Source organism: Hyla sarda, chromosome 12 (assembly GCF_029499605.1).
Source record: "Hyla sarda isolate aHylSar1 chromosome 12, aHylSar1.hap1, whole genome shotgun sequence".
In the NCBI taxonomy this organism is placed as follows: domain Eukaryota; kingdom Metazoa; phylum Chordata; class Amphibia; order Anura; family Hylidae; genus Hyla; species Hyla sarda.
In genome coordinates this window covers 80,810,339-81,387,054 of record NC_079200.1, presented here as the reverse complement: position 1 = coordinate 81,387,054, position 576,716 = coordinate 80,810,339, and the positions used below count along the sequence as shown (strand labels likewise).

Here is a 576,716-nt window from a genome sequence, read left to right as displayed (position 1 = left end):
GTAACTCTGTTTATTTACTGTATCCGACTACATTTATTCTGGGGATAAAGGAATTTATGTCATGTACAGAACAGAAGATAAACCTGGACCATACCTCCTGTTGGAATTTTTTGTGTGTACATTTTGTGTGTTTTTATACACTGTTTTTGCACTTTATATGGAGTTTATCCTGAGAGACTACTTATACTCAAGTGCAATAAGATAAATGTGTGCTAATCCATAGGTGGCAGCCTGTATATTTTGTAGTGTAAGTCGATATTTTATTGGAACGTAAGAAAAGGTATATTTTATTGTATGGAAGGTCCCTATTCAAATCAGTGTCTATATTATTAATGTACTGGGAAACCCATCATTTTAACCTGAAAAAAGTTAATTCCTACCTGCCAATCTAGCTAATAACCTACCTACCTGGTTTCCTACTTCCCTGGCTATCTAACTACCTGGCTACCTACATAGCAAGCTGGCTACCTGCCTACCTACCTGGCTATCTAGCAACCTGAATATCTACCTACCTAACTATCTATCTACCTAGCAACCTAACTACATGACTACCTAGCTAGCTAACAACCTACCTAGCTAATTGCCTACCTGGCTACCTAGCTAGCTACCCACCTATGTTGCTAATAACCAACCTTGCTACCTACCTAGCTATCTACCTAGCAACCTAACTACCTACCTGTATGGCTATCTACTTAGCTAGCTAACAATCTACCTAGACGCTTAACAAGCTATCTAGCTAACAACCAACCTAGCTATGAACATACCTAGCTACTGACATAGTTGCAAGCTACCCATGTAGCTAGCTACCTACTTGCCTGCCTACCTACCTATCTAGCTAGCTAACAACCTACCTACTTTCAAACGTATTTATCTAATGAGGGGGTCTATGGTGGGGGATAGGCCTACTTAATGGGGTACCTACTATTCCTTATTATGAGAGGGCATTGCACTGGAAAAATGCAGAGTCAAACATGTTTTTCCTGCAGATGCTAAAAAGACGTTTTTTACCTGGAAGAAGTTGACATGTCAGTCTGATCCAGAGCACAAGAAAAGGAAAGAGGACATCGCTGATCAGAAATGATGTTACCTGTGAGTCCCTAGATGTAACTATAATCCCCTATATGGTATACAGATCCTTTGTACAGCTGGTATCTACCTTTATATGATCCTGGATACAATTACTTATATGGTATACAAGTCCTGCAACAAAGTCCAAGACCACAGCACCAAAAATTATAAACTTATACGTGCAAAAGAGCTGTAGTTTCTTGGTTCCCCAAAAGTTTTTTTTGAGGAACCAATAAATAATAGCTCTTTTTTTCAATTTTGGTGCTGTGGTCTTGGACTTTCTTGCATGTTTGGTATCCGGATTGGCTATCTGGATGACTACGGGGACAATGGATTTATCTAGTGCTGTCTTATCTGTTTATGTATGTGTGCATGCAAGCAAGAGTGTATTTGTGTGTTTGTATATGTGTGTGTATGTATATGTATGTATATACGCATGCGTGCAGCGTGAGTTTGTGCTTTAGGGTGCACACCCTAATGCAATAGGCTGCGCACGCCTATGATTATACTAGTCTGTAGACGGTATAATACCCAGCAGTCCATTCCATAGTCTGTGAGAGAGTGCAATTTTTGGTTTAGTACACATCGACTGTGTACTGCTGGTGTTGTGCAAAAATATGAGTTTTTAGGAAAAATGTACATCTAATTAGTGTACTATTTTGTACCTGATAATCTGTCAAGGGCCTAAATACTGTGAAAGGACAGCCAAAAGTAATCACCGGCTGGTGTTTTACTCCAATACATTTTTTAAGTGTACTGTAGTGCATTTTCTGCCCTCATAAGTGCATAATACATACCTACATCTAAGTGGTTTACTATTTTGTACCTGTTAATCTGTCAAGGACTTAGATACTGTGAAAGTCCAGGCAAAAGTACTCACCGGCTGGTGTTTTTACTCAGATACTTTTTTAAGTGTACTGTAGCGCATTTTTCTTCCCTCATAAGTGCATACCACATACCTACATCAAAGTAGTGTACTATTTTGTACCTGTTAAACTGTCAAGGGACTAGATACTCTGAAAGTCCAGGCAAAAGTAATCACCGGCTGGTGTTTTACCCCAGTGCTTTTTTAAGCGTACTTTACAGCATTTTTCTGCCCTCATAAGTGCATACCACATACCTACATCTAAGTAGTGTATTATTTTGTAGCTGGTCATCTGTCAAAGGCCTAGATACTGTGAAAGGACAGCCAAAGTACACACCTGCTGCTGTTCTAGACAAATACTGTTTTAACCGTAGTGAAGCGTATTGTACTCCCCTCATATAAGCACTAAGTATGTCAGGCAGAGAAGGGCCAGGACGTGCTCAGAGGAGTGGCAGAGGCCTAAATTCATCAGGCAGAGGTTGCAGCAGACTGGGGGCGAGTGGCAGCAGGAGTCGCAGCGAGAGGCCTGAGCTGCCGGTATCAGCTTGCGGTTGTGTCTCGACCAGCAACCCATCTGCTGTAATCGATTGGTTAGCACAGTCATCCACTTCATCACAAGTGACATCTGACACCCCCAGTCAACAGTCGGTGGGTTCATCAGACACAACCCTCAGTTGGCATGGCCCTGGAGCAGTCCCTATCCTCCCATTGCCTCTGTCCTATTCTGTTCCCTCCCCTAAAGAACAAGTGAAAAATTGAGAAAATACGGTCTTAGAGGCGCTGCGCACAAACGTGGTCACAAATGGGAGGACTTGAGCCAGCACAGGACAATAAATATTTTTATTGATACAATGGACTATGCGTTTCGGCACACAGAGAGTGCCTTCCTCAGGTCAAAACTTACAGTGCAAATTCAGGGGTAGATCAGATGCAAGATTGCACTTGTGCGGTTCCTGTGTTGAGCAGTGCTGGCGTGGGTCTCCCCTAAAGAAGCCCGTGAGGGCTCAGCTCCACTATTCAGTGAGGACGATCTAATAGAGGACAGTCAGCAGCTACTGCCCATGAAGAACTGGAGGAGGCATCCGCCACTTTCCCCGCTAGGCGGGCAAGTAGTGATGAGGAGAGTGATGTGGAAGGCGTTGTTGCCAGTGTTCAGGGTCCGGAAGCAGACACTGTTGAGGAACCTGAGGAGGACATCAGTGACGTGCAGACACATGTTGATGATGATGAAGCTGATCGCAATTGGGAGCCGGGTGCAGAAGGGGCTTCATCATCAGGAGAAGAACATTGCAGGTTGCCCGTGAAGCAGTAGCAAGGTGCTAGTATGGCTAGCAGTCAGCATGGCGGCATAAGTGGAAATTCTGGAGCCAAAGTGCCAGGGGGAGAACACCAGCTTAGTGGCAGCCTACCTTCCCAGGAGGTAGGGGAACAGGGATTCCTGGAGACGGCGGCAGTTGGTGGGAAAGTCGGCTACTCGGCGGTGTGGCAGTTTTTCATCAAGCATCCGGAGGAGGTTCACATAGCCACATGCAAGATATGTCGGCAGAAGGTGAAGCGTGGCCAGGGTCCCAATGTTGGCACCACAGCCCAACGGCGAACGGAGTCACACAGGGAAGAACTGCTAACAGTCATTTGAAAAGAAATTGGAGCATGACTTACTCCACGAAAAGTGGAAATGGGAACCATGGTGAGTGACAATGGGAAGAACATCTTGCATGCGGTGCGACTGGGAAGGCTGAGCCATGTGCCCTGCATGGCACACGTGTTCATTCTGGTTGTGAAGGGGTTCCTGAAGTGTTCCCCCCATTTGCAAGACATCCTTACAATGGGAAGGAAACTTTGCATGCATTTCAGCCACTCGTATACCGCAAAGCACACCCTCCTTGAGCTGTAGTGTCAGAACAGTATGCCCCAACATAATCTGATTTGTGATGTTGCCCCACGTTGGAATTCCACCCTCCATATGTTGTACAAACAGAGAAAAGCCATCACCGATTTCTTGATGATCCAAGCGGATAGGGGTACTCCCCTGTGTAACTTCAATGTGAACCAGTGGCAGCTCATACGTGACACCTGCCATTTGCTCAGGCCCTTTGAGGAAGCCACATTATTAGTAAGTCGTCAGGATTATGGGATGAACGACGTCATTCCACTGCTTCATTTCTTACAACACATGTTGGAGACGACGGCTGGTCAGGGCACTGGAGATGTGGTGCCTACATCTCATGGCCACATGAGCCCTGTGGGGGCTGAACTGGAGGGGGAGGGGCACAGTGAAGCACAGTTTAGGTTTTGCCAAATGGGCATTTTTTTCTAGTAATCTGACAGGAGTGGAGGAGCAGGAGCAGCCAGAGCAGTTATAGGGTTATGAGGAAGGCGAGACAGAGGACCCAGACCATAGCAGTATGCAGTGGACATGGAGGCAGGGAGTCCCTCCGAGTCACTTGCACAAATGGCATGATGCATGCTCATTTGCTTTGGTAGTGACAGCGGGATGACTTCTGGCTCTCCACCTTATTGAACCCTCATTACCGCCACAAAATAGGGGCCTTTTTTACACCCACTGAGAGGGAGGACAAACTCACCTTCTACAGAGGCATCCTATGTAGTCAGTTGGCCGATACCTATCGGAGCCTTCATCCATCCTCTTGCAGGTCTAAATCGGGGGCCCCTTGCACACACCTTCCACTGCCATGGCTGCTGGGAAGGGGTGGGGTGGCAGGAGCAGTACCAGCTCCCTCAGCAGCAGCAGCAGCCTGAGTCTACAGTCGCTGATGAGTACCTTGCTTCACCTGCATAGTGAAGCAATTCATCACCAGAAGGTAGAACTGGAGCGGGACCTGAACCAGCAGGTGGTGGCATACCTTCACATGCCCATGCCAACACATCTTGAAGATCGTCTGGATTTCTGGGCAACCAAACTTGATTTGTGGCTGCAACTAGCAGAGTTTGCCCTGGAAAAGCTGTCCTGCCCGGCCAGTAATGTGCCATCAGAGCGGGTGTTTAGTGCAGCGGGGGCCATAGTCACCCCAAGGAGAACTCATCTGTCCACGAAAAATGTGGAAAGACTGACCTTTGTGAAGATGAATCAGACATGGATCAGCCAGGATTTCCAAGCACCAATGCCTGATGCATGAGAGTAGATTGACCATGGTGCCACACCAACACTTCACAAATATGGATAGTGCCAAACAGATTTAAGGCGCTGATCCCCAGTTACACACATTCCTCCGCATCAGACCTTTTTTCACCCACCTTCGTCACTGGGTACTGGTATTGACACCCACTACAACACTCTATCACCAGGTCACTTTCAGGACTCCTGATGCTGCTGCCACCTCCAAGCTGTGCCATTCAGCCACTATATGGACTCCTCATGCTGCCTTAAACTCCAGGCTTTGCCATTAAGCCCCTAAATGGTCTCCTCATGCTTCAGCCACCTCCAGGCTGTGCCATTCTGACACTATATGGTCTCCTTTTGCTGCCACAAACTCCAACCTGTGCCATTCAGCCACCGTATGGTCTCCTCATGCTTCTGCCACCTCCAGGCTGTGCGATTCAGCCACTATATGGTCTCCTCATGCTTGAGCCACCTCCAGGCTGTGCCATTCAGACACTATTTGGTCTCCTCCTGCTGCCACAAACTCCAGGCTGTGCCATTCAGCCACTATATGGTCTCATCAAGCTTTAGCTACCTCCAGGCTGTGCAATTCAGTCACTTTATGGTCTCCTCATGCTTCAGCCATCTCTAGGCTGTGCCATTCAGACACCATATGGTCTCCTCATACTGATGCCACCTCCAGGCTCTGTCATTGTACTACCATGTGACATGTCACTCCTTGGTAAATTTGGTCCTTTGTACCCACACGCCAGGGCCCGGGACACTAAAACTTGGGAGTGTTTGCTAAAATTTCAATTTCAAAATCTTAAATATTAATTTCAAAATCTTAAATTTCAATGGTCTCCTCATGCTTCTGCCAACTCCAGGCTGTGCCATTCAGACACTATATGGTCTCCTCATGCTTCTTCCACCTCGAGGCTGTGCCATTCAGACACTATATGGTCTCCTCATGCTTTTGCCACCTCCAGGCTGTGTAATTCAGCCAATATATGGTTTACAGATGCTGCTGGTCTTGGGACATTACCTACAAATATTTTATAGTAGCACTAGCTAACATAATTCTTCAATTTCAATTTTAAAATTAATCTTTTAATCTTAGGGATTGTGAAGCCCTAGAGGGAGATTTGTCAAAGTTGTCTATTTACCGCATGAATATAGACAACCTACAGAGGGTTAGGCCGCGCACAGACTTGGGGATCTATGGTATAGACTCTATTTAAACCTGCTCCAGCATGGTCTGACAGTTCAGCATACTTTCGGTCAATGCGATTTTTCGCCGAAAATTCGCTATTGATAAATTCTGCACCAATGCATTTTTCCTTCTAAAATAGACTAGAATGCCTCTAAAGCAAAAGTCGAAAAAAAAGTTGCACATATTTAGACTGCGACTTTCTGTGCGACAAATTTAGTCTACTCATGCTGCCGCTTGCTCATGGCTGTGTCATTCAGCAACTATATGGTTTAGTGATGCTGCTGGGCCTGGGACATTACCTTAAATTCCAGGCTGTGTCATTCTGCCAGATTATGGTCTCCTCATGCTGCTGCCACCTTTAGTCTCTGTCATTGTGCCACCATGTGACTACTTGTTAGATTGGGTTTTGTAGTCATACAGTATTATTTTAAAGTAAACACCGGGACGTTACAGGGGTACTCCGGTGAAAGTGGTGCCAGAAAGTTAAACAGATTTGTAAATTACTTCTATTAAAAAATCTTAATCTTTCCTGTACTTATTAGCTGCTGAATACTACAGTGGAAATTATTTTCTTTTTGAAACACAGAACTGTCTGCTGACATCACGAGCACAGTGCTCTCTGCTGACATCTCTGTCCATTTTATGAACTGTCCAAAACAGCATATGTTTGCTATGGGGATTTCCTTTTACCCTGGACAGTTCCTAAAATGGACAGAGATGTCAGCAGAGAGCACTGTGCTCATGATGTCAGCAGACAGCTCTGTTTTTCAAACGGAAAAGAATTTCCACTGTAGTATTCAGCAGCTAATAAGTACAGGAAGGATTAAGATTTTTTAATAGAAGTAATTTACAAATCTGCTACGAGTGTGTTGGGCTGTATTGGGTGGGTGTATGTATTTATAAGTATGTCAATGTGTATGTATATAAATGTGTGAATGAGTGAGAAGAAAATGAATGAGAGTGACAATATAGTTAATCTGCTTGTGGTTTAGAGGATGGTGGTTGAAAATGTATTGTGGGATAGTTAGAATGTGACTATGTAGAGGTGTGAAACTATGTAGGTGAAAAATGTGGTGTGACTCTGTATCAAATAAATCAATGTCTATGTCCAAGATATGAAAAATAATAATTTTATTGAGCTACAGTATAAAATTACATAAAATGGGAGTGCAGGATCCGTGCACTCACTAAGGCAATTACACTAATCAGATACAGTAAGTTACCTAAGTTAGAATTAATAAAACATATGCGGCAAGTGTGATATATGTCCAGATAATAATTAGTACCAGTGGAGTGTTGTAAGAGCACCTGCAGTGCACTTGCAGGCGCTGGAGGCCCCCTATTATGAGCCCACTGTTCGTGCAAAGAGCAACTCAGTTCAATAGACAAGTATATTCAATAGGTTTAGCTGAATCCACCGGCCCTCTGGGTCACAACAGCGCGGCGGCTGTATGATAAGGGGAATATAGGCAGCACGGCAGCTGTCAATGACAAATCACAGCACGGCGGCTGTCATGAGATGAAGTCCGGCTGGTACACAGTACCACTTACCCTTAGATGGAGGATGTGGCAGTCCTCAGCGTTGGAGTCGGGTACAGCGATGCAGGGTCAGGTTCCAGCGGTCCTGGAGCCGGGCAGTAGTGGAGTCGGAGGATATGGCAGTCCTCAAAGATGGTGTCGGGCGCAACGATGCAGAGTCCGGTTGCAGCGCTGCTGGAGTCAGAGGGTATGGCAGTCCTCGGTGGTAATGTCGAGCCCAGCGGCGCAGGGTCCGGGTGCAAGGGAGCACGGTCCGGAGTCCAGATGTAGGTCTTAAGTGATCAATGAGGAAGGTCCTAGGCGGACCGAAACGCGTCTGATCCATACACAGATAATATTAACACCATCAGCGAAGCACCCTGCAACTCACCTTACTGCACCGGGACCCAGACCGACATCACAGCTGTATTTCCACCGCACGCACCGCTCCTCCACATAGGCACCAGACCTAGGAGAGGGCGTTCCCACTTAAGACTTACATCTGGACTCCGGACCGTGCTCTCTTGCACCCGGACCCTGCACCGCTGGGCTCGACATTACCACCGAGGACTGCCATATCCTCTGACTCCAGCAGCGCTGCAACCGGACTCTGCATCGTTGCGCCCGACACCATCTTTGAGGACTGCCATATCCTCCGACTCCACTACTGCCCGGCTCCAGGACCGCTGGAACCTGACCCTGCACCGCTGTACCGACTCCAACGCTGAGAACTGCCACATCCTCCATCTAAGGGTAAGCGGTACTGTGTACCAGCCGGACTTCATCTCATGACAGCCGCCGTGCTGTGATTTGTCATTGACAGCTGCCGTGCTGCCTATATTCACCTTATCATACAGCCGCCGCGCTGTTGTGACCCAGAGGGCCAGTGGATTCAGCTAAACCTATTGAATATACTTGTCTATTGAACTGAGTTGCTCTTTGCACGAACAGTGGGCTCCAAATAGGGGGCCTCCAGCGCCTGCACACTCCACTGGTACTAATTATTATCTGGACATATATCACACTTGCCGCATATGTTTTATTAATTCTAACTTAGGCAACTTACTGTATCTGATTAGTGTAATTGCCTTAGTGAGTGCGCGGATCCTGCACTCCCATTTTATGTAATTTTATACTGTAGCTCAATAAAATTATTATTTTTCATATCTTGGACATAGACATTGATTTATTTGATACAGAGTCACACCACATTTTTCACCTACATAGTTTCACACCTCTACATAGTCACATTCTAACTAACACACAATACATTTTCAACCACCATCCTCTAAACCACAAGCAGATTAACTATATTGTTACTCTCATTCATTCTCTTCTCACTCATTCACACATTTATATACATACACATTGACATACTTATAAATACATACACCCACCCAATACAGCCCAACACACTCGTAGCATATCTAGGCCTGGAGAAGAAGCCAAACCACTGATTTTCTATTTCTACTATTTTCTGGAGTGCTGAGAGGGTATCACTCCTTGGCTAAATTCTCGGTCAGATTTTTGTGTGGTAGATAGAGTACCTCCATGCTTTAGTGTTTCCCAATTTACAAATCTGTTTAACTTTCTGGCACCAGTTGATTTAAAAAAAAAAAGTTTTTCACCGGAGTACCCCTTTAAACTTTGGAATCTAATATAAATCTTAAATAAAAAAAAAATGATTTAATCTTTTCAAGACTGAGGCCCTATGGTCTTCGACGTCATATTACCTGTGGAATTATCACAAGAATCCAATGAAAGAGCTTGGAATGATAACAATGAACCATAACTGATTAAATGAAACATTCGCACTTTCATAGTCAGGGAGGCGCTGAGAGGCAGAGGCTGGAACAAGTGGTATCTCACCAACTGGAGGCTCATCAGAATGGGTACTCCAAAAATGTAAATAAATTCTAATTAAATGAAATAAAAATTACATGAAAAAATCTCTTTATCCTCTTCAATTTTGACACCATATGGTTTCCCTGCTGCCACATTGACACTCTGCAGCAGTGATTCTAATAGCAGTGCCTGTATTCTGCATGTCATACTGAATAACAGTATTATTTCACTAACACAGCACACTCCCTATGCGTGTTATAGCAAAGCAAACTGTTCTACACCCCTATTGAGGCTCTCTGTAGGCCAGAAATAGGCGTTCTTAATACAGATTCGCTGCAAACTATTTTTTTTAGAAAATTCAGCGAATCGGCCGAATCAAATTTTTCAAAAGTTCGCTCATGTCTACTGGGGGGGGGGGGTACTTTTTGCATAAGCCGCACACCCGTATCCTGTTCGTAGGACGCCAACATTTGTGGTGAGGGTGTGATGGGGGCAGATGTTATTGCCAAAGGGGCATTAACCCCTTGTATTCATTATGCCAGGGCGTGGTTAACCTCTGCACTACCCGAGGTATGGCCGCTGAATCCTGGGCTAGGTGCGGGGCAAATAATGACTCTGATGCCAAGTTACTGAACAACGGCGGCTTAACTGAGGAAGACAGATGGAATAGTCTTTACAGCTCAGTTAGGCCCAAGGAGATGACCAGTGACTTAGGAGACTTGTGGGCTCACTGGGACTTGTAGTGGACTTGGACAGAATGCTGCAGACCCACACTGAATTTAGACAGACTTCACTGACTTGACTAGGACTGACTAGACTTCACCCCTTGTGTACCTTGCCAGGCTTTGACGTTCACCTGTGCGGCACTTGGTGGTGGAAGCTTGTGTAACGGTAGTGATGAAGTGGATCTGCTGAACCTGTGTGGATGATGGCGTGGGCCATACCAGGGAGCGGAGTCTAAGGTGCCGCTGGTTTTCACCAGACCCCGCCGCAAAGCGGGACAGATTTGCTGCGGCAGGCGGCACCCAGGTCGCTACCCCTGATACAACTCGTCCACACAGGCTGCGGAGGTGAAGCGTGGCACAGGAAGGATAATGCAACTTGAAGTCTGCACAGGCAAGAGGTCAGGGCAGGTGGCACAGGAGCATAGTCAGGACTGTAGCTAGGAGGTCAGAGGGCAGGCAGCACAGGAGAAGGTCAGGTCACAGAGCAAGTGGTCAGGTGCACAATAAGGCAATAAACAATGGGAACGCTTTCTCTTACGCAAGTGAGCACAAAGATCCGGCAAGAGGAAACAGGAAGTGCTGACACTTATAGTGTCAGCGAGCAGCAGTAACCAATTAAGAGCGTACTGGCCCTTTAAATCCCAGAGAGCCGGCACGCGCGTTCACTAGAGGGCGGGTACACACACGCTGGCAACCTGGCACAGCGGAGGAAGCAAGAGGTGAGTAACAGCATGGCGTTTGCGTGCGGGCGCGTCCCACATTGTGAACCGCGGCACTGCCAGCAGAGGAGGACAGGGCAGGAGAGCATGTCTATCCGGAGCGCTAGTTGTAACAGTACCCCCCTTTGGTCTCCCCCTCTTTTTAGGTCACAGAAAATTAAGAACCAGGTCACAGTCAAGATATTCTCCTCCGGCTCCTAGGACCTTTCTTCAGGATCGAACCCCTTCCAGTCCACAAGAAAATATCATTTCCCTCTAACGGTTTTAGTAGCTAAATTTTCCTTAACCTTAAAGGCATCAGAGGAACCGGGAGTAGGGGTGATGCCTTTTGGGGAAAACCGATTGATGATGAAAGGCTTGAGGAGGGAGACGTGGAAAGACTTCGGAATTCCCAAAGAAGAAGGTAGATGAAGTTTATATGACACAGGATTAATGCAATGCATAACCTTGTAAGAACCCAGGAAGTGAGGACCCAACTTGTAGCTGGGAACCCTAAAACGGATATATGTGGCCGAGAGCCAGACCTTGTCGCCAAGAGAGTAAGTCGGAGGGGGGCTTCTAAAAGTAAAGAGTGCTTGGTCTCTTACCAGATGGTCATAAAATCCTGTAATTGGTCATCAACAGCGGGCACTCCAGAAGAGGCAGGAAGAGGAAGAAGAGGACGAGGGTGACAACCGTAGACTATGAAGAATGGTGACGTTTGTGTAGACTCAGAATCCTTGTGGTAATAAGAGAACTCCGCCCAAGGTAAAAGGTCAACCTAATCTTCCTGTCAGGCTGAAACAAAATGACGAAGATAGTCTCCAAGGATTTGATTCCCTCTCTCAACCTGGCCGTTGGTCTGGGGATGGTAGGCAGAAGAAAAGTACAGTTTGATTTTAAGACATGAACAGAGGGCCCGCCAGAACTGAAGTCGATCAGAGACTATGTGAGTCGGAAGGCCGTGTAGGCATAAGATATGCTGAAGGAAGTGTTTTGCCAGCTGTGGAGCAGAAGGAAGACCAGGCAGAGACCCAAAATGAGCCATCTTGGAGAAACGATCAACAACCACCCAGATGACTGTGTTGTTACAGGATGGTGGTAGATTGGTGATGAAGTCCATAGCAATGTGAGACCATGGTGAGACCATGGATTTTCGGGATAGGCAAAGGCTGTAAAAGACGCAGGCACCCCGTGCAAACTCCTGGGGGACCAGCGATTTGCGTCGATTCCTGGTCAATCGGGTCTCTGGTGACCCGGAAAAAAAGGGTGAATGGAGCTATCTGAGACAGCCCCATTCACCCTTACCCAGCAGGAGTGAGGTGGAACGGGTGCCACCTCACAATCACGTGATAGATCGGTCTGAACGACCGACCAATCACTGCCTTGTGACCGCGGCAGGATACAGCGTCCCAGCGGCAGGATGCAGCAGGAGGTAAGGCCTGTTCACCTACTGCTGTTGCTTAGCAACAGCTCTCAGCATGCACAGCCAAAGGACATGCTGGGAGTTGTAGTTTTGCAACAGCAGGAGTTCCAACTAAAACTCCCAGCATGCCCTTTGATAGTCTGTGCATGCTGGGGGTTATAGTTATGCAACAGCTGGAGGCACAATGCTACAACTCTCAGCATGCCCTTTGGCAGTCTGTGCATGCTGGGAGCTGTAGTTATGCAACAGCTGGATGCACACTTTTTCATAGTAAAATGTGCCTCCAGCTGTTGCATAGCTACAACACCCAGCATGCACAGACTATCAAAGGGCATGCCCTTCCACTGTCAATGCATGCTGAGTGTTGCAGTTTTGCAACAGCTGGAGACACATTGGTTGTGAAACAGAGTTTGTGTCCTAACTCAGAGTTTTGCAACCAGTGTGCTTCCAGCTGTTACAAAACTACAACTCAATACAGGGGCCGGAGCATCGTTACATCACGGCTCCCCCCCTCGTGACGTCACGGCCCACCCCTGTCAATACAAGTCTATGGGAAGGGGGCGTGGCGGTCGTCACGCCCCCTGCCATAGACTTGCATTAAGGGGATGGGCCGTGATGTCATGAGGGGCGGAGCCATGAAGTCACGCTGCTCCGGCCCCTGTATCGCCCGTCATTACGCACAGAGCGGACTCGCTCTGTGCAGTAATGATGGCGGGATGCCGCAGCGGCGATCCCCGGGGTCCCCAGCAGCGGGACCGCGGCGATCTAACATCTTATCCCCTATCCTTTGAATAGGGGATAAGATGCCAGGGGCAGAGTACCCCTTTAATTTTCACAAGCATAAAAGGAAAAAAAGACTCCCAAAATTTGTAATGCAATTTCTCCTGAGCACGGAAATACCCCATATGTGGGTGTAAAGTCATATGCGTGCGCACAACATGGCTCAGAAGTGGGAGCGCATCAGGTACATTTGAGGTCTAAATTGGTTATTTGCACAGGGGTGGCTGATTTTACAGCGGTTCTGACATAAACGCAAAACTATAAATACCCACATGTGACACCATTTTGGAAGCTATACCACTCATGGAATGTAACAAGGGTTATAGTGAGGCTTAACACCCCACAGGTGTTTGACCATTTTTCGTTAAAGTTGGATGTGAAAATGAAAAAAATTTCACTAAAATGCTGGTGTTACCCTACATTTTCCAGGGAGAATAGGGAAAAAAGTCCCCCAAAATTTGTAGCCCAATTTCTTCTGAGTAAGAGCATACTCCATATGTGGATGTAAAGTGCTCTGCGGGCGAACTACAATGCTCGCCAAACACTTTACATACACATATGAGGTATTTCCTTACTCGAGAAGAATTGGGTTACAAATTTTGGGGAATTTTTCTCTTTTTACTTTTTCTCTTCACTAAAAACTAAAAAATTTTCTCCTTCACTTTGCTGCTATTCCTGTGAAACACCTAAAGGGTTAACACACTTTCTGAATGTCATTTTGAATACTTTGAGGGGTTCAGTTTTTATAATGGGGTCATTTATGAGGTATTTCTAATATGAAGGCCCTTCAAATCCACTTCAATCTGAACTGGTCCCTGAAAAATTCCGATTTAGAAAATTTTGTGAAAAATTGGAAAATTGCTGTTGAACTTTGAAGCCCTCTAATGTCTTCCAAAAGTAAAAACATGTCAACTTTATGATGAAAATATAAAGTTGACATATTGTATATGTAAATCAATATATAATTTATTTGTTATGTCTATTTTCCTTATAAGCAGAGAGTTTCAAAGTTTAAAAAAATGCAAAATTTTCAAATTTTTCATCATATTTTGATATTTTTCACCAAGACATTATGCAAGTATCGACAAAAATTTACCACTGACATAAAGTAGAATACGTCACGAAAGGACATTCTCAGAATCAGAATGAAAAGTAAAAGCATCCCAGAGTTATTAATGCTTAAAGCGACATTGGTCAGATATGCAAAAAATGCCCGGGTCCGGGTGGGGAAAATGGTCTGGGTCCTTAAGATGGGCTGGGTCCCAGCAAAGAGGAATGTCCCCACTTCAACACTCTGCATCTAAGTTGAGTAGACACAAAAGACTTCCCCGCAGCTGAAGGTTGGCAGGTGCTGCTGAAATCAAACGCTTAGGTGGTACAATATGTTGTGGAGTGGAGTCCAGTCCTACCACATTAGAGGACCTAGAGAGAGCATCGGCTCTGACATTCTTGTCCCCAGGATGAAAATGAATAAAGAAATAAACTTGGAAAAGAATAGAGACCATCCAGCCTGCCGAGGGTTCAGTCGCTGTGCAGACTGGAGATATAAAAGATTCTTGTGATCCGTATAGATGCTGACTGGACAAGACGGACCTTCCAATAGATGTCGCTACTTTTCCAAAGCAAGCTTAGTTGGGAGAAGTTTCGAATCTCCAATAGAATAGTTCCTCTCTGCAGGAGAAAAGGTCTTGGAGAAGAAGCCACAAGTCAGTTTTACCTTTGGAGGTCTTTTGACTCAGAACGGCACCAGCTCCTACAGATGAGGCCTCGACTTCTAGGAAGAAAGGTTTCTTAGGATCGGGTCTTGACAAAACTGGCACCGAGGCAATTGCCAATTTTAATCGGGAGAAGGCTTCTTCCGCCTCAGGAGACCAGGATTTGGGATCACAGTTCTTTTTAGTAAGGGGTAATGGGTGCAACCAAAGAAGAAAAGTGTGGAATGAATTGATGATAATAATTGGCAAAACCCAGAAAGTGTTGTATAGACCGTAGGTCGAGGCCAGTCCAAAACAACACACGTGTAGCGTAGATCACGGAAGATGTCGTTGACAAATTCTTGGAAGACAGCCAGAGCGTTACAGAGGCCAAAAGGCATCAGAAGGTACTCAAAGGGCCCCTCATGGGTATTAAAGGCTGTCTCCCATTCGTCTCCTTCTCGAATCGGAATGAGGTTGTATGCTCCCCGCAGATTGAGCTTGGAGAAGACCTTGGCACCCCGCAGACGATCAAAGCGTTCCGAAATCAAAGGTAGAGGGTAGCGATTCTTGATCATAGACATAGCTTGTGACTCAGGGACAGACAAGGGCTAAATAGGACAATAGGACAATCATAGAGACGATGCAGTGGAAGACCTCTCTGCCTGCTTCTCGCAGAACACATCTGAATAATCACGATAAGGATGAGGCAGACCCAGCAGAGAAGGAGATGAAGAGATAGTCTTAGGCTAATTAGTCGTCAGACAGTGGTTCTGACAGTAAGGCCCCTGTCACGATGCCGGCTGGCAGGAGGTGGATCCTCTGTGCCAGAGAGGGATTGGCGTGGACCGTGCTAGTGGACCGGTTCTAAGTCACTACTGGTTTTCACCAGAGCCCGCCGCAAAGCGGGATGGTCTTGCTGCGGCGGTAGTGACCAGGTCGTATCCACTAGCAACGGCTCAACCTCTCTGACTGATGAAGATAGGCGCGGTACAAGGGAGTAGACAGAAGCAAGGTCGGACGTAGCAGAAGGTCGGGGCAGGCAGCAAGGATCGTAGTCAGGGGCAACGGCAGGAGGTCTGGAACACAGGCTAGGAACACACAAGGAAACGCTTTCACTGGCACAATGGCAACAAGATCCGGCGAGGGAGTGCAGGGGAAGTGAGGTATAAATAGGGAGTGCACAGGTGAACACACTAATTAGAACCACTGCGCCAATCAGCGGCGCAGTGGCCCTTTAAATCGCAGAGATCCGGCGCGCGCGCGCCCTAGGGAGCGGGGCTGCGCGCGCCGGGACAGGACCGACGGAGAGCGAGTCAGGTACGGGAGCCGGGGTGCGCATCGCGAGCGGGCGCCACCCGCATCGCGAATCGCATCCCGGCTGGAGGCGGTATCGCAGCGCACCGGGTCAGTGGATCTGACCGGAGCGCTGCAGTAGCGAGAGTGTAGCGAGCGCTCCGGGGAGGAGCGGGGACCCGGAGCGCTCGGCGTAACAGTACCCCCCCCTTGGGTCTCCCCCTCTTCTTAGAGCCTGAGAACCTGAGGAGCAGACTTTTGTCTAGGATATTGTCCTCAGGTTCCCAGGATCTCTCTTCAGGACCACAACCCTCCCAATCGACTAAAAAAAAAGTTTTCCCTCTGACCTTCTTGGAGGCCAGTATCTCCTTTACGGAGAAGATGTCCGAGGAGCCGGAAACAGGAGTGGGAGAAACAAGTTTGGGAGAGAAACGGTTGATGATGAGTGGTTTAAGAAGAGAAACGTGAAAGACATTAGGAATACGAAGAGAAGGAGGAAGAAGAAGTTTGTAAGAGACAGGATTAATCTGGCACAAAATTTTGAAAGGACCAAGATAGCGTGGTCCCAATTTGTAGCTAGGGACACGGAAGCGGACATATTTAGCGGAGAGCCATACCTTGTCTCCAGGAGAAAAAATGGGGGGAGCTCTTCTTTTTTTATCAGCAAACTTCTTCATGCGTGATGAAGCCTGTAAGAGAGAATTTTGGGTCTCTTTCCATATGGTGGAAAGATCACGAGATATTTCATCCACAGCGGGCAAACCAGAGGGCAAGGGAGTAGGGAGGGGGGGAAAGAGGGTGACGGCCGTACACCACGAAAAATGGGGATTTGGAGGAAGATTCAGAGACTCTGAAGTTATACGAGAATTCGGCCCATGGTAGAAGATCTGCCCAGTCATCCTGGCGGGAGGAAACAAAATGCCGTAAATAATCACCCAAGACCTGGTTAATTCTTTCTACTTGCCCATTGGATTGAGGATGATATGCAGAAGAAAAGTTTAATTTAATCTTGAGTTGTTTACAGAGAGCCCTCCAGAATTTTGACACGAATTGGACGCCTCTATCCGAGACGATCTGCGTGGGCAACCCGTGAAGACGAAAAATGTGTACAAAAAATTGTTTTGCCAACTGAGGCGCTGAAGGAAGACCAGGAAGAGGGATGAAATGTGCCATTTTGGAGAATCGATCAACGACCACCCAAACAACAGTGTTGCCACGGGATGGGGGTAAGTCTGTAATAAAGTCCATACCAATCAGAGACCAAGGCTGTTCGGGGACAGGCAGAGGATGAAGAAGACCAGCGGGCTTCTGGCGAGGAGTCTTATCCCGGGCACAGACAGTGCAGGCTCGCACAAAATCCACGACATCCGTCTCCAGAGTCGGCCACCAATAGAAACGAGAGATGAGTTGCACGGATTTCTTGATGCCCGCATGACCTGCGAGATGGGAGGAGTGACCCCATTTGAGGATTCCGAGGCGTTGGCGTGGAGAGACGAAGGTCTTCCCTGGAGGAGTTTGCCTGATGGAGGCTGGAGAAGTGGAGATCAGGCAGTCAGGAGGAATGATGTGTTGCGGAGAGAGCTCTACTTCCGAGGCATCCGAGGAACGAGAGAGAGCATCGGCCCTAATGTTCTTATCGGCAGGCCGAAAGTGAATTTCAAAATTAAATCGGGCAAAGAACAGAGACCACCTGGCCTGGCGAGGATTCAGCCGTTGGGCAGACTGGAGATAGGAGAGGTTCTTGTGATCGGTGTAAATAATAACTGGAAATCTTGATCCCTCCAGCAGATGCCTCCATTCCTCAAGTGCTAATTTAATGGCTAGAAGCTCTCGATCCCCGATGGAGTAGTTCCTCTCCGCCGGAGAGAAGGTCCTAGAAAAAAAAACACAAGTAACAGCATGCCCGGAAGAATTTTTTTTGTAGAAGGACCGCTCCAGCTCCTACTGAGGAGGCATCGACCTCCAATAGGAAGGGTTTACATGGGTCAGGTCTGGAGAGCACGGGAGCCGAAGAAAAGGCAGACTTGAGCTGTTTAAAGGCGTCTTCCGCTTGAGGAGGCCATGACTTAGGATTGGCATTCTTTTTGGTTAAAGCCACGATAGGAGCCACAATGGTGGAAAAATGTGGAATAAATTGTCTGTAATAATTGGCGAACCCCAAAAAACGTTGGATAGCACGGAGTCCGGAGGGGCGTGGCCAATCTAAGACGGCAGAGAGTTTGTCTGGATCCATTTGTGTCACGATGCCGGCTGGCAGGAGGTGGATCCTCTGTGCCAGAGAGGGATAGGCGAGGACCGCGCTAGTGGACCGGTTCTAAGCCACTACAGGTATTCACCAGAGCCCGCCGCAAAGCGGGATGGTCTTGCTGCGGCGGTAGTGACCAGGTCGTATCCACTAGCAACGGCTCACCTCTCTGGCTGCTGAAGATACTGAAGAAAGGCGAGGTACAAGGGAGTAGGCAGTAGCAAGGTCGGACGTAGCAGAAGGTCGGGGGCAGGCGGCAAGGTTCGTAGTCAGGGGAGATAGCAAAGGTACTGGTACACAGGCTATAAAACACACAATACGCTTTCACTGGCACTAAGGCAACAAGATCCGGCAAGGGAGTGCAAGGGAGGAGACTAGATATAGCCAGGGAACAGGTGGGAACCAATTAAGCTAATTGGGCCAGGCACCAATCATTGGTGCACTGGCCCTTTAAGTCTCAGGGAGCTGGCGCGCGCGCGCCCTAGAGAGCGGAGCCGCGCGCGCCAGCACATGACAGCAGGGGACGGGAACGGGTAAGTGACCTGGGATGCGATTCGCGAGCGGGCGCGTCCCGCTGTGCGAATCGCATCCCCAACGGCCATGACAGAGCAGCGCTCCCGGTCAGCGGGACTGACCGGGGAGCTGCAGGGAAAGAGACGCCGTGAGCGCTCCGGGGAGGAGCGGGGACCCGGAGCGCTAGGCGTAACAGTACCCCCCCCCTTAGGTCTCCCCTTCTCTTTATCGGGTAACTGCCTCCCCTGGGATGAGGACACCGGGAAAGGATGGAGGGATTCCTCAACGGCAGGCAGAACCGCAGGAGTAGGAATGGGGAGAGAGGGCAGAGGGCGGGACCTGGCACGGGGCAGTGTGACACCAGGACGAGGGCCATGAGGGGACACAGAAGCTTGCCTGATGGAACTGGGAGGGGGGGAGGGGCATTTCCTGTGGCAGGCAGAGTCCTTAATGACCTTAGGGGGACCAGATACAGGAGGAACCACAGAGTTACGGCAAGGGTTACTGGGAACCGGTTTTAGACAGTTCTTGGAACAAGAGGACCCCCAACTCTTGATCTCCCCAGTGGACCAATCCAGGGTTGGGGAATGAAGTTGAAGCCAGGGAAGTCCAAGGAGAATTTCCGAGGTGCAATTGGGGAGGACCAAAAGTTCAATCCTCTCGTGGTGAGATCCGATGCTCATAAGAAGGGGCTCCGTGCGGAAACGTATGGTACAGTCCAACCTGGCTCCGTTGACCGCGGAAATGTGGAGTGGCTTGACAAGACGGGTCACCGGAATACGGAATTTATTCACAAAGGAGTCCCGAATAAAATTCCCAGAAGCTCCAGAGTCCAGGCAGGCCACGGCTGAGAGGGGAGAGCTGGCTGAAGTGGAAATCCGAACAGGTACCGTGAGACGTGGAGAAGCCGACTTGGCATCAAGAGACGCCACACCCACGAGAGCTGAGTGCGAGCGTGCGTTTCCCAGACGTGGAGGACGGATTGGGCAATCCACCAGAAAATGTTCAGTACTGGCACAGTACAGACAAAGATTCTCTTCCTTACGGCGATTCCTCTCTTCCAGGGTCAGGCGAGACCGATCCACTTGCATGGCCTCCTCGGCGGGAGGCCTAGGCGCAGATTGCAGTGGAGACTGTGGGAGAGGTGGCCAGAGATCTAAGTCTTTTTCCTGGCGGAGCTCTTGATGCCTCTCAGAAAAACGCATGTCAATGCGAGTGGCTAGATGAATGAGTTCATGCAGGCTAGCAGGAGTCTCTCGTGCGGCCAGAACATCTTTAATGTTGCTGGATAGGCCTTTTTTAAAGGTCGCGCAGAGAGCCTCATTATTCCAGGATAGTTCAGAAGCAAGAGTACGGAATTGTATGGCGTACTCGCCAACGGAGGAATTACCCTGGACCAGGTTCAGCAGGGCAGTCTCAGCAGAAGAGGCTCGGGCAGGTTCCTCAAAGACACTTCGAATTTCCGAGAAGAAGGAGTGAACAGAGGCAGTGACGGGGTCATTGCGGTCCCAGAGCGGTGTGGCCCATGACAGGGCTTTTCCAGACAGAAGGCTGACTACGAAAGCCACCTTAGACCTTTCAGTAGGAAACAGGTCCGACATCATCTCCAAGTGCAGAGAACATTGCGAAAGGAAGCCACGGCAAAACTTAGAGTCCCCATTAAATTTGTCCGGCAAAGACAGGCGGAGGCTAGGAGTGGCCACTCGCTGCGGAAGGGGTGCAGGAGCTGGCGGAGGAGATGATTGCTGATGAAGTTGCGACTGAAGTTGGTGCACAATGGTGGACATTTCTGACATCTGGTGGGTTAGATGGGCGATCTGTCGGGCTTGCTGGGCGACCACCGTGGTGATATCAGAGGCAACTGGCAGGGGAACCTCAGCGGGATCCATGGCCGGATCTACTGTCACGATGCCGGCTGGCAGGAGGTGGATCCTCTGTGCCAGAGAGGGATAGGCGAGGACCGCGCTAGTGGACCGGTTCTAAGCCACTACAGGTATTCACCAGAGCCCGCCGCAAAGCGGGATGGTCTTGCTGCGGCGGTAGTGACCAGGTCGTATCCACTAGCAACGGCTCACCTCTCTGGCTGCTGAAGATACTGAAGAAAGGCGAGGTACAAGGGAGTAGGCAGTAGCAAGGTCGGACGTAGCAGAAGGTCGGGGGCAGGCGGCAAGGTTCGTAGTCAGGGGAGATAGCAAAGGTACTGGTACACAGGCTATAAAACACACAATACGCTTTCACTGGCACTAAGGCAACAAGATCCGGCAAGGGAGTGCAAGGGAGGAGACTAGATATAGCCAGGGAACAGGTGGGAACCAATTAAGCTAATTGGGCCAGGCACCAATCATTGGTGCACTGGCCCTTTAAGTCTCAGGGAGCTGGCGCGCGCGCGCCCTAGAGAGCGGAGCCGCGCGCGCCAGCACATGACAGCAGGGGACGGGAACGGGTAAGTGACCTGGGATGCGATTCGCGAGCGGGCGCGTCCCGCTGTGCGAATCGCATCCCCAACGGCCATGACAGAGCAGCGCTCCCGGTCAGCGGGACTGACCGGGGAGCTGCAGGGAAAGAGACGCCGTGAGCGCTCCGGGGAGGAGCGGGGACCCGGAGCGCTAGGCGTAACAATTTGTAGTCCCTGGCCAGAGACCAAGTATCCTAGGAAAGGAAGAGATTGGCATTCAAACAGACATTTCTCCATTTTGGCATAAAGTTGATTGTCACGAAGTCTCTGAAGAACCATACGGACATGCTGGCGGTGTTCTTCTAGATTGGCAGAAAAAATCAGGATATCGTCCAGATATACAACAACACAGGAGTATAAGAGATCACGAAAAATTTCATTAACAAAGTCTTGGAAGACGGCAGGGGCGTTGCACAGGCCAAAGGGCATGACCAGATACTCAAAGTGTCCATCTCTAGTGTTAAATGCCGTTTTCCATTCATCCCCCTCTCTGATGCGGATGAGATTATAAGCACCTCTTAAGTCCAGTTTGGTAAAGATGTGGGCACCTTGGAGGCGATCAAAGAGTTCAGAGATGAGAGGTAGGGGGTAGCGGTTCTTTACCGTGATTTTATTAAGACCGCGGTAGTCAATGCAAGGACGTAGGGAGCCATCTTTTTTGGACACAAAGAAAAATCCGGCTCCGGCAGGAGAGGAGGATTTGCGGATAAAGCCCTTTTTTAAATTTTCCTGGATGTACTCAGACATAGCAAGAGTCTCTGGGGCAGAGAGAGGATAAATTCTGCCCCAGGGTGGAGTAGTGCCCGGGAGGAGGTCAATAGGACAGTCATAAGGCCTGTGAGGAGGTAGAGTCTCAGCTTGTTTTTTGCAAAAAACATCCGCAAAGTCCATATAGGCCTTAGGGAGACCGGTTACAGGGGGAACCACAGAGTCACGGCAAGGAGTACTGGGAACCGGTTTAAGGCAGTCCTTGAAACAAGAGGGGCCCCAACTCTTGATCTCCCCAGTGGACCAATCCAGGGTTGGGGAATGGTGTTGAAGCCAGGGTAGTCCAAGGAGAATTTCGGAAGTGCAATTGGGGAGGACCAAAAACTCAATTTTCTCGTGATGAGGTCCGATGCACATTAGGAGGGGCTCCGTGCGGAAACGTATGGTACAGTCCAATCTTTCATTGTTAACACAATTGATGTAGAGGGGTCTGGCGAGACTGGTCACCGGGATGTTGAACCTGTTGACGAGAGAGGCCAAAATAAAATTTCCTGCAGATCCGGAATCCAAGAAGGCCATAGTAGAGAAGGAGAAGGTAGAGGCAGATATCCGCACAGGCACAGTAAGACGTGGAGAAGCAGAGTTGTCATCAAGGACTGTCTCACCTTTGTGCGGAGTCAGCGTACGTCTTTCCAGGCGGGGAGGACGGATAGGACAATCCTTCAGGAAGTGTTCGGTACCGGCACAGTACAAGCAGAGATTCTCCATGCAGCGTCGTGTCCTCTCTTGAGGTGTCAGGCGAGACCGGTCGACCTGCATAGCCTCCACGGCGGGAGGCACAGGAACGGATTGCAGGGGACCAGAGGAGAGAGGAGCCGGGGAGAAAAAACGCCTCGTGCGAACAAAGTCCATATCCTGGCGGAGCTCCTGACGCCTTTCGGAAAAACGCATGTCAATGCGAGTGGCTAGATGAATGAGTTCATGTAGGTTAGCAGGGATTTCTCGTGCGGCCAGAACATCTTTAATGTTGCTGGATAGGCCTTTTTTAAAGGTCGCGCAGAGGGCCTCATTATTCCAGGATAGTTCTGAAGCAAGAGTACGGAATTGTACGGCGTACTCACCAACGGAAGAATTACCCTGGACCAGGTTCAACAGGGCAGTCTCAGCAGAAGAGGCTCGGGCAGGTTCCTCAAAGACACTTCGAATTTCCGAGAAGAAGGAGTGTACAGAGGCAGTGACGGGGTCATTGCGGTCCCAGAGCGGTGTGGCCCATGACAGAGCTTTTCCAGACAGAAGGCTGACTACGAAAGCCACCTTAGACCTTTCAGTAGGAAACTGGTCCGACATCATCTACAAGTGCAGGGAACATTGGGAAAGAAAGCCACGGCAAAATTTAGAGTCCCCATCAAATTTATCCGGCAAGGATAGTCGTAGGCCTGAAGCGGCCACTCGCTGCGGAGGAGGTGCAGGAGCTGGCGGAGGAGATGATTGCTGAAGCTGTGGTAGTAGCTGCTGTAGCATCACGGTCAGTTGAGACAGCTGGTGGCCTTGTTGCGCTATCTGTTGTGACTGCTGGGCGACCACCGTGGTGAGGTCGGCGACAACTGGCAGAGGAACTTCAGCGGGATCCATGGCCGGATCTACTGTCACGATGCCGGCTGGCAGGAGGTGGATCCTCTGTGCCAGAGAGGGATTGGCGTGGACCGTGCTAGTGGACCGGTTCTAAGTCACTACTGGTTTTCACCAGAGCCCGCCGCAAAGCGGGATGGTCTTGCTGCGGCGGTAGTGACCAGGTCGTATCCACTAGCAACGGCTCAACCTCTCTGACTGCTGAAGATAGGCGCGGTACAAGGGAGTAGACAGAAGCAAGGTCGGACGTAGCAGAAGGTCGGGGCAGGCAGCAAGGATCGTAGTCAGGGGCAATGGCAGGAGGTCTGGAACACAGGCTAGGAACACACAAGGAAACGCTTTCACTGGCACAATGGCAACAAGATCCGGCGAGGGAGTGCAGGGGAAGTGAGGTATAAATAGGGAGTGCACAGGTGAACACACTAATTAGAACCACTGCGCCAATCAGCGGCGCAGTGACCCTTTAAATCGCAGAGACCCGGCGCGCGCGCGCCCTAGGGAGCGGGGCCGCGCGCGCCGGGACAGGACCGACGGAGAGCGAGTCAGGTACGGGAGCCGGGGTGCGCATCGCGAGCGGGCGCCACCCGCATCGCGAATCGCATCCCGGCTGGAGGCGGTATCGCAGCGCACCGGGTCAGTGGATCTGACCGGAGCGCTGCAGTAGCGAGAGTGTAGCGAGCGCTCCGGGGAGGAGCGGGGACCCGGAGCACTCGGCGTAACAGCCCCCAGCGGGTGACCTCACCAGTTTGCCAGTTGAGATGCGGAGCATGACGTTGTAGCCAGGGAAAACCAAGGAGAAGCTCCGAAGTACAATGAGGAAGCACGTAGAACTCGATCGTCTCCTTGTGCAACACACCCACTTTTAAGAGAAGAGATTCAGTGCAGAATTGCAACGCACAATTCAAGGATTCTCCATTGATAGAAGAAATGTACATAGGCTTAATGAGAGGACCTCTCATGCTGGGTTAATCGAGCACGATCCACCTGCATAGCCTCTTCGGAAGAGGGCAAAGAGGATGCTTGAGGTGGATGCTGGAACACGGGTCCTAAACTGGGAAAACATAGTGTCCGAGTAGGTTCACGCTTTTGACAAAGCTCCTCCTGCCTCTCTGCAAAGTGCACATCAATTCGAGTGGCCAACTGAATAAGATCCCTCAGGGATGACGGAGGATCCCGTGCAGCGAGAACATCCTTGACTCTACTAGAAAGTCCCTTTTTAAAGGTTGCACAAAGGGCCTCGTCATTCCAGGCCAATTCGGAGGCTAGGGTGTGAAATTGTCAGCGAGCAGCAGTAACCAATTAAGGGCATACTGGCCCTTTAAATCACAGAGAGCCGACGTGCGCACGCCCTAAAGAGCGGGTACACACACACGCCGGCAACCTGGAACAGTGGAGGAAGCAGGAGGTGAGTAATGACCCAGCATTTGCATGCGGGCGCATCCCACGATGTGAACCGCGGCACCGCCGGCAGAGGAGCACGGGGCAGGAGAGCGCTCGCGGCCAGCGTGTCTGGCCGGAGCGCTAGTTGTAACAGCGTAGCTGTGTGGTTAGGCCTTGGGTCTCTTCAGGACACCAAACACTCTCAGGTCTTGACTGTTCTATGCTCAGCAAAGACTGGAGCTCAAGAGAGCCTGAAATAGCTCCTCCCTTAATTTATATAGGAGGTCTTTTGGGGAGTCTTTAGGTCACCTCACAAGTCACCTGGTCACTGACACCTTCCCTGGTTACATGACTTGGTAACAACATTTAAAGGCATATGAACATTATAAAGACAATGTCATACATAATATAAGGCATTTATTAACCATCTAATATACATACAATAAGGGTGGACTCGGGGGACACTGAGATAGAGTCCGCCACACAGGACAGAAAGGTACATATAAGCTTAAAGGGGTAATCCACTGGCCAGCGTTCAGATCATTTAGTTCCGAACGCTGTGTGCGTGCTGCGGGGGTCGGCCACGCCCCTCGTGACGTCAGGCCCCCTCAATGCAAGTCTGTGGCCGCCACGCCCCTCCCATAGACTTGCATTGAGGGGGCCTGACATCACGAGGGACGTGGCCGACCCCCGCAGCACGCACACAGCGTTCAGAACTAAATGTTCTGAACGCTGGCCAGTGGATTACCCCTTTAAAGGGAAACTGTCACATTGATCCTGTGGCCTGTCAGAAGTGTGTTGTAGAACAGAGATGCCAAGCTGACTGATGTAAAAAGCTTCAGTTTGTACTGGGGCAGTCCTATCATAGTGGAAGGCCGTCCATTACTGAGAAGACTGCATACTGGACTCCTAAGCCCCAGACTGAGCAGGAATTTAAATAAACAGATACAAAGTTTACACAACAAACACTTTATGAATCTGCTCAGGTTCACAGGTTTACATGACAAGTTCACATTAACTGCGTTATAACACTTTGCAGCCGCTGTAGACCATAGACTGCTCTACGAGTCTATGAGGGCTGATGTATACACAGTTATTTCCTAGGAAAACAGAATGAGAACGAGATGTCACAGTCAAAGAACAGACAGTTTCTGTGGAGAGTAATCATTGACTTATTGTGTGAGCAGATTACACAACACTTGTTACCTTATTTCCAAAGATCTGGCCCTTGTTTATCAGAAAGTCTTCCTATAATACTGGCAGTGAGAAGTTGGCGGAAAATGTTTCCTCCGGAGTACCCCTTTAAGACAATATTCCAAGCAATGCCACAGTATCTCATAGTGAGTCCACAGTGCCAATCTCTGTATTTCAAGCCTCAAATGTATAGTAGAAAAAATCTAGAATGAATAATGTGGAGCTCACAAACAAAATAACGCAAGGTTAACTGTGGCCCTCTCACCCAGGGAAAAAAGAAATTATCAAAATATTAAATAATCACAGTCCTCAGTGTATCACCTACAGGAGGTGTATGATGGAATTGAGACCAGCCTAAATGATGGTGAAAGTTGTATTTATTAATGACCTAAAATAATAACACATACAATTGCACATAAAAAACAGTCCGCAGGGCCCTTGCGGTGATAAAAAATAGCCAATCTAAATATAGGATAACAAAAAGGAACGCCAGTAAGCATCAATAGTATTGCATGAATTAGGATGAACGGGAAAAAAAATGGTGTCCACCTGTAACGAAAATAAAGTCCACCTGTAACAAAAACAAAGTCTACCTGTAACATAACAGGAAAAATGGAAATGGAAGCAGTAGATGATAAAAATATCGGCCTATGTAAAAGTCCACCTATGAAGTAAATTCCACCTGAATGGATAACAAGGTGGACAGTCCTGTATATATCACAAGATGCAGTGCCAACCAAACAAACAAGCAATCTCCACAGTAGCTGTTATATGTTGCAATGTCTGCAATTTCACTTGCCAGTGGTTGACATAATACAAGTCTGAAAAAGAACTGACCGGCACTAAGTGCCAATCACCACTCCACGCCGGGGCTGCGGTCACCCTCCGGAGCTCTAGCCAGCGGCAGATGGTAGTCACGAGCAAATTGGCAAACTAACAACCCAAAGAAGTGGTATGGATCAAAAAAACATGGAGAGAATTCCTATGGTTAATCACAAACAGACATGTCTCAAAATACTATGCGAACATGGCCCTATCCATCTCAATATGTTCAATGTAAACCAGTAAATGTAAACCAGTAAATGTTAGATAAAGGGATAAAGGAATATGAATGTGAATATCAATAAATAAATAAATAAATGAGACATGTAAAAGATGTAGGAAAAATCTAAATAAAAGTAAAGATAATTATAAAGATGAAAAAATTAATAAATATAAATCTAAAAATAAAAATAAAATAAAAAAATATATAAAAATAAAATAAAAAATAAAAATAAAGAAGAAAAATAGAAAATAGATAAATAAAAATAAAAGTAATAAATAAAAATGAAAATGAATATAAAAATGAAAATAAAAATAAATAGAAATAAAATAAAAATAGAAATAAAATGAAGTGAAAAGAAAGTACAGATGCAGATGATACTCTTTTTACAACCTTCAAAAAGTCGAGATGGAAAGAGGATGGTGGTCGTCCTGGGGGACGGCCTCGGGTAAATAAAACAGCAGGGCCATACCCCAAGAACAAGACCACCCTCTACAAAAAAACAAATATCTCCAGACTTGCATTAAGGCCTTTTGGCTCTAAGCTCTCAAATTCATACATTTTCTGTGTTTCTACCTTTGACATCTTCAGCATAAAGCTGCCACCTTGCCAATCCTTCCTCACAACCTGAATGCCCACAAAACTTAAACTAGAAGAATCTTTATTATGGATTTTTGCAAAATGTGATGATAATGGATGTTTTAGGCTTCCTTTTTTTTATATATATTATTAATATGTTCATAGATCCTTACTTTAAGGGGACGTTTCGTTCTCCCTATATACTGTTTCCTACAGGTACATTGTAAGACATAAATCACACCTTTGGTGTTACATGTTATGAGATCATTTATTTTCCATGAAAAAAGGTTACTCGTAGAATTTACTTCAGTCACCTTCCTCGGTCCCTTTGTGATGTTACAGTTTGTGCAAGTGCCACACCTGAAAAAGTCTTTTGTGGTTAACCACGAATCTGGGTTTGGATTTTTATCTAATTTCTTTATTTAAGGTGCCACGGCGATCCCCAGATTGGGGGCCTTGGTGTACACCAACTTAGGCCTCGCCGGGAAGGTGTCTCCTATGACTTCGTCCTGTTTGATAAGGTGCCAATGTCTATTAAAAATCTGCTTGACCTGTTTATAATTTTTATTAAAAGGTAATATTATATTAGTATATGATTCAGTCTGTGTGTGGTTATTACCTGGTTCAAAGAAAGTTGTCCTATCCAGACCATTCACTTTATCTAGGGATTTTTGTATTTCTTTCATAGGATAGTTTTTATCAGTGAACTGTGACGTTAAAGTTATTGCTTCTTTTTGAAATTGGGATTCTGTAGTACAGTTGTGTTAACCCTTCGGAATTGTCTCATTGGAACGTTGATGGCAACTATGAAATCTAATGAAGCTATTTCGTGCTGTAGGCTTAATATATGTCTTAAAATGTAGACTATCCTGTACTGGAAAAATGTCAATATCCAAGAATTCTATTTTATCCTGGCTTATAGTTGATGTAAATTTCAAATTGAGCTTGTTAGTGTTGAAATCATCGATGAGAGATTCAAGATCCACCCTGGGACCCTTCCAAATCAAAATAATGTCGTCTATATAATGACACCATAGTACCAGGTTCGCGCCGAGGATGGGGGTGATGTTGACTTCCCCCATGCCGCCATAAATAAATTGGCGTAACTCGGCGCGAACCTGGTACCCATAGCCGTTCCTGTCTGCTGAAGGTAAAATTCATCTTTAAAGTAAAAATAATTATATGTCAGAATGAATTTTATGGCATCTAAAATGAATAGTATCTGCTCCTCCAAAATCTCACCTTTTTCCAAAAATTTCCGTACTGAAGATAAACCATGCTGTGTTCTATTATCGTGTATAGTGAACTGACACCAAGTGTAGCTAACCAATATTCATTTGACCATTTAAACCATTCAATCATGGATAGTGTTGAGCGGCATAGGCCATATTCGAATTCGCGAATATTTGCGAATATATGGACGAATACGTTTTATTTTCGCATATGCAAATATTCGCGCATGCGAAAATTAACATATACGAAAATTTGCATATACAAAAACCCACACAAGCAAAAATTCGCATATGCGAAAATTAGTATATGTAAATTTTCGCATATACGAAAATTCGCACACCAGTCTCACACAGTAGTATTAGAGCCTTCTTTACACCACACAAGCTGGAAGCAGAGAGGGATGATCACTGTTATGTGTACTGTGAAAAAAAAACAATATTCGTAATTATGAATATATAGTGCTATATTCGCGAATATTCGTAAATTTGCGAATATGCGATATTCGCGAATAAAATTCGTATTGCGAATATTCGCGAGCAACACTAATCATGGATATAATTTGGGTAGTGTCTTTTAAATAAAAATCAGTTTTTTGAACAAATGGCTGTAAAAAACGGTGTACGTATTGTGATAGATTTGGAGTTATAGATCCTATGCCCGATACAATTGGGCGACCTGGTGGATGGTGATAGTTTTTGTGGGTTTTAGGCAAACAATAAAATACAGGTAATCTCTCAGGGGTACTCAGGATAAATCTGGACTCTCTCTCATTGATGATCCCAGCTTCCGAAGCTGATTGACACAAAGCATGCAACTGTCTACTGAATCCCGGGGTGGGGTCTGTGGCTAATTTTCTATAAGTTGTACTATCCAGTAGTAGTTCAGCTTCATAGTTTACTGTATCTAGGATGACAATATTCCCGCTCTTATCTGCGGGGCGAATTGTGATCCTATTGTTATCCTGTAATTCTTTTAATTTTATTTATTATTACTTTTATTTTGATCTATTTTCTATTTTTCTTCTTTATTTTTAGTTTTAATTTTATTTTTATATTTATTTTTATTTTATTTTTATATTTATTAATTTTTTCATCTTTATAATTATTTTTACTTTTATTTCGATTTTTCCTACATCTTTTACATGTCTCATCTATTTATTTATTTATAGTCACATTCATATTCCTTTATCTAACATTTAATGGTTTACATTGAACACATTGAGACGGATAGGGCCATGTTCACACAGTATTTTGAGGCATGTCTGTTTGTGATTAATCATAGGAATTCTCTCCATGTTTTTTTTTTTATCCATACCACTTCTTTGGGTTGTTAGTTTGCCAATTTGGGCTGACCAATTTAGAGATATATAAATGGACACCAGAGTTAGAGTTCGTTCATACACCACTGAGGAAGGGGTTCAGACCTAATCATTTATACCCCGAAACGCGTTTGTTGAGGGACTGCTGCAGCTACAGCGGTGTGAACTGAATTCACACAGTGCGTTAACGCACCAGATTTTGCATTTGCAAGAAGGACAACAAAGGGTTAATCCTCCTCAACCACCTGTACCACCAGTGCCACCTGGTCAACACAAGCACTCCCCGCAACCAAAATACATCAGACAACTACTACCATCCACGAACGTGACCATCTGCTGAAACGGCAAGTCTCGGTCAGCTGACCTGCAATCAGCTGACCACCAAGACCAGAAGCTCGCTAGCGTGCAGCCGCGAGCAACAACACAGACGCCGGCAGGCGCGTGGCTGCTTGTGACTAACATCTGCCGCTGACTAGAGCTCCGGAGGATGACCGCAGCCCCGGCGTGGAGCGGTGATTGGCACTTAGTGCCGGTCAGTTCTTTTTCAGACTTGTATTATGTCAACCACTGGCAAGTGAAATTGCGGACATTGCAACATATAACAGCTACTGTGGAGATTGCTTGTTTGTTTGGTTGGCACTGTATCTTGTGATATACACAGGACTGTCCACCTTGTTATCCATTCAGGTGGAATTTACTCCATAGGTGGACTTACCCCTTTTACATAGGCAGATATTTTTTTTATCATCTACTGCTAGGTGGACATTTCCATTTCCATTTTTCCTGTTATGTTACAGGCGGACTTTGTTTTTGTTACAGGTGGACTTCATTTTCGTTACAGGTGGACACCATTTTTTTCCAATTCATCCTAATTCATGCAATACTATTGATGCTTACTGGCGTTCCTTTTTATTATCCTATATTTAGATTGGCTATTTTTTATCACCGCAAGGGCCCTGCGGACTGTTTTTTATGTGCAATTGTATATGTTATTATTTTAGGTGATTAATAAATACAACTTTCACCATCATTTAGGCTGGTATCAATTCCAGAGAGGAATTCGCAGAGAGGAACCATCAGGGAGCCAGATAAAAATAAATGGATTTATTAAATGCAACGCGTTTCGCTGCGCATGCGCAGCTTCATCAGGCTGCCTGATGAAGCTGCGCATGCGCAGCGAAACGCGTTGTATTTAATAAATCCATTGATTTTATCTGGCTCCCTGATGGTTCCTCTCTGCGCCGGACTAACTCCTGAACTCACGGTCATCCTGTTTTGATTCTACTTCTACCCAGGAGGGCTGCAGTGGACCTTCACTTATAGTCATTCTACATTTTACCATGTTGTGTGTGGGCGCACAACCAACTTTGGTAAGCGGCCTGGGAATTACCGTCCCCCACCCCCACTAACAAGATCTGCTGATCCCGCACATGAGGCGCCTTCCTTCTTCTTTCTAGATCATACACCTCTTGTAGGTGATACACTGAGGACTGTGATTATTTAATATTTCAAATGTATAGTAGACAAGCTCATCCTAGGAGGAGCAGATAGTCTCTTATGCTTTAGAACTCCAGCCTGACACCCATTTGTCTTCAACCATTCTGTGTCTACATCTCCTATGCAGACCTGTATGTCTTATAAACGAACCCTATGTAGTTTTATCCTGTAGTAACAAGTTACTCCATTCCTTATTATGATCACCTACAAATTGTAGAAGAATCAACATGGGGATGAGGGTTAGGGTATGTTCACACAGCGGAATGTCAGTGCGGAATTTGGTAGGAATACTCCGCACTGACATTCTACTGCAGCAGATTCCCAATGATTTCAATAGGATTCTGCTGCACAGTGGAATTTCAGCGCCAGAAACATTTTCTGCTGCAGATATCCCAATTCCGGCATCCTCAAAAGAATAGACATGTCTAGACATTTAGCTCTAATAGATGGCAATGCATTTGCCCACCAGATCTGGCAAATCTTCACCCAGAGATATCCTAGGCGGAGATTTTGTCTGCAGCGGGCTCATTCTTTTGGAGGGTCTTGAAATTTCAGCTGCAAAAATGTTGCTGTGTGTACGGTGCAGCAGAATACCATTGAAAACTATGGGCAGGGCCGGTTTTAGACTAAGTGAGGCCCTAGGCAAAAATGAAAAATGGGGGCCCCCAGATTGCGTGATCAAAGATCACTCTGTTGCGCCCCCTGAATTGTGCTGCTCAGCTAATGTGAGTAAATGAGATTGAGCTGAAAACCACAAATGGCTGTGACTCCATCATGTGAAAATTAATAATTCCATTCAGGATGAATTTGTAGCTGTGGTAATTTGGGTGTCACAATGTGACACCATTTAGTGCAGATCAGCTCAGCTCCCCCCCCCCCCCCCCCTTTGCAAGAACGAAGTGCACGGACAGCTGTAGAGCAACAGCAAGGACGCACGTAGAGAAATCCAGCGCAAAACAGCATCATAAAATGTATGGTCACAGGAAACCACAGGGTCACAGAAAGCCATACAGTTTATGATGCTGTTTTATGGGTTTAATAAACCACCTAAAGAGCAAGAACTGATTTGTGCTGGATTTCTCTGTGTGACCACATTTACTTACATTAGCTGAGATTCAGCACCATTCAAGGAGAACAACATGGCGATCTTTGACTGTGCGACCCATTTTTGTCATGTAGCCCTAACCTTATATTGTAACCTTGTTCTTTATACAGTAATAGTCACCGCACACAGATAAACAGTGATCTCAATGCTGCCTATCAGTAATAGCGTCCACATATACTATAAGGCTAAGTTCACAGACAGAATGTCCACATGGAGAATCTCTGTGCAGATATTCCACAAACTGCAGGACACCGACATAATATGCCAGCACTAGGACTGCACAGGAATGCAGCGTCTCATAGACAGCCATGCATTCTGTGCGGACACAGAAAATGGAATTTCCGTGCCAGAAACATCTGTGGATCCGCTGGTGACCTGACCCATTTTGTGCCTCCAGCTGTTGCCACCCCTTTCCCCCGCCTCGCCCCCCCCCCCCTGGCCTGCTGAAAATGTTCCGAACACTGGGGCAGTGGACTACCCCTTTAAGTACGCAGCATAGTTCCCCCCCCCCCATATTAAGTTGGCAGCACAGTCCTCCCCCCACATTAGTTTGGCAGTATAGTTCCCCCACATTAGGTTGGCAGTATAGTTCCCCCACATTAGGTTGGCAGTATAGTCCCCCCCCGCATTAGGTTGGCAGTATAGTCCCCCCCACATTAGGTTGGCAGTATGTTCCCCCACAGACATACAGCCTACAACCATATACAGTGTATGGCTGGAGGCTGCATGTCTACTTATTGCCCTGCTTCAGTACTCCAACCACCGCTCCTGGCTTATGGGCCATAGCAGTCGGTCCCGGGAGCAGAGGAGCAGTGGTCTGAGCACTGAAGATGACGTGCCACTGGTGACTTACCATGCTGGCCAGCGGGCATCCTCCTGCTCGATGCTCTGCGCCTCTGTTCCTATGGGCGCACGCACGGGATGTCAGTGACGTCCCGGCGTGCGCTATCTCTGGCGTGCGCCCCTGTGTTTTTAAAGTTAATGCAGTGCCGCAGAGAGTTTATGCGGGCAACCTTGTGTCCCGAAAAGATCTTTATGGACACAGGGATGTCCTTAATAGTGATGGGGGAAATTAATCGACCCACCCAATCTCCTTACTACTAGGGTGACACACTGTAACAAACCTCCTCCTCATGTAATCTCCTTACTACTAGGGTGACTCACTGTAACAAACCTCATACATACACACATCATATATACATAGACATCTAACACACATACACACATCATACATACACATACATCTATTATGCACACATAATACATATACACACATCATACACATACATATACAATACATATCCCCAAACCAAAGCCTCTCCTTACCCCCAGGAGATCATTTCTGGAGATCGGGTTGGCTGAGGCTGCCTTGCTTCTGCGCCAGGGTCACCTCAGTAGGAGCTCCCAGCAGCCCCTGGCCTCCAGAATGCTGAGGACAGGGGGAGGAGTGTTAGTGCCTTAAGCCCTGAATACTGCATTTTGCGCAAAATGCAGTATTGTTAGTAATGCCCTAAAGCTTTTCAGGGGCCCCCTTTTGGATGGGGGCCCTAGGCAACTGCCTAGGATGCCCCCCCATAACGCCGGCCCTGACTATTGGACCCTGCTGCAAGCGGAATTCCACAGAATTGACACAGTATACACTGGGTTTATTTGTAACTATGTAAGAATGCTGGTCTACGTAAGAGCTGTATACACAAAATGGTACATTATTAATAAAGATTATTTGCAAACAAACTTATTTTTATTTTAGCAAAAGTTGACATTCCGTTTAAAAGATGCTAGAGTTGCCTAAGAATAAGCCTGAAGGCATATGATTTTATGTAGCAAAAAATCTGGTTCGTCTGCAACATGAGATTTAAGGATGCAGGTGTAAGAAAACCTGCTACATTTCTGCCATATTTCTACTATCTATTTATAGTAGTGCTACTTATAGTCACATTTTCTTAATAATTGTTACTAAGGTCATGACTAATATACTGTAGCATAGGTAGATATTTCTAGGTTAACAGGAAATCATATAAAAATAAATAAATAAAAACTGATATTATACTGCCCCTATGTAAAAGACTACAACTACTATATATATATATATATATATATATATATATATATATATATATATATATATATATAAAACCAGGGGTCAAGTCGCTGAAAAAAAAGTGTGGGAACTCACCCAAGATTTCTGCACAAAAAAAAACCAACAAAAAAAAAACCAGCGAAAATGTCCAAGCTATAACTTTCTACACGGTTCCAGGATTCTTACAAGCCACAGGCATACAGCTACCTATGGAGTATAAGGGTGACACACTGTAACAAACCTCCTCCTCCTCATGTAATCTCCTTACTACTGGGGTGACACACTGTAACAAACCTTCTCGTGTAATCTCCTTACTACTGGGGTGACACACTGTAACAAATCTCCTTCCATGTAATTACCTTACTAGGGTGACACAGTAACAAACCTCCTCCTCATGTAATCTCTTTACTACTGGGGTGACACACTGTACCAAACCTCCTCCTTGTGTAATCTCCTTACTACTGGGGTGACACACTGTAACAAACGTCCTCCTCATGTAATCTCTTTACTACTGGGGTGACACACTGTAACAAACCTCCTCCTCATGTAATCTCCTTACTACTGGGGTGACACACTGTAACAAACCTCTTCCTCATGTAATCTCCTTACTACTGGGGTGACACACTGTAACAAACCTCCTCATGTAATCTCCTTACTACTGGGGTAACACACTGTAACAACCCCCTCCTTATGTGATCTCCTTACTACTGGGGTGACACACTGTAACAACCCCCTCCTTATGTGATCTCCTTACTACTGGGGTGACACACTGTAACAACCCCCTCCTTATGTGATCTCCTTACTACTGGGGTGACACACTGTAACAAACCTCCTCCTCATGTAATCTCCTTACTACTGGGGTGACACACTGTAACAAACCTCCTTTCATGTAATCACCTTACTGGGATGACATGTGACATGTCTCCTCCAGCTCAGCCCCGCCTCCTCCACAGCATCACACAGGTCCTTCAACCACGATCTCTCCTTTTCCTCCACAGCTATGCTCCGCCCCCAACATGTGATGGTGACATCATCACAGGTCCTACATCTCCAGCATCTCGCAGTCCAGGCCGGGGGAGGAGACGGAGGAAGTATAAGAATTAGGCTGGGTTCATACCACGTTTTGTTAACTACGGTTCCCATATACGGCTGGGAGGAGGGGGGCGGGGCTTAATCGCGGCGCCCGCACTCAGCCGTATTCGAGAACCGTATTTAATGCATGTCTATGAGCCGACCGGAGTGAACCGCAGCCTCCGGTCGGCTTCGTTTTCGTCCGTATGCGGTTTCCCGACCACAGGCAAAAACGTGGTCGACCGCGTTTTTGCCTACGGTCGGGAAACCGCATACGGCCGAAAACTAAGCCGACCAGAGGCTGCGGTTCACTCCGGTCGGTTCATAGACATGCATTAAATACGGTTGCTGAATACGGCTGAGTGCGGGCGCCGCGATTAAGCCCCGCCCCCTCCTCCCAGCCATATACTGGAACCGTATTTAACAAAACGTGGTGTGAACCCAGCCTAATTCAGAGGTCAGTCCTGCAGGACTAATGTAACGGGGACGGCGTTCCTCCTCTGGAAAAAGCAACGGAACGCCGTTCCTGTGCGTTGCTGCAGGACTCGAGCCCTGTATATAACTGTATACTATATATATATATATATATATATATATATATATATATATATATATATATATATAATTAGAACTATATACTATATATAACTACTATAATACTGCCCATATTTAATAGAATACAACTACTATATATATAACTATATACTATATATATATATCTACTATAATACTGCCCCTATGTACAAGAATATAACAAAAATACTGCCACTAAGTACACAAATATAGCTACTATAATAATGCCTTCTATGTTCAAAACTATATTAGTTACCGGCGTATAACACGCACTTTTTAGGCTAAAATTTTTTAGCCTAAAGTCTGTGTGCGTGTTATACGCCGATACACCCCCAGGAAAGGCAGGGGGAGAGAGGCCGTCGCTGCCCGCTTCTCTCCCCCTGCCTTTCCTGGGGTCTAGAGCGCTGCTGTCGGCCCTTTTCACCCCCTGGTTATCGGCACCGCTGCCCGTTCTGTCCCCCTGACTATCGGCGCCGATAGCCAGGGAGAGAGAAGCGGCGCCGACAGCCAGGGGGAGAGAAGGGGCAGCGGCACCCATTGCCAGCGCCGCTGCCCCGTTGCCTCCCCCCATCCCCGGTGGCATAATTACCTGAGTCGGGTCCGCGCTGCTCCAGGCCTCCGTCGTGCGTCCCCGGCGTCATTGCTATGCGCTGAACGGCGCGGCGCATGACGTCAGAGCGCCGCGCCGTGCATAGCAACGACGCTGGGGACGCACGACGGAGGCCTGGAGCAGCGCTCTACACCAGGGGGTGAAAAGGGCCGACAGCAGCGCTCTAGACCCCAGGAAAGGCAGGGGGAGAGAAGCGGGCAGCGACGGCCTCTCTCCCCCTGCCTTTCCTGGGGGTATATCGGGGTATACACGTGCACACACGCACCCTCATTTTATCATGGATATTTGGGTAAAAAACTTTTTTTACCCAAATATCCTTGGTAAAATGAGGGTGCGTGTTATAGGCCGGTGCGTGGTATACCCCGATAAATACGGTATATTCTTGGACACAGTGGGCAGTATTATAGAAGTTATATACTTGTACATAGGGGCAGTATTATAGAAATTATATACTTGTACATAGGGGCAGTATTATAGAAGTTACATTCTTGTTATTAGAGAGCAGTATTATAGTATATTCAGTAAATTCTTGTACACAAGGAGCATTATTTTACTAGTTGTATACTTGTACATAAGGGCTGTATTATAGTTGTTTTTTGGACATAGAAACAGTATTATAGCAGTTATTAGTTATAGTAATTTTGTATATTCTTGGACATAGCAGGCAGAATTATAGTAGTTATAAAAATAAATAGAAAAAATGTAACGTTGTGTCCATTAAAATAGCTGGCTGTTGGTAGAATGAATAGAGGGCAGTCAGCTATTTTATTGGACACAATAAAGTTATAAATTGTAATAGGTGAGTGCCAACTTTAAATTTTTTCTATTTATTTTTGCTTACAGTTGTTTTTCTGCTTTTTGTTGTGCACCCCTAGTACTGTGGATTTCCCTTTTTCTGCTTTTTTTCATGTGTTTTTTGATCGACGTGGTTTAAATGGTCCATTTGCAGTGGTGCCACAACCACCTCTCCCACCCCCAACTTTTCCTCATATACTGTATATGATTATACAGTAGTAGTTATATTCTTGTACGCAGGGGGTAATATTATTGAAGTAATATTTTTGTACTTGTGAAAGTATTTCCATTGTTATATTTTAGTACATTAAAGCGCAACTGTCATGAAATCTGGGTGCAATAACCTGCACACAGCCTTTGTACTGTGTGCAGGTGGTGGGTATAGCAATGTTTTACCTGATATTTGCAGGCTTTCATGACCCCAAAAAATGCTATTTATTAAAGCCAGATAGGTGTGGCACAAGGTATGCGATGCCCCGCCACCGCCACGACCACCCCCACGCCTACCCCGTAGGTCAGCGCTGGCACCGCTTTGTGATTGACACACAGGTCCCAGCGCATGCGCCCTTCAGCTAATCTAACATGCACGCCGCTGTGTGTCATCCAGCAAGCACTCGCTCCCCCAGTGAGCGCTCGCTCCCGACACCATCTTCCTCCTCAGTGCACCTGCACAGTGCTAGGTGCAGAGAGCGCTCTTCCTCTCTGCACCTAATATTGAGAATGAACCTGATTGCGCGCTGCTCTGCACATGACTAGGGGATATTATAGCTGCTAAGACCCCCACCAGATCATCTATCATTTAACACCTTTAACTTAATTTTAGCTTATTCCCTCCCATAAATGACATAAGACATGTGTTGGTTAAACAAAGGCCACAGCAGCCCATTTATTAAATAACATAAATAATCAATTACAACATTGTAAACCGATGTATGAACGTCATACATAACAATATAACCTGTCCTAACATTAGGATGTCTATTAGCGCAGGAGAAGAACCTGAGGGGCACCGTTACCAGACCACAGGTGATGGGATCTTCACTTGCTCCTAGCCGTAGCTCACCTGCACAGGAGCACCATTTTGTGAAGCCCACCAACCCGAATTCCACCTTCTGGCTGGGAACCGCTCCCAGCCCACCTCCACACCATCCAACATACCATGCCCATCCACTGGTGCCTCCCCAGATTCCTCTCCTGACCCCGCCACAACGGGGACAAGTGACCCCTTACTTGTCCCCGTTCCTCCACAGCCTCAATGCCCTCTCCACTGTCTCCTTCAACTCAAGAAGCCACAAATCCATACCCATCCCATTAAGATGAATACCATCCGAGGCCACAAAATCCGCACCCCCTTCCTCCAAATCCCGGTGTCGCGCCACCAAACCACCATTCCTGGCCACGAACTTACTCACCGCCTTATTCACCTTAATCCTCGCCTTGTTAATTGCTACCACCGACCGAGCCTGCCTCCACTTCTGCCTGGCAACCATCTCGGACCACACCAGGACCAAATCCGGGAAAGAGGACCACAAACGCAACAGGTCCAGTTTAATGTCCCTGATCAAATCCCGAGACCTGCGCACACCCAAATCATTCCCACCTAAATGGACCACCAATATATCTGGGGACCGGTCCAGCTGAACAAAGAACTGGACCCTGGACAACAGTTCTGACCACCTCATGCCCCCCTTTCCCAACCAGCGAACCTGGGCCACCGAACCGTCCAATCCCAACTGTCTGCCCGCCGGCCGAACCCCTGCCCTCACTGCCCCACGCGTCACATACGAATGGCCGACAATCCAGACAAGCCCAGCCGCTCCACCTGAAACGACAAAAGAAAAGAATACAGTACAACCCCACTCACCAACACACGCACATCACAACAAATGAGGACGAACGTACAGCCTATACCTCTCCGATTCCCACCTCCCAATCTGCTTAACCATTTCCGGTCCCAGGCCCCACCGAGACGCCTCGGTCGCCGCACCTATCCGGAAGGAATGAGAACTGTAGTCCTCTGCCACGAATCCCCCCGCGCGCAAACACTTACGGAAAACCCCCACAAACTGAAAACGAGACAGAAAACCCCCGTCAGCATGGACCAGCAACGGACCCACAATCCCCACCCGCAAAGCCAAAAACGCGGAGTAACAAGCCACCGGGCACATCTCCGAACTCCCCAGGCGCGCCAAACGCACCACCGCCCCCCGACCCAACTGATCCGTCTTTGACCGCCTAACACGGCACTGCAAAACCCCCTCCACCAGAACCACATCCGAAAAAAGAAGCCCCCCGGCCCGACAACGACTAGGCGACACCAACTCCGATATACGAAAAGCCCCAAAAAACGCCAACGCAAAAGCCAAACGGAACAAACATAGCTCATATACCGAAAAACACACCCCAGCCAATAAAGAACCCAAGCGCAACAACAACGAAAATGTCACCGGTTTGCGCCAATCCCTAGAACTAGCCCCCTTACGAAACCCCCGCACCGCCTGCCGCACCAAAAAAGACTTCGTCCCATCCGGCACTCCCCGGACCTTGAACCAAAAGGCCAAAGCCGCCATCCGGCGACCCAGACCCGACGGGGACACCCGCTCACAAAAAGCCCTGCCCACATAAAATAAAAGAGCCGCCTCCCATTCCGAAGGGGCGCCCGTAATGGAAAGCTGCCGAAGCAATAACTCCCAATCTGCCCACCACCGACTATAAGACTCCCACGTTGACCTGGTCACAGACCGTCCCACAAGGCCCATCGCCACAGCTAAACCAGCCTCCACAGCCACTCCGGACAAGGGATCCCCCGCTCCTCGGCCTCCGGTGCCAACTCCCGAAATCGGTCCCACTGCAAACGAGAGAGAGCATCAGCGACTGAGTTAACCACCCCCGGCACATGCAAAGCAACAACATGCGAATTAAGCTCCAAACCCCGCAACACCAGGTGACGCAGTAGCGTAACAACCGGCGGAGAATTCGCCGTCTGATTATTGATAGCCTGTACCACCCCCATGTTATCGCAATGAAAGCAGACCCTTCTATTGCAAAACAAGTCCCCCCACACCTCCAGCGCCACCACAATCGGAAACAATTCAAGCAAAGCCAAGTTCCGCGTCAAACCCGCCACCCGCCAGACCTCCGGCCACTGACCCACACACCATTGACCCTGCAAATAGGCCCCAAAACCACAACCGCCCGCCGCGTCGGTAAACAACTCCAAATCCCAATTAGAAACCGGGCAACCCATCACCACTGACCGACCGTTGTACCTGCCCAAAAAATCCTGCCAAACCCGCAAATCCGCCCTCAAGTCCGCCGACAACCTGACATAGTGGGTAGGCCGCGAAACCCCCGCGGTAGCCGCCGCAAGCCGCCGGCAAAAAACCCTCCCCATAGGCATGATCCTGCAGGCGAAATTGAGACGACCCAGTAGTGACTGGACCTCCCGCAATTGCAATTTCTTAACCCTGCATGCCCTATTGACCTCCTCCCTCAGCTCACTCAGCTTCTCATCCGGCAACCGACACTCCATCGCCACGGTATCAATAACGATCCCCAGAAACTTAACCGCCGTAGACGGGCCCTCCGTCTTGTCCGGCGCCAACGGGACGCCAAACCACGTTGCGACCCGCTCCATCTCCTGCAACAGCACCGCACAAACCCGAGACCCGGCCGGACCCAAAAAAAGAAAATCATCCAAGTAGTGCAACACCGAGTCCAACTGGGACTCCCGCCGCACCACCCATTCTAAAAACGAACTAAACTTTTCAAAAAATGCACACGAGATAGAACAACCCATGGGCAAACAAAGGTCAACGAAAAAACTATCACCTAAGCAGCAACCCAACAAGTAAAAACTGTCAGGATGAACAGGCAGCAGGCGAAAAGCTGCCTCTATGTCCGTTTTCGCCAACAAAGCCCCCTGCCCAAAACGCCGCACCCACACCAACGCAGCGTCGAAAGAAGTGTACGACACCGCACACAAAACCGGGTCAATGCCGTCATTCACCGATCCCCCCTCAGGGTGTGAGAGATGGTGAATGAGGCGAAACTTGCCGGGCTCTTTTTTGGGCACTAGGCCCAAAGGCGACACCCGCAAACCCTCAATAGGAGAGCCAGCAAAAGGACCAGCCATCCTCCCCAGCTCCACCTCGCGCAAAAGCTTTTCTTCTACCAGCTCCGGACGGGCCCGTGCCGAAACCAAATTCCGCACCTGCCCCCCCGAACCCGCCGACCCGGAAAAGGGGATCCGAAAACCCTCCGCGAAACCCAAACGCAACAGCTCCGCCGCCTCCCTATTTGGGTAAAGCGCGAGGAAAGGCAACATCCTTTCCACCCGCACCGGCGTCACCCCTCTTCTGGTCAACCTCTCCCGGCTTACCCTTCCCCCGCCGGAAACAGCGTGACAAACCGTGTCCCCCTCCCCCGCAACCGGAACATTCGTGCTTGAACCGGCAATCCGCCCCAAACTTGCAGCTCCCTTCGTTGAACTGCCAACAAACCCCACGCCCGGCCCCCCCTGACCGCCCTGACCCCAAACCCGAACCCCCGACACCGTCCCGAAAGGACTGCGGCCCGGTCCCGCTACGAGGAGCCGCCATCAGCCGCATCCACAAACCGATATCCTTATGCTCCCAACGCAGATCCGGACGCACCGCCATGCGTTGTCGGAACTGCTCGTCGTACCGAAGCCACGCCGAGCCCCCATAAATCCGATACGCCTCCCCCACCGCATCCATGTAGCAGAAGAGACCGGAGCAGGACTCCGGCGCCTTCTCACCCACCACGCTAGCCAAAATGGCGAAGGCCTGAAGCCAATTAGAGAACGTCCGCGGTATCAGCCGATACCGCCGACGCTCTTCCTCCTCCACCTTTTCCAACCGCTTAGACTCGTCCGGCCGGACCCTGTCCAAGTTGAACTTATCCAGCGGCAGGAGCGAAAAAATGTCGACATACTCCCGCTTCCAAATTTTATCCCGGACTTCCGCCTTGAGATGAGCGCCCAATGGGCCCTCAAAACAAACATAAATCTCCCCCCTAGCCGCATCCGCTAGTCGAACACCTCCCCCAGAGCCCGACGCCGCCACCACAGGGGCCCCTACCGACGAGCCCGACCCAGTCCCCCCAACCGGTCCTGACACCCCAGCACCCCCCCCGGCCAGCTGCACCCCCCCAGCCCCCCAAACAGGTACGGGAGACACCTGGGACCCCCCCGCCCCCAGACCACTCCCCCGCAGTAAAGCATGCAAGCCATTAAAAAACAATTGTAAATCGCCCACCCCCCCCCCCCCAAAACCCCCCAGACTGGAGACAGTGGTAGACTCACCCGACCTCACCGGCTCGGAACCAGCGGCCGTAACTCCAGAAGAAGGGCGACTCCGGACATCACGGGCGACAGACACATCTTCCAAGGAAAGGACCGGGGGGACCCCGTCCGACGACTCCGCAGCAGCAGAATTCGCCCCACCAGCGGCTTGGACGGACAGTGGCGGCGACCGGACCCCGCTGACGCCAACACCTGCTACAACCCCGGAGGGGAGCAGGGGACAAGACAGCGGGTCCAGGGTCTCTGTAGAATCTCCAGCCAGCAGCAGCAGATCATCTTCACTGACCTCACTAAGAGCAGCCTCGATCTCGTCTCCTCCCAGAAGCACCGCCCCCCTGCCGGCAGCAGCAGCAGGGGACACTGCAGAACCAGCCCTCCTGCTCCCCCTGGAAGAGGAAGCAGAGGGCGCACCATGAATCACGGCCCGGGTAGCAACCAGGCCTGCAGGAGACTGCCCCCCCGACTGAGGGGCAGAGGAAACAGCAGCTCCGGATCTCCGCCGGGCCCGCCCTCCAGAGCGGGCCGCACCACGCATCGGTCCCTCACTGAAGCCCTGGGGCGCGCCGACAGCACGCCCCGCACCGCTCCTCACAACAGGCCGACCGAGGGGTGCCTGACCGGACCGCCCCCCGCCCGACGCTCCGGACCCACGGCAGGAAGCGGCCGGAGAAGGACTCACCCGTCGGCGCCTGGGAACAGGGGAAGCTGCAGGTGACAGGCGCTCCGGCGGGCGAGAGCGCCGACCGCTAGAACGGGGCCCGGACTCCCCCGCCGAGAGCACCGGAGAGGCGGTGAGGGATGGGAGCGCGTCCTCCAGCCACTGGGAGCCGCACCGGAGGACCTCATCCCGCACGCGCCGCAGAATCGCTTCCATGTCTGCCATGGCACAGGTAGGGACACTTCTTCAGCCACGCAGATTGTGACCCCCGTATCAATGCCCTCACCTATATACCCTCCTTAACTCCTCCCTACTCCCTCACTAAAAGCCCGCGCTTCCCTAACTCCCTCCTCTAAACTCCTCACATTTAACCCTTACCTTCCCGCATAATACCCCTGTCATGGGGCCCCTCCGTTCCCATTCTGTCCCCTCCAGGGCTTTCTGGCGTACTGAGGAGGAAGACGGCGGCGGGAGCGAGCGCTCGCTGGATGACACACAGCGGCGTGCATGTTAGATTAGCTGAAGGGCGCATGCGCTGGGACCTGTGTGTCAATCACAAAATGGTCCCAGCACTGACCTATGGGGTAGGCGTGGGGGTGGTCGTGGCGGTGGCGGGGCATCGCGTACCTGGTGCCACGCCTATTCGACCGTCAGTGACTTTGATTAAAAGCATTTTTTGGCATCATGAAAGCCTGCAAATATCAGGTAAAAACATTGCTATACACACCACCTGCACACAGTACAAAGGCTGTGTGCAGGTTATTGCACCCAGATTTCATGACAGTTGCGCTTTAAAGGTGTTGTTATGGTAGTTATGTACAACACAAATAGAGAAACATAGCCGCACATCCACCATTTGTATTTTGATCTACTTGCTTCTCAGCATAATTTCAAAAACTAACATGTTGTTTGTATACATTTTGATCAAAAAGTACAAGCCCACTCGCCACGTCAAGGCCACCTAGTCAGAGTGGGTCCCTAACCTAACACTGGTTTAGCGCCGGACGGCACTGCCTCCGAGACACCATGCCCACAGGGGGAACGACCCAGTGGCCAAGCAGCCCCACTGCTGCCCAACCAAGCCCCTGGCTTTGGCTGCACCACCCCACAGACAAAGCATTACAGCAACAATGGCCGCCACAGAGAACCGCACCAGTGAGAATGTGCGGCTGTGTTTCTTTTTCTCTTTGTGTTTTACAATTGTAGTCTCTCCCCTCTTTCATAGCCAGTGCTCTGCTCCACCCATTCGGCCCAGGCATTTTTAATTAGCAGGAGACTGCAAATGGGTTACCTCCCAACATTCTCCCAGCCCTCTGGCAGGGAGCACCTGGTAGGTGTTAACACTGGTGTGGTTCTCTGCGGCGATCATTGTTACTGTGATGCTTTGTCTGTGGGGTGGAGTGGCCCAGAGCCAGGGGCTTGGTTGGGCAGCAGTGGGGCTGCCTGGCCACTGGATCGTTCCTCTTGTGGGAATGGTGCTGCGGTCGCCACCCGGCGCTATGCCAGTGTTAGGGACCCACTCTAAATAGGTGGCCTTGACATGGGGAGTGTGCTTGTACTTTTTTTTTTATCAAAATGTATACTAACAACCTGTCAGTTTTTTAATTTATGCTGAGAAGCAAGTAGATCAAAATACAAATTGTGGATGTGTGGCTGTGTTTCTTTTTCTCTTTGTGTTTTACAGTTATAGTAGTTATGTTCTAGTATATTAGAGGCAGTGTTATAGTAGCTATAATACTGCTCCTGGTTGGCTAATCAGAGAGCAGCGGGGAGAGTCCAGTCTTGCACTGCCTCGGCATCCCATGCTCTCTTAGTCTGAGATATTTGGCTAAGAGGTGACTGTTTTAACAGGTATCTGTTTCAGGCAGATACCAGTGACTGATTTCCCTGAACCTCATTTGTACTGCAAAGCAATTTTCTGTTTTCTGACCTCTGCCTGGAACCTACATTTATCCTTTTACCTTCTTATGTGGACCTTGGCATAGCTGCTGGCTACCTGACCCTGGGCTTGACTACCTGGCATATTCTGATATTGCCTTTATTACAGCCTCCTTTGTACAAGACTATAACTGCAATAATATTGCCTGCTATGCAGTAGAATATAACAATTATAAGTCCATGTTCACACAACGGAATTTCCAAGTGGATTTTGGCTGAAAAATTCAGCTCAGAAATTTCGTTAAAGCAGAGTCCCATTGTTTTCAATGGGATTCTGCTGTGCAGTGCAGACGGTGGAATATCCGCAGCAGATGTTTCCGCACAGGAAATTCAGATTCCACTCTCTGCTGAAAGAATGACCATGTTCATTCTTTCGGCGGAATCCACTAGGAAATGCATTGCCATCTATGGAAACAGCGCATTTCTGAGCAGTCCTAGTGCTGGCAAAACGTATAATAATGAAACTATTATAATAATTTTCCCAATGTACAAGAATGTAACTACTATAATACTGCCCCTATGTACAAGAATATAACTACTGCAATACTAGTTCTATGTACAAGAATATAACTACTATAATACTAGTTCTATGTACAAGAACTATTATAATACTTTGCCCTATGTACAAGATTATACATACTATAATTTTACCTTCTAGGAACAAGAATATAAGTACTGTAATACTGCCTCCTATATAAAATACATATGAGTACTAGAATACTGCCCCTGATGTACAAAAATATAACTAGGGTATGACTAAGGCCATCTTGCTAAGGCCGAAATGCGTTACCTGCAAATTAGTGAAATCCTGATGTCTGTCTACTGTGGCTATTGAATAAACGTACGTTTCTCAGATCCTTGCGCTGGACATTCTTTAGTTCTTCTACATCATTGAGATGGAGTCCACACCTGGTCCGTGCAGCAAGGAATCAAAGAGGGTGAGCGGAGACAGCTACTTTGTTGTTACTCTCCAAAAATGTAACTACTATAAAACTGCTCCTATGTGTAATAATATAACTACTATAATACAGTCTCCTATATAAAAAAAATATAACTACTATTACTGCCACCTATGTACAAGAAGATAACTACTATAATGATCTTTTTATTTCAAAACTTGCAACAAAATATTACAATATATATTTACAGTAAAATCATAGGGGGGAAAAATATAAGAAAATTCAGTTTCATCACGTTTTAACATTACAAACAAAACATAACACATGAATCTTCCTCCTGTTCACATTACTGCTTTTCATATCTCAGGGAATGTTCTTTTCAATAATGACCGGGCAGCATTGTGTCCTCTTTAATAACGTCCAGGCAACATTGTGTCCTCTTTAATTATGAACGTGCAGCATTGAGTCCTCTTTAATTATGAACGTGCAGCATTGAGTCCTCTTTAATAATGACCGGGCAGCATTGAGTCCTCTTTAATAACGTCCAGGCAACATTGTGTCCTCTTTAATTATGAACGTGCAGCATTGAGTCCTCTTTAATTATGAACGTGCAGCATTGAGTCCTCTTTAATAATGACCGGGCAGCATTGAGTCCTCTTTAATAATGACCGGGCAGCATTGTGTCCTCTTTAATAACGTCCAGGCAACATTGTGTCCTCTTTAATTATGAACGTGCAGCATTGAGTCTTCTTTAATAATGACCGGGCAGCTTTGTGTCCGCTTTAATAATGACCGGGGAACATTTTGTCCTCTTTAATTATGACCGGGCAGCATTGAGTCCTCTTTAATAATGACCGGGCAGCATTGTGTCCTCTTTAATAACGTCCAGGCAACATTGTGTCCTCTTTAATTATGAACGTGCAGCATTGAGTCTTCTTTAATAATGACCGGGCAGCTTTGTGTCCGCTTTAATAATGACCGGGGAACATTTTGTCCTCTTTAATTATGACCGGGCAGCATTGAGTCCTCTTTAATAATGACCGGGCAGCATTGTGTCCTCTTTGTCCTCACACTATTCACTATTCATTTTTAGCCTCATCCAGGTCCCTTGGGCTGCTGTGACCTGTAGTGCTTCATCTCTTGGTGGACACTGAAGGTTCTGGGACATCTTCTTGAGGGTCATCATCAGGGAACATTGAGGGAACTTGCTCCATCAGTGTCTCTGGATCCTCTTCCCCCAGCACACTGTATCGCCCTGATGTTATCTCCAGTTGTGGCCGCTCAGCTGGTTTAATTGCAGCAATAAACTTTCCAACAAGTTCTCCTCTGTTCAGTTTCCTTTTTACAACCTGGAATCTGTTCCAATCCACACTGGTCCCTGTGGTCAGGTCATCTGGTTCTGTAAAGGGGCTGGGCTGTTGTTTAGGGGAATTTGTAACAGGTATTATAGATACTATTAGAGATGAGCGAAATGAATATGACAAATCCAAATTCCTTATAAATTTGATTTGCAACAAATGCGAATATTGCCTTGATTCTATCGCGCACATCGCTTCATTAAACTCCAGTCCAGACTCCAGTGCATCTAAAATGGCAGATCCACATGTGAGGACATGGGGCAAGGAATCCAGGGAAGGCGGGAACAAGGGTAGGCGGGATGACCCTGAATCACATGCAGGATGCAGCCTATCAGCAGCCAGTCACCCCTGTGATGTCACAGCCCTATATAATCGGCAGCCATATTCCGGCAAGTCACTTCATCCTTTCACTACAGAGAGATAGGAAAGACAGCGCTTTGTGTGTTACACAGAAAAGCTTTTTCCAGCAGCGTTTCACCTCCTAGTCACATCAGTGGACAGAGAGCAGTGTGTTTTTCACAGAAAATAATTTTTACTGCAGCGATTCACCTCCCAGTCACTCTCTACAGCATTGTATTACAGAGAGGGACAAAGAGCTGTGTGTTGCCTCATACGTTTGAACAAGCTGGCTCAGCTAGAGAAACCTTAGCAGAGGAGAGATAAATAAGTTTTTAGCGCAACTCTGTGTCTTTGTTCTACAACAAATGGTCTGCTCGTTATACTAGTCTGTAGACAGTATAATACATACCCAGCAGCCCATTCCAAATAGTCTGAGCTCCTGGTATCAGCAAGCAGTCATGTCTCAACCAGCAACCCAGCAGCCGTGATTGATCGGTTCACTCGATCATCCACTTCCTCCCAAGTGACATCCGACGCCCCCAGTTAACAGTCGGTGGGTTCCTCAGACTCAACCCTAAGTTGGCATGGCCCTCATGCTGCCACCTCCAGGCTCTGTCATTGTGCCGCCATATGGTCTCCTCATGCTGATGCTGCCACCTCCAGGCTCTCTTATTGTGCTGCTTTATGGTCTCCTCATGCTGATGCCGCCACCTCCAGTCTCTCTCATTGTGCTGCTCTATGGTCTCCTCATGCTGATGCTGCCTCCTCCAGGCTCTGTCATTGTGCCGCCATATGTTCTCCTCATGCTGATGCTACCACCTTCAGGCTCTGTCATTATGCCGCCATATGGTCTCCTCATGCTGATGCTGCCACCTCCAGGCTCTCATTGTGCTGCTATATGGTCTCCTCATGCTGATGCTGCTACTTCCAGGCTCTCTAATTGTGCTACTCTATGGTCTCCTCATGCTGATGCTACCACCTTCAGGCTCTGTCATTGTGCCGCCATATGGTCTCCTCATGCTGATGCTGCCACCTCCAGGCTCTCTCATTGTGCTGCTATATGGTCTCCTCATGCTGATGCTGCAACCTCCAGGCTCTCTAATTGTGCTGCTCTATGGTCTCCTCATGCTGATGCTGCCACCTCCAGGCTCTGCCATTGTGCTGCCATATGGTCTCCTCATGCTCATGCTACCACCTCCAGGCTCTCTCATTGTACTGCCATGGATGCTGCAAAACATAACTAAGGTGCTGGTCCCCAGTTACAGAAATTCCTCTGTATTAGACCACAAGTAAGAATTAAGGATATACATTAGCTAAAACTTAACTTTTCTTAGTATAAAATATATGGACCCAAAATTTTTTTGAAATCTAACAAAAGGAAAGAAAAAAAATACCATGTGCCACCTACACCACCAAGTATTGATGCAATGCAAAGACCTCTAGAAGGTGAAAGGGAACAACGTATGGTCCATTGTAACAGGTGGGGGTAAGAACTTCCCCTGTCTGGCCCTACTCTTGCACTATTAATTACCTTCTTGGCAAGTGTTACTCATCCTAAAAAGGGCAACCCCACACAGGAACCTCACCCTATTTCCAAACCAAAAACAATGGGAAATGGCAGTGTTTTTAGGTAGAAATAGGGAGAGGTTCCTGTGTAGGGCCGCCTTTTTAGGATGAGTAGCACTTGCTAAAAAGGGAATTAATAGTTCCAGAAAGGCAGGGGCTGGAAAAGGTGGTACCTCTTCTGGCAGAGGACCGCCTGCTCGATGCTGACCTGAATGGGTAATCAAAAAATGTAAATAAATTCTAATTAAATAAAATAAAAATTACATTAAAAATTCTGTCACATCCAGACACTGCGGCAGTGATTCTAATAGCGATTCTAATAGTGATTCTAATCTGCAGTGTCATACTGAATAACAGTATTATTTCACTAACACAGCTGTTACGCCGAGCGCTCCGGGTCCCTGCTCCTCCCCGGAGTGCTCGCGGCGTTCTCCTCTCTGCAGCGCCCCGGTCAGACCTGCTGACCGGGAGCGCTGCACTGTCACTGCCGGCGGGGATGCGATCCGCGTAGCGGGACGCGCCCGCCCGCGGGTCGCATCCCAATCTACTCACCTGTCCCGTTCCCCGGCTGTCATGTCCTGGCGCGCGTGGCTCCGCCCTCTAGATTTAAAGGGCCAGTGCACCACTAATTGGTGCCTGGCCCAATCAGTGTCAATTAGCTTCCCTGCTCCATGTGTATATAAACCCACTTCCCCTTCCTGTCCTTGCCGGATCTTATTGCCTCAGTGCCTAGTGAAAGCGTTTTGTGATTGCCCTTACCAGTGTTACCAGACCTTCTGCCGTTGCCCTTGACTACGAACCTTGCCACCTGCCCTGACCTTCTGTTATGTCTGACCTCGCCTCTGTCTAGTCCTCCTGTACCACGCCAGTCTCAGCAGTCAGTGAGATTGAGCCGCTACCGGTGGACACGACCTGGTTGCTACCTCCGCAGCAAGACCATCCCGCTTTGCGGCGGGCTCTGGTGAATACCAGTAGCAACCTAGAACCAGTCCACCGGTATGGTCCACGCCAAACCCTCTCTGACACAGAGGATCCACCATCAGTCTGCCGAATCCTGACAACAGCACACTCCCTATGAGTGTTAGGACCAGGCAAAGTGTTCTACACCCCTATGGAGCCTCCCTGTAGGCCAGAAATAGCTGTTTTTAATAGGGATTCGCCATGAATAAATTCGGTCTGAAGCGATTTATTCTGGAAAATCGTCCGAATCAAATTTTTCAGAAATTCGCTCATCTCTAGATACTATATACAGCGACTTCCAGCCCCCTGTAGAGTCTTACATTATACAAATCTTTTTGGATTGTGTCAAGAGGGACCTCAATAAATTGAGGACTTCAGACACACATCTTAAACATCCTAATGTATCAAAAACAGAAATGGGTGCATTGCAGGAGCTTGTCCATGACCCTGACTTAGTCATCAAACCTGCGGACAAGGGTGGGGCAGTCGTGGTCATGGACAGGCTCCAGTATATGCAGCAAGAAAACTGTGTCTTGAAGCACTTTCATTAGCTTCAAGACATTGTTTTCTTCACTACACCAGCTTTTAAACTTGCAGTGGAGCTTCAGCACGGCACTGATAACTAGTCTGCGCGCGCTTTCTTCACTGCAGTTTACATGCCGGGGATGGATGGGCTGCACGCGAATCTAATCAGCCAATGCGCAGCCCCGGCGTTTAATGCGCTCGCTCCCACCTGTCTGATTGACAGGCAGGGAGCGAGTGCAGCCTAAATGAATTAGGACCGATTGCCTGGCTGGCATTGGTCAGAATTCAGGCGTGACACTAATAATAAAATTTAAAAAATTCTGAAAATATATTAGAGATATGTTGTAGTACATAAGTACTACAACATATAAAAAAAAAAAAAGTTGATGACATTGCCCATTTAAGAAAAACTTTTGATATAATGTAGGTAATATTGTGGTGTCCCGGTACCGTATTACATACAGTACCTTGGTATGAGTCCCCAAAGCCAGAGTTCCTAGGAACCATGGGGTCCTCAGATCTAGTCTTCCCCTAGTTACCCCATAAATAGCTAATATATTACTAAGGTAAATGTGTATAAATGTATATAGAAAGTGTACTTACCTTGCGCTAGAGTCGCAGGACCTGCGGGTCACGTGACGAGGCTTTAGTCTCTATGGTTAATGCAAAGGACCTGTGGAGGTTCATAGGCCATGTGATACCCACAATGCTTTGTGAGGCTGATTGACAGATGGCGTGGACCAATGCTAGAACGGCCAGCCCCTGCCCATATAAGGGAGCTGCGGCCATTATTCTCTCTCTTGGGTTGCTGTCACTGAATGAGGTAGGACCTCCACAACTTTCAACGACAATTACTAGGCCAAAGGCTTGCAGCCCCGGCTGAATAGCACAGTGAGTTCTTCTAAATTTCCCCGCAATTATTCGCAAGGACCCTGGACCTAAACATAACCCTAAATCCAGCGGATCTGCGCATACTAAATTCCTACAAGTTAAAGAACTTTCTAAAAGTCCCAACCAACGGTCAATCTCAGCCAAGCTGTTCATAGACTCTGTTACAAAGACTGTTCTTATGTTTGCATGCTACAGAAAATCTTCAGTAAAGTTTATGCAAGTTTTCAGCGAAGCTCTGGTTGTGGACAATACTTTATTCTGCAAGCACCTATCGTCCTTGGGAAGGGTGTCCATAGGCCAAGACACACAGCAGTTAACCCTCACCCTGGCGTCACGACTGACAAGGGTTAATAAGACCCTTTATAACCTGCACAGCAACATCCCGACCACCATTCACACCCACAAGGCGACGACCACAAAGCCTTTGGCGTCTCACGTACAGGATACGGGTGTGTGCCTGCTGCTGTTGCCACCAGTGAAAGTGTACTCCCCCACAACGGAAAGTTGTGGCAATCGCAGCCCAACTCTTCCAAAACTTAGCCGACCGTCTGCAGCAATTGTCATTACATGAAGAGGGGGCCTACAATCTTCCCCCACTGCCTGACGATGAGGATGACTGGCCAGACACATCTCCAGCAGAGAGCGCAGGGACACCTGTAGGTGCATCACCGGTGAGATTGTCCCCTCACCATAGGACTTGGGGCTCATGGGCCGAGATCCCGTCGGAGGAGTCATCAGTGAGTACCCCGCCAGAGGTGGCTTTTACTTCCTCCTCCAGCCCTGAACCTGAGATACCCTTGCGCGCACCAAGACTACCTCAGTGGGTGTTTGGGGATGAGCCTGAGCTGATTGAATACATGCATGTGGTACTCCAGCCCATACCTGGGAAGCCACTCCCACCAGTTCCCACTGCAGCAAGAGAAAGGGCCCATCAGGAGGCTGAAATGGCTGACTTGATGGCAACGATAAAGGCCCGACACGGGGAACTGTATGCACCAAAACATGTTCACCTGCCCTATGAGGAGCAAGTGTGTTACCAAGAAAATACAAAAGCATTGGAAGCGCATTATATCAAGAAATGGGACTACCCCCCGAGAAGGGGAGAAGCCTTTAGAAAGATGTAGAGCCACTTTAACAAAGTTTGACCAGGTCATAGGGTACGGGACACTTATGGATTGCCACACAGGGCAAACCCTCCTCGTAAACCAGCAAGCTGTACAGAGGCACTATCTGGAAAAGAGGTTTAACTCCTTGGAGGTGGGTGAGATTGTTGAATATACCCCTGTCCGGGGTCTTCGTGGAGAATGGACTGCGGCAGTGACCAGACCTGCAGCTCCAACGCAAATACCATTCAAATACTTTCCTTCAACTGATTGGGAGTCTGATCCCTTCAACTTGAAATCAACATGGTCTGCTCCTCCTGCCTACGCAGAAGCAACTGCAGCGAGAGATGTACTACAGCAGCAACCACTTCTTCCTGGCTACAGTCAAGTGCCCAGGCCTGCTCAAGAGAAGGAAATGAGGCCTAACCTTCGGGCGCCAAAGACCGTACCTAGGCCCTCTCCCGGCGAAGAGATTTGGCTTTCTTCTCAGGTACCAACTACAGTGCTACGGCCCGCTCCTGATATGGAGGTGGGGCTGGACAAACCAGCACCAACTTTGAAACCAGTAACCAAGGCGACCAGTAGTCCTCTGGTCAATTTGAATCCTTCAGTATCTCACTCTACTCTCACCAATGTGGTGTGGGAGAGCTATATTAACTCCCAGCCAGCTCCAGATGTTTGAAGAGCTAGGGGGTGTAGAAGAGGAGTTGGAAGAATTCGGAGGAATGTCTTCTAAGGGCCTGATATTTGCTAATCCTTGTTTTTTTTCCTTGCTAACCTCTTTGTTTTTCAGCAACAAAGTTCAAAAAAATGTGCCCAGCAGGACTGTGCTAAGACTTTTCCAAGTTTTGCAACGTAACCATTAAACTTGTGCCTGACCCTTAGGTCAAGAGACTCCTAGCCTTCAGGAGATTCGTAAGTTTTGTGCCCGGTTGATGGTGGCAGCTGTGAAATATGGACTCCTAGTGTAGGTGGACTGTAGATCCTGACACGCCAGTTTTTTTATATACCTCATATCTCCATAGTAACGTAAGGACTTCTTGCTCAAAGTTGCACTTATCAGGTGTATGCGCTTGAAACCTGTCGGAGTGTCTTAATAAATATTTCTGCTAGTATAAGAAAATGTAAATGATTATTGTACACAGAAAAGTAGCCTTGTGTCTGTGTATATAAAAATGTAAGCATTTGTTGTACACAGAAAAATGTCTGCTTAAATGCACATGTACAAAAAGTTTAAATGTAAATAATTCTTGTACACATGTACATACACTAGGAACATTTAAAAGGTGTTTTAGTAGTTACTAAAAGGTGACTCTCTCAGCTCCTCTGAGAGTAGCATTACCGTCACCAATCGCTAGCACCTTCACCAAGTAAACTACCCTTAAAGGGGTACTCCGGTGGAAAACTTTTTTTTTTTAAATGAACTGGTGCCAGAAAGTTAAACAGATTTGTAAATTACTTCTATTAAAAAATCTTAATCCTTTTAGTACTTTTTAGCAACTGTATGCTACAGAGAAAATTCTTAGGTTTTTGAATTTCTTTTTTGTGTTGTCCACAGTGCTCTCTGCTGACCTGTGTCAGGAACTGTCCAGAGTAGCACAGGTTTGCTATGGGGATTTTCTCCTGCTCTGCTCTGGTGTCAGCAGAGAGCACTTGGACAACGCAAAAAAGAAATTAAAAAACTTAAGAATTTTCTCTGTAGCATACAGCTGCTAAAAAGTACTAAAAGGATTAAGATTTTTTTATAGAAGTAATTTACAAATCTGTTAAACTTTCTGGCACCAGTTCATTAAAAAAAAAAAAAAGTTTTCCACCGGAGTACCCCTTTAAGATATCAAGACTAATCTTTCATATAGTATCTGTACACATAGTACTCCAAACAAATCACTTAAGATGTACTTGTTTCATTCTAACTTAGTACACCAAAATAAAATATATCTCACATTTATAAAAAAAACACTTTAGGAATTGTAGCCTAAGTCATTGTCCAATTCCTGCCACTGTTAGGTACACTAATTTCTTTTCTTTCTATGTGTGTGGGATGCTCTACCTGGTGCCAGTAGGTGCTCTTGCAAGCTAAAAATAGAGACAAGTATTTACTAAAGGTAACCTAGGTAAGGTTATACTGTTGTGTTCTAGGGGTAAGAAGCGTGTAGCCAATAGACCCTAGTAGCTAACTTATTGGTAGATAGCCTCAGGCAAGCCAATATACCCTTCTGTGTACTAACAGGTAAACTTAAATGGCAAAAAAGTTAAATGTTTTAGTGAGATATATGCGTCTAGACAGCTTAAGACTAAATGTTATAGAGAGCTGTATAAAAATCTAGGAGGCTTGAGAATAAATGTTTAGAGAGCTTCTTAAAGTGTATAGAGAACTTCAGATATGTCTAGTGAACTTTAAAAAGGTATAGAAAGTTCTAAGTGTCTAGTGAATTATTGCTAATCACAAGAATGTGTCAGGATGTATATATGTATAATAATTTCATCCTTAGCCTTCGTCCTAGTTCCTCTGCCTTAGGGGACAGGCATCGGGGTCGACTTGTTTTAAGTAAGGGGGTTTGTGGTGTCCCTGTACCGTATTACATACAGTACCTTGGTATGAGTCCCCAAAGCCAGAGTTCCTAGGAACCGTGGGGTCCTCAGATCTAGTCTTCCCCTAGTCACCCTTTAAATAGCTAATATATTACTAAGGTAAATGTGTATAAATCTATATAGAAAGTGTACTTACCTTGTGTTATGACACTCCCCGACAGGTAGAGGAAGCCGCCGCTTGGAACGATCCACTTCTCCAGGAACGCAGGTTGGTTCCAGTCGACTGTCCAACTCCCAACCGGAGGATTCGAATGCGGCCGCTCCCAATCAGCAAATCAGTCGAACTCCTTCCATAGCTAGAAATAACGAAAGTGCTGTCCCAATAGTAATCCCCCCCCCCCACAAACGAGACCAGCTCCGTCTTGAGGGTCAAACAGGAATGAATTATAGGTATTTATGCAGGTCTCCACCAGGTGGACACTCCCCTAGGGGACCTGATGGAAGACTGTAAAACATAGTGGACAGTAGCCCTTTACCCATACCTCCCTCCTCTCTATCCCCCAGACAACAAGGCGACTACCACAAAGCCATTATATGTATATTTGTAATATACATTGGTAAAAAAAATGTGTATATTTTTGGGTTAAAAATGTCCCTGCAGCTATTGCCTTTGTGTCTCTGAGGGCGACTGAGGGTGGGACAAGCAGAGCTCTGTGCAGGCTCCTGGCTTGTCAATCATCCTGCTGTGTGAGCTGGAATTGTGTCACAGAGCCTCAGTGCATAGTGCCCTGCTTGTCTTCAGTGCACAGAACCCTGCTTGTCCTCAGTGCACAGAGCCCTGCGTGTCTTCAGTGTACAGAGCCCTGCGTGTCTTCAGTGCACAGAGCCCTGCGTGTCCTCAGTGCACAGAGCCCTGCTTGTCCTCAGTGCACAGAGCTTTACTTGTCCTCAGTGCACAGAGCCCTGCTTGACCTCAGTGAACAGAGCTCTGCTTATCCTTAGTGCACAGAACCTTGCTTGTCCTCAGTGAAAAGAACCCTGATTGTCCTCAGAGCACAGAGCCCTGTTTGTCCTCAGAGCACAGAGCCCTGTGTGTCCTCAGTGCACGGAGCCCTGCTTGTCCTCAGTACATAGAGCTCTTCTTGTCCTCAGTAGTGTTGCTCGCGAATATTCGAATTCGAATTTTAATCGTGAATATCGCATATTCGCGAATTCGCGAATATTAAGAATATAGCACTATATATTTGTAATTATGAATATTAGTTTTTTTCGCATATGCGAAATATTCGTGAATATTGAGTCCTCCCTTATTTCATGGTATAGGGAACTGTGACTAGTGCATTAACTCTGTGATTTTTTTGCCCATTAAAACCAATAGGCCCATTGTGGTCTATGGGGATCTCATGGCACAGTGCATGGGAGACCACCACGGGTTCGAGTCCAGGGGTGGGACAGAGTGTTACAGTGCTGTGGTTTAACTTTACTTCCCTGGAAAAGCAGCTAAGTTGCCCATAGCAACCAATCAGTTCGTTTCTTTCATTTTTCACAAGGCCTCTGCAAAATGAAAGAAGTGATCTGATTGGTTGCTATGGGCAACTCAGAATCTTTTCCTGGAAAAGTTTGAGTTGCCCATAGCAACCAGATTGCGTCCTTCATTTTTCAGAGGCCTTTTCAAAAATGAAAGAAGCAATCTGATTGTTTGCTATGGGCAACTGCTCAACTCTTCCTCAACACTGGTTTTGATGAATCTCCCCCCATAGAGGGAGATTTATCAAAACCTGTCCAGAGGAAAAGTTTCTGAGTTGCACATAGCAACCAATCAGATTGCTTCTTTCATTTTGCAGAGGCCTTATGAAAAATGAAAGAAGCGATCTGATTGGTCCTGCTTAGCTTACTGTTTTACATGCCGTGAGATCCCCATAGACCTCAATGGGCCTATTGGTTTCAATGGGCAAAAAATCACGGAGTTAATGCACCAGTCATAGTTCCCTATACCATTAACCCCTTAACGACTCAGCCCATTTGGACCTTAAGGACTCAGACAATTTTATTTTTATGCTTTCGTTTTTTCCGCCCGGAGATTCCGAGTTCCGCCTGGACCGCGCGGACACTGCAGTCTCCTATAGACTGCTATGTGTTCCGCTAGGATTTCCGCCTGAAGAAAGAGCAACCCCTTTCTTCAGGCGGAAATTTTCTAGCAGATTTTTCATCCGGATTTTCGGCTTCACAAATTCCGAAAAGTGAATTTGTGAACGGAAAACCATTCACTACACTATGCATTATAGTAAGCGGAATTTTTGCCGGAAATCTCAAAGCAAAAATTCCGGCGGAAATTCCGTAGTCTGAACCTAGCCTTACTGTTGCGCTTAAAAAAAATCGCTAACTTTTTAACCAAATTAGTACGTTTAAAATCCCCCTATTTTGAAGACCTATAACTTTTTCATTTTTCCTTATAAGCGGTGGTATGAGGGCTCATTTTTTGCGCCGTGATCTGTACTTTTTATTGATACCATATTTGCTTATGCAAAACTTTTATTACATTTTTTATTAATTTTTTTGGAATAAAATGTTATAAAAAGCAGCTATTTTGGACTTTTTTTTTTTTTTACGTTTATGTCGTTCACCGTACGGGATCATTTACATTTTATTTTAATAGTACGGATATTTACGCACGTGGCGATACCAAATATGTATATAAAATAATTTTTTTACACTTTTTGGGGGTAAAATAGGGAAAATGGGACAATTTACGTTTTTATTGGGGGAGGGGGTTTTTCACATTTTTTTTTACTTTATTTTTTTACTTTTTTTACTTTTATTTTTACACTCTTATAGGGGGGCATTTACTAAGGGGTTTAGTAATTTTTTTCTGACTATTTTTGGCGCAAAATTGTCGCAATTGCGCCTACCCTATAAATTGTGCAACTTTCCCTAGCAAGAGCTAGAAAGTCAAAAAAAAAATTCCCGCTTAATTTACGCAAGTTTTCAGTTTTTACTTGCAGTGGTCAGGAATTTATTAACTGAGACAGTCGCAGTTGCGCAATAAACTGTCGCAACGGCCATAAAAATTTACTAAATTTACTCCAGCTCCAACATGGAGCAGGAAAAGCTACTGCCGCCCGGGCTCCGACATACTTTCTCCCCGCTACCCTCACTGCGCTACCGGGACACTGCAGTGATTTATATCCCCCCCCCGCCTCTCACCTGCCAGCGCCACACAACTCCCATCTGTCTGCTGTTGCAAGACTACAAGTCCCAGCATGGCCTTACAGTGAGGACACGCTGGGAGTTGTAGTCTTGTAGCAGCGGGAGCTGAGCGGCGCGGGCGGGAGACAAGGGGGGGGGGGGGGGGTAGCGGGGAGGCCGTATGAGGAGCCCGGGCGGGAGACAAGGGGGGTAGCGGGGAGGCCGTATGAGGAGCCCGGGCGGGAGACAAGGGGGGTAGCGGGGAGACCGTATGAGGAGCCCGGGCGGCTGCACTGTAATGTCAGCCCGGGCTCCTGCCCTGAGAGCCATAGGCTTTGGCTGTCAGGGCATGCTGGGTGTTGTAGTTTTGCAACAGCTGGAGGGCCACAGTTTGCAGACCACTGGTGTGTGGTCTGTAAACTGTAGTCCTCCAGCTGTTGCAAAACTAAACAGCTGAAGGGGACCGGCGAAGAAGTTCACTTACCCTTCCGAGGCTCCAGCGACGATCGGTGACGGAGATCGTCGCGCGGCACTGTCGCGCGGCAGTGTCGTGCAGCGCTGGATCCTACGGAAGCCGGTAAGTTGCGCAAGCTTCCCAACCAGGGTGCAAGACTACAACTCCCAGCATGCCCGGACACCCTTTGGCTGTCCGGGCATGCTGGGAGTTGTAGTTTTGCAACAGCTGGAGGCACCCTTGTTGGGAAACACTGGCCTAAAACAGTGTTTCCCAACCAGGGTGCCTCCAGATGTTGCAAGACTACAACTCCCAGCATGCCTGGACACCCTTTGGCTGTCCGGGCATGCTGGGAGTTGTAGTTTTGCAACAGCTGGAGGCACCCTTGTTGGGAAACACTGGCCTAAAACAGTGTTTCCCAACCAGGGTGCCTCCAGATGTTGCAAGACTACAACTCCCAGCATGCCTGGACAGCCATTGGCTGTCCAGGCATGCTGGGAGTTGTAGTTTTGCAACAGCTGGAGGGCCACAGTTTGCAGACCACTGGTTTGTGGTCTGTAAACTGTAGTCCTCCAGCTGTTGCAAAACTAAACAGCTGAAGGGGACCGGCGAAGAAGTTCACTTACCCTTCCGAGGCTCCAGCGACGATCGCTGTCGGAGATCGTCGCGCGGCACTGTCGCGCGGCAGTGTCGCGCGGCAGTGTCGTGCAGCGCTGGATCCTACGGAAGCCGGTAAGTTGCGCAGGCTTCCCAACCAGGGTGCCTCCAGTTGTTGCAAGACTACAACTCCCAGCATGCCTGGACAGCCTTTGGCTGTCCAGGCATGCTGGGAGTTGTAGTTTAGCAACAGCTGGAGGCACCCTGGTTGGGAAACACTGGCCTAACACAGTTGGGAAACACTGGCCTAAAACAGTCACCCTGGTTGGGAAACACTGTTTTAGGCCAGTGTTTCCCAACCAGGGTGCCTCCAGATGTTGCAAGACTACAACTCCCAGCATGCCTGGACAGCCTTTGACTGTCCAGGCATGCTGGGGCTTGTAGTTTTGCAACATCTGGAGGCACCCTGGTTGGGAAACACTGTTTTAGTCCAGTGTTTCCCAGCCAGGTTGCCTCCAGATGTTGCAAAACTACAACTCCCAGCATGCCTAGACAGCCTTTGACTGTCCAGGCATGCTGGGGCTTGTAGTTTTGCAACATCTGGATGCACCTTGGTTGGGAAACACTGTTTTAGGCCAGTGTTTCCCAGCCAGGTTGCCTCCAGATGTTGCAAAACTACAACTCCCAGCATGCCTAGACAGCCTTTGACTGTCCAGGCATGCTGGGGCTTGTAGTTTTGCAACATCTGGAGGCACCTTGGTTGGGAAACACTGTTTGAGGCCAGTGTTTCCCAGCCAGGTTGCCTCCAGATGTTGCAAAACTACAACTCCCAGCATGCCTAGACAGCCTTTGACTGTCCAGGCATGCTGGGGCTTGTAGTTTTGCAACATCTGGAGGCACCTTGGTTGGGAAACACTGTTTTAGGCCAGTGTTTCCCAGCCAGGTTGCCTCCAGATGTTGCAAAACTACAACTCCCAGCATGCCTAGACAGCCTTTGACTGTCCAGGCATGCTGGGGCTTGTAGTTTTGCAACATCTGGAGGCACCTTGGTTGGGAAACACTGTTTTAGGCCAGTGTTTCCCAGCCAGGGTGCCTCCAGATGTTGCAAAACTACAAGTCCCAGGTTGGGAAACACTGTGCCCGGCCTCCGCCCCACCTTACTGTAAGGGCATGCTGGGAGTTGTAGTCCTGCAGCTGGGGGCAGGGGACAAGCTTGTCACTTAACCACACATCTCCTGCACCACACAACTACAACTCCCAGCATGTCCTTACTGTAAGGGCATGCTGGCAGTTGTAGTCATGCGGGGCGGGAGATGTGTGAGCAGGTGATAATAAATGTACTAAGCCATTTTTTTTGTTTTCTTCTCATTTCAGATCCGTTTATCCTGTGGACTCCTTCGGATTCGGTGGACTACTTCGATGACCAGCGTTTTTCTTTGTTTGATTTTAATAAAATGGTTAACGAGGGCTTGTGGGGGAGTGTTTTTTGTAATAAAAAATTTTTAAAACCTGTTGTGTTTTTTTCTTACTTTACTAGACAGGCTTAGTAGTGGAAGCTGTCTTATAGACAGAGTCCATTACTAACCTGGGCTTAGCGCTAGCCACAAAAACAGCTAGCGCTAACCCCCTATTATTACCCCGGTACCCAACGCCACAGGGGTGCCGGGAAGAGCCGGTACCAACAGGCCTGGAGCGTCAAAAATGGCGCTCCTGGGCCTAGGCGGTAACAGGCTGGCGTTATTTAGGCTGGGGAGGGCCAGTAACAATGGTCCTCGCCCACCCTGGGAACGTCAGGCTGTTACTGTTTGGTTGGTATTTGGCTGAGAATGAAAATAGGGGGGACCCTATGCGTTTTTTTTTTTTTTTTTAAATAAATAATTAAATATATTAAAAAAACGCATAGGGTCCCCCTATTTTTATTCTCAACCAAATACCAACCAAACAGTAACAGCCTGACGTTACCAGGGTGGGCGAGGACCATTGTTACTGGCCCTCCCCAACCTAAATAACGCCAGCCTGTTACCGCCTAGGCCCAGGAGCGCCATTTTTGACGCTCCGGGCCTGTTGGTACCGGCTCTTCCCGGCACCCCTGTGGTGTTGGGTACCGGGGTAATAATTGGGGGTTAGCGCTAGCTGTTTTTGTGGCTAACGCTAAGCCCGGCTTAGTAATGGACTCAGTCTATAAGACAGCTTCCACTACTAAGCCTGTCTAGTAAAGTAAAATAAAAATAAAACACAACAGGTTTTAAAAAAAATTTATTACAAAAAACACTCCCCCACAAGCCCTCGTTAACCATTTTATTAACATCAAGCAAAGAAAAACGCTGGTCATCGAAGTAGTCCACCGAATCCGAAGGAGTCCACAGGATACACAGATCTGTAGAAGAAGTAACCAAAAAAAAAAGTGTAAGTACATTTAGGGAGAAAAAAACTGTGTTAAAAAAATGTAATAAACACACACACACACACACACTAAACGCCGTTTACCACTTCTGAGCCATGACTACAATTTACAGTGATCCCTCAACTTACAATGGCCTCAACATACAATAGTTTCAACATACAATGGTCTTTTCTGGACCATCGTAAGTTGAAACCAGACTCAACATACAATGCTACAGACAGTCCAGATCTGTAAAACGTGTCAATGGCTGGAAGAACCAACCAATCAAAATGGGCATTCACTGGTAAAACCCCTGTATTACTGAAGTGTATGCACTGACTGGTGTCTGGTATTACATGTTCTGTACACTTTACCTGTATCAGGGTTAGCTGCTCTTTTGGACACCAGATGAGGGCGACTCCATTACTTGTTTGGGACATTGCCTGTACTGTACAGGACCCCTGAAGAAGCTCCTGTCCTCTACATAGACCAGTGTTTGCGAAGCAGGGTGGCCCCATCTTTTGCAAAACTACAACTCCCAGCATGCCCGGACAGCCTTTGGCTGTCCAGGCATGCTGGGAGTTATAGTTTTGCAACAGCTGGAGGCTCCCTGCTTGGGAAACACTGACATAGACAGTGATTTACAGCTCCCAGCAGATCTTTATTACTTTTATATGTAAGGATTTGCTTTATCTATATCAGTTATCTACTTATTTTTCTTTGTCACTTTTTCCTATTTTGGATGACATTTTGGTGCCTTTAGAACCAATTACCACGTTTCCATAGAGTTATGGTCTCAACATACAATGGTTTCAACTTACAATGGTTTTCCTGGAACCAATTAATATTGTAACTTGAGGGACCACTGTAGTTATTGAATTATTTAGATGTGGTGAAAAAGCTAAAAAAAAAACTCAAAAACAAAAGATCCAGAAGGAAACCAGCAGCCAAACCTATTCAGACAGCAGGAAAAAGGAACAGACTATTTTTTCTACTACATTAAGTAAATTTCCCACTTTTGCCTATGTGCGCCAAATTTATTAATGCCGTGCAACAATTTAGTAAATTTGTCGCACATAATCAAAAATGAAGTAGAAAAAAACAGGGTAAAAACCAGACTACATAGTAAAAGATTAGTAAATGCCCCTCATAGTCCCCATAGGGGGCTATTTATAGCAACCATTCGATTGCTAATCCTGTTCAGTGCTATCGATCATCTTCTGCTCTGGTCTGCGGGAAGGCAGATCAGAGCAGAAGACTCCCGGAAGACAGCAGAGGCAGGTGAGGGGACCTCTGTCTGCCGTGCAGGATGATCGGATCGCCGTGGCAGCGCTGCGGGCGTTCCGATCATTGTGTTAAGTGATCGCGATGCTGCAGATGCCGTGATCTGTATTGATCACGGCATCTGAGGGGTTAATGGCGGACATCCGTGGGATCGCGGGTGTCCGCCATTACCGGCGGGTCCCTGGCTGCGATCCCCAGCCGGGACCTGCCGTGCATGATGCCGGCATCGCTCCGATGCCCGCGGTTATGCTCAGGACGTAAATGTACGTCCTGGTGCGTTAAGTACCACATCACCAGGACGTACATTTACGTCCTGCGTCGTTAAGGGGTTAAAGAAGGGAGGACTCAATATTCGTGAATATTGCGCATATGCGGAAAACCAGTGTAGAGGAAGAGTTGTGCAGTTGCCCATAGCAACCAATCACATTGCTTCCTTCATTTTTGGAAAGTAAAGTTAAGCCACAACACTGTAACACTCTGTCCCACCCAGGGACTCGAATCCGTGGTGGTCTCCCATCCACTGTGCTGCCAAGACAGTCCTGTTTAGCTTACTGTTTTACATGCCATGAGATCCCCATAGACCACAATGGGCCTATTGGTTTCAATGGGCAAAAAATCTGAGTTCATGCACTAGTCACAGTTCCCTATACCATTAAAGAAGGGGGGGCTCAATATTCGCAAATATGCGCATATATTTTCGCATATGCGCAAAAAAAACGAATATGCAAATTTCACGAATATATGACGATTATTCGTCCATATATGCGCAAAATATCGCAAATTCGAATATGGCCTATGCTGCTCATCACTAGTCCTCTAGAGCTCTGCTTGTCCTCAGTACAGAGAGCTCTGCTTGTCCTCAGTGCACAGAGCCCTGCTTGTCCTCAGTGCACAGAGCCTTGCTTGTCCTCAGTGAACAGATCCCTGCTTGTACTAAGTGCAGAGAGCTCTGCTTGTCCTCAGTGTACAGAGCCCTGCTTGTCCTCAGTTTACAGAGCCCTGCTTGTCCTCAGTGTACAGAGCCCTGCTTGTCCTCCGTGTACAGATCCCTGCATGTCCTCAATGCACAGAACCCTGCTTGTCCTCAGTGCACAGAGCCCTGTGTGGTTGCTCAGTACGGGAGGTTTATTATGTATTATACTCTGTAATGTGTGGAGAAAGCATTGTCACTTTAAGACTGTTTACCATGTGAGTTGTCACCCAGGAGGTATCAGTGACCAGATGACTTAAGGGTGACCGATGGGATTCCCCCAGAGCCTCCCCCATAAAAGCCCTGGGTGGAGCCTCTGCTCTCTCTCTCTATCTTGCTTCCTGCTGATGTCCAGTCAAGTCATGCCTAAGTGTGTGTCCAGAGTCATAGGAGGCCTCAAGTCCAGTCTTCAGCCACACGCTACAAACCTGCAAGTAAGCCACAGTCATAGTCTTGTCAGTCGTCAGTCACAAGTCAAGGCAGTCACAGTCAGCATTTGTCAAGTCAACGTGGCCTTCATTAAATTGACCCCAATCTACTACAAGTCCTAGCAAGCCCTTAAGGTCTCTGAGTCACTGGTCACCTCCGTGGGCCTGGCTGAACTGTATAGACTTTTCCTCCTGTCTAGCCTCAGTAGAGCTACCGTTATCCGTAACTTGGCGTCGGAGTCATTATTGCCCCTGTGCCTAGCCCAGGATCCAGCGGTATACCTACGAGTGGTATTAAAGGATAAACCACGCCCTGGCGTCACGAATACAAGGGGTTAATGCCATCAGCCCCTAGGGTAATTCCATCGGCCCTGCATCTCACACCCCATACCACAACTTTTGGCGTCACGAACAGGACACGGGTGTGCGCCTTATGTGACAAGACCTCCCCCTAGTCTGAACTGTGTCCAGTATTGTCAGGGAAAATCGCATGCCGATGCAAATAAAAGTTTTTGACGGAGCACCTCCGCTGTAGGCTCGTCTGTGTCAGCTTTGTGTCCATCTGTCCACGCTGTGTCTGCCGCTTAGCCCTGTAGTGCCGGTTCTTGTCTCTCCTTGCATGTGGCCTGCATTAAATTGACCCCATCTACTATATGTCCCAGCAAGCCCTTAAGGTCTCTGAGTCACTGGTCACCTCCGTGGGCCTGGCTGAACTGTATAGACTTTTCCACCTGTCTAGCCTCAGTAGAGCTACCGTTATCCGTAACTTGGCATCGGAGTCATTATTGCCCCCCATGCCTAGCCCAGGGTACAGTGGTATACCTTCGGGTGGTATTAAAGGATGAACCACGCCCTGGTATCACGAATACAAGGGGTTAATGCCATCAATCCCTAGGGTAATTTCATTTGTCCTGCATCTCACACCCCATACCACACCTGCCTGTCCTCAGTGTACAGAGCCCTGCTTGTCCTCACTGCACAGTGCCATGCTTGTCCTCAGTGCACAGAGCCCTGCTTGTCCTCAGTGCACAGAGCCCTGCTTGTCCTCAGTGTACAGAGCCCTGCTTGTCCTCAGTGCAAAGCGCCCTGCTTGTCCTCAATATACAGAGCCCTGCTTGTCCTCAGTGTACAGAGCCCTAATTGTCCTCAGTGTACAGAGCCTGCTTGTCCTCACTGCACAGAGCCCTGCTTGTCCTCAGTGTACAGAGCCCTGCTTGTCCTTAGTGTACAGAGCCCTGCTTGTCCTCAGTGCACAGAGCCCTGCTTGTCCTCAGTGTACAGAGCCCTGCTCGTCCGCACACACTTTCTGCATTTGGACATCTCACAGAGACATACAGACAGTAACTGCAGAGACAAAAATATATACATTTTTTAACCAATGTGTATTACAAATAATAAATACATATAATGTTATTTTCCACATTATAAAAGTTTTTGCAAATGACAGGTACACTTTAACTAAATTCAAGCTTCGAACTAGTAGCACAGGTGAACTCTAGAGTGTGTGAGTGTGCGGCTCCACCTTGTGGATAATACACACATCATCATCATCATCACCATCACCAAGGTGAAGAGAAAAGCAGTGGTAGCAGGTAGTCCTTACTATTGAGTTCAGACATGGTGCAGATTTAGCTTCACAAATCCAAAGCAAAATACAGTACAATACATGCAGATGAGATTTGAAATCCCTATCCACGTGTAAGAAAAATTATCTTCATGGAAAAGGGCATTCTGCATCAAATGTTACAGCACAGGTGGGTTGGGGGTGAGTTGCCACATTCCCCAGGTCAGTGGTACCTAAGGCCAACCCCCTCCATAAGTACACCACTGAGTTTCACCATTATCACAGAAGTGGAGATGTGGATCCAGGGATTTATTTTGATGCCACATTTGGAGTCGGGAAGGATTTTTTTTTCTTTAGTATCAGGCAATTGGCATAAGCCTCATAAGAGTTTTTGTTGCCTTCCTCTGGATCAACACAGTAGGGTTATACACTGCTCAAAAAAATAAAGGGAACACTAAGATAACACGTCCCAGATCTGAATGAATGAACTAATCGTATGAAATACTTTCGTCTTTACACAGTTGAATGTGCTGACAACAAATTCACACAAAAGTTATCAATGGAAATCAAATTTATCAACCCATGTAGGTCTGGATATGGAGTCACACTCAAAATCAAAGTGGAAAACCAGACTACAGGCTGATCCAACTTTCATGTAATGTCCTTAAAACAAGTCAAAATGAGGGTCAGTAGTGTGTGTGACCTCCACGTTCCCGTATGACCTCCCTACAACGCCTGGGCATGCTCCTGATAAGGTGGCGGATGGTCTCCTGAGGGATGTCCTCCCAGACCTGGACTAAAGCATCCGCATACTCCTGGACAGTCTTTTGTGCAACATGGCGTTGGTGGATGGAGTGAGACATGATGTCCCCAATGTGCTCAATCAGATTCAGGTCTGGGGGAACAGGCAGGCCTCCAGACTCTGTCATGCCTGTCACGTGTGCCCAGTGAGAACCTGCTTTCATCTGTGAAGAGCACAGGGTGCCAGTGATGAATTTGCCTATCTTGGTGTTCTCTGGCAAATGCCAAATGTCCTGCACAAGGTTGAGCTGTAAGCACCACCCCCACCTGTGGACGTCGGGCCCTCATACCACCCTCATGGAGTCTGTTTATGACCGTTTGAGTTGACATATGCACATTTGTGGCTTGCTGGAGGTAATTTTGCAGTGCTCCTCCTGCTCCTCCTTGCACAAAGGTGAAGGTAGCGGTCCTGCTGCTGGGTTGTTGCCCTCCTACGGCCTCTTCCACATCTCCTGATGTACTGGCCTGTCTCCTGGTAGCGCCTCCACGCTCTGGATACTATGCTGACAGACACAGCAAACCTTCTTGCCACAGCTCGCATTGATGTGCCATCCTGGATGAGCTGCACTACCTGAGCCACTTGTGGGGGTTGTAGACTCCGTCTCATGCTACCACTAGAGTGAAAGCACCGCCAGCATTCAAAAGTGACCAAAACATCAGCCAGGAAGCATAGGAACTGAGAAGTGGTCTGTAGTCACCACCTGCAGAACCACTCCTTTATTGGGGGTATCTTGCTAATTGCCTACAATTTCCACCTGTTGTCTGTTCCATTTGCACAACAGCATGTGAAATTGATTGTCAATCAATGTTGCTTCCTGAGTGGACAGTGTGATTTCACAGAAGTGTCATTGACCTGGAGTTACATTGTGTTGTTTAAGGGTTCCCTTTATTTTTTTGAGCAGTGTATGATAATTATATGGACTCTTTTTTTATTCGTATCAACTATATATGTACCCTAAGACACTTAGTACATGTCTGTGTACACTGCTGCACAGGCACACAGGGATATATGGGACTTGTAGTCCCAGTTCTGGTCCTCCTCTATGACCCACTGACCTCTTCTTTCTACTGATCTTTATTCTCTCACTGCCACAGGGCAACAAACAGGAATAAAAACAACCGTCAGTAACCACATCCAGCTTTCGCTGCGAAGATACCAACATGGTTTTTCTCTTGCATCATTAATAAAGAATAAAAGACCGGAGGAAAGGTAAACAAGGCGGTGAGCAGCGAGGACTGTGATGCCACTCATGTGCCGTTTACGCCATTCATTAACCGCAGAAGCGAGTGGCTTCCTGAGAAGCTGACAGGACCGAAAAGAGGAAACCTAAACCAATCATGTCACCATCACCAATGTTTATAGATAATCTCCAAGGGCACTGCCAGGGTATCTAAGCCTATAATGAGCATTATGTCAATTTATCGTGTTCTATTGAGCATTTGTATCTAAGCCTATTCTGTGTGATACTGTCTGCTGAGCAGCATTGTCTGAGCCTATCATATAGGAGTCACTACAGTGAAAGAGAAGAAAAGGGCTCTTTTATGGGGGTACTCTTCTCAAAGAAAATGGCCACAATGCATAATGTATGGTAGACTGGAAATACACCACACTAGATCGGGCCACCTCAAATAAGTGGTCTTTTGGAAATGTTTCAGTATATCTAAGCCTATTGTACATATGCCACTGGCTGCTTAGCTGAAGTATCTAAGCCAGCTATGTGTGATACAGCCTTCTGATCTGTTGCATGTAAGGGCTCGTTTACATCAGTGCTGGACTCCGTTTAGGGAGCTCAGTTCTCTGAATCTGTCAAAATAACATGATATGAGCAGAGAAAAGTATACTGCAAAAAAAGTCATTTTTCTCTGTGCACATTCTGCAAAACAACCAGACACCCTTTAAATCAATGGGATCAGTCGAGACTCCTTGTGTCTGTTGTGCAACGGACCACCCAGCTCAGTTTTTTCACTCTTTTTAACTTTTGAGCTCCGTTTTTCATTCTTTTTAACTTTTGAGCTCAGTTTTTTAACTCATGAAGAGTGCAAATGTGCACTCAGCCTAAGTATATATGATACTGTGACATGAGCCACTGTATCTAAGCCTATCCGGTGTGATACAACAGCTCAGCAAGGAATGTCTAATTCTATCATATGTAATACTGTATCTTAACCCCTTAATGGCGCAGGAAGTAAATGTACGTCCTGGTGAGGTGGTACTTAACGCACCAGGATGTACATTAACATCCTATACATAACCGCGAGCATCGGAGCGATACTCGGGTCATGATAGCAGTCAGGTACCCGCCGGTAATGGCCAACATCCTCGATCGTGCGGATGTCCACCATTAACCCCTCAGATGCCGTGATCAATACAGATCACGCATCTGCAGAAGTGCGGCACTTAATGTGGACGATCGGATCGCCCGCAACACTGCCTCGGCGATCTGATCATCTGTAATGGCGGACGGAGGTCCCCTCACCTGCCTCCGTCCATCTCCCGGCTTCTTCTGCTCTGGTCTGAGCAAAGCACTGAACAGTATTAGTAATCAAATGATTGCTATAAATAGCCCCCTATGGGACTATTAAAGTCCCTATGGGGACTATTAAAGTGTAAAAATAAAAGTAATGAAAGTAAAAAATAAATGTAAATAAAATGTGAAAAATCCCCTCTAAAAATGTAAATTGTCCGTTTTTCCCCTTTTTACCCACAAAAAGTTTAAAAAAAAATGTGAATAAACATATTTGTTATCGCCGCGTGTGTAAATATCCAAACTATTAAAATATAATGTTAATTATCCCATGCTGTGAACGACGTGAACGGCCAAAAAGTCCAAAATTGCTGCTTTTTTATAACATTTTATTCCCTAAAAAATTGATAAAAAATGTATTTAAAGTTTTATATATGCAAATGTGGTATCAAAAAAAATTACAGATCACGGCGCAAAAAATTAGCCCTCATACCGCCGCTTATACGGAAAAATGAAAAAGTTATAGGTCAGCAACATAGAGGGATTTTAAAAGCATTAATTTGGTTAAAAAGTTTGCACTTTTTTTTGAAGTGGTATAATAATAGAAAAGTATGTAATCATTGTATCCTTTTAATGGTATTGACCCACAGAATAAAGAAAAGATGTCTATTTTACTGTAAAGTGTACAGCATGAAAACTAAACCTTCCAAAATTAGCAAAATTGCGGTTTTCTTATCAATTTCCCCACACAAATAGTATTTTTTTGGGTTGCGCCATACATTTTATGGTAAAATGAGTGATGTCATACAACTGGTCGGGCAAAAAACAAGCCCTCATACTAGTATGTGGATGAAAATATAAAAGAGTTATGATTTTTAGAAGGCGAGGAGGAAAAAACGAAAACATTTGATATGTTGTAAAGCCATATAGGTTTGGCAATTGCTTTCATTAGAAAATTTCCAGTATTTCATACTAAAAAAGCCAGTCAAACAACTGCCCCCCCTGCCTGCTTGGACACATACTAGTCCTGCTGTGTCCATGCATCATCACCTACGTCATGGACACACTTCCTTGATTGACAGCTGTGAGTGCAGGGCTCATAACTGGAGGAAAAATCCTCCCACTGTCATCTTGTGTCCCGCTACTGTCAGTGAGGACAAGCTGGGAGTTGTAGTTTTGCTAATGCTAGGGGAGATGTGAGCAGACCGCATACTGAGGGAGGGGGCGGAGACGTGCACAGTGAGGCCACACCCCCTCCCTTTGAGAGAAATTCAGGCTAGTGAGCTAAATTAAAAGTGTAATAAATAAATAAATAAAGGTTCTAGACACATAAAAATTAGATGTACATGGTCAGGATTAGGTACTGAGTGATATATTAAAAAAAAAATTTGTTGGATCTGACAGGTACGCTTTAAGGGGTTAAAACACTGCTGAGCTGCTTTGTGTATAAACCCTATTATGTGTGATATTGTCACCTACGCCACAGTAACTAAACCTATTATATGTGATACAGTAGCATTACAGACAGTATCTAATTTTATCATATGGGATACTGTTTGCTAAACACTGTATCTAATACAGTGGTCCCTCAACACACGATGGTAATCCGATCCAAATGGACCATCATTTGTTGAAACCATCGTATGTTGAGGGATCCGTGCAATTTAAAGTATAGGACAGTGGTCTACAACCTGTGGACCTCCAGATGTTGCAAAACTACAACACCCAGCATGTCCGGACAGCCAACGGCTGTCCGGGCATGCTGGGAGTTGTAGTTTTGCAACATCTGGAGGTCAGCAGGTTGAAGACCACTGGTATTGAAGGTTATACTCATGTGTCCCCGCCGCTCCGGACCGTCATCGCTCGTCACCACTGCCCTGGATGTCGCCTTCCATCGCTGTCGCCGCGTCCCCGGGTGTCCCCAACGCTCCGGCAAGGCCTCTGCTTCCCCGGCATCCTCGCTCTCCGTCGCCGTCATCACGTTGTTACGCATGCTGCTCCTATTGGATGACGGGACGGCGTGCGCAGCGATATGATGATGACGATGGAGAGCGCCGACAATGCAGGGGATCCCAAAGAGGACGCGCCGGAGCCCCGAGGACAGGTAAGTGATCGTCAGCGGACCACCCGGGGCACCGTAAATGGCTATCCGGTGGCAGCTGAAGCAGTCTGCGCTGCCGGATAGCCGTTTATGCGATGGCCCCGACATACAAAAGCACCGTATGTTGATGCTGCCTTCAACATGCGATGACCTCTGAGAGGCCATCGTATGTTGAAATGATCGTATGTCATCGTAGGTCAGGGGGTCACTGTACTATCATGTGTGACACTATCTGTTGGGCCACTGTATCTAAGCCATTCATGTGTGACACTTTTTCATTAATTCCTTGAACCTGAGCTCAGCCTGAAGCTTTACTGATCATTATAAGGCTCTTTGCTTCTAAATTGTAAACAGTTTGGTAGCTTTATAATATACACATTATTACTGATGGTCTCAGGAGGTTGCGAGCGTCATGAGGTGCGTGAGGCGCAGGGTAGTGATCACAGTGCTGCTGTGGTTTTGGTGACGTCACACTTTCTTGACACAGTTCCGCGGTTTCCTGGCTCTGTGCACAGAACGCAGCCGCACACGTGTGTTATGGAAGCCACCGGAAACAGGACCCTGATCTTTTTGTGAATGACCCCAGTGGTGAGAAACTTGCAAAAATAAATTTGTGGATTCTCAGCTTCATCTGACGTCAGTGTTGTGCTCTTTCATGGTTTGTAATTCATAGAAGACCCTCCTGTTTTCCATACTGTGGGGTCTGTGGTCACAGTTCAAAGAACTCAAATGTTCTTTGTTTACCCTGTGAGGTAAACAAAACAGCAGCCCAAATATCTCTCCTATCGTGATAGCTTGTTAAAATGTATCAGGGCAGGTAGAATGTACTTGTGGAGGGGCCTGTTATCCAGAACTGTCTCAAATGGATCCAAATGTAACAAACTCTCAGCCTAAAAAATACAGATTTTCTGGGTGGTTTGCAGATAGAGATGAGCGAACTTACAGTAAATTCGATTCGTCACGAACTTCTCGGCTCGGCAGTTGATGACTTATCCTGCATAAATTAGTTCAGCCTTCAGGTGCTCCGGTGGGCTGGAAAAGGTGGATACAGTCCTAGGAAAGAGTCTCCCAGGACTGTATCCACCTTTTCCAGCCCACCGGAGCACCGAAAAGCTGAACTAATTTATGCAGGAAAAGTCATCAACTGCCGAGCCGAGAAGTTCGTGACGAATCGAATTTACTGTAAGTTCGCTCATCTCTAATGTACATGTTCCTTATTTGCGTCTTTAAGTGAGAAATAATGGTCCAAATGTTCCTTATTTGCGTCTTTAAATGAGATGAGAAATAATGGTCGAAATTACAAAATACGACAGTAAAACGGTTAAAAAACTATTTAAAAAACTGTCAATTTTTTTACAATTACAAATATGACTGAAAATACAGTATGTGAACACAGCTTTATTGTTCATATTGGGGGAGATTTATTAAAACCTGTCCAGAGGAAAAGTTGCCCATAGCAACCAATCAGTTGGCTTCTTTCATTTTTAACCAGGCCTCTGCAAAATGAAAGAAGCGATCTGATTGGTTGCTATGGGCAACTTAGCAACTTTTCTCTGGACAGGTTTTGCTAAATCTCCCCCATTGTGAATGCTTTACCCTCCTCTAAGCCCGGGGAAGGGGCTCTTTGTATACCCTGTGCACTTTACACCGTTTGGGAACATTTGTGAACATTCTAGTTGTGCTTTTTGCGCGGTTTAGCATTTTGTATGGTGAGGCAGCATATTTGCAAAGACAGTCAGCTGGCTACGGTTGTGGAAATTTACGGGAATGGAGCACAAGTTGGGAATGAATCACCCCAGCAGGCAGCTGGGCTGTCCAATGTCACACTCCTCCACAGTGGCTGAATGAGGAAGACTCCGGTTTATAGCTGAGTCAGCAGCCCAAGTACCAGCCAGTGCAGGGGGACACACTTCCTGCAGGAGCCAAGAACATCCCTATCTGATTGACTCACTGACTCAGCACGTCCATTACCCCCACAAGCTCTCAGTAAAAGGCTCATCTAGCATCTACATTGATTTGCATGCCCCCCCCTCCCCCTCCCTTCTGTAAATAGGCATGATTCTATGATGAAACATACTGCAACTTCCTAATATAGTTTGTCAATTAATTCTGTAACGTTCAAAATCTTCACTTGCTGTCATTGAATAGGAACATTTGCATTTAAAGGCAGAAAATCACAACTTATACAGGTGTTTCTGAAAACAGTAGAGAAAGTAATTGTTTTGCGTATTATAAAGAATTGTAACCAGGCTTTCCTTCAATGACAAAGATGACGTTTGGTCTTCCTTTTGGCTAAGATCAAGTGTAGTATATGGTCTTTTCAGTTCTTGTTGGTGAACAGTTTACTGGTAGAGACGTTAGGGATGGTGCTGCATGGAGGGGGCAGGTGTACCAGGGCGTTTTGGGGCTGGTACCATGACACCAGTTCAACGCCTGCCCCAATGAGACCAGTTCCCCTCCGTGTCATGTCATTGGACCGAGTGGGTGTAGAGCCGAGGTACTTTTGTGGTGTCCCAGCACCAAAGGCTGTGGATCTCCTCGGGCATGCCTGCTGCACTTGTGTTGGGCCCACTGTGAAAATGTCTGTTATGTATAATATGTTCAGGCACTTTATAATATTTACTGTATTTACTGTGTATTATGTCATTTATATTTTATTCCTTTAAGAGAGAGGAGCAGTGTTAACGAGGTGATTCTGTCTGCCCAATGGGAACCCCTAAATTGTTCAGTATATAGTGTAGGGGAAAGGAGTTGCCCCAGTTCTGGAGTAGTTCCATTCTGAGCTACAATGTGGAAAGGAGGTGAAGTCGTGTGTTGAGAAATCCTGAGGGAAGCCTACGAAAATATCTTCTAAAGTCAGCCCCGCCATTCTTCAAGTGTTCCCCCGTACAACGATGAGTCAAGCCTTGGCGGTGATAGTACTTGGACCTTGTCAGAACCCTAGTCTATGTGGGAAATCTACAGTCTCTAATCTCAAGTCAGTATTATTCAAGTGGGTGAAGAGCACCATGAGTCCCATCAAGGCAACAGGGTTACACTGCATCCCTTCTACTCTGCTCCGTACTGTGTGTAATACTATCTGCACCTTCTCAGTATAAGGCATTTATCCGTAACCTGATGTCGGTGTATTTCTTTCACCCCGTGTCTGGCCCAAGAGAAGCTGTCTCCACCTCAGACCGTGTATAGGCTAACGGTGCCCTGGCATCACAAAGTGATAGGAATTCCTTGCACCCTTGTGTCACTACACTTTTGTGCCTGGTGACCCTGAGGTGCCTAAACTCACTGGGGATAGCCCCTCACTGAGGATAGCACTGCACCATATCTCTTCACCTTTGGCACTCCCCATTCGAATCCTGGCCTTCTGGCTATGGATCGAGGAATTTTTTTATAAATCTGACCGGATGTCTGGGCAGTTTCTTACTGCGTACATTCATTTATTTATTTGTTTGGCTTTTAGATCACTGTTACACTTTTTGCGTGTTGTTTGACACTTAGGATCGGTCAGGGTGCAGTAGCCCTTCTGGGTATCCCTCCTGCCGGTCTAGGGCAGGAAGATAAAGTTTGTTCCCAAAGTTCTCTACCTAAATACTCTGACAGGGGCAGAGTTGGAAGTTAACATCGTCTACGCTAACACACAGTAGTTTTGAGGGATTTTTTTCTTCATTTTTGCACAAGCCTCGTGGTTCGTGGTCGTGAAAGGAGGCATGACATCCTGCACCGCCAGTTTTATAAAAATTTTCACTACAGAAACGTATTATAAATTGTAGTTAAAGCCTATGCTAGTCACAGGTGGTTCAGCTTGCACAAGCCATAGCTAGGCCTAGCTTCATTAAGGACATATATGTACTCTCAGTTGCTGCCTAAAGTGTACCTGTCTTTTGAAAAATGTTTTCTATAATGTAGATAATAATATTATCGGAGGAAGTTATCATTTGTTTTACCCTGGTTTTGTGGTGTAAATTTGTCGCAGTTTGTCTCAGAGACTTTTCATTGCAACTTTTGCTTTAGAAGAACACACCAAGTGGTGATTCCAGTTGATATCATGAAGTGGTCAGGAATTTATGATGTGTGACTTTTCAGATTGGTGCATCTTTTGGCACAACTGCGCTAACTGAGGCGCAAGTCTACACCAGCCCTGACTTGGCTTAGAAACTGACTGTGGACAGCATTTTATAAGTCACACATTTTGTTGCAGGGACTAATAAAGTCACACAAAAAGTCACCATACAAAATGAAATACTGAGGTAAGAAATGTGATCAGCACCAGGTTTAGCACATGACCTGCACCATGTAATAAATTTGGTTGCAGGTACACAGTTTCCACCAAATTAATGAAGGAAAAAGATGTTCACCTAGACCACTCTTGATGAATACTTGTAATATATTTGTAATATACAATTGGTAAAAAATATTTTTGGGTGAAAAAAATCCTGGCTTGTCTGCCCACACTTCCTGTATTTTGTCTCCTCACAGAGACACACAGACAATAGCTGCAGGGACAAAAAAATTTCAACCAAAAATATACAAATATTTTAACCAATGTATATTACAAATATACATGTTATTATCTACATGATATAAAAAGTTTTTGCAAACAGGTACACTTTAATTCAAGTTCTAGTCCACACTGTGAGGATACATTTCTACTATCTTTTAGAATCGGAGAGGAGAGTATTTGAAAGAAACATGAAGTCGTACAAGGAACTTTCTGCCTTTCACTGATCTATTTTGGGAACGATGGTCAGGTCAGTGCCAGCCTGTCTGCCAGGTCAGGGAGGACTTCCCTGCAGCTTTCAGAGTGTTGTGTTACAGACTGCCACCAAAAAAGTGAGTAAAGTGGAGTCCTATATTGCACCTTACACCACTGTTAATCACCCACAAAGATCTTTGTCCATTAGTTTCAGTAATCTGGACTTGAGAACTATAGAACTAGTAAACTGTAAATCCTAGCACACTTCTGCAGAAGTAATTTTCAAATACATATGATAAAATCACAATTTCAAGGGGCTAAAACAGGGGAATGATTACTTTGAAGGGGGAACATATGTGGAACGTTTTACTTTGTAGTGGCATTATTATAGTTGTGGTATCCCAGTATGGGATACGCTCCTACAGTCCTGTCAGGTTGAGTCCCTGTATGTCCTCAGGGCTCACCTGCAGTGTTTCCCCATAATGTGTATAAGTTATATAGGTAAAGGACCTTTGATATGGTAACATGGTTGTTAGTCACATGATAAGGGTTGTCACAAGTCAAATGTTTTGTTACCCAGAGAGCACCAGGTGACCAGATGACCGGCAGCTAGCCTATGGGCTCCTTGCTCAGCCCCTCTTTATAATAGGGGGAGGTACTACAATGAGTCTCTTACACCGCTCTCAGATCCTGAGGTCAAGTCCAGTCCAGACGTCTCAGAGCCAGTGTCCAGCACATCTGGAAGCCTCAAGCCTGAATTTCAGCCACAAGTCAGTAAGTCAAGTCATCTTTGTCTGCTGTCACTATCTTCAGTCAAGTCAGTTATAGTCAGCGTGGCTGTGCTAGAGTCTGTCAAGTGACTGCAAGTCCAAGCAAGCTGCAAGGTCCCTCGTGTTACTGGTCACCTCTCTGGGAACCTTACTGCCCTGTAAAGACTGTTATACCTGTTCAACTTCAGTAAAGCTGCCGTTAACCTTAACCTGGCCTTGGACTATTATTTACTCCTGCCTAACCTAGGGGGATTACCTTCGGGTGGTTATATAAGTAAACCACGCCCTGGTGTCATGAACCCTAAGGGGTTAACACCATCTACCCCTGGGCAACACCATTTGCCCCTACACCTCACATCACACCTCGACACCCCACGGTGACATTATGGCCCAGATTTATCAAACTGTGTGAGAGAAAAAGGGGAAAGATTTTTCCACAGTAACCAATCACAGCTCAGCTAACGAGCTCTGGTAAAATGAAAGCTGAGCTGTGATTGGTCGCTGTGGAAAAATCACTGCGCTTTTTCTCTCACACAGTTTGATAAATCAGGGCCTATGTCTCAATAGAGTCCGGTTATTTAGCCACAGAAATTCTGTAGTGTGAGTGGCACAGCAGAATCCCACTGAGAACAATGGAAGGCTGCTGCACCATATTTTCTATTTATTCCGGAGCGGTATTCCACTTGAAAAATATGTAGTATGAATGAGCTATTACTGTGTGAGGCCTATATGGGGCACTATTACTGACTGAAGAAGATCATACAGTAATAGTGCCCGCACACTACAACAGTGAAGTAGAAAAGGTGACACCGTTGGGCCATGGCTATACAGTGACTGTAACCATGACATGAGTTGCATGGTCAAAGACTGTCTTGTGCTCCCTGAATCATGCTGCATCACAGCTAATACATATGAATGGGGTCAAGTTGCCACCCACAAATGATCACAACCAGAAATCCATCCAGGATGAATTTATCACATTTGTCAGGCCATGGTTGTAGCCATTTGCAGTTTGCAATGCAACCCCATTCACTCAAGTAAGCTAAGGTGCAGCATAAGAAGCAGGACATGGGGATCTTTAACAGGGTCCCACTTTTAATTTTGCCAGGGCCACACTTAGTTTTAAACCGGCCCCATGTACACACACAGGGCCACTTATCCAGAAAAGTCATCTGAAATGACAGGCACGCTGTTTACAAGTTGTTTCACCGAATTCTAGCATTTCAGTGCTTTACATGCGTGAACAGCTTTATTTGGAAAAAAGGTTGTGGCTCACAGAGGAACATCGGTTTAGCATTACTCAGCTACGTGACACAACTGTGAAGGACTACTGCATCCAGTATAACCGTCATCATCGCCCTAGTGATCACCACACAAAAATAGTGTGAATTCACTTCCCTCATCCTCTTGTGGTGGTGGTGGGGTGTGGTGCAGGGCAGATGTTGTTACCCTAGGGGCAGATGGCATTAACCCCCGAAGGTATACCGCTGGATCCTGGGCTAGGCACGGGGGCAATAAAGACTCTGACGCCAAGTTACAGACAACGGTAGCTTTACTGAGGGTAGACAGTTGGTAAAGTCTATACAGTTCAGCCAGGGCTCAAGGAGGTGACCAGTGACTCAGAGACCTTATGGGCTTGCTGGGACTTGTAGTAGGACTGGACAATCGAATGCAGACCACACTGACTTGACAGATGACAGGGACTGACTTGACTCATAAAGCTGTGACTTTAGCTTACTTGACTTGATGGTGGCTGCAGGACTGGACTTTGAGGCCTCCAACACTCTGGACACACACACTAGGCATGACTGCACTGGACCTCAGCTTAGCAGAAGAGCAGAGCTCAAAGAGAGAGAAGCTCCACCCAGGGCTTATATGGGGGAGACTAGCACGGAGCCCGTAGGTCACTATTGGGATCACCTGGTCACTGGTACCTCCTGGGTAACAATCACATGACATATCACATGGTATAACTCTTAAAGTAACATTACATTTTCTAACACTTTACATGGTAAAACATATTTACAATGGGGAAACAAGTGCAGGGGGCATTGGGAACACTGAAGGAGGCTGCCTGACAGGACAGCAGGAGCACGGGGTAACACCTCCCATACTGTGCCACCACAAACTCCCCCTCCTAATTAAAGTCGTCATCGATGCCCAGTCCTGGAGGGCCGAGGACTGAAGTGGCCACTGAGGCTTGGGACCGTTCCTGGGGCATTTATGCACAATGTGCTTCTTAGGTCTGGATTATGAAACGAGATAAAGATGAGTCCATGTGGCATGGTGAAAGTCCATACATCTTCTTTAAACATATGGGGTTAATTTGACTTTGTAACTGCTTTATGAAGACACTCAAGGCAACAATATACATATCAATATACAGACTCACGTATTGGGCTGCTGGAGGCTATCTACCCAATGCCTTGGCTGCTGGGGCACATTGGTTCTCAACTCTTCTCCCCAGAACTGGCCCTCTGGCCAGTAGAATACCCTGTACACATGGACAGCAGAGAAAACATTAGACACATATCTGTATATATTTAGAACTTGTGGAGTGGCACGACAAATAATGTTACAGTCCTATCTTAACGATTTGCATATGTGTGGACTACTTTTACCATATGTGAACTAACTATGTGTGGTACATAACTTTACATTATGAGTTAATCTTTGTACCTGGCGGGAATTTGTCCTTGTGTCGAACGTTGGGACCTACGCAACACCACTTCGGGGAACTCTTGTGTCTTCGGGGGCCCTTGGAGCCTCTGAAGCTGCAGCTAACTCTTCCTTGACGAATTCAAGAGCGGGTATTGGTCCAGGGCTGGCGGGACCCAGAGTAGCGTGCCACGGCCGGAATCAATCCACAAGAAATGTTTTGGTCACACAGCAAAATAACGCCAGAGATCCAGTATTCAAATGAAGGCTTCACATTTTATTTGCACCACAAAGTGATACAATACTTTGTGGTACAAATAAAGTGCGAAGCCTTCATTTGAATACTGGATCTCTGGTGTTCTTTTGCTATGATCATACCTCTCTTAACCTGTTAAGGGCACAGGGCTTACAGGTACGCCCTTGCGCCCTAGTCCTTAAAGACGCAGCGCGTACATGTATGCCCTGGTACCGTTACCAACATGCTTAACACGGTTGAGCGTCCGTTAAACCAGATGAGTCCCATCTGCTATCCGCAACCTGGATTCAGGGTTAATGCTGGGCAACACCGATCGGTGTTAATGGCGGCATCTAAAATGAAAGTGAAACCATCCCGGCAGCTCCGTGGAGCTGATCGGGACCATCACGATTAAATCACGATGTCCCGATCAGCTGAGAGGATAGTTGGAGGGCCCTTACCTGTCTTCTCACAGTCCGATAGGTACTCTGCTGATCAGAGGCGGCTCTAGACTTTGTGAGGCCTTAGGCAAAACTCAGTCATGAGGCCCCTCCCCAGTCTGCGAATTTAAGAGAATGGCAGCGCATACAGTGTATTCATTGCTGTTCACCAGTGGCGCACGCAGGATTTTCTCACAGGTTGGGGTTTAATAACTTAAAATAATACCTCCACACCAGGACAACATATTACTCCTGCTGTTATTATATAAAAACCACTATACAGAGACCAATGACTTCACTATACAAGGGGCAAATAATTCTACCACACCAGGACTACACATTAATCCCACATAGTGATGGGATAATATTACTATACCTGACACCAGTTTCATCAACACCACTATACACAGCATCAACATCTCTATACAAGGGTCAAATAATTGTACCACACTATGACTACAAATACTGAATAAACCACTTTACACAGAAGTTAGTGCCTCAGCTCTACACAGGCTCCACAGACCATATAAGAGATTACATACAGTTACATCAGGTGACGTCTTCTCTGATCGGTGTCAGTCAATTTCCTTTTCTTATCCATCCGGCCCAGACCATCATGACTATTTCTTCTAAACACAACTCCACAGAACCTGCCAAACAAACATTTAAGACTCTGCACTTTTCCAGCACTTATAGCGCTCAGTATAATGGGTAGAAAAGTGGGTTGGGGGAAGAGTAGGTAGCCCCCCCCCCCCCATTAGGCAGTTGGTCACTCAAGTGGGTAGACAGGTCCCTTTACATTGTTTCCCCCATCATACAGGTAAAGCCCACAGTGAGTAGGTAGGGAATCCCCCTATAAGATAGAACACCCCAGTAGGTCGATAATGTCCCTAGTAGGTGATGCCTCCAGGTAGCTAATATCCCCAGTAGGTAGGTAGAAGTTGATGCCCCAGTAGGTAGTAAGTAATGCCCCCAGATTGGTCGTATTTATTGCCCCCAGTAAGCATGTAGTAGGTAATGCCCCCAGTAGGTATGTAGAAGGTAATGCCCTCAGTAGTTAGTGCCACCAGATAGGTAATAGGTAGTTTCATCAGGTAGGTAATGCCCCTATTAGGTAACGTCCCCAGTTGATAGTGCTCCTCAGATAGATAGATATGAGATAGATTGATAGATACATAGATATGAGATCGATAGATACATAGATATGAGATAGATAGATATGAGATAGATAGATACGAGAGAGAGATATGATAGATAGATATGAGATAGATAGATATGAGATAGATAGATACATAGATATGAGATAGATAGATATGAGAGAGAGATATGATAGATAGATAGATAGATATGAGATAGATAGATAGATATGAGATAGATAGGTATGAGATAGATATGAGATAGATAGATAGATAGATACATAGATATGAGATAGATAGATAATAGATAGATAGATAGATATGAGATAGATAGATATGTGATAGATAGATATGAGATAGATAGATATGAGATAGATAGATGTGAGATAGAGAGATAGATATCCGGTGTCCCGGTACCGTATTGCATACCGTACCTTGTATGGTGGTCCCCAAAGTCAGAGTTACTACGTTCAGGTAGGGTCCCCCAGGTGGGACAGCCCCTAGTCGCCTCCTTCTTTTCTAGTTTTGTAATGTTTAAATGTATATATTTAATATAATGTATATTAGTATACTTACCTTGGTAGCGTCGCAGGGCCATCGGTCATGTGACTATGTTAATTCCTCTATGGTATGTTGGAGGACCTTTGGAGGTCCTTGGGTTACATGATTACCAATAACTCTTTGTACAGATAATTGACAGAAGTATTGGACCAATCATTTTAAGGCCAGCCCCTGCCCATATAAGGGAGCTGCAGCCAATGATCGCTCTCTTGGGTTCCGGACTATCAGAGAGTACAGATCCATGCAACTTGCAAAGACAACCCTAGGCCTGAAGCCTACCGGCCTCAGCGTGAACTCAAAACATGAGTCTTAAACTAAATCCCGCTAAAGCTAGCGTGACTGCTGGACTGCTTAACTAAATTCCCTAAATCCAGCAGAACAGCGCATATCAGTCTACGGACTCTAAAACGCTTAAGGTCCCAACCACTGTCAATATCTAAGAGACTTTGCTTGTTCAGAGACTGTTCCGATTATAAAGCTTGCATAATATCTTCAGTAAAAGTTCCGACTGTTTTGAGCAAACTCTCCGGTTGTGGACATTCAATTATTTCATACCTCCCTATAGCTCTTGGGACGGGTGTCGGTAGGACAAGCATTACAGAGGAACCCTCACCCTGGCATCACGAATAGAAAGTGTTAAACAGACCCCATTAAAGTACCACACAGCTGCACCCCATATACCCTACATCCCCAAGCTACCACAGATAGATAGATATATCTATCTATCTGGATTAGACAATTAGAAATCTATCTAGACATAATGCTATCTAGACATTTAAGCTATCTAGACATTTAAAGCTAGCTAGACATTTAAAGAAGCTATCTGTACTTTAGTTTCTAGCTTACTATATAACTTTATTGAACTTATTATACATTTGAAGCTTACTAGACAATTAGGCATCACAAAACAATTAGGTAGCTATCTGACATGTAGTTGCTAGCTCCTAAGACACTTTATTAGCTCTCTATACATTTTTATGAGGCTAAACTGAACATTAGCACAAACTTCTATACATAAGGCTAACTAGACATTAGTACAGCCTCCAGGGAACCACATCCCTCCTGGGAACCACAATCTGGTGTATGCGGTCTCCTGAGACTGGGTCCAGGGAATTTCGGTAGACCAACCCCTTGTGCAGGAACAGGCGATTTCTCCACAGCCGCTTCAATTCAAAGTCTCCATGGGCCTTGCACACCCGAGTAGGCACCTTCTTGTGGAGGCAATAGTCGAGGAGGTCCCCGATAACTCTGCTCTCATCCTAAAGTGTCTTCCAGGTGGACAGATCTTCAGAGACTTTGGGAGATTCAGGTCCGTCACCCGCCTGGGCATTTCTACATCTTCCCACACATCTTCAGTAGGGGGTGCTTCTCCCGGGGCCATGCGAAAAAGTACATCCGCATTAACATTGTTTTTTTCCGCTGCGGTACTTGATTTTAAAATCATAGTTGGCCAACCGAGAGGCCCAATCCTGTTCAAGAGCTCCCAACTTAGCAGTGTTCAAATGGGCCAAGGGGTTGTTATCAGTGTAGACCGTGAAGGGAGTGGAAGCCAGATAGTCTGTAAACTTCTCAGTAATGGCCCAAACCAGGGCCAGGAGTTCCAGCTTGAAGGAGCTATAGTTAGCATCATTCTTCTCAGCACCTCGAAGATGCCGGCTGGCATAGGCAATCACCCTCTCCTTGCCATCTTGCACTTGAGATAAGACTGCCCCACGACCTTCAAAGCTAGCGTCTGTGTATAAACGGAACAGCAGGCTGTAGTCAGGATACGCCAATATGGGGGGTTCCGTGAGGAGATACTTCAGGGCTCGAAAGTCATCTTCTTGTTCTTCGGCCCACTGGATGGGAAGCCTCCCATTATAATTATCCCGGGCAGTCCCTCTCAGTAATTCTGTCAAGGGTCCGGTAATTTGAGCAAAATGAGGGATGAAACGCCGGTAATATCCAGCAAACCCCAGGAAACTTCGGACGTCTCACACCGTCCTGGGTGTAGGCCACTCTTTCACAGCACTCACTTTGTCTGGATCAGGCTGGACTCCTTGAGCACTGACAACATGTCCTAAGTAGTGCACTTGTGGCTTTAGCAAGTGACATTTGGAAGGTTTAACCTTAAGTCCATGTCGGATAAGAACTTGGAAAACTTCTTTCAGGTGATCCAGGTGTTCTTGATATGTTCGAGAGTAGACTATGACATCATCTAGATACAACAAAACACTCTGGAAGTTAAGGTTCCCTAAGCATCGCTACATTAGGCTTTGGAAAGTAGCTGGTGCATTGCACAGTCCAAAGGGCATACTTTTGAACTCGAAGAGACCCATGGGGGTCACAAATGCGGTCTTCTCCCTGTCCTCTTCTGCCATTGGCACCTGCCAGTAGCCGCTCGTCAGATCCAGTGTGGAAAAGTAGGCGGCAGACCCCAATGCAGTCAAGGATTCTTCGATGCGTGGGAGAGGATAGGCATCCTTATGAGTTGTGTTGTTCAATTTCCGGTAATCCACGCAAAAGCGGATGGTGCCATCTTTTTTCTTCACCAGGACCAAAGGTGCAGCCCACGGACTCTGGCTTTCCTGGATGACATCGGCCTCTTTCATCTCCACGAGCATTTTCTTTATGGTCTGATACATTCCAGGAGCCACTGGGCGATGTCTCTCTTTAATGGGTGGATTGTCTCCGGTGAGAATCCTATGTTTGATCATGGTGGTCCTGCCAAAGTCTGTGGGAAATTTGCTGAAAGCTTCTTGATGTTTCTTAGCCACCTGGATGACTCCTTCCACCTGTTCCTTGGGGGTATCTTCATCTCCTATCTGTAGTTGGTTCCACCAAGGTTCCGCAGGGTTCTGGTCAGGTCCTCGGACCACCTGTGACTTCGAGACTACATCTCGGACGTCTAGATGGTGTAAAGTAGCCACTGTGGTGTACTTGGGTAGTTGGACAGCAACTTGAGAGAGATTGAGTCTCACTGGGACCTTCCCATTCCGTACGGTTACCAGGCTTCTAGGCTCGCACCAAGGGACAATCTTCCAGTAGAAGAGGTTCCAAGAGCGCTTGGTAATCTTGATTTTTCACCCCGGGTCGGGCACGGCACAAAATAACTGTCTCCGTCTGTGGCTGTAGACTAACGGCTCGGATATCTTGAATCCTTACTCGGCAGATTTCTCCTTGATGATTTACGAACTTCTATTCTGCTTGGAGGATTTTGAGGTGGTGTTGAGCAGCTCGCCGGCCTGGGGGTGACAAGTGAGGGAGAGATGCATGCAGTGCACAGACATCAAAACAGTGCCTCATAATATTCATGCCTAAAATGAAATCAGCTGCTCCCTCATCCCTAACATTTGTGACAATCACCCCCTGTCTTCCTAACACGTGTTTTCCCACCTGCACCGTGGGCTCCCAGTAACTGGTTTCCCGTTCCCTGCAATTACTCTGAACTCCGCTTCCTGAGGGTCACACAACCTTTCTGGGCCCTAGTACTTATAGAAAACCCCTTGTGGAATAGTGGATACCTGAGACCCAGTTCTATCATAGCTTCTAACCGGACACCTTCAACCATCACCTGTACATAAGGACAAGAAGCTACATACATAGACAGTCCCTTCTTGTCGCTGGTTGATTCTGGACCTTCAACCTCTACTCCTAACGCCCGTTTAAAGCCCAGCATTGGCTCTTCCAGTGTCCATTCTTGTTACAATAGCTACAGACGGGTCTCTGACTCCCAGGTGGTCTCGCAGGTGGGATACTAGATGGAGTAACAGGGTGAGGGTCAGCCTTCTTAGGTGGTGGTGTTGCAGATCTAGGAGGATTTGGCCGTACCGCCATTTCTTTAAAGGCCTTGGCTAACTGTTCAATGTCCTGTTTAATGTCTTGTAAGTCAGCTGTCCAAGGACTAGAAGAAGGTGTTGGTGGGGCAGATTGAGAAGGGACAGGCGGCTGGGGCACGGGCCCCGGAGAACCAGCAGTGGGGACACTAATCTCCTCTGTCTGAGGCCCTGACTCTATTACTTTAACCGCGAGTCTCTTAAAAGCTGGGAAAGCCATGTCGGGATTTTGCACGGCCAGCATCCTAAGTTGGGCCTTGTCCCATTTGTTTAGTGCCCCTTCTATAAAACGGTCCATCAGTACTCGGTTGCCCTCATCGGGCGTGATGCCGTCCAACTTCTGTACTGCCTCTAATGCGCTCTGCAAAGCCACTGCATATGCTTGGAGGGTGTCACCTGGCTTCTGACGTCGTTCATAGAGTCATAGGCGTACCTCCGAGGGAGAATGAGATTCAAACACTTGAGAAAGTCCTTCAAAAATCTGTCCCACTGTGGCCTTATCAGCCGCTGGCCAGGTGCGTAGTTCTTCCAAGGCGGGTCCCTGGAGTTGTCCCAGCAGCAGTTGTACCTGTTGATGAGGGGGAAGTGCATAAAATGCAAAGAGGCTGTAGAACTTTTCTTTAAAGTCTCTTCATGTAAAAGGGTCACCATTGTAGATGGGAAGCACAGGATTCCCGAAGAAGACAGGTGCAGCGACTGGGGCTCCCAACACATAGGGGATGACTGAAGGTGAACTGGTTGGGTCCTGTTCCGCCTGTGCTGGCATCACAGGTAGAGCACGTCCTTGTGAGGTCGAGAGCATTGATGAAGGCGGCAACATTCTTCTGGCTTGGGGTGGAGACCCCATTGGTGGGGCCACTGGAGCATCACCCCTTGCTGTTTAGGCGGGGACTGTATGGCTGCAGGTTCTGACATCTCTGTATTTGGTACGCTGGCCCTTTAAATTGATCTTGGATTCCTAGATCCAAAAGAAATGCGCAGTTGTTCTTTAATCTGGAACTTCAAATTTGAGAGCGGTGACATGAAACTCAACAGCCTTTAATTGAAATTTGAGTGCGTTGATCGGCAGCTGAAGCGACTCTATGCGGGACTTCAATTCGGCAATCTGATGTCTCAGAGTCCCGTACTGTTCCGGTTCCTCACAGCTTCCAGCCCGTTGTCGCACTCTGCGCCTTTTCCCGCGTTGAGCTGTCTTTCCTTGTTGGTTCTTGGCACTAGGCTCCGACAAAATGGCCGCGGCGGCACCGAGAGCTTCGGTGGGCGGGATCTCTGGATCACGTGCGCCGGGATGTCCCGCGCTAACTGGTAGCTCCGCTGTACTGTTCGCCTCCCTTCTTACTTTACATGCGCACTTCCTCCACATAGCACCGTGTGCGCAACCCCTTACTCCGGAGTATAAATCACAGTACATTAATAAAGTTCACTTCTTAGGGGGGAGTACACTTTCACTAGTGGCAATAGTAGGCACACACCCGAATCCTGTTCGTGCAATGCCAAAAAGGCTTTGTGGTAGCCCTTGGGGGTGTATGGTAGTGGTGGTAGGGTATCGATATATGAGGGGTTAAGGTTAACCTGTTAAGGACCAAGGGCGTAAACTTACGCCCCTAGTCCCGCTCCTGTGATATAACGTGGGGTTACATGGTAACCACGCATCATATCGCGGAGGGCCCGGCGTCATAGTGAAGCCGGGACCCGCCTCTAACGCTCAAAGCTGAGCCGCGTGGCTAAAAACTAAACTAAAAGTGCCCGGCTTGTTCAGGGAGCTGTTCGGGATCGCCGCGGTATAATGGCGGCATCCCGAGCAGCTGTAGCACAGGAGGAGGTCTTCTTACCTTCTCCTGCGCTGTCCGATCGCCGAATGAATGCTTCAAGCTTGAGATCCAGGCTTGAGCATTCAATCACCGAAAACACTGATTGATGCATTCCTATGGAGATGGATCAATCAGTGTAAAAGATCAGTTAATGCAATGTTATAGCCCCCTATAGGAGCTATAATATTGCATAGGAAAAGTGTAAAAAAAAATCATTAACCCTTTCAATGATCCCTTCCCCTAATAAAAGTTTGAATCACCTGGCATTTCCAAGAATTAAAAAAAAAAACTGTGTAAATAAAAATAAAAATAAACATATGTGGTATCGCCGCATGCAGAAATGTCCGAATTATAAAAAATATACCGTACTGCTTTTTAAACAGCATGTTCAATGGCGTACGGGCAAAAAAATTCAAAAGTCCAAAATAGGGTATTTTTGGTTACTTTTTATATCATGAAAAGATGAATAAAAAGCAATCAATAGCCCTCTGAACATGGAAAAATAAAAAAGTTATAGGGCTCATAAAATGACAATTTTAAACGTATAAATTTTCCTGCATGTATTTATGATTTTTTTTTTCAGTAGTAATACAAAATCAAACCTATACAAGTAGGGTATCATTTTAACTGTATGGACCTAGAGAATAAAGAAAAGGTGTCATTTGTAACGAAAAATGTACTACGTAGAAACGGAAGCCCCCAAAAGTTACAAAATGGCATTTTTTTTTCAATTTTGTCGCACAATGATTTTTTTTTCTGTTTTGCCGTAGATTTTTACAATGACTGATTTTACAATGACTGATGTCATTACAAAGTATAATTTGGTGGCGCAAAAATACGCCGTTATACAGATTTTTAGCTGCAAAATTGAAAGAGTTCAGATTTTTTTAAAGGTAACGAGGAAAAAACAAAAGTGCAAAAAACGAAAAACGCCTGGTCCTTAAGGGGTTAAGCCTATAGTTCGTGACGCCAGGCTGAGGGCTGTTATGCTGAGGCTATGCTCCGGCCTATCTCCGCCCTTCCCAGTAACGATAGGTGCATGAAATGACTGAAGGTCCATAAGGAGATTGAACTTGAACAACTTTACTTAAGTGCTTGCGATACATCCAAGGCACAGTAACAGTCTCGTACAAACAGTTCTTAGTGACTGACAGTTGTTGCGGACCTTGAGCTATTTATAAAGTCTCTGAATTTAGGGTAGATATTTGCAGATCCGTCCGGATTTAGGGGTATTATTAGGTCCGGTGATGCTGCAGAGTGTCTGGGAATTGATACACTCTATATTTTGAATGATCCGGCCATTGCCACAAGGCTCGGGCCTAACTCACTGCGTTAGCTGCGGTACAGGTGCTTCTCGTTTGACAGCCCAGGAACAAGAGAGAGAAAAGATGGCCGCCGCCCCCTAAATGGGCAGGGGGCGGGGTGAATCCGATTGGTCCGAACATCTGTCATTCACCATTACAGAGAGTAATGGGATTGCTTACGTCACAGGGCCTCCAAAGGTCCTTAAGCAGAATACCATAGAGTTTACCTAGTCACGTGACCCGCAGGTCCTGCAACGCTATGGAAAAGGTAATTAACCATTTATTTACATATTTATTACCCTATTTACATTAACCTTAAATAAGTTACTGGTCTATGCGACAAGGAGTAAACTACATCACAGGGATCCCTACGTCCTAGGGACTCTGGCTATGGGGACCCACAGATACATAGGTACCGTATAGGATGCTGTACCGGGACACCACATATATATATATATATATATATATATATATATATATAGCAGGTACCTCACACAGCTTAGCAGTATAGCACTCTATACCAATGTCTGTGCTGTGCCCTCTGGCTGGCCCATAATGCATTTACTATTTTGTATATAGCAGTGGTTCTTCACCTGGGTTCAAACCCCAGGGGTTCGGTGAGTCAGTCTCGCGGTTTCAGCGGGGACAGGCAAACCAAGCAATTGCTTGGGGGCCCCGAGCTGGCCCAGGGCCCCGAGCAGAGCCGGTGTTTTCCCGTCCTGTAGCGGGGCAATTCCCCCCATCACTATTAACTCCCTGCGGCCCGGCGTTAAGTTTAAAAACGCAGGGGCCGCCGGTAGATAGCGCACACTGGGACGTCACTGACGTCCCGTGCATGCGCCCATAGAAACAAAGGCGCCGAGGACCGGAGGATCGAGAAGGAAGAAGACGCGCGCTAGCCAACTTGGTAAGTGACCATCGGCACGTCATCTTCGGTGCTCCGACCACCGGTCCCGGGACCTACTGCTATAGCCGGGGCGGTGGTCGGAGCACTGAAGTGGGCAGTACACAGGCATACAGCCTCCAGCCATACACTGTATATGGCTGGAGGCTGTATGTCTGTGGGGGAACACTGCCTACATAATGTGGGGGAACACTGCCTGCCTAATGAGGGGGAACACTGCCTGCCTAATGTGGGGGAACACTGCCTGCACCTAATGTGTGGGGGAACACTGCCTGCGTCTAATGTGTGGGGGAACACTGCCTTCACCTAATGTGTCTTAATGGTTTTGTTCTTTAATGTTTTTGTTCATTTTGTGCACCTATGTGTAAATATATACTTAAAGGGGTAGTCCAGTGGTGAAAAATGTATCCCCTATCCTAAGGACAGGGCATAAATTTGAGATCGAGGGGGGGTCCGACCACTGGGGCCCCCCTGCGATCTCTCTGTATGGGGGCCAGGCTCTCCGGCCAGATAGCGGGTGTCGACCACCACACGAAGCGGCGGCCGACATGCCCCCTCAATACATCGCTATGGCAGAGCCGGAGATTGCCGAAGGCAGCGCTCCGGCTCTGCCATAGAGTTGTATTGAGGGGGCGTGTCGGCCGCCGCTTCGTGCGGGGGTCGACACGCCCCCTTCCCGCGGGCTGTCGGGGCCCCGTACAGGAGATCGTGGGGGGCCCCAGCAGTCGGACCCCCTGCGATCTGCAACTTATCCCCTACCATTGGATATCTCCTTTAAATATATACCTACTATGTTTTAAATTTGAAAAAAATCATATTTTATTTTTCCAATTAAGAAGGTTCAGTACCTCCAACAAAGTTAAGAACCACTGATATATAGTATAGGCCAGACAGGTCGTAGGGCACAGCACAGACTGACATTTCATCATGCATGCTGCCAGGCCCTGCTACAGTCACTGGGACTTCAGGACGGTCTGACCTCCTCTTGACCTGCTGCTTTTTACAATGATGCCGGCACCGTTACAGGGAAATACTGGAGCTCCTTTTACAGGTGGGGAGGCAGAGCCACAGAGGATGTGAGGCAGTACCCGTATGTTGTCTCTCTGCGGTGAGCAGCCGGGGGGTGGGGGGGGGTATGTGGCGGTTTTGGGAGGTCAAGGAACTAATCAGCAGCAGTTTCTATGCCAGGCGACCAGCCCCAGCAGCCTCTTCTCTTAAAGTGGCAGATGGGCAGCAGGGGCTGGTCGGGCGCATCGCTGGGTCTCACCGCAACCGGAACTGCTTTATTAAACTTCAATCCCGGCGGTTAGCCGGAGAGTGGGTAGTAACTTGCGCTAGCCGGGGCCCTGAGCAGGCCCCCCACTAACGAGAGGCCTTAGGCGGTGGCCTAAATGGCCTTTATGCTAGAGCTGCCTCTGCTGCTGATCCAGGAAGCTTCAGCAGGCTGGAGCAGCAGGGCACCGATAACAGGGCATAGCATTGAACAGTATATGCAATCAAATGATTGCATAGTATAGCCCCTATGGGGGATAAAAAAAAAAAAAAGTAAAGAGTGTAAAAAAATTAAAGTTTATAAATGTGAATAAGCCCCTCCCCTAAGAAAAGTTTGAACCACCCCCATTTCCTATTTTTCAAATAGGTGCGTAAATGTCCAAACTATTACAATATAAGGTTAGCTAAACCACATGGTCGATGGCGTACATGTAAAAAAAATACCAAAATTGTGCATTTTTGGTCACTTTATAGACCATAAAAAAATTCATAAAAAGCTATCAAAAAGTCCCATCAAAACAAAAATGGTACCGATAAAAACTAAAGACCACAGTGCAAAAAATTTGCTCTCATATAGTCCTGTATGCGGAAAAATAAAAAAGTTATAGGGGTCAGAATATGACAATTTTATACATACTAAATTTAGTATATGTAGTTATAATTTTTTTAAGTAGTAAAATTAAATAAAATCTACCTAAATTGGGTATCCTTGTAACCGTAAGGACCTACAGAATAAACATAACGTGTGTTTTTTACCGAAAAGTGCACAGCGTAGAAACAAAAGCCCTAAAAAGTTACAAAATGGAATTTTTTTTACTTCATCCCACAAAGTTTTGTTTTTTGTTTCACCGCAGATTATGTTAACCCCTTAAGGACTCAGCCCATTTTGGCCTTAAGGACTCAGACAATTTAATTTTTACGTTTTCATTTTTTCCTCCTCGCTTTCAAAAAATCATAACTCTTTTATATTTTCATCCACAGACTATTATGAGGGCTTGTTTTTTGCGTGACCAGTTGTCCTTTGTAATGACATAACTCATTATATCATAAAATGTAAGGCGCAACCAAAATAAAACTATTTTTGTGGGAAATTAAAAAGAAAAACGCAATTTTGCTAATTTTGGAAGGTTTCGTTTTCACGCCGTACAATTTACGGTAAAAATGATGTGTGTTCTTTATTCTGAGGGTCAATACGATTAAAATGATACCCATTATGACATACTTTTCTATTATTGTTGTGCTTAAAAAAAATCACAAACTTTTTAACCAAATTAGTACATTTATAATCCCTTTATTTTGATGACCTATAACTTTTTTATTTTTCCGTATAAGCGGCGGTGTGAGGGCTCATTTTTTGCGCCATGATCTGTACTTTTTTTATACCACATTTGCATATAAAAAACTTTTAATACATTTTTTATAATTTTTTTAAATAAAATGTATTAAAAAAAGTAGCAATTTTGAACTTTTTTTTTTTTTTACGTTCACGCCGTTCACCGTACGGGATCATTAACATTTTATTTTAATAGTTCGGACATTTACACACGCGGCGATACCAAATATGTCTATAAAATTTATTTTTTACATTTTTTGGGGGTAAAATAGGAAAAAACGGACGTTTTACTTTTTTATTGGGGAAGGGGATTTTTACTTTTTTTTACTTTAACTTTTACATTTTTTTACATTTTTTTTTACACTTGAATAGTCCCCATAGGGGACTAGTCATAGCAATACCATGATTGCTAATACTGATCTGTTCTATGTATAGGACATAAAACAGATCAGTGTTATCGGCTATCTTCTGTTCTGGTCTGCTCGATCACAGACCAGAGCAGAAGACACCGGGAGCCGGAAGCAGGAAGGTGAGGGGACCTCCGTGCGGCGTTCTGAATGATCGGATCCCCGCAGCAGCGCTGCGGGCGATCCGATCGTTCATTTAAATCGCGCACTGCCGCAGATGCCGGGATCTGTATTGATCCCAGCACCTGAGGGGTTAATGGCGGATGCCCGCGAGATCGCGGGCGTCGGCCATTGCCGGCGGGTCCCTGGCTGCGATCAGCAGCTGGGATCAGCCGCACATGACACGGGCATCGCTCCGATGCCCGCGGTTATGCACAGGACGTAAATGTACGTCCTGGTGCGTTAAGTACCACCGCACCAGGACGTACATTTACGTCCTGCGCCCTTAAGGGGTTAAAAATTAAGTGATATCATTACAAAGTGCAATTGATGATGCAAAAAACAAGCCCTTACATGGGTCTGTAGGTGCAAAATTTAAAGCATTATTATTAACGAAAGTCCTTAAGGTGAAAATGGACTGAGTTCTTAAGGGGTTAATAAGAGGTACACTCACTATTTTTCTGGAGAAGTGTCTATGTACACAGTACGTATTTTTCTGTTTAACACAAATAAGACAAACCCCCAAAAAATTCCAAGCAGGAAAGGAAGATTGTGAGTAAATATGGATAAGAGCAGACTGAAGCCATGGTGCAATATTGATGGCTGAGTAACACATGGGGGAAGAGGGCCCAAATGAAAACTTCTGGTGCAGGGATGATTAAGCTGGGAGATATCTGAACACCCAGCAATAACGCAAGGGAAAAGTAAAACTGTGGCGTCATAACACATCACATCCTGAAATTCTGGATACAGAAGAGTGCAAGTATTGTCAAATAAAAAATATGCTGGATCACAGCAGAAACAGTCTATAAGAGACTGAGAAATTGTATGTATGTATGTATATATATATATATATATATATATATATATATATATGTTTATTTATATAGAGTATGCAAAAAATACATTTGTGGGTCTATTGGAATATCTCCTTGTATAAAGCTACATTCAGTGAGACACAGACGGCTTCCTCTGCTGTACACGAGGTAACATAATGAGTTTCCAGTAGTGTTCTCTGGGTTATCGCCAGGTACCAGCAGACGTCACATAGAGCACAGTGTCCTGGAGTATTTTAGGCAGAATACAGTGCACTGTCATTGTCACCATAGTGACCAGACACATATCTGGACATTTTCACTTTACTGTGGGGCAAGTTTGTAGAATATATTAGGGAACAGCTTGTAACACTCACGTTTTAGAAGGCAGGAACCCCAGTGGATGTGGATCTGCTGGACCTGTGTGGCAGTTGACTCGGACCGTACCAGGGAGCGGAGTCTAAGACTCACCAGAGCCTCCCGCAAAGCGGGATGGACTTGCTGGGTCGCTACCCCTGGCACGGCTAGACCACACAGGCGGCTGAGGAGATGCGAGGCACTGGTGGAGTAAGGCAGCTCGTAGTCAGAATAGCAGAAGGTCAGGGCAGGCGGCACAGTAGCATAGTCAGGACATAGCAGGAGGTCAGTAGGCAAGCGGCAGAGGTGCAAGGTAAAGTCACAAAGCAAGAGATCAGATACACGGCAAGGCAATAACAGGAATGCTTTCTCTAAGGCTCAATGCAACAAAGATCCGGCAGGGAAGTGAGGAGGGTGGAGGAATTTATCAATGAGCCACAGGTGAATTACCCTAACGAGCGCACTGGTCATTTTAATCTTAAAGCTCTGGCGCGTGCGCGCGCCCTAGGGGACGGGGACACGCGCGCCGGAGCAGTGAGGCAGAGGCTGGGGCAGGAAAAGCACCAGGTGAGTGACGGACTGGGGCTCGCATGCGGGCGCGTCCCGCGATGCAAGTCCAAGCCCCGCCGGCCAGTGTGTGCAGCCGGTGTGTATAACGTAACACAGCTTACACAGCAGTTCCACAATGGGAGGTCATTGCCAGAAACTATACTGCAAAGTTGTCAGTGGAAGGACCCATTTTCAATAGTGTTCCAAGATTTTATAGTGCTCAAATAGATAACTGGATCAATTCTTGTAATGCCATTGTATTAGAGCAAGGATCTTCAACTTGTGGCACTCCTGCTATGGCAAAAATACAACTCTGCATGCCGTGACTGCCTTTTGGCATGGTACCATGGTAACAAGAGTGAAAACTTTACTGTTAAGGGTATGGTTACCCATAGCAGAAATGCTGCAAGTTTTTTGCAATACAAAATCTGTAGGATTTCTGTAACAAAATATCCACCCCAAATAATACAAGATATTTTACGGATTTTGGGGCAGTCCTTAATTTACATTTTTATTTCAATTTTAAACAATCAAGGTGTCAAAAAATCCACACTTGTAGATCCGCAATGTTTCCACTGCAAAAGCCACAACACTCAAAATGTATCTTATTGAAATCAATGGAGAAAGTCCAAAATTCCCAATCTGCAGATCTGCATAACAGATCAATTTATGCAAAGATTTTTTTGCAGATTTTTTTCCCGCAGGGTGTCATCCATATTGCTGCTACTGTAATTGGTGCAGATTTTCTGCACAGACGTTGCACTGTGGAAAATCATCAGCATTGACCCTAGTCGTAGATACTGTACTTTTAAATGGAAAAATCTGCAGTATTTGCATAATATGTGACCGTATCTGTTACGCCGTGCGCTCCGGGTCCCTGCTCCTCCCCGGAGCGCTCGCGGCATTCTCCTCTCTGCAGCGCCCCGTTCAGACCCGCTGACCGGGAGTGCTGCACTGACACTGCTCTGGTGAATACCAGTAGCAACTTAGAACCGGTCCACCGACACGGTCCACGCCAATCCCTCTCTGGCACAGAGGATCCACCTCCAGCCTGCCGAATCCTAACAGTATCTACATGATACTTTTCTGTGACAAATTTACAGCATTTTGGCACGCAAATCCGCTGTAAAAAAAAAACAACCTTATGGTGCCTTCATTTCTGATTTTGCCTTATCAGGCAGATGGATATGGTGGGAGAGTTTCAATACCGCCTCCTGCCGGACTTGAGCCATGCCCAAATGATATAGGTAAGCCAACCAGAGCTAGCTAGTGTCTCCAGTATGCGAACATATACGATTTTTGAACCTGACTAAAAACTGTGGTCTGCTTTGGTATATATGGTTGGAAAATTAGCCTACCGTAGACACTAGCTGACACTAGGCGGCTCATTGAAATCAATTGGGCATGGCACAAGTCTGGCAGGAGGCAAATGTGGAAATTCTCCCGGTGTATACGGCTGCTTTCACAAAATAAGATGTAAATACACCCTTACACTGCCATTCAAAGCACTAGAATTGAATGCAAAATTGAAACAAGATTTACATTATAAAGTAAATGAATTTCTTATTTATTGTCCTTTATCTTGTCATTTATGCATGTGAATTTCTGATCATTCTGGACTAAGTAGTCATGTGGGTCGTCCTCGACAGTGAGTAACTGCTATCTGCATGTATTGGCTTGCATAAAGAGAGTGCTATCAACCACTTAGTTGACAGCCCACTTGTCTCTTTAGCCTAAAACGAGCAATGAAGTCAAGCGGGCTGTTCTACTCTACTAACAGCTCTCCCTTCATGCACTCTTCTACACACAGATAGCTGTCAATTACTGAGTAATTCAGCCCACTTGACTACTTAGCTCAGAATGAGCAGATATTTACATGAAAAAAATGATAAGTTATACTGGAACTTTCCCCCAAAACTATAAATAAATTTGCTACATTCTTTCTACCTTAACACACCAAAAATTATGCACAATTAGAGCAATCACAAAAGAATATACTTTATTGATGACATCATTAAAGGACATGTCCGGTGCTCACTTTTCTTATTGTATCCGTTCCAGGCTGCAAAAAAAAAGAAAATAAGCTTTCTCTTGCCTGCCTACGCTCACCCGGTGCTCCGGTACAGGCGTTCGGTCCCCGGGCTGTATTCTTTTTACTTCCTGTTAGCCCGGCACGTCACACGGAGCTTCAGCCTATCACTGGCCGAGGCGGGACATCGCTGCAGTCGGTGATAGGTTGAAGCTCCGTGTGACGTGCCGGGCTAACAGGAAGTAAGAAGAATACAGCCCGGGGACCGAACACATGTACTGAAGCACCGGGGGAGCCTAGGCCGGTAAGAGGAAAAACAATGTCTTTTATTTTTCAGCCCGGAACGGATACAATAAGAAAAGTGAGCACTGGACATCTCCTTTAAATATAGAAACAATTAAAAGAAAGATATCAAAGGCATCATTGGATGGCACACAGAGGAAGGACTAAACAATGGTTCTCATGGCAGATAATAAAGTAAACAAGTAAAGTACTAGATATCAGACCTCAGAATGAAATATAAGCAAAGAGCCCTAGACACAGTAATACAAAGAAAGTACAGACAAATAACAAACTGAGACAGAGAAAACACAGAATATTTTTGTCAGCCATATGCAGAGTCAAAACCCATGTGCACCAACCCTTACGTACGTATTGCTAGGATTGCTTCATCAGGAGGCGTGTCGTGGGTGTCGACCAATGATACAAGTGAACAAGAGATTGCTCTAATTATGCATTATTTTTGGTGTATTATGGATGTTGGTGTACATTAGCATATTTGCTGGTTTTGTTTTTGGTGTTTATTCATCCTGCCTTATAACATGCAGAGTGAGCTGCATTTTCAGTGTTACAGTTTCCCTTTAATTTCAGTTCTGAGTTTAAGGACTAAAGAAAGTCTGTCAATGTCAGTTCAAGTTAAATATTAAAACTGTTTACTGGCACATGTGAGATCAATAACTGGCGGGTCAATGTTCCTGATTATATGGGTATCACCATGTTCTCTGGCCAGTATTACAGAGGTTCCAAGATTCACGCATTGTCAACTGTTCCCAATATATTACGACTATTAACCATTAACATTGGACACTGCACTCTCCACCTAATGCATAAAAAATAAATCAAGTTACTTGGTGGCACCAGTACAATAAAATAAAATGATAAAAAGCAATCCCAAAAATTCACTGCTTGGATGTCTCAGAAAAATTGTAATCTAAGATCTTCTAAAGATCTAGAGATGGGTGAAAGCCATAATGCACTCAGAGGAGAAGGATGAGAAATAAAATGTCACCAAATGGAATAAATCTTGAAATTAGGGGGGTGATGACCCCTTACCAAAATGCTTGTGACTTATAAAATCTGACAATAGTTGGCAGCCATTACATCTGCTCTAGAAGTTGTAACCTATTTTCACAGTGTTCACGAATTGATAAATGCAGCAATGAAAGTGTAAGGCTGGGTTCACATATGTCCGGCATCCACATAGTTTCCCTTCGGCGTGCATCGGAGGAAAAATTATGCTAGAACAGATCCCATTGATTTGAATGGGACAGTTCACAATCCTCCAGCATCTCAATTTGGACGTTGAATGGTTGGACATGCCGGATAGCATCAGACAGGGGAATGCAGCTTGCTGCATTCCCCTGTCCACCATCCAGAAACAATGGACGCCGGATGCCATACAACTGATGCACGTTGTCATCAGTTACGGCATCAGTTGCGTTGAGATCTAGGATGATGGTCATATGTGAACCCAGCCTTACAAAGTATCACAGTATAACTAAGGCTATGTTTACACAGTGATCAAGTGGCATTAATGTGTATATGTACATTGCATGTCAGGAAGTGGTTTAAAGGGGTTTGTTTTTAAAAATAACTTCTGTGCAATTTCATATTAGCGCATATGGGCGTCATTGAGGGGGTCCTACCTCTATGTTCCCCAACAAAGAGCTGCTTTGAACTGTGGCTCTCCCTCCATCAGACCAGCCCACATTACATGTCTACTCATTTATATAGCAGGTATATTAATATTACATAAGACAAGCAGCAGCCTGTCACGTATGGGCAGGGAAGGAGTGCAACACTATTCTCGCCCACTCCCCCTTTCCCTGCCTACTTGCCTATCCACCCTAGGCAGCGGATCGACAACCACATTGATGGACCCTTCCTGAAATAGTGAGGGAAGTTAGGGTCAACACAACAAACTACAATACAGTCAAAGTCAGGATGCTGTAAGGGAGCACACTGACTAACCGAAATTATATCTAAACACACACACACAATAAGTCACAGTCCACAAGCCGAGTCAGTACCAAGAGATCACAGAAGTGCCAAGTCGCAGAAACTACAGGATACAGAATACAATATACACGCTAGCTAGGAGATGAAGCTCTTTCGCAGGCAGGGTGTGAGAGCAGATTGCCAGCTAATATAGGAGCCAAAGCAGGTGCTCCAATCACGGTCAGCTGACCAGTCCAGACAGCCGGGCATAACCCAGCAACAAAAAGTAAACAAAAGAAACTGTCAGGACCGTTTAACCCTATGGGTTCTGACAGAACACCCCTATTTAGGAAGGGGCCACTGGACCGTTAAAATTGGTTTTGGGTTTGTCTGGACGAGAGTCGTGGAATTTCTTGACCAAGGTGGAAGCATGAATGAAAGAAGCTGGGACCCACGATCTCTCCTACGGACCATACCCTTTCCAGTGAACCAAATATTGGACCAAGTTTTGTACCCGACGACTTTCCAATATTTTGACATATTTACTCCAGTTCTCCATCGATTTTAACAGGAGGAGGAGGCACAGAAAAAGGGGATTGTGTAGGAACATACAATTTCAGTAAAGAACAATGAAAAACATTATGGACCTTAAATGAAGTAGGCAATTTTAATCTGTAACAGACCAGATTAACAGTTTCAATTATCTCATAAGGCCCAATAAACCGAGAAGCCAACCTTTTAGACGGCACCTTGAGATGCAAATTTTATCACCTACTTTAAATTTAATGGCACAAGTACGTCTCTTGTTGGCAAATTTACTTTTTGCCTCTTGGGTATTTCTCAGGTTCTTTTGAACCTGGGCCCAAACTGTGCATAGTTTACTAAAAGTAGTTTCAACCTCAGAATTATCAGTAATGGTATTAGTACAGGAAGAAAACCGTGGATGAAATCCATATACACAGAAGAATGGTGACATACCAGTAGAAGAATTCTCTCAATTATTAAAAGGAAACTCAGCAAGAGACAGAAAAGAAACCCATTCATCCTGTCTATCTGACACGTACATTTAAGGTATTGTTCAACATTCTTATTCATTCTTTCTGTTTGACCATTAGATTGTGGATGAAAAGCAAATGAAAAAGACAATTCTTCCAACTGTTCACAAAAAACTTGCCAAAATTTGGGAAAAAAAATTGTACACCTCGGTCAGACACAATATTTTCCGGAACCCCATGGTACCTAACATTTCTTAAAAATAGATTAGCAAGAATTTTGGCTGAAGGGAGATGTTTCAGAGGAACAAGATGACACTGTTTACTGAACCTGTGTACCACTACCCATAGAACAGTCTTTCCCTCAGATGGAGGCAGATTAGTCATAAAATCCATAGAAATATGAGTCCAGGGACTATTGGGAACAGACATCAGACACAACTCTCCTGCGGGACTTGTCCGAGGAGTCTTTGCTCGAGCACAAATCTCACAATCAACAACAAAAGCCTCCACATCCCTGTTGAGAGTTGGCCACCAGAATTTCCTTTGAAGCAATTTCCTTGTACCCTAAATACCAGGATGGCCTGCCAATGGGAAACAATGACATTCTGCAATAATTCGGAGACAAAACTGACTGGGTACAAAGATTTTACCTCTAGGAGTCTCTCGAGGTGCCATGCCTTTTGATCAATATCTCAGAAGTTAAATCTGAGGACACTGCTGAAATAACCACACCTTCTGGAAGGATTGTCTCTGGATTAGAATCAATAGGCTGAGAAGCACTGAAACTCCAAGATAAGGCATCAGCCTTAACATTCTTAGTATTCTTAGTAATGGCAAAATTAAACCACGTAAAAAAACAAGGCCCAGCGGGCTTGACAAGGATTGAGACGCTTGGCAGACTCAAGGAAGGTTACATTTTTGTGATCAGTAATTACCGTAACCTGGTGAACTGCCCCTTAGAGAAAATGTCTACATTCTTCAAAAGCCCACTTAATTGACAAAAGCTCTAGATTAGGCACAAGGACGTAACTTAGTCAAAGAAGCAGTTCTCTGTGACAACAATGCTCCAGCACCAACTTCAGAAGCATCAACTTCAACAATAAAGGGCTTGGTCTGATCTGGTTGGACTAATATCGGAGCATAGATGAAACATCCCTTGAGATGTTCAAAAGCTGCCTCCGCCTCCGTAGACCAGTTAACCAGATCTGCCCCCTTGCAAATTATATCAGTCAATGGTTTTGCAATGATTTTTTAATATATTTTCTGTAGTAGTTCGCAAAGCCCAGAAACCATTGTAATGCCTTTAAAGAAGAAGGCCGCACCCAGTCTGAAACAGCTTTAAGCTTCTCAGGATCCATTTTGTAATCTCCTGGAGTTAAGATATACCCCATAAATTGTACCTCTTTGACACCAAGGACACACTTTTCTTGTTTAACGAATAATTTGTTTTGATGAAGTGCCTGGAGGACAGAACATATATGATTTACATGAGATGACCAATCACAAGAGAAAACTAGAATGTCATCTAGATAAACCACTAGGAATTTTCCCATAAATTCACGAAAAATATCTATATATATAAAACTCAACGTGTGTGTGTGTATGTATGTATGTGTGTATGTTCCACAAAAACTTCCAAACGGCTAAAGATATTAACATGAAACTTGGCACACATGTTACTTATATGTCAACAACAAACATAAGATAGGTAATTTAACCCTTAATCACTCCCATTTGCCAGGGGCGGGGCTTATGTTTAAAGTCCCATTCAAGTCAATGGGAAATATATGTTACTGCATAACTTCCAAACGGCTGGAGAAATTTCGATAATACTTGGTCACATGTTACTTATATGTCCACTTAAAATATAGGACAGTTAATTTAACCCTTAACTACCCCCATTTGTGAGTTTTTGTTTAAAGTCCCATGCAAATCAATGGGAAATGTATGTTCCCACATAACTTCCGTACGGCTGGAGATATTTCAATACCTGGTACACATATTACTGGTCGGGATATGAGGACGGTATATGAGGATGGGAGGTCGAGATAGGAGGTCGGGATATGAGGACGGGATATGAGGACGAGATATGAGGCCTGGATAGGAGGATGGGATAGGAGGATGGAAAGGAGGTCGGGATAGGAGGACGGGATAGGAGGATGGGATAGGAGGTCGGGATAGGAGGTCGAGGTAGGAGGTTGAGATAGGAGGTTGAGATAGGAGGTCGCAATATGAGGACGGGAAAGGAGGACAGGAAAGGAAGTCGGGATAGGAGGTCGAGATAGGAGGTCGAGATATGAGGATGGGATAGGAGGTCGGGATAGGAGGTCGAGATAGGAGGATGGGATAGGAGGATGGGATAGGAGGATGGAAAGGAGGTCGGGATAGGAGGACGGGATAGGAGGATGGGATAGGAGGTCAAGATAGGAGGTGGAGATAGGAGGTGGAGATAGGAGGTTGAGATAGGAGGTCGCAATATGAGGACGGGAAAGGAGGACAGGAAAGGAAGTCGGGATAGGAGGTCGAGATAGGAGGTCGAGATATGAGGATGGGATAGGAGGTCGGGATAGGAGGTCGAGATAGGAGGATGGGATAGGAGGATGGGATAGGAGGATGGAAAGGAGGTCGGGATAGGAGGACGGGATAGGAGGATGGGATAGGAGGTCAAGATAGGAGGTGGAGATAGGAGGTGGAGATAGGAGGTTGAGATAGGAGGTCGCAATATGAGGACGGGAAAGGAGGACAGGAAAGGAAGTCGGGATAGGAGGTCGAGATAGGAGGTCGAGATATGAGGATGGGATAGGAGGTCGGGATAGGAGGTCGAGATAGGAGGATGGGATAGGAGGATGGGATAGGAGGTCGAGATAGGAAGATGGGATAGGAGGTCAAGATAGGAGGTCAAGATTGGAGGTCGAGATATGAGGACGGGAAAGGAGGACAGGAAAGGACGTCGGGATAGGAGGTCGGTATAGGAGGTCGGGATAGGAGGTCGAGATAGGAGATTTTGGGTCGCACTGTACAGCCCAGTGTCAGAAAGCTGGGTTTGTGCTCGAGATCTTGGGTCTTCCAGCAGGGCAATGACCCCAAACATACGTCAAAAAGCACCCAGAAATGGATGGCAACAAAGTGCTGGAGAGTTCTGAAGTGGCCAGCAATGAGTCCAGATCTAAATCCTATTGAACACATGTGGAGAGATCTTAAAATTACTGTTGGGAAAATAAGAGAGACCAATAAAAGAGACCTGGAGCAGTTTGCAAAGGAAGAGTGATCCAACATTCCGGCTGAGAGGTGTAAGAAGCTTATTGATGGTTATAGGAAGCCACTGATTTCAGTTATTTTTTCCAAATAGTTAAGAGGAGTGAGACTACTATGTACAAATACACAAAAAATGAGGATATCTAAATTCTTGATGGGTGACTTGCTTGAAAGACTTCTGTGAAAGTTGTTATACTTTCGTCTGAGACCTTACTCTTCTGGCATTGAGGCCCAGAGAGTGAGAATTATTATGTCCCTTCTGCAAGGGGGTCCCCAGGAATGGGTATTTTCCCTTGATCCTGATGCCCCTGAGTTGACCTCCGTGGATTCACTGTTTTGCGGGATTGGGGCTCTTGTACGCAGAACCAGACCACGCTGCATATGCTGAATCTCAGCTGCGTACATTAAAGCAGAGTCGCAGACCTGTTGAGGAAGACCTGTTGCAGACTTTAGAAAGTGGTGCATGGCTTCTCGGTGGAATACCCCAGCTTTGGTTTGTCAGTTTAAACTGGGATTATTCAACACCTTAAAAGACATGCTGCTGACTTATCCCTCTCCTTACACCCTTAACCAAGCCATGACGTTAGCTGTCCGTTTAGATCAGGGGTCTCAAACTCAAATTAACTGGTGGCCACTGGAGGTACAGGCTGGGTGAGGCTGGGCCACATGTGCCCCTCACATATTCCCCACCTTAGGTAGCCTTAGCATAGATTTCCCACATTAGGTAGCCTTAGCACAGTTTACCCACATTAGATAGCCATAGCATAGATTCCACACATTAGGTATCCATAGCACAGATTCCCCATATTAGGTAGCCTTAGCACAGATTCCCCACATTAGGTAGCCTTAGCACGTGTTTGCTGAAGTGTGTGAAGTCTTCTGGCATTTAAACCTGCCTGCCCGAAGCAGGGCTAAATGCCTGAAGAAATCACCTGCCCGGCGCCCGGAACGGCATGTCCCGGGCGTTGGGTAATATAAATTCCAGATCCATAGTGCGGGCCACAAAATTTCATTCCGCGGGCCACAAATGAGATCCCTGGTTTAGATAGACGTCTACGTGAGCGCAAACAGGAGTGTTCATCTTCCTCCAATTCTCCTCTTTTGCTTCACTCTTTACCTGTCTATAATAACCAACCTGTGTCTGAGGTGGAGCCCATGCCAGTAGGGTCAATTCGTACCCCGGAGGAGCAAAGACGTTTTCATCAACTAAACGGAATGTGTTTTTACTGTGGGGAGAATATACATTTCATCGCCTCCTGTATCAAGCGTCCGCGCCCAAGTAGTAATCGTGGAGGCCACTTGGACGCACAGGTATGTCTCTCGGAGAACTACGCCTGGCAAAGTTCTTCTGCGGGGCATTGTTCCATCTTATATACAACCTGATTTAACATCTAAAAGTGTTGTAAAGCCTGTTTTGCAGCAACCTCTGGCTGAATCCGCGTGTTGTGGCACCATGGGCAATAAGATTGTCGAAAGCACTCATGCAGACTTGCAGTCAGAGGGAAGTAGTGAGATTCTGGAAGATGACTGTAAGGACACCAATGAGTGGTGTGATTTGGAGGATGAGGATACAGATGAGGACAATGATGGTCCATCTGTATCCAAGTCAAGACCTTTGTACTCTCAGGTGGTTAAGGGTCCAGTGGCCCCTTTTTAAAGGGGGGGGGGGGGGTACTGTAAGAACCCGAATGGTTAATCTGAGGTCTTTTGTTGTTCTGGTTACTGTGGAAACACCCTGTTCTCTGGATGGTCATCTAACCTGCTTAGCTCCTTATATAAACCCACAGTATTCATCCAGGTTCTGCCTGCAAAAAGAGCTCATGCTCCTAGCTAGTGTTTGTACTTTTTCTTGTATTCCTGGCATATTTGACACATTGGCTCCGGTCTCTGACTTCTCTCCTGTTTCTGTGATTTGGCTTTTCTGTTATCTCTTGGCATTGACTCGGCTTGTGGTCCGTGACATATTGGCCCTCATTTACTAAGCTAAAAGTGACCAGTTTTTGTCTGGTTATTTTGGCGCAGAGTATCTGCGACATATCTGTGCCAGTCTGCGCCAGTGTGCACCAGGAAAATCCGACAAACCCGACATTGCACTGTGAAAAACCAAAAAGAGACATGGTCTGTCGCAAAGGGGGCGTGGTTGGTATAAGAAGGGGCGTGGTTTCACAACCCGACCTATTAAAGGAGATCTGCAGTGCTCTGAACTTTATCCCCTATCCTTCAGATAGGGGATACGTTTTAGATTGTGGGGGGTCCGAGCACTGGGGCCCCCCACGATCTCCTGTACGGGGCCGTGGCAATGTACAGGAAAGACGGCGTTCCGTCCCCGCATGACGCAGCAGCCAGAGATATAGAGATACATGGAGGGGCGTGCCGGCTGCTGCATCATGTGGGGACTCAACACCCCTTTTCCTGTACATTGTCGCGGCCCCGTACAGGAGATCGCGGGAGGCCCCAGCACTCGGAGTCCATTGGATAGGGGATAAAGTTCAGAGCACTACAGATCTCCTTTAACTATTGAATTCACAGAAAATCCAGTGGATAAATGGCTGGAAATTTCCACCTAGGAAAAGCTGGTCAGAAAATTTTCCCGACTTTTCCCTATAATAAATACAGAGGAATTCTGCAAGTCGGAAACATTTCCCACTAATAAAAACCTGACACTCTTAGTAAGTGAGGCCCATTGTGTGTATGTTTAGTTATTATTTCTATTAGTGTGTATAATTCCATACTGTGTCCCGACCTCCATCTGTATTGTAAGTTAACATTTTACTCCCTGCACTTATTCAGGCAGGGACTGTCACCGTGGTTGTGGACCCGTCGCCTACGGTGGGTACGCAAGTAGGCAGGGCTAGTGGAAGTGGGTGAGTTCAGGGCTTAACTCTTCCCTTCCCATACCTGATACCGATTCGATGAGTTCCCCGGAGTACCAATTAGACAGGATTATGTTTTCTTAACCAAGGTAAACCCAAAATCACATTTACTAACAAATTTTCCGAAACCAAAAATTAGATTTTTTTCAAAATGCAATGACCCCACGAGTAATCCCACCTCTTGTGGGGAAGAATAAACACAACCTCCAGACAAAGGTGTGTAATCCACTCCAGCAATGGGGATAGGATTTTCCAACTATTTAAAGGGAATATTCAAATACTTAATAAAATTCAGATCAATAAAATTAGAAGCAGAAACTGAATCAACAAATGCATTGCCAGAAAAAACAATTTCAAGAAAAAATATTTGGACTGGTAACAAGAGTTTAGAAGACAATTTCAGAGATACCTGTGCGCCTATGATTTACCCGATTATCATTTAGGCGCTGGCATTTCCCAGCTGCTGACGTTTGGAACAATTGTGTATCCACAAAAGAAGCATGAGTTGTTCTTCTCCTGGATTGATTTTCTCTCCTGGGATGACAATTTCCCTTTCTGCATGGGTTCCTCAGAAGAGACATGAGAGATAGGTAAAGAAGACAACATGGAGGAAGGAGAGTGAGAGACAGAAGAAACAGACCATTCACATCTTCTCTCTCTTAAACTCCTGTCAAGTCGTACTGCTAAAGTCATGGCCTGTTCTAAGGAGTAAGGCGATGAATAGCTTACAAGGATATCCTTAATAGCGTCAGATAATTCTAGTCTGAACTGAAATCTAAGTGCTGGATCATTCCAACCAGAAACTGTACACCATTTTCAAAAATCTGCACAATACTCCTTAGTCGTTCTTTGCCCCGGCTTAAAATTAACCAGCTGAGACTCTGCAAAGGCTGCACGGCCAGGTTCATCATAAAGAAGACCATAGAAGAAAATCTTCATAAAGATTAAGATGGGAATGACTCCCACTGGTAAAGGAGCTGCTCCAAAAAGAAGATGATCTAAGGCAATGGAGTCCAAACTGTGGGCCTCTAGATGTTGATAAACTCCAACTCTTAGCATGCCCAGACAGCCATTGTCTGATCTAAGGAATAGCACAAGGCACATTTTCCTGAAAGAACAGATATATTGTCTCCAGAGTGGAGCGTCACTTTACGCCAGAGCATTAGGATAGATTTAGTAGATTGCCAGTAATGTCTCATAAACTGCTTTTCTCTTTACAGCTCAGCCAGGAGAATGGTCTGAACATGAGGTTCTAATCTGAGATTTATTTACTGCATCACGTTTTTCAGTGGAACAACTGAATTCTGGCAAGTCCTTAGCCCTCCATAGAGTGAGAAGACATCATAAAGTTAAGGGCAGGGAGAGGCTTGTCACACACAGGACAACATATACCAGAAAACTCTGATAGTTGGGCTTCATCTCACATATGTCACATGATGAATCACTGGAACTGAATTATGATGTCACAGGGACAATGTAATGAGGTCACAAAGATTTAAAAGCACGTTAGTCTGTAATTTGATGATGTCATTAGAAAGCAGGGAAGTCACACAATTTGTGGAAACTCCATCTGTGATTGCAAAGTAATGTCACAAGGTGAGTATAGTGATGTCACTCAGTCGGTGTAGCAGGTCATTCTGTGACTGGAGTGTGATGTCATAGGGTGTGAGCAGAGAGATCACACAGATTGTGTAACAGGATATATGAAAAAAAAAGGAAACAGAAAAAAAAGCGCACTAATGTGCCATGATTCTGTGATGAAAGTATATAAAGGTGAACAGAGTTTAATATGCTCACCTGAGGATGTTGTGTTACAGACACAACACCGTGGTAGGCTTTAATCCCAGATCCGTGGGAAGCATGTAGTGGTGGAAGGGCTGCTGGCACCTTGTCGTCTCGGGAACTGGTCCTGGATGTCTGGTTGGTAGAGAAGAAAGGTGGGATCTAGGATCCGAAAATTTGCGGTGCTGTGAAGCGCTCCTTTCCAGTGTAGAAGTGTAGAATTATCCACAGACTCGGGTATTCCACAAGGCAAAGAGGTGTTTATTCATGCAGGTAAATACAAGGGATAATGCGTTTCGAGGGGCGGAGACCCCCTCTTCGTCAGATTCAATACTTGAATCCATTGTATGTTGAGGGATCCGTGCAATAGTAATATAAAATGTTATACTCACGTGTCCCCGCTCCTCCGGACCATCACCGCTGCCCTGGATCGTCGCTCCACATTGCTGTCATCACGTCCCAGGGGTGTCCCCGCCGCTCCGGACCATCACCACTGCCCTGGATTGTCACTCTCCATCGCTGTCATCATATCGCTGCACATGCCGCTCCTATTGGATGACGGGACAGCGTGCGTGGCGACGTGATGACGACGAAGGAGAGCGACGGCTATGTAGCGGAGGCTGAAGAGGTGGTCCGAAGCAGGGGGGACAAGTGAGTGACACTCACCGGAGCACATGGGGCACATTAAATGGCTATCCGGCAACAGCTGAAGCAGTCCGCGCTGCCGGATAGCCGTTTATGCGTTGGCCCCTGACATACAAAAGCATCGTATGTTGAAATTATCGTAGGTCGGGGGATCACTGTATAGCAGGTCAGTCTCTGATTGGATGATATCATATTGTGAGCATAATGAGGTAACACAGTTTATGTAATTCTGTGAATGTATCATGATGTCATACAATGACTGCAGTGAAGTCGCAAAATCTATGTAGCAGCTCATACAGTAAATACATAGCAGATGTGATTAATTAAGTCATTTTATATAATGTTTTAATTGTAACAATTTGCCTCCTGTCTGTGTCCTATTCTCTGTACATCTGGTCTCTGAGCCCCCCCCCCCCCCCCCCCCCCAGTTCTCAGCGAACACCAGGGATGTTGCTCTGGCTCAGCCTAGTCATAGGAAGTGAGAGATTCATGCGAGAGGAACGTCTATTATTCTCTATGTGGCATCCAGTTTTTATTTCCCAAACTAAGTGAACACAAATGGTGCGGCCCCTTCCAGTTTTGGCAGCTTCAGCGCCGCTCCGAGTGCCATGCAGGGTGGTGGGGAACAATTCACTATAAATACCTTTTTACAACCCTTAAATTGCTCCCATGTTTGGTAAATAACACTAGCTATGAAATACAATGAATCCTTGCAAACAGTCCCTGGAGGGGAACATCAGCTGAAATTATGTATTTGAAAACAATTAATATACTTTGAAAGAGATTTATCAAAACCTGTGCATAGGAAAAGTTGACCAATTGTCCATAATACCAATTAGATTGCTTCTTTAGTTTTTCAAAAGGCTTCTAAAAATTAAAAGAACGATCTGATTGGTTGCTGTGGGCAACTGCTCCCCATTTTCTATGCACAGGTTTTGAATAACCTCCCCCCATGTGTTTCAATGCCTCCCCATTTTTAAGATTACTGCCTGCTGTCCATGGAAATATTCTTTCATTCATGAAATGCAGAAAATCTTGTCCTCCTGAGGCTAGGTTTCCACTTGTTTTTTTTACAAAAACGCCAATAAAAACGCCCATTCTGCCGTATGGCCCTTTTTTTGTGAAAAAACGCTGCGGCCAGATGTTAGCTGCAAGTCAATAATAAACTGCAAAATTCCAAATCCACTTGGCGTTTTTCAGTTTGGCGTTTTTTTAAATCCTTTTGGCATTTTTAGGCTCCTTGGCAGTTTTTAAAAAAAACAACATCTTGTCGAGACTTTGGCGTTTTTTCTGGAAAATCTTGGTGTTTTTTCTCCCATAGAAGTCTATGGGAGTGAAAAAACGCCAAGAAAAACGCCATGTGGGTTTTAACTTTGGCGTTTTTTCAGGCGTTTTTATTCTTTTTTTTACTTTAGCGATCCCAAAATGTGATGGAGATACCTTTTTTATTAAAATTTCGTAGGGTAGCATAAAAAAAATAAAATAAAAAAGATATAGTATTGATGGAAAAAGTTGTATTTAACGAAATTTATCTTTTTTAGAACAAAATTTTTATTAATTTTTAAACAGGGATCAATTTATGTGTGCGGATGGGCACCTAAAAATGTATCCGACAATAATAAAAATGTAGTGTGTGTGTGATTTTAACTTTTTTTTATACATTTTTTAGGTAGTACTACTGCTCACAGCATGGAACACACTGTTCCATGATGGGAGTTGTAGTACCTGTACTAATTGACAGATCGCCCCTTTGCGATCCTCCTGTATAATGTATAGATGCGGCCGGCCGCTCTTCTATGGTCCCCTGCACTGCCGTATATATACACATATTCATATTTCCCGCAGAGAGCTGTGATTGGTCAGATGGTTCCAGCCAATCACAACTCTGTGGGATATATGAATATGTGTATATATACGTCAGTGCAGGGGACCATAGGAGAGCAGCCGCCCGTATCTATACATTATACAGGACGATCGCAGCGGGTGTAAGGAGTTACACTCGCTGCGACCTGTCTATTAATGCAGGTACTACTGCTCCCAGCATGGAGCACCGTGCGCTCCATGTTGGGAGCAGTAGTACCTGCAGTAAGGGACAGATCACAGCGGATGTCACTCCTCCTGAAATACAAAGTGAAGACTGCTCACCCAGATCAGGATTATCACCTGTGCAGGGACCCGCCGGACCCGCCTCCAGCTTCAACAGGCAATACAATCTCAACGAAGAAAAAAGCGTCCAGCATCCAGGTGAAATCCAACAGGGTATAACTTTATTGAACAACTTGCAAATACACATTAAAACATTCTGACGCGTTTCATGCTTTCGCAAAAGCGTGAAACGCGTCAGAATGTTTTAACGTGTATTTGCAAGTTGTTCAATAAGGATATATATACCCTGTTGGATTTCACCTGGATGCTGGACGCTTCTTTCTTTATTGAGATTGTATTCACTCCTCCTGACACCCGCTGCGATCCTCCTGAAGTGACGGGATCAGCTGTTCTCAAGGCTACAGAGCCGGGAGAACAGCTGATCCTGAGCAGTAAGATATACATCGTATATCTACTGTCCAGAAAGAACTTACAGTGAGCCTGCAATGTATATACAGTATACACATTGCTTGCTCACTTAACCCATTGCTGAGCTGTGCGCTATGCGCAAGCCCGGCAAGGAAAGAGTTAACTTACACTGCTCCGCCCCCTAGTGATGACGTCATTATGGGCGGGGCTACAGACGGGATCCAAGCTGGTAAGGTTATAAGGCTCTGTTAACATTGTCCATTTTGTATAATGGGAACCCTATGCGTTTTTTTTTATTTATTTAAAAAAAACACATAGGGTTCCCCATATTTTCATTCTCAGCACAATACCAACCAAACAGCAACAGCCTGACGTTACCAGGGTGGGCAAGGACCATTGATACTGGCCCTCCCCAGCCTAAATAACGCCAGCCTGTTAACGCCTAGGCCCAGGAGCACCATTTTTGACTCTCCGGGCCTGTTGGTACCGGCTCTTCCTGGCCTCCTTGTGGCGGTGGGTATCGGGGTAATAATTGGGGGTTAGCGCTAGCTGTTTTTGGGGCTAACGCTAAGCCCTGGCTTAGTAATGGATTCCGTCAATAAGACCGGCTTCCACTACTAAGCCTGAAAATTCATTTAAAAAAAACACAACCCATTGGAAAAATTATTTTATTTTTAAAAAACACTCCCCCACAGCCCTCGTTTACCATTTTATTAAAAGAAAAAAAAATGTTCATCCGCCGTAGTCCATCAAATCCGCCGTAATCCTCTGCATACACGGATCTGAAATGAGAAGAAAAAAAAAAACACAAAATATTGGTTAGTACATTTTTGTCGCTGTCCGCTGGGTAGAGCGCCCATATTGCAATGTCTTGCCAAACAGCAAACCTCCAATTGTTGCAAAACTACAGCACCCAGCATGCCCAGACAGCCTTTGGCTGTCTGGGCATGCTGGGAGTTGTAGTTTAGCAACAGCTGGAGTCTCCCTATCTGGGAAGACACTGCCAGAAGGGTCTGTTCACACTATACAAAACGGACAATGTGAACAGAGCTTCACAGAGCCTTACTAGCCTGACTCCCGTCTGTAGCCCCACCCCCTAATGATGTCATCACAAGGGGGAGGAGCTACACTGACCCGACGGGGACAGGGACCGAGGAAGGTAAGTGTCCTGTTCTGTATACACTATATACAGCTATCTATAGATATCTGTATATTCTGTATACCGCACAAAGGGCTATAGGAGCAGGGAGACCACCACCGCCGCGACACCAATGCCCACATGGGGGACGACCCACCGGCAGAGCAGCCCCAATGCCACTCAAACCAGTCTATGGGCAGCACCCCCCCCCCCCCCCCCCCCCCATAGACTGGTTTGAGTGGCATTGGGGCCGCTCTGCCAGTGGGTCGTTCCCCCGCGTGGGCACTGGTGTCGCGGCGGTGGTGGTCGCCGCCCGGTGCTGCGCCATTTTATGCTAGGGACGTTAGGGACCCACTCTAAATAGGTGGCCTTGACGTGGCGAGTGGGCTTGTACTTTTTGATCAAAAATGTATACTAACAACTTGTTAGTTTTTGATATTATGCTGAGAAGCAATCAGATCATTATACAAGATTGTAGATGTGCACCATGTCTGTTTTCTACCCGAATTCATAAAGGAGTTATGGATTTTAGAAGGCGAGGAGAAAAAAACAAAAACGAAAAAATAAAATTGGCCTGGTCCTTGAGGTGAAAATGGGCTTGGTCATTAAGGGGTTAAATTCCCATGCAAATCAATGGGAAATGTATGTTCCCACATAACTTCCGTACGGCTGGAGATATTTCAATAACTGGTACACATATTACGGGTCGGGATAGGAGGACCGGGATAGGAGGACGGGAAGGGAGGTCAGGAAAGGAGGTCGGGAAAGGAGGTCGAGATAGGAGGACGGGAAAGGAGGTCGAGATAGGAGGACAGGAAAGGAGGTCGAGATATGAGGACGGGAAAGGAGGACGGGATAGGAGGTCAGGATACGATGACGGGATAGGAGGTCGGGATATGACAACAATATATGAGGACGGGATATGAAGTCAAAAGCTTCCTCCTTTGTTTATTTTCCTCCCCAACAAGGATTAGGAAGTAAAAACCGGGCAACGCCGGGTACTCAGCTAGTATAATATAAAATTGATTCCCCAGAATGAAGGCGCTTGTCCCGATGGATCGGAAAAGATGTTTTATTGCAATGCGTTTCGATCCTGAACTAGGACCTTCATCAGGCATACAGTAGATGAAACACAGACAGGTTATATACATATACTGATGACCAGTTCCGCATCATAGGTAACCGGCCATGTGCAAAATCGCAGGTAAACAGGCAGGTAAAAAAAAGTGCCATGTGCAAAAAGGTATATGTATGTAATAACAAGAAAAGGAGACAAATATATTGGAATAATTAAAAAGTGGCAAACTAGCAATAAAATATGCTGTTATTAGAACATCACTCATAAAAAGGAATGCTGGACCACAATGCTTTTAAAATGTTCACCAGTAGATGGCGGTGTTCGATAAGAATGTGCTGTCTGAGTGTGGATACAATAATAGACCACCAGGTGGCGATAGTTCATATTTAATAGGTGGAACGTGGGATTACGAAACTGCAATTATACCAGTTGGCTCCCAGTGGTGTTTATGAGAATTGTAGTACTCACTGGTGTTCTGCAATGTCCATTGTGCGGTGTGGAGGCAACTTCAGGTGTGGCTAATGCTATATGGATGTGTGGTGTGCACTGAGATGATGTTGCGAGTTATAATGAGGGTAGTAGTCCATGATGGATATGTCACATATGTAAGTGATACTTACCCAATGTACCATTGTGACCCAAAACAACGTTTTTCAAAATAAAGCTTTTCACAGGAATAAGACTTCTGACTTCTGAAGCTAGGATTTAGTGAAACAAATTGTCAACTTTGCTGAACTCCTTCTCAAAACCAGAAAAATATATTGGCCCAGATATATAAAACTGTTTGAGAGAAAAAGTGGAGTGTTTTTCCCTTAGCAGCCAATCACAGCTCAGCTTTCACTTTACCAGAGCTGGTTAGCTGAGCTGTGATTGGCTGCTGTGGGAAACTCTCTCCACTTTTTCTCTCACACAGTTTAAAAATCTGGGCCATAGTCTCTTAAAGGGGTATTCCAGGCAAAAACTTTTTTATATATATCAACTGGCTCCGGAAAGTTAAACAGTTTTGTAAATTACTTCTATTAAAAAATCTTAATCCTTCCAATAGTTATTAGCCTTTGAAGTTTTCTGTCTAACTGCTCAATGATGATGATGTCACGTCCTGGGAGCTGTGCATGATGGGAAAATATCCCCATAGGAGCTGCATAGCTCCTGGGACGTGAGTCATCAGAAAGCAGTTAGACAGAAAACAGCAACTCAACTTCAGAAGCTAATAACTATTGGAAGGATTAAGATTTTTTAATAGAAGTAATTCACAAATCTGTTTAACTTTCCGGAGACAGTTGAAATATAAAAAAAAGTTTTGGCCTAGAATACCCCTTTAAATACAGCTTCAAATACTATAGCTTAAATGTCATAAAAAATTTTATTTGGTCACGGTCTCTTGAAATAGTGCTTTTATAGCAGCTTAGCTGAATGTTAGAACTCTTGAAGTGCGCTGGCACGTGTATATGAATATGACTTATATACAGTAAGTAAGTATACCTCCTCACATTTTTGTAATTATTTTTTTTAATATCTTTTCATGTTACAACAGTGAAGAAACTATTCTCTGCTACTGAGCGCACAGCCTGTATAACCATGTTTAATGTTGTGTCCCCTTAAAATAACTCAACACAGCCATTAATGTCTAAGCCTTAAACAAAAGTGAATACCCCTTTAACCATTTTCCCTCCCGGATGTCATGTGACTTATTAGTGTTAAAAGGTCTCAGGTGTGAATGGGGTGCCGGTGTCCTAAATATGGTGTTCTCACTCTCAAACTCTCTAATACTAGTCCCTAGAAGGTTATCATGGCACCACATGACAAAAAACTCTCTAAGGATCTGAAAAAAAGAATTGTTGCGCTACATAAAGATGACCTAGGCTATAAGACATTTGCTAAAATCCTTACACTGAGCTGCAGAACGGTGGGCAAGACCATATAGCAATTTCACAGGACAGGTTCCACTCAGAACAGACCTTACCATGGTTGACCAAAGAAGTTGATTTTATAACAAGACAAGACACGTCGTATTATGCTAGAACTTCTTTACTGAAACTCAGCAGCAACTACATATTGGAAGTATTAAAGAAAATTTTTTAACATGTAATGTGCATATAAGCATATGTAACTAGGTGCAGTCTCGTGTGATGTCCATGTCATCAACCAATCAGGAAGCAGTATAGAAGATATCAGTGACTGCCGAACAGGTAATTTTCCTTCTTCTTTGCTGCTCAGCAGAGTGCTTAGATGAGTATTTTTTGCTTCTCAAAAACTTTATAGAACTTCATTATCATTTTAATAATTAATTAATAATTAATTATACTCTTCATAGTTATACTATTGACTAATATTCTCTTCATATTGCCCAGAAAATTCATATCTATTCAATTATTCATTATATAAGTTTTTCCCTTCATCATTTAATTTCCTTTCACCTATTTCTCCTAGTTAATTCCTCATTATTTTTCATATTACCTGTATCTACGGTATATCCTTATCCTCTATCTTTTTCCACAAATTACCCTTATTCCGCCTATCTTAGGGCTCATTTCTATTCATTTCTTTCTGTGCGTATTTTATATTATTCGCCTTGTATTGCGGACACTCACCCGATCCATTTCCTGACTTACCCCGTCTTTTTTCATCTTTTTATTAGTTTACTCTTCGGTTACAGTTGTCCTGTAATCTCCTTTTCGCTTTCTGCGTTCTCGGACGCCATCTTTGCGTCGCGAGTGCTGTTCTCGCGGGATTTGGCAGTGAGGTGATCTCCTGTCACCTTCCCGGGCTTTGCATTCTCCTCACAGCGTCGGAAGACTGCGGATATGTTACACAAGATACATTGTGACATATCCTTTCAGGCTTTCTAAAATTTGGTCAGATTGTTGTTATTTTATCCTGTATTGCCACCCAGTGGCCATTTAATTCATTACATCCTTACATTTATTTTATCTAAAAAAAAAAATTCCTCTTTCCTTATATTGTTACCTCATAAAAGTTGTTTGGACTCAATTAATTACCAATTAATTGACTGTTTCAGTATTTCATTTTAATTAATATCTGTACAATATGTATATATTCAATTTATTTATTTTATATTCAATTAAAATCTTACTCATAAGTACACATCTTTGTGTGTACATTTTGATTTACATATATATGTAATATATATATATATATATATATATATATATATATATTTGTGTATATTCCCGTTCGCTGTACTCACCAGTCCCCGCCGCTCGAGATGGTGTCCCCGCCGCTCCCGATGGTGACCCCGGCCTCCGCTGGGCTCTCCGCTGTCTTCTCCGGTCCTCTGCTGTCTTCTCCGGTCCTCTTCTGTCTTCCGCAAGGCCTTACTGGGCCTGCGTAGCGACGTCTTTACGCAGCTGCGTACGCCATTCCTATTGGATGACATGCGCAGCAGCGTATTGACGTCATCGGAGAGGGCCGAGAAGACACCGGAAGACCAGCGCTGGACCCGGAGGGCACTCCGGAGTATCGTGGAGGGGTAAGTAATACTTACCGCACCACACGGGGAACATTAAGCTGCTATCCGGCAGCAGCTTAAGCATTTGGCCGGATAGCACTTAATGCGATGGCCCCGACATAAAAAAGCATCGTATGTCGATGCTGACATCGACATGCGATGGCCTCTGAGAGGCCATCGTATGTCGATTTCATCATATGTCGAGGCCATCGTAGGTCGGGGGGTCACTGTACTTATTCTAACAATGTCTGAAGATAACAGGTCAAACATTAAAGATACTACTCCCCCAGACAATTTACAGACCATGGTGGACGAATCTGTGACTCGATCAGTCCAATCTGCCATATCTATTTTACAAGACTCCATTAATAAGTCCATTGCTCAGGCTTTATCTCGCCCTAGTACTATGGACTATGGGGTATTACCCCTGTCACCCCATCAGATCAATTTTGGACACCTGAGGAGTCAGTGTCTAACCTAGCTAAGGGACTTAAAGGTCCGGGCAAGGCAAAATCTAAAAAATTTCATATGTCAGACACACCACATTATTCTAAATCTACAAAAGATTTTTCTGGAGTACGGCAAAAATCGCCAAAACTCTCAAATCAGATCCAAAACAGGATCCCAATTTGGCAAGTGGTTCTCAAACACCACATAGCTTACCCTCTGCCCAAGAGGATGTTCAACGCACCAGGGCTCAAAAATCTACCTATAAGGCAAAACCTGACTCCTTCCGAATCCCCTCTTCAGACGACTCTTCAGATTCAGATATTGGAGATGCAGAGGACATCATTTATGCTTCGGAGGACAGTGGCAGCAGCCATGATGACCCTGATGATCAGGAGGAAATGACCGGGGATAACCCTGAGGAACAATATTTTGACTCCTCCCCAATATGTCACCCATGCTCGGGAGAGTGGCTACCTAATACCAAAGTGGCAGAATTCATGTCCTTATGGGCCAGTAAACCACTAGATAGGGCATCCAGAAATAAATTAAAAGTGGAATGCCCTTGTCCTACTCTACCATACAATGCCTCTGGTACCCCAGAACTAGACCCTCTACTTAACAAATTTCTGTTTAAAACGGGTAAAAACCCCAAGAAGGGGGTAGACAGGAGTTTTAAATCCTGTCAGGATAAACTTATGGACCTTCTTGGTCCACTCACTAAGATCCTTGATTTGGCGGAAGAAGCCACTAACTCAAATACTCCTGTTGACACTATGACCCTTAAAGGATGGGCTCAAAGAGCTATTTGTTTATTTGGCAATGCCAACTCTTCCCTCTCTACAGAAAGGAAGAAGAGGTCAATTTTGATGAAAATTTATCCCCAGCTAACCAACTTAGCTACCACGGAACCCCCTAACCCTACAAAGGGTATGCTTTTTGGGGATGATTTCATAAAAGAATTAAACAAATATGAGGGTTTATTCTCATCCTTGAGCAAAGCTCAAGTTTCTATGAAAAAGGTATTTCCACATAAAATTTTTGGGAAGGCCGGAAGAGGACGGAGCCGCTTTTCCGTCCGCTCTTCACAATCTAGATATCAATCCAGAGGCTCCTTCTCCCAATCCCAAGCACAATTCACAACACCCTCCTCCGTACCTACACCCTTTTTCCCATACAGGGGAAGACCTTGGAGAGCACGTGGACAGAGAGGATATCCACGTTCAAGAACCTCCTACATTTTTCCCAAAATTAGAACATGATCACTTCCGATGCTTGGGTTCTGAATACAGTCAGATAGAATTTGTTTCCCCTCCAGTTCAACACTATCTACCTCACCCAATACAATTCTCACAAATAGACAAAAACTTGATAAATCTGGAAATCAAGGAACTCATTTCAAAACAGGCAATTATCCCTGTTCCTATCCACTCTCCAGGATATCTAAGCAATTTATTCCCGGTAAAAAAGAAAGACGGAGGTCACCGTCTGATTATAAATTTGAAAAATCTAAACAACCTTGTAGTTTATCGCCACTTCAAAATGGAGGGCATACACTTAGTGAGAGACATTCTGTTAAAACACGGCTGGCTAATAAAATAAAAATAGATTTAAAAGATGCATATCTAACAATACCAATCCATCCTTCTTCTCAGATTTTCCTTCAATTCCTCTGGAACAGCCAGAAATGGCAGTTCACATGTCTCCCATTCGGTCTTTCCTCGGCCCCTTGGTGTGTTACCAAACTACTAAAACCTGTAGTAGCTTCTCTCAGAAGTCGCGGGGTCCGACTCAATCTATCTCAACGACATTCTTCTTATGGCCCAATCAAAAGGGTTACTTTTGCTCCACATGAATTGGACAGTATCTCTCCTAACTCAATTGGGTTTCCTTATCAACTTCAAGAAATCCGTCAAGATTTGGAGTTTTTAGGCTTCATGGTCAATACTCAATTAACCATTTTAAGCCTTCCTCCCAGAAAGTTAAAAACCATCCGGAAAGAAATACATCAAATTCTCCGCAAGGATCTAATCTCACTATGGACGATAGCTGGGATAGTGGGTCTACTTTCAGCCTCTATTCAGGCCATTTTCCCGGCTCCCCTACACTACAAAGCCCTACAACGTCTAAAAATTCGTAATCTAAGAGAGGGTCTTGGACACTTAGATGAAATTCCCCTCTCTGTGGAAGCCAAAGAAGAACTTCTTTGGTGGCTCGATCACATAGAGTCCTGGAACGGGAAAGCAATTGTCAGGATGCCGGCTGGCAGGTAGTGGATCCTCTGTGCCAGAGAGGGATTGGCGTGGACCGTGCTAGTGGATCGGTTCTAAGTCACTACTGGTTTTCACCAGAGCCCGCCGCAAAGCGGGATGGACTTGCTGCGGCGGTAGTGACCAGGTCGTATCCACTAGCAACGGCTCAACCTCTCTGACTGCTGAAGATAGGCGCGGTACAAGGGAGTGGACAGAAGCAAGGTCGGACGTAGCAGAAGGTCGGGGCAGGCAGCAAGGATCGTAGTCAGGGGCAACGGCAGGAGGTCTGGAACACAGGCTAGGAACACACAAGGAAACGCTTTCACTGGCACGATGGCAACAAGATCCGGCAAGGGAGTGCAGGGGAAGTGAGGTGATATAGGGAAGTGCACAGGTGAACACACTAATTGGAATCACTGCGCCAATCAGCGGCGCAGTGGCCCTTTAAATCGCAAAGACCCGGCGCGCGCGCGCCCTAGGGAGCGGGGCCGCGCGCGTCGGGACAGGACCGAGGGAGAGCGAGTCAGGTACGGGAGCCGGGGTGCGCATCGCGAGCGGGCGCTACCCGCATCGCGAATCGCATCCCGGCTGGAAGCGGAATCGCAGCGCCCCGGGTCAGTGGATCTGACCGGAGCGCTGCAGTGGGGAGAGTGTAGCGAGCGCTCCGGGGAGGAGCGGGGACCCGGAGCGCTCGGCGTAACAGTACCCCCCCCTTGGGTCTCCCCCTCTTCTTAGAGCCTGAGAACCTGAGGAGCAGACTTTTGTCTAGGATGTTGTCCTCAGGTTCCCAGGATCTCTCTTCTGGACCACAACCCTCCCAATCCACAAAAAAAAAGGTTTTCCCTCTGACCTTTTTAGATGCTAGAATCTCTTTGACGGAGAAGATGTCCGAGGAGCCGGAAACAGGAGTGGGAGGAACAGATTTGGGAGAGAAACGGTTGATGATGAGTGGTTTAAGAAGAGAAACGTGAAAGGCATTAGGAATACGAAGAGAAGGAGGAAGAAGAAGTTTGTAAGAGACAGGATTAATCTGACACAAAATTTTGAAAGGACCAAGATAGCGTGGTTCCAACTTGTAGCTAGGGACACGGAAGCGGACATATTTAGCGGAGAGCCATACCTTGTCTCCAGGGGAAAAAATGGGAGGAGCTCTTCTTTTCTTATCCGCGAACCTCTTCATGCGTGATGAAGCCTGTAAGAGAGAATTTTGGGTCTCTCTCCATATGATGGAAAGGTCACGAGAAATTTCATCCACAGCGGGCAGACCAGAGGGCAAGGGGGTAGGGAGGGGGGGAAGAGGGTGACGGCCGTACACCACGAAAAATGGGGATTTGGAGGAAGATTCAGAGACTCTGAAGTTATACGAGAATTCGGCCCATGGAAGGAGATCTGCCCAGTCATCCTGGCGGGAGGAAACAAAATGTCGTAAATAATCACCCAAGACCTGGTTAATTCTTTCTACTTGTCCATTGGATTGGGGATGATATGCAGAAGAAAAATTTAATTTAATCTTGAGTTGTTTACAGAGAGCCCTCCAGAATTTAGACACGAATTGGACGCCTCTATCCGAGACGATCTGCGTAGGCAACCCGTGAAGACGAAAAATGTGTACAAAAAATTGTTTAGCCAACTGAGGCGCTGAAGGAAGACCAGGAAGAGGGATGAAATGTGCCATTTTGGAGAATCGATCAACGACCACCCAAATAACAGTGTTGCCACGGGAAGGGGGTAAATCAGTAATGAAATCCATACCAATCAGAGACCAAGGCTGTTCGGGGACAGGCAGGGGATGAAGAAAACCAGCGGGCTTCTGGCGAGGAGTCTTATCCCGGGCACAGATAGTGCAGGCTCGTACAAAGTCCACAACATCCGTCTCCAGAGTCGGCCACCAATAGAAGCGGGAGATGAGTTGCACAGATTTCTTGATGCCCACATGACCTGCGAGATGGGAGGAGTGACCCCATTTGAGGATTCCGAGGCGTTGGCGTGGAGAAACAAAGGTCTTTCCTGGAGGAGTTTGCCTGATGGAGGCTGGAGAAGTGGAAATCAGGCAGTCAGGAGGAATGATGTGTTGCGGAGAGAGTTCAACTTCCGAGGCATCCGAGGAACGAGAGAGAGCATCGGCCCTAATGTTCTTATCGGCAGGCCGAAAGTGAATTTCAAAATTAAATCGGGCAAAGAACAGAGACCACCGGGCCTGGCGAGGATTCAGCCGTTGGGCAGACTGGAGGTAGGAGAGGTTCTTGTGATCGGTGTAAATAATAACTGGAAATCTTGATCCCTCCAGCAGATGCCTCCATTCCTCAAGTGCTAATTTGATGGCTAGAAGCTCTCGATCCCCGATGGAGTAGTTCCTCTCCGCCGGAGAGAAGGTCCTAGAAAAAAAACCACAAGTGACAGCATGCCCGGAAGAATTTTTTTGTAGAAGAACAGCTCCAGCTCCCACTGAGGAGGCATCAACCTCCAATAGGAAGGGTTTGGAAGGGTCAGGTCTGGAGAGCACGGGAGCCGAAGAAAAGGCAGACTTGAGTCGTTTAAAGGCGTCTTCCGCTTGAGGAGGCCAAGACTTGGGATCGGCATTTTTTTTGGTTAAAGCCACGATAGGAGCCACAACGGTAGAAAAATGTGGAATAAATTGCCTGTAATAATTGGCGAACCCCAAAAAGCGTTGGATAGCACGGAGTCCGGAGGGGCGTGGCCAATCTAAGACGGCAGAGAGTTTGTCTGGATCCATTTGTAGTCCCTGGCCAGAGACCAAGTATCCTAGAAAAGGAAGAGATTGGCATTCAAACAGACATTTCTCAATTTTGGCATAGAGTTGATTGTCACGAAGTCTCTGAAGAACCATACGGACATGCTGGCGGTGTTCTTCTAGATTGGCAGAAAAAATTTGGATATCGTCCAGATATACAACAACACAGGAGTATAAAAGATCACGAAAAATTTCGTTAACAAAGTCTTGGAAGATGGCAGGGGCGTTGCACAGGCCAAAGGGCATGACCAGATACTCAAAGTGTCCATCTCTGGTGTTAAATGCCGTTTTCCATTCATCCCCCTCTCTGATGCGGATGAGATTATAAGCACCTCTTAAGTCCAGTTTAGTAAAGATGTGGGCACCTTGGAGGCGATCAAAGAGTTCAGAGATGAGGGGTAGGGGGTAGCGGTTCTTAACCGTGATTTTATTAAGACCGCGGTAGTCAATGCAAGGACGTAGGGAGCCATCTTTTTTGGACACAAAGAAAAATCCGGCTCCGGCAGGAGAGGAGGATTTACGGATAAAGCCCTTTTTTAAATTTTCCTGGACGTATTCAGACATGGCAAGAGTCTCTGGGGCGGACAGAGGATAAATTCTGCCCCGGGGTGGAGTAGTGCCCGGGAGGAGGTAGATAGGACAATCATAAGGCCTGTGAGGAGGTAGAGTCTCAGCTTGTTTTTTGCAGAAAACATCCGCAAAGTCCATATAGGCCTTAGGGAGACCGGTTACTGGAGGAACCACAGAGTCACGGCAAGGGTTACTGGGAACCGGTTTTAGACAGTCCTTGGAACAAGAGGGCCCCCAACTCTTGATCTCCCCAGTGGACCAATCCAGGGTTGGGGAATGAAGTTGAAGCCAGGGAAGTCCAAGGAGAATTTCAGAAGTGCAATTGGGGAGGACCAAAAGTTCAATCCTCTCGTGATGAGATCCGATACACATTAGAAGGGGCTCCGTGCGGAAACGTATGGTACAGTCCAATCTTTCATTGTTTACACAATTGATGTAAAGGGGTCTGGCGAGACTGGTCACTGGGATGTTGAACCTGTTGACGAGAGAGGCCAAAATAAAATTTCCTGCAGATCCAGAGTCCAAGAAGGCCATAGTAGAGAAGGAGAAGGCAGAGGCAGACATCCGCACAGGCACAGTAAGACGTGGAGAAGCAGAGTAGACATCAAGGACTGTCTCACCTTTGTGCGGAGTCAGCGTACGTTTTTCCAGGCGGGGAGGACGGATAGGACAATCCCTCAGGAAGTGTTCGGTACTAGCACAGTACAGGCAGAGATTCTCCATGCGGCGTCGTGTCCTCTCTTGAGGTGTCAGGCGAGACCGGTCGACCTGCATAGCCTCCACGGCGGGAGGCACAGGAACGGATTGCAGGGGACCAGAGGAGAGAGGAGCCGAGGAGAAGAAACGCCTCGTGCGAACAGAGTCCATATCTTGGCGGAGCTCCTGACGCCTTTCGGAAAAACGCATGTCAATGCGAGTGGCTAGGTGAGTGAGTTCATGTAGATTAGCAGGGATTTCTCGTGCGGCCAGAACATCTTTAATGTTGCTGGATAGGCCTTTTTTAAAGGTCGCGCAGAGGGCCTCATTATTCCAGGATAATTCTGAAGCAAGAGTACGGAATTGTACGGCATACTCGCCAACGGAAGAATTACCCTGGACCAGGTTCAACAGGGCAGTCTCAGCAGAAGAGGCTCGGGCAGGTTCCTCAAAGACACTTCGGATTTCCGAGAAGAAGGAGTGTACAGAGGCAGTGACGGGGTCATTGCGGTCCCAGAGCGGTGTGGCCCAAGACAGGGCTTTTCCAGACAGAAGGCTGACTACGAAAGCCACCTTAGACCTTTCGGTGGGAAACTGGTCCGACATCATCTCCAGGTGCAGGGAACATTGGGAAAGAAAGCCACGGCAAAACTTAGAGTCCCCATCAAATTTATCCGGCAAGGATAGGCGTAGACCAGAGGCGGCCACTCGCTGCGGAGGAGGTGCAGGAGCTGGCGGAGGAGATGATTGCTGAAGCTGTGGTAGTAACTGCTGTAGCATAACGGTCAGTTGAGACAGCTGTTGGCCTTGTTGCGCTATCTGTTGTGACTGCTGGGCGACCACCGTGGTGAGGTCAGCGACAACTGGCAGAGGAACTTCAGCGGGATCCATGGCCGGATCTACTGTCACGATGCCGGCTGGCAGGTAGTGGATCCTCTGTGCCAGAGAGGGATTGGCGTGGACCGTGCTAGTGGATCGGTTCTAAGTCACTACTGGTTTTCACCAGAGCCCGCCGCAAAGCGGGATGGACTTGCTGCGGCGGTAGTGACCAGGTCGTATCCACTAGCAACGGCTCAACCTCTCTGACTGCTGAAGATAGGCGCGGTACAAGGGAGTGGACAGAAGCAAGGTCGGACGTAGCAGAAGGTCGGGGCGGGCAGCAAGGATCGTAGTCAGGGGCAACGGCAGGAGGTCTGGAACACAGGCTAGGAACACACAAGGAAACGCTTTCACTGGCACGATGGCAACAAGATCCGGCAAGGGAGTGCAGGGGAAGTGAGGTGATATAGGGAAGTGCACAGGCTAACACACTAATTGGAATCACTGCGCCAATCAGCGGCGCAGTGGCCCTTTAAATCGCAAAGACCCGGCGCGCGCGCGCCCTAGGGAGCGGGGCCGCGCGCGCCGGGACAGGACCGAGGGAGAGCGAGTCAGGTACGGGAGCCGGGGTGCGCATCGCGAGCGGGCGCTACCCGCATCGCGAATCGCATCCCGGCTGGAAGCGGAATCGCAGCGCCCCGGGTCAGTGGATCTGACCGGAGCGCTGCAGTGGGGAGAGTGTAGCGAGCGCTCCGGGGAGGAGCGGGGACCCGGAGCGCTCGGCGTAACAGCAATCTTTCACCCGAATCCCGATATAATTATGGAATCGTATGCGAGTCTTTCCGGGTGGGGAGCTCATTGCGGCTCCCTTTCCACCGGAGGCAAATGGTCTCCATCAGAGTCTCAACTTCACATAAATTGCCTGGAACTGTTAGCAGGATTTTTTGCTCTAAAGAGCTTTGCAAAAGATTCCTACCATTGCTGTATTCTTCTTCGTATGGGCAACATATCTGCTGTCCAATACATCAATCACTTGGGAGGTACGACTTCAAAAGTTCTTGCAGATTTTGCCAAAGAATGTTGGCATTTCTGTCTAGACAGGGATATTACACTGAAAGCGGAATACCTCCCAGGAATTTCGAATTCGATAGCCGACTGGTATTCTCGTTATCTAACAGACTACAGTGATTGGAAACTCCAACCTCCAACTTTTTAATTAATCAATCTATTAAGGGGTCCCCTACATCTGGACCTGTTTGCCTCTTGCCTCAATTCTCAGCTACCTCTATTTTTCAGCTGGAGACCAGACCCAGATGCCTTGGGCATAGACGCCTTTCTTCAATCCTGGCCTCAGAAAATTCTATACGCTTTTCCCCATTTCACACTCATTCCGCGGGTTCTATTCCAGACTTCTATACAGAAGTCCACGATAGTTCTCATCACACCACTATGGCCAACTCAACCTTGGTTTCCCCAAATCTTGCACATGCTAATAGACCTACCAGGTCTTCTTCCTTCCATTCCGGATCTCCTTCTAGACCCTCAAGGGAACCCTCACCCTCTAATTCTGTCCAACCAACTTTCTCTGGTAGCTTGGTTAATCTCAGGTTGTCTGGAATTGACAACCAATTTTCTGAATCAACAAGGGACATCCTTTCAGACGCCTGGGCCCCAGGTACCAAGTCAGCTTACCGATCGGCCTGGGGACTGTGGGTTCATTGGTGCGATCAACGGGGTTTGGATCCCCTACAAGCACCTATACCTCACATCCTAAATTTTCTTTCAGCCTCTTTTGATGCTGGGAAAGCTTATAGGACCATTAATCTATATCAATCTGCGATCTCTTCAAAACATCTCCCAATAGATTCCATTCCTGTAGGCAGACATCCTTTAGTATGTCAATTACTCAAAGGCATTCGATTTCGTAGACCTCCCCTACCGAAATATAATTCCACTTGGGATGTAAATAACATCCTAGACATGTTCACGTCTTGGGATGATAATGATTCTTTATTATTAAAATGTATTTCTTTTAAACTTACTACCCTCTTATGCCTAATTTCAGTTAAACGCATTTCAGACATTAGATCTCTTGATATCTCTCGTAGGCAATTTACTCCTCATGGAGTCATTTTTTCTGTCTATCGTTGTACTAAAACTAACCTTCTATCCTTCCTTTCCACACCATGAAAAACTCTGTGTAGTTAGATGTCTTCGTTCCTACGAATCAAGAACTGAAGCTCTCAGAATTTCTTCTTCGTCTCAATTATTAATCTCGTTCTGTAAGCCTCATGCTCCTGTCTCTTCACCCACACTCGCTAGATGGGTTAGACAGACTATGCATTTCGCTGGCATAGACATCTCTAAATTTCGTGCTCATTCCCCAAGAGGCGCGGTTTCCACTAAACTGTTCCAATCATGAACATCACTTTCAGATCTAATGAAAGCAGCCAATAGGTCCTCTGATTCTACTTTTAAAACTTTTAATTTTCGACCTGAATCTCATGTTTCTGTTATTGTTATAAAATAAGTTTATATTGTATATGGTATATTACATGATACATTTTGTTGATGTTTAGCTTTAAACTAGCATAACACGAAGCACCTTGTTATAAAATTGGGAATTTTCCTATCCTAGGTGACGGAAAATTTAGATTTTAATAAAGACAAGACGCGAGTATTATCCCTCCCAGAACCCATCCCTGTAATTCTTTATTTTTCTTTTTACAGTTCAACAATGATCATCTTCTTTCTACTTCCTATTCTAATCCTGGAGGATGGGATGTCATGGATTACCTTGTTCCTATGTTTCTCACATTATTATCTTCAGTGGTTTACTTCGGTTGAACATACATCTGATACACCTTCGCAAAGAAGAAGGAAGATTACCTGTTCGGCAGTCACTGATATCTTCTATGTTGCTTCCTGATTGGTTGATGACATGGACATCACACTAGACTGCAACTAGTTACATATGTTAAAAAAAATTCTTTAATACTTCCAATATGTAGTTGCTGCTGAGTTTCAATAAAGAAGTTCTAGCATAATACTCGCATCTTGTCTTTATTAAAATCTAAATTTTCCGTCACCTAGGATAGGAAAATTCCCAATTACACATGCTCAGTGCTATATTCAAAGGTTGTCTTTGGGAAATAAACATACAGGTGCTGCCAGAATTGCAACAGAGGTTGAAAGGGTGGGTGGCAGGGCCACTCTGTCAGTGCTCAGACCAAACACCAGACACTGTTACAGATTGGTCTGCATGGCTGTCATCCTAGAAGGAAGCCAATTTCTAAAGATCATGCACAAGAAAACCTGCAAACAGCAAACTAAGGACATGGAACCATGTCATGTGGTTAGCTAAGACCAAGATAAACTTTTTGGGTTCAGATGGTGTCCAGCATGTGTGCCAGCAATCAGGTGAGGACTACAAAGACAAGTGTGTCATGCATTCAGTCAATCATAGTGGTGGGAGGGTCATGGTCTGGACTTGCATGAGTGCTGCTGGTACTGCGGAGCTTCAGTTCATTCAGGGAACCATGTACTGTGAAACACCTCCAAGCAAGGCCAGATTAACATAGGGGCTATTGAAGTTGCAGCTGCAGGCCTCTTCTTGAAAATAGGCCCAGCCAGCCCCCACACCAAAAAAATAAAATATTTTTAAAGAGGCGAAAATGCAGGGGGTGTGGTTTTATAGAAGTGTGTGGCCTATACAGAAGGGGTGTGGCTTGTCATGCTCCCATTGGGAGTCTTCTGCATCGCTGGACACAATGTTAAAGTTAGTCAAGTTTAAGTTCAACATGCTGGGAGTGGTTGTTTAGGGTGAGCTGCAGAGCCATAGCCTGTAACAGATCATGCTGGAATTTGTAGTCTGTAACTAATTGCAACTTCCAGCATGCTCTAACACAGTGTATGGCTCTACAGCTGACCCAAAACTACATCTCCCAGCATGTTGCACTATAACGTATACTATATTACTAAGTAGTGCAACATGCTGGGAGTTGTAGTCTTGGTATAGGTCAGCTGCAGAACCATGTCAGGACATGCTGGAAGTTGCAATTATTTACAAACCACAGGGTGGGCCATTTATATGGATACACCTTAATAAAATGGGAATGATTGGTGATATTAACTTCCTGTTTGTGGCACATTAGTATATGTGAGGGGGGAAACTTTTCAAGATGGGTGTGACCATGGTGGCCATTTTGAAGTCAGCCATTTTGAATCCAACTTTTGTTTTTTCAATAGGAAGAGGGTCATGTGACACATCAAACTTATTGGGAATTTCACAAGAAAAACAATGATGTGCTTGGTTTTAACGTAACTTTATTATTTCATGAGCTATTTACAAGTTTCTGACCACTTATAAAATGTGTTCAATGTGCTGCCCATTGTGTTGGATTGTCAATGCAACCCTCTTCTCCCAATCTTTACACACTGATGCAACACCCAGGAGAAATGCTAGCATAGGCTTCCAGTATCCGCAGTTTCAGGTTCTGCACATCTCGTATCTTCACAGCATAGACAATTGCCTTCAGATGACCCCAAAGATAAAAGTCTAAGGGGGTCAGATCGGGAGACCTTGGGGGCCATTCAACTGGCCCACGATGACCAATCCACTTTCCAGGAAACTGTTCATCTAGGAATGCTCATACATAGATAGATCCCTCCAAGACTGTTGGAACACAAAAATTGATGGTATGGTATATGGGGTACAAAGATAGTGGGGCCATTCTTCATCAATGGAAACCTCAAGGCCACTGGATATGCGAAATTGCTACATGATGATGTGTTTCCCTCTTTATGCACTGAAGCTGGCACATTCCCTGAGTTTTTCCAGCAAGATGGTGCACCACCACATTATGGGTGTCACATTATGGGTGTCAGGTCTGTGGACTGGTCGTCGTGGGCCAGTTGAATGGCCCCCCAAGGTCTCCCGATCTGACCCCCTTAGACTTTTATCTTTGGGGTCATCTGAAGGCAATTGTCTATGCTGTGAAGATAGGAGATGTGCAGCACCTGAAACTATGGATACTGGAAGTCCATGCTAGCATTTCTCCTGCGGCGTTGCTATCAGTGTGTGAAGAGTGGGAGAAGAGGGTTGCATTGACAATCCAACACAATGGGCAGCACATTGAACACATTTTATAGGTGGTCAGAAACTTGTAAATAACTCATGAAAGAATGAAGTTACGTTAAAACCAAGCACATCATTGTTTTTCTTGTGAAATTCCGAATAAGTTTGATGTGTCACATGACCCTCTTCCTATTGAAAAAACAAAAGTTGGATTCAAAAAGGCTGATTTCAAAATGGCCGCCATGGTCACCACCCATCTGGAAAAGTTTCTTCCCTCACATATACTAATGTTCCACAAACAGGAAGTTAATATCACCAACCATTCCCATTTTATTAAGGTGTATCCATATAAATGGCCCACCATGTACAACTCCCAGAATGGCCTGATACAGCCTATGGCACTGCAGCTATCTCAAAACAAAATTAAACTTCCAGCATGTTGCACAATAACTTATATTATTGTACAATATAATGAAACATGCTGGAAGTTGTAGTTATGGTTTGGGTCAGCTGCAATGCTATAGGCTAGATCAGAAATGTATAATAGAGAAAAATGAGGTGGAGACAGGTACGGCGCTTGACAGTGCTGGGTCACTGGGTCAAGGAAATTAGAATACACAGATTTCTTGAGGGCTTGCATTCAATGATGTGCTGGCAGGCGCAGTGCAATAGGTGTTTACTGCTGGCTAGGCATATATGTGGAAGCAGTTGCCATCGGACCCAGTTCCATATAGGAGCCTTAAAGGAAATCTGTCACCAGTGTCACCTCACTAACCTGTCGGTACCGACACATAATGCAGGTGACACTGATGACAACGCTACTCCCCTGGTCCCATTCCGTGCAGGGGATCTCCGGTAATCTCCTCCGTTAGCTCCGCTACGGGCATTTATGGTTTTCCGTTTTTGTCCCCTACTTAGCTAGCTAACAGCCAGCTTGAAAAAGCCGCTTGAAAACATGCTTGAAAAGCCAGTGTGAGGCCGGTGAAACGTTGTATATTTTACATAGGAAAATAAATCACTTTAGATCGATTCTGGAGTGCTTCAGAACCTCTTTTTTTGCATATGACTAAATAGCAGACCGTGACCTGGACTGCATTTTCTCCTGGCAGCCACTGCACTTGTACTTTGACCGGGTTGTGCTGCTTTTCCTGCTTGGATAACGACCTACCTAGCTATCTACCTACCTATTGTCATATTTACCCACCTGGGAGTGGGAGATCAATCTACCTACCTAATACTACCCTAAGGGTACGTTCACAGGTGCGTATTTTTGCTGCAGATTGCTGCCTGTTGATTTTAATGGGTGGAAAAATTTTCTACAGGAAGTCTGCATCCGTGGATGACTCAAACATCTAGTGTGCCTTCAGCTGTTTTCTTCCCTGTGTCCTGCTTTAGTATGGTGCATTAGTCAGTCACTTTGTGATGTATACGATATGTATATGGTGATAATAGTTCTCCTTGTATACTGGTAATATTGGTCTCAGTATTCAAGATTTGATCAGTAACAGTATGAGGGTAATATGTATGGTGAAAATATTCCTCCTTGTCTACTGGTATTATTGGTAATATTGGTCAGTATAGTCTCAGTATACAGAATTTGGTCAATAACAGTATGATGGTAATATGTATGGTGATAATATTCCTTCTTGTATACTGGTATTATTGGTCATGGAAAATTATCTTAAAGTGGTACTCCGCCCCTAAATATCTCATCCCCTATCCAAAGGATCCAAAGGGCAGATAAAGCATGATGAATCCAGCAGACAGAGACAAATAAGGCAGCGGTTTGCAGGACAGAACTGTTTTGTGCGACTCGCGCACTTCCACGAGCTGACACTCGGCATCTCTACTTGCGCATGCACAAGAAGAGTAGGAGAGGCCGGAAATGTTTCCATTACAAAACAACAACAAAAAGAATAGAGTGATACAAGCAATACAGACAGTGAGTATGGAAACAGATAAAAAAGTAAAGCACTATAGAGGCCACCTAAGTGAGATATACATAATGATCTTGCAAAAAAGGGGCAAGATCATTATGATCATTAAAGAGTACCTCTCATGATCTTGTTACATTTTATAATCCTCCCAGTTCACTGCCCCATCATGATAAACCACCCCTGCCTTTATTTTTATTAGTTGTTGGTTTTCTACCTCGATATTGCTTTGTATTTTCTGCTCAGATTCACAGACTGGGAAAGGGCATTACCCAGCAGGCGTGACATCATCTGAAGCCATGCAGGGGAGAACTTCCTCCCTCACTCTGCTACACACAGCCTATAACAGTTCAGTGTGAGATGAGCTCTGATTGGATAAGGCTGCACACACACCCCCAGCATTTCCTGATTTTGGACTTCTGCCAGGAGTCCAAAGTCTGTGCAAAAGACAAGTAGAGAGGACAAGTCCAAAGTCTGTGCTCTGGACAAGTAGGGAGACGCTTAGTGGCAGCTTTTTTAAACACAAATAAAACATAGAAAACTTCTTTTTTTTTTTTTTTTTTAAGTATATTAGAAAGATTTTTTATTTACCGTAAGGAGTGCAATAGCATAAAAACTGTTTTAATGAGCATGCCCATTTAAGTCCTAGTGCTCCCGTCGCATCTAGTCTAACAATCCACTTAGCCTCCCTTTGCAAGAGTATAGCATGCCTATCTCCACCATGGGGGGGGGGTCATGTTAACCTTTTCAATCCCTGCAAATCTTAAGACATTACAATCTCCTCCATGCGATTCCTTCATGTGGGTGATAAAAGAGGGAACTTCGCTGCCAGTTCGCACGGAGAGAATATGCTCACGAATGCTCACAAATTTCCCACATTAAAGAAACAGCAATATTTTGGGGGCAAAGTGAACAAATTCTGAAGGGGTAATTTCCCCACAGGGAATGTTTAGAATTCCATGAAGATCTTTTTAACGTCACCTATAGTGATGTTTTTACTAAAAGTTATCAAAGGAAGCTATTTTGCGACATCTTTTAAGTCGCCATCAGTACCACAAATGTACCAATTACGGCGGATAGCATTCGCTGTCACATGGTTAAGATTAGAATTGTTAAAAGGTACCTCTCATCAAAAAAACTTTTGATATATTATAGATTAATGTATGCAGACTAACTTTACAATTGCATGTTATTAAAAAAATATGCTTCTTTCTATTTCATTTTCCACTTTGAAGAAATGACCACTAGGGGTCTCCCTACCAGTCCTGGCAGCAAGCATTTCAGACTCATGCTGGAGTCCTAAACACAACGAGCTGCCAGTCTGCTTTGTTCACAAAGGAGAACACTCAGAGCGGCCAGCCGGCTTTGTTCACAGCCTGTTTGGCTGTGAACAAAGCAGGCTGGCAGCTCTGCGTGTTTAGGACTCCAGCATGAGTCAGAAATGCTTGCTGCCAGGACTGATCGGGAAAAATACAATAGAAAGAAGCATTTTTTTCATTAACATGCTATTGGAAAGTTATTCAACATTCATTAATCTAAAATATATCAAAAGTTTATTTGATGAGAGGTACCCTTTAAAGGAAATAGCGAAGCGCTTGATTTGATCCTGATTACTGAGTTTGGATTTCAAGAGGTCAGCTCTATTCAAGTTCCTTGCCTTTTCTAAACCATCTAGAATAATAGAATTGGGGTGTCCTCTCACGCTAACTTTTCAGCTTGCAATTGAAAAAGGTTTCGTTGTTGTTAAACCCCTGCAGGAATTGTTCACTTTGCCCCCAAAATATTGCTTCTCGTCAAATTAAATATGGTGGCCACGTTCACACTGTGAATCAACTTATTGCTTGCCGCACCACCTTCGTAGTATATGCTCTTCTCTGTCCATATGGTTTCTTTTATGTGGAGAATACGATCAGACAATTGCATATCCGCATTCGTGAGGATTTTCTCTCCATGCGAACTGGCAGTGGAGCTCCCCATTTTTATCACCCACATGAAGGAATCACATGGAGGAGATTGTAATGTCTTAAGATCTGCAGGGATTGAAAAGATTAACATGCCCCCCATGGTGGAGATAGGCATGCTATACTCTTACAAAGGGAGGCTAAGAAGATCGTTCGACTAGAAGCGACAGGAGCGCTAGGACTTAATGATCGTAATGAGCTTGCCCCTTTTTTGCAAGATCAGTATGTATATCTCACTTAGGTCACCTCTATTGTGCTTTCCTCTTTATTTGTATTGATGCTCACTGTTTATATTGCTTGTATCTCGCTGTACCCATTTGGACCTCTTATACCTTGGATTCCCACCCATGACAGTTACAATCTCCTAGTTCTGCAAGTGCTGGTTTCTACCTCTCCTTGTATTTTATTACAGACTATCTTGCTTCACTAACCAGAGCACGCATTAGAGCAGTGTTTATTTCATCATGGAGATGGATACTTCCAAACCAACTAGCGCTCCTGAATTGAATTTCCTAGTAGGCAGAGCAGAGGCAGGGGCTTTCTTCCTGTCATGCAACACATCCGATCAGCTGACAGTGATGGGCGTAAGAGTACTAGAGCAACGTATCATCTCTCTAGCTGACAAAGGATGTCTTCTTTTTTGGATTGTTAATTCATCACAGTCCTACCAATGTAGTGCCCGCACCCCAAGAGGTTTGTGTGTATACAAGGCCCCATCACAATTTTAAGATGGCGCAGACTTTATGAATGAATGGGATCAAGCCCACCTGGATCACACCACCAGACTAACCAATATTATTCTAATGAAGAATCAAAGCGAATACAATGCCGTCACGTGTAAAACTAAAGCTGAATATCGGACCAGGGTGAGCGAAACCGTTGCTAATGTTTTCTTTAAAAAGCTGGAGAAGAAAATGGCTCTACTACAAATTGAAATAAAAGAAACCAAATGTGAGAAGTTCCTAAGGGACAAATCTGATTACGACTCTTCCTAGATATTCACATGGAACACCAAGAGGCAACTGAGACATCACCGTAGAGGTCCTAATGTAGGACGATGTGGTAACCCATGGAAACAAAGTTCCGACTTTTGGACTATGGATTCGGACATGAGTCAATCGGACTAATCTACTAATTGCCCTAAGCCTAACTCTCAATCAACTACCCCCGGTTCATTCCCTTTAGACGGAAAACCCAGAGGGAGGAAGGGACCATGCCGTACCGACAAAGAGAAAGGGAGTCTCTTGGAAGGACTGACTGCCACTTCTGTCACTTCTAGGGGGACATTTATAATTGTTGCTTTGGTAAGAGAGTTCTGTAGTCATTTTATTTTTGCTTTTGGTTTTGCTTATGTATGACATATTTAGTATACTATTGTTAAGGATCGTCCGAGGGGAGGCTTTCAAATGTGATTGACTGTGCTGATATATATACTGCCAAGTGTCGACATAAGAAAATATACACCACACAGGATGTTGGTATAACTCTCTCTTAGCAGGAAACTCAGCTGTTCCCCAAAAGAGTTCTGTTTAATCCAGGAAGTACATTTTGTTTTTACAGTTGACAAAGATGGAGGTTTAATTATGACGTCAGAATCAGCATGTTACATTTTGATTGGTTGTTTGATTATTGTGTCTGTATATATATATATATATATATATATATATATATATATTAGCATATCTAGTGTCCATTCATTTCTTGGCAGAAGTTTCTCCACTGGGAAATTCCAGAGTTCTCTGTTCGTCAGATATCTTGTCTTTCTACTCCTTATCTCAGTCGCATCGGCGTCATGGCAAGGCCTCAATCGTAGTCACGAGCATACTGTTAGCTGATGTATACGGGTTAAGGGGTAGGTAACAGATATATTTTTCCAGCAGCAATGGCAAATTAGTATTAGAATATTGATCAGTCATTAGAAACATAAGGGTCATCCCTATCACTATCACAGGGGGTTGATAAATTTGGCTCACATAAGCAAAAACCAATAAATTACCGTATTTATGGGCGTATAACACGCACTTTTTAGGCTAAAATTTTTAGCCTAAAGTCTGTGTGCGTGTTATACGCCGATACCCCCCCAGGAAAGGCAGGGGGAGAGAGGCCGTCGCTGCCCGCTTCTCTCCCCCTGCCTTTCCTGGGGTCTAGAGCGCTGCTGTCGGCCCTTTTCACCCCCTGGTTATCGGCGCCGCTGCCTGTTCTGTCCCCCTGACTATCGGTGCCGGCGCCGATAGCCAGGGGGAGAGAAGCGGCGCCGACAGCCAGGAGGAGAGAAGGAGCAGCGGCACCCATTGCCGGCGCCGCTGCCCCGTTGCCTCCCCCCATCCCCGGTGGCATAATTACCTGAGTCGGGTCCGCGCTGCTCCAGGCCTCCGTCGTTGCTATGCGCTGAACGGCGCGGCGCATGACGTCAGAGCGCCGTGCCGTGCATAGAAACGACGCTGGTCCCCAGCGTCGTTGCTATGCACGGCGCGGCGCTCTGACGTCATGCGCCGCGCCGTTCAGCGCATAGCAACGACGGAGGCCTGGAGCAGCGGAGCAGCGCGGACCCGAGCAGCGCTGACCCGACTCAGGCCTGGAGCAGCGCGGACCCGACTCAGGTAATTATGCCACCGGGGATGGGGGGAGGCAACGGGGCAGCGGCGCCGGCAATGGGTGCCGCTGCCCCTTCTCTCCCCCTTGCTGTTGGCGCCGCTTCTCTCCCCCTGGCTATCGGCGCCGGCACCGATAGTCAGGGGGACAGAACGGGCAGCGGCGCCGATAACCAGGGGGTAAAAAGGGCCGACAGCAGCGCTCTAGACCCCAGGAAAGGCAGGGGGAGAGAAGCGGGCAGCGACGGCCTCTCTCCCCCTGCCTTTCCTGGGGGTATATCGGGGTATACACGCGCACACACGCACCCTCATTTTATCATGGATATTTGGGTAAAAAACTTTTTTTACCCAAATATCCTTGGTAAAATGAGGGTGCGTGTTATAGGCCGGTGTGTGGTATACCCCGATAAATACGGTACTTCAGAACATCACTTTGTAACTCCACCTCAAGTCGCAGCTGTGAAAAAATTGTGCGAGATACAATCATGGCCGTAATTATTGGCACCCCTGAAATTTTTCAAGAAAATGAAATATTTCTCACAGAAAAGGATTGCAGTAACACATGTTTTGCTATACACATGTTTATTCCATTTGTGTGTATTGGAACTAAACTAAAAAAAGAAAGGAAAAAAAGCAAATTGGACATTCATCGTGTCACACCAAATACTAAAAATGGTCTGGACAAAATTATTGGCACCCTTAACTTAATATTTGGTTGCACATCCTGTGGAAAAAATAACTGGAATCAGTCACTTCCTATAATGAATTACACCTCTCAGCCGGAATGTTGGACCACTCTTCCTTTGCAAACTGCTCCAGGTCTCTCTTATTGGAAGGGCACCTTTTCCAAAGAGCAATTTTAAGATCTCTCCACAGGTGTTCAATGGGATTTAGATCTGGACTCATATGGCCACTTCAGAACTCTCCATCGCTTTGTTGCCATCCATTTCTGGGGGCTTTTTGACGTATGTTTGGGGTCATTGTCCCAGCTTTCTGACACTGAGCTGTACAGTGCGACCCAAAAAATGGTAATCCTGAGATTCCATGATGCCTTGCACACACATTCAAGGCACCCAGTGCCAGAGGCAGCAAAACAACCCCATTGAACATCATTGAACCTCCACCATATTTCACTATTCTCATTCGGTTTTCGGTAAACAGTAGAATGATGTGCTTTGCCAAAAAGCTCTATCTTGGTCTCATCTGTCCACAAGACGTTTTACCAAAAGGATTTTGGCCTACTCAAGTTCATTTTGGCAAAATGCAGTCTTGCTTTTTTATGTCTCTGTGTCAGCAGTGGTGTCTTCCTGGGTCTCCTGCCATAGCGTTTAATTTCATTTAAATGTCGACAGTTTGCGGTGACACTGATGCTCCCTGAGCCTGCAGGACAGCTTGAATATCTTTGGAACTGGTTTGGGGCTGCTTATCCACCATCCAGACTATCCTGCGTTGACACCTTTCATAAATTTTTCTCTTCCGTCCATGCCCAGGGAGAATAGCTACAGTGCCATGGGTTGCAAACTTCTGTATAATGTTGCGTACTGTGGACAAAGGCAAATCTAGATCTCTGGACATGGACTTGTAACCTTGAGATTGTTCATATTTTTCCACAATTTTGGTTCTCAAGTACTCAGACAGTTCTCTTCTCCTCTTTCTGTTGTCCATGGTTAGTGTGGCACACAGACATACAATGCAAAGACTAAGTGAACTTCTCTCCTGTACATCTGCTGATTTCTATATTTCCCACACCTGTTACTTGCCCCAGGTGAGTTTAAAGGAGCATCACATGCTTGAAACAATCTTATTTTTCCACAATTTTGAAAGGGTGCCAATAATTTTGTCCAGACAATTTTTGGAGTTTGGTGTGACATTATGTCCAATTTGCTTTTTTTCCTCCCTTTTTTGGTTTAGTTCCAATACACACAAAGGGAATATGTGTATAGCAAAACATGTTTTACTGCAATTCTTTTCTGTGTGAAATACTTCACTTTCTTGAAAAATTTCAGGGGTGCCAACATTTACGGCCATGACTGTATATACACTGCTCAAAAAAATAAGGTAACACATCCTAGATCTAAATGAATGAACTAATTGTATGAAATTCTTTAGTCTTTACATAGTTGAATGTGCTGATAACAAAATCACACAAAAATTATCAATGGAAATCAAATTTATCAACCCATGGAGATCTGGATATGGAGTTTGTGTTTTTAGTTTTTGCTGCGCAATTTGGGGGGGAGTGGCTCCCTGTAACCGTGCATCCCCTCCCTTATTTCACAGGAGGTGGTTTGGATTGATAGTGGATCCAGCATGTCACCCAGTCAGAGGCTGTATGCCCAGCAGAGGTGAGTTAGTGTTAGGGTCCCATCCGATATGAGGCCACCTCCGCGTGGTGGATGGGGGGACACGTTTTGATCAAAAAGTGCGCTAAGAGCCTCCATTTTGTTGACCAAGTGTGCTGCTGCCATTTTCTTTTTTTTACATGTCTGGATATGGAGTCACACTCAAAATCAAAGTGGAAAACCACACTACAGGCTGATCCAACTTTAATGTAATGTCCTTAACCTTTTAAGGACCCAGCCATTTTACACCTTAGGACCCGGCCATTTTTTGAACATCTGACCACTGTCACTTTAAACATTAATAACTCTGGAATGCTTTTAGTTATTATTCTGATTCCGAGATTGTTTTTTCGTGACATATTCTACTTTAACATAGTGGTAAAAAAAATTGTAACTTGCATCCTTTCTTGGTGAAAAATTTGAAAATTTTATGAAAAATTTGAAAATTTAGCATTTTTCTAACTTTGAAGCTCTCTGTTTGTAAGGAAAATGGATATTCAAAATATATATTTTTTTTTTCACATTTACAATATGTCTACTTTATGTTTGCATCATGAAATTGACAAGTTTTTACTTTTGGAAGACACCAGAGGGCTTCAAAGTTCAGCAGCAATTTTCCAATTTTTCACAAAATTTCCAAACTCACTATTTTTCAGGGACCAGTTCAGGTTTGAAGTGGATTTGAAGGGTCTTCATCTCAGAAATACCCCACAAATGACCCCATTATAAAAACTGCACCCCCCAAAGTATACAAAATGATATTCGGTCAGCCTTTTAACCCTTTAGGTGTTTCACAGGAATAGCAGGAAAGTGAAGAAGAAAATTCACAATCTTCATTTTTTACACTCGCATGTTCTTGTAGACCCAATTTTTGAATTTTTATGAGGGGTAAAAGGAGAAAATGTATACTTATATTTTTAGCCCAATTTCTCTCGAGTAAGGACATACCTCATATATCTATGTAAAGTGTTCGGTGGGCGCAGTAGAGGGCTCAGAAGCGAAGGAGCGACAAGGGGATTTTGGAGAGTACGTTTTTCTGAAATGGTTTTTGGGGGGCATGTTGCATTTAGGAAGCCCCTATGGTGCCAGAACAGCAAAAAAAAACACATGCCATACCATTTTGGAAACAAGACCCCTTGAGGAATGTAACAAGGAATTAAGTGAGCCTTAATACCACACATGTGTTTCACGACTTTTGCATATGTAAAAAAATAAAATAAAATTTCACTAAAATGTGTGTTTCCCCCCAAATTTCACATTTTTGCAAGGGTTAATAGCAGAAAATACCCCGCAAACTTTGTAACCCCATCTCTTCTGAGTATGGAGGTACCCCATAAGTTGACCTGAAGTGCACTACGGGCGAACTACAATGCTCAGAAGAGAAGGAGTCATATTTGGCTTTTTGAGAGCAAATTTTGCTCGGGGGCATGTCCCATTTAGGAAGCCCCTATGGTGCCAGGACAGCAAAAAATACCCACATGGCATACCATTTTGGAAACAAGACCCCTTGAGGAACGTAACAAGGAATAAAGTAAGCCTTAATACCCCACAGGGGTTTCACGACTTTTGCATACGTTAAAAAAAAATGTCATTAAAATGGGTGTTTCCCCCCAAATTTCACATTTTTGCAAGGGTTAATAGCAAAAAATACCCCCCAAAATTTGAAACCCCATCTCTTCTGAGTATGGAGGTACCCCATAAGTTGACCTGAAGTGCACTACGAGCGAACTACAATGCTCAGAAGAGAAGGAGTCATATTTGGCTTTTTGAGAGCAAATTTTGCTCGGGGGGCATGTCGCATTTAGGAAGCCCCTATGGTGCCAGGACAGCAAAATAACCCCCACATGGCATACCATTTTGGAAACTAGACCCCTTGAGGAACGTAACAAGGGGTACAGTGAGCATTTACCCCCACTGGTGTCTGTCAGATCTTTGGAACAGTGGTCTGTACAACATTTTTAATTTGCACAGCCCACTGTTCCAAAGATCTGTCAGACACCTGTGGGGTGTAAATTCTCACTGCACCCCTCATTACATTCCGTGAGGGGTGTAGTTTCCGAAATGGGGTCACATGTGGGGTTTTGTTTTTTTTGCGTTTGCCAAAACCGCTGTAACAATCAGCCACCCCTGTGCAAATCACCTCAAATGTACACGGCGCACTCTCCCTTCTGGGTCTTGTTGTGCGCCCCCAGAGCACTTTGCGCCCACTTATGGGGTATCTCCGTAGTTGGGAGAAATTGCATTACAAATTTTGGGGGGCTTTTTTCCCTTTTACCTCTTGTCAAAATGAAAAGTATAGGGCAACACCAGCATGTTAGTGTAAAAAATTCATTTTTTTACACTAACATGCTGGTGTAGACCCCAACTTCACATTTTCATAAGGGGTGAAAAGAGAAAAAGCCCCCCAAAATTTGTTAGGCAATTTCTCCCGAGTATGGCGATACCCCATATGTGACCCTAAACTGTTGCCTTGAAATACAACAGGGCTCCAAATTGAGAGCGCCATGCGCATTTGAGGCCTAAATTAGGGATTTGCATAGGGGTGGACATAGGGGTATTCTACGCCAGTGATTCCCAAACAGGGTGCCTCCAGCTGTTGCAAAACTCCCAGCATGCTTGGACAGTCAACGGCTGTCCAGCAATACTGGGAGTTGTTGTTTTGCAACAGCTGGAGGCTCCATTTTGGAAACAGTGGCGTACCAGACGTTTTTCATTTTTATTGGGGAGGGGAGGGGGGCTGTGTAGGGGTATGTGTAGTGTTTTTTACTTTTTATTTTATTTTGTGTTAGTGTAGTGTAGTGTTTTTAGGGTACAGTCACAGGGGCGGAGGGTTACAGCGAGTTTCCCGCTGCGAGTTTGAGCTGCCGCGCAAAATTTGCTGCATCGCAAACTTGCAGCCTGATACTCACTGTAAGCCCCCTGCCCATGTGAATGTACCCTGTACATTCACAGGGGGGGACCTCCAGCTGTTGCAAAACTACAACTCCCAGCATGCACACTCTATCAGTGCATGCTGGTAGTTATAGTTTTGCAACAGCTGGCGGCACACGGGTTGGGAAACACTGAGTTAGGAAACAGACAATGTTTCCCAACCAGTGTGCCTCCAGCTGTTGCAAAACCACAACTCCCAAACATTCTCAGGCATGCTGGGAGTAGTAGTTCGGCAACATCTTTAGAGCCAGATGTTGCCGAACTACAACTCTCAGCATGCTTGGAGTTGTAGTTTTGCAACATCTGGAGCACTACAGTTTGCAGACCACTAATACAGTGGTTCTCAATCTGTGCCCTTCCAGATGTTGCAAAACTACAACTCCCAGTATGCCAAAACTGTCCAGGTATGCTGGGAGTTGTAGTTCTGCAACATCTGAAGGGCCAGATGTTACAGAACTACAACTCCCAGCATGCCTGGACAGTAAGGGCATGCTGAGGATGTGTAGTTTTGCAACATCTGGAAGGGCACAGTGGTCTCCAAACTGTGGACCTCCAGATGTTGCAAAACTGCAACTCCCAGCATGCCTAGACACCAAGGGCTGTCTGGGCATGCTGGGAGTTGTAGGTTACAGTATCCATACGCCCTGGGTCCTTAAGAGGTTAAAACAAGTCAAAATGAGGCGCAGTAGTGTGTGTGGCCTCCACGTGACCGTATGACCTCCCTACAATGCCTGGGCATGCTCCTGATGAGGTGGCGTGGTGGACAGTCTATGGTGTAACGTGGCGTTGGTAGATGGAGCGAGACATGAGGTCACAGATGTGCTCAATCGGATTCAGGTCTGGGGAACGGGCAGGCCAGACACACTCCAGCCACATGAGGTCTAGCATTGTCTTGCATTAGGAGGAACCCAGGGCCAACCGCACCAGCATATGGTCTCACAAGGGGTCTGAGAATCTTATCTCAGTACCTAATGGCAGTCAGGCTACCTCTGGCAAGCACATGGAGGGCTGTGCGGCCCCCCAAAGAAATGCCACCCCACACCATTACTGACCCACCGCCAAACCGGTCATGCTGGAAGATGTTGCAGGCTGCAGAGCATTCTCCACGGCATCTCCAGACTCACGTCTGTCACATGGTCTCAGTTTGAACCTGCTTTCATCTTTGAAGAGCACAGGGCGCCAGTGGCGAATTTGCCAATCTTGGTGTTCTCTGGCAAATGCCAAACGTCCTGCCTGGTGTTGGGCTGTTAGCACAACCCCCACCTGTTGACGTCAGGCCCTCATACCACCCTCATGGAGTCTGTTTCTGACTGTTTGAGTGAACACATGCACATTTGTGTCCTGCTGGAGGTAATTTTGCAGGGCTCTGGCAGTGCTTCTCCTGCTCCTCCTTGCACAAAGGCGGAGGTAGCGGTCCTGCTGCTGGGTTGTTGCCCTCCTGCGGCCTCCTCCATGTCTCCTGATGTACTGGCCTGTCTCCTGGTAGCGCCTCCATGCTCTGGACACTATGCTGACTGACACAGCAAACCTTCTTGCCACAGCTCACATTGATGTGCCATCCTGGATCCTGAGCCACTTGTGTGGGTTGTAGACTCTGTCTCATGCTACCACTAGAGTAAAAGCACCGCCAGCATTCAAAAGTGACCAAAACATAAGCCAGGAAGCATAGGAACTGAGAAGTGGTCTGTGGTCATCACCTGCAGAACCACTCCTTCATTGGGGGTGTCATTTGGCATATCTTTCCAGGAACATAAACCCTGTTACAAATTTTTGACAACTAATAGCAGATTGGGGACGGGGGAGGGGCGGGTTAACTTTCGGTTTCCCTGCTCTGCCCACCTACAACAGGCGGGGCAGAACGGAGAAACCGAGGAGAACCGAAGGTCCACTTACCCATCGGATGCAGCAGCGGGTGGCGATCGGCAGCAGAAGAGGACGGCGATGCGGCTCCTTGGATCTTACGGAAGCCAGTGAGTTGCCTAGCAACATCTGGAGGGCTACAGTCTGAGACCACTAGACAGTGGTCTCTAAACTGTAGCCCTCCAGATGTTGCAAAACTACAACTCCCAGCATGCCCAGACAGCTGTTTGCTGTGTGGGCATGCTGGGATTTGTAGTTTTGCAACAGCTGGAGGGCTACAGTTTGGAGATCACTGTGCAGTGGTCTCTAAACTATGGTCCCCTAGATCTTGCAAAACTACAACTCCCAGCATGCCCACACAGTAGTTTGCTGTCTGGGCATGCTGGGATTTGTAGTTTTGCAACATCTGGAGGGCCACAGTTTGGAGATTACTGTGCAGTGGTCTCTAAACTGTGGCCCTCCAGATGTTGCAAAACTGAAAATCCCAGCATGCCCAAACAGCAAACAGCTGTCTCGGCATGCTGGGAGTTGAAGTTGCGTACCTCCAGCTGTTGCATAACTACATCTCCCAGCATGCCCTTCGGCGATCAGTACATGCTGGTTGTAGTTTTGCAATAGCTGAAGGCACACTGGTTGGTAAAATACTGAGTTAGGTAACATAACCAGTGTGCCTCTAGCTGTTGCAAAAGTACAACTCCCAGCATGCACAATCTGTCAGTACGTGCTGGGAGTTGTAGTTTTGAAACAGCTGGAGGTTTGCCCCCCCCCCCCCCCCCCCCCCAATGTGAATGTACAGGGTACATTCACATGGGCGAGTTTACAGTGAGTTTCCTGCTTCAAGTTTGAGCTGCGGCAAATTTTTTGCCACAGCACAAACTCCTAGCGGGAAACTCACCATAATCCGCCAGCGCGAATGTACCCTAAAAACACTACACTAACACAGAATAAAGGGTAAAACACTACATATACACCCCCTTACACTGTCCCCCCCAATAAACATGAAAACGTATTGTATGGCGGGGTTTCCAAAACGGAGCCTCCAGCTGTTGCAAAACAACAACTCCCAGCATTTCCGGACAGCCACTGACTGTCAAGGCATGCTAGGAGTTTAGCATCAGCTGGAGGCACCCTGTTTGGGAATCACTGGCGTAGAATACCCCTATGTCCACCCCTATGCAATCCCCAATTTAGTCCTCAGATGTGCATGGCGCTCTCTCACTTCGGAGCCCTGTCGTATTTCAAGGAAACAGTTTAGGGCCACATATGGGGTATTTCCGTACTCGGGAGAAATTGCACTACAAATTTTTTTTTCTCCTTTTACCCCTTATGAAAAGGAAAAGTTAGGGTCTACACCAGCCTGTTAGCGTTAAAAAATAAAAAATGTTACACTAACATGCTGGTGTTTTACCCTAACATGCGGTAAAAAGAAAAAAAAAAGACCCCCAAAATTTGTAACGCAATTTCTCCTGAGTACGGAAATACCCCATATGTGGGCGTAAAATGTTCTGCGGACACACAACAAGGCTCAGGAGTGAGAGCGCACTATGTACATTTGAGGCCTAAATTGGTGATTTGCACAGGGGTGGCTGATTTTACAGCGGTTCTGACAAAAACGCAAAACAATAAATACCCACATGTGACCCCATTTTGAAAACTGCACCCCTCACGGAACGTAACAAGGGGTATAGTGGGCCTTAACACCCCACACATGTTTGACGAATTTTCGTTAAAGTTGGATGGGAAAAAGAAAAACTTATTTTTTTCACTAAAATGCTGGTGTTACCCTAAATTTTTCATTTTCACAAGGGAAAATAGGAAAAAAGCCCCCCAAAATTTGTAACCCCATTTCTTCTGAGTAAGAACATACCCCTATGTGGATGTAAAGTGCTCTGCGGGCATACTACAATGCTCAGAAGAGAAGGAGCGCCATTGGGCTTTTGTAGAGAAAATGTGTCCGGAATTGAAGGCCACATGTGTTTACAAAGTCCCCATAGTGCCAGAACAATGCTCTCCCCCCCACATGTGACCCCATTTTGGAAACTAAGCCCCTCACGTAATGTAATAAGGGGTACAGTGAGCATTTACGCCCCACAGGTGTCTGACAGATTTTTGGAACAGTGGTCCGTGAAAATGAAAAATGTAAATGCTGGGGTGTAAATGTTCACTGCACCCCTTATTAAATTCTGTGAGGGGTGTAGTTTCCAAAATGGGGTCAAATGTGGGCAGGGGTCCACTGTTCTGGCACCACGGGGGGGGGGGGGGGGGGGCTTTGTAAACGCACATGGCCCCTGACTTCCATTTCAAACAAATTCTCTTTCCAAAAGCTCAATGGAGCTCCTTCTCTTCTGAGCATTGTAGTGCACCAGCAGAGCACTTGACATCCACACATGGGGTATTTCCATACTCAGAAGAGATGGGGTTAATTTACTCCTATTACTCCTTGTAAAAATGTAAGATTTGGGGGAAAAAAACAGCATTTTTGTGAAAAAAAATGTCTTCTTCATTTACACATCCAACTTTAACAAAAAGTCGCCAAACACCTGTGAGGTTTTAAGGCTCCCTGTACCCCTTGTTACGTTCCTTGAGGGGTGTAGTTTCCAAAATAGTATGCCACTAGTGTTGCTCGCGAATATTCGCAATTCGAATATTATTCGCGAATATCGCATATTCGCGAATTCGCGAATTTCGCGAATATAGCGCTATATATTCGTAATTACGCATATTCGTTTTTTTTTTTTTTTTTTTTTTTTCTTCACAATACACATCACAGTGATCACCCCTCTCTGCTTCCAGCTTGTGTGGTGTAAAGAAGGCTGTAATACTACTGTGTGAGACTGGCGTGCTAAAATTCGCATATGCGAAAATTCGCATATGCTGCTTTTCGCATATGCGAATTTTCACGTATGTTAAACTTGCATATGCTAATATTCACATATGTTAATTTTCGCATACGCGAATATTCGCATATGCGAAAATAAAACGAGAATATAACGAATATGCGAATATTCGCGAATATAAGACGAATATTCGTCCATATATTCGCGAATATTCGCGAATTCGAATATGGCCAATGCCGCTCAACACTATATGCCACGGGTTTTTTTTTTTGCTGTTCTGGCACCATAGGGGCTTCCTAAATGCGACATGCCCCCCAAAAACCATTTCAGCAAAATTTGCTTTCCAAAAGCGAAATGTGACTCCTCTTCTGAGCATTGTAGTTCGCCCGCAAAGCATTTTGCGTCCTAACTCAGAAGAGATGGGATTACAAATTTTGGGGGGGGGCATTCTCTCCCATTACCCTTTGTAAAAATGGTAAATTTGGGGGAAAAAACTGCACTTTAGTGAAAAAAAAATTTCTTTTCCGTTTACACATCTGACTTACGAAAAGTCGTCAAACATCTGTGGGGTGTTAAGGCTCACGGGACCCCTTGTTACGTGCCTTGAGGGGTGTAATTTCCAAAATGGTATGCCATGTTGTAACACGTTTCTGAAGACAGGAACTCCGGTGTATGTGGATCCGCTGGACCTGTGTGGCAGATGACTTGGACCGTGCCAGGGAGCGGAGTCTAAGGTGCCGCTGGTCTTCACCAGAGCCCGCCGCAAAGCAGGATGGACTTGCAGCTGCAGGCGACACCCAGGTCGCTACCCCCGGCAATGGCTCGACCACGCAGGCGGCAGAGGAGATGCGAAGCACAGAAGGAATGCGACAACTCATAGTCAGGATAGCTGTAGGTCAGGGCAGGCGGCACAGTAGCGTAGTTGGGACGTAGCAAAAGTTCAGTAGGCAGGCGGCAGAGAAGCAAGGTCAAGGTCACGAGAGCAGGAGATCTGGTACACGGCAAGGCAATACTAAGGAACACTTTCTCTAGGGCACAAGGCAACAAAGATCCGGCAGAGAACTGAGGAGGGTGGAGGAATTTATCAAAAAGACACAGGTGGTTACATAGGTGGCTAATGAGCATACTGGCCCTTTAAATCTTAAAGCTCCGGTGCACGCCCTAAGGGACGGGGACACGTGCGCCGGAGCAGAGAGGCGGAAGCAGAGGCAGGGTAAACACCCAGAGAGTGACGGACTGGGGCTTGCATGCGGGTGCGTCCCGCAATGAGAGTCCCAGCCCCGTCGGCAGCAGAAGGTAAGGGGACCATGCGCTCATGGCCAGCGTGTGAGGCCGAAGCGCATAGCGTAACACATGTGGGGGGGGGGGGATTTCTGCTGTTCTGGCACCATATGGGCTTCCTAAATGGGACATGCCCCCCACTCTCCAAAATCCCATGGTAGCTCCTTTCCTTCTGAGCCCTCCACTGCGCCCGCCGAACACGTGACATCCACATATGAGGTATTTCCTTACTCGAGAGAAATTGGGTAACACATTTTGAGAGGATTTTTCTCCTTTTACCCCTTGTAAAAATTCAAAAACTGGGTCTACAAGAACACGCGAATGTAAAAAATTAAGATTTTGAATTTTCTCCTTCACTTTGCTGCTATTTCTGTGAAACACCTAAAGGGTTAACACACTTACTGAATGTCATTTTGAATAATTTGAGGGGCGCAGTTTTTATAATTGGGTCATTTATGGGGTATTTCTAATAAGAAAGCCCTTCAAATCCCCTTCAAACCTGAACTGGTCCATGAAAAATTCTGATTTTGAAAATTTTGTGAAAAATTGGAAAATTGCTTATGAACTTTGAAGCCCTCTGATGTCTTCCGAAAGTAAAAAAAAATGTCAACTTTATGATGCAAACATAAAGTAGACATATTGTATTTGTGAATCAAAATATAATTTATTTGGAATGTCTATTTTCCTTACGAGCAGAGAGCTTCAAAGTTAGAAAGATGCTAAATTTTCTATTTTTTCATCAAATTTTTGAATTTTTCACCAAGAAATTATGCAAGTATCGATGAAATTTACCACTAACTGCAAAAAAACGCTCTGGTCCTTAAGGCCGAAATGGGCCTGGTCCTTAAGGGATTAAAGGGGTACTCCGGTGGAAAACTTTTTTTCTTTTAAATCAACTGGTGGCAAAAAGTTAAACAGATTTGTTGGTCTGACGAAGTACCGAAGTACGACACAGCTGTTAAATGCACGCTTAGGCTCTCGGCGTTCCTGTATGTTCACCTGTCTGACACCGCCACCGTGTTTGTACAATAAAGAATATTTGAAGCTTCCATCTGGGTGAGTGCCATCCTTCATTCTTTCCTCGTTGCCAGATTTGTAAAATACTTCTATTGAAAAATCTTAATCCTTCCAGTACTTATTAGCTGCTGAATACTACAGAGGAAATTATTTTCTTTTTGGATTTCTTTTCTGTCTTTCCACAGTGCTCTCTGCTGATACCTCTGTCGATGTCAGGAACTGTCCGGAGCAGGAGAAAATCCCCATAGCAAACATATGCTGCTCTGGACAGTTCCTAAAATGGACAGAGGTGTCAGCAGAGAGCATTTCCTCTGTAGTATTCAGCAGCTGATAAGTAATGGAAGCCTTAAGATTTTTTTTATAGAATTAATTTACAAATATGTAAAATTTTTGGGTACTAGTTGATTAAAAAAAAAATGTTTTTCCACCAGAGTACCCCTTTAACCCCTTAAGGACCAAGCCCATTTTCACCTTAAGGACCAGATCGTTTTTTGCACATCTGACCACTGTCACTTTAAGCATTAATAACTATGGGATGCTTTTACTTATGAATTTGATTTAGAGATTGTTTTTTCGTGACATATTTATCTTTAACATAGTGATAAAATTTGTCGATACTTGCACCATTTCTTGGTGAAAATTTCAAAAAAATTTCTAACTTTGAAGCTCTCTGCTTGTAAGGAAAATAGACATACCAAATAAATTATATATTGATTCACATATACAATATGTCTACATTATGTTTGCATCATAAAGTTGACATGTTTTTAGTTTTGGAAGATATCAGGAGCCTTAACACCCCACAGGTTTTTGACGACTTTTTGTTAAAGTTGGATGTGTAAATAATTTTTTTTTCCACTAAAAATGCTGGTTTTCCCCCCAAATTTAACATTTTTACAAGGGGTAATAGGAGAAAATGCCCCCCAAAATTTGTAACCCCATCTCTTCTGAGCATGGAAATACCCCATGTGTGGACGTCAAATGCACTGCGGGCCCACTACAATGCTCAGAAACAAACAAGTGGCATATTATTTTGGAAACTACACCCCTTAATGAACGTAACAGGGGGTACAGTGAGACTTAACACCCCACAGATGTTTGACGACTTTTTGTTAAAGTCAGATGTGTAAATGAAAAAAAAATGTTTTCACTAAAATGCATTTTTCCCCCCAAACTTACCATTTTTACAAGAGGTAATATGAGAAAATGCCCCCCCAAATTTGTAACCCCGTTTCTTCTGAGTATGGAAATACCCTATATGTGGATGTAAAGTGCTCTGCGGGTAAACTACTATGCTCAGAAGAGAAGGAGCGCCATTGGGGTTTTGGAGAGAGAATTTGTTTGGAATGGAGGTGTCACGATGCCGGCTGGCAGGTAGTGGATCCTCTGTGCCAGAGAGGGATTGGCGTGGACCGTGCTAGTGGATCGGTTCTAAGTCACTACTGGTTTTCACCAGAGCCCGCCGCAAAGCGGGATGGTCTTGCTGCGGCGGTAGTGACCAGGTCGTATCCACTAGCAACGGCTCAACCTCTCTGACTGCTGAAGATAGGCGCGGTACAAGGGAGTAGACAGAAGCAAGGTCGGACGTAGCAGAAGGTCGGGGCAGGCAGCAAGGATCGTAGTCGGGGGCAACGGCAGGAGGTCTGGAACACAGGCTAGGAACACACAAGGAAACGCTTTCACTGGCACAATGGCAACAAGATCCGGCGAGGGAGTGAAGGGGAAGTGAGGTATAAATAGGGAGTGCACAGGTGAACACACTAATTGGAACCACTGCGCCAATCAGCGGCGCAGTGGCCCTTTAAATCGCAGAGACCCGGCGTGCGCGCGCCCTAGGGAGCGGGGCCGCGCGCGCCGGGACAGGACAGACGGAGAGCGAGTCAGGTACGGGAGCCGGGATGCGCATCGCGAGCGGGCGCTACCCGCATCGCGAATTGCATCCCGGCTGGAGACGGTATCGCAGCGCACCGGGTCAGTAGAGCTGCCCGGAGCGCTGCGGTAGCGAGAGAGAAGCGAGCGCTCCGGGGAGGAGCGGGGACCCGGAGCGCTCGGCGTAACAGTACCCCCCCCCTTGGGTCTCCCCCTCTTCTTAGAGCCTGAGAACCTGAGGAGCAGACTTTTGTCTAGGATGTTGTCCTCAGGTTCCCAGGATCTCTCTTCAGGTCCACAGCCCTCCCAATCCACCAAAAAGAACCTTTTTCCTCTGACCGTCTTGGAGGCCAGTATCTCTTTCACTGAGAAGACGTCAGAAGAACCGGAGACAGGAGTGGGAGAAACTAATTTGGGAGAGAAACGGTTGATGATGAGTGGTTTAAGAAGAGAGACATGAAAGGCATTAGGAATACGGAGAGAAGGAGGAAGAAGAAGTTTGTAAGAGACAGGATTAATTTGGCACAAGACTTTGAAAGGACCAAGATAGCGTGGACCCAGTTTGTAACTGGGGACACGAAAGCGGACATATTTAGCGGAGAGCCATACCTTGTCTCCGGGAGCAAAAATGGGGGGAGCTCTTCTTTTCTTATCGGCAAACTTTTTCATGCGAGATGAAGCCTGTAAAAGAGAATCTTGGGTCTCTTTCCATATGGTGGAAAGATCACGAGTCACTTCATCTACAGCGGGCAAACCAGAGGGCAAGGGAGTAGGGAGGGGGGGAAGAGGGTGACGGCCGTACACCACGAAAAATGGGGATTTGGAGGAAGATTCAGAGACTCTAAAGTTATACGAGAATTCGGCCTATGGTAGAAGATCTGCCCAATCATCCTGGCGGGAGGAAACAAAATGTCGTAAATAATCACCCAAGACCTGGTTAATTCTTTCTACTTGTCCATTGGATTGAGGATGATATGCAGAAGAAAAGTTTAATTTAATCTTGAGTTGTTTACAGAGAGCCCTCCAGAATTTTGACACGAATTGGACGCCTCTATCCGAGACGATCTGTGTGGGCAACCCGTGAAGACGAAAAATGTGTACAAAATATTGTTTAGCCAACTGAGGCGCTGAAGGAAGACCAGGAAGAGGGATGAAATGTGCCATCTTGGAGAATCGATCAACGACCACCCAAACAACAGTGTTGCCACGGGATGGGGGTAGGTCTGTAATAAAATCCATACCAATCAGAGACCAAGGCTGTTCGGGGACAGGCAGAGGATGAAGAAAACCAGCGGGCTTCTGGCGAGGAGTCTTATCCCGGGCACAGACAGTGCAGGCTCGCACAAAGTCCACGACATCCGTCTCCAGAGTCGGCCACCAATAGAAGCGAGAGATGAGTTGCACAGATTTCTTGATGCCTGCATGACCTGCGAGATGGGAGGAGTGACCCCATTTGAGGATTCCGAGGCGTTGGCGTGGAGAGACGAAGGTCTTTCCTGGAGGAGTTTGCCTGATGGAGGCTGGAGAAGTGGAAATCAGGCAGTCAGGAGGAATGATGTGTTGCGGAGAGAGTTCAACTTCCGAGGCATCCGAGGAACGAGAGAGAGCATCGGCCCTAATGTTCTTATCGGCAGGCCGAAAGTGAATTTCAAAATTAAATCGGGCAAAGAACAGAGACCACCTGGCCTGGCGAGGATTCAGCCGTTGGGCAGACTGGAGATAGGAGAGGTTCTTGTGATCGGTGTAAATAATAACTGGAAATCTTGATCCCTCCAGCAGATGCCTCCATTCCTCAAGTGCTAATTTAATGGCTAGAAGCTCTCGATCCCCGATGGAGTAGTTCCTCTCCGCCGGAGAGAAGGTCCTAGAAAAAAAACCACAAGTAACAGCATGCCCGGAAGAATTTTTTTGTAGAAGGACCGCTCCAGCTCCTACAGAGGAGGCATCAACCTCCAATAGGAAGGGTTTAGATGGGTCAGGTCTGGAGAGCACGGGAGCCGAAGAAAAGGCAGACTTGAGCCGTTTAAAGGCGTCTTCCGCTTGAGGAGGCCAAGACTTGGGATTGGCATTTTTTTTGGTTAAAGCCACGATAGGGGCCACAACGGTAGAAAAATGTGGAATAAATTGCCTGTAATAATTGGCGAACCCCAAAAAACGTTGGATAGCACGGAGTCCGGAGGGGCGTGGCCAATCTAAGACGGCAGAGAGTTTGTCTGGATCCATTTGTAGTCCCTGGCCAGAGACCAAGTATCCTAGGAAAGGAAGAGATTGGCATTCAAACAGACATTTCTCTATCTTGGCATAAAGTTGATTGTCACGAAGTCTCTGAAGAACCATACGGACATGCTGGCGGTGTTCTTCTAGATTGGCAGAAAAAATCAGGATATCGTCCAGATATACAACAACACAGGAGTATAAGAGATCACAAAAAATTTCATTAACAAAGTCTTGGAAGACGGCAGGGGCGTTGCACAGGCCAAAGGGCATGACCAGATACTCAAAGTGTCCATCTCTAGTGTTAAATGCCGTTTTCCATTCATCCCCCTCTCTGATGCGGATGAGATTATAAGCACCTCTTAAGTCCAGTTTGGTAAAGATGTGGGCACCTTGGAGGCGATCAAAGAGTTCAGAGATGAGGGGTAGGGGGTAGCGGTTCTTTACCGTGATTTTATTAAGACCGCGGTAGTCAATGCAAGGACGTAGAGAGCCATCTTTTTTGGACACAAAGAAAAATCCGGCTCCGGCAGGAGAGGAGGATTTACGGATAAAGCCTTTTTTTAAATTTTCCTGGATGTACTCCGACATAGCAAGAGTCTCTGGGGCGGACAGAGGATAGATTCTGCCCCGGGGTGGAGTAGTGCCCGGGAGGAGGTCAATAGGACAATCATAAGGCCTGTGAGGAGGTAGAGTCTCAGCTTGTTTTTTGCAAAAAACATCCGCAAAGTCCATATAGGCCTTAGGGAGACCGGTTACAGGGGGAACCACAGAGTCACGGCAAGGGGTACTGGGAACCGGTTTTAGGCAGTCCTTGAAACAAGAGGGCCCCCAACTCTTGATCTCCCCAGTGGACCAATCCAGGGTTGGGGAATGGAGTTGAAGCCAGGGTAGTCCAAGGAGGATTTCGGAAGTGCAATTGGGGAGGACCAAAAATTCAATCTTCTCGTGATGAGGTCCGATGCACATTAGAAGGGGCTCCGTGCGGAAACTTATGGTACAGTCCAATCTTTCATTGTTTACACAATTGATGTAGAGGGGTCTGGCGAGACTGGTCACTGGGATGTTGAACCTGTTGACGAGAGAGGCCAAAACAAAATTTCCTGCAGATCCGGAATCCAAGAAGGCCATAGTAGAGAAGGAGAAGGCAGAGGCAGATATCCGCACAGGCACAGTAAGACGTGGAGAAGCAGAGTAGACATCAAGGACTGTCTCACCTTTGTGCGGAGTCAGCGTACGTCTTTCCAGGCGGGGAGGACGGATAGGACAATCCTTCAGGAAGTGTTCGGTACTGGCACAGTACAGGCAGAGATTCTCCATGCGGCGTCGTGTCCTCTCTTGAGGTGTCAGGCGAGACCGGTCGACCTGCATAGCCTCCACGGCGGGAGGCACAGGAACGGATTGCAGGGGACCAGAGGAGAGAGGAGCCGGGGAGAAAAAATGCCTTGTGCGAACAAAGTCCATATCCTGGCGGAGCTCCTGACGCCTTTCGGAAAAACGCATGTCAATGCGAGTGGCAAGATGGATGAGTTCATGTAGGTTAGCAGGGATTTCTCGTGCGGCCAGAACATCTTTAATGTTGCTGGATAGGCCTTTTTTAAAGGTCGCGCAGAGGGCCTCATTATTCCAGGATAATTCTGAAGCAAGAGTACGGAATTGTACGGCGTACTCGCCAACGGAAGAATTACCCTGGACCAGGTTCAACAGGGCAGTCTCAGCAGAAGAGGCTCGGGCAGGTTCCTCAAAGACACTTCGAATTTCCGAGAAGAAGGAGTGTATAGAGGCAGTGACGGGGTCATTGCGGTCCCAGAGCGGTGTGGCCCATGACAGAGCTTTTCCAGACAGAAGGCTGACTACGAAAGCCACCTTAGACCTTTCAGTAGGAAACTGGTCCGACATCATCTCCAAGTGCAGGGAACATTGGGAAAGAAAGCCACGGCAGAATTTAGAGTCCCCATCAAATTTATCCGGCAAGGATAGTCGTAGACCAGAAGCGGCCACTCGCTGCGGAGGAGGTGCAGGAGCTGGCGGAGGAGATGATTGCTGAAGCTGTGGTAGTAGCTGCTGTAGCATCACGGTCAGTTGAGACAGCTGTTGGCCTTGTTGCGCTATCTGTTGTGACTGCTGGGCGACCACCGTGGTGAGGTCGGCGACAACTGGCAGAGGAACTTCAGCGGGATCCATGGCCGGATCTACTGTCACGATGCCGGCTGGCAGGTAGTGGATCCTCTGTGCCAGAGAGGGATTGGCGTGGACCGTGCTAGTGGATCGGTTCTAAGTCACTACTGGTTTTCACCAGAGCCCGCCGCAAAGCGGGATGGTCTTGCTGCGGCGGTAGTGACCAGGTCGTATCCACTAGCAACGGCTCAACCTCTCTGACTGCTGAAGATAGGCGCGGTACAAGGGAGTAGACAGAAGCAAGGTCGGACGTAGCAGAAGGTCGGGGCAGGCAGCAAGGATCGTAGTCGGGGGCAACGGCAGGAGGTCTGGAACACAGGCTAGGAACACACAAGGAAACGCTTTCACTGGCACAATGGCAACAAGATCCGGCGAGGGAGTGAAGGGGAAGTGAGGTATAAATAGGGAGTGCACAGGTGAACACACTAATTGGAACCACTGCGCCAATCAGCGGCGCAGTGGCCCTTTAAATCGCAGAGACCCGGCGCGCGCGCGCCCTAGGGAGCGGGGCCGCGCGCGCCGGGACAGGACAGACGGAGAGCGAGTCAGGTACGGGAGCCGGGATGCGCATCGCGAGCGGGCGCTACCCGCATCGCGAATCGCATCCCGGCTGGAGACGGTATCGCAGCGCACCGGGTCAGTAGAGCTGCCCGGAGCGCTGCGGTAGCGAGAGAGAAGCGAGCGCTCCGGGGAGGAGCGGGGACCCGGAGCGCTCGGCGTAACAGGAGGTCGAGGGTCATGTGCGTTTACAAAGCCCCCCGTGGTGCCAGAACAGTGGACCCCCTACATGTGAACATATTTCGGAAACTACAACCCTCACGGAATATAGTAAGGGGTGCAGTGAGCATTTATACCCCACTGGCCTTTGATAGATCTTTGGTACAGTGGGCTGTGCAAATGAAAAATTACATTTTTCATTTTTACGGACGACTGTTCAAAAAATCTGTCAGACACCTTTGGGGTGTAAATGCTCACTGCACCCCTTATTAAATTCCTTCAGGGGTGTAGTTTCCAAAATGGGGTCACATGTGGGGGGGGGGGCATTGTTCTGGCACCATGGGGGCTTTGTAAACACACATGGCCTTAAATTCCAGACACATTCTCTCTCCAAAAGACCAATGGCGCTCCTGCTGTTCTGAGCCCTGTAGTTCGCCAGCAGAGTACATTACATCCACACATGAGGTATTTCCTTACTCAAAATAAATGGTGTTACAAACTTTTTTCCTATTACCCCTTGTGAAAATGCAAAATTTGGGATAACACCAGCATTTAGTGAAAAAATGCAAAATTTTCATTTTCACGTCCAACTTTAACGAAAATTCATCAAACACCTGTGGGGTGTTAAGGCTCACTGTACCCCTTTTTAAGTTCCAAGAGGGGTGTAGTTTCCAAAATGGGGTCACATGTGGATGTTTTTCTTTTTTTTGTGTTTATGTCAGAACGGCTGTAACAATCAGTCACCCCTGTACAAATCACCTCAAATGTTGATGGTGCTCTCACTCCTGGGCCTTGTTGTGCGCCCGCAGAGCATTTTACGTCCACATATGGGGTATTTCCGTACTCAGGAGAAATTGCGTTACAAATTTTGGGGGTCTTTTTTTCCTTTTACCTTTTGTGAAAATGAAAAGTATGGGGCAACACCAGCATGTTAGTGTAAAAAAAAATTTTTTTTTTTACACTAACAGGCTGGTGTAGACCCCAACTTTACCTTTTCATAAGGAGTAAAAGGAGAAAAAGCCCCCCCAAAGTTTGTTAGGCAATTTCTCCTGAGTACGGAAATACCCCATATGTGGCCCTAAACTGTTGCCTTGAAATACTACAGGGCTCCGAAGTGATAGAGCTCCATACGCATTTGAGGCCAAAATAAGGGATTTGCATAGGGACGGACCCGAATGCAAGAATTACACTTGTCTCCGATACCAAAAATACCCTACAGCAGTGTCTCCCAAACAGGGTGCCTCCAGCTGTTGCAAAACTTCCAGCATGCCTGGAAAGTCAATGGCTGTTCGGCAATACTGGGAGTTGTTTAGCAACAGCTGGAGGCTCCGTTTTGGAAACAATGTCATACGAGAAACATTTTTTTTTTTTATCTGGGGGGGGGGGGGGGGGGGGGGGGGACTGTGTATATGTAGTGTTTTACCCTTTATTTTGTGTAAGGGTTCACGGCGAGTTTGAGCTGCATCGGAAAATTTGTTGCATCTCAAACTTGTAGCAAGAAACTCGCTGTACCCTGTACATTCACATGGGGGGAGGGGGGGCAAAACTCCAGCTGTTGCAAAACTACCCCTACCAGTATGCCCATTGGCTGTCCGTGCATGCTGGGGTATGTAGTTATGCAACAGCTGGAGGCACACTGGTTGCAAAACACAGAGTTTGTTACTTAACTCAGTGTTTCGCAACCAGTGTGCCACCAGCTTTTGCAAAACTACAACTCCCGGCATGTATGGTCTATCAGTGCTTGCTGGGAGTTGTAGTTTGCCACAGCTGGAGGCACACTGGTTGCGAATCACTGAGTTAGGTAACAAACTTCGCAACCAGTGTTCCTTCAGCCGTTGCAAAAACTACAACTCTCAGCATGCAGTGACAACTGAGGGGCATGCTGGAACTTGTAGTTATGCAACAGCTGGAGGCACACTAGTTGCAACACACTGAGAGTTTGTTACTTAACTCAGTGTTTCCCATCCAGTGTGCCTCCAGTTGTTGTAAAACTACAACTCCCAGCATGCCTGGACAGCCAAAGGACATGTCGGGAGTTGTAGTTTTGCAACATTTGGAAGGGCTACAGTTTGTGCACAGTGGTATCCAAACTGTGGCCTTCCAGACGTTGCAAAAGTACAACTCCCAGCATGCCCAGACAGTCCAGGCATGCTGGGAGTTGTAGTTCTGTAATATCTGGCTCTCAGATGTGGCAGAACTACAACTCCCAGCATGCCTGGACAGTCTGGGCATGCTTGGTGTTGAAATTTTGCAACATCAGGAGGGCTACAGTTTGGACACCACTGCACAGTGGTGTCCAAACTGTGGCCCTCCAGATGTTGCAAAACTACAACTCCCAACATGTCCTTCGGCTGTCCGGGCATGCTGGGAGTTGTAGTTTTACAACAACTGGAGGCACACTGGTTGGGAAACACTGAGTTAAGTAACAAACTCTCAGTGTTTTGCAACTAGTGTGCCTCCAGCTGTTGCATAACTACAAGTTCCAGCATGCCCTTCAGTTGTCTGGGCTTGCTGAGAGTTGTAGTTTGGCAACTCCTGGAACGCAGCAGTGAAGATTACTTACCGCTGATGTTTACTGCTGCATCCGCCGGTCCCGCCGCCGTCGGTCCTGCTGTGATCGCCGGTCCCGACACCTGCAGCAATCTTTCCCCCGCTCTGCCCAGACATCCAGGGGTGGGCAGAGCGGGGATTACAACTTTAACCCCCCGCCCCCTCCTGCCATTGGTCAGTTTGTGCTAAGGACCAATGGCAGGGGATAGGAGCGAGGTGGCAGCTACCACCTCGCTCCTATGCCTCAGGGATGATCGGGGCTGTCTCTGACAGCTCCGATCATCCCAATTTCCTGGGCTATCGGGTCACCAGAGACTCGATCAGCCCAGAACCCTGCAAGTCCTTGTCATTAGTCAGTCACTAACTGACTGACTAATGACAACGATCAGCAGCAGGGGAACGTTCTGATTGGTCCCCAGCTGCATAGTGCCATCGGTCAGCTGTTCAGAACAGCTGCGATGACGTTTCTATCACCATGCCAACGGTGATAGAAAATGTATTGGACGTTTATGAACGTTAATTTGCCTTAAGTGACAGACAAAATGGACGTTCATAAACATCCATTTGCTGGAAGGGGTTAAGGACCACGGGTTTTTCCATTTTTTGCACTTTCATTTTTTCCTGATCACCTTCTAAAAATCATAACGCTTTCAATTTTGCACCTACAGACTCATATGGGGGCTTATTTTTTGTACCACTAAATCACATTTATTCACTTAAAATGTTGTTACTATTTTTACACTTTTTTTTTTAGCCCCATAAGGGACTATTACTTGCAATCCTTTGATTGCATACACTGAACAATGATATGCCATAGCATAGCATTGGTCAGTGTAATCTGTGCTCGATTGCTCAAGCCTGGATCTCAGGCTTGGAGCAATCAAATGCTGATCGGAAAGCGTGGAGCATGGTCAGGCACCTCCCGCTGTCCTCTCAGCTGTTCGGGACGCCACGGCCCCGAACAGCTCCGCTGAGCTAAAGTGGCAGTGTATTCTCCCATTTTAGACGCCACAATCAACTTTGATCTTGCCGTCTAAAGGGTTAATACCAGACATCAGCCCGACCGGCAATGTTCTGTATTAGCCGCGGGTCCCGGTTGCTGATAGCACCCGGGACTCTGCAGATACGAAGCACGCTCAGCTTCTGAGCGCACTTCATATTACGGGAGCCAGCCATGAAAGTTAAATAGATTTGTAAATTACTTCTATTAAAAAATTCTTAATCCATCCAGTACTTAGCTGCTGTATGTTCCCAGAGGAAGTTGAGTTGTTCTTTTCTGTCTGAGCACAGTGCTCTCTGCTGACACCTCTGTCCATGTCAGGAACTGTTCAGAGTAGGAGAGGTTTGCTATGGGGATTTGCTCTTGCTCTGGAAGGTTCCTGACATGGACAGAGGTGTCAGTAGAGAGCACTGTGGTCAGACTGAAAAGAACAACTCAGCTTCCTCTGGAACATACAGCAGCTGATAAGTACTGGAACTTATTTACAGATGGTTAGATCCAGTGCAATGAAATATTCAGTTATTCTATGTAATACATTGCATTTTATTTAATAAATACTCAAGTCAAGCACAGGGCCCTTGCGCAGGCTCCAGATAATTATTGTAGATATACAGCAGGTACATTATAAAACATTAATAGCAAGCTAATATAATAGATGTTCCCCACTATTCAGAGTCTTTTCGGTGCGCGCGCTGTAACATTGGTACTGTAACAGGGGGGTTCCAGCTGTTGCGAGTCGTTAAGCAATAGAATGGATATTTGTGCTAAATGTCTGTGATAGCCTGGGGGAGTAGGGTACGGAGAGTGTAGCTGTGCGGTTACTAAAGGGTGCTTGTTAACCCTTGCTATTCGTGATGCCAGGGTGTAGGCTCCTCTGTAATGATTGTCCTACCGCCACCCTTCCCAAGAGCGATAGAGAGGTATTAAATAATTGAATGTCCACAACCGGAGAGTTTGCTGAAAACAATCGGAACCTTTACTGAAGATTTTATGCAAGCTTCATAACTGGAACAGTCTTCTATAAGGCAAAGTCTCTTAGAGATTGACAGTGGTTGGGACCTTAAGTAGTTTAGAGTCCGTATACTGATATGCGCTGGTTCACTGGATTTAAGGGATTTAGTTTCGGTGCAGTAGTCACGCTAACTTTCGCGGGGATTTAGTTTAGGACTCACGTTTTAGTTTTGTGCTGAGGCCAGCAGGCTTCTGGCCTGGCTTGTCATTGAAAGTTGCGCAGATCCGTCCTGGTAGTCCGGCATCCATGAGAGCAGCAACCCAAGAGAGCGATCATTGGCTACAGCTCCCTTATATGGGCAGGGGCTGGACTAGAGCTAATTGGTCCAATACTTCTGTCAATCATCTTTACACAGAGTTATGGGTAACATGTGACCCAAGGACCTCCAACATACCATAGAGGAATAAACACAGTCACATGACCGATGGTCCTGCGACACCAACAAGGTAAGTAGACTAATATACATTACATTATATTAGATATACACATTATTAAATATATACAGATAGACACTATAGAATTAGAATAGAAGGAGGCGACTAGGGGCTGTCCCGCCTGGGGGACCCTACCTGAAAGTAGGAACTCTGACTTTGGGGACCACTACACAAGGTACGGTATGCAATACACCACACATATATGAGGTATAGCCCCCTTCTCAATATATATATATGGTATATTCTCCTCCTAAGTATATTTACATATATGAGAGGTACATACTCCTCCTCAGCACACGCACATATGTGAGGTATATTCAGTACACTTATCTCGCACGTTAGGCGCGATTTCGAGTAGAATGTTCTGTATGAACAGTCACCCATCAGAAACATCGTTCCCTATCAGGCCACCGCCACATCCGGGTACATAACTCCCCTCAACGCTTTGCTCTGGTTGGTTGCGCCGGGGGCGGAAGTGACGTTGCAGTGGCCGGGAGGTGGGAGTGAGCGCTTCCGGCTGCGTGCATTGGTGTCTGGCGGCGGCCGGAGCAGACACACAGCGGCCAGACATGGACATGGAGCGGGAGTTCCGGGAGGCGGACAGGAACAACAGCTGGAACTCCATATATCAGGTGAGGGGGTCCGAGGTCAGGCCGGTCATATGACGCCCCCCTTTGCTCCCGGTATGGTATACATTCCTTCACTGACGGCAAGGGGTTAATGACTGATAGCTGCCAATCAGCCGGCGGCCATATGATCTGCAGCTCTCATCCCCCCAGGTCGTATCCTATAGGTGTATATGAGCCCTGTACACAGCCACCTCTGCTACATAGACATCACTATGGAAAATGTAATTCATATGATTAACATCGCCTGATGTCCCATAATAATTCACCCACTGTATTGTAATAACATCACCCAGTGTACTGTAGTAGTGTCACCCACTGTATTGTAATAACATCACCCAGTGTACTGTAGTAGTGTCACCCACTGTATTGTTATAACATCACCCAGTGTACTGTAGTAGTGTCACCCACTGTATTGTAATAACATCACCCATTGTACTGTAGTAGTGTCACCCACTGTATTGTAATAACATCACCCATTGTACTGTAGTAGTGTCACCCACTGTATTGTAATAACATCACCCATTGTACTGTAGTAGTGTCACCCACTGTATTGTAATAACATCACCCATTGTACTGTAGTAGTGTCACCCACTGTGCCATTAGAATGTCACCCTGCTGCACCATAATAATAGTAGGATGTCACACACTGATAATGCACTAGATCAGTATAAAACACAGTGTTCCGTAATGATGTCTTGTCGTACTGAACGAATTGTATAAAACGACATCATACTGCAATAACCTTTTCCATTACTTCTGACTTTCAGCAAAAATATTATACCACATGCTGATCTCTAGGGGTACGTTCACATGTGAACACTTTGCTGCAGATTTTCTGCTGATGATTTTCTTATTAAAGTCATTGGGTAAAAAAAAATCATCAGCAGAAAATCTGCAGCAAAATACGCACATGTGAACCTAATACAGTAATGGTATCATATTACACACCGTCCTCAATTATATCTGTAACGTTTACATTTCTAGTGTACAGTATATAAAACATTATTGTATAACGCTCTGGAAATGTATGGTAGTAATGTCTTTATACCGCCAATACATGCCAAGAACGTCATAATGTTACAGGCTATCACTGTACGGTAAAGTCTGATATAATTATTATAATACTCACCTATGCTGTGTTCTCTGATGATGTCACACACTGTAGCCTTACTGTTATGTCTTCATTAGAGATGAGCGAACTTACAGTAAATTCGATTCGTCACGAACTTCTCGGCTCGGCAGTTGATGACTTATCCTGCGTAAATTAGTTCAGCTTTCCGGTGCTCTGGTGGGCTGGAAAAGGTGGGTACATTCCTAGGAAAGAGTCTCCTAGGACTGTATCCACCTTTTCCAGCCCACGGGAGCACCTGAAAGCTGAACTAATTTATGCAGGAAAAGTCATCAACTGCCGAGCCGAGAAGTTTGTGACGAATAGAATTTACTGTAAGTTCGCTCATCTCTAGTCTTTATACTCAGTATTTTGTAATAACATTACTATATCACAGTCACCATACTGTAATGTTTTCACACGCCATTTTTTTCTGTAGCGACATTATCACACGCTGTCACCGTACTGTAATGTTTTCACACTTTCAATATTCTGTAACAGTGGTCTCCACCCTGCGGACCTCAAGATGTTGCAAAACTACAACTCCCAGCATGCCCGGACAGCCGTAGGCTGTCCGGGCATGCTGGGAGTTGTAGTTTTGCAACATCTGGAGGTCCGCAGGGTGGAGACCACTGTTCTATAACATTGACGCACTGTCACCATACTGTAATAAAATCACTTCCAGTTCTCTGTAATAACATTACTCATTGTCACTAGAGATGAGCGAACTTACAGTAAATTTGATTCGTCGCGAACTTCTCGGCTCGGCAGTTGATGACTTATCCTGCATAAATTAGTTCAGCTTTCCGGTGTTCCCGTGGGCTGGAAAAGGTGGATACAGTCCTAGGAGACTCTTTCCTAGGAATGTACCCACCTTTTCCAGCCCACCGGAGCACCGGAAGGCTGAACTAATTTATGCAGGATAAGATATCAACTGCCGAGCCGAGAAGTTCGTGACAAATCGAATTTACTGTAAGTTCATTCATCTCTAATTGTCACATACAATAATAATGTTCTCACGCTGTATCCTGTAATAATAATGTTCTTATGATGCGCTGTCTCCGTACTGTAATCCAACAAACACCTCCAGTAAATCGTCAGGATCAAGCAAGGCGCTGGGACTCTTCCAAGATTAAAAGGATTTAAAGGGGTACTCCAGTGGAAAACAATTTTTTTCTAATCAACTGGTGTTAAAAAGTTATATAAATTTTGTAAATTACTTCTATTAAATCTTAATCCTTCTAGTACTTAGCTTCTGTATGATCCAAAGGAAGTTCTTTTCTTTTTGAATTTCCGTTCTGTCTGACCACAGTGCTCTCTGCTGACACCTCTGTCCATGTCAGGTACTGTCCAGAGCAGGATAGGTTTTCTATGGGGATTTGCTCCTGCTCTGGACAGTTCCTAAAATGGACAGAGGTGTCAGCAGAGAGCACTGTGGTCAGACAGAAATGAAATTCAAAAAGAAGGGAACTTCCTGTGAATTATACAGCAGCTGATAAGTACTGGAAGGGTTAAGATATTTTAATAGAAGTAATTTGCAAATCTGTCTAACTTTCTGGCACCAGTTTATTAAAAAACAAAATGTTTTCCAGTGGAGTACCCCTTTAATACCCATAATGCAACGCATTTCGCGGTATTCCGCTTCATCAGGCATTGATGCCTGATGAAGCGGAATACCGCGAAACGCATTGCGTTGTGGGTATTAAATCCTTTTCATCTTGGAAGAGTCCCAGCGCCTTGCTTGATCCTGACGATTTACTGGAGGTGTTTGTTGGATTGCTGTCTATTGTGTCAGGGTCTCACATGTTTTATCGCTTTTACCATTGTTGTATGTGGCTAGTACAACCACGGTTGGTGAGCACCAGTTTTACTGCTCTTTCCTTTTATATTTTATCAACGGTTTTACACTACAGATTGCTTTTAGAGATGAGCGAACTTACAGTAAATTCGATTCGTCACAAACTTCTCGGCTCGGCAGGATAAGTCATCAACTGCCGAGCCGAGAAGTTCGTGACGAATCGAATTTATTGTAAGTTCGCTCATCTCTAATTGCTTTCCTTCTGTTTTAGTTACTGTACTGTAATAACATTCACTGGTGGTAGTGCTGGGCGGTATACTGGTTCCTACCGAATACCGGTGTGTGTGTGTGTTTGTGTGTGTGTTTTTTTTTTTTTTACGATATGAATTTTTCACATACCGCAATACCGTTTCCATAGCAACCAACTCCAATGCGTGATGGCGTAGAGAAACGTCCGGCCGCACAGCGTCTCTGGGAAGTGTAGTCTTAGCCACACTGAACTGACTGTGAGGAGCTGGGAGGGGGACTACAACTCCTGGCGGGCACATGACTTCTGGGCGGGCGCGGGAAACTCGAGCAGAACTGCGGAGACATGGAGGAGAGTTACCGGGCGGCCTGACCGAGACCCCTGGTACCATCGTGAGGACCCCCAACCACCTGACACTATACTGAGGACACCCCGAAATACCGTTAAATACCGTGAAACCGCCGCAATTTAGAAAAATACCGTGATATACATTTTTGTTCATAGCGCCCAGCACTAACTGGCGGTGCACGTTAATAAGAAAATGATATTGTGCCGTTAGTAACGTTATTATATTATGCGCCCGTCATGTTCTGTAATAGCATTATATGTTTGCTTCACACTGTAATAATGTTTTATATCACACATGACAATGGAGAAGATTTATCAAAACCTGTGCAGAGGAAAATTTGCCAAGTTGCCCATAGCAACCAATCAGATTGCTTCTTTCATTTTGCAGAGTTCTTGTTAAAAATGAAAGAAGCGGTGATCTGATTGGTTGCTACGGGCAACTGGACAACTTTTCCTCTGGACAGTTTTGATAAATCTCCCCCAATATCCTGTAATAATGATAGATATAGATATCTGGCTGTAGCGTAACCCGGTAGGTCGCAGATTATCAAATGCTTTAGAACAGTCGTCTCCATCCAGTGACCCTACAGCTGTTGCAGAACTACAAATCCCAGCATGCACAGCCAGCCAATAGCCGTGAGTCTTGGACACCTATAATGAGGATAGGCCATTAAAGGCCACAAAGTGTGCCACATTTAAATGCTCTTTTTTTTTTTTTTTTGCTTTTCAGAGCATTTTCATGCAAAAAAAATTTTTTGCTAATCATGTTTTGATTTATTTCTCTGCCATTTTGAAGTGTTTACTAGCCAAAAGTGAGTAAAAAAGTGAAAAATGTTTTTGCACAAAAAAAAGCCATTTTACATCCTAAATAAGTACTATGCACTTTTTTTTACGTATTTAAAAAAAAAAATGTGAATGGTGCAGCATTTTACCATTAAATTCAGCGAAAAAATGGATGAAAAATTCCTCAAAAAACTGTACAGTCACTAGTCCTATTTTCTTTCCTCTCTACCTCAGACTTCAGGTCACCTCTTGTCTTCATAGTTGCTGTTATCGGTAATACCAAGTGTGTTATGATATTTAGAGATGAGCGAACTTACAGTAAATTCGATTCGTCACGAACTTCTCGGCTCGGCAGTTGATGACTTATCCTGCGTAAATTAGTTCAGCTTTCAGGTGCTCTGGTGGGCTGGAAAAGGTGGATACAGTCCTAGGAAAGAGTTTGCGGGTCCTCCAGGTGTCCCCCCTCCTCATCACTCCTGGGCGAAGCGGAGCGAAAACGCGTTGGGATGTGAGGTGGGGGAACAACGGAGTAATCCACGCTACCCTCTGTGATTGGTATTATCATATAAGTGACCCTATTTGTAATTGCTGTGGTATATCTACTCATATAGGTATTGTGCCCCCTTAGGCTTTAGTGTATATACTTAATACTATCTCTCCAGACGGGTGTGTGCAACATATGGGTATGTTCACATGGCCGTCTGTCCCCATTTTTTTTTAAATCCCCGTTTTGTTTCCTTTTTTGCAGGCTGTAAACGGATTCAAAACGGTTTAAAAAAAATCCTATTCATGTCAATGGAATTTTTTTGCAATCCGTTTGCACCCGTCTCCACTCATTTCTGTATTTTTTATTTTTTTTTGGCAGAAAAAACGGCACGTGCAGTATTTTTTCTTCCGTCCAAAAAATGGAAGAAAAAAACGGATACAGTAAATTTAACATTGAAGTCTATGGAAAATGGATGAGCCTTTAATGTCATCTGTTTGCATCCGTTTTTTCATCCGTTTTCAATTTCAGCATGCTCAGAACAAAAAAAAAATTTGTTTTTTTTTTTTTGGTTTATTAACTGAACAAAAACGTATCCAAACAGATAACATCCGTTTGCATCCGTTAAAGTCCGTTTTTTTATCTTGCATGGGAGAACAACAGGACGGGTCTAGATGGCTGTTTGAACGCAGCCTAAGGGTATGTTCACACTACGTAATTCCCATTGAATTTTGCGAACGGAATTAAGCGCTGAGAACATAATCAGTGTGAATGGGTCTCCGTGAGACCCGTTTACACTGCAGAATTTCAGCGGTGGACAATTCCGCTGCTGAAATTGTTCCGCGCAAAGAAAGAACACGTTCATTCTATGCGCGGAAGTCCATGAACACTGCATAGCCGTCAATGGTGATGGCGCAGTGCTGCGCGGTCCTACCGCCTAAGTATTTCGGCGGCGGCTGCAAGAATGGAATCTCCGCTCGCGGAAATCTGCAGGCGGAGATTCCATTCACAATCCGTAGTGTGAACATACCCTAACACACAAGTTGGATTGCTGCCACTCTCCATATTGGTCTGCAAGGACTCTACATTAGATTGTGGGTCATTTTCTTTTGCTTTCAATACATATAGGGTGTTCCCCCACTGCTTGTTTTTAAATCTGTCTTTGTGATGCATGTTTTTTATGGGGTGGGAGTCATTTTGCTGTTCTTTATATATATATATATATATATATATATATATATATATATATATATTTGTAATCAATAAAATGTTATTCTTTCTTCATATATTTATGGGGTTTGAGTGTTGTAGGTTGATTATAATAGTAAGCAACTGCCGAGCCGAGAAGTTCATGACGAATCGAATCGCTGTAACTTTGCTCATCTCTAATGATATTATTACATCACATGTAACGATATTATTGCTATAATTGTTGTAGGGGGTTTTATATTGGATTTGCTGCCATCTTTGTACTGTGTAGCTGTAGTAATGGTCGTTCTGTGCTGTCGATCTGTGTCATTGGATGTATGTGCAGTCAGAGGCCAGTAGTAGTGTTGGCTTGTCACTGTGTGTCATTGGATGTATGTGCAGTCAGAGGCCAGTAGTAGTGTTGGCTTGTCACTGTGTCATCGAATGTATGTGCAGTCAGAGGCCAGTAGTAGTGTTGGCTTGTCACTGTGCCATTGGATGTATGTGCAGTCAGAGGCCAGTAGTAGTGTTGGCTTGTCACTGTGTGTCATTGGATGTATGTGCAGTCAGAGGCCAGTAGTAGTGTTGGCTTGTCACTGTGTCATTGGATGTATGTGCAGTCAGAGGCCAGTAGTAGTGTTGGCTTGTCACTGTGTGTCATTGGATGTATGTGCAGTCAGAGGCCAGTAGTAGTGTTGGCTTGTCACTGTGTCATTGGATGTATGTGCAGTCAGAGGCCAGTAATAGTGTTGGCTTGTCACTGTGTGTCATTGGATGTATGTGCAGTCAGAGGCCAGTAGTAGTGTTGGCTTGTCACTGTGTCATTGGATGTATGTGCAGTCAGAGGCCAGTAGTAGTGTTGGCTTGTCACTGTGTCATTGGATGTATGTGCAGTCAGAGGCCAGTAGTAGTGTTGGCTTGTCACTGTGTGTCATTGGATGTATGTGCAGTCAGAGGTCAGTAGTAGTGTTGGCTTGTCACTGTGTGTCATTGGATGTATGTGCAGTCAGAGGTCAGTAGTAGTGTTGGCTTGTCACTGTGTGTCATTGGAAGTATGTGCAGTCAGAGGCCAGTAGTAGTGTTGGCTTGTCACTGTGTGTCATTGGATGTATGTGCAGTCAGAGGCCAGTAGTAGTGTTGGCTTGTCACTGTGTGTCATTGGATGTATGTGCAGTCAGAGGCCAGTAGTAGTGTTGGCTTGTCACTGTGTGTCATTGGATGTATGTGCAGTCAGAGGCCAGTAGTAGTGTTGGCTTGTCACTGTGTCATCGAATGTATGTGCAGTCAGAGGCCAGTAGTAGTGTTGGCTTGTCACTGTGTCATTGGATGTATGTGCAGTCAGAGGCCAGTAGTAGTGTTGGCTTGTCACTGTGTGTCATTGGATGTATGTGCAGTCAGAGGCCAGTAGTAGTGTTGGCTTATCACTGTGTCATTGGATGTATGTGCAGTCAGAGGCCAGTAGTAGTGTTGGCTTGTCACTTTGTCATTGGAAGTATGTGTAGTCAGGGGCCAGTAGTAGTGTTGGCTTGTCACTGTGTCATTGGATGTGGTGCAGTCAGAGGCCAGTAGTAGTGTTGGCTTGTCACTGTGTGTCATTGGATGTATGTGCAGTCAGAGGCCAGTAGTAGTGTTGGCTTGTCACTGTGTGTCATTGGATGTGTTGCAGGGGCAAGGTCAGTGTCAGTGTTGGCTAGTCACTATCTGTCATTGGAGGTGTTGCAGGGGCAAGGTCAGTGTTAGTGTTGGCTTGTCACTGTGTGTCATTGGATGTATGTGCAGTCAGAGGCCAGTAGTAGTGTTGGCTTGTCACTGTGTGTCATTGGATGTATGTGCAGTCAGAGGCCAGTAGTAGTGTTGGCTTGTCACTGTGTGTCATTGGATGTATGTGCAGTCAGAGGCCAGTAGTAGTGTTGGCTTGTCACTGTGTGTCATTGGATGTATGTGCAGTCAGAGGCCAGTAGTAGTGATGGCTTGTCACTGTGTGTCATTGGATGTATGTGCAGTCAGAGGCCAGTAGTAGTGTTGGCTTGTCACTGTGTGTCATTGGATGTATGTGCAGTCAGAGGCCAGTAGTAGTGTTGGCTTGTCACTGTGTGTCATTGGATGTATGTGCAGTCAGAGGCCAGTAGTAGTGTTGGCTTGTCACTGTGTGTCATTGGATGTATGTGCAGTCAGAGGCCAGTAGTAGTGTTGGCTTGTCACTGTGTGTCATTGGATGTATGTGCAGTCAGAGGCCAGTAGTAGTGTTGGCTTGTCACTGACTGCACATACATCCAATGACACACAGTGACAAGCCAACACTACTACTGGCCTCTGACTGCACATACATCCAATGACGCATAGTGACAAGCCAACACTACTACTGGCCTCTGACTGCACATACATCCAATGACACACAGTGACAAGCCAACACTACTACTGGCCTCTGACTGCACATACATCCAATGACACACAGAGGCCAGTAGTAGTGTTGGCTTGTCACTTTGTGTCATTGGATGTATGTGCAGTCAGAGGCCAGTAGTAGTGTTGGCTTGTCACTGTGTGTCATTGGATGTATGTGCAGTCAGAGGCCAGTAGTAGTGTTGGCTTGTCACTGTGTGTCATTGGATGTATGTGCAGTCAGAGGCCAGTAGTAGTGTTGGCTTGTCACTGTGTGTCATTGGATGTATGTGCAGTCAGAGGCCAGTAGTAGTGTTGGCTTGTCACTGTGTCATTGGATGTATGTGCAGTCAGAGGCCAGTAGTAGTGTTGGCTTGTCACTGTGTCATTGGATGTATGTGCAGTCAGAGGCCAGTAGTAGTGTTGGCTTGTCACTGTGTCATTGGATGTGGTGCAGTCAGAGGCCAGTAGTAGTGTTGGCTTGTCACTGTGTGTCATTGGATGTATGTGCAGTCAGAGGCCAGTAGTAGTGTTGGCTTATCACTGTGTCATTGGATGTATGTGCAGTCAGAGGCCAGTAGTAGTGTTGGCTTGTCACTGTGTGTCATTGGATGTGTGTGCAGTCAGAGGCCAGTAGTAGTGTTGGCTTGTCACTGTGTGTCATTGGATGTATGTGCAGTCAGAGGCCAGTAGTAGTGTTGGCTTGTCACTGTGTGTCATTGGATGTGTTGCAGGGGCAAGGTCAGTGTCAGTGTTGGCTAGTCACTATCTGTCATTGGATGTGTTGCAGGGGCAAGGTCAGTGTTGGATTGTCACTGTGTGTCATTGGATGTATGTGCAGTCAGAGGCCAGTAGTAGTGTTGGCTTGTCACTGTGTGTCATTGGATGTATGTGCAGTCAGAGGCCAGTAGTAGTGTTGGCTTGTCACTGTGTCATTGGATGTATGTGCAGTCAGAGGCCAGTAGTAGTGTTGGCTTGTCACTGTGTGTCATTGGATGTATGTGCAGTCAGAGGCCAGTAGTAGTGTTGGCTTGTCACTGTGTGTCATTGGATGTATGTGCAGTCAGAGGCCAGTAGTAGTGTTGGCTTATCACTGTGTCATTGGATGTATGTGCAGTCAGAGGCCAGTAGTAGTGTTGGCTTGTCACTTTGTCATTGGAAGTATGTGTAGTCAGGGGCCAGTAGTAGTGTTGGCTTGTCACTGTGTCATTGGATGTGGTGCAGTCAGAGGCCAGTAGTAGTGTTGGCTTGTCACTGTGTGTCATTGGATGTATGTGCAGTCAGAGGCCAGTAGTAGTGTTGGCTTGTCACTGTGTGTCATTGGATGTGTTGCAGGGGCAAGGTCAGTGTCAGTGTTGGCTAGTCACTATCTGTCATTGGAGGTGTTGCAGGGGCAAGGTCAGTGTTAGTGTTGGCTTGTCACTGTGTGTCATTGGATGTATGTGCAGTCAGAGGCCAGTAGTAGTGTTGGCTTGTCACTGTGTGTCATTGGATGTATGTGCAGTCAGAGGCCAGTAGTAGTGTTGGCTTGTCACTGTGTGTCATTGGATGTATGTGCAGTCAGAGGCCAGTAGTAGTGTTGGCTTGTCACTGTGTGTCATTGGATGTATGTGCAGTCAGAGGCCAGTAGTAGTGATGGCTTGTCACTGTGTGTCATTGGATGTATGTGCAGTCAGAGGCCAGTAGTAGTGTTGGCTTGTCACTGTGTGTCATTGGATGTATGTGCAGTCAGAGGCCAGTAGTAGTGTTGGCTTGTCACTGTGTGTCATTGGATGTATGTGCAGTCAGAGGCCAGTAGTAGTGTTGGCTTGTCACTGTGTGTCATTGGATGTATGTGCAGTCAGAGGCCAGTAGTAGTGTTGGCTTGTCACTGTGTGTCATTGGATGTATGTGCAGTCAGAGGCCAGTAGTAGTGTTGGCTTGTCACTGACTGCACATACATCCAATGACACACAGTGACAAGCCAACACTACTACTGGCCTCTGACTGCACATACATCCAATGACGCATAGTGACAAGCCAACACTACTACTGGCCTCTGACTGCACATACATCCAATGACACACAGTGACAAGCCAACACTACTACTGGCCTCTGACTGCACATACATCCAATGACACACAGAGGCCAGTAGTAGTGTTGGCTTGTCACTTTGTGTCATTGGATGTATGTGCAGTCAGAGGCCAGTAGTAGTGTTGGCTTGTCACTGTGTGTCATTGGATGTATGTGCAGTCAGAGGCCAGTAGTAGTGTTGGCTTGTCACTGTGTGTCATTGGATGTATGTGCAGTCAGAGGCCAGTAGTAGTGTTGGCTTGTCACTGTGTGTCATTGGATGTATGTGCAGTCAGAGGCCAGTAGTAGTGTTGGCTTGTCACTGTGTCATTGGATGTATGTGCAGTCAGAGGCCAGTAGTAGTGTTGGCTTGTCACTGTGTCATTGGAAGTATGTGCAGTCAGAGGCCAGTAGTAGTGTTGGCTTGTCACTGTGTCATTGGATGTGGTGCAGTCAGAGGCCAGTAGTAGTGTTGGCTTGTCACTGTGTGTCATTGGATGTATGTGCAGTCAGAGGCCAGTAGTAGTGTTGGCTTATCACTGTGTCATTGGATGTATGTGCAGTCAGAGGCCAGTAGTAGTGTTGGCTTGTCACTGTGTGTCATTGGATGTGTGTGCAGTCAGAGGCCAGTAGTAGTGTTGGCTTGTCACTGTGTGTCATTGGATGTGTTGCAGGGGCAAGGTCAGTGTCAGTGTTGGCTAGTCACTATCTGTCATTGGATGTGTTGCAGGGGCAAGGTCAGTGTTGGATTGTCACTGTGTGTCATTGGATGTATGTGCAGTCAGAGGCCAGTAGTAGTGTTGGCTTGTCACTGTGTGTCATTGGATGTATGTGCAGTCAGAGGCCAGTAGTAGTGTTGGCTTGTCACTGTGTGTCATTGGATGTATGTGCAGTCAGAGGCCAGTAGTAGTGTTGGCTTGTCACTGTGTGTCATTGGATGTATGTGCAGTCAGAGGCCAGTAGTAGTGTTGGCTTGTCACTGTGTCATTGGATGTATGTGCAGTCAGAGGCCAGTAGTAGTGTTGGCTTGTCACTGTGTGTCATTGGATGTGTGTGCAGTCAGAGGCCAGTAGTAGTGTTGGCTTGTCACTGTGTGTCATTGGATGTGTTGCAGGGGCAAGGTCAGTGTCAGTGTTGGCTAGTCACTATCTGTCATTGGATGTGTTGCAGGGGCAAGGTCAGTGTTGGATTGTCACTGTGTGTCATTGGATGTATGTGCAGTCAGAGGCCAGTAGTAGTGTTGGCTTGTCACTGTGTGTCATTGGATGTGTTGCATGGGCAAGGTCAGTGTCAGTGTTGGCTTGTCACTGTGTGTCATTGGATGTGGCGCAGGTACAAGGTCAGTGTCAGTGTTGGCTTGTCACTGTGTGTCATTGGATGTGGCGCAGGTACAAGGTCAGTGTCAGTGTTGGCTTGTCACTGTGTGTCATTGGATGTGTTGCACGTACAAGGTCAGTGTCAGTGTTGGCTAGTCACTGTCTGTCATTGGAGTGCAGGGTGGAAGTCAGTGGCAGAGTTGCCTCTCTACTGTGTTGGTTGATGTGAGTGCGGGTCAGAGGTCAGCAGTATTGTTAATTTGTTGCTGTGTGTAGTAATTGGATGTGAGTGGGGGTCAGAGGTCAGCAGTATTGTTGGTTAGCTGCTGTGTGTAGTAATTGGATGTGAGTGCAGGTCAGAGGTCAGCAGCAGTGTAGCCTCTTTGTTGTGCGTCCTTGGATGAAAGCAGTTCACAGCTGAGCGATAGTGTTGTCTGGTCGCTGTGTGTCTTTGGGTGTAAGTGCATGTGAGGAGGTAGGTGGTGTTGGCTTCTTGCTGTGTGTCAGTGAATGCAAATGCAGGTTAGCGGTCAATGGCAGTGTTGCCTTGTCACCCTGTATGGTATTTTACTATCGTATACTCTATTAGTCTACCCTGATCGATTGTACTAGGCACAGGTCATGGGGGATCATCACTGACTACCTCACATATCATTACTGGTATTAACCCTTTATCTAGTATCCATTTATTCTTCAGTGACAAGTGGTGAAGGCATGCTGGGATTTGTAATATTACTGGATACCCACATGTTGGAGATATTTGCTTTATACTGTGTGCATATCACATAAACTGCCCCAAGTGTTGTCAGGTGTATTAGAAAAGGGCAACATATGAGCCCAGTTTTCAGTAATGTTTTCATTCAGGCAAACCATCAGGTGGCACTTACATGTGACAGATTAGATGTATTGGGTGCTGCTAGTGCAGTGTCAGTACAACCCCTACTCCTGATCAGCAGCTTAATGTCTCCATTCTGATGATCGCTCGTTGACTGTCATGTCCAGCGCTAGTGCTTTTTGCTGTTCTTTGTGACATTGATTTTCTTTAATGGCTGTGTTGGTGACAGTGAGTTTTCTTGGCTGAGTTACGGCCTCTTCCATTGAGGTCTCCTCTGACTGGTGTTATGGATCTTGAGCTGAGTTATTGCCAAGTTGAGTTCATTGATGCCAGTAATCAATGGCAGATATTGGCCATCGCTTTTTGTGCAGTAGGGTGAACACTGCTCTTGTCTGATGCAGCTCCTATATGTGGCAACTCAGGGCTTGTTTTGATTCTAGGAGCCAACAAAAAGTGTTCGGAGGCAGAAATATTTTAGTTAAACGATCAGCACGATTTTTCTGATATAATTTTTGCGTAACATTGACTTTTTGGTCACTCATTAAAGGGGTACTCCGGTGAAAAGCTTTTTATTTTAATTTTTTTAAATCAACTGGTGCCAGAAAGTTAAACAGATTTGTAAATTACTTCTATTAAAAAATCTTAATCCTTCCTGTACTTATTAGCTGCTGAATACTACAGTGGAAATTATTTTCTTTTTGAAACACAGAACTGTCTGCTGAAATCATGAGCACAGTGCTCTCTGCTGCCATCTCTGTCCATTTTATGAACTGTCCAGAGCAGCATATGTTTGCTATGGGGATTTCCTTTTACCTTGGACAGTTCCTAAAATGGACAGAGATGTCAGCAGAGAGCACTGTGCTCATGATGTCAGCAGACAGCTCTGTGTTTCAATCGGAAAAGAATTTCCACTGTAGTATTCAGCAGCTAATAAGTACAGGAAGGATTAAGATTTTTTAATAGAAGTAATTTACAAATCTGTATAACTTTCTGGCACCAGTTGATTTAAAAAAAAGTTTTTCACCAGAGTACCCCTTTTAACCTCTTCAGGACATAGGGCGTATGGATACGCCCTGCATTCCGAGTCCTTAAGGACCGAGGGCGTATCCATACGCCCGTGGGAATTCCTGTCCCCACCGCTAGCCGGTTGGGGACCGGAGCCGGATGCCTGCTGAAATCGTTCAGCAGGCATCCCGGCATATCACCCAGGGGGGTCATTATGCCCCCCCATGTCGGCGATGGACGCAGATCGCTGGACAATTTAGTCCAGCGATCTGCGGCGATTCCGGGTCAATCGGGTCTCCAGTGACCCGGAATTACTGGCTGATCGGGGCCGTCTCTGACGGCCCCGAACAGCCATAGCCAGCAGGGGTGAGGTGGCACTGGTGCCACCTCACGATCGCCCTGATTCGTCGGCCGGATTACCGGCCGACCAATCAGGGCGCCTGCTGCGGGTTTCACTCCCGCAACCCGCTCCGCCCCTCTTCCGGAAAACGTGAGTGGGTGCGGGACATGCACCCCGGGTGCTGGGGACCCCGATACCCAGCGTCAATGTTGGGATCTGGGCCCCAGGAGCAGCGGCGACGACGAGGGACTGACTTGTGTGCCGGCAGCAGCAGGAGGTGAGTGACAGCCTACTGCTGTTGCTTAGCAACAGCTCCCAGCATGCAAAAAGGGCATGCTGGGAGCTGTAGTTATGCAACAGCAGGAGGCAGACCACCACAACTCCCAGCATTCCCTTATGGGCATGCTGGGACTTATGGTTTTGCAACAGCTGGAGGCACATTTTTTCTATGGAAAAGTGTACCTTCAGCTGTTGTATAACTCCAACTCCCAGCTTGCACAAACAGCTAAAGTGCATGCTGGGAGTTGTAGTGGTGCATCTGCTGGTTGCATAACTACAACTCCCAGCATGCCTGTTGACTGTCGGTGACTGCTGAGAGTTGTAGTTTTGCAACAGCTGAAGGCACACTGGTTGTGAAACTCAGTTTTTTTTTTTTTTACCTAACTCAGTGTTTCACGACCGGTGTGCCTCCAGCTGTTGCAAACTCCAACTCTCAGCAGTCAATGTACACCATGCACCGTACATGCTGGGAGTTGTAGTTTTGCAACAGCTGGGGTCACACTGGTTGTGAAACACTGAGTTAGGTCACAAACTCAGTGATACATAACTAGTGTGCCTACAGCTGTTGCAAAACTAAAACTCTCAGCATGTACAGTCTGTCAGCGCATGCTGGGAGTTGTAGTTTTGCAACAGCTGGATGTTTCCCCCCCCCAATGTGAATGTACAGGGTACACTCACATGGGCGGAGGTTTACAGCAAGTATCTGGCTGCAAGTTTGAGCTGCGGCAAATTTTCGGCCACAGCTCAAACTGCCAGCGAGAAACTACTGTGAACCCCCCCGCCCGTGCGACTACCCTAAAAACACTACACTAACAAAAAATAAAATAAAAAGTAAAAAACACTACATATACACATACCCCTACACAGCCCCCCTCCCCTCCCCAATAAAAATGAAAGCGTCTGGTACGCCGCTGTTTCCAAAACGGAGCCTCCAGCTGTTGCAAAACAACAACTCCCAGTATTGTCGGACAGCCGTTGACTGTCCAGTCATGCTGGGAGTTTTGCAACAGCTGGAGGCACCCTGTTAGGGGAATTCTACGCCAGTGATTCCCAATGTCCACCCCTATGCAAGTCCCTCAAATGCGCATGGCGCTCTCACTTTGGAGCCCTGTCGTATTTCAAGGCAACAGTTTAGGGTCACATATGGGGTATTGCTGTACTCGGGAGAAATTGCGTTACTAATTTTGGGGGGTATTTTCTGCTTTTACCCTTTTTAAAAATGTAAAATTTTTGGGAAAACAAGCATTTTAGGTAAAAATTATTATTTTTTTTACATATGCAAAAGTCGTGAAACACCTGTGGGGTATAAAGGCTCACTTAACCCCTTGTTACGTTCCCCGAGGGGTCTAGTTTCCAAAATGGTATGCCATGTGTTTTTTTTTTTTTTTTGCTGTCCTGGCACCATAGGGGCTTCCTAAATGCGGCATGCCCCCAGAGCAAAATTTGCTTTCAAAAAGCCAAATATGACTCCTTCTCTTCTGAGACCTGTAGTGCGCCAGCAGAGCACTTTTCACCCCCATGTGGCATGTTTTCTGAATCGGGAGAAATTGGGCTTAAAATTTTTAGGGGTATTTTCTGCTATTACCCTTTTTAAAATGTAACATTTTTGGTAAAACAAGCATTTTAGGTAAAAATTATTATTTTTGTTTTTTTACATTTGCAAAAGTCGTGAAACACCTGTGGGGTATTAAGGCTCACTTTATCCCATGTGACATTCCCAGAGGGGGTCTAGTTTCCAAAATGGTATGCCATGTGGGTTATTTTTTTTGCTGTTCTGGCACCATAGGGGCTTCCTAAATGCAACATGCCCCCCAAAAACCATTTCAGAAAAACGTACTCTCCAAAATCCCCTTGTCGCTCCTTCCATTCTGAGCCCTCTCCTGCGCCCGCCGAACACTTTACATAGACATATGAGGTATGTGCTTACTCGAGAGAAATTGGGATACAAATACAAGTAAAAATTTTCTCCTTTTACCCCTTGTAAAAATTCTAAAATTGGGTCTACAAGAACATGAGTGTAAAAAATGAAGATTGTGAATTTTCTCCTTCACTTTGCTGCTATTCCTGTGAAACACCTAAAGGGTTAAAACACTGACTGAATGTCATTTTGAATACTTTGGTGGGTGTAGTTTTTATAATGGGGTCATTTATGGGGTATTTCTAATATGAAGACCCTTCAAATCCACTTCAAACCTGAACTGGTCCCTGAAAAATATCGAGTTTGAAAATTTTGTGAAAAATCGGAAAATTGCTGCTGAACTTTGAAGCCCTCTGGTGTCTTCCAAAAGTAAAAACACGTAAATTTTATGATGCAAACATAAAGTAGACATATTGTATATGTGAACCAAAAAAAAAATTATTAGCAATATCCATTTTCCTTACAAGCTTCTGCTTCAAAGTTAGAAAAATGCAAAATTTACAAATTTTTCATCAAATTTAAGGATTTTTCACCAAGAAAGGATGCAAGTATCGACAAAAATGTACCACTATGTTAAAGTAGAATATGTCACGAAAAAACTAAGAATCAGAATGATAACTAAAAGCATTCCAGAGTTATTAATGTTTAAAGTGACAGTGGTCAGATGTGCAAAAAACGCTCCGGTCCTTAAGGCCAAAATGGGCTTGGTCCTGAAGGGGTTAAGCAATTTTTTCTGGGGTGTGATGGGGAGATTTATCAAAACCTGTCCAGAGGAAAAGTTGCCCATAACAACCAATTAGATTTCTTTTTTCATTTTGCAGATGCCTTGTTAAAAATGAAAGCGATCTGATTTGTTGCTATGGGCAACTGAGCAACTTTTCATCTGGGCAGGTTTTGATAAATCTCCCCTGATATGTCCAAAAATAAGCAAAATTGGCTTTTGGAGTATTTTTGCATTGACAATGGGGGAGATTTATCAAATCCTGTGCAGAGGAAGAGTGGTGCAGTTGCCCATAGCAACCAATCAGATCGCTTCTTTCATTTTTAAAGAGGCCTGTGAAAAATGAAAGAAGCTATCTGATTGGTTGCTATGGGCAACTGCGCCACTCTTCCTCTAAGCAGGTTTTGATAAATCTCCACCAATATGATCAGAGCTGTATCAGAAATGTAATAATTAAATAGTTTGGACAATTGTGCAGTGCAGCAATACCAAGAACATTGCTTGCAAAAATGTTTTATATAATTTAGATAAAATATAGTTAATAAAATTATAAATACATATATATTTATTTGCAATATACGTTAGTTAAAAAATGTTATATTTTTGGGTGAAAAAAATCCTGTCTTGTTCCTACAGCTGTGTTTCTGGGAAGAGACAAAATACAGGAAGTGTGGGCGGACAAGCAGGGCTCTGTGACACACTTCCTGTCTCTGCACAGACACAGGCAAGAGCTGCATTTTTTTTACACGAAAATATACATATTTTGTATTATGTTATACAAATATACATATAGGCGCACATTTATCAAAGAATGTCTATGGTAGAGATATTTTCCCACATTTATTTGGGTGGTGGGTTTGTCTAGCGTGCATCTTATTGATCAAGAAGGTGCAGCAGGATGATGAATTTTGCGCAGCTCTGCTGTGGTGGGAAAAGCATCTACCACATGCACTTTTTCTAGACACTTGTGAGGGAGGGAAGTAGACACTTCCCCGGGTCCTGAATTTGGAAGTTTAGGTGTTTTTACTTTCACAGAGCTGTCAGGACATTTTTACTTGCATTTAAGACGTTACAATCAAATTTGATTGCGATATCTAAGGGGTTAAAGCCGGGCATCACCATGATCAGTGATGTCTGGCATTAGAGATGGGTCCCAGCTATGTCCTGCGCTCAGCTCCTGAAAGTATCATAGAAGGGGAGTGGGACGCTGTCGTCCACAAGAGGTTAAAGGTTGAATTGTGGAAGGTAGAAGGGATTTTGACAAGTCACAAATGATGAATACGTGACCACTGCATGACCAAAAAGAAAAAGTTCTACGGGTAGGCAAAAAGAGTGAAACTGTCTATATCAAAAGACGCATAAGTCGCTAAATATGCTGCTTGTGCCTGAACTGTGCCAAAACATAGACAAAAAAATGCTCTAAAGGCAATGATAGATCTCCCCTTTTAATGTTAATATCTTTGTATAAAACATTTTCGCAAATGACAGATAAAACTTCACCCTTGATGTCATCTTTAAAGAACGCATCACACCATAGTGTACACTGGTAGAGACCGCTGGGCGCGTTTTGAGTGGATTACCACTCCTAATTTCCTCGTATGATAATGAGTGGTAATCCACTCGAAACTCAACCAGATGTCTGTACCCATGTACACTATATACAGTGATCCCTCAACTTACAATGGTCTCAACATACAATAGTTTCAACATACAATGGTTTCAACATACAATGGTCTTTTCTGGACCATTGTAAGTTGAAACCAGACTCAACATACAATGTACAGACAGTCCAGATCTGTGATACCTGTCAATGGCCGGAAGAACCGACCAATCAGAATGGGCATTCACTGGTAAAACCCATGTATTACTGAAGCGTATGCACTGAGAGTGTCTAGTAGCGCCCCCTACAGTACAGGGAGGTATTACACGTTCTGTACACTTTACCTGTACCAGGGTTAGCTGCTCCTGTGGACACCAGGTGAGGGTGACTCCATTACTTTTTAGGATACTGTGTACTGTACAGGACGCTGAAGAAGCTCCTGTCCTCTACATAGACCAGTGTTTCCCAAGCAGGGTGGCCCCAGCTGTTGCAAAACTACAACTCCCAGCATGCCCGGACAGCCGTCGGCTGTCCGGGCATGCTGGGAGTTGTAGTTTTGCAACAGCTGGAGGCTCCCTGCTTGGGAAACACTGACATAGACAGTGATTTACAGCTCCCAACAGATCTTTCTTACTTTTATATGTAAGAACTTGCTTTATCTATATTAGTTATATACTTATTTTTCTTTAATCCTCACTTTTTCCTATTTTTGGATGACATTTTGGTGGCTTCAGAACCAATTACCAGGTTTCCATAGAATTCTGGTCTCAACATACAATGGTCGTCCAAGAACCAATTAATATTGTAACTTGAGGGACTACTGTAGTGTGAATCGTTGTTTTCACAAGATTAAATAAAGGCTCAAGTTTTGACTCTATGCTGGACCACTCGTTCAATTCATGTTCCAAGGCACTTGAGTCAATGTGGATTCAAGCACAGGATTTTAAGTTGAGGGGAGCTGGTCTTTTGCAGGTAGATGGCTACCTGACCAGGAAGTCCTCCTCTGCTCCCCCAGCAACACAGTGTGGGGACAAAGCTAGCACTGTGCCCAATGTGTCTGCACACTGCTTGGTGCCACTGAGCAAATCGCCTGCTAGTGTCAGGCACAGTCTGAGGCTTCCATGCGATAGGACCGGCGGCTGCAGTGTCCCCTTAATGGACTGCTGACAAAAACCTAGACACATGAAGAAATTCTCAGTCCCCATGATGACCTGGTGCTTGGGATTTGTTGAATGTTTTTTTTTTTAGGAAGTCCTCCTAAACTTGTACCAAGTTAAGGCTGAACTTTGAGGCTTATGAAAACACTTCTTACTCTACATCTATCAATCAGAGCTGGTGGGGTAGGCAGAAGTAACGGGGCCACCATGATGTCCTGTGGTTCAGACAGCGTGAAAGTAATGACAGGTTCTTTTTTTTTTTTTTTTCAACTTTTCCCTCTAAAACGGACTAGTACTTCAATAATCTGTTCATATCTGGTTGACTACTACTAATGGCGGCCGGTACAGAGCCCCCCAGAGACCACCGTCCAGGCTTCTTCAGAGCTTACATAACAGTGCTGCTTGTCTTGCCCTTCTGATATTGAGGAGGAAAAGGTGAAATCCTCTCCTGTAGAAACCAATGCACTCTAAGTAATTTGGGGCACATACAGAACACTATACTATGTGCTCTCTACTTGTTGATGGTTTCCCCAGTTTAACTTTTTTACACCTTGTAATGTACTAGTGACACCTACATAATTCCCGACCCATATCCCAGAATCCTCTTAACCTCATGTATTGCTCCTTTCCTGTGTTCCAGAATCCTCTCTGCCTCATGTATGTCCCCTCATATAATGCCCATGAACCATATCTCAGAATCCTCTTTGTCTCAACCATGTCCCTCTGATTCATATCCCAGAATCCTCTTTCTCTTATGTATTGCCCCCTGACCCATATCCAAGAATTCTATCTGGCCCATATTAATGTTGTTCAGCCTGTAGGAGGTTATACTGTTCAGACACTCCTTGAAATATTTTATCCTCTGTGATTCATGTTGTATTGTGCGGAGCCACTGTCAGGACCTGCTCATACAGATCTACTCTTTACACACAGCAAGACCAGACCCATCAGCCTCGTTCTCCAGAACTGTCCCCATCCTGAGCGTAACCTTCTCTCAAAAAGTCTGTCCAGAGATCCTCATCCCCTCTGTAAGAGTTATCTTTGTCTCCTGGACGGGTGACATGTTGTGTGACAATCGCTAAGAAGTACAATTACTGTGCTGTCACCCAGCTTTTCACATAAAACCACCATGAGTCTGCATTTCTATTTAGAAGTGCTATCCCATTCTGCTCATCCTCGCCTATTCTCCCCTGTATAAACCTTATATAAAGATCTTCCCTGGGTAATCCAGGAAACCTTTTTTCCACTAATGTGCCCAGACTATGATAGCAAAAAGAGATCATATACTTACCTCCCTCACTTACCTGTAGCCTCCAGTACCACAGTGCCCATTCTCTGATGTACTTCACTTCCTGGTGCTGCAGATAGTACATCACATTGCCAATCACTGGCTAATTCCATATCCTGTACTGATCCTGATTTACTTCCTGTATTATACTCCGGAGCTGCACTCACTATTCTGCTGGTGGGGTCACTCTGCTCATGCATTACATTACTTATCCTGTACTGATCCTGAGTTATATCCTGTATTATACCCCAGAGCTTTTTGTTGGAATAGAAGTTTCCACATGTGATCCCATTTTGGAAACTACACCCCTCACAGAATTTAATAAGGGGTGCTGTGAACATTTACAACTGGTGCCAGAAAGTTAAACAGATTTGTAAATCACTTCTATTAAAAAATCTTCCAGTACTTTTTTGGGGTTGTATACTAAAGAGAAATCCAAAAAAGAAATGCATTTCCTCTGATGTCATGACCACAGTGCTCTCTGCTGACCTCTGCTGTCCATTTTAGCAACTGTCCAGAGCAGCATATGTTTGCTATGTGGATTTTCTCCTGCTCTGGACAGTTCCTCAAATGGACAGCAGAGGTCAGCAGAGAGCACTGTGGTCATGACATCAGAGGAAATGCATTTCTTTTTTGGATTTCTCTTTAGTATACAGCCCCTAAAAAGTACTGGAAGGATTAAGATTTTTTAATAGAAGTGATTTACAAATCTGTTTAACTTTCTGGCACCAGTTGATTTAAAAAAAAAAGAATTTTTTTTCCACGGGAGTACCCCTTTTAAGCGTGGTCCTCCGACCAAGTACCCCCAACAAGTCATGTTTTCTGGATTTCCTTAGTCTTTCACAGGTGATATAATTCTGGTCAGTGAATCAGACATCACCACAGTTCTATCACCTGTGAAAGACTAAGGAAATCCTGAAAACATGATCTGTTGGGGGTGCTTCAGGACAGTGCTTGAGAAACACTGTTTTAGATGGAGGACATGGACTGGACTTACTTGGACTCTTCCTCTCTCAGGGAATGCCCCCTGGGCACTTGAGCCTCATTTGAATATTTACAAAAATGCTTTATCTTGTGAATGGAGAGAGCTATTAACATAAAACATCATGATGGCTAGCCCTATTTAGCCATGTACTTATTTCACTGCTGTTTTCCTGCTGACAGGTCCACTCAATGTCTCTTCTTAAGACTAACCAAATGAAATTATTTGAATCTTTCCTTATAACTAAAATACTCCATGCCCCTTATCAGTTTAATTGCACATCTTTGTACCTTTTCCACCTCCAGGGATTATTTTCCATGAATTGGTGCGAGAACTGAAATGCTTATTCCTGATGAGGTTACACCAATACATTATAAAGCAGGGGTGCATTTTTACATCGTTGTGGGGGGTCCCAGCGGTCAGACCTCCACTGATCGGCAAGTTATCTGAGCTGGTGTAGATTTCCGGTATAATTTACTCCAGATACTGCCGTAAATTATAGTAAATGTGTCTTTTATACGCAACTCCCTTGCTTTTTTAAAAGTGCCTGTCGTGGTGTAGCCAGCACAAAAGTTACACATTTATGTGCAAATTAACTTTGTACAGACATTTGTGACCTTTCTGCTCCTGAAACTGGCATACATACATTAGAGTACCTGTCATGATTGTGCTAAATTTTATCCTCCCGGTTCACTGCCCCATCATTATAAACCACCCCCTGCCTTTATTTTTATTATTTGTTAGTTTTCTACCTTGATATTGCTCTGTATTTTCTGCTCAGTCTCAGATTCACAGACTGGGAAGGGGCGTTACCCAGCAGGCGTGACATCATCTGAAGCCATACAGGGGAGAACTTCTTCCCTTACTCTGCTACACACACCCCAGAGCAGTTCAGTCTATTGCATGAGCTCTGATTGGCTAAGGCTGCACACACCTCCATTAGCATTTCCTGATTTTGGACTTCTGCCAGGCCAGCAGGAGTCCAAAGTCTGTGCAAGAGATAGGGGGAAACATGCTCTGGACAAGTGGGCAGACACCTAGTGGCAGCTTTTTTAAACACAAAACATAGAAAACTTCATTTTTTTTTTAAACAAAGTACATTAGAAAGATTTTTTATTTACTATAAGGAATGCAATAGCAAAAAATTTTTTAATGAGTGCACAGTTAATATATTCATTCCTTCTTGGTAGAGCCACTGGGGGACATTTGTCATGCTTTTTACATAGCTTTTTTATGTAAATTTGTTACAGATCTTTCGCACTTGCGCAAAAAGCATGTGGATTTTTGCTAAAGTGATTTTGACTAAAATGACTTAGGTACATACTCTTGTTTCTTCACATTGCAGTGGTAAGACATTTATGAAGTTCTACTTTTCTCAAAAAGTCGAAGATTAGTCGCACAGCCCTCAATTACACCAGAAACATACACCAGCCCAGACTTTGCTTACAAAACTGGCTTTAGACAGCAACTTCAAAAAGTGGCAAAAAAAAAGCAGATTTTTTTTTGGTTTAAGGGTGAGTCTCTAGGCCGGGCCATAGTAAAGCACTCATTTTTTTTTCTTTTTCAGCATGTTATGAGTTTTTTCAACAGATTTCTCTAGTGTTTATGTTGTTTTTTTCAGAAACTGTAAAAGAGGTGCATGTCCATTCCCCCATGAGTCCCGATATATTTACTACGGGCTTTTCTACCATTATTGGCGCAAATTTTTTCAATGCACAATGTGCCTGCCTGGTGGTTGGATTTTCTTTGGCCAACTTAAATTTGGTCTGTTTTCACATTACTGATGTGATTGGTGTGTGTCGCTCAGAGTCTAAAATTGAACTCCAGTTTGTAAAAAAACAAAAAAAAAAAACTATCCCCTCACCCCCAAATGGGGTCCCTCACAATCTCCACCTCCCTGAGTGCTCTGGCCCCCACCTTTAAAGATGAACTGGTCTTGGGAGTGACAGCCTGTTCAGCCAGTAACCGGCTGAGGCAAGACATTTCTGTGGAGGGTGATTGACCGTCACTCCCGAGATCGGTTCATCTTGGTAAATAAAGGCCAGAACACTCACGAAGGTGCGTATGGCCTCGTTCTGAGATTGCAGGGGGGCCAAGGTCAGACCCCCGCCATCAGCAACTGAGTTTTTACAAATGTAGCGGGTTGAGAAATTAAAACCCTAATGTGTTGTGATTTTAAAAATACAGACAAACTTAGGTAATCCGGGCCATTGGCCCTCATTTACTATTGCAAACCCGACATGCCAGAATTTCTGTCTTCGACGGAATTTGCGCCCGAATTGAAAAAACCTAGATTAACACTCCATTTTGCTGAGAGAACCCAAAAAGGGGTATGGCTGTCGGGAAGGGGGCGTGGTCACTGAAAAGGGGCGTGTTTCTGTCATTATCACAAAAAAACAACATATTTACTAAAAAAAATAATAAATGAATTTCCACAGAAAATGTGGTGGATTTCAGCTGAGGAAAACCCTACAGATCAGAGCATGTTTAAAAAACAAAATGTAGGGAAACCTTAGTACCGTATATACTCGAGTATAAGCCGAGTTTTTCAGCACGATTTTTCGTGCTGAAAACACCCCCCTCGGCTTATACTCGAGTGAACTCTCCACCCGCAGTGGTCTTCAACCTGCGGACCTCCAGAGGTTTCAAAACTACAACTCCCAGCAAGCCCGGGCAGCCATCGGTTGTCCGGGCTTGCTGGGAGTTGTAGTTTTGAAACCTCCGGAGGTCCGCAGGTTGAAGACCACTGCGGCCTTCGACATCATCCAGCCCCCTCTCGCCCCCTTTAGTTCTGTACAGTACTCTCCTCCGCTCGGCGCTGGTCCGGTGCTGCAGGACTGTCTGGAGAGGAGGTCGTCCGGTGGGATAGTGGTTCCGGGCTGCTATCTTCACCGGGGGCGCCTCTTCTAAGCGCTTCGGGCCCGGCCCCAGAATAGTCACGTTGCCTTGACAACGACGCAGAGGTACGTTCATTGCCAACGTACTTCTGCGTCATCGTCTGGGCCCGAAGCGCGGAGAAGAGGCGCCCCCAGTGAAGATAGCAGCCCGGAACCACTATCCCACCGGACGACCTACTCACCGGACAGCCCTGCAGCACCGGACCAGCGCCGAGCGGAGGCGAGTACTGTACAGAACTAAAGGGGGTGAGAGGGGGCTGGATGATGTCGAAGGCCGCAGTGGTCTTCAACCTGCGGACCTCCGGAGGTTTCAAAACTACAACTCCCAGCAAGCCCGGACAGCCGATGGCTGCCCGGGCTTGCTGGGAGTTGTAGTTTTGAAACCTCTGGAGGTCCGCAGGTTGAAGACCACTGAGGGCGGATGATGACAAGAGGATGATGAAGGGGGGGTGTGGGATGATAAGAGGATGATGAAGGGGGGTGTGGGATGATGACAAGAGGATGATGAAGGGGGGGGGGGTGGGATGATGACAATAGGATGATGAAGGGGGGGGGGTGTGGGATGATGACAAGAGGATGATGAAGGGGGGGGGTGTGGGATGATTAGAAGAGGATGATGAAGGGGGGTGGGGATGATGACAAGGGGAAGATGAAGGGGGGGGGGTGTGGGATGATTAGAAGGGGATGATGAAGGGAGGTGGGGATGATGACAAGGGGATGATGAAGGGGGGGGGTGTGGGATGATGACAAGGGGATGATGACAGGTGATGATGATGAGGGTCTAGATGATGACAGGCGGTGATGATGATGAGGATGTTAATGACGGGGGTCTGGATGATGACAGGGGGGGATGATGTATTTCCCACCCTAGGCTTATACTCGAGTCAATAACTTTTCCTGGGATTTTGGGTTGAAATTAGGGGTCTCTGCTTATACTCGGGTCGGCTTATACTCGAGTATATACGGTAAATACCATGGAAAATAAATTGTAGGGAATTAAATCCCTCAAAGAAACCTACACTCCACTCTTAGTAAATAAGGGCCATTGTGTGTGTGTCTTGTGTGTCTGGTAATACTGTGGAGCATTGACTTGCATTGGGTTCTACAGAGGAAGAGTGTGGCTCCCCTATGAGAGGGTTCTGGGAAGCTGAGCTGCTCTTCTCCGTCACAGTACCAGCTCCTTGGTCATCTATCTCTTTAATGACAAGGCCTTGTTCATCTGTTTTCTCTTGGGTTAAATATGACCTGAGTGAATTTGAATTTCTGCATAACCCATTATGTCTGACGTGTGAAGTGGCCAGAAAGATAAGGAGTAGTTGTACATCTGCTGTGTGTGGGAGAGGATGCAGCTAGGCAGAACTCTTTGGTACCATCTGTACCAGCAAAGGTCAGTGAGTTGGGGAGGAAGTTGCCTGGTACTTCTCGCTTCACTGAGACTGGTAGTCAACTAAGATCCTAACGAGTCATTGGCCAATAGGAAGAGATGAGCGACAGCCACAGTCATTGGGCCTGTTACATCTAGCACTGATCGCTGGCTAAGGAGCCTCTTCAACCTCTCCAATAGATGTTGGTTACCTGTCAGCACAGTGGGTGACATTGCCATTAATGTCACTGCGGATATCTGCTTGATCTGCTTCGGTGCTTTGTTAATGAATTACTGCTTTTGTCTGCTTAGCCGGTCAGTGATAGTGGATGCTGAGTTGGATATCTTTAATAAAGGGGTGTTAATCTGAGCGGAATGGAAAGGTCTAACTTTTGGGTTTTAATTTCAGATCTGTGCTTTTTGTCAGTGAATGAAAGTGTCACAGATTTACTAATAGTGAATAATACTTGGTAACCTTATAGGACACTCTACGAATTATCAAATGTTTTGTTTAGTTTTTAGCGCATGGATGCACCAGGTGATAGGTGGGGTTATAGAGTTGGGGGGGTGTATTAGGCATATACACCCCTCAATGTGTAATATTTATACCTGATTGTATAATCCCACCCATCACATGATATTTACAAATTCATGCCCATCTGACCAATTCCCTGAATTGTCAAACTGCAAACTATCTTGGGAATGAGAGGATGTATCAAAACACTGTAAAAAGGGGTGAAATCAGGACACCCATAGCTATTTAAAGGGGTACTCTGGCGCTTAGACATCTTATCTCCTATCTAAAGGATAGGGGTTAAGATGTCAGATCACAGGGGTCCCGCCGCTGGGGACCCCCGGGATCTACCATGACGTCATGCTCCGCCCCCTCAATGCAAGCCTATGGGAGGGGGCGTGACAGGGCAGTCTGACATCTTATCCCCTATCCTTTGGATAGGGGATAAGATGTCTAGGGGCGGAGTACCCCTTTAAAGGAAATCTGTCACCAGTGTCACCTGCACTAACCTTTCGGAACTGACAGGAAGTGTAGATGACAACGGTACTAAACCTGTCCCGTTCCGTGCAGGGGATCTCCAGTAATCTCCTCCATTAACTTCAGCTTGGGGCACGGTCGGAGCTTAGTGACTTCACCGCTGCTGTTCCCAGGACCTGGGACCCAACAGAGAGCAGCAGCGACATTATTTTTGTGTTTGCCACAGACTGGCTCATTGGTCATGTGACTACATGTATTTGCCTATTTCTGATGAGGCTTGATAACTGGCATGGGAAAAAAGTTGTTTTCTACATTGTAAAAAAGCATAGTGTAAAGAGGAGCTCATACAGACCCCTTTACAGACTGAGGATAGGCCCTTGGTTACTGTGTAGAAACTTCACTTCGACTTTTGTGCTCTGATATCCTGGGATCTGCCCTGGCAGGCATATGTGTACCTGTAAGGCTAAGTTCACACTGCAGAATCTCTGGGCAGAAAATTTGTGGCCAGCGCTGACTGAATCGGTGCTAGGACTGCGGACACTGCAGTCTCAAATAGACTGCAATGCTTTCCGCAAGTATTTCTGCCTGAAGAATGAGCAACGCCATTATTCAGGCCATTCTTTTCAAGCGGATTTTCCATTCAATAATTCCACTTCAAAAATTCAGAATTTGTGAACTGAAAACCCATTCACTACACTATACATTTTAGTAAGCAGAATTTCTGGCTGCAATTGCAAAGCGGAATTGCAGGCGGAAATTCCGTAATGTGAAACTAGCCTCATAGTTGGTGTAGTAGTGCTGAAGGAGAGTGTATCCACTTACCATATTTCCTTATGTACGTTAGGACATCATGGTAACATTTGTGACCAAGGACAGCCGGGCATCTTCCCTTCAGTCATGTGATTGGAAGCAAACAGAATATGAACTACCCCTTTAAATCTGTTTTGTACACTGTGTTGTATGTCACGTTATGCGGCCCCTAACTTAGCAACTTTGGCCTCTGTAGATCCCATCGTCTTCTGAATGGAATGCCACTAATAGCCAGCATGAGGCGATCACCGCGACTGGCTATTAACCCTTTAGATCGCCGCTGTCAATGCAGCGGCGTCTAAAGGTACATGTAAATGCTCCCTGGTGGGCTAGTAGGGTGATTTGCCCCCCTGCAGCGTGATCGAGAGGGGGCAATCCACTATAGAGGTAGCCGGAGGGCTTACCCTCTGTTTTCTGCTGTCCGTAGCTCTGTCATTGATAGAGCCTGGCTGGACTAGGCTTTATCAATGGAGCCACTTATAATGTAAAAATTATATAACTTTATTAAATATACATTAAAAATTAATTTAAAATCACAAATAGGGAGAAGCATCCACAAAGTGGAAAGACAAAGGCGTTGCTCACAGACAGATCCACATTAATAAGTTATATAAGGAAAAATAACATGGTGCATGGTCACACATGTGTGCATTAACAGCACATATATAGACACAACAATGCTCTAATTATCATACAGTACAATGCACACAGTGAAGACAATAGGCATACCAAACTGTAACATCCAGTTCCTAACAGGGTCTGCTGGAGCAACGCCACCCCAACGCACGTTTCGGCGAGTCCTTCGTCCTGGGGGTCCTTCGTCCTGTTTTTTTTTTCTGCTATGATATTTGTGTAGGAGTACACAATAGGTTGATTGTAATAAGTATTATTCTGATATATTGATACAAAAATTTTGTTTGCTGTTGTACTTTTATCAATGGAGCGCAGAGCACTCAGATCAATGGAGTTCAATAGAACTCTATTGATCTGTATGAGGAATCTAATTCTTCCTCCCAAAACTCTAATAAAGTGTTAAAAAAAAAAAAGTTTTAATAAAAGTTTAAAAGACACACATTAACCCCTTCCATGTTAAAAGTTGAAATCACCCCCTTTTCCTATATGTAAACATAATAATAAACATATTTAGTATCGCTGCGTGCCTAATTGTACGAACTATTAAAATATAACATTATGTATCCCATACGGTAAATGACGTAAATGTGAAAAAAGGAATGCCAAACCACAGAATTGCAATTTTTATAATATCCCAGAACAAAGTTAAAAAGCTATTAAAAAATCAGATCAATACCAAAACGGTACAGATACAAAAAAAAAAAAGATTATGGCGCAAAAAATTAGCCCTCATACAGCCTGATATGCGGGGGAAAAAAAAGCTACAGGGGTCAAAAAATGGCAATTAAAAAAATTTGAAAAAGTTCTGAATTTTTTTTTTAATTAGTAAAACATGACTGAAACTTTACAAATCTGGTATTGCTTTAATGAGGCCTGTCTAAAGTATGAAAACATGTTACCTCAACCACACGGTAAATGGCGTAGGAAAGAAAACCACCAAACTTGCTTAATTATCTTTTTATGATTTCAATTTCACTTCACTGATTTTTCTATATATATATATATATATTTTTTTTTTATTTTTTTTGTTCAGAGAAAATGTTATTGAAAAATTAAAAGGTATTATAGTAGGTAGTTATGGATAACTACAAGTAGACAAGTAGATTTTGCTCCGTTTTAGTCCTGTGTACAAGTAGTTTTTTTAATTCAATTTCCACATCTTTGGGCCTTGAAAGCCCAAGTGACAACTAGCTCCTTATTGTTTAAGTTCTGTGTGTTAAGCTCTGGTTGTATTTCCTGTTTGTGTATGGATTTTTTTTTTTTTTTATAGTTTGAAAAATGAAATGTTTTATTTCTCTCTAAATTCCTATAAACTGTGACTGGGACATGGCCCAGAGCCCCGAGGCAGCAGAGCATCCGTTTCCAGATCACCATTGTAAATTGATTCTTAAGATTTGAAGGGGAGAATAACATGCAGGCTCCTTAAAGGGGTAGCACACCTAAAGTCAAGACCATTGGATGATGTCCGGATGGAGAATTGTGGTGACTATAATTTATTGCTCTTTATCAGTCATTTAACCCCTTAAGGACCAGGCCATTTTACACCTTAGGACCAGAGCGTTTTTTTGCACATCTGACCACCGTCACTTTAAACATTAATAACTCTGGGATGCTTTTAGTTATCAATCTGATTCCGAGATAGTTTTTTCGTGACATATTCTACTTTAACACGGTGGAAAATTTTTGTGGTAACTTGCATCCTTTCTTGGTGAAAAATCCCAAAATTTGATGAAAAAATTGAAAATTTAGCATTTTTCTAACTTTGAAGCTCTCTGCTTGTAAGGAAAATGGATATTCCAAATTTTTTTTTTTTTTAATTCACATATACAATATGTCTACTTTATGTTTGCATCATAAAATTGACAAGTTTTTACTTTTGGAAGACACCAGAGGGCTTCAAAGTTCAGCAGCAATTTTCCAATTTTTCACAAAATTTTCAAACTCATAATTTTTCAGGGACCAGTTCAGATTTGAAGTGGATTTGAATGGTCTTCATATTAGAAATACCCCATAAATGACCCCATTATAAAAACTGCACCCCCAAAGTTTTCAAAATGACATTCAGTAAGTGTTTTAACCCTTTAGGTGTTTCACAGAAATAGCAGCAAAGTGAAGGAGAAAATTCACAATCTTCATTTTTTACACTCGCATATTCTTGTAGATCCAATTTTTACAAATGGTAAAAGGAGAAAATTTATACTTGTATTTGTAGCCCAATTTCTCTCGAGTAAGCATAGGGAAAACAAAAGTTAACCCCCCGCCCCCGATCTGCTATTGGTGGTCGCGTCTAGACCACCAATAGCAGGGATAGGAGGGGTGGCACCCCTGCCACCTCACTCCTATCTCTTCAGGGGGATTGTGGGTGTCTCAGACACCCGCAATCCCCCTTATATTCCGGGTCACCATAGACCAGTAATGACCCGGAATCGCGCAAATCAAGTGAATTCACTTGCGATTTGCGGCGATCGTCGACGTGTGGGGGTCCCGGGACCCCCCTCGGCGTTTGCCTGGGACGCCTGCTGAATGATTTCAGCAGGCGTCCGGTTTCGCAACCTGCCCGGCGCGTGGCGGGATGCGAAATTCGCTGGGACGTATGAGTACGTGCCTGGTCCTTAAGACCCAGGGCGCAGGGACATACTCATACGTCCGTGGTCCTTAAGGGGTTAAAGGGGTACTCCAGTGGAAAATTATAATTATTATTTTTTTTTTAAATCAACTGGTGCCAGAAAGTTAAACAGATTTGTAAATTATTTCTATTAAAAAATCTTAACCCTTACAGTACTTATTAGCTGCTGAATACTACAGAGGAAATTCTTAACTTTTTGGAACACAGAGCTCTCTGCTGACATCATGACCACAGTGCTCTCTGCTGACATCTCTGTCCATTTTAGGAACTGTCCAGAGCAGCATATGTTTTCTATGGGGATTTTCTCCTACTCTGGACAGTTCCTAAAATGGACAGAGATGTCAGCAGAGAGCACTGTGGTCATGATGTCAGAGAGCACTGTGTTCCGAAAAGAATTTCCTCTGTAGTATTCAGCAGCTAATAAGTACTGGAAGGATTCATTTACAAAAGTAATTTACAAATCTGTTTAACTTTCAAGCACCAGTTGATTGATAAAAAAAAAAAGTTTCCACCGGAGTTTAAGGATTGGGTGAGGCTGACTGAAAGAAGGTGACTACAATCTATTGCTTCATGTTATCAGCCATTTGGATTGTGGGGGGTGGGGTGACTGTAGTATAGGTGAATACAGTATACTTTAGCTGTTTTGGATTCGGGAGGGGCAGACTGTGATGTTTTTCAATGATATGAGTGACAGAAAGTGGAAGAAATTTTCCTTTAACTCCAGTGCTGAAAACCGCCATCTCCTTTGTTATGTTGCACTTTGGGGTTAGTGCCCCTTTAAATCCAGCTGCTGGGTTGTGTCATTCTCACACTGTGACTGTTTCTTTGATATTAGCTGATGCTGTAATGACAGGATATAGGGATAATTCCAGACTGGTTTGATCCACATAACACTTCCAGGAAGGTACTTGGTAGAGGATTGCGCTGGCCTGGCTCTGCTATAATTTCCTGGGATTTCTCTTCTGTAGTAGAATCCATATATACTGGGGAGGATCATTGATTTCCCTGAACAGCTTTGAGGATCTCCATAAACATTGGTCATCTGAAGGACTCCGGAGATTAACTGTTACTGGATCATGCTGTCCCTTCATCCCCTTTATGTCTCCGGCGGCTTCTAGGAGTTGGGGCTGGTCACAGTGTGTAATGGGATCTGACAGTGAGTTTATAGACATGAGGGATCACTAGTGCAATGGCAGATTTTCTGGAAGGGTTTATATAAATGGACATAGCTGGTCAGTGATGTCACAGGGTGAGAACAATGAGGTTTCATGATAATGCAGCAGGCTGGTCTGTGATTGGTCTCTCATTCTCTGTAGCAAGTCAGTCTTTGATTGGACAGTAATGTCACAGGGTGAGTGTAATGAGTGCAGGTTTGTCTGTAAATAAGTGAAGTCACAAGATATATGTGTGTGTGTACATTATTTATATATATATATATATATATATATATATATATATATATATAGTTAAAGTATGACGGCAGCACACCAAAGTAGTGAATCAATAAAGTGTTATTTTATTCCAGGGATATAGAGACAACGTTTCAGCGGTCTCTCACCGCCATTTTCAAGTGAATACAAGTGATACACAGGGGTTTAAATACACACTCCCCTCAATCAGTGACATCATCAGACATTAACATAATTGGTGACATCATATATGTAAACAAAATACAAATAATATATAGTGATGAATCTATTCATAATCAATGTACATCATGTGTGTTCCTGTGAATATTATATTCAAACCGTATGATCAGCAGAGCCGATCGCATGTGTATTACAAATGGTGTGAAACAATAGTGTACATAGTGTCAGTGCACAGGTGCAAAGTATAAAAACAATAAAACACATGGTATCAGCAAAACATCTAACCTCGTGGTGGAGTACGCCATCCTCCGCACCTCCGGAAGCCCGGCTAACACTGCCGGCGTTAGCTTCCGGGTATGGGGAGATCATAGCCAATCACAGTGTGGCGTCATCGTTGCTTAGTGACCAATGTATCAACATAGAATCTGAATATCGCGCCGCACGGCAATGCGGGCCGTGACTTAATGCGCATGTCAATTTATGTTATAGAGTCACAGGGCGCCATATTGGACCAGGGCTGCCCTCAATCCAGTCACATAGGATAACCATTAATGAATGAATGATAATAAAGTTCAAATATTGTAGACAATATATATAGGACATCTCAGGTATAACCCCACATTTATTCCAATGTCTCACACATATCAAAATACAGTCATGGAGTCCTGACACAGCAATCCCCTGTTATGGGTGTGATCTAGGTAAGGTGAATGGGATTATATCATAAGTCCCGTTCACTCATACGGTTCATCGGTCCATTTGTGGTACTATAAGTACCCCATGGACCCCCGAACTAGCACCCCAGACACCCCATTTTTACGGGGAAAGTGTCATAAGGCTCCTGAAACATGCATTAACATTCATCGGGGTATGAAACCAGAGTATATGTCCAATGTCTTTCATCATTTTTTTAAATTAAATAGATGATACAGATTGGTCAAAATATACATGACTCCACAAAGTGTTACTATTCAAACACCCTTAAAAAAGTTTTTAAGGAATTAAAAATTTTTTTTTTTTTTAGAAAAAAATACATAAATATAAGGAAAATCTTGCGGATCCAGGATGGACTTGAGGTTTGTTTTGCATTTCTTTCGACACCATGTGAATGACTTGCAAATCTATAAGTTAAATAAAACACAAAATTAGTATTGAGCATATATATCACTTGTACATATAGTTGTCTGGACATTGTCGTATCCTGTGGCTATATCCGTGATTACACCTTTTGGGAGAATGCGCACAATTTATATCATTTATGGGGAATATATCCCGTGACTATATTCATAATTACATCTTGTAGGAAGATGTATACAATTTATATCATTTTTGGAGGTACAATGAATTCTACATTCAAGCCATTTGGCTTCAATGAGCCTAACTCAAAAATCCATTTCAATTCTCTTTTTTGTAACAGATTGATCCTATCACCTCCTCTTTTGAGGGGAGGGATGTGATCCACTATCATACATTTGAGGTCGCGTTCCGAGTGTCCAGCTTCAAAGAAGTGTTTCGACACTGGGAGGTCGACCCTGTTTTTCCTAATAGTGTAACGGTGCTGGTTTAGTCTCGTCTTGAAGTCACATTTGGTTTCACCTATATAGATTAGATTACAGGGGCACCACAAAATGTATATCACGTGATCACTGTCACATGTGAGATAATGTTTTATAGGGGATGCTATCCCTGTTTTCGGATGTACAAACTCGCTGCCCTTGTGTATGTATTTGCAGTTTACACATCTTCTACAGGGAAAGCAACCTCTAGATTTCACTGAAAAATATTTTTGTGTACTTATACCATGTTTAGCTATGTCTGCCTTCACCAAATGGTCTTTAAGGTTTCTGGCTCTTCGATATGACATCAGCGGGAATTCTTGTAATTCAGGAATGTTGGGAAAGTTATCCTTGATGAGGTACCAATATTTCCTTATTTTCTGAGCTATTGCCCCTGACGTCTCATTATAGGTTGTAATGAATGGTAAACGTCCCGTCTGGTCCTTTTTGTGGATTGGTTCCCTAATCCCTTGTTTCTCTTCATATAATCTGCGTTTTTGCCTGTTGACAATTTCGATAGGGTAACCCCTAGCAATGAATTGTTTTGTCATTTTATCTATAGCCTTATTGCATTTGTCATCTGTGTCAACAATTCTGTCAGCCCGCAAAAATTGGCTATATGGTAAAGACTTCACCATTGCTCTGGGATGGCAAGAATTGAATTTTAATAGAGTATTACAGTCTGTCGGCTTACAATAAAGATCAGTCGACAGACTGCCATTCTCTATTGTTACTTCTGTATCAAGAAACTGTATTCTGTGGCTAGAGTAGGATAGAGTAAATTGAAGATCACTATCAATCTCATTAAGATAAGTTTGAAAATCAAGTAGTTCTCTCTCTGAGCCAACCCAAATCAGAAAAATATCATCTATGTAGCGCCACCACCCCAGGAGATTCCTGGAGTGGTGGGCCACATAGACATGGCTTTCCTCAAAATCCGCCATTACTATGTTAGCATACGTGGGCGCCATGTTACTGCCCATGGCGGTCCCACGCAGCTGTACATAGTATTTCTCATTAAAGAGAAAATAATTGTTTTGTAAGACAAACATAAGTAGTTCAAGTATAAAAGTGATCTGCTGTAAATCAAAGTTGGCTGAAAGAAGGCATCTTCTCACTGCTTCTACTCCTCTCTGATGTTGAATAGATGTATAAAGGCTCACTATATCAAAACTCGCAATTATGGCATCATTAGGTATTGTCATTCGAGATATTTTAGACAGGAAATCACTGGTATCTCTCAAGTAAGATTTTGCATTGACCGCAAAGGGTCTAAGAATTTTGTCAAGGAAAATTGAGACATTATTAGATAAAGACCCCCTGCCTGAGACAATAGGCCTACCTGGTGGATTTTGTAGGCTCTTATGTATCTTAGGCAGGAGGTATAACAGGGGAGTGATGGGATATTGGATTAATAGGAATTCACTCAGTTTCCTATCCACCAATCCTTGTTCCAATGCATGATTGACAATAACTCGTAAGCTACATAGATGATATTTTTCTGATTTGGGTTGGCTCAGAGAGAGAACTACTTGATTTTCAAACTTATCTTAATGAGATTGATAGTGATCTTCAATTTACTCTATCCTACTCTAGCCACAGAATACAGTTTCTTGATACAGAAGTAACAATAGAGAATGGCAGTCTGTCGACTGATCTTTATTGTAAGCCGACAGACTGTAATACTCTATTAAAATTCAATTCTTGCCATCCCAGAGCAATGGTGAAGTCTTTACCATATAGCCAATTTTTGCGGGCTGACAGAATTGTTGACACAGATGACAAATGCAATAAGGCTATAGATAAAATGACAAAACAATTCATTGCTAGGGGTTACCCTATCGAAATTGTCAACAGGCAAAAACGCAGATTATATGAAGAGAAACAAGGGATTAGGGAACCAATCCACAAAAAGGACCAGACGGGACGTTTACCATTCATTACAACCTATAATGAGACGTCAGGGGCAATAGCTCAGAAAATAAGGAAATATTGGTACCTCATCAAGGATAACTTTCCCAACATTCCTGAATTACAAGAATTCCCGCTGATGTCATATCGAAGAGCCAGAAACCTTAAAGACCATTTGGTGAAGGCAGACATAGCTAAACATGGTATAAGTACACAAAAATATTTTTCAGTGAAATCTAGAGGTTGCTTTCCCTGTAGAAGATGTGTAAACTGCAAATACATACACAAGGGCAGCGAGTTTGTACATCCGAAAACAGGGATAGCATCCCCTATAAAACATTATCTCACATGTGACAGTGATCACGTGATATACATTTTGTGGTGCCCCTGTAATCTAATCTATATAGGTGAAACCAAATGTGACTTCAAGACGAGACTAAACCAGCACCGTTACACTATTAGGAAAAACAGGGTCGACCTCCCAGTGTCGAAACACTTCTTTGAAGCTGGACACTCGGAACGCGACCTCAAATGTATGATAGTGGATCACATCCCTCCCCTCAAAAGAGGAGGTGATAGGATCAATCTGTTACAAAAAAGAGAATTGAAATGGTTTTTTGAGTTAGGCTCATTGAAGCCAAATGGCTTGAATGTAGAATTCATTGTACCTCCAAAAATGATATAAATTGTATACATCTTCCTACAAGATGTAGTTATGAATATAGTCACGGGATATATTCCCCATAAATGATATAAATTGTGCGCATTCTCCCAAAAGGTGTAATCACGGATATAGCCACAGGATACGACAATGTCCAGACAACTATATGTACAAGTGATATATATGCTCAATACTAATTTTGTGTTTTATTTAACTTATAGATTTGCAAGTCATTCACATGGTGTCGAAAGAAATGCAAAACAAACCTCAAGTCCATCCTGGATCCGCAAGATTTTCCTTATATTTATGTATTTTTTTCTAAAAAAAAAAAAATTTTTAATTCCTTAAAAACTTTTTTAAGGGTGTTTGAATAGTAACACTTTGTGGAGTCATGTATATTTTGACCAATCTGTATCATCTATTTAATTTTAAAAAATGATGAAAGACATTGGACATATACTCTGGTTTCATACCCCGATGAATGTTAATGCATGTTTCAGGAGCCTTATGACACTTTCCCCGTAAAAATGGGGTGTCTGGGGTGCTAGTTCGGGGGTCCATGGGGTACTTATAGTACCACAAATGGACCGTTGAACCGTATGAGTGAACGGGACTTATGATATAATCCCATTCACCTTACCTAGATCACACCCATAACAGGGGATTGCTGTGTCAGGACTCCATGACTGTATTTTGATATGTGTGAGACATTGGAATAAATGTGGGGTTATACCTGAGATGTCCTATATATATTGTCTACAATATTTGAACTTTATTATCATTCATTCATTAATGGTTATCCTATGTGACTGGATTGAGGGCAGCCCTGGTCCAATATGGCGCCCTGTGACTCTATAACATAAATTGACATGCGCATTAAGTCACGGCCCGCATTGCCGTGCGGCGCGATATTCAGATTCTATGTTGATACATTGGTCACTAAGCAACGATGACGCCACACTGTGATTGGCTATGATCTCCCCATACCCGGAAGCTAACGCCGGCAGTGTTAGCCGGGCTTCCGGAGGTGCGGAGGATGGCGTACTCCACCACGAGGTTAGATGTTTTGCTGATACCATGTGTTTTATTGTTTTTATACTTTGCACCTGTGCACTGACACTATGTACACTATTGTTTCACACCATTTGTAATACACATGCGATCGGCTCTGCTGATCATACGGTTTGAATATAATATTCACAGGAACACACATGATGTACATTGATTATGAATAGATTCATCACTATATATTATTTGTATTTTGTTTACATATATGATGTCACCAATTATGTTAATGTCTGATGATGTCACTGATTGAGGGGAGTGTGTATTTAAACCCCTGTGTATCACTTGTATTCACTTGAAAATGGCGGTGAGAGACCGCTGAAACGTTGTCTCTATATCCCTGGAATAAAATAACACTTTATTGATTCACTACTTTGGTGTGCTGCCGTCATACTTTAACTATCAAGAGGAACCAGAGCACCGAGGTTCAATTGTGCCTGCACCCACCTCACCCAAACTGGATGTGCTGCTTTATATGGACTGTATATATATATATATATATATATATATATATATATATATATATATAGCTGTGATTTCATATGACCCCTGTGGAGCTGCATTAGATACCAGAGTGCTCTATGGTCACTAGCGTGTCTACTATTGCCGCTGAGTCTAAGTCTTGAGGTTACTCTTATTGTCTCTTTCCCTGGCCTGACCTGCATCTGAATCTATATGACGCTTTATTGATTGTCTGCAGTGCGTGGGGCATGGTGACGACTGCGGCTCCCCTGTCCTGACCTGACTCCTAATATACAGATATATTTATCATTTTTTCTTTCCTGGTGAATCATGACACTACTCTGAGCTCCTTGCCTTCCCAGACACTACTCCCTTCCTCCTTGGTACCATTCACCTCCACCCATTTCCTTAGGATATATTGATACAGCTGAGCTTTAATAAGCACAGTCATTCGAACAAACTTTACCTAGATCAATAGCACTTGAGAATATACACTGCTCAAAAAAATAAAGGGGACACTTAAACAACACAATGTAACTCCAAGTCAATGACACTTCTGTGAAATCACACTGTCCACTCAGGAAGCAACACTGATTGACAATCAATTTCACATGTTATTGTGCAAATGGAACAGACAACAGGTGGAAATTATAGGCAATTAGCAAGGCACCCCCAATAAAGGAGTGGTTCTGCAGGTGGTGACCACAGAACACTTCTCAGTTCCTATGCTTCCTGGCTGATGTTTGGTCACTTTTGAATGCTGGCGGTGCTTTCACTCTAGTGGTAGCATGAGACTGAGTCTACAACCCACACAAGTGGCTCAGGTAGTGCAGCTCATCCAGGATGGCACATCAATGCGAGCTGTGGCAAGAAGGTTTGCTGTGTCTGTCAGCATAGTGTCCAGAGCATGAAGGCGCTACCAGGCCAGTACATCAGGAGACATGGAGGAGGCTGTAGGAGGGCAACAACCCAGCAGCAGGACCGCTACCTCCGCTTTTATGCAAGGAGGAGCACTGCAAGAGCCCTGCAAAATGACCTCCAGCAGGCCACAAATGTGCATGTGTCCACTCAAACGGTCAGAAACAGACTCCATGTGGGTGGTATGAGGGCCTGATGTCCACAGGTGGGGGTTGTGCATACAGCCGAACACCATGCAGGACGTTTGGCATTTGCCAGAGAACACCAGGATTGGCAAATTCGGCAAATTACAGATGAAAGCAGGTGGAGAACTTTCTGCTGCCGGCAACATTCTCTGGCGGTGGGTCAGTAATGGTGTGGGGTGGCATTTCTTTTGGAGGCCGCACAGCCTTCCATGTGTTTGCCAAAGGTAGCCTGACTGCCATTAGGTATCAAGATGAGATCCTCAGACCTCTTGTGAGACCTTATGCTGGTGCGGTTGGCCCTGGATTCCTCCTAATGCAAGACAATGCTAGACCTCATGTGGCTGGAGTGTGTCAGCAGTTCCTGCAAGAGGAAGGCATTGATGTTATGGACTGGTCCCCCCGTTCCCCAGACCTGAATCCGATTGAGCACATCTGGGACATCATGTCTTGCTCCATCCACCAATGCCATATTGCACCACAGACTGTCCAGGAGTTGGGAATGCTCTGTGCAGTGAGGACAGGCAGGGCTCTGTGCAGTGAGGACAGGCAGGGCTCTGTGCAGTGAGGACAGGCAGGGCTCTGTGCAGTGAGGACAGGCAGGGCTCTGTGCAGTGAGGACAGGCAGGGCTCTGTGCAGTGAGGACAGGCAGGGCTCTGTTCAGTGAGGACAGGCAGGGCTCTGTGCAGTGAGGACAGGCAGGGCTCTGTGCAGTGAGGCTCTATGAAAAGCCCCCGGCTTACTCAGTAGGATGATTGAAAGGCCAGGAGCCTGCACAGAGCCCTGCTTGTCCTGCCCTCCCTTCCTGTATTTGGACTCTTCATAGAAACACACAGCAGGCTCTAGCTGCAGGGACAGCATTTTTTTTTCACTCAAAAATATACACTGTTTTTAAACCAATGTATATTACAAATATACATATAATGGTATTATCTACATTATATCAAAAGTTTTTGCTAACAGGTACACTTTAATGGGGACATTATCATTGCATTTAGAACTGTTTTGTTGTCTATATTTGGTGCAGTTTAGACGCAGTGGGTGTTTTTTTTGACTTTCCAAATAGATATTCTTCACAATGTTTACTTGCAGTAGACCATTTATTCACTATGCAGTGGTCATGTTTTTATCAACTGCGACTTTTGTGAAGTCGCAAACTTCCAAAAATTCGTAGAAGTACACCAAACCAGACTGGCTTAGCTTTTTGATGTGTGTAGAAAAGTCACAAAATTTGGGCAGCAGGATAAAAAAAAAAAAAAAAGTTGCTAATTTTTGCAGAGACATTCCAGGAAATGTTTTTCTGCACAAAATTCCTTAAATGCCCTGCAACCATTTAATAAATTTGGTGCACATACACAGTCTTCAAAAATGCTTCACCTACACCTACAATGATAAATGTCCCCCAGTGTCTCTACAGAGCAAAAATCTGCTAATAAATACCATATACAAGCTCTATATTGGCCAGAAATAGTGTTACTTCTCATGCACACACAGGTAAACTTAAACATGGCAAACAATGTTACAAGATAGTAACAAAGTGACTGGGAGCGTGCCGCAAATTGTCATGTGACTTCTCTTGGCTGACATAAGGGCAAAGCTTATGTGACCGTTTACATTTAAAGTCTATAATTGGAACTTGAGGTGGCTCAGCGGGGTGTGCAGCAATATTTGGAAAAAAAGTAATATGAAGCAGCCTGCTCCAATTTCCGGTATCCCCAATATTTTGCTCTACTCTGGGAGGGGCACCTGCTGCCAGCATTGCATACTGTATTTGCCATCACTGGATGTCGTCTTGTTTAAAGGAAAACTGGCTGATCAGTTTGATGCTTACTGTGCCCTGATCCGCCCAACCGTTCTGCCAATATCTTCGTTTTTCCCTATATGCTAATGAAGTGCTAACTGGCACAGGTGGCGTTAGCTGGCACTCTGATGTCATGGCCGCAGCACCGCCCAGCTCATCAATATTCCTCCCCTCCCTCTTCATTCTAGAGCGGGGAGAAGAGGGAGAGGCGGAGAGAGGGGAGGAATATTGGTGAGCTGGGCGACACTAATGTCAGAGTGCCAGTTACCCCGCCTGTGCCAGTTAGCATTTCATTAGCATATAGGGAAAAACGAAGATATCGGCAGAACGGCCGGGGCACAGTAAGCATCAAACTGATTAGCGTCCCCCACACTATCAGTACGGGTTAGTACGGGGGGGGGGGGGGGGTCGGAAGCAAGCTGACAGTTTTCCTTTAATTCTAGTCTTGGAGATGATGAGGTTTCTGCTATTTGTTCTGGAGGAAGTTCAAGATCTGCTTCAGTGATAAAGAAGCAAGTCCCAGCCTGTGCTGTCAGATTCCTGCCGCTCTCCTCTCAATGTGTGGAATGCAGCATATACGTATCACACCAGCTAGTATTTAGCAGAAGACGTGAGCACCCTGGGGGTATCACACTGGCTTGCACAGGGTGGGTCAAGCTGGCACATCCATAGGGCACCCTGGGGGTATCACACAGGCCATCAGAGTGGTAGAAGCTCACTTCCTCAGGGCACAACATTGGTTCATATACCTGCATAGCTGTTTAGTAACATCACCCATCCTTCCTACAGCCCTGAATAGGAATACAGCAGTCCCTCAAGTTACAATATTAATTGGTTCCAGGACGACCATTGTTTGTTGAAACCATTGTATGTTGAGACCAGAACTCTATGGAAACCTGGTAATTGGTTCTGAAGCCCAAAAATGTCATCCAAAAATAGGAAAAAGTGAGGATTAAAGAAAAATGGGTAGATAACTAATACAGTGATCCGTCAACAATGGCCTCAACATACAATGGTATTTTCTGGGACCATAGTAACTTGAAACCAGACTCAACATACAATGCTACAGACAATCCAGATCTGTGATACCTGTCACAACTGGAGGAACTGACCAATCAGAATGGACATTTTACTGGTAAAGCACCTGTATTACTGAAGTGTATGCACTGACTGGCTGGCTGTCTGGTAGTGCCCCCTACAGTACAGGGAGGAACTACAAGTTCTGTACTACTCCTTACCTGTGCCAGGGTTAGCTGCTCCTTTGGACACCAAGTAAGGGCGGCTCCATTTGGGACACTGTGTGTACTCTATAGGACCATGAAGAAGCTCCTGTCCTCTACATAAACCATTGTTTCCCAACCATGGTGCCTCCAGCTGTTGCAAACCTACAACTCCCACCATGCCCGGACAGCCAACTGCTGTCCGGGCATGCTGTGAGTTGTAGTTTTGCAATAGCTGGAGGCACCCTGGTTGGGAAACACTGACATAGACAGTGATTTACAGCTCCCAGTAGGGATCGACCGATATTGTTTTTTTAGGACCGATACCGATAATCGGTGGAGGTTAGGGCCGATAGCCGATAATTTATACTGATATTCCGGTATAAGTTATCGGCTATTTATCCCCCCGCGACACCGCTGTAGATCATTGATTTAAAGCGGGCACTTTAAATCAATGCACTGCAGTGGCTTTTGCGGTGCCATAGACCGCCGCCGCCACCCGCTTCTCTCCCCCTGCCTGTCCGGGGGTCCTGAGACCTATCACCGACCAGCCGCGCCGCACCGCGGGTGCCCCCCGACCGCCCCCCCCCCAGGTTTCCATAGAGTTATGGTCTCAACATACAATGGTTTCAGCATACAATGACCGTCCTGGAACCAATTAATATTGTAACTTGAGGGACCACTGTATAGATAAAGTAAGTCCTTACATATAAAAGTAAGAAATATCTGCTGGGAGCTGTAATCACTGTCTATGTAGAGGACAGGAGCTTCTTCAGGGTCCTGTACAGTACACACAGCGTCCCAAAAAAGCTAAACCTGGCACAGGTAAAGAGTAGTACAGAACATGTAGTACCACCCTGTACTGTAGAGGGCGCTACCAGACAGGAATTCAGTGCATATGCCTCAGTAATACAGGGGTTTTACCAGTAAATTCTGATTCTAATTGGTCAGTTCTTCCAGCCATTGACACGTTTCACAGATCTGCACTGTCTGTTGTATTGTGTTGAGTTTGGTTTCAAGTTACAATGGTCCAGAAAAGACCATTGTATGTTGAAACTACTGTATGTTGAGGCCATTGTATGTTGAGGGATCACTGTACATAGTTATGTTGTGATACATCCATTGATCTGCTATTGTGGTATCACTAGGTAGACCTGCCATTTCAAATTTGTAGAAAGCTGGTGACATCCCCTTTAATTGAAGCCTTAGTGCTTTTCATTCAACTTTCTAAAGGGCAGATATAACAAAGTTATGGTTTGAGGCAGTTTAATACAGTTCCTGTATTTTATTATGTATTGGGTGATTGATGTAGGATGCCAGTGAATAAAGCATCCTCTGTGTCTGTGCCCTCACCTTCTTCATACCTCCTAGTTATCCAGCCATTCACTTCCCTGGTGACATTTTATGAGCTCCTGTCTGACCACAAGTATTTCTCTATTTGTTCCTGATGACACAGGAGGGGCATTTTTTGGGCCAGGTGTTATTGATAGGGTCTGTACTTCAGGCTACTTTCACACTGCCGTCTGGGGAGCCGGAGAGAATAGCGGGAGAAAAATTACTGCAAGAGCCATCTTTTTTTTTCCCTGCTATTCCAGTCAAAAAAACAACGGCACCCGGCAGTCCCCATAAAAGAAAATTGCTCCCCGCCACGAGAACGGCCGTAAAGTCACACACACACACAAAAAAAAGAATTTCACACTGTTGTTGCTCCCGTTTGAGAACAGCTGTTAAAGTGGCCTTACATGTATAAGGAGGAGATGGTATGATAGGCCTCGCCCTAGTAGATTTGGGGTTTTAATGGTTTACCATCTGTTTGCTGTTAAGGACGGACAATCTTGTTTAGGATTTGTCCACTTATGTCAGAGGATCCATATTCCCCACAGATGTGAAAGCCAGATAGAAGCTGGAACTACCCTGGACTGCTGGACATGTAAAACACTCTGGGAGATTTATCATTGCCTTATTTGCTGAAATTTGGCGCAAAATTTTTGCACAATTAGTTTTTGCGCAAGTTCAAAATAGACAACTTTGGCAAAAGTGACTGTGAAATGCAGTGCTTCATTCTTGACTATGCAGTGGACGAGATTGATTAACTGCATCTTTTAAAAAAGGCGCAAAAGTTTAGTAAAAAACTAAACAAAACACAAATTTATACCACCTGCCTTGCCTTAGAAAAATTACATCCTACAGCAAGTTCTGAGGTGATTTTTAATTTCTGCAAAATTTATCAAAGTCTTCTGCGGTTTTGATAAATTTGGCACACATAAGCCAAAAACACAGCAAAAAAATAAAAGCTGTAAAGTGGCTGCACACAGATTCATGTTGATAAATCTCTTGTTCACAGCTGAAAACCTAGGTGAATCTAGTCCTGCTTAGGACCCTTTCACACTGCCGGTATGCTCCCGCAAATTCGGACGTCAAACTCCCTCTTTTTATATTATTTTCCCAGCCATAATTTTGCCGGAGCATACGGCAAATAACTGGTCCCGATGGACCCCTTTTATTCAATTGCAGCCGTTATTTTTGGAGAGAAAAGCCACAGAAAAAGACGGTGCAAGCACAATTTTTTTTTTCTATGGCTTTTCTCGATCCTAAAATAACGGACTTCACACTGCCGGAGACAGCCGGTAGTGTGTACGTAGCCTTACACAGCTGCTAGAGACTGCTTATTCTGGAGCAGTTTGGAGCAGTTTCGGGTGGTCTGGGTTACTGTAAGGCTGGGTTCACACCTCGTTTTGTACTTACGGCTGGGAGGAGGGGTGGGCGGGGCTTAATCGCGGCACCCGCACTCAGCCGTATAGGGGAACCGTATTTAATGCATGTCTATGAGCCGACCGGAGTGAACCGCAGCCTCCGGTCGGCTGCGTTTTCGGCCGGATGCGGTTTCCCGACCGTAGGCAAAAACGCGGTCGACCACGTTTTTGCCTGCGGTCGGGAAACCGCATCTGGCCGAAAACGCAGCCTACCGGAGGCTGCGGTTCACTCCGGTCGGCTCATAGACATGCATTAAATACGGTTCCCCTATACGGCTGAGTGCGGGTGCCACGATTAAGCCCCGCCCACCCCTCCTCCCAGCCGTAAGTACAAAACGAGGTGTGAACCCAGCCTTAGAGAAGAGGTGAGCCTGGTGCTAAGTACAGCCCCCTCCCTATCCCAGTCTCTAGATTTTAATACAATAGTTTTTAAGCTGTCCGTACATGAGTGAAAGGTTTGCTTGAAGTTTACCTAAACGTTTAAATAACTACTGACATAGAGACAGGCCAGAAGTTGTGATCAGTGCGGTCCTGCCTACTCCGATTGCTAGAACAAAGGGACACAAGGGCTCACCCGAATGCCGTGCCCTCTTCATTTCTGCTCGGCTTTCCTGAGAAAGTCAAGTGAGGGGTGTACAGATATAGTAAACATCTATGGGGATCATCCGCTGGATCCCCAATTGTTAAAGGTGTACTCCGGGGAAAACCTTTTTTCTTTTAAATCAATTTGTGCCAGAAAGTTAAACAGATTTGTAAATTACTTCTATTAAAATTTTTTTTAATCCTTCCAGTACTTATTAGCGCCCCGCCCCCTCACCGAGGGGGGCCTATTCTCCGCGCTTCGGCCCCGGAGTAGTGACGTTTCCTTGACGACGAAGCACAGGGACGTTCATGCTCAACGTCCCTGTGCGTCGTCCTCAAGGCAACGTCACTAGTCCGGGCCCGAAGCGCGGAGAATAGGCCCCCTCGGTGAGTACAAAACAAAAGGGGGGGGATGATGAAGGCGGCCGCAGTGGTCTTCAACCTGAGTACCTCTAAAGGTTTCAAAACTACTACTCCCAGCATGCCTGGACAGCCGAAGGCTGTCCGGGCATGCTGGGAGTTGTAGTTTTGCAACATCTGGAGGTCTGCAGGTTGAAGACCACTGATGAAGGGATTGACAGGCGGTGATGATGACGGGGGTCTGGATGATTACATGGGGGGGGGGGGGGGGGATGATGTATTTTCCACCCTAGGCTTATAGTCGAGTCAATAACTTTTCCTGGGTTTTGGGGGTAAAATTAGGGGCCTCGGCTTATATTTGGATCGGCTTATACTAAAGTATATACAGTACACAAGAAACAATATATTAAAGGATTAGTTTGACAGGTACTCTTTAATAAGTCCTCTGATTTACTCTTGTTCTAGCGGGCTGCTAACTGTTCGGTGGAATTTTGTCCTTTCTTTGGGGGTCCTTCCTGGATCCCATGATCACACAATCACTTTTGGTGTGATCATGGGATGCACTTTTTCCCCAGAGATGTAAAAGTCTACTTTTTAATAAAAAATTACATTATCTTAATTCTTTAGGTCCATACAATTAAAACGATACTCAATGTATAGGTTTTGTTTTATTTTACTTCTAAAAGAAAATAACTTTTTGTACGAAAACAAGTATGCTTTAAATTGTTCTCTTCTGACTATGACTCTTATTTTTCAGTATACAGGGATTTTTTGCACGGTGATCTGAAGTTTTTTTCAGTACCATTTTTGTTTGAATTTTTTTATGTCTTTATGAAGTGACTAAAATGTGTTTTTTTTACGTTTACGCCATTGACCATGTGGTTTAATAAACATTGTATTTTAATAGTTCATACGTACCACATATGTTTATTTACATAATTTTATTTAAAAAAATGGGAAAAGGGACATGATTCAAAAATTTAAAAAGGGGCTTATTCACTTAGTCCCAACACTGTAAACACTGAACAATGCTGTACCATGCACAGCACTGATTATGTTCATTTGTGTCCAACCACACCCCCTTTGTGCAAAGCCAATCCCCCCTCTGTTGCAAGCCCCACCCCCTTTGGCAAGTACAGTGCAGTCTAAAAATAAATCTTTTATTTTTTATTTTTTTTATCAAATAGGGTGCTTGTGCAAAAATTATGGGATTGTGTTCTTCTTTTTTTTTTTTTTTCCTGCAGTTTCCGCTATGTTCAGACTTAAAGGGGTACTCCGGTGGAATTTCTTTCTTTTTTTTATATCAACTGGTGCCAGAAAGTTAAACAGATTTGTAAATTACTTCTGTTAAAAAATCTTAATCTTTCCAGTACTTATTAGCTGCTGAATACTACAGAGGAAATTATTTTCCTTTTGGAACACAGAGCTCTCTGCTGACATCTCTGTCCATTTTAGGAACTGTCCAAAGCGGCATATGTTTGATATGGGGATTTTATACTGCTCTGGACAGTTCTTAAAATGGACAGAGATGTCAGCAGAGAGCACTGTGCTCATGATGTCAGCAGAGAGCTCTGTGTTCCAAAAAGTAAAGAATTTCCTCTGTAGTATTCAGCAGCTGATAAGTACTGGACGGATTAAGATTTTTAATAGAAGTAATTTACAAATCTGTTTAGCTTTCTTGCACCAGTTGATGGAAAAAAAATAAATAAAAAGTTTTCCACCGGAGTACCCCTTTAATAAATCCCTATCAAAGTCTGTGAGTTTCTAACCTGGCTCTCCTGTACAACATATCAGCACGTTGCGTCTACTGCTGATTTTATTCCTCTGGGAGTCCTGTAGCCGTATCTGGTACACAGCTCTGCTGCTTGGCTCACGCCTGTGAAGATGGCTGCTGTCATGAGACCTCTCTTAATAGACGAAAATCTTATTGACTGATCTACTTTCCAGGAATAGAAATGTGATTGTCTTTATGTTCTACTGAGAAGTCGACTTATTGTGGTTTTACAGCAAGTTCCAGTAACTTCACTGCTGAAAAGTCTTAAAGGGAAACAAACCAATTCTCAAGATGCTGCTTAGTTTTACTTTCATTCCTTAAAGGGCCAGTAACACTTTCAGACAAGCCTATCTTAGTGTAGGAGCATTTTAAGAGGAACATTCTGGTTCTTTATACAGAGAATCTCTTACTATATAGAAATCGGTGCAGCTTGTACAGAGATGGTCACCCATCTTTCCCAGGTGAATTTACTATTTACACAGTAGATGAGCTAGGTAAGCACACTGTGGGAGCTGGCATGTAAGTCACCACTCTTAACCAGAAAAGGAATAAAATAAAGCCTTATAGTACTAGGAAAGAGCTACCTGCTAAAGTACATGACCCATCTACAGGATGAGTGGATACTTTTTTTTTTTTTTTTAAATCTTTTATATATCATTTATTATTATTTTTTAACAACACAAATACAACAATTCCCATACAAATTACTCATAATGCACACAATGAATATTTACCCCCACACCCTATCATTTCTACAAGGTCAGACTAGCTAAATATCCACAAAAAAGTATGAAAAGATATAATGGGTATGGGGCTATACCTCAACTATAATTAAACTAAGCAAAGCCTTGGGGGACCACTAACTCTTTGTAATTTCTCAGTATTAAGGAAAATCCTAAATACCTCCCATCTCATTTCTTATTTACTAATTATACATTTATTCTTCACACTCTCCATTATCTATATCGGAGAAAGAAAAGCTCAGCCATAGTACTGCCCTGTTTTTTATAGACGTAGCTATCTAATACAATATTATTATTCACTTTTTTGATAAATGCTCCCACCTTCGTAGCTTCTTTGTCTTTCCAATGGGAAGCAATTATTTTCTGAGCCATATATAATAATCTAACAATAGCTAACTCCGAATCCTTATTTACAGATATACCAGACATACAACCCAAAATACAAATTAATGGAATTGGGTTTATAGTTATTTGGTATACACTTTCTATAACAGTATTTGCCCTACTCCAGTATCTCCTTAACTTAGGGCAGTTCCACATCACGTGTATTACTGTATATACTCGAGTATTAGCCGACCCGAATATAAGCCGAGGCCCCTACTTTCACCCCAAAAACCTGGGAAAACGTATTGACTCGAGTATAAGCCAAGGGGGGGAAATACATCATCCCCCACCTGTCATCATCCAGACCCCTGTCATCATCACCCCCAGTCTATATCCCCTCTGCCATCGTCCAGACCGCCCCCTCAGTCATCATATAGGCCCCCTCGTTGTCTACTCGCCTCCCCAGTTCTCTTGGTCCGGTTGCGTAGTAGCTGCAGGGACCGTCCGCATTCCGGTGGGGAGGGTGAGCCGGTCTGGGCCGTCAATCTTCACCGGGAGGCCCTCTTCTCCGCTCCGGGCTGGCCCCAGACTAGTGACGCTGCATTGACGCCGCCACGCTGGGACGTCAGTGTGCAGGGACGCCCCTGACGTCACGGACTTCTGCTGCGCACGGATGTCCCTGTGCGGCGGCGTCAATGCAGCGTCACTAGTCGGATGGTCCCTGCAGCGAAGATGGATGGCTCGGCCAACCCCCTTCACCCTCACCCCCACCAACAGTATTTTTTTTTCCACTCGAGTATAAGCCGAGGGGGGGCATCTTCAGCACGAAAAATAGTGCTGAAAAACTCTGCTTATACTCGAGTATATACGGTAAGTCTGCTCTCGTCTCCTGACACCTGGGGCATCTATCATCATTTTTACCCCCATATAAGGACAATATTTTGGAGTACGATATACTCGATGAATTAAGTATATATTGGAGAGCTGTTGTACTTCGCTTACTGATGACCTGCGTATATTTTTAAGTATTTCTCTCCACTGCTCGTCTGTAATTAAGCCAACATCAACCTCCCATTTTTCTTTTAATTTCAATTTTCTTTGTTTTCTATTCATAGTACTTTCTAATACTTTATTATATATTTTAGATATAGCACCTCTTGATTTCAGGGATGTTAATATTAACTCAATTGGTTGACATTTTTTTGCTAGGGCGATCTGTAAAAAAAAAAAAAAAAAAAAGAGTGAATACTTAGAGTATAGAACCTCTGCTCCCATAGCAATGCGTGGTTAGGTTGATTTGCCTTTCAGAAGCTAAATGGTTAATCCCTTGTAAGAGCTAAAATTGTGACCATATTGCTGATTGCCCAGCTTATAGTAAAAATAGTTGCACCCCAACAAAATGTGACCCTACAGCTGTTGAAAAACTTCAACTCAAATGTTCAGGCATGCTGGGAGTTGTAGTTTGGTAACAGCTAGGCGCCGCAGTTGGGAGACCACTGTTATAGGCCAAAGTGTTAGTTCCTTACCTTTCCTCTCAGCATTGCTTCCAGACTCCCACCCATCACAACACTTGCTCAATGCTGCCCCCTATAATGCAGAGCTTGCTCAATGTTACCTGTCTTATGTTTTGTCTTTTTATTGACTCTGGAAATTAAACATTTCTTCATTACTAGCATTTGAAAGGATGAGTTCAGTCATTTACATCCAGTATTAGGGTATGTTCACACGGCATGAAAATTACGCAGAAGTTTATTGCCCCTTCACTTCAATGTGATTTCACTGTCCCATTCGGCAAATGCGGAAAAAATTTGGAATTCTGTAAAATGAATGTAGACACGGAATTACTGCACAATTGCTGAAATTCCACCGTGTGACCATAGCCTTTTAGGGTACGTTCCCACCTGGCGTATTTTGCTGTGTATTTTATCTCCCATTGAAGTCAATGGGTTAGAAAATACACATCAGCAAATACGCAGCAAAATACGCCAGGTGGGAACGTACGTATTCTGGTGGGGTCACTGTGTACATACATTACATTACTTATCCTGTATAGATCCTGAGTTATATCCTGTATTATACTCCAGAGCTGTATTCACTATTCTGCTGGTGGAGTCACTGTGTACATACATTATATTGCTTATCCTGTACTGATCCTGAGTTATATCCTTTATAATACTCCAGAGCTGTACTCACTATTCTGCTGGTGAGGTCACTGTGCACATACATTACATTACTTATCCTGTACTGATCCTGAGTTATATCCTGTATTATACTCCAGAGCTGTACTCACTATTCTGCTGGTGGGATCATTGTGTACATACATTACATTACTTATCCTGTACTGATCCTGAGTTATATCCTGTATTATACTCCAGAGCTGTACTCACTATTCTGCTGGTGCAGTCACTGTGTACATACATTACATTAATTATCCTGTACTGATCCTGATTTATATCCTGTATTATACTCCAGAGCTGTGCTCACTATTCTGCTGGTGGGGTCACTGTGTACATACATTACATTACTTATCCTGTACTGATCCTGAGTTATATCCTGTATTATACCCCAGAGCTGTACTCACTATTCTGCTGGTGGGGTCACTGTGTACATACATTACATTACTTATCCTTTACTGATCCTGAGTTGTATGCTGTATTATACCCCAGAGCTGCGCTCACTATTCTGCTAGTGAAGTCATTTTGTAGATACATTGGGGGAGATTCATTAAAACTTGTCCAGAAGAAAAGTTTCTGAGTTGCCCATAGCAACCAATCAGATCGCTTCTTTCATTTCTCAGAGGCCTTTAAAAAAAAGAAAGAAGCGATCTGATTGGTTGCTATGGCCAATTCAGCAAATTTTCCTCTGGACAGGTTCTGATAAATCTCCCCCATTATATATGCTGTACTGATTCTGAGTTACGTCCTGTATTCTGCTCCAGAGCTGCGCTACGTATTTTGTAGCCTTTTGATCTATACTCTCCAAATATTCAGATTGTTGGGGTGTATTTTGTGTTCATGGTCTTGTATTTAGCCTGTTTGGGCAGTTCCCCTCTCTTGTGCAGCATTGCTGCTGCATAGAATATAGTTTTTTTGTGACTGTTGCAGGAAGTTGTACTGTGCAGCATGTTGCCCATCTTGCTCAATCTTCCTGTCCCTGTCCATCTATTGCTCTTACGTTTCCCATAAATGTCGTCATTTGCATAAGTGACGCATTTAGTGACCCAGAGGAGGAAGATCATGCTGTTCTCTCAGAAAACTTCCTCTGTATAAGCCGTCATGATTAACCCTTTGACCCTAGGCACACACTAGATGGTGACCTCTGTAGAGCAGTGGGCATCACTTATAACTGAGCTTGGATCTGTCTCTGGCCTGAAGCTTTACCTTCACAGTCTACACTGCCATGATATGGAGATGCATAGGTCTAGATAGAAGCCATATACACAAAACAACTTACATTTTTTTCCATATAATGTGTTGGGATAATAAAATCATGTGAAAGCTGTTTTCATGAGCAGTGCAGCTGTATGAACAGGACTAGGTTTAAGGGGGTACTCCGGTGGAAAATATATATATATATTTTTTTAAATCAATTGATGCTAGAAAGTTAAACAGATTTGTAAATTATACCAAAACAAGAAGAATGTAGCATTCACTCCCCGCATTAACGGCTACTAAGTTCCCGGCTTGAAGGGGTCATGGGTCAGCGTCTTCAGGAGCGCTCAGACGCTACAACCGGTAGTTTTGCGCGCTTCGTCTGGCCTCATCTCAGGGATGAGGCCGGACTAAGCGCGCAGCAGTGCGTGAAACTACCGGTTGTAGCCTCTCAGCGCTCCTGAAGATGCTGACCCGTGACCCCTTCCAGCCGGGAACTTAGTAGCCGTTTATGCGGTGAGTGAATGCTACATTCTTCTTGCTTTGGTATATTGGTACTTTATCTGGTCGCATGCACCCCACAGGTACTACGGAGTAACTGGACCCTGACAACTGCTGCAGTCCCCCAATCTTGGTATCACTGATATACGGAAGTTGCTCTCCCTCGTTTCCCTTTTCTCCTAAACCAGTGGAAGATTTGTAAATTACTTCTATTAAAAAAAATCTTAATCCTTCCAGTATTTATCAGCTGCTGTATGTTCCACAGGAAGTTCTTTTCTTTTTGAATTTATTTTCTCTGACCACAGTGCTCTCTGTTGACACCTCTGTCCATGTCAGGAACTGTCCAGAGCAGGAGCGAATCCCCATAGCAAACCTCTCCTACTCTGGACTCGTGGACTGAGGTGTCAGCAGAGAGCACTGTGGTCAGACAGAAAGGAAATCCAAAAAGAAAAGAACTTCCTCTGTATTATACAGCAGCTGATAAGTACTGGAAGGATTAAGATTTTTTAATAGTAGTAATTTACAAATCTGTATAACTTTCTGATATCAGTTCATATAAAATATGTTTTCCACCGGAGTACCCCTTTTAACTCCTCCCTGAACTGATTCCAGAGCATTGGTAATGTGCCCCAATTCCTCAGTTAGGAACCTCGAATACTAATAAATTGAGACTTGAGGGATCTTTACAGTACAGTGTCATAGGGACATGAGCTGCTACGGGGGAAAAAATGGAACTGCTGCCGCATTGTGATGTCATCATTTTTCTCATGAGGTCATGCTGCCATCTGAAAGCAGCAGAGAGGAGATCAGGAGCTGGCTGAGTAGTCTCTGGGATGACTCCTGAATCCCTGCAGAACACAGTGTCATCTCAAGAGGAATGGCATGTGTGGGAATCGTGCGAAATGAGTGTGTGACTTAGATACCTAGACCGTAGATCTGTATTTCCCAACCAGGGTGCCTCCAGCTGTTGCAAAACTACAACCCCCAGCTTGCCTGGACAGCCTTTGGCTGTCCAGGCATGCTGGGAGTTGTAGTTTTGCAACAGCTGGAGGCACCCTGGTTTGAGAAACACTGCCTTAGATAAATAAGACGTGTGGATTAATTTACGTGATTAGATACAGTCTCTAAATGTATGTATGCCGCCTTGTCCCGATCACATACTGATAAGTAAAAATGTTTCCACTGGAGTACCCCTTTAATGTTGCATGCAATTCTCTAGCATACTTTACATTAGTCTATAACATTTTGTTCATGATTGTATAGTTAAAGGGTACCTTTCATCAAAAAACTTTTGATATATTATAGATTAATGTATGCAGAATAACTTTCCAATAGCATGTTATTAAAAAAATATGTTTTTTTCTATTTAATTTTCCACTTTGAAAAAATGACCACTAGGGGTCTCCCTACCAGTCCCTTTTTTTTTTTTTTAATATAGATTTCAGACTCATGCTGGAGTCCTAAATCTCAGACTGCTGCTGGGACACAGACAAACTCAGCACTGCTCCCTGGCAGTGAGCAGTGCTGAGTTTGTCTGTGTTCCGGCTGCAGTTTGAGATTTAGGACTCCTGCATGAGTCTGAAATCTATGAAAAAGGACTGGTAGGGAGACCCCTAGTGGTCATTTTTCAAAGTGGAAAATGAAATAGAACAAAGCATATTTTTTAATAACATGCTATTGGAAAGTTATTCTGCATACATTAATCTATAATATATCAAAAGTTTTTTTGATGAAAGGTACCCTTTATTGTGTCTCCAATCTATTGCTCCCTAGCAGTTGTTGTTTCCCAGCTCCTGTTTCTCCCGGTGTTAGACCTCTGCTGTAGGACAGTGTTCTCCAACCGGTCACTCTCTAGCTAATGCAAAACTACTACTACAAATTGTAGTTTTGTCAAAGCTGGAGGGTCACAGGTTGGAGAACACTGTCCTACAGCAGAGGTCTAACACCTGGAGGTGTTCAGGAGCCACAGGTTGGCGAACACTGCGGTAGGGTATACTTTGCAGATAGAACATGTAATCTGTTGGTTTGGCACTGCTGATAGCCCCACTGCATGGGTACCTACCAATCGGAGTGGAACAGCCATGCAATGGGGTGTCGTAGTGTGCATATTTTTGACTTCATGATGATCAGGACCTTTGCTGCCTATCTGAAGCGCTTCCTTCTCTTTCAGAAAATCAGACATGAAGCCAGCGACTTTCCATGCAAAGTGGCCCGACTGCCTGACAACAAGACCCGCAACCGCTACCGAGACGTCAGCCCATGTAAGTGCCCAAAGTGACGGCATTTCGAGAATGACTGTGGATGTCTGTCAGCAGGGCCAAGTGTCTGTATATTGTGTGTAACCTTAAGGTGTCTGCAGATCCTATGTGGTACAGGATTCTGGGTTCTGCACACAATTGTCGTTCTGTTAGACGTTGGGCAGATGTCTTGTCTCATCTTCTCCTCATCTAAAAATGAACGGATAAGTAACTTCAAAGATGAGAATCCTCTTCCTGCACAATGGAGCCTCCTTACACCAGGGATATTTCTAGATTTATATATTTCCTGTATAAGAAGAAGTACTTAGTGCTTTATTACATGGTGTGATTATCAACCAAATCGGGCGATAATACCCTTGCGTAATAGGCCCATAGGTCCAGCGACGAATCCTCATCCACCGGCTGAACATCTTCCCATGTATAAGGGGACGTGCAGCCGACGAATGATAGAAATAAAGGGCTTGATGATTGGTCGTCTGTGTGGCCCTGCCGATCAATACGAGCCATGTAATAGGCCCATGTCCTTGTTCAGCTAAATGCACTATATTTCTGTCTCAAATTACTCTACAAACTGGTGTCCACACCTTGCACTGTATTTATGGGTTTCAAGCTTTTTTGCTTCTCAATGAGCAATGTGGCTTTGAGTGTGGCTTAGATGGCATGTAACTTAAAATGCTCCGACGTGCAAGAGTAATTTTGTTGCAAAATATTGGTGTAGTGGATGTGACGTTAGTTTAATTATATAACATATCAAGCAAGTAGCACCACTGCGATAAATATGGCGCATATGCCTGGTTTAACCCCTTTCAGGACCAGGCAAATTTTGACCTTAAGGACCAAGGCTCAAATCTGACCTGTCCCACTTTGTTGTGAAAACTTGGGGACGCTTTATCTTTTATCAAAGTGATTTAGAGATTTTTTTTTCTTGTGACATGTTGTACTTAACCCCTTCCTGCTACAGGACGTATGCATACGACCCAGCACCAGACATGTTCACGCATTGGGACGTATCCATTTGTCTTGCTGATCTTAGAAGATCGGCGGCAGGACCCGGCTTTCAATCAAAGCCGGAATTTCGCCACAGCTACCGGGGCCACAAACGTGCCGGTACTGGCAGCATTAACACCATAGATGCCGTGATCAATCCTGATTACGGCATCTATGGTGTTGACAGGGGGAGGGTGATACAATCGCAGGTCGCAGTTGGTTGCAATGGCAGCCGGAGGCCAGCTGATGCCTGTCTGCCAGCTACGGAAGCCTGTGAGATCCAGCCATAGGCTGGATCGCACAGGCTGTAGTGTGTGCAGCTCATCAGGTCATACAGTGCTGCAGTGCAAATGTATTGCAGCATGGTATAACCTGTAAAAACTGAAAAATTAAATTATAAAAGGTTCTTCAATAAAATTAATGTAGTGTAAAAAAAAAAAAAGCCCCTTTCCCAATAAAAGCCCTGTATCATCATAAAAAACAAACACAAAAATACAAATCATATACATATTAGGTATTGCCATGTCCATAATGACATGTACCATAAAGTTATAATGTAAATTATCCCGCACGGTGAACACCGTAAAAAGAAAAAAAAAGTGCAAAATTCGCCAATTTTTGTACAAATAGCGGAATAAAAAAAGATCAAAAAGTAGCATGTATCGCAAAAAGGATACAAATAAAAAGTACAGCTTGTCCCGCAAAAAATAAGCCCTCACTCAATGCATCGGACGAAAAAAGAAAAAAAATTACGACTGTCGGGAAAATAACTCAAAAAAGGGAAAAAAAGAATTTTGCTCAGAAAAGGAAAAAAAACATAAAAAGCTATATAAAATGGGTATTGACATAATCATACGGACCCACAGAAAAAATATAACATCACTTTTACTGCACAGTGAACACCAATAAAATAAAAATAAAACACCAGAAATTTTCCAGTTTTTCACAAAATTTCACAATATTCTATGAACAATTGTAAAATTTAGCATTTGTTTTTCTCCTTGGATAGGGGATAAGATGCCTGTGGACGGAGTACCTCTTTAATATGTCAACTTTATGTTGGCATAATTTGATAAATGTCCTTTTACTTTTTTTTAAGATGTTACAGGGCTTAGAAATTTAGTAGCCATTTTCAAAATTTTACAGAAAACTTCCAAATCAGATATTTTTATGGATTAGTTCAGTTCTGAAGTGGATATGAGGCTACTGTATGTTAGAACCCCTATAAATCACCCTATTCTAAAAACAGCCCCCCCCCCCCCCCCCCCCAACATAAGTTGAATGACCTTTGGGAAATTTATAAACCCTTTAGGCGGTAATACCATGATATTAATTTTAGGCTATACCGCCCAGCACTACCCTCAAGCCCCTAGATGTTCTTTTGAAGTCTTGGCCCACTTTGCGTCTGGCCCTGTTTTGAATACCTCCAATTGAAACACTTCTTCTCTTTGCTACCTAGTGAACTCGATCTACACTGCTCCCTCACACCCTTCGAGCAGCTCTCCCTCCCTACTGTGTGGCATGGGAAACTGAGTTGGGCAAGCAATTCACTCCTGAGCAGTGGGCCCGTTACTTTTGCCTATCTCATAAGGCGGTTCTTGCTACCAAGGCTCAGGAGACCAGCTTTAAGACACTCTACTGATGGTATCGGGTGCTGTTGTTGCTACATTGCTGGTACCAGTCTGTGCCGGATTCTTGCTGGAGATGTGGATCTGCCGAGGGCACGATGACACACATTTGGTGGAGCTGTCCAGTTTTGTTCTCGTTTTGGGACTCTATAATTAAGATTGTGATGGGCATAACTATCCTTCGTGACCCCAGTTCTGTCTTGCTATTCACTTCAAAATACAAACGCTCCCTATTATGCCATCCAGGTGGCTAAAACTGTCCTTTGTCACCCATTTGCACTTGTTTGGTTACTATTTCGTTATTTTTAGCAGGGAGAAGATGTTGTTGTATGCAATATTTTTTATTGACATTAACATTTAACATTGACGTCTGTGGCAAACGGATGAGCCTGTAATGTCGTCTGTCTGCATCTATGTTTTTCCAATCCGTTTTTGATCCATTATTACTTCTGAGCATGCTCAGAAGAGCTGTAAGCAACCAGGAAGTAGCCAGACAAAAATAAAAACAGACAATAAAGGATACAAACATATTAAAAACTGATGCAACAGGATGCCACTTAAAGGCATTCTTTGCATCAGTTTGCATCCGTTTGTTAGGATGCTCCATTTAACAGCAGTGACGGGAAAATAGCGGAGCAGGAGAGAACGGCCATGCGAACCTATCCTAACCAATAAAGAAAAGAAAAAGGATCACAAAAAAAAAAAATGCTAGGGGAACAAGGAAAGGGGAGAACAGAAAGGGGAAGGGGTAAGATTGACGGACCTTCTTGAGTATAGTGGATGATACATTTAACTACAGGATGGGTGAATCATTTGCTACTTCTCCTTCCAGATACTGGAAAGAGAAATAGCAATTTCTCTAGAAACATCTTTTTGGGTTGAATGTGGGGCAAATCCATACCTGCAGCATAGTCTTTTTAGTTGCGAATTCAAGTAGAGAAAAAAAGACATGGTCGCACATCCACAACATGCAACTTGATCTAGTCCTTCTCTGCAACATTTATTAAACTAACAGGTCGTTAGTGAACTTTATGATCATGAAGTGCAAGCCCGCTAGCCATGTCACGGCCTTCTGTAAGTAGCGGGTCCCTAACATCCATAGCATAAAATGGATCAGAACTGAGTGGCGACCAACACCAGTGCCCACAGGGGGAACAACCCACTGACAGAATGCCACTCAAACCAGTCCCTGGGCCACGCCTCCCCACAGACACTGCGCCGGGGCAGCAATGGATGCCACACAGCACCGCACCAGTGTGAACAGATGTAAAAAGCTCTCTCATCATGTGCTCCCAGCCAGAAACTGGGAGGCTGCCAGAAAAAGAATAGTGCTCTAGTGCAGCTTCCTGCTAATTTATATAGGCCTGGGCTGAGGAGGAGGGGCAGAGTGCTGACCAAGTAAAAACAAGAAAAGAGGGGGATAGAAAACACAATGTGAATTCAACTAGAGAAAAAAAGAGCTTTTTACATCTGTTCACTGGTGCGGTGCTGTGTGGCATCCATTGCTGCCCCGGTGCTGTGTCTGTGGGGTGGCGCAGCCAAGGGACTGGTTTGAGTAGCATTGAGGCTGCTCTGCCAGTGGGTCATTCCCCCTGTGGGCACTGGTGTTGCGGCGGTGGTGGTCAGTGCTCAGTGCTGTGCCGTTTTATGTTAGGGACCCGCTACTTACAGGTGGTTGTGACATAGCTAGTGGGCTTGCACTTCATGATCATAAAGTACACTAACGACCTGTTAGTTTAATAAATGTCGCTAAGAAGCATTAGATCAAGGTGCATGTTGTGGATATGAGACCACGTCTGTTTTTTTTTTCTCTAGTTGAATTCTTCTTTTTAGTTGCTTCTGCTATGCACTGCAGAGGTTTCCTAGCTGTACATCTCTTGGGGGTCTATCCGATCAAAATGTGCCCATATTGGGTCCTGCAGTACAAGGTTAGACAAATAGAAGTCAGAAAAGTATGTATGTTTACTGACTTCTATTTGTATAAACCAATAAAGTATGGCCATAAACAAACAAGGTACTGACCAATGTTTGGCGTCAAAAGATACTAGAAAAATGCACCAAACTGATACAATATAATGAATAGATATAAATCTTTATTATTATCAAATGGGATAAAATATGATAAAAAATCAGCAGCAGTTAGAAAGAAAAGAACTCCAAACAAAAATATCAAATATTGTCCAATAGGTACATAGAATAGCACATACATATAAGCATATGATACTCAATAAGAGGTGGACTGAAGAACAAGCCACAGTACATATGTATAGGAATACACCTAAAGATGCCTCAGTAAACCCAGTACACTAATGTAAACAGAAAGGACATATATAAAAGCATAGCATGTAAAGTGTCATTTGCCCAGTGCTATCGGCAGTATAAATGCAGGGAGACAAGGTTCTTAACCATACAAGTCTGAGGGGAAGAAAACCACCTCAATAAGAGTTGGAGCATCGGTTGTCCCTGTGATAGAAATAATCATATAAGACTGTCCATGCATCCAGCCATCTGACACCCAGCTATACTTACATGAGTCAGGAGCCTACCCCTACGTCGTTTCGCTCACTCGCTTCCTCAGTGTCACACTTTTCTTTCTAACTGCTGCTGATTTTTTTTATCATACTTTATCCCATTTGATAATAATAAAGATTTATATCTATTCATTATATTGTGTCAGTTTGGTGCATTTTGAGTTTTCTAGTATTTTTTGGCGCCAAACATTGGTCAGTACCTTGTTTATGGCCATACTTTATTGGTTTATACAAATAGAAGTCAGTAAACATACATACTGTCTGCCAGAAGCTTTGAAGACTTGGACAAGACCACAAACAGTGATAGATATATATATATATTTATTTGCTTGAGAGTTGTCACATTTTAAACAAGAATCTGAAGAATCCCATGTGGCGGTATATACATCCTATGTAAGACCAGGCAAAGAGTGGAACTTTGTAGGCATATTCCAGGGTCTAAGCACAAGATCGATGCTCAACTCCTGGTTGTAAATTACTTATTTAAAAATCTTAACCCTTCTAGTACTTATCAGCTGCTGTATGTTCTGGAGGAAGTTGTGTAGTTCTTTACAGTCTGACCTCAGTGCTCTCTGCTGCCACCTCAACCTTATTAGAAACTATCCAGAGCAGGAGACATTTGCTATGGGGATTTGCTCCTGCTCTGAACAGTTCCTGACATGGGCAGAGGTGGCAGCAGAGAGCACTGTGGTCAGACTGGAAAGAACCACAAAACCTAGAACATACAAGGAAGGATGAAGATTTTTAAATATAAATTATTTACAAATGTTTTACTTTCTGGCACCAGTTGTTTTAAACCCCAACCAATCCTACCCCCCCCCCCCCCTCTGTAGTACCCTTTTAGGTTGTAGAGAGAGGGCATTTATGGGTGAGGTCAACTGAATGTAACAGACTATAGAGGCCTTGTCTGGCCCAGATGTATAAAATCTAATCCGCGTTCTCATCCAGGATTGCATGGGGATTTTGGGTGCAATGAATGCGTGGGTGATAAATGCTTTACCTGCCTCATAAATGTCCAAGCCTTCCTGGTAGTTATGAATAGCGGATTAGATGGGATAGTAGGCAATAAGGTATGGTAAGGTAAATGTAAAAGAGTGTAAAGAGAAATAGTTGGGGAAAATGCTTGTGTGATGTCATTGTCAAAATAGTGAGACCTACTTCCCCAATTCCCCAAAATCCTAAGATGGGGGGTAGTCATATTCAGAGATTCAAATAGCTGGGATGTACCTAAAATTGCAATTAGTGTAAGGGTGGGTTCACACTATGTTTTGTAGTGTACGGTTGCTGGATCCGGTTGGGAGGAGCAAAAACCAGCCGCTCCCGTATCCCAGCAGGATCCGGCCCGAACCCCAATCATTTCAATTAGCCAACTGTAGTCAAATGCTGACTCTGGTCGGACCTAAAACCTTGGTAGTCTGTAGAGAGTGTGCATCTCTTCATGTTAATACATTTGTGCTATGTTTTCTCTGGTATGAAAACCAAGGCTTGGAAATGTGCCATGTGCCGTAAGAAAAGATAATGCCTTTGGCTGTCCGGGCATGATCGGGGCTGTAACAGCTGGCAAACCATACTGTAGTTTGGAGAAACTAAACTGATACATTGTGTCCTTCAACCTATGTCTTTCAAGCAGATGTAAAATGACCAGCATGGCAAACACTAAAAGCCTGTCCTGACTGTTGGATGTTATCAGACCAAGTGCATAAACTAAGGGTGCACTCAAATCACGTTTCAGGCAGACGGATGCCGCGATTTTCAGTCCGGCCACAAAACTGGATACTAGGGATGTAAGAAAAAATCGATTCGTGCGATTATCGCGATTTTTTTGTTCCGCAATACTGAATCGATTTTAAAATTCTGAGAATCGATTTTTTTTTATAAATTATTATAATTAACATTTACTGTATTTCGCTCACTGAGTCACAGTCCTATTTGTCTGTCTTATTTTTTTTATAACACTTAAACTCCTGACCACTAGTTGGCAGTGTACCTGTTATCAGCTCTGTCCCACTCGCAGGCTGCTACCGCGAGACTACAGACTCAGAACAAACAGGAAGGAGAACGTACGCACTCACAGGACAACTCTCGCGGGATCTTGTTCTTTCTCAGCTGCGACTCGCGATATATCGCGATATATCGAATCGCCACCCTGGTATGGCGATTCGACTCGAATCGCCAAATTATTGGCGATTCACACCCCTACTGGATACAGTGCAAAAATGAGTCGACCGGAGTCACTATCTGACTTTGGTCGGCGCATTTGAATCATGGTGTGAATGCACCCTAAGACAGGTCTAACGTTGTCAGGCATGATAGAAGATGTAGCTTTGTAAGAGCTGGAGAGCCACATGTTGTGAAACACTATAGGCTGTCCTCTGAGAGCTGGACACATCAGCAGCAAAATCTCTCCTGTCCTGATAGTTACCTCACAAATGTTTGTCCAGTCTGAATATACTTGTGTGAAGTATCAGACCTGTACCAAGTTACCGGTCACTGCCAACCAGCAGAGATCTGAAAAATGTACCGTATTTTTCGCCCTATAGGATGCACCGGCGTATAAGACGCACCCAATTTATAGGTGCAAAATCTAAAAAAAATAAAGATTTTGAACCCAATGGTGGTCTTCAACCTGCGGACTTCCAGATGTTGCAAAACTACAACTCCCAGCATGCCCGGACAGCCAACGGCTGTCCGGGCATGCTGGGAGTTGTAGTTTTGCAACATCTGGAGGTCCGCAGATTGAAGACCACTGCATAGGAGGTAATACTCACGTGTCCCCGCCACTCCGGACCCGTCACCACTGCCCTGGATGTCGCTCCATCGCTGTCGCCGTGTCCCCGTCACTCCAGAACGTCTCTGCTGCCGGCCGGGTATCCTCGCTCTCCGTTGCCGCCATCACGTCGTTACGCACGCCGACGCGCGTACGCGACGACGTGATGACAAGGAAGGAGAGCGCCGGCCATACAGGGGATTCCTGAATGGAGAAGACACCGAGGAGGCAGGTAAGGTCCCTCCTGGTGTCCTGTAAGCACTAACCCGGCTATTCAGTCGGGCTGTTCGGGACCGCCGCGGTGAAATCGCAGAAGTCCCGAACAGCCGGGTTAGTGTCACTTTCCCTTCAGACGCGGCGGTCAGCTTTGATCGCCGCGTCTGAAGGGTTAATACAGGGCATCACCGCATTCGGAGATGTCCTCTATTAGCCGCGGGTCCCGGCCGTTGATGGCCGCAGGGACCGCCGCGATAGGAGTGTATAGGAGTGCGTCTTATACGGCAAAAAATACGGTAGCTTTGATTGTACACAGTTCAGTGATAAAGTGGCGATAATACTGAATGAGTTGTTCTATGATGTTCGGAGTGAGCTGCAGATGTTGTAGTTTACTCTTGTTAATGATGACCAAGTAGTTGTCAGAGCTGAGCACTGTCGCTGTGTATTTGTGCCTGCCAAAGCTGTGTATTACTGCTGAATCACTTTTGTCATTCTTCACCCTCTTCCCCACTGCAGGGTTCATCTAGTGGACCAACTGATCACATAATCTAACACAACCTGACCATAGCATACAGCTGACCTGACACAACACTGCGTGTATCCTGTAAAAAGGTGCCACATCTTTTCTAGAACAGGCACTGTAAGAATTTTATGAGATCAAGTATACAGACTACGATTACCTCAAGACTATAATAACTATAAGTGAAGAACTGTTGACAATATCTCACAGGAACCATATCGTTCCTAACACATAAAAAAAATTAACACATTTGCATAACTAAGCTGCAAAATAATGGGTATAACAAAATCACACAGCATTCAAACCAAGACTCTGTCACAGACTGGTCAGTGAGTGCACCCGGAGCAAACTGTCCTACTGGTCAGGTGTGTCGTCTAGAGGTGTAGGTCTAGCTACACGAGGAGAGTTTACATTCATGGCCTTAAATGTTGGCACCCCTGAAATTTTTCTAGAAAATGAAGTATTTCTCACAGAAAAGGATTGCGGTAACATGTTTTGCTATATACATGTTTATTCCCTTTGTGTGTATTGGAACTAAACCAAAAAAGGGAGGAAAAAAGCAAATTGGACATAATGTCACATCAAACTCCAAAAATGGGCTGGACAAAATTATTGTCACCCTTAACTTAATATTTGGTTGCACACCCTTTGGAAAAAATAACTGAAATCAGTCGCTTCCTATAACCATCAATAAGCTTCTTACACCTCTCAGCCAGAATGTTGGACCACTCTTCCTTTGCAAACTGCTGCAGGTCTCTCTTATTGGAAGGGCGCCTTTTCCCAACAGCAATTTAAAGATCTCTCCACAGGTGTTCAATGGGATTTAGATCTGGACTCATTGCTGACTATTCAGAACTCTCCAGCGCTTTGTTGCCATCCATTTCTGGGTGCTTTGTGATGTCTGTTTGGGGTCATTGGCCTGCTGCAAGACCCAAGATCTCGGACACAAACCCAGCTTTCTGACACTGGGCTGTACAGTGAGACCCAAAATCTGTTTGTAATCCTCAGATTTCATGATGCCTTGCACACATTCAAGGCACCCAGTACCAGAGGCAGCAAAACAACCCCAAAACATCATTGAACCTCCACCATATTTCACTGTAGCTACTGTATTCTTTTCTTTGTAGGCATCATTCGTTTTTCTTGGTCTCATCTGTCCACAAGACATTTTCCCAGAAGGATTTTGGCAAAATGTAGTCTTGCTTTTTTATGTCTGTGTCAGCAGTGGGGTCCACCTGGGTCTCCTGCCATAGTGTTTCATTTAATTGAAATGTCGACAGATAGTTCGAGCTGACACTGATGCTTCCTGAGCCTGCAGGACAGCTTGAATATCTTTGGAACTGGTTTGGGGCTGCTTATCCACCATCCGGACTGTTCTGCGTTGACACCTTTCATCAATTTTTCTCTTCTGTCCACGCCTAGGGAGATTGGCTACAGTGCCATGGGTTGCAAACTTCTTGATAATGTTGCACACTGTGGACAAAGGCAAATCTAGATCTCTGGAGATGGACTTGTAACCTTAAGATTTTGGTTCTCATGTCCTCAGACAGTTCTCATCTCCTCTTTCTGTTGTCCATGTGTGTGATCTAAAAGTGCTATGGAATAAACATAATGAAAGGTGGTGCCCAAAAGGTATTATTTCTTTAAGTAGGTAGGGACCTGGAAATCAGGGTACCTAAGTATCTGACTCCCAACATGGGTCGGATATGCCCTAGCGGTAACATTTTATTAAGCAATTAATACTCCTTTTCCAGAGTCTGAAATGTCTTAATACCTGCATATGGGACTTAAATAATAAATTCTCCACGTCTGCCACTGACTTCTGGGAGGTGGAAAAATTGTGGTAACTGCACATTACACCACAGGGGAGTGAATAAGTAGAATGACTGGTTATCCTAATGGGCGAGGACCCTTGCCCACACCTGGCCTGGCTAAGAATATTATTAGAGGCAGTGTAGAGAGTTGCATTGCATTTCTTGGTTCGGTTATCAAAGGAGAATTATCAGGACCAGGGAGAGAACTGGACTCTTCTCTAGATCTCCCCCGATGGAATTTGTGAGAGAGTTAAGCTGCAAAGTAATATAGTGGACTGCCATTCCTCCCGCATCCCAGGGATTCTGCCTTTTTCTACACGCCAGCTTGACTCTCCCCCGCCACACAGGTCGTCAGAATTGACTCAGTATCTGTGTTATCATGGACTGCCTGGATGTTATAGGAGTCTAATACTAAACAAGACTGCTCTATCTAGCATGAATCCTGTCTGATGTTTTATCAGCCTTAGGATAACCTTGTTAGGACAAGCTTCCAGTGCTTTCACCAGAATTTTGATGTCAGTCTGCAGTGGGGAGATTGGCCCATAGGAATCACAGTACCTGGGATCTTTCCCTGGTTTAGGGAAAAGACTATGTTCACACCACATTTTAGCAATACAGTTCTCATATTAGGTTTTTGATTAAAAAAAAAAAACGGATTCCTCAAAACAGGACTAAACTGTATCAAAACGTGTGTACAAATTTTAATCCGTATACGGTTTGAAAAAGGATGTCTGGTTGCATCCGTTTAAGAAAAAAAGTATACTTTTCACTCCATTATGAATAAAGTTTCACTTGTTTTATTGAAATTCCAAGATAAAAACTGTGCAAAGTCAAAAACTGTATGGGGAAAACCAGATGGAACCGTACGCACATACAGTTTCTCCATGTAAAAAAAAACAAAAACGTATATGTTTCAATACGGTTTTCACCCGGACCAAAAACTATGGTAGGCTACGGATTTGGGTAAGGGAAAAAAAAACTACAGGATGCAAAATGGACACAACTGGATGCATCTTTTGGCATACGGTTTTCATTGGAGAGTCAATGCATACAGTTCCGTACGGTTTTCAAATTGAAAACGTATACGGGAACTGTATATGGTGTCAACTAGGGATCGACTGATATGGATTTTTTAGGACCAATACCGATAATCTGTCACCTTTCAGGCCGACAGCCGATAACTTATACCCATATTCCGGTATAAGTTATCGGCTATTTCAACCAATCCCGATAATATCGGCCAAACCGATTATCGGTTGATCCTTAGTGTGAACCCAGCCTAACAATGATTGTAACATCATTAATGGACGGATGAAGACCGCCCAGCTCTCTTGCAGTGGAGAATACACTTTTTAATAGGGGAGTGAGAAGTTCTGCAAAAGGTTTGTATTCGCTTGGGAGTCTGTCCCAGGAATTCCTCAGAAGTTGCACTTTACTCCCCCAGTAATAGTCTGCAGCTTTTTAAATCCTCTTCATTTTATTTCTTTATCGTTTTCATCACTGCTTGCTATCAGTGAATGGAAACCTCTTTTTGTTTTTCTACAGAGCTGTCCTGTTCACAGAGCAGAGGGGCTTTTTGCATTATATCTGTAGCCAGATTTTTTTTTTTACCATGCAACTAATGCAAAATGTCAATTTTATGCATGAAGGTGATCAGGGCTTGATGGGAGTTGTAGTTTTGGAACAGCTGGATATCTACAGTTTGGGAAACACAGGTGTATATGCAGTCTTATGTGTGCTGAACGCATTTATTAGAAACCGCCCATGTCCACGACTCCATTTTCAGTCGCCACTGGTGACTGAGGTCCTATTTTCACCGAATACATTTGTCTTGATTAAATTGCGACTGTCCAATGGCACCGTATAGGATAGGACTCCAGGAAGATGTCTCCAACCTGCCCCAGTACATTGTAACAAAGCTTCAGCTTTGTGAGTCTGGGTAGTCTGAGTGTTCCCACCTGTCCCAAGACAGCCTGGTGTTTTTTACATCTTTATGCATATAACATTATAAATGTGTCAGTGTCAGGACCTGCATGATGATGTGTGGGGTTGTGATCTGTATTTTGCTGAAGCTGATAGAAAATGCTGGGAGTTGTAGTTCTTGAACAATGGAATGACTGCATGATGCACTCATCATATTGGGGGTAACTGATCATTCCACCTCTGTGTCTATAGCCGCGGGGACAGCAGTCCTCGTGTAGGGTATTGCTTCAGTCACCCGATGGATGTGATGACATTTACCCGCAGACATTTCTGTGGAAGTGCAAACCACATTCTGCAGATTTCCTGAGTTCTGTTATTTGCAGCAATGAAAATAATGAAGATAAGACTGAAACTTCTGCAAGTCCTGGCAAAGATTATGACATCCAGTTATCTAACTGAAAGGCCCAAAGCATAGATACTTCATAAAGTTGTATCATGTGAATGTATCCGAGATGTTTAACTCTTCGACACCGAGTCGGGTGTTAAGTACTAGGAGGTCTTAGTCTGCAGAAGATAAGTCACTCAGTGGGCGGTACAGATAGATTTACAGTCAGTGGAGCCCATACAGAAATACAGTTTAGATACAGAGATTTAGAGACTGTATCTATATAGAGACTGTATCTAATCACTTAAATTAATCCGCATGTCTTATTTATCTAAGGCAGTGTTTCCCAACCAGGGGGCCCCCAGCTGTTGCAAAACTACAACTCCCAGCATGCCTGGACAGCCTTTGGCTGTCCAGGCATGCTGGGGGTTGTAGTTTTGCAACAGCTGGAGGCACCCTGGTTGGGAAATACAGATCTACGGTCTAGGTATCCAAGTCACACACTCATTTCGCACGATTCCCACACATGCCATTCCTCTTGAGATGACACTGTGTTCTGCAGGGATTCAGGAGTCATCCCAGAGACTACTCGTCCAGCTCCTGATCTCCTCTCTGCTGCTTTCAGATGGCAGCATGACCTCATGAGAAAAATGATGACATCACAATGCGGCAGCAGTTCCATTTTTTTCCCGTAGCAGCTCATGTCCCTATGACACTGTACTGTAAAGATCCCTTAAGTGTCAATTTATCAGTATTCAAGGTTCCTAACTGAGGAATTGGGGCACTTACAGAAAACATTACCAACGCTCTGGAATCAGTTCAAGAAGGAGTTAAAAGGGGTACTCCGATGGAAAACATAGATTTTATTTTTTAAATGAACTGATGCCAGAAAGTTAAACAGAGTTGTAAATTACTGCTATTAAAAAATCTTAATCCTTCGAGTACTTATCAGCTGCTGTATATTAGAGGTAATTCTTTTCTTTTTGAATTTATTTTCTGTCTGACCACAGTGCTCTATGCTGACACCTCTGTCCATGTCAGGAACTGTCCAGAGCAGCATATGTTTGCTATGGGGATTTTCTCCTGCTCTGGACAGTTCCCGAGATGGACAGAGGTGTCAGCAGAGAGCACTGTGGTCAGAGAGAAAAGAAATCCAAAAAGAAAAGAATTTCCTCTGTAGTATACAACAGCTGATAAGTACTGGAAGGATTAAGATTTTTTAATAGAAGTTATTTACAAATCTCTTTTACTTTCTGGAGCCAGTTGACTTTAAAAAATGTTTTTTTACTGGAGTACTCCATTAATTTGCAATGGCAATCTGATTTATTCAGGGCTTCTGTAACATACATTGAAGCTTATTTATGGACATTTATCAACGGGTTTAGTCAGGTTTTCTTTACTATAATTGTCGCAACTTCGACTACGCGATTTTTCGTGCGACATTTTGACTGGAAAGCGAGAAAAGCAAGTTTTCCAAAAATTAACTACGTAGTAATAATTTTAAAATGGACTACGGGTAGTTAGGTATTTATTAACTGCGACAGTCGCAACTGCGCAAAAAAAGGTCGCAACAGGGTTAAAAATTGACTAAATTTACTCCAGCTCAAACATGGAGCAGAAAAAGCTACTACCAAAGTAAAAAAGGAAAAATTGCTTACGTGAAAGAAAATTATCCACAGGCTGAAAGCAGTTGATAAATACGTCGCACATAAGCAAAAAAAAAGTAAGGAAAAAATTACTAAAAAAAAATACATAAGCAAACATTGATAAATGTCCCTCATTGAGTCCGATTAATTTTGCAAAGTGGAATATTATGATGCCTTATCCTGCAGTATGTATCTAAGCAGAGTTATATTTGCTACAATTGTATTTTCCTTCTGGCCTAGTGCTGCGCAGTTGTGACACAGAACTTGCCCAGCTGGATGCCGTGGAGGAGATTTGCAGGAATCTTCTGACACTTGTTTCTTTTGCAGTTGACCACAGCCGGATAAAGCTGCATCGGGAGGACAATGATTATATCAACGCCAGTCTGATCAAGATGGAGGAGGCACAAAGAAGCTACATACTGACTCAGGTAAGCGCACCCACGGTGCCTTCTCACGGCTTTGTTGAAGAATTACTGTGGCCATCCATCCACTTGTATGTTGGGTAGAGGCTATACTGGACCTTGAGCCAATGACCTCCAGGTTTGTTTTCGTACTAACCATTGCCCCCTAGGTGTACAGTTACTTGAAGTCCAGGGGGTCTTTCTCGGAAGATCTCTGGTTTCTGTTCTTTTGTCCCAAAAGTGTTTTCTGTATTCACGTCTCCTCACACTATACAGATTATTAATGTTAATGTCATTGTACAGGGACCACTGCCCAACACCTGCGGACATTTCTGGCAGATGGTCTGGGAGCAGGAGAGCAGCGGGGTTGTCATGCTGAACAGAGTCATCGAGAAGGGATCAGTAAGTATGGCTCATCGCTCCAATGAGGCTCTGCTTTCCTGTGTTCAGGTCCTTTACATCCAAATCATAGTCTGAATCCTGCTAGTAGAGGGGCCCTCACTAGGAGTAGTGTTACCAGGGGTCAGGAGGATATGATTGCAGCCTCAGGTCCATGGTCAGGAATTACAAGATTTAGAGTAGATGTGACTCCAGTCACTGCTCCTCCCTCTACCTTGCCTTGTAGGGATAACATGGGTCCAAGCAAAACCTCACAAGCAGAAATATGCTCTACCTTTAACCCCTTAAGGACTCGGCCCATTTTCACCTTAAGGACTCAAAACAATTTTCGTTTTTGCACTAGTTTTTTCCTCCTCTTCTTCTATAAATCATAACTCTTTCAATTTTACACCTACAGACCCATATAAGGGCTTGTTTCTTGCATCCCCAATTGTACTTTGTAATGACATTACTTATGTTCTAACATAATCTGTGGCAAAACAAAAAAACATTTTGTGGGGTGAAATGAAAAAAAGCAATTTTGCAACTTTTTAGAGATTCCGTGTCTACGCAGTGCACTTTTTAGTAAAAATGACACCTTATCTTTATTCTGTAGGTCCATAAATAGGTTTTATTTATTTTACTACTTAAATTTTTTTTTATAACTACATGCACTTAAATCAGTATGTTTAAAATTGTCATCTTCTGACCCCTATAACTTTATTTTTCCACGTACAGGGCTTTATGAGGGCTAATTTTTTGCACCGTGGTGCACTGCAGTTTTTATCGGTACCATTTTTGTTTTGGTGGGACTTTTTGATCGCTTTTTATTAATATTTTTATGGTATATGAAGTGACCAAAAATTCACAATTTTGGACTTTGGTACTTTTTTTTTACATTTACGCCATCGACCGTGTGGTCTAGCTAACCTTATATTTGAATAGTTCGGACATTTACGCACGCGGCAGTTCCTACTTATGTTTTTTTTTTTTTAAATTACATTTTATCTAAAAATAGGAAAAAGGGGGTGATTCAAACTTTTATTAGGGTGGGGGGGGCTTATTCACATGTATTCTTTTTTTTATTGCATACATGTATTCGCTTATTGCATACACTGATCACTGCTATGCCATAGCATAGAATTGATCAGTGTTATCAGCGCTCTGCTGCTCCTGCCTGCTGAGCAGGCTTGGAGCAGTAGATCGCCGATCAGACGACCAGGTGACAGGTGAGGACCCTCCTGTCGTCCAGTAAGCTGATCGGGACATAGCGATTCTGTCGCGATAGTCCTGATCAGCTCGGCTGAGCTGCCGTGATAATTTTACTTTCAATTTTAGATGCCGCAATCAACTTTGATCGTGGCGTCTAAAGGGTTAATGCCGGGAATCGGCCTGATTGGCTGCTGATAGCAGTTGGGACCCTCGGGTTTTAAAGCGTTCTCCAGTTGTGAGAACGCTTTAAACTCCAGTAACAGGGCTCATGATGTACAGGTAAGCCCTGAGTCCTTAACTGGTTAATCTGCAATAACCAATATGGCTGCAAGTACCCCTTCTACAGGTATTGTCACCCAGCTCTCACAGACTCCTAAATGGCAGACCACCAGCTATAGAGACCAGACTCCAACATACTTCAGTCCTCCACTAACTGGTTAGTAAATATAAAACATAAAGTTTTATTAACTTTGCTAATAGACAAAGAAGGAGCTGGCACCATGAGTCTTTCCCTGTACACTTATGTTACACAAACAGTATAGCTCATGGGACTTGACTTTTCGTTGCTCAGCCAACAAAGATGAAAACAAACGCTTGTATACAGTTGATGATCGCTGGGTAAACATGGTCAAAGCTGCATCAAGAAATGGCAAAATGCTGACTCCTGACTATTTTCTTTATTGAAGATTCAGGGTATACATTGCAGAGGAGTGCAAACAGCAATTCATGCTAATGCACATGCCTGTGAGACGTGCCATGAGCATGAAATGGCAGTCACTACTATGGCATGTCTGCTGTTTGCACTCCTTAGTCACGAAAAAGAAAAGAAGTTTGTAGTTGATCAGTGAGTTCTCTTCAGCTTGGCTGTGTGGGTTTTACCTGTAGGGGGAGCTGTAATGTGTGCAGCTTTTCTGCAGGTTTGAGGGCCTCTTAAGGTTTTTTCTTCTTCACCACCAGATAAAGTGTGCGCAGTACTGGCCCAAGAAGGAGGACAGCCCCATGGTGTTTGATGACACAAACTTGAAATTAACCCTGGTCTCCGAAGACATTAAATCCTATTACACAATCCGAGTGCTGCAGCTGGAGAACCTCAGTGTAAGTGTTGAGGGTGGAGTTGCCTGCAGAAACATCATGTAATTTGTGCCCCATCCTGAGCTGGCACTCAAGTCCTGCATATATATATATATAGGCCTGGCTGATCTCCTGTAAGTGAAACCCATTGAGACCTACCTAGCTCTGCCTCTTAAACTCTGTTAGGGTATATTCACACAGTGGAATTTCCGCGCGGAATGCCGAAGAAGAATTCCACTGGAAATTCTGCCGTAATTTACTGCCTATTAATTTAAATAGGATTCTGAAGTTCCATTCAGACAGAATTTCCTGCAGCAGGCATTCCGCAGCAGAAATTATGCTTTCCCGGTTCTGCAAAAATATAAGACCAGTCTTGTTTTGCAGAATCCTGTTAAAATCAATAGGGCTTGAATTTTTGTAGAATTCTGAGAAATTACTACGAAATCCACAATTCCTCCATTGTTTTCAGCAAGCTTTGTTGAACGAAATGTCTACAGAATTGCAGCTATTTCGCCATGTAAACATACACTATGGGTGCAATTACTTGTTATGCTATCAAATGGAGGGTATTGTTTTAAACAACCATGCCCATTTAACATTCTCTTACTTTTTCTTTTAATTATATAAACTGCACTAAAAACATGTGCTTATTGATGTGTTTTTGTGCATAATTTTGAAGATCTGCACTATTTTTACCGTGTGTGGCCTTAACAGGCCATGCACCTTTAATAACGGATGCAGACTGCCCACCTCAGTTCTTCTTTTCTTGCTGCTACCATTTGATGGGTTGTCCACTGGTGCCTGCATTATTTTACATGCCTCTCACCCCGGGCCCCTGCCCCGCCACTGTCACCTCCACCTGTTTGTTTTGCAGACACAGGAGACCCGGGAAATCTTGCACTTTCATTACACCACATGGCCGGACTTCGGGGTCCCAGAGTCTCCAGCATCATTCCTCAACTTCTTATTTAAGGTGCGAGAGTCAGGATCTCTGAACCCTGAGCATGGGCCCATTGTGGTGCACTGCAGCGCTGGCATCGGGCGCTCAGGCACTTTCTGTCTGGCGGACACCTGCTTACTACTGGTGAGTAACATGTAGTGAAACCAGGAGAAAATAGAACACAACAGCAGAAATGAGAGGGACTCTTATTAGAGGGTAACAACACTAGCAGTCAGACTCCCAACGATCAGTAGGCATGCAAGCCTAAATATAAGTAACACAATAGACATGGTATCCTTTGGTGACTGGTAATTTTTCCTCCTCTAACCACATGTTGATGCCTATCATCTTCTTTTACTTGCAGATGGACAGAAGGAAAGATCCATCCTCGGTGGACATTAAGCAAGTCCTGCTAGAAATGAGAAAGTACAGAATGGGGCTTATTCAGACAGCTGATCAGCTGCGATTCTCCTACCTTGCAGTGATTGAGGGGGCCAAGTTCATTATGGGGGACTCATCGGTGCAGGTTAGAGGTCACAAACAATACTAATCACTGGATCAATATGATATGTCAACACCATCATACTAATAACATAGAAGCATACATACGAGTACACCGCATTGCATCCTGTATTATACTCCAGAGCTGAACTCCCTTTTCTACAGGTTTTTAGCTGCTTGTTCAGTGTCTGCAGAGTTTATGGAGAATAATCAAAGATGAAATGTTGGATCAGTATAGGATGAAGCAGAATAGTGAGTACAGCTCTGGAGTATAATACAGGATATAACTCAGGATCAGTACAGGATAAGTAATGTAATTATGTACACAGTGACCCCACCAGCAGAATAGTGAGTACAGCTCTGGAGTATAATACAGGATATAACTCAGGATCAGTACAGGATAAGTAATGTCATGTATGTACACAGTGACCCTACCAACAGAATAGTGAGTACAGCTCTGGAGTATAATACAGGATATAACTCAGGATCAGTACAGGATAAGTAATGTCATGTATGTACACAGTGACCCCACCAGCAGAATAGTGAGTACAGCTCTGGAGTATATTACAGGAAATAACTCAGGATCATTACAGGATAAGTAATGTAATGTATGTACGCAGTGACCTCACTAGCACAATAGTGAGTGCAGCTCTGGAGTATAATACAGGATATAACTCAGGATCATTACAGGATAAGTAATGTAATGTATGTACGCAGTGACCTCACTAGCACAATAGTGAGTGCAGCTCTGGAGTATAATACAGGATATAACTCAGGATCAGCAGGATCAGTACAGGATAAGTAATGTAATGTATGTACACAGTGACCCCACCAACAGAATAGTGAGTACAGCTCTGGAGTATATTACAGGAAATAACTCAGGATCAGTACAGGATAAGTAATGTATGTACACAGTGACCTCACTAGCACAATAGTGAGTGCAGCTCTGGAGTATAATACAGGATATAACTCAGGATCAGTACAGGATAAGTAATGTAATGTATTTACACAGTGACCCCACCAACAGAATAGTGAGTACAGCTCTGGAGTATATTACAGGAAATAACTCAGGATCAGTACAGGATAAGTAATGTATGTACACAGTGACCTCACCAGCAGAATAGTGAGTACAGCTCTGGAGTATAATACAGGATATAACTCAGGATCAGTACAGGATAAGTAATGTAATGGATGTACACAGTGACCCCACCAACAGAATAGTGAGTACAGCTCTGGAGTATAATACAGGATATAACTCAGGATCAGTACAGGATAAGTAATGTAATGTACACTGCTCAAAAAAAATAAAGGGAACACTAAGATAACACATCCTATATCTAAATGAATGAACTAATCAGGAAATACTTTCGTCTTTACATAGTTGAATGTGCTAACAACAAAATCACACAAATGGAAATCAAGTTTATCAACCCATGGAGGTCTGGATATGAAGTCTCACTCAAAATCAAAGTGGAAAACCACACTACAGGCTGATCCAACTTTGATGTAATGTCCTTAAAACAAGTCAAAATGAGGCTCAGTAGTGTGTGTGTGGCCTCCACGTGCCCGTATGAATTCCTTACAATGCCTGGGCATGCTCCTGATGAGGTGGCGGTGATCTCCGGAGGGATGTCCTCCCAGACCTGGACTAAAGCATCCGCCAAATTCTGGACAGTCTGTGGTGAAACGTGGCGTTGGTGGATGGAGCGAGACATGATGTCCCAGATGTGCTCAATCGGATTCAGGTCTGGGGAACTGGCGGGCCAGTTCATAGCATCAATGCCTTCCTCTTACAGGAACTGCTAACACACTCCAGCCACATGAGGTCTAGCATTAGGAGGAACCCAGGGCCAACCACACCAGAATATGGTCTCACAAGGGGTCTGAGGATCTCATCTCGGTATCTAATGGCAGTCAGGCTACCACTGGCAAGCACATGGAGGGCTATGCGGCCCCCAAAGAAATGCCACCCCACACCATTACTGACCCACCGCCAAACTGGTCATGCTGGAGGATGTTTCAGGCAGCAGAATGTTCTCCACGGCGTCTCCAGACTCCGTGCTCAGTGTGAACCTGCTTTCATCTGTGAAGAGCACAGGGCGCCAGTGGTGAATTTTCCAATATTGGTGTTCTCTGGCAAATGCCAAACCTCCTGCACGGTGTTGGGCTGTAAGCACAACTCCCACCTGTGGATGTCGGGCCCTCATACCACCCTCATGGAGTCTGTTTCTGACCGTTTGAGTGGACACATTCACATTTGTGGCCTGCTGGAGGTCATTTTGCAGGGCTCTGGCAGTGCTGCACCTGCTCTTCGTTGCACAAAGGCAGAGGTAACGGTCCTGCTGCTGGGTTGTTGCCCTCTTACGGCCTCCTCCACGTCTTCTGATGTACTGGCATGTCTCCTGGTAGCGCCTCCATGCTCTGGACAGTACGCTGTCATGCTGGATGACCTGCACTACTTGAGCCACTTGTTTGGGTTGTAGACTCCGTCTCATGCTACCACTAGAGTAAAAGCACTGCCAGCATTCAAAGTGACCAAAACATCAGCCAGGAAGCATAGGAACTGAGAAGTGGTCTGTGGTCACCACCTGCAGAACCACTCCTTTATTGGGGCAGTCTTGCTAATTGCCTATAATTTCCACCTGTTGTCTGTTCCATTTGCACAACAACATGTGAAATTGATTATCAGTGTTGCTTCCTTAGTGGACAGTGTGATTTCACAGAATTGTGTCTGACTTGGAGTTACATTTCGTTGTTTAAGTGTTCCCTTTATGTTTTTTGAGCAATGTATATACACTGTGACACCACTAGTAGAATAGTGAGTACAGCTCTAGAGGGAACTCAGGATCAGTACAGGATGGGTAATGTAAAGTACAGTGCCTTGCTAAAGTATTCACCCCTCATGACTTTTTTCGTATTTTGGTACATTTTGACCTTAAAGGAAATGTGTTACCTGCACAAACCTGTTGGTACCGACAGATAGTGCAGATGACACTGATGACAATGGTACTTACCTTGTCCCGTTCCGTGGTGGGGATCTTCGGTAATCTCCTCCGTTATCTCAGCTCCGGGCACCCTGCTTGAGGCAGGGGCGGTGTCACGAACCGACACGAGCGGGTGGTAGGGTTATCTATAAAATCACTATTTGTCTAGACTAGACCGTAAATAATGATAAAAATCCCTCTCACACCACCCAATTTAAAGGTATTGCTGCCACCACCTGTCAATTTCAAGCTGACAGGAATTTATCAATCCAATCTGGATATTCTACAATTCCCAAATAAAATCTACTATCCCCAGTAGTATATCTAAAGAACAGGTAAGTAAATTCAAAACTATAACTTAGCTCTCTTCAAGGACAATGTACGTCTGTTTTACCAGACATAAGGGGGGACTTAATAAATGAATGATTTATTATGAAAGAAAAATATTCACAGTACATATAAAAACAGATATTAACAAGACAAAGTTTCACCATACAGAAAATAAAAATAAAAGGGAAAAATACTAGAATCCTTCCATGGGGTCTGGTAGGAAATGAGATCTGGCATCCAAAATTAGATCTCGTGCCCCATGCAAGCGCGTCCTAGCCCCCCCCCATCTGTTGTTTTATACCCTGCTATATGGACAGGTGACACCTCTATGTTCAGCCCCTTGGTGGGACAAGGAGGAGAGATAGATGTTGCCCACTTCCTTATGATACCTTTATGACCAAAGAATAGGAAATTTCCTCTATCTTCTATCCAGGCACCCTCATCATTTTCTTATACAGTGGTCCCTCAACATATGATATTAATTGGTTCCAGGAGAACCATCATATGTTGAAACCATCATATGTCGAGTACATATGTCTATGTAAAAATGGTAATTGGTTCTGGGGCCTCGGAACCATTGTATGTTGAATACATATCTCTATGGGAAACTGCTAATTGGTTCTGGGATGACCATTGTATGTGGAGTGTATGGGGAGTGTTTAACAAACCAGGGTGCCTCCAGCTGTTGCACAACTACAACTTCCAGCATGCATGTACAGCCATTGACTGTCTGGGCATGCTGGGAGTTATAGTTTTGCAACAGCTGGAGGCACACTCATAGGGAAACATTGATGTATGGGGTGTATAGTGTGTATATGTATTGTATGTGATGTGTGACATTGCATACAGTACTGTACAGTTCTTTAAATACATTCAGGGGGGACAGAATGTCCTCCATTACCATCCTGCCGAATACAGCTCTATAGGAAAGGAAGGGGAGGGCAGCCAGCAGCTCATTGGATGCCTGCAGCAAGGTGCTGCATGTTATTGGCTATGGCTGCACTGGGGGGGGGGGGGGGGGGGGGGGCTTACACGGAGCTCACAGTGGAAGCCTGCGTGAGTTAGCAGGACAGCATGTGAGTAACAGGAGGCAGAACGGGGCACATTATACAACTATCTGTCAGTTGCTGAAGCTGTCAGATAGCTGTTTGTATGATGGCCCCTACACACAGCAGCATCATATGTCGAGGCTGCCTTCAACATACGATGGGCTCTGAGAGGCCATCATATGTTGAAATGATCATATGTCGAGGCCATCATAAGTCGAGGGGTCACTGTATTTGGGTTCTCCATCAAATCCCCTTTCTAGGGGTACCTGACATGACCCCCTTATTGTGTCTGATTTCCCCAGTGCACACAGTTCAGGCAGGATCAATACACAAGGGTCATGTGAGGGCTCATTTTAAAGGTAGGGATGGAGAATCCAACCGTATATGATAGGGGCTGCAGACATAATTCCCTGACCCCCATATTTAATATTGGAAGACATGGCATTTTCCCAGGGAGGCTACTTTCCCATACCTCTCTCATCTATTGACACCAGGTCTTGGAGTCTGGTAAACAGTGTCCATTAATTGGCACAGTTATGTTAATTGCCCCCAACTAGCCGACACAGTTATGTTAATTGCCCCCAACTGGCCACTGGATGCAATAGCTTAGACTGTCGTCTCCTGGTATTTTGATCAAACAGGATGGATTACTTGGAATGTTAAACTAACACAGACAAGGGTAATGAAATTAAAAGTTGTGCATACCGATGGACATTTATGCAGGACATATATCACCAGTAATGAATGACAAACAATCACAATGCAACATAGATACATCTTTTAGCCAATGTATATGATAGGTGGGGCTTACTGACGTCACCGCTGCTGTTCTCTCACAGCAGGACCCAGCAGGGAGCAGCAGCAGTGACGTCACGAAGCTCCGCCCATGCCCCAAACCGCTGCTGCTCTCTGCTGGCTCTCGCTGTGAGAGAACAGCAGCGGTGACGTCGGTAAGCTCTGCCCGTGGCCCAAGCCGGGTGCCCGGAGCGAAGCTAACTGAGGAGATTACCAAAGATCTCCAGCACGGAACGGGTCAAGGTGAGTACCTTTGTCATCAGTACCGACAGGTTAGTGCAGGGGACACTGGTGACATTTTTCCTTTTAAGTTCAATGTTTTGTTAATCTGAATTTTATGTGATGGAAAGTTCATCCGTTTTAAAGAGCCGTTATAATGATCAGTTATGAAAACCCTTAAAAACGGCCATTACAAAATCCCATTAAAGTCTATGGGATTTTTACGGGATCCGTTTTAACCCATCATAGCCAGTTATTAATAATGGACGTTATTTTGTGATGGAAGAAACATAGTGCATGTACAGTTTTTCTCCCGTCACAAATAACGTCCGTTATTAATAATAGCCTATGCCGGGTTAAAACGGATAATCTAAAAATCCCATAGACTTTAATGGGATTTTGTAACGGCCGTCTTAAAGGCCGTTTTTAAGGGGTTTCATAACGGAACATTATAACGGCTCTTTAAAATGGAAGAACTTTATAGTGTGAAAGCAGCCTGAGTTGAAGTGAAATGAGAAAAATCTATAAATAAAATTATTGTTTAGAAATAGAAAACAGAAAATTGGCATTTGCGTATGTATTCACCCCCTTTGTTATGAATCCCTGGTGCAAAAAAAATTACCTTCAGAAGTCACATAATTAGTGAAATTATTTCCACTTTTGTGCAATTTAAGTGTCACATGATCTGTCATTACATATACACACCTTTTTTAAAGGCCCTAGAGGCTGCAACACCTAAGCAAGAGGCATCAGTAACCAAACACTGCCATGAAGACCATGGAACTCTCTAAACAAGTAAGGGACAATATTATTGAGGGTTAGGGTTAGGTTCTAAAAAAAATATCCAAATCTTTGATGATCCCCAGGAGCACCATCAAATCTAGCCTAACCAAATGGAACGAACATGGCACAACGGCAAACCTGCCAAGAGACGGCTGCCCACCAAAACTCACGGACTGGGCAAAGAGGGCATTAATCAGAGAGGCAGCACAGAGACCTAAGGTAACCCTGGAGGAACTGCAGACTCCACAGCAGAGACTGGAGTATCTGTACATAGGACGACAATGAGCCGTACGCTCCACAGAGTTGGGATTTATGGCAGAGCGGCCAGAAGAAAGCCATTACTTTCAGATAAAAACAAAAAGGCACATTGTGAGTTTGCGAAAAGGCATGTGGGAGACTCCCAAAATGAATGGAGGAAGGTGCTCTGGTCTGGTCTTACTAAAATTGAACTTTTTGACCATTAAAGAAAACGCCGCAAACCCAACACTGTTCTGGCGCAAACCCAACACATCACCCAAAGAACACCATCACAGTGAAACATGGGGGTGGCAGCATCATGCTGTGAGGATGTTTTTCAGCTGCCGGGACTAGGAAACTGGTCAGAGTTGAGGAAAACATGTATGATGCTAAATACAGGGATATTCTTGAGCAAAACCTGTACCACTCTGTGCATCATTTGAGGCTAGGACGGAGGTTCACCTCCCAGCAGGACAATGACCCCAAACACACTGCTAAAGCAACACTTGAGTGGTTTAAGAGGAAACATGTAAATGTGTTGGAATGGCCTAGTCAAAGCCCAGATCTCAATCCAATTGAAAATCTGTGGTCAGACTTAAAGATTGCTGCTGTTCACAAGCGCAAACCATCCAACTTGAAGGAGCTGGAGCAGTTTTGCAAGGAGGAATGGGCAAAAATCCCAGTGGTAAGATGTGGCAGCTCATAGAGACTTATCCAAAGCAACTTGGAACTGTGATTGCCGCAAAAGGTGGCTCTACAAAATATTGACTTTGGGGGGTGAATAGTTATGCACATTGACTTTTTCTGTTATTTTGATTGCTTCACAATAAATAAATAAAAAATCTTCAAAGATGTATGGGTATGTTCTGTAAATTAAATTATCTAAATCCTCAAACAATCCATGTTAATTCCAGGTTGTGAGGCACCAAAATACGAAAAAAGGCAAGGGGTGAATACTTTTGCAAGGCACTGTATGCACACAGTGACTTCACTAGCAGAATGAGTACAGCTCTGGAGGATAATTCAGGATGTAACGTAAGATCAGTACAGAATAAGTAAAATGTTTGTACACAGTGGGGGAATTCCAAGAGTGGTGTAGGTGCACGTCTTTTTACCCCATTATTTGTGTGGTGGAAATCACATCATTTCTTACATCAGTACTCCACTCTGTATGGTCCTTCACTGCGACTTTTAATACAACCTGAATGACAAAATGTGCCACTTTTTAATAATCCTAGAGGAGATTTATCAAGACCTGTGTAGAAGAGTGGTGCAGTTGCCCATAGCAACCAAATCGCTTCTTTTATTTTTCAGAGGCCTCTTTAAAAATTAGAGATTAGTTGCTATGGGCAACTGCACCTGTACAAAGGTTTTGATAAATCTCCCCTACTGTCCACAGCCAGTTTTGTAAGCCAAGTCAGGGCTGGTGTAGATTTGCACCTCAGGTAGCACAATTACACCAAAAAGATGCGGAAAACTAAAAAATCGCATATCATAAATTCCTAACCACTTCAGGCTATCAATTGAAGTCACAACTTGGTATGTTCTCTTAGGAAAACCTTCTAAATGAAATGTTGCTAAACTTTGGTACAAAAGAACAGCAAAAAAACTTGTAAAACAATGAATAAATTCCCCCCAGTGACTCCACCAGGATGTAATTCAGGAAGATGTAGTTGGTGGTTTATTGTGTATCAGATTATGACCGACTGCTTCTGTTTCTATTGTAGGAACAATGGAAAGAGTTGTCCAATGAGGACATGGACCCCCCTCCAGAGCACACCCCACCTCCACCCAGACCACCCAAACGCACCTCGGAGACCCTGAATGGAAGGATGCATGACCAGCCGGAGTTGTTCTCTCAGCAGGTGGTGGAAGAGGTTATAAAACGAGCAGTCAGTGCCGTGGAGGAGAGCATTCCCGATGGCAAAGCTCACCTGACCTGTCAGCCCCCTCTAGATAGGTAGGAGACCCCAGAAACACTCTATAACAAGTACTACTTATCGATGGAACAAATGCTTTTCTCCACAGGAAACCAGGGAGCACTCTACTGCTGTGGTCACAATAGAGACTCTTTGTAGTATAGCACATCACAAAGTTGACATGGTTAAAGCACTAATGCACAATGGAATACTGGGAAAGGACTTTCCCGAATTTTGGGACCTGTGGCGGGAGAGAAATGTTACCTGAACCCCCCCCCCCCCCCCATTCCTTTTATATAAAGCTAATCTTCCATAATATGCACAGACCTATACACAGGGGGAATATTCTGTGACATTTCTTAGTGACTGATCTGCTAACAATCCCCCCGCACTGGATTTACTGATACACTTCTCAATACATCCGGGACATATAAAGTTGCCCTTCACAGCATTTTTGGGCTGTGGAAGGCCACGTCCCCTTCCCACTAACCCTGCCTACTTTTTAAAAATTTACATGCACAGCATAAAACTTCATAAAAGTATCAGAACTTAAGAGTACTCTAGTGCCCACTATTCCTCCACCGTTGTGTCCCGGGCTGAAAAAAAAAAAAGGAAAATAAACTTTCACTCACCTTCCTGTGTTCCCTTGGAGCGCTGCTACAGCTGATCGGTCTTCCAGTCCCGTGTTCTTCCTTCTTACTGTGCACGGATCGTCACACGGCGCTCAGCCTATCACCGGTCCCAGCGATGTCCCGCCTCGGCCGGTGATAGGCTGAGCGCCGTGTGACAAATAGTCTGCACTAGAGTACTCCTTTTAAAGAGCACCTGTCATCAAGCCATATTTTTCTAAACTAACTCAGATTATATTCCCTAACTACTCCTAACACCCCTCCTGCCCTTAACTTCTTAAGGACCCAGGGCGTATCTGTACGCCCGGAGTCCGCTCCCTTTCTATAATGCAGGGCCACGGAATAGTGGGTCGGGCCCGGCCTCTAATAATGGCCTGGACCCGTGCCTATTAGCGTGCGATTAACCCTTTAGTGTGGATAAACAGGAGTCCATACAGGGGGTCACTTACATTTTTTGTTGGGTTGCGGCCAAGTTTTTGTCCTGTAAAGTCCCGTAATTCACCCCCTTTAGATGCGCTCTGCAGGCGTGTCCCCAACTGTCAGTCATACTTTGGGTCCCGGAGGAAAGTGCCTAAGCCGCCCCCCTTAATCACATATGCATTTTCTTCCAAAAAATGTATGTATGCAGAGCGCAGGCGTAAGAGCTGTGAGACGTGAGAGCTGTGTGTCCCCCGGGGAGAGCTCTGCACAGTGTAACACTGCATGCTCCAGGCCCTCCCTAATATGTTACTCTGCGCAGAGTGATTCCCAAGGATGCACAGCTCTCATGTCATCAGGACATGACAGCTGTGTATAATCTTCAGCGCCTGCGCTCTGCATACAGCTCTCAGGGGGGGTGTGACTCGATGTGGAGTTGAAGAAAATGCATATGCGATTAAGGGGGAGGGTTTAGGCACCTTCTTCTGGGCACCAAAGTATGACAGCCGGTGGGGGATACACCTGCAGAGCGCATCTAAAGGGGGTGAATTACGAGACTTTACTCGGTGGCAACCCAACAAAAAAATTGTAAGTGACCCCTGTATGGACTCATGTTCACCCACACTATAACCCGAGGTCTGTATCATAGCTTTCCCTGTTCTCACAATGTGTGAGCCCAGCAGGGCATTCCCCAGTAGGCACGACATCACTGCGAGAGCTGTGTCCTTCGCCATGCTCCGCACGCACTTCCTGAGTTTGGTCTCCTGCCAGGCCGGGAGGAGACCAAACTAACTGTTTGACTTGCGGCAGGGAACACAACAGAGCCACCTAGTCAATCACATTAAAAACATATAAAGGTTGAGAATTTTAACAGCAAGTAAATAGCAAAGTGTCTTATAATTACAAAAGGAACAATATATATTAAAAGTAGGGATGTCCTGATACCATTTTTTTAAGACAGAGTACGAGTACCGATACTTTAGTTCTAGTACTCGCCGATACAAAGTACGAGTACTTTTATTTTAAAGGGAATCTGACACCAGGGTGACGCGGTTTCTGGTGCTGTTTACCATGCTGATATGTGGGTCCTTGTTGTGTACAATGGAGGCGGCTGCTGTAGTATGAGCCAAGATTTCTCTCTTCTCCATTGAACAGAACAGGGAATTTGCATTGGCGGCGAGACCGGAGTGATTGTGCTGACGTTCACATGGTGAGCAGTGGTAGAAACCGGGTCCCCTGCACTGTCTACCTATAAATTCAAGTTGGTGTGGGTGACTCTGCTGTAAGATTGTCTTTAATAGTAGTTAGTATCCCCTTGTAGGTAGTATAGATAGTTGCAGACATTAGTAGCAGCCCCCCTGTAGACCGCAGCTCCACCCCTGTAGACTGCAGCCACCCTTGTAGACAGCGCCCCCCCCCTCTTGTAGACAGTGCTCCCTCTTGTCTCCCTTGTAGACAGTTCTCCCTCTTGTCCCCCTTACAGACAGCAGGCCCCTCCTTGTAGACAATGGGCCCCCTCCTTGTAGACAGCACCCCCTCCCCCTTGTAGACAGCACGCCCCCTCCCCCTTGTAGACAGCACACCCCCTCCCCCTTGTAGACAGCAGACCCCCCACTTTGTAGACAGCGCTCCCTCTTGTCCCCCTTGTAGGGAGCAGGGTCCCCCCTTGTAGGGAGCAGGCCCCCCTCCCTCCTTCTCTCCCTCCTCTTGTAGACAGCTCACCTGTGGCTGTCCTCGGGTGTTGCTGTCCCGTTCTCCCGTTCGCATCATGGCATCCTATGGAGGAGCATGTGACATACACGTCACTCTGCTTCCTCCGTAGCTTTACGCTGGGTGCAGGGGAGGAGGAGAAGTGAGGTGTGTGTGTCACATGCTCCTCCATAGGACGCCATGATGCGATCGGGAGAACGGGACAGCAGAGCGGGGCCGCACAGCAGCAGGTATCGGACATGGTATCGGGGCATTAAACGAGTCCCCAATACCATGCAAATGCCGAGTATCGGCCCCGATACCGATACTAGTATTGATATCGGGACATCCCTAATTAAAAGTTTAGTTTGGTGACAGGTACTCTTTAAGATAAGTGAGCTTTGTGTGAAAATGTGTGACTTGTGTACAAGTTTTTTATTTTATTTATTTTTTGCTTCTTTTTTTTTTTTATCATACAAGCTATAGTAAAGGTCCCTCTTAGTTGTTGACTTGTCATTTATCTATTTTTTTTCTCCATTTTACCTGCTACTTCTCTTGCAGCCATCGTCATGACACTGAGCTGAGGAGAAGAAACCTGGGAGACCAGATCCCTTCCTCATCTGACCCTGAAGAGACGACCAAACCGGACAACACAGATGACAGGAACGGCAGCCAGGAATGGAAGTCATGGGCGTTAAACGTTTGTGTGTTCACAGTGCTGACGGTCGGGGCGATCCTCTGCTATAGGGTGTGGTACCATTAATGAACACTCTGCCCGGGTCACATCCGACTTTTTCACCCAGGTGCAAGTGAGACAAAATTGGAACCAAATGAGGAGGAGGAGCTGAGCGAAGCTTTTATAACTGCAGTCGCAATGCACTAAGGTGTCTCCAAGCCCTGACGCCCCACAGAGAGATTCCTTACATCTCAGGGCATTTCTACATCTATTCAGGAGTAAACACAGATAATGCCAAATATATCTCTATATATATATATATATTATATTTTTTTTCTTTTTGGAATAAAATCGTCATGACAACACATTGTTGTTTCTTTTTGGCCAGGGTTTTTTCTTTTTTATTCTCGTCTTTTTTTATGACGTGAGAGTCGACATGCTTTATTTCCTTCTGCTCCATTTTGTCGGAATCAGAAGGGATTTGTATAAAGCTTGTTGCTTCTTTTTTTTTTTTTTTATTATCGTAACCAGTTGGTTCCTTTTTATTGGACGCCCCAAGAAGCCACCCCCTGCTTCCCTCCCCCACACAACCTGAATATATATATATATCAAAAAAAATAATGAACACATTGGAGGAATGTATTTTTTATTTTGCCTCTGGGGGGCGCCATTTGTATTATTATGCATTTTGACTATTGGATTTGGGGTGGGGGGTGGGGGGGATTGTGAAGCTGAGACATTGTATAGATTATCTTCTTTTTTTGTTGAATTGTTGTGGGCTGTGCCTGATTCGTATTCCTCATTGTATCTGTTACATAAGCTTCATCGTCACGTCCATGTTTTCTAGAAGCAGCTTTTTTTTTTTTTTTTAATGCTCAGGGTAGGCCAAATATATATATTTTTTTTTCTTCCCATTTTACGTTATATCTTGGACTTGTGTTGGTCGCACTCTACTGTAGTCCTGACACGCTTTCCTCTTATGATCCACCAGCATTTCAACCAAACGGTGCCTGAGAACTGGAGTGCTAGTCCATCCCTCTACCTGCACATGTTTCACTGGCTGCTGATAAAGAATGTCTCTCTGCAGCAGAGCCGACATTTAGGCCATGACTGTTCTTAGATCACCATTGGTGCTAGGGGAGTAATAAACCACTTTGCTGGGACTGAGCTGGGTGCATGGGGCGTCACTTGTCACCGCAGTAGTGTTGGAGGGTCTGTGTCGGTCTGCTCTATGGCTGTTATGTCAGATTCATTTGTATAAGCTTTTTTTGTTTTTTCTCTCTTGCCTTTTACATTTATACACAGTTTTATGTGTTGGGTTGTGTATCCAACACCATTTGGAAGGGGAGGAGTTTGGGGATGGGGGTCGATGTTTAGTGAATTTTACAATACTGTTACAATACCTGACGCAATACAAAAATGCACTTGTGACACTTGAATGTGTTAAAGATTTATGTGCTGATTCAATAAAGTTATATCCCCCCCTTCCATTTGCGCTTTCTCTGTAGTTTGTTGCTAATTTTGTTGCAGTGTCTGTCTCCAAGTACTGATCTAAAAAGGTTCTTCACCTATATATATGCAAACACTTGAGCTTGTTTCTGCTGCTTCCTTTGCTGGGGATACTAGAAAGAATCTTAAAGGGGTATTCCAGCTTATTGTGTCCTTGATGCCTAGTTGTGTACACTGTAAATGTGCATGTATTACCTGTCAGGTGGATCATTTTTTTGTACTTTCATTCCCTGCCTGTGGCTCATCTGTGTGTCCCGCCATGCCTGCGTTGTCATGTGATGTCAGCACAGTCTGAAGATAGTGGGGACGCATTCAATGCAGACACGACGGGCTGTACAGATGGGCCACAAGCGTCATCAGGGGGCTGACGTCTCAGGGAAGACTTACAAAAGCCAAGCCCCTGTAATCAGCTTTTGTGCGGCACAGGAAGATGGGAAAGGCTCGAGCTGAAAGTAATTCGTAGCCACGTAGAATGCTGAACCTTGGGGGCTATAATGTACAAAACTGGCGATCCCAGTTAATATACCAAATGCTGAAATACCCCTTTAGTACATCTACAAAGTATAATAAAGTGCACATGTGTTTGTTCACAGGAAGTCGGACTACTAGGACCCCCCCCCCCCCCCCCTCCCCCACAGTGATCTCCGAACAAGGACCTGACTCCTGGCTAAATGGGGCTGTAAGAAAAGCATGTGTAACACTACTCCACTTTATTCTGTGGGTCTATAGAGAATGGATGCATGCTCTTCTTGCTGCTCCATTTAGCTGGGAGAGTCAAGTCTTTTTTTTGGGAGATTGCAAGAAGGCCCCAGTGGTTGGACCTCCCATGATCAAACACTTATCTCCTTCCTGTGGATAAAGCATAAGGGTGCTGAATACCCCTTTCATTTTAATATATATCCTCCTTGTGGAGGCACCATTTCTGGTGTGTGGATGTTTAAAGGCCATTAGCACTCCACTGTGCATTCTGGGGAAAGGAATATGCAAAGCAGCTCAATCACACCACCTCCATAGGTGGCATTCCCTAAACACAACTTGCTGCTTTGCTTATTCGACATGTGTGGATAGATGGAGAGATATATTTATTTTAATAGCTCTTAATTACTCATCTGGATCCCCAGTTGGAGTAGCGTGTCCCAATGTGTTTCCGGCCACAGCTAGTCAGGGGACAGTGGGGCTTATGATGGTCCATTGATGCCGGTGTGAGGTGCAGACTTGCGTCCCGTGCAAGTCTGTGTCCACTCCTCCCCTCAGCTCGCCGAAGATTTCCGAAGCTAGAACTGGGGGAAGAGTCCTGGGTACCGAACAAAATGTCATCAGTTACCAGATAGAAAAAACACAGCACAACCAGGTATGTGGAAAATAATAAAATTATGTGATACAAGGACAAATTAACCCCTGTATTACCACAGCACATATCCTATTCACCAAATGCAAAAATGAACACCTAGGGTTAATTATACAGCTGGACTAAAAACAGTACAGCAAGATAAACATAATAGTACTATCTTGTACCAATATTGTAGGAGATGGATTCCAAAAAGAATATTTATATACAAAAACCTATATACATAGGGTAATGAATTCTACAAAAGTCATGGCTGTCAAAGGATAATGCCTCAATGATCCAGGTATCCTGGGACTTGTAGTTGGAGGTAGGGAACTCCAACAGGAAATAGCCATTTCACAAAACGAAAGCAGCATTGTTATGGTGGACCCACAACACAGCCATTTAGCCCCAAGACAAGCATGGATCCTTATTAACACCTTTAAGGGATACTCCGGCCCTAATATATCTTATCTTATCCCCTATCCAAAGGATAGGGGATAAGATGTCTGGTCGCTGGGGACCCCCGCAATCTGTCATTGCACACCCACCTTTGTGAGCTCTCCAGCGCTGGAGGCTCCAAATGTGTAGCGTGACGACCACGGGGCTGGAGTATCGTGATGTCACTACTCCGTCCCTGTGTACGTCACACCCTGCCCCCTCAATGCTAGTCATTTGGATAGGGGGATAAGATGTATTCGGGCATGAGTACCTCTTCAAGGACTCAGACAATTTTTGTTTTTGCACTTTTGTTTGTTTTTTCCTCCTCCCCTTCTAAAAATTATAACGTGTTCAATTTTTCACCTACAGACCCATATGTGGGCTTGTTTTTTTTTGTCACCAATTGTACTTTATAATGACACCACTTATTTTATAACCTAATCTGCGGCAAAACAAAAAAAAACGTATTTGTGGGGTAAAATTTATTTAAAAAAAAAAAGCCATTTTGCTACTTTTTAGGGCTTCCGTTTCTATGCAGTACAATTTTCGGTAAAAATGACACCTTGTCCGATATTTATCATTGTCTTTATACTGTTTTTTTGTGTATAGAAAAGGTGCAAAAAAGGCGAAAGCAGAGTTTATTTGCGCCTTTTAGTTTACACATTTCTGCTGATTTTGAGTTTCAATACACAGATTTTGGCAATACACATGATATGGAAGGGATTTATGTACAGGTACTCCCTGCGTCCCTAAGTGGTTAAAGGAATACTCTGGGATATGAAAACTTATCCCCTATCCTAAGGATTGGAGCATAAGTTTCAGATAGCGGTGGGTTCAACTGCTGGGGCCCCCGGCTCTTTGCAGAAATACCATATTTCGCCACCGCATGACATGGCGGCCAACAATCCCCTCAATACATCTTTATAGCAGAGCCGGAGACTGCCATATGCAGCGCTCCGGCTCTCCCATAGAGATGTATTTGAGGGGGCATGTTGGGCACCGCTTCATACGGTGGTCGGATGTGCCCCCTTGCCTCTGACTACCTGGGCCCCTTACGGGAGATCCCAGGGGCATTGGGGGTCGGACCCCCCGTGATTTAAAACTTATCCCCTATCCTTTGGATAGGGGATAAGTTTTCATATCCCAGAGTACTCCTTTAAGCATGTCCATTACGGTTTGGCAAGTAAATACTAAAGTCACCTTATGTTAAATAACCCCTTAACGACGCAGGACTTAAATGTACGTCCTAGAGAGCTGGTACTTAGCGCACCAGGACGTACATTTACGGCCTATGCATAACTGCGAGCATCGGAGCGATGCTCGCGTCATGCGCGGCAGGTCCCGGCTGCTGATAGCAGCCAGGGACCCGTCCATAATGGCAGACATCTGCGATCGCGTGGATGTCCACCATTAACCCCTCAGATGCTGTGATCAATACAGATCACGGCATCTGCAGCATCGCGGTCACTAAAATGGATGATCGGATCGCCCACAGCGCCGCGGCGATCCGATCATCCAGCACGGCAGCCGGAGGTCTACTCACCTGCCTCCGCTGCCTTCCACGGGTCTTCTGCTCTGGTCTGCGATCGAGCAGACCAGAGCAGAAGATGACCGATAATACTGATCAGTGCTATGTCCTATACATAGCACTGAACAGTATTAGCAATCGAATAATTGCTATAAATAGCCCCCTATGTGGAATTATAAAGTGTAAAAATAAAATAAGAAAAATGTGCAAAACCCCCTCCACCAATAAAAACGTAAATTGTCCCATTTTCCCTATTTCAACCCCAAAAAGTGTAAAAAAATAAATATTTTATATACATATTTAGTATCGCCGCGTGCGTAAATTTCCCAACTATTAACCCCTTAAGGACTTAGCGTTTTTCTGTTTTTGCAAAATTTTAATTTTTTCCTCATCACCTTCTAAAAATCATGACTCTTTCAATTTTGCACCTAAAAATCCATATGATGGCTTATTTTTTGCGCCACCAATTCTACTTTGCAGTGACATTAGTCATTTTACCAAAAAAATCCATGGCGAAACGGAAAAAAAAATCATTGTGCGACAAAATTGAAGAAAAAATTTCATTTTGTAACTTTTGGGGGCTTCCGTTTCTACGCAGTGCATTTTTCGGTTAAAGTGACACCTTATCTTTATTCTGTAAGTTCATACGGTTAAAATGATAACCTACTTATATAGGTTGGATATTGTCGTACTTCTGAAAAATATCATAACTACATGCAGGAAAATTTATACGTTTAAAATTGTCATCTTCTGACCCCTGTAACTTTTTTATTTTTCCGCGTACGGGCTGGTATGAGGGCTAATTTTTTGCGCCATGTTCTGAAGTTTTTCTCGGTACCCTTTTTGTGTTGATCGGACTTTTTGATCGCTTTTTATTAATTTTTTATGATATAAAAAGTGACCCAAAATACGATTTTTTTTGCGCGTACGGCATTGACCGTGCGGTTTAATTAATTATATAATTTTATAGTTCGGACATTTACGCACGCAGCGATACCACATATGTAAATTTTTATTTTTATTTACACCGGTTTTTTTTATGGGAAAAGGGGGGTGATTCAAACTTTTATTAGGGAAGGGTCTAAATGACCTTTTGTTAACTTTTTTTTTTTTCACAGTGTTATAGCTCCCATAGGGACCTATAACACTGCACACACTGATCTCTCATCCTGATCCCTGCAAAGCCATAGCTCTGCACGGATCAGCGAGATAGGGGCTCGATTGCTCAAGCCTGTAGCTCAGGCTTGGAACAATCAAACCCTGATCAGATGCCGCGGAGAGAGGTAAGGAGACCTCCACCTGCGTCCCAGCTGATCGGAAGGTCACGATTTTATCGCGATGTCCCGATCAGCCTGACTGAGCTGCTGGGAAGCGTTTACTTTCGTTTTCAGATGCGACGATCAACTTTGATCGCCGCGTCTGAAGGGTTAACAGCGCGTGGTACAACGATCGATGCCGCACGCTGTTAGCCCAGGGGTCCCGGCTATCGTTAGCAGCCGGGACCGACCCGGTGTGATGCGGGGTCACGGCGTGACCCCATTTTTCACACCGGGACCGGGCTCAAGGCATACAGGTATGCCCTGAGTCCTTAAGAAGTTAAAATTAAATGGTAATGATACCGTACGGTGAACGGCGTGAACGCAAAAAGAAAAAGTCCAAAATAGCTGCTTTTTTATAAAATTTTATTCCCTAAAAAAAATTAAGTATTAAGTTTTATTTAAGCAAATATGGTATCAATAAAAAGTACAGATCACGGTGCAAAAAATGAGCCCTCATACCGCCGCTTATACGGAAAAATGAAAAAGTTATAGGTCTTCAAAATAGGGGGATTTTAAACGTACTAATTTGGTTAAACAGTTGCGATTTTTTTTTAAGCTTAATAGTAATAGAAAAGTATATTATCATGGGTATAATTTTAATTGTATTGACCCAAAGAATAAAGAACACATGTCATTTTTACCGTAAATTGTACGGCGTGAAAACAAAACCTTCCAAAATTTGCTAAATTGCGGTTTTCTTGTTAATTTCCCCACACAAATAGTATTTTTTTGGGTTGCGCCATACATTTTATGGTACAGTGAGTGATGGCAATACAACAGACAACTGGTCACGCAAAAAACAAGAGTTAGGATTTTTTGAAGGCGAGGAGGAAATAACGAAAACGTCAAAATAAAAGGCCCAAATGGGCTGAGTCCTTAAGGGGTTTAAGGTGTCCCTTCTGCTATGTTGGTTAGGTTTACATTACTGCCTCTACCTAATCTTGTACTAATTATTAGCTTCTATTTCTAGCACAAGTTGCCTGTAGGTGGAACCAAGATGCACACGTCTTTTAAGTTTCTTAATATTTATATTATGTTGTGTGCTTTTTCCTGCGCACATTGGGGGAGATTTATCAATATCTGTGTAATAGAAAAGTAGAGCAGTTGCAGTTGGCAGCCAATTAGATCCCTTTTATTTGCCAGAACTCTTTTTTAAAAACTAAAGAAGCCATCTGGTTGGTTGCTATGGGCACCTGGTCAACTTTCCCCTCCAAAGGTTTTGATAGATCTCCCGTTTTTCACTTGTCCTAACTGTTTTATCCAGGGAGCAGAGAAGGTATTCACAGTCCACTCTTCCTAGGGCTCCACTTCTCCTCGGTCCCATTTTAAAAGTATGGTTTTGTCCACATGTGATGACCATGAATAGTATGAAGTCTTGGATGTTAAACTTCTGAGATGCAATTAGAGAAAGAAAAGGTACCGCTTTTTCTGCTTTCTGGATAGCCCCTCTCTGACTGGACATGACGAGACTTAAGTGTAGGGGCTTGTTCACACTACAAAATTCCTCTTGAATCCCTCTACTCGATGGTAATGAGGCAGAATAGGTGGTTATTTGAGTCCATATGCTGAGGAAATAAGCATGAAATTCAAACTGTCTTAAAGGGGGTACTCCGCCTCTAGACATCTTAGTCCCTATACAAAGGATAGGGGATAAGATGTCTGGTCGCGGGGTCTTGCTGCTGGGGACCCCTGCGATCTCCCTGCTGCATCCAACGTTCGTTTAGAGCGTCAGGTGCATTGCTGGAGGCTTGTGACATCAAGGCCGCGCTCCGCTTGTGATGTCACCACCACGCCTCCTCAATGCAAGTCTATGGGAGGGGGAGTGACAGTGAAGTCATGAGCCTCCACCCGCATCGCCAGTCATCCGGCACGGAACGAAGTGCCACAGCTGAGATCGCGGGGGTCCCCAGCAATCAGACATCTTATCACCTATCCTTTGGATAGGGAATAAAATGTCTGGGGGCAGAGCACCCGCGTGACAGGCTGAGGGGGAGCGAGTGGTGGGTCATCATAATTAAAGACCTCTATAGGAGTGCATAGCGCATCCCCGGAAGTAATACACTGTAGCATAAGTGTTACCCAAATATAGCTGGTCAAGCATTATGGTTTATTCCTAAAAGATACAGCACAACTATAACACTTGCTATACCAGTTGCTACTTAATCTTGTAAGGAAATTGGGTCTATTAACACTGTCTCCAAGAAGAATGCCTATGAAACTGTGGTTTTAATCCTTAAAGGGGTACTCAGCTGAAAAATATATTTTTTAAATCAACTGGTGCCAGAAAGTTAAACAGATTTTTAAATTACTTCTATTAATAAATCTTAATCCTTCTAGTACTTACAAGCTAATGTATACTACAGAGGAAGTTCTTTTCGAATTTCCTTTCTGTCTGACCCCAGTGCTCTCTACTGACACCTCTGTCAATAGCAAAGAGCACTGTGGTCAGACAGAAAAGAAATAAAAAAAAAAAAAAGAACTTCCTGTGGAGCATACAGCAGCTTATGAGCTTAACTTTCTGTCATCAGTTGATTAAAAAAAAAAGTTTTCAAGTGGAGTACCCATTTAAAGTGTACCTGTTATCAACAAAAAATTGATATACTGTAGATAATACCATTAAATGTATATTTGTAATATACATTGGTTAAAAAATGTGTATTTTTGGGTGAATTAAAATGCTGTCTCTGCAGCTATTGCCTGTGTGTCTTTGTAAGGAGACCTAATACAGGAAGTGAGGGCGGGACAAGCAGGGCCCCGTGCAGGCTCCTGGCTTGTCAATCAGCCTGCTGTGTGAGCTAGGGGCATGTCATAGAGCCTCATTGCACAGAGCCCCGCTTTTCCCGCCCACACTTCCTGTAGTTGGTCTCCTCATAGAGACACACAGGCAATGGCTGCAGGGACAAAAGGTATACACTTTTTTTTTAACCAATGTATATCACAAATATACATATAATGGTATTATCTACATTATATAAAAAGTTTTTGTTGACGACAGGTACACTTTAATACTCCCATGAATGTTATTGCACATAACTAAAAGTTGTTTTATTCTGTTGTGGCCATGAGGGATAAATGGGTATTAGTAACCCCTTGGGATTATTAGTTGTATATATTATTGTAGCACTTTTCCTCTTTGCTTTTGTGCAAACATTTTTGGGGATTCCCCCAGCACACAGAGCTCAGGACCTTGATGGAAGTAGTAGTCCACACCTGCAGAGGGTTGTCACGACCATGGTAGTTCATTCCTGCGGGGGTAGGGCAAAGTCCCATAGCAATGTCTGATAGCGGCTCGAGGTGACAGGCGGCTGCGGGGTTAGCGTGCTTGCTAGCAGTACCCAAAGCTCAGGACTGTGATGGTAGTAGTAGAGATGCTCAGATTTTGTCAGAAGATCGAACATATTCAGTCTTCCACCAGAATCCAATTCCTCGTTGGGAGTTCTGTAACAAAACTTTTGTGTGAACTAAGCAGCAAAATCCCATTGAAATCAGTGGAAGGCGACTGTAAACAGAATCCGCGCTGAATTCTGCACTGATTTTCCATAGTGTGAACAGGGCCTAGCTCCACTTCCGAACATTTCCATAGGTCAAGTCGCCTATTAAATCATTTGCATTTCCTGACTGTTTTATACTCCAATTACATCCAAAGCTGCATTAACAATTCTACTGGTTGTGTTGAGCTGAGCTCATGAAACACAACACATCGTAGGAAATGTTCCTTCTACATCAGTTTTTTTATTTCAACACTCAATCTCCCAAAATGCACCACAGCAGTGCCGACTCAGTTCAAGCCAACCAGCGTGGGGCAGCAGCGAGATGTGGATGTTATGCAGCATGTAGTAATGCTGAGTTTTGTTCTCCGCTGTGCAGTTAATGCTGCAGTAGAATATTTAGTATTTGTTCCCTGGTTTCAGCTGTCGTGTACACAGTTTTACAATAATGATGGGAACTGTGTTTCTGTATAGAATTAAGTTTTCAGTTTTTTCTTTTAAACACTGGAGCCTTTGGGTGAGTTAATACAATAACGTCCCACGAAAGTAAACATATGAAGCAAACCGTAGTGCATGTTCCGGTGCTGCCACCTGGTGTCACGTCTATTCTTTATCTACTGCTTTATTGCTGGCACTCGTCTTCACTATTATATTTAGAATTTACTTGGAGACGTTTTGTTTGATGGAATAAGAGTCTCTGAGATCAGCGTCATAGGGAAGCAAACCAATTTTATTTGAAATTTGTGAACTTTAAATATACAATACACAGTGCATCAGAAGGTCATATGCAGATTTATGTACATTGCTTTAACCCTTTCCACCCCACATCAGTGCTATACAGCCTTCCCCACTATATACAGGATCCATCTTAAGGCTACTTTTTAAAGTCATATGTTTGGTTACTTATTACCATATAAAGAGAGGTCCCGGGACACGGTAAGTAGCTTTGCAATGTTTTATTTAGCCTTCAGCTAAAGCGTTACTGCATGCGTTGCATGCAGTAACGCTTTAGCTGAAGGCTTAATAAAACATTGCAAAGCTACTTACCGTGTCCCGGGACCTCTCTTTATATTGTACTGCATCTTCTTGTGCACCGGACACCTGCCGCTGTGCCGACCGCCATACTTCATTCATTTGGTTACTTATTACCAGGTGAACTCCTAGTACTGGATGTGCCTCATGGTTGAATGTTCCAAAACCATATAATCTTCCTTATAATCAGTAATGCCTGGTAGAGTTAAGTCTTTGGTATGTATGTGCTCAGTGGCTTCATCAGTTCACGTCTTGCTCCTCAGAACACGGTGATCTCAATCTCCCCATCCAGAGTCAGTGTTTCCTGGAGTTCACGGCAGATCTTGTCAGTCTTTCCAAATGTGTTTCGACCTTTCTGACCTAAAATAAAAGTGAATATATAGGCTTATAAAGAAAAATTCCCTAACAGACTTGGTATACTGCATACTGTAGGGAGGTGATAAACACTGGGTCTGGTCACCACTGCCATACACTGCATATGGCGAAATTCCAAACTGGCTGGATATCTGCGTGACTACATTCTTCATCATTAGTTGCAATTTCCGAAGAGAAACGTAATTTAAAGTTGCCATGTAGCCATATAATCTTATCCCTTATAATCCTCCCCTGCATAACTACTACTCACCAAATGACAGGACGGTCTCTCTGGCTGTGATCCTCACCTCCTCCACTTCTGACTGGCACAGTCCTGCAATCTGGTCAATGCTGGCCGTGCCCTGTGGGAAGGAGATGATGCTGGTCATTTATGTATGTAATAAATATATATTATTGTATGTGTTGCTGCATAACTTCCAAATGGCTGTAGGTATTTCCAATAAACTTGGTAAACATGTCAAAGAAAAATATAATACAGTTTAGGGATATCCTGATACTGACAATTTCGGCAGCCCAAGAGTAATTCAGAATCTTAGAAATGCGCCTGTAACCAATGCCATCATTTTGTTTTGCAACAATAAGGTTGCAATGGTCTTCAGACAGCTCTTTGCTTTTACCCATTATGAGATGTGTCTTGCATGAGACCTTGGCAATAAGACCTTTTTTGTAGCCATCCGTTGGGACTGAACCACCTGATATTAATTTGCACTGACAAGGGACCGGATTACTTTTTAACTACTGATAGATTTCAGCTGTTGTCTTGGCTTTCCATGCATTTTTACACCTTGCTTTCTTCATGTGTTTAATACTTTTTCCATCTGCCATTTCACATTATTACATATAACTTAATTTCCGACCTTATTTGTGTTAATTTCTTAGTATGGATTACTAACATCTGGTAAAAAGGTCATGTCAATAGCAGAGATAATAAATATATATATATATACACACACACAGTGAGCTTTGATTGAATTGATTTCCATTTTTTTTTAATCTCATACATTTTTAATAAAATTTGGGCCAATGTGTGGATGCACATCTATGTTCATACCATTCCGCATCTGTCTTTGCATGCTTATTTACTGTGTTTTTCCCCCCACTGTAACATATGACAAATTTCAAATATTTTCAAGAGATCTTTTTACAGTTGTATCTTGGTAGTAATTTTTATCAAATATATCTTTTTATTATATAACAAAAGTTTTTATTGTTACAGCACATTAGCACAGAAAAACCATAAATAGAGATGAGTGAAGTTACAGTAAATCGATTAGTCACGAACTTCTCGGCTCGGCAGTTGATGACTTTTCCTGCATAAATAAGTTCAGCTTTCAGGTGCTCTGTTGGGCTGGAAAAGGTGGATACAGTCCTAGGAGAGAGTCTCCAGCCCACCGGAGCACCTGCATGCTGAACTAATTTATGCAGGATAAAGTCAGCAACTGCCGAGCCGAGAAGTTCGTGACAAATCAATTAACTATAACTTTGCTCATCTCTAACCATAAACCGAAGAAAAAAATAATTTAACACGAGAGGAAAAGGAAGGGAGGGGAGGAAGAAGGTTTACGTGTGTGTAGAACCCGACGTGTCCAAATGATCTAACGTGTATTCCATTAATTAATAAAGAGGTGGAAAAAAGAAAACCAGAGAGTGGTAAAAAAAATTAAGGTAGAAATTGCGAGCTCCTCCATTCTGCATAATTGAGAAACTTCACTGCTAAATCATCAGTGGAATTGAATATCTCCAATGTACTGAGTTTTCTAGCCACCAAAAGTAGATATGTAACCAAACATGTAGAACTAGGAAAAGAGTTAGGAAGGGACCCCAAGAAGAACCATTTCAGGTGTAAAGTTAATTTGCTTAGAAATTTAGGTTTACAGGTGGGAACACAAGAAATCAAATAGGAGTAAAGCTTAAACACTATTTTCTTAGGGAAATTAGAAAATAGATATAGACTTTCTAACCATACACTAGTATAACACTTAATACATTTAGTAGGCAGATAGACCGTAAGAGTAGGAGATATCGGCGCTGGATGAAGGAGCCAGAAGGAGTAGCAGCATAAAATCAATGCAGGTTTATTGGATGCAACACGTTTCGCTGCGCATGCGCAGCGAAACGCGTTGCATCCAATAAACCTGCCTTGATTTTATGCTGCTTACTCCTCCTGGCTCCTTCATCCAGTGCCGATATCTCCTACTCTTACGGTCCATCTGCCTACTTATCGTTCTCAAGGAGGGCTGCGGATGATGACTTTTACACCTTCAGGCGCTTCCCATTGTTGTGTATGTGCACACAACCAACTCTGGTAAGCGGCGTGGGATAGATATTTCCCCCCTCCCTACGGCCTGACCTGCTGATCCCGCACATGGAGCGCCTTCTGTTTTCCTTTTAGATTACTTAATACATTTAGAAACTAAAGATGCACTATTTTGCTTATAAAATATTTTAAAAAAACTTGAGATTCCTCTATGGCCAGGGTCTTGATGGGAGAAAGTCTTGCAGCGTAAAAGAGTGTAAAGAGCCCCATAGAGAAAACACGGTTAGCATTGACCATAGGGAGTAAAGAAAATAGAATTCAAGGAGAAGGAAAAGAAACGCCAGGATCAATAGTAAAACAATCTTGTAATACCAAGAGAGATGGATATAAAAGAGGAGAAGATGCGGTAACCATAAATAGTGTAACCATCGGCCAGATTTCTAATGCTGCACTTTGGCCACTCAGGAGCAGCAAGCAGTGGACCAATTGGCTCTGGCCTTAGCGACGGCACCTTCCTGTGTTGGTTTTTATAAGGCTTCAGGTGGCTGCTGGACTTTGCTTGTGATTACAGCTTACGCCTGTGTCTCCAGCATTCTGTCTGCTTTGCCTTGTTTCTCTGACCTCCTGCCTGATTATTGATCATTCTTTTGCCTGCCGATTGTGTTGTGTTGCTTGTCTGGTTTGATCCTGGTTTGCATTCCACTTCTCTCTTGCTTAGTGTATTGGTACTTAGAGATATCCTGGTTTGATCCGGCCTGTTTGACATTGCTTTGTCTGTTTGGTTGATGTATTTGCTCCCCGGTTTGTGTCCTGACATCTGTACTGTGTTCTGTTTATTATTTTTACTTGCAACGCCCCAGGACTTTAGTGAAGGGACTGGCTACAAGTGGTAGAACCTTTGCCTAGGGTGATTATGCAAGTAGGCAAGGAAGGGGGTTCTGGGTAATCTCAGTGCGCACTTTTCCCTGCCCTAAGTGACAAATAGACGGTATGAGATGGGTATTATTGAAATTTCAATATCTATATGGGGGTATGCAACATGACAGGGTGGACTAGCACTAACCATTAGGACAAATATGTATATATGTACAGTTTGAAAATATATGTGCAAATCTTGTAGCGTATAGCATGATTCCAATCTGGACATGCTGGTAGTTTTGCAACTGCTGGAGGTTCCCTGTTTGGGAAACACTGGGTTAGGACGACTGCACAATCAGAGTCAATGAGGGAGATTTATCAAACTGTTTAAACCATTTGAGATGGTCTAAATTTGTCTCTCAGAAAGTCTGTCAGTTTAGTTGAGACTTTTACATGACTTTTGGTTCAGATCTTTTCTTTTCCCAGCAAGCACAGTGGTCTATAATAGAGCACAGTATGCAGAATCATAAATCTCCCTCAATAATTGTAAAATATTGACTCTGATTACCATGGATCTGCCTCCCTCTCCTCATTGCGTTATTGTGCGGGAGAGACAAATCTGTATTTCTAGAGTTAAGTGCATTTATAATACCTAAAAGCTCTATAAGAGCTGAATTAGGGTAGGTCCATATGTTAGTGCCCCAGTTAGTTGTATCCGTCGGCATCGCGCACTTGCTTTTCATGGTTTATTGAAGTCACCTAAAGATTATGTTCGGGACGTTTGCGCTATTACAAGTGCAGTTGCCCACATATAAATTAATAGCACAGGTTAAGAGCCTCCCCACAGACTTCGCCTGAGCTGATCTCCAAGCTAAACCACATTATTCATTAAGAGAAAAAGGTGTATACTAGACGGAAGGCTCTGAAGAAGATTGAATCCATCTGGGGCCCCTGGATGGACACCCCTGGTATGCCTTCTACTTAACTGCAGATGTCTACTATGGAGGCGTTTTTGAGAGGAATAGGGGGCCCTGGAGAGAGGTAGCAATGTCTTGCCCTAGTGCAGCTAGTACATTATCCCCCAGGGAATACTGGTTGAGCCTCTCTGGCATATGTGTCTCTTTTCTGCATGATTTCCGTCTCTACCTCTCTTTAAATGTTTTTTTTTAGTATTTTTATGTGAGATGCCTGTTTGCTGCATATGCTGTTTAGCTTGATTCCATCTGCCTTTGGTGTCCTTCTCATTTCTGACATCTGATCTGCACGCCGGAACTACTGTAGATCAGTTGTTGTATCCCCATTGCTACTACAGTTCCATAAATCTTTGTTTAATCTACTTTAATGGAAGCAGTCTAGGATGAAGAAAGGGGGTGGGGTGTTACAGTGTTTAATGTATGCCTGTTTATTTAAGTTTTTTCTTTTATGTAAAAACCAAAAGCTTAATAACAAGTATTTGATTCACAAGTGCAGAGGCCCACATTTTTGAGTCCACTGAAAATAGTGCATATGTCCTGAATGGAGTCACTATGTGACTGTGTTCGGCCATAGAAAGCAACGGGGTCTGCTGCTCCAGAATTTTTTTTTGCCTCTCCTGCAGCTGTTTTACGTGGTTCGCTGATGGTTTCCTCATTCAATTATTTAGGCATATATGTTAATTGTGTAGCTTCAGGGGACTTTGATTTCAATGGTTTATCTCTACTGCCGTATATTTGATATTTAGATTGCTGGATACATGAATCCTATTAAACTGATAATACTTCCCAAATGTTTATATTAGAACACACTTCAGTTCTGGTTTCAAAGTCCATTGTTACCTTGCTCCAATTTGGAAGGTGACCAAGGCAGTGTATGCCTTTATTAATGTATCATTAGATCTCCTTTGATGGCACAACCCAAATTTTACTCATTTGTTCCAATCATTGGACCCACAATTTAGGGGTGACTACTTTGGAAGATTTATTTACGAACATTATGTTGAAATCCTTTGTACAACTGCAGTCCAATTATGAGATTCCTAGTGATGCTTTCCACCTTCCCGACTGTCTATACAGTATCTGTCTGCCCGCTAATTGAGGTTCTAAAATCAAAAGGTCCAAAAGGGCTTGTGTTGATCCTTCATTCCCATCTCATTTCAACCATATTGCATGTTCTTTCCTCCCAGTTGACACCTATTGGAGGTCATATGCACTGTTCTTGAAGCTGGAACATATGGAGGAAATTTTTATCTTAGTTATATAGTTAGTATGGTTGAAAAAAGATATATGTTCAACCAAGGAATTGAAGGTAAGAGGTATGATTGGATGAAGGTGAAGGGATGTGATTCTATATTTCTGCACAAGCATTAATGTTATATTGTACTAAGAATGTTTCTAACCCTGTCTTAAGGCTCTCAACTGTTCATGCTGCGACCAGTTCCTGATGTAGACTGTTCCATAAATCTGCAGTTCTTATGGTAAAGCAGGTTTGTGGCCCGTTGAGACTAAACCTTTTTTTCATCTCTTTAGCACCACACGAGATTGCCTCCAATGATCCTAAAGGAACAGGAAGCACAAAGAGGTTAAAAGGCCCCTCCCCAGACAACCCCTCAGTGTTTCCTGTTCCTTTGGGAAGCATTGAGGTTTTACCTCCTGGGGCTGGGGACAGGATCGGTGTGGACCAAGCCAGGCAGTGGAGGTTGGTTTTCCTGGGATTTCCCATTCTATAATACCGCGCCGGGTTGTGCGCTCTTTGTAGCATGCCTCCCGGAGCCCCTGGTTCCCCACCGCACCGCTCTGAGTGTATGCGGCAGGGAGAGTTTGTGTGCAGGACCTCGGGTGCACGCGCGTGTGTCCCCGGTCTCTTTCTGCTCTCTGGCGGTTCCGGACAATTAAAGGACCCTATGGATAGAAAAATGGAGGATATACTTAGGAAAAATTGGGATGCTTCACCTGCATTATTAAATAGAAAATCACAGCCACAAGTGTTGCAAGATCTCTGTTTCTATGGCTGGGTCAATTGGAAAACCATATTGAAAATAAAACACCCAGAGATCAACTTCTTTCTTCTATTCCTATGTTAAAACTCGCCACTGCTTTTTTGGTCGATGTATCAGCTGAATCTTTAAGGATGGCAGCAAAATTTGCAGCATTATCCAACTCTGCCCGAAGAGCCCTGTGGTTGAAGAATTGGCAGGGTAATTCTGTCTCAAAAACTAAACTATGTTCTATTCCCTTTAAAGGTAAATCGGTGTTTGGCTCTGTATTAGATAACATTTTTACAGCAAGCAGCAGACAACAAAAAGAAATTTCCTGAAGAGAAGTACAAAGCCAAAAAATAATTTTCATCCATTCAAGTATAAACAGAGAGAATATAAAGGGAAAGGGAAGTCCGGAAGGTGGAGTTACCCTAAAGGAGGTAAGGGGCGAGATTTCTTGCTCAACCCTAACAATTCAGAAAAAAGGCAGTGACTTGTCTCCGTTGGGGGGTGGAGACTAACTATATTCTACCATCAGTGGAAGGATATAACAAGAAACTAGTTCATTCTAAATTCCATCAAGAACGGGTTCAAGATAGAGTTTGTCTCTCCTCCACCTCAAACCTTTTGCACAACAAATCTCCGTTCCGATTGTCTAAACAAACAGTTATTTCAGGGGGTTCAGGATCTACTAGCTCTGGGAGCAATCATTCCTGTCCCTCTGGAGGAACAAGAACAAGGCCACTATTTCCGCCTTTTTCTTGTACCCAAACCGAATGGTTCTTTCAGAACAATAATAAATCTAAAACATCTGAACCGTTATATAACTTACAAACGCTTCAAGATGGAAACACTCAAAACAGCTGTCCCCCTAATGCCTCAGAATGCCTGGATAGCAACAATAGATCTAAGGGACGCTTATTTCCACATACCCATTTTTCCGACACATCAAAAATTTCTGAGATTTGCTGTAACCCCAAATCATCTGGCCTTCCACTATCAATTCAAGGCACTGCCCTTCGGGATATCCTCGGCCCCGAGGATCTTTACCAAAGTTATGATAGAAGTAGTAGCCTCCTTGAGACAAGAAGGAATTTTAATTATTCCATATCTGGACGATCTTCTGGTTATTGCCCGGTCCGAAGAGCACTTGTCCCAGCATGTCAATCTAACAATTCTCTCCCTACAGAATTTAGGCTGGATCAGCAACTTCCAGAAGTCAAATCTCCTTCCTTCAAGACAAAATTTTTTTTAGGAATGATATTGGATTCAAACAAGCAAATGACGTTCCTGATGGAGGAAAAGGTCTCAGTGCTAATCCAGAAAATCAATATCTTCTATCAAGCAAACTTGACTACCATCAGAAATGCAATGTCCCTGTTTAGCTCCATGGGACTGCTGAAATGCATGAGTTCATGGAACCTAAGTCATTCCAGAAGTCTTCAGAAACAAATCCTCAAAGTCTGTGATCGTTCTCAGTGTTCTCTGGAAAAGAAGATGAGGATTCCTCTGACTATCAAGAAATATCTCAAATGGTGGATGATGAGCAAAAATATAAAGAAGGGGGTATCCTGGGTTCCCCTTCCGACAGTGACAGTCACAACGGATGCCAGCCAACTGGTCAGAGGAAACTCACCTTCACTCTTCCAATTTCCGAGAACTAAAAGCTGTGTTCAAGGCTTTGAAGGCTTCACAACATCTCATTCTGAATCATCCTGTGAAAATTTACACCGACAATGCTACTGCAATAGCTTTTCTAAATCATCAAGGGGGTACAAGTCAGTCTCCTACAAGCACTAACAGGAAAAAAAATTCTTGGGCGGAGGACAAGATGGGGGTCAATTTCTGCTATACATCTCAAAATATTCAGGCAGATTACCAAAGCCGACACCTGATCAATCCAGGAGAATGGGAACTCAATTCCCAAGTTTTTCAGGAGCTGGTTTTGAAGTGGGGCATACCAGAAGTAGATCTATTCGCCACCTGAAAAAATCGGAAGGTAAACAAATTCTTTTCCCTGTTTCCAGGCGATCTCCCAGATGGAGTAGATTCCCTTCAACAAAGTTGGAACTTCAAAATAGCCTATGCGTTCCCTTCTTTCCCTCTGATCAGCAGGACTCTGCAGAAGATACGTATGGATGAAATCCAAAGTCATAATTATGGTTCCAAGGTGGCCCAAGAGGGAGTGGTACACTGTGGTTCAGCAACTGTCCATAGATCATGCTTACCTTCTTCCAGTAAGAGAAAATCTTGTGTTGCAGGGCCCGCTATTCTTCAAGGATCTATCAAATCTGCATTTGACAGCCTGGCTTTTGAGCGGTCAATTTTAAATCAGAAGGGTCTGATATCTTTCAAATTCTCAATTTTCTTCAAGATGGACTTGAGAAAGGTTTATCCACCTGTCTTGGGTTGCTTTTTCGACACACGTATCGCAGACCATAAGTGGATTAAAAGATTTTTTTAGTGCTGTGGCAAGACTAAAACCCCAAATAACTAGCCTCTCGCCACCTTGGGATCTAAATTTAGTCCTCACTAGTCTTACTAGAGAACCCTTTGAACCTCTTTTGGATTCTTCAATAAGCTTTCTGACCTGGAAAGCAGTCTTCGTGGCATCACAACAGCAAAAGCCTGAAGAACCTTACCTAACTGTGCTTGAAGACAGAATTATTCTGAAATTAAATCCAGCTTTCCTACCAAAAGTAGTGACAAACTCCCATAGGTCTCAAGACATCATCCTACTCACCTTTTGCAATTCTCCAAAAAATAGAGAAGAAGAAATGTTCCATTGCTGGGACGTGAGAAGAACTATTCTTCTTTATTTTCAACAAACCAAGGATTGGAGGAAAGATCTAAATCTATTTGTTCAGTTCCAGGGCCCTAACAAAGGGAAGAAAGCGTCTAAAGCTTCTATTGCCAGATGGGTGAAGTCATCTATTTCTGAAGCTTACAGAAGATCTGGGAATTAAGTTCCGGAACATCTAAGAGCTCATTCAACCAGAGCTATGGCAGTCTCCTGGGCTGAAAAATCTTCTGCCTCATTAGAGCAGATTTGCAGGGCAGCGACTTGGTCTACCCCACACACTTTCTTTATACACTACAAATTGGATGTAGCCTCGTCTCAAGATTTGGCCTTTGGACGGAAAGTGCTGCAAGCTGTAGTCCCTCCCTAGACATCATTTATCTGGTAGGTCTCATGTGTGGTGCTGATGTGATGAAATGAAAAATGGGAATTATGACTTACCAATAATTCTATTTTCTTGAATCATCACATCAGCACCCTTTAATCCCTCCCTAAGTAGTGTACGCATGTTTTATTTATATATATTTATGCTTCTTAGTAGTTTGTAAACACTGAGGGGTTGTCTGGAGAGATTGGCCTTTTAACCTCTTTGTGCTTCCTGTTCCTTTAGGATCATTGGGGGCAATCTCATGTGTGGTGCTGATGTGATGATTCAAGAAAACAGAATTATCGGTAAGTCATAATTCCCATTTTTCTCCAGATGGAGGAAGTGCCCCCTTGTCCTTTGAAGGGGTTTAACCTGAAACAGTTTTTCCTCATATTTTTAGTATGGGCCATTTATATACGTTGACCATATCCCCCCCCCCCCCCTTAAATTGATTGAATTACACATCACACCTATAAAGGATGGGCTGTTCGATTTGGCATGAAAGGCAACTGTCCTCTGCTGGATGGACGGAAGACCACCTACTCTGACTAGGAGGCAGAATTTAGTCAATATTAGTGTACCACATTGTTTCTAAGAACAGGCAGTGTCCTGAAATCTTTGGTAAGGTTTGGGGATCGTGGTGTTCTACACCCCTAACACAATGCTCCATTAACATGGTTATAGTCTACTTCTCTGATGCAGAACAGACAAGATGATATTTAGTCTGATGTGAAGCTACTGATGGACAGTTGTAGATAATGATCATCAGTATACTGCTGTTTACTGTGTAATATGTGCAGGAGCTGTTCTTGTTTTCTCGTGTACAATGTGTTTTTATTGTTAATTGCTGGTAATTATGAATATTTTATAGATTCTCTCTGGATATTTGTATGTCATTTTACTTTTGTATGTCTACGTTTCATTAAAACACATTTAAAAAAGCTGGAGCAAGATGTGTCCAATTTATTAGGATGCATCTTTATACCTGGAGAGCATTTTTCAATGTGCACCACTGTTACGCCGAGCGCTCCGGGTCCCTGCTCCTCCCTGGAGCGCTCGCGGCGTTCGTCTCCGTGCAGTGTCCCGGTCAGACCCGCTGACCAGGAGCACTGCACTAGTGTCACCGGCGGGGATGCGATCCGCGTAGCAGGACGCGCCTGCCCGCGGGTCGCATCCCAATCTCCTCACCTGCCCCGTCCTCTGTCTGCTCAGTCCTGGCGCGCGCAGTCCCGCTCTCTAGGGCGCGCGCGGTCCCGCTCTCTAGGGCGCGCGCGTGCCGGCTCTCTGAGATTTAAAGGGCCAGTGCGCCATTGATTGGCGCCTGGCCCAATCAGTACCTGCACCTGTACCTTGCTAAACCCACTTCCCCTTCCTGTCCTGGCCGTATCTTGTTGCCTAGTGCCAGTGAAAGCGTTTTGTGTGTTCCCAAGCCAGTGTTTCCAGACCCTTTGCTGTTGCCCCTGACTACGACCCTTGCTGCCTGCCCTGACCTTCTGCTACGTCCGACCTTTATCTTGCCTTGTCCCTTGTACCGCGCCTGTCTCAGCTGTCAGCTGGGGTTGAGTCGCTATCGGGTGGAACGACCTGGGGGTTACCTGCCGCTGCAAGTCCATCCCGCTTTGCGGCGGGCTCTGGTGAAAACCAGTAACCCCTTAGACTCCGTTCCCCTGATACGGCCCACGTCATCACCCCACTGACACAGAGGATCCACCACCAGTGTCCTCGCTGCATACCTATCCGGATCCTGACAACCACACTTTATAATCTATGCCAGCTCTGAGTTGGAGTAGGTTTTTTGTTCTTATTTACATCCGTTTCTGATGTGAATTAGTTAGCGTGTGAGGTTGCAATAGTACACTCTCCCTCACACTGTCACACCAACTTAAAATATATAAGTCAAGTGGTGTAAAAATGTGTACACCAGTGAATGGGAACACTGTTTTCATCCAGAGGCTAAAAACCTGTAGGGACCCAACACTTTTCAGAGCCGAGATTGTTTCAACTGTACCCAGACAGTTCTTTGTGACTTTAACACAGGAACAGGTCACATCTCTCTTCTGTACCTCAAACTGGTAACCCTTAGTTGGTTATTTAGTACGTTTCCAGTAAAAATAACAGGGGTACAGCATAACACAGAGGTATAAGAAATGCTCCAGAATTGTGATTTCATGGGGAATGCATACATTTTCTAAAATAGGAGACGTATCAATCAGTCTGGATACACTTCAGCCTCTGGGTGTAGATAGAAATGGTTACAGCAAGCTTTGATCTTAACTGTAAAGAGTATGTGGTGGACAGTAGAGAGCAGGGTTACTAGAAGAGGGCGATCCAGAGCTAAGGCCAAAATTAAGTTCACCTGGGCCTGAGGCTACAGTATTCCTATGACCGTGTCTCTCATGTTTGTAAAGGGGGCTCTGCCTAGACTCTGAACATATTCCTATTATAAGAAAGGATGTGACCAACCTTTTCCGGCGGGCCAGTATTTATATGGACTGCTTGTTTGTAATAAACAATTGCAGAACTTTTTGTTGTAGAGAATCATAAACTTAAAGAATGTCCCTGTCCCTCTTACCAAGCAAAACGAGAATGAATATATTAATTGTGACCCTGATGAGGGCGCACTTTACCTTCAAATGTTTTAGGGCCAGACACGCTGATCTCTGCAGCTTTACATCTTCATCAGAAAGGAGTTCAGTGTAATACAGAATAGCCTGTAGAGAGAAGAGAGAGGTTATTCCTGAAAAGACAGCATGAGAGAATATACTACAACACTGTGCTGAACCACATAACATACAGTTATAATTTACATTTAATGGCCACTTTATTAGGTAACCAAGTTGGACCCCTTTTGCCTTCAGAACTGCCTCTATTATTCTTAGCATACTTTCTACAAGGTGCTGGAAACATTCTCCAGAGATTTGGATCCATATGGACATGATCGCATTACGCAGCTGCTGTAGATTTGTCAGCTGCACATCCATCATAGGAATCTCCTCTTCCACCACATCCCAAAGGTGCTCTATTGGATTGAGATCTTGTGACTGTGGGGGACCATTGGAGTACAGTAAACTTTTGTTGGAAAAATAGAATGTGTTAGCAGATAAGAACCATTTGGCCCATCTAGTCTGCCCAATAATTTGAATCCTATGAATAGTCCCTGGCCCTATCTTATATGAAGGATAGCCTTATGCTTATCCCATGCATGTTTAAACTCCTTCACTGTATTTGTAACTACCACTTCTATAGGAAGGCTATTCCATGCATCCACTACTCTTTCTGGAAAGTAATACTTCCTGATATTACGGCAAAAACCTTTGCACCTCCAATGTAAAACTATGTTGTCTTGTGTTAGTTTTTTCTGGTAAATATACTCGCCTCCTTTACAATGTTCAAGAAACCAGTTTGAGAGCTTTGTGACACTGCCCATGATCCTGCTTAGAAGTAGTCCTCAGAAGATCACTGGTCATAAAAGGATGAACATGGTCAGCAACAATACTCTGGTAGGCTGTTGTGTTTTAATGGTATCATTACACTATCGCCACAAGAATAAACTGTTCATACAAGGCAGGATGGACCCATGCTTTTATGTTGTTTGTGCCAAATTCTGACCCTGCCATCTGAATGTCACAGCTAGAATTAAAGGTGTACTCCGATGGGAAAACTTTTTTTTTTTTTTTATCAACTGGCTCCAGAAAGATTTGTAAATTAACAAAAAAGTCCAAGAAAGGAGAGGGCACAGTTAAGTGTTACTGCACCTGAATCGGGAATACTGCGTAACATCAGTGGCCCGTAATGAGTCTCCTGCGGGGTGCACACACGACAAGCATGAAGTATCAATGAATGTAACAACAAAGGCACGTACGTGCACTCACCGCTCAGTGGAGACAGTTCAGCATCGGTGCAGGTAAGTGGGCGCTCGGAGGCTACACCGGCCTCCGGAAGAAGCACGCTTGCACGTGTGAAACAGCCAGCGTAGACTCCGAGCGCCCACTTACCTGCACCGATGCTGTGATCCAGCCTTTCCGTGGACCGGACCCCCATGCTTAACTGTCTCCGCTGAGCTGTGAGTGCACGTACCTGCCTTTGTTGTTACAGATTTGTAAATTACTTCTATTAAAAAATCTTAATCCTTCTAGTACTTATTAGCTGCTGAATACTACAGAGGAAATTATTTTCTTTTTGGAACACAGAGCTCTCTGCTGACATCAAGAGCACAGTGCTCTCTGCTGACATCTCTGTCTATTTTAGGAACTGTCCAGAGCAGCATATGTTTGCTATGGGGATTTTCTCCTACTCTGGACAGTTCTTAAAATGGACAGAGATGTCAGCAGAGAGCACTGTGCTCGTGATTCAGCAGAGAGCTCTGTGTTCCAAAAAGAAAAGAATTTCCTCTGTAGTATTCAGCAGCTAATAAGTACTAGGATGATTAAGATTTTTTAATAAAAGTAATTTACAAATCTAATTAAAAAGGAAAGGGGATGTGCAGCTCACAATTAACTAGTTGAGGTAAGGAGGTTATACACCTACACCTAGTGTTAGGTAATTAAAGAATTAAACAAATACCAACCCCTCAAAACTAGTATCAGAAAACTGATACATGTATTAAATCTGGTTGAATATAAATTAAGACCGTGCTTCAATTATATGATATAAAATAATATAAATTTTATTAAAATACAATAATATATGCAAAATAAACCTCATAGCACAGGACCCTTGGGCAGAGGTGAAGTAAAGATTATAAGACCATAAATTGTAACATTAGTTAATAAGCACCGATATCTAGCAATGTTTTTATGAAGTAGATGAGATTTTTCGATAATCCGGTATCTGATAATCCAGACAGTAATGGAATGTCCCGTATTTTAAATCAAGTCGGGTTAAAACAAATGGGAGATGATAGAATAAGAATATAGTTACCAGCCTGGTAAATGGCTTAGCCGTGATCTCCTTAGGACAATAGGTGAGGCCCACAATGCTTGGGTGGTATACAATGCTGGCATGCGTTACCGCAGCGGTCTGCCTGCCACAAACCAAGATGAAATTGGAATTATGCCGCTCCTAAGGTGCTCGCTGATAGATGGTAACAGGCGGCTTCTGGATGCAGACCTCGTGGTGTCCTATGGCGTGTGGCGTCACAGGCAATCGGCAAGACTGCCTGGATACTGGATCAGGAAAGCACGGCTGGCTTGATCAAGATTTTTAGCTGCATTCGGAGCTGGTCTGAAAGTACTCAGGTGAGTGCGTGCTCAATAAGTATCGGTGGTGCAATAAAACTTTTTAGAAAACACCTAGACGCGTTTCAGGGAAATTGTTTGTCAGAACGGCCCTTTCTTCAGTAGGCATAGGACATGCGTGATCGATGATGTCCGTCATTACCGGCAGGTCCCTAACTGTTTATAGCAGCCGGGACCTGCCGTGCATGACTTGAGCACCTCTCTGGTGCTCGGGTAATGTACAGGACATAAACGAACGTCCTGGTGCGTGCAGTACCAGCGCATCAGGACGTACATTTACCTCCAATGTCCTTAAGTGGTTAAGCAGAATGCAATATGGGATCAAGACATAATAATGTAATGTATGTACACTGACTGCATTGTTGATGTAAATTAAAAGGGTGTCCAGGATTAGGAAATAAATCTCTACTTTTTCCCAGAAAGAGTGCCGTAGTTGCCCACAGGCTGTGTATAGTATTGTAGCTCACCACCATTCTACTGCATTGCATGGGGTATGCTTTTTGGCAGAGCTTTCTTTTCCCAATCCCAGACAACTTATATCTCTCTAAGTAAACTGTTGATCAGAGCTGAATGTTTCCTGCCTCTGATTATTGCCTGTATGTGATCCTCAGTCTCCAGTCCTAGAATTACAGACATTGTCTCTGTATAAACATTCTTACACTGTCCCATAGGAATCCTGCTTTACCCCACATGGATTCTGTTTACCCATCTACAGTCTGCGGTTAAAAAAAAAAAAAAAAAGGTAAAGAGAGGAACGTGGGAACACATTGTTGCATCACACTCTGGTTTGGGGGTCTCTGTGTTTCGGTCACTCGTGCTGTCGCAAATTTACGTGGTGCCTGAATAAGACTTTGTTGACTGACTTTGTATGCTTCTCTGAAGTGTCTGAGGCCATTGAACACTTTCGGTATTCATATTTCCTGGACTTCAGCTCCTAGGAAATTGGAAGCCCTAAGTCGGTTCTAAGTGGCATCCACATTTCTCAAGGCTCCAGGCTGAAGACCAACATCTGCTTCACCTTCTCAATCAGAAGTGTTCTTGCTTTAGGGTATGTTCACACTGCGGAATCCCCGCGGAATTCCGCAAGTAAAAGTCCACACAGTGAACATTACCATCAGTGTGAATGGGTCTTCCGCGAGACCCGTTCACACTGCGGAATTTCAGCGCAAAGAAAGAACATGTTTATTCTTTGCGCGGAAGTCCGCGATCACTGCATAGCTGTCAATGGTGACGGCGCAGTGCCGCGCGGTCCTACCGCCGCCCCCGGCTGTCAGTCTGAATCTACGCTCGCTGAATTCTGCGAGTGGAGATTGCGTTCACACTCTGTAGTGTGAACATACCCTTAGGGAGAAATTGAGGGCTATGTATTTCATAGAGATAAGTGTCCATCTCCTGTTACACACCTGGCCTTAGCACACCTTCATCTCCTCTTTGTTTGCTCAGACAGGGGTCAAGGTCTTTACCGTTCTATTTAGGGGCTAGTATGCGGATCTGTATGTATCTGGGAAAAATATGCAGATCTGCCTCTGCCTGAGCTGCAGGCAAAGATTAGTGATTTACATGTCTGCCCATCGCTTCCCTTGGCCTCCTTAGCGGTAGATGAGTTGGAGAAGGACATTAGTGAGGAGGAGATTCTGATTATTAATTTTTTATTTACTTACAAATAAGATACTTTTTATTGAATTTGAACAGTTTTTATACAACCAAACCCCCCCCCCCCCAAGTCCACCAAACGTTAAATCCCATATGTCATAAGTGAAAACCTGAAAAATAAACATACAAAACAATATAGCAAGTCTCTATGACAGTATACCTTGGACCAAGAAAGCCCCGTCAGAGGTGGCAAATCACATTAGAGTCTATCTGGGCCCAATCTATCAGTGTGCACCCAGGGACCCGAAGCCAGATGGAATTTATGCATAATTTTACGTTATTTATAAATACCCCTTTCAAAACAAACCCTAGTTGTCAGATCATCTACAGTGGGACAACTAGCTCTTATCCTGTATTGGGAAATGAGTTTCCTGGCTTGGTACTTGACACCTAGAATACCAACTTCCATCCCAGAGGGATCCTATAAGGCCCAAACGACAATCCATCCCGTCTCCTATAAAGCGATCCGGTGGGCAGGTACCTCCCTGACTCTGTGCCTCACTTTTTTAAGGCTTTCCTGTGGTTCTATGGTAGACATATGGGTCGCTCTCTCTCTTTACCCGCCCTGCTCCCTAAACTCCCCTTATAGACAATCCTTTCTTTCTTTCCACGGAGGGGTGCCATACGTTAGGCGAGTCTGTTGCACTTGATTGCCTTCTGATTCAACATTTCTTTATCCAGGAGAAGAATTAAAAGATCTGGCTGGTACTATTACCCTGTGAAACTGCACAAAATGTTGCCTTTCTTGAGTCTGCTTGCTGGAAGTGTTGGGACAGAATTGGGTACCTTAGGGCACATCTGGTGGTCTTGCTAGGACATTAAACCCATCTGGAATAAGATATTTGCGTTTTACAAGATGTGTTCAGTGAAGGTTCAGCCTTTGTCGAAGCTTTTCCTACCACAGGCTTCAGCTTATCAAAGGGGGCTGCTGCATCATTTCATTCATGCTGCTCGCATGGTTGTCCCTAGGTTATGAAAGCAGACAAGTCCTCCCCCAGTAGATTAATTTCTGGACAGCTTACATCATATTATGAGAATGGAGGACCTAGCCGTGAATACTCCAGCTCTTTGTGATATCTTAGAGAAGACCTGGTATTGCTGGTCCACTTTCTGGGATTCTGGGACTTTAGCTAAGTGAGTGGCCTATAACTGGCCTTCGTAGTGGTCCGTGAGGTTCTTTAACTTTCTCTCTAGCTTTCTCTGGTTTCTTGGACATGCTTGGAAAAAATTGCAGTAATTTACATATATATAAGCCTGCAAGGGCCCAAAATTCCCAGCATAAATTAGTCAAGAGTCAACTCGAAAATATTATTCTCGATGCTGAGAGGGGGAAATACCTTATAAAACATAACTTTTAATGCAGTACTCTAAAATACAGAAAAAGTGCTCTAACTCCAATACAACACAAAAAGCTCACAATGGTGAGCGCTAAGCAGCCGTCAGAGACAGACGGCTCCCCGCCAACGCGGGTATAGCGCATCCATCTGAGAGCCATGAACCGGACGTGCGGCTACAGGAGCGTATCCGGGCAAACATATGGAAATTGTGAATATGTGTCTTTCCTCTAGGTTGCCCTGAAGGATGATTCTACCTCCTTTAATGAGAGCCACACTATGGCAATAGGGATATACACTATGTATCGGGTGTTTCCCTATTAATTAAGCTAAAGCAATTAAGGGATATACACTGTGTATTGGGTGTTTCCCTATGAATTAAACTACACCGTTCGTTTTATATTCTACTGATATTTTATCATATATCATTGTCTATTGCATATTGTATACATCTCCCCTGAGGAAGCCACGTAGTGGCAGAAAGGCGTTGGGTGACATCTGGCAATAGTATGCATTCTTGACTATAAATCCACATAATATGTGGTAACTGCTTTTTGTGTTGTATTGGAGTTAGAGCATTTTTTCTTTATTACAAGGTGTGGTGTATTTTAGAGTACTACATTAAAAGTTATGTTTTATAAGGTATTTCCCCCTCTCAGCATCGAGAATAATATTTTCGAGTTGACTCTTGACCTTCTTGGACATGCTTCTTTTCTCTTGTTGCGTATTGTGCTTGTTTGTGCATTAATACTTTGCTGTAGTTTGATGCAATCACTGAATGTAAAGAGAACAGGTTGGTAGTCTTTTTTTTTCTCTTCTGCCACATGTACCTTGATTATTATTACCATTTTGTATTGCTTCTTTCTGCACTTACATGTGAAAAATGTGTGTTCTATTGTTTAGATCAATGTTGTCTGACTTTCCTGCTTTACATCCAAATGACAAAAACCTGGAGGACCAGGCTAATACTTAAAGCAAATCTCATTACAGGAGAGATATGTAAGCCGCTTTTTGTTTTAAAGAGGTACTCCGGGGAACTAAACCCATAACCCATCCTTTCCCTCTCATCGCCCTATTTAATTGTCTAAATATCATTCATTAGCTATATAGAGTAGTTTCCACTGTTTAGTTGTCACTTACATGCATGAAGTGAAGGAATGACATTATCCAGTTGTCTGCTCTGTTTCTGTTCAAATCCCTCTCTGAAAGCAGCCCCCACCCTCCTGAGAGACAAGGACCATGTGGTTTCTGCCTTGCACTGATGAGTCTTGCTCTCTTTAGTGCTGAGGACTGGGGGGGTGTGCAGCCTCAGCCAATCAAAAACTGAATTTCTCTCTGCTGCTCAGATCAGGATGGTGGGGGCTGGCAGAGCAGAGCTGCAATGATTGCTTGGAGTTGTAGGCAAGGGGAGAAAAGAATGGCAAAGAACATCAAGCATCCAGAGAAGATAAGAGGCCACAGGAGGAATGCATATCAGGCAGAATGGTTTACAAGGAACATATCCAGGTAGTGTGATGGATTTTGAGCTTTTTAGATACTTCCCTGGAGTACCACTGAAAGCTAAAAAAGCTCTCTTGTCTGATACATCATGACAAACAATCAGATGTAAAAGCATTAAAGGGGTTCACTGCTTTAGAATATCAATACTTGTTAGAAGAACTCTGATTATAAAGTGATCACCTTATCATCAGTTTTAGTGCACACTACCACGAGAGAAATTAAGTATTACAGTGTACATTGATATCATTGGGTTTTTTGTGTAGAGCAGGACAGACATGTCCTCGAGTGACTATCTTTGTATCTACTCCCCACTCTGGATAAGAAATAAGGATCCTGAACAGCGGACCCCTTTAATTCAGAATTACCTAATGGGGTATATGAAACTGGATATTCTAAACTGTACAACCCATTAAAATCAGAATGGGTTTAAGACCATGTATGTTTTCACTAACTACCAGCACTTGGCTAGGTAGAGGCAATGATGCAGATACATTTAGCAGCTCATGCTCTGTGCATCTGATGCTTTTGCTCATAAGCCTGGTTTGTAGATTACCTACAGCGTTGCATCTATATCAGCCGATACACATAAAGTGGTGACTGCACTCAAATGCCACATCCAAGAATACAGCCCAAATTTAGAGGTTGTTTTTTTTTTTCAATCCTGGCCTCTCTTGAGAATCATCACTGTTCTATTTGCTCTGCAATAACTCTGCTGCCTGTGCTACCTACCTTCTGCTTGAAGTGCTTATTTGCCGATGCTCTGCTGAGAAAGCTTATGGCTGCTTTGCACAGCTTCAGGTTTTCGTCTATCTGGAACGTGGCCACAAGCTTCAGGAACTGCGGCAGGGGCTGCAGCCGTGAGATTTGCTTTGCTTTCAGCTTTTTGATCTTCTTTAGACGCCCAGGAAGCTGCAGGTCTCTGATGAGTAGGACTGCAAACAGGAAAACAGACATATGACTGATAACTCATACAACCCTATGTCCTGTATGCGGCCCAAGTTTCGGAAGTACTTGAGAGAAGAGCATGAATGACCTGGTGCAGTCAATATAGAACAGTAATACTAAAAAGGGACACTACACCTGCTCTGCATCCTCTCTAGAGAATGCATCCACTGTTCTCTATGATCAGCCTTTTTCGTCTCGGGAGCGAAAGACTGTAGAAGAGGTAATAGAATCTGTGGCTGTAGACAATGACAGCTGTAAACACAATGGAGTAGTAGCTGCATTTTCTCTTTAAGGGAATGTGTCCTCAGAATGTGATCTATTATTTAAATCAAGTTGTTATGCTATATTTTATAAGAATTTTTTGTGCAATTTTTAAATTTTCTGTTTTACTATCTATATTTTAATCCTGAAATAATCATGAAATCTTGCAGTTTTCATTCTGGACAATAGGCCTTAAAAATAAGCTGAGACTTCCTGCCCTGTACATATCACTTCCCAGCAGTTACATTCTTATAATCACAGATAGGAGAACAGTGAAAGTTGATATCAGTATATTGATAACAGGTACAAACAATAGCTGTTGCTTACAGATCAGCATCCACCTCACTGTAGAATGACCTCTAAAAGGGCACAGAGTATGCCCAGTAATGTTTTCAATGCATGTGAATGGGACGGGGACAGGTCTATTTTTGCCTATGTCCATGGGTCCTGCTGTAGAGCATATCTCTCAATGCTGTTAAAACAGCTCAGGCAAGACGGCTGCCTCATAAACTGAAGTAGAACAAAATTGCAATCAGTACATAAAAACAAATGTTTCAGTATCTGGATCTAATCAGAAAAAAAAAAGATAAGGAATGTATTATTTTGATTTTTTAAGGCCCCTATACATATCAGACATGTATTGGCTGACCAACCATTTAGACAATATGTATAGAGGTCCCTCAACAGTAGTCAAGGAAGAAATGGATTGGCATATTGAGCTTTTAGTTTCATGATTTTGTCCTCAAAGAAATAAACCACTACCCGTGGAGTCTAGAGGCAAAGAAATAAACCACTACCCGTGGAGTCTAGAGGGTACAGGGAAGCGTTCATGTTATAAGGAGGGGATATAACCGCTAGCTATTGTACTTGTATGGCCATCTTTCCTTCTCATAGAACTCACCTTCTCTTGTAAGTGCAGCAAAGTGTTTCTCCAGGTCGACCACATGGTATCTCCGCAGGTAGCAGTAGAACAAAAAGATGGAGACGATAGACTCAGGGATCTCGTTGGATGCCATTATCCCACCAAATCCAAATATTTGCTCCAGCACTTTTCTAAATACTGTAGGGAACAACAGATTGCAAGCTCATATGGCAAATAACATTAAAAAAGCATACGGCATATCATATGTTGAGTGATGTCAGAAGAAGCCATGCTTTCCCTAGTGTCAAGCAACAGTATAAATATTGATATACAATATCTTCTATTCTGCTATGGATATATCATAATTCATGCATACATAAAGTTTTCAAGCCCTTTAACTTTTTCTTATGTTGTGGTCTTGGGAAAAACTGATTTTTATTTTTATTTAGTCAGCAACATGAAAAAATGTAAAAAAAAAACTTTTCAAATGCATTTAAACCCTCTTTCCCAGAAATCAGTGCATGCCCATACAGTGTGTCTCTTTAATCTTTCTATGATTGATCTGATGTGATTTCCAGGCAGATTTTATTTACATTTTGGAATAACATCCTCCTCTCCACTTGTACAATGGTAATGGTTTTAGCACAGATAGGGGGAGGGGCTCCAATAAACCCACTGACTATAACAAACTTTCCTAATGTGTCCTGCAGGCTCCTTATGGTGTCCTGACAAGTGCACACACACCACATCCCATGTGGAGGTCACTCACAACGGGGGCGGCCACAGCTAATTCCACCAAATTTCCTGTGTCAGAGGAACAGACAGAGACAGGTACAGACACAAGAGGTAATGTGATCCCTGCTGCATGTACACAGCGGAGGCTACAGAACATGTCACTTCCCTTGTGGTCTTCCGCTCTCATGCAGCTCCTGTTATGTCTGCAGACCCAATTAATATTTCAGCCAGAGAAGCCTTATGAAGATTAATCCTCCTTTACACCCTATAAGGATTTCCTATTTACTCTGGACATGTGTTGAATGATTTTTTTAGCCTCTTGGGTGCAGATATCCAAACAGACTAACTGGTATATGGCTGGATGTAGCTATATTGTCCTATGCTGCACACAACAGGGGATGAGTTTTAAGTTATGAGAAGGGGAAGGGTCTCACCTGCCTCCAGGTGACCTTGGTATTTGGCTTTGATCTTCAGCACAAACATTTTCTTAAGCTGATTGAAGAAAACCTCAGAGGAGCAGAACCAAGGTCCCTCCGGCTGGACGCAGCTCTCCCAGAGCTTCAGGAAATGTCGGATCTTTTTACTCTTTGGAAAAACTGTACAGAAATAAAGTGGAGAAACAATGTAACACTGAGGGTATTATCCTGTGTAATATATCATCACCAGGGATGAATGAACTGGACTATTACGTACTGTCCTCTATGGAGGCCTTCTCCTGCACTTTCTGGATATAAATAATTGACAGATCCTCCAGTACCTCTCTTTGCCAGGACAGTTCCTCCAAGAGATGATGTTGTATAATCCGGGCACTGTTTGGTGAGGTCAGTTTCTGTAACAGAAAGTTCCAGTTTGGTTAATACATTTTGTTTAATACATACAGCCTGAATTAGATGAGGCCTAGTAGCATTATGTGGAGCCCCCCACATCCATGCTGCTCATATATGTATTTAGTGGACATAAGTGGCAACAGAAAGTTCTGGCAGCAGTTTATTCCTAATCTATTAAAATAACTGTTACATTGGGCTGAGCTAAAAGTGCATGCAAATAGGTGATGGTGGTCACCTCCTGTATTATCACTGGCTCTGGGGACAAGTAGGCTCACAACTTTCTTGAGTGCTTAGCATGGCATCCGTGGACAACGTGTCAGCAATAGCACTCTCAACATGCAGAACTGAAGCTACACCCAGATTCACTGTATGTCAAATTTTCAAGCTTGCTTATAAATAAAGAGTACACCCTCTGTAAAGACAATGATTGTACAGGCAGTGATGCCTAACCTTTAGTAGCGCTTTACAGATATCCAGATGGACGGATAAGAGCGTGTCCAGGTCTTCATGTCCAGTGGAAAGTCCACCCTGCTCCGATTCACTATGATGACTGAACGTCTGCGCGACAGATGGAGTGATCGTCCCATTACTGAAAACAAAGGATGCAATTTTGGTATCTGAAGGGAAATGTAATTGAGTATATAGCTACTGCACAAGTAAATACTGCTAAATGGCTGTAACTTACATGTAAACATGTACATATGACCAAACAGTTCTTAGATATAGATTTCTTAGATATTCTCAATATAAGATGTCAGGGTGACACAGGCTTGATTTACAAGGAAGTTGATGATATTGGGTCAACTACCAAAACGTCTTTGGAGACATGTTCATTAAGAATGTCATTCTGCAGAGCGTGGATCTACAACTCCAAGCATGCTCTACGTCTGTTAATGTCATGGCATACTGGGAGTTGTTGTATCCTAATAAAGGGAGAGGTTGCAGATGTCCCTGGTTTACAGCTACATTTGTGCACTGACTTGTTCCCAGCACATCACACAGGAAATGCTGGGAATATTTGGAGGTCATGTGTATTTTACCTCTTACTGTGAGTGCGAATGCTGCCAAACAGAGACAGGTCATCTGCACTGAAGTCTGTGTTCAAAAAGTCAAAACTTTCCAATGCCGTCTCCACCATCAGGCTATCCATGGAGGGAAGCTCTGGCCCGGAATCACTGGATCTCTGTTGAACAGATAACAGATCTTTGTTAATAAGGTGGGAGTCATTATTGATCCAAGTATGTGGAGCAAGACTGCACCTCCATAGAAAGAGTCCAATCTACATACTCATGGCAGAGATGGGGTTAATCAGTCATGTGTTCCTAAATGACCATTATTAAGCTTCATGATGAAATTCATTGTATGTTGTTCTAATGTCAGCAATTACTGGAGCTAGAGCATGAAATAATGGGGGAGGGGTGTACAATTTCAGGGCCTGCATGAAGGAAAAGGTTTTTATTAACCCCCCCACAATATAAACTATAATTAATATTGATTTGTAATTTTATTTTTTTTTAATACCTATACCATCCACCCCCTAAGGACAGTTTACACATAATAGAACAGATTTATCAAACTGTGTGAGAGAGAAAGTGGAGTGTTTTCCCCTTAGCAACCAATCACAGCTCAGCTTTCATTTTACCAGAGCTGGTTAGCTAAGCTGTGATTGGCTGCTAAGGGTAAAACACTCCCCCTTTCTCTCACAGTTTGATAAATCTGGGCCAATATGTTGGTCAGTATTTTTAGTCAATACTAGGAAGAGGTTTAAAACACAGAAAAAGCTGCCGATCTTTTTCTTTGTGCCTGTTCCACTCCTGGTTTTTGTTAAAAATACTGACTAAAATACTGTGTGTGAAGTCAGCTAAAGACTTAGGGCACGTGCACATGGGCATAATCTGCACCTGTGTGACTTGGGACCATCAGCATGTAAATGCATGGAAAAGAAGTTACAAAAGGGGTTTTCTGAGATGACACTGTGGGGTTGATTTTCATGCTAAAAACCAAACTTCTGCACAGTTATAAGCCATGTGAACATATCCTTAAAGGGGTACACAGTATAGGGGATGAACATTTGATGACAGGGGTCCAACCACTGAGATACCCACGTGATCTCCTGTACAGGGCCCAGCTACTTACCCATCTCCCCTCCCTACGCTCTTCTTTCCCAACCAATGTAGTATGATGTATAGCATAGGGAACCTGTTCCGTGTATTGTGCGGTCACGCATGTATGTGGATGTATTATTTATTGTATATGTGATTGATTGCAAGAAAAGTAATTTTTTTATCAAAAATCCACAGTGTGCTCCAGCCCTTACCCTCAGAGATGAATTACCGTCTGAGATGGGGAGTCTGTCTCAGCTGGTGACTGACTGAGCGGGCTGTCACTTGCATTTGTCTTGAAAGGTGGGGGCCGGAGCACGCCAACTTAGTAGTGGGGCCCTCTACAGGACATTGCAGGGGGTCCAACCACTGGGATAGGGGATAAGTTTTAGTTCACTGGAGTACCCATTTAATGTACCAATACTCGTTTCTGCACACACACACACACACACACACTACAAATGGTCCTTGTTCTTGGCCTCCACACTCTACATATGGTCCAGGCTATTGACACCCATACCCTACAGATGGTCCTTGATTTCATTCCCTCTGTACTCTACATATGGTCCCCGCTCTTGGTGCCCCTGTACTCTGCATACAATCCTTGCTCTCAGCCCATACTCTACATATGGTCATACATATGGTTCTCACTTTTGGCATCTGCATTCTACATACAGCTCCTGCTCTTAACACCCATACTTTACATACAGTACTTTCTATATTCACCAGCAGTTTACATACTGTACTGTACTTGCCCTCACACTGTACATACAGTATTTGCCATCTGCACCCACACACCACAAGGGGCAGTTGCCTCCAGACTCCACAAATGGACCACGTACTAGTAGTCTCTCTCTGAAGTTCATCACAGACTGCTCCATCTCCTTCATCTTCCATCTTGTTGCCTCCTCTGACCTCAGCAGGTCCAGAACATCATTCAGTTGCTGTGGTAGTGATGGTCTCTTGCTGTCATCTGCAGCATTTTCCTTAAGTGCTGGGCTGGGGGTCCTTTCCTCCTCTTTTAGCTCTATACTAGGGGGTTTATCGAATTCCACTCTTGAAGGTTTGATGGTGCTACGGCCAATGTAACGTTTGGGAGTCTCTTTGAGAATATCCAGAGTTTCGTGACTGGAGGGCTGCTCTTCTTTGGTCAGCTCTTGTGAAGAATACTGTTGAGTCTCCCCACAAGAGGACAGTGAACTGGGGGCAACTTCACTGCCAATCTCCTCCAGATTCCTCAGACTGTCTATGCTATCTAATTCCATGCTCTGTTCTAGACTTCGGCGATCCCTGATGAAGCCGTTGTTGGCCAGGTAGCTCAGGATATATGGGGTCTGGATATCTTTTTCCAAAGATGGATATGTGCTGTCCAGATCATTCTAATGAAAAAAGAAAGTGTAGCATAACATTTCATTAAAATGCAGAATAGGTCATTTGTATTACTGACTTTCACTGTTTATAAGTACAAAAGTGTCCCTCAAACTACGGCTCTCCTGCTGCTGCAAAACTACAACTCCTACTATGTCCTGACAGCCTGAAAATCCAACCACTGTAAAACTACAACTCCCATCATGCCCTGACTAACAAAACCATATCGTTTTTGAAACAACTGAAAATATATGGTTTTGGTAGTCAGGGCATGATGGGAGTTATAATTTTTGTAACAACTGAAAATATAACTCCCATCATGCCATAACAAACTAAAGAGCAAACCCGTGGGTCTGCAGCTGTTGCAAAACTACAAGTAGGGGGTTTTAGTTCTGCAACAGGTTGGGAGCCAAAGGTTGGGGAACACTTGTGTTCCCCAACCTCTTACTCTCCAGCTGGAGATTCAAGGGTTGGCTCTCCAGTTTGTTATGGCAAGAGAAGAACTGTACATTTCCAATAGATGGAGAGCACTTGTAGTTTGGCAAGGTCTGGGCTGTGGGGAAGGCTGCTGAACTTTACAAGTCCCATCATGAACTACAATTTGATACCCAACCTGTGGTTCTCCAGTTGTTGCAAAACCCCTGACTTGCAATTCTGCAACACATAGAAAGCCACAAGATAGCTCTCTGGTTTGTTATAGGCTGATAAAAGGTATAATTTTTCAGCAGTGAGAACAACAATTGATTCCTTTAGGCAGTCAGGGCATGATGGGAAATGTATGTTCACTACAACTAGAGAGCTATTTGCTAATGGATATGCAATAACTTTAGATGTAGCTTCTTACGGAATATGAATCCCATGCATGGGACTGCAGGCTGTCAGAACAGCTTGGGAGCCACAGGTTGAACACTATAAAATAAGATTTGTTACATGTTACAATGTTTCAGTGTAGGCAATCCCAAAGCACAAATAGTTCTTATTTCTAGACTCTAGGTCAGTGGTTCTTAACCTGGGTTCGATCGAACCCCAGGGGTTCGGTGAGTCAGTCCCGGGGGTTCGGCAGGGGAGGTCACAACAGGACAGGCAAACTAAGCAATTGCTTGGGGCCCCGAGCAGAGCCATTGTTTGCCCGTCCTGTAGCGACAGAGAAATTCCCCCCATCATGATTAACTCCCTGCGGCCCCGCTTTACATTTAAAAACGCAGGGCCGCCGGGACATAGCGCACACCGGGGCATCCCTGACGTCCCGTGCGTGTGCCCATGGAAACGAAGGAGCCGAGGACCGGAGGATGGAGAAGGAGGAAGACGCGCGCTGGACAGCTTGGTAAGTGACCAGCGGCACGTCACCTTCAGTGCTCCGACCACCGGTCCCGAGACCTACTGCTATAGCCGGAGCGGTGGTCGGAGCACTGAAGTGGGCAGTACACAGGCATACAGCCTCTAGCCATACACTGTATATGGCTGGAGCTGTATGTCTGTGGGGGAACACTGCCTACATCAGTGGTCTGCAACCTGTGGACCTCCAGATGTTGCAAAACTACAACAAGTTGTAGTTTTTGCAACATCTGAAGGTCCGCAGGTTGAAGACCACTGGCCTACATAATGTGTGGGAACACTGGCTGCCTAATGTGGGGGAACACTGGCTGCCTAATGTGGGGGAACACTGCCTGCCTAATGTGGGGGAACACTGCCTGCCTAATGTGGGGGAACACTGCCTGCCTAATGTGGGGGAACACTGCCTGCCTAATGACATGAGGGTGGCACTTGCCAAGGTAAAGCCGCGCATTTCTGAACTGGTCTCTGAAAGACAACAGCAGAAGTCACTGATTTGCAGTGAATATTCATTATGTTTTTGTGTGAAAATCATGTTTTCGTGGTTTTGTTCTTTGTTCTTAATGGTTTTGTTCATTTTGTGCACCTATGTATAAATATATACTTAAATATATACCTCCTATGTTTTAAATTAGAAAAAAAATTATTTTATTTTTCCAATTAAGAAGGGTTCGGTGAATGCGCATATGAAACTGGTGGGGTTCAGTACCTTCAACAAGGTTAAGAACCACTGCTCTAGGTTGACTGTAATAACCTACTAATGATAAATTGGAACAAAACATCAGCTTTGTGACTAGATTAGGATGAGTTTTCAGCCTTAGAGTAGGTCCAGATTTGCCATATTTTGCTGCATATTTTCTGCAGCTGATTGCGCTACCCATTAACTCCCATTAAACCGTAACTGTCATGAAATCTTTGTACTGTGTGCAGGTGGTGGGTATAGCAATGTTTTTACTTAATATTTGCAGGCTTTCATGACCCCAAAAAATGCTTTTGATCGGATAGGCGTTGTGCGAGGTACGTGATGCCCCGTTGCAATATTCCCCCCCCCCCAGTATGTCAGCGCTGGGGCCGCTGTTTGATTGACACACATGTCCAAGCGCCGCTGCGTGTCATCCAGCTAGCACTGCATAGGAAGACGGCGGCAGGAGTGAGCGCTCGCTGGGGGAGCGAGAGCTTGCTGGATGACACGCAGTGGCGTGCACTACCGATTAGCTGAAGGGCGCATGTGCTGGGACCTGTGTGTCAATCACACAGTGGTTCCAGCGCTGACATACAGGGGGTGGGGCATCGCGTAGCTCGGTCATGACTATCCGACCGTCAGTGGCTTTGATCAAAAGCATTTTTTGGGGTCATGAAAGTCAGCAAATATTAGGTAAAAACATTGCTATACCCACCACCTGCACACAGTACAAAGGCTGATTTCCAGATTTCATGACAGTTGCGCTTTAACTAATGTGGTGGAAAATATGCAGCAGCAAATACGCAACAAAATACTGCACGTGTGACCCTACCCTTTGGAATGTAAATGGAAAAATTCACTGACACTGATTCACTAAGCAGAGATTTTAGAATGCAGAATAACAAACAAAGTTTTAGAGTTTTCGATTATACCAAGTGTACACATTATTTATGCAAGTCTATAGGGCTACTTAAATAGCTCCTAGATGTTGCCTGATGCTCACAAGGTAAAACTTGTCCCGGAAGCTTGGGGTGTTGGGGGGCGTCCAGTGATATAAGGATATCTTTCGGACACTTGATGAAAACTTGTTGGTCATTCCAGGTGTTGACAGAATCTTGCTGTTATCGAAGGGACTATGAGCAAAGAGACAAGAAGAATAGTTATATTATAGTAAATAGCTAAATGTGAGCAATACAGTGGTCCCTTAAGTATTAATATTAATTGGTTCCAGGACGACCATTGTATGTGGAGACCATTGTATGTGGAGACCATAACTCTATGGAAACCTGGTAATTGGTTCTGAAGCCACCAAAATATCATCCAAAAATAGGAATGTAGGGGACGCTATCAGACAGCCAGTCAGTGCATGCACTTTAAGAATACAGGGGTTTTACCAGTGAAATGCCCATTCAGATTGGTCGTTTCTTCCAACCCTTGACACGTTTTGCAGATCTGGACTGTCTGTAGCATTGTATGTTGAGTCTGGTTTCAAGTTACAATGGTCCATTGTATGTTGAAAATATTGTATGTTGAGGCCATTGTAAGTCGAGGGATCACTGTAGTCATAAACATACAGGAGATCACATGATTATGCTCCTGCATAACTTCTGTTACAAAAACAATGTCACTCACAAGCTTCACAGATATCCTCGACTCGACACGGAGGCTTTACCTGGGAAGGAGGTCTGTGGCACAAACCATTACAATATTGCTGCAGGTCAAGCAAATTGATCACCAGTAAGTCTTCACTTACTGAACGCAGTCACACAGAATTAGAAACAGAACCTGCACTTCATTGTCCCGGCTCCACATTCATAACCAGCCTCTAATCTAAGCCAAATACCTAAATAAATGAGGTTGACGAATGGTCGACAGGTTTCCCTGCTTCGTTTACCTGTGTTACGAATCCAAACAAATCCACCAGCTGCATCTGCAGAGGTGCTATCTAATGCAAATCTACAAATATCTTCAATGTACAAACATGGAATACAAATTCATCAAAAGTTTTTGGGTTAAAAAAAAAAAAAAATTCAACTTGTGTGATAATTTCCCAAGATCTCTGCGATCAGTGAAGGAGGGCATTTCTTTTTTTTTTTTTATCTCCAGAGGCTGAAAACCCACCCGACCTTATACTTTCGACAGCTGTGGATTTGTTGCCTTTGTACCTATTTTAGGTAATATTCTGTGAGCTAAACAGGCTGGACTTAAGACTTATGCATTTACCTACACTGATAAACTGAGGACAGATCACACAAGATTGTCTATATTGCATTTAAATTGTACCAAACGCTTATCAGTGTAATGCGGAATTAATAAGGGCAAGTTTTCAGTCACTGAATGTAAACAATGAATGTTCTGATCACTGGCAGCAAGTAGAGATTGTGAAAACTGTAAGGAATTGAAACAATGTCAATAAGAAAGTAGATAAACTTTGCATCATACAATGAAGCTTCATAAGTGGTTTCCTGGAGGAGCTAAAACTGAGGTGCTTTAACCTGTAGGCCATTGTTCTTTGTAGCTATCCAGCTGTTGCAAAAGTACAACTCTATTGTTTCTGATTTCCATATTTGGAGTCGGAAAGGAATCTGTCCCCCTGGTATGGGGCAATTGGCATCAGCCTTATAGGGGTTATATGGGTGGATCAACACAGAAGGGTTATAGGTCAAACTTGAAGGACTCTTCTTTCAACCTTATGAATTATGTAACTATCATGCTCTGACAGCCTAGAGAGCCAACCCTTTTCTCTCTAACTGTTGTAAACCTACGTCATCCATGATACCCTGAGAAAGTAAAAAATATATATATATAGTTTTATTGAAAAGAGAAAAAAAATAATCATCAATACAGTATTTGGGATACAAAACAGATATAAGTAAAAAGCATATCCTGAACAAAGGAGAAGTACATAGATCAGCAGTGTTAAACATACATCTAGTGAGGATATAATACAAAGTATGCATATACTTGCCGACAACAGAATAACAAAGAGAGATACAAGGAGAAAAAACATTAAAGGGGTTATCCAGGAATAGAAAAAAACAGCTCCCCATCTGTTTCCAGGTTGGGTGTGGTATTACAACTTGGCTCCATTCACCAATTGAACTCTTTTTTTTCTATTCCTAGATAACCTCTTAATAAACTTGTGAACATATTCCATCACTACCTGTAAGGGATTCCAACTATTGTCACATAAGAGACTAATACTGGACACTGCAGGTCAGCAAGGCACTTCACTGAGCAGTACACATATCAAAGCACATTCAAAGAATCAGCAAGTTATAAGAACATTGTGTTGGGGGAAGAGCACCAGGGACCCCCATACACGTTCAAACGTAGCAGGGCACTTCTTATGTTTGTATACTACATGTGAGAGGGAAACAACAGCATTTACCAACTTTCTCCATTTAGTAAGTGTCAGAGGTCTCGGATCCATCCATCTCGCAAGAAAGAACACCTCCCGAAGAAAGGTGTGAGTGTGATGAGGCCATACCTTATCATCCAAGATCCCAAACAGACATATCAGTGGTTCTAGAGGCGGTGAGGGATCAACTATAGTGGCCAGCAATTGCAGTACATCATTCCAAAAGGGCACAATATAAGGGAATGCCCAAATGAGATGCCAAAAATCTACCATAAGGGCATAGCATCAAGGGCAGTCATCCCATGAAGTCTAATAGGGGTAATCGAACTATAGTGGATGCTGCACAACTCAATCAGTTATTGGCAGCTAGGGACACCATAGTGTGAGAAGACTAAATCTCTTCCCACTCCTCTTTAGAAACCATGGGCATGTGAGACTGCCAATATTGTTCAGCAGACAAGGAGACTGGGAAATCTTGGCCTGGAGAGGTGAGTATATAGGATGGACACATGACCTCTCGGACCTTAAGACTTTAACACCCCCCGATGAGCGGATATGCTGAGATAGATAGGTGGTCATTTTCCGGGGAACTGCCCATTAAGTGCATGGCACCCTTAGAACCTTTAAGAGCCAAACTGTGGCTTTCCAGACATTGCAAAACTACAACTCCTATCATGCCATGTTTATCGAAGGGCTGTGGTGAATTTGCCCCAAACCGCCCCCCCCCCCGCCCCCCAGATTTTGAGAAACTACAAGTCCCAGAAAGGCCCTTTGCATTGTTACCTGACCTGTGGCTTTCAGGGCATGATGGGAACTGCAGTTTTGCAAGAGCTGTAGAGCAAAGGTTGGCTCTCCAGGTTGTCAGGGCATGATGGGAGTTGTAGTTTTACAACAGCTGAAGATCCACTGGGTGGGGGCTGCTGTAGGCCAAGCTGGCACTCGTCGTATCGTAAAGTCTTGAGGTGGGGGCAAATTGCTGAGCTCTGCAAAATAAGAAAACTTAAAGTGTACCTCTCATCAAAAAAACTTTTGATATATTATAGATTAATGTATGCAGAATAACTTCACAATTGCATGTTATTAAAAAATATGCTTCTTTCTACTTAATTTTCCACTTTGAAGAAATTACCACTAGGGGTCTCCCTACCAGTCCTGGCAGCAAGCATTTCAGACTCATGCTGGAGTCCTAAACACTACGAGCTGCCAGTCTGCTTTGTTCACAAAGGAGAACACTCAGTGCTGCCAGCCTGCTTTGTTCACAGCCTGTTTGGCTGTGAACAAAGCAGGCTGGCAGCTCTGAGTGTTTAGGACTCCAGCATGAGTCAGAAATGCTTGCTGACAGGACTGATCGGGAAAAATACAATAGAAAGAAGCATATTTTTCATTAACATGCTATTGGAAAGTTATTCAACATTCATTAATCTAAAATATATCAAAAGTTTATTTGATGAGAGATACCCTTTAAAAAAAGGTTTCCCCTGGGAGTTGTCTGCTATTCTTGTCTGCTATTCTTTGCTACAATCACATTCCCTGCATATTAGATGACAAATGAGAAAAACCTGCAAGAAATGCTTGTGGCAGATGAAACTTTCTGCAGCAATAATCTCAGTACAAAAATATGTGTTCTTGGGAAGGACTATTGCATCATTCCATCTAAGTGCTTGCGCCAGGCAGGAAAACAATGGCTCCCTGTAGACCCTCTCAGCTCTGCTGTATCTGGTGACTGATCGTGACAAGCGTGCCACACGCAGAGTCTATCCTTCTGCACTGTAGCATTGTTCCTCCTAGTTATCGATGCCAGGGGTTTATAGTGACTCCATTACTCTTCGCACATTAACTATACCCAATCCAAAATTGACATATTTTCTCTTTAGGAGGAAATTTGCTTTCCGGGGTACAGAGCAAATTCCCAACTGAATGCACCTGCACTAATCCACAGCCAATGGGATGTTCTTACTTCCCTTAATTAACAAATCTTAATCCTTCAATATTTTCTGCAACTTTGTTGAAATATTTTGTGAATCAACCCATCATTATTGTCAATATTTCTGCTTGCTATCAGGGAATGGAATCTTGTTTGCATCCAGGTCCCTTATGATCCGTTAGGCAGATCAGAGCTCTCTCTTGCAATAATGGGAGCGATAATCTGCTCTGTTAAATGAAAGCTGGAAATCTGAACTCTGTTTTTTATGGGCAACAAAGATAGTTTTGTTTCTGTTGTAAAAAAGTTTGTGATGATCAGTGTGCCTTTTTTAATGCAAGAGTTTGAAAGGCAAAAGGAAAAAACGCATGTGTTTTTCCTGGGTATCGCCAAGGTTATGTGATGTGGTTATTGGGAATGTTATTTTAGGGTAAGGTCATATGTAGAGCATCCGCAGCCTATTTCATGCTGCAGATTCTGCTATGAGCAGACACACAGGGCTACCCAGACGCAGCCCTGTGTGTAGTAAGGTTTGGAGGTAGGCCTGTGCGTCACAGTCACATTGGCATGCACATACAAAGCTGTGGCAGGGTATATCTGTTCAAAGAAGAATGCACAGTATATTTGTGTAACCCTACCCTTAACAAGTAAAACACATTTTTAAATGTTTTTCCTAGTTAGTTAAAGGAATATTCCCATCTGAAGAGGTTATCCCCTATCTAAAGCATAGGGGGTAAAAGCTTATTGTCTGCACGGACCATCACTAATTCCAAGTATGAACTTTAGTAAGGCCCCTTTCACACTGCCGTTGCTCCCCGTCCAAAACATCTGTCAAAGTCTCTTTTTTTTCTTCTGATTTTAATGGGGAACAATGGGTATCAACGGGTCCAGGCGGCTCCCATTTACTATTATGGTGGACACCGGGCGCTGTCATGAATAGCGGGAGAAAAGACGGCACATGCAGTAATTTTTCTCCCGCTATTCTCCCCGGCTCTCCTGACAGCTGTCACCTTGCCATGTACTAACGGCAGTGGGAAAGACGCCTAATGCAGTTTTCCCTCTAACTTTCAAAATGCAATAAAAAGTATTACAAAAATATGTGATCACAGCCTAAAAGGCTCTGTATTGTTGTATGACAGTTTTGCCTCTGGATGTAATCAGGAGTATTTCAATCCAATGACAGCAAACAGGGATCTTGAAAACACTGAAGCGTTAAGACACAACCTATATTAAATTGCGTTAAGACCCAATTTTCCATTGCTCAGTGACTAAAGCTACATGTACAGATGGCTTGAAAGGCCCCTAGTAGACCCAAACTCCTTACATGCTCTGTTATAACAACATCTATACATATTCCTGCTGTGCACCACTGATTATGGGGAGAAGGATGTATCGGAGTTTTCTGATCATGTCTCTATTATTCTTGGCCTCTACAATATATTGAGTTGCTCTAATAAGTTAAGGTCTCTAAGCAGTAGGGAGTAAAATGGATCTAGCAATGTCAAGTTCCAAGGGAATCTAACATCAAAGGCCCGGCAGAGTGCGCCATCACCGGCTGTACGAATATTCTGAGCTGGTTAGCGTTACAATGCGCTGCCATGAATATGCAATAAGGACATTTGATCCAGGACAATGGTCAGTGTCGCCCGTTCCCCTCTAGAGTCTTAGAATCTCACTAATCTACACATGCCATCAGTACAGGATCTGGAGAGATTCCAGAAATCCTCTGGTGGTGATCTGATGAGCATGCAGGAAAGGCTTAACCCACAGTGCACCACAATGTAGGAGTACTGAAGATCTCATCCTCTGAATGTGAATGTGCACCTAATGACAGCCAGTCAAACATTTTATTATTAAGGATTAAACTTTACATGAAACAGGAATAACGTCTCTAAAAGGTTAACCAGGAAATTAATGTGAAATGCAACATATTTGACCCCACTCAGATCAGAATTACAGAAATCATAACTCTTAAAGTGACCCTGTCATTATAACAAGAAAAAAAAAAAACTTTAGTATTACTGCAGGGACATGTCAAGGTTGGGCTCTAAGTGTTTAGACCCCACCAATCTTTTAATATCAGCAGAGGAAAAACACAGCTGAGCCCCTCTCCCCCTGCTATCTCCAGCTCGCTGTATGAGCCGGGCTCCATAAGAAGTCTATTGAGCCAGAGATTGCGGAGGAGTGAAGCGCTCAACCGTGCGCTTCTCCTGGCTATATATCTAAACATTGGTAAGAGACTGAACACATAGATACAGACCCATCAAAACTTTTGACATATTCTTGACATGACTTTTTTTTTTTTTTTTTTTTTTTTACTATAATGACAGGAACACTTCAAGCAGTGTGCATGCCCTGAAAAACTGCAAAGTTGTAAAATGGCAGCTCCCTGTCAGGAGTTGTATTGTTGCAGATTTTTTTTTTGAACCTTCAGGGAATAATGGGTGCAGCATCTAGAGAGTCACAGGTTGGCTCTCCAGGCAGCCAGGGCATAATGGGAGTTATAGTTTTCTTCTTACTGAAGTACTGGAAACATCAGGGGAAAAAAACGGATCCCAAGTCAGTAACTTCGGCATATCATGAAAGAGAGATACAACCATCAGATTGTGTCTGATTTGTGACTCATTAGCATCTAGCCATTCAGCAGCTGCAGTAGAGGTATCAAACATGTAAATGGATCCTAGGGCGACCACATGCAGTTTAGCAGGATAGAGCATGTAATATACAACATTGAGAGCTCACAGATGCCTTTTAACATTGGTGTACTTCACTCTTTTTCATCACTTCCACAGAGAGTCAGGAAAGAAGGAAATCTGACCCCCATTGAAAATGAGCTGATTTGACCCTCTGCCCTTGCTAAGAGTATCACGGTCCTTGTAGTGCAATATGGGTAGAACAACAGACTGATGCGCCCTCTCCAAAGCAAAGAGGGGTGTTAGCGTTTCTTTGCCAAAGGTAGTGAGAAGCCAGTTTTCAAAGAACTGTCCAGTGTTGGACATTTCTGCTTCCTCAGGAATGGTTTTCAATATAATCAGATTTCATGGTTATATTAGTAAACATGCATGTCTCGTTTCTAGAGGTAGAACCTGATCCTCCAGGTACCCCAGTCGGTCCTCCACTGCACCCATTCTGTTAGAGACTTTTTGCCCATCCTGCCTCTGGAGGTTAATGTCCTCTCTCATTCCTCCAATAAGTGATTTAATGTCTGCATTACTTATGAAGACAGCTAGTGGCACATCATTTAGTGTAGGCTCACCCTGAGCAGAGGGGACTCCACAGCCTGTGTATGCACAATAGCAGCAGAGAACCAGCCTCAGGCTCCAAGTCAGGATCTTTGATAGAGGGCTCCTCAGCAGCAGAAGTAGCAGCCTCCTATTCCAGCCAGTCAGCCCAGCACTCCCAATTTATCCCCAGTCATCTGACACAGCCGGTGGGTCCAAGACCAGTGCAAAGCGCTGAAGCTTTTTTTTTCATGCCAACAATCACGGAGGCTGGAGATGGCCCAACTTTCGGCTGCACCCGAGTCTTCTGCTCCTTGCTCAGATTTTGATTGCAACTGACCATATTGATGCACGCACCTCCAGGGAGACCTCACAGATAGATGGTAAGGGGAGAGGAAGTATAATAGAGCTAGATGCCCAGCAGAGCTCCGGTGTGTGCTTCTGCTCACATGCAATGCCAGGCCCCCGAGCAAGGTTTCATTGGAACAATGTGGGATCTGGTCTGTCTTTGCTGCATGGATGTTTATATCGAAGAGTTGTCAACAAAATATTTCTAGATATGAGTCTATCTTCACCTTGTGCTGTTCATGTTTTCCTAAACTCCAGAATTCCTCTAATCACATGTGTCCTGTCTCATGCAAATGATAAAAAAAATGGAAACAAAACATTACAAAAAAAACTACATTTCTGCAGGATGAAGATTTAATGCCATGCGCACAAATACATGCACTTACAAACCTTGGCAGGCTATCTGTGTAGTTACCAATGGTTGTCTAAGAATTGTTCTGACAAGCTGAATGCACTTGAGCTCGCAAATCATTAAGGCAGCAGATCCTTTTGCAATTGTCGACCAATGAAGTCCAGATGTGCTCGATGGGAGACAAGTCTGGAGATGCTGCAAGCCATGGTAGCAGGTTTAGGCTCAAAGAAGAATGAGCAACATGAGGGTATGTTGTATCAATGTAATGCTGAGCTGTTAGTGTACCTGGAATGAAGACTAGATGGGTCTGTCCATCGTACATTATCCCACACCATAATCCCGGAAGGGGGTTTAGCCCATGTAGCCCAATGTTGTGCAAGCTCCTTCCAACAGTTTGTGTAGGCATTGTTCAACACCCTAGGCTTGGTACGTGACATCCAATTTCACCCGCATTCTTTTAAGCTAATAACCCATCCATGCACCGCTTGCTGTCATTTCAGTGTGTCATTGGTCTCCCAACCACTGAGACATGCAATGTAGGACAATGCTAACATCTTGTCTACACACTTTTAGATTTCCTGGAGTCATAAACCAAGGTTTCCTTCTATCTTAATTTCCAACAAGTGGCACGTTGACTAACAGAAGGCATTGTACAATCATACTGTATTAAGTTGGTCAGATTTCTAAGGTTTCATGTGGGTGAAATAATTTGCTTTCGATTTGGCTTTTATACCATTGAAGCCTCTGCTAGAGATCGGAGTTAGGTGCTTATAAATGTGATCATTTGCAGATTTTAGCAATACCTGCCACTTCCTTTGTTTTCATAATCTTATGGCCTCTCCTTCTTGGTGTTGCAATTTCAATGTTGAGGAGTGTATACACTGTGACAATGACCTCAGGGGCTGCAACCAATCATCCTGGAATTCCTGTTTTGTGAATAAAACAACTATGTCTCTGGTACAGGCATGCAGTAAGAGAGATATAGCACGGCGATATTCATATGCCATACATTGGGCCGTTCCTGTCAATACGCATCTCCTCACTTTCTCAGAGATAACTGTGGTGTTATTTACACCAGAATCAGAGTCTTTGTGCCAGTTCTCTGATATTTCTGGTCTAACTGCTTTGTGAAGTCTTTTTTGTTAGTCTTCCAACAAGAATGGATCTTGCCAATCTCTTTCCCCGCACAGCTGTGTGCTGATCCTGTGTGATAAACAACTGCTTGGCCCCTGCACTGAGGGGCCCGGGTCACTATGGTCCAGCTCAATCCACTAGCGAAGGGGCAGATTACTACTGCCTTGTTCCATCCACTAGCTGAGAGACCCTGATCACTATAGTTTGTTCCATCCTTCAACTAAAGGCCTAGATCACTATAGATCTGTAAATCTACCAGCTGAGGGTCTCAGGTCACTATAATCCATGTATCAAATGAGGGGCCCAGATCACTATAGTCCTGCTCCATACACCAGCTGAGTGGCCTGGGTAACTATAGACCTGATCCAGGCACCAGTCTCATTATATTCCTGCCTTGCAAAGTCCTGTCCATAGGGATGCTATGTCCCTGGTCTTTAGCCTATGCCTCTCCAGCTGTTTCACAATCATATCTCAGCAGAAGACCTACCGGCTGGAGACCACTGCACTATATGGTTCTATACCATTGCAAAAAACTACAAGATACATCCGGCTCTGAAAAAGGAAGAGCTTCCTACTGTTTACATGGAGACTGATTACATTCCATATAGACCATACAATAACACAAACAAGTATTTGTATATCTTATGACTGCCTGCCCTAAGAAAAGCATACAGCATAAAGAGACAAAGACTGGATGACATCCAGACCATAAAAGGGAAAAGATGTTTAAATGGAAACTGACAGTCTGTTCACCCCCACTAAACCTAATACACTGGGTTATAGTGAGGATGAACAGGAATAGAATGAGGGGTCACGTACAGAAATCCAGCCAGTAATTCATAATGTCCACCTATTATTTGAAGATTCGTGAATTTGCACAAGTTCTAGTGACATGAGAGCCTGCGGTCACATGAATCCTCTGCTCTTCACAATAGCAGAGCGCTCACATGACTGCACGCTCTCACATCACTAGGACATGAAAGTGCATATTCATGAATATTCGTATAATAGGCGGGCATTGTGCTGCAAACAGAAGGAGGTTTGGATGCGCAACCAGCCTCCATTACGCAGCATTGCTCTGTATTACAGGGCACGGTATCTTCTGAATTACTGGACGGATTATTGTAAGTGACCCCATATTCTACTCCTGCTCACTCGCACTATAATCCAGTGATTGATTTAGTGCGGGTGAATAGGCTCAGTTTCCCTTTCACTTCTCCTTTTATCCCAATGCATGTTGTTGTAACTTACGCCACAGTTCTCCTTTAATGTTCTGGCTGATTTGTAACATTTTCCATTTTCCCTCTGCCTGGGCTGCAAAAACTAAAAAAAACAAACTAACTCACCTTCATACATTCCCCCGTTGCACCGATATCTGAGTCCCCATCCTCCGGTGCTGGTCTTTTTCCTGGTTCTTGGGCTTGGTGACTCATACTGCGCTCAGTGTTTGGGCTCCTTACATGACAGTGCGCTCAGCCTATCACCGGCAGAGGCAGGACATTGATACGCTAAGCGCAGTATTAGTCACCGGGCCCAGGAACTGAAGGACTGGGACGCCGATATTGGTGCAATAGGGGAACATAGGAAGGTAAGTTAAAGTTAGTTTTTTTTTAGTTTTTGCAGCCCTGGCACAGGGAAAATGGAAAATGTTACGCCACAGTTCTCCTTTAAAACCCCTGCCTAAAATGCCCCCCTTGTGCCTTGAGCCCTTAAGGTACCTGCACTCCATAGAGATATATGTACCAATGCATCAGCAGCAGATCCTGTAAGTTGCGAGGTGTCGCCAGTACTACCTCGCATTACTAAAAGAGAGCCCAGCTTAGAGAAGGAGCAGAAAACAGTGGGCACCAGGGAGAGTGAACAATCTCCCTGGGTAACAAGGAACTCCAGGAAGGGCAACCAGTGCACAGAAAACAGCACAGACCTGGGGTCACTGCAGCCATACAGTCTTCCATGCCATGAATATAGTGCACTTCCCTAAGCCAATCAGTAATAGTGGGAGGGAGCACAGTTTTCCATTGTCTTGGGATCACCCTGCACGCTGCCACCTTAATATTTTCCATGTTCCTAAATGAGGATTAAACTCCTCTCCTTCCCTTGTGTGTTTTTGAATAAAGCTTTGGGCATGTGACCTCCCCTATCGTTTGTCTTCCCAACCCCCTGCCCCTATCGCGGTTTTCTATGCCTTGTTGTTTGACATTGTTGCATTTGATAACATTTTATGTTTGCAGGAGTGTTAGTGTAGCATGGGGTATGACGTATAGCATAGGGAACCTGTGCTGTATATTGTGCTGTTGTCCTATGGATAATGTTAAGCCATTGTATAAGTGATTGACGTTTGAGTGCTAATAAAGTTATTTAAAAAAAAAAAAACTACGGTATCTTTGCATTTGTGGCCATTGCATTATCCTGCTGAAGGAGGCCACTCCCTACACACACATCAATGAGCCTTGGGCATCCAGTACATTGTCTGACACTTTAGGTAGGTGCTAACCAATACAAACCAGACCAGCCGTTCTGGAGATTCTCTGACCCAGCCGCTTACACATCACAATTTGGCCCATGCCAAAGTCACACAGATCTTTACACATGCCTATTTCTTTTTTGCTTCTAACATCAAATTCACTTGCTGCATGACAAAATGAATAACATGGCACAAGTGTTTGGGTCAAGCTTAAAGGAGAATAGAGGCAGAGGTATAAAATGTTACCAAAGATGCTCCCACATTATAGGAGATCATTGTGCAGTGCAGTATGGGGGCTCAACTAAGCTGTTAAAAGTGCCAATAAATAAAAAATGTTAATGCAGCTTTGGCTGTGACAAGAGTAGAATACATGCAGCAATGTATAATATGAAAGTAAATGAAAAACAATGGATGCTGAACATCCAGTACTGACAGTTGTGTTTTCAATGAACCCAATGAAAAGCGCAGAATTCCCCAGATCCTTGGGGAATTTATTGGGGTTCAGACATTTCCAGTTAGCAGATGGCATTTGTCTGTGACACAGCAGACTTAAAGCCAGCATGTTGAATTTGCAAATGTTTCCTGACGCTGCAGGACGTCTAACACTGTTTGCATTGGATTCTGTGTCAGCAGCGTGCACGGTACAGAATGTATAATTTATCAACCCTCCGCAGGGAGGGTCTACAAGATGTTTCTCTCCATATCCCCCCCCCCCTCTCCCCCCGCCAAGATTTGGGTCAAACATTCCCAATGATCAGTACAGAAGGAAAATAAAAAATGTTTAAAGCATTCCAACAAAACCATTGCATGGAAATGATGCGGGCGCTGTACGGTAATACTTGGCGCATCCTGCCAGGACAAGTCTTTGTTACTGGTGCTGAGCCGGATGACTTCAGGAAGCCATAAATTATATTACAATGCCAAGGCACAAGGGAAAAGTGAGATGCATCTCATCATTGTAATATGTCTAAAGACAAATACACGCTTCAGCATGGGCTTTGCATGTCAGTGACTTTCTCCATAACCTTAAAGCACAATCAAAATGACAGTAATAAAAAATCTGTAACTCTTATTTACATAATGAAAGGTTATGCATTGTTCCAGTTGACTTTATATTCAAATTCCTGGTGGGTTTGTTTCTCTTGTATGAGTGTACCCTGTGGTTCCACATGCATCTGTATACAGTGTGCTCTACTGTTTCCCATTATTGGAGAAATTGTGTTTACGGTAGGTAGTATGTAGTGGTCAAGAGTACATCATATGTACTGTAGCACATCAATATCCAGCAATGGACCCAAATATATGCCAAGACCCTATAGTGATGATCTCCAGAATGTTTGCAAAAGGGGCATAGTTAGTTTTTTTCAAGAACAAGCAAAAAAAGTATTATGAAATCGTGCAGACATGAAGAAGTAGTGCAGATAAAATAATCCTATGTGTGTGACAAAGTGACCATCATACTTGCTGTTCTCACCAGTTGAAAATTATTCTATACTTGGCTACACGGCAAAGATTAAACCAATGTGAAAGATGTCCAGCTCTGTCGATGTTGGGGAAACTTGTGACAACTACAGTATATCTGGGGATGTTATCAATAGCTGCATTGAAAACAAGCCTGTTATTAAAAAAAAAAAAAAAAAAAAGCCCAGGTCCTTATTAATCTTTTGTGTTAGGTCAGGATCACATATGCAGTGATTTGTTGCTGTCCCAGATGGGAATGCCATCTGCAGGTTGGATCTTTTGCATCCAACATATCATAGGCTAAAATGGGCACAGTGCTGGGCCTATGGACAGATGTGAACATGCCCTTAAAAATTCTATTAATGGGAGACTATCCATATGTCTGCCATTACAGCCCCAAAAGCACTTGTCTCCCAGTTTAGTCCGGAATGGTTATTCCTCCTTGTTTTGCAGTGACCAGTATTTTCCAACCAGGATGCCTCCAGCTGTTGTAAAACTACAACTACCAGCAAGCCTAGGCAGTCAACAGCTATCTAGGCATGCTGGGAATTGTAGGTTTGCAACAGCTGGAGGCACCCTGGTTGGGAAACACTAGACTAAACTAATAAGATGTTCAAGGCTCTTAAAAACCTGTAGAACATTATATAAGACTTGTTAATACAAGCAACAAAAATCACTGTAAACATAGTAGAATTGTGGCAGAATTGATGCAGAAATGTAAGCGACTAAAAATCTATTCCATAAATCTAAATGGGTTAATTCTGCATGTATAGAACAATTGGAAAACTATAGAAAGAAATGTAGGGGTGTCGTTAAAACACAATATTTATTTCATCAATTTAAAACCACCAGATACAAAATAGTGTATCCCAAAAAGGTGTGTAGGAAACAGTAATAATGCCAACCAGCAAAGGACGAATAACTGGCCACTAGAAGTTAGGTTGTGAGTTGTCTACCTATAAAGCCATTCAATTATATACAATCCGGATTGATGTATGATAAATGTATATAAATGATCCGAGTGATATCAATATAAAATATGATAATATTCTTATCATATTTTATATTGATCTCACTCGGATCATTTATATTCATTTACCATACTTGGTTGGTGTTATCAAACAAGTGGCTCTCTCCAGCAAAAATATGACTACTACCAGACTGTGGCTGGTAGGTCATGTTGGGAGTTTTGCAACAGCTGAAGTACCATAGTTTGTGGAACATTGCTTTTGAACGGTGGTATTCAAAGTGTAGCTCTACAGCTGTTGTAGTTGTAGTTTTGCAACAGGTTGGACATCACTGATCTAAAAGTCTGAAATCAATCTCTCTTCAGAATCTCAGACTGCTCTTTGCCTTTCACGTGATGCAGTTTGGCTGCTGTATATAAGGATATTCGAGGACTTGTAGAATGACAGTAACATAGTCAGCCCCTTTTACACCTGGCAAAACTATAACAGAGTGCAATCCACTTACTTCCATATAACCTCCAGCTGCAGCTTAATAGTGCCCAGCTCTGTGATGTCCACGATGATGATCCTTGGCTGAGTGGTAAAAAAGTCAGCGCTGTCGCATGTCACAACCCCGACCATGATGGTGGATAGGCCTCGCAGTTCTATAACCTGAAAAATGCAGGAAAATACAAGTCAACATCAATTCTATAAAAAACCATCAGCTGTAGGATCGCTGCCTGACTGATGGCTTCCATTATATGTAGGCTGAACTGTGATGGCCAAGTCAGCTGGATGATACATTTAGTGCAGATATTTGTTCAGGGCAATTTACTAACTATCTAATTTATTTTTGTGACCTGTGAAGAAGAATCTAAATAAAGAATTTAAATCATTCCAGGAATTGCAGTAAAGTCTCTGATACTCGTACATTTGTCTGGGTTTCCTGTTCAGATTTATTCCATTTGTTATGCTGGTAACACTCAGCCTGCCACTGTGCACCATGCTAAGCCATCTATGCACCGAGTGCATATATAATGGAAGGTATGCATGCTTTTTTACCCTATAGACCTTTAACACTGAGGGGTGTCTTGTAGCCAGATGTCATGAATACGGTTTAAAAGTTCCATATGTTTTTGGACATCTGGGAATTGTTAGTGTAGTTGTCCTGCTGCCGTATAAAGTATAAAGAAGGCAGCAGACAATAATTACAACCTGACTATAAATGACAGTCGTTATTTCCATGGTTGATGTTTACGGTACCATAAATTTATGTATGGACTGAAAAACTGCATTTTAATGCTGCTTAGAGCATTTGTTAGATAGGACAGAAGGGCTAATTCCACATACACCCCATACATTTGTAGTATGAATAAACATAGGCTGTGTGTACATGATTACACAACACGTTTTCAGCGCAGTGTGTAAATTATTCCAAATCCTCCCGATTCAGGTAAGTACAGATACAGTAATGTAGGCCATTTTACCTAAATAAACAGCACATTAAATAAACAGCACATTTGTACTCTTTTACATATATGCATGTGGTGCATATCTGATTTTACCAACTTTGTTTCATGGGAAAAACTTTTTAAGCAACAGAGAAACAAAGAGAAGGCCTAAGTTGTGTACCTACAATGTATAACCATCTCTGCCTGCTCTAAAGGATTAGAATATAAGGAAAGAAAAGGGGAAGACAGAGATGGCGCTATATAGAGCCGATTATCCCCGATTGTAGCGGGATATAAGTGTAAGAGTAGAAAACCTGCTCCCCAACAGGTTGCGCTGAGGCCAGGTGCAACTCTGTTAAGCGTTTTGAACAGGTTCTTTCGGCTGGTACGTAGGGAGCAGCTGGCCATCGGTCCCGTCGAGGATGGGGGATATTGCAGGATTCACACTTTGAATGAAACGTAAATCAAGGCCTTCCTCGCTTTCACCATAAAATACTGGGTCGCTGTATTTTGTCTTTTTACTACTGTATGCACACAGCACTGCCCCCTCAATGTAATTCCCCCCCCCCCTCCCTTTAGCTTGAAATCACTTTCATCCGCAGTACAGACTCAGTATAACCCTTTCTTTGCTGTGCTGCTGTTTCTTTAATTTCTGTCAGCACCTTGCATATCCAGTGCATGAGTAACTTCTGTCTCCCTCCATATGCAATCTATAGTAGTGTACTGTAGATTACTCAGCACAATGCCAGACTATTCAGTCCAGTGCACTTTCACCAGCTTTAAAGGGGTACACCACGCCCCTCGTGAAGTCAGACCCGTCAAGCCGCCTCCCATAGACTTACATTGAAGGGGCATGGCCTGACATAATGAGGGGCGTGGTCAGACAATGAGGGGCGTGGCCGACCCCCGCAGTGCACACACAGCATTTGCAACTAAATGTTCTGAACGCTGGCCAGTGGAGTACCCATTTAAAGCATTACTGTCATTAGTTAGAAAATTTAAAACAAAAATTTTCAAGTTAGTGAAGTAATGTGCCCTGAATTCATAATATTATATATAATGTTTTTATATATAAAATACCTTATGATCTATGTATTACTATGCTCATTCTGCTTGCAGCGCTAATGAAGGCTGGGGGCATTTCTTGAGGAGCTCCTTTCCTCCCTCCTCCATTGTCTGCACAAACATTTTTTTATTTTCAAAGCTTTGTGCCTAAAGTGCATGCTTTATATAACCCCAAAGCACACATGTGGAACCCATATGGTGCAAATACACAAGAGAGAAATTATTTTGCATATAAATAATAATTTTGTATCTTGTTTTGCTTGTCAGCGTGCATGGAAATGCTCCTCTTCTGAAAAGGCTGCAAGCTATCTGCATCTTGTCTGGATCTCACATGGGTTTAGCTCACACTGGCTAAAAACTAAAATATGCACTGCACTGAGGCACAGCAGGGAGATAACCACAACCCCCTCAGAAAATAGGTCCAAAATATATAGTTGCCGGACCAAAAAGACTTGGTTACCAGGGTTTGTTTGCAAAATTAAAGTGACAAAGACTCATAGTGGCCGTCTTTTAAACTATTTTTTACATCTTTAACAATCAAATTTTTTAATAAAGTATATTAGAAAAATGCTTAGTTTTAAAGGAAGCATTAAATAAAAAAAAAGGTTATTTCTAATGACTTAGAACATCATAGCCTAACAGTGAGGAGTAGATGCTATGCTGTGATTGGCCAGAAAGGAAAAGTAGGTGTTGTATGAATGCTACTCGCAAACAGCCCTGAAATGGAAAGAATAAGAAACAGCTTTGCACCACGGAAGAAGCTCTTGGGGATTCAATAACAGTGGTGAGAGCATTAAAAATCAACTTATCACCACTCAAAATCTAACAAACCATGCAAGTTTTCAAAAATCCTTTGAAATGACAAGTACTCTTTAAAATATAATTGTTTAATGATGTAGGTTTATTTACATAAATTAAAGAGGTTGTTTCAGAACATTAATGGATAACGATCGATTATTGCAATAAAATATTTTCCCTATGGAACAAGTTGGTGAAGCAGTACTGTTTTAATCATCGCACTGAATCTATCGTATGCACATAAAATAAAGGGCTGACTGGCACTTTGACCAGCAACAAGGAAAAAAATATTCTTTACCTTGATTTCAAAATTTTCACAGAGATTTGGTATAAATACTCTCTCCTCTTCATCCCACATTTGGCTGTCGTCTGTTTCTATTTTGCCTTTTAACCTCCACCTCTGGCGACCCAAACGTATCAGCACCTACAGAACAGCATACAATATAGTTAACCAGAGAATACAGATAATGCATCTCTCTATCACATGTATGGGTGCAGGCTCCAACACTGTACACTGAGGTGGAAGGATAGAGAGGGGTGAAGACTGTGAGTTTAAGATTTTAAATGTCCTGGTACAACTGGAACCTATTGACCTACTCCTGTCTAATACTAGGAACTTTTACTGAGAGTCAAATAAATGCAGTAAAACTATGAAAGAAAGGGTAGCTGCTTGGACTCTGAAAAATTAGGTAAGCTTAAATTCCAAGTAAACAGGAATAAAAGATGAACTGAGCAATTTCTGCAAATGAAATGGTCAACAGGGGGCATAAACTAAGTTTGAGAACTACGTACCCTAGAAAAACAGCTCATGGCCACTAGGTGTTTCCCTTCCAGGCACCAGTAACCTGCTTTTCACTGCCTGTTAAGAGAATTATGTCTCTAGCAACAGCTAGATCAGGATTGAACACAGGAAAAGGGAGGTGGGGCTAAGTACAGAGACTGAACACAGGAAGGAGGTGTGGCGCTAGTGTTGTGTGCAGAAGATAATCTGGACTGTATGAACACAACCTACCTCCACAAGAGTGCTCACACTATGTCTAGTAAATAAAGGCTTCCCACTCCTAAAATTCAGGGCAGCTGCCCCTTCTGTTAACACTTATATTCTTACTATGTACACAGTGCTGCCTCCTGAATGGAATCCCCTCTCCCACTCTATTTAGCTTCTCATAATCATCAGAATAAAAATGTACTGCTTAGATCAGGAGTGCTTTTGTGATGTAATCCCTTCATTCCTTCCTTTAATTCTTTCTCCCTTTAGCTTGTCAACAACAGTTCATGCTTAGGTCAGGGCTGCTTTTGTGATGTAATCCCTCCCCTGCTGTCATGTTGTTAGGGTAAATGTAACAAAACCATAAAGGATTTTACAAATCCTTTGAAAGTACTGAGACACTTTATGAAATTAGAAGAAATTTCCATGCATGGATTTCATACATAACATTTTTACAACATCACTAGAGCTGCACTGACATATAAAAGTTTGGTGCAAGTTCTCTACTATGGGTAAGTGGATTGTCTACATTTTTTGGCAAGCAAAATATGAGCATCAGAATTGTCACAAAGTGAAATGAGCAACACCAGAATTGATTAGTTACAGCCTTATGCTACTTTGTAAATGACTATACTCCCAGCATCCATATTCTAAAGTAAAACATAATTATTATATTCTGCACTATCTTTATCCCAAAGTCTCCAAGTTTGCAGGGTCTCTGTATGATGATTAGCCCAGGTCTTTTCTTGTCCTGTCAGATAGCATGACCCCAGACATTTTGCTAATTCCTACATTAATGTAGTTTACTGATACAATCTTTCACAGCTGGTCATAAACTGCAGTGATTTATCTATACACCATGCAGTAATAGGGTTGGCTGGGGCTCCTAAGAACAGAGCTCACTGTTCCTTTGGTTCATGGTTACTGGAAGCAAGCACATGGTGGGGTTGTAATTCTGAGTTTTATGGACTGTGAAGTGGTTCGATTTCACTGACAATAGCTCATGAATAACAATATTTTCTCTGAATGTTTACTGTACCTCATAATGGTCTCCAGGGCAGAGCCGAGCGTAACCCACCAGACCTATAAGACAGAGTAAACATTACAATTGCAGAGACTAAATAAATTGTCATACAACATACTTTCACCCCACAAGTGTGACACCCCACTAATATGATACTACCTTGTGCCTATGGGCATCCACCACCTAGCAAATAGCAAGGAACTTAAGCACAAGGTATAGTAATAACACATTTCTGTTAAATTATTACCTTTCCTTACATATATAATGACATATGAGCTGTGACAACCCAACAGTCAGTAGCTACACAGCAGTGTTGCATATTGTTAGGCCCATTTTCAAAAGTGCATTAGGACAGTGGGATCTCTACCCTCCCATTTCTATAAATGGAACATTTACACCATAGTTGGTGTGGGATTTACCTTTCATCTTAATGAAGAATTCTCCCAGATGGACTTCCAGTGCGCCTTCAATCATACACATATCCTAGAGTAAGAGACAACAAATACAAAATCTGAATGTCTGCTTTCAACATACTGACCTGAGACGGCACCATAGTCATATTGGGGGAGATTCATCAAGACCTGTGCTGAGGAACAGTTGACCGGTTGCCCATAACAACCAGATTTCTTCCTTAATTTTAAGAGGCCTTTTTAAAAATGAAAGAAGCGATCTGATTGGTTGCTATGGGCAACTGGCCGACTTTTCAACTGCACAAGTTTTGATAAATCTCCCCCATTTTTCCTATACAGAGAACACTATTCACTATCACATTCTTTGACCGACTTTTTTTTGGGGGGGGGGTTATCATTGTCTTTGTAAATCAAGATCTGCAAGAATCTGTGACTTTTTTTTTTTACCAGAAAAAAAACCTAGTGTAAAACCAAAAAATTTATTCCAACAAGGTATTTCAATTTGTGCCGTTTGCAAGAGCTTTATTTGTTGTCAGTAAGTGAAAACAGTCTTTACATCTAGAGGCTATAAATTTATCTTAAAATAAGCGGCTTTCACACATGTCCAATAATCATGCTTGGTTGTAATCAAATGCAGGTGCGCTGGATCAAAAAATAGTGTATGCAGCATTTTATTTTGTCTGATGCAAGCACACCCGTGGAAAACAATGCCAAACAGCGATAAATTTAGCACCATGCCCCATTTCGGCCTAAGGGGAAGAGAAAGGAAAGTGAGATTAACAGATCCTGCTTGTTGCATTTAGGCTTCCGATTTGGGAAATCACTGGATAAGCGGACATATTTGGACCCAGCCTTGCCTTGTAAGGCTATGTTCACATGATGGAATGTAAATTCCAAAGCAGCAGAATCCCATTGATTTTAATGGAGTTCAGCTACAGTGTTCACATGGAAACATTTCAGAAATTCAGATTCAGGAGTCAGCAGAAAGAACAGTAATGTCTATTCTGTGGAGTCCGCACGGAAATGCACTGTCGTCTATGAGACTGCCCATTTCCGATCGGTCCTAGCCTCGGCATGTTCCAGTGTCGGTGGAATGTCTGCGCAGAAATTCCATGTGGACATTCAACCGTGTGAACATAGCCTAACTGTGCAACCACTTACACAGGTGAAGCCTTGTTATAGATGGAAATGTACCAATGCTGTCAGATTCAGATACACAAGACTTCTTTTTGGAGAAATGTATTATGTATAGATGCATGTTCTTTAGTACATTTGTGGTGCTGGGTCATGCACCAAAATTTGCCCATAAAATAAACAGGCAAACACTACAAACTGGCAAATTTTTTCCCCCATTTCTATGTGTTTTATGCTCCATAAAATACTTAATTTTTTATCCACACACCTAATATATGTGTCAAAAACTAGAACTCATAGGTGAAAACTCCTACTTTTTGAGAGGTTGACACAAACAATATCAAAATCAGTCGAAAATAGTAGGAGTTTCTTGTGCACAACCATAATAAATGTGTCAGTCGTAACATGCAACAAAAAGAACATGCGGTTATTGCAGAATAACCGTCCAATGAACAATTGTACATTACCACCAGTGTTTTTAAACTCTCTCCTCTTTTGAGCCACTCACACAGTTGCAGGACTGGTTAGAGTACATTCACACAAGCATATTTCCTCCAGATTTTTAAATTAATGGTAGCAAAATCCGATGCACATTTTATAAGGCAAATAGAAAGTGGAGATTCCAGTGGAGATACAGTGTATCTAAGCTCTCTCTATAGAGCTTACTCACACATGTGCAGAACTTGTTACATTGTATGGTATGCACTTTTTAATCTGATGAAGGGGTTGCTATACCCCGAAACGCGTTATTGTTTTTACCTTGTTTTATTTTAATTAATAAACAAGAACTTTTATCCACATCCTCTTCTGGTTGTGATATTTTCTATTGGACACCTGGGCGCCTAGATCAAGGTCTGTTTTTCTATCCCTTGAAGATTAGGATGGCACCAGGGACACCATCTAAAAACCATTGATCAGCGTTTTAGCCTTTTGTCCAAAATGGATTATTTAACACCTGGACAGCAGCATAATATCTAATAACAGACAGTATAAAAAAAGATAAGACGGCACTACTGAAGGTCATATCATGCAAAAAGGGAGTATCCCGTGCAGGGAGAAGTCACATCCGGAGAACAGGGGTGCAAGATGCATAAGAAAAGGAGACATCTGCATAGAATCAGCAGAGAAAAAAATTCACATCTGCACTCACCTGTAGAAACTTCACTTTATTGCATCATCTTCATAAAACAGAAGCCGGCCTGGTGGGATCGGGAAAAGAAGCGCAACAGCCGAAGCTGGAAAACAGCTGGTTTCGCGTCAAAAAACAGCTTCCTCTGGCCCGATCCCACCAGGCCGGCTTCTGTTTTATGAAGAGGATGCAATAAAGTGAAGTTTCTACAGGTGAGTGCAGATGTGAATTTTTTGTCCGCTGATTCCATAATATCTAATAAGGTGTCCCGCAGCAATCTTCTTCACACCGCGTTATTCACACGCAGTGATTCCCTGAAGTTGACTGGCAGCGACATAGGAAACACCTTGCCTGTCAATGACGCCTGGCAAACAGAGGTGACAAGTTTCAGCCATGAATCCGTCTTGATGACTGTTTTGATACTAATAACCATAATGTGTGTGATGATTATTTGTGAGTGCTCTTCTAGGGTAAAATCTGATGACTGGTTCCCTTTAATAAACTGCTCATACAGACTCAGGGCTTGTAGAAACAGTGTTTTGGAGCTTTCACTTCTAAAACCCGGTGGCTGTAGCCACAGGACATTTTTAGCCTCTAAATGTAAACATTATGGCCTAGATTTATCAAGCTGTGTGACAGTAAAAATGGAGTGATTTCCCCATAGTGACCAATCACAGCTCAGCTTTCACTTTACCAGAGCTCGTTTGCTGAGCTGTGATTGGTTGCGGAGGAAAAATCTCTCCACACTTTCTCTCACACAGTTTGATAAATCTGGGCCTATGTGTATATTAACTGACAGCAAGCAGATATCTTGAAATGGTTAAAACAAAGTCTATCAGAAAGTTGCTGAGCCTCTTTTCTACAATGTTTAACATGTAATAATTCACATATGTCCCCTTACTAAGCATTCAAAAATACTTAAAAATGCAAGGGAGATCAGGAAAACATGAATGCATATGATAAACGCTTCTCATGTGTTAAAACCTATTGCAGTTCTATTAACCCAAGAAATCTCTTTTGTATATAAAGGTCTGTTCTTTTAATAGACAGATGCAGAGAAAGGGTATGGCAAGTCACAGGGTTTATTCAGAGATGTCACCACATTTACAATGAGAAAGGCCAGGCAGCCGATCCCAGTAATAACGCAGCTGCTGGGACCGGTTTATTTCCATCAAGATCTACACATAGAGACAAATAACATCTGTCCTCCCTCATCGAGCACACGTGTATCTGGCATGTCTTCACTGTTTATGGACATTTTCAGCCTGTTGCACTAATTTAAAGCAGATGCCTGCTGGACTGTAGGACATGATCTATAAAGGCCTCATGAATGTCATCAGCGCCTCTTTACATATAGATACATTACTTAGCAGAGTAATGTCATCATTATTGGGTCGAGGCTTCCTAACCCCTCAAATGCAGCTAAACTTTTCCCTGATGTCACTTTTGACCACATTTAAATGAAAAAGTTTAAAGTATCTGCCCAACCAAACAGATATGAATTAAAAGATGGGTAATGCAAAAGCAAGCCATTGTGTAAATTTGTCCATAGGCCAGGGTCCTACAAGGAATAATTCCCAATATGATTAGTAATATAATAAAACTAAATAATATTGCTTTCATCAAGTTCTATAATTTTATAACATGATTTTATGTAAAAATGTACCTTTTTTTTTATTTATTACACTTTTAGATGTCGTGTAGCAGCTGATGGGAGCCAACATGGGGCTCTCTGTGGTCACTAACAACTGTGTTGGGAATGGCCGGTCTCCTCATACTCCGGTCCTCCTCAACCACACCGCTCAAGCACTGCAATGCACACAACGCTAGAGACGCAGAGCCTCCCCCTGTGTATTCTGATGTATTTTAGCACGGTATTAGAATATTAGAATATTAGACGCACCGGCGTATAAGACGCACCCAATTTTTAGGGGCAAAATCTAAAAAAATAAAGATTTTGAACCCAATAGTGGTCTTCAACCTGCGGACCTCCAGATGTTGCAAAACTACAACTCCCAGCATGCACGGACAGCCGTTGGCTGTCCGGGCATGCTGGGAGTTGTGGTTTTGCAACATCTGGAGGTCCGCAGATTGAAGACCACTGAAGGAGGAGGTAATACTCACGTGTCCCCGCCGCTCCGGACCCGTCACCGCTGCCCTGGATGTCGCTCCATCGCTGTCGCCGTGTCCCCGTCGCTCCGGAACGTCTTTGCTGCCGGCCGGGTATCCTCGCTCTCAGTCGCCACCATCACGTCGTTACGCACACCGACGCACGTGATGGACGTACGCGACGACGTGATGACGAGGAAGGAGAGCGCCGGCCATACAGGGGATCCCTGAACGGAGAAGACACCGAGGCTATTCAGTCGGGCTGTTCGGGACCACCGCTGTGAAATCGCCGGGTTAGTGTCACTTTCCCTTCAGACACGGCGGTCAGCTTTGATCGCCGCGTCTGAAGGCTTAATACAGGGCATCACCGCGATCGGTGATGTCCTGTATTAGCCGCGGGTCCCGGCCGTTGATGGCCGCAGGGACCGCCGCGATAGGGGTGTATTCGCCGTAGAAGATGCACCAACTTTTTCCCCCCAGTTTTGGGGAAGAAAAAGTGCGTCTTATACGGCGAAAAATACGGTACTATACATTGGGGGAAGAGTCTCTACCAGTCACTAGCGCTGTGTACACTGCAGATCCCCAGGGCACGAGAAGCCCTGCAGTTCCCAGCACAGAAGTTGGTAATAGCAGAGAGACCATGTCAGATCTTACTGCTGCCACACACCTTAAAGTATATTACAAAGAAATTGTACCTTTTTCAAAAAAATAAATAAATAAAAAAGGGATATTATAATATTAAATAAATGTATCAAAAGCATTCTTTTAAAAATATTTTCTTTGTCTGGAAAACCCTTTGAAGAAGCCTGTGCCAATGTGAATCTCAAATGTGTTCTTAGGCACCGTTTACATTATCTTTTTGGGTTATGTTGCAAATATATGTCAGGACAACAGAAAAAAGGTATTCATCTGTCAGTATACAATGATATTCCTATTGACTTTAATAGGTAGAACATTGTCTACTAGTATAGTCCACTAGTTTAGTGTCCAAATATATATATATAAGGGACACAAAAGCATAGACTATGGCCATGCCACAGTATACATTAGAATAGCTTTTTGCTGGTATCCTAATGTATATAGGTGCCATAGCTCAAAAAATGTATATGGGGCTTAATGTTGGAGTGCGTAGGGTTAGAATGACCTCATGTTTATAGCATCATGCAATCTGGATACAAGGTATATATGTCCGGCACCGCTAGCGAGGGAGACCGCAAGAGGCTGTGTCGGTGTAGGCAATCATAAAATGTAAAAAAACCTATAAATACGCCACTGCAGCGTATAGGGTAAACCCACCAAGAGTAAAAAGATGTATATAATAAAATAAATAAAAAGTATATTAATCTGAAAAATCAATTACCATAGAATTATATAAATATAATTTTATTTTACAAAAAATACATATATCATACACAAGCAAGAAAAGTTAGTAATAATATATAGCTATATAACATACATAAAAATAGTAATCATTAGCGCAATTTGATAATGTGTATAATTATTTAAAAAATATATTTATATGTATATATATATGTAAATAAATAAGCTTAAAAAATGCAAAGGATAGCAGGGACGGGAAAAAGGATGTAAAAAAGTTGTAATAAGGGAAGACGTAAATGTCGGGGTCAACTGATCACCAATGGATCATAAAAACACCTTTTGCTAAAAAATATATATACGTGCAATGTGACACTCAATTTAAAGCATAACAAAATGTATGTAACCTTAAAGATAAAGATATATAAGGTGCAATGTGCAACACAGAAATGTACGTGTATACTATAAATATAAGAAGAGGGAAAACAGTGCAAAAAACAAAAATTAAGGTGCTGGGAATAAAGGTGTCAGAATGTAAATACTTGACCCCACATGTAAAAAAAGGAGAATGGGTTCCACGTCCCTGCGATCGCCTCCAACGCGTTTCACCGTGACCGGCTTTGTCAAGGAGTATGCATATACTGAATAGCAGCAAGGATATATAGGGTATTCAATAAAGAACTATTAACACACCTGTGGTGTCAGGAAGCGCCTCAGCTAACTACCGGAAATGACCTACAACGCCAAAGATCTCTAGTGTCTAAAGGAACGTCCGGGCTACACCAAAATGGCACCCGACATCGTTCCTGCGCATGCGCGTCTGCATGGAGAAGATTTATATATATATGTAGTAGGAGAAACAGAGGCTCTGAGAAAATGGCGTCCATGGTCTATACTGCGCATCGTAAGTAACGGCTACAAAAAAATGGCGCCCGACGCCATTCCTATGGATGTATATCTAATATATCCATTTTTTTGTAGCCGTTACTTACGATGCGCAGTATAGACCATGGACGCCATTTTCTCAGAGCCTCTGTTTCTCCTACTACATATATATATAAATCTTCTCCATGCAGACGCGCATGCGCAGGAACGATGTCGGGTGCCATTTTGGTGTAGCCCGGACGTTCCTTTAGACACTAGAGATCTTTGGCGTTGTAGGTCATTTCCGGTAGTTAGCTGAGGCGCTTCCTGACACCACAGGTGTGTTAATAGTTCTTTATTGAATACCCTATATATCCTTGCTGCTATTCAGTATATGCATACTCCTTGACAAAGCCGGTCACGGTGAAACGCGTTGGAGGCGATCGCAGGGACGTGGAACCCATTCTCCTTTTTTTACATGTGGGGTCAAGTATTTACATTCTGACACCTTTATTCCCAGCACCTTAATTTTTGTTTTTTGCACTGTTTTCCCTCTTCTTATATTTATAGTATACACGTACATTTCTGTGTTGCACATTGCACCTTATATATCTTTATCTTTAAGGTTACATACATTTTGTTATGCTTTAAATTGAGTGTCACATTGCACGTATATATATTTTTTAGCAAAAGGTGTTTTTATGATCCATTGGTGATCAGTTGACCCCGACATTTACGTCTTCCCTTATTACAACTTTTTTACATCCTTTTTCCCGTCCCTGCTATCCTTTGCATTTTTTAAGCTTATTTATTTACATATATATATACATATAAATATATTTTTTAAATAATTATACACATTATCAAATTGCGCTAATGATTACTATTTTTATGTATGTTATATAGCTATATATTATTACTAACTTTTCTTGCTTGTGTATGATATATGTATTTTTTGTAAAATAAAATTATATTTATATAATTCTATGGTAATTGATTTTTCAGATTAATATACTTTTTATTTATTTTATTATATACATCTTTTTACTCTTGGTGGGTTTACCCTATACGCTGCAGTGGCGTATTTATAGGTTTTTTTAGTGGTTGCTTTGGGTTTTCCCCAATTTTATTCAGACCACAGTACACAGGACTTTTTTTAGGTTGTTGTAATCATAAAATGTACCAACAAGTATGCTTGCTGTGACTCGTCTCCAGATGGTGGTGCAGTTATCCAATATGAAATAGCAGATATACACTGTATGAAGGAGCAGAATGGAAGACGCACTCACCACTTTCTTGCTGGGATGAATAGTTTCTTTAGTTGCAGCTTGCTGTACAGAAAATAATCAGGTACAAGGGTGCACAGGAAGCTGTAGGTGGAAACACGCAGGGGGCGGCAACTAGTTTCGCGCACGTAGGCGCTTCCTCTGGCTCGCACGTGTGCGAAACTAGTTGCCGCCCCCTGCCTGTTTCCACCTACAGCTCTCTGTGCACCTGATTATTTTCTGTACAGCATGCTGCAATTAAAGAAACTATTCATCCCAGCAAGAAAGTGGTGAGTGTGTCTTCCATTCTGCTCCTTCATACAGCATCATGCAATGCATGCAGTATTTTTGCTAACTGGTTTAGTGATGACTGAAGAACAGGAGACAAGTGGGAGGTAACAGACCGAAAGTCACATACTGGAGAAAGCAGGATGCCTGCAGCACAGAGTTCTAGCAGTGATGATGTTAATAAGGACAGGGCTGAATCTGAGAAAAGGTGAAAAGAGGCAAAGTCTCAGCAGCACAGAGTATTTCAGGAAATACAAGTGCTGTCTGAACATTTTAGCAGCACGTAAACGCTGGTACACACTGGATGCATCATACCTCAGTGCACTCCTGGAAGTTCTTGCTCAGTTCTATGAGACTTTCCCTGGAGGCTTTTGTTGATGGAGATAGGGAAAATGCATGTTTCATGTTACACGTTCCAACACGTAGCCGCCATTGTATGCAGTAGGTCTCATACAGCTCCTCTATCTATGGGAAGATAAACAGGTGACTTGTGAATTTATTGGTTATATTAGCATCCTGATAAACCCAACACCACAATATAAATCAATAGATATAGAGTCGGAACCGTGAACGGTAGAGTATGTATGATGAAAGCAGTACAAGTGATGTTCCTTTACAAATCAAAACAAACAACAAAACTATTTGTTTAAATTTCAATAAATGTTCTGGGTCTTCTACACAGAGAACCCTCCTCCACAAGTTAAAGGGTGAAAAACTTTTTTTTTTTAAATCAACTGGTGCCAGAAAGTTAAACAGATTTGTAAATTACTTCTATTAAAAAATCTTAATCCTTCCTGTACTTATTAGCTGCTGAATACTACAGTGGAAATTCTTTTCGGTTTGAAACCCAGAGCTGTCTGCTGACATCATGAGCACAGTGCTCTCTGCTGACATCTCTGTCCATTTTAGGAACTGCCCAGGGTAAAAGGAAATCCCCATAGCAAACATATGCTGTTCTGGACAGTTCCTAAAATGGACAGAGATGTCAGCAGAGAGCACTGTGCTCGTGATGTCAGCAGACAGTTCTGTGTTTCAAAAAGAAAAGAATTTCCGCTGTAGTATTCAGCAGCTAATAAGTACAGGAAGGATTAAGATTTTTTAATAGAAGTAATTTACAAATCTGTTTAACTTTCTGGCACCAGTTGATTTAAAAAAAAAAAAAAAAAAAATAAAAAAAAATTCCACCGGAGTACCCCTTTAATAAAGGGAGCTCTAAGACTCTATTTATGCTCTATAACAGTGGTCTTCAACCTGCGGACCTCCAGATGTTGCAAAACTACAACTCCCAGCATGCCCGGACAGCCGTTGGCTGTCCGGGCATGCTGGGAGTTGTAGTTTTGCAACATCTGGAGGTCCGCAGGTTGAAGACCACTGCTCTATAAGGTATAGCTGATTATTTAATTACCGTATTTTTTGCCGTATAAGACGCACTTTTTCTTCCCCAAAACTGGGGGGAAAAAGTCGGTGCGTCTTATACGGCGAATACACCCCTATCGCGGCGGTCCCTGCGGCCGGGACCCGCGGCTAATACAGGACATCACCGATCGCGGTGATGCCCTGTATTAACCCTTCAGACGCGGCGATCAAAGCTGACCGCCGCGTCTGAAGGGAAAGTGACACTAACCCGGCTGTTCAGTCGGGCTGTTCGGGACCGCTGCGATTTCACCGCGGCGGTCCCGAACAGCCCGACAGAATAGCCGGGTTAGTGCTTACAGGACACCGGGAGGGAACCTTACCTGCCTCCTCGGTGTCTTCTCCGTTCAGGGATCCCCTGTATGGCCGGCGCTCTCCTTCCTCATCATCACGTCGTCGCGTACGTGCGTGCGTCGGCGTGCGTAACGACGTGATGGCGGCGACGGAGAGCGAGGATAGCCGGCCGGCAGCAGAGACGTTCCGGAGCGACGGGGACACGGCGACAGCGATGGAGCGACATCCAGGGCAGTGGTGACGGGTCCGGAGTGGCGGGGACACGTGAGTATTACCTCCTATGCAGTGGTCTTCAATCTGTGGACCTCCAGATGTTGCAAAACTACAACTCCCAGCATGCTCGGACAGCCAACGGCTGTTCGGGCATGCTGGGTGTTGTAGTTTTGCAACATCTGGAGGTCCGCATGTTGAAGACCACTATTGGGTTCAAAATCTTAATTTTTTTAGATTTTGCACCTATAAATTGGGTGCGTCTTAAACGTCGGTGCGTCCTATAGGGCGAAAAATACGGTACTTTTGACAATACACTGTCTCAAAATGAAAAATGATATGAAGCATCTGACTAGAGCAGGTACCAAGTAAACAGAGCTGGACTCCCCTCTCTGGTTCTCGTCTCCATGACTCAGAATACAGAGAGGTGACAAGAGCTGGACAAAATCAGTCACATAGGTGAGGCCAATACTGTGCACAAGAAAGGACATAATCCTCATTATGTAACATGATCGACTGTAGCAGCAGGGCCCGCACTGAGCCCTGGAACGTGTCATTCAAAACAATGAGTCTTATAATGGTCATGTTTGGTGTTCTGGAATCCAGCAGTGGAAAGAATATTATCTTTACTGACGACCTCCAAATTACAGGGCAACGTAGAGTCATTTCCTTAAAAATGTTGCACATTCCACCCAGGCAATCGGATGACAAGGACTTTCCTAAATTACAGTTTACTGGGGAGGAAAAACAGCAGATAGCATTGCAACAAATGACCGAGATAAAAGAGCTGCTCTGTAGTGAGGTCACAGCGATGAACGTCCTGCTAATAGCTACAATTCCCAATCCCGTCTCATCTCTGCAGGCTCCAACACCGTGGTCAGAGGCCTCATTCTAGTCGTCTGGAGGACGATTTCACCCACAACAATCAATAAACTTATCTCGATGCTCTAGGATTATGAGAATCACTTTTCTTGTGGGAAATATTGTGCACAATACTGCCAAGTATAATAGAATAAATGGTGTCTCAACTGAGGGGGGAGATTTATCAAAACCTGTGTTGCTCATAGCAACCAATCAGATTGCTTCTTTTATTTTTTACAGGTCACAATTTTTTTTTTTTAAATTAAAGAAGCAATCTGCTATGGGCAACTGATCCACTTTTTCATTGCACCGGTTTTGATAAATCTTCCCCTATATTACTATACACTATTAGGGTACGTTCAAACGTACAGGATTTGCTGCATATTTTGCAAAGCTGATTTTGCCAGCCATTAACTTCTATGGGTAGCAAAATCAGCGGCATAAAATATGCAGCAGATCCTGTACATGTGAACATACCCTTAAATGGACAGTTCTTAAAAACAAAAAAAACAGAAAAAAAAAAAAACATAATGTAGGGATAATCATGAGAAACAAAAGCGCCGTTCCACCACATTCACACTACTTTATTAAAGGGGGCGGGACTTGTTACACCTTGTACATCATAGGAAGGGGTTACATAAATGTTAAAGGGAAAAAGCCAAGCAAGAAGGGGAATGTGTTATGGTTGCATGAAGAAAGAAGACAAAATGATCCAGCACTTGACGAAATCCACAGCTTTATTCAATCCTCCATAAAAACAGCATGGCAACACACAATTCACAAGGTATGTGCAATCTTGACGCGTTTCGAGCGCATGCACTCTTTGTCAAAAGATACGTTCTATGGTAGCCGGTAGAGATGAGCGAACTTACAGTAAATTCGATTCGTCACCAACTTCTCTGCTGAGCAGTTGAGTTGATGACTTAGCCTGCATAAATAAGTTCAGCTTTCAGGTGCTCCGGTGGGCTGGAAAAGGTGGATACAGTCCTAGGAAATATAATTAACCAAACCCCAAGGCCACAGCCTGGGGTGCAAACACCTCAATTTTCTCCCCCCTAAAACATAACTTTTAATAGTATATATGTAAAAAGTAACAAATCCAGAAAGTGATGATTAAAAATACAATGTCACATGGGAAAATAATAGTTATTGGGGCAACATGGCTCCAGTGTACAGGGCTCTGTAGAAGCCCAAACTTCCCAATTGTGACACTAATTAAAACACAAAATTGCCGCCTCTACATGTTTCGCCGTCACACGGCGTTCTCAAAGAGTCTCCTAGGACTGTATCCACCTTTTTCAGCCCACGGGAGCACCTGAAAGCTGAACTCATTTATGCAGGGTAAGGCATCAACTGCCGAGCTGAGAAGTTCGTGACGAATCGAATTTACTGTAAGTTTGCTCATCTCTAGTAGCCGGTGTAGCTAAATAGGTGGTACTCCAGGTGTGTTGCCGTATAAGACGCCGTATTAATTAAAATAACTCCAACATGGGAGTTCCAATAGTTACAACAAAGGGTTATAACCAAAGATAGAACTTTAGATCCAATTTCAAGCAACCTAGTTTTGTTGATTAAATATACAACATATTTGTTTCCTCATCTATTGTTTCCTATTATGGTTATTTTGTTGCTCAATATTTTCTATATTAATATGTTGTATGTCAAGATTGCACATACCTTGTGAATTGTGCGTTGCCATGCTGTTTTTATGGAGGATTGAATAAAGCGGTGGATTTCGTCAAGTGCTGGATCTTTTTGTCTTCTTTCTTCATTGTTGGACACACGGAGCCTGGGTGAGGACCCGCGCACGACATTAGGAGGGTGAGCTGGATATTCCTTTACTTTCTTGTTATGGTCGCATGACATGCTGAACAATGGTTGGTAGAGGACTGGAAGCTAATACCATTGACTACGAAAGTAGTTTTATCGTTGACATAATTGTGTGACACCAATGGAGGTGGTGAGTGTGGCAGAATGGTGCTGCTGATAGTCAGAGAACCTGTATCTACGTAAGTTTTCTAACAAACTATAGGCTAAGCCCTGTGTCATGGTTAATTCGACACCATACTCAATGGACCCTCACATGCTCATTGGACCCTATTACATTAAAGTCTTGGGGTTCAATGTTTAACCTGCACCCTGTAACTTTTTGAGTAGAGTTAACCTTAAGAGCTGTAAAAATGCAAGAAAAATGTTGAAGGAATCTATGTGTCATAGGATGTGTATCTGAACAATGTGACATCTGTCCCCCAGATGTGGGAATATGGTGACGGAAGATCATGTGCTTTGCGGCTGCACCCGGTCACCTACAAATATCTAAATAATAAAAAAAGATTGCTGCATACCACTTACCTTACTGATGTGGAACTCCAACTTCCTAATATGTCTTTCAATTAAGCGAATTTCCTTAAGAAGCAAAGAAAAAAAAGATTTGTTCAGTTCATTTACACAATTCTTTTTTCAGGCTCTAAAGATATGTGTCAAATTATGAGGTAGACATAGAAAAGTGTAAGAAATTTGCTGCTTCATCATCTGCTTCTGGCCTTATTTTGCTGAAATTAAAGGGTACCTCTCATCAAATAAACTTTTGCTATATTTTAGATTAATGAATGTTGAATAACTTTCCAATAGCATGTTAATGAAAAATATGCTTCTTTCTATTGTATTTTTCCCGATCAGTCCTGTCAGCAAGCATTTCTGACTCATGCTGGAGTCCTGAACACTCAGAGCTGCAAGCCTGCTTTGTTCACAGCCAAACAGGCTGTGAACAAAGCAGGCTGGCAGCTCTGAGTGTTCTCCTTTGTGAACAAAGCAGACTGGCAGCTCGTAGTGTTTAGGACTCCAGCATGAGTCTGAAATGCTTGCTGCCAGGACTGGTAGGGAGACCCCTAGTGGTCATTTCTTCAAAGTGGAAAATTTAATAGAAAGAAGCATATTTTTTAATAACATGCAATTGTAAAGTTACTCTGCATACATTAATCTATAATATATCAAAAGTTTTTTTGATGAGAGGTACCCTTTAACCATACACTTACTAACTTGGCTCAGTAGTTTGTGTTTGTATGCTTCTATGAAGTGAAAGGTATAAAATCCCCCAATCATCCATAGGAACAAAGTATCTGACAGGGTGAAATCTAACATGCTCCATCATAGTTTATTCAGAAACCCACTATTAGGGGAGAAATGGGAGGCTTCCATGTACAAAGCATCAATGGATCAATGGATGATCAAACAAAGAGCTGTAGTCTTCATTTACTATATACTTCCAATAATTCAAAACTTTCTGTAATCTGTGCAAAACACAAAATGTGACTTTTGGAAGTATATCTACTTATTAAAGTGGTTCTGAAATTAAAATGCTACCAAGGTGTAGAATAAACTGATCAGTCATATCACTGTGTAATGAATAAAATGGACCATATAAAAGACAGTGGCAGAAAGCAATTAGTAGCAGTAAGGGCTGTATTATACAGTCCTACCCCCACTCAATACAAGCATTAATATCCTAGATTAGCGCTTGTTTACTGAGACCATTATACAGCTCAGTATCAGGCGTGCACTGGCCCTTTCTTCTGTCGTTGTTGGCTGCAACCATTTCTAAACTTGTGAAAACCTAATGATCAGCGGAAGAATGAGTGTTTGCTTGTTCATCAGGTGATCACTGGCCCCAATATGCAAGGTGATTAATAGCCTGTTTGGACGACAATCACCGTTTGTAATAGGGCTCTGAGCCACAAGCCACAGATGGGTGAGGGGAATAAAGGTTAGCACATCTGGCCCAATCCCACAAAAGAGCTTTTGTAAAGAAAACTGCTGAAAAAGTGACCGTTAGCTATGACAGAGAGGTGTCAGATCACACAGTGCATCACAGCTTGCTGTGTATATGTCCCTCAGACCGTTCATTGTCCATGCTGCCCCTGCCCACTGCCAAAAGTGTCCACAATGTGCACATGACCACCAGAACTGTAGCATGAAGCAATGGAAGAAAGGGACCTGGTCTGATTACATTTTCCATCATGTGGACAACCAGGTGCGTGTGTGTCACTTATGGGAGGGAAGACATGGCACCAGGATTCTATTTGAGAAGAAGACAAGCTGGCAGACGCAGTGTGATGAGCAATGGTCAGCTGAAAACCTTGGCTACCAGCACCATGTGGATGTTACTGTGGCACAGAAAACCTACTTAAGTACTGTACAGACCAAGTCTCCTTCTTAATGGAAATGATCTCTTTCAGCAGGTTAATGCCTTAGCCACAAAAAAATCATTGTACAGGAATGAGGTACATGATAAAGCAATCAAGGTGGAAAGTGTACCTGTCATCAGCAAAAAAACATTTTGAGTTGCAGGGCTCTGTGCACCAAGGACAAGCAGGGCTCTGTACACCGAGGACAAGCAGGGCTCTGTACAGCGAGGACAAGCAGGGCTCTGTACAGCGAGGACAAGCAGGGCTCTGTACAGCGAGGACAAGCAGGGCTCTGCACAGCGAGGACAAGCAGGGCTCTGCGCACCGAGGACAAGCAGGGCTCTGCGCACCGAGGACAAGCAGGGCTCTGCGCACCGAGGACAAGCAGGGCTCTGTGCACTGAGGACAAGCAGGGCTCTGCGCACTGAGGACAAGCAGGGCTCTGGACACTGAGGACAAGCAGGGCTCTGCGCACCGAGGGCAAGCAGGGCTCTGTGCACCGAGGACAAGCAGGGCTCTGTACACCGAGGACAAGCAGGGCTCTGTACACCGAGGACAAGAAAGGCTCTGTACACCGAGGACAAGCAGGGCTCTGTGCAGTGAGGACAAGCAGGGCTCTGTGCAGTGAGGACAAGCAGGGCTCTGTGCAGTGAGGACAAGCAGGGCTCTGCGCACTGAGGACAAGCAGGGCTCTGCGCACTGAGGACAAGCAGGGCTCTGCGCAGCGAGGACAAGCAGGGCTCTGCGCAGCGAGGACAAGCAGGGCTCTGTGCACCGAGGACAAGCAGGGCTCTGCGCACCGAGGACAAGCAGGGCTCTGCGCACCGAGGACAAGCAGGGCTCTGCACACTGAGGACAAGCAGGGCTCTGCGCACTGAGGACAAGCAGGGCTCTGCGCACTGAGGACAAGCAGGGCTCTGCGCACTGAGGACAAGCAGGGCTCTGGACACTGAGGACAAGCAGGGCTCTGCGCACTGAGGGCAAGCAGGGCTCTGCGCACCGAGGACAAGCAGGGCTCTGTACACCGAGGACAAGCAGGGCTCTGTACACCGAGGACAAGCAGGGCTCTGTACACCGAGGACAAGCAGGGCTCTGTACACCGAGGACAAGCAGGGCTCTGTACACCGAGGACAAGCAGGGCTCTGTACACCGAGGACAAGCAGGGCTCTGTACACCGAGGACAAGCAGGGCTCTGTGCAGTGAGGACAAGCAGGGCTCTGTGCAGTGAGGACAAGCAGGGCTCTGTGCACTGAGGACAAGCAGGGCTCTGTGCAGTGAGGACAAGCAGGGCTCTGTGCAGTGAGGACAAGCAGGGCTCTGTGCAGTGAGGACAAGCAGGGCTCTGTGCAGTGAGGACAAGCAGGGCTCTGTGCAGTGAGGACAAGCAGGGCTCTGTACAGTGAGGACAAGCAGGGCTCTATACAGTGAGGACAAGCAGGGCTCTGTACAGTGAGGACAAGCAGGGCTCTGTACAGTGAGGACAAGCAGGGCTCTGTACAGGGAGGACAAGCAGGGCTCTGTGCAGTGAGGACAAGCAGGGCTCTGTGCAGTGAGGACAAGCAGGGCTCTGTGCAGTGAGGACAAGTAGGGCTCTGTGCAGTGAGGACAAGCAGGGCTCTGTGCAGCGAGGACAAGGATGGATGGATGATCAGTGTATACTGTACAAATTTCTACTGAATATTATACCAACACTAAAAATATGAGATCACCAATCACAAAAGGCTGAAAAACGCCTAAACCCAATCTGCAGAAGGTGCCTATATCTGATTATAATGGTTTCACTGAGAATTCTTCATACAGACAGAAGTATAATATATATGCTCACTGACCCATCATGTATTATGGTTATATGCAGGAACCAGAAGCAATAAAATAAGACGGAGAAAATAGAGACAGTGATTAGGATGCCGTAACCAAACAATAATTATCATAATAGGAGCAGTGGTTACTTGGAAGAACTCACCTTGTCCAGGTCATACACATAGCCCTGCAATAGAGAAAGGTCAGTCAGTGTGTTTTCACTTGTATGACATACTAAAGATTTTTGGGGTAATTTATTTTTTGAAAATAATATGAATAATGAGAGTTTGTATAATATATATACATACATATAGTCATGGCCGTAAATGTTGGCACCCCTGAAAATTTTCAAGAAATTTAAATATTTTTTCACAGAAAAGGATTGCAATAACACGTTTTGCTATACACATGTTTGTTCCCTTTGTGTGTATTAGAACTAAACCAAAAAAGGGTGGAAAAAAATCTGATTGGACATAATGTCACACCAAACTCCAAATATGGGCTGGACAAAATTATTGGCACCCTTTCAAAATTGTGGATAAATAAGATTGTTTCAAGCATGTGATGCTTCTTTAAACTCACCAGGGGCAAGTAACAGGTGTGGGCAATATAAAAAAAAATCACACCTGTAAACAAATAAAAAGGAGAGAAGTTCATTTAGTCTTTGCATTGTGTGTCTGTGTGTGCCACACTAAGCATGGACAATAGAAAGAGGAGAAAAGAACGGTCTGAGGACTTGAGAACCAAAATTGTGGAAAAATATCAACAATCTAAAGGTTACAAGTCCATCTCCAGAGATCTAGATTTGCCTTTGTCCACAGTGCGCAACATTATCAAGAAGTTTGCAACCCATGGCACTGTAGCTAGTCTCCCTGGGCATGGAAGGAAGAGAGAAAAATTTATGAAAGGTGTCAACGCAGGATAGTCCAGGTGGTGGATAAGCAGCCCCAAACAAGTTCCAAAGATATTCAAGCTGTCCTGCAGGCTCAGGGAGCATTAGTGTCAGCGCGAACCATCCGTCGACATTCAAATGAAATAAAACGCTATGGCAGGAGACCCAGGAGGACCCCACTGCTGACACAGAGACATAAAAAAGCAAGACTACATTTTGCCAAAATGAATTGAAGTAAGCCAAAATCCTTATGGGAAAATGTCTTGTGAACAGATGAGACCAAGATAGAGCTTTTTGGTAAAGCACTTCATTCTACTGTTTACCGAAAATGGAATGAGACCTACAAAGAAAAGAACACAGTATATACAGTGAAATATGGTGGAGGTTCAATGATGTTTTGGGGTTGTTTTGCTGCCTCTGGCACTGGGTGCCTTGAATGTGTGCAAGGCATCATGAAATCTGAGGATTACCAATGGATTTTGGGTCGCACTGTACAGCCCAGTGTCAGAAAGCTGGGTTTGCATCCGAGATCTTGGGTCTTCTAGAAGGACAATGACCACACAAACATACGTCAAAAAGCACCCAGAAATGGATGGCAACAAAGCGCTGGAGAGTTCTGAAGTGGCAGCAATGAGTCCAGATCTAAATCCCATTGAACACCTGTGGAGAGATCTTAAAATTGCAGTTGGGAAAAGGCGCCCTTCCAATAAGAGAGACCTGGAGCAGTTTGCAAAGGAAGAGTGGTCCAACATTCCGGCTGAGAGGTATAAGAAGCTTATTGATGGTTATAGGACGCGACTGATTTCAGTAATTTTTTCCAAAGGGTGTGCAACCAAATATTAAGTTAAGGGTGCCAATAATTTTGTCCAGCCAATTTTTGGAGTTTGGTATGACATTATGTCTAATTTGCTTTTTTTTCCTTCTTTTTTTGGTTTAGTTCCAATACACACAAAGGGAATAGATGTGTGTATAGCAAAACATGTGTTACTGCAATCCTTTTCTGTGAGAAATACTTCATTTCCTTGAGAAATTTCAGGGGTGCCAACATTTACAGCCATGACTCTATATCTTCCTCTGTAATTTTAAACCCCCTGTATGATTGCTTTTGGTAAATGGAAAATGTTCTTTTTGTTTGCAATAAGAGTCTGAACAGCGTGCCCTTAAAATGTTTTGCTTACAAAGGTGCACAGCTTCTTACTGTGTCTTTTATATTACAAAGTTGCAGAACTTTATTTTACAAAACAATGATGTTGTATGAACGCAAACTGATAAACCGTTTAAGAAACAGCAATAAAATGTTTCCCCAAAAAAGAATGTGATACTGCATGTAAAATGATTTCTCTTTATTGTGCTCATTTTTTTACAGATCAATAGTGAAAAAATTAATATTTGCATGTAAGAAGCAGTTCAATAAAACAGTGAAAATAAATCATATTAGGGGTAAATGTGTAAGACGTTTGATGTATAGCCTTTATCAGGTGATGCAAAAGTTAATAATAAAGATAATGGCACCAATAGGACATATTTATACAAAACTGCTTTTTCTTACTAGAAAACTCCATTGGGAATTTGTAAGAGAATCTGCACCAGTTCTTGGATTTCTTCCACGGATTTGCTGTTTGTTATACAGCGGACTAGCCCTATTGGATGGGGTTAAAGGGTCTATTGTGGGGGTCCCCCCGCGATCTCCGTACAGCAGTATGTTTAGAACACTGGGTTCCCATGGCAGGAGATGTGATGTCACGCCACCGCTCCCCTCCCTTACGATGTCACGCCATGCCACCTCTATTCATGTCTTATGGGAGGGGGCGTGACAGCGGATACATTTGTTATTACTGGACATCTTCTTTAACATCATGTTCCTGAAACATTAATTTTTTTCTGCCTGTCTATCAGGGAATCAGAGGGGAAAAACAGGTAGAAAAACACTAATGTCTTAGGAATCGGGATGAGGGGGTGTGATCTGTGTATCAAACTATCAACAGTACTATATTTAGGACACCCTAAGCTGTCACATGATGTTAACAATATGTATAGGAAGGCCACAGGCAACGCTAATGCCAATTTTCTTCTCAAGCTTTCGTAGGATGTTTGTAAGTGTTTTTATTTGATAACTTTACTGGTACAAAAGAAAACTTATCATTATCAATACTTTGGTGCTATATGGTATATTTATTTTGAATTTGGTTTGCATGTGTATTATTGCTGTGGTTTGTCCCCATATGGTTATATACTATAGTGTGTTCTGGAAATATAACTGTACTGTGTATAGTATAATAGATCAATAACTATGTCGGAAAAATGATGGATACAGTGGTGCGAAAAAATTAATCCTCTTAGGTAAGTACCAGCATGTCTGGAATATAGTGAGGGTAAAAAAGGCACTACACCATCTAGGGGGTCTTCCTGCAGGCAAAGTTACCACATTGGCACCGCAACTTGATGACTGCAAGATGGTATTACTTGGGCACTGTTCTTTTGCTCATTTTTTGAGAACTTCATGGTAATATTACATAAAAAGTCTATGGTGCTTAAAGCATAGTTCAGTTTCTGGGAATAAAGGCATTATTCTAATCCTGGAACACTCTCATATTTTGAGCACCGTATGGTGGTATTGCTTGGGCACTGTATTGCAGTATTATTTATACAGTTTGGTGGCATTATTTGGATGTGGTAAGGCAGTGTTATTGAATCATTGTATGTTATTATTATTGTGTGGTACTTTTATTTTAGTACCATAGGGGACCCCTCATAGTTTTACCAAAATGTGCCAAAATATTAATGGGAAAACCTAAACAATAGGTATCCATTGTTTTAAATAGGAAAACAAGCCATAGTCTGCACTTATCTGAGGCATAATTGTTAAATGTTTTCAATTTGTTTCAATTACACCTAAATATGCAAAATTTCACTTATCTGTGCATATTTTGCAGAGAAAACATATCAGAAACACTAATCTGTGTTTAAAACCTTGACAAAAAAATAAATGTAAATCTGTGTCAGAAATCCAAGGATTTACCGTATTTTTCGTCCTATAGGACGCACCGGCGTATAAGACGCACCCAATTTATAGGTGCAAAATCTAAAAAAATAAAGATTTTGAACCCAATAGTGGTCTTCAACCTGCGGACCTCCAGATGTTGCAAAACTACAACTCCCAGCATGCCCGGACAGCCGTTGGCTGTCCGGGCATGCTGGGAGTTGTAGTTTTGCAATATCTGGAGGTCCGCAGATTGAAGACCACTGCATAGGAGGTAATACTCACGTGTCCCCGCCGCTCCGGACCAGTCACCGCTGCCCTGGATGTCGCTCCATCGCTGTCGCCGTGTCCCCGTCGCTCCGGAACGTCTCTGCTGCCGGCCGGGTATCCTCGCTCTCCGTCGCCGCCATCACGTCGTTACGCACGCCGGCGCACGTACGTGATGACGAGGAAGGAGAGCGCTGGCCATACAGGGGATCCCTGAACGGAGAAGACACCGAGGAGGCAGGTAAGGTCCCTCCCGGTGTCCTGTAAGCACTAACCCGGCTATTCAGTCGGGCTGTTCTGGACCGCCACGGTGAAATCGCGAACAGCCCGACTGAACAGCCGGGTTAGTGTCACTTTCCCTTCAGACGTGGCGGTCAGCTTTGATCGCCGCGTCTGAAGGGTTAATACAGGGCATCACCGCGATCGGTGATGTCCTGTATTAGCCGCGGGTCCCGGCCGTTGATGGCCGCAGGGACCGCCGCGATAGGGGTGTATTCGCCGTATAAGACGCACCGACTTTTTCCCCCCAGTTTTGGGGAAGAAAAAGTGCGTCTTATATGGCGAAAAATACGGTATGCAGCATGCTCTACAGCATATTTTTCTATATGTAAAATACAATGTGGGAACACAGTCTTAAGGAAACATTAAGGAGACAATTTATTCCCAGGCCATTATATTGGTGACTGCAGTACAAAATACCACATATTATTAGTGTAAAGACTGTGGCAAGTGGAAACGTGTTACTGAGAAGCTCACCAGTCTGGAGTTTCTTTTTATGTCTTTCTGTTGGCCGGCCAGGAAATCCAGCTGCGTTTGATGTTCCTCAAGGTACTCGCTGTGAAATTAGCCAAGGGTATTCCAATTATTTTTATGCAAACCACAACACAGGTCACGGCTTTCTTTAAGGAAACAGCTGAGCTTAATGAACATGTTTTCAGATTGTAATCTCTAAGTAATAAGAAATGTCCTACACACGGAGAACAGCCAGAGCCTCCTAGTCCTGGAAAACCTACAATAAGAGGGCCCATCATTTCCTGTGTGACCTCGCAACCCAACACCATGTGGCAGTGGACCAGAGAGGTCAACATCTGGAAAGCGCAATTATATATGGGCACCAAACACCCAAGTGTTTATAGGTTACTGAATGCATTCATTTAAATGGTGCTCAGCAACTATACCCATGCAAGTCTGCCACTATACTATTAAAGGGGTACTCTGGTGGAAGACACATTTTTTTCTCATCAACTTGTGCCAGAAAGTTGAACAGATTTATAAATTACTTTTATATAAAAATCTTAAAGGGGTATTCCAGGCAAAAACTTTTTTTTATATATCAACTGGCTCCGGAAAGTTAAACAGATTTGTAAATTACTTCTATTAAAACATCTTAATCCTTCCAATAGTTATTAGCTTCTAAAGATGAGTTGCTGTTTTCTGTCTAACTGCTTTCTGATGACTCACGTCCCGGGAGCTGTGCAGTTCCTATGGGGATATTCTCCCATTATGCACAGCTCCCGTGACATGACATCATCATTGAGCAATTAGACAGAAAACTTCAGAAGCTAATAACTATTGGAAGGATTAAGATTTTTTAATAGAAGTAATTTACAAATCTGTTTAACTTTCCGGAGCCAGTTGATATATAAAAAAAGTTTTTGCCTGGTATACCCCTTTAATCTTTCCAATACTTATCAGCTGTTGTATACTACAGAGGAAGTTGTATTTCTTTCTAGAATTCTTTTCAGGTTGACCATAGTGCTCCCAGTTGCCACCTCTGTCCATGTCAGGAACTGTCCGGAGCAGGAGAGGTTTGCTATGGGGATTTGCTCCTGCTCTGGACAGTTCCAGACAAGGACAGAGGTGTCAGCAGAGAGCACTGTGGTCAGACTGGAAAGAACTATACAGCTTCCTGTGGAGCATACAGCAGCTGATTAGTACTGGAAGGATTAAGATTTTTAATAGAAGTAATTTACAAATCTGTTTGACGTTTTGGCACCAGTTGATTTAAAAAAAAAAATATATATTGTTTTCTACAGGAGTACCCCTTTAAGCCTATAGCACAGAATTGCTTACATCAATTTCATAAATTCAAAGCTGGTTACATCAATTTCTAGATGTCGTTTGAACAATCTAAAGGGGTATAGCTGGGATTACTATAAAGTGCACAAAGGGTTTAAAATAAAATAGTTACATACCAATTGCTTTAAAAAGACATGTGGTCAGTATTATCAAATCTAGTTCTATCTCACATCGTAGCCTCAGGTGCCCTGATTTCAATGCTGTTTCTACTTTGTTGTTACACCCCTTGATTCTCCAGATATATGGATTTTATTATTTGGTTGACTATCTGCACTTTTTTAAATTTTTATTTTTTTTATTGTCAGATGGTCGGGAACGCAATTTAAAATAATGTGTGAGGCTAAGGGTGCTAGGCTTTGGGTCTGAATATGAGTATGAGGGGTGTTATTCAGTCTCAGGGATGTGAATATGAGGCTGAGAGGGAGTGTATTAAGTTTGCTCAACGCTGAGCCTAGCAGTCATACCCCTTTTTGAAATAGTCAAAAAGTCCCCACCTATGTTTCACAGAAAAGTGCACATTGTCAATGCAAAAGTAAAAACTATATCTCAGAAATGGAGGAGACAGATTCCATACAAAAATAAGTACGATCCAGCTCCCCTAACGTAACCTTTAATTCATCTCGTTAAAATCCATGTGCTAAAAAAATAAACTCACATAGAAACTAAAAGAAACGCTGATGCGTTTCGGTTTATCAAAAAATCTTATTCATGGTGGTAACTTTTCTGAGATAACTTGCTTCTTATATACCTTGTACTGAATAAGATCAGCAGTCTTAGAGTCCGCCCACCATCCGGTGGGTCACCTGACCACACCTAATCATCTTGTGTTCACACCTGTTGTAGGCAGGTGGTTCAGTTCACAAGGTAGATGGAAGCATGGAATCATATACGGACCAATTCACATTAAACAGTGGCAGCATGTGAGTTTACATGTAAAGTCCACATTGCAAGTTTATGGAGACATAGCTATTAATAAATATATGCCAATTCTGTAATTTCTTTAATTTAATGCCTTTGGATTTCTGGTGTCCAGAAGGAGGGTCCAAAAAGCCTCTCGTCTGAACACCAGTTCAGTCCAGTCTCCTCCTCGCTTTGGAGGCTTTACTTTTTCTATGCCCTGCATAACAAGGTGAGACAAGTCACCTTACACATTGTGCGGCATGCGGGTATGCTCTGCAATTCTAGTTTTTAATTTTCTGGACGTGCAGCCTACATACTGGAGGCTGCACACAGAACAGGTTGCAAGGTATACAACATGGGTTGTGGACCCCCCCGAAATACAAGTAGAAACTTAGCCCAACTGTGTTTTTATCATACCCTCTAACTGTGAGGCGCTCCTGAATCTCTGTGCATGCAGAGTTATAGTCCTTGTCACGAGTGCAGGCCCTTTTGGCTCTGACGAATTCGCTGATTGGCAGATTTCGTATCACATGCTGCGGGTAGCAGCCCCGGGCATGGAGAAGGCTGTTTCCAGCAGTATCTTTGTGGTACAGTTTGGTATAAATTTTCTTGTCTCTGGAAGATCCAGTTAAGGTTACATCCAAGAAATTAGTAATTTGGTTGTCCCATTTTGCCGTAAATTGTAGATTAAGTTGATTATCATTGAGGTAGGTGACAAATGATTCGTATTCTTGTGCAGTGCACTTCCATACCAGGAGGAGGTCATCAATTTATCTGCCGTACCAACCCACAAGATGGAAAAAGGGTTGGTACAGGCATAGAGGACGACCTCCTCCCAGTATGCCTTGTATAAATTGGCCAAAGATGGGGAAAACTTCACACCCATCAGGCATCTTTTATTTGCAAGAAGAAATTGTTATTAAAACAAAATAAATTGTGTGTCAGTAAAAATAACAAAACATCTAGTATGTATTGGATCAATTCTGGACCGTAGTTGCTATACTTTGTTAAATGGTGTGTGACAGCAGTTATTGCAGTGTGATGGGGTATGCAAGTGTATAAAGCGATGATAACCATGGTGCTTCTGTTGGCCACTGTATTTGATTTATGGGTTGTAATAATGTTTTACTGTCACGGATGTAGCCAGGTGTTTGTGTAACTAAGGGTTGAAGAAGGGTATCTAACCAGGCACCTAATCTTTCTAGTAGGGAATCGATTCCAGCTACTATAGGCCGAAGTGGTGGAGGAAATTTGTTTTTATGTGTTTTGGGGAAAGCGTGAAATATCGGACAAACAGGATGTGATGGTAGTAAGTATTCCTTTTGTTTATTTTTTATGTTTAGATGTATGCCATCTTGTAAAACTTTGTCCAGTTCGATTTTTATGGTTTCAGTGGCATCTGGTCTTCAGACAAGAGGCGTTTTGGATCCTCCGTCTGGACACCAGAAATTCAAAAGGATTAAATTACAGAAATGACTTGGCATATATTTATTAATAGCTATGTCTCCATAAACTTGCAATGTGGACTATACATGTAAACTCACATGCTGCCACTGTTTAATGTGAATTGGTCCGTATATGATTTCATGCTTCCATCTACCTTGCGAACTGAACCAACTGCCTACTAGTGTTGAGCGGCATAGGCCATATTCGAATTCGCGAATATTCGCGAATATATGGACGAATATTCGTCATATATTCGCGAATATTCGCATATTCGTTATATTCTCGTTTTATTTTCGCATATGCGAAAAGTCGCGTATGCGAAAATTAACATATGTGAATATTAACATATACAAAATTAACATACGCGAACATTCGCATATGCGAAAATTAGCATATGCAAATTTTCGTATATGCGAATTTTCGCACGACAGTCTCACACAGTAGTATTACAGCCTTCTTTACACCACACAAGCTGGAAGCAGAAAGGGGTGATCACTGTGATGTGTACTGTGAAAAAAAACAAACAAAAAAAAACGAATATTCGTAATTATGAATATATAGCGCTATATTCGCGAAATTCGTGAATTCGCGAATATGCGATATTCGCGAATAATATTCGAATTGCGAATATTCGTGAGCAACACTACTGCCTACAACAGGTGTGAACACAAGATGATTAGGTGTGGTCAGGTGACCCAATGGATGGTGGGCGGACTCTAAGACTGCTGATCTTATTCAGTACAAGGTATATAAGAAGCAAGGTATCTCAGAAAAGTTACCACCATGAATAAGGGTTTTTGATAAACCAAAATGCGTCAGCGTTTCATTTCGTTTTTATGTGAATTTTTTAAGCATATGGATTTTAACAAAGATAACATTTTTAGGGGAGCTGGATCGCACCTATTTTCGTTTGGAATCTCGCACCTGGTCCCGATGTACATGAACTGAACCTCAAGAGTGGTGAGCTGACTCTAGTTTTGTTTTTCTTTTTTGCACATAGGAGACAGATGCTTTGAATTGTATCGGGTTCAATGAAATAATCTAGGCATGAATATTCAAATAAAATGCCAATATATCATTTATATGATACTGTAAGCAGAATGGAGTACTCCACCTGGGGGACCATCCTGGAAGTATGGGTAATCTGCTAAACTCAGAATCTAAGGGCTCTATTGCCTTGCTTGGCTGTGCTGTTTCATGGATCAGTGTTACTTAACATTATATTTTATTTTACACAGCTATTACACGGCTCTGAAAATGTTGGGGAAAGGCCACACAAATGATCGCTGGATCGTTCGTGTGACCCTTTGTTGTCATCAGTTTTCAGCTGCACATCCAGAAAATGCAAATAAACGTTATTAGTGCTCTTTTGCAGTTTATAGGCACCTGCTCAGTGCTGTAAATTAGACATACTTCAGGCTCAGACAAACAGGGGGGACAGTGTCCTGAAAAGAATAGAAAGTCCTCTGCTTTCGGATGGGCAGGCAGGACTTCCTGTGCTTTACGGTGCATCACCCTGTTGTAGCTTCTCTACTTTCTGCCACAGGAGGACAGAGAGGATATTCAGGGGAGCGGTGTAACAGGTAATTAATTTTTCATGCAGGCAGAGTGTGTGGGGGACCTTATACTACACGGGGCACTGTGTGAGGGGGCCATTTTACTACATGGGAGCACTGTGTGGGAGGCCTTATACTACATGGGGGCACAGTGTTGGGGCCTTATAATACATGGAAGCACAGAGAAGGCCTAACTACTATATGAGGGTACGGTGGGGCCTTACTACTACAGGAGAGCACAAAGGGGTCCAAACTATTATAAGAGGCACAGAGGGGTCTAACTACTATATGGGGCACAGAGGGGCCTAACTACTATATGAGAACCGAGGGGGATCTAACTACTATATGGAAGTACAAAGGGGACTAACAACTATATGGAAGCAAAGAGTGGTCCTAAATGCTAGATGGTTCCATAGAGGGGCCCAAATACTATATAGCAGCCCAGAGGGGCCTAAATACTATATGGCAGCACAGAGGGGCCTAACTACTATATAGGAGCACAGAAGGGACCTATCTACTATATTATCCAGCATGTCACCCAGTCAGAGGCTATTTGCCCAGCAGAGGTGAGTGAAATGAGTGTTAGGGTCCCATCCGAAATGAGGCCACCTCTGCGTGGTGGATGGGGGGACACGTTTGATCAAAAAGTGCGCTAAGAGCCTCCATTTTTTGAGCAAGAGTGCTACTGAAACCTTTTTTTTTGCTAACTACTATATTGGGACACACAGTGGACACTATAATTGTGTAAGGCAATATACAGGGGAGTCTGTACAGAGGTAAAGATGGTGCTGAAGCCTAAAATGTTTGTCAGGCAGATTCTGCAGGAAACGTCTGTCCAGGAAAAGTCTTCAAGATGCCCATGGCTGGATAAGGAAGAAAAAAAGAATAGTGAAAAACTCCAAAAAAGGTGATCGGCCAATAAGATAACCAAGCCACAAGGGAGAGGTGCCAAAAACAGTCTTGCTTAGGGTGAAAAATAGTCTAGCACTGGCCACGTCCTCTGGTCTATATAAGGTCTCACAGCTGACAATGCATATCAGAGCAAAAGCCCAAACATAAGGTCAAAAGAACCTTCAGTAAAGCTCAGAGACAAGATTATGTGGAGGCACAGATCTGGAGAAGGGTACAAAATATTCTGCTGCACTGACTATTCCAAGAGCAAAGTGTCCTCTAGAATTATTAAATGAAAGAAATTTGGAACAACCAGGACTATTCCAAGCCAGCTGCCCAAAAAAAAAAAAACCCAGGTAATTTGGGGAGAAGGGCTTTGGTAAGACAGGTGTCCAAGAATCCAATAATCACTCTGGCTGAGCTTCAAAGATCCTGTGTGCAGATGGGAGAACCTTACAGATAGTCAACAAACACTGCAGCACTTCGCCAGGCTGGTCATATAAAAGCAAGACTAAACTTTTTGGCTTTAGTTATAAGTGTCAGGCCTGGATAAAAAACAAAGCACCCCCATCACCTGCTCAATACTATCCTAACAGTAAAGCATGGTGGTGGCAGCTTCGTGCTGTGGGGGTATTTTTCAGCAGCTAGAACAGGGAGACTGGTCAGGGTTGAGGAAAAGCTAAATGTAAGGTAATATTCTTAATGAAAAACTGGTTTAGAGTGCTGAATACTGTCAGAGGGCACGGAAGTGGCTTAGGGACAACTCTGTTAATATCCTTGAATAGCCCAGCAAGAGCGCTGACCCAATACTCAATCAAACATCTCTGGAAAGAGACCTGAAAATGGCTGTCCACCGATGGTCCCCATTGAACCTGACAGAGTTTGAGAGGATCTGCAGAGAAGAATGGCAGAACATCTCCAAATCCTGATTTGTGAACTTTGAGGCATCACACCCAAGAAGACTTTTTTTTTTTAATTATAGCACAAGTCTACAACATAACAAAATATATTAAAAAGTGAAAGGGTATGAAGACCTTCTGAATGAATTGCATGTACAAAGTGACTGAGCATTTTATGCAGATTCATTCTACACATTAACTGGGGTTTATATGAAGAGTACCCAGAGATCACTTACGTACTTTAATCCTTTTCTTAAAGCTTCAAATATCTTTTTGACTTGGTGAGGATGAGGGTCCAGTCTGATGGATCCTTTCCTCAGGGATGGATACAACTTCTCAGACCGGACAGTCAGCTTTGACTTTACAGAGTTTTTCCGAAGGGACTGCCTGGAAAACAGAAAGACAACACAAAAAGTGTAGAAAAAATGACTTGTATAACATAGCAGCCTGCACTACAGAATGTTTTCCCCGAAATACTTAAAGCTGGTCATACATGTAAGATAACCTTGTTCAGCTATTTCATCTAATCACCTCAATGGAGAGGGGAGGTAATCCGCTGCCAGACATAACTGTCCTAATTTCAGATATATAATGATCACAGGGTATAAAGATATAGCAGGAGATATATCATTCTTTTGAAAATGTATGGTTTTTACATGACAATTTTTTAACTCACTTTTGCTTACATGCGACCTATTTATCAAATAGTCGCACGACCTTGATAAATAAATCTCACATATGCAAAACCCGGGAAACCCGCTTACAAAAGCATATTTTAAAGAAGAAAAGTTTTCCCTTATGTTAATAGCCGAAGTTCTTTATCTACAATTTATTACCAGTAGCGTTGCTAGAGAGGGACAGGCAGGGGGGGGGGGGAGCATCGGGTGACACCTTGACTGGCCTGCCTGGCACTAAATAGCTGCACCCCAACTATCTCGCAACAACCCATCCACCCTCCTCAGAAATTAAAAAAATATTTCAAACATACTATGCCACACCATGAATATCCATACTCTGGAGGCTTTTTTATTTAATTTTGAGCCAACATTTTGTGACGTTGGAGGGCGGAGTCTTGCGTCGCTGCTCTGAGGCCGGAGTTTACGTCAGGAAGGAAAACAGCGCAGGCACATAAACAACAGTGAAGCCACAAAAAAATAAAAAATTAACGTCTCAGTACGTTACCCACCCCAAAATGTGCATGAAGCTGTATTACTATGGATGTTTCTTTTTTTTTAAGGAAAAATGTTAGTGCCACATATGGGTTATTTACGTAGTCTGTAAAAATTCTTACACAAATTATTTTGTGCCTTATTCTATTTTAACACAACATTACATTTAAAATTTTGTGGGTACACTAGCATGTACGTGTGTGCAGTGTGTATTTTGAACCTTTAAATTTATAGTTATTAGTTATATAATCAATTTTTTCTATAATTTACTTTAACATTAATGTAGTAGCTTTGTTTCATGATGCAGAACAAGCACAGTTGTTAAAGTGGGTGTTAATGTCCTTTTCTGCAGACGTGTGCACTTTCTGTAAGCCAGGTTGGACCTGGAATACATATGCGACTTTTAAATGGAGATGCAACTTTTTTTCTTCATAAATAGCGACTATCGCATTTGATAGATACATGACAACTGCAAAGTAAAAAAAATATTACTACGTGAGCAGATTTCAGAAATGTGCTTTGGAATAAGCAAAAATCAAAAAGTCGTAGCATGTATAGAAAAGTCGCACGTGCGCAAGTATGTGCGACTTTTTTTTTTTTTACACAAAAAAGATCTACTACGGAGCTGGATAAATCTCCTTCATGAAGATCACAGGAAAGCGAAGTGACAACCCAGTGGTTGTTACTCAGCTTCCTCAAAAGCAGATACAAAAAGGGGTTATCCGAAAATTACAGCTAATAACAAGTATCATTGTTGAGGGTCTGACAGCAAGGATGAAGAAAGAAAAAGAAATGATTCAGCACTTGACGAAATCCACAGCTTTATTGAATCCTCTATAAAGACAGCATGGCAACACACAATTCACAAGGCATGTGTTATCTTGACGCGTTTCGAGCGCATGCGCTCGAAACGCATCAAGATTACACATGCCTTGTGAATTGTGTGTTGCCATGCTGTTTTTTATAGAGGATTCAATAAAGCTGTGGATTTCGTCAAGTGCTGGATCATTTCGTTTTCTTTCTTCATTGTTGGACACACGGAGCCTGGGTGAGGACCCGCGCACGACATTAAGAGGGTGAGCTGGATTTTCCTTTACTTTCTGACAGCAAGGACCCTGATCAATCACAAGAACGAGACGTCTTGTCCCACCATGTAAATTGAGCGGTTTCTATTTAAATACTCTACACAACAATAGAAAATTGTGCGACAAATCAACACCACAAACACAGTATAAAACCAATGATAATTCCCCACCCAAAAAATGAAATCTCTATTTTCCACATATGAGTCCATCCATCAGGCCTTCTCCCAGAAGCCTTGCAGCCTTGGTGTGGATGGTAATCTGGTTTCTATCTCAAGCACAGTCATCTGAAGTTTGCCGGGACAGCTGTTATACAGCCTGAAGATTCTGTTACATTACTCCTTACTGCTGCTTCCAGGGACCTTCTACTACATCATTTCCTAAATGCTTGCGAGACGGCAGACGTATCGATTTTACAGGCTTCCTGCGCAGAATCTCCTGCCATATTTCAGTATCTATTGCACTTACACTGTATTAAGGGATAGCGGGAATGATTTCTGCGAGAGACACAGACATAACACTGCTGCCATGTAAACCCAAGTCACCTGAGTTGAAGTCTCCTACAAACACCTGGTTGTAGAGGGGAATTGAAATACTTTTTAAAAGTTGCTCTCCACGTCAGAACTGTCTGGAAGCTGGGAAACAGCCCGCAGATGAGTTTTTATAGGGCTGAAACTTCATCAAACAGGGCATGTAATAGTAATGCTACTGGCCCCATAAACCTATCAGACGAGTCCTAATGCGTTCCAGGCAGGCCCTTCAGTCTATGGAGAGAGATCTATAACAGCAGGCTGCCTCAGCTGGAATTTACATTTCATTACTTACGAGGTCTTTCTGACTTGTAATGTACTAAATCCAGCGAAGGATCGGCTCCTACTGACCCCAGAGAGACCATCACTAGGAGAGCTGAACTTTAACTTCACCGACATAATGGCTGGAGGCTTCAAGAAAAAGAAAGAAGATAATTATTTTACACATTGCTAATAATAATAATAATAAAAAATCATAACAATCATCATCTATTTCTATGGCGCCAACATATTCCTCAGCACTGTATAAAGCTTGTCATCTTTCAAATCGGTCCCTGTGTCGTGGAAATATGAAGTTGTCACATTGCCTTCATATTGTGCGATATGGCGTGGGTTCGTGTGTTGTCGACTGGGCACCATAGCTGCAGATGTGGTGGTCTGTTGATGGCACGTGGAGGTGTGTCATATCTTCTGTAGGCTGAATCTTCACCTTGTGACACCTGATACTGTATATGTGGGAGTGGCTACTGTAACCCCTCCCTCTTTGTTGTGTACATAAATAAACTAGACACTGACCTCCCAGGGATTTCTTTCAATGCTGGAGGAGGAATCAGTTGCTTGATCACTGACTGTCTGTCTGTGTTTTTTTCAACTATAGCGAATTCGCTATCCTGGCAGACACCACTGAGCCCGAATTACTACAAGCCTGGATTTTCTACAACACCTGTCACCATAGGGCCTCATAATCTGAATCCACTTAGTATGTTTTAGAGTGTGGAAGGAAACCCAAGCAAACACAAAAAGAACAGTCAAACTCTTTGCAGATATTGTCCTTGGTGGGATTTGCAACCAAGTCCCCAGCAAGGTAACAATGCTAACCACTAATTTAGTGAGTGCAAGACCACACCTGACGTGCCGACTGGGGGAAAAGAGCGCAATTTTGGCACTCACTCCAGTGGCTGCAACCAATCGGCAACATGATTGTCTTCTCCGCTCCCTCATTCCTTTATATACTCATTATTTTACTTTGGCTCCATTCACACCTGCATCACAAATTCCATCAAATTTCATGGACAAAAGATAGCAGCATGCTTGCCACGCTAAACTGCTAGTACAACTCGCATTAACATCAACGAGAGTTACGTAAACTGTGTAAAACAGCTATCTCCGCTTATTTTGGCTTCCCGACAACCTCTGACTGGGGGTGGATGGAGGCGGCAGACGGCCCTCTATGTCATGATAATTGTGGGTCCCAGAGGTGGGACCCACATTTAGCAAATATTTATGGCCTATCCTTTAGATATGGGATGGGAATATTAAAGGGGTATTCCAGGCAAAACCTTTTTTTATATATATATCAACTGGCTCCGGAAAGTTAAACAGATTTGTAAATTACTTCTATTAAAAAATCTTAATCCTTTCAATAGTTATTAGCTTCTGAAGTTTTCTGTCTAACTGCTCAATGATGATGTCACGTCCCGGGAGCTGTGCATGATGGGAGAATATCCCCATAGGAACTGCACAGCTCCCGGGACGTGAGTCATCAGAGAGCAGTTAGACAGAAAACAACAACTCAACTTCAGAAGCTAATAACTATTGGAAGGATTAAGATTTTTTAATAGAAGTAATTTACAAATCTGTTTAACTTTCCGGAGCCAGTTGATATATAAAAAAAAAAAGTTTTGGCCTGGAATACCCCTTTAATGTAAAGCCAATGGGGTCCATTTGGTGCCATTAGTATACATTATGTAACAGATTCGGCACCACCAATTTTTTTTTTTTTTTTTAACATTGTTCTGCTACTATGTTGAGCAGAGCAACTGAGACAACAGCACTTATATGAACAAAGCCTTAGTCCCACAACTTTTTTTTCAATTTTAAGATCTCTGCTTACTGACATTGAGTGGAAACCTTCTTGATTATATCCAGAGGCTAAACATCAGTGCTGATCAGGTGTAGAGGACATAGCTGCAGGGCTTCTTACACGCGGCAGATGACATAGAACACAACAAGCCACATGGCTGTTAGCAGTACATTTTAAAGCTGGCCAAACCTTTGGTATAGATGCTAGCTAAGAGCTCTCTACCCTGATCCCCCAATACAAATGCATGATCAGCTGAGATGGGGAAAAAGCTGCTGCCAAGCTTGTCTAGCGGCGTCTTCTCTTTCTACGAGGGGAAAAAAGGATTGGCTATGTTCTACATCAGTGTTTCCCAACCAGGGTGCCTCCAGGTGTTGCAAAACTACAACTCCCAGCATGCCCGGACAGCCTTTGGCTGTCCGGGCATGTTGGGAGTTGTAGTTTTGCCATATCTGGAGTCACCCTGGTTGGGAAATACTGTTCTACATACTTGATCCTATCCTTCCCCACCTTCTACTCTCAGGGTACAGTCAAGAGGCACCCATTCCCATTAGATGGTTGGCTAGTACCACCAGGATTTTTATGTATATGGCCAACTTAACACAAAGAGCGTCATTATTTAGGTTCATTTGGAGTTGTTTTTCCTACACCATTAATAATGGGATAAAAAAATAACATTAACTTCTGTTCAAAGCCCATGGAAGCGCCGTTTCTGTACATGTTATTTCTGTGCAGACGTTCATCCCACTTACTTCCTCAGGGTGCAGGAAAGCCCCCAAGTGACAGAGCCATTTGTCCCATCTCATAATCATTATTTTACAGTTTGATGTCCGACTGCCAGGACTCTCTCCTGCAAGTGCACAGCTTGTAAAGACATCCACTAGAGATGAAAGATTTGGAGAGACATCTCTAGGTGCCAAGTGCTGTACAGACTCTGCTGCATTATTAAAACAGGGGAGACGCGAAGCGCAAAGTGTGGGGCGACTCTTGGCTGCGCTAAACACGGAACCGTGCGCTGGACAGGTCGCTGCGCCGCAGCAAGGAAAACATTTGTTTCTGGTTTAAGAAAGTGTAAACTGGACAACATGGTCGGGGGGCCAAATTCTAAATGTCCACAGCATCCTCCTAGAAGAAGTTTACTTTTTCTTTGTTACAGAGAAAATACTGACAGTAAGCAGATGCTGGGAGCAAATAAATACTTTATATCTGTGTTCCCCAAATTGTGGCTCTACAGCTTTGGCAAAAATAAAAAACGCTCATCATGCCAGGAGTTGGAATTGTTCCCTTACCGTTGGCTTACCAGATGTTGCAAACCTACAACTCCCATCATGCCATGACAGCCAAAGTTCTTCTATGGCAGTGTTTACCAAGCTGTGGTTCTCCAGCTGTTGCATAACTACAACTAGAGATGAGCGAACCTACAGTAAATTCGATTCGTCACGAACTTCTCGGCTCGGCAGTTGATGACTTATCCTGCGTAAATTAGTTCAGCCTTCAGGTGCTCCGGTGGGCTGGAAAAGGTTAATACATTCCTAGGAAAGAGTCTCCTAGGACTGTATCCACCTTTTCCAGCCCATCGGAGCACCGGAAAGATGAACTAATTTATGCAGGAAAAGTCATCAACTGCCGAGCCGAGAAGTTCGTGACGAATCGAATTTACTGTAAGTTCGCTCATCTCTAACTACAACTTCCAACCCGAATTTCTATAGACTCATTTCAATGTTTTAAACAGACGACATAGAAAGATGTTTTCTGGTATTAAATCGTAACAATGAAAAGATTCACACCTTTATAATATCCATTGTATTTCAATATCTTACACTTATCATGATCCCAGTTATTGGATAGAACAAAAGTATCTGCAGCCTGAGATCTGATGCTCTGGAATGAGACATGCAGCTGGGGAGTAGCACATTTTTTTTATTTTAGTACTGAATGTAAACAATGGATGTTTCCATTCACTGGTAGCAAGCATGGAAAGAGTGTGTGTTAAATTAAATATAGAACACCAAAAACTCCTTTAATGTAGGTTTGAGGAATAACGGAGAGAGGTCGAAGGGCCTCTGAGAAATACAAAGCAAATGATCGGGCTTATATGGAATACAATGAACCATAAACCACATCTCCTTATCACAATTTGCAGCAGGCTCCTTGCCCTCAGTATACTCCTAAGCATGTCTTGCGCTGTACCCCTGACCCAAACAGCACTTCTGGGATCAATTTACTGGGTGCACTTGAATTGTGATGACACATTCTCCTTAAGAACAGAACGTTTCCATTCCGAGACTCTATGAGAACATTCAGTAAAATCTAAAAATCCTACAGGTCAAGAAATTCATCACTTTTGATTTAAGAGCAAATTGGGACGCTGCCACTTCAGTCAGGATTTCCATCGCTGTGTGTACAGGGTCATTCACATTAGTCCCTGAGACTGTTCATTGCAGGGTGACAGGAAGAAAGTCTCAATAAATAAAAGAGTACTAAAACTCTTCCGATGTTGGCTTGTTACAACTTCCGGCATCAAGGCATGCTGGGAGTAGTAGTTACCAAACAGTTAAGGAGCCACATATGTAAGCAGTGAAGCAGTTTTCACATACGCCATAGACGATGGAGCCCTGATACAGACATTTACTGAATTTGATTAATAGTTTGGCATCACTCTGCAGGATCACGGAAGGGTTAATACTTTCGGGAACACTAGGTTAACATGTTTTGGCAGTCCCCAGGTTTATTTATGAAGAATCAGCCGGGCAGACAACTGGAACTGTCCACTATTACGGACTTTGGATAAAACCCACATTCATTTCACATGAAGCATAGACTTGGATGTTGTAAAACACCTGGCAGAAGCGTTCACTTTCCATAGACGGTTTCCCTTATTGGTGTCTATCTGCAAACTTCTAACCACTTAACTCTCCTCCTTTCTTAATAAACGCAGCATAAATCCCTCCAGTGACAGGTGACTGGATCCCATTTCTAAACACAGGTAAGTATGCGTCATACGTGACTTATTACAGAGGCCAGTCATGCACATTATAATGTCAGCTTGTATGAGGGATTTCTGACCTTCCCTAGTATGGCCTCACAGGCTTGATTGTTACCCTGTAAGTGGCAGCTCAAAGGCTCCCCTGCCACCATTACTGTGTCTGAATGAGCAGAACGTACATATCACTGCTACTGGTGGAGTAATTCTATAAATACATGACTTTATCTGTACTGATCCTTAGTTACACCCTGTATTGAGCTACTGAAGAAAGGCGTAGTCTCCTGAAACGTGTCTAGCCCTAGTGTTTTACCTGAATCCCCAGGCTTATACCATAGATCGCCAACTGCCCTTTAGAGCCTGATACAGATTACCTATCAACACAGAGACTGACATCACAGGCCAGCATTCAAACTTAGCGCTTTTTTCTTCTCTCCTGAGTGTGCTCAGCACCACTCTGTCTCACACAGGATCGGAGCCGGACCGGCGAGGACGCCGAACCCATTTACCGCTGCGAACATGCTCCTGCTCCCGTGCGCTCGCTGGGTGAGACGGTCTGCCTGACAAGCAGCTGCCCAGCAGAAGAAGACATTGTACCAGGCTGTTGCCCAGCTGGACAGGGTGAGAGGGACATAGTCCCACCGCTATTTCTTCAAAGGACTCTCTGGACATAACTGCATATCAGGAACCTGCAGAATAAACACCATATTGCTGTGCCTTGCTTTTACATACCTTCTGCACTTCTTTATCGTACATGTAACGTACGTTTTGGAACTGTATTTTTTACAGGACCAGCGCAGACACCTAATACTGTGCCTCGTATTACAGCGATTATCTGTGTTGACAGCTTTTGCACCTGAATGTCTATGCATATCCATGAACTTTGACCTATAGGACATTATATGCACCATCTGGGGATTCAGAATTGACGTTTTATTTTTTGCACATTTTATTTATTTCTTTATTTTATTTATATTGAATTTATCCTATTTATTATATTCTATTTTATTTTACATTTTTGGAGGGGAATCGCAAGGGCCCTGCGTAACTCCCTCCATCCCTCATCTACGCTTTTTTGTATTTATCTAATTTCTTCATTAAATTCATATATTTTTACACTATGGTCTAATCTCTCTTTTTTGTTCACCTCTATTATCCGATTCCTTCCTCTCCCTATTTCCACTCTCCTCTCCCTCCTCCGCCCCCTCTCACTAGATCACTTGAGGACTGTTACCTTATTTTTTCACACCCTGTATTACACTTCAGAGCTGCACTCATTCTGCTGGTGGTTTCTGTGTTCACACACATGACATTACTTATCTTGTACTGATCCTGAATTATATCCTGTGTTAGGCTGCAGAGCTGCACTCACTATTTTGCAGGTTGTCAATGGAAACAGTCAGCAAGATTGTGGACAAACCCCGACAGTTGGCCAAGCTCTAAAACTGCAGCAGGGAGATGTTTTTTTTCTTTTTTTCCCCCCTATATCATGTGACTGTACAGAGTCTGGTGTAGAGATGGCACTTCCCAAAAGGCAAATCAACTGTGCAGACACCGAACAGGCAGGAATTGCTGCTAAATTATAGCTGTGAAGGCAGCAAAGTTGTAAAAGCAGCAGAGGCTGTATCTAAAGATTTCACAAAACTTTCACAAAAGATTTCACTAAACACCTATAGAATGCAGCTGTATGCTGCAACCTATAGCAAGTACATCTGCGTCCCGGTGTATAGATTTTAGGTCTGCCTATTAGACATCACTCATTGCGCACACCTCTGAGCCGAGCTGGGAGATTAAAGGGGTACTCTGGCGATAAGACAAGATGCCTGATCGCGGGGGTCCTGCTGCTGGGGACCCCCGTGATCTTGCACGCAGCACCCCGTTACAATCAGTCCCCAGAGCACGTTCGCTCCGGGTCTGATTACTGGCGATCACGGGGTCGGAGCATTGTGATGTCACGCTCCGCGCCCTCAATGCAAGCCTATGGAAGGGGGCGTGACAGCTGTCACACGGGGGCAGAGCCGAGACATCACAATGCTCCGGCCCCGTGATCGCCAGTAATCAGACCTGGAGCGAACATGCTCCGGGGACTGAATGTAACGGGGTGCTGCGTGCAAGATAAAGGGACCCCCGCGATCAGACATCTTATCCCCTATCCTTTGGATAGGGGATAAGATGTCTTAGCGCCGCAGTACCCCTTTAAGTTGTGGGTGTTTGTTCTGTCTTTTTTTTTCTTTCTTTTTTTACAAATGAAATCAAATGTGGGCTACTTACTATATAATGAGGGGACCTGCCTACCACCAGAGACTAACCTATCTACCTAAGGGTAATAATGGGAGCCCTATCTGCCTACCTGATGGGGTATATATCAATCTGGGGCCCTGTATACATATTATGGGAGCTCTACCAAAGGGGACCCTGTCTACCTACAGAGGGAGTCCTACCTTCCTACCAACTGGGGGGGGGGGGGGGATCTGTGACATTATTTACCTACTGAGGGAGCCCTTCCTGCCTACCAACTGGGGAAACATATCTATCTGGGGCCCTATTTACCCAATAGGGGAGCCCTACCTTCCTACAAACCTGATGAGGGGTAGTACCTACCTGAAGGGGTTACTATCTACTCAATAGATAGGGGTGACATACCTACCTACTTAACAAGGGAGACCTACTTAAAGGAGATCTGCAGCCATAGACACTTAACCCCTATTCTGCGAATAGGGGATAAGTGTCTGATCGCGGGAGGTTTGAATGCTGGGAACCCCACCGCGATCTCCTGTACGGGGCCCCAGCTCTGCCATGGCTCTCCCATGCAGGAGGCATGTCGGCCGCAGTATGACGCCACGGCCGACATGCCCCCTCCATGTGTCTCAGAGATGCGGAGATGTCGACCTCAGATCAGAAACTTATGCCCTATCCTGCGGATAGGGAATAAGTGTCTATGGCTGCAGTACTCCTTTAAAAGGAGTTGCCTGGCATAAAAATAGAAGTGATACTACCCTCCTTCAAGCCTCTGCAGCTGCTGCACTGACGTTCTTAGGCCTGCAGTATGGGGACAATATGTGAGGGGACATGGCGGGGGCAATATGTGAGGATGCAATATGTGAGGGGGCATTGCTGGGGGCAATATGTGAGGGGACATTGCTAGAGCAGTATGTGAGGGGGCAATATGTGAGGGGACATGGTGGGGCAATATGTGAGGGGACATGGCTAATGCAGAATGTGTGCGGGGGCAATATGTGAGGGGAAATGGCTGGGGTAATATGTGAGGATGCAATATGTGAGGGGGCATTGTTGGGGGCAATATAGGAGAGGGCATGGCTGGGGACAATGTGTAAGGGGGCATGGCTGGGGGGCAATATATTTTTAGGTCTGCCTATTAAGTTTCTATCAATAAAAACCTTATTTACATGCTAATTTGGTTGAAATTATTTTGTGCTCCTGTTTTAGTCCCTTGGAGTTTTTATTTTTTAGTTTCAACACCCCTGATATAATTTTGCATTTGGATCACTGGACTAATATGGCTACTCCAAACTACTATATATGTATTATAATTGTAAGGGAAAGTCAACGGCTCCTTGGTGGAGACTACCCAAAAATAACAGTGATGTGCTCTCATTTTCATTGTGTTTTTCCACAGACACTTCCGTTCAGTAAGTTGTTAATAGGTCAGAAAGCATATAAATATTTGCAGTATCGGGGATCTGAGAAGTAAACTGCGGCAGTGTGGTGGGCTACTGACTGCATATATTATGAAGCATATGAACAACAGGAAAAGCAGCGATGTCACGCATCTGCAGGAATCCAGTGCAGACGCAGCAGTATCCATCTGGATGGCTGTTCTAATAGCGCGACCACCTCTGGCATGTTTATGCCTGTGGTGATGGCCTCTAGAAGACCCTGGAAATACGACCCAATGATCGCTCGGCGTGAAAGCTAGAAAACATTCCTGCTTTTATTTTCTCTTATTCTCTGGTGATTGTGTAGGGAAAATGCATCACTAGATCACTAAATATTTTCACTATTAATATGGATTTATGGGCTAAACAGAAAAACTATTACTACAGGGTCATTACTGCAATGGCTGAAAATATATTCCAATCCCCCACATAACAATCCATGTGGAATCTAGGCCTGCTGGAAACAAGACTGCAAGAGCCTGTAGTAACAATTGGGGCATCCAGATCCCAAATGGCAAAAAAAACTATCAGTACTACATAACTCCTCCTTCCTGCCTTTACTGTAAGGATATGTCCACCCGGTTAAAGGGGACCGGTCACCAGTTTTATGCTGCCTAAACCACGTGCAGAGTAAAACAGGTTGCATGAGTGCGATCCCAGCACACTCATTAACTCTGAAACACTTGGGCATTTAAAAAAAATTGGCGTGAAATCCAGCGTAACAATATTCTGATCAAAATTTTGGGTGAAGCAGCCTCGTAATGTTATTCCTTGGATTCTGCTGAACTGGGCAAACAGCAGAATTTCCATAGCGGAAAACTCTGCTGTGCAAATACTCAGGTGAGGGGGGTGAGGAGTTAAAATTACCTCTCTTCCTGATGCGGTTTCATTGCAGAGCCAGGCTGATCACCCTGTACAATGCTATGCAAAAGCATAGCACTGAACAGTGAATGCAATCCAATGATTACATATAATAATCCCCTATGCAGGCTTAAAAAGTGTAAATAAATAATACTGATGTGGATACTGGGTGACCTCGGCAAGGTGCTTATCCAGTCCTGGTGAAAAAACGGCGATGCTTCTCTGGGGCGCCTCCGGATCCGTAGATGGTTCAGCTCCCAACCCAGGTGGGGGTTGAGGAAGGAGGAAGATACGGGAATGATTTGGAAGTTTAAAAGCTTTATTCAGACGACGCGTTTCGCAAGGGGTCCCTTGCTTCATCAGGTCATAGATAACAGGGGTACAAACAGTCTTTATATACAGTGTGTACTTCAAAAAGTGCGGGAGTTTGTGACAGGTGTGGTGCATCACCTGGGTGCCGGATGTGACGTGCCGGCTGGGAACGGGAGTGTTCATTCATAAAATGTGCTGTTTGTAAACAATGTACCGAGTGTAACTTTGTGGTTCGATGTAGACAGAGCTGCTGGGTGTATCATGTTCGGCTTAGAGGATGTTCTCAATGTGTTGGTAAGTGGGAAAATGCGATTCGGTTCGCTTGAGGAGAACATGTCAGTAGACTGCGGAGTCCAGGAACAAACGGCAGCAATCTCAAGTCAGCCTTACCTATTCCCAACTAACTAGACAACTATGGACTATTTCACCTCACGTCTAGAAAACCGGGAAAGATTGATAACAGACCTCACTGGCCAACAGCGGCAACATGTCACTGCTAATAATGAAACTACTCCTGACACTACTTTTCCAGCCATGTCCATCCTGTTTCATAAACTCGAAGATCTTTTACAGGATGAACTAAGGCACAGCACAGACATTGATTTCCTCAATATTTATATGCAGGAAAGACTGGCCCCACGGGGCCTCAGACTTACCTTTGATGCTACTTTTAAAAATGATGCTGACTATGTTTCAGAATGGGATAATGTTTTAACTGATTGTTCACATATTATGTTACAACATATATGTAATAAACGTATAACACTCCGCACCAGAATCACAAATGATATAGAACATACTATATTACAACTACAGGATTACACAAATCATAAAGAATTCTACAGATTAGACCGAGGGGTATCTAATAGGATCAACAAAATGCAGAATGACCTCATCACCAAAAAAGCGGAAAAACTCAAACGAGACCGGGACGACAAGAAGGAAGGGATCTACAGGAATTGGAACAAAAGACCCACATCGGAACTCTCAGAAAACATTCATACAAACACACACAATCATCAAAAGAATCACAATAACCCAACCACCACTCTCACTTCGCACAAACAGAAACCCAGATACACTTCGCGTATATTACCCCGCACAGGGTCAAAAACCCATTCACCTTCCAAAAATCTGTACAATAAAATGACCTACAATACAAGAACCTACATTAACACCAGTAGAGGTATTTTGGACCACCGTGCCAGGACCTCCGATTCCAGAACCACCGGCACAGTTATTACTACTTCAAATAATATTGGCAACAATAATAACAACACCCTTATCACTAATACCAATAGCCAACATCACATCGAAAAAAATCCAATATGTATGACCCTGAAAGGTAAGTCATACATTAATCCAAGTACGTCAAATCCGGACCCACACATTACCGAACTCACTTCATCAGGAGATCTCTTCCTACCGGAGGATAACCTTCCAGCTACACCAATCCAGACAAAGGTCCAGATCCTTGAGATCAGAAGCAACATTGATCGACTTCAGGAAGAACTAGGCCGAGGTCACCCTAGTGAATGCACGGTCACTACAGCTTTACAACTCTCACCATCTCCAACCAGAGAGAAAGCATTAGAAGACGATCTGTCGATCCTCACTACGCACGAGTTAACCCCCTCAAGATCAGATCCTGACATCAGTCTAGCAAACACACCAACTATTCTCACCTTAGTGGAGAACATCACCATTGTAGACAATTCCAGCCTTGGAATGGTGGCATCGGTTCCATTCCTAAAACCATGCGAGGCATCAACATCACAAGGGTCTTTTTTAGGGACAACTATAAAACCCAAAACCAAACAAAAAACCATGGAACAGTTCTTCACACCGAAGAAACAAACAAAAAGAAAAAACACAGACGAGGAAAACGAGGAGGAAACAACAAAAGAAAGAAAAGAGAGAAAACTACAGTAACCCCTATTAAATCTGATGACTTCACCAACACAGGCATGAAGATCTTTAATCTATCCAATCATACACTGACGACATATGAGACTAGTCTCTTAAACAAGGGATTGTCCTTCTGTCCAGTCCATAAACCAGATGATTTCACCCTGTTTCTGGACCTCCATCACTTCACCCGCAAATTGACTCTACATAGACACTTTCAAATACAAGATCGTCTAAAAGAAGCAATGGATAACACCTCCATACCTACTCCAGATACACATAAAAATCCCCCACCTGGCGTACATCCCGCCATAAAAAATAAATCTAAATTCTACCCAGTCTATAATCAGGGCCATCTGATCAAGACATTCCATGATTTAGTAGCCAATGACCTGAAAACTTTACCTATTAATCCACCGGACACCAAAGAAGGATTGCTTTCAAAAAAAGAAAGACAAGCCCTGAATACACTGAAAAATAATCCTGAGATAGTAATAAGATCCGCAGACAAAGGTGGTAGCATTGTCGTGCAAAATTACGAAGACTACCACCAAGAAGCCATGAATATTCTGGGAGACCCCAATTATTATAGTAAAACCCAAGAAAACCCTCACCCAGCATTACAAAAGAAAATCATCAACATTGTAGAGGAGGCCTACAAGGAAGGGATCATCACAAAAGAAGAAAAAAAGTTTCTAATCATCACCAATCCTTCACAACCATATTATTATCACCTTCCAAAAATACATAAAAATTCCACTCATCCACCTGGACGTCCTATAATTTCAGGCATTAACAGCTCCACATCCAACATCTCACAGTTTTTGGACCTCATTTTACAAAAATATGTACAGTCACTACCCAGCTATCTCAAGAATTCTGATGATCTCATCCTAACACTACAAGATACTGAATGGAACAATGAATGTATGTTCATCACTATGGATGTTGCTGCTCTATACAGCAACATTCAACATCATATTGGTTTATCTTGCATCAATGATATATTCCAAGAAGATGCTTCAATACCAGAACCCCAAAAAAGGTTTCTGATAAACTGCTTGGAAATGATTCTAACAAATAATTTCTTTCACTATGACGGTGCCACCTATCACCAAATACGCGGTACTGCGATGGGGACCAGGGTGGCACCATCTTATGCCAATCTTGTGATGGGTAAATTCGAAGACCTCTTCATCACCTCACAAAAACTGTTCAAGGACTATGTCATCATATATAAGAGGTATATTGATGACCTTTTCTTAGTCTGGAAAGGACCGCAAGAATATATTCCCGAATTCTTGGAAAACATCAATAGCAATCCTTGGGGACTCACTCTCACTGCACAATCATCATCAGAAAAAATCGAATATCTGGATCTCATAATTTCACATGACCAATCCAGTATCCATACCGCCACATATTTCAAAAGAGTAGACGCCAATAGCTACCTCTCCTTCAATAGCGCTCACTTCAAAAAATGGAAGACAAATATTCCATTCAGCCAGTTCAAAAGGATCCGGAAAAATTGTACTCAAACACGTACATTCCACCAACAAGCATCACTTCTAAAAAAACGATTCCAAGCAAAAGGATATCCTAACAAATTGATAAAGGAGGCATTCAATAAGGCAAACCAACTATCCCAAGAGGAATGTCTAATTGCAAAAAATAAATCATCAGATACTGAAAAAGAACCAATTAGATTAAATTTTATCACCACATATAATCATGCACATGGTCATATCAAATCCATACTCAAGAGACACTGGCATATCCTACAAACCGATCAGATTCTGAAAGAAACTATACCAATAGCACCGAATGTCACTTTTAGGAGAGCACCAACCTTGAAATCCATCTTAGCCCCAAGTAAATTAAGACAGCAAAACAAACGGAATAATAAGAATAAAGACCCAAGAAATGAATATGGGGTATATAGGTGTCACAAAAAACGGTGCCTGTGCTGCAACACCCTCAAAGCAGACATAAAAACACATACGAGCTTCACCTCCGGTGAAATATTCACCATAAAACACCGTTTGAACTGTTGTTCCAACTATGTAATCTATGTAATCGAATGCTGCTGTGGACAACAATATGTGGGCCGCATGACACAAGAATTACATCTTAGGTTAAATAACCATAGAACAAACATCAAGAAAGGATATACCCTACATAGTGTCTCCCGTCACTGTCGGGAAAAACACCCTCTGATCAAAAATCCGATCTGTATATATCCAATAGACCACATTGAAGAAACTGTCCACAATAGATTCGAAGAACTATCCAAACGAGAGATGTTCTGGATATTCCGCCTTGGCACCTTAGTCCCAAGAGGTCTTAATGAAGCGGTGGAACTTATACGTTAACAACTTTAGGCTCATTCCACCTAATACATCCAACATCCACAGGGCCCACCACCATTATTTCCATAAGTATATTTACATCAAATCACCACCCAAATGACGCATTTCAATTTGTGTCCTCTACATCATTACTTTTTTATACATACATCTCAATATTTTTATTATTGTTTTTATCAAGCATTATATGTCCAATTTTAGAGTGTACCTCTATAGGTCACTTCCTCATGTGTATGCTTTTTATATATATAATTGTTATACATGGTTTTATATATGTTTTTTTCCCACCTATATGTTTGTATCCATGTATTATTGATTATCCTGCCAACTGTGATATTATATGTCCACCACCTATGAGATAGACAGTGGAATACTGTGATCTCAATATACTATACACATAATCATGAGATCTCACCACAGTGCGGCAATCACTACCAATCATCTTGCACCTATCCTACATCCATATACTCCCCATCCAAGGCATTTTTCCGCCTTGTACCTCCGTACCCATCTATAGACAGCCAAAAGCGCACGAACCAACAAATATCAACCACCAATTAATAAATTAATAGGCTGATACCAGCATTTTTCTGTATATCCAATATACATTTGTCAATAACCAAAAAACTTATTATGATATCACAACAAGCGACAATAAGTATACATATAAATATAAATATAAACAAAAACCCTTTTCATTAACACTATTATATCAGAATAGCAAGCTTAACCATAAAGATTATTATCATAATGTACATATCGTCCCATACGATAGACACAATTTCATAGTATGCAGCAGCATAACTTATAGTGTAAAATAAATAAAATAATCTTTTTTACACACTAATACACTAGTAATCATCTGGTATCTTCATCTATTACAATTGGTATACGAGATGTATTACACAGAAACATAATATATGGAATATTCAACTCACAATATCATATTGTATTATATTCCAATATATTAGCAAAAAAAAATTTTTCCTAGTATTCCCGCAGTCTACTGACATGTTCTCCTCAAGCGAACCGAATCGCATTTTCCCACTTACCAACACATTGAGAACATCCTCTAAGCCGAACATGATACACCCAGCAGCTCTGTCTACATCGAACCACAAAGTTACACTCGGTACATTGTTTACAAACAGCACATTTTATGAATGAACACTCCCGTTCCCAGCCGGCACGTCACATCCGGCACCCAGGTGATGCACCACACCTGTCACAAACTCCCGCACTTTTTGAAGTACACACTGTATATAAAGACTGTTTGTACCCCTGTTATCTATGACCTGATGAAGCAAGGGACCCCTTGCGAAACGCGTCGTCTGAATAAAGCTTTTAAACTTCCAAATCATTCCCGTATCTTCCTCCTTCCTCAACCCCCACCTGGGTTGGGAGCTGAACCATCTACGGATCCGGAGGCGCCCCAGAGAAGCATCGCCGTTTTTTCACCAGGACTGGATAAGCACCTTGCCGAGGTCACCCAGTATCCACATCACTATCCGCCAGACCGACACCACGGAGTATCGGGATAGATGCTTGGCAGCCCAGAGGAGAACGTCTAGAGTGCATGCACTCAGAAAGCCCACATCAGTGTTGTGCCTGAGCTTGCACAACACTAGAAGGTGAGTGTGATAACACACACTTCAATTTGGCTCCACTATTCCTGCATACGTTAATTTTCAACCTTCGCGATTACCACTATTTACGGCACTTAGATAGCGCCCCCTTTGTTTCCTTTCTTTTTTCCTTTTCTACACATAAATAAATAATACAAAATGTTTTAAAATAATATAAAAGCCATTCCCTTAATAAAAATGTAATCATCTCCCCCCCCCATTTTCCCCAAAAATAAGTAGAATAATCATTTAATTTAAACATGTCTGGTATTGTCACATGTGTAATTATATTAAAATATAAATGTTTAAAATATAAATGATCCTGCAAACTATTTTCATAATCAATTAGTTGCTGACTAATCAATTAGTTGTTTCAGGACTAATTTATATTATTCAGAATATTGGACAGACTAGATGGGCCAAATGATTTTTATCTGCTGACACATTCTATGTTTCTATAACTAGGTGTATAATAAGAATATGGAATATTACTGCTAGGGATTAGCAGGTAGGATTGTATCCACCTTTTCCAGCCCACCGGAGCACCTGAAGGCTAAACTAATTTACGCAGGATAAGTCATCAACTGCCGAGCCGAGAAGTTTGTGACAAATCGAATTTACTGTAAGTTCGCTCATCTCTAGTGTCGGCAGATAAGAACCATTTTGCACATCTAGTCTGTCCAATATTCTGAATACTATGAATAGTCACAGGCCCCATCTTAGGGCTCGTTCACACGGCCGTCTGTCCCCGTTGTTTTATCCCTGTTTTGTTTCCTTTCTTGCAGGCTTTAAACGGATTCAAAACTGTTAAAAAAAAATCCCATTCATGTGAATGGGATTTTTTTTACAATCCTTTTGCACTCGTTTGCACCCGTCTGCACTCATTTCAGTTTTTTCTTGACGGCAGAAAAAACGGCAAATGCAGTATTTTTTCTTTTGTCCAAAAAACGGAAGAAAAGACGGATACAGTAAATTTAACATTGAAGTCTATGGAAAACGGATGAGCCTTTAATGTCATCCGTTCGCATCCGTTTTTTCAATCCGTTTTTACTTTTGAGCATGCTCAGAACAAAAAAAAATTTGGGGGGGGGGGGGGTTTATTAACTGAACAAAAACGGATACAAATGGATAAACATCCGTTTCCATCTGTTATTGTCCGTTTTTTTTAAGTCCGTTTTTTTTATCTTTGACGGCAGAAGAACGGCCGTGTGAACGCAGCCTTATATGAAGCCTATCCCATGCATGCTTAAACTACTTCACTGTATTTGCAGTGACCACTTCTGCAGAAAGGCAGGTGTCTACTAAAAATTTAACAATTTGCAAGGAATGGTGTGATAAACAAAAATTCACACACTGTTTGCTTCTCGCAAAATGCTGATCAGTGCTATGCAGCTCACTGCAGTTATCACTAGATCAGTCCTAAGGGTGGGTTCACACCACGATCTTACTATACGTTTTCAGCATACGGTTTCATTAAAAAAAACGTATGCAACCGTACAGAAAACCGTGCCCATAGACTTCCCACTCAAAACCGTATGCACCATAATGTATACGTTTTTTTACTTTTACTGTATTTAACTGTATATGTTTTTTTTTAACATGGGAGTCAATGGGAACCACACAGAACCGCATGTGCGTACGGTTCCATCAGGTTTTCACCATACGGTTTAAAGCTTTGCTCAGTTTTTTCTTGGAATTTCAATCAAACAAGTAAAACTTTATTCATAATGGTAACAATCCAAAGAAAGAAATAATTTATTCATAATAGAGTGAAAAGTTAAAAGCGTATACTTTTTTTTCTTAAAAAACGGATGCAACCGGACATGTAGGCTGTTTTATGCAGTGAATTATACAATTGCCCCTTAGAGAGTCTATATGGTTCTCAAGTTCTTATTCACAATTCATGAGTCCCCTGCAGTGGGACACACTATGTTAACGTCACTAGTATCCAATCTGAGTTAGAAAGTACAAGTTCTGATGCTATGCACCGCTCACCACGTAAGCCGTCAGAGTTGATTGCTCCTTTCGCTGGAGCGTGCAGTTCTTCTGAGTGTGGCCTCTGCTGGATGGCAGGCCAACTGCACGAGAGCCAAAAGATGAGGAAGTATAGTAAGAGCAGTACTTATACTGGCCACCTCACGCAGGAGAGGAACCTTGAGTGCACACTTTGCGGCGTTTGGTGGAAAGTGGTTTAAAAGGGTTAGAAGTAATCAGATAAAAAAAAAATAATTATGACGACAATATTTGGAACCAGATCATGAGGGGCAATCGTACATATACAATAGGCTAGAAAAATTCCAATGACTCCATTAGACCAGACATGTTTCAGGGAGTCCTTATCAACTTTTTAAATAGCAATAGGATGGAAATAAAATACAGAACACCAACCTATTAGGCAATGTTTATACAATAGAATTTCTGAGTGGTACTAGTGCCGGCATTTTCTGCTGGTGCCCGATACTTGCGGAATGTCCGCCTGTGTTTTCCTTGCGGACATTCTACAAATATTCAGCTGTGTGAACATGGCCTTAAAGGGGTACTCTGGTGGAAAACAATTCATTCAAATCAACTCGTGCCAGAAAGTTAAACAGCTTTGTAAATTACTTTTATTTAAAAATCTTAATCCTTCCAGTACTTATCAGCTGGTGTATGCTACAGAGGAAGTTCTTTTCTTTTTGAATTTCTTTTCTGTCTGACTACAGTGCTCTCTGCTGACACCTTTGTCCATGTCAGGAACTGTCCAGAGCAGGAGCAAATCCCCATAGCAAACCTATCCTGCTCTGGACAGTTCCTAACATGGACAGAGGTGTCAGCAGACAGCAGTGTGGTCAGCCTGAAAATAACTACTTAACCCCCTCTGGAGTATACAGCAGCTGATAAGTACAGGAAGGATTAAGATTTTTTAATAGACATAATATATACAAATTTGTTTAAACTGGCACCAGTTGATTTAAAACAGTTCTTCCATTGGAGTGCCCCTTTAACCTGTAATTTCAGGGGAGTGCAGATGCTGCTGCTGTCAGTTTCCCTATAACATAAAACCATAGGTCATTCTATGATAATTACCTTTAAAATCTGCCTGCAAAAACTGCTTTAAAGAAACACTTCTGATTTCAGTGTGTATTTTTAGCCAGTTGTTAATGTGGATTTTCAGGCATTTATTTTTTCATTTATGATTTCATGAAATCATACCCTTATACTGGTAGTTAATACCTAAATCACAAAGATCAGGATGAGCAGAGTCATCACTGAAATGGCATGTGCGACAGTGCATGGGAGAACCCAAGATGCATTGCTGCATCTGTGGCTTTTTGGACTATGTTCACATAATGTAAAAAGAAAAACATAAAAATCCATATTTATCTTCCATGGTTTTTCTTTTTTTCTTTTGCATTACCTGACAGCCTGAGGATTTACAATATTGTATTGATCTCCAACTTGTAGCTCTTCAAGTGTTACAGAACTACAACTCCCAGCAGCCTGCAGATATACCCAACCTGTGGATCTCCAGCTATTGCAACACAGTAACTCACAGTATGAAATGCTGTGAATTACCATAGAGTAATGATTTCCATTTTGTAGTTCTCCAGCTGTCCCTAAACTACAACTCCCAGCATGCCCTGAGAGCCTTTGGATTGTCTTAGAGTAGTGATCTTCAACTTACAGTGCCACAGCTGTTGCATATCTCCAACTCCCAGCAAGCCCTGACAGCTGTCATACTGGGAGTTGTAGTTTTGCAACATCTTGATGTGGCAAACGCTGGAAGATCCCAGCATTAAAGAAACCAATTTTAAGCCATAAGGTTTTCAGAAGCTTGCTGTAATATCTGTGATTTTATAGTGTCACATCCAGAAGTAATGATAAGCCGTATAATAGTAATTCTAACCTGCATCAATTGTCTAGTCTTCCACTAGAGGCTATCAGTGGTTACCTGGAAGTCTTACATTCCATAAAGCCGGGATCTGTTATTTTGCGCATGTGCGATTCAGGACAAGCAATGTAAAAATAAAATTAAATTCTTTTATTGCTCTTTACGGAGATTTCCAGAAGTAACAGTTTCTTGAATTCCTGAGGTTCCCACGCTTCTTCTCTGCTATCATTCCTTGTTTGTCTATGAAGTTCAGCATCAGGGCCAAAGGTTTTTCTCCGCTAAAGCGCGGATGGAATCAGCCTCGGAATTCTGTTTATTCTCGAGGCATATAAAAAGTTTATGATAATGGCAGATTATTAAAAGGCGTTAACCTCAAGGGCAACGGAGGAATCCTCATGGAAGATGTTCTAACAAATAAGTATCACGGCAAAGAATTTCCAAGAAAAGTTGCAGCTTCTTTCTCTTTGGGTGACGTGAAGATTTTACAGAATCACCCCCTGCCCCAGAAAAAACAAAAACAACTTAGTGTCCAGGAATGTTAAGAGTTAAGTACTATGTAAATCCAGTATCGGCATCCAATAGGTCTGTACAGTATCCCACTGGTGAATTAATCTCTCTCACATTTCCAGTCTGCGGTGAATTATAGAATCCCACAGAGACTAATCAAATAAGACCGTAAAAGTGAGAAGAAAATCTCTCTTCTGACAGATTCGCCAGCCGCTCTTTCATGGCGATCCAGAGCCTGTCCAGTAATTCCGCACTTACAATAGACCTTTCCTATTCTATGTGGATCAGACAACTCCTGGCACTCTTGCTGGGACAGCATTCATGTTATGGAGCAGGCTGGGTCCATTCTAGAGTTGGCTCACAAGTGCAATACCATTATAAGGGTGTAACATGCAATTTTGTTCTTCATGAAGAGACCTAAATATAGCTTTGGGCAGGAACAAAATTAAAGTGTTTCTCATCCTTCCCTTTCACAAAGTTGTTAGGGGGAAGCCGACACAGATGAATATCGCCATGGAAGAAGTAGCTATCCTCGAGCTTGACTGATCCCCATTTTTTTCACTGGTGTTATACCAACAATGGGGCACATTATAGTCATGGCCGTAAATGTTGGCACCTCTGAAATTTTTAAAGAAAATTAAGTATTTCTCACATATAAGGATTGCAGTAACACATGTTTTGCTATATACGTATATTCTCTTTGTGTGTATTGGAACTAAACCAAAAAAGGGAGGAAAAACAGATAAATGGACATAATGTCACACCAAACTTCAAAAATGGGCTGGACAAAATTATTGGCACCCTTAACTTAATATTTGGTTGCACACCCTTTGGAAAAAATAACTGAAATCAGTCACTTCCTATAACCATCAATAAGCTTCTTACACCTCTCAGCCGGAATGTTGGACCACTCTTTCTTTGCAAACTGCTCCAGGTCTCTCTTATTGGAAGGGCACCTTTTTCCAACAGTAATTTTAAGATCTCTCCACATGTGTTCAATAGGATTTAGATCTGGACTCATTGCTGCCACTTCAGAACTCTCCAGCACTTTGTTGCCATCCATTTCTGGGTGCTTTTTGACGTATGTTTGGGGTCATTGTCCTGCTGGAAGACCCAAGATCTTGGACGCAAACCCACCTTTCGGACACTGGGCTGTACAGTGCGACCCAGAATCCATTGGTAATCCTCAGATTTCATGATGCCTTGCACACATTCAAGGCACCCAGTACCAGAGGCAGCAAAACAACCCCAAAACATAATTGAACCTCCACCATATTTCACTTTAGGTACTGTGTTCTTTTCTTTGTAGGCCTCATTCTGTTTTCCATAAACAGAATGATGTGCTTTGCCAAAAAGCTCTATCTTGGTCTCATCTGTCCACAAGACCTTTTCCAAGAAGGATTTTGGCTTACTCAAGTGTATTTTGGCAAAATGTAGTCTTGCTTTTTATGGCAAATATGTTTTTGTAAGTGTAAGTGACCCTCCTCGGAGAGTCCGACAATGAAATATCCCACCAAGACAGTTGCCCCAGTTCGCAACAGGCACGAGATCAAATAGGATACAGTACTAATGTGAAGGCAGGTTATCCTATTAAGGAGATCTTGTGTATCGGATTCTAACACAGTCTTCTACGAAGCTAGAGCACCACGTAGTATTAATTAGACCCAGAGAAAGGACAAACGGAAGGAAAGTAGAAAGCAAAGAACGAAAGAGGGGAGACACACAAGCCACAAAGGCAACAATAGAGGGAGACAAAGAAGGGTGAGGGGGAGGAAACAGGGAAGGAAAGAATATGGGAAGGGATAGGGAAAGGAAGTCATTATGGCATGAATACATCAAACTACTGTAGCCACACTAGAAACTCAGCTCATTCCCTATAATAGTCCCAAGAGGAGGAAACAGGGAAGGAAAGAATATGGGAAGGGATAGGGAAAGGAAGTCATTATGGCATGAATACATCAAACTACTGTAGCCACACTAGAAACTCAGCTCATTCCCTATAATAGTCCCAAGACGCCCAAACTGCAGAGAAGTTATCTATCTTATCCATATCCGAGGCCACCATCTCCTCCATTCTGCAGATCTTACTCAAGGTTTCAACCAGCTCAACCCTCGAAGGCGTCACTTTGATCTTCCAATGACGGGGAATAATTGACCTAGCAGCCCCAAGGAAATGTCTCAGTAGACCCCTTCTAGCTCGAGATAAAGACCCAGGCACTAAAGAAAGAAGAGCTATGGCAGGATCAGGAGAGACGGACCCCGACGTAACCCCATTATAGAGGTCAAAAACCTCCCTCCAGAAACCGTTAATCTGAGGGCAGCTCCACCATATATGCAAATATGTACCCGTCTCCTGTCCACAGCGCCAACATATCTCCGATGCCGAATGGAAGATCCTATGTAAACGGTTAGGACATCTATAACCACCTGTTCAATATTTTAAAATTACGTTCCTGGATCCTGGAAGAGAGGGAGGCCCTGTGGGTTAAAGTATAAATCTTTAAAAGTTCAGGTTCCGAAAAAACCCGATCTAAGTCATTCTCCCAATGAACGACATAAGCAGGTTTCAGCGGTTCCTCAATAACCCCCCGCAGCATCGCGTAGACTGAAGAAATTGTATGTAGGGGGGGAGACGAAAGAGTACATAAGGTTTCGAAGCTAGTTAGAGATCTGTGTATTTGTGTTTTAGGGTGTAAGGAGAGGTAATAGGATCTGAGGCGTTCATACGTGAACCACGCGCCTGAAGAACCAGCATTGAGGGAGTCTAGCGTGACTAGAGTAGAGAAGTCCACCACAGAGTGCAACCTGGGATGTGGATTAGGGGGGTCAGGGAATAATGCAGCAACTGCAGTGTCCCGGCCCAATGTAAGGTTACTAAAAAGGGGAGTAAGTGGACCAGGGCGTGAAGAAATGTCCGGAGTGAGTAGGAGGGACTCCCATACGGGCAGCATAAGACGAGCATAAGACCACTCCCGACGGTCTAGAACCCGGGGGTAACCAGGGCAATGCAGCTGGATGGACAGGAGATAAAGCTACTTCAAGGGCAACCCACTGCTTCGAGGCGGTATGATGACAGAAATCCAAAACACACGAACAGATGACCGCCTTTTAGTATGGGCGAAAATCAGGGAGTCCTGCTCCCCCCCTCTCCCTACTCCGGATCAAAATCTGGTGACGCATACACGGTCCTCCAGAATACCAAATGAATCGAGTCACCATAGTTCGATGCCGGGAGAAAAAGGAAACAGGAATCCTAAAGGGCAACGTCTGCATGAGATATAGTAGACGCGGTAACACTTCCATGTTGATAGCTGCCATCCTACCAAACCACAAGAGCGTGAGATTCCCCAAGGAGGACAGATCTCGTTCTAGGGATCGCAACAGGGGGAGATAGTTGTGGTCAAATAGAGAGGACAAGTCAGGGCCCAGTTGTATCCCCAGGTATGAAATAGTAGTGCGTTGTACTTTAAAGGGAAAATGGGAGGAAATGGCGGCAAAGGTGTCGGGAGGGATAGTAATATTGAGGAGCTCCGACTTATGAGACTTAACTTTGAAATGGCTCAGAGCGCCATTATCTTCGAATTCAGATAATATGAAAGGGATAGAGACATGGGGAGAGGATACATATAAGAGTAAATCATCAGCATAAAGAGATAACTTGCATGTGGACGAACCTAAGGCCAGTCCTTTAATAGAATCATTCTGTTTCAGTGCCACCGCCAAATACTCCATAGCTATGACATAAAGAAGTGGCGATAAAGGGCAACCTTGTCTGGTGCCCTCCCAAACATCGAATGGAGCATTAACCATTAACTTTCACTTGGGCACTTTCACCCCCATACAGTGCCATTACATACCTATGAAATCTCAGACCCATGCCCATGTTTGTCAATGCCAGATCTAGGAAGTCCCACCCCACTCCATCAAAGGCCTTCTCGGCATCTATAGATAGAAGGCACAGGAATTAAAAGAGCGAAGCAGAGGTGGTGCCACCACGGACGCAAATAATTTATAGAAGCGAGCCGTGAATCCATTGGCTCCAGGACTCTTACCATTCATCAAAGCTTTGATGGCGTCGGTTACCTCCCAAAGTTCTAGCGGCCGCTCAAGATTCTCCCATAAAGAGGGGGATGACATGGGGAGACTATGGCGGGTCAGGTAACACTGAATTTTATCACGTAAGATAGAAGTCAGGAGATCCAAATATCTGCCATTTATGCTGTACATGGATTGATAATAAGATCGAAACGCCTCAATAATCTGTTGTGTGGTATGTAACTTACCCGAGGAAGGGGATGTCAGGGACAGAATGTAAGGTGTGGATAAAAGTTGGATGCAAGGCTCTAGACAGCCATGTACCCACCCCGTCAGCCTACTCATAATATCCCCTATGTGCCCTTTCCCATAAGCAAAAAGATCGCCTGTCCAGGCAGGTAAGTATTTGCTGTCTAACCGATGAGATTTGAGCTCTGGTGGAATCCGTGTAAGATCTCTTGTTTGACGCTTCCAAGGAGGCTAAGGAGTCAAAGAGATCACGCAACTGTGATGCATGTTCTCTCTTAAGTCGAGCTCCATGAGCAATAAAAATACCACGGACTGTACACTTCAGCGCCTCCCATTGGGTGGGCGCCAAGGTACAATCGGAGGCATGGATGTCAAGAAAGTCGGATATCACTTGTCTGACCTCCTGGACACAGAGAACGTCCTTAAGTAGATGATCATTCAGCCTCCAGGAATAAGCTCTGGGTGCACCCGGGGAGAGTTGTATGCTGACAAGGACAGGGGCATGGTCTGACCAAACAATCGGGGCGATAGAGGCCCGAGGTGAGAGGGAAAGGAGGGAGTGACTAATGAATACCATGTCTAGGCGACTATACGATTTATGTGTGGGTGAAAAAAAGGTGAAATCCTTGACCCCCGGATGAGTCGTGCGCCATACGTCTACCATCCGGCGATCAACGAGCCCCCTTTTCAGTCTACGCAATGCTGCAAACGATGAAGAGGACTTACCGGTTGAAGTATCTACAAGAGGGTCCCAGACCCAGTTGAAGTCTCCACCCAGAATTAACTGTGAGGAACCTGCGAAGTCGTCCAGGAGTCGAAGGACCTTAGTAGCAAAATAAACTTGTCCCTGGTTCGGAAAATAGACAGATGCAATAGTGAACAAGCGGGAGGAATGTGAAAATTGTAAAAATACATAACGACCCAGAGGGTCACAGGATGATTTCAGGATAGTAGGTTGAAATGATCGATGAAAAGCTATAGACACCCCTTTGGATTTGGAATCGGGAGACATACTAGATTGATACTAGACCGGATATAGCCGATCCTTGATCACCGGGAATTCTGTGGATTTAAAGCGAGTCTCCTGGAAGAGAGCTATTAAAACCTTTTGCTTATGGAGGTATCTAGAGATTTGGCATCTTTTTTCAGGGACATTTAGACCTTTCACATTGAAGGAGCATAAAGACAATGTATCCATAACGACCCAAGGTGGGTGGGGGAAAGGGAAAAGGGAGGGGAGGGTAATACAGGGAGGGACAGAAGGGGAAGGAAAGGAAGGGAAGGAGAAGAAGGGAGACAAACAGACAAAAGAAACAAAGAGAAAGAAGAGAAAAAACAAACTTCAGAACTGAGAAGACAAGAAACGTAACAAAAATAGGATCATAATGTCTCTAGTAGACACCGACATGCACGCTACCAACAGAGCAGCAATTGGCGGTATCCCACCCACCGCCCTTGGCAGGCTAGGGAAATGTCAGCCCATCTCAGCTAATGGCATAGGACAATCTAGGACCAAAGTGCATGTCACGATGCCGGCTGGCAGGTAGTGGATCCTCTGTGCCAGAGAGGGATTGGCGTGGACCGTGCTAGTGGACCGGTTCTAAGCCACTACTGGTTTTCACCAGAGCCCGCCGCAAAGCGGGATGGTCTTGCTGCGGCGGTAGTGACCAGGTCGTATCCACTAGCAACGGCTCACCTCTCTGGCTGCTGAAGATAGGCGCGGTACAAGGGAGTAGGCAAAAGCAAGGTCGGACGTAGCAGAAGGTCGGGGCAGGCAGCAAGGATCGTAGTCAGGGGCAACGGCAGAAGGTCTGGAAACACAGGCAAGGAACACACAAGGAACGCTTTCACTGGCACTAAGGCAACAAGATCCGGCAAGGGAGTGCAGGGGAAGTGAGGTGATATAGGGAAGTGCACAGGTGAACACACTAATTGGAACCACTGCGCCAATCAGCGGCGCAGTGGCCCTTTAAATCGCAGAGACCCGGCGCGCGCGCGCCCTAGGGAGCGGGGCCGCGCGCGCCGGGACAGAACAGACGGAGAGCGAGTCAGGTAGGGGAGCCGGGGTGCGCATCGCGAGCGGGAGCTACCCGCATCGCGAATCGCATCCCGGCTGGCAGCGGAATCGCAGCGCCCCGGGTCAGAGGACGTGACCGGAGCGCTGCCGCGGGGAGAGTGAAGCGAGCGCTCCGGGGAGGAGCGGGGACCCGGAGCGCTCGGCGTAACAGTACCCCCCCCCTTGGGTCTCCCCCTCTTCTTAGAGCCTGAGAACCTGAGGAGCAGACTTTTGTCTAGGATGTTGTCCTCAGGTTCCCAGGATCTCTCTTCAGGACCACAACCCTCCCAGTCCACTAAAAAAAAATTTTTCCCTCTGACCTTTTTGGCAGCTAAAATTTCTTTGACCGAGAAGATGTCCGAGGAGCCGGAAACAGGAGTGGGAGGAACAGATTTGGGAGAAAAACGGTTGAGGATGAGTGGTTTGAGAAGAGAGACGTGAAAGGCATTAGGGATACGAAGAGAGGGAGGAAGAAGAAGTTTATAAGAGACAGGATTAATTTGACACAAAATTTTGAAAGGACCAAGATAGCGTGGTCCCAACTTGTAGCTAGGGACACGGAAGCGGACATATTTAGCGGAGAGCCATACCTTGTCTCCAGGGGAAAAAACGGGGGGAGCTCTTCTTTTCTTATCCGCGAACTTCTTCATGCGTGATGAAGCCTGTAAGAGAGAATTTTGGGTCTCTCTCCATATGATGGAAAGGTCACGAGAAATTTCATCCACAGCGGGCAGACCAGAGGGCAAGGGAGTAGGGAGGGGGGGAAGAGGGTGACGGCCGTACACCACGAAAAATGGGGATTTGGAGGAAGACTCAGAGACCCTGAAGTTATACGAGAATTCGGCCCATGGGAGGAGATCTGCCCAGTCATCCTGGCGGGAGGAAACAAAATGTCGCAAATAATCACCCAAGATCTGGTTAATCCTTTCTACTTGTCCATTGGACTGGGGATGATATGCAGAAGAAAAATTTAATTTAATCTTGAGTTGTTTACAGAGAGCCCTCCAGAATTTAGACACGAATTGGACGCCTCTATCCGAGACAATCTGCGTAGGCAACCCGTGAAGACGAAAAATGTGTACAAAAAATTGTTTAGCCAACTGAGGCGCAGAAGGAAGACCAGGAAGAGGGATGAAATGTGCCATTTTGGAGAATCGATCAACGACCACCCAAATAACAGTGTTGCCACGGGAAGGGGGTAAATCAGTAATAAAATCCATACCAATCAGAGACCAAGGCTGTTCGGGGACAGGCAGAGGATGAAGAAAACCAGCGGGCTTCTGGCGAGGAGTCTTATCCCGGGCACAGATAGTGCAGGCTCGCACAAAGTCCACAACATCCGTCTCCAGAGTCGGCCACCAATAGAAGCGGGAGATGAGTTGCACAGATTTCTTGATACCCGCATGACCTGCGAGATGGGAGGAGTGACCCCATTTGAGGATTCCGAGGCGTTGGCGAGGAGAAACAAAGGTCTTTCCTGGAGGAGTCTGCCTGATGGAGGCAGGAGAAGTGGAGATCAGGCAGTCAGGTGGAATGATGTGTTGCGGAGAGAGTTCAACTTCTGAGGCATCCGAGGAACGAGAGAGAGCATCGGCCCTAATGTTCTTATCGGCAGGACGAAAGTGAATCTCAAAATTAAATCGGGCAAAGAACAGAGACCACCGGGCCTGGCGAGGATTCAGCCGTTGGGCAGACTGGAGGTAGGAGAGGTTCTTGTGGTCGGTGTAGATAATAACAGGAGAACTTGATCCCTCCAGCAGATGCCTCCATTCCTCAAGTGCTAATTTAATGGCTAGAAGCTCTCGATCCCCGATGGAGTAGTTCCTCTCCGCTGGAGAGAAGGTCCTAGAGAAAAAACCACAAGTGACAGCATGCCCGGAAGAATTTTTTTGTAGAAGAACAGCTCCAGCTCCCACTGAGGAGGCATCAACCTCCAATAGGAAGGGTTTGGAAGGGTCAGGTCTGGAGAGGACGGGAGCCGAAGAAAAGGCAGACTTGAGTCGTTTAAAGGCGTCTTCTGCTTGAGGAGGCCAGGACTTGGGATCAGCATTTTTTTTGGTTAAAGCCACGATAGGAGCCACAATGGTAGAAAAATGTGGAATAAATTGCCTGTAATAATTGGCGAACCCCAAAAAGCGTTGGATAGCACGGAGTCCGGAGGGGCGTGGCCAATCTAAGACGGCAGAGAGTTTGTCTGGATCCATCTGTAGTCCCTGGCCAGAGACCAAATATCCTAGAAAAGGAAGAGATTGGCATTCAAACAGACATTTCTCAATTTTGGCATAGAGTTGGTTGTCACGAAGTCTCTGAAGAACCATACGGACATGCTGGCGGTGTTCTTCTAGATTGGCAGAAAAAATTAGGATATCGTCCAGATATACAACAACACAGGAGTATAACAGATCACGAAAAATTTCATTGACAAAGTCTTGGAAGACGGCAGGGGCGTTGCACAGTCCAAAGGGCATGACCAGATACTCAAAGTGTCCATCTCTGGTGTTAAATGCCGTTTTCCACTCGTCCCCCTCTCTGATGCGGATGAGGTTATAGGCGCCTCTTAAGTCCAATTTAGTGAAGATGTGGGCACCTTGGAGGCGATCAAAGAGTTCAGAGATGAGGGGTAAGGGGTAGCGGTTCTTAACCGTGATTTTATTAAGACCGCGGTAGTCAATGCAAGGACGTAGGGAGCCATCTTTTTTGGACACAAAGAAAAATCCGGCTCCGGCAGGAGAGGAGGATTTACGGATAAAGCCCTTTTTTAGATTCTCCTGGACGTATTCGGACATGGCAAGAGTCTCTGGGGCAGAGAGAGGATAAATTCTGCCCCGGGGTGGAGTAGTGCCCGGGAGGAGGTCGATAGGGCAATCATAAGGCCTGTGAGGAGGTAGAGTCTCAGCTTGTTTTTTGCAGAAAACATCCGCGAAGTCCATATAGGCCTTAGGGAGACCGGTTACTGGAGGAACCACAGAGTTACGGCAAGGGTTACTGGGAACCGGTTTTAGACAGTTCTTGGAACAAGAGGACCCCCAACTCTTGATCTCCCCAGTGGACCAATCCAGGGTAGGGGAATGAAGTTGAAGCCAGGGAAGTCCAAGGAGAATTTCCGAGGTGCAATTGGGGAGGACCAAAAGTTCAATCCTCTCATGATGAGATCCGATGCTCATAAGAAGGGGCTCCGTGCGGAAACGTATGGTACAGTCCAATCTTTCATTATTTACACAATTGATGTAGAGGGGTCTGGCGAGACTGGTCACCGGGATGTTGAACCTTTTGACGAGAGAGGCCAAAATAAAATTTCCTGCAGATCCAGAGTCCAAGAAGGCCACTGTAGAGAAGGAGAAGGCAGAGGCAGACATCCGCACAGGCACAGTAAGACGTGGAGAAGCAGAGTAGACATCAAGGACTGTCTCACCTTTGTGCGGAGTCAGCGTACGTCTTTCCAGGCGGGGAGGACGGATAGGACAATCTCTCAGGAAGTGTTCGGTACTAGCACAGTACAGGCAGAGGTTCTCCATACGGCGTCGTGTCCTCTCTTGAGGTGTCAGGCGAGACCGGTCGACCTGCATAGCCTCCACGGCGGGAGGCACAGGAACAGATTGCAGGGGACCAGAGGAGAGAGGAGCCGAGGAGAAGAAACGCCTCGTGCGAACAGAGTCCATATCTTGGCGGAGTTCCTGACGCCTTTCGGAAAAACGCATGTCAATGCGAGTGGCTAGGTGAATAAGTTCATGTAGATTAGCAGGAATTTCTCGTGCGGCCAGAACATCTTTAATGTTGCTGGATAGGCCTTTTTTGAAGGTCGCGCAGAGGGCCTCATTATTCCAGGACAATTCTGAAGCAAGAGTACGGAATTGTACGGCATACTCGCCAACGGAAGAATTACCCTGGACCAGGTTCAACAGGGCAGTCTCAGCAGAAGAGGCTCGGGCAGGTTCCTCAAAGACACTTCGGATTTCCGAGAAGAAGGAGTGTACAGAGGCAGTGACGGGGTCATTGCGGTCCCAGAGCGGTGTGGCCCATGACAGGGCTTTTCCGGACAGAAGGCTGACTACGAAAGCCACCTTAGACCTTTCAGTGGGAAACAGGTCCGACATCATCTCCAGATGCAGGGAACATTGGGAAAGAAAGCCACGGCAAAACTTAGAGTCCCCATCAAATTTATCCGGCAAGGATAAGCGTATCCCAGGAGCGGCCACTCGCTGCGGAGGAGGTGCAGGAGCTGGCGGAGGAGATGACTGCTGAAGCTGTGGTAGTAACTGTTGTAGCATAACGGTCAGTTGAGACAGCTGTTGGCCTTGTTGCGCTATCTGTTGTGACTGCTGGGCGACCACCGTGGTGAGGTCAGCGACAACTGGCAGAGGAACTTCAGCGGGATCCATGGCCGGATCTACTGTCACGATGCCGGCTGGCAGGTAGTGGATCCTCTGTGCCAGAGAGGGATTGGCGTGGACCGTGCTAGTGGACCGGTTCTAAGCCACTACTGGTTTTCACCAGAGCCCGCCGCAAAGCGGGATGGTCTTGCTGCGGCGGTAGTGACCAGGTCGTATCCACTAGCAACGGCTCACCTCTCTGGCTGCTGAAGATAGGCGCGGTACAAGGGAGTAGGCAAAAGCAAGGTCGGACGTAGCAGAAGGTCGGGGCAGGCAGCAAGGATCGTAGTCAGGGGCAACGGCAGAAGGTCTGGAAACACAGGCAAGGAACACACAAGGAACGCTTTCACTGGCACTAAGGCAACAAGATCCGGCAAGGGAGTGCAGGGGAAGTGAGGTGATATAGGGAAGTGCACAGGTGAACACACTAATTGGAACCACTGCGCCAATCAGCGGCGCAGTGGCCCTTTAAATCGCAGAGACCCGGCGCGCGCGCGCCCTAGGGAGCGGGGCCGCGCGCGCCGGGACAGAACAGACGGAGAGCGAGTCAGGTAGGGGAGCCGGGGTGCGCATCGCGAGCGGGAGCTACCCGCATCGCGAATCGCATCCCGGCTGGCAGCGGAATCGCAGCGCCCCGGGTCAGAGGACGTGACCGGAGCGCTGCCGCGGGGAGAGTGAAGCGAGCGCTCCGGGGAGGAGCGGGGACCCGGAGCGCTCGGCGTAACAGTGCAATTTATGAAATATAAACACCCCAACTGCCCACCAACCTCCACCCACCCCACCCCCCAACCTGGTCAATAACACAATAATCTCTCCGAAGGGAGAGGTAATAACCCATCAAACATAAGCACTTGTATTGTAATTATGCACAGTATACCACAGTTTGAAAAGAAGTACTCCAGCAAAAACGAACAAAAGTAATGTCCACAGTTCCATACAGGCGTGACAATTCCTGTGAAAAAATCAACAAAAAGAACAAAATAAGCACACCATGAAGGAGCGCTAATGTGTTAATGGCATAGTAAGGAAGAAAAAGTCACAGAGTCAAGTAGTGGGGGGTCCCTGCGATGATCTATTGCGTGGCTTCGCTTTGGAGGTACCGTCGCCCACCTTTCACGAAACGGTGTATCAATAGGGCACAAGACAGACGGCCAATCCGTAATGTAAACCATAGGCAACTCCAGAACTGCGAGGAACTTCGGCAAGTCCCCGAGATGACGAAAAGTGGCAGTCTTGCCCTGGTAGTGTACATTCAATTGAAATGGAAACACCCATCTATATGGGATCTCCCTCTCACGGAGCATATCCAGGATGGGTTTCAGAGCTCTGTGTAGTTGCAATGTGCGTTTTGCTAAATCTGGCAGGAGAGTGATAGTAGCGCCGTCTAGGTCAATGGGGCCATGTGAGCGCACTGCGGTCATGATCCGGTCTTTTTCTTTCCAAAAATGCACCTGGCATATGACGTCTCGAGGGGGTGCGTTGTCAAGTGGTTTAGCTCCCAGCGATCGATGGATATGATCAAGTTCAATAGAGGGGGGAGTCTCCATACCCAGAAGTAGGCCAAAGATCCTTTGGGCTGTACTGTCCAGTTCTGGAGGTAAGACCGTTTCAGGTATGCCCCGTAGCCTGATATTATTTCGCCTGTGGCAGTTTTCAATCTCCTCTTGCATGTAAATGAGGTCAGTGATCTTGGCAGCATGGTCCTGTAGGACCTGTTGATGATAATCTATGCGGTCACCGAACGCCTCCTGTTGCTTCTCTATATTCTCCATTTGCTGGCCCAGCTGCCGCATGTCCCCCTCAAGAGAATCCATCTCCCTTTTATAACTGGCTTCCAGTCTATGCACACAATTATCAAAGTCCTTCTTAGTGGGTAAAGCTTTCAGGTAAGACCTAATATCCCACTCACCCTCCTCGTCCGATACATCAGAGCGGGAGCCGCGGGAGACAGGGAAGGAGTAGGAGAGGGAGGACCCATGCGCACAGCCGAGCGCTGCGAAGATCTTGTACTTGCCACAGCCGCCATCTTTGGCCCCGGAGATCCTCGTCCCACTGACCTCTGGCTGCCGAAAAAATGGGTAATGGAGCCTCCGTCCGAGGGTGTGAGGGTAGGCTGCTTCTTCCCCTAGGCATCAGGGGAGCCGAAAATCCGCGTCACTGGAGTCCACTAAGTGCTTGTAAAGTGGGTCGAGGAGCAGAGCCGAGGAGAAGTGTGTCCTCACGCCGCCATGAGCAAGCCACGCCCCCCATAGTCTTGCTTTTTTATGTCTCTGTCTCAGCAGTGGGGTCCTCCTGGGTCTCCTGCCATAGCGTTTCATTTCATTTAAATTTCGACGGATAGTTCGCGTTGACACTGATGCTCTCTGAGCCTGCAGGACAGCTTGAATATCTTTGGAACTTGTTTGGGGCTGCTTATCCACCATCCGGACTATCCTGCATTGACAACTTTCATAAATTTTTCTCTTCCGTCCACGCTCAGGGAGATTAGCTACAGTGCCATGGGTTGCAAAATTCTTGATAATGTTGTGCACTGTGGACAAAGGCAAATCTAGATGTCTGGAGATGGACTTGACCTTGAGATTGTTGATATTTTTCCGCAATTTTGGTTTTCAAGTCCTCAGACAGTTCTCGTCTCCCCTATCTGTTGTCCATGCTTAGTGTGGCACACACAGACACACAATGCAAAGAATAAGTGAACATCTCTTCTTTTTATCTGCTTTCAGCTATGATTTTTATATTGCCCACACCTGTTACTTTCCCCAGGTGAGTTTAAAGGAGCATCACATGCTTGAAACAATCTTATTTTTCCACAATTTTGAAAGGGTGACAATAATTTTGTCCAGACCATTTTTGGAGTTTGGAGACATTATGTCCAATTTGCTTTTTTTCCTCCCTTTTTTGGTTTAGTTCCAATACACACAAAGGGAATGAACATGTGTATAGCAAAACATGTGTTACTGCAATCCTTTTCTGTGAGAAATGCTTCATTTTCTTGAAAAATTTCAGGGGTGCCAACATTTACGGCCAGGACTGTAAATTAAGGGCAATCCGAGTGTGACTCTATGACCACACTGAGTGTGATCTTGTACTTGTTTGTGAAGGTTTTGCATTAAGCATCGCTAGTTTTGGTACTATAATGAATACTCAGCCGGAGTGAGTGATCACATCAAACCAGCAGGTTGTGCGCAGTGGCAAAGATCAGTGGGACAGACCTGTGCTGCATTGTACAGACGGTCAATCAGAGCGCAGTGTGGTTTTCATAACAGACTGAAATACCGGAGCTTCATATGGGTGAGTGGTGCTGGTCATTATCCATTATTTGCTATCTATTAATTCCCAGGAGTTGAGACTATCATTGCTAAAGACACTATCATTGCCAAGGTCAGCATAGCAAACTATATTAGATAGTGGATTTATTTGTGTGCAGCATATATTGGTTAAAGGGATATATATATTTTTTTTATTTGACTATGCTACAGGGGCTTTAACAAAACAAAACCTTAAATGGAAACAAAAACGACTGTGAACCTATCCCTACTTCTAAGTCATTTTGTATCTTGCTGAAGTTATATATCCCACTTTCTGTTTTATAGAACTCAAATGTATTAACATCAATATACTGTAGAGACTACTGCAGTGTTCTTGTTATTTGTAAGGCCCGATTCATTTAAAGGGGTACTCCGCCCCTAGACATCTAATCATAGGGGATAAGATGTCAGATCGCCACGGTCCCACTACCGGGGACCCCTGGGAATTGCCGCTGCGGCACTGCGCTATCATTACTGCACAGAGCGAGTTCGCTCTGCACATAATGACGGGCATTACAGGGGCCGGAGCATAGTTACGTCACGGCTCCCCCCTCAATACAAGTCTATGGGAGGGGGCGTGGCGGTCATCACGTCCCTGCAATAGACTTGCATTAAAGGGACGGGCCGTGATGTTACGAGGGGCGGAGCCATGACGTCACGGTGGTCAGACCCCTGTATCGCCCGTTATTACGCACAGAGCGAACTCGCTCTGTGCAGCAATGATAGCGCAGTGCCACAGCGGCGATCCCACGGGTCCCCAGCAGCGGGACCGCGGCGATCTGACATCTTATCCCCTATCCTTTGGATAGGTATAGTACCCCTTTAAGCATATTGGTCTATGTCAATAATGGAAAACTGAAATATGGACATATTATGGATGAAATGGCGTCACTAGCACTTAGTATTTACTGTGCAGAAATAATGAATAGGCTGTATTTTAGGAAGGGAACTGAACTGCACTTCTTGCTGAAAGCACTATGATGCACCCATATTTCTGATATTGCTATAGACTTTAATTAAAAAGAAAAAAGTAGTGCATTCCATGTTTCTAAAATATGACTATACCATCAGGAAAAAAAGAAAATATAAGATGGCTGCATGTCCACTTTTTATACATAAAATATTGCTAAAATTTACCTAATCGAACATGAGGTTCTCTGTGCACATTATGATCAAACTGTATAAGCCCACTTGTCTGATAGCAGTGGTGTTGCCAGACTGCTGGTTCACTCTTTCTGTGGTGGCTGGTGATTCAGCAGCAGTGGCTTATACATTTTTGTCAAAATCTGTATTAAGCTCATGTTCATTTTTGAACATTTGGATAAGAAGCAATAGACCAATATATAATATGTGGATGTGGGGCCATGTTTTTCCCCCCCCTAGATTTGTACTACATGCTTTTTATAAATATATATGCACTTTATATGTCGAGCGTTATAGATTAACAGCCCCAAATCCTGGACAGCAAAATCTGAATAAAATACAGATTTTAAAAAAATGCCCAACGTCAAGTGGCGTATGGAAGAGCTTGGTTAGTTCCCCACAGAACCATATGCTCTCCTGTGCTTATAACATGCCTCATCTACATATTTACATAGCAATTTATACTTCCCTGTGCACAAATACCATGCTATGATATCTGATATGGTAACAGAGACAGATGTTTTTGCTTTGTTTTTGAAGAAAGAATGAAGGGAATGTGTTGGTTGGGGGGAGAGAGGCATAACATGGGGGAAACATGGCAAGAGGTTTACACAGGATAAACATAGGAGAAAGCTTATGGATGGAGCCAGCTAAAACTATGGCTGAGGGAGACAATAATCAAGATGATCCAAGGATGTTGGCCAGACAACCAGGAGATGATGATGGTGGGCATTCAAGAAACAAAGACCGGAAGGCAGAGAGACAAAAAATAGAAAGATGACTGACTATTTAATACTTCTCATCAATGATCTTGGTGACCTGCTGTGGATGATCGATCACTGAGGGGATAAAGCTCTAACAGGTCAGGTGACATCTAAGGAGACATGATAGAGTACTTCGATACTATAATGTTATTACGTATTCAGCCATTCACTGATAACTGCAAAGAATATGCAGAATGAGAAGGTAAAAAATCTGAAATTCAGAAAGTCTCGTGCTCATCCACCTCTAGAACAGACATGTTAATCTAATAAATCCTCTGTATGCTCTTATAGAACATTGTTCAGACCTAAAGCAAAGTATCACGTCTGATGAGGACCTGGCTTAAATGCACATATCTGTTTACCGGAGAATGTGTGGGAAACAGAGGTCACATGCCCAGAGGACACCCCATCTAGTTCTCTGCTTTATTTATTAGGCCTGAAGATGGTATGCAGAACATGAGCATGACCTGCATACAGCACCATCCATCTGCATAGCTCAGCTGATAAGTAAGAGCATTCCTTCAGGAACCAGCGACCTGGGAATACTGCATCTCATCCCAATCTCATAAAAGATGAAAAACCACAAGAAGCAATGAGAAATATGTGTCATTTCTAAGATTTGAGCTGCCAGCTGGGACGTTGCTCAATGATGCTCACTTATAAATCTCTCTATAAGCATAATATGTCTAAGGCAAATCATAACCCATCATTCCGTGTACAATAAATAATGTGATATGTATAAATGAAGAAATAAATCCTGCTGACATGACACATGAGGTCACCGACAGTAATGGTCAAATCAAGTGTATAAAGCAAAAAGAGCATACTACAAGCAATATAACCACCGAACTACTAACCAACAGTCTCTAAAATGAAACTTAAAGGGGTCCCCAGGTGGAAAATATTTATTTTCAAATCAATTGGTTCCAGAAAGTTAAACAGATTTGTAAATTACTTCTATTAAAAAACTCTTAATCCTTCCGGTACTTATCAGCTGCTGTATACTACAGAGGAAGTTGTGTAGTTCTTTTCAGTCTGACCACAGTGCTCTCAGCTAACACCTCTGTCCATGTCAGAAATTGTCCTCGGCAGAAGAAGTTTGCTATGGGGATTTGCTTCTACTCTAGACAGTTGCTGACATGGACAGGGTGTCAGCAGAGAGCACTGTGGTCAGAAAAGAACAACAAAGAACTCAACCTCCTCTGGAGCATACAGCAGCTGATAAGAACTAGAAGGATTACGATTTTTTAATAGAAGTAATTTACAAACCTGTTTATTTTTCTTGCACCAGTTGATTTGCTTATTTTTTCCCATTTTCCATCAGAGTACCCCATTAAATGGGAACTGTCAGATTTTAAAAAAGCAGAGCATTAGCCTTTCTAATATACTACAGAAATGTATTTCCTTTTTTAGAGAAATCATGGCTTACAAAATCATGGCTTTGTCCAAGCTGAAGCACAGGCATTGAAAAAGTCCAATAAGTGAGGGTGTACTAGCACTCCTCTGTGCTCTCTTCTGTCTGATAGTACTCCTCTGTGCTCTCTCCTGTCTGATAGGACTCCTCTGTGCTCTCTCCTGTCTGATAGCACTCCTCTGTGCTCTCTCCTGACTGATAGGACTCCTCTGTGCTCTCTCCTGACTGATAGGACTCCTCTGTGCTCTCTCCTGTCTGATAGGACTTCTCTGTGCTCTCTCTCATCTGATAGGACTCCTCTGTGTTCTCTCCTGTCTGATAGCACTCCTCTGTGTCCTCTCCGGTCTGATAGCACTCCTCTGTGCTCTCTCCTGTCTGATAGGACTCCTCTGTGATCTCTCCTGTCTGATAGGACTCCTCTGTGCTCTCTCCTGTCTGATAGGACTCCTCTGTGCTCTCTTCTGTCTGATATGGACTCATAGGACTCCATGCACTCTCCTGTCTCCTAGGACTCCTCTGTGTTCTCTCCTGTCCGATAGGACATGTAACCACTACAGTGGTACATCATGTAAGAACACAATTTATTTGCAGTAGGGTTATAGTCATGTGGTCTTGCCATCCTCTGTTAGATCCATTAAATAAACCTGTTTTACATCCAGTGTACATACATTAAATAACTTCCTGAACTGATTCAGCTGCTTTATACTCCAGAGCTGCAGTCAAAATTCTGCTGGTTGCTATTGGAAACAGATACATTTGTGAACAGACACCCTCCTTGGAGGACAGCTAGGTTTTCCAATATCAAACAATTGTACAGAGCACGATGCAAAGATGAAACTTTCCAGAATGCACAGGCAAGCCCTGTACGGAGACTAAATAAGCAGGCAGACTGTTGGGAGAGTCCAGCTCTGATGGTTAAAAAGTGTGAAATTTGTTCAGAATCAGTGTAAGATAATGTCAAATACATTTATACATTCTGAAAAAATAAATATATAAGAATTTCCATATATAATTAGTCTCCAGTCTCCATAGATAAAATTCCTTGTGGGCTTTGTGTTTCAGGTTCCGTATCACACTCCGTATCTAGAGTTTTGATATTTATACAGGTGACGTTTAGAGTTGCACAGAGAACCACATAATGGCTACAAACATGTCAGCCGGTACAACACAGTGATCATGAGTGATGTTCAACACAACTCTTCCAATGTTTAAAGCGGTCGCAAAGAATACACACTGAAGTAATAAAGTCTACAAGAGAAGAAGGGACCACAGATGAGAAGTAAAAACAACAAGTAAAATGAGCCAAAATTCTGAGTGGTTGCACAATAAGAAAATGAAATAAATGCTGAAAAATCCACAGAGCATTACACAAGTTATTTCCTCCTAACATTGGTACATTTTAATTTATGTGCACAATATTGACAGCAAAAAGAGAAAAACAAAACACCAACGATATCCAGACCCCCTTCACTTAAGAACATGTTATGAGGCAGCTGCTGCAAGTACACGATATTTGGAAATAGCCAAAGGAACCCTCATGGCATGATCCTTCCATATAATGCCGGCACTCTCATCTAACAGACCTTCCTGTGGCGGGCAAAGTGGAGACACACATTGGCAAAACAACTTAAGTTTTATTTTCTCCTCGAGTCCATAGAGCTGTTCCAGCCAGCATTTAACGAAGAATGTAACTTCCCCACTGTGACAGATAGGAAATGACCCAGGAATATTAAAGCTAATAATAATCTCACATCTCTCCAGTGGTTACATGACATTCACTGCAGGAAGTTTGACCAAACTGAGATAATGAAAGACGACAGCAAAAGTTCCAGAATACCAGTTACACTACCTACCGGTAGCAGAAAGCCACATAACAGTTATCTTCTGCCCGCAAACAACTCTTTTGGGAAGACATTAATAAAAGAAGAGCTGTAAAACTTTTATATACATAAACCTGTTTAGTTATAAAACAAGAAAAGTCACATCGTAATATATACTTTGCTTTTACTTTATTCTGCCAATAAATTGAAGTTCTTCCAGGAACTGCAGACGCCAACCCAGCTGCCCAGAACTGTGCTTTACACAGAACTCTCCCTAATGCCATGATCTCATCCTGTCCCCTAAATGGAGAGCTTACAACAAAAAGATCTAAAAGTTTCTTGTCAAGTCTAAATATCCATTAAACTAAGCCTAGATTAACAGGTACAGAGCTCCCAGAGGCTACTATGAATAGCTCATAGGTTAGCGCTACCCAGTGACTTTGATAGCGACATAGGTCTCACAGCCAAAGTTTGTCGTGCTGTGCTGTCTGCAGATACCAAAAGTCAATACAGTTGTCCCTCAAGTTACAATATTAATTGGTTCCAGGACAACCATTGTATGTTGAAACCATTGTATGTTGAGACCATAACTCCATGGAAACCTGGTAATTGGTTCTGAAGCCCCAAAATGTCATCCAAAAATAGGATAAAAGTGAGGATTAAAGAAAAATAAGTAGATAACTAATATAGAAAAAGCAAGTCCTTACACATAAAAGTAAGAAAAATCTGCTGGGAGCTGTAAATCACTGTCCATGTCAGTGTTTCCCAACCGGGGTGCCTCCAGTTGTTGCAAAACTACAACTCCCAGCATGCCCGGACAGCCAAAGGCTGTCCGGGCATGGTGGGAGTCGTAGCTTTGCAACAGCCAGAGGCACTTTCTTTGGGAAACACTGGTCTATGTAGAGGACAGAAGCTTCTTCAGGGTCCTATACAGAACACGCAATGTCCTAAAAAAAAGGAAAATGGAGCCTCCCTCACCTGGTGTCCAAAGGAGCAGCTAACCCTGGCAGAGGTAAAGCGTACAGAACATGTACTGTAGGGGGTGCTACCAGACACCAGTCAGTGCATGCACTTTAGGAATACACTGTTTTACCAGTGAAATATCCATTCTGTTTGGTCGGTTCTTCCAGCCATTGACACGTTTCGCAGATTCCATAGCATTGTATGTTGACTCTGGTTTCAAATTACAATGGTCCAGAAAAGACGATTGTATGTTGAAACTATTGTATGTTGAGGCCATTGTAAGTTGAGGGATCACTGTATAGTTCCCTGGTGACTGGCAAGTTCATCCAACACAAATGGAAAGTCAAAGTTGCAGCAACATGTGGGCAACCAGGTTCACTTTCATTAGGTGCAATGCAGCAGCGCAGCACAACTTTGGCCACAACAGAGCTTGCATGACCATAAATCGCAGCGTCGTATTGCATCTCAGGTAGAGTGAATGGGGTCACATTGTGACGTAACTTGCTATTATAAGAAATCTATCTTCAATGCATTTCTGGACACTACTGGGCCTCTGCTGCAGTAAATTTCAAGTCACAAGGTGACCACATTTGCTTTCAAATGCTGCAATGCAGCACAATGAAAGCAGTGTCAGGGTGGGTTCACACCACGATTTTGCTATACGGTTTCGGCATACGGTTTCATAAAAAAAAAGTATGCAACCGTACAGAAAACCGTGCCCATAAAATAATGAGGCGGATGGGTCATTGTCACAAACAAGAACAAAAAAAGAACAAAATTGTATACTGTAAGACAGAAAATAAACAGATGTAAGCTGAACAAAAGTAAGGGTTAACAAAAGTAACTGTTGCAGTGAAGAAAATCCAGCTAAGGGGGCATTCACACCACGATTTGTACATACGGGTGCCGGATCCGGCAGGCGCAAACCGGGCGCTCCCGTACCCGGCCGGATCAGCCCTTGACTTCATTTATTTTAATGATCCGACCGGAGTCAAACGGTGACTCCGGTCGGCTCAGTTTTCACCCGTATGCGGTTTTGGACCGGACCTCAAACCGTAGTATACTACAGTTTTAGGTCCGGTCAGGAAACCGCATACGGGTCAAAACTGAGCCGACCGGAGTCACCTTTTGACTCCGGGCGGATCATTAAAGTAAATGGAGTCACGGGCTGATGCGGCCGGGGTACGGGAGCGCCCGGTTTTCCCCTCCCACCGCCGGATCCGGCACCCGTATGTATAATACGTGGTGTGAATGCAGCCTAAGGCAGAAGGTACTTTGCAAAGTAAAGTTTATTTGCACACAGGTAAAAGTGCAGACACAATCACACTGATGATGACACGTGATGTTGAAACGTGTTGGCGTCACCAGCGTGATCGTGCCTGTGCTTTTACCTTTGAGCAAATAAACTTTACCTTGCAAAGTACATCCTGCCTTAACTAGACTTTCTACACTGCAGCAGTTGTGTTACAAAGCATGATCAGGCCTTTACTCCGTGCAATGCGGGACAGTGAGGTATGTGGATTAGCTGGATTTCCTCTTGCTGTGAATAAACAAAAGTAACACATGTAAAATAGTCCTTTTGCAGGAATATTAAGCAAATACATAACAAAATATAAGCAAGACAAATATGCAGGAATATTCAGAAAACCTAGGCCTTTCATATACAGTAATTGGACATGCTGAACATATTGTGGAGGGAACACAACATACATAAAACACATTATTCAGCCATAAGTGATGTAAGAGAACTAAGTGACCATCATAAAGTATTGAGAAAAAAACTAGATTAGGTTTGTTTTGAATATATAGTATAGCGCTAGGTAACCCAGAAGTATCCAGCCACCGATCCCAAATGAGTTCAAATTTCTTGAGATAATTGCTTTTCATATAAAGTCCCCTTTGTAACTAGATAACCATCATTCTAGCGTTAAATTAGGTGGGGCCGGAGCAAGTTTATAGATAGTAATGGTTTTGTGGGCCAAAACACGTGCTAAAAACTGTCTTGACTACAATGGGTGGAAATGTATGCTCTTGATGTCTGGGACTTAACGTTCCAGGATGTAAATGTACAACCTAGAGCATTAAATGCCTGCGTTTGCTTCACAGGAGATGAGAGATGGCTACTAACAGGAGCTGGGACTTCATCGTTAATGATGGGCAGTAAAAGAGGTAAGTAGCTCAGTACGCTCATCGGACCCCCACAAGGTGATTGTTAAAATGGAGACAGAGGGTTCCCGACGCTGTGAAGAGCAGATTTTATTGTACAATGCTATGCAATATCAAAGTATTGAACAGTGATTGCAATCTAGCGATGAAGCTTAATTGAGAAGGGTAAATAAGGTGTAATCCCTGTTAGCGCTACAATTAAAAACACTATATTGCTGACTCTACATGTTTCACCGTCTCCACGGCATTCTCAAGAGGCAAAACAGTGGCAGCGCTTACAGGGATTTAGGGTTACTGCAGTACCCTTTATTTTGGAGGCTCTAGGGCTCCGGTTATATAGTTATTATCCCTGATAGCGCTTGCTTTTAAAATATTTTTTCTGGGATTATATATTTTTTACATGTATCAATAAAAGTTAATTTTTAGAGGGGTTTGTTAATAGAGGTGTTTTTCACCACGGGCTACGGCCCTGGGGTCTAGTTATTAAGAGATAGTTTTTCCTGACATATTCTACTTTAACATAGTGGAAAATTTTCATCGTTACTTGCATCCTTTCTTGGTGAAAAATTCATAAATGTCATGAAAACTTTGAAAAATTAGCATTTTCTAACTTTGAAACTTTCTGCTTGTAAGAAAACTGGACATTCCAAATAAATTACATATTGATTCACAAATACAATGGGGGATATTTATCAAAGGATTTAGACTGGTTTTTCCTGTCTAAATTTGTCGCACAGAAAGTAGCAGTCTAAATCTGTGCGACTTTTGTTCTAGAGGATTTTTAGAACATGATGCATGCTAGTCTATTTTAGATGGAAATGCATTGGAAAATGCATTGGTGCTGAATTTATCAAAAGCAACTTTTCAGCGACAAGTCGCATCAGCTGAAAGTACGCCGAAATGTCAGACCATGTTGGAGCAGGTTTAAATACAGTCTAAAGCAAAGATCCCGAAGTCTGTGCACAGAATTTATCAAGAGCCGTGTGCCTTTTGATAAATTAGGCGCACAATAGACCGGCCTAACCCTGTAGTTTGGTCTATATTGATGCGGGACATAGACAACTTTGATAAATATCCCCCAATATGTCTACTTTATTTTTTTACTTTTTGAAGACATTAGAGGGCTTCAAAGTATATTTGTATTTTTTAGGGACCAGTTAAGTTTGAAGTGGATTTGATGGGCCTTTCTGTGAGAAATACCCCATAAATGACCCCATTATAGAAACTTCACCACTCAAAGTATTCAAAATGACATTCAGTAAGTGTTTTAACCCTTTAGGTATTTAACAGGAATAGCAGCAAATTGAAGCAAAATATTCTTTTTTTTTTTACACTCACATGTTCTTGTAGAGCCATTTTTGGAATTTTTACAAGGGGTAAAAGTAGAGAAATCCCCCCAAAATTTGTAACCCAATTTCTCTTGAGTATGGAAGTACCTGATATGTGGATGTAAAGTGTTCTGCTGGCGCACTATAGGGCTCAGAAGGGAAGGAACGACAATAGAATTTTGGAGAGTGAATTTTGCTGAAATGGTTTTTGGGGGCATGTCACATTTAGGAAGCCCCTATGGTGCCATAACAGCAAAAAATAAAACCACATGGCATACTATTTTGGAAACTACACCCCTCAAGGAACATGAAAAGGTGACAACTTTTTGTTTTAGTTGGATGTGTAAATTTTAAAGAAAATGTCACTAAAATGCTAGTTTATGCCCAAATTTTACATTTTTTTTACAAGGGTTAATAGGATAAAATGCCCCCCAAAATGTGTAACCCCATTTCTTCTGAATATGGAAATACCCCATGTGTGGACGTCAAGTGCTCTGCTGGCGCACTACAATGCTTAGAAAAGAAGGGGTCACATTTGGCATTTGGAAAGCAAATTTTGTTGAAATGGTTTTTGGGGGATATGTCACATTTAGGAAGCCCCTATGGTTCCAGAACAGCAAAAAATAAATAAATAAAAACAACCCCCATGGCATACTATTTTGGAAACAACACCCCTCAAGGAATGTAACAAGGGGTACAGTGAGCCTTAACACCCCACAGATGTTTGACGACTTTTCGTTAAAGTGGGATGTGTAAATAAAAAAAAATTATAATTTTAAGTCAGATGTGTAAATATTTTTTTTATTTTCACAAAAATGCAGATTTTTCCCCAAATTTTATATTTTTACAAGGGGTAAATAGGACAAATTGCCCCCCAAAATTTGTACCTCATATGTGGATGTAAAGTGCTCTGTGGGCGAACTACAATGCTCAGAAGAGAAGGAGCGCCATTGGGCTTTTGGAGAGAGAATTTGGTTGGAATGGAAGTAGGGGGCCATGTGTGTTTACAAAGCCCCTGTGGTGCAGAACAGTGGACCCCCCCCCCACACACACACACGTGACCCCATTTTTTTGAAACTACACCCCTCACATAATGTAATAAGGGGTGCAGTGAGCATTTACACCCCACTGGCGTTTGACAGATCTTTGTAACAGTGAGCTGTGCAAATGAAAAATCAAGTTTTTCATTTTCAAGGACCACTGTTACAAATATCTGTCAGACACTTGTGGGGTGTAAATGCTCACTGCACCCCTTATTAAATTCTGCGAGGGGTGTAGTTTCCAGAATGGGGTCACGTGGGGGTCCATTGTTCTGGCACTATGGGAGCTTTGTAAACAGACAAATTTTCTCTCCAAAAGAGAAGTTCTCCTGCAGAGCACTTTACATCCACATATGGGGTATGTTCTTACTCAGAACAAATGGGGTTACAAATTTTGGGGGGCTTTTTTTTCCTATTTTCCTAACACCAGCATTTTAGTGAAAAAAAAAAATATTTTTTATTTTCCCATCCAACTTTAACGTAAATTTGTCAAACACCAGTGGAGTGTTAAGGCTCACTATACCCCTTGTTATGTTCCGTGAGGGGCGTAGTTTCCAAAATGGGGTCACAAGTGGGTATTAATTTTTTTGCGTTTATGTCAGAACCACTGTAAAATCAGCCACCCCTGTGCAAATCACCGATTTAGGCCTCAGATGTACATAGTGCGCTCTCACTCCTTAGTCTTGTGCCGCAGTTCAAACTTGAAGCAGGAAACTCACTGTAAACCCCTGCCGTCTGAATGTAACCTGTACATTCACATGGTGGGCAAACCTCTAGCTGTTGCAAAACTAACTGGAGACTGACAGACCTTGCATGCTGGAAGTTGTACTTTTGCAACAGCTGGAGGCACACTGGTTGGAAAACCTTGAGATTGGTTGGAAAATACGGAGCTAGGTAACAGAACCTATCTCAAGGTTTTCCAACCAGTGTGCCTCCAGCTGTTGCATAACTACATCTCCCAGCATGCCCTTTGGCAATCAGTACATGCTGGGAGTTGTAGTTTTGCAACAGCTGGAGGCACTCTGGTTGGAAAATACGGAGCTAGGTAACAGAACCTGAGTGCCTCCAGCTGTTGCAAAACTACAACTCCCAGCATGTACTGATTGCCAAAGGGCATGCTGGGAGATGTAGTTATGCAACAGCTGGAGGCACGCAACTACAACTCCCAGCATGCAGAGACAGCTGTTTGCTGTTCGTGCATGCTGGGAGTTGTAGTTTCACAAGATTTAGAGGGCCACGGTTTAGAGACCACCGCACAGTGATCTCCAAACTGTGGCCCTCCAGATGTTGCAAAACTACAAATCCCATCATGCACAGACAGCAAACTACTGTGTGGGCATGCTGGGAGTTGTAGTTTTGCAACATCTGAAGGGCTACAGCTTAGCTATAAAAATGCGGTCTGCCACCGTTTGCTAAAGCTCCCCCCCCCCCCCACGCTGATCAGTCCCATAGTACTGATCAGCATATTTTTTTGTGATGCAGGCGCTTTTTGGGTTATATCGGCTTTTTTATTTTGATTTTTTGCACTTATAGGAGGTCCGCGCCACCAGTAGCAGGCCTGTGATGTGTGGATGGACCGTACTTTTGTGTGTGGCCTGCCCCACCGCTGTCAGTGATTTATCACTGATCAGCGTGTTTTTTTGGGTTCAGGCGGGTGCATTTTTTCGGGGTTAAGCGTTTAATTATTTAATTTTTTGGGTACTTTGTGTGGGGGTCTGTGTACGTGCCACCAGCCACTGTTCTGGGCTGAGTGGCCAGACCTCCGACTGAATTCTGCACCCCCTGATTAGGTACACACTTTTTTTTTTTTGCGCAGGGCATTTTTTACGCTAGAAGTCAATCTTTTATTTAAAATTACCCTTCTTAGTTTATATTTTTTCTGTTAGGGAGGGCTTAGTTAGTTAGGTTGGGCAGGTTAGGGAGGTAGTATTGCACACCACCACACACAGCACATACACAAATAAAGTTTCCCCCCCCCCCCCACACACACACACATATTATATATATATATATATATATATATATATATATATATATATATACATACACCTCATCCCCCATTAGAGTAGGGAAATGGCCCGCAGGGCGTTTTCAGCTGAGGAGGCATATGCCATACTTGCCTCCGACACTGAAAGCACCACAGAGGACAGGGAAGACCCCAGCTTCCTTATTTCCTCGTCCTCCTCATCATTTATGAGCCACCAAGGCAGGGGAGATGCCTCCACGCGAGGCCGCAAACCTCCTCTGCTCCTGACCCTCTGCCCCATGCTAGTATGAGTCCCCCTGGAGCTCATACTAGTCAAGCCCCCCAGCCAAGTTCCCTGGTGCCCCATACCGGAAAACTTGTCTGGACTGAGCCAGCGGACCACAAGCCCGTGATTACTGAGTTTGTCGGCGACTCAGAAATCAATCGGGCATGGTACAGCATAGGTTGAAAATGGCAATTTTCAAAAGCTACCCTTCATCCATTCCTGGAAAAAATTAGGAAACACCTGTGTGTTCAAAATGTCCTCTTTACCCCTATACCCATTCCTACGGGTGAGTACTTTCTGTAATAGTGTCACATGTAGGTGATTCATTTTTGTATTTTCCTCTGAATGTATGTAACAGTCAGCTACTGATATGCCATAGGCCACAAATGCAAACAGACCTCTATGACTTCTGAGCCTTGTTGTGTGCCCGCCCGCCAAGCACGTTACCCCATATGTGGATGTGTTTCCATAGTCAGGAGAAAAAGCCCTCCAAAATTTTTAACTCAATTTCTCCCATTACCCCTTGTGAAAATGTAAAAAATTGGCTAACCCCAGCATGTTAGTGTAAAAAAAATAAAATTTTTAAATTTATGGACCACTTTTCAAAAAAACTTTGAGCTGTAAGTACTCACTGTACCCCTTGTTCCCTTCCTTGAGGGGTGTAGTTTCAAAATTGTGCTCACTTGCCGGGGTTTTTTTTATTTTTATTTTATGTCAGAACCTCAATCATTGCAGTGCAAAGCACTACTTTAGGCCTCAAATCTCATTGGTGCTGTCTCACTCCGAAGCCCTGTTTTGCACCTGCATAGTGCTTTATGGCCTTATATGGGGTATTTCCTTATTCTGGAGAAATTGGGCTACAAATTTTGTGGAGCTTTAATACCAGCATTTCAGTGTTAAAAAATCAATATTTTCACTTTTACAGCCCACTGTTCAAAAATCATGTGAGGTGTAAGTACTCACTATAAGCCTTGTTACGTTCCTTGAGGGGTGTAGTTTCTAATATGGTGTCACCTGTTTGGGGTTACTGCTGTTCTTGCACAATGGAGGCTTTGTAAACGCACATGGCCCCCGACTTCAATTTCAACAAACTTTTCACTAAAAAAGCCCAATGGCTTTACTTCTATTCTGAGCATTGCAGTACACCCGCAGACCACTTTACATCCACATATGGGGTATTTGCACTACAAATTTTGGAGGCATTTTGCCCAATTACCCCTTGTGAAAATGAAACATTTGGGGTAACATTATCAATATAGTCTGAAAAATTTCATTTGTCACTTTTATGGGGCATTTTCTTAAATCGGGAGAAATTGGGCTTCACATTTTAGGGTCCAATTTCTCCTATTACATATGTGAAAATGAAAAATTTGGATTAACACAATCATTTTAGTTTTAAATATCAAATTTTTCACTTTTACGGCCCACTGTTCAAAAAACTTGTGGGGTGTAAGTACTCACTGTAACCCTTGTTACGTCCCTGGAGGGGTGTAGTTTCCAAAATGGTGTCACATGTGGGGGGTTTCTGCTGTTCTGGCACCATGGGAGGTTTGTAAATCGGGAGAAATTGGGCTTCAAATTTTAGGGTCCATTTTCTCCTATTACCCCTTGTGAAAAAGAAAAAATTGGGGTAACACCAGTGTTAAAAATCAAATTTTTCATTTACACGTCCAACTCCAACACAAAGTCGTCAAACACCTGTGAGGTGTTAAGACTCACTATACCCCTTGTTATGTTCCTTGAGGGGTGTATTTTCCAAAATAGTATGCCGCCATGTATTTTTTTTTTTTTTTTTGCTGTTCTGGCACCATGGAGGCTTCCTAAATGCAACATGCCCCCCAAAAACCATTTCAGTAAAATTCTCTTTCAAAAAGCCAAATTTTGCTCCTTGTCTTCTGAGCATTGTAGTGCACCAGCAGAGCACTTAACGTCCGCATATGGGGTGTTTTCTTAATCTGGAGAAATTGGGCCTTAAATTTTAGGGTCCATTTTCTCCTATTACCCCTTGTGAAAAAGAAAAATATGAGGTAACAATATCATTTTAGTGTTAAAAAAATAAAATTTTCAATTTTTACGGTCCGGCATCATGGGGGCTTCCTAAATGCAACATGGGCCCCAAAAACCATGACAGCAAAATTGGTTTTCAAAAATCCCACAGTTACTCTTTCCCTCTTGAGCCATGTTGCGAGCCCGCAGAGCACTTTATGTCAACATATGAGGCATTTCCATATGGCTACACATTTTAGGGGGCTTTTTCTCCTTATACCACTTTAAAAAAAAAAAAAAAAATGGGGCTACAAGAACAAGTTACTATCAAAATCTGTGTTTTTTACTTTTGTCCTCCACGTTGCTGCTATTCTTGTGAAACACCTAAAGGGTTAAACTTTCTGAATGTAATTTTGAATACTTTGACAGGTGTAGTTTCTATAATTGGGTCATTTATGGGTTATTTCTCACAGAAAAGCCCCTCAAATCCACTTCAAACTTAAATGGTCCCTGAAAAATTCAGATTTTGATTTATTTTTTTTTTTAAATTGCTGCTATACTTTGAAGTCTTGTTTTTAAAAAGTAAAAAACATGTCAACTTTATGATGTCAACATAAAAGTAGACATATTGTATTTGTGAATCAATATATAATTTATTTGGAATATCCATTTTCCTTACAAGGAGAGAGTTTCAAAGTTAGAAAAATGCAAAATGTTCCATATTTCCATGAAATTTTGGAATTTTTCTCCAAGAAAGGATGCAGGTAACAACCAACATTTACCACTATGTCAAAGCAGAATATGTCACGAAAAAACAATCTTGGAATCAGAATGAAAGGTTATTAATGATTAAAGTGACAATAGTCAGATATGCAAAAAAGGGCTGCGTCCTTAAAGGGGTACTCCGGCCCTAAGATATCTTATCCCCTATCCAAAGGATAGAGCAGTGATTCCCAACCGCGGCACTGCCCGTGGTGCCGCAGGATTTTGCCATGATTTTATTTTATGCAATTATTTTTTTTAAATGTCCAGCCCCGGCCTGACGGCGCAGGGGGGAAAGGAAGTCTGCATGTGCACTGCGCACACAGCGTCCCCCTCTTCCTTGCGGTGCAGTAAGCCGAAAATGGTGCCCTGGGGTGGAATGAGCTGCATCTGCGCCAGACTCTCATGCCTGCTGTGGACCTGCAAGCTGCGCAGGCCGGCTTGCTTAAGGTACCGTACCCTTTCCACCCCTCTGTTACCCCTTCTCAACCCTGTCCAACCCCCCCCCCCCCCACCGTCACTCAGGTCCACCCTCTACCCCCCCCCCCGTCACTCATGTCCACCCCCCCCTGTCATTCATGTCCACCTTGTCCACTTCCCTGTCCATCCCTATCACCCATGTCCACACACCCCGTCACCCATGTCTTCACCTCCCTCTGTCACCCATGTCCACCCTCCTATCATCCCCATCACCCATGTCCACCCTCCTGTCACCCATGTCTGCCTTGTCTACTCCCCTGCCCATCCGTCACTCATGTTTACCCCCCCGTCTACCCCCGTAGTCTACCGTCACCCATGTCCACCCCTCTCTGACACTCCTGTCCCTCTTTTACCCCCTTGTCCACCCCTCTGACCCCGTCTCCCATGTACACCCTCCTGTCATCCATGTCCACCCCCCCCCATCCAACCCTCTTTCACTCCTATCCATCCCTGTCACCCATGTACACCCTCCATTGTCCACCCCTCTGATCACATCCTTGTCACCCATGACCACCCCCTATTCAACACTGTCACCCCTATGCCCCCGTCACCCATGATCACTCTTCTACACCCATCTGTCACCCTTGTACACCTCCCTACACCCCTCTGTACACTCCTCTACACCCCTCTGTCACCCATGTACACCCCTCCGTCACTCATGTACACTCCTCTACACCCGTTACCCATGTACACTTCTCTACACCCCTCTGTTACCCATGTACATCCATCTGTCACCCATGTACACTCCTCTACACCCATCGGTCAGCCATGTACACTCCTCTATCACCCATGTACACCCCTCTATCAAATGAATAAGAAATAAAGTTCTCTCAGCTCACCTCCTCCACGGTCTGCAAGGACCCGAGCCCGGCCAGGCTTGAAACTTGTAGGTAAATGAAGAAAGGTAGTCCAGCAGTCCCTTAAAACGTAGATCCTTTATTTAGCTTTCCTTTAAAAGTACAGAGCACACACTATCCACCTTCACCTGGTCAGCAAACAACTCCTCTGGACGCGTTTCGAACGCATGCGCGTTCTTGATCACCACGATCACCACGTGGTGATCAAGAACGCGCATGCGTTCGAAACGCGTCCAGAGGAGTTGTTTGCTGACCAGGTGAAGGTGGATAGTGTGTGCTCTGTACTTTTAAAGGAAAGCTAAATAAAGGATCTACGTTTTAAGGGACTGCTGGACTACCTTTCTTCATTTACCTACACCCCTCTATCACCCATGTACACCTCTCTGTCACCCATGTACACTCCTCTATACCCCTCTGTCACCCATGTATACCCATCTGTCACCCATGTACACTCCTCTACACCCCTCTGTCACCCATGTACACTCCTCTACACCCTTCTGTCACCCATATACACTCCTCTATACCCTTGTCACCAATGTACACTCCTCTACACCCCTCTGTCACCCATGTAAACTCCTCCATCACCCATGTACACCCATCTGTCACCCATGTACACTCCTCTACACCCCTCTGTCACCCATGTACACTCCTCTACACCCCTCTGTCACCCATGTACACTCCTCTATACCCCTCTGTCACCCATGTACACTCCTCTACACCCTTCTGTCTTCCATGTACACCCCTCAACACCCCTCTGTCACCCATGTACACTCCTCTACACCCATCTGTCACCCATGTACACTCCTCTATACCCCTGTCACCCATGTACACTCCTCTACACCCATCTGTCACCCATGTACACTCCTCTATACCCCTGTCACCCATGTACACTCCTCTACACCCCTCTGTCACCCATGTACACTCCTCTACACCCATCTGTCACCCATGTACACTCCTCTATACCCGTCACCCATGTACACTCCTCTATACCCGTCACCCATGTACACTCCTCTACACCCCTCTGTCACCCATGTACACTCCTCTATACCCCTCTGTCACCCATGTACACTCCTCTACACCCCTCTGTCATCCATCTGTCACTCATGCCCCTCTGTCCACTCTACACCCCTCTGTCCATTCCTCTACACCCTTCTTCATCCATGAACACTTCTCTACACCCCTCTGTCACCCATGTACACTCCTTTACACCCATCTGTCACCCATGTACACTTTTCTACACCCCTCTGTCCACTCCTCTACACCCTTCTGTCCACTCCTCTACACCCCTCTGTCACCCATGTAAAAGAAAAAAAAGTGCGAAGCCTAATAGGTTTGTTCTGCAGGTTTAACGGTGAAGAACTGTGTGTGGAAGAAATCGTGATGATGGCCCGGACCAGATGGAGAAGAGAAGGCAACAATGCAAATTAGAGAAGACGTCATTTGTGAGTTGCTGTATAAAGCAGCACTTTAAACTACATACCCACTGATAAATAGATATAGTGCACTGCGTTTTTTTACAGTTTTTCCCTTTTTTTTCCTCGTCAACCTCGGTAGCGGTGCCCCGCGGAAAAACATTTTTCCGAGGGGTGTCCTGACCCGAAAAAGGTTAGGAAACACTGGGATAGAGGACAAGATGTCTGACCGCGGGGGTCCCGCCGCTGGGGACCCCTGCAATTTTGCATTCGGCACCCTCCTCTTTGAGCTGCACGCCGCGCTGCCAGCTCATAAACTGCCGGGTGCCGACCACAGGGCCGGAGTATCGTGACATCACGACTCCGCCCCCGTGTGATGTCATGCCCCGCCATGCAAGTCTATGGGAGGGGGCGTGATGGCCGTCACACGGGGGCGGAGTTTGTGAGCTGGCAGCGCAGCGTGCAGCTCAAAGAGGTGGGTGCCGAATGCAAGATTGCAGGGGTCCCCAGCGGCGGGACCCCTGCAGTAAGACATCTTATTCCCTATCCTTTGGATAGGGGATAAGATGTCTTAGGGCCGGAGTACCCCTTTAAGGTGAAAATGAGCTGCATCCTTAAGGGGTTTAGTCTTCTGAAATAATGACCCCTAAATCCCTTTTCACAGATACTAAGGTTATTTATCACATTTATACACACACTGTATCACATGTTCTAGATTCTGCCTATGGGTTTTTACACCCAATGGGGGAGATTTATAAAAACCTGACCAGAGGAAAAGTTGCTTAGTTGCCCATAGCAACCAGATTGCTTCTTTCATTTTTCACAGGCCTTCTTAAAAATGAAAGAAGCTTTCTGATTGGTTGCTAAGGGCAACTCAGCAACTTTTCCTCCGGACAGGCTTTGATAAATCTCCAAAAATATGCATTATTGTGCACTTATCCACATGAAAGGTCAGTTGCCAGAGTTCTGACCATTTTTCTAGTTTACATAAAATCACTTTCAATTTGGCGTATCCTTCCAGGGACATTAACCATGTTATGCATCAAACGGTTTGTTAGCCTTCCTCCCTAACCGAGGTCTTTTTCCTTAATTTTCTTCTGTAAAAACTGAACTAAAGTATTCATTGATGCAGTCCTTTATCTGCTTATACATACCATCCTTTGTTTTTATTTTAACTATTCCATGGTTAAATTTCTTTTTTTTACTTATATATCTGAAAAATGCCTTATTCCCTTTTTTTTTTACTGGCTGAGCTAGTTTCTCTTCCGCTTATGCTTTAGAAGCTATTATAAACTGATTGGTCTCTTTATGCGTGAGCTAATAGATCTGTATATCTTCACTGCCCTAGGTTTAAATTTTTTTTAAATACAGTTTTTTTTAATGATTTTGGTCACTTCTGTTGAGTATCTCAGTTTTCTTTTCCTTTTTTTGCTTTTACTGACAACCCTAATGCAAATATCTGTTGCGTTAAAAAAATTCTACTTTTAAGTGGTCACAGTGGTCCTAGATTTAGACGTGTTAAAATAATAATGGCGAGCAGTACCCCACTTGTAAAGACCAAGCAAGTTGCTGCTCTGACAGGGCTGGCTGTGGTAACGCATAAGGCAGGGAAGGTGCAGACTCTTGGCTCAGGGTCTGATCTCTGCACAGAGATTTTGGAGAGCAATGTGATGGCATTTCATAGCTTTACAGCAAATTAATGTTTTATCCAAAGCAGATGGATTGTTCCCTATACACATTCCTTGGGAACTATTAAAAAAATAGAAGAAGTTGAGCATTAGCAATGATGGTTGTGCAAGATATGGACACATGCATCGGAAAATCCAAAAGATTAAGAAATACATGTCCTCTCAAAAGATAAATCATAGAAACAATGCAAAACCTACACAAACAAGTACAGGAACACACTCAGTGTGGTCATAGAGTCACACTCGGATTGCCCTTTATATAAAGTCATGGCCGTAAATGTTGGCATCTCTGAAATGGAGAAATAGCCGATAATTTATACAGAAATTCCAGTATAAAAGTTATCGGCTATCGACTTGAAAGTCCACAGACTATCGGTATCGGCCCTAAAAAATCAATCCCTAGTACAGACCCAAAATCCGTTGGTAATCCTCAGATTTCATGATGCCTTGCACACATTCAAGGCACCCAGTGCCAGAGGCAGAAAAACAACCCCAAAACATAATTGAACCTCATTCCATTTTCGCTAAACAGTAGAATGATGTGCTTTACCAAAAAAGCTCCAATAATTTTGTCCAGCCCATTTTTGGAGTTTGGAGACATTATGTCCAATCTGCTTTTTTTGCGTCCCTTTTTTGGTTTAGTTAAAAATACACACAAAGGGAATAAACATGTGTATAGCAAAACATGTGTTACTGCAATCCTTTTCTGTGAAAAATACTTCATTTTCTAGAAAAATTTCAGGGGTGCCAACATTTACGGCCATGACTGTACTGGGTACTCCGGTGAAAAACTATATATTTTTTAAATCAACTGGTGCCAGAAATATTTGTAAATTACTACTATTTAAACCTTCCAGTACTTATCAGCTGCTATATGCTCCACAGGAAGTTCTTTTCTTTTTAAATGTATATACTTGGTGTCTTGTACAGGTAAATTGAACTCCATCCCCATGTATGATATAGGTCCCCCCCCCCCCCCGCAGAAGGGCGGAAGTGAGCACAGCCAGGCTTCAGCTGACATCACACCTGGGACTGATAATGGTAGGAAAAGGGGGAACCTATATCATACATGGGGATGGAGTTCAATTTACCTGTACAAGACACTAAGTATATACATCCATATGCCATTCACTATCCTGCTTGTAAATCGGTGCCGGGCGGGTGGAGGTGTTGCGCACTGCGATCCAGCTGTGGACACGGGCGCCGCAGTCCTGCTTGTACTCATGGGGGGGTGGCGATACGCTGCGATCCTGCTTCTACTCATGGGGGGGGAGGTTGAAGCAATGCGCTGCGATCCACGGTCCTGTACTTACGGGAGGGGGGGGGGGGGGGATGGTCCTGTACTCACGGGAGCAAGGCACAGAAGCAGTAACTATCTGCCGTGCACAGCACAGCTCCCGCCTGTCTGAATGACAGGCAGGGAGCTGTGCTGTGCTTTTCAGTCTCCCGTCTGCACTGAGATTTTAGACTCATGCTGCCAGGCCGGCATGAGACCGAAATCGATGAGCCGGGACAAGTAGGGAGACCCCTAGTGGTCAGTTTTTAAAAGTAAAAAAAAAAAAAAATATATATATATATATAAGATACATTTTTATTAAATCACATGTTATTAGAAAGTTGTTTCTAATACATTGATTAACAAAATATAAAAAGTGTTTTGGGTGACAGGTACTCTTTAACAGTGGGGACAGAACAACTACACATCCCAATGATTTTCATTGCTGTAGGTCAAATTAAAGAGCCTCGCGAGCAGTCAGCAATCTAAAATCCTACTGTGTCTCACCCTACACACAAATGTATTCAGCTGTAATATTAAAACCCAGAAGCTTAATATTTGGGTCAGTTTCCCTTGTGATGTTAGCAGCAGATCCTATAAGATTTTGAGGTGCAGCCTCAACGATTCGGGCTTGTTTTGTTTAGCATAACCCACATACACTTGAGATTTGGGGAATTTGGAGGCCAATTCACAACCTTAATCTCTATGTCATATTCCTCATTAATGACCAATGTTTGCAGTGTGACCGGGGCATTATCCTTCTGATAGAAAGAACTGCTATTAGGGGATCTTACTGCCATGAAGGACTTGGTCTTCTTCCATTGTGCATCCTGGTGCCCTTTCTTTTCTAGGTAAGTGCGGTACACATGATTGAAAATATGATTAATCATAACAGGCCGCTTTCTTCCATTGCTCCAGTTCTGATGTGCCTAATGTAGATACTTTTGGTGGTGGACAGGCAATGAGGATTTACTTCAGGAACAACTATTTAACAGAATACATTTTTTTCAACTGTACTACAGGAGATTGGTATGATGTACGACCTAACAAGGCTGGAGTTTTTAGATGTATGCAATGTCATTTCTCAAATATAAGGTTGTTTTTGTAGTAATCCCCAACTTGTGGCTCTCTAGCTGTTGTTAAACTACAATTTCCAGCATCTAAGAAGCCACAGGTTATGAATTACTGTTCTATGGAAAAATATAAGACATTGGACATCTGTTACTTTGACTTTGCAAGGAATTCTGTAACTAACTCTTAACATTTTGATAACCTCGGGATGGCTTCTCTGTACAATTGAATAGTAAATTTCTGAGCCAAGATGGCTATATGTGGCCAAACAGCAAACTGCAGGGCCCAAGTTGAGCCAAAGTTCTGTCTATTATATGACAGCTTCAATACTGCAGTCCACAAAAAACAGGAGTTTATGACAGACATAGGGGGAGATTTATCAAAACCTGCGTAAAGGAAGAGTAGTGCAGTTGCCCATAGCAACCAATCAGATCACTTCTTTCATTTTTCACAGGCCACTTTAAAAATTAAAGAAGCAAGCTGATTGATTGCTATGGGCCACTGAGCCACTCTTCCTCTGCACAGGTTTTGATAAATCTCCCCCATAGTGTACCGACCATTATCACAATGGTCAGAAGGAACCAGATAAACATAAGCGACATCAAAGATGTACAGGCTCTTAATGCAGAGGAACAGACCCCACAAATGTATGCCATTACACCCAGCACCCAACTCAAAAGCTGCCTCTTCTCCCTACTACTGTCCTACATTTGTTAGGTGGCATCATGTACTCCATTCCCATCATGAATCGGGAGGATAAAGTTGAACAGAACAAAACATCATTCTCCGAGAATTGAAGGCCGCAGATTACCATGCCATATGTTATAAGAGGTGGAACCCTCAGCTATTAGGAGATAAAACTTACTAAGCTGCTTATTCACTAAATGGTAATCATGGGTCCCGGGTTCCAGCAGACGAAGATAATAATTCCAAAAGCATAAACATGGTAATACGTAGAGAGAAGGATATTCACGGATCGGCACCACCTTCTTAGCAGCCAGGTGGAGGTTACTTACAGTTCATGCTGGAAGGTCGGTGCTTCGTGGATAGTAGTCAGTAGAAACTATTCATGGAGAGGGTTGAAGGAACCACGGCACTCGTAAACATCCAATGCACTTAAAAGCTATTTATTGCGGCACAGTTTACATAAGCGAGGTGTGAGCTCACTCCAACGAGCGCTAATTTCACGTCATGTGATGCATCTTCAGGGCCTGATGATGCATCACTTGACGTGAAACTAGCGCTCGTTGGAGTGAGCTCACACCTCGCTTATGTAACCTGTGTGTTGCAATAAATAATTTTTAAAGTGCATTGGATATCTACGAGTGCCGTGGTTTCTTCTACCCTCTCAATAAACATGGGTAAATTTACACAGTTATCTAGAGTAGGACAAAGTTGCATAAGATGTTCTTCAATTCAATGGATCGGGGGCAGCCTTAGCAATGCAACCCTATCAAGTTTAACATAAGACATATCCACATAAAAAACATAAAAACAACTTAACTAAACCAATGCAAGTGTTGTCTTTCCCCCTACTTCAGCACAACTGAACCATTTAGTTGCTGTTGTAAATACTAATCCGTAAATTGAAAGCTGTCATGTAGCTTTCAAAGAAAGTGTAGTAATAAATTCACTCCATGTAAGAAAGTTGTTGTGTGCATGTTTTTATTCAATTTGGCATGAAACAATTGAATTTGGTACTAATAAAATAATGCCCAAGATTAATTTCCAGGGCTATTTCATTTCTGGTTGCGCAAAATAAATGTTTTGGCTATAGCTGACATCGTAGTTAACAGAGGTTTTACCCTTTTCTACTCTCTGCACATCCACAATCATAAAAAAAGTTGCCATTCTTAAGTGATTCAAAATGATATCCCTATATAAGCATATATCTTTACAAAGAAACAATGACCCTGATTTACTAAGAGTGGAGTGGAATTTTCTTTGTGGGTTTTGTTTCCCAACAGGTATTTTTCCACGGCCTTTACTAATTTCCCTACGTTTTGTACTTTTCCCTAAGTTTTGCATTTTTTTTTTTTTTTACTTTACAACTGCTCTGAGCTGTGGGGTTTTACAGAGATCAAATCCACCAAATTTTCTGTGGAAAGCTTAGTAAATATGCTGGGATTTTTTTTAATGTTGGAAACACACCCCTTTTCAGTGGCCATGTTGCCTTTCCTGGGTGGCCACACCCCTTTTACAGGTTTTCTAGGTAAAATGGAGATTAGGTCTTTTTTTTTTTTTTTTTTTTTTACCACTAATTCTGACGCAGACACAATTTGTGGGTCAATGCGACACATTTTGGCACACAACCCCATAAATCAGGTCGGGTTTACAATAGTAAATGAGGGCCAATGTGACAGATCTGCATCTAGAATCTTACATTTGGGGCAGCTAGACTTGGAATACGTGAATACCACCTACTACTGGTATACTAAACACACGTCTGTTAGAGTGTATAGGTGTGGACATACTACCAAATCTTCTATCTATATTATAAGCACTATTGACATCTAATAAAAGCCTTTTAACATGTTTTAAATAATGTCTCTTGAGTCAGGAAAATGTTGATGAAATCAAGAAAGAGGATTCAGCGTATCATTTTACAACGATTTCTAAAGTTGTGCACTGCTCACCTATACCAGTGGGAGAAGGGGAAAGATGAGTGTCCCACTTAAAAGGTTGGGTTTGGTTGTTAACTGTAGTCATTAAAGGGGTACTCCGGTGGAAAGCAAAAATTTTTAAATCAACTGGTGCCAGAGAGCTAAATAGATTTGTAAATTAAAAAATCGTAATCCTTCCAGTACTTAGCTGCTGTATGCTCCTGAGGAAGTTGTACAGTTCTTTTCTGCCTGACCACAGTGCTCTCTGCTGACACCTCTGTCTGTGTCAGAAACTGTCCAGACCAGGAGAGGTTTGCTATGGGGATTTGCTCCTACTTTGGACAATTCCTGACCTGAACAGAGGTGTCAGCAGAGAGCACTGTGGTCAAGCAAAAAATAACTATACGACTTCCTTTGTAGTATACAGCAGCTGATAAGTACTGGAAGGATTAAGATTTTTAAATAGAGGTAATTTACAAATCTGTTTAACCTTCTGGCACCAGTTGATTTAAAATAAATTGTTTTCCACCAGAGTACCCCTTTAAGAATATAATATGTCCTTTTTTCCAAACACCCATTCATGCTGCGTATGCTGTCATTAATAACAAATTGTTTACTATTTTTTGGGGGGCAATTATGCTATAGGCAAATGAAGAAAACAGACCAGACTAATACCCTAAAGAAATTGCTGGCACAGACAAAGACCCCAAAAAAGTGGCATTTAAAGGATAAGTATCATGAAGAAAAATGTATCCCCTATCCGAGTTTTAGATTGCGTGGGGTCCAAGCACTGGGGCCCCCCACAATCTAAATCTTATCCCCTATCCTTCGGGTAGGGATAAGTTTTTCTTCATGATACTTATCCTTTAAAAAATAATAATAGTCATCATGCTAGTTATGTGTGCAAGCCACCCTGTTACTTCTGACAATGAATAAAAAAAGGGGATGTCAAACAAAGACAACTCATGCCCATATCTTGTCTATATGCCCACAAAGAAGGGATCTGCTTTTTATGGAAAATGCATAAGACTGGATCCCAATCCAGTGGACTGGAGCCATCTGTGTATTACACTTTATTAGGCATTTCAACAAGTGTTCCATGAGCTCAATATAGCATTTCACATCAATGCCTGCCATGTAATTCTACATTTCCCCTTCTAATGACCCCCCCCCCCCCCCCATCTAAGAGACAGAATGGAAAATCACTATGGCTGGCCATACACATGGGACTTGAATGATAGATACAACATGATCAAAGTCCCATAGGATCAATCGTATAAACGATAGTGCCAAAAACATGCCAGGCTAAACTGACAGAGGACTCTAAAACCTACACTGAACCTGTGTACACTGGCAGATGATTGGCCAATACTGCCAAACACTACTTTATTTCAGCCGGGGCTAGCACAAAAAAAATCCAACATGGTGGATAATACTTTTGGCCATCGCGGACGATTATTCCCGCATAATTTATAGATGATCATTATTTGCAATGGAAACAACTGGCTATCTTAACAGACCACTATTTGGCATACGGCCAGCATAAAAGCAGATCACACCCTAGAGAAGTATTCATAAAAATGAATGTAATGCCATGTCTTCCCTGCTCAGGACTCCCCCCATCCATGAGCCAAAATAAAAGGGCATTCTAAAAGGTCCTTTTACACAGAAATACTATCATGCTAATTTTAAAAAGGTCCTGAGAGTGGCTGCCATGTAACACTACATCTTCCCTGGGTCTGGCTTTCCCCAGTATCAGCTGTTTAGCGGACAAGTGGAAACGGCTCCTATCCGTAAACAATTTACTGGGGATTTTCCGTTAAATTTCAGAGAACTACCTTAAAGGGGTACTCCGGTGAAAACCTTTTTTTCTTTTAAATCAACTGGTGGCAGAAAGTTAAACATATTTGTAAATTACTTCTATTAAAAAATCTTAATCCTTCCAGTACTTATTAACTGCTGAATTCTACAGAGGAAATTCCTTACTTTTTGGAACACTGATGACATGATGTATGCTAAGGGCAGCATGGTGGCTCAGTGGTTATCACTGCTGCCTTGCAGTGCTGGGGACTTGGGTTCAAATCCCACTAAGGACAACAATAAATAAAGTGTTATTATTATTATAATAACGTCAGCAGAGAGAACTGTGCTCGTGATGTCATCAAAGAGCATTCCAAAAAGAAAAGAATTTCCTCTGTAGTATTCAGCAGCTAATAAGTACAGGAAGGATTAAGATTTTTTTAATAGAAGTAATTTACAAATATGTTTAACTTTCTGTCACCAGTTGATTTAAAAGAAAAAAAGGTTTTCACCGGAGTACCCCTTTAAGCTCTTAATGATAATATAGTAATAAACCTACTTTAGGCACAGTCTGATCTTAAGTGTTCTGTCAGAAAACCAAGAAGACACCCCCGAGGAAGTTGCCTAACAGCAAAGGACCACATTGGGCTGTGATCATCCTTTATCGGTCTCGGTCTGATCCCCGGTCTGGCATCCTACACTATAATCTGCACTTGTAATATTTCTGTGATATATATGCATGCATTCTGAGGGATAGCCTTTCCAACCCACAACAGGTAGCACTTGGTGTTTCTATATTGTATACTGATATCTGTCTATAGGTATTTCTTGATCGCTACTACACTGCTCAAAAAAATAAAGGGGACACTTAAACAACACCATGTAACTCCAAGTCAATCATTTCTGTAAATCACACTGTCCACTCAGGAAGCAACACTGATTGGCAATCAATTTAACATGTTGTTGTGCAAATGGAACAGACAACAGGTGAAAATTATAGGCAATTAGCAAGACACCCTTAGTAAAGGAGTGGTTCTGCAGGTGGTGACCACAGACGACTTCTCAGTTCCTATGCTTCCTGGCTGATGTTTTGGTCACTTTTGAATGCTGGCGGTGCTTTCACGCTATTGGTAGCATGAGATGGAGTCTACAACCCACACAAGTGGCTCAGGTAGTGCAGCTCATCCAGGATGGCACATCAATGCGAGCTGTAGCAAGAAGGTTTGCTGTGTCTATCAGTGTAGTGTCCAGGACATGGAGGCGCTACCAGGAGACAGGCCAGTACATCAGGAGATGTGGAGGAAGCTGTAGGATGGCAACAACCCGGCAGCAGGACCGCTACCTCCACCTTTGTGCAAGGAGGAGCACTGCCAGAGCCCTGCAAAATGACCTCCAGCAGGCCACAAATGTGCATGTGTCCACTCAAACGGTCAGAAACAGACTCCATGAGGGTGGTATGAGGGCCCGACGTTCACAGGTGGGGGTTGTGCTTGCAGCCAAATACTGTGCAGGACATTTGCCATTTGCCAGAGAACTCCAAGATTGGCAAATTCATCACTGGCACCCTGTGCTCTTCACAGATGAAAGCAGGTCCACACTGAGCATGTGGCAGAGTCTGGAGACGCTGTGGAGAACATGCTGCTGCCTGCAACATCCTCCAGCAAGATCGGTTTGTCGGTGGATCAGTAATGGTGTGGCATTTCTTTGGGGGGGTACACGCAGCCCTCCATGTGCTTGCCAGAGGTAGCCTGACTGCTATTATGTACCGTGATGTGCTCCTCAGACCCCTTGTGAGACAATATGCTGGTGCCGTTGGCCCTGGGTTTCTCCTAATGCAAAACAATGCTAGAACTCATGTGGATGGAGTGTGCCAGCAGTTCCTGCAAGAGGAAGGCATTGATGCTATGGATTGGTCCGCCCGTTCCCCAGACCTGAATCCGATTGAGCACATCTGGGATGTCATGTCTTCAGTCTAGGTCTGGGAGGACATCCTTCAGGAGACCATCTGCCACCTCATCAGGAGCATGCCCAGGCACTGTAGGGAGGTCATACAGGCACGTGGAGGCCACACACACTACTGAGCCTCATTTTAACTTGTTTATAGACATTACATCAAAGTTGGATAAGCCTGTGATATGATTTTCCATTTTGATTTTGGGTGTGACTCCATATCCAGACCTCCATGGGCTGATAAATTTGATTTCCATTGATAATTTTTGTGTGATTCTGTTGTCAGCATATTCAACTATGTAAAAACGAAAGTATTTCATACTATTAGTTCATTAATTCAAATCTAGGATGTGTCATCTTAGTGTTCCCTTTATTTTTTTGAGCAGTGTACAGTGGGGATGAAAAGTTTGGGCACCCCAGGTAAAAATTTGTATTAATGTGCATAAAGAAGCCAAGGAAAGATGGAAAAATCTCCAAAAGGCATCAAATTACAGATTAGACATTCTTATAATAGGTCAACAAGTTAGATTTTATTTCCATCCTTTACACTTTCAAAATAACAGAAAACAAAAAAATGGCGTCTGCAAAAGTTTGGGCACCCTGCAGAGTTCATATATTGTACTGCCCCCTTTGGTAAGTATTACAGCTTGTAAACGCTTTTTGTAGCCAGCCAAGAGTCTTTCATTTCTTGTTTGAGGTATCTGCCCATTCTTCCTTACAAAAGTCTTCCAGTTCTTTGAGATCTCTGGGCTGTCTGTCACGCACTGCTCTTTTAAGGTCTATCCATAGTTTTTCAATTATGTTGAGGTCAGGAGATTGTGAAGGCCATGGTAAAACCTTCAGTTTACACCTTTTGATGTAATCTCCCATGGATTTCGAGGTGTGTTTAGGATCATTTTCCATTTGTAGAGGCAATCCTCTCTTTAACTTCAGCTTTTTCACAGATGGCATCAAGTTAGCATGCAAAATTAGCTGAAATTTTACTGAATCCATTTTTCCTTCTACTCGTGAGATGTTCCCTGTGCCACTGGCTGCAATACAACCCCAAAGCATGATTGGTCCACCCCCATGCTTAACAGTTGGACAAAGGTTCTTTTCATTAAATTCTGTTCCCCATCTTCTCCAAATGTACCTTTGCTCATTCCGGCCACAAAGTTCAATTTTAACCTCATCGGTCCACAGAACTTGTTTCCAAAATGCATCAGGCTTGTCTATATGTTCATTTGCAAAGTTCAAACGCTGATTTTTGTGGTGAGGACATAGAAGAGGTTTTCTTCTGATGACTCTTCCATGAAGACCATATTTGTACAAGTATCACTTTATAGTGGAATAGTGTACCACAACTCCAGTGTCTGCCAGATCTTTCTGGAGGGATTGTGCAGTCAAACGTGGGGTATGAATTGTTGTTCTCACAATCCTGTGAGCTGTTCTGTCTGAGATTTTTCTTGGTCTTCTAGATCTTCTTCCTGATGACTGCCATTTCTTAATTACATTCCAAACAGAGAATATTGACATCTGAAAACATTTTACTATCTTCTTATAGCCTTCTCCAGCTTTGTGAGCATCAACTATTTTAAGTTTCAGATTTCTAGACAACTGCTTAGAAGAACCTATGGTGCTGATTGTTGGGGCAAGGTCAGATGAGTCTGGGCATTTAAAATCTTTGAGATTGACATCACCTGGTCTTCCCAGATGATGATTGAGAACAATCCATGACACTGGCAGGTCTCATCTTTGCAAAGGGGGCAGTGCATGCTTTAAATTCGGCAGGGTGTCCAAACTTTTGCAGACGCCATTTTTTAGTTTTCTGTTATTTTGAAAGTGTAAATGATGGAAATAAAATCTAACTTTTGTTGACCTATTATAAGAATGTCTAATCTTTAATTTGATGCCTTTTGGAGATGTTTCCATCTTTCCTTGGCTTCTTTATGCACATTAATACAAATTTTTACCTGGGGTGCCCAAACTTTTGATCCCCACTGTATATTTATGTTCCGTATGTGGAGGTGGGTAAGACAGAGTACTACTACTCCTTTATACATGTGCCCGCTTGAGGTTGGAGGTCTGTCCCCTCATGTTTAGTAAGAAATTGCTCAGGTTTGAGTATAGCACAGGGTGGGCCATTTATATGGATACACCTTAATAAAATGGGAATGGTTGGTGATTTTAACTTCCTGTTTGTGGTACATTAGTATATGTGAGGGGGGAAACATTCCAAGATGGGTGGTGACCATGGTGGCCATTTTGAAGTCAGCCATTTTGAATCCAACTTTTGTTTTTTCAATAGGAAGAGGGTCATGTGGCACATCAAATTTATTGGGAAGTTCACAAGAAAAACAATGATGTGCTTGGTTGTAACGTAACTTTATTCTTTCATGAGTTATTTACAAGTTTCTGACCACTTATAAAATGTGTTCAATGTGCTGCCCATTGTGTTGGATTGTCAATGCAACCCCCTTCTCCCACTCTTCACACACTGATAGCAACACCGCAGGAGAAATGCTAGCACAGGCTTCCAGTATCCGTAGTTTCAGGTGCTACAGATTGGGCAAAATAAAAATTGGAACAGGAACCTCAGTTTACGCAGAAGATTTTGTTCAGTGATGAGGCAAACTTTTATGTGAATGGTGAAGTTAACAAACAAAACCACCGCTATTGGTCTGACACTAACCCACATTGGAAAGATCTCTCCAAGACTGTTGGAACACAAAAATTGATGGTATGGTGTGGTATATGGGGTACAAAGATAGTGGGGCCATTCTTCATCAATGTAAACCTCAAGGCCACTGGATATGCGAAATAGCTACATGATGATGTGTTTCCTGCTTTATGCACTGAAGCTGGCACGTTCCCTGAGTTTTTCCATCAAGATGGTGCATCACCACATTATGGGTGCCAGGTCCGAGCATTCCTAGATGAAGTTTCCTGGAAAGTGGATTGGTCGTCGTGGGCAAGTTGAATGGCTCCCAAGGTCTCCCGATCTGACACCGTTAGATTTTATCTTTGGGGTCATCTGAAGGCAATTGTCTATGCTGTGAAAATAAGAGATGTGCAGCACCTGAAACTACGGATACTGGAAGCCTGTGCTAGCATTTCTCCAGCGGTGTTGCTATCAGTGTGTGAAGAGTGGGAGAAGAGGGTTGCATTGACAATCCAACACAATGGGCAGCACATTGAACACATTTTATAAGTGGTCAGAAACATGTAAATAACTCATGAAAGAATAACGTTACATTAAAACCAAGCACAACATTGATTTTTTTTGTGAAATTCCCAATAAGTTAGATGTGTCACATGACCCTCTTCCTATTGAAAAAACAAAAGTTGGATTCAAAATGGCCGACTTCAAAATGGCCGCCATGGTCACCACCCATCTTAAAGTTTCCCTCCTCACATATACTAATGTGCCACAAACAGGAATTTAATATCACCAACCATTCCCATTTTATTAAGGTGTATCCATATAAATGGCCCACCCTGTATATTGTTTTTAATATTGTTTGAATCTTTTTCTTTTGTATTTTTGAATATAAAGTTAAATTTTAAGCAATTGATTTTCCTATTTATATAAAACTTTTGCTTGGTCTAAGTCTACATGTAGGATATCTCAGACATTTGAGCGAATTTTTGTAAATACAATTGCATTTTTTGCAAATAAAGTTTACATTATTGTTCATAATTGCTGCTATATTTATTGTGTGCTGTCACGATTCGGCTGGCAGGAGGTGGATCCTCTGTGCCAGAGAGGGATTGGCGTGGACCGTGCTAGTGGACCGGTTCTAAGCTGCTACTGGTTTTCACCAGAGCCCGCCGCAAAGCGGGATGGTCTTGCAGCGGCGGTAGCAACCAGGTCGTATCCACTAGCAACGGCTCAACCTCTCTGACTGCTGAAGATAGGCGCGGTACAAGGGAGTAGACAAGAGCAAGGTCGGACGTAGCAGAAGGTCGGGGCAGGCAGCAAGGATCGTAGTCAGGGGCAACGGCAGGAGGTCTGGAACACAGGCTAGGAACACACTGGGAAACGCTTTCACTGGCACGATGGCAACAAGATCCGGCAAGGAAGGGAAGGGGAAGTGAGGTTATATAGGGAAGTGCACAGGTGAATACACTAATTAAACCAACTGCGCCAATCAGCGGCGCAGTGGCCCTTTAAATCGTAGAGACCCGGCGCGCGCCCTAAGGAGCGGGGCCGCGCGCGCCGGGACAGGACCGACGGAGAGCGAGTCAGGTACGGGAGCCGGGGTGCGCATCGCGAGCGGGCGCCACCCGCATCGCGAATCGCATCCCGGCTGTAAGAGGTATCGCAGCGCACCCGGTCAGCAGGTCTGACCGGGGCGCTGCGATTGCGAGGATGTTGCGAGCGCTCCGGGGAGGAGCGGGGACCCGGAGCGCTCGGCGTAACATGTGCATTGCATTATAGTGTATTCCTTTTTTACTTTTTGTTTGCAGAAAACCAAGAAGAATCACCACTCCTAAAGTAAGTATTTCATTGCCTATACTCAACCTCAGTCTGTAACTGTATCTCGCTCTATGTTTCAAAGCCTCACAAATCAAGGCCCCTCGATGGAGCCGGCTCCGGAGCACAGGCCTAACTAACGCTTTGTTGAGGCTTTTCATTGCAGCCACTCTGCCAGTTTGAAAAAAATATCAAAAATACATCTTCAAGGCAAAAGTAGAACACCCCCCTCCAAAAAAAACAACTCTTTCTCACCCTGCAAATGGATGTCTGGTATGAAGCCGGCCTCCTGCCAAAACCATTAAATGAAGTGCAGATACTGTTAAAGATTTTTTCTTTTTACTCTTAATTGATTAGTTGCCAATAAAAAGCAAAGAGCGGGCGCCTTCTAAAGGTGCGGGGTGAAGTGAATGGAGCTCACAGCTGATGGAGGGGCTCTTGGCACTGCCATGTTAGTTAGGGTTCTTTAATTGTCTTGGCTCATGTGCTGGAAAAAATAAAACACATAAATTGTGTCCGTGTGGAAACATTTCGCTTCTTTTTCTGTCTGCAAGAAAGAGCTCCTCTAGTAACACTACATAGAAACAGAATATACCTTCCAGACACAGTTTTTTCATTTGAATACAATGCTTTTAAACAAACTTGTAAGAAGCAAAAACTTATTTGCTGGTCTCCAGAGCCATATTATTCCTATAGGACGTTGGCTCCACTGAGTCTGTGATTGAAGTGGTGTTCGGTTATTGATCTTGGTAGGGAGTCAGGTATTAATGGCAATAAATCAATGTTCAAACATGTGAATAGTAGGCAGGTAGTAAGCCCTTCACTAGATGGAGGTAGAGGTGCTGTCAGCAACCCTTCTTATTTATTATTGCACATAGAGGTGGAGGTTCATGGGGTGGTCTATTGCTCAGGAGGCTTGCTGCTATGCATGCAATAAAAGGGGTACTCGGGAGGGGGGGGGGGGGGGGGGAATCATCTCAACTGGAGCCAAAGAGTTATACAGATCTTTAAATAACTTCTATTTAAAAATCGTAATACTTCCAGTACTTACTATCCACTGCTGTATGCTCCAGAGGAAGTTGTGTAGTTCTTTGCAGTTTGACCACAGTGCCATTTTGTAAACTGTCCGGAGCAGGAGTAAATCCCCATAGCAAACCTTTCCTGCACTGGACAGTTCCCAACACAAATAGAGGTGGCAGCAGAGAGCACTGTGGTCAGATTGGAAAGAACTACACAACTTCCTTCAGAGCATATAGAACCTGATACCTACTGGAATGTACGTCATGGTGCCGTGGTACTTAACCCCTTAAGGACGCAGGGTTTTTCAGTTTTTGCATTTTAGTTTTTTCCTCCTTACCTTTTAAAAATCATAACCGCGTCTGAAGGGTTAATACAGGGCATCACCGCGATCGGTGATGTCCTGTATCACCCGCGGGTCCCGGCTGTTGATGGCCTCTGGGACCGATTCGATATGACGCGGAGTCACTGCGTGACCCTGTGGCATATCGCAGGAGCCGGTGTAGGACATAAATATACATCCTTCGCCGTTAAGGAGTTAAAGGGGTACTCCGCTGGAAAATATATATTTTTTAAATCAACTGGATTTGTAAATTACTTCTATTAAAAAAAATCTCAATCCTTCCAGTATATTTTAGGGGCTGTATACTACAGAGGAAATTCTTTTCTTTTTGGATTTCTCTTCTGTCACGACCACAGTGCTCTCTGCTGACCTCTGCTGTCCATTTTAGGAACTGTCCAGAGCAGGAGAAAATCTCCATAGCAAACATATGCTGCTCTGGACCGTTCCTAAAATGGACAGCAGAGGTCAGCAGAGAGCACTGAGGTCGTGACAGAAGAGAAATCCAAAAAGAAAAGCATTTCCTCTGTAGTATACAGCCCCTAAAAAGTACTGGAAGGATTAAGATTTTTTAATAGAAGTCATTTACAAATCTGTTTAACTTTCCAGCACCAGTTGATTTAAAAAAAAAAAAACTTTTCCACAGGAGTGCCCCTTTCATGGCATCTGTGGCAGTGCAGTACTTAAAATGCATGATCGGATCACCCGCAGCCATGCCGCGGGGATTCGATCAACCATAATGGCGGACGGAGGTCCCCTCACCTGTCTCCGTCCGTCTTCAGGGGTCTTCTGCTCTGGTCCGAGATCGAGCTTTTTTTTAAAGCGGCAAAATAATAGAAAAGTATGTAATCATGGGTATAATTTTGACCCACAGAAGAAAACATATAATTTTTTCATGTAAATTGTACAGCGTGAAAACAAACCCTTCCAAAATTTGTAGAATTGCAGTTTTCTTTTCAATTTCACCACACAAATAGTATTTTTTTGGTTGTGCCATACATTTTATGATAAAATGAGTGATGTCATTACAAAGGACAACAGGTTGTGCAAAAGACAAGCCCTCATTCTCGCCTGTGAATGAAAATATAAAAAAAATAAAAATAAAAGAGTTATGATTTTTAGAAGGCGAGGAGGAAAAAACTAAAATGCAAAAATAAAATTGGCCTGGTCCTTAAGGGGTTAAGGTTTATTTACATAAAATGAATTATATACTTCACGCAGTTACTGATGCATTTTATTTAGGCAAAAACGAATAGTGGACCTGCAAAACACTGCAATGGCTTTTCTTTATATTTCTCTTGCCTTTAGAATGCACCCTGCCTTTGGCTTAGGAAAAAAATGCACCAATAAGTGCACTGTGTGAACATGTCTTTAAAGAGTACATCTCATTAACTTGATAAATGTTATAATCCTCTCAGTTCACTGCCCCCATCATGATAAACCACCCCCTGCCTTTAGTTTTATTTTATTTTTTTAGCTTTGTACCTTGATATTGCTCTGTATTTTCTGCCCAGCCTCAGGTTCACAGACTGGGAAGGGGCGTTACCCAATAGGTGTGACATCATCTGAAGCCATACAGGGGAGAACTTCTTCCCTTACTCTGCAACCAACTGCATATGGCAGTTAATGTAAGAGGAGCAATGATTGGATAAGGGCGCACACAAACCCCTCAGCACTCCAGGCTGCATTATCGGTGTTTGGACTTCTGCCAGGCCAGCAGGAGTCCAAAGTCTGTGCATGAGAAGGAGCGTGAAATGTGCTTTGGACAAGTAGGGAGACACCTAGTGGCAGCTTTTTTAAACACAATTAAAACATCAAAAACTTGTTTGTTTTTTAAACTAAGTATATTAGAAAGATTTTTTATTTACCATAAGGAGTACAATAGCAAAAATTTGTTTTAATGAGGAGTGCCATTTAAGGGTGGAGGGATACCTTTAAAGATGGAAAAAAAACTCAGGCATTACAATTGCAATTACTGATGATTATATTCCATCACATAAATATATGTTAAAAAAAGGAGAAGATTCCTGACAGGTCAGGATGTGTAAAGCTCAGACATTGGGAGTTATGAGTTGCTATAAGAGAATGTTGCTTTTGCAGCACCCAGGATCCACCCAGTCACAGGATCAGTTACCGCAAGGGCACTTGTGTTGACAGATGTTTAATGCGGAGATTAAACCACTTGGTTCTGTCAGTAAGCTCTCAAGCATATTGCAGGGCTTCTGGCGGAGTCGGGGTAACCACAAGTGTGAATCCTGTTACTGGATCAACACAAGGGGAACCGGGAGACAATGTATCCAAGAGTCAGTGTGAGGAGAGTTTGTGTAAAGGACAGCCAAGAGCGGCAAGCACAACGCTTCCGAACATATTATTCCTTCGTGTTAGTTCAGATGGATTAAGGTCACTGACCAAAAGTCTTGACGAAAAGCCAAAGATCCTTTTGTGAGAAGAAAAAGGTCCTGTCATTTTTTTTATAGGCCCCTGGGAGCAATGACTGCTGCTACACTGGGGATAATGTGACTTTGATGTGAAAGGGCCAGGGGCATGGAAGACAATGAGTCTGAAGCAGTTAATAAAATAAAATATTTTGGCATTTTAGTTTTATGACGTCAGATCTGCTATTATTTTAACTTGTTTATCTCTGGCTTACCAGCTTCCTATTTGAAGTTGATGTCCAAACAAAAGCAAAAGATCACCAAATTTATACAGCAAGAATAGACAGCATAGGGGATGTTCACATGAGCAAAATCTGTGCAGATTTAAACTAAAGGGTATCACTGGCATCCCACACCGTCCAACTGCATTTTCATGCAGAAGCTGCTCTAAGTAGTCCAGTTGCGGATAACCCCATTTAAGAGTATGCCTCGGATGACCGTTGTTTTAGGTGCCAGGTGGCGGGGGGGACCTACTTGCATGCTGCCTGGTGTTGCCCGTATGTGGTCCCGTTCTGGAGGGAGGTAATGCAGTTTCCTAATGAGCATCTGGACTTCGTATTTCTTCTCACCCCTGAGGTTTTCTTGTTAGGTCTTCTTAATAAGGTGGAGTCGGGAGTCCATAGACACCTGCTTATCAGTTTCCTTCTTTTCTGTGCCCAAAAAGTAGTGGCTATGACTAGAATAGTAGTGGCTATGACTAGAATACAGAATACAGTGCCCCCCCCCCTCCCCCCGTGTCGAGATGGATTGGTTTGGTTGATAAATATGTGCCCCTCTATCAGGCTCCATTTCTAAGCTGGAAGTGCCCCAAAAAGTTTGACAAAATGTAGTTACCATGGTTGCTTCTAGATGCCTCTGTAGATATGGCTAGTACTGTTAGAGTCTATTCAAATGAAAGTCCAAAAGACTTCTATGGGATTCCACACTTCTGAATTTCCACATGTAGCATTTCCACACCAATTCAGCACCAATTCCATACAAGCCAGAAACCACCCACTCAGATGTGGAGTGCGGAATCCCATAAAAGTCTATGGGCTTTAATTTGAGCTGGAATTTTGCAAGTGGCATTCCACAAGTGGAAATTCTGTCGTGTGAATAGACCCTAAGGCTGGGTTCACACTGGAATCTCTGGGCAGAATTTCTGCCAGAGATCAAGCCAGCGGCACTAGGACCGCGCGGACTGCATTGCCGTCCCCATAGATGGCAATGCATTTCGGAGCAGATCTCCCAAAAAATCCACCCAAAAAATGCATTGCAATCTATGGGGACGGCAATGCAGTCCACGTGGTCCTAGTACCGCTGGCTCGATCTCCAGCAGAAATTCTGCCCAGAGATTCCGCAGTGTGGACCCAGCCTAAGGGTCTATTCACACGGCAGAATTTCCGCTTGCGGAATTTCCTCCTTAAATTAAAGCCCATAAACTTCTATGGGATTCCACACTCCCATTCATACTTCTGAATTCCCCATAGAAAGTCTATGGGCTTTAATATGAGGCGGAATTCCGCTTGCTTGGTCTATTCACACAGGCGGAATTTACTATTGTGGAATTCCGCCTCAAATGAAAGCCCAATAGACTTCTATGGTATTCCAGACTTCTATGGAATTCCACACTTTGGAATTTCCGCACAAATTCCACACAAGCCAGAAACCACCAAAGGAAGTGGAATTGGTGCGAAAATTCCACCCATGTGAATAAACCCCTAACCTGACTACATGATCAGGTACATAATTCCTTACTGATATCTTATTGATGGGTCGGGGGTGCACGGGATTCCTTGTTTTGTCCGTGTGCTTGTGTGCACTGTTAGGCTTGTTGACTGAGGTTGTTTGTCGGCTGCCTACCTGCTCCTGAACCTTCCTAACCATGCAAGGTCGTCTGCTGGATCCTGCACTGACTTCCTTATAGTTATCCTGTCCTATGCTCAGGTTGAGGGTTGTTCATGTACGTGAAAGTGCAGTGTTACTTATATGTAGGCGGGTATGGCAGCTGCTGCTGTATTTGCTTTTTTTTTTCTCTGTTTTCTTACTTGTTTATTTCCATGTTCGATTTATTTTGCAAAATAACAGTCTTCCATAATCACGGAAATATGGAAATAACTTGTAAAAAATCTGAAATATTGCACTGCTTTAAAGGGCTACTGTTTAATTCCTGGTGTATAAGCCTTCGATTCCAATAGTCTCCCCCCAGCCTGCACAAGGACACCATAAACTACACATCAATAACAGGTTATATTGAGGCAGATCACCCCATCCCACATCTTATTTACATCCACTTTTAGCCTGTATATAGCTAGGAATGTGGAGGTTCTTATGTCTCAACTTGCATTAGGGGCTTTTCAGGATCATGACTGCAACATCCGCAGACACTGGGGGAAATGTATCAAAACTTGTGCAGAGGATGAGCGGTGAAGTTGTCCATAGCAACCACATAGCTTCTTTCATTTTCAAAGAGGCCTATGAAAAATGAAAGAAGCGATTTGATTGGTTGCTTTGGACATTCAGTCAACATTTTGTCTGCACAGGTTTGGAAAAATTCCCCCCACTGTCCCTATTTTCCCTAAAGGAATGCAGTTCATTTGATGAGCAAAACATACGTCAATACATTGCAGGCGAATAGAAAACACAAGGAAAAACAAAAGATTTACACTTTGAACAATGGCCTGGAGTGTTTGTATGTTTATTAGAAGGGAAAATGTGCAGTGATTTAGAACTTGCTAGGAAGGCCAGTCATCTGGATCTTATACAGCGCAGTTCTCTGTTCTGTTTGGGATGCATTGTCGTGGCATCTGGCCTGTTTATCAAATAAATTGGGTGATTTATTGGAGGAAAAAAATCCTAATAATAACTATCTTTTATACTTTCCACTTGGTGATGCAGCCCCATTCTGGTGTGGGAGGGGTACTCCTATCATAGAGGCTCACTACTACATAAAATATAGTCAAGTGTTACAGACGTATGATACTGCCATCAATAAAATGTCAGAATTGTAGACACTAATATTAAGTACAGTAAAACAGATCCTAGTCTGGTTAGCAGGAATCTGGTCAATTGTACATTAATTATATTATTGATCCTGTACTGATCCTGCTGGTGAAATCTTTTTGTACATACATTACTTATCCTGTACTGAACCTGAGTTACAACCTGTATTATACTCACAATCCTACTGGTGGAGTCACTGTGTACATACACTTACTGGCAACTTTATTAGGAGCACCTTGCTAGTACGAGGTAGGACCGACCACCTTCTGCCTTTATTCCTTGTGGCATTCTTTCTACAAGGTCCTGGAAAGCTTAGAGATTTTTGTCTATAAGGACATGATGGCTTTAGATTAGTTGTCTGCACATCCATAATGAGAATCTTCCGTTCTGCTGCATCCCAAAGGTGATCTACTGAATTAAGATCTGGTGACTGTGAAGGCCATTGGAGAACAGTGAACTCTGTCCTGTTCAAGAAACCAGTTAAAGATGTAAGCTTGTGAAATGTGACTTCTTGGATGTCGTCAATTCTTGATTTTTTTCCCCCAAAGCATTTGATACCATGCCACATAAAAAGGTTGGTACATAAAATGACAATGCTTGGGGAAAAATGTGTGTAAGTGGGTAAGTACCTTCCTCACTGATATATATATAAAAAAGGGTGGTTATTTAAGGGAACCTGTCATCAGATTTTACCATATACACTGCTCAAAAAACAAAGTGAATAAAAACAACACAATGTAACTCCTTGTCAATCACACTTCTCCTATGCTTCCTGGCTGATGTTTTGGTCACTTTTGAATGCTGGCGGTGCTTTCACTCTAGTGGTAGCATGAGACAGAGTCTACAACCCACAAAAGTGGCTCAGGTAGAGCAGCTCATCCAGGATGGCACATCAATGCGAGCTGTGGCAAGAAGGTTTGCTGTGTCTGTCAGTGTAGTGCCCAGAACATGGAGGCGCTACCAGGAGACAGGCCAGTACATCAGGAGAAGTGGAGGAGGCGGTAGGAGGGCAACAACCCAGCAGCAGGACCGCTACCTCTGCCTTTGTGCAAGGAGGAGCAGGAGGAGCACTGCCAGAGCCCTGGAAAATGACCTCCAGCAAGCCACAAATGTGCATGTGTCCATTCAAACGGTCAGAAACAGACTCCATGAGGGTGGTATGAGGGCCTAACGTCCACAGGTGAGAGTTGTGCTTACAGCCCAACACCGTGCAGGACGTTTTGCATTTGCCAGAGAACACCAAGACTGGCAAATTCGCCACTGGCATCCTGTGCTCTTCACAGATGAAATCAGGTTCACAGTGAGCAGATGTGACAGAGTCTGGAGAGGCCATGGAGTACGATCTGCTGCCTGCAACATCTTCCAGCATGATCGGTTTGGCGGTGGGTCAGTAATTGTGTGGGGTGGCATTTCTTTGGGGGGCCGCACCGCCCTCCATGTGCTTGCCAGAGGTAGCCTGACTGCCATTAGGTACCAAGATGAGATCCTCAGACCCCTTGTGAGACCATATGCTGGTGCGGTTGGCCCTGGATTCCTCCTAATGCAAGACAGTGCTAGACCTCATTAGGCAGGAGTGTGTCAGCAGTTCATGCAAGAGGAAGGCATTGATGCTATGGACTGGCCCGCCTGTTCCCCAGATCTGAATCTGATTGAGCACATCTGGGACATCATGTCTAGCTCCATCTACCAACATTGCCATGTTGCACCACAGACTATCCAGGAGTTGGCAGATGCTTTAGTCCAGGTCTGGGAGAATAACCTTCTGGAGACCATCAGCCACCTCATCAGGAGCATGCACAGGCATTGTAGGGAGGTCATACAGGCACAAGGAGGCCACACACACTACTAAGCCTCATTTTGACTAGTTTTAAAGCGCAAATGTCATGAAATCTGGGTGCAATAACCTGCACACAGCCTTTGTACTGTGTGCAGATGGTGGGTATAGCAAGGTTTTAACCTTATATTTGCAGGCTTTCATGACCCCAAAAAATGCTTTTGATAAAAGCCACTGACGGTTGGATAGGCGTGGCGTGTGGTACACGATGCCCCGCCGCCACCACGCCCACCCCCTGTATGTCAGCACTGGGACCGCTGTGTGATGGACACACAGGTCCCAGCGCATGCGCCCTTCAGTTAATCTAACGTGCACGCCACTGCATGTCATCCAGCGAGCACTCGCTCCCGCCGCCGTGCTAGCTGGATGACACGAAGAGGCACGCACGTTAGATTAGCTGAAGGGCGCATGTGCTGGGACCTGTGTGTCAATCACACAGCGGTCCAAGCACTGACATACAGGGGGTGGGCGTAGTGGCGGCGGGGTATAGTGTACCTTGCGCCACGCCTATTCGACCGTCAGTGGCTTTTATCAAAAGCATTTTTTGGGGTCATGAAAGCCTGCAAATATTAGGTAAAAACATTGCTATACCCACCACCTGCACACAGTACAAAGGCTGGGTGCAGGTTATTGCCCCCAGATTTCATGACAGTTACGCTTTAAGGACATTACATCAAAGTTGGATCAGCCTGTAGTGTGATTTTCCACTGTGATTTTGAGTGTGACTCCATATCCAGACATCCATGGGTAGATAAGTTTCATTTCCATTGATAATTTTTGTGTGACTTTGTTGTCAGCACATTCAACTATGTAAAGACAAACGTATTTCATACGATTAGTTCATTCATTCAGATCTAGGATGTGTTATCTTATTCTTCCCTTTATTTTTTTGAGCAGTGTATAACACGTGGCTACTGGGTTATGAATACATAAGTTCTCTCCATTCTCTACGTCTTCACACAGGACTCAAAATGAAAACCAGTCATATAAGATCTCATTGAGCATATCTGCACATCTTATCCATAAAAAAAATCCTGCAACTATTGAAACTTGTCTGGTGAATACTAAAAGGTCCCAAGACCTATACAGAGCATGATAACCATCAGGAACATCTACTGAGTCTTCTGCATCTCAAAACTGTCATGTTATACCAATGCTGTATAGCAGGGAACATAAACACAAGTATGAATAACCCAAAAAAAAAAAGGGGTGAGCAGCCGAGCGGTCAAGTCCAATAAGCTGGTGACAACCCTGAGACCAAATTCCTGCACCAAACTCTCAGCCTCTAGAATAGGCACTCACAGGGTGACCTTGTGCTGCTTAAAGAGGAATTTATCTTAAGTAAAATGATTATTTCCTGGATTAGTGGGGAATGACATGTATGTAGAAATCACCAGATAATGTACTGAGCTTCTTAATAAATATGCGTAAATAATCAGAAGTCAGTTGCTAGGGTGCACCCTCCATACTTCAAGCTATTCATCTCAAGCACTGGACAGTCGGGCTTTGCCAGCTCTGCATTGTGCAGATGTTTTTCCATCTCATCCAGTTTATATCTCCTCTCTCCGGTGGACCACCTGCTCCTCCATTATTACTTCTTTATTAGAGCCCCTATTTCTTTTTCCAGTCTGGAAGTCTATGACAGTTCTTGAGACCAGGTGGCCTTGTTGTCACAAAACTTCATGTTCCCATGGATTTTATTCTGCTGCTGTGAATGCTCCAGAGCTTCAGGGAAAGTATTGTACACTTATACAGATGCAACCTATGCAGAGATAGGTGGCACTTAGAGTACTTGTCATGTGCTTGTTAAATGTTTTAATCCTCCTAGTTTACTCCCCCTATTACAATAAACCCACCCCTGCCTTTATTTTTATTATTTATAAGTTTTCTACCTTGATATTGTTCTGAATCTTCTCCTCAGTTTCCCTGAGCTCCACAGACAGGAAGGGCAGTTCCCCAGCAGGCGTGAGATCATCATGAAGCCCCGCAGGGGAGAACTTTCTAGGGATCGACCGATATCGATTTTTTAGGGCCGATACCGATAATCTGTGAAGGTTAGGGCCGATAGCCGATAACTTATACCGATATTCCGGTATAAGCTATCGGCTATTTATCCCTGCGACACCGCTGCAGATCATTGATTTAAAGCGGGCGCTTTAAATCAATGAACTGCAGCGGCATTTGCGGTCCCCCTGCCTGTCCGGGGGTCCTCCTGAGTCCTATCACCGAATCCGCCCCCCACCGCACCGCCCCGGCCCCATTGCCTCCTCCATCCCCGGTTTTATAATTACCTGTTCCCGGGGCCTGGAGTCCACTCTACATCTGGCTCTGGTGGCGTCCTCCTGAGCTGTCACTGTGCGCACTGACGGTGACGTCACGTCACTCGTCATTGCGCACAGCGTAATGCAGGACGCAGCAGGAGCCAGAAGTAGCGTGGACCCCGTCCCCGGGAACAGCAAATTATAAAACCGGGGATGGGGGAGGCAATGGGGCCAGGGCGGTGCGGTGGGTCGGTTCGGGAGGCGGTCGCGGTGCGGTGGGTGGTGCGGCACAGTGCATTATCAGATTATCGGCAAGGTAACTGCCGATACCGATCACGCCCAAAATCGTGAATATCAGCCGATAATATCGGCCAAACCGATAATCGGTCGATCCCTACTTTATACCTCACTCTGCTACACAGAGCCCAGAGTGTGAGATGGGCTGTGGTTAGCGGAGACTGCACACACACCCTTCAGTTCGCCGCACTGATCTCTACAGTGTGTCAGCTCTGCCCAGCAGTTGCAAAAGGGAGCTGAAATATTCAGCACAATATTCAGCACTATGCACTGAAGGCATCATGACTTTACAGTCTAGCTCAGCTTAAAGGGGAATGGAGCTGAAATATTAATCTCTATAGACTATATACACTGTGCTGAGTTGAGGTCTCACATGCACTTCCTGACTTTTGTCTCTATCAGGCTGCTGCAGGAGACAATCTGCAAGCAGGACTACAGGCAGAACCAGGAGGAGGACCCCTGGTGGCCAAACATTTAGGAGTTAATAAGGGTTAAGAAGCATATTAGAAAGGTAATTCAAATAGGCAAATCTATAACATATCAATTTTTATTACTAATGACAGGTAACATTTAAGCTTATAGTTAATATACAGAGCACATATATCATCCCTGAGCCCAAGAGCTCACAATATTATTTCCAAATGTCACACAATGTAATAGTCCCATGATCCCTGACCCAAGAAGCTCACAATGTAACCTCCCTATCTTTAACAATGTGTCACTCCCATTATCAATGGCTCCAGGAGCTCACAATCTAATCTTCCTTTCACATGTTTTAACTAATTTAAAAGCCATTAGAACACATAGGCATATACTCACGCTCACACAAACACAGGGAAAACATAAAACTCCACAGACATTATCTCTGTTCAGATTTGAGTCCACTGTCTAAATGTCATCTATATAATATGATATCAATGGGTAAAATACAAAATCCAAAGGGTCTTGGCGCAATCTGTCCAGTATCGGCAGTCAGGAAAGCCTTTGCCGATTGTAGAGACATCAATGGGTAAAATGCAAAATCCAAAGGGTCTTGGCGCAATCCGTCCAGTAAATCACAATTCGTGATGTAAGCAGTTCAGTTTATTAGAATGCCAAACACAAACAGACGCGTTTCGAGGCCTAAAACAGCCTCTTTATCAATGTTACAGATGGCCATCTGTAACATTGAGAAAGAGGGTGTTTTAGGCCTCGAAACGCATGTTTGTGTTTGGCATCCTAATAAACTGAACTGCTTACATCACGAATTGTGATTTACTGGACGGATTGCGCCAAGACCCTTTGGATTTTGCATTTTACCCATTGATGTCTCTACAATCGGCAAAGGCTTTCCTGACTGCCGATACCAGGGTGGCTGCACCGTTACCATAGGTATACAGGTGCTTGTGTCTGGCACACAACCACAAAAGGTGAGCAAGATTGCCCCTACTACCTTACCTGCACTTAAGAATATATTCACCTCTTAAGGACTACTATCCCATGAGAAGCTCTGCTGTTTTTTTTTATCTTTGTAAATACACATCTATATAATACGCAGACACAAAACAGCATATGTGAAAAACTTAAAATGCAAATCTACTCCCAATGGCTGCAAGTGTGCCAAGCTGCAACGATTTAAGGGATTCATGCTGAAGGTTCACTATTTTGCAAAAACATTGTGTAGGCAAATTCCTAAACATGGAGTTCATCATCTCACTAATAATCTGGACAAGTAATTGCCACAAGAAATATGCTGTATGTCCCCTGAGAAAATAAACCCACAAGTCTCCCATTACAACAATAAACAGCAAGAAATCAGCTCAATCAACAAAGTGACAGAGGCGGATACAGAGCAACACTGAGATTTATCACTGCAGATGGAGAAGCCACAACGTACAGTGTCAGTGATGCCTGTCCGGGAATAAATCACAAAATCATATATAGTCCACTGGCATCATCTCTCACACCAGACACAGGACAACCCCACTGGTCTGGGCATCCAGCCCAAAAAAAGTCCTATTACTGTCAAATATTTTTCTGAACATTAAAACAAGAATATGGCAGTGGGCCTCATCTTCAGGTGAATTATTTGAGAGGACTTTATAGTCCATATGACATACCTGTGTTATATTGTAATAAGCTATTTACGTTTATACAAGCGTAAACTTGTACATGTTGTCAAAATCTTTCACATTTTTAAAATCTATTAGATTAAATGGGCACTGTCATGAAATAAAAAAATTGACATGTTGTAGTACTTAAGTACTACAACATATCTCTAATATACTTTAATAAAAAAAAAAAAGTGATTTTAAAACAGTTTAAAATCACTTAAATTCGGCCACTAGGGGTCGCCCTCCTAGTGGCCGAATGCATTCGGCAGTGACATCACTAGTGAATTTCGACTCATTGAAGCCTGGCAATGAGCCGGAATTCACTCACTGCGGTGCTCGCTCCCGCCTGTCAATCAAACAGGCGGGAGCGAGCGCTGAGAACAGAAGAAGCGCGCATTGGCTCCCCTGCTCTCTGGCCCCGCCTCCCGGCATCCCATCGCTGCTGTCCTGCCCGTTGCTGCACTGTCCTGGTATGTCTGGGGGGGTTAGGGGGGGTGTTCGGGTAGCGGGGTTCAGGGGAGGGGTAGCGGGCTTTGGGTTGTGCCGCGGCCATGTATTGTTTTTAACACAGGGTGCCTCCAGTTTTTCCCCACTAAAACTCCCAGCATGCCCTGACAGCCAGGGCAAGCTGGGAGTTGTAGTGGTGAAACAGCTGGAGGCACCCTGTGTAGATGAACTAAGGGCGGAAGTCCCTCCCAGCAGGCATCAGTGACGTGGTGCCTGCTGGGGAAGTCTGCCTGGTAGTGAGCACGCTGCCAGGCAGACAAAATTGCATTTTTTATATAGTAAAAAAAAAAAAATTAGGCAGGGAGGAGGTTAGGGATAGATGGGAAATAGGCAGGGACAGAGAGGGAAAAAAAGGGGATGGTGGGAGCTACCCTTTAACTCTTCAGCGTGGTGGCAAGGTGATTTTTGAGCTATCACTTATAGTACTGAGCCCCTTTATGTTGCACAGCTTTTTCTTATCGTCTCCATGTCAGGGGGATGGTCCAGGGCTGGGCTGTTTGCCATTGGGACAAACAAATGTACTTCCTTTATCATAGATGTCTGGCAAAATAATGCACAGCACCTACTACTTATTGCTATGCCATTGAAGAGCACCGGATGTAACAGGCAGGCAATGTGCCAGGGAATGATTGACTGTATATACTTGCCATGTGGAGGGAGACTGACAAAGCCTAACAACAGGCAGTGGACAACAGATTGCAGAGAAGTGAGCCACCTAGTGGTCAAGATTTAAGGGCTTTTTTTCTTGGGTAATGAGTGATTTTAATAAATGAAGGGGTTTTCAAGTATGTTAGGAATCACATACAAGAAGATTTCCTCTATCACATAGAGGATAGTTGTTTGAAATGAACAGAACAAAAGGATCAGGCAATTGAAATGCAACACTGATACTTCTCTCCCCTGACATCTGCTGTCAGGGGAGGGTCAGGAGGTTCCAATATGATATGTAATGTATTTAGGAGATATACATGTTAGAAGTATACACTGTGCAGCAGTCCTCTGGGCAGAATAGCATAGTTCACAACACAATTCTTTCCAGCAAATAAAAAAATAGTTTTTATTAGTGTTGGGCAGTATGAGCAAAAACGTGTATCACAGCATTTTTGTAAGTGATGGCAGTTCCACGTTATTTAACAGTATTCACCCCCCCCCCATGTGTCCTGGGTGCCGCTTCTCTTCCAACACCCCCCCCCCCCCACCCCGCAATGAATTACCAGCTGCTCTTTCCCCACATCATGTCACCCGCAAGTGCTCCTCTGCGCATCCACCTATGAGTTGCGGGCCGCCGGCACTAGAAATCTGTACTGTCCTGTACTACAAATAACGTTTCCCGGGCTGCAAAAATGAACAAAATAAACTTTAACTAACCTGCCTATGTTCCCCCGTTGCTCTGGTACCGTCTTCACTGTCCTGCGCTGTGGTCCTCTTGCTGTTTCCTTGGGACGGGAAAGTCACAGAGCTGCCAGCCTATCATCGGCCGGGGCGGGACATCGCTGTGGCCGGTGATAGGCTGAGCGCACTGTCATGTATGAAGCCGGCCTGCTCCTTACATGACAGTGGGCTCAGCCTATCAGCGGCCGGGGCGGGACATCCCTGCGGCCGGTTATAGGCAGATGGCTCTGTGACGTTCCCATCCCCAGGACCGCAGTGGAGGGACCGTGAGGCCGGTAACTGGGAACGTCGGAAGGCGAGTTAAAGTTTATTTTGTTTATTTTTGCAGCCTGGGAAATGTTATTTGTAGTACAGTACAGATTTGTAGCGCCGGCGGCCCGCAACACATAAGAGGATGAGCAGAGGAGTGCTTGCGGGTGACACGATGTGGGGACAGCGCAGCTGATAATTCCTTGGGGGGGGAAGAAGAAAAGCAGAACAGTGCTCGCGAGTCACATATGATTAGTTCCCCGATGTGGGGACAGCGCGCTGCGGCGGATAGATAACTCATTTAAGGGGGGAGGGGCCTCACCGGTATTGCGGTATGGGCAAAATTAATATCGTGCAGGAAATTTTTTTTGATATTTGTTATGAACCGGTATACCGCCCAGCACTAGTTTTTATCATGTAAAGGTGGGTCCATGGATATGCCAGAAGCTTTCCCAGCATATATGTTAGGCATTTACTGTAAAGACAATCGGGGAAATTTATTATCGTTGCTTTGGTAAGCAAGTTCTGTAGTCATTTTTTTCTTGCTATTTTTTCGCTTATGTATGACATATTTATCATACTATCACGGGGGGTTGATAAATTTGGCTTACATGAGCAAAAACCAAGAAATCACTTTTAAATACCATTTTTTTAAGCACACATAAGCAAAAACCAAATAATGACTACAGAACACCACTATGCAGCTTTGAAAAAAAATGTGTATACATATGTATGTGTGTGTGTTTATTACATTTTTTTTAGCACAGTTTTTTCTCCCTAAATGTACTTACTCATTTTTTTTTTTTTTTTGTTACTTCTTCTACAGATCCGTGTATCCTGTGGACTCCTTCGGATTCGGTGGACTACTTCGACGACCATCGTTTCTCTTTGCTTGATGTTAATAAAATTATTAATGAGGGCTTGTGGGGGAGTGTTTTTTTGTAATAAATTTTTTTTAAACCAGTTGTGTTTTTCTACTTACTGGACAGGCTTAGTAGTGGAAGCTGTCTTACAGATGGAGTCCATTACTAAGCCGGGCTTAGCGTTAGCCACAAAAACAGCTAGCGTTAACCCCCAATTATTACCCCGGTACCCAACACCACAAGGGTGCCGGGAAGAGCCAGTACCAACAGGCCTGGAGCATCAAAAATGGCGCTCCCGGGCCAAGGCGGTAACAGGCTGGCGTTATTTAGGCTGGGAGGGCCAGTAACAATGGTCCTCGCCATCCTGGTAACGTCAGGCTGTTACTGTTTGGTTGGTATTTGGCTGAGAATAAAAATAGGGGGGACCCTATTTTTTTTTTTATATTTAATTATTTATTTAAAAAAAAAAACACATAGGGTCCCCCCTATTTTTATTCTGTATGCTGACGGACCCCCCCCCCCCCCCCAACAGACTCCTATATCCCCTAATCATGTCACTTTTCCGGTCGGGTCCTGTGATTGGCTGCTGGTCCTGGCCAATCACAGGACCCAGCGGGAAGTGTGAAATGACAGCAGGGGATTTAGGAGTGTGCGACGCCGGTATATGTTATAAGGAGCCCGGGCTGACATTCCATTACAGTGCAGCCGCCCGGGCTCCTCATACTGCCTCCCCGCTACCCTCACTTAATAATGATGGGGACACTGATATACATCCCCCCCCCCTTGTCTCCCGCCCGCGTAGCTCAGCTCCCGCTGCTACAGGACTACAACTCCCAGCGAGTTGAGTGGCGCTGGCAGGTGAGAGGGGTGGGTTGTAAATCACTGCAGTGTCCCTGTAGCGAAGTGTGGGTAGCGGGGAGAAAGTATGTCGAAACCCGGGCGGCAGTAGCTTTTCCTACTCCATGTTGGAGCTGGAGTAAATTTAGTCAATTTTTACGGCCGTTGCGACATTTTATTGCGCAGCTGCGACTGTCGCAGTTAATAAATACCTGACTAAACCAAGTAAAGTTTTTAAACCCGCGTACCATAGTCAAAAAAACGAAACTTTCTCTTCTTGCTCGCATAGATTATTGTCGCATGAAAAGTCACCGTAGCGACTTTTTTGCGACAAATTTACACAGAAAAACTCGGGTAAAAGGCTTGATAAATGCCCCTCAATGTGAACACACCCTAAATAAGCACTTTTTGCATCTGCAAATGTAGTGTAAGAGGAACCCTACACCAAAGGACTTGGGAACAAAGAAGCAGGCCATAACATTTTATTGGGAACCAGGCATTTTGGAGTCCTGGAGTAATATCATAGTAATATGTGCGGCTCTGAACGTAATGCTCATATAGTGGTCTAGAGATAGGCAGCTAAATATGGCTGAATATAGACACAAGTAATGTAAATGCAAAAGCCAAGTCAATAGAATGAAGAAAAAGAGAAAAACATGTGATATCCACATCTGCAAAAGTACAAACAAACTGGAGTCCTTAGTGTTTACAGCAGCACGTTTTGTCTAGTGTGTAAAGCATAACGTATACAGCGATCTATGCCCAGTGTGAGATTACATGACAGAGAAGGAAAAACGTTGAACTTGGCTCCAAACATCCAAATAACCTTGGTTTACATTTCACCATTTTGCATCTTCTGAGTAAATAATGCTCAGGCAACTGCAAAAATGATCATAAAATCTGTTTACAGAAAGTACAGAAGCCACTGGGGCCTAGATATGGAATCATTTAAGGAGATTGTGATTGAAGCTGTAGTCTTAAAAGGGCTATCTAAAATAATTCTTTGAAGCCTGAGCTGGAACTGGAGTGGTGTGACTTGTTCCTGTAAAGAAAAGACTTAAAGGGGTTATTCGGGAGGAGAAAAAGGAATACTTTTTCTTGCTCCTAGCACTCCACTACTGCCCCCGGCCCAGTCTCGAGAATGGGTGTGACAGCATCCCAATAATTGCAAGTGGGTAAAACCAAGCCTGCAAGAGATGACCAATGGCTGAGTAATCTAACATAAATTTTGTGTCACCACTGGTCATCACATGTGGGTCATGTATATTTAATAAAGGGGTTGCGGTTGTGTTCCTTTACCATCTGACAGATTGCCTTTATAGTTGGAGGGGACTACAAAGACATAAAAGTCAGGAATGGAGCGAGGGGATGATCAAGTGGTAAACCGGTATGGGATCGGCCCCTTCTAAGCTATGTACACGATAATGTCACTCTTTTTCAGAGTGACCACAGGTCCTCTCTAAAGATGTAGCAGTTTAAAGCATTTTATAACCTTACATGCCCTGATTCCAAGTGTTTAACTTTTTTGTACATATGCATATTACGAGTGGTGCGCTACTTTGCCAGCAGGGAAAAATCAAGGCAAAAATGGATGCGTCCATAGAGAGGTTTTCCAGGATCAGAAAAACTTAGCTGCTTTCTTCCAGAAACAGCACCACTCTAGCCCTTAGTTTGTGTGTTGTACTGCAGCTCAGTTCCACTAAAGTTGTTGTAATACCATACACAACCCGAGTACAGGTGTAGTTTATCATTAATTATTAATATATTTGTTAATGAACTTGTCGAGGAATTGTATAGTATCGCACAGGCTACATGTCTGTGTATACTGATAGTTATATTGTGCTGCAGTACAGATGTACCTGTAAAAAGGGGAAAAAAAAAAAAGTGTAAAAAAATTAAATAAATGCCCCTTTCCCAATAAAACCATATATTGTCACCCCAAAAAAGAAAACAAACCTATAAATATTAATAGGTATTGCCACATTTGTAATAACTTAAACAATAAAAAGATAATGTTACTTATCCCGTACAAGGTGAACGCCATAAAAAGAAAAAAAAAGTGCAAAAATTGCAAATTTTTGTCCAAATCATGGAATAAAGATCAAAAGGTAGCATTAATTGCAAAAATGGTACCAATAAAAAGTACAGCTCATCTCCCATAAAATAAGCATGCACTCAATGGCGTTGGACGAAAAATATAAATGTTATGGTTGTCAGAACATTGCAACACAAAAAGGGGAAAAAAAAGGATTTTGTTGTGAAAAGTAAAAAGAACATTAAAAAAGCTATATAAAATTGGGTACCACCATAATCGTACCAACCCACAGAATACAAATAACATCATTTTACCATATAGTGAATGCTATAAAAAAAAATTGCCAGAAATGTTCACATTTTTCACAATATTTTGGAGATTTTCACAAAAAAGTGCTGCATGAATCAACAGAGATTTACCACTAATATAAAGTACAATATGTCACGAAAAAACTCAGAATCGCGTTGCTAAGTAAAACCATGTCAGAGGTATTACTACTTAAAGAGAGACAGGACAGATTTGAAAAATTGGGCTTAGTCCTAAACCCCTTTAGGACTGAGTGTTTTTCCATTTTTGCACTTTCATTTTTTCCTCCTTATATTTTAAAAATCATAACCCTTTCAATTTTGCACCTTATTATCCATATGATAGTTTATGTTCTGCGCTACCAATTCTACTTTGTAATGACATCAGTCATTTTACACAAAAATCTACGACAAAACCAAAAAAGGAATTTAAAAAATCATTGTGCGACAAAATTGAAAAAGAAAAAAAAAACACACTTTTTTTTTTACTTTTAAAGGCTTCAGTTTCTATTCAGTAAATGTTTCTGTAAAATGACACCTTATCTTTATTCTGTAGGTCCATACGATTAAAATGATACCCTACTTATATAGGTTTGATTTTGTCTTACTTCTGGAAAAAATCCTAACTACCGTATTTATCGGCGTATAACACGCACTTTTTAGGCTAAAATTTTTAGCCTAAAGTCTACCTGCGTGTTATATGCCGATAAGCCGCTGCAGTTCAATGATTTTAAGCGGGCGCTTTAAATCAATGAACTGCAGCGGCTTTGCAGGTGCAATGACCACCAGCACTGCCCGCTTCTCTCCCCCTGCCTGTCCTGGGGTCTAGAGCCCTGCTGCCGGCCCTTCTCTTCCCCTGGCTATCGGTGCCGCTGCCCATTCTCTCCCCCTGGCTATCGGTGCAGATAGCCAGCGGGAGAGAAGCGGCGGCAGCAGGGCTCTAGACCCCAGGAAAGGTAGGGGGGGGGGGGGGGGAGAAGCGGGCAGCGACGCACCCTCATTTTACCAAGCATATGTGGTTAAAAAAAAATGTACCCAAATATCCTTGGTAAAATGAGGGTGCATGTTATAGGCTGGTGCGTTGTATACCCCGATAAATACGGTACATGAAGGAAAATGAATTCATTTAAAATTGTCATATTCTGACCCTATAACACTTATAATTTTCCACGTATGGGGCGGTATGAGGGCTCATTTTTTGTCATGTGATCTGAAGTTTTTATCGGTACCATTTTTGCATTGATTGGACTTTTTGATTGCTTTTTATTCATTTTTTTCATGATATAAATAAATGTTTATTTTTATTTACACTGTTTTTTTTTATGGGAAAAGTACTTTTATTAGGGGAGGGGTTAAATGATCTTTATTTCCTTTTTTTTTTTGCAATGTTATATTTATGGGGGACTATAACATGGATTACAGTGATCTCTCAATAATGTTCTAGCATTGATCAGTGTTTATGACACTTGACTGCTCCTGCACGGAGCAGTCATTCAGCGATCGGACAGCAAGGAGTCAGGTAGGGATCCTCCTTGCGTCCTGCATGCTGTTTTTAATTAATGATACATTTTTATAGTTCAGACATTTTCGCACGTGGCAATACCACATGTTTATTTTTATTTACACAGTTTTTTGGGGGGAAATGGAAAAAGGGGGTGATTAGGGAAGGGGCTAATTCATCGGACATGCGGGAGGCAGGTAACGGACCCTCCGCTCGTGTCCTAGCTGACCAGGACATAGCGATTTCACCGCGATGGTCCCGATCAGCCCGACTTTAGACGCGGCGATCAAAATCTAAAGGGTTAATAGCGCGCGGCACAACGATCGGTGCCACACACTATTATAGCCCAGGGTCCCGGCTTTCATTAGCCTCCAGGACCGACCCGCTGATGGGGTGACCCCATCAGCTGCTGTATGCTCCACAGGATATTGAGTTGACCACACTGCTCTCTTGCAAAACCTCTGTCTGTTGGGAACTGTCCAGAGTAGGAGCAAATCCCCATACAAAACTCTACTACTCCTGACACTTCCTGAGATGGACAGAGGTGTCAGCAGAAAACTATGTGGTCAGACAAATAAACTAAACTCCTGCGCTTGCTTCAAAGCCACTTAAGGCATCGGGGCGTACAGGTACGCCCTGAGTCCTTAAGTACCAGAGGACGATGGCATACCTGTACGCCCTGCGTTCTTAAGTGGTTGAATAAGCATTCCGGGAATTTACTACTTTTTGCTTCTATAGTGCAGCATATGCTATTATTAGAGAATAATGTAGAACTTTCTGCTTATGTGGGAGGCATGATATATTTTCAATTTTGGTTTACAAAGCACAGTGATGCAGCCTACATTACCCATACATGATCTGGCTTTGGCATTTGATTATAGCAGCTAGTCATCTCATCAGGCTGCAATTGCCAGGATCACCCAGGTAAACTCAGACTTACAAGTGGGTTGGCGTCAGTTCACACTGTGGAGTATTCATGCATTTCCTTACTTAAAGGGGTCCTCCGGTGGAAAACTTTGTATTTTTAAATCAACTGGTGCCAGAAAGTTAAACAGATTTGTAAATGACTTCTATAAAAAAAAATCTTAATCCTTCCAGTACTACCTAGCTGCTGAATACTACAGAGGAAATTCTTTTCTTTTTAGAACAAAGCTCTCTGCTGAATCACGAGCACAGTGCTGTCTGCTGACATATCTGTCCATTTTAAGAACTGTCCAGAGTAGGAGCAAAACCCCATAGCAAACATATGCTGCTCTGAACAGTACCTAAAATGGACAGAAATGTCAGCAGAGAGCTCTGTGTTCCAAAAAGAAAATAATTTCCTCTGTAGTATTCAGCAGCTAATAAGTACTGGAAGGATTAAGATTTTTTATAGAAGTAATTTACAAATCTGTAACTTTCTGGCACCAGTTGATTTAAAAATATAAAGTTTTCCACCGGAGTACCCCTTTAAAGTGAAATCATTTTTTTCTTTTCTTTTTTTTTACAAATTGCCATGAATAGAAAGTGATTGACCTATAATCACAATTGAGGTGTTTTACAGACATCTGACATCTTTCGGCTGTGTTCACACTGCATTTTTCATAATTTTTTTTCTGTTTTTACAAAATTATAGTAAAATGTAAACATTTTTAACATATTTTGGACAATTTCAGTCTCCATTGTAATGTGTGAACACAGCCTAACTTCTATATATCCTAACTAGTAGGAAGGATCTGGTAGGTGATAATGTCATCCTCTAGGCCACAGGAAGTCAGAGTCTGCCATTCTGTTGTAACCATTAGGCACTGGAAGATTTTGAGAGTCAGACTTGTCATCACATGACCAAATTAAAATTATTAGCTGGAATAAAACAAATGGCACTGTAGGACTAGTGATGATAAGTGTGCATGATATAGGTCCAGTGACCCAGTGAAATGACCTAGTGATATCATTTCTATAAACAGAAACCACAACACAAATCTTAGTTTTCCTTATTCGCCTACAGTGAAGGCGCTCACTCTGGCCAGCGCTAAAACTTTATCATTTCAATGAGATTCTTCAAGAAAACAAATCAGAGGATAATGAATGAAGTGTCGGCAACAGTCTCTCACATAACAATCTATTCTTAGAAGAATATGTAACAGTAACCAAGACAGTGTTATTACAACTGCAGCAGAGATCGAGCTGTGCTGCCCGCTGTGAGATATGCTGCAGTAACCTGTTATGACAGGTATGCAAAATAGGGATCGTCCGATATTCATTTTTTGAGCAGATACCGATAACCTAAACAAAAGACAAACATAAAAATTGACCAGCGCTCAATGAAGTAAGACTTGATATATTACAGTAAAGAATAAGGTGGTATTGCACTTACTCCACAGTGGGGGATCTAGGTGGTTATTTCACCAAAGATACCCCCTCCACGTTAGCTTGCATCAAAACCCCCGGTCAGGATACCGATGAACAGCGCCAGAACAGCCAGTCATTCAGGAATCCATTTATTTAAACATAGCAACCCGTTCCAAAGGCTAAAAACTACCTTCTTCCTAAGCGCTGTTAATCGGTATCCTGACCGGGGGTTTTGATGCAAGCTAACGTGGAGGGGGTATCTTTGGTGAAATAACCACCTAGATCCCCCACTGTGGATTAAGTGCAATACCAACTTATCCTTTACTGTAATATATCAAGTCCTTCATTGAGCGCTGGTCAATGTTTACGTTTGTCTTTTGTTTATACTCTACGGGCATTTATTTGTCCCCGGAAGACTACGCGCTCTCCAGATCTGTGGATATATGAAGAGGCTACGTTCTGTGCCGATTTACCTGATTGCTGTCTAGGCTCGTGGGAGTTAGTGGGGTTGGTCACATAAGATTAGGTACCACTCCACGTACACCGGGTGAGTCCTCTCCTTTTTAATAAAGGTGGTGGGCCTTGGATTTGAGCGCTTTTTTCCCCTCTGTAATTTTTGTACATATACTCTCGATACCGATAACCTGTGAACTTTCAGGCCGATAGCAGATAACTTATACCGATATTCCGTGCATTTTAATTACCCCCCCGGGCGCTTTAAATCAATGAACTGCAGCGGCTTTTGTGGGGCCAGAGACCGCCACCCGCTTCTCTCCCCCTGTCTGTCCTGGGGTCCTAAGTCCAACTACCGCCGCTGCCCGCCGTGTGTGTCCAACCACGCCGTTTTGCACAATGGAGATTGAGAAGCTGCTGATTGAGTTCAGCCCCAGCCGCCCCTCCGCAGCCCTGCCCCGACTCTGCACTCTGCTGCCCTGCGGCCGGAGCATGCTGTACCCGGACACCGGAGGAGTGCTGTCCCCGGTCACCAGCCTGGCCTTCACCATGAACAGACTCACCGGCCTGGGGATAGAATTATAATTACCTGTTCCTGGGGTCCGCGCAACTTCTGGCTCCTGCAGCGTCCTGCAGCTGTTGCTGTGCGCAATGACAAGTGACGTCCTCAACGCGACATCACCGTCAGTGGCCCAGCGCACAGTGACTGCTCAGGACGCCGCCGGAGCCAGAAGTAGTGCAGAATCCGGGAATAGGTAATTATAAAACCAGGGATGGGGGAGGCAATGGTGCAGTGGCGGTCTCTGGCCAGAGGGGAGGCAATCCGGCAGCGGTTGGACTCAGGACAGGCAAAGGGAGAGAAGCGGGTGGCGGCGGTTGTCGTCTGGCTAGAGGGGAGGCAATCGGGCAGCGGCGGTGGTTAGACTCAGGACAGGCAGGGGTAGAGAAACGAGCGTCGGTCTCTGGCACCGCAAAAGCCTCTGCAGTTCATTGATTTAAAGCGCCAGCATTATCGGCAAGGTAATTGCCGATACCTCAGAAAATCATGAATATCGGCCAATAATATTGGCCAAACCGATAATCGGTCGGTCCCTAGTGCAAAACCCAAATAGTACTTGCATCGTGTAGCAGCAGCTAACAACTCCTGTGAACAAGTCGGCGACACTGATCACCTGCATCAGAATACAGAGAGGATGATTTACACTTACACTAAGTGCAACTCATTCATACAGTTGTTGGGTGGAAAATTTGCTTACAGCCCAGACACGAACCCTTCTGAGAAACATTGGGGGGATTTATCAATGGTTTTAGGGTAGGGTCATACGACGTTAGTGAACCTGTGTGACGTATTCACCGGCATTCCACCGAAAATAGTATGCTGTTGTATACTGTTAAAGGAAGCAGCGGACCATATTGATTCTACGGCCAAATGGGAGTCACCTACGCTCTATTTCAAAAGCACAGCAACTTATATTTTTTGAGTCAGCTTAAAAAGGGTGCTCCGGTGGGGAAAAAAAAAAAAACACTGGCCCCAGAAAGTCAACCAGATTTGTAAATTTGTTTTGTAAAAATCTTAATCCTTCCAGTACTTATAGCCAGAGGAGGTTCTTTTCTTTTTGAATTTCTTTTCTGTCTGACCACAGTGCTCTCTGCTGTCACCTCTGCTGTTGTCAGGAATTGTCCAGAGCAGGAGCAAATCCCCATAGCAAACCTCTCCTGCTCTGAGCAGTTCCTGACATTGACAGAGATGTCAGTAGAGAGCACTCTGGTCAGACAGAAAGGAAATTCAACAAGAAAAGAACTTCCTCTGTAGTATACAGCAGCTGATAAGTACTGGAAGGATTAAGATGTTTTAGTAGAAGTAATTTACAAATCTGCTTAACTTTTTGGCATCAGTTTATTTAAAAACAAATAATAATAATAATTGTTTTCCACCGGAGTACCCCTTTAAAATATTGCATAGGTCCCGAATGGAGTCACTAGGTAACTTTGCTCAGCCGCAGAAATCAATAGGGTACGATGCCTCCATTAACAGTGTACGTCGGCATCCCACTGAAAACAAGATGCCAACCTGCATTATTAATGGGAGCAGCAGACCCTATTGATTTCTATGGCCGAACAAAGTCACCTACAACTAAAGGGTGCACTACTAACATAGTATGAACATACTCTTATCGTGTGTGTGTGTGCAAAAATTAGCAAATTTTTGCACAATAGATGATTTGTTGATTTGTAGATGCTTTCTACAAAACAATCTGAATGTAATGTGGCATTATTAGCATTTTACAGTGATCAATAATTTATCAGCTACAAATTGTTGCAAAAATTTTGCGCAATCTTACACCAGCCCAGACCACACTTTGAAACTTGCTTAGCTCTACATTATTTTACTATTGACGAAAAATATGCACCTTTTTGATAAATTTAGGCATCTGTTCTTTGTAGATCTCCCCTTATCACCTTATTCTCATGGGGATTTAATAAGGTTACATTTACACACTGATGTTAACGCCGCGGGTTTCCCACTATGGGAGATCTGCTCAATTGTCACTACCATTCACTTTAAAGGGTCTGCTGGCAATCTTCAATTCTGCCACTATTGCAGATTTTCTGTGGACCCAATGAAGCAAACGGTATCTTATTCATGCCATTTTCAATGTGAACATACACCCATTAGTTCGCACCATGGCACTTTTTTTTGTGCCCATTTAATTTCCTTCAGAATAAATAGGGTCACTTATTCTACAAGCATTTCTTAACAAAGGTGAGATGAAACATAGGATGCAGATTACCCCCACTAAATGGAGTATAGCCACATCCAAAATAGACCAAACATTAGGGATCGTCCGATATCGTTTTTTTAGGGCCGATACCGATAATCGGTGGAGGTTAGGGCCGATAGCCGATAACTTATACCGATATTCCGGTATAAGTAATCGGCTATTAATCCCCCCGCGACACCGCTGCAGATCATTGATTTAAAGCGGGCGCTTTAAATCAATACACTGCAGTGGCTTTTGCGGTGCCATAGGCCGCCGCCGCCACCCGCTTCTCTCCCCCTGCCTGTCCGGGGGTCCTGAGTCCTATCACCGCCACCGCGCCCACACCGCTGCAAGGTAATTGCCAATACCGATAATGCCCAAAATCGTGATTATCGGCCGATAATATCGGCCAAACCGATAATCGCTCGATCCCTACCAAACATGCTGCGAAAAGCATGCAAATACATGGCAGAAACTGTTGTCTTAAAGTATTATAGCAGTATTACAGTGTGGTGTAGTACATACTGCTACACAGAAAAGACAACAACACAATCATATCAGCTTATTGTTCTGCCCCTGGAATGTACAATCTGCACATTTCCTAGAACGGCTCCTTTAAGAAGATCTGTGATCGTTAAATCCCATATATTTCCCTAGTTTGTGTGAACACTGCTGTAGACGAGTCTGACAGCTTACAGCAGCGCGATCCCCAGACCAGAGCACCTGTGACAGACGTCATCCCACAGCTCCTCCCCTACAATTGCATATAACAACAGATACTCCCCCTGCCCATGCCGCCCCGTTGTGCTCACAGCTACCATCATCGCTGCCCCAAATCCACCATCAGCATGGGCTCCCGCTGCAACATGCCATTCTGAACACACAATGTGTTAAATACTGTGATATACTTCAGGAACTTTGCTCTTGCACAACCTAATGCTGTCTAACTCTTGTAATTTTGGCTCCATCCCCAGTATAAAAATAAATTTAAAAAAATCACTTTTTTTCATAAAAGAAGACTTGCAAATTCCAGCATCTGCAGAAAGAATAAACCCGTCTATTCTTTCTGCAGACAACACACAGAATGCATTGCCGTCTATGAGTGTTATGGCATGTAATGCCGGCGCTCTGCTGTCAGGAGCAATGTCAGCACGGAGATTTTCTGCATGGACATTGCCTTAGAGTCCGACTACTCACACAGGTGTCTGGACTAGAGATGAGCGAATTTACAGTAAATTCGATTCATCACGAACTTTTCAGCTTGGCAGTCGATGACTTTTCCTGAATAAATTAGTTCAGCTTTCAGGTGCTCCCGTGGGCTGGAAAAGGTGGATACAGTCCTAGGAGACTCTTTCCTAGGAATGTATCCACCTTTTCCAGCCCACCGGAGCACCTGAAAGCTGAACTAATTTACGTAGGATAAGTCATCAACTGCCGAGCTGAGAAGTTCGCGACGAATCGAATTTACTGCAAGTTCGCTCATCTCTAGTCTGGACCATTGCAATGTAACTGTTTTCTATCCTGTGGCTCTGCAGATGCTACAAAGCCACAACTCCCAACATGTCCTGACACCCAAAATAAATTGTGACTCTTCAGCTAATACGCAACTACAACTCCCATTATGCCCTGACCTGCGGAACTCAAGTGCTTGCAAAACAACAACTTCCATCTTGCTCTGACAGTTTAGTTCATCACAGTGTAAGTGAGTTCTCCAGCTGCTGCCAAAACTATAACTCCCACCATGCCCTTATAGCCAAAGCAATCAGGGACGATCCAGTATCTCCAGGAGGCTGTCAGTTTATGCTGGGAGTCGTAGTTTTGCAACATCTGGAGAGCAATAGGTTGGGGAACACTGCTATTAGTTGTATAGTTATTAATTAAATCTCTGGATGTACACAGTCTTGCCATTAACATATGAAAGGTAGAGACATTAAAACACAAGTAAATTAAAAAGTCTCAAAACTTTATTATACAATTGAGAAGTTTTACAGTAAAACCCCACAATGACTTCAACTTTCACTACTTCCAACTGCTAAAGCTTCTTGCTTAAGCATTTCAGTTCGGCATCTTCCTCTGCTCTAAATGCATCTGTGTTTAATTGGGTCATGAGCACCCGCTGCTACTCACTGCTCATACTAATAGAGACCCTTCAATCTGGAGTCTCTTTACTTCTTACCCTGATCCTTATCCTGAGCAAAGAAAGTAAATGTCACTTACCGTTCAGTCCTGAGGCTTCAGCCTGTATGTGTGTCCAGCTAGGGATGTACTTGGTCTCCAATAGAGCGATGTTTATTTGGAGTGGTCATACATGCAGCGCGCAGATAACAGCTTATCATGAAAGCCAGCTCAGCACATGTCAAAGGCAGGAGGCACTTCTATGAAATGTACATAGTATAGGAGGAATGAGGAGGAGGGAAGATGATGGAAGAGAAGGAGGGGTGCTCACGCTGCACCTCTGTCACACTGTCTGCTCCTTTCTCCTGATGAGAGTAGAAAGTCACCCCCTCTGTGGATCCCTCCCCTGCACCCCCCCCCCCCCCCCTAAATCTGGCGTGGTAACTGCGAAAGTGAAGCTAATTGGAAGGACATGGAAAACCCGTCTCCCATCAAGAGCCCTCCGCTGCCTTTGGTGCTGGCTAGTGAATTGATGGCAGACGGGATGATTATTGTTTTTTCTCTATTTACTTGGGGTTTTCTTAATCACAAACAGACAACCCATGGAAAAAATAGTAAAACACGCAAGTTTCACCCCCTCCCCCCAATTCCTTATAAAGGAATTTATTCTGCACTAGTAAACCCTTTCATTGCCAAGGTCACAGTCATAATGCAAAGTGCTACTACTTACTGGGGGTTGTTCAGGAGAAAGGCTTTCACAAGACAAACTACACGGACAACAACGAATCCCAACCTCAAAAGTCCCTGGGAGAACTGACAGCCACATATGTCCAGAAGAAGAGATCTGAGAGAGGAGAGACTGGGTTAATAAGGATTCCTGCCTGCTGAATGCAATTAAAGCTATGTGCACATGAAGTTTTTTGGAGTGTATTTTAAGGCATAAAATGTCCATATTAGGCTAGCTTCACATCATGTTTTCCCCATATGTTCAGGTTATATGTCAACCACCTGGCAAAAAGGTATTCTAGCGTATACATTGCAGTGTATTGACAGTATAAAATGAACACATATTTATGTTCAGAAAATGGCGTAAACTATGTTTGGCCCATTAAACTCAAAGGGCTGAATGTAGTTAAAAAGTACCTGTCACCAAACATACTTTTCTAAACTAACTCTAGCTATATTCCCTAATTACTCCTAACACTCCTCCCACCCTGAAATATTTTTTCAGAGCTTTAAAAAGCTGTGTATCTTACCATTCTTCTTGCTCACATCTCCTAGCAGGAGAAAGTGGGCGTTTCCCAGCAAGCATGACATCACTTAAGCCTGCTAGGGGACCACTTCTGCCCTCACATCGTTGCAGTGCTGTGATGAATAGAAGACATCAAGCTCTATGCATGTTTCAGCGAGGCTCTATGCAGCTTTCAGCGAGGCTCTATGCAGCTTTCAGCGAGGCTCTATGCAGCTTTCAGCGAGGCTCTATGCAGCTTTCAGCGAGGCTCTTTGTAGCTTTCAGCGAGGCTCTTTGCAGCTTGCTTTCAGCAAGGGTCTCTGGAGCTTTCAGCTAGGCTCTCTGCAGCTTTCAGCTAGGCTCTCTGCAGCTTTCAGCTAGGCTCTCTGCAGCTTTCAGCTAGGCTCTCTGCAGCTTTCAGCTAGGCTCTCTGCAGCTTTCAGCTAGGCTCTCTGCAGCTTTCAGCTAGGCTCTCTGCAGCTTTCAGCTAGGCTCTCTGCAGCTTTCAGCTAGGCTCTCTGCAGCTTTCAGCTAGGCTCTCTGCAGCTGTCAATCAAGTTTGCCAGCATTAAACCTCCAGCATTAAAATGATTATAAATATATAAAACTACTCCATTCTGTATTTTTTTTCCCCTAAAATTTAAATTTTTTCTGGAAAAAAAATAAAAAGGGTTTTCATCATGGCTTCAAAATTTTCGGGAATTTTAAACCTTTAGTCTTGATTGTGATTACCTCCATGCTATTATTGCTTATCCATTTTTTCCTTGATTCTCCTCTGATGAATGCAATTTACTTTTTGGGGGAAACACATTGGGATTACCGAATTTTTTAAAATATTAAATAATACTAACAAACTTAGTAGACCACAACATCCTGTTACTGACTTCATCCCAGTGACCAGTAAACAGCAAAGGACGAGACAGATGCATGACTTGTGAGCCGCATCCCATGCCATTTACTGGTCACTGAGGAGAAGTCAGTGAGAGGAGGATTGGGATGCATACAGGTGGTCACTGGTGACCACAACACAGCGCCTTAGCCCCATTTGCTGTCGGTTGATCGTGAGGCCATTTACACAGCTCTATAATCGGCTTGTGCAAAAGGGATGCGATTTATGCGCCTGTTCTGGGAGGAGATTGATGGGAGTTTGGAGACAAATAAAAGGTTATTCTGGTGGCACATGAATATGTTTAATTGACTCCAGGTGCTGTGAGGATAGAAAAGTAAGCATATTCACCTGCCCTCTTCCCCTGCTATTCCTACAGCACTCAGTCCCACCTCTACCTGTGACGTCTTGACCACACTGGAAAGGCCTGCTCAGCCAATCTCTGACTGATGCCGGTCCCAACTGCTGCCAGTGACTGACTGAGGCAATTCCTGCATGAATGACACAACATAAGAAACAGACATATTTTGACAGCACCTGGAGTCAATCAAAGCAGCTGACCCCCTTCACTTCTATGGCTGAGCGGAGTTACCTAGTGACTCTGACTCCATTCAGGACGTATCTGCTGCTACCTTAAGCCAAGTCAAAGACAGGGGGCTGTTCACTTTTAAAATAGCAGTGAATGGGGTCCACTGCTCCCATTACCAGTTTATGCCAGCATCCTGTTTTTGGCAGGATTTTGACGGATATAATAAACAGGGGCAAGAACGCAGTGTGGAACAAGCCTTAAACATGCTATGCAAAGGCACGGCCGTGGGGATGCAATCATTCAGGATGGTGGACGGAGGTCCCTTCACCTGCCTCCACTGCTCTCCCAAGGTCTTTTTTGGTCTGATATCAAGCAGACCAGAGAAGAAGATTGCCGATCATACTGATCAGTGCCATGCCTATGCATAGCACTGAACAGTATTAGTAATCTGATGATTGCTTTAAATAGTCCCCTAGGGGGACATAAAAAGTGTAAAATAAATGTGAAAAAAAGTTTACAAAAATAAAAACACATGGAAAATAAAGTCCCTCCCCCAATAAAAATGAAAAAATGTTACTCATAAAAGCGTGAAAAAAAAATTTAAGGGGTACTCCAGGGAACTAAACACATAGCCCATCCTTTCCCTCTCACCAACATATTTTTTGGTCTAAATATCATTCATGAGCTATGTAGAGCATTTTTCCCCTTTCATTTGTCCCTTACATGCAGGGAGAAAGACGTAAAAATCAGATCCTGCTTGTCTCTGTGCAAACCTTTCACTGAGGCTAGCCCCCACCATCCTGCAAGACAAACACCATGTGATTTCTGTCTTCACAGCCACACCTCCCCTCCCTCTCCCTGTGTGAGGATTTTGCCGGCAGATAAGCCCAGTCTCCTCAGCACACAACGCTGCTCTTTGCATGCTGTAGATCTAGTCACTGACTGCTGTCATTCAGAGCATAGCATGATTTATTGCAGGCGGGGGGAAGGACAGTTTGAAAGAAAATACATGTACAGTAGGGATCGACCGATATTCACGATTTTGGACGTTTTCGGCAATTGCCTTGCAGATAATCCGATAATGCACCGCAACATCACCGTCAGTGCGCACAGTGACAGCTCAGGACGCCGCCGGAGCCAGAAGTAGCGCGGACCCCAGGAACAGGTAATTATAAAGGGAGAGGCAATGGGGCAGCAGTGGTGGTTGGACTAAGGACCGGCAGGGGGCGGCGGTCTCTGGCCAGAGGATAGGGAAGGGGGGGGTTGGACTAAGGAGGACCCCAGGACAGGCAGGGGGAGAGAAGCGGGTGGTGGCGGCGGTCTCTGGCCACGCTAAAGCCGCTGCAGTTCATTGATTTAAAGTGCCCACTTTAAATGAATGATCTGCAGCCGCTTCTTCAGGGCCGGGGGGGTGGAGAAATAGACGATAACTTATACAGGAATATCGGTATAAGTTATTGGCTATCGGCCTGAAAGACCACTGATTATCGGTATCGGCTCTAAAAAAATCGATATCGGTCGATCCCTAATGTACAGTGTGTTTACAACAACACAGCATGCACACAGATAGTAAAAGCAATTGGTTGGCAGCCATTACACAGAGCCGCACAGATTGCTGGGCTGCAAGCAAGGAAAAATAATATTCAGGAGACAACAGGGGCCAGAGGAGCTGGCAAAAATCACATGGATAACTAAAGAGGACACAGAACAGGTATCAGGGGTGTGGAAATGTAATAAATAAACTACTTGTCCACTGGACTAAAACGGAGCAAAATCTACTTGTCCCTGATTGTCCCACTTGTCCTGGCCAATTTTTGCTTTTACACTCTCGGTTTTTCCTCCTCACCCTATAATAGCAATAACTAACTACTATAAGGATACCTCTTGATTTTTCCATAACATAAGCTCTGAAAAAAAAAAATGTATATGTATATATATATATATATTGGTGAAGTTGAAATAGTAGAACATAATCTAGCAAATTTGGTGCTTTTCTACACCATTTACCTTGTGGTTGAGCGAACATGTTGTTATTTTGATACTTTAGGCCGTCCTGATTACAGCAATACTAGATTAGTATAGTTTCCGTCATGTTTTACTAATCAAAAAAAAAATTTCTGAACTTTTCGGAATAGTTTTTAACCCGTTTACGCAAAATCAGGTATATGTACCTGAAGATTAGGAATGACTTCCCGCATCATCAGGTACATGTACCTGAAGAGAATAAGAGCCGCCGGGCGCTGTGACAGTTTATTGAGCTTGGCTGTGCTGCACAGCCGAGCCTCCCTGAAGCCGGCCGGGGACCTCTGTGATTGGTGCTATTGGTCCATCAGTACAGATGGACCGATAGCAGGAACCTGGCGGGGATCTCCTCCTTCCCCCTATTCTGCGTCGCTTCACACCGTGAAGCGATTAGTGGTGAAGGGGGCCATGTCGGGGAGGCCTACCGCAGCACTCAGCATCCTGAGCGTAGCTCCAATCCTGAGTTAACCCTGTAGCCGCTGCGGTCACAGTGAGCTCCCTCTGTCACTGATCGGCGCCCTGCAAAGTGACTTAATGACGGCCAGTAAATATCGGACAAACACAGACGTGGTCAAAGCCGTATTATCGAATGACAGAAGCGGACTGTCTGAACTATCAAGCTTGCGAGTAGCCAATAATGCGTGAAACACAGATACCGGGCACCATCTGTGTGCCGTGGGGAAGTACCTGACACAAATGGGTTGCCCTGGTAGGGACGTCTTGGTACTGAGTAGTGTGAGCACGTAGTGATCGGATGCCCAAGATAACTGAGACAGCTTCAAATAAGGCGACTTGCCATTAGGAGCCGTAAACTCCCCAGGTCTAAGGAACCCATAGAAGCCAAGAAATAAAGCAGCCTTCAAACACAAACTGTTGGTTAAACCCTATGGGGCTAAATCCAATGCATCCGATAGTTGCCTAAACAACTCTCCAGAGAAGGGTTGCCTTGTGGGAGATTTAAGTACCCTTGAGTGCTGCCTTGACCACATGGGATGAGAACAGTGAACTTCTGTCGGGGTAGGATAATGATAAAATGTGTTGAATGCCTGATAGGTAAATTTTTATGGTGTTATGCGCTAAATGTAGGGTAGAATGGCAAAACCCGATGAATCCTTACACAAATGATACTGAAAGATGGTCATCAAGTGGATGGGCAGCACAAAACTTACTGAACCACTTCCATGCAGTGTGGTACACTTTCTGGGTGTTAGGAGATAGGGAAGAGGTAATCAAATGTTGCGCTATGGAGATAAATGCTTTCAGCCCATCACTAACTCCTGGAACGGCGGTACTGGAGACACTGTCAGATCTGCTTCTGGACAAATCTGAAAGAAGAGTTGAAAATTAAGCCGGGACAGGGCATCCGCTGCAAAATTTTAGGCACCTTCGATGTGCGCACTAGAAAAATGAAATTCACCCACTAAAGACAACCATACTAGTCTTCTTAACAGTGACATCACCATAGATGAGGATGACCTTCCCTTCAACAGAATACTAACCGTTGCCTCATTGTCAGACACGAAAAGCACAGTTCTCCGAGACCACTCATGGCCCCAAACCCTGGCAGCGGCTACCACAGGGTATAATTCAAACAATGCCGAGCATCTATAAAAACCAGCTAGCTGGGAGACTTCCACAGGCCACCTGCCAGCAAGCCAGCGATTGCCCCAAATGGCTGCGAAGCCTATGGATGATGATGCATCGGAAAAGACAAGGGGAGAAGAATTGTCAACACCAGGCGTGAAAAAAGAAATGCCATTCCAGTCTGACAGAAATGTGGTACACATGTCTAAATCAGCCACTGCCCGTTCGTCCAGAACTACCATGTCATTCTGTCCCGGGACCGAAGTCATTAAGTCAAGCAACCTTGAAATGAAGGTCCGCCCCTGGGGGATTACCCTCATTGCAAAGTTAAACATGCCCAGTATAGACTGCAGCTCACCCTTCACTACCCTAGGAGAGAGCAATAAATTGCGAACAACTTGTCTAATGCGGGCAAGCTTGTCCAGTGGCAGTCTGGCCTCCATGCGTTGCGTATCCAGCACTATGCCCAAGAATGTGAGAGACCTGGAAGGACCCTCGACCTTTTTGCAGCTGCTGGAGAACTGCTAATGAAACGTCAAGGTCTTTGGGTGGTATGGGACCTGGCTCTATGAAAAGAAAGTCGTCAAGATAGTGTATGATGTGTGTACAATCAAACCTTTCTTCCAATAGCCAATGTAGTGCCTGGGCAAATCTATCGAAAAGCCACGGGCTACTCCTGGAGCCAAAGGTCAACTTCACCGCGAAGTAGTATTGATTACGCCACTTGACCCCGTGCCATTTCCCGTGCATGATAGGCAGTAATTTGAAAGCGTCTGAAATATCAAGTTTTGACAACCATGCTTGTGGGCCCATGTTCAAGATTACTGCTATGGCCTGATCTATGGAGGCGTATTTTATTGCAAACTCTCCAGCGGGAATCAGGGAGTTCTTGCTAGGCGTGGTGGTAGAGTAAGGTGCCGACAGGTCGTATATGAGACAGTGTTTATTATTAAAGTTTCCAGTAACTAAACCTATGGGACTAACCCGCCAGACATCAAAGGGTGAAGTATCAAAGGGACCAATCATAAAACCCTTATCTACCTCTGTATTAATGAGAGTATCCACGATGCTAGGATTATTCAGGGCATATCTCAGATTGCCACATTCATTTGTCTCATATGGCAAGGTGACGAACCCAGTGTGGAAGCCTGAAGACAGTCCTCTCACAAGGAACTCGACAAAAGCTTTGTCTGGGTGCTCAGACAAGAAGGATTCCAGGCAAGCCCCGTCCACCACCGATAGTCATGCCCTTGACTTCTGCGGACAAGATGACTTGGGGTGTGCTCTAAAACAATTTGCGCAAACGTGCAGCAACCTACATTGATTGTAGTTGCAAACTCCATAATTAAAGTTATTGCAAACTTGGGATTTACCAAGGTATTTCATAGGACGCCCCAACTTGTCAGTTAACCCTGATGACTTTGTGGTCTTAGGCTGACTGGTGGAAGTTGACGCGCCTGGAGCCTCCTCCGGCCCATTGCTTAATGAATGACACCAATCCGAGGTATGCGTAAAAGACTGACAGTGCACACAGGCAGGGGCTTTAGGGTTAGCAAAATGACTACAGAAGAGTTCTGTGTCAACAACTGTACAGTTGATGGTAGAATTGTACTGGACTAGTGCCGCAGCTGCCTTGGCGGAAAAGGACTTGTGGTAGTCGTAAAACGCCGATCCCCCATACTTGTGTGCAAATTCAGTCAGCTTATACAAGTACATATCTAAATCCTCTCGCCTCTCTGGTTTGACGGAACATAGGATGTCTCTGTAAATGGCGAAGGCCATGCTGAAATCAGCTAACGATAACTTGCGGTTCAGCCTGACATCCTTGGCCTTTAAAATAACGGAGACCTCACCGCAAGCTATCGTTTTGTTTTCCGATAAATCATGAGAGGCGATGAGGAGAGAGGCCAGGTTGATATCCTTACCGTCAAGGATGTCTTTTTTTAAATTAGCCGAAATAAAGTGTGCCGGGGTGATGTTTGGAATAAACATGTTCGGTCCGGCCGAAGCCACTAGAGTCTGCGGGGGTAATGATGAGGAAGCAGAAACAGGCGCCACAGCCGGCACCCCGGACCCCTTGTTCTCCAACGCATCAACCCTGGCACATAAGGAGGTCACCAAGGTGTTAAGTTGCGTGATTGAGGTGTTGATTGTCTGTAACGACACTTCCCCGCAGCTCGCTAGGCCCAGACTGGTCACTAATCAACAACCGGTATAGTTCAGCTTTCCTCACCGTAGCAGGAAACGGAATTCCTTTACGAACGAGTTCAGCGGTTAACTTAGGGATGGTCCAGTTACGGAGAGACGGTATACTGCCGTGTTCGGATGCCCTGGATGCATTCTCCAAAATAGAGGCTCCGTCTTCAATATCTGATACATGAGACATCCTAGTAACAATACAGACAGAAAAACTGAGTAACCATCCCCAGACACTAATAACAGACAACAACTGACAAGCTCACTTACGTAATACTTTACAAGTTAACCCACCAAATAGAACAGGCCAAGACTGGAGTAAGAGGTCTGAAGGCGTGACAGACCTGGATCAGTGACAAGTGCAATTAGTGCTTAACATAACAGCTAAGTGACACGTGACAAAACTCTGTGAACTACGAGTCCGGCCCAAAGACGTGATGGGTCATCGGTTATAACAAGATCAATTACCCAAAAGACGTGATGGGTAAGGTAACATAATGATTTCACTACCTGAAGAACGAGATTCCCGAAAATCCACCTACAATAGAATCGAGAAATCAGCGTACCATCGAGAACAGTATACATCCAACAAACTTGCCATAACTACAGACTCTTGATCACCTGGACACTATACCTAACACACGCCACCAGCTGCTGACGAGGTCCCCACCGACCAGACAATAACTGCCCACGGTCAAGCCTCTAAACAAGAGTCAGATGTAAATTGGGAATACCGTTAAACCACTACTACCCCTTGTACATAACTTACCAAGTCCTATGGTGACTTTAAGCGAAAACTGTCCGTATATCACAGAACTAACCGCACCTTAACTGAAAACGAAACACAACATGAGAACCTGTCCACTCGAGGTACCTAGTACCCACACGAGGACCCAAGGACAAGTTGGGTCAGTGGATGATATGACTACCGTTGCCCAAGGACATGATGGGTATAAGGACTTAAGAGTTTTAATTACCTGATAATACGCTATTGTTGTTCAGTGAAATTGTGCCACCACTGCTTACTGGGTGAAGCTCAACTTGAACTGATGAAAGGTGACCACAATCTGAAAAACAATCAACATATTATCTCTGCCTCTGATCTCATCTAACGTGACTGAGATTGAGGTAACCTACCTGAACTTATGGCCACGTTAAGTTAATTGAATATACTCAGAATGGATCCAGGCAACCAGATTCTGGATTATGACGGAAATGGCAGACTGTAACATAAAGACGTAGTTACCTAAGGTGCCTAGCCGGGCATACATGTGGACTAAGAACCAAACCTACCCGCAACCTGAGCACTGACTGGCTTGTACCACCTACACAATCAACACCACCTTCAACTATAGCTAAGAACCTGCGTAAATAACAAGAAACCAAGCTATGACCCAATATAAAGATATTTGGCCGGGGGCGTACCCACTGTGCCGAGTTAAATAGCCGGAGCGTGCAGAGCTAATCAAACGGAAGTGTGCTAAAGAATGCAATGTTAATAATCGGAAGCGTACTGAAAATACGTAGCTAGACAAGCAAAAATGTGCTGAAGAATGCAGAGCTAAACCATTGGAAGTGTACCGAAAATATGCAGAGCTAAACAAGCGAAGGCGTGCAAACAAAATGGAAGCGTGCAGAAAATATGCAGAACTGGACAAGCGGGAGTGATGGACACCTGGAAGCGTGCTAAAATATGTAGTGTTAGATAGCCGAGGGCATACTAAAATTATGCAGAGCTAAACCAGGGGAGCGTGCAGAAAATATGCAGAGCTGGACAAGCGGTAGTGTGCTGAAGGGTGCAGCTAGAGGATCAGGAACATACAGAGATATGCAGAGCCAGACACCTGGAAGCGTGCTAAATTATGCAGTGTTAACAGTCGAGGCCATACTGAAAATGCAGAGAAAACACTTAGAGAAAATGGTCACTATGCATAATATACAGTGGCCTGAAAATAAATCTGTCACATGAACCATGGTCTAGCTAAAGGGTGGACTTCTCCAAAAAGTAGTTTATGTAGAGGTTTTACTGTAAAATACTTTATGAGAATTTATGATGCAATAATGGTTATAGGTAAACATATACAGTATCAAGTACAGTAAGAATAATACAAAAACAGGCATAATCAGCACTGCAGAGCTGCACAGCCGGGGAGCGTGCCGAAAATATGCAGAGCCTGCAGCCAGAAACGTGCCGAAAATATGCAGAGCCTGCAGCCAGAAACGCGCCGAAAATATGCAGAGTTAAGCAGCCGGAAGCACACTGGGACTGCTATGAGGAAAGCTGCTGATGGCCCCATAGCGGCTGCTCCGGAGCGAGCAGCAGGACCATACCGGAAGCAGCCACGACGGGGCCCACCACGTGACTCACCGACCCGGGGACACCTCCCAGAAACGTCGCCGATTGGAGCAGTATCGAGACCAGGAGGTGAGTAACACAATACTGTAAAATATACCCTGGTTGCGCCAGGCTGGGCCGCACCGCCCAGTCTGGGATACTTACGGAACCCCTGGGGAAGGAGACAGGAGGAGGACACGTGCCGCCGCTGATCCCAGTGGGGCCTACTCACCAGCGCCCCTCCCACAAATTCAGGCTAAACCTTACATACATAGTGAAAAAAGTGGGGGGAAAAAATTTGTATCATAAAATATATATATATATATATATATATATATATATATATATATATATATATTACACTCAAAAAAAATGGTGTATAGAGTATAGAAACCTGCAGAGTAAAGTCAACATGTCTTTTATACTGCAAGACGAACAACCTAAAATTTTTTTTTTACAAAAAACAACCACAGAATGCCAACAAAATATCCTAAACTAAATGGACACCCCAAAATTCACACAGCACTCCATGTCTGAGGCCTGTGTGAGAAACGTTGTCTCACCTACACCAAACTTACAGGGAAAAAAAATGGATTAAAATAAAAATAAAAAAAATGCAAAAAAAAAATGAAATTTTAAAGGACCCGGGGTTTTTCTGTTTTTTGCATTTACATTTTTTCCTCCTTACCTTTAAAAAATCGAAAAATCCATATGATAGGTTATTTTTTTGTGCCACCAATTCTACTTTGTAATGACATCAGTCATTTTACCCAAAAATGTACAACGAAACAGAAAACAAAATCATTGTGAGACAAAATAGAAAAAAAAAAACACCATTTTGTAATTTTGGGGTAATTTTTTTCGGTAAACATGACACCTTTTCTTTATTCTGTAGGTCCCTACGATTAAAATGATACCCTACTTATGTAGGTTTGATTTTGTCTTACTTCTGGAAAAAAATTATAACTACATGCAGGAAAATTTATACGTTTAAAAATGTCATCTTCTGACCTCTATAACTTTTTTATTTTTCCGTGTATGGGGCGGTATCAGGGCTAATTTTTTGCGTCATAATCTGAAGTTTTTAGCGGTACCATTTTTGCATTGATAGGACTTATTGATTATTTTTTCCTGATATAAAAAGTGACCAAAAATGCACTATTTTGGACTTTGGAATTTTTTTGCGCGTTTAATTAACAATATATTTTTATAACTATATTTTTATAACTCGGACATTTCTGCACGCGGGGATACCACATGTTTATTTTTATTTACACTTTTTTTTTATGGGAAAAGGGGGTGATTCAAACTTTTATTAGGGAAGGGGTTAAATGATCTTTATTCACTTTTATTTTAACTTTTTTTTGCAGTGTTTAAGCTCCCATAAGGGCTACAAGACTGGAAACCATTGATCAATGATTCTGCCGCTTGACTGCTCATGCCTGGATCTCAGGCATGTTTATCAAATGATGGGAACATAAAGAAGACATAATGTAGATGTGCATTAAAGGACAACTTGTAGTGCTAGACTTTTATATATCCCTGTGCCAGGGTCTCAAAAATGAACAAAATAAACTTTAACTCACCTTCCTACGAGCCCCCGTTGATGCGGCACAGGCCTCACGGTCCAGCGGTGCGAACCTAGTTCAACTTCCTGGGGACAGGGATGCCGCAGAGCCGTCGGCGTATAACCGGCCGCAGCGATGTCCAGCCCCGGCCGGTGATAGGCTGAGCCCACTGTCATGTAAGAAGCCGGCTAGAGCTCCTTACATGACAGTGGGCTCAGCCTGTCACAAAAAATTTTTGAATGAGACTTACCATTTATTGTAAATGATGGTTGTGGATGTGGGTAAATAGGTTAATTTTGATATTGGTAATAAATAAATTATGGTAGCTAAAATGTAGGAGTCTTCTGTTATATGGGTAAATTGAGTGGATATATATGTATTGTAGTGGCTGAATGTGTGCGTATTCTATAATAATCAGGGGTAAATGGTAAGTGTATGAAAGGTACGTGTATCTAAAGGGTTAATGGTCAATGTATAAAAATAGTAGGTAAGCAAATGTCCAAGGTATAATAGTGATTTATTAGTTATTACTGAAAATAATCCTTGCATTCCCCTCCACTTAAGGTATGAATGAATACTTTACATATAAAATTATTTGCATATAAAAGGTGGTGCAAGAAAAAAATGGAGTGTATTAACCCCTTAAAGGGGTATTCCAGGCCAAAACTTTTTTTTTAAATATCAACTGGCTCCGGAAAGTTAAACAGATTTGTAAATTACTTCTATTAAAAAATCTTAATCCTTCCAATAGTTATTAGCTTCTGAAGTTTTCTGTCTAACTGCTCAATGATGATGTCACGTCCCGGGAGCTGTGCATGATGGGAAAATATCCCCATAGGAGCTGCACAGCTCCTGGGACGTGAGTCATCAGAAAGCAATTAGACAGAAAACTTACAAATCTGTTTAACTTTCGGGAGCCAGTTGATATATAAAAAAAAGTTGGCCTGGAATACCCCTTTAAGGACTGAGCCCTTTTTTGCAATTCTGACCACTGTTACTTTATGCATTAATAACTCTGGGATGCTTTTAGCGATTATTCTGATTCCGAGATAGTTTTTCGTGACATATTCCAGCAAAGTGGAGGAAAAAAATCAAAATCTGCATTTTTTACACTAACATGTTCTTGTAGCCCCATTTTTTTCATTTGTAAAAGTGGTATTTGGTGAAAAAGCCCCCCAAAATTTGTAGCCCAATTTCTCTCGAGTATGGAAATACCTCATATGTTGACATAAAGCGCTCTGTGGGCTCACAACATGACTCAAGAGGGAAAGAGCAACTGTGGGATTTTTGAAAACTAGTTTTGTTGTCATGGTTTTTGGGGGCCATGTTGCATTTAGGAAGCCCCCATGGTGCCAGAACAGCAAAAAAAAACAAAAAAAAAAAATAAACACATGGCATACTATTTTGGAAACTACACCCCTCAAGGAACGTAACAAGGGGTATAGTGAGCCTTAACACCTCACAGGTGTTTGAATACTTTGCATTGAATTTGGACGTGAAAATAGAAAATTTGATTTCTAACACTAAAATGATGGTGTTACCCCAAATGTTTATTTTTCACAAGGGGCAATTGGAGAAAATGGACCCCAAAATTTGAAGCCCAATTTCTCACGATTAAGAAAATGCCCCATATGTGGATGTTAAGTGATCTGCTGGTGCACTACAGGTCTCAGAACAGAAGGAGCGCCATTGGACTTTTGGAGAGAGAATTTTGCTGAAATTGAAGTCGGGGGCCATGTGCATTTTCAAACCTCCCAGAACAGCAGAAACCCCCCAGATGTGACACCATTTTGGAAACTAGACCCCTCCAGGAAAGTAACAAGGGTTAAAATTAGTACTTACACCTCACAGGTTTTTTGAACAGTGGGCCGTAAAAGTGAAAAATTAGATTTTTAATACTAAATTGCTGGTATTAACCAAAATTTTTTAGTTTCACAAGTAGTAAGAGAAAAAAAAAAAACTTCACAAAATTTGTAGCCCAATTTCTCCAGAATAAAGATATGCCCCATATATGGCGGTAAAGCACTATGCAGGTGCAAAACAGGGCATAGGAGTGAGACAGCAACGATGAGATTTGAGGCCTAAAGTGGTGCTTTGCACTGCAATGGTTGAGGTTCTGATGTAAAATCTAAAAAAAATTTAATAAAAAAAAAAAAAGGCAAGTGACCACAATTTTGACACTACACCCCTCAAGGAAGGTAACAAGGGGTACAGTGAGTACTTATACCTCACAGGTTTTTTTGAACAGTGGGCCGTAAAATGAAAAATTAGATCTTTTATCGCTAAGAGCCACACGTTTAGCAAAAAAAAAAAAAAAAAAAACACTGGGGACAGGCCAGAGCGACCCTATAGGGCCTAGGTCACGGAGCTTAAGGTGCTATGGACCCGCGGACACCTACAGGCCGTGCGCCCCCAAAATATTTTTTTTAAACTGCCCTAACTGTTCCTACCTAATCAAATGCTTTCCCTGACTGCTTTCTGTGCCAAGGGGCCACAGAAAGGGGCCAAGGGTGGAACTTATCACTTTTTTTTTTAGCACTGAGGGGGGAGATGGCAGTACGGGGCTCCATCTTGCACACTAGATCTCTAGGAAATGGTGGGTAGAATGGAGCAGCGTGCTCCTGATCCCACCTCCCCCTCCCCATACTGCAGTGATTGGTGCGGTCACTGCGGCCAACCAATCATTGCTGTACTGGGGGATGGCAACAGTGGCGGGCACCGGAATTCCCACGGGCGTACCCATACGCCCTCAGTCCTTAAGGACTTTGAAATGGGGGTGTATAGATACGCCCGGTGTCCTTAAGGGATTAAAATGAAGTTTGGGCACTGAGTATCAGTCGGCATTGCTTTCCATGGCTGGTTAGTTGATGTCTGCTGCGCGCTCCAGGTCCACGCCAGGTCCAGATGGCATTCACCCCCGTGTTCTAAAGGAATTAAGTAATGTAATAGACAGACCCCCATTTTTAATATTCAGGGACTCTATAGTAACGGGAACTGTTCCCCAGGACTGGCGCATGGCAAATGTGGTGCCAATATTTAAAAAGGGGACAAAAGATGACCGAGGGAATTAAAGACCTGTTAGTTTAACATCTGTTGTATATAAATAGTTTGAGGGTTTTCTAAGAGATGCTATTTTGGAATATCTTGATAAAAATAAATGTATGACACCATATCAGCATGGGTTTATGAGGAATCGGTCCTGTCAAACTAACCTGATCAGCTTTTATGAGGAGGTGAGCTCCAGACTGGACCAGGGGAAATCACTGGATGTCGTACATCTGGATTTTTCCAAAGCATTTGATACGTGCCACATTAACGGTTGGTGCATAAAATGAGAAGGTTTGGGCTGGGGGAGAATGTGTGTAAGTGGGTATAAGTAACTGGCTCAGTGATAGGAAACAGAGGGTGGTTATTAATTGTACTTATTCTGATTGGGTGACTGTTACTAGTGGGGTACCACAGGGGTCCGTCTTGGGTCCTGTCCTATTTAATATATTCATTAATGACCTTGTAGAGAGGTTGAATAGTAAAGTAGCAATCTTTGCAGATGATACTAAACTCTAAAGTGGTAAACACAATAGAGGACAGTGCACTGTTACAAATGGGTCTGGATAGGTTGGAGGTTTGGGCTGGGAAGTGGCAGATGAGGTTCAACACTGATAAATGTAAGGTAATGCACATGGGGAGGAATAATCCGGGCTGGGATTATGTATTAAATGGGAGCTCACTTGAGACGACTAACATGGAAAAGTACTTGGGAGTCTTAGTTAACAGTAATTTAGCTGTAGTGGCCAGTGTCGGGTATCTGCTGCCAAAGCTAATAAAATCATGGGGTGCATCAATAGGGGCACTGATGCCCACAACAAGAAAATAATTCTACTGATGTACAAATCACTAGTCAGACCACACATGGAATACTGTGTAAAGCACTGGGCACCAGTGTACAAGAAATATATAGTGGAACTGGAGAGGGTTCAAAGACGGGCAACCAGGATAATACAGGGAATGGGAGGATTACAGTACCCAGAAAGATTATCAGAATCAGGGTTATTTAGTTTAGAAAAAAAAAGGCTTCGGGGAGACCTAATAACCACGTATAAATATATCAGGGGACAGTACAGGGATCTTTCCCATGATCTATTCATACCCAGGACTATCTATAACAAGGGGGCATCCTCTACATTTAGAGGAAAGAAACACACCAGCAGAGATGGGGGTTCTTTACTGTAAGAGCAGAGAGACTGTGGAATTCTCTCCCGGAGGAAGTTGTCATGGTGAACGCCGTAAAAGAATTTAAAATGGGTATGTATGCATTTTTGGAGAATAACAACATCGCTGGTTATGTATATTAGATTTATAGGGACAGAACGTTGATCCAGGGATTTATTCTGACTGCCATATTTGGAGTCGGGAAGGAATTTTTACCTCTAGTATGAGGGTTTTTTGCCTTCCTCTGGATACATTCAGTAGGGACTCATTAGGGTTATAGGTTGAACTTGATGGACTCTGTTCTTTTTTCAACCTTATGAACTAGGGATCGACCGATATCGATTTTTTTTATTGCCGATACCGATAATCAGTGGCCTTTCTTTCAGGCCGATAGCTTATACCAATATTCCGGTATAAGCTAATTGCCGATACCGATAACGCCAAAATCGAGAATATCGCCCGATAATATTGGCCAAACCGATAATCCGTCGATCCCTATTATGAACTATGTTATAGGGCTGGGCGGTATGACCAAATATGTGTATCATGGTATTTTTGTAACTTATGGCGGTTCCACGGTATAAAACTGTATTCCTCCCCCACAAATTAATTATCAGCCCAGCGCTGCGCTGTCCCCATCGGGGTAAATACTCACATATCACCCGCAAGCGCTGCCTTCCTCGTCCTACTGTTTGTTGCAGGCTGCCGGCGCTGACACTCTATACTGTACACTGTATCCCTATGCCCGGGCTGCAAAAGATAAGCAAAATAAACTTTAACACGTTCCTACATCAGCCTTAAGCTCTTCCTGGGGACGGGAACGTCGGACAGCCGTCAGCCCATCACCGGCCGCAGCGATGTTCCACCTCGGCCGGTGATAGGTTGATGGGCTCAGCCTATCACCGGCCGAGGCAGAACATCAATGCGGCCGGTGATAGGCTGACGGCTGTCCGACGTTCCCATCCCCAGGAAGCTGGTCCGGACCGACGGGGAAGGTGAGTTAAAGTTTATTTTGTTTATCTTTTGCAGCCCGGGCATATACAGCATACAGTATAGAGTGTCAACGTTGGCGTCCCACAACAAACAGGAGGACGAGGAGGGCAGCGCTTGCGGGTGATATGTGAGTATTTACCCCGATGGGGACAGCACAGTGCTGATAATTGGGGGGGCGGCAGAACAGCGCTCGCGGGTCACATATGATTACTTCCCCGATGTGGGAGGGGCCCAACCGGTATTGCGGTATGGGAAAATTCATATCATGCAGCACAAAAATTTCGGTATTCAGTATGAACCGGTATACCGACCAGCCCTACTATGTTACTATATGTAAATTATTTTATATGTAAATTATTAATTCATTCCTTATGCGGAGGGGATTGCAAGGATCCTGAATCCCCCCTGCTATTTTGTGTAATAACTAATAAATCACTATTATACCTTGGACATTTGCTTACCTACTATTTTTATACATTGACCATTAACCCTTTAGATACACGTTCCTTTCATACACTTAACATTTACCCGATTATGATAGAACACGCACACATTCAGCCACTACGATACATACATATCCACTCAATTTACCCAATAACAGAACACTTCTAAATTTTAGCTACCATAAATTTATTAATATCCAAATTAACCTATTTACCCACATCCACAACCATCATTTACATTAACTCACTCCATATCCCATATCTCATTCACGACGACATATACAGAGTAGTCCTTGAGAACCTGGCACCTGCCATTTCTCTTCTTTTTAAATTTATTTTCGGCAACAAACTCTCTTCTGCACTGGTCTGGCTACCATCCCCTGTCTCTTAAAAAGGGGATACCTAAAGGACAGTTTCTGCGATTACGCAGAAACTGTTCGTCTGAGTCAGATTTCGAACAAAAATCATTGCTACTACGCCAACGCTTTATAGATAGGGGGTACCCTGGTGACACTCTAAGTACAGCTCTCTCCAATGCTAAGGGAGCTGACCGACAGACGCTACTTTCCCCCAAGAGAGATAAGACCTCTGACGGACTTACCAGAATCATAGGGACGTATGACGATAAATCGGCCACTGTTTACAATATCTTCTTAAAACATTGGAGAATCTTGCAGGCTGACCCACTTCTTGATAGGGTCATCTCTGATAGACCTTTGGTCTCTTATAGGAAGGGACGTAGCCTAAAAGACAGACTTGTACACAGCCATTATACTCAGCCAAAATCATCAGGTACTTGGCTCCCCCCTAAACCCAAGGGGACATTTCCCTGTGGGTCATGTGTGGCATGTCCTCATGTCCCTAAGAAGAATGGGGTGGTTAGCTCTAGCACAGGAAAAACCTTTTTCTCTTGGGATTTTTCAAATTGTAAAACTAAAGGCTTGATCTACATCTGCCAGTGTAGTTGTCCCAAGGACTACGTTGGGAAGACCCTAAGGGAATTTAGGAGGAGGATTGGGGAGCACATCGGAGATGTCCGTCATAATAGGAATACCCCCATTGCTAAACACGTCCATGAAGTCCATGGGGGTAGTGCCTCTTGTTAAAAAAATTTTGGCCTTGAAGTGGTTCGTCCGTCTCCCCGGAAGGGCAACTTTGATTGGCTGTTATTACAGAAAGAACTGCAGTGGATCTTTAGAGTAAAATCGCAAGCACCCTTGGGACTTAATGAAGCCATTTTGTTTGGCTGTTTTATTTAGGCTTTTTCTCTGCATTCTGAATCATGCTATATATACAATTTTTGGTCAAACACATACCCGGTCTAATTTATGATTTAATAATCCTGATTTATTGGCACTAGTGTAATGTGCCTATTCTGTGTCATATCTAATGGTTCGGGATCCTCTGAACCTAGAATTCTATATAATACATCTGTTGTGACCCAAATTTGGCTCTATATTGACCCCTCCTGAAGACTTACCTAAGAAATATTTATGCCCCGTATTTTATTTCACTACTGGAAGACATACGTGAGATACTAACTACTGTAGTTTATTATTGTCTAACACCATATGAGAGAGTTGAAATGCATGGGATCTGGTCCACCTTTGCATTCTAGGACGGTAATGATCTTATGCATATATGCTCGTGTCATGCGAACAACTGGTAACAAATATATTGATACATGTGTATGTGCCCTGTGCATGATGCCAATATATGGGATACTTACGCTGCGCATGTGCTCCTGCTTAGGAGCGCCTAATATCTAGAGACATCAGTGCATCATATGAAACTTAGATGCTTCGTTGTGCGCATGTCCTCTATCATGGGACGCACCGTGACACGCACGCTGGAGGCATCTTGGTAATAAGTCTATCGGCTCAACGCATATCGCTCTATTGAGCATGCGCTTAACCTTACTTTCGGTTCACAACGGAGGTATGAGCCTGTGTATGCCGGCATATGTAGTCATATCCGGCCTGTGAGACACATGAGATCGTGAGGTCCCGGGACTTCCGTTCAATGAGAATCCTCTATACGGATGACGTCCAGGTCAGGTTAGTAACCAATGAATGGACATAATCACACAATAAGACGGAGTTACCCATCATGAGCAGCATACTTAAGAATGCAAACATCAGACATAGATGTCGCCACTCGAGATGGGATCTCAATGTAGGGGAACGCTGGGGGTTTGAGCCACTTGTACCTTCATCTCATCTACTCTCCTGATGACCGTGATGGGAGAAACGCGTCGAGAGTTCTGACTATTGATATCCATGGAACAGCTATCCATATAAGTATACATTTATGTATTATCTTATACATTCTCAAGCATGTATGTTATTCTAAACGAGCATAAGGTTGCCCTGACAGTAAGTGTGTATCTATCTTGAATCTATTGTCACTGTGCTGGCTTTTTGTTGCATTTATATCTTTGCATGGGTTGGGATAACTAGCTACTTGTCGCTTTTACGAGTGAGTTGTTTCCTGTGACCTGTGAGTCAACCGCTTTGTGTCATGCTTGCTTTTGTTATGTATATCTACCGCAGTTGCATATCTATATTTATGTGTGCTCTGCGCTTGACTTGTATGGCTGCTGCTTCATATCTTTACTGCATCCATTAACATATATACATACATACTTACCTGCATTAAGGCACAACATACAATACAGCGGCTCACAATTAGCATCAACTAGAGTGACATTATTTCATCTTTATGCACAGTCCTTATATCACCCAGTGGCATACTTGTACTCCTCTCTCTGCATATTTTATGCAGTTTATTTGTTGTGTTGCTATCAATACACATAGTGAATTAGGGTTTTGCCCGGGTAGAGAGGCAGCATAATTTTAGTTAGTCAGTTAGTTAGTTAGTTAATTATAGGAATTGACAGTATAGATCAGGAGGTTCCTGTGCGGGACCGTCCTTTTTAGGGCGACAATTCCGCCTAGGGTGAGGGCCGTTAACAGGGATTATTGTAGGGAGTGACAGGCTCCCAACCCCGGCCCCCCAGTTGTCCCTCCCTATATCCTACCCTGTGCCATCTGGGGTTAGGGTTTGATAGATACATATATGTATACTTTGTATAATTATCTTTACCTTTAACTGTAATCAGACCGAGTGGCTGATGTGATCTGTGTTATGTGCTTTATCAGACACATCTCTGGTTATTTTGGTGATTTTTCACCCGTATGTATTTTAATCCAATTTGGTGATTAATATTATCTGTGTTTTGATTTTGTGGTACCCTTGTTTTATGGGCTTGAAATAAAAGTTATATTTTAATGGTCTTGAATTTTGTGATAATGTTTATGAGAATATCACCTGGGCAGAGTTCTCGGACATTTTATAGATAGAGTACCTCCACCCTTTTAATTTTTCTAGGGATCAATTTATGTGTGCGGGCAGGGCACTAAAAATGTAGCCGACAATAATAAAAATTGTAGTGTGTGTGTTTCACTTTTTTCATTTTAGGAAACACACTGTTCCATGATGGGAGTAGTAGTACCTGTACTAACTGCTGGATCGCCTGTGTCACTTCTGCCACCCGTTGCAATCCTCCTGTATAATGGATAGATGCGGCTAGCTGCTCTTCTATGGTCCCATGCACAGCCGTATATATACACCTATTCATATTTCCCACAGTGAGCTGTGATTGGCCAGATGGTTCCAGCCACTCACAGCTCTGCGGAAAATATGAATAATAGGTATATATACGGCATATACTCATACTACAATGGGACCAGAAAAGAGCGGCCGGCCGCCCGCATCTATACATGACGATCGCATCGGTTGTCAGAAATGATACTCGCTGCGATCTGTCTATTAATGCAGGTACTACAGCTCCCAGCATGGAGCAGAGTGTGCTCAATGTTGGGAGCAGTAGTACCTGCAGTTAAGGACAGATCAGAGCAGGTATCATTCCTGACACCCGATGCGATCGTCCTATCTAGATACGAGAAAGCCGCCCTCATCTATACGTTATGCAGGACGATCGCAGCTGGTGTCAGGAGTAACGCCCGGGGCGATCTGTCTATTAGCACAGGTACTACTATTCCCATCATGTAACAGTCTGTTCCATGCTGGGAGTAGTATTAATACTGTCTAAAAGATGTTAAAGAAAAAAACAGAGAAAAACAAAAAATGAAACACACTTTATTAAACACATTATTAAAATACATTACTAATATAAATTCGCCGAGAATTTATTTGGATCGAAATTATTTTTTAAGAAAAATTCTGTGAATCGGGCGAATTTTCAAAAATTTGCTCATCTCTAGTCATTAAAGGTCAAAACAGGATATTGAGTAAATGGGTTAATTGTCATTTTCTGACCCCTGTACCTTTTTTTTTGCATACGAGGCTGTATGAGGGCTCATCTTTTGCACCATAATCTGTTTTTTGTATCGCTACCATTTTGGTATTGATCTGACTTTTTAATTGCTTTTGACTTGTTTGTCTGGGATATTATAAAAATCGCAATTCTGTTTTTTTTTTTGTTTGTTTGTTTTTTACATTTACGTCATTTACCGTTTGGGATACATAATGTTATATTCTAATAGTTTGTACAATTACACACGCAGCGATACCAAATATGTTTATTTTTATTAGGTTTACAATTTCAATTTGGTGATTTGAACTTTAAGTTTGGAAGGGGTTAATGTGTGTCATTTAACCCCTTGGGGACAGAGCCCATTATGACCCTAAGGACGGGAGCATTTTTGCAAATCTGACCACTGTGACTTTAAGCATTAAATAACTCTGGGATGCTTTTACTTATAAATTGAATTCAGAGATTGTTTTTTCGTGACATATGGTACATTAGTGGTAAATTTTCATCGATACTTGCATCATTTCTTGGTGAAAAATTTTTAAATTTAGCATTTTTCTAACTTTGAAGCTCTCTGCTTGTAAGGAAAATAGACATTCCAAATAAATGATATATTGATTCACATATATTTGCATCATAAAGTTGCCATGTTTTTACTTTTGGAAGACATCAGAAGGCTTCAAAGTTCAGCAGCAATTTTCCTATTTTTCACAACATTTTCAAAATCGGTATTTTTTAAGGACCAATTCAGGTTTGATGTGGATTTGAAGGGCTTTCTTATTAGAAATACCCCATGAATGACCCCATTATAAAAACTGCACCCCTCAAAGTATTCAAAATGACATTCAGTAAGGGTGTTAACCCTTTAGGTGTTTCACAGGAATAGCAGCAAAGTGAATGAGAAAATTCAAAATCTTCATTTTTTACACTTGCATGTTCTTGTCGACCCAGTTTTTGAATTTTTACAAGGGGTAAAAGGAGACAAATCCTCTCCAAATTTGTAACCCAATTTCTCTCGAGTAAGGATATACCTCATATGTGTATGTAAAGTGTTAGGTGGGCGCAGTAGAGGGCTCAGAAGGGAAGGAGAGACAATGGGATTTTGGAGAGCGAGTTTTTCTGAAATGTTTTTTCGGGGGCATGTCACATTTAGGAAGCCCCTATGGTGCCAGGACAGCAAAAAAAAAAAAAAAACACATGGCACACTATTATGGAAACTACATCCCTCAAGGAACGTAACAAGGGGTACGGTGAGCCTTAACACCCCACAGGTGTTTGACAACTTTTTGTTGAAGTTGGATGTGTAAATGAAAAAAAAAATAATTATGTTTTCACTAAAATGCTGGTTTTCCCACAAATTTTACTTTTTTACAAGGGGTAATAGGAGAAAATGCCCCCCAAAATTTGTAACCCCATTTCTTCTGAGTATGGAAATATCCCATGTGCAGATGTCAAGTGCACTGTGAGCGCACTACAATTCTCAGAAGAGAAGGAGCGCCATTGAGCTTTTAGAGAGAGGGGCCATGTGCATTTACAAAGCCCCCCGTGGATCCCCATTTTGGAAACTACACACCTCACGGAAAGTAATAAGGGGTACAAAGGAGCATTTACACCCTACTGGTGTTTGACAGATCTTTGGAACAGTAAGCTGTGCAAACGAAAAATCACATTTTTCATTTTCACGGACCACTGTTCCAAAAATCTGTCAGACACCTGTGGGGCGTAAATGCTCACTGTACCCCTTATGACATTACGTCAGGGGTGTAGTTTCTAAAATGGGGTCACATGTGGGGGAGGTTCCTTGTTCTGGCACTATGGGGGCTTTGTAAACACACGTGGCCTTCAATTCTGGATACATTTTCTCTTCAAAATCCCAATGGCGCTCCTTCTCTTCTGAGAAATGTAGTTTGCCCGCAGAGCACTTTACAGCCACATATGGGGTATTTTCTTACTCAGAAGAAATGGGGTTACACATTTTGGGGGGCTTTTTTCCTTTGTGAACATGAAAAATTTATGGTAACACCAGCCTTTTACTGAAAAAAAAAATGTTTTCTTCATTTTCCCTTCCAATTTTAATGAAAATTCATCAAACACCTGTGGGGTGTTAAGGCTCACTATACCCCTTGTCACGTTCCGTGAGGGGTGTAGTTTCCAAAATGTCACTACACATCACATGTGGGTATTTATTGCTTTGCGTTTATGTCAGAACCGCTGTAAAATCAGCCACCCCTGTGCAAATCACCAATTTAGGCCTCAAATGTACATAGTGCGCTCTCAATCCTGAGCCTTGTTGTGCGTCCGCAGAGCATTTTACGCCCCACATATGGGGTATTTCCGTACTCAGGAGAAATTGCATTACAAATTTTGGGGGTCTTTTTTTCCTTTTACTGCTTGTGAAAATAAAAAGTAGGGGGCAACACCAGCATGTTAGTGTACATTTTTTTACACTAACAGGCTGGTGTAACCCCCAACTTTTCCTTTTCATAAGGGGTCAAAGGAGAAAAAGCCCTCCAAAATTTGTAGTGCAATTTCTCCTGAGTACGGAAATACCCCATATGTGGCCCTAAACTGTTTCCTTGAAATACAACAGGGCTCCAAAATGAGAGCGCGCCATGCGCATTTGAGGACTAAATTAGGGATTACATAGGGGTGGACATTGGGAATCACTGGCGTAGAATAACCCTAACAGGGTGCCTTCAGCTGTTGCTAAACTCCCAGCATGCCTGGACAGTCAGAGGCTGTCCAGAAATGCTGGGAGTTGTTGTTTTGCAACAGCTGGAGGCTACGTTTTTCATTTTTATTGGGGGGGGGGAGGGGACAGTGTAAGGGGGTGTATATGTAGTGTTTTACCCTTTATTTTGTGTTAGTGTAGTGTTTTTAGGGTACAATCGCACTGGCGTGTTACGCTGAGTTTCCCGCTAGGAGTTTGCACTGCGGCGAAAAATGTGCCGCAGCCCAAACTTGAAGCAGGAAACTTATTGTAAACCTGCCCGTGTGAATGTACCCTGTACGTTCACATGGGGGGGGGGGGGGCGCAAACCTCCAGCTGTTTTGAAACCAACTCCCAGCATGTACTGACAGACCGTGCATGCTGAGAGTTGTACTTTTGCAACAGCTGGAGGCACACTGGTTGGAAAACCTTCAGTTAGGTTCTGTTACCTAACTCAGTATTTTCCAACCAGTGTGCCTACAGCTGTTGCAAAACTACAACTCCCAGCATGTACTGATCGCCGAAGGGCATGCTGTGAGATGTAGTTATGCAACAGCTGGAGGTACTTAGCTACAACTCCCAGCATGCTGTTTGGGCATGCTGGGATTTGAAGTTTTGCAACCACTGCACAGTGATCTCCAAACTATGACCCTCCAGATGTTGCAAAACTACAAATCCCAGCATGCCCAGACAGCAAACAGCTGTTTGAGCATGCTAGGAGTTGTAGTTTTGCAACATCTGGAGGGCTACAGGTTAGAGACCACCGTATAGTGGACTCAGACTGTAGCCCTCCAGATGTTGCTAGGCAACTTACCGGCTTCCGTAGGATCCAGGGAGCCGTCCTCTTCTGCCGCACGTCATCGCCGCCAGCCGATCACCGTCGCCCGCAGCCTCCGGATCGTCGCCCGCAGCCTCCGGATCCTGCCCTGCCTTTTGTGGGTGGGCAGGAAGGGGAAAACGAAAGTTAACCCCCCGCCCCCGATCTGCTATTGGTGGTCACGTCTACACCACCAACAGCAGGCATAGGAGGGGTGGCACCCCTACCACCTCACTCCTATCCCTTCAGGGGGATCATAGGTGTCTAAGACAACCGCGATCCCCCTATATATTCCGGGTCACCATAGACCCTCATGACTCAGAATCAGCGCAAATCGCAAGTGTGAATTCACTTGCGATTTGCGCCGATCGCCGACATGGGCATTTGCGCGGGGTGCCTGCTGATCGATATCAGCAGTCACCTCAGTCTGGTCCCCGCCCAGCGCGCGGCGGGGACCGAAATTCCCACGGGTGTATGGATACGCCCTTCGTCCCTAACAGGTTAAAGTGGATTTGAGGGGCCTTTCTGTGAGAAATACCCCATAAATGACCCCAATATAGAAACTGTACCACTCAAAAGTATTCAAAATGACATTCAGAAAGTTTGTCAATCCTTTAGGTTTTTCACAGGAATAGCAGCAAAATGAAGGAGAAAATTCTAAATCTTAATTTTTTTTACACTCGCACGTTCTTATGGAGCCATTTTTGGAATTTCTACAAGGGGTAAAAAGGAGAGAAATCCCCCCCAAAATTTTTAACCCAATTTCTTTTGAGTAAGGGCTCAGAAGAGAAGGAGCGACAATGGGATTTTGGAAAGCGAATTTTGCTGAAATAATTTTTGGGGGGCATGTCGCATTTAAGAAGCCCCTATGGTGCTAGAACAGCATAAAAAATAAAAAAAAATCATCATGGCATACTATTTTGGAAATTACACCCCTAAAGGAAGGGGTACAGAGAGCTTTACCATCCCACAGGTGTTTGATGACTTTTCGTTAAAGTCGGATGTATAAATGAAAAAAAAAAAAAATTTTCACTAAAATGTTTTTTTTCTCCAAATGTTACATTTTTACAAGGGGTAATAGGAGAAATGCCCTCCAAAATTTGTAACACCATATGTGGATGTAAAGTGCTCTGTGGGCGAACTACAGAGCTCAGAAAAGAAGGAGCGCCATTGAGCTTTTGGAGAGAGAATTTGTTTGGGATGGAAGTCGGGGGCCATGTGCGTTTACAAAGCCCCATGGTACCAGAACAGTGGACCCCGTCCACACACACACACACACACACACACACACACACGTGACCCAATTTTGGTAACTACACCCCTTACAGAATTTAATAAAAGGTGTAGAATTTGGAACAGTGGGCTGTGCAAATGAAAAATTACATTTCCAAATTACTGTTCACCTGTGGGGTGTAAATTCTCACTGTATCCCTTATTACATTCTGTGAGGGGTCCAGTTTCCAAAATGGGGACACATGTGGGGGTGGGGTTGTCGGTGAACTGTTCTGGCACCATGGAGGCTTTGTAAACACACGTGGCCTTCAATTCCGGACAGATTTTCTCTTCAAAAGCCCAATGGTGCTCCTTCTCTTCTGAGAATTGTAGTTCGCCTGCAGAGTACTTTACATCCACATATGGGGTATGTTCTTACTCAGAAGAAATGGGGTTACAAATTTTGGGAGTTTTTTTTTCCTATGTTCGCTTGTGAAAATGAAAAATGTAGGGTATCACCAGCATTTTAGTGAAAATTTTTTTTTTTTCATTTTCACATCCAAATTTTATGAAAATTCTTCAAACACCTGTTGGGTGTTAAGGCTCACTATACTCCTTGTTACGTTCCGTGAGGGGTGTAGTTTCCAAAATGGGGTCACATGTGGGTATTAATTTTTTTGTGTTTATGTCAGAACCGCTGTAAGATCAGCCACCCCTGAGCAAATCACCAATTTAGGCCTTAAATGTACATAGTGCGCTCTCACTCCTGAGCCTTGTTGTGCATCCGCAGAGCACTTTGCGTACACATATGGGGAATTTGCGTACTCAGGAGAAATTGTGTTACAAATTTTGGGGGGGGTCTTTTTTTTTTTTACTGCTTGTGAAAATAAAAAGTATGTAAAACATTTTTACACTAACAGGCTGGTGTAGCCCCCAACTTTTCCTTTTCATAAGGGGCAAAAGGAGAAAGAGCCCCCCAAACTTCCACCTGTTGCAAAACTACAACTCCCAGCATGCACTGACAGACCGTGCATGCTGAGAGTTGTACTTTTGCAACAGCTGGAGGCACACTGGTTGGAAAACCTTCAGTTAGGTTGTTACCTAACTCAGTATTTTCCAACCAGTGTGCCTCCAGCTGTTGCAAAACTACAACTCCCATCATGTACTGATCGCCGTCCTCTGCCGCCCGCCGACGATGGTAAGTGGACCTCCGGTGCCGGTCACCCCGTTCTGCCCGGACTACTGTGAGTGGGCAAAATGGGGGAACCAAACTTAAACCCCCCCCCCCCCCTCATCTGTTATTGGTCGGTCAGATTCTGACCGACCAATAGCAGGGATAGGAGGGGTGGCACCCCTGCCACCTCGCTCCTATCCCTTCAGGGGTGTCGTGGGTTTCTTGGGCAACCCCAATCCCCCTCATTTTCCAGGTCACCGGAGAATCATATAACCCGGAATCGCCGCAAATCGCCGGTGTGAATTCATCGGCGATTTGCAGCAATCGCCGGCATGGGGGGGGGGGGGGGGGGGTTCTCAGAACCCCCCCTTTGGTTATTGCAAGGGATGCCCAGGTGGGTCCTGTATGCCATTTGCTTTTTTTTTTTTTGCTGTTCTGGCACAATAAGGGCTTCCTAAATGCGACATGCCCCCCAAAAACTATTTCAGCAAAATTCACTCTCCAGAATCCCATTGTCACTCCTTCCCTTCTGAGCCCTCTACTGCGCCCGCCGAACAGTTGACATCCACATATGAGGTATTTCCTTACTCAAGAGAAATTGGATTACAAATTTTGGGGGGCTTCTTCTCCTATTACCCCTTGTAAAAATTCAAAACCTGGGTCTACAAGAACATGCAAGTGTAAAAAATTCTGAATTTTCTCCTTCACTTTGCTGCTATTCCTGTGAAACACCTAAAGGGTTAAACTTTCTGAATGTCATTTTGAATACTTTGAGGGGTGCAGTTTTTATAATGGGCTCATTTATGGGGTATTTCTAATATGAAGACCCTTCAAATCCACTTCAAAACTGAACTGGTCCCTGAAAAATTCAGATTTTGAAAATTTCATGAAAAATTTGAAAATTGCTGCTGAACTTTGAAGCCCTCTGATGTCTTCCAAAAGTAAAAAACATGTCAACTTTATGATGCCAACATAAAGTAGACATATTGTATATGTGAATCAATATATAATTTATTTGGAATGTCTATTTTCCTTACAAGCAGAGAGCTTCAAAGTTAGAAAAACTCTATAACTTTTGTCACATTATTTTATTTAAAAAAAATGGGAAAAGGGGGTGATTCAAACTTCAATTAGGGGAGAGGCTTATTCACATTTATTTACTTTTTTTTTTTTAGTCCCCATAGGGGGCTATACCATGTAATCTTTAGATTGCATATACTGATCAATGTTGATCCATAGGACAGCATTGATCTGTGTAAGGTTGCATGCACACCATGTTTTTGCACTACAGTTCCCGTATCAGGTTTTGGATGAAAAACGGATTTCTCAAAACCTGACTAAACTGTATCAAAACCTGTGTACAAATTTTAACCCATATACGGTTGAAAACCGTATACGGTTTGAAAAATGATGTCCAGTTGCATATGTTTTTTAAGAAAAAAACGTATACGTTTTTTACTTTTCACTCCATTTTGAATAACGTTTCACTTGTTTGATTGTAAAAACTGTGCAGTCAAAAACTGTATGGTGAAAACCGTATGGAACTGTACGCACATACAGTTCTGTACGGTTCCCCTTAACTCCCATGTTATATACGGTTTAATACAGTTTTTCACCCAGACCAAAAGACGTGGTAGACTACGGTTTTGGGTACGGGTAAAAAAAAAAAAATGGACAAAACCGTATAAGACGCAGAGCGGACTAAACCGGATGATGCGTTTGACATACAGTTTACAATGTTAAGTCAATGCAAACAGCTTTCTATACAGTTCCATACGTTTTTTAACTTGAAACCGTATACGGGAACTGTATAGCAAAAACGGGGTGCGCATGCACCCTTATCGGTGCTCTGCTGCTCCAGCCTACAGAGCCTGGCTGGGAGCATCAGATCACCGATCGGACAGCGAGGAGGCAGGTAAGAGCCCTCCCACCATCCTCTCAGCTGATCGGGACATTGCGTCCCTATCAGCTCTGCTAATTTTTTTTACCATTTCAGACGCCGCAATCAACTTTGATCGTGACGTCTAAAGGATTAATGCTGGGAATTGGCCCTATCGATGACGCCCGGCATTAACCCTGGGTCCTGGCTGCTGATAGCAGTCAGGACTCACCGCGTATGAAGCAGGCTTCCAACAGCGGTAATGGGACCAGGGCGCACAGTTATGCCCTGCGTCCTTAACTACCAGGACACAAGGGCTTACTCATACACCCTGCTTCCTGAACTGGTTAAGGCCAAAATGGGCCATGTCCTTAACCCCTTAAGGACGCAGGACGTAAATGTACGTCCTGGTGAGGTGGTACTTAACGCACCAGGACGTACATTTACGTCCTATGCATAACCGCGGGCATCGGAGCGATGCCCGTGTCATGCGCGGCTGATCCCGGCTGCTGATCGCAGCCAGGGACCCGCCGGCAATGGCCGACGCCCGCGGTCTCGCGGGCGTCCGCCATTAACCCCTCAGGTGCCGGGATCAATACAGATCCCGGCATCTGCGGCAGTTCGCGATTTAAATGAACGATCAGATCGCCCGCAGCGCTGCTGCGGGGATCCGATCATTCATAACGCCGCACGGAGGTCCCCTCACCTTCCTCCGTGCGGCTCCCGGCGTCTCCTGCTCTGGTCTGTGATCAAGCAGACCAGAGCAGGAGATGACCGATAATACTGATCTGTTCTATGTCCTATACATAGAACAGATCAGTATTAGCAATCATGGTATTGCTATGAATAGTCCCCTATGGGGACTATTCAAGTGTAAAAAAAAATGTAAAAAAATGTAAAAGTAAAAGTAAAAAAAAAGTGAAAAATCCCCTCCCCCAATAAAAAAGTAAAACATCCGTTTTTTCCTATTTTACTCCCAAAAAGCGTAAAAAACATTTTTTATAGACATATTTGGTATCGCCGCGTGCGTAAATGTCCGAACTATTAAAATAAAATGTTAATGATCCCGTACGGTGAACGGCGTGAACGAAAAAAAATTAAAAAAGTCCAAAATTCCTACTTTTTTAATACATTTTATTAAAAAAAAATTATAAAAAATGTATTAAAAGTTTTTTATATGCAAATGTGGTATCAAAAAAAGTACAGATCATGGCGCAAAAAATGAGCCCCCATACCGCCACTTATACAGAAAAATAAAAAAGTTAGAGGTCATCAAAATAAAGGGATTATAAACGTACTAATTTGGTTAAAAAGTTTGTGATTTTTTTTTAAGCGCAACAATAATATAAAAGTATATAATAATGGGTATCATTTTAATCGTATTGACCCTCAGAATAAAGAACACACGTCATTTTTACCATAAATTGTACGGCGTGAAAACAAAACCTTCCAAAATTAGCAAAATTGCGTATTTCGTTTTAATTTCCCCACAAAAATAGTGTTTTTTGGTTGCGCCATACATTTTATGATATAATGAGTGATGTCATTACAAAGGAGAACTGGTCGCACAAAAAACAAGCCCTCATACTAGTCTGTGGATGAAAATATAAAAGAGTTATGATTTTTAGAAGGCGAGGAGGAAAAAATGAAAACGTAAAAATTAAATTGTCTGAGTCCTTAAGGCCAAAATGGGCTGAGTCCTTAAGGGGTTAAGGGGAGAAAAAGTCACATATACGCAATAGTGGTAAAATTAACAACTATAGATCATAGCGCAAAAATTTGCCCTCAAACAGCCTCGTATAAAGAAATGAAAAAGTTATAGATTTTAAGGATAAGGCAATTAAATGAAAAAAAGTTTAAAGTTTTTTTTAGAGCAGTACAATAATAGTAAAATATATAAACATGGGTATCATTTTATTCGTATTAACCCATAGAAGAAAACATGTCATTTAAACTGTAAAGTGAACAGTGTGAAAACTAAACCTTCCAAAATTAGTAAAATTGCAGTTTTTTTTGTTTGTTTTTTTATATACCCACAGAAATAAAAATAAAAAATGTTGCCATACATTTTATGGGAAGATGAGTGAGGTCATTATAAAGTACAATCGGTTGTACAAAAAACAAGCCCCCACATGGGTCTGTAGATGGAAATATAAAGAATACAGAGTTATGATTTTTAGGTGAGGAGGAAAAACAAAAATGCTAAAAATAAAAAAATTGTCTGTGTCCTTAAATAGTTAACATATAAATGACAAGAAAAGGTTTCTGCTGTTTTTCCAGAAAAATTAAGTTGTGCACAGAGGAAGCCAGTCTGAATATACTTTACAGGGCTGAAACACCACCATGGTCCCCGACTGACCGCAGGAAATGTTCTCGCCTCCATACTTACCACTGCTGCATCACCTCCTGTCACTCCACAATGTCCCCGATAGGACTGATCTGGGATACATTTATGATCTATATAGAAGTAGAAATGCGTATCTTTACATAACGATGTTATTATCTATTAGGCTTCAGTATGCCTGATCTAAGAAATAAAGACAGTAATTCATCATGACGCAAATGAGGTGAAAACGGGCAGAAATCTACCAAAGAGCCTAAACGCTAAAATTCCACCCACCCACAGAGGCCCCTAAGCACCTGTCATGGCGGCCTCTCCTCTCCTGACACGATCCTCCAGGGCGGCGGCCGCTGAGCATGCTGGGAAAGCTCCATACTAGATGGCGCCAAACAGGCATGGCGGCTGTCACCAGAAATAGACCGCATAAAGGGGTTCAGCAAGACTTCGGTTTGTAGAGGTAAGTTGGTTGGCGTAGTCAGTATTGTGAAGTCTATATCGGCGGCTCCGCCATTATCCCATGGGAGATATGAGAAACCGGAGGAAATGGCGGCCGTACTATCAGTGTATATGACTATAGATTTCACCCGTCACTGAGCTGATGATTGTGAGAGGAAACAGTCGGCAAGTGTGTGGACGGACACCTAATACTGAGCTGATATAATAGAGGGGATGGTGGAGAGTACTAAATGCAGATCACTAGAGAAGATGAGTGCAGATAGGGAACAAAGCAGGGAATGCTGGGAGATTTCAGCGCTGAAGTTCAGTGAGTGCAGCTCTGCAGTATAATGGAATTCAAGAGGAATTTAATTCCTCTTGAATTCTCCACTCCTAATTAACCCCTTAAAGGGGTACTCCGGTGCTTAGACATCTTATCCCCTATCCAAAGGATAGGGGATAAGATGCCTGATCGCAGGAGTCCCACTGCTGGGGACCCCTGTGATCTTGCACACGGCACCCCGTTTGTAATTAGTCCCCGGAGCATTTTTGCTCCTAATCTGATTACCAACAACCACAGGGCCGACGGCGTGTGATGTCACGCCTCCGCCCCTCAATGCAAGCCTACGGGAGGGGGCGTGATAGCTGTCACGCCCCTCCCATAGACTTGCATTGAGGGGCGGAGTTTGAGGTCACACTGGGGCGGAGGCGTGACGCCACACACCGCCGGCCCCGTGATCGACAGTAATCAGACCCGGAGCAAACACGCTTCAGGGACTGATTACAAACGGGGTGCCGAGTGCAAGATCACGGGCGTCACCAGCAGTGGGACTCCCGCGATCAGGCATCTTATCCCCTATCTTTTGGATAGGGGATAAGATGTCTAAGCACCAGAGAACCCCTTTAAGGACTTGAGCCCTTTTTTGCAAATCTGACCACTGTCACTTTATGCATTAAAGGAGTACTCCGAAGCAAACTTTTCTTATCCCATTGTAAAGCCAGCAATAAGTTATATAAAAAAAACTCAATTACCTCAGTTGCCTTACCTAAACGCATCCCTGACTTTTCCCAAATCCGGAAGTACAGGCTGTCTGCGATGATTATGAATTTTGTACCCCATGCATGCTGTGGGCCGGGGCCATCTTGGTAACGAAACGTCACCATGTTCAAGATCCTCCCCACCGTATGCCGGCCTCCCAGCCACAATTAGCTCACTCCCACTATTGCACAGCCCAGTGAAAGATGGCTGTGCAAATGCCTCACAGTGCCTCCAGGCTATCAGTGCAAGCCGAACGCGCCTGCGCAGTCCTCCTTTCCAGGGACCGGACATGTGATCTGTTTAGGCCAATGATATCCCTGATAGTTATGCTGCCGTTACTACTAGGGATATTCTCAAAACCACTAAGGAAGTCTGCAAAGAAGATGTAGGTACGAGCAGTGTCCTCCACTGTCAGCTGGGTGGGGAAGCGAGGCTGCGAGGGGGGGTTGGGTTTATTACAATTACTAGGGCGGGGAAAGGATGAGGTAGGGGAGGGGGTGAGTAGATGTGAGGCACGGAGGGACAGGAAGCTGGAGCATAGCAGCATGGGGATGATGATTTTTACGTCATCCTCCACACCACCATAACCCGGAAGTACCGGGAACTTCATGGCCCTGCAGTGGGAAAACGGCTGGACCGATTTTTGAAAGAAGGACATGGATAGAAAGGTACAGCCGTGGGGAACATTTTGGGCTAATAACATAGTGCGTCACAGTACTGCTTTAATAACTCTGCAATGCTTTTACCAATTATTCTGATCCCGAGATTGTTTTTTCGTGACATATTCTACTTTAACCCAGGGGTACATTTTTGTAATTTCTTGGTGAAAAATCCCAAAGTTTCATGAAAATTTAGCATTTTTCTAACTTTGTAAGGAAAATGGATATTGCAAATAAATTATATATTGATTCACATATACAATATGTCTACTTTATATTTGCATCATAAAGTTGACATGTTTTTACTTTTGGAAGACATCAGAGGGCTTCAAAGTTCAGCAGCAATTTTCCAATTTTTCACAATTTTCTAAATCTGAATTTTTCAGGGACTAGTTCAGTTATGAAGTGAATTTGAGGGTCTTTATGTTAGGAAATACCCCATTATGAAAACTGCACCCCTCAACATATTCAAAATGACATTCAGAAAGTTTAACCATTTAGGTGTTTCACAGGAAAAGCAGCAAAGTGGAGGCAAAAATTCTAAATCTTCATTTTTTACACTCTCATGTTCTTGTAGACCCATATTTTTTATTTTTAAAAGGTGAAAAAGCCCCCCAAAATGTGAAACCCAATTTTTCTCGAGTAAGGAAGTACATCATGTGTGGATGTAAAGTGTTCGGCGGGTGCAGTAGAGGTATTAGAAAGGAAGGCGCAACAATGGGATTTTTGAGAGCGAATTTTGCTGAAATGGTTTTGCGGGCCATGTCACATTTAGGAAGCCCCTATGGTGCCAGAAAAGCAAAAAACACCCCACATGGCATACTATATGGGAAACTACACTCTTCAAGGTACATAACAAGGGGTACAGTGAGCCTTAACACCTCACAGGTGTTTGACGAATTTTCAATAAAGTTGGACGTGAAAATGAAGAAAAACATTTTTTCACAAAAATTCTGATGTTACCCCAAATTTTTCATTTTCACAAGGGGTAATAGGTGAAAATGTCCCCCAAAATTTTAAACCCCATTTCTCTTGAGTAAGGAAATACCTCATATGTGGATGTAAAGTGATCTGTGGGTGCACTAGAGGGCTCAGAAGGGAAGGAGCGACGTTGGGCTTTTAGAAAGCGAATTTTGCTGAAATGGTTTTTGGGGGGCCTGTCTCATTTAGGAAGCCCCCATGGTGCCAGAACAGCAAAAAACACCCCACATGGCACACTATTTGGGAAACTACACCCCTCAAGAAACCTAGCAAGGTGTTGTCATCAATCCCAGCACAGGCAACTAAGGGGTAAAGTGAGCCTTAACACTCCACAGGTGTTTGACGACTTTGCGTTGAATTTGGACGTGAAAATGAAAAATTCTTTTTTTTTTTTAACTAAAATGCTGATATTACCCCAAATGTTTCACTTTCACAAGGGGTAATAGGTGAAAATATCCCTGAAAATTTGAAACCCGTTTCTCTCAAGTAAGGAAATAGCTCATGTGGATGTAAAGTGATCTGCGGGTGCACCATGTCGCTCAGAAGGGAAGGAGCAACATTGGGCTTTTGGAAAGCAAATTTTGCAGAAATGTTTTTTAGGGGGCATGTCCCATTTAGGAGGCCCCCATGGTGCCAGAACAGCAAAAAACACCCCACATGGCACACTGTTTGGGAAACTACACCCCTAAGGGAATGTAACAAGGGGTGCAATGAGCATTTACACCCCACAGGTGTTTGACAGATCTTTGTAACAGTGGGCTGTGCAAATGAAAAATTACATTCTTCATTTTCACAGACCACTGTTCCAAAAATCTGTCATTCACTTGTGGGGTGTAAATGCTCACTGTACCCCTTGTTACATTCCCTGAGGGGTGTAGTTTCCAAAATGGGCTCACATGTGGGTATTTATTTATTTTGCGTTTATATCAGAACCGCTGTAACCAGCAGCCACCCCTGTGCAAATCACCAGTTTAGGCCTCAAATGTACATGGCGCTATCACTCCTGAGTCTTGTTGTGCGCCCGCAGAGCATTTTACATCCACATATGGGGTATTTCCATACTTGAGAGAAATTTTGTTACAAATTTTGGGGGTCTTTATTTCCTTTTACCTCTTATGAAAATGAAAAGAATGGGGCAACACCAGCATGTTAGAGTAAAAAAAAAAAATTTTTTTTACACTAACATGCTGGTGTAGACCCCAACTTTACCTTTTCATAAGGGTTAAAAGGCGAAAGAGCACCCCTAAATTTGTAGCACAATTTCTCCCGAGTACGGAAATACCCAATATGTGGCCCTAAACTGTTGCCTTGAAATACTACAGGGCTCTGAAGTGAGAGAGCTCCATAAGCATTTGAGGCCTAAATTAGGGATTTTCATAGGGGTGTACCCGGATGCAAGCTTTACACTTGCCTCCTCCACCAAAAATACTGTACGTCAGTTTTCCCCAAACAGGGTGCCTCCAGCTGTTGCAAAACTCCCAACATGCCTGGAAAGTCAATTGCTGTCCGGCAATACTGGGAGTTGTTATTTTGCAACAGCTGGAGGCTCCATTTTGGAAAAACTGACATACAAGACGTTTTTAATTTTTCTTGGGGGGGGGGGGGGTGTGCGGGCGGCGACAGTGTAAGGCTGTAGTGTTTTACTCTTTATTTAGGGTTAGTGTAGTGTATTGTTTTTAGGGTACATTCACACTGGCGGAGGTGTACAGTGAGTGTCCCGCTGCAGCGGAAAATTTGCCGCATCTCAAACTTGAAGCGGGAAACTTGCTGTATACCCTTGCCCCTGTGAATGTACCCTGTACATTCACGTGGGGTGAGGGGGCAAAACTACAACTCCCAGCATGCACTGTCAAACCGTCCATGCTGGGAGTTGTTATGCAACAGCTAAAGGCACACTGGTTGGGATTGGGAAACACTGAGTTAGGTAACAGACTACCGCAGTGTTTCCGCACCACTATCTGTTTCCTAACTCAGTGTTTCTTAACCCATGTGCCTCCAGCTGTTGCAAAACTTCAACTCCCAGCATGCATGGTCTGTTAGTGCATCCTGGGAGTTATAGTTTTGCAACAGCAGGAGGCACACAGGTTAGGAAACATATAATGTTTCCCAAACAGTGTGCCTCCAGTTGGTGTAATACCACAACTTCCAGCATGCCCAGACAGCCGAAGGGCAGGTTGGGAGTTGTAGTTATGCATCAACTGGAGGAGAACAGTTTGGAGACCACTGTGTAGTGGCCTCCAAACTGTAGCCCTCCAGAAGTTGCAAGACTTCAACTCCAAGCATGCGCAGACTGCCCAGGCATGCTGGGAGCTGTAGTTTGGCAACATCTGAAGGGCCACATGTTGCCGAACTACAACTCCCAGCATGCCTGGACAGTCTCAGCATTCTTTGAATTGACATCTGGAGCGCTACAGTTTGGACACCACTGTCCTTCCAGATGTTGCAAAACTACAACTCCCAGCATGCTGAGACTGTCCAAGCATGCTGGGAGTTGTAGTTCTGCAACATCTGAAGGGCCAGATGTTACAAAATTACAACTCCCAGCATGCCTGGACAGTCTCAGCATGCTGGGAGTTGTAGTTTTGCAACATCTGGAAGGACAGTGGTGTCCAAACTTTAGCGCTCCAAATGTCAATTCAAAGCATGCTGAGACTGTCCAGGCATGCTGGGAGTTGTAGTTCGGCAACATGTGGCCCTTCAGATGTTGCCAAACTACAGCTCCCAGCATGCCTGGGCAGTCTGCGCATGCTTGGAGTTGAAGTCTTGCAACTTCTGGAGGGCTACAGTTTGGAGACCACTACACAGTGGTCTCCAAACTGTTCTCCTCCAGTTGTTGCATAACTACGACTCCCAACATGCCCTTCGGCTGTTTGGGCATGCTGGGAGTTGTGGTATTGCAACAACTGGAGGCACACTGTTTGGGAAAAATTGTCTGTTTCCTAACACAGTGTTTCCCAATCTGTGTGCCTCCTGCTGTTGCAAAACTATAACTCCCAGCATGCACTAACAGACCATGCATGCTGGGAGTTCCAACATCTGGAAGGACAGTGGTCTCCAAACTGTTGCCCTCCAGATGTTGCAAAACTACAACTCCCAGCATGCCCAGGCAGCCAAAGGTTGTCTGGGCATGCTGTGAGTTGTAGTTTTGAAATTACTAAATACAGCAGTGAAGATCACTTTACGGCAATCTTCACTGCTGTCTCCACTTGCCTGCACCTCCTGCAGCCGCCGGACCCTCGCCGCATCCACAGGGCACATCGCCGCCGCACATTGCCGCCATCTTCCGCTCTGCTCCGACATCCAGGGGCAGAGCGGGGGGAAATTAACGTTCACCCACCCCCTGCCCTGCGATTGGCCATCAGTCCTGATCGGCCAATCGCTGGGGATAGGAGGAGGTGGCACCCCTGCCACCTCGCTCCTATCCTTCAGGATGATCGGGGCTGTCTCAGACAGCTATTTTCCGGGCTATCGGGTCATCAGGGACTCTATCAGCCCAGAATGGCCGCAAATCGCCGATCTGAATTGAGGGTCTCAGGACCCCCTAGGCATTTGCACTGGATGCCTGCTGAATGATTTCAGCAGGCATCACGTTCCGATCCCATCCGGCTAGCAGCGGGGATCGAAATTCCCACGGTCATACAGGTACCCCCTTGGTCCTTAAGTACCAGGACGCAAGGGCGTATCCATACACCCGTAGTCTCCAACAGGTTAAGCCACATCTCCTCTTCCCATTTACGTTTTCCTGTTCACACTGTGGGAATTCCGCTTGTGGAATTCCTTTATACTTGAAGAAAGAACATGCTCATTCTTCAAGCGGAATCCGTGAGCAGAATCCAATAGAAGTCAATGGTAAAAAAAAATTCCGCCCAAAATCGTTTTTGCGTAGAAATTGCACATGAAAAAAAAAGGGGGGGGGGAATAAATGGTGGTCATGGTTGATGGTGAATTGATGGCCAGCCCAAAAATTTTTTTATAAAAAAAAAGTTTCCTCCTCTATTCCACGCAGAAAATCCATGCAGATTTCCGCACGCAATTTTTAAGCGAGAATTCCACTAAAATTCCTCAGTGGAAATGTACAGGATAAGTAGTGTATGTACACAATGGGGGGAATTTATCATTAGTGATGGAAGCTTTTTCTTTTCTATATGTAGTGCGAATTGTTGCGCAGTGATTTATTTTGCATCTTTTTTTGTGTGCCATTACCATCTTTGAGCAAGAAGCAAGTAGTCTATTTTTTTGTGTATTGTGGAATGCATTTTGCAGTGGATACTAATTTATCGTATGTTTTTGTTGTTTTTTTTTCGAATTTTTTTATTTTTTTTATACTAACATGCTCGTGTTGCCCCATACTTTTAATTTTCACAAGCAATTAAAGGAAAAAAAGACCTCAAAAATTTGGTATGGAAATACCCCATATGTGGGTGGAAAATACTCTGCGGGTGCACAACAAGGCTCAGGAGTGAGAGCGCACCATGTACATTTGAGGTTTAAATTGGTAATTTGCACAGGGGTGGCTGATCTTACAGCAGTTCTGACATAAACACAAAACAATAAATACCCACATGTGACCCCATTTTGGAAACTACACCCCTGACGGAACATAACAAGGGGGGTATAATGAACCTTAACACCCCACAGGTGTTTGACGAATTTTCGTTAAATTTGGATGTCAAAATGGGAAAAAAAAAACCTAAAATGCTGGTGTTACCCTACATTTTTTATTTTCACTAGGGAAAATAGGAAAAAAGCCCCTCAAAACTTGTAGCCCCATTTTTTGAGTAAGAACATACCCCATATGTGGATGTAAAGTGCTCTGCGGGCGGCGAACTACAATGCTCAGAAGAGAGGGAGTGCCATTGGGCTTTTGGAGAGAGAATGTGTCCGAAATTGAAGGCCATGTGTGTGTTTACAAAGCCCCCATGCTGCAAGAACAATGGACCCCCCCCCTCATGTGACCCCATTTTGGAAACGACACCCCTCACTTAATGTAATAAGGAGTACAGTGAGCATTTATGCCCCACAGGTGTCTGACTTTTGGATTTTTGGAACAGTGGTCCGTGAAAATGAGAAATTTTATTTTTATTTGCACAGCCCACTGTTCCAAAGATCTGTCAAATGCCAGTGGGTTGTAAATGCTCACTGCATCCCTTATTACATTCTGTGAGGGGTGTCATTTCCAAAATGGGGTCACATGGGGGGGGGGGGGGGGGATCCACGCTTCTGGCACCATGGGGGCTTTGTAAACACACATGGCCCCCGACTTCCATTCCAAACAAATTCCCTCTTCAAAAACTCAATGGCGCTCCTTCTCTTCTGAGCATTGTGGTTCGCCCACAGAGTACTTTACATCCACATATGGGGTATTTCCATACTCAGTAGAAATGGGGTTACAAATTTTGGGAGGCTTTTTCTCCTATTACCCCTTGTGAAAATGAAAAATTTGGGGTAACACCAGCATTTTAGTGTAAAAAAAAATCTAATTTTCATTTTCACGTCCAACTTTAGCGGAAATGTGTCAAACACCTGTGGGGTGTTAAGGCTCACTATACCCCTTGTTTCGTTCCTTGAGGGGTGTCGTTTCCAAAATTGTATGTATGCCATGTGGTTTTTTTTTTTTCTGGCACCATTGGGGCTTCCTAAATGCGACATGTCCCCCAAAAATCATTTCAGCAAAATTTGCTTTCCAAAAGCCAAATGTGACGAATCCTATTCTGAGCATTGTAGTTCGCCAGCAAAGCACTTGACATCCTCACATGGGGTATTTCCATTCTCAGAAGAGATGGGGTTACACATTTTGGGGGGCATTTTCTCCTATTACCCCTTGTAAAAATGTAAAGTTTGGGGAAAAGCTTGTCAAAGTAATAAAACACCTGTAGGTGTTAAGGCTCACTGTACCCCTTGTTACATTCCTTGAGGGGTGTAGTTTCCAAAATAGTATGCCATGTGTTTATTTTTATTTTTTTGCTGATCTGGCACCATAGGGGCCTCCTAAATGTGACATGCCCCCCAAAAACCATTTCAGAAAAACTCTCTCCAAAATCATATTTTTGCTCCTTCCCTTCTAAGCCCTCTAGTGCACCCACTGCGCACTTTATGCTCATATATGAGGTTTTTCCTTACTCAAGAGAAATTGGGCTACACATTTTGGGGGTCTTTTTCTTCTTTAACCCCTTGTAAAAATTCAAAGGCTGGGTCTACAGGAACATGTTAGTGTCGGTTGGAATACAGGAAGTGAGGGGGAGGCTGTGTTCACTTCCTGTGTGAAGATCTCCGAACACAGAGAGAGCAGAGGAGAGCAGGCAGTGTGTGCGCTGCTGTGATTGGCTGAGAGGAGGCCACACCCCCTCACACCTCCCCAGCTCTCAGCAGCATCTAGTAAGAGAAGGAGAATGATTCAGTGCAGAGCTCAGTCCATAGCATTGAGGAGAAGGAGCAGAATTGTGACACCCTCATACAGCAACATGTACCCCAGTAGTAAGGAGATAGGAAGTGGGTTTGTTACAGTGTGCCTGCCCAGTAGTAAGTAGTGGCAAGGGGAGGGGATTTGTTACAATGTGCACCTCAGTAGTAAAAAGATGTCATGAGGAGGAGGTTTTTACTGTGTGTTATCCGTGTGTGATCCCAGTAGTAATGAAAGTAGATGAGGAGGAGGTTTGTTACAGTGTGTCACCCCAGTAGTGAGGAGATTATATGAGAAGGAGATTTGTTACAGTGTGTCACCCCAGTAGTGAGGAGATTTCATGAGGAGGTGGTTTGTTACAGTGTGCCACCTCGGTAGTAAGGAGATTACTTGGGGAGGGGGTTTGTTTCAGTGTGTCACCCCAGTAGTGAGGAGATTTCATGAGGAGGTGGTTTGTTACAGTGTGCCACCTCGGTAGTAAGGAGATTACTTAAGGGGGTTTGTTTCAGTGTGTCACCCCAGTATTAGGGAGATTACATGAGGAGAACAGCTGACAGCTCAGTGACACACAGTGAGGGAGGAAGTTTAGTCATGTACAGTAAGGGAAAGAGAGGGAACGCCCCCTGCCTGTGAGAAGATAAAATTCAGTTTGATCTAATATAAGCTAATTTTAAAAGAAATACAGAAGCTAGACACATAAAAGTTATATGTATATGATCAGGATGAGGTACTGAGTAACACATAACTTAAATATTTTTTTTTCTGTGATATGATAGGTACGCTTTAAAAAAATAAATAAAAGAAGCGATCTGGTTGGTTGCTATGGGCAACTGGTCCCCTGAACAGATTTTAATAAATTTCCCCCATACTAAATAAATATTTCACAGAAGAGGATGACTGTTTTTGTTATTTCAGGGATAAATGCTGTTATGCCCATCTGGACAGTCTAGTATGTCTTTGGCCAAGGTGATGTCCAATGACTGAAATAATGTAAAAGGTAGAAATGCACCGAAATGGGATTTTGGTCCGAAACCGAAAACTCAGGCTGTGTTTGGCCGAAAACCAAAACTGAAAATGCATCGCCCCGACCACTTTTTTATATTTTTTTTGTAAAATTGTATTATGAGAAATTTTTTGTTAAATTTGTGAATTTAAGTTATCTGAAATTAAAAACTCCATGCTAATAATAAAGTAAAAAATAAAGTTTTAGTAAATAACACAATAATTGGCCAACGTTTTGTCCAAAATTGTCCATAATACAAATAAAATTAAAATGTACTAAATAAAACATACTGATGCAAAACAGTAAATTAAAGAGGCTAAGTGGTTAATCATGGGATCTGACCTCTGGGACCCTCCCCCTTGAGATTTCCTGAACGGGGCCCTGGCTTTTCCAACTTCAGCCTTCACTTGTCAAGGCACACTTGTCTCAATAGTGATGGCCCGCTTGGCCAATCACCTGCATCCCATGATTGGCTCGGCAGGGTTAGCCAAAGCCCGTATATTGGGACCGCAAATAATGCCGCCACTTTAACCCCTTACAGACCACAGGCTTTTAATTTTTGCACTTTCGTTTTTTCCTCCTCACCTTCTAAAAATCATAACGCTCTAATTTTTCCACCTATAGACCTATATGAGGGGGTTTTTTTTTGCGCCACCAGTTGTACTTTGTATTGACCTAAATTATTTCTATACAAAATCTACAGGAAACCGAAAAAAACACCATTTTGAAAATCTTGGGGTCTTCTGCTTCTACACAGTGCAATTTTTGGTAAAAAATGACACCTTTATCTTTATTCTGTAGGTCCATATGATTACGACACCCAAATTATATAGGTTTTACTTTTTAAAATAAATAACTTTTTGTACGAAAATGAGTGTTTTTAAAATTGTCCTTCTGACCTCTATAACTTTTTTTTTTATGTATACAGGGATTTTTTGCACTGTGATCTGTAGTTTTTATTGGGACCATTTTTGTTTTGATGGGACTTTTCATCGCTTTTTATAAAAAAAAAATTTAGGGTATACAAAGTGACCAAAAATTCTTGTCTTTGTGAATACAAAAGTCCTAATAACAGATGATAAAATAACCCATATGTCATCATTATAGTCTGGGGTATCTCGCCTTTCGTTATAGTGCACAAGTGGAACTTGCATCAAAACTTTTTATACCAAAAGAACCTCAAGTTCGATAAATTTCATCATAAAAACACTATTTATTAGAATTCAAATATATATAACTTTTTTAACATGACAGTTACCCATAGCAACATAGAGGGCCAGCCACATAACAATCTGACATCCAAAGGTGCAAATTATGGGGTATACATAACACTGATGTAACCACTACCTCCTAACTGCAAATACAAGTATTATTGTTGTCCAATATCAGTGCTGTAAAAAGTGACAAGTGCTTGTAAACAATTTGCTGACCATGGCAGCTTACTAGTTAATTGCACATATCCCTTTCACAGACTTCCCTGATGACAAAGACCTACAAAGTGTACGGAGGATATAAACTAGGAGGTGACGAAAAAATCGCCTCCTAATGCACTGATGGACTCAAAGTATAATAATATATATGCTTACCCATGTAGCAACGTGTGGCTGCCCAACCTCTACGATAGTTTCGGAAACCTTTCTCAAGAGGTACTGACACCTAAGTGCAGTGGATCTATTTATATGACTCACCTCCTCAACTTTAATTTCCGACACCTGTGTAGCAGCGTTCGGCGCCTGCGCACTGTCCTGTCGGTATTCTTGCGTGCCCCACTTCCAGTGTCCCGGCCGTAGTGCGCATTTCCACCCCGCAGGTTCCGGACACACAGCCTTCTGAGGCCTTCCCGGGTACGCTCCGTATCAGGTCACAGTGCGCAGGCGCACAGCGCATTCCGCTGTCTCAACCTCACATTATCCGTACAATTCAGTCTGGCCATCAGGTAAGTATATATTACATACGTATTGTCTTACAGGAAGATGTCTGTGTCTAGAACAATACATTTTAACTCATAGCGATCAACAATGGATACATGATTCATATCATAACTTCTTCACCCCTTGATTCCCAAATTCGTATGGAGACACATCATGATGAAAAAATAATAAACGAATAAAATCTATTATATGCACCCTCTATAATCCCAATATGAAATTAATATGATAGTTCAAAAAAAAAGTGTGCCACAAAAATATACAAAACACCCTGCACCCCAAAATCTGTGTGTACTCACTCAAAAACATAATTACTTCAATCATACAGTGTATTAATACATAATCATAATACCCAATCTTAACAATACCGTAACATATTGTGTGTGTAAACATATTTATGCCTCCACTCTTAATAATTGCAATTACAATCATATACAATATATAAAAATTATGATATATCACCTCCTAAAGTGCAACTCAATAAAAATACATATGTGATTATACAATTAGTTCATACTAAACAGTGCAAAGTATAAAGTGCATATATAAGATCATTAGATACATCTTGACAAAAAAGGTGCGTAGGTATAAACTTACCCAATTTATATGACTTATTAAAAAAGTGCCTTTGCCTTCCAAAAAAAGACGTATGGTGCTAAAAGTGCCTAACCTCCCCATACGACTCAAGCAGGATTCTAGTCCAACTGTACCTACCCAAACACTATAACTTATTACAGAGTGCCTATGCCTTCCAAAAAAGTGCACATAGTGCTAAAAGTGCCTATCCTCCCCATATGACTCAAGCAGGGTTCTAATACAACTGTACTATATGTATATAACCCTTGAACAAGATTATACCCATATCTGGTTCCATAAAGAATAAAAATTATTTATGATATATCACCATCCCTGATCGCTAACATCTATCCTCAACTCATAATATTTCCCATATCATATGTCAATTACCCCCTCAACATATTTATTACCATCACTTCCCGTACCCACATGGATACGGAGTGACCTGAAAAAGAATTGAACAAATTAATAAATACATCCTAGATTTGCGTGAAACTTCAATCGGAGTTCTTCAGATCCTCATTCCACTGCAAATGGAGGGAACAGGAGATCCACTGTCCTTCGCCATGAAAACATGTGAAATCTTAAAAATAAGAAAATATATTAATTTAATTATACAAAAAAATCTAAAACATCTGATTGATATGAGATGACATCATGCACCCTAATTTAGAAATGAGGAAAAGCTAAGTTGTTCATTCAAGCCGTTAGGTACCATTGTTTTTAAGGTGACCATCCATCTACACTCCTTTTGTGCTAAAATCTTCTTTAGATTGCCACCTCTAATGCCTCCCTGTATCTTCTCAATACCCCTCACTTTTAAACCTCTGGGATCACAATTGTGCTTCTCTTTAAAATGGCGGGGTATGGTCTTTAACTTCGTAACATCTTCAGCCCCCACCGCCGCCACTATATCCCTCTCTCCCTCTCTACATGTTCTCTCACCCTGATCCTTAGCTGTCTTGAAGTCAAGCCTATATATATATCAGGGAGCAATCACATGTGGCATAGTATATCACGTGCGTGCTACTACATGATATATACTGACGTATAGAATATTCCCTTTGGTTACCCGTGGAAGAGAATGTCTTTGCCCTCACGATGTTACTACAGGATAGGCATTCCCCACACGGATAACACCCAGTCCTAGGTGCTGTTTCAGTCAAGGGGTTTGTTGTTGTTGCAGTATAGTGGCTTCTGACAGGTAAATCACATAAGTTGCGGCTCCTTCTCGCAGTCATTGGAATACTTTCTGAAATCTGAGGCCCTATTACCGGATCGGTCTTTAAGATTCCAATGTGTTTTTGAATTGCTTTTCTCATAGCGTTCCACTCGCAATTATAAGTCGAAATAAACCTTGTCTATGTCTTTCTTTTTACTATTTGTAACCAATAGTAGATCTCTGGGAGTATGTTTGGCTCTTTGATAGGCCTTTTTTTATATTGCGTTTGCTATACCCTCTTTCTTCAAACCTTCTGGATAGATCTTTACTTTGCATCTCAAATTTATCAATGGTTGAACATATACCTCGAAGGCGAAGGTACTGACCTGTTGGTACAGCTCTAATAGTTGAGGGGACATGTGCCGATGATGAATGTAGTAGGGAGTTCGTTGATGTCTCTTTTCTGTAGATATCTGTGACTAAGTGCCCGCTTGGAAGACGTTGGATCTCAATGTCCAAGAAATTGATTGTTGTGGAACTGTAGGTATAAGTTAGTTTAATATTTTTATTATTTCTATTTAGGTTAATCATGAAATCTTCCAAGCTTTCTACAGTTCCCTGCCATAAAAACAGCACATCATCGATAAACCGCAGCCAACACTGCACATCGGATACGCCCCGCACCCCATCGCACAAAAATACCTCCCTCTCCCAGTACCCCAGGAAGAGGTTTGCGTACGACGGAGCGCAGGACGCACCCATCGCAGTGCCGCGCTTCTGTAAGTAAAAGCTGTTTTTAAAGGTAAAAAAAAAATCAAATTGCACATTTCCCTTTCAATGTTACTGGTTTCCAAGAAGATTATTTCACTACAAAATCTACAGGAAACCGAAAAAAAAACACAATTTTGTAAATCTAGGGATCTTCTGCTTCTACACAGTGCAATTTTTGGTAAAAATGACACCTTATCTTTATTCTGTAGGTCCATATGATTACGATACCCAAATTATATAGGTTTTACTTCTTAAAATAAATAACTTTTTGTACGAAAATGAGTATGTTTTTAAAATTGTCCTTCTGACCTCTATAACTTTTTTTTATGTATACAGGGATTTTTTGCACTGTGATCTGTAGTTTTTATTGGGACCATTTTTGTTTTGATGGGACTTTTTAATCGTTTTTATAAAAAAAAAAATTAGGGTATAGAAAGTGACCAAAAATATGCAATTCTTGTCTTTGGTATTTTATCACATATACGCCATTGACCGTGACGTTTAATTAATGTTATATTTTTATAGTTCGGACATTTCCGCATCCGGCGATACTACTTTATGTTTTTATTTTCATGATTATTTTCTTTTTTTTATGGGAAAAGGGGGGTGATTCAAACTTTTATGACTTTTTTTTTTTTTTTCAAATTTATTTACCCATACATTTGACATGTTTTTTTCTTTTTATTTATTTACCCATAGGGGACTAAAACATGCAATCTTCAGATTGCATACACTGAACAGTGCTATGCCTTAGCATAGTATTGATCAGTGTTATTGGTGCTTCATTGCTCTAGCCTGTCATGGCTGACTGGAGCACAGGAGCACCAATTGGACAGCGAGGAGACAGGTAAGGGCCGTCCTCTCAGCTGATCGAGACACCAGGATTTTACTGCGGTGGTCCCTATCAGCTCCGCTGAGCTGCCGGGATGTGTTTAACATTTTAGATGCCGTGATCGTGGCATCTAAGGGTTTTAATGCTGATCATCACCGTGAACAGTGATGCCGGGCATTTGCCACGGTCCCGGCGGCATCCCGCTATGATGCGCGCCCAGCTCCTGAGCATGCGTTGTAGAAGGGGGGGGCGGACGCAGGGCGTACATGTACACCCTGCGTCCTTAAGCCACGCCCACTGAATTTATCTGAGGAGAATTCCCTTGGCCGAAAGGGCCATTTTCAGCGGTCGAAATCTCTTGAAAAGGCTGTTTGTTAATCTGATGCTTGTTCCACATTCAGAGTCGTTGTCACAGTTAAACTCACATAATTCATTTTGTCTGTATTAATTCTGCCTTTAACATCAATAAGGGTGTATTTGCATGCTGAAGTCATTCTGTAATCTTTAAGAAATTGTGGCAACACGATGCATATTCACTTCGATTTTGTGAACACAAAACTGAATTCTGTAATAGGAGTTTCCATGCGTCAGGCTTGAGATGAGCACCCTCTGCTGGCCGCTGCATTTATATGTCAATTGGATATGTGTGGATTTATCATATTGTCTAAAGCTTCCTTCAGACACAATTTTTTCTTGGTGTTTTTTTTTTTTTTTTTTTACTTTTTTTTTTTTTACAAAAAAGCCACAAAAAAACTGTCCTCTTTCTCCTGCAGGAGTGAGGATTTTTAACTGTATTGTTATTAACATTTGAATTAAAAATCCCAAACGCAGAGAAGCAAATGAGCCAACAAATCTATGTAGCAAATAAGTTAAGAAAAGGATACAAATATCCATATCAACATATCAAAGCACTTCTATGCAATAAATTAAAGAAGTGAAAAAAACAAGTTAAAATTAAGTTTAAAGGTTAGATTCCAAATGAGGAATCCCCCATAGATGTCAATGTATTCCGCACAGACTCCACTAAAGAAAATCAGCAAGATCACTCTATTGGCAGCGAAAGCTCCACTTCTTAAAGGGGTACTCCAGTGAAAAACTTTTTTTTTTGTTTTTTTTCTAAATCAACCGATGCCAGAAAGTTAAACAGATTTATGAATTACCTCAATTTAAAAATCTTAATCCTTCCAGTACTTAGAACCTGCTGTATGCTCCACAGGAAGTTCTTTTCTTTTTTAATTTATTTTCTGTCTGACCACAGTACTCTCTGGTGACACCTCTGTCCATATCAGGAACTGTCCAGAGCAGGAGCAAATCCCCATAGAAAACCTATCCTGCTCTGGGCAGTTCCTAAAATGGACAGAGGTGTCAGCAGAGAGCACTGTGGACAGGCAGAAAGGAAACAGCAGCTGATAAGTACTGGAAGGATTAAGATTTTTAATAGAAGTAATTTACAAATCTGTTTAACTTTCTGGCACTAGTTGATTTAAAAAAAAATGTTTATGCAGTGGAGTACCCCTTTAAAGGGGTTATCCACCATAAGGTGATTTTAGTAGCATGTACCTGCCAGAACTGGGTATTTCCTGTTGAATTTCGTTCACTAAACTACACATCCTATAGTTCCACAGTTTGTAAGTATGAGGTCACTTTCCTCCCTTCACATCAGCCACCCCACCCATTGAAACATACCTGTGATCCCTTCAGTGCAATACATAAGGGTTTTCTAATTGGGGTGCCTACAGCTGTTGCAAAATGATCTCTCCCCCACCCAGCAGTCGCTCCACCCGTTGAAGCAGACTAGTGATGTCAGGTCTCGAAGCACTGCAACCTGGTAAATCCTGTGACATGAGTAATTTTGTATGCTGTTAAAAATAAATATTGGGACCGAAAATCACAGAAGAATTGTGAGAAAACCGTCACATGAAGGTACAGACACTATATTATGAACTATACTAACTTTACAGCCCCTGTAGCCAGGGCTGTGGAGTCGGTAGATAAATGTTCCGACTCCAGAGTTTTCTGTACTTCCAACTCAGACTCCCCGACTACAACTCCTCTGTATTAATATTCAAATGTATTTTATACATTCCTTGAAGGAAAGAAAGGCAACATACATGTCATTACCACAGGACTACTGGCTGGGAAGCCAACAGTCTACTGTATTGAACAGTTTGTGTGCTGATCTGCTGCTGAAGATAGGGCAGTGGGAGGATCCAGGAAGGGGCATTTATTATAAAAACATGATTTCCCTAGTAGAATCCCATAGTCATGTTTAAAGTTTAAAGGGGTACTCCAAAGGATAGGGGATAAGATGTCAGATCGCCGGGGTCTCGCTGCTGGCAACCCCCGGGATCGCCGCTGCGGCACTGCGCTTTCATTACTACACAGTGCAAGTTCGCTCTGTGCGTAATGACGGGCGATACAGGGGACGGAGCAGCATGACGTCATGGCATCCGCCCCTCGTGACATGGTCTCTAACTGTAGCCCTCCAGATGTTGCAAAACTACAACTCTCAGCATGCCCAGACAGCTGTTTGGGCATGCTGGAATATGTAGTTTTGCAACAGCTGGAGGGCTACAGTTTGAGACCACTATATAGTGGTCTCTAAACTGTATCCCTCCAGATCTTGCAAAACTACAACTCCTAGCATGCCCAAATAGCTGTTTGCTGTTTGGACATGCTGGGATTTGTAGTTTTGCAATATCTTGAGGGTCACAGTTTGGAGATCACTTTGACTATAGCCCTCCAGATGTTGCAAAACTGCAAATCCCAGCATGCCCAAACAGCCGTCTCGGCATGCTGGGAGTTTACCTCCAGCTGTTGCATAACTAAATCTCACAGCATGCCCTTTAGTGATCAGTACATCAATACATGCTGGGAGCTGTAGTTTTGCAACAGCTGGAGGCACACTGGTTGGAAAATACTGAGTTAACAGAACTTAACTGAAGGTTTTCCAACCAGTGTGCCTCCAGCTGTTGCAAAAGTACAACTCCCAGCATGCACAGTCTGTCAGTACATGCTGGGAGATGTAGTTTTGAAATAGCTGGAGGTTTGCCCTCCCAAGTGAATGTACAGGGTGCATTCACACGGGCAGGTTTACAGTAAGTTTCTTGCTTCAAAGTTTGGGCTGCAGCAAATTTTTCGCCGCAGCGCAAACTTCTAGCGGGAAACTCACCGCAACCTGCCAGTGCGAGTGTACCCTAAAAACACTACACTACACTAACACAAAATAAAGGGTAAAACACTACATATACACACCCCTACACTGTCCCCCCCAATAAAAATTGAAAACTTATTGTATGGCAGTGTTGCAAAACAACAACTCCCAGCATTTCTGGACAGCCACTGACTGTCCAGGCATGCTGGGAGTTTAGCAACAGCTGGAGGCACCCTGTTTGGGAATCACTGGCGTAGAACACCCCTATGTCCACCCCTATGCAATCCCTAACTTAGTCCTCAAATGCGCATGGCGCTCTCTCAATTCGGAGCCCTGTCGTATTTCAAGGAAACAGTTTAGGGCCACATATGGGGTATTTCCGTACTCGGGAGAAATTGCACTACAAATTTTGGGGGTCTTTTTCTCCTTTTACCCCTTATGAAAAAGAAAAGTTGGGGGCTACACCAGCTTGTTAATGTAAAAAATAAAATAATTTACACTAACATGCTGGTGTTACCCCATACTTTTTATTTTCACAAGCGATAAAAGGAAAAAAAGACCCACAAAATTTGTAACGCAATTTCTCCTGAATATGGAAAATTGTGGGCGTAAAATGCTCTGCGGGCGCACAACAAGGCTCAGGAGTGAGAGCGCACTATGTACATTTGAGGCCTAAATTGATTGGTGATTTGCACAGGGGTGGCTGATTTTACAGCGGTTCTGACATAAACCCTAAAAAAAAATACCCACATGTGACCCCATTTTGGAAACTACACCCCTCACAGAACGTAACAAGGGGTATAGTGAGCCTTAACACCCCACAGGTGTTTAATGAAAATTCAAGTTGGATGGAAAAATGAAAAAAAAAATTTCACTAAAATGCTGATGTTACCCTATTTTCATTTTCACATGGGAAAATAGGAAAAAAAGACCCCCAAAATTTGTAACCCCATTACTTCTGAGTAAGAACATACCCCATTTGTGGATGTAAAGTGCTCTGCTGGCGCACTACAATGCTCAGAAGAGAAGGAGCGCCATTGGGATTTTGAAGAGAAAATTTGTCCGGAATTGAAGGCCACGTGTGTTTACAAAGCCCCCATAGTGCCAGAACAATGGACCCACCCCCCCACATGTGACCCCATTTTGGAAACTACACCCCTCACTTAATGTAATAAGGGGTACAGTGAGCATTTACATCCCACAGGTGTCTGACAGATTTTTGGAACAGTGGTCCGTGAAAATGAAAAATGTAATTTTTCATTTGCACAGCCCACTGTTCCAAAGATCTGTCAAACGCCAGTGGGGTGTAAATGCTCACTGCACCCCTTATTAAAGGGGTATTCCAGGCAAAAACTTTTTTATATATCAACTGGCTCCGGAAAGTTAAACAGATTTGTAAATTACTTCTATTAAAAAATCTTAATCCTTCCAATAGTTATTCGCTTCGGAAGTTTTCTGTCTAACTGTTCAATGATGATGTCACGTCCCGGGAGCTGTGCATGATGGGAAAATATCCCCATAGGAGCTGGACAGCTCCCTGGACGTGAGTCATCAGAAAGCTGTTAGACAGAAAACAGCAACTCAACTTCAGAAGCTAATATCTATTGGAAGGATTAAGATTTTTTTATAGAAGTAATTTACAAATCTGTTTAACTTTCCAGAGCCAGTTGATATATATATATAAAAAAAAAAAGTTTTTGCCTGGAATACCCCTTTAACCCCTTAAGGGTTTTTCCGTTTTTGCACTTTCGTTTTTTCCTCCTTACCTTTTAAAAATCATAACCCTTTCAATTTTCCACCTAAAAATCCATATTATGGCTTATTTTTTGCATCACCAATTCTACTCTCCAGTGACATTAGTAACTTTTGGGGGCTTCCGTTTCTACGCAGTGCATATTTCGGTAAAAATGACACCTTATCATTATTCTGTAGGTCCATACGATTAAAATGATACCCTACTTATATAGGTTTGATTTTGTCGCACTTCTGGAAAAAATCATAACTACATGCAGGAAAATTTATACGTTTAAAAATGTCATCTTCTGACCCCTATAACTTTTTTATTTTTCCACGTACGGGGCGGTATGAGGACTCATTTTTTGCGCCGTGATCTGAAGTTTTTATTGGTATGATTTTTGTTTTGATCTGACTTTTTGATCACTTTTTATTCATTTTTTAATGTTATAAAAAGTTACCAAAATACGCTTTTTTGGACTTTGGAATTTTTTGCGCGTACGCCATTGACCGTACGGCTTAATTAATGATATATTTTTATAGTTCGGACATTTACGCACGCGGCGATACCACATATGTTTACTTATTTTTTTTTTTTTACACTTTTATTTTTTTATGGGAAAAGGGGGTGATTCAAACTTTTATTAGGGAAGGGGTTAAATGACCTTTCTTAACACTTTTTTTTTACTTTTTTTTGCAGTGTTATAGGTCTCATAGGGACCTATGACACTGCACACACTGATCTCTCATCCTGATCACAGGCGTGTATTAACACGCCTGTGATCAGCATTATCGGCGCTTGACTGCTCCTGCCTGGATCTCAGGCACGGAGCATTCATTCGTCGATCGGACACCGAGGAGGCAGGTAAGAGCCCTCCCGGTGTCCGATCAGCTGTTCGGGACGCCGCGATTTCACCGCGGCGGTCCCGAACAGCCCGACTGAGCAGCCGGGATACTTTCAGTTTCACTTTAAAAGCGGCGGTCAGCTTTGACCGCCGCTTCTAAAGGGTTAATACCGCACATCGCCGCGATCGGCGATGTGTGGTATTAGCCGCGGGTCCCGGCCGTTGATTAGCGCCGGGATCCACGCGATATGATGCGGGATCGCGGCGCGATGCCGCTTCATATCGCGGGAGACGGCGCAGGACGTAAATATACGTCCTGCGTCGTTAAGGGGTTAAATTCTATGAGCGGTGTAGTTTCCAAAATAGGGTCACATGTGGGGGGTCCACTGTTCTGGCACCACGGGGGACTTTGCAAACGCACATGGCCCCTGACTTCCATTCCAAACAATTTTTTTTCCAAAAAGCTCAATGGCGCTCCTTCTCTTCTGAGCATTGTAGTGCGCCAGCAGAGCACTTGACGTCCACACATGGGGTATTTCCAAACTCAGAAGAGATGGGGTTACAAATTTTGGGGGGCATTTTGTCCTATTATCCCTTGTAAAATTTGAGGGAAAACTAGCATTTTAGTGGAAAAAAAATAAAATCATTTACACATCCAACTTTAACGAAAAGTCGTCAAACACCTGCGTGGTGTTAAGGCTCACTGGACCCCTTGTTACGTGCCTTGAGGGGTGAAGTTTCCAAAATAGTATGCCATGTGTTTTTTTTTTTTTTTGCTGTCCTGGCACCATAGGGGCTTCCTAAATGTGACATGCCCCCCAAAAACCATTTCAGAAAAACTCACTCTCCAAAATCCCACTGTCGCTCCTCCCCTTCTGAGCCCTCTACTGCGCCCGCCGAACACTTGACATACACATATGAGGTATTTTCTTACTCGAGAGAAATTGGGTTACACATTTTAGGAAGATTTCTCTCATTTTACTCCTTGTAAAAATTCAATAACTGGGTCTACAAGAACATGCCAGTGTAAAAAAATGAAGATTTTGAATTTTCTCCTTCAATTTGCTACTATTCCTGTGAAACACCTAAAGGGTTAACAAACCTTTTGAATGTCATTTTGAATACTTTGGGGGGGTGCAGTTTTTATAATGGGGTCATTTATGGGGTATTTCTAATAAGAAGGCCCTTCAAACCCACTTCAAAACTGAACCATTCCCTGAAAAATTTCGATTTTGAAAATTTTGTGAAAAAATTGAAAAATGTTGCCATACTTTGAAGCCCTCTGAAGTTTTCCAAAAGTAAAAACATGTCAACTTTTATGATGCAAATATAAAGTAGACATATTGTATATGTGAATCAATATATAAGGCTAGGTTCTCACTACGTTTTGTACTTACGGTTCCTGTATACGGCTGGGAGGAGGGGGGGTGTGGCTTAATCGTGGCGCCCGCACTCAGCCGTATTCGGGAACCATATTTAATGCATGTCTATGAGCCGACCGGAGTGAACCGCAGCCTGACCGTAGGCAAAAACACGGTCGACAACGTTTTTGCCTGCGGTCGGGAAACCGCATACGGCCGAAAACGCAGCCGACTGGAGGCTGCGGTTCACTCCGGTCGGCTCATAGACATGCATTAAATACGGTTCCCGAATACAGCTGAGTTCGGGCGTCGCTATTAAGCCCCGCCCCCCTCCTCCCAGCCATATACAGGAACCGTAAGTACAAAACGTAGTGTGAACCTAGCCTGTTTTTTTGGGAATATCCATTTTCCTTATAAGCAGAGAGCTTCAAAAAAAATTTTAAAATGCAAAATTTTTAATTTTTTCATCAAATTTTGGAATTTTTCACCAAGAAATTATGCAAGTATCAACAAAATGTTACCACTAATATAAAGTAGAATATGTCACGAAAAAACTGTCTCGAAATCATAATGAAAGGTAAAAGCATCCCAGAGTTATTAATGCTTAAATGGGCACTGTCACCAACTTTATTTTTTGATATGTTGTAGTACTTATGTACTACAACATATCTCTAATATACTTTTATTATTATTATTTTTTATTAAAATGCTTTAGTTTACATTTGAAAACCGGCCACTAGGGGTCTCCCTCCTAGTGGCTGGCTGCAGCCAGGCGTGACGTCACGCCTGAAAAAGGACTGATGCGGCCGGGCATCGGTCCTTTTTCATTCAGCCTGCGCTCGCTCCCTGCCTGTCAATCAGAAAGGCAGGGAGCGAGCGCATTGGCTCCCCGGCCACTGGCTGGGAGGCCACTCCTCCCGCACATCGCCGCCGCCTCGTCGCCGCCGCTGTCCCTGCACGCCCGCTGCCGGACTCTGCAGTAAGTGTAATGAGGGAACAGGGTATGCGGGAGGGGGGTTTGTGATGGAGGGAACGGGGTATGGCACGGGGGGAGGGAGACAGAGGGGACGGGCTAGCGCCGCATGTAACTAATAGTTTATCTACACAGGGTGCCTCCAGCTGTTTCAATACTACAACTCCCAGCATGCCCTGACAGCCAATAGATGTCAGGGCAAGCTGGGAGTTGTAGTGGTGAAACAGCTGGAGGCACCCTGTGTAGATGAACTAAGGGCGGAAGTCCCCCCCCCAGCAGGCATCAGTGATGTGGTGCCTGCTGGGGAAGTCTGCCTGGTAGTGAGCACACTGCCAGGCAGACAAAAAGCATTTTTAATATAGTAAAAATTAAAATTAAAAGCAGGGAGGGGGTTAGGAATAGATTGGCAAGAGGCAGGGACAGAAAAAAAAATAGGATGGTGGGAGCTACCCTTTAAAGTGACAGTGGTCAGATGTGCAAAAAAATGGCTGGGTCCTACTCTGAAAATTGGCTGGGTCCTTAAGGGTTTAAAGTCTCTTCCATATTTTTAAGCATCTAAGATTTGCCACTAGGTTATGTGCACATTATGTATCTGTTCGGAAAAATATGCTACAAATTACAAAATTCTGAGAGTAGCCTTGTTGGGGTGTTAAATGGGGCTAATCTGTGTGCAGGTTTCCAAAGCGTTTTATGTGCGTTTTATGTCGCCTATTCTGGCATATTTTAAATTAGCGATGAAAAAAGTTTCTGCTGCCATTCAGTGTAATACGCGCCAAAATAAAGACAGAAAAACAATGTGGGAGATTTGTCATTGCATTTAGAGGTTTTGTTTTTTTAACTTAATTCGGGCGCACAAAATGTAAGCACTTTTTTTGTGGGTACACATAAAGTAGCAAACAGCCCTACCTAAGCAACCTTTAGTTTTCACTTTGTAGTGGTAGCGAATTTATTGCTTAAGTGCACCTGTCGCAAATAAGCATAAAAAAGTCGCAAGCCAAAGCCAGGTCAGACCTGGCTTGCAAAAATACCTGTAGAGAGCACTTTCTAAAAAGTCACACAAAAAGTCGCAACTGAGACTTTCTGTGCAAAAAGCACCGCTCCCGGCCACCCACCCACATCTACCACCTGCCCGCTTGCTGTTGTTAGACTACAACTCCTAGCATGCCCTTACAGTGAGGACATGCTGGGAGTTGTAGTCTTGCAACAGCTTGCTTGCGGGTAGTAGATGGCCGGGAAGCGAAGCCGGACGGCTTCCAGAAATATGAAATCACGGCACTGTAATTTCAGATTGCCCACCCAAAGCAGTGATTTGCCGTTCGTCCCGGCCAATCACGTAGTTTCGTATTCCTGTTAGCCAGCCGGCCAGGGATTACTCGCTTCCCTGGCTTGCATTTTAACAGGGTGCCTCCAGCTGTTGCTAAACTACAACCCCCATGATGGGAGTTGTAGTTTACAATTTGGGTCGCTTCAGCTGTTGCTAAACTTCAATTCCTATGATGGAAGTTGTCTCCCAAAGGCTATATTCAAAAGGCAGGAATGTCCACACGGAAAAAACACGGAGAATCTGCAGTCTCATAGACAGCTATGGCCTCATGGATGTTTGTTATTGTGTTTAATGATTTGTAATGGTTTATATACCAAGAGCCATTGTCATTGAGGTTGTGTGGATTGAACTTTATCTGATCCCTATTGATTATAGTCTAATTTGGTCACATGATCACGTTACTGACACCCCAAATCTTCCAGTACCTAATGGTTCCAACAGGAGGTCAGACTCTCACTTCCTGTGAACTACAGGATGACATCATCACCTATCATATTCCTCCTACTAGCTCCTATGCTATGTCTGTGGGATCAGTATATATATATATATATATATATATATATATATATATATATATATATATATATATACCGTATTTTTCGTCCTATAGGACGCACCGGCGTATAAGACGCACCCAATTTATAGGTGCAAAATCTAAAAAAATAAAGATTTTGAACCCAATAGTGGTCTTCAACATGCGGACCTCCAGATGTTGCAAAACTACAACACCCAGCATGCCCGGACAGCCGTTTGCTGTCCGGGCATGCTGGGAGTTGTAGTTTTGCAACATCTGGAGGTCCGCAGATTGAAGACCACTGCATAGGAGGTAATACTCACGTGTCCCCGCTGCTCCGGACCCGTCACCGCTGCCCTGGATGTCGCTCCATTGCTGTCGCTGTGTCCCCGTCGCTCCGGAATGTTTCTGCTGCCGGCCGGGTATCCTCGCTCTCCGTCGCCGCCATCACGTTGTTACGCACGCCGATGCACGTACGCGACAACGTGATGACGAGGAAGGAGAGCGCCGGCCATACAGGGGACCCCTGAACGGAGAAGACACCGAGGAGGCAGGTAAGGTCCCTCCCGGTGTCCTGTAAGCACTAACCCGGCTATCCAGTCAGGCTGTTCGGGACCACCGCGGCGAAATTGCGGTTGTCCCGAACAGCCCGACTGAACAGCCGGGTTAGTATCACTTTTCCTTCAGACGCGGCGGTCAGCTTTGATCGCCGTGTCTAAAGGGTTAATACAGGGTATCACCGCGATCGGTGATGTCCTGTATTAGCCGCGGGTCCCGTTGATGGCCGCAGGGACCGCCGCGATAGGGGTGTATTCGCCGTATAAGACGCACCGACTTTTTCCCCCCAGTTTTGGGGAAAATATGGCGAAAATTTGGGGAAAATTTGGCGAAAAATATGGTGTGTGTGTGTATGTATGTGTATATATATATATATATGGGCATTTGTCATTGTTTGCTATAGTAAGCGAGTTCTGTAGGCATTTTTTTCTTGCTTTGGTTTTGCTTATGTATGACATATTGATCATACTGACACAGGGGGTTGATAAATTTGGCTTACATAAGCAAAAAACAATAAATTACTTTAGAATGCAATTTTAATAGCATACATAACAAAACCCAATAAATAACTTCAGAACACCACTGGGAAACACCACCTCCTCTCCTGTGTTTATTAAAAGTTTTTACTACTTTTTTTGTACTAAACAATTTTTTGTGTGTTTTTTTTCTTCTTAATTCAGATCAGTGTATGCAGAGAACATCTTTGTCTTCAGTGGACTACGTAGATGACCAATGTTTTTTTATTATTATTACTTTTTTAGTAGTGGAAGCCATCTTATAGACAGAATTCATTACAAGCCTCAAAAACAGCTAGCGCTAACCTCCAATAATTACCCCGGTACCCACCGCCACAGGAGTGCCAGGAAGAGCCAGTACCAACAGGCCCGGAGTGTCAAAAATGGCACTCCTGGGCCTACCTGGTAACAGACTGGCGTTATTTAGGCTGGGGAGGGCCAGTAACAATGGTCCTCGCCCACCCTGGTAACGTCAGACTGTTGCTGCTGTGTTGGTATTTGGCTGATACTGAAAATATGGGGAACCCTACAAGTTTTTTGGAAATAATAAAAAATAAAAAATAAATGTGTGGGGTTCCCCCTATTTTCATTCTCAGCCAGATACCAACCAAGCAGCAACAGCCTTATGTTACCAGGGTGGGCTAGCCCTTCTGCTCCACAGGAGGTTTCTGTCCTCCCTGAGCTCGCATGAGCTCCCCAGCCTAAATAACGCCAGCCTGTTATCGCCCAGGAGAGCCATTTTTGATGTTCCAGGCCCGTTCGTACCGGCTCTTCCCGGCACCCTGATGGCGTTGGGTCCTGGGGTAATAATTGGGGGTTAGCGATAGCTGTTTTTGAGGCTACCTCTAAGCCTTGGCTTAATTATGGATTCCATCTATAAAAAAGCTTCCACTACTAAGCCTGTAAAGTAAATGAAAAAAAACCAACACGTTTAAAAAACTTTTATTTAAAAAAACACTCCCCCACAAGCCCTCGTTAACCATTTTATTAATATTTTTTTCGTAGTAGTCCTCTCAATCCGAAATAGTCATCTGCAAAAACAGATCTGAAATAAGAAAAAAAAACACACAAAAAATTGGAACTTTCTACTTATTCCACGCTGGCTACCTGCTTCTCTTCCTAATTTTGGTGTTGCCGTGCACCTGCCGTGTCGTGGAACGGGATACACAGCTGGTGAGCTGATCTACCCTGCTCTTCATCACAAAAAAAATGTTAGTACATAACGCCCATAAAGCAGTATTTCCAAACAGGGAGCCTCCAGTTGTTGCTAAACTACAACCCCCACTATGGGTGTCTGGGAATGATGGGTGTTTTAATTTAGCAACAGTGAGTCTCCAGTTTAGCAACATCTGGAGTCTTGCTGTTCCTAAACTACAACTCCCATGATAGGAGTTGTAGTTTAGAAACAGTGAGAGTCCAGCTGTTGCTAAACTACAACTACCATGATGGGAGTTGTAGTTTAGCAACAGCTGGAGACACCCCGTTTCTAAACTACAACTTCCATGACGGGAGTTGTAGTTTAGAAACAGCTCGAGGCACCCTGGTGTTAAAATGCCAGCCGCATCTACCACCAGCCCGCTAGCTGTTGCAAGACTACAACTCCTAGCATGCCCTTAGAGTTAGGACATGCTGGGAGTTGTAGTTGCAACTCTTGGGTGGGTGGGTGGTTGATACAGGCCGGTGGACAGGGCAGCCGTCCGGCTCCCAGAAATATGAAACTACACTGATTGGCCGGTTGGTCTCAGCCAATCACGGCACCGCTCGGGAAATATGAAACTACAGTGTAGTTTCATATTTCTAGGAGCCCTCTGCTTCCCCGGCCCCTCATCTCATCTCCCACGTAATCTTAACCCGCCTCTGCCGCCCATCTCCCCATGCCGCCTCCAATATCCCCCCGCCGCCGCTCATCTCAGCCTGCCATTGCCCATCTGCCCCCCCACCGCCGCACATCTACCCCCCACCGCTCATCTCACATTGCAGCTGCCGCTCATTTCACCCTTCCCCCTGCGCTCATCTCACCCTGCAGCTGCCACCACTCATCTCCCCCCCCCCCCCCCCCGTGCTGCGCTCATCTCCCCCTCCCGCTGACATGCTCATATCCCCCCCGCCGCCACTCATCTCCCCCCGGCCACTGCACATCTCACCCTGCCACCGCCCATCTCCCTCTGCCGCACATCTCCTCCTGCCGCCACCGCTCATCTCCCCCCAACCGCACATCTCACCCTGCCACCGCTCATCTCCCCCCAACCGCACATCTCACCCTGCCACCGCTCATCTCCCCCCAGCCGCACATCTCCCCCTGCCGCACATCTCCCTCATCTCCCCCAGCCGCACATCTCCCCCTGCCGCCAACACTTATCTTACCCCAGCACCACTGTCGCTGTTCATCTCGCACCCGCACTATCTATTGCAAGACTCCAACTCCCAACATGCCCTTACAGTGAGGACATGCTGAGAGTTGTGGTTGATGCAGGCCGCGGTATGACCAAATGTGTGTATCATGGTATTTTTGTAACTTTCGGCGGTTCCACGGTATATAACTGCGAATAAGGAGATTGTACAGCAATTGTGCAAAATATGGTAAAAACGTGTCATTTCCCGCACTATTGGAAAATTGACGACGCAAAAACAGCTAAGGCTGTGTTCATGTGTTGAAGCTAATTAGAAATTCTGCCGTGTGAACAGTGCAGCAGAATCCCGTAGATATCACGGGCAATCTGCTTGTGCGGAATCTCCATGCGGAATTCCCATCATGTGAACATACTCCTAACGAGTTTATGACATTTCCTGTATTGTCAGTGAAATCTGCTAGTCTGTCACCTTTGCCTGGAATGAACAGGATGTTTCAGAAGTTAGAACGTTACGTAACATTTGTGATTATGTTTTGTTTAGGTAACTATTAGTCATCCAGTTATCAATGCTATTTCCATATATAATCTCTGCATTGTGTACTGGACATGAAGGCCGATGCTTATCGCCTGGCAGAGAACAATGTATATATCAGTCAGATATGTGTCTGTGCAGTGCAGAGTTATTTGTGGCCATCCAGTAAACATGTGGGAAGGACACAGGAGGACGAAGCTCACTGTATTGAGATGAGTAATCTTTTTCTTCTGGAGATCACCATTAATGGTGTGTGCAGCTTTAAAGGCCATTAGCACTCCACCTGGCATTCTAGGAAGAGGATATATGCAAAGCAGCTCAATCACGCCATCTTTTCAGGTAGATTTCCCTAAACATTAGTTCCCTAAACAACTACAGAGTTTTAGAAACTGATTGAGATTTAAAGGGGTACTCCGCCCCTAGACATCTTATCCTCTATCCAAAGTATAGGGGATAAGATGTCTGATTATGGGGGTCCTGCCGCTGGGACCCCAACAATCTCCCTGCTGCACCTATCTAAGAACAGATGTACAGCACAAGCCGGAGACTCCAATAGCAAAGGAAAGTGACTTTTATTGGTTTCTACCCAGATGACCAATAAAAGTCACTTTCCTTTGCTATTAGAGTCTCTGGCTTGTGCTGTACATCTCTTCTTGGATTGTTGTGACTCTGGATTGGCCCTCCGGATAGGAACGGGCACAGCCGAGTGGTCCAGTGCTGTCTCTCGGGACTTTTTTGTTCCCTGCTGCACCTGGCATTCGTTTAGAGCGTCGGGTGCAGCACCGGAGGCTTGTGATGTCACGGTCATGCCCCGCTCATAAAGTCACGCCCATTCAATTCAAGTCTGTGGAAGGGGACGTGACCGTGACATCACGAGCCCCCGCCTCTCCAGTCATCCAGCACGGAACGCAGTTCGCTCCCTGCACCGAATGTCAAATCAAGCCTCTAGAATGTGCTACAGGGCAATGCAGTCCCCCCATACTACGTACCCCGTCCCTCTTACAGGTTACCCAGTCTGGACCCCAGTCCAGATGGTTATGAGCCACTGATTTCTGGGTATGTTGGCCGCCCAGGAATCCAAATTGACCCCACAGTCCTTACTGAAATAGACTTTTTTTTTTTTTTTGGTGAGGACTTGACTTTGACAGCAGCTCAGACAAATCTGTACACCCAACAGTTTGTGGCCCAGCACCCCCATGCTTTTTTGACTGCACTCAATAGATGGACCCTCATTAATGCAGCCAAGATGTGGACATATTGGGGCCTTGTCCTGCATATGGGCCTAGTAAAAAAAAAAGATTAGGCAATGCCTGAGTGTTCTGTACAACACCACACTTTACCGTATAGCCATAAAAAGGGCTCAAATCCAGCAGCTTTGTGGCTGCCCTTGCATCAGTCACAGAAATATACATCACATATAAAGGAGGTGTATATTTCTGCGACTTTTCGTGTTTCAAGTCTGCCCAAAAGTCGCATGTGAGCCCCCTGCAACTGTCAGACACCCCTGCGAGATGCTCACAATCCCTGCAACTGTCAGACACCCCTGTGCAAATCTCTAATTTAGGCCTCAAATGCACATGGTGCTCTCTCACTCCTGAGCCCTGTCGTATTTCAAAGCAACAGTTTAGGGCCACATATGGGGTATTTATGTACCGTATATACTCGAGTATAAGCCTACCCGAATATAAGCCGAGGCCCCTAATTTCACCCCAAAATCCCAGGAAAAGTTATTGACTCGAGTATAAGCCTAGGGTGGGAAATACATCATCCCCCCTGTCATCATCCAGACCCCCGTCATTAACACCCTCATCATCATCACCCTGTCATCATCCCCCCTTCATCATCACCGCTTGTCATCATCCCCTTGTCATCATCCCACCCCCCCCTCATCATCCCCTTGTCATCATCCCATACCCCCCCTTCATCATCCCCCTGTCGTCATCACCACCTGTCATCAGCCCCCCCCCCTTCATCATCACCGCTTGTCAATGCCTGATACAGTGGTCTTCAACCTGCGGACCTCCAGATGTTTCAAAACTACAACTCCCAGCAAGCCCGGGCAGCCATCGGCTGTCCGGGCTTGCTGGGAGTTGTAGTTTTGAAACCTCTGGAGGTCCGCAGGTTGAAGACCACTGCGGCCTTCAACATCATCCAGCCCCCCCACCCTCTCACCCCCTTTAGTTTTGTACTCAGCTCCGCTCGGCGGGACATTAGGGTGCGCTGGTCCGGTGCTGTAGGACTGTCCGGTGGGGAGATCGTTCGGTGGGATAGTCGTTCCGGGCTGTCCATCTTCACCGGGGGGCCTCTTCTCCGCGCTTCGGGCCCAGAATAGAGGCATTGCCTTGACGACGACGCAGAGGGACATTGCTAATGAACGTCCCTGTGCGTCGTCATCAAGGCAACGTGACTATTCCGGGGTCGAAGTGCGGAGAAGAGGCCCCCCCCGGTGAAGATGGACAGCCCGGAACGACTATCCCACCGGACGATCTCCCCACCAGACAGTCCTGCAGCACCGGACCAGCGCACCCTAACGTCCCGCCGAGCGGAGGTGAGTACAGAACTAAAGGGGGTGGGGGGTCTGGATGATGTCGAAGACCGCAGTGGTCTTCAACCTGCGGACCTCCAGAGCCGATGGCTGCCCGGGCTTGCTGGGAGTTGTAGTTTTGAAACATCTGGAGGTCTGCAGGTTGAAGACCATTGAGGGCGTAGAGTTCACTCGAGTATAGGCCGAGGGTGATGTTTTCAGCACTAAAAATCGTGCTGAAAAACTCTGCTTATACTCGAGTATATACGGTACTTCTTTACTTGGGGGCTAATCCAACATGTTAGTAGAAAAAGACCCCAAATTTTTAACGCAGTTTATCCCTAGTATGGAAATATCCCATATGTCAACGTAAAGTGGTCTGCGGGCAGACAACAGGTTTTAGGAGTGAGAGCGAACCATGGACATTTGAGGCCTAAATTGGTGATTTGCCTTTGAATGGCTGATAGTTGCAGCGTTTCTGACATAAACACTAAAAAAATAAACACCCACATGTGACCCCATTTTGCAAACTACAACCCTCATGTAATGTAACAAGGGGTACAGTGAGCATTTACACCCCACAGTTGTCTGACAGATTTTTTTAACAGTGGTCCGTGAAAATAAAAAATTTAATTTTTCATACTCTTAGCCCATTGTTCCAAAAATCTGTCAAACACCTGTGGGTTGTAAATGCTCACTGCACCCCTAATTACATTTCTTGAGGGTTGTAGCTTCCAAAATGGTGTCATATGTTAGGAGGGGTTTCCACTATCCTGGCACCATGGGGGCTTTTTAAATGCAACATGGCCCCAAAAACTATTCCAGCTAAATCCTCTTGCCAAATGACATTTTTTTCCCTTCTGAGCCTTGTTATGCATCCGCACAGCAAGTTATGTCCACATATTGGGGTATTTCCAGATTTGGGAGAAATTAAGTCACAAATTTTGTGGTGCTTTTTCTTTGTTTACCTTTTGTTAAAATTAAAAATGTTGGTTTAAAAAATGAGATTTTGACTTTTCACCTCCACTTTGCTAGTATTCCTGTGAAACACCTACAGGGTTAACAAACTTTATGAATGCAGTTTTTATAATAGGGTCATTTATGGGGGATTTCTATAATAAAGTTCCCTTAAGTCTACTTTAAACTGAACTGGTCTCAAAAATTAAATTTTCACAAAAAATTTGCTGCTTAACTTTGAAGCCCTCTGATGTCTTCAGAGAGTAAAAACACATCAACTTTATGATGTCAGCATAAAGTAGACATTTTTTATGTGAATCAATTTGTAATTTATTGGTAATGACCATTTTCCTTACAAGCAGAGCATTTCTGTTACGCCTAGCGCTCCGGGTCCCCGCTCCTCCCCGGAGCGCTTACGGCGTCTCTCTCTCCGCAGCGCCCCGGACGGTCCCGCTGACCGGGAGCGCTGCACTGTCATGGCCGTCGGGGATGCGATTCGCACAGCGGGACGCGCCCGCTCGCGAATCGCATCCCAGGTCACTTACCCGTTCCCATCCCCTGCTGTCATGTGCTGGCGCGCGCGGCTCCGCTCTCTAGGGCGCGCGCGCGCCAGCTCCCTGAGACGTAAAGGGCCAGTGCACCAATGATTGGTGCCTGGCCCAATTAGCTTAATTGGCTTCCACCTGCTCCCAGACTATATCTGATCTCTGCCCCTGCACTCCCCTGCCGGATCTTGTTGCCTTAGAGCCTTGTGAAAGCGTTACTGTGTTTGTCCATACTGTGTACTTGACCTCCTGCTATTTCCTTATTGACTACGATCCTTGCTGCCTGCCCCGACCTTCTGCTACGTCCGACCTTGCTTCTGTCTACTCCCTTGTACCGCGCCTATCTTCAGCAGTCAGAGAGGTTGAGCCGTTGCTAGTGGATACGACCTGGTCACTACCGCCGCAGCAAGACCATCCCGCTTTGCGGCGGGCTCTGGTGAAAACCAGTAGTGACTTAGAACCGGTCCACTAGCACGGTCCACGCCAATCCCTCTCTGGCACAGAGGATCCACCTCCTGCCAGCCGGCATCGTGACAATTTCCAGCTTAGAAAAGTGCAAAATGTTTTAATCAGTCTTAAAGTAGAATATGTCGTGAAAAAAACAATCTCTGAATCAGACTGATAAGTAAAAGCATCTCAGAGTTATTAATGCAGAAAGTGACACAGGTCAGATTTGAAAAATGTGGCTGTGTCCCTAAGGCCAAAGTGTCAAAGAGTCCTTAAGGGGTTAATCGCATTGACCTACAGAATAAAGATCATGTATCATTTTAACCATTAAGTGAAAAGTAAAACACACAAGAGTGGGATGGGCACTGCAAACACCTATATACTGATATTAGCAAAAATAAGCCAGGCAAGGCTATTGATAATTTCTGGGTGTAGTAGAAATATTGGGGTGCTAGACAATGATAGCAAGCAAGTATATAGATATCTTTATGCAAGAAGAAAACATGTCTGCACTCACCAATATACTTCAAAGGAAAATCGGACTTTATTCAGCATTGCAGCAATGTCCATAGAAAAATAAAATACGTACACCCAGGTGAGCAGGGAGGGGGAGCAGCTTGCGGCTCTGCGGCCGAAGTGTAAAGGAACTTCTTTACACTTCGGCTGCAGAGCCGCAAGCTGCTCCCCCTCCCTGCTCACCTGGGTGTGCGTATTTTATTTTTCTATGGACATTGCTGCAATGCTGAATAAAGTCCGATTTTCCTTTTGAAGTATATTGGTGAGTGCAGACATGTTTTCTTCTTGCATAAAGTTAACCATAAAGTGCACCAGTAAAAAAACGTTGTTTTGCGGTACGTCTTATAGTACAAAGTACAATAGAGGCCATGTTCACGTATCCGGAATTACAGTGCGGAATTCCCCCGGAGATTCCGGAGCAGCAGAGTCCCTATTAAATTCAACGGGATACTGCTGCACTATACACACAGTGGAATTTCCATGCCAGATGTTTTTGGCACGGAAATTCCTTTTTCTGTGTCCGCAGAAACTGCGGACTCTGCACGGAATGCATAGCTGTCTGAGGGAGCGCATTCCTGTGCGGTCCTAGCGCCAGCATATTATGCCGGCACCCGCACTTTCCGGAATGTCTGCACGGGCATTCCGGACATGTGAACACGGCCTTACCGTTCAGCTGGAGACCAAATACTTTGAGCTGCCTTTCATGCACTTAAGAAATAAAATTTAGACACTATATTAGAAACTTCCCAAAAAAATAATGCAATGCGGGATCTGAATCCCATTACAGGAAATCGCAGTTACCCACAATGACCAGCAGAGAGGGCAGTTTTCCTGGACATAATTGGTTTGTAAGGTTAAGCATCATACAATTTGTTTAAGGCAGAGTTTCCAAACCAGGGTGCCTCCAGCTGTTGCAAAACTACAACTCCCAGTATGCCCAGACAGCCAAAGGCTGTCCGGGCATGCTGGGAGTTGTAGTTTTGCCACAGCTGGAGGCACCCTGGTTGGGAAACACTGGTTTAAGGACCAAGATCATATTGCTTTTTATGGTGGAAAACATAAAATTATTGGGTGATTCTTAACATATAACTTTATTTACCCAAAAATGTGTTAATGGGGTTACTTTTGTGCGGGCTGGAGATATCCTGTCAAGTAGATTTTTTTACCTGCTTACAAACGTGTCAGGATTAATTCAGTTTTTCTGTTTGTTAGGTTATACCAGTCTTTCCCAACCAGGGTGCCTCCAGATGTTGCAAAACTACAACTCCCAGCATGCCTGGACAGCCTTTGGCTGTCCAGGCATGCTGGGAGTTGTAGTTTTGAAACACTTGGAGGCACCCTGGTTGGGAAACACTGGGTTATACAGTATAAGTTAGGGTGCATTCACATCAAAATTGTGCCATCTGTGGTATGTCTTAGGGTATGTTCGCACTGTGAACATTACCATCATTGTGAACGGGTCTTCCGCGAGACCTGTTCACACTGTGGAATTTAAGCGGCGGACAATTCCATCTCTGAAATTGTTCAGCGCAAAGAAAGAACATGTTCATTCTTTGCACGGAATTCCGCGAGTACTGCATAGCCGTCAATGGTGACAACGCAGTGCCCCGTGATCCTACCGCCTGTTGGGATCTCCGCTTGTGGAATTCCGCGAGCGTAGATTCCGCAGTGTGAACATACCCTTAAAGGGCATCCCATCAAAATAGTATGCTGATGAATCTATGCATTGATAGGCTCAGGCCTAATAGATTTTAGTGGTCATTTAGGGTCTGTGAATGTGTTTTGACTGGAGCCCTAACATGTGGTATCCTGTGCTTGGGGTTCTGAGTCCAAATACGTTCAGAAAAGGGCTCAAACTTAGGTTGGGTTCACACTACGTTTGTGGTATACAGGTGCCGGATCCGGTTGGGAGGAGCGAAAACCGGCCGCTCCCGTATCCCAGCCGGATCTGGCCCCTAACCCCATTCATTTCAATGAGCCGACCGGAGTCAAATGCTGACATTTGCCCCGTATACGGTTTTCTGACCAGACCAAAAACCGCAGCATACCACCCTATTAGGTGCGGTTAGAGAACCGTTTACTGGGGCAAAAAATGACCTATGGGGATTTACTCCTACTCTGGACAGTTCTTAAAATGGACAGAGATGTCATCAGAGAGCACTGTGGTCATGATGTCAGCAGAGATCTCTGTGTTCCAAAAAGAAAACCATTTCCTCTGTAGTATTCAGCAGCTAATAAGTACTGGAAGGATTAAGATATTTTAATAGAAGTAATGTACAAAGCGGTTTAACTTTCTGGCACCAGTTGATTTAAAAAAATAAAAAATAAATAAAGTTTTCCACGGGAGTACCCCTTTAATGTTCCAAATTTAGAACTTTGGTCCCTATATTTTTTTGAGAATAACCCTTACGATCAGGCTGTATCAGGACTTCTCAGGTAACCAGATTCCAATCTATGTAGCACTTTGCTGAAGTGGTGTCGGAAGTTTCCTGTATATATGTATTGACGCCATGGCTCAAAGGTAAAAAAAAAAAAAAAAACACCTACCTGCCCTGCAAAAGCTTGAACTGAAATTGCAGTATAGTTGTCACTCATCAGGGGGCAGTACAGCCTCTTCAGAAGCAGATCTCATGAATGTTCCCACCTTACAGCACAATGGAATCTGGCAGGGCAAGTTCAGAGAATGTCACCTTTGTTAGCAATGGAATTTACTCCGATCACAGTGGCTCACAAGAAATGTCAACAAGTGCAGCTCTTGGTGACAGTAAATGTACTGTATTTATGTGTATATGTTGTCTGAACTGCATTATGACACCCTATAGGTCCCTATAGCATCTGATGTGGATGAAAGCACATACAACCGCTATACATAGCTGTGATTTCTTAATATACAGTATTAAGAAAGCTATCAGCACTTACAGCATTTACAGGGAGGTACATACATCAGTGTTTGCCAACCAGGGTGCCTCCAGCTGTTGCAAAACTACAATTCCCAGCATGCCCGGACAGCCTTCGGCTGTCCGGGCATGCTGGGAGTTGTAGTTTTGCAACAGCTGGAGGCACCCTGATTGGCAAACACTGACATACAGTGATGATGGTGGTTTACAGGCTATAGACCTCACCCCCAGCACAGGAATGGTAATGCACAACCCGAGAGCAGATCTGTCATTTACACTTCAGTCACACCCACATTCGTGTACTTGCATTGCAAATATTGGGGACAACATGTCACAAAATTAACCTGAATCTTCATACAAGAATAATACAGAAATCTCGTTATACTTTACTAAACTTATTTTGCACTTGATTTATCATATTACAATTACAGCTTCAGTTCTGAAGAACAGCCGTACAAAAACAGGGACATACAGATCCTGCTTCTTATATAATGACTGAGCTATCTCATTATATCACCTCTGAGTTATCGCTGCGCGATGTACAGTATGATATCCTCATCTCATGTGTGTCAGGATGTGACATTACTAGTGGACGGGTGGTAGGAACAGTTTAACCTTTGCCTTAGGCCCTGTTCACATGGCGTAATTCCCGCTTACTCTGCACTGAAATCCATGTGACATTCACTGCAACATGGAAATATGGGCATCATTTATGGTGCAGATTCTTCATAAGTGTCCAGGGGGGGGTAAAAAGTGTCACGTATTAACGCATTGCTGCCTGGATTCAGTGTCTAAACTGTATTAGGGTAAGTTCACACATACAGGATCCTGCACAGATTTGATGCGCAGGATTTGTAACGGTCGTTTAGCAGTAGGCAGGACACACAGAGGTAGTGGATCCGCTGGACCTGTGTGGCAGATGACGTGGGCCGTGCCAGGGAGCGGAGTCTAAGGTGCTGCTCGTTTTACACTGCCACAAAGCGGGATGGTCTTGCTGCGGCAGGCAGCACCCAGGTCGCTACCCCTGGCATGACTCGACCACACAGTCTGCTAAGGTGATGTGAGGCACAGGAGGGATTCATCAAGAAGTGGTCTGGATAGCAGGTCAGGGCTGGCGGCAGAGGTGCGTGGTCAGAAAACGAAGCAGAAGGTCAATTGGCAGGCGGCACTGGAACAGGGTCAGGACACGAGCAGAGGGTCTGAACACGGCAGAGCAAACACAGAATAAGCTTTCTCTAGGGCACAAGGCTAACAAAGATACGGCAGGGGTATGTGGGAGGTGCAGGTACTTATAACAAAAGGTGCAGGTACAAGACATGGCCCTTTTAATCTGAGAGCTCCGGCGCACATGCACCCTAGGTGGCAGGGGCACGTGCAATGGCGCTGAGGGAGGACGGAGAGGGCAGAAGAGAACGGAGGTAAGTGACACGCTTGGATTCGCGGGCGCGTCCCACGAATCCCAGCCCCACCGGCTGGGGAGACGAGAAGGGGAGCGCTCACAGCCTGCTTGTCTGGCCGGAGCGCTGAATGTGACAATTAGAAGCTGTGCTCAGATCTGCAGCAGAAAATCCTGTGCATCAAATCCTGTGCATCAAATCTGCTGGGGAAGGCCCCGCTCTATGCTGGCTTTACATGTGCCTGCTGGTAGCGGCAATACTCCGCTACGAGCAGACACACTGCAGCGATGTGCGCGGCATACTCTCACATCGCGGCCACTCTCCCTGCTCTGAGCTCGGCAGAAAGCTCCTGCGATGTGCGAGTATACTGTGACTCGCACATCGCAGTGTGCCTGCTGATGCGGCGTATTGCCGCTATGAGCAGGCACATGTAAAGCCAGCATAGAGTGGGCCTTCACCAGCTGATCTGCAGCAAAAAATCCGCTGTAAATCCGCGCGTCTGAACGTACCCTTAGGGTGCATTCACACCAAGATTATGCAAATTTTTGAACCGGATCAGTTTTATTGCTGGACTAAAAACCACAGCAGGCCACGGTTTTCAGACAAACAAAACTGTATATGATCCAAAAATGAGCCGACCGGAATCACTAACTGACTCCGGTGGGCTCATTCAAATGAATGGGATGCAGCAGCGGACGTTTTTAAATTTCCCGCCGCATGCCGAAATCTTAGTGTGAATGAAGCCGTAGGTATGCAGGACATTTTTAGCCCTACTGTGTGGACATGCCCTTAGGGAGTAAAACATTACACATTTTCTGCAGCATTTCCAGAAGTAAATTGAAAATGGCTGCTGTGGTTTTTAGTTTAGAAAATGTGAAAAATTAAAAATCATAGATGAATGTATTAAGATGTTCAACTCAGAACATGTTACCCTGCACTATATGCAAATTTCCCTTTACAGAATGTCAAACTTCTAATTAGAGATGCACTGAAAATTCGGTAGCTTAATTGGGTTCTCATCATTTTGGGAAAGGCATAGCTTATAGTAGGGGCTTGGCTTCAGTACAAACAAACAGAAGCACTGAGGGGTCCACAGCCGGGCTCAGGGCCCTCCTTACAGCACTGGGAGTTATTCCACAGTGAATGCATTGAGTGAGAGGGTTGTCCATGTAGCTCAGTAGTTCCCAACCAGGGTGCCTCCAGCTGTTGCAAAACTACAACCCCCAGCATGCCTGGACAGCCTTCGGCTGTCCGGGCATGCTGGGAGTTGTAGTTTTGCAACAGCTGGAGGCACCCTGGTTTGGAAACACTGATGTTGTGTATTACTCTGAAGAGCCAGACAAAGGAAACTTACAGGGGTTATCCAGTAAAAAATAAAAAAAATGTTTGTTTTTTTTGTTTTTTTAGCAATGTTCCAGCCTGCCTAATAAAATAATAAAAACTTAAACTTCAATGTAGTCTCCGGTTTCAGGGCGCCCTGTCTTAAGTTGATCTCCGCTGAAAGTCTTCTTCCGTGACGTGACGTCACAGCGCTGCTCATCCTCCAATCACGGAAAAGCTGTGTCACTGGCTGCGGAAAGAACGCCCTGATACCAAAGGCTCCAAGAGTGAGGAAGAAGAGTTAAAAGTTTTTATTATTTTATTAGGCAATCTGGGGACATTGCTTCATTGCTTTAAAAATAAAAAATAAAAAATACAACCCTTTTAAAGGGTTATTCCAGGATTTTTTTTATTTGACTATGCTACAGGGGCTGTAAAGTTAGTGTAGTTCATAATATAGTGTCTATACCTGTGTGTGATGGTCGTCTTGCAATTCTTCTGTCATTATCGCCCCAATATTGATTTTTAACAGCATACAAAATTACTCATGTCTCGGGATTTCCCAGGTTGTAGTGCGTGGAGACATGACATCACTAGTCAGGTGATCAGAGGGAGCCTGTCCTGCTTCAATTTAGCAACATCTGTAGGCCCCCTGGTTAGAAAACACTGTGTTTCAATGGGTGGGGTGGCTGATGTGTGGAAGGAAGGAAAGTGATCTCAAACTTTCAAGCATGGAACTGTGGGATGTGTAGTTTAGAGAACAAAATCCAACAGGAAATACCCAGTACTGGCAGGTAAGTACTAAAATCATCTTATGGTGGATAACCCCTTTAATGTTGTGAGACAATGAGCATCCATAGCAGGGATCTGCAAATTGTGGCTTTGCAGCTATTTTAGAACTATACAGCCTGGAAGGGCTTGCTGGGAGTAGTACTTCTGCACAAGCTGAAGAGCCACAGGTCAGAGGTCACTGCTCTATAGTGCTACATGCAGGGAGTCGTATTTTTTTTTTTGACCGCTGCAGAGCTATAGAAGATTGCAAGGGAGGGGGGGTCGGATCCCCCCATGATCAGACACTTATCCCCTATCCTGTGGATTAGCTGCAGTATCCCTTTAAAGGAGTAGTGCAGCCCAGCCAGCGGGAAGGAGGCGTATTGACCACCGCACGAAGCGGCGCCAGACACACCCCTTCAATACAACTCTATGGCAGAACCGGAGATTTCCGAGTTGTATTGAGGGGGTGTGTCAGCCACCACTTTGTGTGGTGGTCAATAAGCCCCCTTCCTGAGGGATGCCAGGACCCCTCGCGATCTGAAACTTATCCTCTATCATTAGGATAGGGGATACATTTTTCAGGACTGGACTACTCCTTTAATTTACTGTTTTGCATTAGTATGGTTTATTTAACGTGTATTATTCTAGCCAAGTTTTGCGTAATAAAAACTTGGCTAGAATAAAACTTTTTTATTTTAGATTTTTTTAATTTATAAAAAAAGTTATCTTAAAAGTGGGTGGAGGGGGCAAGTCATTTTCGGTTTCAGTTAGCATCCACAGTCCCATAGCAAGTGCATGGAGCAGTGACGTGCAAGCTTGACTTATGCTCTGTTCACATGAGGCCCTTGTTGTCATGAAGGGGGCCCCAGCAGTGTGGTCATTTTATTATTTGGGGGTAATCCCTTTAAATGAAGTTATAATTGCCCCACAAGAAGATACTGACCCCTTGCATCTCATTTCATTCCGCTGTGGAACGATGTAGTACAAACCTATTCCTTCCAGTTATCAGACAATTCCAGCTGGGCAGAGGCCCTATAAGACTGTACATTTAGAGATTTTGAATTATTGCTGTGTCTCTTAATAACACTCTGTCATATAAAGTCACATTTACATTAGAGCTATGAGGAAGGTTAAGGCTCTCACAGCAGGCACTCTCCATACTCCACACAGACAGATATGATTTATGTAATGTATGAGACAAACTGGATGAATGGACGCAGTCCTGCATCACTCCCCTCCCCCTATCCACATTTTCCCAAGCCCCAGAACATTAGTATTATAATCAAAACACAACATTAACTGGGAAAATTCCCCACATGCCTCCGCATGAATGAGAGGGGGATTGTACGTGCCCCTTCAGATGCTGAGCTTCACTGGTTCTCAGAGCAGTTGCTACACAGCAGAGTAGAATCAGGCGGTGATCTATAGAGGACTTGAGGTTGTGCTGTTCTGTATTATTAATCATGACAGTATGAATGTTTAAGGGGTATTCCTAGGTCATTAAAGGGGTACTCAGCGAACCTTGTTCCATGCCTGATGACTGGCGATGCGGGGCGGAGGCTCGTGATGTCACGGGCATGTCCCCTCCATGCAAGTCTATGGGAGGGGGTGAGGCCATGATGTAACATTAAAGGAATAGTCCGGTATGGACTATTCTTATTCTGTCCTGCCCGGGCTGCAATAAACTGTCACTTACTTTCCTACGTTCCCCCGGGGCTCCGCTACAGCTGATCGGTCGGCCGGGCTGTCTTCTTTCTACTTCCCTTAGCCCAGAACATCACACGGTGCTACAGCCTATCACCGGCCGAAGCGGGACATCGCTGTGGACGGTGAAAGGCTGAAGCGCCGTGTGACGTTCCGGGCTAAAGGAAATACGAAGAAGACAGCCCGGCTGACCGATCAGCTGTAGCGGAGCCCCGGGGGAACGTAGGAAGGTAAGTGAAAGTTTGTTTTCACTTTTTTTGCAGCCCGGCAGGATATAATAAGAATAGTCCGTACCGGACATCTCCTTTACGTATGGTAAATGTATTATTTATTGTATATTTGATTGACGATTGATTGCAAATAAAGTTATTTTCGATAAAAAAAAAAGGTTTCCATTTCCAAAGGATATGCCATAAACAGTCAACATTTAGAACCCACACTTGTCTCTAGAGAAGGAGACTCGGCCCTATCCTGGCTGTGGTGGCCAAAGGTGACAGGGTTTCCATAAACAGCTGATGGGCTGTTTTACATTGTTTCCAGAACTCCCCTGGATGTTAATGATGCTGCAACTCCAGTTTACTGCAATGGGATTATGAAAACAGTAAAAGGGCTGGGCTGCTATGGGAATCCCAGCTACCACTCCAGAGGGCAACAGGGGACTCCCGCTCTAAAGATAACAGCAGGTCCTAGAGGTAATAGCTTCATATATCAGATGTTTATAAAACATCCTGTGGATATGTAAAAAATGTATGACATAGGAATACCCCTTTACAGGAATTTTCCCACAAAAGACTCCTTTCATTAGAGATTTGTCCATAGAGGATATTGGTGGTGGCGTATGAGCTGGGACCCCTTACCAATTGCTTTAATGTTTAATGTCAATATAATGTGCATAAAGGACAGTCCCATTCATTTAAAAAGGTGATCAGTCCCCCAGACATGACTACCTTAATGAGCTCAAAAGATACTTAACCCCTTATGACATTTATGTATGTCCTAGTGCATCAAGTACCAGGACACCAGGACGCACATTTAAATCCAATGTCGTTACTGTGACATTTTTTTTTGGGACATATCAAATGTTTTGATCGGTGCTAAAGACCCCCACTAATTACTAGATATAGCGAGGAGAAATGCTCAGCTGTGTGCTTCACTCCCCACTACTCAATTTGAATATTTGCATTATTGTAAGTCTGTAAAGTCTGTCACCTGTAGGTCAGATTTAGTTGCAAGCCCGGGAGTGAAGTGCACAGCCACGCACTTCTCCTGGATATATCTAGTGATCAGTGCTCTTTTCTATCTGACCACAGTGCTCTCTGCTGACATCGTCCAAAGCAGGAGCAAATCCCCATAGAAAACCTATCCTGCTCTGGACAGTTCCATACATGGACAGAGGTGTCAGCATAGAGCACTGTGGTCAGAGAGAAAGGAAATTCAAAAAGAAAAGAACTTCCTGTGTAGTATACAGCAGCTAACAAGTACTGGTAGAATTAAGAATTTTCAATAGAAGTAATTTACAAATCTGTTTAACTTTCTGGAGCCAGTGTTTTTTCATTGAATACCCCTTTAAGGTCTAGTTTGTAACTGGATTGAAAACTGGCTTACGGACAGTACCCAAAGAGTGATGGTCAATGATTCCTACTCTGATTGATCATTGTTTGGTAGTGGTGTACCAAAAGGTTCAGTACTGGGCCCGCTCTTGTTTAAAGGGGTACTCCACTGAAAAAAAAAAATTTTTTTTAAATCAGCTGGTGACAGAAATTTAAACAGATTTGTAAATGACTTCTATAAAAAAATCTTACTCCTTACAGTACTTATCAGCTGCTGTTATGATCCAGTTCTTTTCTTTTTGAATTTCCTTTCTGCCTGACCACAGTGCTCTCTGCTGACACCTCTGTCCATTTTAGGAACTGTCCAGAGCAGGATAGATTTTCTATGGGGATTTGCTTCTATTCATGACAGTTCCTAAAATGGACAGAGGTGTCAGCAGAGAGCACTGTGGTCAGGCAGAAAGGAAATTCAAAAATAAAAGAACTTCATGTGAATCATAACAGCAGCTGATATGTACCGAAGAATTAAGATTTTTTTAATAGAAGTCATTTACAAATCTGATTAACTTTCTGGCACCAGTTGATTTAAAAAAAAAAATTTTTTTCCAGTGGAGTACCCCTCTAAAGGGGTTATCCAGGGATTTAAAAAAAAACAGAGCTAATTTCTTTCAAAAACAGCTCCACTCCTGTCCCCAAGTTGTGTGTAGTATTACAACTTGGCTTCATTCACATCAATGGAAGTGAGCTGCAGAACCACACCCAACCTGGAGACAGACTGGGAGCGGTTTTTGAAAGATATGAGCTCTGTTTTTCTATTCCTGGATAACCCCTTAACTTCTTTATTAATTACATAGAGGATGGGATTAAAAGCTCTGTTTCTGTCTTTGCAGATGACACCAAGGTTTGCAGTACGGTACAGTCTATAGAGGATGTGCACAAGTTACAGTTGTTGATCGCAGCGGCTCTCACTCCTGAGACCTGCTGCAATCCTTAGTTATTAGCTGAGAAAAGGGCGCTCCATTCCCCGGCCAGCCAAGAGATCTGTCCATTTCTCCTAATAGAAGTCTATGCAGAAAAATTGACTGTTAAGGACAGTCAGTGTCATCCCTAAAATTTCGTGTGGGATTCTGTTGTTTCCAAAAATGTTGGTGTCTTGTCCCGTTTTTAGCTTTTCATTGACTATAATGAAATGTGGCCCCACACATGTAAAGTCATCTTAGCGGCACAGATGGGAAACTGGTTAACCCTTTTCTTGGGCTCAATGTGGGTCCCCACATCAGAAATATGCTATCCAACTGATTGATCTGCCATAATCTTTTCTGATAATATGAAATGAAGTGAATCAGGTGGGAGGTAGCATAAGTGTTAAAGGGGTACTCCGGTTGAAAACTTTATTTTTTTTATTAACTGGTGCCAGAAAGTTAAATAGATTTGTAAATTACTTCTATCTAAAAATATCAATCCTTTCAGTACTTATTTGCAGCTGTATGCTACAGAGGAATTTTTTTGCTTTTTGAATTTCTTTTTTTTTTTCTTGTCCACAGTGCTCTCTGCTGACACCTCTGTCGGGGTCAGGAACTGTCCAGAGCAACATAGGTTTGCTATGGGGATTTTCTCTTGCTCTGGACAGTTCCTGATACGGGCATCAGGTGTCAGCAGAGAACACTTTGGACAAGACAAAAAAGAAATATAAATTCAAAAAGAAAATAATTTCCTCTGTATCATACAGCTGCTAACAAGTACTGGAAGGGTAAAGATTTTTTTTATAGAAGTAATTTATAAATCTGTTCAACTTTCTGGGATCAGTTGATTTAAAAAAAAAATGTTTTCCACTGGAGTACCCCTTTAATTCTGTCCATGGCCCCTCTACGATGTGCCATTATAGTACTGGAGTCGTCTCCTTCAGGCTCCAGAACTATAAACCTTCTAGCTACACTCCTGGACAGCGGACAGTCCCATTGTTGCAGAACACTATGGGATAGCAGTGATCAGGATGGGATGGTCTTGTGGTGTTCAGATAAGATTGATCCTGTTATGGGGAATCTTTTATTTTCTCTTTCTGATCCCTGGAGACTCTATGGTTGCAGGAGTGATGGCTGCGCTGTATAATTTGTGTAGAAAAATCATGTGACTGAGCTGCATGCCTACACATCCCACATCCGCTGTTCAGATATCACAATCATTCCTATCACTTGTTTATAAATGAGAGTCATGATCCTGCGAATGATGTGTAGTCAGCATTATGCAGATACTGCTCACATCTACACGTGTGCACACCAACTGAATAAAGATCACATTCCAGCACTGCCTACTGTCCTCTGTATGATAGCCAGCAATGTATATGCTCTTTAGGGGTGTATTCACAATTTACAGGATCCTGGGCATATTTGAGGCACAGGATTTGAAGCTGCAGATTTTATTGTGAGCCAAATGACTAAACACAACTTTAAAGGGGTTATCCAGGCAAAACTTTTTTTTTATATATATATATATATATCAACTGGCTCCAGAAAGTTAAACAGATTTGTAAATTACTTCTATTAAACAATCTTAATCCTTTCAGTACTTATCAGCTTCTGAAGTTAAGGTTGTTCTTTTAAGTCTAAATCCCCTCTGATGACACCTGTCTCGGGAAACGCCCAGTTTAGAAGCAAATCCCCATAGCAAGCCTCTTCTAAACTGGGCGTTTCCCGAGACAGGTGTCATCAGAGAGGATTTAGACAGAAAAGAACAACCTTAACTTCAGAAGCTCATAAGTACTGAAAGGATTAAGATTTTTTAATAGAAGTAATTTACAAATCTGTTTAACTTTCTGGAGCCAGTTGATATATATATATATAAAAAAGTTTTTCCTGGAATACCCCTTTAATCTGCAGCTTCAAATCCTGCGCATCAAGTATGTGTAGGCCACTACGTGTAACTGCCTTCTAGGGTTAGGGCCACGCATGCTTTAATTTGCTGCATATTTTCTGCAGCCAATTGTTCTACCTATTGACTTCAGTGGGTAGGAAAATATGTAGCAGCAAATACGCACATGTGTGACCCTACTTTTTAGGGTATTTCTATTTCCAATGTTTATGGCTAATGCACAGGATGTTCCATATATATGTCTGATAAGTGCAGTTTGCAGGACCTACAGCTATCTGTAGTACACTGTTTCCCAACCAGGGTGCCTCCAGCTGTTGCAAAACTACAACTCCCAGCATGCCCGGACAGCCTTTGGCTGTCTGGGCATGCTAGGAGTTGTAGTTTTGCAACAGCTGGAGGCACCCTGGTTGGGAAACACAGCTCTAGTATGAGGGCACCTCAGCCTGGTTGCAGCATGTGGAGGAGGTACAGAGTTTTATAGTTCTCAGCTGACTTGCAGATATCATTTGGCCAAAGCGTTTTTCTGGCAAATAAAACACAGGATGAAATGTGTGACAATAAGCCTAAATAAGCGTTCTTTTTTTATGTTGATCAAGCGTAACTTTTCTATACAAAAAGCTTCTGTAATATTATTCTAATGCATGTTTTTGTTGCTCCCACTTTTTAAGATCTCTGCTTCCCGTCAATGAATAGAAACATTCTTTGTAGACTTTGAGTGGCTGAAATCCTGTTCTGGCCTCCTACTTGTAAGAAACATTTTCGGGAACGACAGTGAGACATTTACTCAAAGCAAGTAAAAATACTGAAAATATTTTAGGTAAGTTCTGTGACTTTTTTTTTCTCTGCTCTATGGTTACATTTTTTCTGCATAACCCTGGAAAACCCATTGATTTCTACTAGTGCCAGGACTCTCTCCCTGGGGGGTGTTAGATGTGATGTCATCAGGCCATTTTCATGCAGATGAGCTTGTTGTTCTGGAGGTAGATGAATGCGCACATCATCAGCATTAGGGGGGTGGCCAGGGAACACAAAACACTGCGGTCCGGGTGAAAGAAGGGGGGCAGGCAGGGTCAGTTTGCTGAATGCAGCCTCCCACATGCACATAGTAGAATTCACTTTTGTATTTACTAAAGAGAAAAAATCCCCCTGTACATCCAGGCTAGAGATGAGCGAACTTACAGTAAATTCGATTCGTCACAAACTTCTCGGCTCGGCAGTTGATGAATTATCCTGCGTAAATGAGTTCAGCCTTCAGGTGCTCCGGTGGGCTGGATAAGGTGGATACATTCCTAGGAAAGAGTCTCCTAGGACTGTATCCACCTTTTCCAGCCCACCGGAGCACCTGAAAGCTGAACTAATTTATGCAGGAAAAGTCATCAACTGCCGAGCCGAGAAGTTCGTGATGAATCGAATTTACTGTAAGTTCGCTCATCTCTAATTCAGTCCTAAAAGCTGGTTAACAAGTGGTTAAGAGTTCTTGGCTGATAATTATAACTATGTATTAATCTAATACAGCAAACTTTCTTAGAATCATCTGTGTCTGATTTTGCAGCTATGTTTAGCCCATGGTCCTAATTTTCTGCTTTAATTTAAAGAGAAATGTCATATTCCTATTAGGCCTGGTTCACACTACGGAATTTCCGCATGCAATTCCGCTTTGAAATTGCAGGCAGAAATTCCGCTTACTAAAATGTATAGTATAGTGAATTGGATTCTGTTCATAAATTCACACTTTGGAATTTGTGAACGGAAAATCCGCTTAAAAATTTGCGCCTGAAGAATGGTGTTGCTCATTCTTTAGGCGGAAATACTCGTGGAACACATTGCAGTCTGTTGGAGACTACAGTGTCCGCACTGTCCTAGCGCAGACTGACCGCAATTGGAATCTCCTGGTGGAATTTTTTTGCCTGGAGATTCCGCAGTGTGAACCTAGCCTTAGGGTGCAGATTTTCGCAGTGTATTTTGCTGCGGATCCGCCGCTGAAGGACCTCCTATATGCTGCCCTTATATGTGCCTGCTCGGAGCGGCAATACGCCGCTCCGAGCAGACACACTGCGATATGCGAGTAGCCGCGCGCATGCGCAGTATACTCTCACATCGCGGCAGCTCTCGGCCTAGCTCATTGAGCAGGGGGAGCGGACGCAATGTGTGCGAGTACACCTCGCATCCGCGGAGCGTATTGCCGCTCTGAGCAGGCACATATAAGGGCAGCATATAGGAGGTCCTTCAGCGACGGATCCGCAGCAAAATACACTGCGAAAATCTGCACGTGTGAACGTACCCTTACTCCAAATATGAGGCCAGGTTAAAGGAGCTTTATGGCTAGGTTCATACTGCGGAATCTCCAGGCAGAATATTTCCGCCCAGAGATTCCGAGTGCGGCTAGGACCGCCCGGACACTGCAGTCTCCAATAGACTGCAATGTGCTCCGCAAGTATTTCCGCCTGAAGAATGAGCAATGCCATTCTGCAGGTGGAAATTTTTAAGCGGATTTTCCGTTCACAAATTCAGCTCCACAAATTCCGGAGTGTGAATTTGTGAATGGAAACCCATTCATTATACTATACATTTTAGTAAGCGGAATTTCTGCCTGCAATTTCAAAGCGGAATTGCAGGCGGGAATTCCATAGTGTGAACCTAGCCTTATTGTACTATTTTGCTTGTTCAGCTCTTTTGAGTTGTAGAACTACCTTGTTATTGAGGAGGACGGCAGCCTTCAGAATGGTAAATGCAGAGAAAGTGATGGGTCAGTCACTCTCTACATCCAGGTTTTATTTCTTTGTTGTTATCAGCAGGTGACATTAGGGTAAAGCTCAGATCTCCAGTGATGTCATGAAATTACTACAAGTAGGGAACGAAGTACAAAGAGACGTTGTATAGTTTATCTGAGGCTTCATGCTACATTAAATGTAACTCTCTTGTTCTGATCCTTAGTTATGTCATGTCTGATTCTCCAGTCACATCCAGAGCTGCAGTCACTATTCCACTGTTTCATCATCTCTTAGACTCCTGCCACATTGAAAACTGGAGTCATTATAATTATGGTTTCCTAGTGTAGAACATATGGAATTTCCACAAAGCTTAGCTAGGTTAGTATATAGAAGATGTAGTCTGTTTCTATTGAAAACTAGTTGAACTGTGGATGCAGCTTTAGGTGTCATTGGAGCTTAAGGTATGCAGTTACATGAGTAACAAAGGTTGAAGCATTATTATCATATTTATTACTATCATAAAAAAAACTTTCAACATGTTGCACAGAGAGATCAGAGGGGGGTCTCCGCATTACCTGGGCTTCCCCGCACATTTTACATGGGGCAGTTATCGGCTGATCAGGCCACTCTTGCTTGTCATGTGATCACTAGGATCTCACTGTGTAAATATGGTATGTGCAGCTGACAATGATGTATGAATATGGCCGGTGCGTCCTATAGGACACACCGGCGTATAAGACGCACCCAATTTATAGGTGCAAAATCTAAAAAAATAAAGATTTTGAACCCAGTAGTGGTCTTCAACCTGCGGACCTCCAGATAGTGTAAAACTACAACTCCCTGCATGCCCGGACAGCCGTTGGCTGTCCGGGCATGCTGGGAGTTGTAGTTTTGCAACATCTGGAGGTCCGCAGATTGAAGACCACTGCATAGGAGGTAATACTCACGTGTCCCCGCCGCTCCGGATTCGTCACCGCTGCCCTGGATGTCGCTCTGTCGCTGTGTCCCCGTCGCTCCGGAACGTCTCTGCTGCCGGACGGGTATCCTCGCTCTCCGTCGCCGTCGAGGAGGCTGGTAATGTTCCTTTCCGGTGTCCTGTAAGCACAGACCCGGCTATTCAGTCGGGCTGTTCGAGACCGCCGCTGTGAAATCGCGGCGGTCCCGAACAGCCCGACTGAACAGCCGGGTTAGTGTCACTTTCCCTTCAGACGCAGCGGTCAGCTTTGATCGCCGCGTCTGAAGGGTTAATACAGGGCATCACCACGATCGGTGATGTTCTGTATTAACCGTGGGTCCCGGCCGTTGGTAGCCGCAGGGACCGCCGCGATAGGGGTGTATTAGCCGTTTAAGACGCACCGACTTTTTCCCCCCAGTTTTGGGGAAGAAAAAGTGCGTTTTATACGGCAAAAAATACGGTATATGCGATCCAGGGATCAGTTGTGCGGTCCAGCCAGTACATTGATTTAGTCCAGATCTGCTAGATAGTAATATTTATTAATTATATAGCCAAAAGACAGACAGTGCTCTTTTCATACATTGGTCCAGCCATGTTATTCAAATAGGGGAGATCACATAAAAAGATGGTTGAACCAGTCACTAGCTAATCTGTGAATGTCTAAAGTGCATAGAGTGGTACTGCTGAATTCTAGAGAATAGACAGATCGCTGCTCACATCTGTCATGTGTCTGGTCTGCCCATCTAAATAGAAATGCTACAGCTTTTTCGCAGTGGAAAGTACCCTGTTTGTGCCCCTCTATTAGGGCCCAGCACTTGAAGCATAGAGGAGTGTATTACTTTCAGAATCACGCTTGTCTGCTAAACTTACAGTCTTTAATCCCGAGCTACAGGATCAGCCCATGGGTGACCAGCTTACCTAGTAATCCCCATAGAGCCTTGTTGTTGGGGGGTGGTCTGTAACAGTTGCAGTATACAGTGCTAATGCATCTACATATAGCTGACCAGATAGACTTTATCCTGTCAGCCCTAAATGTGGTAATACCTACACTCCAGCTATAAGTAATCAGTAAGCAAAAAAGTTGTGTGTAAGAACATGGATCCCCTCCTCACATTTTGACAACACCTATAGTACTAAGACACATTGGTGATTATAGAACCTCCATCTTGGGGCTGGAGAAAACCCACCATTGCAGCCAATGAGAATGCGTTGACAGACGACTCAACCTTGGAGTAGGACATTCTGGTGCTGGAATTTGGGGCCCCATACATTGCAGAAATGGAGTCTACATTTACATTTCGATTGGCATTTGCAATGTAGAAAAACAGGATTTTCTGCATTTCTGCATAACTTGCCTCCCGTGCAGTGAAAAGATGAATTCCTGGCTCAGCTGAGTTTTTACAGAACGAAGGGGTAAAGGTTGAGTCTCTGCAGCCAATGTATTTATCAGGCCTCTGACAGCTGCTACATCTCACTCCATTCCTATGTAAGTGGGGTGGAGGCATTCCTCAGTGAAACTGCCACACAAAAATAAGCACCAGGGCTATAGAGATGTAAAAGTGTGATTGACTGGTGTTTTCCAGGTCTACAAAAGTTTCTATTAGAGGGGAACTCGTTGCATTGGAGTAGTCTAAACTTAGCTCTGTACGTGTGTTTAACCCTGTAGGTTTCATTTGTAAACCAACTTCATTATAAATGTTAAGACCCCCTTAAACAAAAAAATAATCCACCTGGTTCAGACTCGGGGAATCAAGCATGCATGTTAACTGCTTAAAGGGTTACTATCATTAAGAAAACAATACTTGTTGCCCAGACATATCAAAAGTTTTGATCGCTAGTTATAAGCTGGGAAGGTTTGCAATATCACTGCACTTTACTCCCTGGCCGTCAATCAAATCCGACCTTTTATCCATGTATCGAGAAGGTCGGAACAGCTGGCTGGCAAAGGAGTAGCTGTTACGCCGAGCGCTCCGGGTCCCCGCTCCTCCCCGGAGCGCTCGCTACACTCTCGCTCCCGCAGCGCCCCGGTCAGATCCACTGACCAGGTGCGCTGCGATTCCGCCTCCAGCCGGGATGCGATTCGCGATGCGGGTGGCGCCCGCTCGCGATGCGCACCCCGGCTCCCGTACCTGACTCGCTCTCCGTCGGTCCTGTCCCGGCGCGCGCGGCCCCGCTCCCTAGGGCGCGCGCGCGCCGGGTCTCTGCGATTTAAAGGGCCACTGCGCCGCTGATTGGCGCAGTGGTTCTAATCAGTGTGTTCACCTGTGCACTCCCTATGTATACCTCACTTCCCCTGCACTCCCTCGCCGGATCTTGTTGCCATTGTGCCAGTGAAAGCGTTCCCTTGTATGTTCCTAGCCTGTGTTCCAGACCTCCTGCCGTTGCCCCTGACTACGATCCTTGCTGCCTGCCCCGACCTTCTGCTACGTCCGACCTTGCTTCTGTCTACTCCCTTGTACCGCGCCTATCTTCAGCAGTCAGAGAGGTTGAGCCGTTGCTAGTAGATACGACCTGGTCACTACCGCCGCAGCAAGACCATCCCGCTTTGCGGCGGGCTCTGGTGAATACCAGTAGTGACTTAGAACCGGTCCACTAGCACGGTCCACGCCAATCCCTCTCTGGCACAGAGGATCCACCTCCTGCCAGCCGGCATCGTGACAGTAGCGCTTGATGTTGCACACTTCCCTGACATATAACTAGCAATGGCAGTGTGTCTGAGGAGTCAGACCCGTCCTAATAAAAACTTTTGACATTTCTGGGAAACATGTCAAAAGTAACCCTGGTGTAATAACTGAATGACCAGTGGTTAAAGTATGTATTGATTGTGTAAATAAACCATAATTAAACATAAAGATAATTGTTGGTCTTACAATGTGGAATGTATACAGAATTCATTTGATTGATAACAGACATGCAGCAGTGTTAGGGTGCATTCACATCTTGGACTTGTCGATCCGACAGCCAGGTACGTCAGAACCTCCTCCTGCTGTATCACTGCCACGCCATACCCTATTGATTTCAATGAGCCGTCCAGAGAGTATTTCAGGTTGGCTCATTTTCCAACGATATCTGTTTTTTTTAAATAGACTGAAAAGAGCAGTACACCATGGTTTTCATTCTGGTTAAAAAAACGGATATGGTTGGAAAATGACCCAATCGGAGATATTTCCTGACGCTGAGCAGCTCATTAAAATCAATGGGGTATGGCGCAGATCTGGCTGCGATACGGCAGGCAGTTTGAACATTCTCCCTCCGTATATGGCTTTCGGATCCACAGATCCTTGATGAAGATGCACCCTTAAATAGTGATCAAACCATGCATTTTAATGATTATTAAGACATTAACATTATGGGTACATTATGGTCAGCACTTCGTTACTTCAGGCTGCTGAAGCTGCCTACAGTGAGGGTGCACTGATCAGACGATCCGGAAACAGGCAGGAAACCTCCGCTCATCCTCTCAGCTGATTGGAACCCTGTGATTTTTCTGCAGTGATCCCGATCAGCTTCACTGACCTACTGGCAATAGATTTTTTTCCCTCATTTTAGATTCCACAATCAACTTAGATCAAGACGTCTAAAGACTGACATCAACCTGATTGGCCGGAATTAGCTGTGGCTCCTGGCTGCTAATAGCAAGATGGAGCCCTTAAGTATGAAGCACGGTCAGCTCCTGAGCAAGCTTCATACAACAGGAGCGGGATGAGGGCATACATGTACACCCTATGTCATTTACCCCTTCACGCCCTAGGATGTATGCATACGTCCCAGTTGCCTACATGTTAACGCATCTGGACGTAAGCATATGTCCTAGCTGTGGTATTCCGGTACAGGACCTTGTCCTGTCCCTTGTCTAAAGTCCCCTCAGCTAGAGTCCCACCATTCATATAGGGCTCTCCTGCAGGGCTTACCCTTGGTAACCTCATGTAAAGTGTGGTTATATTTATTTAATGTATAGAAAGTATATGTACAGGACCTTAGTGGTCACATGATGAACGGTTGTGATGTATAAAATGTTCAAGGACCTTAGAGGTCATGTGATGGACCCAGAGTTCACTGGGTTCATAACTTACAGGTTTGCTGACCAATGAGCTTAGTCCAGCCCCTTATTTATATAAAGGGCTGTAGCCACTAAATTCTCTCTCTTAGTTCCTGCTCTTGGGCTCTTCCTGCCGGATTATCAAGCAGCACAAGCATCTCATCAGCATCAATCCAATTCAACTAGGCCCAAAGCCTAAGAACCTGCAGCCACTAAAAGTGAGTTACTCAAAGCTCCATTTATCAAATCCTGTGTGACTACTACAAGCTCAAATCTTCTAAATTAGTAGCACAGTGGCCTGCATAAAAGCTCATTGCTTCCAAGTCTCAGCAAACCTGTGAGGAACTTGTATCCCAGTTCACTCTTGAAAAGACTGTTATGTTAAAGACTGTTTCATACATTCCGCAAGTAAAGTTTCTTCAGTTTATTCCTGAAATCTGTTGTGGACATTCCATTATTTTTCCCTGCCGTTTGTGGGACGGTTGGCCGTTGGTTGTGGCAGTAGGAGGCTAGCTGATGGCCTTCTGTTTGCCTAGTACGGCAGCCTGTGAGGTCCAGCCATAGGCTGGATCGCACAGGCTGAATGCCAGTTTATTCTGACAGTTATACTGTACTGCAGTACAGATGGCACTGCAGCATAGTATAACATGTAAAAATATTAAAATAAAAGGTTTTTCAATAAATGTATAAATGCCCCTTGCCTAATAAAATGCTATGGGGGAGATTTATCAAGGGAGCTCTTTTTTTGCTTACAAAAGTCGCACAAAAAGTCGCATTTGCGCCTAAGAAATTTTTTGTGCAACTTTTGTCTGTAAGCTAAAATCTACAAAAGAGCTTACCAAAGCAAATTTCAGTTTTCACTTTGCAGTGGTCAGGGATTCATCAAGTGAGAAAGTTACACAAAAAGTCGCAACCACCTCCAAAGCAGCGTAAAAGTAAGCCAGCCCGGACCTGGCTTACAAAACTTGCTTTGGTGGGCGGGATTTCATATTTCCCGTTAGGAGCCGAGATCACTGATGTACGAAGGAGCCTAGGCTGGCATCACTATGCAGCCGCGTGGGCTCCGTCTTATCCCTGCTACTCAACCCCCCCCTCCCTCATCTATTACCACCCGCCCACAACTACCAGCCGTTGCAAATACAACTCCCAGCATGTCCTCCCTGTTAGGGCATGCTGGGAGTTGAAGTCTTGCAACAGATAGCATCCAGCTGTTGCTAAACTACAACTTCTATGATGGGAGTTGTAGTTTAGGAATGGGGTGCCTCCAGCTTTTGCTAAACTACAACTCCCATCCCTGGAGTTGTAGTTTAGGAACGGGTGCCTCCAGCTGTTGCTAAACTACAACTCTCATCCCGGGAGTTGTAGTTTAGGAACAGGGTGTCTCCAGCTGTTGCTAAACTACAACTACCATCATGGGAGTTGTAGTTTAGAAACAGTGATACTCCAGCTGTTGCTAAACTGGAGGCTCGCTGTTGCTAAATTACAAATGATGGGGCTTGTAGTTTAGCAACAGCTAGAGGCTCCTTGTTTGGAAACGCTGGTTTATGGATGTTTTCCCAAAGGAAGGGCGCCATAAACATAAAAACCAATTTCTGTGGTTTTTTTCTTATCATTTCAGATCAGTGTATGCAGAGGACTTCTTTGGATTTGGTGGACTACGTCGATGACCAGCATTTTTTTTTTGTTAAATATTAATAAAATGGCTAACCAGGGCTTGTGGGGTTAATGGCTAACCAGGGCTTGTGGAGTGTTTTTTGGAATAAAAGTTTTTAAAAAGTATAGTGTTTTTATTTTATTTCCTTTACAGGCCTAGTAGTGGAAGTCATCTTAAAGACTGAGTCCATTACTGAGTCGGGCTTAGCGATAGCTCCAAAACCAGCTAGCGCGAACCCCCAATTGTTTCCCGGGTACCTACCGCCACAGGGGTGTCATGAAGAGCCTGTACCAACAGGCCTGGAGCGTCAAAAAGGGCACCCCTGGGCCTAGGTGGCAACAGGCTGGCGTTTTTTAGGCTGGGGAGGGCCAGTAACAATGGTCCTCTCCCTTTCTGGTAATGTCAGGCTGTTGCTGCTTGGTTGGGATCTGGCTGATACTGAATATACAGGGAATATTATGCATTTTTTCCCCCCAAAAAAAAAATACACATAGGGTTCCCTGTATTTTCAGTATCAGCCAGATACCAACCAAGCAGCAACAGCCTGATGTTACCAGAAAGGGAGAGAATCATTGTTTCTGGCCCTCCCCAGCCTAAATAATGCCAGCCTGTTACAGCCTATTCCCAGGAGCGCTATTTTCGATGCTCTGGGCATGTTGGTACCGACTCTTCCCAACACCATTGTGGCGGTGGGTACCGGGGTAATTAATTGGGGGTTAGCTCTAACTGATTTTGGGGCTAACACTAAGCCCCGGCTTAGTAATGGACACCGTCTATAAGGAAATAAACTAAATTTAAAAAAAACTGAACACATTTAAAAAAAAAATTATTAAAAAAAAAGACACTCCCCCACAAGCCCTCGTTAAACATTTTATTAATATTAAACCAAAAAAACGTGGGTCACTGTAGTCCACCAAATCTGAAGAAGTCCACAGGATACAATGACCTGAAATGAGAAAAAAAAGGGTTATTACATTAAGGGGGAAAAAAGTGGTAAAAAAATGTAATAAACACACACAGCCACATATATATCGCACATTTTGTTTCACAGCTGCGACTTGAAGTGGTGTTCTGAAGTTATTTATTGGTTTCTGCTTATGTGTGCTAAAAAAAAAATGGTATTCAAAAGTGATGTATTGTTTTTTGCTTATGTAGGCCAAATGTATCAAACCCCTGTGATAGTATAATAAAATGTCACACATATGCAAAAGCAAAAAAAAAGACTACAGAACCCGCTTTTAAGTAACGATGATAAATGTCCTTCTATATTATCACTCAAAAAAGAAAAACCGCACAAACATTTACATAATGGGTATTAGCACATTTGTAATGACTTGTACAATAATAAAACTATTTATCTCGCGCGATGAACGCTGTAAAAAAAAAAAAAAAAAATATGTCCAAAACGTGGAATAAAGTTCAAAAGGTAGCATATGTATCGCAAAAATGGTACCGATAAAAAGTACAGCTCCCTGAGAGCGTTTTTTCATGACGTATTGTGCTTTATATAAGTGGTAAATCTTTGTTGATTCATGCAGCATTTTTATGAAAAACGTACAAATATTGTGAAAAATCTGAACATTTCTGTCTTTTTAACCCCGTGACTCAAAACGCCGGTTGCTATCAGCAGCCAGGACCTGTGGCTAATGCCAGACATCGCTGTTTAGGCAGATGTCCAGCATTAACTCTTTAAATGCGGCGATCAAAGTTGATCTCCGGGTCTAAAGTGAAAGTGAAAGCTTTCCGGCTGCTCAGTCAGGCTGATCGGGACCATCGCGGTAAAATCGTGATGTCCCGAACAGCTAGGACGCAGCAGGAGGGTGCCTTACCTTCCTCCTGCACGTCCGATCGGCGATTGATTGCTTCAAGCCAGAAATCCAGGCGTGAGCAATCAACCGCCGATAACACTGATCAATGCATTGCAATGCAAAGGCATTGTTCAGTGTATTGAATCAATGTACTGCATGTTATAGTCCCCTATGGGGGCTATAACATTGCAAAAAAATGATTTAACCCCTTCACTAATAAAAGTTTGAATCACCCCTTCCTTCAGGAGACACACTTTGACCGTTCTGGATCCTTGCAATTTCTTACCGATCTCTTCCCACAAGCATACTCTGCTGTCTCTGACAGGAAAACGGCCGGGGTGGCTATATTAGTTTCTAGGTCCTGCCCCTTACAGGTCTCTTCCTCCTTCCTAGACCCCCTGGGGCGTTATGTAGTGGTGGAAGGGGTGCTGGGTGGGATCCCGCTCTTATTCTAATATCTATGCTCCCAACACATCTCAAATCCCCTTCTTGCGTAGAGTGCTGCCTAAACTTCACAAGTACTCCTCCTCTGTCTGGTTGTTGGGGGGGGGGGACTTTAATCTGATCTTTTCTCCTTCCCTTGATCGCAATTCCCTCTCTGCTGCCCCCTCCCCCCGCCCAGTTGCGATTGGCTTCCATTTTGTGACGGGTCATATGCGCCTCTTCGTTATATGACTTATGGTGGATCAATCACAAGACGGAGCGCTCCTTTAGCTTTTTCTCTCACCCTCATAAGCTGCATACCCGCATAGACTACTTTTTTGGTAATCTTCCTATAGTCCGCATGCTCTCTGCCTCCTCTCTTGAACCCATCTCCTGGTCTGACCACTGCCCCATTCTCCTCTCCTCCCCCCCCCCCCCCCTCTTCTCTTCGGTCCTGCCACTGGCGGCTGAATGATTCTCTCCTTAAATCTTTCCCTTCCCAGGAGTCGATACAGAAGTGTCTGACTGAATACTTTGCCACCAATGAGGGCTCGGTCCCCTCTCAAGCAGTCCTCTGGGAAGCTCATAACTCCCGGGAACTCCGAGTGAAAATTTCTTGCCTTGAAGCACTCTTACTCTCTACCCCTTCTCTTCCCTTGCTACGACGCCTGGTGGCCACTCGGGCACGGTTGGGCGATCTGGCCTTGCACAGAGTTGAGCGACAATTGTTGTTTGCTAAGCAACGTTTCTACGAAAAGGGCAATAAGGCCCACACTATGTTGGCCAGATGCCTGCGTGACCGCGAGGTTGCTCAGTCCCCCTCTGCTTTGAAGGACTCTTTTGGTATTCTTCATTACCACCCTGATAATATTTCCCGACTCTTTGTTGACTATTATACTAATCTTTATTCGCTTCCTTCTCAGCTTCCGTCCAATCCGGTGGAGCGAGCAGCAGTTCTTGACTCTTATCTCTCCAGATGCGGCCTGCCCACTCTGTCGGGGGCTGATCGGGATGTTCTTAAATGCACCTATCACGGAGGAAGAACTCTCAGAGGTCCTTAAATCCCTACCTGCTGGTCGTTCCCCTGGCCCGGACGGCTTCACATATTTATACTATAAGACTTTTTCCTCTGTCCTTGTGCCTAAGCTTGTTCCCCTTTTAAACTTCTTCATGGGGGGGGGGGGGGGGGGGCATTCCACAGTCCTTTTTGCACTCTTTAATTACCTTGATACCCAAACCTGGCAAGGATCCACATGATTACTCTAGCTACCGACCTATTGCCCTTCTCAATTCGGACTTGAAACTGTTTTCCAAGGTGTTGGCGGTCAGAGTTGGTGCCTTTCTCCCCTCCATTGTCCATAAAGATTAGGTTGGGTTTATCCCCTGCCGTCAGGGCAGTAACAACACCAGGAGGGTAATAGATCTTGTGGACTTGGTCAATCGGAGATCCGAGCAAGCGTTACTCCTTAGCCTCGATGCCGAAAAGGCATTTGACAGACTGGGGTGGCCTTTTCTTTTTCCCACCCTCCAGAAATTAAATCTTAGGGAGTGGGGAGGTCTGGCGGTCCCAGATGTCATTGAATACTATTGTAGAGAGAAGAAAAAAAGAAAGGGAACAAGACAAGAGGCGCTATCTAAGTGCCGTTATCAAAATATACAAGGGTTACAAGGATGAGGTATAAATGGCCTCTCACCTTGGGTGGTTGCGCTGCAGGAACAACAATGGTTAGCGCATGTAAGTGTATAATACACTATCGATGATGGTTCCTTGGCTGCCATGCATCAGTCCCAATCGTCAAGCGGCGTCGGTGGAGGATAAGAGCTGGTGCGGTGTCTAGGAGTAGAAGTCCCAAATACTGCAGGTAAAAAGGTGGATGCAGCTGTTGGCGCCTCAGAATGATCCGTCCATATCCCAAATGACAAGGATAGGCATATAATGGTAAAATCCTTTTCTTTATTCAATGGAAAGACTACGCGTTTCGCGAGGGGTCGTTCGCTTCATCAGGTAATCTTTTTTTTTTTTTCTTCTCTCTACAACTCTGAACGGAGCTCCAACAGAGCCCCGGTTGGTTTCCCCTGCAGGTGAGACCAGGAACAAGCGGCAGCTAATTCTTCTTGTCTAATATTTTCCATAAACGCATTGAATATGGACTACTTCAACACTAGACTGGCGCGTCGAGAAAGACTAATATTAGATGTCACCAATACACCATCCTTTGCTGGGGATAAAGGTACGAGTTCCACAGAAACTGAATATCATTTTATGACTATACTTTTCCATAAGCTAGAAGATTTATTACAAGATGAACTGAGACACAGTACGGACATTGATTTTTTATATCTTTATATGCAGGAGCACTTAGCCCCACGAGGTCTAAGACTAACTTTTGATCCCACCTTTTAAAAATGATGCTGAAAATGTATCCGAATGGGATGACATACAAACAGAATGTTCGCGCATTATGCTACAACATATATGTAAAAAACGCACAGCACTCCGTACTAAAATCACAAATGAAATAGAACAGCTTATCCTACAATTACATGATCATGCACACCACACTGAATATGGCAAACTTGACAGAGGTGTCTCCTACAGAATTAATAAAATGTAAAAAGACATCATTTCCAAAAAAGCAGAAAAACTCAAACAAGACCGAGATGATAGGAAAAATGCTATTTAAAGGTCATGGAATAAAAAAGCCTATCCAGACCATCAAAAACCCAATAAAACAGAAAAAAAAACATAAAACGTACGATTACAATAAACCAGCCACACCAATAGACCATACACAAGGAAGGTAAATTCAGATATAGAGCTCCCTCACAAAGAGAGACCTATGAGCGCCCTCGGAACACCACACCGAGCGAACGGCACTTCACCAATGATGATACAATAGATGGGAAGATCTACCACACCAAGACAAGGACAAATAATTCCAAAACTCCACAAAGCAATAATAAAAAGAAAAACTCAGAACCTAGTACACAGGACATCATAGGAAACAAACCTAACCAAAAAGGTAACTTAGTCATACAGAAAAAAACACACTCCACACAATCAATCAATACAGCAAAAGAACATCAATCCCATGATGAGACAGGATACTACCCATCGGGACCATCCGGCATTACGGCCTCAAAAGAAGTGCAAAGGACATCAGAAGCAAGCCATCTTCCAGCCCAGGATGATCTTGAGAGCTTAGATCACCTATTAAAAGGAACTGACCTACCGTTCACCCCTATCCAAACTAAAATTCAAATCCTTGAGATAAGGGGCACCATCGACAGACTCCAAGAAGAAATAGGATGTGATCCCAAGGAACACACAAACACCACCATCTTACAATTATCTCCCTCTCCTCCGCGAGAAAATTCATCTCAGACACCAACACATAATAACACACTCCTTGATGAGCTATCTATCCTCACCACACATGAGGAATCTCTAGAATCCACGATGCCAGTCAAAATACCATCGGATCAACCGCATCGATACAGTACACCCCCACCTTCCAGTACACCTCAAAACATCACCATCATAGATAACTCCAACTCAGGAGTTTCAGTGTCAGTCCCTTTCCTCAAGCCCTGTGAAATCCAAGGACCCCAGGAGTCTTTTTTTAGAAACACAGGGGAGACCCAAAAAATTTTTTCTTCACACCAGGAGAAGCAACCAAAAGGAAAAACGTGAGCGTGGTGTCCGAGGAGGAAGAAACAAAAGGGAAAACGAAAAGGAAATGCCAATAATTAAAAACCAGGGAGACCTAAACGGAATGGAGAGGAAAAAAGAGGTAGAAGCAAAGAAAATAATAAGTCTTTTGAAATTCAAATTTTCAATCTATCAAATCATGTGCTGACCGCTGATGAAATACACCTGCTAAATAAAGGTCTGTCGTTCTGTCCATCGCATAAACCAGATGACTTCACTTTGTTCTTAGATTTGCATCACTTTACGAGGAAAATTACCCTGCATAGACATTTCACCATCCAAAATCGTTTGGAACAAGAAACAAACAGTAAATCAGATGACCTGATGAAGTGAGGGACCCCTCGCGAAACGCGTAGTCTTTCCATTGAATAAAGAAAAGGATTTTACCATTATATGCCTATCCTTGTCATTTGGGATATGGACGGATCATCCTGAGGCGCCAACAGCTGCATCCACCTTTTTACCTGCAGTATCTGGGACTTCTACTCCTAGACACCGCAGCAGCTCTTATTGAATACTATTGGGCAGCCCACTTGTGCCATCTTGCAGCATGGTGTTCTTACCACGCGTACAGCCACTGGATGGAGCCTGAAAACTTTGGTTAGCCCCCGTACACCCTAACACTCTCCTCTGGTCTCCTCCTGCATCCCCTGTCTCTCTCTCCCCTTTGCTGGGTCCCATGACTTTCTCTAAATATGTCTGGGGATACTGTTCCGTGAAATTTAAGCTGTTCTCCCCCTCCTCTCCCTTGCTTTCTTTTCTTTATCACTCTGATTTTCCTTCTGGTCTGTCTGCTGGTATGGTGAGGGAATGGGGATCTTGGGGCCTCTTCTGTTGGGTGAATGTGGTAGACCCTCTCTCTCGCTCCCTCCTGCCCTTTGCTGCTTGGTGACTCGTTGGGATCTTCCGTCCTCTGAGCGCATTCATTACCTGCAGCTGCGGCATTATATGTCAACCTCACTCGGGTCCACGGTAGTCTCTCTACCTACTGGATTTGAAAGATTATGCAAGGGTGGGCCTCGGGCGAGGGGACTTCTCTCTGATATCTACTCCTTACTTCTCCACCCTCCGGAGGGGACCCTTCCCTCTCACCGTTACATGGCTCTTTGGGAGGCTGCCCTCAACACCACAATCACCCTTCCTCAGTGGCGGGCGATCTGTGAGCCGGCCTCTAAGGCTTCCATCTGTACGGCTTATAAGGAAACCCAGTATAAATTAATTATGGGCTGGTATCACACTCCTGAATTGTTGAATAGGCTGAACCCGGATATCCCCCCCTCAGTGCTGGCGTTGTGGGGTGGGACTGGGTACCTTATTCCATACATTCTGGTCGTGCTCCCTTTTAACGGGATATTGGACTACGGTTCAGAGGTTGCTGGGTGATGTATTGGGTGTCCTGGTCCCCGTGGACCCTCTTATCTATCTGCTCCATCTCTCTCACCCTTCCCTTCCGAAGAAACCCTTCAAACTCTTTCAACATATTGTCTTGCCTGCCAAGACCCTGGTAGCCAAATGCTGGAAGAATACTCTCCCTCCCCTTGAATCGGTCCTATTGGCCCGCATTAGAGAAATTCATTCTCTGGAATTCCTGACGACATCCCTCAATAATTCCATCCCCTTGTTTCTTTCGGTCTGGGAGCCATGGGATCGATTTACTGATAGGCAGCCATCTTGATTCTCTCTTTCTCCTTCCTTTCTTCTCCTTCCCCTATCTCTTCTTTTTCTTTCCTCCCCTTCCCACCCGGTCTTCTGTGGCTGTTGTGTGTCTGTTTTCCTGTGTCTACTGTTCGTTTCCCCTCCTTTGTTTGTGGTTTTTGTCAACTTTACCTTTAAGACTTCTCTTGCGTGGTAATACGCTTGTTTGGGCTACTTAATGGCTATTGCAGTGGTCCTAGGTATGCAGTAGTGTGGTATCGGAGGCCTTCCACGCATCTCGGTGCCTTTATTGTCCTCCCTTGGCCTTACTAGCTTTCTAATTCGTTTCTGATAAATGTTCTTGTGTGATTTCCCTGTGATTTCATTGTACTTCCCAAATTGTATTGGGCTACGGCCTCTGTATTGTCATACTACTGTTTTCTCTGTTTTTGGATTTTTGTTCTTGAAAAAACCTTTAATAAACATTACAGTTAAAAAAATAAAAAAGAATCCCCCCCTTTTTCTCATAAAAAAAAACCTGTGTAAATAAAAATGTGGTATTGCCGTATGCGTAAATGTCTGAACTATAAAAATATATTGTTAGTTAAACCGCACGGTCTATGGCATACACGCAAAAAAAAAATTCCAAAGTCCCAAATAGCATCTTTTTGATCACTTTTTATACCATAAAAATGAATAAAAAGCGATCAAAAAGTCTGATCAAAACAAAAATGATACAGATAAAAATTTCAGATCATGGCGCAAAAAATTAGCCCCCATATCACCCAGTACGTGGAAAAATAAGAAAGTTATAGGGGTCAGAAGATGACCATTTAAAACTTATAAATTTTCCTGCATGTAGTTATGATTTTTTTTTTTAGAAGTAATACAAAATCAAACCTATATAAGTAGGGTATCATTTTAATCATATGGACCTACAGAATAAAGATAAGGTGTCATTTTTACCGAAAAATGTACTGCGTAGAAATGGAAGCCCCCAAAAGTTACAAAATGGCGTTTTGTCTTCCATTTTGTCGCAAGATTATTATTATTTCTTTCGTTTTGCCATGGATTTTTGGGTAAAATGACTGATGTTATTATAAAATAGAATTGGTGGCGCAAAAAATAAGCCATCATATGGATTTTTCGGTGCAAAATTGAAAGGGTTATGATTTTTAAAATGCAAGGAGGAAAAAACAAAAGTGGAAAAACAATGTCTTTAACCCATTAAGGACCACAGACGTATGCATACGTCCTAGCTCCCTGGTAATTAAGGACCAAGGACGTACGCGTACATCCGTGGGAATTTCGGGCCTCGCTGCATGCCGGGCGGGGACCGGACGGGGGTGACTGCTGATATCTGATATCAGCAAACAACCCATGCAAAAGCCCAGGGAGTCTTGAGACCCCCCATGTCGGTGATTGCCGGTGAATTCACACCGGCAGTTTGCGGCAATTCCGGGTCATACGGGTTTCCGATGACCTGGAAAATAAGGGGGTTTGGGGGTGCCACCCCTCCTATCCCTGCTATTGGTTGATCAGAGGCAACCGACCAATAGCAGATTGGGGTAGGAGGGGGTTAATGTTCGGTTCCCCCGTTCTGCCCACCTACAGTAGGCTGGGCAGAACGGGGAACCGACTGGGACCGGTGCTGAAGGTCCACTTACCCTTCGGCGGCGGCAGCGGGCGACGATTGGCGGCAGCAGAGGACGGCGATGTGGCTCCCTGGATCCAATGGAAGCCGGTGAGTTGCCTAGCAACATCTGGAGGGCCACAGTCTAAGACCACTATACAGTGGTCACTAAACTGTAGCCCTCCAGATGTTGCAAAACTAAAACTCCCAGCATGCCCAGACAGCTGTTTGCTGTTTGGGCATGCTAGGTTTTGCAACATCTGGAGGGCCACAGTTTGGAGATCACTGTGCAGTGGTCTCTAAACTGTAGCCCTCCAGATGTTGCAAAACTGCAAATCCCAGCATGCCCAAACAGCTCTCTCGGCATGCTGGGACTTGTAGTTGCGCACCTCCAGCTGTTGCAGAACTACATATCCCAGCATGCCCTTCAGCGGTCAGTACATGCTGGGAGTTGTAGTTTTGAAACAGCTGGAGGCACACTGGTTGGAAAATACTGAGTTAGGTAACAGAACCTAACTGAAGGTTTTCCAACCAGTGTGCCTCCAGCTGTTGCAAAAGTACAACTCCCAGCATGCATAATCTGAATGTACGGGAAACTCACCGTAACCCGCCAGTGCGAAAGTACCCTAAAAACACTACACTAACACATAATAAAGGGTAAAACACTACATATACACCCCCTTACACTGCCCCCCCCCCCCCCCCCCCAATAAAAATGAAAACTTATCGTACGGCAGTGTTTCCAAAACGGAGCCTCCAGCTGTTGCAAAACAACAACTCCCACCCTGTTTGGGAATCACTGGCGTAGAATACCCCTATGTCCACCCCTATGCAATCCCTAATTTAGTCCTCAAATGCGCATGGCGCTCTCTCACTTCGGAGCCCTGTCGTATTTCAAGGAAACAGTTTAGGGCCACATATGGGGTATTTCCGTACTCGGGAGAAATTGCACTACAAATTTTGGGGGGCTTTTTCTCCTTTTACCCCTTATGAAAAGGAAAAGTTGGGGGCTACACCAGCCTGTTAGTGTAAAAAAAAATTTTACAGTAACATGCTGGTGTTACCCCATACTTTTTATTTTCACAAGCGGTAAAAGGAAAAAAAGACCCCCAAAATTTGTAACGCAATTTCTCCTGAGTACGGAAATACCCCATATGCGGACGCACAACAAGGCTCAGGAGTGACAGCGCACCATGTACATTTCAGGGCTAAATTGGTGATTTGCACAGGGGTGGCTATTTTACAGCGGTTCTGACATAAACGCAAAAAAAAAAATACCAGATGTGACCCCATTTTGGAAACTACACCCCTCACAGAATGTAACTAGGGGTATAGTGAGCCTTAACACCTCACAGGTGTTTGAAGAATTTTCATTAAAGATTAGATGGGGAAATGGAGGGGGAAAAAATTCACTAAAATGCTGGTGTTACCCTAAATTTTTCATTTTCACAAGGGAAAATAGGAAAAAAGCCCCCCAAAATTTGCAACCCCACTTCTTCTGAGTAAGAATATACCCCATATGTGGATGTAAAGTGCTCTGCTGGCGCACTACAATGCTCAGAAGAGAATGAGTGCCAATGGGATTTTGGAGAGAAAATTTGTCTGAAATTGAAGGCCACCTGTGTTTATAAAGCCCCCATAATGCCAGAACAATGGACCCCCCCCCCCACATGTGACCCCATTTTGGAAACTACACCCCTCTTGTAATGTAATAAGGGGTACAGTGAGCATTTACGCCCCTGTAATTTTTTATTTGCACAGCCCACTGTTCCAAAGACCTGTCAAACTCCAGTTGGGTGTAAATGCTCACTACACCCCTTATTAAATTCTGTGTGGAGTGTAGTTTCCAAAATGGGGTCACATGTGGGGGGGGGTCTACTGTTCTGGCACCACGGGGGGCTTTGCAAATGCACATGGCCCCTGACTTCCTTTCAAAACAAATTCTCTTTCCAAAAGCTCAATGGTGCTCCTTCTCTTCTGAGCATTGTAGTGCACCAGCAGAACACTTGACATCCACACATGGGGTATTTTCATACTCAGAAGAGATGGGGTTACAAATTTTGGGGGTAATTTTCTCCTATTACCCCTTGTGAAAATGTAAAATTTGGCGAAAAAACAGCATTTTTGTGAAAAAAAAAATATTTTTCATTTACACATCCAACTTTAACAAAATGTCGTCAAACACCTGTGAAGTGTTAAGGCCCTTGTTACGTTCCTTGAGGTGTGTATTTTCCAAAATAGTATGCCATGTGTTTTTTTTAGGGGCTTCCTAAATGCGACATGCCCCCCAAAAATCATTTCAGCAAAATTTGCTTTCCAAAAGCCAAAGGTGACTCCTCTTCTGAGCATTGTAATTCGCCCGCAGAGCATTTTACGTTCTAACATGGGGTATTTCCATACTCAGAACAGATCACGCCCCCTCCCATGGGCTTGCATTGAAGGGGCGGAGCGTGACGTCACACGGGGGCAGGGCCGTGATGTCACAATGCTCCGGCCCCGTGATCGCCAGTAATCAGACCCGGAGCGAACATGCTCCGGGGACTGATTGTAACCGGGTGCTGCGTGTAAGATCACGGGGGTCCCCAGCGGTGGGACTCCCGTGATCAGGCATCTTATCCCCTATCCTTTGGATAGGGGATAACATTTCTTAGCACCGGAGTACCCCTTTAATATTAGTAATTTACAAATCTGTTTAACTTTGGCACCAGTAGATTTAAAGAAAAAAAAAAAAGTTTTCCACCGGAGTACCCCTTTAAAAATGTAGATGATTGATATTGGGATTGTAAGGTTGGAGTACTGGTGTCTCTTGTAACTTTCTGCACTGACACCATCTTAAATTTTCCTGGATATGGAGCCAATAGAATAATACAAATGATTTACAATCTCCATGTGATATGGCCTTATCCTTACACAATGCACAGTAACTAGTGCCAGGGGTCCGGCTTCACCTCATCCAATCAATGAGGTCCTGTCCCCATGACCGCATTGTTCTTGAATGTTTGGTCTAATTGGGATAAACAGAGGGTTTTCAGGGTTTCGGATGAGTAGTCACAGTAGGGAAAGGCTTTGATGGGCTGGGCCTATAATCAATGTGATGGACTTACAATAGGTAGTAAAGTCACAAGACAATTGTGCTGGGCAGTGTTAGTTTAGGGCTTTGTCTTGTTACTAAGTTTAGAAGCATAAGCATTTGTGGACATTTGGGTCAGGTTGGAGAGAGTGGAACTTGTGAAAGTGCAGGAAACAATCATTTACACCCATTGTTTGTGCGTTTTGCTCTTCTTTTCATGATTACATTGAAGATAGTGGAGGATTCAGGAGAAGGCAAGGACGGCAAAGGAGGATCACAACAATGTTCGATTTATACTTTTCTGAGATCTTTTTTTCAGATTTCTAGAATTCTGCATAATCAATTAACCCCTGTAACACTGGCTTCCCATCTGGAGAGGCCATCCTTGAATTATGTCTCCGTGGTGTAAATAGTGAGGTGGCTTCCCTTGTGAAAGTTCTTGGAGGGATAAGCGGGCTGGCTGTAGCCCCCACCTCTACTCCATAGAGGAAACCTGAACATTTGGTTGTGTGTAGGGAGGCCATTCCTGCTGTCTACAGATGGTTGACTCTTCCATTTGGTTTGGCTGTAACTTTTCTTTCTTTCTGCAGTAGAGTAGATTTGCATACTCTTTTCCATACAATATTGCTTGATATCACTGATCTCTTTCCTGTCCCCTGAGCACCAGGACCTTTAGGCAAGGTTCATACTATAGAAATCCGTTTTGAAATTCCAGTGCAGCAGAATCCTATTGCTGTAAATAGGATTTTGCTGCATAGTTCACACTAAAGAATTTCAGCAGTAGAAATTCTGCTGTTGAAAGATAGATCTTGCTCATTCTTTCTGCGGAAATTGTGCATTTCCATCTATGGGGACAGCAATGTTTGTATGGTCCTAAGTCTGAACCCAGCCTTACAACTCCAGATGTTTTTCCAAGGCTGCCCGTGTTTTGGCTTAAGAAATATATTACTGTATTAAATGTACATCTGATCCTTACTTGACTTTGAAGTCCCTTTGTACCCTGAATAAGATGCTTTTTGACGCCTGGTTCTTTTTATTTCGGTGAATTCAATAGAATTCAACAAATGTATTCTCAGCCTGTCTGGTGACAGTTCTTTTTGTCCAGGTTTATTCTGGCCACCCCGTAGACAGGATCTGCCAGATGACTTTTATGTGCCTACCCCGTATTTCCTCTTTAATATTTTATTCTATTTATAAAGACAGGAACTGGCCCGCACATCCAAATAGATGATAAAGCCCTCCAGGCGATGCCAGGGATCAGTCAGATGTATGTAAAAGGTACAGGATGTGTAGGTACTCGGTGCTGCACATTGTGATATTCATGAAATGTTCCCATACATCCTGACCGGCCGTTCCTGTTTTTGTCAGACACCTGGTTATGTAAGCGACAACTGATGAGTCCCAGATTCCAGGCATACAGGCAGACCGGCAGCCTATGAAAGGTATGTATTTACTTTTCTTCTGCCCATCCAGACCTGTCAGAAATCAAAAGATTCATACACTTGCTGAGCCTTTCCTGTGTGTGGTAGAACATAGAGACAACACCCTGCTGAGGAACGACAGAAATTCAGAGTATTTCACTGGAGAACCTTACAGCTTATCTATTATCAATAAAAAGCAGATAAGAAGTCGACCTCTGCAGCCAAGAGACTGCCTATATGGAACAGAGTGCCTATGATCCATGATGACAACACCACCACAATTATCATAGCCATAAATTCCATCTTTATATGTTACTACCCACCCAGCTGTGCACCACTACAAACATGGCTGCCTATGCTGTACCACTGTCATCGCTGGAGAGTGCCTGAGTACATTGCACTTGTGAGCTCTTAGCATTACCAGGCCTCTAAATGGTTGCCGACACCTTATCTCCTGCTTCTCTTCTGTACTGCTGACAGTATAGTGAAAAGCTAGGCACACATTACTTTACTTTAAAGTCCACAGGCTCAGGGGCCAGAACTAGAGATGAGCGAACTTACAGTAAATTCGATTTGTCACGAACTTCTCGGCTCGGCAGGTGATGACTTATCCTGCATAAATGAGTTCAGCTTTCCGGTGCTCCGGTGGGCTGGAAAAGGTGGATACAGTCCTAGGAAAGAGTCTCCTAGGACTGTATCCACCTTTTCCAGCCCACGGAAGCACCTGAAAGCTGAACTAATTTATGCAGGATAAGACATCAACTGCTGAGCCGAGAAGTTTGTGACGAATCGAATTTACTATAAGTTCGCTCATCTCTAGCCAGAACTGCTGAAACCTCCGTCCATCCAGTTTTGCTTATTATCCTGTGTCGATTCTGAGAAAGGAAATAACCCAGCGAATTAGCCAATTTTCATCTTATTAGGGGGAAAAAATTCCTATCAAGGTTTTCTTCACTTTTTGTTGAAACCTTGTGCTAATATAAAGAAAAATCAAGGTTATTCCATCAATTTGCAATCAGTACCCCATAGGGAGTATGTAAAAATAGAATTTTATTAAAAGGGCAGTTTATTAAAGCGGAAAAAAATATTATTATAACACTTGAAATGTAGCTCTGATTATCTTACTAAATTATGACCTGAAGTGATTTATCAAGATTTTGACAGATAAGTTGGAGGTGGTTGTCCCTTATATCATTGACAAGGATCAAGGGGGGCTTGTGGATACACAGGTAGGAGGGGAATAACACCAGACTCGTACTCCGCCCATGGACATCTTTTCCCCTATCCAAAGGATCTCCAGGCACGCGGGTGGGGGGCTCCAGCAGCCAGACCCCAGCGATTGAACTCCCCGCAATCAGACATCTTATTCCCTATCCTTCGGATAGAGGATAAGATGTCATGGGGTGGAGTACCCTATTAATGTGTTGAAGAAAACAAAGTCTCAAGGTCTTTTACTGAATCTTGATGCCTAGAAGGCATTCAAACCCATAAGTTGACTTCTGATGGCGGCTGTGGAGGTTTGTGGTATGTCTAGTCCAATTCTTACTGCCGTTTGATCCGTGTATTCCCTTTCCTCTGCCCAGGTCCGTCTTCCTTATGCTACTTCCCATCTCCTACAGATCCATAATGTCACCCGCTAGGGCAGCCCTTTTTTCTCCTCTCCATTTTATTTATTTTTAATTTTTTTTGGGGGGGAGGGGGGGTTGCATGATGTCACGAGGGGGCGTGGCGTTACGCCACGTCTCCGGTCCCGGAAAGAAAGAAAAAATGCTTTCCAAGACTGGAGACCCTTTACCAATATAGTCTTTATGGCAGAGTAGACAGAGTGCCCTCTCCTCACAAAAGACACCTGAAGATTGCAAAAAAAAAAAAAAATGCCTAAAGGATGCTGACCAATATTCTTTTGTCTAATGCAGTGTTTCCCAAATACGGTCCTCAAGCACCCCCAACAGGTCATGTTTTCTGGATTTCCTTAGTCTTTCACAGGTGATATAATTATTTTTTCTCTCTAAAGCCGAGGAACGTGCTCTCGATTCACCCAAAGCGCAAGAAAAAGTGCAAACGTGTTACACTAAAAAAACGTGCACAAAGGATGCGGTCTATCGCAAGCCCTTCTCCGATAGGAGAGAGACCCCCCAACAAACCTTACCCTTCGCCTCCGGACCAAAAGGTACCTGCGAGGTTCCAGGTTCGATGTCCCTTTTCGCCGAAGCTACTAGGGGACTACAAATGCTCCCGGCATCCCCCTTGGCCAAGGTTAGCCAAGGTATCTGCCCGCAGAGCCGATAACGGTAGGTACCCTGCCAAAGCAGGAGTACCCGGGGTGTTTGCAGGGAGGTGCGGAACCTAATGGCCACACACACCTCCCCTAGACTGCTAGGAGGGACACCCAGAAGGGCTACCGCATCCTGACAAATCCTGTGAACACACAACACACAAAAAGTGACACAGTGAGACAAAAATAAATAAATAAGTGAATGTGTGCAGATATACTGCCCGGACATTCGGCCGGATCTATAAAAATAGCCAGAAGGCCGGGAATCAAGAGGTGAGTGCCACAAGGTGAAGAGATTATGGTGCCCGTGCTTCAACTCAGTGAGCCGATTCTCCCAGTGAGTTTCGGCACCTCGGGGTCACCACTCCCCGAGGCACAAAAGTACCTCGGCTCTAGACCCTCTCAGCCTCATGGCGAGACCCGGAGGGAACAGGTCACATCGGGGCAGCCGTCGAGCTGATTCCTCAGAACCAGCCCCGGAAAGCCCTGGTACAACAGGTGATATAATTATGGTCAGTGAATCAGACATCACCACAGTTATATCACCCATGAAAGACTGAGGAAATCCTGAAAACGTGACCTGTTGGGGGTACTTCAGGACAGTGCTTGAGAAACACTGGTCTAATGAAACCAGAATTGAAGCTTTTGGCTTCAATTGTATACATCCCGTCTGATGGAAACCAGGCACTGATGTACCTTGCTGCAGCCATGATTTGGCCTCTCCACCCCTTTTGGGTGATTTCACAAGGGTCATAACAGCTATTAATTTTACCTGTAGATTTGCAGTATGTCTATTATGCTGTGGATTTGCATAAGCTGTAAATATGGCCCTGGACAGGAGATGAGATTGTACAGGGGGATGCTGTATCCCATATACAGGTAGATGTTGTGGTACAGAGGAATGGTGTATCTCATATACAGGTAGATGTTGTTGTACAGAGGAATGGTGTATCTCATATACAGGTAGATGTGGTTTACAGGGGGATGCCGTCTCTCATATATACAGGTAAATGCTGTACAGTGGGAAGCTGTATCTCATATACAGGTAGATGTACAGCAGGATGCCATATCTCGTTTACAGGTAGATGATGTTGTACTGCGGGATGCCATATCTCGATACAGGTAGATGTCGTTTCTCATATACAGGTAAATGACATTGCACAGGGGGATGCCATATCTCATATACAGGAAGATGATGTTGTTCAAGGTGATGCTGTATCTTGTATACAGGAAGATGATGTTGGTCACGGGGATGCTGTATCTCGTATACAGGAAGATGATGTTGTTCAAGGAGATGGCGTATCTCATACACAGATAGATAGTGTTCAGGGGGATGCCTTATCACGTATACAGGTAGATGTCATTGGGGGGGGGGGGGCGTTTCTCATATAAAGGTGGATGTTAAGGGGGATGCCATATCTCATATACAGGTAGATGTCCTTGTACAGGGGATGCCTTATCTTGTATACAGGTAGATGTCCTTGTACAGGGGGATGCTGTATCTCGAATACAGGTAGATGTCCTTGTACAAGGGGATGTCGTATCTCGTATACAGGTAGATGTCCTTGTACAGGGGGATGCCGTATCTCGTATACAGGTAGATGTCCTTGTACAAGGGGATGTCGTATCTCGTATACAGGTAGATGTCCTTGTACAGGGGGATGCCGTATCTCGTATACAGGTAGATTATTTATTTATATAGCGCCTACAGATTCCGCAGCGCTTACAATTATGGGGTACAAACAAAGACAAGTATCAGACATAATATTACACAATAACTATTCAACCAAGAGGTGTGGGGATATGTTGAGGCAAATTAGAGAATGTTATAGGCCTGTCTGAAGAGATGTGTTTTTAGGCCACGTTTGAAACTATGGATGTTGTTGTTGAGTCTGAGGAATTGAGGGATAGCATTCCAGAGAACCGGTGCAGCACGAGTGAAGTCTTGGAGACGGGAGTGAGAAGTTCGGATTATAGAAGATGTTAGTGTGAGGTCATTAGCAGATCGGAGAGAACGTGTAGGATGGTAGACAGAGATGAGAGAGGGAGGTGCAGCATTGTGGAGAGCTTTGTGTGTGAGACTGAGGATTTTGTACTGTATTCTGGACTGAATTGGTAACCAGTGTAGTGACCGGCACAGGGAGGAGGCGTCGGTGTAGCGGCTGGAGAGGAAAATGAGTCTGGCAGCGGCATTAAGGATGGACTGGAGAGGAGAGAGTTTGGAGAAAGGAAGGCCTATTAGTAAAGAGTTACAGTAGTCGAGGCGGGAGTGAATCAAAGCAATAATGAGAGTTTTAGCAGTTTCAGTAGTGAGAAACAGGTGGATTCTGGAAATATTTTTGAGATGCAGGTGACAAGAACGTGAAAGAGACTGAATATGGGGAGTGAAAGACAGATCAGAGTCAAGTATAACTCCAAGACAGCGAGCCTGCTGCCCGGGAGTTATGGTAGTACCACATACCGAGATGGAAATGTCAGGGTTAGGTACAATATCAGTTGATGGAGAAAAAACAAGAAGTTCTGTTTTAGAAAGATTTAGTTTCAGATATAAAGAGGACATGATGTCTGAAACGGCAGAGAGATAGATGTCCTTGTACAAGGGGATGCCGTATCTCGTATACAGGTAGATGTCCTTGTACAAGGGGATGCTGTATCTCGTATACAGGTAGATGTCCTTGTACAGGGGGATGTCGTATCTCGTATACAGGTAGATGTCCTTGTACAAGGGGATGCTGTATCTCGTATACAGGTAGATGTCCTTGTACAGGGGGATGCCGTATCTCGTATACAGGTAGATGTCCTTGTACAGGGGGATGTCGTATCTCGTATACAGGTAGATGTCCTTGTACTGGGGTGGTGCTGCCGTACAGCGTATACAAGTAGATGTTGTCATACAGGGGGATGCCGTATCTTGCATACATGTAGATGTCCTTGTACAGGGGGATTCCCGATCTTGTATACAGGTAGATGTTCTCATACAGGGTGATGCCATATCTTGAATACAGGTAGATGTCCTTGTACAGGGGGTGCTGCCGTATAGCGTATACCGGTAGATGTCGTCATACAGGGAGATGCCATATCTTGCATACAGGTAGATGTCCTTGTACAGGGGGATTCCCTATCTTGCATACAGGTAGATGTCCTTGTACAGGGGGTGCTGCCATATAGCGTATACATCCCCCTGGATGCCATATCTCGTATACAGGTTGATAGATATCCTTGTACAGGGGGATGCCATATCTCGTATACAGGTTGATAGATGTCCTTGTACAGGGGGATGCCATATCTCGTATACAGGAAGATAGATGTCCTTGTACAGGGGGATGCCATATCTCGTATACAGGTAGATAGATGTTCTTGTATAGGGGGATGCCATATCTCGTATACAGGTTGATAGATGTCCTTGTACAGGGGGATGCCATATCTCGTATACAGGAAGATAGATGTCCTTGTACAGGGGAATGCCATATCTCGTATACAGGAAGATAGATGTCCTTGTACAGGGGGATGCCATATTTCGTATACAGGAATATAGATGTCCTTGTACAGGGGGATTCCCTATCTTGTATACAGGTAGATGTCCTTGTACAGGGGGTGCTGCCATATAGCGTATACATCCCCCTGGATGCCATATCTCGTATACAGGTTGATAGATGTCCTTGTATAGGGGGATGCCATATCTCGTATACAGGTTGATAGATGTCCTTGTACAGGGGGATGCCATATCTCGTATACAGGTTGATAGATGTCCTTGTATAGGGGGATGCCATATCTCGTATACAGGTAGATAGATGTCATTGTACAGGGGGATGCCATATCTCGTATACAGGTTGATAGATGTCCTTGTATAGGGGGATGCCATATCTTGTATACAGGAAGATAGATGTCCTTGTACAGGGGGGATGCCATATCTCGTATACAGGAAGATAGATGTCCTTGTACAGGGGGGATGCCATATCTCGTATACAGGAAGATAGATGTCATTGTACAGGGGGATGCCATATCTCGTATACAGGAAGATAGATGTCCTTGTATAGGGGGATGCCATATCTCGTATACAGGAAGATAGATGTCATTGTACAGGGGGATGCCGTATATCGTATACAGGAAGATAGATGTCATTGTACAGGGGGATGCCGTATATCGTATACAGGAAGATAGATGTCCTTGTACAGGGGGGATGCCATATCTCGTATACAGGAAGATAGATGTCATTGTACAGGGGGATGCCATATCTCGTATACAGGAAGATAGATGTCATTGTACAGGGGGATGCCATATCTCGTATACAGGAAGATAGATGTCCTTGTACAGGGGGGATGCCATATCTCGTATACAGAAAGATAGATGTCATTGTACAGGGGGATGCCATATCTCGTATACAGAAAGATAGATGTCATTGTACAGGGGGATGCCATATCTCGTATACAGGAAGATAGATGTCCTTGTACAGGGGGGATGCCATATCTCGTATACAGGAAGATAGATGTCCTTGTACAGGGGGATGCCATATCTCGTATACAGGAAGATAGATGTCATTGTACAGGGGGATGCCATATCTCGTATACAGGAAGATAGATGTCATTGTACAGGGGGATGCCATATCTCGTATACAGGAAGATAGATGTCCTTGTACAGGGGGATGCCATATCTCGTATACAGGTAGATAGATGTCCTTGTACAGGGGGATGCCATATATCGTATACAGGTAGGTAGATATCCTTGTATAGGGGGATGCCATATCTCGTATACAGGAAGATAGATGTCCTTGTACAGGGGGATGCCATATATCGTATACAGGTAGGTAGATATCCTTGTACAGGGGGATGCCATATCTCGTATACAGGAAGATAGATGTCCTTGTATAGGGGGATGCCATATCTCGTATACAGGTAGGTAGATATCCTTGTATAGGGGGATGCCATATCTCGTATACAGGTTGATAGATGTCCTTGTATAGGGGGATGCCATATATCGTATACAGGTTGATAGATGTCCTTGTACAGGGGGATGCCATATCTCGTATACAGGAAGATAGATGTCCTTGTACAGGGGGATGCCATATCTCGTATACAGGAAGATAGATGTCCTTGTACAGGGGGGATGCCATATCTCGTATACAGGAAGATAGATGTCATTGTACAGGGGGATGCCGTATATCGTATACAGGAAGATAGATGTCCTTGTATAGGGGGATGCCATATCTCGTATACAGGAAGATAGATGTCATTGTACAGGGGGATGCCATATCTCGTATACAGGAAGATAGATGTCCTTGTACAGGGGGGATGCCATATCTCGTATACAAGAAGATAGATGTCCTTGTACAGGGGGATGCCATATCTCGTATACAGGAAGATAGATGTCATTGTACAGGGGGATGCCGTATATCGTATACAGGAAGATAGATGTCCTTGTACAGGGGGGATGCCATATCTCGTATACAGGAAGATAGATGTCCTTGTACAGGGGGATGCCATATCTCGTATACAGGAAGATAGATGTCCTTGTACAGGGGGGATGCCATATCTCGTATACAGGAAGATAGATGTCCTTGTACAGGGGGATGCCGTATATCGTATACAGTTTAATTTCACTACACAGAGGTGTCTTATTTTATTTTTTTAAAGCACATTGAGCGCCCCTCATATAAACATTTAGCTGTCACATTTGTTGTGGTTGCCATGGTAGCCGGCCCGAGTGACGTCATTACGTAACGCAGCGTTACTATCCAGGTGTCCTGCTTGCCGTGTGGTGGGCGTGGTGTGTAGGGAGTGGGCGGGGCACTGACGCAGACGAACAGGAGGCGGGGGGATGACGTAGGCGGCCCCAGTCTCCGTGTCACACGGGAATACCTTCCAGGCGCAAGGTGGACGGCGAGAGGGTAGAGAGCGCGCAGAGCGGCAACATGAACCGGAGCCACCGGACTGCGGGCACCAGCAGCAGGTCACTGGGCACCGTGGAGGTAAAGAGCAAGGTACGTGCCCGGTACATGGAGGGACACCTGTCACGGGTGGAGGAAGGGAACCTGCCGGGGTGAAGAAGGGGAGATAGGGGAAGCATCTGCTGGAGGTAAAGAAGGGGACATAGGGGGGAGCACCTGCTGGAGGTAAAGAAGGGTATATAGGGGGGGGAGCACCTGCTGGAGGTAAAGAAGGGTATATAGGGGGGGAGCACCTGCTGGAGGTAAAGAAGGGTATATAGGGGGGGAGCACCTGCTGGAGGTAAAGAAGGGTATATAGGGGGGAGCACCTGCTGGAGGTAAAGAAGGGTATATAGGGGGGGAGCACCTGCTGGAGGTAAAGAAGGGTATATAGGGGGGAGCACCTGCTGGAGGTAAAGAAGGGTATATAGGGGGGGAGCACCTGCTGGAGGTAAAGAAGGGGACATGGGGGGGAGCACCTGCTGGAGGTAAAGAAGGGGACATGGGGGGGAGCACCTGCTGGAGGTAAAGAAGGGTATATAGGGGGGAGCACCTGCTGGAGGTAAAGAAGGGTATATAGGGGGGAGCACCTGCTGGAGGTAAAGAAGGGTATATAGGGGGGAGCACCTGCTGGAGGTAAAGAAGGGTATATAGGGGGGAGCACCTGCTGGAGGTAAAGAAGGGTATATAGGGGGGGAGCACCTGCTGGAGGTAAAGAAGGGTATATAGGGGGGGAGCACCTGCTGGAGGTAAAGAAGGGTATATAGGGGGGGAGCACCTGCTGGAGGTAAAGAAGGGTATATAGGGGGGGAGCACCTGCTGGAGGTAAAGAAGGGTATATAGGGGGGGAGCACCTGCTGGAGGTAAAGAAGGGTATATAGGGGGGGAGCACCTGCTGGAGGTAAAGAAGGGTATATAGGGGGGGAGCACCTGCTGGAGGTAAAGAAGGGTATATAGGGGGGGAGCACCTGCTGGAGGTAAAGAAGGGTATATAGGGGGGGAGCACCTGCTGGAGGTAAAGAAGGGTATATAGGGGGGGAGCACCTGCTGGAGGTAAAGAAGGGTATATAGGGGGGGAGCACCTGCTGGAGGTAAAGAAGGGGACATGGGGGGGGAGCACCTGCTGGAGGTAAAGAAGGGGACATGGGGGGGGGAGCACCTGCTGGAGGTAAAGAAGGGGACATGGGGGGGGGAGCACCTGCTGGAGGTAAAGAAGGGGACATGGGGGGGGAGCACCTGCTGGAGGTTAAGAAGGGTATATAGGGGGGAGCACCTGCTGGAGGTAAAGAAGGGGACATAGAAGGGCACTTGTAGGAGGAGGAGGCAGAATGGTGGGGCACCTGCCAGGGACAGAAGGGCCATCATGGATTAACTGCGTGGCTAAAGAAAGGGCACCTGTTGGAGGTGGGGGACACAGTGGGCTACCTACTGGTGGTGGAGAAGCTTAGTTTAATGGGATATGAGGAGGGGGATAATGGGGGCACCTTCTGGTAAAACAAGGAACATGGGAAACTTAGAGGGCAGAGGACTGTCACTGCCAAGGTATATAGGATCGGGGACAGAAGCAAATACTATCTTGGCCCCCTACAGTGTGGGAAGGAGGATATCCCATGGCGGGCACCGCCTAGTCATGTGAAGGTAGATGGCGAAACCTGCTGACCAGGAGTGGGGAGCATCTGATTGGTAGAAAACTGTGAACTGTTCAGGATAGGATGGTGTGTGTTTGGGGAAATGCCAGGGAAAAGCTGGTCGGCAGTTGAGGGGACCAGCAGGGAAGAAGTTAAATGGTAGTAGCTCCTACTGTGAACGGCAGGTGACCGTGGGGCTCTTACCCTCCTATCCTGGACAGTTCTATGGTCCTAGATACTTTGGGGAGTGTAGGGTGTGGTGGGCACCTGCCCAGATAGAAGTGTAGTTAGTGGGGGATCCACAGGAGGAAAGTTTCTCTGTGGCTGTGCTGTACTGCAGATTGTGTATGGCATATGGCTGACGCCCTCCCTCCATCCCTTGGTCTTTTTTTGTGTGTCCCTGCTTACTCTCAGTATTACATAGTGTCACTTATCACTTGTTACATAGTATCTCTTGTAGCTATTACATCTGCCCGTTACATAATGACCCGCTTTAGGTGTGTTGATTTCGAGAGCTAAATATAGAATTGGGAGCAGCAGCGCCAGGAATGTACGGATAGGAAGTTGCCCGTTGCTTACGTAATAGGGGTAAGAACTCCTATACACAGTGTTCAGATCAGCCTGTGCCCAGTGTGGTCACGATAAGCCAATGATGTCACATGGCTTGCCCTACTGTATGCAGCTGCAAGGTGCATATCACCTGATCTCTGTATACAGCTTATTCTGGCCATCTCTTACAGAGCAAAGTGTGTTGTCCTCTCTTTGTAGTGCAGTGTTTCCCAACCTGCGTGCCTCCAGCTGTTGCAAAACTGCAACTCCCAGCATGCTCGGACAGCCTTTGGCTGTCCGAGCATGCTGGGAGTTGTAGTTTTGCAACAGCTGGAGGCACCCTGGTTGGGAAACACTGCTGTAGTGGGACACTCTTGAAAACACCAAAAGCTATTTTTTATTTTTATTTATTTATTTATTTATTTTTTACACTGCTTCTGTCAAGTTGTAAAATATTTATTAATTATAGATAAAAAAGACGGGCTACTTCCCTAGAGTTCTGAACAACCACTGTGTCTGTTTACACTTTAATGCAACAATACAAGCATCAGTATATAGCATCAGTATATAGCTTGGCAGGTTTGCCATTGAAGACCTTGGATATGGAGGCAGTAGTAGTAGCTTTCCTAGAGTTTGTGTCAAATCCATCTTGTTATACAGTCGGATATACAGAACTGCAGATTCGCTTTTCAGCATCCTAAAAAAGCTGGCTGACCTCGCTAAAGTCCTGAAAAGCAAATCTACCTACCTTTGCCATGGATAAACATAAATATAAAAGTTTGCATTTCCGCCTCAGAGGTCCCACTAGTTGTCATTAATCTTTCCCACCACAACGTCTGCATAGCTCAGTGTTTCCCAACCAGGTTGCCTCCTGTTGTTGCAAAACTACAACTCCCAGCATGCTGGGAGTTTTAGTTTTGCAACAGCTGGAGGTGCACTGGTTGGGAAACACTGGCATAGGTCATTGTTCCTAAACCTGTGGCTCTACAGTTGAAAAGTAGCAGGTTAATGATCACTGGTAGAGATGAGCGAACTTACAGTAAATTCGATTTGTCACGAACTTCTCGGCTCGGCAGTTGCTGACTTATCCTGCGTTTATTAGTTCAGCCTTCAGGTGCTCCGGTGGGCTGGAAACGGTGGCTACAGTCCTAGGAAAGAGTCTCCTAGGACTGTATCCACCTTTTCCAGCCCACCGGAAAGCTGAACTAATTTTTGCAGGAAAAGGCATCAACTGCCGAGCCGAGAAGTTCGTGACGAATCAAATTTACTGTAAGTTCTCTAATCATTGGTATAAGTGTCCTCCTTTTAATGAGGACAGTGTTGTGGATTTGGGGGAACATTGCTCTAGAGCAGTGGTTTTCAACCTGTGGCTCTCTAGCTGTGGTGAAACATAATAGGAGTTGTAGTTTTGCAGCAGCTAAAAATTGACTGGTTGGAAACACTGCTGTCAATGCTCTTCTTCTAATGGGGACACTTGTTAAACCTCTGGATGTAAACAGTGTCCCCAGTCACTGACAGCAAGCAGAGATATTGGAAATGGCGGGAAAGTAAATTTAAATTCAAAGAACTTTCCAGCATACAATAAAGATGCTTTGCCTTAAACTACTTGCATACTGGCTTAAGTATTTACCATTAAAGAAAAAAGAAACCCCTTTATTCAAATGTGCAAATCTGCCTTTCAGGAGCCTGGGAAAGCTGAACTTTTACTTTTGCGTTAGATAGGATGGAGGCCGTATAGGTTATACCTCAGCATTTGCAGAAGCAGATTCTTGTAAGAACAAACAAAACCTCGGAAATAACGTTCATTAAGGTTTTGTGATTTTTTTTTTTTTTTTTAGGGGAAATGTTGTTGCCTCTTGGATCCTTTTTTTTTTTTTGCCACCCCCAGTGCTCATAGTTGTCCTGCGGTCCCCTGCCATCTAGGCATAGTGGAATGTGCCCAGAGTGGCCTACCCCAGGTAAAGACAGGGTTATTCTTAGTGTCTGGTTGCTGTGTCCCTTTCTAGTGACGTCGCCTCCTGCACGGATCTTAAAAGGGGTACTCCGGTGGAAAACGTATTATTATTATTTTTTTTTTTTTTTAAATCAACTGGTGCCAGAAAGTTACAGATTTGTAAATTACTTCTATTAAAAAATCTTAATCCTTCTAGTACTTATTAGCTGCTGAATACTACAGAGGAAATTATTTTCTTTTTGGAACATAGAGCTCTCTGCTGACATCATGACCACAGTGCTCTCTGCCGACATCTCTGGAAGGATTAAGATTTTTTTAATAGAAGTAATTTACAAATCTATTTAACTTTCTGGCACCAGTTGATAAAAATAAAAAAAATAAAAAAAGTTTTTCACCGGAGTACCCCTTTAATCCAGTACAGCGAGGCCCATGACTTCACTTAGGGTGGGTTCACGCTACGTTTTTGACCGGTCAGAAAACCGGATACGGGGCATAAATGAATCAGATAGTGACTCCGGTCGGCTCATTCAAATGAATGAGATTGGGGCCGGGTCCAGCTGGGGTACAGGAGCACCCGGTTTGGTCCCTGAATGTCAAAAATGTAGTGTGAACCCACCCTTACCCTGTCAGGAGCACTTTAAACTGGACTTCAGGTCAGTGGGTAGGAGACCAGGTGAAAGCTGTGTGCCCTGGACTCTGCACCTACTGTAAAGCATCGGACTTTAGTGCAGCAGCAGTTCATACAGATACTTGTTTTTTTTGTTTTGGTTATGTTCTTGCACATTGCACAGATAATAGTAACAAAGTTCATAAGGTTGAAAAAAGACCAGAGTCCATCACGTTCAACCTATATACCTAATGAGTCCCTACTGAGTTAATCCAGAGGAAGGCAAAAAACCCTCATACTAGAGGTAAAAAATTCCTTCCCGGCTCCAAATATGGCGTCAGAATAAATCCCTCGATCAACATTCTGTCCCTATAAATCTAGTATACATAACCAGCTATGTTATTGCTCTCCAAATTCATCCAGACCCCTTTTGAACTCTTTTACAGAGTTCACCATGACCACCTCCTCCGGGAGAGAATTCCACAGTCTCACTGCTCTTACAGTAAAGAACCCCCGTCTGTGCTGGTGTAGAAACCTTCTTTCCTCTAAACGTAGATGATGCCCCCTTGTTATAGATACAGTCCTGGGTATAAATAGATCATGGAAGAGATCTCTGTACTGTCCCCTGATATATTTCTACATAGTTATTAGTTCTCCCCTAAGCCTTCTTTTTTCTAAACTAAATAACCCTAATTCTGATAATCTTTCTGGGTACTGTAGTCCTCCCATTCCCCCTGTTACCCTGGTTGTCCGTCTTTGAACCCTCTCCAGCTCCACTATATCTTTCTTGTACACTGGTGCCCAGTACTGTACACGGTATTCTATGTGTGGTCTGACTAATGATTTGTGCAGCGGTAGAATTATTTCCTTGTCGTGGGCATCTATACCCCATTGATGCACCCCATGATTTTATTTGCCTTGGCAGCAGCTGCCCGACACTGGTCACTACAGCTAAATTTACTGTTAACTAAGACTCCTAAATCCTTTTCCATGTCAGTCGTCCCAAGTGTTCTCCTATTTAGTACATAATCCCAGGCCGGATATTTCCTCCCCATGTGCATTACCTTACATTTATCAGTGTAGAACCTCATCTGCTACTTCTCAGCCCAAGCCTCCAACCTATCTAGATCCATTTGTAACAGTGCCCTGCCCTCTATTGTGTTTACCGCTTTACAGAGTTTAGTTTCATCTGCAAAGATTGCTACTTTACTATTCATATGGTCATTCATAGATGCTATAGAGCAGTGATCTCCAAACTGCGGCCCTCCAGATGTTGCAAAACTACAACTCCCTGCATGCCCGGACAGCCAACGGCTGTCCGGGCATGCTGGGAGTTGTAGTTTTGCAACATCTGTAGGGCCGCAGTTTGAGACCACTGCTATTGAGGCAAATGAGGGGAATCATGTCGGCACTATCCCATGTTTTACTTTGGGATGTGTTAACCTGTAAGAGCTGAAATTGCTGGCCAACAAACGTCTGAAATTCTTGTACCAGGATGGTGGCGAGTGATGGAAGAAACCCACAGGGTTAATAAATGCAATCTCATCCAGGCAATATCCCTGCTGGCACACTCAGTATGAATTTACAGCTGTTCCACCATTGCCACAGAGACCACTCATCCTGCAGACCAGCCTTTAGCCTTCACGATCAGGCCCGACATTGTCTCTATAGTCAGTAGAGCAGTAGGGAGCATGGCGCAGGTGTATGTGACCTTGTGACCATTTTTCCATAAACCTCTTTATCTTGTGTATTTACCTGCATTGCCATTTCTATTCATTTGTAACCTTTGATATTTCACGTTTAGCCTGCAGCACACAGGTAGCAAGTTCCTGGAAAAATGTCTACAGCACAACAGATTTGTGTACAGAGTATCGAAGGGGTTGGGTTATGTAGATAAAGCTCTGCAACAATTTAAACCAATATAGACCTTGTGCTTTTCACAGCTGAGGGTTTGCTCCAATGTAATGAGGTACCCTGAAGTCCAATGCATAGAGGATTGTCAAAGCTGACACAGTGTAACGGACCCTCAGGTTTGTGAATGTAAACAGAAATGTTTCAGTTCACTCCCAGTAAGCAGATATTTCCAAGTATTGAAATGCGTGGCCATTAGGAAGGGGCGAAGCTTCTTGCCATACAGTTATATGACTAGAATAGGGATATGACATTGTGCAGTGACCCATCAGGTGGACACAGTGTTACTATGACATAACAGTGGGCAGTATAGTTCAATGTTCAGTGTCATTCACACCCATGGGAACACATCCGGGCAGCAGTTTGGTGGAATTTACTGGTATCCGTCTTGGGGCGATATGCTGCTGTTCCAGTCCTGCCTTTCTGGTGACTATGTTTAGAACAAAAGCCTGTCTGGTTGTATGTATCAGATTGTGTCTAACCCCCGAGGGCGCGGGAAGAGTTTACTTTACCTTAATTAAGTGATTCTGATTGTAAACAGATAACTGTCAGAACCACCACCACATCTTCCCCTCTGCCATCTATGACAGTCACTTGTGTCCCACTCAGTTTACGTAACATCTGACGTGTATTTTGTGAGCGTTGGCCAACATATACCTCTGACTTATGTCACTGTATAGTTGTTGTACTTACATTACCTATAGACTCCCATTAGAGATGAGCGAAGTTACAGTGATTCGATTCGTCACAAACTTCTCAGCTCGGCAGTTGCTGACTTTAGCCTGCATAAATTAGTTCAGCTTTCAGGTGCTCCGGTGGGCTGGAGACGACTTTAGCCTGCATAAATTAGTTTAGCTTTCAGGTGCTCCGGTGGGCTGGAGACGACTTTAGCCTGCATAAATTAGTTCAGCTTTCAGGTGCTCCGGTGGGCTGGAGACTCTCTCCTAGGACTGTATCCACCTTTTCCAGCCCAACAGAGCACCTGAAAGCTGAACTCATTTATGCAGGCTAAAGTCAGCAACTGCCGAGCTGAGAAGTTCGTGACAAATCGAATCGCTGTAACTTCGCTCATCTCTAACTCCCATGTCAAAAAAAAAAGGATCACATAGGAGAGAGAAAAAAAGAACAAAAAAATACAATCTCTCTGTGCTGCTACTCTGGATGTGGATTGAAGTCATACATGTGGTGTGTCGCTCATCTGGTTGTGTTGTACTGTGGGCACAACACCATAACTTGCGTTTACACAGCTTTTCTGGTGTGTCGGCAGTTTCACCTGGTTCAGCCGCAGCGTGCTCTCTGCAGACCCATAGAAAGGATCGCGTCCAGGAATACAGTCGTAGTTATTTCCAATGTTTTCACCTTTCGTCGAACCTTTCCGTATAGAAAAGGGGTAACGGGGGGGTGAAGGAAATAGAAATGACGCTGGAGTGGCGCTCCTGGGAGCGCCACTCCAGCCTATTTTCTATTTCCTTCAAACCTGTTTCCCTTTTCTATACGGGAAGGTTCGACGAAGGGTGAAAACTTAGGAAAAAAACTACGACTGTATGTAAAAAAAAAAAGATATATAGATTTATTTATTTTGTGAATGCCTCTGCATAGCAAAATGTAGATGGCCAGCAACTTACAATTCATCTGAAAAGTCTTCAGACTCTTTTTTTTTTTTATGTTGCACACTTGTGCTAGAATCAGCTGAATTCCTGTATCCCTAATACTTCTGCACTCAATACCTCATAAAAAGAATGTGACCTGGTTTCCTCCAGACATAACACTTAGGCCATGTTCACACGGCGTAAAATGTGCGAAATTTCGGCACATTTGACTAATTCATCGGGCACTAGGACCGCTCTGAAAAGCGCCATGCATCTCTGAGCAAAATCCGCGAAAAGAATAGACAAGTCTCTTCTTTTCACGGACGTCTGGATCAGCATTTCTGCTGTTTCTGACATGTAATTTCACCGCGTGAACAGTGTATCAGTGGGACTCTGCTGCAGCAAAATATTCCTGCAGAATTCCACATGGAAATTCTGCCATGTGAACGTACCTTTAGAATTGAGGCTAGAAAGCTTGTTTTTGGTTTCATCAGTTCTCAGGCTGGGAGTCATTTAGGTCCTTTTTATACTGAGAAGTCTTCTTTCTGGTGGATCTGCCATAAAGCCAAGATTCTTCAATTTAAGAAATATGGAGGGTTCTGTGCACGGTTAACTCAAGGTGTAGAAACCCCTTTATGGTCTATTCACACGTACAGTATTCTTCGCAGATTTAATGCGCAGGATTTTCTGTTGCAGATTTCAATGTCAATTAAATGACTGAACACAACTTCATATCCTGCGCATCAAATCTCTGCATAATACTGTATGTGAGAATAAAGATAAATGGGAAGTCCCAGTGTTACATTTCAAGCGTCAAAGCAAAGAGTCTAAATACATATGTGCATGTAAAGTGTTTGTTTTCCTTTTTTTTTTTTTTTTTTTATAGATTTTGTATCCATTAGCAAAGATTCTGTTTTGACTGTCATTTTGGGGCATTTAGTGAAGAAATTGAACATGTGAAGATGTTCTGAATTTCTAACCTTACTTTACACCTTAAAAATACACCATCCATGTTCTACAATTACAGTCATCTTGGTGTCAATAAAGTCTCATTATACATCAGAGGAACTCTGCTATACATTTTACACTACCGACAAAGAGTTCAAATAAACCTTAATCTTTGAAATTAAAATGCATACATTGTATCATACCTATGAAAAATATATTGATTACAGTACAAGTATTAGGAGACTCATGAAATATGGGAGATGGGTCTCACTGTACATACATTTGAAATTCATACACACGCTGTAGCATAGCAAGGTAGGCTGATCTTGTAGTCAAAATTTTATACAGTACATATCAGTCTTTACATATTAGCTCATATCAATCTTTACATCAATCTACATATCAATCTTTACATATTGTGCAACAATACAAGGCCAGTCATATTTGACTTCAAGTAGGACCAATGCATACACAGTGATAAGCTAACAACGAGAATATGTCTACCATAAAGTGCTAGTATGAAGAAAATATCATCCATATTGGGGACAGTAACAGATACTCCACCCCTAAGCTGTTTCGGAACCTTCCTATCTCAAAGGGCTATGTGATAACACTGGTGTCAACCAAATTTTCAGAGCTTTGTGCTGCGGTTTACACTAGTCAGTTTAGTAAAATTGGGCGTGTCCACATCTATTTACATGATATTTTCAAAAGGGTGAGACTCCAGTTTACATCAAAAATTTCACACCAGAAACGGTTAGTTTCTTTAACTTTTTTCTTAGTTTTTTTTGGGAAAAGGTGTTAAAGTAATTAAAAATAATTATTATATTTAAATTAGCTCACCACACCACCTTCACAGGTAGTGTGTCCTGCAAAACAGCTCAGGCTCCATTTAAGAAGTCTCAGAACTGATTGGGATTTATGCCAAGCCAGAACTCTCTCCAGAAGGAAAGAGGACCCATCTGCAGAAAGCTGTTTCGGGGTGTTTGCCCCTCATCAGTACAGAGCAGGGTGATCTGGCTTGGCTGTCGTGAGAGGCCTGTGGCTTTAAACGGGGTCAGTACTTTCCTCGGGGAGAGGACACCTCTTCAGGTGTAACGGAGATTCAAGTTAGGCCATTTAGCACTCCGCGGGCTCCAGCCCGCGGAGTGCTAAATGGCCTAACTTGAATCTCCGTTACACCTGAAGAGGTGTACTCACCCCATATATATTTGGCAGTTGATGACTTTTCCTGCATCAATTAGTTCAGCTTTCCGGTGCTCCGGTGGCCTGGAAAAGGTGGATACAGTACTAGGAGACTCTTTCCTAGGAATGTATCCACCTTTTCCAGCCCACCGGAGCACCTGAAGGCTGAACTAATTTACTCAGGAAAAGTCATCAACTGCCGAGAAGTTCGTGACGAATCGAATTTACTGTAAGTTCGCTGATCTCTAGTCACTGCACCTGCATTCACATTTAAGCTCAGAAATGTTTTATTTATACAGTTATTGCTTGTCATGGAACCATGGAATACTTAGTGAGATGTTTCCGCCAGAATTTTCTGTGAAGTAAAATTTGGCACAAAAAATCCAATATGGCTGCAATTTTTTTTTATTTGGGGCGTGAAAAAAAAGTAGCGCGAAAATGAATTTTCATATTTTCAAAGCAGCACAAAAGACCTTTGAAAATGTGAGGAGAAAATTAAAAAGGTGTGAATAATATCCCTGGAAAAGAAATTAGTTATTTTTGAGAATCTCCTCTACTGTGTATGCATTTTACACTTTCTCGTGACAATTAATGAAATATCAAATAAAGTGCAAAATATGTGATTCTGATCTCCCAAATTTGTATATAAACGTACAAGTGACCACAAATATTAATGTTGAAAAACATATGAAAATTAATATGTATACATAGTCAATTATAAACTACTATAATACACTCAAAAACGCTAGCAATAAAAAATAATGTGCAAATTACTAAATAATTAAGGGACAAGTGTTAAATTAAAAGTACTGATTGTATTATTTTATATATACAGTAAAGTGACATGAGAGAGTAAAATTCATACTCTTATAGGCGGAAATTTATCAAAACCTGTCCAGAGGAAAAGTTACTGAGTTGCCCATAGCAACCAATCACTTCTTTAATTTTTCAGAGGCCTTTTAAAAAATGGAAGAAGCTATCTGGTTGCTATGGGCAACTTAGCAACTTTTCCTCTGGACAGGTTTTGATAAATCTCCCCCATAGACGTTATACTTAATACTTTTTGAGATGGTAATATGATGTAGAACCCCTGTGACTGGTATTCTTCTCAACAGGATATAGGGAGGGGAAATGTTGCAAATATATCACATATCAAAAGCTATACCACTATAAAACATAAAGGCAAAACAAATAACGTTGAAAACATACAAGAGGATATACATTTATTTCATCATAAAAATGGAGAAAAACGTAATTGCCCTTTCAGACCATTTGGTTTTATGGCCCCTAATACCGCATAATTGTGACCCAAAATATCTGAAAATTAGGGGCGTTGAAAAAAAAATCAATATGGAATACATAGGGGGAATATAAAAAAGATCCCCCCCCCCCCCCCCCCACACGGATCCTTTTTTGGATATTTCATGTAATTGTCATGAGAAATAAATGTAAAATGCATACACAGTATTATTAAATAGCTACTGTCTAGAAATGGGGTAAGCATACAACTTGATATGTGGTGCTTCAGCTTGGAGATGTGTCCTGCCCAGCGACTGAAAACTCTGCGTTGCGCAACCCCCGGAAGTGTATCTTTGGGTGCCACTATACCTGAACACCAGTGACCAGAGTTGACCCTCATTTAGCAAGTATAAATAGGATGGGGGAAGACATGAGGCTAACTTCCCCCTTGAGAAAGGAAGGTTCCGAAACGGTGTGGGGCTGGAGGGGGAGTCTCGATTACTGGGGGAGATTTATCAAGACCCCTGGAGAGGCAAAGTTGCCCATAGCAACCAAACATATCACTTCTTACATTCTCAACAAGGCCTCTGTAAAATGAAAGAAGCGATCTGATTGGTTGCTCTGGGTAACTTGTTAGCTTCTCATTGTGTACGCATTGGTCCTACTTGACGTCAAATATGTTTGGCCTTGTATTGTCGCACATGTGAGCGAATATGTAAAGATTGATATGTACTGTACTACATTTTGACTACAAGATCAGCCTTCCTTGTTATAGTGTGTATTCAAACCCATCTCCCATGTTGTGTATACCAGCCCAGCAGAAGCCAAGCTCTTTGGGTAAATGGAGCCCTAAAGTTACGTTGTGCGATGTATAGAAGAAGCTTTTCCTGGCGTATAGTTAAATGCATTACTTATATGTGATGTGAACAAAGATAAGTGTGTTTAGCTGAGGTAGTTTCCTGACAGCAGATATCAGGGGAAAGAAGCTTCAGGCATGTTGGACTTCAACTGCATAATCCTATTGTTCTCAGGTTGTTCTTGCTGGCGTGAATGTATGGTATAGGGACAGAGGAGCCTGAAGTGTGTTTATGGCAGAGAAGTCTGGCAGCAGATTTCTCCCGGTTTCCTATTGAAAACATTTGCACGGTCTGCTGAGTGTGTATTGGGGGGGATTGGAAAAGAGATGTCGGCTGCCAACGATTTTGGATGTTTGGCCAGCGTTAGTGTCGAATATGCATGGTTCACCATAAGGGGATTATGAAGTGCATTGGTCTGTGGGACCACAAGGCAACTTCTCAATGTTGACACATACAAGTATCTTGGGTCCAAACAAATATATGCACATCTATATACAGTTACATACTACACGTATTTAAAGTACCATACAGAAACACACATACTCATAGAAAGGTTACAAATGTATGGTTACTCCTCATCCTACAGTGTTGATCCAAAGAAGGCAAAAAAGCCTGATGTAGAGGAAATGAGAATAATTTTCTGAATCGGTGACACGAATGTATACGCATCTGCAGGTACACAGATATATACACTTTGATGCCTGCTCTAGCTGTAATAAGCTGCTATTTTTACAGCACATTATCCATTCTTGGAAGACTATAATGTGGTTTTTGTTTCCTCAGTAACTTGTGAGCGCTGATCGCTTGTTTATTAACCTCCATGTTTCATGCAGCAGAACCGTCACTCAATGCTGCAGATCATCCCTGCTCAGCACTCCTAAGAGTCTGCTCAGTGCGGGGAGGTTTTAGCATGAAGCTCACATTTATACTGTATATCGTGTGTGTATTTATCTATCTCATATCTATTTATTTATCTATCTCATATCTATCTGTGTGTCCTAGATTTGCTTTACTCTGTTCATTCACTCCTCCATGCTTTCCTCTGTCTGTGACCGGATTAACAAATGCCTCATCCAGTTTGGCTGCATTTTCATATGACCTCGCCATTCAGCCGTTAATAGAAAATTAAAGGGTTCACCCCGCACATAACTGGGGAGCAGTAAACCAGAAATTCCTTCACTGTTTACTGTATTCCTGCCATGTTCTCTGCTATTAATAGGCCATATATTATTATTCTGGGAGCTTGAGGAGTTAATCAGAGTTTGTGAGCTGCATACCTGCAGTGGTGAGTGCAGCAGATGAGGCACAGCAAGGTATTTGCCTTAAGCCTCAGTGTTTGCGCGTTCGGTGTTTATCTGCCTGACTCAGGCTTTCGGCATTGTCCTTCTCAGTACAGGCAGTATGTGTGCATTGACCTCTTAGTCACACATAGGTGTGTCTCATTGGAGCGGAATAAGGTAACGGGACGTACACAGCTGACGACAGACAGGGGGGTGTCTCGTGCAAAACAATGGATTTATGACATTTCCACGAAAACAGAGAGACTGTGTGTCAACGGGATCTGCTAGTTACATGCATCCTGATTGGGTGCTTATCAGGAACCATGAAACCATAAACCTATTGATCCCTCTTGATTCTGCCTATAGTTCTCGCCCCCCATTGCTTTCAACCTGTTCTGTGCACTCCCACAAGTTCATACACTGCTGCCTCCTTCCCCCCTCTGAGCAGAACTTGTGATTGTTCATCCAGTGCCTCCTGGTGCACCCAGAAAATACAACAACTTTAGTGATGACTACCAGGTACACAGGCAAAGCAGTAAGCAATTTTTTTTTGCACCATTCAGGTTCTCTAGAAAGCTGGATTACAGCTGCCCTAGTTACTATTAGAATGCAATATTTAGCCTCCTGGGTAGATTTGGCTTGGTGGAGGGGGCTGGGATCTGTAGGCCAGTTTTGGTATTAAGAAGTAATACTGACAAGTAAACTTTTTGACATGTCACTTTTGTCTTTACAGTTTGGTGCAGAATTCCGACGTTTCGCTTTGGAAAGGTCTAAGCCTGGAAAGTTTGAAGAGTTCTATGGATTGTTACAACACGTGCATAAAATCCCCAACGTGGATGTGTTGGTGGGATATGCAGATATCCACGGAGACCTTCTTCCTATTAACAACGATGACAACTACCACAAAGCAATAACCACCGCCAACCCCTTGCTGCGGATATTTCTACAGAGAAAAGGTAACATCTGGTGCAGGCTTTAACCTTGGCTTTATTCTACCTGTTCAGCTAGAACAGTCTCTACGTCCCCCCCCCCCCCCCCCCCTCTTCTCTTCATATGGGTCTATGGATGGAAATATAAAAGAGTTGTGGCTTTTAGAAGATGAGGAGGAAAAAACAAAAATAGAATTTGCTCTATCCATAAGGCAAAAATAGTCTGTTTCCTTAAGGGGTCCATCTATTCGTCACATGCAAGTCTCGGTACGTTTTTGTAAACCTGTACATGAGCGCTATAGTTTACATAAAAATGCCTGTGCATCCTTAGTGTTGTATTCAGTGTGGTGGGCACAGCGGTGATCTCGTGCTGTGGGTAGGGCAGTGAACTGGCACTGTGCACTGGACCTTGATGTAACTTTGTTTTTAGTTTCTTCCCTTTTTAGAAAACGTTTAGTAACTTTATTAATTTCATTGCTTTGGTAGATAAACAACCTCCCACATGTGCATCCTGCGTAGCTCAGCGCTTCTTTGCGCAGTCACTGCTGTTATGTCTGGAGTGACGTGCAGACTTTAGTTACTTTGTGTTTTCTTATGTTCTCCCTGGTGTCGGGAGTTTCTGGTCTATTAATCTTTCTTTGTATTTACTTATGGTTCAACCAGAGATTTAAAGAGCATGTGATGATCTGTAGGAGTCACCACCCAAGTTTCCTGAAGCCCTGAATGGCCAATCAGCCTCGCTCGCCTTCGGTATATCAAGAATGATCTGCCATTCAGTGTTTAAAAAAAAAAAGCTGGACAAAATAGTTTCCGAAAGTTATTTCTTAATGCCGAACTCTCAAAAAGGTGTAACAAAGAGACTGAAAACAATGGCCCAGATTTATGTTCCCTGAAACTAACTCTCTGGTTTTGCCAATAGCAACCATTCACAGCTGACTTGTTGTCCTGGGACACGATCTAATGTTTCACATTCCCAAGACCATGGAAATATATGTATATTCACACACTGAGTGGTGGGTCATGCTTGTGTTTGCCAGGTCTGACTGGCTGTCTCTCGTTCCCTTAAGCCATCACGTATAATGGAATGATTATATTACTGTACTAGCTAGATGTTGCAATCGTCCACACAGTTGAGTTTCTTTCACACGACAAGTTCCGGATCCAATATGGATTCTGCCTTAGGGCAACTTTTGCAGATTGGCTCTTCCAGGCCAAGGAACCCATCATTATGTATATTGTTTACAAAGTTTCAATACGTAATGGACTACCACAATTGAAGTTTGTATTCACGTCACCATAAGGATTATATATATATATACCCAGTCATCTGTGAGCCCCCTCTTGTGCTATGACACTGGTATCTGATGTTAGGGGACAACTACAACTACTTATGGCCTCATACAGTACCTGGGAAGGGTTATCGCTCATCTTTCTGACTCTGAATTACCGTATATACTCGAGTATAAGCCGACCCGAATATAAGCCGAGGCCCCTAATTTCACCCCAAAAACCCAGGAAAAGTAATTGACTCGACTATAAGCCTAGGGTAGGAAATACATCATCCCCCCCCCCCCCCATGACATCATCCACACCCCCCGTCATTAACACCCCCGTCATCATCACCCTGTCATCATCCCCCTCGTCGTCATCCCCCCCCTTCATCATCACCGCCTGTCAATCCCTTCAATTCAGTGGTGTTCAACCTGCGGACCTCCAGATGTTGCAAAACTACAACTCCCAGCATGCCCAGACAGCCATCGGCTGTCCAGGCATGCTGGGAGTTGTAGTTTTGAAGCATCTGGAGGTCCGCAGGTTGAAGACCACAGCGGCCTTCATCATCATCCAGACTCCCTTTAGTTTTCTACTCACCTCCCCTTGGTGGGAAGGAAGGGTGAGCTGGTCCGGGCCATCTATGCTGCAGGGACCGTCCGGTGGGGAGGGTTAGTCCTTCCGGGCTGTCCATTTTCACTGGGAGGCCCTCTTCTCCACTCCTGGCCGGCCCCTGCGCACGGACGTCCCTGTGCGGCGGCGTCAAGGCAACGTCACTAGAATGGGGCCGGATCAGAGAACAGGGCCTCCCGGTGAAAATGGACAGCCCGGAAGGACTAACCCTCCCCACCGGACGGTCCCTGCTGAAAAACTCGGCTTATACTCGAGTATATACGGTAGTTATAAATGTGCGTTCATATACGGATTTACGTTCTTCCCTGCTCTCCATCTTATCATTCTAACTTTACTTTAGTTCTGTTTGTGCAAGTGTAAGCTCAGTATGAAGGAGCCTGTAGATTGCACTTTACAGCTGAAGGGCATAGAGAAAAGTCAATGTAAATTGTGAGAATCCTCAGTAATAAAATATTGTGGTGCCTGTGGGGCTTCTGAAGAAGATGCAAAAAGGGTTTAGCTGTAAGAAGAGCGTGTGTGCAGCAAGGCCCCATGGGTGTAGAGGGGCAGTGTTTGTAATGTTGCCTGGTGACTCTTCTATGTGTATGTGGGTGATGCACAGATGCCATAACACAGCCCTGGTTATCCTCGGGCCACTGATGGCAACACACAGGCCCCGAGGAGCCTTCCTAGCTATAAGCCGGCACATAAGCAGGTCCAATCTTTAGGTGTAAAGCTTCATCGTTGTTGAAGCCCTGCAACTTTCTGTTGGACAATGGGGGAGACTTCTCAAAACTTGTGGAGAGGAAAAGTGGACTCGTTGACAATAGTATCCAATCAGATCGCTTTTTTTCATTTTTAACAAGGCCTTTTGAAAAATAAATCTGATTTGTTGCTATGGTCAACTTTTCCTCTGCACAGGTTTTCTTAAAGGGGTTCTCCGGTGCTTAGACATCTTATCCCCTATCCAAAGATATGGGATAAGATGCCTGATTGCGGGGGTCCTGCCGCTGGGGACCCCCGGGATCTTGCACGCGGCACCCCGTTTGTAATCAGTCCCCGGAGCGAACACGCTCCGGGGACTGATTACAAACGGGGTGCCGCGTGCAAGATCCCGGGGGTCCCCAGCAGCGGGACTCCCGCGATCAGGCATCTTGTCTAAGCACCGGCGTACCCCTTTAAATCTCCCCGTTCATCCTGCTCACATGGTTGATGGGCTTGTTACAGTGAAGCGGCAACACTAGATTATAAGGTAGCAGAACCCTGTACAATCCAATGGTTATCTCCTCCCCCATGGGCATGTTATTAAAGTGCTGGTGTCTCATGACAGTGGCACCTGAAGATTGTCAGACTCAGTCTGTGACTGGTGTGAATGATGGAATTTACTGCTTGGTTTATTTTTACCATCTCCAGTTGTAGAACAACTTTTATGAATCTTTGGAGGACAGGTTTTCTGCTGAGGGAATTCTTCTCAGACATGCTTACCTGGTAATTCAAGATTCGTGGGACATCTTCCTTCTTGACAGCCCTAAAGTGATGCTAAAGGGTTAAGGAGAACCGCCTTGTGATAATGGGGCTTCAGACTTATGGAATTTGATTCCAGCTTCTCTGTCACCTGTGTTCGGATGAGGGAATATGGGGGGAACATTTATCAATGTTTTCTTATGTAATCCTTTTTTAGTTCTTTTTTTCTTACTATGTTTTTGCTTATGTGCGACTTATTTATCAACTGGTTTCAGCCTGTTGATAAATGTCTTTCACGTAAGCAATTTTCTTTTTCTATTTTTGCTTTGGTAGTGGCTTTTTCTCCTCCATGTCTGAGCTGGAATAAATTTAGTAGGTTCTTTTTCCTGTAATGCGCCTTTTTTCCTACTTTCGCACTTGATAAATCTCTGACCACTGCAAGTCAAAAATCACTGCATAATCAAAAAGTTGCACAAAAAATAGAGTAGTCGCACATGTGACTTTTTTGCGACAATTTTAAGCAAAAAAAAACAAACTACTAAATGCTTTAATAAATGTCCCCCATAGTTGTCAGGGGGAGTGGAACCATTTCTGTATGCAAGTAAAGACCCCAGCATCATTCCTGTACATTCCTTCTCCCAGTTTGTGTGTTTACATGAACCCCTGTTGTTCACTGTCGGCATACATGTTGCTGTTTGTCTGCGCTGGGTGATGGGTTCCGTGTGGATTTCATAGTTGTAGAAGCAGCCTCTGAATAAAGGATGAGCGGCGGAGTGCAGGTGTCCTGTCCATCCATTCATTGCAGTAATACTATCCACTGCCGTGGTCCCTGCAGTCATCAGCACTGCTCTGTCCTGCTGTGTGATACCACATACGCCGATATGTTGCCACCAAGAACTGCCCCACAAAGCAGCCAAATGTCAATGTTTTCTGTGTCACATGGACACACACATATATATAGATGTGTGTGTGTGTGTGTGTGTGTGTGGCTGTTTTGTACCAATGTCATTGTGTGGTATATCCACACATACAAACATACAAAGTGAAAACAGAACTTTAGATTTTTTTTCTCCCTGCAAATATATTCACAGCTGACAATGTATATCAAAGCAAAAACCAAGCCATGAGGTAGAAAGAGCTGCCTGTAGAGCTCAGAGACAGGATTGCGCTGAGCTTCAGATCTGGAGTAGAGGGCAAAGAGCTACACTGAAAGTTACCAAGAGCACAGCAGCCTCTATAATTATTAAATGGAAGAAAGGTGGAACAGCCAGGACTCTTCCTAGAGCTGGCCGCCACACTAAACTAGGGCCTCTTCATAAGAGAGATGGCCAAGAACCCAATGGTCACTCTGGCTGATCTCCAGAGATCCTGTGTGCAGTTGGGAGTAACTTCCAGAAGGTCACCTATCACTGCAGCACTTGTGTGCTTTATGGCCAAAAAGAAGCCTCTCTTCAGTAAAAGACACATGAAAGCAGCCTGGAGATTGTCCTCACAGCCTCAGAGGGATTTTTTTGCAAAGATTCTCTGGTCTGATGAAACATAGATTGTTATTGGCCTTTATTCTAAGCATCATGTCTGCTAACCACCTGCCCAATATCATTCCTACAGTGTAGCATAGCGGTGGAAGCATCATGCTAAGGGGGTGTTTTTCAGCGGCTGCCATAGTAAGACTGGTCAGGGTTGAAGGGAAGCATAAAGGGGTACTCCGGCCCCAAGACATCTTATCCCCTATCCAAAGGATAGGGGATAAGATGTCTGATCGTAGGGGTCCTGTCGCTGGGGACCCCGCAATCTAGCATCCAGCACCCACCTGTAAGTACTGCTGGAGGTTCTCAGTCTTTTGCCTCCCGACCACGGGAATGGATTATCGTGACGTAGACTTGCATTGAGGGGGCGGGGCATGACATCACACGGGGCGGATTTGTGACATCACGATAATCCGTCCCTGTGATCAGGAGGCAAAAGACTGAGCACCTCCAGCGCTTCTGGCAGTACTTACAGGTGGGTGCTGGATGCTAGATTGCGGGGTCCCTAGCGGTGGGACCCCGCGATCAGACATCTTATCCCTATCCTTTGGATAGGGGATAAGATGTCTTGGGGCCAGAGTACCCCTTTAATTGGAGCAAAATACAGAAATTCCTAATATCAATCTCATCCAGAGAGCTCTGGGCCAAGTTTTAGCTTCCAACAAGACAATAGTGGGAATTTATCCAGAGAGGAGTAGGTGAACTATTTATCTACACCTTTTTATTTGTGTGTGGTGGTAATGTGTACGTGCCCCAAATTTATTAAAGTGTTTTATTTCTTAAAATGTGATAAATATTGTGGTAGTACACATCTTTTAGAAATTTCACTTCAGTACACCACTTTGTGTGGTTCATACCCTGTGACTTTTTCTGCAACCTTTTTAACCCAAAATGTGCAACTTTTTAAATATGCTGTCTACGACCTGTTTTGTAAGCCAGGTCTGGGCTGGTGTGCGACTTGTCTCAAATCTACATGATAAACTCATGACCACTGTAAAAGGTTAACCAGACTACGGCATAGCTTCCAATTTATGGGGAAAAAAAAGCTTCTAAAGAAAAAGTTGCAATGGAAAGTCTTTATACTGCAAATCCAAATAAAGACCAATGCTATAACAGATGCACACCCAAAAGAATGTGTAGTAAAAGAGAATAATACATTTTATTAAGAATACATGAAATACAAAATCAGCAAAAAAGACAAACAAGAATAAAAACACTTAAAAAGGCTCATACTGAGCCACATTACAGCAGGGAGACCCCAGGATATGGGTGTAGATATAATGTCAGAACTCCCTATCCAAAGTAACATATACCTCTATTAACCCCTTAATGCTGCATAGATACTCGCAAAATGTGCGCAAACAACAATATTGTGATACTGTAACCATAAAAAGACCGGCAGAGAGAATCAAAAATCATGAGAGCCAGTCGAACTCAATAATATAAGGTCTATAGTGTACATAGTCAAAGGTAATAACAGTATTAAATGAGTAAGAGTAGCTGGTATACAACCATCTCATAGGGGGGGAAAAGCCAGGCAGACAACACTAGAGTGGATTATTGACAACTCTATGAATGTCCGTGAGTAGCCCAGGCAGAGCCTGAGACTAGTAAAGGGTATAAATACCTACGTCACTGCAATATTTTAGTTTTTCCTCTTTAAAAATTTTTTCAAGACGTTCTATAATTTTGTTAGGTGGAAAAACTTGAATTTTGTTGACTTTAGCATAAGTCCACACCATAACTAAAAGAGGAAGGATCTGAAGACTTTCTAAATGCATTGTATATATATGGATGGATATTGTGTGCTTTTATATGTATACTGCATGTATGCCAAGAGAGAATCCCATAGCAGAGAAGAATTGGGCCCCTTCTTGCTCTGATTCACATCACTGCTCCCCCTATATCCAGAGTGTGGGTGACCCATACCTTACTAGAGAAAAAAAAGAGGTTGGGCTACTCTGTCCCTCTGGTTGCTTTGCAAATGCTGTGGATCCCATAGTGAGGGGAGAGACTTTGAGTATTTGGCCATCTTTATAAAAAAACACTCAGCCTAATCTTTTATGGAGGAGCCCTGTTCCCCCAACATCTGCCACTGTTGTATTTGTGTCTGCGTGTATTGTTGAATGTGTTGATCTAATGTATGCATATGCCATGGTTGTATGTACACTGCTCAAAAAAATAAAGGGAACACTAACATAACACCTAGATCTAAATGAACAATCGTATGAAATACTTTCGTCTTTACATAGTTTAATGTGCTGACAACAAAATCACACAAAAATTATCAATGGAAATTAAATTTATCAACCCATGGAGGTCTGGATATGGAGTCGCACTCAAAATCCAACTTTGATGTAATGTCCTTAAAACAAGCCAAAATGAGGGTCAGTAGTGTGTGTGGCCTCCACGTGCCCGTATGACCTCCCTACAATGCCTGGGCAAGCTCCTGATGAGGTGGAGACTCCTGGACAGTCTGTGGTTCAACGTGGCGTTGGTGGATGGAGCGAGACATGATGTCCCAGATGTGCTCAATCGGATTCAGGTCTGGGGAACGGGCGGGCCAGTCCATAGCATCAATACCTTCCTCTTGTAGGAACTGATGACACACTTCAGCCACATGAGGTCTAGCATTGTCTTGCATTAGGAGGAACCCAGGACCAACCGCACTGGCATATGGTCTCACAAGGGGTCTGAGGATCTTGGTACCTAATGGCAGTCAGGCTACCTCTGGCAAGCACATGGAGGGTTGTGCGGCCCCCCAAAGAAATGCCACCCCACACCATTACTGACCCACCGCCAAACTGGTCATGCTGGAGGATGTTGCAGGCCGCAGAACGTTCTCCATGGCGTCTTCAGACTCTGTCACGTCTGTCACATGTGCTCAGTGTGAACTTGCTTTCATCTGTGAAGAGCACAGGGCGCCAGTGGCGAATTTGCCAATCTTTGTGTTCTCTGGCAAATGCCAAACGTCCTGCACAGTGTTGAGCTGTAAGCACAACCCCCACCTGTGGACGTCGGTCCCTCATATCACCCTCATGGAGTCTGTTTCTGACCGTTTGAGTGGACACATGCACTGGAGGCCTGCTGGAGGTCATTTTGCAGGGCTCTGGCAGTGCTCCTCCTTGCACAAAGGCAGAGGTGGCAGAAGTAGCGCTCCTGCTGCTGGGTTGTTGCCCTTGATGCCTCCTCCACATCTCCTGATGTACTGGCCTGTCTCCTGGTAGCGCCTCCATGCTTTGGACACTACGCTGACACACAGCAAACCTTCTTGCCACAGCTCACACTGATGTGCCATCCTGTATAAGCTGTACTACTTGAGCCACTTGTGTGGGTTGTAGACTCCATCTCATGCTACTACTAGAGTGAAAGCACCGCCAGCATTCAAAAGGGACCAAAACATCAGCCAGGAAGCATAGGAACTAAGAAGTGGTCTGTGATCACCACCTGCAGAACCACTCCTTTATTGGGGTGTCTTGCTAATTGTCTATAATTTCCACCTGTTGTCTGTTCCATTTGCACAACAGCATGTGAAATGGATTGTCAATCAGTGTTGCTTCCTGAGTGGACAGTGTGATTTCACAGAAGTGTCATTGACTTGGAGTTACATTGTGTTGTTTTGTGTTCCCTTTATTTATTTTGAGCAGTGTATTTATATGTATAGTGTGCATTGTTTGGTGTATGCTTTCTTAATGTATAGGTAAGTGACTCCCACCATATTGTCATGGTTTTTCCTCCCTGTGGTGTTAATCTTTGACTTTCCTCCCAGTTGTATATAAATTCCTTGCTGTCCCGGAGTCTATAATACTGTAACCTGCAGGGCAGAGGGTGGGGGTTTTTTGTAGTAATTTGGTGACTTTTTCTTAATTTTTTACAGCTGCTCACCTCGTAGGCCTCATGTGCTGGGAATTGCTTTGAGGCACGGCCAGACTCTGCTCCTTGTGCTTAGAACCCTGTGTCATAGACCATAGTCCTTTGATGTGTCCTTTTCTTTTCAGTTGTTTAAAAAAAGTGTTCATTAATAATTATTGATGTGTGTGTCGGGGAAAGCTGGGTGACAACCAGTATGGCTGCCTCTTCTTTTTGTTGCCATGCCTTGGTGTGTGTATATATATATATATATATATATATATAATATATATATATATATATATATATATACATATATATATATATATAATAATTTAGTATGGCTGCTGACTGGCACAGCAGCATGGTATAATAGAACCCATTGTTCCTGTGGCAGATAATGGAGCAAACTAGAACTCCTAGTCTGGGACGTACAGTGGAGTAGATTTAATGGGGTGTAGCTGGCAGGTGCCCAGCAGGTATTAATGTTTCCTTTCATGGTAAAGGGCACATAAGGACAAGAGGTTGCCCCATCCCTGCTGCGTATTCCTTCCTGAGCTGCGATATTGATTCTAGAAGCTGCAGCTGCGGGCATTGTTATGACATCAGCGATGGGCATTTGTCCTTGTCCTGCAATATGTCACTGAGGCGCTGCTTCTCCTTGCTTCCCATCATTGTTTTTATTACATTTGTGGGTACATTTGGTTTATCTGGGATTGTGTTGATGGGTTATCATTTACGGAACAAGCTCTCTTAGTGACGGGGGAGGGGGCATTTATAATCCAAATGTAAGTGACTAGGGATAAGAATTCTATTACAGTTCTAGACTCCTGTAAGGCTGCATTCACATCCCGGATCCCGTTTCTGTACAAAAAAAGTATGTCTCCAAACCGGACCGAAACGTATGCAACCATATATGCCCCCTCACGTTTTTTCAACCGCATACGGTTTGAAAACGGATGTCCGTTTGCATACCTTTTAATACGTTTTCCTTGAAAAAAAAACTGATACGGTTTTATGTTTGTCAACATTTTAAATAAAGTTCTTTTTTTTTATTGAATTTCCCCCCCCCCCCAAAAAAAAAAAATCTATTAAAAACCGTATTGTGCAAACCGGATGTAACCGTACGCACATACGGTTACCATAGAACTCCATTTTATAATAACAGTATACATGTTGGATACAGTTAGAGATGAGCGAACTTACAGTAAATTCGATTCGTCACGAACTTCTCGGCTCGGCAGTTGATGACTTTTCCTGCATAAATTAGTTCAGCTTTCCGGTGGGCTGGAAAAGGTGGATACAGTCCTAGGAAACTCTTTCCTAGGAATGTATCCACCTTTTCCAGCCCACCAGAGCACCGGAAAGCTGAACTAAGCCGAGAAGTTCGTGACGAATCGAATTTACTGTAAGTTCGCTCATCTCTAGATACAGTATTTGGCCAGGACACAAAACCGTAGTAGACTACGGTTTGGTGTAACGTTAAAAAACGTATAAACCCATATAAACCCGACCTGATGCCACGGTTGGCATACGGTTTACAATGAAATATCTATATATACGGTTTGTGATACGTTTTTTTTCAATGAAACCGGATACGGCAACCGTATTGCAAAAAGGAGTCAGAGTGAAAGATGATGTTTTTTTCCCTGCCAGGCTTCGGTAATAGTCTGGGAGAGAGGGGATAGTAGGTGGTCTGGGGGCTGTCAGGTTGCAGCCAGTGCACAGAATGTAAAACTTTAAGGAATGTCTGGTTCCTGGCACGGCCCTGCACGATGGATAACGTCAGTGTAGAGAAGAAACATTCACTGCACTGGAGGATGAACCCTCTAAGCTGGGGTGCGGATTTCTGCCCATTTCCAGTATTGGGTGATTCATGTGTGTGGATTGATGGGGGTTGTTGTGGCGCATAGTTCTATCATTAATAGTCAAGTATATGAGTAACAAACCTGAATTAAAGCTTTATGGCTCCCAGTATGCAGTGCTCCAGAGGAATGCGCGTAATGCAGCAACAAACCTTTGTATCGGTAGCGACTCTTGTGTAACAATTACACAAACCATAGGAAACCCATGAAGGTTGTGAGGCTCACTGCAGTGTGGTATGGTGCAGACCGTCACCCCCCCGTCACCTTTATACTATTGCACATGTCCCCTATGAGGTGTTCTTTAGAAGCTAAAAATCTGTAAAGACTGAATACTTTTCATAGCTGAGGGTTTGTTTTAGTTGTATCCATTCCTCTGAGATCCAAGTGCTCTCATTTACTGATGTCAAGCTAGTGTTTCCCAACCAGGGTGCCTCCAGCTGTTGCAAAACTACAACTCCCAGCATGCCCGGACAGCCGAAGGCTGTCCGGGCATGCTGGGAGTTGTAGTTTTGCAACAGCTGGGGGCACCTTGGTTTGGAAACACTGTGTCGAGCAGTGAACCTAAAAAAAAAAAAAAATGTAAAAAAAAAGGATTAGGTTTCAGTACTTTATGTACAACCATAATGTACTTTCCATTATGCAGTTTTGTGGTGTGTAATACAGAATTTAAAAGGTAGGTTTGTTAGTTTTAATTTATCGATTTAAATAGGTAATGAATGTAGTCAGTAGTAGACTCTCTGGCCCTGATTTACTAAGGCTAGGTTCACACTACGGAATTTCCGCCTGCCATTCCGCTTTGAAATTGCAGGCGGAAATTCCGCTTGCTAAAATGTATAGTGTAATGAATGGGTTTCCGTTCACAAATTCACACTTTGGAATTTGTGAACGGAAAATCCGCTTGGAAATTTCCGCCTGAAGAATGGCGTTGCTCTTTCTTCAGGCAGAAATACTCACGGAACACATTGCAGTCTATTGGAGACCACAGTGTCCGCGCGGTCCTAGCGCCGACTGATTCAGTCTGTGCTGGCCACACTCGGAATCTCTGGGCGGAATTTTTCTGCCCGGAGATTCCGTAGTGTGAACCTAGCCTAAGAGTGTTGTGTAGGTTTCTTTATGGGTTTTAATTCCCTACAATTTATTTTCCATGGTATTTACTAAGGTTTCCCTACATTTTGCTTTTTATTTATTTTTTATTTTTTTTTTTTTTACACATGCTCTGATCTGTCTGGTTTTCCTCAGCTGAAATCCACCACATTTTCTGTGGAAACCTTAGTAAATATGCTGGGTTTTTGTGAATTTCGGGAACAAACCCCTTTTCGGTGACCACTCTCACTTTCCCAGACAGCCACGCCCCTTTTTCGGGTTTTCTTAGTAAAATGGAGAGTTAGTGTGGTTTTTTCAATTCTGGCGCAGACAGATGGCCGATGCGCCAGAATCTGGCTCGCAACATGTCGGGTTTGCAATAGTAAATGAGGGCCTGTAAGTCCCATTAAAGTAAAAAAAAAAGCCTGCTACAGTGTGTTGGCATAACTTTTTGCTGTAATACCACCATATACTGGTGATGTAGAGCCCTATCACAGCCTTACACATACAGCCAGGCACATTAACAGTATTTGCAGCTTTTTAAGCATTTGTTTTTTAAAGGAAAACCTTCCAGTTCTTGCAGATATCTTGTGCATCATCTGATAGGTCCAGGGGATCATAGCCCTGCTTTACTGATGGATAATAGGGGTGGTGATATAATCTTAAAGGAGTACTCTGGTGCAGAGTATTCCTGCTCCGTCCTGCCTGGGCTGCAAAAAAATGAAATAAACCATCTCTCACTTCCTGGGTTCCCGTGGAGCGCCACTACAGTTGATTGGTCCTCCGGTCCATCCTCTTCATACTTCCGTGTGAACGAAGCGTCACATGGCGCTCAGCCTATCGCCGGCCGCTGTGATGTTCTGCCTCGGCCCATAATAGGCTGAACGCCATGTGACGCTTTGTTCACACGGAAGTATGAAGAAGATGTACCGGAGGACCGATCAGCTGTAGTGACGCTCCGCGGGAACCCAGGAAGGTGAGTGATGGTTTATTTCCTTTTTTTTTGCAGCCCGGGCAGGACGGAGCAGGAATACTCTGCACCAGAGTACTCCTTTAACTTTGCCACTACATTTGGGATAATTGTAGCATCTCCCAGGGGTCGGTTGGTCGGTGCACACTGCCAGGAATGCCACTCTGCCAGTCAGTGAGGTTGTGTGTCACATCTGCAGATTCTAGGTTAATGGGGGGGGGGGTAGTATAGAATGCTGGTTACAGGATAGTTTTTTGCTTCCTGGTGATGTCATCACTCAGTCATGTGGGGTAAAGGTGAGCGGTGACTAAATCGGCACTCACCGGGTAATGATATAACAGAAAGGTGTATAAATGACGTGTAAGCCTAACCTAGATGTGTTGCCCAACAAATACAACCCTAAAGTGTGAGAGGCGCAGCCCCTTGTCTCTGCCAGGTTTGTGTATTGCAACCAGTCCAGCCAGATTCTATTTACCCACAGTCTCTAGTCTTATTAGACAGGGAGAAACTGTGTGTGTTTTCTGCTCTGTATTGTAAATGCTTCTTCTCACCATGTATAGGTCACTAAGGGTGCGCATACAAGTTTCCGTAACAGTAAGTAGTAGCCTTGTACCGTATCTGTATTGCCACAAATCCTCATCGGTTTGCTGTAAACTGGTTTATAATGAATTACTGAATATTTGTGATAACTACACATGAAATTCAGATAAAGTACAAGACTACCGCTCCCGTTTACTGCAACATGCGTGAGCATCATGTGCCCGTCTACTTTCTGCAACTTTCTAACATATTTTGGAGAAACTTAGTAAAGAGATTATATAGCACAGTCTTATGAAAAGTACACTGAAGTTAGATGGCAATTTCTTTAATGGTCTTTTTTATTTTTATTTTTTATATTTTTCTTCTCCCTCCTGAGGCCATACCTTTTCTGCTAAGCCCAGCCCCCATAAAAAATAATAAATAGGCAGGAGCAACATATTAGGGGAGAAAAAAAAAGTAGCAAAACACTTTGACAAACAAGTGTGCACCAAAATTTCCTTTCTTAAAAAAAGTCCTTCCTTTACTTTATTTACTGTACAAAATCTCTGCTTGCTTCTACTTAATTTACTGTACAAAATCTCTGCTTGCTTCCATTTAATGAGAACGTTCCTGTTATAAAATTGAAAAGTTAGAAAGCTGCCCTGTCCTAGTCCTACTTATGCAGCGGATGTGCTCGTTTTGCCTGATCCTGGAGTGTAGGGTTATTGTAGCTGTGTCAAGCTCATGAGAATTGCCTATACTGATCTATTGTAACAGGCCTTCAGCTGTTTTTAGCCTCTCACTGTAAACAATGAAGCAGTGTATTCCTGCAGCCCAGAGTGTTTGTTTTCTTGGCTCAGGTTATACGTATTCGGCCTCTAATTTCACCTTCATTTGCGGCACAGTAACAATCTCCCCGAGCATATATATAATTCATATTATAGATCCTGCGGCTTTAAAGTAAAACAGGAATTGTCAGTGATAACAACTACAAGACTCTGCTGTGTCTAACCAGACTCCTGATCATTCAGAATGGGACAAAAATTATAAACAAAATGCAGTCCTTTTGTCATTGACGTCCCTGACAGCTGTGTCATTGTCAGTACCAGAATATCACCCCCTTATGATGTAGACCCCGAATTTACAATGATATGGCCCTGGTGGTCTCCAGGAGGCCAGACTCTTGGAATTATTAGAAGTTTTATCAGGGCTGGTAGAGAGGAGACTCGTCCTGTACACATTATTCTTACATTATATTTTCTCTCTTGTGCTAATTGTAAAATTCTGACTTTCTCTTCTACAGAAGAAGCAGACTACAGTGCCTTTGGCACGGATACTCTGACCAAAAAGAAGAATGTACTTACCACAGTTCTGCGCCCAGATATCAACAAGAAAAAAACCCATCTTGTTATTGGGATGCCCAGCGACTTCAGGCCAGTTTCCTCTATTATCGATGTCGACATTCTCCCTGAAACTCACCGCAGAGTGCGACTGTACAAACATGGAATGGAGAAACCTCTGGGCTTCTACATCCGGGATGGCTCCAGTGTCCGCGTGACACCACATGGCTTGGAGAAAGTGCCAGGCATCTTTATATCCAGGCTTGTTCCTGGAGGACTTGCCCAAAGCACCGGATTATTAGCGGTCAATGACGAAGTTCTCGAAGTTAACGGAATTGAAGTTTCTGGGAAAAGCCTGGATCAGGTTACAGACATGATGATAGCAAACAGTCACAACCTCATCATTACAGTGCGGCCGGCCAACCAGCGCAACAACGTGGTACGGAACAGCAGGAACTCTGGAAGCTCTGGGCAGTCAACTGACAGCAGCACAAGTGCATACAGCAACCTTCCCCCACAACAGATCATCCAGAACTTCCATCCTGAGGAGGCACAGAGTGATGACGAGGATATTATTATAGAGGAGGGCAGCACCTCAGTCATCCCCAGAGCGGCGCCATCCACTGAGAGCCTGGATTCCTTAACTCAACATAACTCTTACCATGACACTTCACAGAATGGATTTATATCATCCACATATCGCACACACTTATCTGCCAGCTCTGGCAGCCTGGACCACATTGGGCATAACCACGACACTAAGATCTTGGAAGAAGATGGCACCATTATTACACTGTGAACGCCAGATCGGACGTGGCGACTGGCGCTGCCTCGTTGCACATATTATAATTATTATTTTATTTTTTTTAGTTTTAGCCTTTTGATTCATGTGACATTTTACTTGCAAAATCATTTTTTTATATTAAGAAAATATATTGTATAGTTGTATCTCATGCGCAGTTCACGTATCTCCGCAGAGCTTGCAATTCTATTTTTGTGAAATGAAGGAAAGAAAAGAAAAAAAAAGTTTGTTTTTATGTTGGTTTTACATTCCATAGGCGAACAAAAGGCTCCTCGCCCCATAGCACCACAATGACAGAGGCGAGGTGCCTGCATCTGTGTGCATAATATTATGCATTTTGTATTTTCAGATATATATTTTTTTCCAATTTGAGCAAAAATGTAATGTTCCGTTTTATTTAAGTGTGTGACTTGCAAGGGTTTGGTGCCATGATGAGCAGCCTCTGTGTACGATAATCGTCGGTGGGGTTTTTACACTGGAGTTATTCTCAGAACTGGTAATAAAACTGACGGACCTTGCTGGGTGATGTGCTGGGACCTGCTGGTTGTCACTGACTCTGTCCCTGTCAGATGTCCCTTTCTTGTATGCCTGGTTTTGCATTTAATGTATATAATTACCTGTAACCAAATTTGTTGG

General features: G+C 44.1%; 4 protein-coding genes and 2 long non-coding RNA genes across 13 annotated transcripts; 4 read left to right on the top strand and 2 right to left on the bottom strand.

Annotated features, from left to right (window-relative positions):
- Positions 1-39,042: 39,042 nt before the first annotated feature.
- Positions 39,043-46,262, bottom strand: LOC130296303 (uncharacterized). The gene is made up of 3 exons (XM_056547694.1): positions 46,201-46,262; positions 43,582-43,967; positions 39,043-40,077 (listed from the first exon to the last, which is right to left on the bottom strand). Exons 1-3 carry the CDS (start codon positions 46,260-46,262, stop codon positions 39,482-39,484), a joined length of 1,044 nt encoding a protein of 347 aa, XP_056403669.1. The 3' UTR covers positions 39,043-39,481.
- Positions 46,263-161,128: 114,866 nt separating this feature from the next.
- Positions 161,129-248,193, top strand: PTPN1 (protein tyrosine phosphatase non-receptor type 1). 4 transcript variants are annotated; one of them, XM_056548217.1, is made up of 9 exons: positions 161,129-161,147; positions 216,857-216,947; positions 231,689-231,789; positions 232,066-232,164; positions 234,310-234,447; positions 235,298-235,507; positions 235,728-235,889; positions 243,989-244,221; positions 247,477-248,193. In XM_056548217.1, the coding sequence occupies exons 3-9, from the start codon at positions 231,754-231,756 to the stop codon at positions 247,676-247,678; spliced, it is 1,080 nt and encodes a 359-aa protein (XP_056404192.1). In that variant the 5' UTR covers positions 161,129-161,147; positions 216,857-216,947; positions 231,689-231,753; the 3' UTR covers positions 247,679-248,193. The 4 variants fall into 4 exon arrangements, with proteins under 4 accessions (XP_056404192.1, XP_056404189.1, XP_056404190.1 ...); XM_056548214.1 differs by lacking the exon at positions 161,129-161,147 and adding an exon at positions 161,611-161,767; XM_056548216.1 differs by lacking the exon at positions 161,129-161,147 and adding an exon at positions 215,511-215,592.
- A 10,049-nt stretch (positions 248,194-258,242) lies between these two features.
- On the bottom strand, positions 258,243-468,103 carry RIPOR3 (RIPOR family member 3). Of its 5 annotated transcripts, none has more exons than XM_056549214.1 (22): positions 468,000-468,103; positions 339,483-339,598; positions 336,647-336,793; positions 329,392-329,470; positions 324,660-324,683; positions 320,865-320,918; positions 316,050-316,199; positions 307,638-307,701; positions 307,234-307,277; positions 305,505-305,630; positions 302,419-302,564; positions 287,687-287,816; positions 284,144-284,680; positions 282,240-282,382; positions 281,650-281,788; positions 281,066-281,201; positions 280,807-280,968; positions 279,677-279,835; positions 278,299-278,501; positions 270,473-270,556; positions 258,861-258,951; positions 258,243-258,595 (listed from the first exon to the last, which is right to left on the bottom strand). In XM_056549214.1, the coding sequence occupies exons 2-22, from the start codon at positions 339,584-339,586 to the stop codon at positions 258,495-258,497; spliced, it is 2,823 nt and encodes a 940-aa protein (XP_056405189.1). In that variant the 5' UTR covers positions 339,587-339,598; positions 468,000-468,103; the 3' UTR covers positions 258,243-258,494. The 5 variants fall into 5 exon arrangements, with proteins under 5 accessions (XP_056405189.1, XP_056405186.1, XP_056405188.1 ...); XM_056549211.1 differs by lacking the exon at positions 468,000-468,103 and adding an exon at positions 435,966-436,054; XM_056549213.1 differs by lacking the exon at positions 468,000-468,103 and adding an exon at positions 435,338-435,585.
- On the top strand, positions 333,771-345,160 carry LOC130297041 (uncharacterized). The gene is made up of 3 exons (XR_008849374.1): positions 333,771-333,805; positions 333,945-334,020; positions 344,692-345,160. It is a non-coding gene; the product is annotated as an uncharacterized LOC130297041 (long non-coding RNA).
- LOC130297040 (uncharacterized) lies at positions 468,081-524,290 on the top strand. The gene is made up of 4 exons (XR_008849373.1): positions 468,081-468,157; positions 482,466-482,662; positions 515,515-515,663; positions 524,170-524,290. It is a non-coding gene; the product is annotated as an uncharacterized LOC130297040 (long non-coding RNA).
- Positions 524,291-545,739: 21,449 nt separating this feature from the next.
- On the top strand, positions 545,740-576,141 carry PARD6B (par-6 family cell polarity regulator beta). Its single transcript, XM_056549216.1, has 3 exons — positions 545,740-546,159; positions 560,586-560,808; positions 575,242-576,141. The coding sequence occupies exons 1-3, from the start codon at positions 546,091-546,093 to the stop codon at positions 576,075-576,077; spliced, it is 1,128 nt and encodes a 375-aa protein (XP_056405191.1). The 5' UTR covers positions 545,740-546,090; the 3' UTR covers positions 576,078-576,141.
- The last annotated feature ends 575 nt before the right edge of the window (positions 576,142-576,716 follow it).

Coding starts and splice junctions, on each gene's coding strand:
- RIPOR3 (XM_056549214.1), bottom strand. CDS start 339,586: ATGTCGGTGAAGTTAAAGTTCAGCTCTCCTAGTGATGGTCTCTCTGGG. Junction 307,278..307,637: donor ATTCTTCATTAAGATGAAAG/GTAAATCCCACA, acceptor TCTGTCTTATAG/GTCTGGTGGGTTACGCTCGG. Junction 302,565..305,504: donor GTGAAAATTTTGAAATCAAG/GTAAAGAATATT, acceptor TGCATTTTTCAG/GTTATAGAACTGCGAGGCCT.
- LOC130296303 (XM_056547694.1), bottom strand. CDS start 46,262: ATGCCAGGTAGTCAAGCCCAGGGTCAGGTAGCCAGCAGCTATGCCAAG. Junction 43,968..46,200: donor GCCAAGGTCCACATAAGAAG/GTAAAAGGATAA, acceptor TTCCTCTTCCAG/GGGGAGCAGGAGGGCTGGTT. Junction 40,078..43,581: donor TTCCGAGCCGGTGAGGTCGG/GTGAGTCTACCA, acceptor TTGTCGTTTCAG/GTGGAGCGGCTGGGCTTGTC.
- PARD6B (XM_056549216.1), top strand. CDS start 546,091: ATGAACCGGAGCCACCGGACTGCGGGCACCAGCAGCAGGTCACTGGGC. Junction 546,160..560,585: donor CCGTGGAGGTAAAGAGCAAG/GTACGTGCCCGG, acceptor TTGTCTTTACAG/TTTGGTGCAGAATTCCGACG. Junction 560,809..575,241: donor GATATTTCTACAGAGAAAAG/GTAACATCTGGT, acceptor TCTCTTCTACAG/AAGAAGCAGACTACAGTGCC.
- PTPN1 (XM_056548214.1), top strand. CDS start 161,705: ATGGACATGGAGCGGGAGTTCCGGGAGGCGGACAGGAACAACAGCTGG. Junction 232,165..234,309: donor GAGTCATCGAGAAGGGATCA/GTAAGTATGGCT, acceptor CTTCACCACCAG/ATAAAGTGTGCGCAGTACTG. Junction 234,448..235,297: donor TGCAGCTGGAGAACCTCAGT/GTAAGTGTTGAG, acceptor TTTGTTTTGCAG/ACACAGGAGACCCGGGAAAT.